At 35.1% G+C, this 432,500-nt stretch overlaps 10 protein-coding genes and 2 non-coding genes across 15 annotated transcripts in view; 4 read left to right on the top strand and 8 right to left on the bottom strand.

The window, feature by feature from the left end:
- Positions 1-6,330: 6,330 nt before the first annotated feature.
- Positions 6,331-26,904, top strand: LOC127868132 (ras-associating and dilute domain-containing protein-like). The gene is made up of 12 exons (XM_052409753.1): positions 6,331-8,099; positions 13,454-13,491; positions 16,586-16,868; positions 17,140-17,353; positions 17,919-18,091; positions 18,563-18,707; positions 20,306-20,449; positions 21,925-22,121; positions 22,937-24,068; positions 24,506-24,633; positions 25,421-25,560; positions 26,618-26,904. The coding sequence occupies exons 1-12, from the start codon at positions 6,492-6,494 to the stop codon at positions 26,715-26,717; spliced, it is 4,302 nt and encodes a 1,433-aa protein (XP_052265713.1). The 5' UTR covers positions 6,331-6,491; the 3' UTR covers positions 26,718-26,904.
- A 17,763-nt stretch (positions 26,905-44,667) lies between these two features.
- On the bottom strand, positions 44,668-73,838 carry LOC127868131 (uncharacterized). Of its 3 annotated transcripts, XM_052409751.1 has the most exons (11): positions 73,617-73,837; positions 73,281-73,368; positions 71,589-71,772; positions 65,677-65,923; positions 64,854-64,983; positions 58,533-58,720; positions 57,601-57,840; positions 50,623-50,705; positions 48,649-48,738; positions 47,492-47,598; positions 44,668-46,841 (listed from the first exon to the last, which is right to left on the bottom strand). In XM_052409751.1, exons 3-11 carry the CDS (start codon positions 71,725-71,727, stop codon positions 46,335-46,337), a joined length of 1,731 nt encoding a protein of 576 aa, XP_052265711.1. In that variant the 5' UTR covers positions 71,728-71,772; positions 73,281-73,368; positions 73,617-73,837; the 3' UTR covers positions 44,668-46,334. The 3 variants fall into 3 exon arrangements, with proteins under 3 accessions (XP_052265711.1, XP_052265712.1, XP_052265710.1); XM_052409752.1 differs by lacking the exon at positions 73,281-73,368 and having other exon boundaries at positions 71,589-71,755; positions 73,617-73,838; XM_052409750.1 differs by lacking the exon at positions 73,281-73,368.
- A 1,788-nt stretch (positions 73,839-75,626) lies between these two features.
- Positions 75,627-100,164, top strand: LOC127868129 (la-related protein 7-like). Of its 2 annotated transcripts, none has more exons than XM_052409749.1 (13): positions 75,627-75,687; positions 82,274-82,370; positions 83,363-83,441; positions 84,146-84,249; positions 85,732-85,812; positions 87,666-87,830; positions 88,753-88,861; positions 89,829-90,423; positions 91,363-91,454; positions 92,104-92,219; positions 93,326-93,470; positions 94,433-94,527; positions 95,096-100,164. In XM_052409749.1, the coding sequence occupies exons 2-13, from the start codon at positions 82,281-82,283 to the stop codon at positions 95,165-95,167; spliced, it is 1,743 nt and encodes a 580-aa protein (XP_052265709.1). In that variant the 5' UTR covers positions 75,627-75,687; positions 82,274-82,280; the 3' UTR covers positions 95,168-100,164. The 2 variants fall into 2 exon arrangements, with proteins under 2 accessions (XP_052265709.1, XP_052265708.1); XM_052409748.1 differs by having other exon boundaries at positions 75,637-75,715; positions 82,273-82,370.
- A 2,576-nt stretch (positions 100,165-102,740) lies between these two features.
- LOC127869915 (extracellular matrix organizing protein FRAS1-like) lies at positions 102,741-303,343 on the bottom strand. Its single transcript, XM_052412574.1, has 63 exons — positions 303,304-303,343; positions 284,388-284,419; positions 203,914-204,021; positions 203,080-203,169; positions 201,091-201,250; positions 185,756-185,889; positions 182,473-182,562; positions 180,798-180,902; positions 179,741-179,798; positions 178,289-178,422; positions 177,265-177,351; positions 176,724-176,871; positions 175,772-176,062; positions 174,321-174,464; positions 173,450-173,590; positions 172,231-172,377; positions 171,174-171,326; positions 169,802-169,942; positions 160,935-161,075; positions 160,153-160,428; positions 159,615-159,821; positions 159,099-159,289; positions 158,393-158,555; positions 157,582-157,760; positions 156,939-157,067; positions 155,899-156,154; positions 155,123-155,392; positions 154,205-154,411; positions 144,465-144,642; positions 143,624-143,786; positions 143,190-143,322; positions 142,398-142,570; positions 141,841-141,994; positions 140,776-140,858; positions 139,717-139,897; positions 139,085-139,273; positions 138,337-138,456; positions 137,413-137,592; positions 136,819-137,084; positions 136,124-136,381; positions 135,226-135,469; positions 133,603-133,826; positions 132,705-132,803; positions 132,177-132,342; positions 131,129-131,209; positions 130,023-130,192; positions 129,039-129,162; positions 127,981-128,192; positions 126,943-127,090; positions 125,154-125,359; positions 124,539-124,695; positions 122,122-122,322; positions 121,149-121,336; positions 118,907-118,990; positions 117,756-118,620; positions 116,843-117,022; positions 115,096-115,253; positions 110,915-111,021; positions 109,949-110,115; positions 107,538-107,630; positions 106,511-106,623; positions 106,016-106,162; positions 102,741-104,985 (listed from the first exon to the last, which is right to left on the bottom strand). The coding sequence occupies exons 1-63, from the start codon at positions 303,341-303,343 to the stop codon at positions 104,416-104,418; spliced, it is 11,004 nt and encodes a 3,667-aa protein (XP_052268534.1). The 3' UTR covers positions 102,741-104,415.
- Positions 147,303-150,612, top strand: LOC127868122 (uncharacterized). The gene is made up of 3 exons (XM_052409738.1): positions 147,303-147,829; positions 148,845-149,851; positions 150,060-150,612. Exons 1-3 carry the CDS (start codon positions 147,498-147,500, stop codon positions 150,407-150,409), a joined length of 1,689 nt encoding a protein of 562 aa, XP_052265698.1. The 5' UTR covers positions 147,303-147,497; the 3' UTR covers positions 150,410-150,612.
- On the bottom strand, positions 170,092-170,163 carry Trnas-gga (transfer RNA serine (anticodon GGA)). Its single transcript has one exon. It is a non-coding gene; the product is annotated as a tRNA-Ser (tRNA).
- Positions 170,352-170,423, bottom strand: Trnas-gga (transfer RNA serine (anticodon GGA)). The gene has a single exon. It is a non-coding gene; the product is annotated as a tRNA-Ser (tRNA).
- Positions 303,344-307,462: 4,119 nt separating the features above from the next.
- On the bottom strand, positions 307,463-316,720 carry LOC127868126 (uncharacterized). Its single transcript, XM_052409745.1, has 5 exons — positions 316,590-316,720; positions 311,276-311,390; positions 309,162-309,297; positions 308,612-308,675; positions 307,463-308,462 (listed from the first exon to the last, which is right to left on the bottom strand). The coding sequence occupies exons 1-5, from the start codon at positions 316,708-316,710 to the stop codon at positions 307,657-307,659; spliced, it is 1,242 nt and encodes a 413-aa protein (XP_052265705.1). The 5' UTR covers positions 316,711-316,720; the 3' UTR covers positions 307,463-307,656.
- A 48,068-nt stretch (positions 316,721-364,788) lies between these two features.
- On the bottom strand, positions 364,789-387,282 carry LOC127869914 (4-aminobutyrate aminotransferase, mitochondrial-like). Its single transcript, XM_052412573.1, has 9 exons — positions 387,259-387,282; positions 378,980-379,060; positions 375,837-375,959; positions 374,602-374,754; positions 372,659-372,805; positions 372,119-372,286; positions 367,838-367,984; positions 366,507-366,618; positions 364,789-365,530 (listed from the first exon to the last, which is right to left on the bottom strand). The coding sequence occupies exons 1-9, from the start codon at positions 387,280-387,282 to the stop codon at positions 365,406-365,408; spliced, it is 1,080 nt and encodes a 359-aa protein (XP_052268533.1). The 3' UTR covers positions 364,789-365,405.
- Positions 387,283-400,130: 12,848 nt separating this feature from the next.
- LOC127868121 (hemicentin-1-like) lies at positions 400,131-412,945 on the bottom strand. Its single transcript, XM_052409737.1, has 10 exons — positions 412,810-412,945; positions 408,990-409,349; positions 408,302-408,604; positions 405,974-406,243; positions 405,534-405,833; positions 404,854-405,180; positions 404,452-404,589; positions 401,300-401,458; positions 401,153-401,180; positions 400,131-400,878 (listed from the first exon to the last, which is right to left on the bottom strand). The coding sequence occupies exons 1-10, from the start codon at positions 412,862-412,864 to the stop codon at positions 400,797-400,799; spliced, it is 2,022 nt and encodes a 673-aa protein (XP_052265697.1). The 5' UTR covers positions 412,865-412,945; the 3' UTR covers positions 400,131-400,796.
- Positions 412,946-418,157: 5,212 nt separating this feature from the next.
- Positions 418,158-421,116, top strand: LOC127869913 (uncharacterized). Its single transcript, XM_052412572.1, has 5 exons — positions 418,158-418,293; positions 419,151-419,342; positions 419,666-419,813; positions 420,066-420,212; positions 420,525-421,116. The coding sequence occupies exons 1-5, from the start codon at positions 418,158-418,160 to the stop codon at positions 420,652-420,654; spliced, it is 753 nt and encodes a 250-aa protein (XP_052268532.1). The 3' UTR covers positions 420,655-421,116.
- A 9,712-nt stretch (positions 421,117-430,828) lies between these two features.
- Positions 430,829-432,500, bottom strand: part of LOC127868127 (uncharacterized) — a 15,252-nt gene continuing 13,580 nt past the window's right edge. The window contains exons 14-15 of the mRNA XM_052409746.1: positions 432,264-432,320; positions 430,829-431,402 (exon numbers count right to left, since the gene is read on the bottom strand). Of these exons, the coding sequence (XP_052265706.1) occupies positions 432,283-432,320 (38 nt within the window). The 3' untranslated portion in view covers positions 430,829-431,402; positions 432,264-432,282. The remainder of the gene's footprint in view (positions 431,403-432,263; positions 432,321-432,500) is intronic.

The raw sequence follows: 432,500 nt of genomic DNA, 5'->3' as shown, positions 1-432,500 counted from the left end.
GCTATTAAAATGGAATGCGTACATGGTCTTTACATTTTTTTACCACATATTTTGTTGACACACAATATGTTGTCACAATTGTCTCCGTTCAGATCTCAGCTGATGATTGAACAGCTAAGGTGTATGTACTCAGTAACCGATTTCTATCTCGACAGTTTACGTGCTGAAAGAGTAAAAAACTTCCCAGTCAAATCTTTAGTATAAGGTTTGGGAACGAAATAAATCATAACATCACCTTCGTATTGACAGTCACGCTCGGTCTTCTGTAGATTGTTTATACCGGTAAGTATCATTAGGTATCACCTTGGTTTGTGAAAGTCGTGAATATTTTAGATGAACATTGGTCATTGCGTAGATATTTGCTATGGCTGAAGTTTCAGTAGCATAATCGTGGTGCGCATAGTCCATGTAATAAAGGCTACAAAACCCTCGCATTTGTGTGTCCGACAATTATGAATATGAGCCGCGCTCTGTGAAAACGGGGTTTAATGCATATCCGTAGTGTTTCCGCACAGGCTAATCAGGGGCAAATAGATTTTTCGCTTAAAAGAAACTTCCTTTTAAAGGGGCCTTTTCACAGATTTTGGCATTTTTTAACTTATTCATTAAATGCTTTATATCAATAAATGTAAACATTGGATCGTAAAAGCTCCAGTAAAAAATCAAGAATAAAATTTAAAAAAGGAAAAGAACATTGCCCGGACCAGGTTTCGAACCAGTGACCCCTGGAGTCCTGAAGTAAAAACGCTTTATCCTACTGAGCTATTCCGCCGTGTACACATACTGAACGTATTTTATACCTTATATAAGCAATCTTGGTAGTTTCACAAAATTTAACGACAAAAACAGAACTCTCCAAATTATTCAATCGTTTCGCGTTGCAACGCTTTATAATTTTTAGGTTTTAAAATCGTCAAAAGATGCATATAATGGCTATATTAGGCCATGGTAAATGTTCAGTATTACTGTTTCCTCACAAATATCATAACTAAAACGAAAATTTGCGAATCTGAAACAACTTTTTTCAATTTTGTCAATTTACCAAAGCGTGAAAAGATCCCTTTAACAGATAATACCATAGACGCGGAAAGTATTGTCTCATATTAGACTGTGCGGACTGCATAGGCTAATCTTGGACGACACTTTACGCACATGCATTTAAACCATTTATTCCCAGAGCGAGACTCGTATAAATTTATTTAAAAAAACATGTAAGCTATGTCTGCTGATGCAGCTAGATTGCGCTAAGCCCCGTAAGTTGAGATGGTAGAGCATCAGACTATTTATCTCGGGGTCGCGAGTTCGATCAATTAGTTGAGCATAAATATTTACAACTAAGGTCCACTCTTTGCGCTTGGCGTAAATTGAATTATTTCGATCAATCGTTGTGTTATCAGAATACTGAAAAATAATACCCTTCTCAAAAGACCACACACGGATGCTTTGGACAACTTTCTGGTAAACCAGGGCTTAATGCATGTGCGTAAAGAGGTCCGCAAAAACTTAACAGGGACAGTACTTTTCGCTATAGATAATTCAAATTCACGAAAAATTCAATAAATGCGGCCATTGTCGTCTCTGATTATTTTGTTCGGACACTTTACGCAAATGCATTAAACCCAGTTTTCTCAGAATGAGGTTCTTTTGGAGAACGTGTATACATATCTCCACAGAAGTCCAATCTTTTTAGTATACGGACATCCCAAGGCTATTTATTTCGAAGTGAAACCCCAAGTCGAATTGTGGAAATTAAATGATCACATAACTTAGATGCTACCAAAACCATCGCACTACCAATATGTATGAATCGCCCCGAGAAAAAAAAACCTTACCCAAACGTTACCTAATTTGACGCCAATGAATATGCGAATTCTAATACGGAGTCACTACGCGGACAGTTAATGCGACTAAAGCCTTCTCATGGCACCAGCTCTATTCCCACCAAAACACCGATCAGCTGTTGTCAATCGGATTTAACATTGATTCTCTATAGTGATTTCTCCGTTAAAAACTATTATTTACACACACAAAAAACACGCAAATCTGATGAAACTCTTAGAGGGTCGTTCTTAGTAGTCATTTGATGCGTGTAGTAAAGTCGTTCCCCATCCAGTTTTAGTTAGAGAAATATACTGGTACACAGTAGCGTCAAAATCAATTTAAAGAAGGTGAAATACCAAACAATTTAGCGTGATATTTCCAAGCTGGTCTACTTACAATCAAAATAAAAGCGAATACATTTTTAATATCGTTGATCATATAAGTTTGCTTCAACGTCGAAGATTATAACAGTTTTCTCACCGGTCCGCGCGATGACCAATTGAAAGATATTAAAACTGGGTCAAAAAAGCTTCATTTCGGTTTCAACCTGCACGGATTTGACAAGACAATGAACTGAGTTGAAACAAATTTGTTACATAACGGAAAGTACACCAATGTTCTTCGATGCAATCCTGACACGAATTTACTGGCGCCATGTACGCAAAGCCTCTATGATCGTTGTAAAATGTCAGCGAGTTAAATCACTATTGAGTTCTGCCCTTAACTCGACAAAATCACTCAGATCGAGGGCTATTGTTTAAAATTTCGGCGAGCATTCTTCTGTAGGCTTGATGAAATGATAGTCATAGCGACTTAACACGAAGAAGAGAGCTCTGTTTTGGCCCATTTTTCTTAAGACAATGTTCTTGATAACTGATATTTTAACCGCGGATCTCGTGGCTAATTTGTAAGTCTATCCGTAAAACATCGGGGTAAATCTATAACTCGTGTAAGGCCTGATTTTGGAGTGTCCCGTTCGTGGGCCGTTCTAAAGTAAACGCGAGGAGATATCATTTTGTTTGTTATACTTGCATGTTATATTCATGTTATTAATTTACGAATAAGGTACATAGTAACGACAATGTGAAATTGGAATTATAGTTGCATTTACACGACAGTGGATTTGTGTGGTAATGCTTTTACTATTTTCTTTCTGGTGCTTTATATCAAAGAACGAATACTTTGGGTGTATGCCTAAATTTTATCAAAATACCATTTAGATGCGTTTAATATATATTCCAAATGACGTTTCAATCGATCATTTATAAGGGATGTATTTCAACTATTTAATATTAGAATTCATATCTCCTGAAATTGTAAATTGATGTCTTTGCAAACTAGTTTTAAACAGATTGCGTTCTTATGGCAGTGCTGATGTCGTAATTATATTCCATTCATATATGTAGGCATGACAAATACGAAATGACAGTATTACAGTGACTCGTCACAATTAATCGGTCATTTGCACAAACATTCAAATTCGTTTTGGAAATGTCAAAACAAACTTCAAAACTACATGTTATCTTAAACATTTAGACTTATTATTGATGTTATCATAGTTTTAACCTTTTATATGATGCTCTTTATAAATCGCTATGGACCAAAGCTGTTGTGTTTTATAATAGCGGCATCTACCGGTACTGATGTTGGAAGGCATATACCGTCCGTCCGTCCGTCCGTCCGTCAGAGGTTAACCGGAAATGACACGTTTCGTGCAACATCATTAATGCTTCCTACAAATCATTAACACTTGCATATATGATGTCTTTGAACACTATCAACACGCCAACATCATCTGACTCCATTTTGACTTTGAAATTGACCTACTTTTGTACATAGACTCATTCAAATGGATATATGTGTCTTGTTCTGTGAAAATTGGGCAAAACGCAGGTGCGTAAAGTGTCGTCCCAGATTAGTCTGTGCAGTCCGCACAGGCTAATCAGGGACGACACTTTCCGCTTTAATGGTATTTTTCGTTTAAAGGAAGGCCCTTTTTACCGAAAATCTAGTTTAAGCGGAAAGTGAATAAAAACTGACAAGGCTTACATCGGTTTCATATGCGATTATTAAACACAGCATTTGAATTTTGTAAACCCACAACGCAGTTACAAGGATGGTTTACTTGTTAAAAGTTGTCCTTCGTCGTCCGCGACGTCCGGACGTGGGGTTTCTTGTCCGTATCATATCTAAAACAACTGGAGTTGCAGTATCACTTTACACTTTTTTAGGCTAGTGTGTCTCATTGAGGGGTGTGTGCAGTGCACATGAACCACAACCATGGCTCCACTATTTCTTAAGATATTTTCCTTTGTTATTGTTTGAACACCTAAAGATGTATCAACTGGAAACTTAATAGGTAGCTGCCGGTATATCTTATTATGAGGATGTGCACTTCATGGAAACTAGCACTCTTGCTTCCATATTAATAGTTATTAAACTTTGTGTATTTATTTTTTTTATTTTGTTCGGTGCGTATATTTAATTGATTGCTTAATACTTAATAAAACTACACAGGTCTAATTGATGGGCTGTGTAGTGCAAACGAGCAATTACTTGTGCTTCCATATTTTCATAGTTATCGCCCGTTTTTAAGTAATTGCATTTGAATTTGAAATTGGGGCATATCTTGCAAAATACGGGAGGTATCAACTTGAAATGTAATAGGTAGACCTCCGTTAACCCATTTATGCCTAGTGGACTCTCCCATCCTTCTAAATTGGATCAATTTATTTCCAAAATTAGGGATGTCTAGTATATACATTTTTATATTTAGAATATTTATTTCAGAAATTCCTTTAAACAAACAGCGCAGACCCTGATAAGACACCGCATCATGCGGCGTCTCATCTGGGTCTACCGCTGTTTGCCAATGCCTTTTTTCTAGACGCTAGGCATAAATGGGTTAAGGAAAGTGCTGTGCACAAAAGTCACAGCTCTTTCTTTTTCATAATTTCACAGTAAATTCTGTTGTGAATGTTCATGCTGAAAGGTTGTTCAGGGCATATATCGAATACAATATGAGGCATAAAGGCAAAACTTCATAGGTATGAAGCTTGCATTGTTGGAAAACAAGTTCTTGTATCTGACCCGCCTATGACCTCTCATAAAGTGTATTTGCGGGGGTATTTCAATTACGAAAGAGACCGTTTTTGTTGTAATTTGATTAAGGTGTTTAAATTTGTGGCATGCAACTAGTACCAAAATTAATACAAATTGAATTATATAATTGTAATAAAATCTTCCGTTGACAATACTAGTATGAGCAAACAAGTATTAAAAACACGTTTTAATTTCGGCAACATTAGCAAGAGGTTAAATAATTATTGTCGATACGACATTCATTTTGGGACGTCATTAATTAATTAACCGCGTTATGGGAAAACGGGCCGTAATGAAATTGCAGCAAATGTTGTCCCATATTAGCCTTTGTAGTCCGCACAGACTAATGAGTGTAAACACTTTCGCCTTGACTTGATATTTGTTTAGATGAGACTTCCGTCTAACAAAAATAAATCCATTAAAGGGATCTTTTCACGCTTTGGTAAATTGACAAAATTGAAAAAAGTTGTTTCAGATTCGTAAGTTTTCGTTTTAGTTATGATATTTGTGAGGAAACAGTAATACTGAACATTAACCATGCTCTAATATAGCCATTATATGCATCTTTTGACGATTTTAAAACCTAAAAACTATAAAGCGTTGCAACGCGAAACGATTGAATAATTTGGAGAGTTCTGTTTTTGTCGTTAAATTTTGTGAAACTACGAAGATTGCTTATATAAGGTATAAATACGTCTAGAATGTGTACTCGGCGGAATAGCTCAGTAGGCTAAAGCGTTTTTACTTCAGGACTCTGGCAGGACTCCCGGGGTCACTGGTTCGAAACCTGCTCCGGGCAATGTTCTTTTCCTTTTTTTAATTTTTTTCTTGATTTTTTACTGGAGCTTTTATGATCCAATGTTTACATTTATCAATATAAAGCATTTAATGAATAAGTTAAAAAAATGCCAAAATCTGTGAAAAGGCCCCTTTAAAGCGGACAGTATAATAATCTAGGACGACACTTCACGTACATGCATTAAGTCCCGTTTTCCCAGATCTAGGCTCCAATAGATTTCTAAAACTTTTTTTACGCCCCTTTAACAAGGATACAATCGTATTGCAATAATGTAAAAACGCATCCAAATGAGTCGACACGCACAAAAAACGGGGATACTGGGTATAATGAGGCGGTATGCCTCATTTAATCGCCTGCAAAAATACGTAAATTGAACCATCCGCTGTGGAATACAATTAAATAATATCAGATATAAGGCCTGTGAGAAAATATCGACTTAAAATCGTCCCATAATACGCAATCATAGGCTCTTTCGCCAATTGATGTAAAGGGTTTGTTAAATTTGACTAGTTTTGTGTTTTGATTGACGACTCGTGCGTATGTGAGCACAAACGTTGTTATTCGCTGTGTCATAATTTTATCACTCTTGGTTTAAATTTCAGTGCCGAGTTTCATGGCGACTGTGCGGTTGAACTCGAGAGCGGCTTTGAAAGGAAAACGCCGGTGTTTGTTACAAAAGCAAAACCCGATCACACATAAAATAAATAGCGAGATGTAAATATTTGCGGACGAAAATCGTAAAGGCGATTTTTAATAAAGGAAACTGACAATGGCGGACAAAATGGTACGGAGCGATTGGAAGCGGCATTCAATGCCATATGACACTACATTCGAACCGCCTGCCTCAAAAATCTCTTCTGTCGATAAAATGTTGGACGAGGCGATGGAGGCGTTCACTTCCGGTCAAACCGGATATGGGACGAACCAGCCGGTTCCGCGCATGCGTGGTGGTCAGAAAACCTGTACAATGGGTCGCGATAGGAAAAAGTGCATCAGCATGATTAAGCCGGACGGTTTTGAGTTATCGACGGACGAATATACCCCCGGCGTTCTAAAAGTGTTCGGAGAGTCGATATGTGCCGGGGTACAATACAAAAGTGTCTTGGCATCGTGTCGATCAACCGCGCAGGAGCTCGTAAAGCAAGCGCTTGAGCGATTCGGTCTACCGGCATCAGATTACCGATATTACGTGTTATGTGATGTCGTCGGTAGATACGATTTAAGCGCCGAAGACTTAGACCGCAGTGAGGACAGATTGGAAAAATGGGAGCGGGTTTTCTCGAGAGTCCTCGCCGACCGCGACAAGCCGCTTCTTCTGCAAAAGTTCTGGAAGCCCATTGAGAACTTTGGCCGACGGTATGAGCTGCGCAGGCGCGATGACGTGATGGATCTGACCGACGACGACGATACGTCGGGAATCAACGAGAATGCGCGGAAGATTCTGATATCCAAGCTGCGACCGGGCGCTATTCCGTTGTTCGACGCTACGACGCTGGCACGCGATAACACGGCGTTGAGGCTTGATTTTAAGCGCCAGGAACGCGCAGTGCCGACAGAGGGTTTGGACCAGCGCCGCATGGAGAAATCCGCCACACTTAAGACAAGTTCGGAAGAAACGAACGGTGTTATCCCGACTAAACACCCGTTTTTCGTGAATATTCGCGGATTTGACGTTAAACGGGATAAATTAGTGTATGTGATAAAATCGAAACGGTTTACGTTTGGAAATCCAAATTTAAAATCGCACAAATCGAAAGACGAGTACCTGCGGTTCAATCTCTTCGCCCCGGATATAAACGGCGTTCATTGTTGTTTTAAAGTGTACAAGTTAAAACGTTCGAACGGTGCAACGGATAACGTCATCGATCGGAATAACTATTTTCTGGAATTAACGCCGTTGGCACATAACATCTGCGTTAACGGCCGAAACATCAGCGGTAAAATCGTCGTCAAAAGCGGGGACGTGCTCAATATCGGTCTGTACTATGTGTTCTTGTTTAAAGACTGTAGCAAAGGCTTCGATATTCCGCTGTCGCTGCCCTGGCTTGACGTTCCTGAAACGGTCGACACTCGCGAGAACGGAATCGACGGCGGCGACATGTGCGCGCCATGCGACGAGGAATCGACGTCTGGAACGGAGTCGGCCGACACATCGATGTCTGAGCGCATGAGTCTGGCGTACCAAAGCGACAAAGAAGAGGAGCTAGTGAAGTATATATGTGCAATAATACAGCAGCAAAACACGTGCAAGACTTACCCGCTCACTGTGGCGTTCCTGTTCAGTATGTGCATCGAGCACGCCAGCCGGAAGTTCGAGTTACGGCAGCTGAAGCACCTGTTCCTGCGAATTCTCTTCACCATCCGAGAAAACGTAGCGGTACGTAATGTGCGCATACGTGCTTTACTTTCCCTAAATAGTTTGCAGGACTAAAAATCCCGGCCTACTGCTGCTATTCATGCGTTTGTTCCTCTGAAGTTATATAAATTGTGTCTTTAGTATTTTAACCCATTTAAGTCTAGTGGACTCTCCCATCCTTCTTAATTGGATTAATTTAAATCCAAAATTAGGGGTGTCTAGTATATTTATTTCTATATTTAGAATATTTCTTACAGAAATTCCTTTCAGCAAACAGCGCAGACCCTGATGAGACGTTGCATCGTGCGGCGTCTCATCAGGGTCTACGCTGTTTGCCAAGGCCTTTTTTCTAGACGCTATTCATAAATGGGTTAAACGACGTATATTAATTTGTAAGATTTTAGTTTTAGTCATTCATCTGGGAAAATAAATCGCGCTCTGTTAAATATTGATTAATGATTTCGTACAAGATTAGCCTGTATGGTTACACATGCTAATTAGGGACAATGCTTTCCGTTTTAAGGATATTTTTTTGTTTTTAGAAAGTCTCTTCTAAACGAAAATCAGATAAGGAGGAAAGTGTCGTCCCCGATTAGCTTAAACGGGCTGCCCGGGCTAGTTTATTACAATTCTTTGCGAACATGCAATACGCCTTGATTACAATACTTTGCGCACATGCAATACGCCTTGATTACAATACTGTGCGCACATTCAATACGCCTTGTTTTCCCAGAGATCGGCTTATATATTATTTTCTGAGATTACGTTTGTTATACTTGCCTATAATTTTTATAAGCATAATTGTTCGACGGTACTTAATTAATGAGAAAACAACAACAACAACAAATGGAAACATGTTATATAAGCTTCTAAATAATATATACCCGCCGCCCCTTGAAAATAATATCCATGCAAACATCAATACACAAAATTTAAACGGCTTAATTATATGACAGAAAATAAGGTTTTCAAACAAAAATCACAGCAATCTGTCCGATTTATGGTACAAGCTTTGTCAACCACGCGCCATGTAGTCATTATATAGTGGGTAAACTAAATTTGGGGAACGCGTTCTGAAAATACGCCTCTAGCTTAAGGCGCTAACTTTAATAAAGTTGTTATTCATGATTTATACGATCGTGAGCATAATATGCATCGATTTGTCCTTTGTTGTTGTGATTATTCGAGTACAAGTCCGCATTTTCGCGGCGATGAATGATTATAATGTCGTCAAAGATTACTCCGTGGGTGTGTTTTTATATTCTGTTTAAAAACCTAATTAATGTTATAGCGCATTTTTTCAGTAACAACAACCTTATCGTTTATAGTAAACTAACCAAAATTAGTTCAAGTTTCTGACGTTAAAGATGAGCGGCATTCTAATAAAATGGGGCTGCATATGTGCAGTCCGCACAGGCCAATCAAGGACGACACTTCCCGCCTTTACTGGATTTTCGCGAAGAAGAGACTTAATTGAAACAAAAAGAAAACATGAATGCGGAATATGTAGCCCCTGATTAGCCTGTGCGGACTGCACAGGATATTATGGGACGACACTTTACGCATATGCAGCCCCTGATTAGCCTGTGTGGACTACACAGGCTATTATGGGACGACACTTTACGCATACGCAGCCCCTGATTAGCCTGTGCGGACTACACAGGATATTATAGGACGACACTTTACGCACATGCAGCTCCGTTTTCCCAGAGCGCGGTTCATACAATAAACATCGTTCAATATATTGTTCAAACAGCTTTTTCAAACGACATCGACACTGAACAAGAATTAAATTTGTAGTTGTTGCCCCCAATCGCTTAATCCCATTAACTAAATAGCTTGCCGTTCATAATACACTTCAAATTCAATTACAAAGTTTACGATATGCGTTTAATCCGTCGAGATTACCGATTAATTTATTCAAGTCATTATCTGTTAAGAATGTGTATATAACATGCACGTTGGTTAGTTATTGTATTCGATTTTGATCGTAATCAGATATGGTTTTAATACGCTATGAATGTTAGCGTCGCTATAAAACGGGGATTAATTAAGTCATTCGGTGAAGCGTTTCACATTACTCATGTCCAACAAAATACCATACAGAGTCTATTGGCTTTATGATTAATGTTTATCGCAGAAGTCTCCTTTGCGTCCATTGCATGAATTTTAGTTGAAACTTAATGTCCACCTCGATTGTAAATGTGGCGTTTAACCGAGTTCAAAAAGCAAAGCATGTTTTTGCATATATGTATACTTAATTTAGTATAGTCCGGGTTCATCTGAAAAATACTGCTCATTTATCCATATTGAACGTATGTTAATTATGTTGATTTCATAAGGTCAAATATATTAAATTTATATTAATATCATAAATTGTATTATTATGACAAATTTAATTTTATAATGTTTGTAACTTACTGGTATTTTTAATGTCGGATATACCGATGATCTGTTTGCTTCAACTTCTTATAAGGTACAAGTATAACCGTCGACAAAAAAGGTTATATTTAATACTATAAATGATATTTTATGATTATTGTTTAAAACAAAAATGAAATACGTAAAATATAATAAATTTCATAGCAAGATATTTGCCTAAAAAAGAAGCAGGAACGTATAGAATATAACCCCAAAGTAGGGATCGAAATCACGCTATATAAAGGATTTACCAGTCGTGATATTTTAATCAATATAAACTAATAATTGAAAAAAAAACGGTATTTTAGAACTTTTCTTTTTTTCGTTAATCCGGTTGACGGTACCTTTAAGCAGAACTTTTTAAATAAATTAGCGGATGATGAACGTTTAAAGCTAAACCATTTCCCTGCCTTTAAGCCGTGGTTGAATTTTCTTACGATGGTATAGAGGATATTTGTTCATGTCAGTGTAAGATCGTTTCTTATTTTACCAGTAGAAATAGAAAATATATTTTCACGAGTGGCGCACAAACAAACGATCTTACACTGACATGAACAAATTTTCTGTTTCTTGTGTGCCCCTCAAGACAATAATTAACAGCTGTTTCCCTTTCGCTCCAAAGTTACCCCTCTCCCGTGGCGTGCCTTAATACAGGAAACAACATGTGACTCGCTCTAGGAAAACAAAGCTTAATGCATACTGTAAATCTTAATATGATAATCTAAAAATAGAAAAAAGTAATTCCGAAAATGTGTTATTTTCACCGGTGAAAATAACAATTTGTTTATTTTCACTGCCGTTATTTCACTGCAGAAATGTCATATTTTATCATAAGAGAAACGCTCTTCCTAAAGTTTGGTTTAAGAATAACAGTTAGATTTGTATTACTTTTAATTACACGTAGGAAAACTGATAAAATACGATGCAGGATATTTTAACTAAATCAAGTTCCATAGAAAACACAGATACAATTTTGAAACATTCGTATAAAAAATACGCTAGTTAGTCGTTTTATGTCAGTAGTTACGGCAATGTATAAATAGTTAACGGCAATGTATACATTGTTTACTGTATAAATACTACAATACTAATGATATCATGCAGTTATTTCACGGGCATTTGATTACAAGTCAAAACTGTGGTCACGAGGCCTTATTGGCACTAATATAGTGCCTACTTATTATGGATAATGCTGTAAACTGAAGAATTTTCGATGCGTAAATCACCAAAGTTAGCAAAAAAGGAACACTTCTTTCCAAAATATAGGGAAATAGCAATATTGGAATCGGATTACAGCCTTAAATTGCTTACAGGCAAAATACAAACTTTATTTAAAGGTACTTGAAAGTCTGTTAGAAAGACCATAAGCAGTGCAAGAAAACAATTTTCGGCGATTGACATTATCAATTATTAGCTATTTATGAAACGTGGTAGCTTGGATTAAACTCGCTGATTCGAACAGCATAAAGTTCGGTACATTGAATCAATGCTCATTTCGCCTTGTATTCTAAACTCTCCTGAACCTCCTAAACTGGATGTTTATGCTAGGAAGAGACTTCCTTTCAACAAACAACAAAATAACAGCAAAACATGTCGACCCTGCTAAGCATGTGAAGATTGCACAGGCTAGTTTTGGGCGCCTTTAAACGCGTATGTCTTTAGCCTCATTTCCCAGAGCGCGGCTCAATTTAAAGTTAATATTTCTCACATAATTATCTAGGGATATGTTGCCTGATGTATGACAGCTAATCCCCGGCAAACATTATTGTCAGTATCATTGTATGTGGCATTTGTTATTCATACAAATACCTTCTCATTGTCAGCCATTCCAATCTTTCAGTCCAACCAAAGCCGTCTAATCTGCCGCACCATCTTTTTGTAGTGAAATTGATTTTCTTATTGAGCTCATAGAATGCTCTTTGAAGTTCCTCTTTCGATTGCGGTATTCTTGTTTATTAAATATTCATTCTGGGTTTAGCATTATTTTCCACTTGAAAAGATTTTTTTCAAAAACTCAAAACATTGTTTTTTGTTTACATCGAAGGGATGAATGATTTACGATCCAATTATATCCCTTCGTATAATGTATTTTAAAAAAAGCTCTTCCTTTATTTCCTCGCACGAGTCTTCGGCTCAAATCCACGAATCGCCGATTAAAGAAAGGTCTTAAAGTTCGTTGATTTCTAAACACAGAATGAGGTTGTTTGACGATCAGAGTGTCGCTTTTATAGTATAACGTGTACCTATTGGTCGAACAGTTCGCATTTAATCGTATGAGACTCGTTCTGAGAAAACAGGGTTTAATGCAAGTACATAAAATGTCGTCTCAAAATTTGGCTGTGCAGTGCGCACAGGCTCAACAAAGGGACCCTTTCCGCTTGTATGGAATTTTTCGTTTTAAGGAAGTCTATTTTCATCGAAAATCCAGTCTAGGTGGTCTAAGTATCGTCCCTGACTAACCTGTGCGGACTGCACGTGCTCATTATGGACGTCACTTAACGATAATGCATTTAACCCCGTTTTCCTAGAACGAGACTCATTTTGTGAGCCAAAGTCGCTGTATTTCGTGTGATATTGAAAAGTGTATACCTTTGTAGCAATGTCCCAGATAAGCTTTAGGACTACCTTTTCGGTGCAAGTCTTACAACAAAAACAAAACAGCGACGACATCATTATACTTTGACTTTCTTAAGATCGCACACCACACAAACATGTTTTAGTAAACAACAGCTTATTTTCAATGTTTTCATGTGAAAAAGTACATGCTTTAAGCATAATTAATCAATTGTATTCGATTGTCTTGTTAAAAAATCGCATTTTTACGTAAAAAAAGCTATTCTTAAACTTAATCTTTACTTGTATGCGTTAATTTACTAAAACTTATTGTCCTCAACTTTGACACGAAAATGAACTCCCAAACAAGCTCGTGTAAATATTTGTTCCTTTCATTTCAGGAAACGGCAAAATCACTTTCAGCTGGGAAATTTTCATGGTAAGTGATCACGTGTAGGCAGAATTATTTCAACGATTAACCCATTTATGCCCAGTGGACTCTCCCATCCTTCAAAATTGGATCAATTTATTTCCAAGATTAGGGATGTCTAGTATACTTATTTCTATATTTAGAATATTTCTTACAGAAATTCCTTTAAGCAAACAGCGCAGACCCAGATGAGACGCCGCATTATGCAATGTCCTTCTTTCAGGACACTAGGCATAAATGGGTTAAACTACAAAAGTGGGCCGACGTTTGTGCATCCTTAAGCATGCGTCCAATATACCGGTCTTTTGTCAACGTAGACGCAAACAAATCAATATACCAATTGCAGAATGATTGAGTTCCATGCATATATTCGGAGAGCGACTATACAGACTATAACATGCTTAGAAAGTTATTGCATCGTTTCGTTCGTTTTCTTTTATATTTCCATAGAAACCTGACCTTCTTTGTCTCGGACATGCTCACAAGCTCTCCGGCTTTCATTAAAATTTACTCATTTACTCTTGAATTCCTACACTCATACTCACACATTCATTCACTCATACATTCACTCACTCACTCATTTACTCACTCATCCACTCGTTTGCCTCGACTCAAGAAATCGATCACTCAGTAGGCTAAAGCGTTTTTACTTCAGGACTCTGGCAGGACTCCAGGGGTCACTGGTTCGAAACCTGCTCCGGGCAATGTTCTTTTCCTTTTTTAAATTTTTTTCTTGATTTTTTACTGGAGCTTTTACGATCCAATGTTTACATTTATCAATATAAAGCATTTAATGAATAAGTTAAAAAAATGCCAAAATCTGTGAAAAGGCCCCTTTAATCCACTCATTCAGTTAGGCACTCTCACAGTGGCCGCCCACTCGCTCAATAACTCTTGTATCGAACATCACAAACGCATATTATAGAAAACATTGGTATACTATCGCTATCAATATGAACATTACAAGTTGATTGTAAGCTTTCTTTGTACAATAATAGTATATGACCCAACGCTGAAGTATATTATGTTTAAGATTATGAAGATTTTTCAGTTGTAAAAGTCACACCTTGTCGAGGCTCGTGTAAGATACTATGGACTTAATTTACTCTACCTCTCGATCTAATCGTCCAATCATCTCATAACAAACAGTTATTCAAATAATTGTTTATACTCCATGAACTCAGAGTAGTGTTATTTAAAATGAACTGAAGAGTTGTATAATGTACACTTTTTTGTTCGGAATATGGTCAACATTTTTGAAAATTTACGAGGACGAAATAAAATAAACATTTTCAAAATCATGACAAATATTTACCAATCGCGTAATTACCATGTTGACAGGTCAGGAACGTTATGATTTCAACAATGTGTCCAGTAATATCAATAAATATGTGGAAAATAATTAAATAGTTACTGAATAACCCAGTCAATGAGAGAAATTAAATAGTTACCGAATAACTCAACCACTGTTTATTTAACAATGTTTACATGAATATAAAACAGCGATTTTACAGTTACTCGCTACACTTGTTCTCTATCGTAAAGCAGCTTGTGATGTCCGAAAAGTCGATGCATGTCCGTTTAAGCAAACACTTACGACCCTTAATATTGGAAGACGAAGATCGTGTATAACAGGTTGTTGCTGTTTGTACATAGCAATAGTTTATGTTTATATAATGTATAAGGTGCACAATAAACCATTAGGTTACTTCATTAACCCTGGGCGCGTATTAAAGGTGCCTTTTCACAGATTTTGGCATTTTTTAACTTATTCATTAAATGCTTTATATCGATAAATGTAAACATTGGATCGTAAAAGCTCCAGTAAAAAATCAAGAATAAAATTAAAAAAAGGAAAAGAACATTGCCCGGACCAGGTTTCGAACCAGTGACCCCTGGAGTCCTGCCAGAGTCCTGAAGTAAAAACGCTTTAGCCTACTGAGCTATTCCGCCGAGTACACTTAATTGATGTATTTTATACCTTATATAAGCAATCTTCGTAGTTTCACAAAATTTAACGACAACAACAGAACTCTCCAAATTATTCAATCGTTTCGCGTTGCAACGCTTTATAATTTTTAGGTTTTAAAATCGTCAAAAGATGCATATAATGGCTATATTAGACCATGGTAAATGTTCAGTATTACTGTTTCCTCACAAATATCATAACTAAAACGAAAATTTGCGAATCTGAAACAACTTTTTTCAATTTTGTCAATTTGCCAAAGCGTGAAAAGATCCCTTTAATACTGTACGTACACTTGTACAAATATTTGTAATTGAATGTGCCACTTAAATCATGCTACAAGAAAACCATAAACACAATTTATTGGAGAAAATGACTAATGCTTTATTGGTGTGCGCGATGCACGCTGTCGAAGCTAGCGTGTGCGTAGAGCGATTCACGAGATTTATTTGATTGTAACCTCGAAACAAGGAGGTATTAAACTTAATGGGTAATCAATTAAATCAATGGCGAGCACGCAAAAAAGATTTATTCGTAAACATCATGAACCACGGGCCATAGAACAATACTCGTACCGTTTTAGATTGTTATCTTTCTGCATTTAATTGGAATGTGATATTAGTTGAAATTCCGCGGGGTTTTAGCTCGATCTCGTGTACGAATCGAGGTGTTTATTGTCAATTAGAAATATTAAAAACGGCCTGAACAAAAATATGCCATCCAGTGATAATTGGCGCATTCCACACTAGCTTCTTAAGTCTGTATAACTACAACATTTTTATGTCTTAATTTTTCACTTGTGTACAGTTTCAACATAAAACATATTTATAAAATAACATTAAAGCCAACTAATTTTTATGTCCCCCACCACTATAGTTGGTTGGTTTGTGTGTTTGTTTGCTCCAACTTGAACATTTTGCCATAACTTTTGCAATATTGAAGAGAGCAACTTCATATTTGGCATGCATGTGTATCTCATGGAGCTGCACATTTTGAGTGGTGAAAGGTCAAGGTCATCCTTCAAGGTCAAATGTCACATATATAGCTTCAAAGCGGCGCAGAAGGGGACATAGTGTTCCTGACAAACACATATCTTGTTATTTTTAAACTCACCATTTTTGTGGTACCCCCGTCTAGCGCTCTTCTTGACGTGTCGTCTGCTGCCACTGACCGCGATCACAAGCTCGAACGTCTGCTGCTGTGGATTTCTAACTGCGTGCAGCTCCTGCTCTTCCTCAAGCACACCTTTCAGCTACCGGAAATGGACACCGTCTCGGAACGAGGCGCCACTAAGGGTCGCCAGAATGACCGGAAGTCGAAAAAAGAGGAGAACGCTAAGCACGCGCTTGGACAGCTGGTTACTGGCCTTGAAGAGATTATTATGTTCTGCTTTCAACAGAGCGTGTACACAATCACTAAGGTAGTTTAGATGGCCCTATTTAGATATGGGACCAAAGAACGTAGATGCCAGTATGAATTCAATTAATTGTAGTTGATTTTGTTTGATTATTTTGAAAGTTGATGTGGGCTGCTTTTCTAACACTGCTCCAAAATTCCTGTCCTTAAAACATGTTCTTTTCAAATAATAATGAACAAAAATGTTGGCTTTTGTAACCGAATGCACCTTTACACAACGCAATGTATATAACTATATAAAAGACAACACTTACATGTATACTTGTTTCGCACAGGCGCTGCATCCGGTCCTACCTGCACTGCTAAACAGCAACCCGTTCAGCGACGCTAACTCTGAACAGTGTTCCATGGAGGACGTGGTGCGCATGCTCGACACGCTAGCGGAAGTGACGCACGAAGCGATGCTTCACGAGAGCATCACGCGTCAGCTGTTCACCTACATTTTCTTCTTTACGAACACAAACCTCTTCAATAAACTTGTTGTCGAAGGTAAGGAGTCGTTTTTTAATAAAAAACTTAAAATGTTTCTTGTCTTTCAAAGTGTCTGCTTTATGTTTATTATATATTCGTTCGCTGGTATTTTTTCCGAATGTACTCAAAATAATGAAACAATATTCTGATATTAACTGGATATGTGTAGCTGAGAGTTCTACATAACCAATTCAAATTCGCACATAAAATCAACTCAAATTTCATACGTCCATATCGATGTGACAATCTTTCTAAAAACTGGTCCAATGTGCCAGTGGTAAAAACATTAAATTTTAGTCGCGCTCTTGGGGAAAAAATAGGTGTATTGTATGTGCGTAAAGTGTGGTCCCAGATTAGCCTGAGCAGTCCACTTAGGCTAATCAGGGACGTCACTTTCCGCCTAATTTGTATTTTCGCTAAGAAGACACTTTCTTAAATTGAAAAATTCTATTAAAGAGGAAAGTGTTGTCCCTGATAAGCCTGTGCGGACTGCACAGGCTAATTTGGGACGACACTTTCCGCATATGCGTTAAGCCCCGTTTTCCCGGAGCGAGGCTTAAATGAACTTACACTATTTCCCCAGAGAGCGGTACTCAGTACTACCAGTGGCAGAGCGGGGTGCGGGTGCGCGCCAACCTGGGTCAACTGGAGGACTGGGCCACGCGGAACGGACTCGAGGACGAGTTCGGGCAGATGTTCGAGCGTCTCCTTGCGGTCACAGAGCTCCTTGCAACCTCCAAGAACACTCTAGTCAAGGTAACAGGCCGAATTGGGGTTTTCTTGAATATGTTTGCTCTTCTCAAACTTGTGTTAAAGGATTGTTTTTTTTAATCATTTAGATGCACAGACATTACCACGTGCTCAAGATGTAGAATCACTGAAAAACACAAACATAGCCTCGTTTTAGTAGAATATAGCATCGCCACTTTCCGGCTTTTGTTTGTAGGGATGGAAAAGGGAACGGCTTTAAGTCAACGCTTGTATATGTACGATGTGGGGGTTTTTAAAGTCCAACCATGTTTTGTTAATGATTGACATGTACATGTATGCTAACAAATAATCAAGAACTTATATATAATAAATGAAACAATACCAATTATACACAGGCGAATTTTATTTTTAACAAAAACTCGTACACATGCAAATACATCCTTTTTTGGAAACAGCATCTTAAACCTCATCGCCTTTATAAACCATCATCAATCCTTGTATTTCATATGCACTCAGTACCACTGGACGATGATGAAGACCCACTACCAGCCTCTGACGTCATCCCAGCTATACCACATGATCACCCATTACCAGCTCGGGCGCCACATGCCCGCCATCTGGGCACCCTCCCCGGAGGAAATGGACGAGATTCGTTCTCAAGGTAACAGTCTTATTTTGATGCTTTTCAAGATGTTGGTGCAACGAACTTGGTACGAGAAACAGTCCGATTACAGCGAAGTAATTGACGCTCTCTTATCTCATCTTTTTGATTGGGGTCCTATTCAAGGTCGAAATAAGCATGTGAAATTTGAGCCTCGCTCTGGGAAAACAAGGCTTAATGCACGTGCGTAAAGCGTTCTCCGTACAGGCTAATCATGGACAGCAACAACCGCTTTATGGTATTTTTCGTGTAAAGGAAGTCTCTTATAAACAAAAAGCAAGTCATGTGTCTTGTTCTGACAAAACTGGGCATAATACATGTGCGTAAAGTGCCGTCCCAGATTAGCCTGTGCAGTCCGCACAGGCTAATCAGGGACGACACTTTCCGCTTAAACTTGATTTTCGATCAGAAGGGACTTCCTTCAAACTAAAAATACCATAAAAGCGGAAAGTGTCGTCCCTGATTAGCCCGTGCGGACTGCACAGGCTTATCTGGGACGGCACTTTACTCGCATGCATTATGCCCAGTTTTGTCAGAACAAGACACAAAGTTATGTCCCTGATTAGCATATACGAACTGCATCAGCTTATCTTGGATGACACTTAACGCACATGAATTAAGTCCAGTTTTCCCAAAACGCGACTCCATTGTGCACCTTGGTATATTGGTTCATTATTTGACGTAAGTTAGAGTTTTTGAGACAAAATGCAGTTTAAAGGCAACCGGAAAAAATCATTTCTGTTTTGTGATCAACATACCCGACGGACGCTATGTGTCCGTTACGGTAACCGCTAACCTAACTCACAAGCGGCGAGTGGGAAGCGAACCCGGTTCATCAAGGTATGAAGCAAACTGGTTCATTTACCATTACGCCAGCTCAGCAAATAGTTTTATAATAAATAACTTGTTATATAACGTTTACCTATACTACAACTGCTCTTGCTACTTAAATGCTCGCTGATAGTAAATGCTAATATTAAAAACCGCAACTAAAAAAATCAAATCGGTTACCTTGCCGCGATCGGACTTTTATATTAAACGAACGACAAAACGCACACTTACATAACCTTATACATGTACATGTTTTTCTGTAAAATAAACTATGACTGAAATGTGTATGGCAGAAAGGGGATCGGCGCGACAATTATCATGGACACCAAAATGATCTTGACATCGGTGCGTGTCGGTATTTTTAATCTCAGTTATTGTCGAAAGCACGTGCATAATTATAATTTTCACAATCATAAAATTCTAGTGTTTTTGCTTATATCGTTATTGGAATTTTTTATCATTGAGAAGAAAACATCTGACGTTCTTACGTTAACAGTGGCATATTAATCAATCGGAACAAGTTTATTTAGCGTGTTCAATATGAAATAATTAGAGTAAAATAAGCGTACATCAATTGCTGATTTTGTTTCTTTTTAACTGTTGGAGCAGTTGTGTATTTGCTGTTGATGTTGCTGCTACTGCTGCTGATGTTGTAGTATTGGTTGTTCAGATTTGATGTGACTAATATTGACCTGTTATTTTGACAATACTCGCAACAAGTTAAGTACCGCTACATTTTTAGAACTGTTTTTCATATTTAAATGCAGACATCAGTCATCTACCTCTCTCCTCACATCCGCCGTTCGCACTTCCTGACAACTGTGGCCTCGTGGATCTCGTGCGCACACCGGAAGACGCCTCGTTTTGGAACACGTTACGTCGGCTGAAGTCTTTGTACGGAAGCTCGGAAGGTACACATTATGTGATATGAATACACGTAGTTTATTCATGCTAAAATTATTTGTAAATAACATATTAAGACTGAGAGAGCCGAATTTATTATACCCCCACAAACATAGTTTAGGGGGGTATATAGGAGTGAACTTGTCTGTCTGTCGGTCTGTCGGTCGGTCTGTCGGTCTGTCTGTCTGTCCGTATTAAGTGTCCGCTCTCTAATTCAAGCAGTTTTCATCCGATCTTCACCAAACTTGGTCAGAAGTTGTATCTACATGATGTCTAGGCCAAGTTCGAACATGGGCCTTGCCGGGTCAAAAACTAGGTCAGGGGGTCACTTAGTGCGTTTTAAACATTCAGCATGTTTTCCGCTCTCTAATTCAAGTAGTTTTCATCCGATCTTCACCAAACTTGGTCAGTAGTTGTATCTAGATTATCTTAAGGCCAAGTTCGAACATGGGCCTAGGTCACGGGGTCACTTAGTGCGTTTTTTAACATTCAGCATGGTGTCCTCTCTCTATTTCAAGTAGTTTAAATCCGATTTTCACCACACTTGGTCAGAAGTTGTAACTAGATGATGTGTAGGTCAAGTTCGAACATGGGCCATGCCGGGTCAAAAACTAGGTCACGGGGGTCACTTAGTGTGTTTTAAACCTCACCATGTTGTCCGCTCTCTAATTCAAGTAGTTTTTATCCAATCTTCACCAAAATTGGTCAGCAGTTGTATCTTGATAATGTCTAAGGCAAGTTTGAATATGGGTCATGCCGGGTCAAAAACAAGGTCACGGGGTCACTTAGTGCGTTTTAAACATCAGAATGTTGTCCGCTCTCTAATTCAAGTAGTTTTCATCCAATCTTCACCAAACTTGGTCAGAAGTTGTATCTAGATGATGTCTAGGTCAAGTTTCAATATGGGTCATGCCGGGTCAAAAACTAGGTCACGGGGTATCTTAGTGCGTTTTAAACCTCACTATGCTGTCCGCTCTCTAATTCAAGTAGTTTTCATCCAATCCTCACCAAACTTGGTAACAAGTTTTATCTAAATGATCTCTAGGACAAGTTTGAACATGGGCCATTCCGTGCCTAAAACTAGGTCACGGGGTCACTTAGTGCGTTTTTTAACATTCAGCATGGTGTCCGTTCTCTAATTCAAGAAGTTTACATCCGATCTTCACCAAACTTGGTCAGAAGTTTTATGGAGATGATCTGAAGGCCAAGTTAGAACATGGGACTTTCCGGGTCAAAAACTAGGCCAAGGAGTCACTTAGTGCGTTTTAAAAATTGAGCATGGTGTCCGCTGTTTTTTGTGAAGACGACATGCAAAATATTATGTGTCAATGCGGCATGTGGGGGTATTCGTCACGTCTGTGACAAAGCTCTAGTTCGAATCTGATATGACCTGTTATTAGTTGCTATCCTGGCAATTAAACAATATGTTGTAATTTATTTGACTTAAGAGAAAGAATGATATATTTTGTTGGGATTTATTCAGACGACAGTGACAGCGGTTTCAGTATCAGTAACACTCCGCGGTGTTCAAGTTCGGCGACCAATGGGGAGTCGTCTTACAACCAGGAATGGATCGCGACCAATGGAAACAAAGATAACACAGACGACCAAGACCAGACATATGCAACCATACAAAAAACTCGGTTGCGAATTCCAGCAAAAGACGGCTTAACTCAATGGGTATTGAACACGTTCATTTTTCACATAAATAATGACAATTAATGAACATTGAGCTCGTGGAAATATAAAAAACAATCCTTTGAATTCTTTGTTACTTTCTGAAATTCTTGTTCATCTTATAGTAAACAAATGTATTTATTGGTGCTGATAGGTCAATATTAAACATCTATGAAGTTCGCATATGTAGGAAGTAAAACAAATAGGCGCTATTGCGATCTCAAAAGTCTAAATGTCTCGAATTTCATCTATAGTAAGTCGCAAATTTTTGCATTATTTTGAAACCAAAGCAGATGTATCAATGCTATCATGTTATAAAAAGGAGGGGCAGTTATGCAGCAGACTAGTATTTGTACGTCAAGACATAGCACTGATACAAAACTTTATCTTAGTTAAACAGTATCACATTTACCTGAACGACATTGATATTTGGAACTTGCCGAATGTTCATTCGCACAGCCTTCTACCTATGAAAACACTTTCATTATGCATATAGATCTCGGAAGAGAACCATTCGACAATTTAAAACTTGAATTACTGCGCTTTTCGAACAAACAACTCTGTTTATTATATGTTTATAAACAAACCGTTTTCCAGCAAAATATTCATGAGAACGAAGGACTCCGTGCAGAAAGAACTGATACTTAAATCTGACCCTTCAGACGAAAACATTGCAAAATAAGTAACGAACTTAGCCGCCAGGGGAATGTTTTTTAAATACATTGTATTACAATTTGTTAATTAAACTTAAATATTTAAAATTATGAGTCTATTTTGCGAGTAACTTTTCGTAGTAATTGGATCAGTTTTTCTCACAGGTCGCCAAACCGGGTACCGGAGTGTGTAGCTGCGCTGAACACACAGAAAGTGATGACTTAGAACATACTTCTCTAGCACACGACCTACTGATGGACGAACGGCGGGAAACTTTGGAAACAGCCGACTTGTACAGAGCACTTCACGATGTGAAAGACAATTCTGTATTAAAACAAAAAAGTCTGTCTCAACTTAAAGCGTCTTTAAATGTAAAATCAATCATAAATAAATCAGAAACGAAAGAAATTAACACTCCATCGAGGTATCTAAAAAACGGTCAAGTGAGTGGAAACGTAGCGGATTGCTCTGCGAGAACTCTGCCACGTTCTCTTCAAATCAAGTACAGAAACTTATCCTCAGGGCTTAAAGCCAAACAATTGCAGAAAAGGTTCAAACAGGGGCAGAGTTTTAGTGTTGAAGACTTGCCTACCCAGATGTTGACTCATAGGCCCCACGCCTCGTTTGAGGAGGCGATAGAGAGAGGCTATACCTCGGACACCCCGAATAAAAACTCCGAAAGCATCTCGGAGGAAGAAAGTTCTCCAACAAACACGTCCTCAACGTCAGATTGCAATAGTCCGAACGTAACTATCAAAGCGCCGAGGACACCGCGAAATGGTATTATCCGACGTCATAAGTCGTTAGTGACGTCAGTAACAAGCTCAGTGTTTAGTGACGATGTTTTCGTAGATAATGCGAAAACTGATAGCAGTTTTCAAGGGCATCATAGCTTGCCGATCAAATTCTCGACTTTTAAACCAATTTCTACCTCAGAACAGGCTGATAGTAAGCTTTCAAAACATCGCTCAAACCTCCATAAATTGACCGAGGTGAGTTTCGATAAGAGTACCAGACGATCTTCAATCGAACTCACAAGGGACGATCTCTACTTTAACCACGCAGACGACACTCTGGAGCAGACGATATGCTCTGTAAACGTGCGAAAAAGCGCAGATGAAGACGACATCGGAAGTGACGACGATGAGGCGTCATTTGAAGACGGCCAAGAACTGTTTCCGGGCGAACTGTTTACAGAAGTGAACGAAAAAACGCTGTCCGCCATGAAGCGTCACGGAAGTTCCCTCAACGTGGCACCTTCCTGCGAGAATAGCCCGAATTTATTTGCACATAAATGTAAGTGAAAACCCTGTTTTTTGGTAAACGCCCAATCCCGTCGCATGATAGTATTACATACACGTTCCAATGTTGATATTCTGAATAAAATGACTAAATCGTCCGTTGAAAGCTATAAAAGGGACGTTATTTGAACGTTCAGATTTTTTTTACCACAAGGCTCAACTCGTCATTTTCTTGAAATGAATGAACACCTATTGCTCTGTTGCCTTTTTACCGAAGACTGGATTCATAAATAGAAATATAAAACAGTTTGAACACTTTTTACCTACTTCCAGTACTTTTTGTTTAGATGACATGGGAATATTCTCATAATATTTAAGGGCCCCGTTAAACTTTAAGGGACCAACCCTCGCTCCTTTGTATATTGGTGTGTGAATTTTAGTTTTGGAAATTTATCATATTTTTCTTATTTACTTGTTTGGTCCACCTACCAGCGTATGAGAAAGTCTCGGAGATCATCGGTGTGGACGAGAACAGCCGCCGGATGTCGCCATGTCCCATGTACACCGTGTACCTGCAGAAACAAGATGGCGGACTGGGTCTGGCGCTGATCGACGGCTTGGTGAGTTCGAACTTCAGGACCCTGTGTTATCACTGATCTTAAGACAGATTTATGTTAAGTCATAAGACTTTCTCTCACATCAAAAAGACATTTATAATCGGTAAAGATATAAAATAACGGACATTCGGAAGATTGACAATACAATTGTATAGTTACTAAAATTTATTGTAAGATGTTACTAAGACGGACTCTTGCTGTTGTACATTTAAAGTGCGATTTGAAGACCATCGGTATCGGAGAACTATCAAATCAGATGTTAAGTCTAGGCCACGTATCCTTAACATATTTATGAAAACTTAATGATGACCTTTTTTTCTTCTAAACTCTGTCGATAAATGCTTCTTTATGGGTATTATAAAATATAGGTTACACTATGTAAAGTACACGTTATTAAAAAGGCATCAATACTGAGATCAATAATGATGTGCCTTAGCCTTTCGTCATTCTTTTAACGTCCATATAGGACTGTAATCGTCTTATGGATATCTCTTGAATATATCGTTTATCTTAAATGTCTGACTGATTCATCCGCATGTTATTTTACCTAAAATGTTTGAAATGAGCTAAGAGTACCTAAATAAGTTGTGTATTTTGCCATTTATTAACGCGAATAATTGGATTTCGCATTGACAAATTGAGTTTATATTTTAATTTCAGTACACATCTCACGTTTCTTAAAGTTTTCGTTGAAATGTGAAATTTCTTTTTGGGAATCTTTACAGCATTACATACACGTTAATGTTTTATTTTGTCAGCGTCCTTAATACCAGACATATTCTGTTTGTAGCACACGTCGCTGCGGCTCGCCGGCATCTACATCCGGAGGATCCAGCCCGACAGCCCGGCGGCCCGGAACGGCTGTCTGCAGGTCGGTGACCGGATACTCGCAGTCGACGGCGCGAGCGTCATCGGAGCCGACTATCAGAGGTACGTACGTTCATACGGGATGGTTTTCGGGTAAACACGTACCTGACTACCATGCGTACGCTATTTTAAATTGAACGCGTGTTCGTAGATTTTTTCTCTAAAGTAAGGGCTTTGATACATTAAAAAGGAGCAGGTTGCACAAAATGTTCTTTTTTAGATTGTAAAATGTATACAAATGCATGTATCTGTTCATTTGACTCGGCCAACAACTTTTCGTTTTCATTTACAATACGAACTCACATAAATACAAACCTGTGGATATCGGAATAATGAAATACTGATATGGTATTAAAAAGTAGTCGGATTTTGTCTAGGGGGGGGGGGGGGGGGGGGGGGGTTGTATGGCAATCACTGGTCTGTGCTGCATACGCAATTCGTGTGGCCAAAGTTTTTCCTTTTCTCCTACTAAGAAACATGACACTCTTTATGCGAAAATGGTTCGTATGTCAAATGCGCATTTAAGCCTTCTGGTTCGGAGCTACCCAGTCCGCTTTAAAGTCATGCAAGGTTTCATTGTCGCATAGGCGAACAGGGTAGCTCCATAACAGAATGCGCGAATGCGTAGGATGGTCAAGATTTAACCCATTTATGCCTTGTGGACTCTCCCATCCTTTGAAATTGGATCAATTTATTTCCAAAATTAGGGATGTCTAGTATATTTATTTCTATATTTAGAATATTTCTTACAGAAATTTCTTTAAGCAAACAGCGCAGACCCAGATGAGACGCCGCATCATGCGGCGTCTCATCTGGGTCTACGCTGTTTGCCATGGCCTTTTTTCTAGACGCTAGGCATAAATGGATTAAGCTGGTGTCACAAGACCTGTTTTCGCATGACGCGGGTCATTTGGGACCCACTGCTTCACCTGTGACAGATTTGTAGTATAAATCCATCTGCAAAGATAATATACATTTTTTTGCAATACAAACATATAACAGTCAAGGTTCATTAATGCAAATCGCAATGTAATGAACTAACGGGATTCAAGTTAACGTATTCTATGCATACATTCCTTAAATGGGGTTATCGTGACGTTTTCTATCACGTATGTTCCAGGACCATGAACATGATCCTTGACGCTGGCGATACGCTGACGCTGATGATTGCCCGGGGTAACGAATCCATGGCAACCAAAGTGTCCGTCTCTCAAGTGTAGTCAAACGCCTATGCCGGGCTATGCCGAAATATACCGAACTAAGCCGAACCTTTTAGAGCTATGCCGAGCTATTCCGATGCCTTCTTCGCCGACTACGTCGATCACGTGATTCGTCTTGTCTTCCAGATTCTTTAGTATTATTCTGTTCCCCGTAAATGCCTGCTAAATAAACATGTCTATAAGTGTATATATGTGTCGGCATAATACTGCGTAGCATAGAAGTTGTATGTTAGTTTTGCTCAGGGCCGTCCCAAACATAAATCTTCGGGTTTATTAAACCATATAAAAATACTAGAGGGAAAACAAATTGTTGAACTTTTTATACTGCTTATCCCACGCGAACATTGCTTAGTTTTGTGATAGATCTTGTTCAAAGACAATAACTTAATAATTTAGCAATACTGTCAATACTATTCGGAAATCTCCACTTAGCTTTGTAACGAACAAGCAATGCTCCAACCAAAAAGTCTCCTCCGCAACTGCTAAACATATTAATTGAGTCGCGTTCTGAGAAAACTGGGCATAATGCATGCGCGTAAAGTGTCGTCCCAGATTAGCCTGTGCAGTCCGCACAGGCTAATCAGGGACAACACTTTCCGCCTTAACTGGATGTTCATGTAGAAGAGACTTCCTTTAAACGAAATATACCATAAAAGCGGAAAGTGTTGTCCCTGATTAGCCTGTGCGGACTGCACAGGCTAATCTGGGATGACACTTTACGCACATGCATTAAGCCGAGTTTTCTCAGAACGCGTCTCAATTGTATGATTAAGCTTGATTTATCTGGTATCATTATTATGCACAGTCAGTCCGCATTTGAATCCAAATATTATCAATATCAACATATTTCGAAGCTTAAAAACCAGTAATTTAAAATGTGATGTTTGATTTTAATCGGTTTTATAATTAATTAAACATATATATGGTTTAAACTGTTGAACTAGAAATAGATTTTTTTTACGTACGGTCTACCCTTTTCAGAAACGAAAGTATGAAAACGAAATGATAGATATATAAATACTCACCATGTTTGTTGCAATATTTATTTATTGGATATTTATTACATTTTAATTTGTATATAGAGACTTCGATGCTCGAAGACATTGTGATTGTATTCAGTACTCCTTGAGCGTATTCGTATAACTATATATCAATCAACTACGAATTTAACGCTACTCGGTGAACAGGTATTTTTCCGGAAACCCGCTATTATTTGAAATCACTGTGAGTTCCAAACTTTCATTAGCTTATATCCAAACAAAGGGGAGTTATGTTGAATCGACCTTCATATTACCTTTATTGTCTTAACTATTTAAATGTATGCAATGCATTGCTATTCTTAGTATGGCGAAAGGAATACTGCATTGAAAATAATTACTAGAATAAACAAAAAAGTGAAAACACGAACAGTTAACGTTAAACTTTTTAGAACACTTTTCTACGTATTACGTACGTGTGGGTAAATTTTGAAAACACTGGTATAAAAGAGATCATTTCGCCTTGCCAGCTATGGTAAATACCGGGTATGGACAAGGATGTATCGTTTACTCAACATTGAAAACAAAACTAGGGCTGTGTTGGAGTTGTCAGACAAAATATGAAAATTAATTAGTTCATCTGTATTAGTGATAGCTTATTATTTTCCTATAAACATGTATAAGCAGTATTGAAATTAGACGTATAGTGTATATAATACTTATATTTGTACTTAATTGTTGCTGTTTAAACTACTAAACTACAGTTTTTGAAATTCAGCACATGTGTTGTTTTTATTATTTTATCTCATCATAAAACCCGTATTTACGAAATAACATTCAATCTGATTAAGTTTTGTTTATTCAACACAGTTGATAAAAAATTTGGTTTATTCAACAGTGTTGATACAGACAAGACCACAAGAATGAAGTCATTTTGTGTATTTATTTATAAAATGATGAGAAAATAGAATACCAGAGAAGTCATTTTTTGTTTTCAAATTAATAAGATAATAATGTCATTGTCACATATTAATATTAACATAACATTTTTCATCATCATTATCATCAACTTGACCAATCAAGTTTGACCATATTTTATTATTTCAATTTCAATAATTTCAATTCTCAAGAGTTATTTTATGTATAGAAATTATTAACACTATCTTTTATTGAACAACCCGAAACATCAACACTACCGTTTCTCCTTATTTCAAAACATACAGTGGATATAGTACAGCCATGAAAAAAATGCATGCACTAATATGTATAAATAAATATGCCTATATAAAGGGTGTCTTAGATCGTCCATTTTGCTATTGATTTATAAATGAATGAAATTTACCTCCGCGATGTGATTTACATGTCTGCACTTTATTAGACTGGAAGGGAAGGAACAGACCTGTTTTAGGCTTCTTAACACTGAAGAATTGGCCGAATAAACGTGACTTACACCAATGCACCGCTCTCTCAGTTATGGACCTGAAAAGTTGGTATTAAACGTGTCGTACACATCACAGGTGGTTAGCGTGTGGCTATGATATTAATTAGTGAAAACATCACTTTTAATGAAAAATGTACACATCGAAACGTCATGGTGATGTCCCCGTTTTTGGGGTTTTAAAGTAAAACTTGAGAAATGTGAAAGTAGCTCGCTCCAAACACTACACGGACGCAGTTAAACTGATGTGGTTTTAAGGTCGTTATTAATAACCTTATTGTAGAAAATCACACAATCATGATGACATTTTGGTGATATGGACTTGAAAATGCAGTTCATACACAAAAGGTATGATATCGTTTTTCTTCTTCCTGTTGTGCCAAATACCAGTTGGTATATGGCAGACGATCTATTTCACACCTTAACTGAAAACAAGTTGTAAGCAAGGTAAAAATGCCTTACGCTGACAGCACCCATAGATAGGTTGATAGATTTATTTCAGTATAATGATACAACATGATAAATCATATCTACATACATGATAAAACAGTAAAACTATCGACATATTTGAGAAATGAAACCATGTTAATAACATAATACCAAGGATTGCACAAAAAATAAAACTTAATCTCTTATTTCCATTGTGGTTCTTGGATATTGAAGGTATTGACATAGAGAGGCATGAGATTAATATCACAGATTTGAGTTATAAAAGACAATCATTGAGCTATGAAAGACAATCATTTGCATAAAAAAGTAGACATATTAAAATTTGGATCCAATAAAAACTAACCATAGAGATCTAAAAGGATGATTACGTATTAAGAAGATGAGTTTTAACTGACAACTTAAAATTAGATAAACTTGTAATATTCCTTAAAGAGGAAGGTAGTTTGTTTCACAGAACACAAGCGTTATATGCAAAAGGTTTAGCACCAAAGCCTTTGACTTTGGGTAAAATATAGCACCCACTTTCACTTGTGTCACAGGTAACCAATTCAAAACCTTAAAATGTTCATTACCTATATGTGACCTATGACCTAGATTGAGGATAAACCTATTAATTTATTTTGTGTGACCTGAAGATTATCTTCCAAAATTTTGTAATACCATGATACCCAAAACAACATGCGTAATCGAAATGACATTGGATTAGAGCCATGACCAGAAGTTTCTTAGTGTGGAATGAGAGAAAATCACGTTTTCTATACAGGATTTTCAACCTTGTATTGGCCTTTTTAACAACAGAACTAGCCATGGAATCACCAGACAGAGACTGATCAAGTGTAGCACCAAGATATTTGACTTAAGAAGTTGACTGAATATGAGTACCATTACAACTAGCATTGACATAAGCACCTGACTTTAACATAGGTTTAGAACCAAATAGAATAGTCTCTGTTTTACCTAAATGAAGAGAGTTTATTGTCAATGAATCGTTGACTGACAGACTGTAATTCATCTGTAAGTTCTTTTTCAATGAAAGACCTGTTTTTACCTGCAACAAGAATGGCAGAATCATCAGCATGCAGAATAAGTTTGTTTTTAACCACTGTCTGCATATCACATATATTAAGAACAGTGGTGGCCCCAAGATGGATCCCTGGGGAACACCGTAAGTAACCTTACCACTAGAAAAGAAAGAACCAGATACATCAACAAGTTGTTGCCTGTCAGAAAGGTATGATTTAGATCATTGTAAAACACCAGGACTGAGACCCATGGCGTCTAATTTCATAAGAAGAACTGAATGGTCTACTGTGTCAAAAGCTTTTTGAAGATCCATTAAAATCATACCTACAAGGTGACCTTTATCCATATGAAACCTAATGAAGTCTGACAAATGAATAAGTATAGTTTTTCGCAGAAAGCTGATTTTTTCAACAGTTTCGTTGATGATATGTTGCACATACGCGCTTTAGCATGTGTATACTTCTTATATATATTCGTTATCCGGTATAGCTGAAAGCTACATGCGCACATGACGTCACATTAGGTTACATCAGTTTTTGTGTGCTTTTCATATTGAAATAATGATTGAAAACAATATATATCACATACTTTATGAACTGTATATTATTAATTGATTACATCACGGCTATGGTGCGTCTTGGGTCCATGTTGTCTCACTTTTGGAGGATTTGTTACTGGGCTGTAGTCAGCGGGCTAATAATTCCGAAGGTATTCAAATACGGGCCCATAGAACAGCATAGCCGTGTACAAAAAACCTTTACTTATACGTAACCCTTGGCCACACACATATTAAATACAGTCGTCAGGTGACCGAAAAACAATCATAGTCATTTACATATATCTTCAAAAATGCATATATGCTAGAGAATTACATGTATATAATAAAACCACAAAGTTATATAAAGTACATGCAAATACTGCGTGAGTGTAATTTTAGACACATGTTTATACAGGTAAAGAACTTAGAAGTATAAACGTAACGAGGCCAGTCGATGTTCGTTTTTTGCCGCTTTCTTAGGTGTCACTAAAATTGTTTTGAAGAACTCCAGATTTCGGAAATGCGCTAAGAAGCATTTTATGTAACGAGACAATCTTAACAAATATCAGTACGCATAATAACGAATTGAAAACAAGAGAACACGTATACCAAATAAGATAATTTGCACTTTACAAAGGTATTTAAAAAAAATCCTTGCAGTATCGGAAACTCATTCCGAGTCGTCTAGATGTGCAATACACCATAGACAAATTCAATTTTAAATCATCGCGTCACTTTTTGTATTTGGTTTAACACGTCCGACATTTGTTTATGGCAGCGGGTGACAGTCAAGTGTTAAAAGTCGTTTAGTATTATTGTTCAACAAATTGCGCTATTATGGAAGTTCTATACTTTTCTGTTGAAACTTGTTCTATGTAAAGTGAAAGAGAGTCAAAATGTAAGTTTCCAAATGAACTTTCAATACATTTGGGATCCTTTAAGTTTTATTCGTTTCAGGCGGCCGATTTTCAATCTTAACATGCAGTAGTTTTTGCTTATGGTATAAAACAACATCCAAACAATGTAAGGAGTGTCCTACATATTAACTGCCTTACAATGGCATTGTTTGCACAGTAAAGGGAAACACTTAACGATGAATAGGTTTCCACATCTTAATAGGTGACGTCCGGATAGTCTGGTCCTCCTGCTTGCTTTTTTGGGGTTCTTTAGCAATGGGTGGTAATAACCCCATAACATCGGGTTCTTTAGAAGAAGATTGTAATACCCCAAGAACCTGGGGTTCTTTAGAAGAAGATTGTAATAAACCCAGAACCTCGGCTTCTTTATAAGGGGGTTGTAATAACCCCAGAACCTCATCTAATTTTTTGTTTACCTGAATATTATCCATCTTCAAATCTGAAACCAAACCTTCCAGTTTGCCGACCTTTTCATTCATTTCATATACTGTTCCCGCTATGCGTTCATCCTTATCGTGTAGTTTCTCGTACAATTCATTAACCTTAGCTTTCAGCATTTCTAATTGTTCCCTGGTTTGTTTCAACTCTTTTTGTTGTTCTTGGTAATTCGTATCAGAACTTGGTATTCTCTTTTTCTTTTTTACGTTGGCCAATTCTGTCTCCAGTTGTTGAAGGCGTTCCTCCAATGTTTCGATTCGTTTGCGGTTTTCCTCAAGTGCAATATCCTTTGCAATAAGTTCGCATCTGTACTCATCAAGCTGTTTTTGCATTTTTTCTTTCTCTTTCACTTTCTGATCAATAGTTTGTTTCAATTCGCGGAATTCGTTTTCTTTTTGCTTCAACTGTCGGCGGTTTTTCATTTTTAGTTTATCCTCTTCCTTATAGAACCAAGAACATTTTAATTCTAACTGTTGTTTTACTTTTGCCAATTCTCTATTTAATTTTTCATTAAGTTTATGAAGCCTACGTAAATCATCGGTTTCATAGACGAGTCTACCTTCTACTTGTAGATACGACGAACCGTCAGTCTGAAATTCAAAAATAAGTCACTGCTTTTTATATAATGTGATAACGTTTGTAGGAAAGCTTTGTCAATTATAATAAAGTATAAATATTAGTAATATAATGTACGATGTAGTATAAGACTCTTGATGTGTGATTGTTTCGTGTCGTTACAGCTTCCTGTAATTTATGCGTGTTAAATCGCCTTTATTATTTTTTAGCAAGAGAATCATTTGAGACAGATTACAAAACAATAAAACACCAGACGAAACGCAACCGCTTGGCGTTCTGATGACATATTACAAATATCTTATGGGTATTGTAATTATTTCATGCGCGATATGCCACTGTAAGGGGGAAGGTCAATGTTTAATATATCGTACAACAAATGTTCGATTTTTAATAACTGATATCTAGCTAACACAGATTAATTTAAAGAATATACCGGTATTCGAATCTTGTTTGTATAGTGCTCATCAAAAATACTTTCAAAAACATTTTAATAATCGCATACCAGATAAAGCGCTTAGTGCAATAACCAAAACTCTTTCTTCAAATGTATCGCCATTTGTTAATTTTCTTGTACGGAGTAAAAATCCATTTTCATTGAAGGGATTAAAATAAAACCACATATATTGATATGTAAAAACATGAATTAAAAATTGATATTTAAATATGCAATAGACTACATAACAAGCATAGCATGCGGTGGACGAGCGACTAGCAAGTAAAACCACAACAACTATGTTACCTTTGTTTTCCATTTATTTATTTTGAAACGGATGTCTTAGACCTCAATTTTGATAAGCGTGATATACGCCGAATATCCATTTAAAGATTGTTCTTATTTAAAATCAAAGTAAATGCAGGAGAATTTCCAGATAAGATCACCCCCATCCCCACCCACGAAAAGATTTAGTTTGAGACAAATTGGGAAAGCGACATTATTATCTAATATGTTCTTCAACACTTGTCGTGAGTGATTTAAGCTTGGCGCAAATAATAACATTTGGACTAAACTTGTCTTTAAACAATGTAAGTTTTATGCTTTTATTTAGCTTTACCATTTATGTTTTATTACAATTGAATGAGTAATGCCATGTGTTCATTATAGCTCTGTCCCACTCTAATTTGCCTAAAATATTATCCCACGTTTTCGTAAATTTTCTTCAAAAATTCCAATCGGGAATAACGTATGATGGCTTTTGGCATGTGAATAACTTAAAAACGGCCATTTAACCCATTTTTAAACACAAATCTCATAAAAGGTCACTTTGATATGAAAGCGCACATACGATGTAGTACTGATTTACAATTACTTACTAGTGTCTCGGTACTAGAAAATCCAAAAGCAGCCATTTTAAAAACCTTTAGATCCGATTGAGAAGTGACAAGGAATAAACCAACAAATACCGAATTCGTTTGGTAAAATAATTCAATACTTGGAATTCAGCCACATATTGTTCGCCGTGTGGTTTTATAGAAAAGACAAGCACTTTGACTATTGAATTTCGTTCTTCATACCTTTCAATATCTCTTTTTCTCTTAATAATGCTACGATACTGAATATGTAACTTAACGCTACACGTAATTGAATTGATGTCAATGTCTCTATTCTATAGTCACACTCATTTGATCTATGATTAATCAAATAATGAAAAGGCGAATAATGTTGGTATTTCGCAAGTCTTTCGTCATCCTGGTTAAAATCAACGTTACCATTGTTTTAACGTCCACATAGCCATTTCAAGATAAGCCTAATAGACCCGTAATCAAGTGCAACTCCCTTTTTGTTAGTTTCCGTTGAACTATTAAATTTCTCTGTTGAAAATTTCACTGAATAACGGTCGCATTAAGAGTTCTCTGTGTCGGCTTTCTTATCGCCAGCCCTAATATGTCCGTAACACGCGACGCTGAGGCTCGCCGGCATCAACATCCGGAAGATCCAGCCCGGCGGCCAGGAACGGTTGTCTGCAGGTCGGTGACCGGATACTCGCAATCGACGGTGTGAGCGTCATCGGAGCCGATAATCAAAAGTTCGCACATAGATACGTTATTTTTTCAAGCAAAACTGTACCTGACTAGCATACATTCGCAATTTTGAATTGAACATATTTCCGAGGATGGCCTTTGATACTGTAGATGTCAGACAATATACGATTTTATTTGTTCATCTGTATTATTATTGCTTATTCTCGTCCTACATATATACAGTGTTGAAATTTGACATAAAGTGTATACAATATTTACATTTGTACTAAATTGTTGCTGTTTAAAATACTAAAATACAGTTTCTGAAATATATATTAATATGTCTTGTTTTTATTATTTTTAATCCATCATTATTCCCATATTTACGTGATAACATTCCATCTGATAAATGTTACAGCTATTTGCTGTTTTCAAATCTGTTTATACAGACAACAACAAAATAGTGGTCATTTTAATGTTTGTTCACTTCGTCGTTCGATGTTTTAGTTGTTTTCTTTCATTGCCTTGTGTTAACATTCGAGTTGAAGACACATGAGAAAATATATTAAAAGGGAAGCGTGTGACAAAAATAATCTTGAAATATATTGTGTCTAAACAAATGAGTAAAACACATATAAACTCATCATTAATAACATTAAAAAGTGCGTACAATAGATTTTGTTTTCAGCATCGTAATGTTCATGTATATAATTCCGTAACTGCAATTATTTTTGGTATTTAAGCTTTTCTTTTTGCGGCCTATTTCCCATATGGGACCATAGGCAAATATGAGATGAGAGATTTAAGATTTTCTTTTACCACAAATACCTTGGGCTGTTTTTATTAAGCAATGTCCAATAATCATACAGATTTTCATCTTCTGTTTCATCCTGAGTCTCCTCATTCTTTTCATCCTCGCTGTTTCTATTAAGCAATGTCCAATTATCATACAGAGTTTCATCTTCTGTTTCATCCTGAGTCTCCTCATCCGTTTCATCCTCGTCAGAATCCTTGTCACTTTCGTCAGTGCTTTCCGCTTCATCTGTATCGTTCACATCAAAGTTTACGTCAGAAAAATTTACAATTTTTCCATCCTTAAGATATTCTGGATCTTCATCGCTCCAATTATACTCTAAACCGTATACGAGTTCCTCTTCCACTTCACTCTCATCGTCATCTGTGCTGTTGTATTCATCTTCAACGGAATCTTCGGCTTCACTTTCATATTCAACTTCAATGTTATCAGTGTCTTCATCTACAATTTCGTTGTCGTTCGATAAATTGGAATCTTTTTCGACTTTATCCTCACGTGCACTGTTCTCAAACTCGTTCTTTAAATCGAATACCGTTGGCATGTCTTCATAATCAGATTCTTCTGTCCCAATGTTTCCATCTAATTCTAATTCTTCTTCAATTTCTCCATAGTCGATTTCTTTTGAATCAAAATCGTCAACATTGTCATACGTATTTTTTCTATTTTCTGATTCTGTATCGTCACTTTCTGCATAAACATCATCTGCAGACGTGTCATCATCGTCCGAACTTATCCAATCGTCGGGTTTCATGTTTTCAAAATAGTCTAACCTACCCGTTTCCATGTCAAACCAGTACCATGGATTTCCTTCAATATACTGGACGCGTAGTACGCGTGTCCTACGGTTTTCGTAGAAAGTTATGTTAAACGCATAGTGAAAAGCTGGAGGTTTCAAGTAAACATCCACATAACCGTTGTGAGCACGAGACATCCAGGATGGCCGCATCCGTTTTAAAATGGGTTCATCCTCACTACGAACACGAAAAAGTCCAGCTCTGCTTGCCTTCCTTTTACCTAGCAATGATCTATCAAGAGAGAGTTCTTTTCTGTAACGCCATGTTGGTTTGTTACCAAACGGTTTCAATAAGCTGCTCAGTATCACGTTGGGTTTTCCCTCTCCTCTCTTGCTTAGAGTTAAATCAATTGGAGTAAAAGCTATAGAACTGAGTGTAACTGACGTAGTGGTTTTCGAAAGATTGTCAGATATGTCTTTCCATGTAACATGTTTAGTATCTTCTTTTGTCCTGTTCTGATCTGCATCTTGGGTAGTTACCGCGATGGAACCAAGTTGTTCATTAGCGGGAGCTGATGCTGCGTTTTGCGACGACACAATTGTTGTCGTTTCCTCTTTGACAACCTGGGGCTCGGAACACCGCGGCGTCAGGGGGGTGATCCGATTATGCCACGTCCCACCTGGCGAACCATTCCGAACCTGTACTGAAACCCCCGCCTTGTTATCTGCTGTGAACTTGCGAAGATCACTGAAGCCCAGGCTCTCATAGCTGACCTTTTTTACTCGAATTCTACCGCAGTTCCGCTTGCTAGCATAGTGGTGTATAACCCAGAGTCGGCGATTGTCCAACGACACCCACTTGTTTAAACCAGGTATCTGAGTCACGGTCATCGGATCTATATTATTAATATTTAAATTTCCACTAATTAGATCATCTAATGTGTCCCCTATATAAGTATTTCTATGTCCGTTTCTGAATCTGTTATTGATGCTGTCTTGACTGTAGAAGATTTCGGCGGGGTTTAAATAATCCATGAGAATTATGTTATCCTCATCACAGTATACAGTCTCTACTATACCTGAATGTGTCAAACATTTTGCTCTACATGTTATTGGGAAACCAGTTTGTTTCATTTTCAAAAAACGCATACATGTACACATTGAATCATTTAAATAGTTTATAGTATACCTATCAGCCTATCCCATGTTATCGATATCGCAAATGATTTAATCGACAGCAGTGTGGATCTAAAATTATGATTTATCATCTTCTACGAATGTGTATAACCTTCTGAATGGAACTATTAATGCAACTCTACTTTTACAATATTATGCTAATGCCACTCCGTACAGCCGTTTTCAATTTCAGAATTAAATATCTGGCTTATTTCGCATTTTTCGACACATGTTCTTCTTAACTTTTATTTTAATTTATATTGAAATATATATATATAATAAGTTTTTTACACAGTTTATATAAATTCATAAATATTTGACAAAATCGTATATACCCGCTTTCAAAATATATTACATCTTGGTATCAAATTGTTTGTTTTGTGGAATCTGATTCGATTATACTAAAATGATTACTTTATAATTGATTCCGAGTAATATGACCATCCTCGACACATAACTGATATAAGCACTTCCTGTTGAGCATGATATAAAAAATATATCAGGCAGCGTTATATCAGGCAGATATCAATGCGGTGGTATGATAAAAAGCAATGACATGTAATCAATTTAATTGAACAAATTGCACCGTTCTTTAAAAGAGCGTTCGTTCGGTTAACATGCCATGTAATACATAGGTTATGTAAATTGTGCATCATGTGATCAATATAGTGATTCTGTCTGTTCACGTAACGTTTCAGAATTAATAAGTCAATCACCCAAAATTCCTTTAATTTACTAATAATAATGACACAAATATTTCATTTAAAACTCGGCCGTGTATTTTGAAAGATGCATACCGTCTCCAAATTCAAAACAATACACAAAATGAAATAATTCCAATTGTCTAGCTTTGTTTCCTCAAGGTCATTATCAAACATTATTCGCCCTCAGTGTTTTATCGGGATTTTTCTGTGTCACTATATTCACTTGTATCCTTTTTAATGCCAAACCAGTAATTCTGATCGCAAGTTTTATTCCCTTACGCGTTAAATGTGCAATATACGATGAGCGTGAAATGTTATGTTGTTATAAGCAAAATAAACCTTAGATTTCCAAATCCGCATGAACGAGACGTCCACGATGGCCTCATACGCTTAAAAATGGGTCCCTCCTCACTACGCGCTGAAATACTCTATACAGCGCGGTTTAATTGGGGTTATGTCCCTATATGATGTCCCACCGGGCTATCTGTTATCCCGGATTTGTATAGAATCACCTGCCCCATTTTCTGCTGTGAATTGCCTTTGATATTTACCATCATCGTAAACGAAGATAACTGGAATTATTTCACAGCTTCTCACGGCGGCATAGTGGTGTATTACCCAGTGCCGGCGATTGTCTAGCGAAACAAACTTGTTGGATCCCCTTTGACAAGTGACTTCCATTCGGGGTAAATCATTCAATTTCAGAACTCCAGTCATCAGCTCATCAAGTGTTTCTCCTATCAATTTTCCATTCCTAAAGCTGTTTTAATGGTGGCTTGACTGTAGAATATGTTTTCAGGTTTCAAGTCGCATTCGAACATTTTAGTGAATGTTTGATCCTCAGTAAATTACGCCATTCTGGTTATAACTAAAAAGAGATCGAAAAATATCGTCCAACTGGTCTCCCTTTTCATAAAGTCTATAAGTTTTCTGAAAGCGTTTAAACATGTAAGGTTACATACAAAAAAATCCTTAAGCATTGAATACACAGGCGTTCTTATTACACCCATTGTCTTTGTAATCAAAACAGAATAGGTTGTCACAAAACAAATTAAGTAACAAATACCAATAATTATTGATGTATTCGCCGTTTTCCGAAAATGTAGATAAGTGTACAAGCTGTCATGTTGTTGTTGTTGTTGTTGTTACATTTTCATTTTATCTTTCCATAACTTTTTTTCATAATCGGCAAACAGTGTGTCGGGAAAAATCGTATGACCTTGATTTTTCTTATAATGATGTATAGTTTCTTTGTTTTAATATCAGTCGTCATCGATCATATGGGTATTTGTTTCAGCGAATATGGTGTTACATCGAGACACCGTTCTATTTTACTATTGAAGAATGTGAGATCTATCTGAGAAAAGATTTTTAGAAGTATGTAAATGGAATGAATGCGAGCTATGGGATACAAAAAGTCAACCCATACAACAAATAACATTCGGTAAAGACAGGCATGCTTTCAGAAAAACATAGAGACACTAACCAACCTTAAAACATGGGTGTATTTATTCTATACAATATACAATATATTGACAATAACACGGGCATAACACTTTTAAAAATAATTAAATTCACTAATTGTCTTAGATATTTATCCGTTTTGTGTTCGTATTCAGCCATCGTTGTTTTTGACTCGTGTCGAGAATGATCCGTAGGCCACTGACAACTTCATATCATAATATTGCCATCTAGCTTAAAACAGCAATATTATACTTTGATATGATTAGACATTTAAAACGGTAGGACTCGTCACAATATTGTTTCTGCAAACATTTTCAGCTACTTTTTAAATGAATAACAGCAATAAATGGTAACTATATATCTTCGTATCAAGCACATATATAACTTCGCATTATGGTCGTGAAATGGTTGACGTTTCTTTAAAAAAAAATATTAAGACTTGATGTAAACCTTACGAATGATTGCATAATAATACACCTATAATGGATGGCCTATATGACAACGAAAGCTTCAATCTTAAACGTAATGTCTACTTGACTTGTTTACCCATGAGGTACATGGTAGAGAATTTATTTTATGGCAAAGTTTCAAAAACAAACACCATTTCATTCAAACTAGACGAAGAAAGCAATTGAGTTTAACGTTAAATGTACAATTTACAAATACCTTAAACTGTATAGGGACAAAACTAGTTCTTATTATACATGTATACGTGTATAGAAGCCAACGGTGGCGCTTTCGCGAAATAAAAGAACGACTTTCTTGCGCTATAGAATGCACTGCATTAGACGGTACACAATAAGCAATCAAAAGCATGTTCGTTTTTATTTTCAAAGGAAATGAATTTGAAAGAAAACAAATAAAAAACCACGTAATAACAATAAGCGATCAACAAAACTTTTTGACTTTCATTATGCCAAATTAGCTTTCAGCATTAACGTGAGCGTTGTGAAAACATCATAATACGTATTAATAACACGCTTACATGCGTTTGTACGAAGCATACCTGTAACCATGAAATATTCTTATTCTAAAAAAGCTTTATATTTATTGCGTAAAATAATGTTTTAATGTAACAAGCAAATTGGCGCGATGCTATGCATACTCTTAGCGTAAAGCGCGCAGTGTGACGCGAGATCGATATTCATTTAATTTTGATTGTTTTTTTTAATTACTCTGGCATTTTACAGTTACTAATAACAGTCTTTGTCGGCCGATCAATTTCACTATAAAAGTAATAAACGTTGTCTTCCACACCAGCGGGATTTATAACATTAAGTTAATTGTCAGTAACACTCGCAATGTCATCTGTTATATCATGTACGTCATAATTAAGCATTGAAACTTCCATATTCACTACATGGTTATCGCTTTCAGTCATCTCTTCCAAATCCTGCCATTTGTTCTCAACTATCTCCTCTCGCCCTTCAATCTGGACTTCTACCGTAATATCTTCATGTTTACTGCTATAAGTAATATCACTATCATTTACTTTGCTATGGAACTCATAATTAAGTTTTTCAGCCACTGCCTTGTTACCGCTTTTACACATTTTAAACTCTCTATTAACTTGTCGGAGCATTTCAAAAAGTAAATCGCAAACTTCTTTCTAACGTTTCGTCGTTTCCTCACGATTTTCTGTTTTCAGCTCATTGGTGTTCACAGATATATTTATCAGCGGTGTTCTGTGTTCCGCCCTACTTTCCAGTCGTGTTTGACTTTCTCTGGACCATTTGTGGAACGGTACTATCGGGAGTTTTTCACCTCTCTGTATTCTTCGCAACCTTTCTATCATTTGCTTTCTAAGTGTTTCAGTCGGATCAATTACGTGTTCTTTAGACTCAGGTCTGAGATTTGCAAGTGTTTGTGAATTAGGCTGCACACATATCACGTCGCACTTCGGTTCAATTGGTATGACAGGTCGAATCTTTTTGTACCATTTCCCACCCGGGTTTTTGACGCGAATCTCACGCCCGCCATTCTTCGAAGTAAATTTGTTACGATTGAATTCACCTAAATCGCAGTAATCTCTGACATTAACCGGTATCAACGTGTCTGGCTGTTTTCTCTGTAAATGGTGAAAAACCCAAAGCCGACGATTGTCCAATGTGTACCACTTTTCAGAACCTGGTTTCTTGGTTACGGTTATTGTTGGAATATGAAAGACGCTTATACTACCATTTACAAGTTTATCCAGAGTTTCGCCTATGGGGGTCCCTTCATAATCTCCACCTCCGAAAACGCTACTTATACTATTCTGGCTGTAGAATATTTCGGATGGTTTTAACTGCATTTTACTTTCGATTTCATTCTCTTCGATGTATATAGCTATGGCCTAAACTTTAACATAATCACTCCATAACCATCCTATAAAAGTCTGCAAAAAATAGGTTTCGTGCTTAATTCCCATTTCGCGTGATTAATTCTTATTTTTACATTTATAACATGTAACTCGACTTTGAACTGTAACTGTCATTTAATATTTGAATCACATGTTATGTTTTCAACATAGTGATATCCGATATAGAATGTAGCTTTGTAACTTCCTCAACACTAATATAATCCTTTATTCATCTGAAGAGGATTTTCCCACGCTAATTTTCAACACTCTCGTATAGATAAACATGACATCGTTAATATTCATTGATCAATTACCAGTGATTACAATTTTTCGAAAACGTAGTTGTGATTTCAGAAAATGATTTCATAATTATACGTGTACTATAATTCATACTAATAACCGTGTATTGACGCATTTGTATCTAGCTATTATTTAGCATGTTTTCATAGTTTTTAATTGATCGGCTACACAACCTTTGCAATTTTTATATTTAGTTTTTCTATCTTTTTTATTCTATACTTCTTTTTCTTTAAGCATGTTTTAAATGCCGGTATTAATTCATGTTTTAACAACTGATCGTAATACGTACATGAAAACATGGGACAGTTACTTTTAATCGCTATTACCATATCAGTCTCATTTAACATTTCTGGACAAGCTTACATTACGGCCCCATTTTCGGAGAAAAGAGAAGAGAAGATGATATGACGCTCACTTGGGTTGCTGTTTTAAAATAGACAAAAAAGATTGATATGAAAGTAAACAATACATTGTATTTACGTTATATACAGGGAAATATATCATCACCACGAGATCCTTAATTTCAACATACGATCGTTTAAATTGTAAGACGCCCATGTCTCAATTTTGCCAGGGTTTAATAACATCTACGTCATGATATTTTGAAAAACAAGTGGACCATAAGGGACCTTTGCGCTCACCTGAGTTATTGTTATTAATAATGAATATCATTCATATGGTAGTAACCACAAATTAGCACATTTCGAAATAGTTTTTTGGAGATTTCGTTATAAATATCACCTCTACCGTGTTAACAACCCCTTTTTAAAAATTTGGCCTTGTGGCCATATTTTCGCGACTGTCCGGAACTATTCTTAAACTAGATCGAGATATAAGTGGAACACATGTATCCTGCAGAGCGGGAAATTATTCTAGAGTATTTACATACTGAATCTTGAAGATAGACAAACGCTACTCATGCTTACCTTTTGCTCGGATAAGCTAAACATGTCTATAATAAGTTGATTTCAATAATTTCGTTTTTGACACTGGCATTTACAGCCTTTTTTTATATCCATAAGAAACTTATCAAATAAAAATGTGAAGATTTGCCAGTAGGTTTATCCATGTATGCCTAGCGTCTAAAAAAAGGCCTTGGCAAACAGCGTAGACCCAGATGAGACGCCGCCGCTCAGGGTCTGCGCTGTTTGCTTAAAGGAATTTCTGTAAGAAATATTCTAAATATAGAAATACATGTACTAGATATCCCTTATTTTGGAAATAAATTGATCCAATTTAGAAGGATGGGAGAGTCCACTAGGCATAAATGGGTTAATGTCACTTTATTGTGGAACTACCTCTCTCTCTCTCTCATTGCAGAGTGCACGATGTGCTAAAAGCTGAGTTCATACCAGCCCTACCTACCTCCTTTTGCATTTTTAATTGGTGAAAAAATCGCATTTTTCAATCATTTAAGTTGATTGCAATAGTGTCACAGAAATGACTGCGTTAACAGTAATTAGTGAGTGTTGTATTTATTGGGATTTTTGTCAATTATGGTGGGTATTAATAAAGGATTGTAGTAATAATACATTTTCTATATCATTTAATTGATTTTCAAAGAAAGACGTTTTTAGCATGTGTGACACAAGTATTGTGTCTCCAATACAAATTGACCTACGCACAACTCCAGCTACGAATAACATTAATAAATATGGGCGAAAGACTCAGGTTACCTCTTGTTAACCCATTTATGCCCAGCGTCTAGAAAAAAAGGCATTGGCAAACAGCGTAGAGCCAGATGAGACGCCGCATGATATGGCGTCTCATCAGGGTCTGCGCTGTTTGCTTAAAGGAATTTCTGTAAGAAATATTCTAAATAAATATACTAGACATCCCTAATTTTGGAAATAAATAGATCCAATTTAGAAGGATGGGAGAGTCCACTAGGCTTAAATGGGTTAAGTCTGCGCTGGACAATAATGTAGGTTGTGTGTGCCTGGGAGATTATATGTCTATCTTTACTAAAAAATATCTTGCTTCATAATCCTGTATCCTCCTAATTAAACAAAGGCTTATTTAACATAAATAAAACATATAAATAATTATATACAATCGTCCAATTCTGTTCAGATATAATGCGCATTATAAAAGTGAAACACTGATGAAAACAATGATTTAATAACATCTATAATGCAGTATTTGACAAAGCACAAAGAAAATAATAATGAGGGATATTTGGAATAAGAAACAAAAACATCAACAGAAATACAAATACAATGTATATGGATATATAAAGAACTCAGTAAACAATCTAGCTAGGAAATAAATGTATTTAAGACATGAATACAATACAAGTAGAATTTTTGTCATTATTATGCATGTGTACATTTGTAAATCAATTAACCTCGCACAGGCGCAAAAGGATTATTAAACAAGAGCTGTCAGAATACAGCGCGCTCGACTATTCGAGTGCTTGACAGTGTAGCGTAAGCCATCATGGGGAAATTGTTTATATTCAATAAAGTCAAAGTAATATAGTCATAATCTAAATGTTGCAATTATGAAAGCAATAGCTTTGATACTTTAGGAATAAAGTGAACCTAAACACAAAACTTAACCAAATTAAAAAGGGAACATAATTCTTAAAAAATGCTTGATACATTTGTCTGCTCTTGTTTATAGAATGGGGTCGTGTTGGTAAAGAAGTATGCAAAATATAAAAGCAATACGACAAGGTACATAGAAAATATTTGAGGTGCAGGTACGGAAACTATAACATAGATTAATCAATAATATGCATATTCTAAGTCGATAAAGGGCCACAATTCTTACAAAATGCTTGTTACAGTTGTCTGCTCCTGTTTATAGATTCCGGTCATGTTGGTAAAGAAGTATGCAAAATATGAAAGCAATGTGTCAAGGAATTTGAGGTGGTACACAAACTTTAACATAGATTTATCAATAATATGCATATTCTAAGTGAAAAAAGGGTCATAATTCTTAAAAAATGCTTGATACAGTTGTCTGCTCTTGTTTATAGTTTGGGGTCATGTTGGTAAAGAAGTATGCAAAATATAATAGCAACATGTCAAGGGACATAGGAAATATTTGAGGTGGTACGCAAACTTTAACATTCCAACGCTCACCGGAACGCCGACGTGAGTAGGATAGCTCCACTATATATATTTCATATATATTAGTCGAGCTAAAAATATAATAAACACAACAATATAAGTAACATCTAATACTAAAACAAATTGTTAGGCATTTAACAATTTTCACACAAAATTAATGCCATAAAGTAAACCATAAGTCATGATTTTGTCAAAAGCCATTACCACAAAAATCTGTATGATAAACGAAAAAAAATCAGTTTCACAACTTATGACAATTAATAGGTCCTAGGTAATACTAATACAATGACAGGTCATAAAATTACATCTACCATCTACAAACAGAACAGCCCCCCCCTCCCCACCTCTGATACAAAGCAATAGTTTCTTTTAATTAAATTGTAACGGTTGATTAGGTATGAAATTTTGAAAGGTGGTTTACAGGTCAGCTTTGATTGTACTCCCAGGTTAGTGCTTTGTTTTTCACAATCTAGCATATTTCCCAATACATCTATTGACCACCATGATATGGCTAAAAATACCTGAACCTTAAATTAATTAAAACTATAGCTATAACAAAACAAAATGGTTATTTTTTAAACCTAAACATTTCCTCAAAACAAAAGCATCCAACTAATGAATATAAAAAAACATTATAAAAGTACAAAAGCTCTAAATGGGCATCATTTCTGTTTACTAATGCTATTGAAAATCTACACACTGTGTATTGGTGTTTTATGATTGTCACAAGATTTATGCTGATATGGAATGTCTAGTTCTAAATCTGACGCGAATAATGGCTTTCCCATCAGAAAATTAAACAAGTTCACAAATTTCTCCGTTTGGGTCAAAGTGCTCATATCTCGCGCAAAATATGTCGTCTGACCACGAGACACAACTGTCAGCTGGTATTTTAACAAAGAACATGCCCAAATAACGCTAAAACAGTTCAGGAACATCATGCTTAGCACCCATCCGTCCTTCCAGAACATTGTTGCGAAAATTTCGGTGTATTTCATATTCGCGTATTTAAGATATGTCCACCAAATACATTGAAGAAGGAAGATGACTATATCCAACATGGTGAAGATAATGAACCAGACAAATCTAGCGTGGTTTTGATCAGCCACGCATTTCAACAGGAAGAGGCAGTGATGATCCATGCGATAGAAGCAACGCTCGCACAGTTTGCAATGTTTGGTGGTCTTGGAGTGAATTATCTGAAAAACAAGAACTCTTCCTTGAAATTTATGAGAACAGTGCTCAGAATAAGCACTTACTAAGTAATGTTGCTCTGGTAAAATACTGGGTTAAAAACAAAAATCTTGCTATGGATGCCTAGCCGTGTGCTTTCTTCACTTTTCGAACAGAAAATCAAGGAGTCTTTCACACAATTTAGGGTCCATTAGCTAGTTAGTCAACTGAAAATGCTAATTTCCATTCTTAGAGAGATATTCTCAGCTTGCTCAAATTTTCTCTTTAATGCTGACATATTTATATTTTTTTTTTATTTTTAAGAAGCTGTAATTACACATTTTACCATCTAAGGAAAATAAATGCTAAAAACAGCAATACGAATGAATTTTTTCAGTTGACAAATAATAATGATGCTATTCACAGCAGCAAAAACAATAATCAAGCACAGTGAACACCTATCAACTGTTGGAGGACAGGTCTCTAAATAAAAAGTTTTTTCAGATACAATGAAGTTTTTCATATTCTTTCTTTCCGATCCCTGTGGTGTTTTTATTAAATTTAATAAAGATCAATGTTGTCACAAGATTCATCAATTAAATATGGCTAAAATGAATTATGCATTTTTACAGAACAAAACCATACAACTAGTATTCATAACGTTCCAATAGCTTACTTCACAATCCCCACAGTACTGATCCAGGGATTTTAACTGATCACAGAGATCTCCCAGCTTCATTGGCCGGCCGGTCTCCACATTTGAGATACTACTGGTGACCAAACCTGTAACACAAATCCAGTGGCTAAATATATTTTCATGTTTTGGGGACATTGCGTTATTTGTCACCAATGTGTACATACTGAGGAAGAAATTAAAGGGGGAAATGATCAAAAGAATATCATTGAAATTGCTGGATGCTCCCTGTTGATGCGCTTTGGCAATGTGAGGGTTAATTGTGTGAAAAACAAAATTTCATTCAATGTGCAAAAACTCTCTAAAACTTGCTGAAGCGGAACGACATGACAATATGTCCAAAATGTTCCTGTGATATGACACAGACAAGTATTGATAAGAAAATGCCATATTATCACTCACAGGCCCAAAACTGCCTTAACCCTTTCCCACTCAGAAGCAAAGTGAAAATGGCTATGTGCAAACATCATAAAACTAGAGTAACTCGCAGTCTGTTAAGGTTTTATGCTGTTTGCTTCTCATTAGTATCTAAGGTTTGGAGAAGAAGCCTTAAAAAGATGAATCTAGTAAGAAAGGTCTTAAATAATATTAAACTTTCCAAGGGACTTTAAATACGTATCTGGAATGGGTTAAATATTATTGGAGCCAATAAACTAGAACATTATGTGAAATGGTACCCATGACGTGTCATAAACTTCTGCTCATTGTGATTTGAAAGCATGTTTCTCAAAACATGAAGTCTTATTACAGTATAAACTAAATATAGAAAAACACTGCCACGTAAATGATGTTAAGTGCTTAACAATTTCCATGACATCTGTTCCACCATGCATGTATTTACTCTTTAGACATTTTTTTTTTCAGCTTCTTATCTGCATTATCCGATAATTATCCATATGTTCAGATTGTGTTTTGTAGTTATTTAATATAAACATACTATGCTTAAAACAATAAAAACATCGTCGTTATAGAAGTTGAAAAATTATAAAAATGTGGACCTTTCAAACTTCAAACAAATAATTGAACTTGATGTACTTGTATTTAGTTCAAATGTACTTGTTAATATATCATGTCTGCCATTATGAACTTCTAATACCTATAATGTAGTTTTTTTTTAAATTAAGTCTGCATCAACAAACCTGGGTCTGTCTTTAACAGTTTGTAGTACAGATAAAGTTGCATGACGTTCATTATGAATGAGACGTAGATTACTGGACTGTCAAGCATAGCTGTGCAAGGTTAAGGTTCATTATATACAGAGTAAATATGTGTACAGTGTCATGTTTTAACCCATTTGTGCCAAGCCTCTAGAAAAAAGGCCTTGGAAAACAGCGTAGACCCAGATGAGACGCCACATGATGCGGCGTCTCATCAGGGTCTGCGCTGTTTGCTTAAAGGAATTTTTGTACAAAATATTCTAAATATAGAAACAAGAAACCGCCGGAGACTGGTGATGCTCCCCAAAGTTTTTTTTGTCAGAATATTGCACTATATATTCAGATAAAAGGAAACGTATTGAGGGGCATAACTTTGGACAAAATAATATGATGGATGGTTGAGCAACATAAAATTTCAAAGGGCCATAACTCTCTAAATAAATAATCTAACCAGAACCCACTAATAACATGCTCATCTCCTCAAGGTAGTTAAGCTTCCCATAAAGCTTCATTGAATTCCAGTCAATAGTTGGGAAGAAATAGCCGGGACAACAATTGCACTAAATGTACAGTTTATAGAAAATTTCAAAGGGCCATAACTCTGTGAAAAATCATCCGACCATGACCGGCTGATAATATGCACATCTCCTGTTGGTAGTGAAGCTTCCCATAAAGTTTCATTGAATTCCCGTGATAAGTTGCTGAGAAATAGCTCGGACAAGAATAACACTATATGTACAATGGAAAATTTCAAAGGGCCATAACTCTTTAAAAAATCATCCGAACATAACCGGCTGATAATATGCACATCTCCTGTTGGTAGTGAAGCTTCCCATAAAGTTTCATTGAATTTCTGTAATAAGTTGATGAGAAATAGCTCGGACAAGAATTGCACTATATGTACAATGGAAAATTTCAAAGGGCCATAACTCTGTGAAAAATCATCCGACCAGAACTGGCTGATAATATGCACATCTCCTCTTGGAAGTGAAGCTTCCCATAAAGTTTCATTGAATTCTGGTCATTATTTGCTAGGAAATAGCCTGGACAAGAATTGCACTATATGTACAGTTAATGGAAAATTTCAAAGGGCCATAACTCTGTGAAAAATCATCCGACCAGAACTGGCTGATATTATGCACATCTCCTCTTGGTAGTGAAGCTTCCCATAAAGTTTCATTGAATTCTGGTCATTAGTTGCTGAGAAATAGCGCGGACAAGAATTGCACTATATGTACAGTTAATGGAAAATTTCAAAGGGCCATAAATCTATGAAAAAATAATCGGACCAGAACCGGCTGATAATATGCACATCTCCTCTTGGTAGTGAAGCTTCCCATGAAGTTTAATTGAATCCCGGTCATTAGTTGCTCAGAAATAGCCCGGACAAAAATTGTGCGAGGACGGACGGACAGACGAAGCGGCGACAATATGCTCCCCCAAAAATAAATTTGGGGGGGGGGGGGGCATAATAAATGTACTAGACATCCCTAATTTTGGCAATAAATTGATCCAATTTAGATGGATGGTAGAGTACACCAGGCATAAATGGGTTAAACATAAAAATTTGTTCTTCAGAGAAAAAAATTCTTAATATGATGTTTGTATTGCTTTTAAATTTGGAAACTATTCATAGGCAAGCTGTTAATATTAAATGTGCAATGTAGTACACAGATGATTTCAAGATGTGAATGGGAAACTGCAGCATTTTGACCCTGTTTCAATATTAGTAAAGCTACTTAAACCATTCTTAAACTTGTGTTAACATGTTGTATTAACATAATTGAGGGTTTCTTTTAATATATTACATGAATTAATTTAAACTGCATATGGAATTTAACTGATTTCAATACAATGAAAAACGTACAATCGTTTTAAAAACAATATTAAGTTTATTAAATTAAATTATGTGTCGAAGCCTTTAATAGCTTTAGTTTGGCCATACACAAAGGATACAGTGAATAATAACGCAGTAGAAGAGCAGCATGGTGTGAAACATTCCTGCACAGAATGTACCCGCAAAAAATGGATTTGCCCATCTGAAACATTTAGAGTTTTGTTTTATTCATTATATACATCATATTTACACACAGCAATTTGTAATTATCCCCACTTTTTTCTCCGAAAAATGTGGGAATATTGTATTGATCTCCGTCTGTCCGTCCGTCCTGGCCACTATCTCCTCCTACACTATTAGCACTTGAATCTTGAAACTTACACACATGGTAGCTATGAGCATATGTGCGACCCTGCACTATTTGGAATTTTGATCTGATCCCTGGGTCAAAAGTTATGGGGGTTGGGTGGGGCCAGGTCAGAGATTTTCACTCATTTTTTAATGTTATTTTACATTAACTTCTTCATTTATACACGGATTTACTTCAAATTGATACTGAACCTCTCTTATGACAATACGGTAAATCTCAACTATGCATGGCCCCATTACCAACCCTGATCGATTTCGATTTATTTCGGCATAGAAAGCATATACACAGTTCACAACATAACATAGAATAAAATAATAAGCAATTATAAAAAACTATATCATGCACAATAAACTATGACATGCTCACCAAACCAAGGATAACACAAAAAAGAGCAAGCCCTTATTTCCATTGTGGTCCTTATTATTGGTGGCATGACAAAAAGAGGCAGACCTTAAACATAACTATGTTGACCTTAAACATAACTATGTTCATAGTAAAATAATTATTTAATGAAATAAAAAATATATATCACTGTTCAAAAGGGATCAAACTAATTATCACAGTAGTGCTCAGAAAATATGACAGGAGCTGGAAACTAAGATCAATTGATAATGTTATCAATTATTGCAACACATAGATATTTTGACAGTTGTAATTTGATGATATGAGGTATCAAGAATTATCTAAATTAAATATATTGCTAAAATGTATGTTATGAAGTATGAACTAATAATTATTAAAAATAAAAACCTGAGACAAAGTTAATATCTGCTTATTAAAAGTGAAAAGATACACATATATAAAAATTAAATATTATTCATTAAATGACTTTTAATGGCAACCTTAAAGCCTTCTAACCTGTTGACCTCTGTGAGTGACTCAGGTAAAGAGTTCCAGAGTTTAATGCTGTTAAAAGAAAAGGATTTGGAACCATGACATTTGACCTTGGGTAAACAATACCCACCCTTTTTACTAAGCCTAGTGCTGTAATTATGCATAGAATCTTGGGAAACAAAGTGTTCACTCAAGTAATCTGGAAAAAGGCCATTTCTTATTTTGAAGACATGACATAACATTATTTGATTTACTCTTATGTGAACTGGTAACCAGTTGAGGGACTTAAAGTGAGATTGGTCAATATGAACAGAAGTCTCTAGAATCAAGGTCAAGAACAAACCTAATTAACTTATTTTGACAGGTTTGTAACTTATTTCTTAAAGACTGAGTTATACTATTATACCAAACAGAACAAGCATAATCATAATGACACTGAATCAGTGACATTACAAGAAGTTTCTTCGTATGATCGCCCCGCCCACATAGACCACATCCACCCAAAATTGCCTTTTACTATAATTTTTTCATTTCTAAACCGATTCACTTCAAAATGATATTGAACCTCTCTTATGACAATACGATCAATCTCAACTATGCATGGCCCCATTACCAACCCTGGAGCGCCCAGCCCACATAGACCACACCCACCCAATATTGCATTTTACTATAATTTCTTCATTTCTACACCAATTCACTTCAAATTGATACTGAACTTCTCTTATGACAATACGGTCAATCTCAACTATGCATGGCCCCATTACCAACCCTGGGGCGCCCACCCACATAGACCACACTCACCCAAAATTGCCTTTTACTATAACTTTCTACACGGATTCACTTCTAATTGATACTGAACTTCTCTTATGACTATATGGTCAATCTCAACTATGCATGGACCCCTTACCAACCCTGGGGTGCCCCTGGGTCAAATATGCGACGTGAGGATACTTGTCGGCCTCTGCCGCACCATTTTAGTATTAACTATAAGATTGACTAAATAAAAAATACCCACAAATCCAATTATTTTAAAAATGATTGACTGGTACTCGCTGGTTCGTGCGGTGATAACCAAGGCTTTGAAGTCCCGTGATAAGAAACTCAACATAACTCAAGTGGTTTGATAACAAGCATCGAAACGACAAAAATAATTGGCTAACATTGCAAAAACCAATAGTTACCAGTCAATTTTTTGCTAAAAAAACATCCAATTACCGGTAAATACAATTTGACTATGGTAAATTTTTTATTTATAAACACTATCTAAACATATCAATTGAATACATTATCAAATGATCAAAAGCAACAACTTTGTATAGACCGTTCCATAATTTAGTCATTACATAATTATCTCCCCTGAATTCTCTCCGCGTCCGCCATTACACTGCTGCTTAACAATCGGTAACATATATAAGAGAGCACCGATTATTCAACGGATGAATTTCTTTCTAAATTCTAAGGCCGTCATTACATGGTCTTGGTTGTCTTGGAAAACTAACACATTGACACATTAAAAAAAGCATTTAATTAAATTAAATGCAATATTTTTCATTTGATTATTTGCATCAATCTTTAAATCGTGTATGCCTTTGCATTCCAGTGTTTAATTGCCCCTTTGTTCTGCATAATCCGATTATCTCGTTTTGATCAGATATTGTCCAGACTTAACTAACCACATGGTGTCATAAACCACACTGGGTGGCAGATGACAGTCTGGTCATTAAACACAATTGATGATGCCACCATGTCTCATCTTCCTGGTAGTATAAAGCAGTCATTTGGTAAGATAATTTACCTCCGACATACTTAACAGTTGCGTAAATAAGATATGTTACATATTTTACAAATTAAAAGTTATGCCCAATATAGAATATCAGAAATTGTACACCGTGAAGATACTAGCCCGTTTAAATAATGAAAAAATAAAGTATTTAAAAAAAATTAAAAATAAAACATTTAACGTATTTAGCGGGTATCGGTTAATTAAAACTACGTCATTCCGTATGAAGATTTGATGTTACGGCAATGCACGAACGATATCATAAAACAATAAATTACATTTGACACCAAACAGAGGTAAAAAATATTTTAAAAATATATATATGTATATAAATATATGCGTGTTAAAATGTTAGATATGTGTCACTCATACTCACTAGTAACGAGTTTTCAATATACATGAGTACACAGTTCAATTTGCATCATATGAAGTTGTGTTTTTTCAGTTGTATGTTAATATTCCTCAATAGCGTCATTCTTTGTACAAAACCCATCAAATTAAAATTACATGTAAATACTGTCATGTCCTTTGCTTTTAATATGGCTTTGTAGTATGTTTATTTTCAAAGCACTCCTTACACTTTCTAACTCTCATTTATTTATCACATTAGCGTCCTCATGCCATTGATAATTATATTTTTATAATTAGATGTATTACTATTGTAATTTGTTGAAGCTTTTCTGCAAAAAAAAATATTACCGCTTATGCATAGAGCTCTTTATTGTATCAAATTGTCGGCTTTTCAGTCATCTTTAATTTGATGGTTATGCCGCGTTTTAAAGTTGCAAATAAATGTATTAATAAATTTGTTTGGCGCTTAATAATATATTTTTGAAATATTATTTAGGTGTTTTTTTATCGGAGTTTTTTGTGTGGATTAATTGACTAAACATTTGGTGTCGTTATCCATATGTTTTGCGTTACTTCAAAGACCTATAAAATACAATTTTTAGTATTTTTAGCTTTATAGCTGTTAAATTATTTAAAGATGAAAATATAGATATATCACATAGAATGCATTCTCTTCATCTTCCGAATAATCACATAAAAGGTCGTCAAGATCAATATCACTCTCTCATGATAAAAAGCTCGTTTTTTAACGTGACAAAATTCCATCTAAAAAAATAAATATAAATCCAAACCACAACTTTTTATCTCTGATATGAGTTAGAACAAGAAAAATAACGGAAGGCGTATCAAAAATATCATACTTAATATAATATGTAATGATTTTGGAATGCAGATTTTTACCAAATGAGATCAATTACAAACAATAAGCGGTAATTAATTGCGCGAGAATCTTTTATAAGTATTAATTAAAATAAGTATTAATTAAAATATAATCTGCTTGATGTTGCGGCAATTAAAATCAACACAACAATACATGTGTGAATTGTTTGTGAAACGTTAAAAGTAACAAGTCTAATCAAAGACATAGTATGAGCGACTGAACCGGCAAATTTTCGCCGATGATTACCACTTGATTACAGATAAAAAAACAAATACACGAAAGCATTTTAAACATTTTATTTGTAACAATCAATCTCAACTTCAAACAATCATTTAAACAACACAAATGTGATAATCGCCTCACATTAATTCATTAAGTAATTTATTTATCCGACAACGGTGAAGCGGGTATTCTCTACGTCTTTGGCTTTTGGAATCGCAGACTCGCACAAGTTAGCAGCAGTGTAATGGCGGACAGTCACGTGACTGGCAATATGGCGGCGGTCAATTGATCGATTATGGAACGGTCTATATCAAACAGGGCAAAACATCCACAAGTTCAAGCCATGTAACATTTGTTTTGACAAACTATATGAGCCTTGTTCTGAGAAAACTGGGCTTAATGCATGTGTGTAAAGTGTCGTCCCAGATTAGCCTGTGCAGTCCGCATATATCAATGTTTGCTTGCTTCTGAGTGGGAAATGGTTAAATGGGTATCACCCTAAGAAGATTCTACCTTTAAATGAAAAACACCCTAAAAGCTAAAAGTAACGTTCTCAATTCTGGGATACTATATGCACATGTATTAAGACCCGTTCTTCCAGAATGCAGCTGAAATATATCGAAATTTTAAAAGCATACACAGGCTGTCATTTCTCCCACATTAAAAATCCAGAAAATTAGGCCGTGGGTGGTCTGGGGTCACAGGTCACCAACGGACATAAAGGGCAGTTCCCCCCCCCGCTTTGAGCCCTCACTAATTGTACTTTTTCATAGTCTTTCATGTTACAATTTCTGGTGAATACTATGTGAAATTTTATAAATCAGACTGCCCATATCACCGCATGTGTATTAATCATTCTTTCTTTGTTTATTAAGGACGTCAAACATAAATGAAATCTGCAAAAAATGCTGTATCCGAAAACGACAATCCGAAAAAAGGTACGTGTTTTGCATTTTGTTTGAATGCCGAAAAATGAAAACCATTTACCTAGCACATACGTAATCAATATATAATTTGGCTAACTTATCGCTTCATACATACCCGTAGCCAGGAGGGGTGCGTTGGGTGCGGTCGCACCAAATCTTTTTTGACGAGTAAAAAAATTGTTCTATAAGTTGCACCCAACTGTATTTGACGCAAAAACGGTCATTTATTTTTCCAAGAACATGGTGAGTTTTTGGTATTTAAGCGTTAAAATAATGTATTCAATATGCAACCGACAGGTCACCGTATAATTCATATCTCAATTAAGTCATTTCCAAGATAGCGCATGATTTTTTATTCCAATCTTTGTTATAAATGGATATTTGTTTTCTGTATAATGAAAAATTATTAACCTGGCACTCTTATTGATACTTATTTATGGATATTTGATACTGAATGATTGTTTTGTAACTTTTGTTATCCATATTGATGTCTGTTAAAGCTATAACTTTAATAGATATCATAACAAAATGATGAATCCTACTTATTGTGGGTTGAAATCCCAGTCCAATAACCTTTTTTAACAATTATCTAAATGGCTAGAAAAACAATTTGATTAACTTGAATGAATATTCTTATGAAAATGAAAATACATTTAAGATGATTATTAATGTAATGTTATGTCAGCTACCGAAAATGACTAAAATCAAATGACTGTGTACAGAAGAAACCCCCTCCGGAAGAAACACCCATCCCTAAAAACGGCATAGCGGAAGAAACCCAGTGTCACATTTTGTTAACACGGAAGATACACCCTCGCTAGTTTTGCATATGCGGAATAAAACCCCTTCCATAACGGAACAAACCCAATTCCATAATGAAATGATGTGTATGCAAAATGTGAAAGGGGGTTCTTCCGCTATGCCTTCTTAAGGGATTCAAATAAGAATAAGAAAGTAATTTTGAGTGTTTACGGAGAGTATGCACGATTTTGTAAAATATTGTTTTTTGTTGCATATGTAAACAAAGTGTGTGCGCAAACTAGTGTCGGGTTAAACACCGTATAAAATGATGTATATCCGTGACTGATCAAAAAAGGTGGTTATTGAAAAACGTGGTGGGGAATACTTGTATGTTATATCATATTCATGTCAATCGGTCACTGAGTATGGTCAATGAAAGTGAAATTTCATATAAAAATACTCTACAACTTCAGTCTCTGAATACAGTAAAAAAGTGACCAGAATGCAGGAGTTTACATTTCATTATCGAAATTTTCTAGGGGGAGGACCTCCAAAGCCCCCAATTGCAGGAGGGGGACATCCCCTCCCGCACACACCCCTTCGCCAGCAAAACTTCGCACCCCCCTTTTCAAAACCCTGGCTACGGGCCTGTTATAATATGCTATTGAATGCATTACTTTGCAAATCGATCACTCAAAATATTTGATAATAGTGGACATGCGCAACGTTTTGTTGACTTGTAAGATTTTCGGAAAGTAGCAACGAATTTTTGGTCAGTTACCATTCATGTCCGTGTCATCCGCTAGCCAATCAGAAATAAATAAATAAAATACCGGGCATAATCGGTACCAAGCGCAAATTTCCGGAAAGACGATGAAGCTTTAACAAATATATAGATATATTAATTTCATTCTCAATTGATCGCGCTTTCAAATGAATTCGCCCCAACCAAGCCCCTGTTAAAAAATATCCAATCGGATACATAAAACAAACCTTGATATATGGTTGATTCTGTGTGAAGTACTCATGGCTGTCCTCACAATGAAGGTAATGGTCACCGCAAACACTACACCTTGGTAGTCGTGCAGCGGTCCCAGGGCCAGAAGCAACGCTGCTGCGTAGGCTAGGAATGGCATGGTGAGGTAGTAGTACCAGGTCATAACTGGGCCCCCTATCTTGCCGTTGGGAGGAAGTTTAGACAGCTCAGACATCAAGAGCAAAAGTGATCTGTGTCTAAAATTGTACAAAATATCAATACCATACAGTTAACCCTTTGCATGCTGGGAAATTTGTTGTCTGCTAAAATGTAGTCTGCTGAATTTCTAAAATTAGCATTTTCTTCGATTTTTTTCAAAGAATATTATCAGAATAGCAAACAGTTTGGATCCTGATGAGACGCCACATTCTGTGGCGTCTCATCTGGATCCAAACTGTTTGCAAAGGCCTTCAAAATTCGGTTCCCGCACTGAAAGGGTTAAAGCAGTGTTTTACTAAAAGATTTATCATGAAGCATTATTAAAGAAAGTCTTTATTTTCAATGCATACATGTTTATGATCTATACATTTATAATTTTACAATAATTGCTGTGTATGAATAATTTCACCAGTGAACTTTAATATTTGTGCACAAGACCTAAACAAAATTGTGTTAAATGAAAATTAAACAAAAAGAAATTTGGGGTTGATGAAAATATGACCAAATGTGAAATTGACATTTTGGATTTCGTTATAAAAGTTTAAAATCAATTCATTTTTTAACTTTCTATTTAACAACGTATTTTGACACTGTTTTCATTAAGTGTTTCAGTCAAAGCACAGCCATCAATTACCATACACTTTTCATCTCAAGCTTAGACAATCTAAGCTGTTTACGTGTAGTACTAGTACTGGTAGATGCACAGTAACAGACATACAAAGTATCCTACCCTTCCTTTTTAGACGTCGAATAAAACTGACAAATATCTCGAGGTGTAAGACCCTGCTTGTTCACCACATGGAGACTTGCCAGACCCTGGAAGTTGATGAGAAGCCAGCTGCCGTGTGCGTACCCTTCACGCACGCAGATGTGCAGCGGTGTGTCCCCCTGAGCATCCTGAACGCTAGGATCACTCCGCTACAAATGAACAATAAATGAGTCGCGTTCTGAGAAAACTGGGCTTAATGCATGTGCATAAATTGTCATCACAGATTAGCCTGTGCAGTCAGCACAGGCAAATCAGGGACGACACTTTCCTCCTAAAGTGGATTTTTGCTAAGAAGAGACTTGATTTAAACGAAAAATGTCATCAAAGCGGAAAGTGTCGTCCCTGATTAGCCTGCGAGGACTGCACAGGCTAATCTGGGACGACACTTTACGCACATGCATTAAGCCCAGTTTTCTCAGAACGCGGCTCAAACAGTTAAGAGTGGTGCTCAGGGAACACTGGGCTCAATGCTTGCACCTAAAGTGTTGTCCAGATTAGCCTATTGCTCGCAATCAGCAAGACACTTTCCGCAATCAGCAAGACATTTTCCGCAATCAGCAAGACACTTTCCGCAATCAGCAAGACACTTTCAGCATTCAGCAAGACACTTTCAGCCTGAACTGGATTTTCGGAAAGAACAGACCTTGTTGAAATGAAAAATACTATAAAAGAAGAAAGTGTCGTCTCTGATTAACCTGTGTACCTGAGAAAATTCTAAAAAGGGACATCAGAGTAGAATCAGGGGCCATGATTTAATAACAACAAGAGGGCCAAGATGGCCCTAGTTTGCTCACCTGAGAGGAGTCAGTTCATTAAATCGTTACCCAACATCAAACTTGACCTAGATATTGTCCAGACAAACATCCTGGTCAAGCTTCATCATTATTGAACCAAAACTCTGGCATATGGAGTGATTTTTTTTTGGTAAGATTTGACCTATATTTTGAGTTGACCCCCCTTACCAAACATCAAACTTTGCTTACAAAAATAAATTTTATGACCAAGATTCATAAAATCTGAAACAAAATTGTGACCTCTAGAGTGTTTACAAGGATTTTGTATAATATAATGAAAATTTGGACAATCTAAGGGCAATAATTATGGCATTAATTATGTGATATATATAAATCCAATCTTTTCACCAAGTTTCATGATGATTGGGCAAAAAATGTGACTTCTAGAGTGTTCACAAGCTTTTATATAAATATAACCCCCCCCCCCCCCCCCCCCAAAGAAACAAATTTTCTGACCAAATTTCATGAAAAATGGGCCAAAAATGTGAGTGTTCACATGTTTTCATTTTGTACATATAGAGAAAAATGCCCGGCCACGTTTTTTCACCGATCTGGACCATTTTCGAACTCGTCTGAGATATCAATAAAACCAATGTTTTGACCAACTTTCATGATGATTGGGCAAAAATTGTGACTTCTAGAGTGTTTACAAGGTTTCTCTATAGCCAAATAAGGAAAACTGCCCCCCCCCCCGGCAGCCATGTTATTGAACTGACCAGAACCATTATCAAACTCTACTCTCATATCGAGGAAACAAATATTCTGACCAAATTTCATGAAAAATGGGCCAAAAATGTGACTTCTAGAGTGTTCACATGTTTTCATTTTATACATATAGAGAAAAATGCCTCGCCCACTGGGGGCCATGTTTTTTTCACCGATCTGGACCATTTTCGAACTCGTCCGAGATATCAATAAAACCAATGTTTTGACCAACTTTCATGATGATTGGGCAAAAATTGTGACTTCTAGAGTGTTTACAAGGTTTCTCTATCGTAAAAAAAGGAAAACTGCCCCGCCAACTGGCGGCCATGTTTTTCAACGGACCGGAACCACTTTTGAACTCAATCAACATATTATTAAGACAAACATTTTGACAAAGTTACATGAAGATTGGGCATTAAATGTGACTTGTACAGTGTTTACAAGTTTTTTCTTTTTTTTGACCTAGTGACCTAGTTTTTTACCCGGCACAACCCAGTTTTGAACTCGACGGAGATTTCATTGGGACAAAGCTTCTGACCAAGTTTTATGACGATCGGACAATAAATGTGGCCTCTAGAGTGTTAACGAACAAATGTGAAGTTTCATGATCCTAAGCATAAGTGTTCTTGAGTTATCATCCGGAAACCATTTTACTATTTCGGGTTACCTTGACCTTTGACCTAGTGACCTTAAAATCAATAGGGGTCATCTGCAAATCATGATAAATGTACCTTTGAACTTTCATGATCTTAGGCATAAGCGTTCTTGAGCTTTCATCCGAAAAACCATTTAATTGTTTTGGGTCACCGTGACCTTGACCTTTGATCTAGTGACCTGAAAATCTATAGGGGTCATCTGTGAGTCACGATCAATGTACCTATGAAGTTTCATAATCCTAGGCATAAGCGTGCTTGAGTTATCATCCAGAAACCATTTTACTATTTCGGGTCACTGTGACCTTGACCTTTGACCTAGTGACCTCAAAATCACTAGGGGTCATCTGCGAGTCATGATCAATGTACCTATGAAGTTTCATGATCCTAGCTAGGCGTAAGCTTTCTTGAGTTATTATCCAGAAACCATTTTACTATTTCGGGTCACCGTGACCTTGACCTTTGACCTCAAAATCAATAGGGGTCATCTGCGAGTCATGATCAATGTACCTATGAAGTTTCATGATCCTAGGCCTAAGCGTTCTTGACTTATCATTCGGAAGCCATCTGGTGGACAGACATACGGACCGACATGAGCAAAACAATATACCTCCTCTTCTTAGAAGGGGGGCATAAACATGTGACTTCCATAGTGTTAGATCACAAGGTTTGACCGAAACCATTTTTGAACTCAACTCTCGTATCAAAGAAACAAATGTTCTGACCAAATTTCATGAAAATTGGGCCAAAAATGTGACTTCTAGAGTGTTAACATGTTTTCACTATATACATATAGAGAAAAATTCCCCGCCCACTGGCGGCCATGTTTTATCACCGATCCAAACCATTGTCGAACTCGTCCTAGATATCAATAAAACCAATGTTTTGACCAACTTTCATGATGATTGGGCAAAAATTGTGACTTCTAGAGTGTTTACAAGGTTTCTCTATAGCCAAATAAGGAAAACTGCCCCCCCCCCCGGCAGCCATGTTATTGAACTGACCAGAACCATTATCAAACTCTACTCTCATATCGAGGAAACAAATATTCTGACCAAATTTCATGAAAAATGGGCCAAAAATGTGACTTCTAGAGTGTTCACATGTTTTCATTTTATACATATAGAGAAAAATGCCTCGCCCACTGGGGGCCATGTTTTTTTCACCGATCTGGACCATTTTCGAACTCGTCCGAGATATTAATAAAAATAATGTTTTGACCAACATTTATGATGATTGGGCAAAAATTGTGACTTCTAGAGTGTTTTCAAGGTTTCTCTATCGTAAAATAAGGAAAACTGCCCCGCCAACTGGCGGCCATGTTTTTCAACGGACCGGAACCACTTTTGAACTCAATCAACATATTATTAAGACAAGGGACAAAATTGTCACAAAACCAGGTTTTCATTGTGAAAAAAAAATCTGATAAAGGGAGAAAACTCAAACTGAACTTTTGAAATGAACAAACAAAATAAACCCCCTTTGTAAGTTTGTTTTTAAGAAAAATCTATTTTTAGTCGTGGCGACCTTGACATTGGAGATATTGACGTGATTCTTTCGTGCGACACACCGTCCCATGATGGTGAACAAATGTGCCAAATGATTTTAAAATCTCACAATGAATGACATAGTTATGGCCAGGACAAGCTCATTTATGGCCATTTTTGACCTTTGAACTCAAAGTGTGACCTTGACCTTGGAGATATCGACGTAATTATTTCGCGCGACACACTGTCCAATGATGGTGAACAAATGTGCCAAATGATTTTAAAATCTGACAATGAACACATAGTTATGGCCCGGACAAGCTTGTTCCGCCCGCCCGCCAGCCCGCCAGCCAGCCCGCCAGCCAGCCCGCCAGCCAGCCAGCCAGCCCGCCCGCATTCGCCAATCTAATAACCAGTTTTTTCCTTCGGAAAACCTGGTTAACAAACATTTTGACAAAGTTACATGAAGATTGGGCATTAAATGTGACTTCTACAGTGTTTACAAGTTTTTTCTTTTTTTTTGACCTAGTGACCTAGTTTTTTACCCGGCACAACCCAGTTTTGAACTCGACTGAGATTTCATTGGGACAAAGCTTCTGACCAAGTTTCATGACGATCGGACAATAAATGTATCCTCTAGAGTGTTTACGAACAAATGTGAAGTTTCATGATCCTAAGCATAAGTGTTCTTGAGTTATCATCCGGAAACCATTTTACTATTTCGGGTTACCTTGACCTTTGACCTAGTGACCTTAAAATCAATAGGGGTCATCTGCAAATCATGATAAATGTACCTATGAACTTTCATGATCTAAGGCATAAGCGTTCTTGAGCTTTCATCCGAAAAACCATTTAATTGTTTCGGGTCACCGTGACCTTGACCTTTGATCTAGTGACCTGAAAATCTATAGGGGTCATCTGTGAGTCACGATCAATGTACCTATGAAGTTTCATAATCCTAGGCATAAGCGTGCTTGAGTTATCATCCAGAAACCATTTTACTATTTCGGGTCACTGTGACATTGACCTTTGACCTAGTGACCTCAAAATCACTAGGGGTCATCTGCGAGTCATGATCAATGTACCTATGAAGTTTCATGATCCTAGCTAGGCGTAAGCTTTCTTGAGTTATTATCCAAAAACCATTTTACTATTTCGGGTCACCGTGACCTTTGACCTCAAAATCAATAGGGGTCATCTGCGAGTCATGATCAATGTACCTATGAAGTTTCATGATCCTAGGCCTAAGCGTTCTTGACTTATCATTCGGAAGCCATCTGGTGGACAGACATACGGACCGACATGAGCAAAACAATATACCTCCTCTTCTTAGAAGGGGGCATAAACATGTGACTTCCATAGTGTTAGATCACAAGGTTTGACCGAAACCATTTTTGAACTCAACTCTCGTATCAAAGAAACAAATGTTCTGACCAAATTTCATGAAAATTGGGCCAAAAATGTGACTTCTAGAGTGTTAACATGTTTTCACTATATACATATAGAGAAAAATTCCCCGCCCACTGGCGGCCATGTTTTATCACCGATCCGAACCATTGTCGAACTCGTCCTAGATATCAATAAAACCAATGTTTTGAAGAACTTTCATGATGATTGGGCAAAAATTGTGACTTCTAGAGTGTTTACAAGGTTTCTCTAAAGCCAAATAGGGAAAACTGCCACTATATACATGTACATATAAAGAAAAATGCCCCGCCCACTGGCGGCCACGTTTTTTCACCGATTCGGACCATTTTCGAACTCGTCACAGATATCAATAAAACCAATGTTTTGAACAACTTTTATGATGATTGGACAAAAATTGTGACTTCTAGAGTGTTTACAAGGTTTCTCTATAGCCAAATAGGGAAAACTGCCACAATATACATATAGAGAAAAATGCCCCGCCCACTGGCCGCCATGTTTTTTCACCGATCTGGACCATTTCCAAACTCGTACGAGATATCAATTGAATCAATGTTTTGACCACCTTTCATGATAATTGGGCAAAAATTGTGACTTCTAAAGTGTTTACAAGGTTTCTCAATAGCCAAATTAGGAAAACTGCCCTGCCTACTGGCGGCCATGTTTTTCAACAGACCTGAACCACTTTTGAACTCAATCAAGATATCATTAAGACAAACATTTTGACAAAGTTACATGAAGATTGAACATAAAATGTAACTTCTACAGTGTTTACAAAGGTTTTTCTTTTTTTTTACCTAGTGACCTAGTTTTTGACCTGGCACAACCCAATTTCGAACTTGGCCGAGATTTTATTGGGGAACAGCTTCTGACCAAGTTTCATGAAGATTGGACAACAGATGTGGCCTCTAGAGTGTTTACGAGCAAATGTTAACAGACGGACGTATGAACTACGGACAAAGACCGGTCAGAAAAGCTTACCTCAGTAATCAGGTGAGCTAAAAAATTTTATCATAAAAATGTTCACTTTTACTTTAATTCTTCTATTTTATCTTACTTAACCAAATCCATGTTTACATTAAAAGAACAATAAAAAATATCAATAGTGTTAGTGACAACATTAGGTATACCTATAAAGCTGGTACTCCCATCTTATAGTCAAATTGTCTTCTAACAAAGCAAATATGTGTACAGTAGAACAAAAGTTGACACACATACCCCTTTCCTAACCAGAAATTTGAAAGCTTCCAAGTGGCCAAATTGGCATGCACAGTGTAGAGGTGTTTGACCATTGCCATCCACATCTTTGAAGTTATAACCCTGCTCTTCAAAATACTGCAACATGTACCTGCAATGGATTTCAATTCAACTCCTTTTTATTTATTTAAAAATCACTAAACATACATTTGATTTCCTTAATTTCCTTCATGACGGTCGCCATGGCGCAATGAAATCGGTGTCTGCCTAGCAACCAGGAGGTCAATGTTTTGATCCCCAATGTAAGAGCGCTATTTAGATCTCCCTTATAGACACCAAGCACTGGTTGTACCCTGGAAACCAACTCGAGAGCATTTCAACAAGCCTGAGGCTTTTGAAGCATTAGCCAATCCAGCTTAAATAAATAGGCTTTAACTATTCCCTTAAGTAAGGCAATATATCACTTCAGATTATATTCTACACTGCAAAATAACACTTTATCAAGACTAAAATACATGCTAAAATACACTATTCACAACTTACACAGTGCCTGTTTGTGCAGCACAATGAACTGGTGTTAACTTACACACTGCCTGTTGGTGCAGCACAATGAACTGGTGTTAACTTACACACTGCCTGTTTGTGCAGCACAATGAACTGGTGTTAACTTACACACTGCCTGTTGGTGCAGCACAATGAACTGGTGTTAACTTACACACTGCCTGTTTGTGCAGCACAATGAACTGGTGTTAACTTACACACTGCCTGTTTGTGCAGCACAATGAACTGGTGTTAACTTACACACTGCCTGTTTGTGCAGCACAATGAACTGGTGTTAACTTACACACTGCCTGTTTGTGCAGCACAATGAACTGGTGTTTTGCCAGTCATATCCCGAACATCTAACAGGCCCCCATATCTTTTAAGTATATTCACGAGCGTTGGGATCCCTCGTTTAGCAGCATAGTGGACTGCAGTTTCCTTGAATTCATTCTGGATGTTTGGATCTGCTCCAAACTCACACAGCAAGCGCACTGTATTGGCATCTCCCGACAGACAGGCCTTGTGGAGAGGGGTTTGTCCATGCCAACCTTTAATTGACATTTAAATGATTTGGGCCTTGCTCTGTGAAAAAGTTATTTAAAGCATGTGCATGAAGTGTCCACCCAGATTAGCCTGTGCAATCCGCACAGGCTAATCATGAACGACACTTTCCGCTTTTTTGGTATTTTTCGTTTACAAAAAGTCTCTTCTTAGCCAAAATCCAGTTTAGGCGGAAAGCGTCATCCCTGATAAGCCTGTGCAGACTGCACAGGCTAATCTGGGACGACACTTTACGCACCTGCATTTAACCCCGGTTTCACAGAGCATGACCCATTTTAGCTTTGCTATGGGAAAACATGGTTTAATGCTCTAATGGTTACCATATTTTTTGTTTCTATGAAGACTCTTCTAAGCAATTATCCAGTAAATTAATTTAGAAGTGGCCAGGAGGGATGGACGGACAGCGGAGATAACCACATAATAGATATCAAAATCTAAACACGGACCCTAAGTTCAAGGTCAAGGTCACAGGGGTCAAAAATTTCATGCGTATGGAAAGGTGTTGTCAAGATACACATGCGTACCAAATATGAAAGCAATATCTGAAGGGACACAGAAGGTATAAGCCTTTTTCGAATCGCGGTCGCAGATTTCGAAACCTGAACGCTGACCACAAGTTCAAGGTCACAGGGGTCAAAAATTGTATGCGCATGGAAAGGTGTTGTCCAGATACATATGCATGCCAAATATGAAAGCAATATCTGAAGTGACACAGTAGTTATGAGCCTTTTTCGAGTTGCTGTGACAGATTTTGAAACCTGAACACTGTACTCAACTTCAAGGTCATGGTCACAGGGGTAAAAAATTGTATGCGCATAGAAAGGTGTTGATGAAAGCAATATCTGAAGGGACACAGTATTTATGCGCCTTTTTTGAAACGCGGTAGAAGGAAAATCTCTGAAGCGGCCCCACCCCAACCCCCATAACTTTTGACCCAGGGGTCAGATCAAAATTCCGTCGCTGTCACCATCGCAAATATGCTCATATCTACCACGTCAGGGTTTTTTCTCCACTTTTTGGGAAGATAGCCCATGGCTTTGGAATTGGGAATTTTATCGGTATTTTCATGAAATTGGGAAAATAAATTCATTAGCCTTTTTTTCCACACGAAAAGTCCACTGATTAGGGAAATACTAAATTTGATTTTAACTCTTTATAATCATTCAAATTAAAAGAAAAAATCATATAATACTTTATTAGATGTAATTGAATAAAAATTGAGATAAAATACACATAAGACTTCTTTCTAAAAAAAAAAAAAAACTTTTTTTTTTTTTTTTTTGGAAATTGGGAAATTTTTTCCACATTTTGGGAAAAAAGTATACTTTTTGGGATTGGGAACATAGCCGAATTTCGGCTATAAAATCGGGCCAAAAAAACCCCTGCATGTGTGTAAGTTACAAGGTTCTAGTGCTAATAGTGTAGGAGAGGATACCCCGAGATAGTGGTTAGGACTGACGGACATACGGCGGAGATAACCACATTATCCCCACTTTTTCTCTGAAAAAGCGTAGGGTTAATAAAACAACACATGATAAATACAAATTGTTTGTTGAACAAAACCTACTTACATGTACTTAGTTTTCAACAAGACAAGATGTGTTTGTGAAACACAATGTCCCCCTATATGACATTTGACCTTGAAGGATGACCTTGACCCTCCACCACTTAAAATGTGCAGCTCCATGAGATACATGCATTTCAAATATAAAATTGCTAGCTTCAATATTGCAGAAGTGACATTACATGAGCAATATTGACCCATATATTTGACCTTGAAGGATGACCTTGACCTTTCACCACTCAAAACGTGCAGCTCCATGAGATACACTTGCATGACAAATATCAAGTTGCTATCTTCAATATTGCAAAAGTATTCATAAAATAAGCGATTTGGGCCATATATATTTGACCTCTGACCTTGAAGGATGACCTTGACCTTTCAGCACGCAAAATGTGCAGCTCCATGAGATACATATGCATGCCAAATATCAAGTTGCTATCTTCAATATTGCAAAAGTATTAATAAAATAAGCGATTTGGGCCACATATATTGGACCTCTGACCTTGAAAGATGACCTTGACCTTGACCTTTCTCCACTCAAAATGTGCAGCTCCATGAGATACACATGCATGCCAAACATCAAGTTGCTATCTTCAATATTGCAAAAGTATTCATAAAATTAGCGATTTTGGCAACATATATTTGACCTCTGACCTTGAAGGATGACCTTGACCTTTCACCACTCAAAATGTGCAGCTTTATGAGATACACATGCATGCCAAATATGAAGTTGCTTTCTTCAATATAGCAAAAGTTATTGCAAAATGTTAAAGTTGGCGCAAACCAACCAACAGACCAACCAACCAACAGACAGGGCAAAAACAATATGTCCCCCACTACTATAGTGGGGGACATAATAACAAGTACAAACAATACATGTACTATGGCCACATAAAAATCACTGTTACTTGTCCTACACGACAAGTGCCTTAAGATTCATGTGTATCATTTGTGTGCCCTGATCAATGAAAAAATGACCCATTCCAAACATCATTACACTGTAACTCCAATATAGTGCGTTCCGTTATAACGCTGTGTCCAATATAATGCGGGGGTCCTTGGATCCCGTTTTTTCTCCAACCTTTCATTTCTGCTTCATATTGATGTTATGCAACTTCATGTTTTTTCATAAATTCAAAGAAGCCGGCGATCACATCTTGATTGCTTTATCTGTCCGTTTAACTGATTTTAATCGATTAGAGTTTAAACAACACCTTGAAGGATGACCTTGACCTTTCACCACTCAAAATGTGCAGCTTTATGAGATACACATGCATGCCAAATATGAAGTTGCTTTCTTCAATATAGCAAAAGTTATTGCAAAATGTTAAAGTTGGCGCAAACCAACCAACAGACCAACCAACCAACAGACAGGGCAAAAACAATATGTCCCCCACTACTATAGTGGGGGACATAATAACAAGTACAAACAATACATGTACTATGGCCACATAAAAATCACTGTTACTTGTCCTACACGACAAGTGCCTTAAGATTCATGTGTATCATTTGTGTGCCCTGATCAATGAAAAAATGACCCATTCCAAACATCATTACACTGTAACTCCAATATAGTGCGTTCCGTTATAACGCTGTGTCCAATATAATGCGGGGGTCCTTGGATCCCGTTTTTTCTCCAACCTTTCATTTCTGCTTCATATTGATGTTATGCAACTTCATGTTTTTTCATAAATTCAAAGAAGCCGGCGATCACATCTTGATTGCTTTATCTGTCCGTTTACCTGATTTTAATCGATTAGAGTTTAAACAACACTCGACAGCTAATTGGTGTTAATCTATTGTGTAATGTCAACAAAGATGTGAAAACTCGCGAGTCATTGTTTATTACATGTATTCCCTATCAGAGCGGTTCGATGTGCTAATTTCAATAAGGCAAGTGCAAGCTACATAATTATCCCCACGCTTTTTGAAAAAAAGGTGGGGATATTGTGGTTATCTCCGCCGTCCGTCCGTCTGTCTGTCCGTCCTGACCACTATATCCTCCTACAATAAAAGCATTAGAAAATTGAAACTTACACACATGGTAGCTATGAGCATATGTGCGACCCTGCACTATTTGGAATTTTGATCTGACCCCTGGGTCAAAAGTTATAGCGGTTGGGGTGGGGCCGCGTCAGAAATAATCACTCATTTTTTTAGGTTATTTTACATTTACTTCTTTATTTCTACACCGATTCACTTCAAATTGATACTGGACCTCTCTTATGACAATACGGTCAATCTCAACCATGCATGGCCCCATTCCCAACCCTGGGGCGCCCCGCCCACATAGGCCACACCCACCAAAAATTTCCATTTACTATAATTTTTTCATTTCTACACGGATTCACTTCAAATTGATACTGAACTTTTGTTATGACATTAGGGTCATTCACAACTATGCATGGCCCCAATCCCAACCCTGGGGCGCCTGCCCACATAGGCCACACCCACCAAAAAATTCCATTTACTATAATTTTTTCATTTCTACACGGATTCACTTCAAATTGATACTGAACTTCTCTTATGACATTAGGGTCAATCTCAACTATGCATGGCCCCATAACCAACCCTGGGGCCCCGCCCACATAGACCACACCCACCCAAAATTGCTTTTACTATAATTTCTTCATTTCTACACCGATTCACTTCAAATTGATATTGAACTTCTCTTATGACAATACAGTCAATCTCAACTATGCATGGCCCCATTACCAACCCTGGGGTGCCCCGCCCACATAGACCACACCCACCCATAATTGCCTTTTACTATAATTTCTTTATTTCTACACCAATTCACTTCAAATCGATACTGAACCTCTCTTATGACAATACGGTCAATCTCAACTATGCATGGCCCCATTACCAACCCTGGGGCCCCGCCCACATAGACCACACCCGCCCAAAATTGCCTTTTACTATAATTTCTTCATTTCTACACCGATTCACTTCAAATTGATACTGAACTTCTCTTATGACAATACGGTCAATCTCAACTATGCATGGCACAATTACCAACCCTGGGGCGCCCTGCCCACATATGTCACACCCACTCAAAATTGCCTTTTACTATAACTTCTTCATTTCTACACCAATTCACTTCTAATTGATGATGAACTTCTCTTATGACAATACGGTCAATCTCAGCTATGCATGGCCCCATTACCAACCCTGGGGCACACCTAGGTCAAACATTCGGCGTGGGGATACGCGTCGGCCTCTGCCGCGCCATTTCTAGTTATCAAATTAAAGTTATTTAAAACGATTACCTGTTTATGTTTTGTATTTATCATGTATTGTATTTCATTGTATAAACTACGGCTGTGTAAGTGTGTTATCGTTTATTATATGCTACACATGCTTGATAAATAAAAATATCTTAGTGTGTGTTTAATGTTTCAGTACGTATACGAAAAATAAATTAAAAAATCCTGACGATTTATTTACATGCTAACGCAGTGTAATAGTTAACAGAGATGCACTTAAATTTTTGCCCGTTATCAGAAAGTCCACGGAAAGCACGTTTTTTACATGCTGCGTATAATAATACTTTTCTTTGTACATGTATCGTATTGCATTCAATCTAAATTTAAATTCGCTCGTCCAATGAAAGCTGTGTCCCATAATGCACTGTACTAATTTTTCTGAAAAATGGCGTAGGCATATGAATTTGTTTACGAAGTTCGTAAACATATTTCTTGTCATAATTAAATGTTAAACATTATTTTTTCGTAAGTGATGTAATTATATTGGATTATCGGATAAATGTGCACATTAGAAAAGCGGTAGTTATACTGTTATCGTTCGATTCGGTTTACATGCATGTATTTGCGGATGACAACACAGCATGACGATACACAGGACCTATATTATAGGCTTTACTTTGCCTGTTTTTATAGCCCCTTAAATAAATAAGCTCAAAACTTATAACGCTGTCCGTTTATAGCGCTGTTGCGTGGCTTGGACCCCGTCATCCGCGTTATATTGGAGTTACAGTGTATCATGAATGACCAAATTTTTTTTTAACAAAACTGCAAAATACAAAATCTATGGAAGAGTATACAGCAAAAAAAACAACAAATGAAAACCTTTTTGATTGACGAGTTTTGGTTTTGCTCGCAACAGCTGCTGTACAGATTCCCCAGCACAGCTTGAAACTGCATGAATTAACACCTGATAATCAGCATCAACAGGTTCTTGTCCAAAATCCAGGTTTTGGCTTATCATTGTCTGTTGTCGTCACTTACAGTTGACACTGACAGAAGTTAGTCACTGAATGAAAATAAAAAAGAAGTGACATTCCTTAACTTTAATTTTGCATGCGTTTAATATACAATGTAGTTCCATTTGCCATAGATAAGTGTTTTCCTTTTTCCATTCACCCAGATTTATAGTGTGCCTTAACATGTACATGTAGTGATAATAGAAGATAAAACATGTAAGTTAAGAGTGATTTTTTTCACATAATGGTATTACTATTGTGTAACAAATATACCACATTTAGTTTAGTTATAAACTAAAATTGGCTAATAATGGATTGAACTATATTTTGTTTCATACCAATGTAGATATCAAAGCATCTTCAATAATTATTATATTTATAATTAAGAATTATTTTAATGAAACATTTAAACTGCTTGGTTTTGTTAGCAACTTTCATACTGATAGGTGAATCAGTGATTTCCGTTACCCAAAATCTGACCAAGATTTCCCAAACCAGGGTTTTTTTTCCGCTTTTTGGGAAGATAGCCCATGGCTTTGGAATTGGGAATTTTATCGGCATTTTCATGAAATTGGGAAAATAAATTCATTAGCCTTTTTTTCCACATGAAAAGTCCACTGATTAGGGAAATACTAAATTTGATATAACTCTTTATAATCATTCAAATTCAAAGAACAAAATCATATAATACTTTGTTATATGTAATTGAATTGAAATTGAGATAAAATACGCATTAGACTTCTTTAAAAAAAAAAAAAAAATTTTTTTTTTTTTTTGGAAATTGGGAATTTTTTGCCACATTTTGGGGAAAAAGTATACTTTTTGGGATTGGGAACATCGGCTATAGAATCAGGCCAAAAAAAACCCTGCAAACTTTTCCAATTTAGTAATACAAAATTAAGGGTCTGTTTGGTGAGTGCAGAGGTTGGTTCAGGCCCTCTATACGTAGAATGTGAGTTCAAATGGTGGTCACCATACTGTAAAGCAGTGTTCTCATAAAAAATTTGAGTAGCCAGTTATATATTTTAAGTACACGTAGCATGTGAATAAGAACTTAAACGGGCATTTTTGCCCTTTGTTTCATTGATATTTTGGGGAAAAGTAGCCATTGCCAAGATTGATTGGTCATTGTTGGCTCGGGTACTACTAACATCGTACACCGGGTACGGTAAATATACTTAAACGTACCTCGATATTAGACAGTGACTGTACCCGAGTTGTATTCCCACCCAAAATCAGATTTAGTAAAACGTGCTACAGATTACCGTAAAACGATATTGTTTATCTCAAACAAACTTCTCTTTAAAAAAAACTGCATCAACATGCTTTTTGAGTACGAGTTTTGATAATTTAGAGGCCATTTGACAGAAAATTGACAAAAATGTAAACATTGTTAATGTTAAAAAATAGCCGACAACGACTGATTAAGCGTTAAAATTCCCGGTATGTTTCAGTATATTTACCGTACTTAGGGTACATGTAAGTATACTTAAGAGTATCTGGGGTACATGAAAGTAGTAGCCAGACCGACATATATTGACCAATCAAGAGTTTTAACCGTTGAAATCCGCAGCTGCTGGTGCTTCTGATTTCTGGAGAATACTGCGAAAAGTCGAGGTTTATTCCAGGTATAACAGCCTTTAAGTCTATAATAAAAATTGAAAATATTTCAGTAGCAAGTAAATATACTAGCTGGGACTTGCAGCTATGATTATATTTAAGTCCCAACTTGTCATGAACGCTTTGGTCCACATATAATGCAGCCTCAGGTGCTGAAGTTTATTATTGGATCTCAATTCTTTTTTAATTCAATTCACTATTCAGGAACTTGGAGTTAAAAAATAGTACAAAACACTTAAACAGAATGTAAACGTTATATCTAGAGCTAACGTACCTGGACTCTTTTTTGCCAAGCCTTGGATTAACTTAAAAATTCTTTTTATTTATGTTTATGGAATCATTCAATGCTAATAAACCGTACGTAGGATGATAATCATTCCATCACAGTTCAGATATCCGTTTCTTCATGCACAGTTTAGCGTTACAGTTACCAGCATCTAAACCGTTTAATCATTGGTTACTACGAATACAATTAACCAATAAAGTAATGTTTTGTTTAATCGCTTCGTTGTTGTTGTTGTTTTTATGGGTGTCCAGTCATTACACCCCCTGGACGTTACACCCCTGGTCTTTACACCCTCTAAGCTGGGACATTACACCCACCAAGATATTGATTAGATTAGAAAGGTGTAATCAACTTATAAACCACTAATTGGATTTGTCATGTAAGATGACACTGATGAGATTAATGGTTGCTCAAATTATTTAATTGAGCAGCCATCATTTAAAACATTATTTTTTATTTCACCAGAATGTCGTTACAATATGCATCTAAATAATAAATACTTTTTTTCAAGAATATACAGACAGAAAAAACTTGAAGAAATAAAAATAAAGATAATTAAATAAATATTTAGAATAAACAAAACACAATCTTAATTCATATACATTTATTTTTATTTCACCATAATGTAATTATATGCATCTAAATCATAAATAATACAGACAGAAAAAACTTTGAAAACAAAATAAAATAATGATAAATACAATAATTATTTAGAATAAACAAAACACAATCTTAATGCATATACATTTATTTTTATTTCACCATAATGTTATAATATGCATCTAAATCATAAATACTTTTTTCAAAAATATACAGACAGAAAAAACTTTGAAAATAATTTTACTGCAGACTTCAAAGTTCATTAATTACAATATCATTAAACTTTTAAGTCAGAATTGATAATGAGGGATCATTGAAGAAATACTTTTTTATATTGAAACACAATTAACAGGAATCTGTCACTTACTGTAGCAATCAAAGCATGTTTTCAGTTTATGGGAGGGCCCTCATTGGCACTAGTGTGTGTATCTTTTATGGCCCCTAATAAACAGTGAGAGGGCCTCTGTCTGGCCCTAATGTGGCCCAAATAGGTCCAATGTTTATCTAAGTGGCCCAGTGTTACTGTTAGTTTTACAAACTGTGTTTCATAAATTATGACACAAAACTGTGTCAATGATCTAAAACACTAAATTGGGGCAAAATCGCATGATATCATGGAGCTCAAATTATATAGATCTACAATGTTTATAATAGGAAGAAGAAAATGACTTACCGGTATCATCACATCTAATATGCTGCCATAATCCACAATTATCACACTCACATGAAACAGCAAAATCAGAACTATTAACACGCTTTTTTTTACAATTTGAATCAATACACCAAAATATTTGTTTTGGGGGCGTTTTGACAGAGTAACAATGTATACCTATAGTATGATATTCTCTAAAATTGTTCTGGTATATATGGGGACAATGAGTAAAAACAATTTGCATTGAGTATTTGTCTTATTAACTTTATTACCTTTGATGTTTTGATATTCTTTTGCCACGACATAAAGATGCAATATTCTTTAGAATTCATAAAATCAAACAACAACATCTTCAAATGAATTTTAATAATAATGGTGTGAAGAAACTCCTTTAATTTTAGGTGTTATTATTAAACTTTGATAAATAACAAATTATTTGAAAAGATCAAAGAACAATGTTTATCACACCAACAAATTGTTATTTCCTAATTAACACTGCACATCAATAAGACAGACATACAGACAAACAAACAATAAAAACACTTGGACAGACCCCCATTGGACACACATTAAAGCAGAAACATCAGTTATTAATCAAGTGAAGTATGCCCCATGGTAGGTGTGATCACACCTTAGTAACCTAATCAATTATGTTTACATCTTGGTGGGTGTAATGTCCAGGCTTAGAGGGTGTAATGACTAGGGGTGTAACGTCCAGGGGGTGTAACGACTGGAAATCGTTTTTATGTAGCCCTAAGAACAAATGGAAAGAAAAGAAAACTAACGGAATTTATTCTGTTCAAAAGTTAAATACATGACAGGGTTGTTTAGCGATGTAAGTAACACAAGTGTTATTTGGTTAAATAGTTCATTTTAAGAAACTTTTATATCTGTTATTTAAATTAATGACATGCTTTTATCGGAAACGTTTGATTAATTAGTCTGAAGATGACCGTGTAACATATTTTCGCGATTTTGTATTTTTTAGGAAATCAATCATTGTAGCATGTTAGTCCATATAAACGGAATCGCAGAGCCTTTGATAATTTTTGCTATGACGGCTTTGGGAGTCAATATGCACGCCTTCATAAACACAACTGCAGTCCTTCTTCTTATTCCTGTTATCACTCATTCTCACGGGAATAGGGATTTTAGTTTTCAAAATTCAATGGCTACAGCTTGAAATTATTCTTTTGACAGGCCAACTTTCTAGTCAAACATTTTGTATCTTTTATATCAATAAGAAAAACTACAAAAGAAGTTGTTGGTGATACTTACATTGCCTTAAATAAGTAAAAATGATACAAAAATGAAATGTTTGAGACTGTCGTCGGAGGAAAGCTCTCTATTTACATGCTTACTCTGACATTATGGCTGTAAAAAAATAACGCGTTTCCAATATTTTTAGTAAGAGTCGGGTCTTTGGGGCCTGCCAATCGCAAAACAAGTTAAAAGTTAGTAAATATCTAGTTGAACACGCACGCTGTTTAATGTTGTTAAACATAGAAAACATGGGAAATGTCCAAGACCACATATTCCAGAGCTACTTGAAAGAACGTTTAAACCCACATGAAAGATATCCAATTTTGCTTTGCAGCTCTAAGAAATGCATCATATGACACTTAAAGTTTCACTTTGCTTATTACCATTAAAAAAGCGGATTATACACGAGAGAGTGAGTTCCTAACTCTGAAATGTCCGATACGACAATTCTATTCGTTGTCAATACAGAACAGCCAAAGCGGCACAAACATAATCCGCGGCTACGCCACGGCCAGATTATTAGTCCGCGGCGGCCAAATCGTGTGTTCACGCGGCGTATCGCTGTGGCACTCGGCATCGATCCGCGCAACGACGCCGAGTCTGTATTAACCACGCGTACTTTCGCGGAGTAAATCCGCCGCATACGTACGCGGCGGATCGAGTGAAAAGATATCCACCTACATGTACATACATGTATGTGTAGCGTAGAATTAATTACGCGCAACTGTTTATGATTCGTTCGATTATCATTATTAAATTTTTAATCCGAAACACACTTCCGAATTTTAATGCTAACGCGTCCTTTGGCAATTTCTAGCGTCAAATAAACAGTGCTAAAATATCCTTTGTTTCATAAAAAGCGCACAAAAATTATGCAGACATGTAGAACGTCGTTTGGAAAGTTTGGGTGTATTTTGTGTTGTATAAATACATGAACATCACGTCAGGCGTAAATCGCGTGTTCAGTGGAGAAAAAAAACGCCCCGATAAGACGTTATTTCATCATCTCTATAAATAGTAACAAATGCCAAAATGTATTTGATACATAAGGAAATATCGAGAATGTTTGTGTATCATAAATATTTACCAGCATTTGCTTTAAAACTGGAATATACGGGATTATCGGGTAATAAGTAGCGACATTAACTGTATAATATGAACAAAATAAAACGTGTTTATATACGCATATTCAAACAATAGTTATAATAAGCTGATAATTAACAAAACTACAAATACGTCGTCACCGTCTTGATTATTGATGTGGCTTCAAACTGCTAATTTTCTCAGCTAAAATATAATAGCGGAATCAACATGCAATTAATTTATAAATCCACCATATGCTGGAGCCTTGACCACTTGTATGTGCGAAAACATAATTACGTGACCTTGTTTATGTGTGAAATACATACGCTACGGGCGGGAAACAAACTTAATAATTGGCCAGACACATTAACTATGCTTACATGTATATGCTAATACAATCCACGCACAATAAATTTATTATGATTTTAATTATTATTATAATTGTTCTTTCAAAATTTGTTAACTACATGTAACTAATAATTAAAAAATAAATATTTCATGATCGCATCGACTCGGCATCATGTCGCGGACCGCGGCATGCCTCGGCGGACAGATGCGAAGTTTCGCGGCGAAATGCGACTTGCCGCCGCATACTGACGCGGCTTCAACGACTGACGCGGCATCGACTCGTTTCGCCTTGCCGCCGCGGATCGCGAAATACGTTTGTTCCGCTTTGGCTGTACTGTAAGTGTATGGTTAATGTTTTATCTCTTTTAAAATGGCTTGACATAACAAGCATTTATAACCAGAAAAGACATAGATGTCCGGAAAAGTATTCAGTTTAAGAAAACAAATAAGTGTGCAAGAAATGTCCGATACGAAAACTTGTAATTCAAGTAGCTGATGTCATAATTAACAATTACATGAAATGATATGACGTCATCGCTATTCCACATGTTCCTGGAATAACAAGGTTGTTTATCTCCGCTATATTTGTATGAAGCACCCGGGAAGGTGTATTGAAAATAAGTGGTAAGTTGTTTAACATTTTTGTCTGATATATGAAATTGATTGTTTGAATTTTGATCATGTTTTGCAATTTGAATTATTGATATTTAATCAATATGATACAAATGTTTTTTGGACAGAAATACTTTCATAGTCCGTAAAATAACCTGTGAAAAGTCCGAGACATTTGGTATTGAACATTTCATTCAACTTTGTGCCTCCATGTTCAACAAAGTTCAGATAGTAATAATATATATCGTACACATTGTGATTTCTATTAAATGTTTAAGTAATCGCATTAGGAATATTAAAAAAAAGGTTTAGTTTAAAACAAAACTATGCTAGTTTAAACTTGTACCAAAACTACTGTTATAAACAATTTTATATCTCTATACCTTTCTGGAAGTTTTTAATAAATCTGTACATTTTTTAGTTTTCCTTGCATAGAAATTGTTAGTATATGGTAAAACGGTTTAAATGTCGGAAATATATTTACAATTCAAATTATATTCTACACAAAAAAACATTGATACAACGGTCTTGTACATGTCAAAAATGTATCGCACATTTCCTTTGCATCTAATAGCGATTATTTAAGACTCCATAGTACTATCATCATAAATTATGCATCAAATCAACAGGGAAGACTTTGCCTTTATTATTGTGCCTTGTTTTATACCCAAGTTAAAATGGGTCATACCATTAGAACACACTTGGTGTTCAGGTGCCTGCGGCGGTCGACGGGCTTTTTCCACCACAGTGTTTTTGTACTGTTTTCTCTTTAAATCAAATAGTTTTCATCCGATCTTCATCACATTTGAACAAAAGTTGTGTATCGATGATATCTAGGTCAACATAGAATGTGGGTCATGTTATGTCAAAAACTAGGTCACGGTGCTGATTAGCCATTCACCATGGTTTCAAATAATTTCGAATATTATTCATTCAAACTTAGTCAGAAGTTGAATCTTTATGCTTTTTGGGTCAAGGTCGAACATGGGTCATGCAAGGTTAAAAACTAGGTGACAGGGTCACTTATTGCATTGCCGGTGTCTAAATCTTTTGAATAATTACCACATCTTAGCTTAGTTTATTTTGCAACAATTTGGTATTCTTGCAAGCATGTTTGTCCTGATTAAATCATTAAAAAGTATAAGCGGAACAGTTGATATATTTTTCAACGTTTGCCGATTTTCTGAAAATGATTGTCTGGTTTATTTTTTTCAGTTGACCATGGTGAAGTCTAGGGTTGACATTTGCCAGGACTATACTAGGAAGAGATTAAAAGAGAAGGACTATGCGGGGTACTTTAAAAAGAGAGAGAAAGAAGAAGAAAAAGTTACATACCGTCTTCGGAATTGTCCGAAACAGAGCGAAAAAAAGAGAAACAAAAGAAGCCTATTTACATTACAAATACACAGACATAAGAAGAGGCAGTGCCTTGTTTTATACCCAAGTAAAAATGGGTCATACCATTCAAACACATGTTGTGTGCAGGTGAGCGATGGGCTTAGTCCACAACAGTGTTTACTCTCTCTAAATCAAATAGTTTTCATCCAATCTTCATCAAATTTGTTCAAGCTGATTGCAGTTGATTTTTGCACTGCCTTGGTGTTTAAAGGTTTTTATATGGCATGCAGTTTATTAACTGTTGTTTGAATATTGAGTGTTCATGTATTTCATTGAGGATTATGTTTAGTGAGCATTTATAATGCATAAAACAGCATCGGGTATCGAACATTTCGAAAGTAGACTTCAAGGTTTTGTGTTTAATTTAAAGCTACATCTTTATATTTATCAAAACTTATCATTGAGGCTTTTTAGATATGATGTCGCGAACAACTTCAAAACTGTTTTGCAAACGTATACATTGAATGCAAAGATCCATATGATTTTTTTTTGTTTTGCACATAATCATGTGTATAAGTCGGCGTCTGTATGTTGTGTCGAATGTTGTTTTTTTTCACTAAGTTTTAAACTTACAATATGCAATGACATTTTAAACACAAAAATAAACACAGAATACATGTGACGATTTGTTGCCGATGGTGTAAGTGCTGAAATCTAGTTTTGAAATGTTCGACACATTTGTATGAAATGTTTGATTCGGTTTAAAAAAATTATCACTGGTTAGATATTATCAGAAACTGTTTAAAAGTGTTCTGTTGTTTCATTGTGGTTGTTGTTGTTAAAGTACCCATATAAACTATGTAATGTGAATACTTACTTTGTAAGCGCACAACTATAATTACTTCTGTATAATGGTTTCGTTTAAGCATAAGGAAATAGGCGAAAATTTCTGTTCTTAGTTATCAGACTTGTTCAAATGTCTTACAATATTCATTTGTATTATTAAAAAGTTCAGCAAAATATATTAGTGTTATGTTTATGCACGATTTAATGACCTTATATTTAAATATTCTCCGAGTGATTATCCGTGAAATGTTCGAGACATTTTACCTGCAAGATTGAACTTTACCTCAACTTAAGTATATGTAGATATCGTCCTTAAGTGGATTTGTTTCTGTTTATACATACATAAAAGGTGAAAATTGAAAGGAATACCTTAAAGGGAAACCGTTGTGTGCAACAGCGCACAATTTGAAGTTCGACCTATCGGCATAACAGACAGAAAGTCGATTTCAATCTGTTTCAATGATCATCTTAAAATTTTATTGCTGAAAGTTTTATGAAATATTTGAAGATTGTGTCTTCGATTTACGTTAGTTCAATATGTTAATTTTTGTAAAAGAGTTACTAAATACTTGTATTTCTATACAAAACAAACAACTCAATGCATTATATTTAATGGCTATAATGTCTCAGGCATTTTATTAGAGTGAAATAAACCTTTTACTGCGGTTCTACTTGGCAAGCTACTTCTTGAAAAGTAATTGCATGATGATGCCAGCGTCTTTCCCTAATGTTTTTAGATGGTCAAAGTAAAAAAATTACAGGAAAAAAAGAAATTGCAGTACTTTTTTTTTTTCGTTTTCTGTTTCTAAAATCCCAATTGCCGTGAAAACAAGTTAGTAGTCCTGGGAAGAATCAGTTCTTGGTGTCTTTGAAGAACACTCGTACAGTGTTGATTATCCATTATCACTTTTTTTGTCTAGCAATAGATGTATTGAGCAATATATTTAATGCTGCAAAACTATTATAATACTATAAAAACATTATCATTGGTAGGTTTATGTTGAGCCATGGGTTCTTTTTGAGTCGTTGGTATGAGGATTGCATAAAATCCCTTGATAGAACGTTTGCATATGATGCAGTTTGTTGCGGAAAATGTTTGGACGCAGTCTCCATCGTTTTGCTGATCAAAAATGCGACAAAAACTGGTCAATATATTGTTATTCATTAAATATTTCCTCTTTCATGTTTTGTTCATATTGTTTTCCTAAATATTTCAAAATCGTTTAATTATGAGTATTTTTTATACTACAAAGTCTGTTGACATTTTTTTTCAACAGAAATTAACCTCCCCTGCAATGTCAGTTTTAAGGCCCCCAAAAAAATTGGTCCGTTTCTCATTCTGGTCTCATTGGAAAAAAAAACAGGGTAGGTAGGTAGGGATTTTTTTCTGGTACTAGAATGGAAGGCTACTAACGCCTATAATAAAGAATACATGTATATATATGCTTTGTTTGCTTGATATTTCATCTTATATGAACGAAAATGAAAAAAAAAAATTTTTTTTTTTTTTGGACGACCCGAATAAAAAGTTGAGCGTCGGCGCCTATTCGGGAGACATTGTCGGGTTTGGCCTAAGGCTATTTTCTGTATGCAAATCTTGAAATTGGATTAGCCAATCAGAATGCACATCTCAAGAAGAAATTATTTTTCAAGATTGCAGTTTTACACTATTAACACAATTGATTATTTATTATTATTACAGTAGATAAATATTGGGGAAAAAACCAAGAAGTATAAAGACCAACGGTTAATAATTATGTTTATAATCATTCATAGTAATACACATGTATATTTATAAAATATTTGTGACGTAATAACTTCAGGCAAATTGCCCAAGACTCAACAAGCATATAGCATACTATTTAAAAAAAAAAAAAAATATAAAACATGATTTTCATGTAGTATTTTCAATGGAGCAAGAAAGCATGGACTCCAAACCAATGAAGACAAAAAAGAAGAGGCAGCGCATGAAATCTGTGTACAGCAACATAAGAAATCAGGTAATGCTGCTAAACGAATACACATAAATCATGAAAAGAAAATGGTTTGTTGATTAGTTTGCTAATAAGTAAACCAGATTCTTTTGCGCTCTCTTAGTCATCTAACCACTTTTTTCCTCGCTTCACTGAATTGATGTTTGTGTATTTCAAAGTTTATGAGGCTGCATTATGTACGGATGAGAAGTTATTAGCTGCATGAATGTTGAGTTTTAACTCAAATTTCGAGTCATTGGTTCTTACTGAAAAATATGTTACTTTGTTGTGGTCTTGTGCTGTTTGGAGAAAGTCAGATTAACCAATTTATGCCTAGTGGACTCTCCCATCCTTCTAAATTGGATCAATTTATTTCCAAAATTAGGGATGTCTAGTATATTTATTTCTATATTTAGAATATTTCTTTCAGAAATTCCTTTAAGCAAACAGCGCAGACCCTGATGAGACGCAGCATCATGTGGCGTCTCATCTGGGTCTATGCTGTTTGCCAAGGCCATATTCTAGACGCTAGGCATAACTGGGTTACCTAGAAGAAACAACATCTTTTGAGTATGGTGACCATGCTGCAGTGAAAGGCAAGCATACTAATCAACCAAACTACCAAAGGTGCTGTGAAAGTTGTCCTAGCGCTCCGAGAAACAGCAACTGTTTGTGCTCGGTCATTAGTCACAACAGTAAATTTCATCAAAATTGCAAACTTCATTTATGAACACAAATCGTCCAGTGGGATTACTGTCTCTTGAACTGAATTGTCTGAAGTCTTCATTGTAAGTAAAGTATAAGTTAACTGCTTAACCCTTTACCACTTAGAGACGTATTTTGCTGCATTTGTAGTCCTTTAGTTACATTTAATTAAATACCTTTCTTACTAAATTCAAGTTTTAAAGGCTTACTTGCAGGCTGTTCTGGTTTTATGCTGGTTGCAAAAGCCATTTTCAGTTGGTTGCTTATGGGGTAAAGGGTTAAACGGAAAAAAAATTGATTTTTTACACTTTCAGATGGAGTTCTATTTTAGTGATGCAAACCTGCGTAAGGACAGATTCCTGAAAAAGGCCATCGATGCCACATCAGATGGATGTAAGACAGTTTTTGTTCTGAATGAACTTTTAATGTCTTATAACTCAGCGATTCTTCTTCTTCAATTGGGAAAAGTACCTGTACCATACCGATTGGAAAAAATTTGCGCGAAAACCCCTGAAATTGGAAAAACTGGTGTTGTGAAATCTTCCAATTGGGAATTATATGTTGTTTTAATTTCTTGGTATCAAAAGCAAAATCTACTCAAATATTGTTTTACATTAATTTTGGCTTGAAATGTTCAGTATTAGTGCTCATTTTATTTGTTAACTTGCAGATAATGGACGTTTGGAACAAAATTGACGGACTTAGCCTTCCTTTTTGGAAATTTTCAGACAGCAATTGGGAATTTTATAGTTTTTCTTCATTTGGAAAAGTACCTTTTACAGTACTTTATAAAGAATGGAAAAAATCGCTGGAACTGTAGAGGACGTGCTAACATATTATTAGGCTTTCTGCACTTCTTACCATTATCCTTACATCTTTAAATCTCCTACTGTATACATTATTTACTGATACTATATTAGACATCATTTATTGAAATAAATGGCAATTCATTGAATTATTATTTTTTCAATCTTTATTTGAAAACTAAAATGATGTGAACATAAACAAAACGAGTATAAATCATTCACTTCATATGCATTAATGCATAATTACATCCAAAGGACGTGTTTGAACGCTGTCATTGATTTGGTGTTCAGATATCGCCCTGGAGACGTTTCTGACGTTCAACAAGATCAAGACTCTCACAGAAGAAGTTCATGTGCTTGCTGAGGCCATACACAACAAGTCACAAATGCTTCAGGTATCAGTTTTTACAGAACCAATCTAGAGTCAAGTCAATATTTGTTCCCATTTTCTTAGGTTTTAAGTATGTATTGTGTTTCTTGTTATATTTACTGGTGCATAAAAATAATCTTAGAATCTAAGCTTGATCTATAAAGCAATTTTTTTTAGTCCCCTACCAGGGACTTATGGTTTGCACTCTGTGTGTCTGTCAGTCTGTCACACTTTTCTGGATCCTGCGATAACATTAAAAGTTCTTCATATTTTTTCATGAAACTGAAACATGGACAGATGGCAATATGGACATTATGCATAAAATTTCATTTTGTTCCTATGTCAAGATTTCTGGTTGCTATGGCAACAAATAGACTATAAATATTGCTGAAAATGGTGGATCCTGCGATAACTTTAAAAATTCTTCATATTTTTTCATGAAACTTGAAACATGGATAGATGGCAATATGGAGATTATGCATGTCATTTCATTTTGTTCCTACATGAAGAATTCTGGTAGCTATGGTGACAAAAAAACTACAAATATTGCTGAAAAAGGTGGATCCTGCGTCGGTAGGGGACTTTTATTGCTTGTTTTAAATCACATCATTTTTCATCAACCCCGGTGCATTCTTATTTGCCATATTAATCATACCAAATCTGTTATCTACCTTTTTTAACAAAGTGAATATAAAAACATATACTGGTAACAATGTGTTTCTTAAAAGAAAAACGTATTCCACTTTTGCTGTAAAATTTAACACCTGGTGCAATGTTTATAGATTGGTGGAAAAAATTACATACATCAAAATGTTAGATATCCCCATGGCCCATAGTCACCACCCCATTTATTTAAATTTCTTATGCTTTCATGTTGAATACATTCTCAAAAAGGGTGCTCAAAGATATTAGTGTGAAGGTAAAAATAATTGCCAAGGCTTGTGGTACATCTTTTCTAAGTCTTGTTTATACATCAACTTATCTGTATACGGCCTTTAACATTAAGTTAACATTTACACTTTTAGCTTTAAACTATGGTTGCAGTGGTGTAGTGGATATGGTGTCCGCCTAGCGATCGGGAGGTCACAGGTTCTATCCCCACTGTGGGAGAGTTCTTTAGATTTCCTCCATAGACACCAAGTACTGGTTCTAGTCCCAGGAAACGGACTCGAGAGCGTTTCAAAAAAGCCTTAGGCTTTCTATGCTATCTAGATAAAATAAATAGGTTTAAACTTATCTGTATTCAGCCCTTCACATTAAGTTAACATTGATACTCTATATGTTTAAACTATTGTTAACTCTTTCAGTGCTGGAACCGAATTTTGAAGGCCTTTGCAAACAGTTTGGATCCAGATGAGGATCATCAGGATCCAAACTGTTTGCTATTCTTATAGTATTCTTTGAAAAAAATAGAAGAAAATGCTAATTTTAGAAATTCAGCGACGACATTTTAGCAGACAACAAATTTACCAGCATGCAATGGGTTGAAAGTGTGTGTGTATTTAAGGTGAATGCAGAGAAGACACATGTGAAAAGGACTACACCTATCCAATGTGATGTGAATGTTGACGACCGCACCGTCTATGTGGTACAGGCTTGCTTCATTAATGTCCCTTTAAAAAATGCTGTTGTTGACAAATTGTTAGCAAACAGCTTATTACCCCCCGCCAAAGGCGGAGGGATATTGTTTTGGCGTTGTCTGTCTTTCCGTCCGTCCGTCCGTCTTGCACTTTTGTGTCCAGAGCCATATCTTGGAAGTGCTTTGGTGGATTTCATTGAAACTTGGTATGAGTATATATATGGATAAGAGGATAATGCTTGCCAAATGGCATTGTACACCATCTGACAATAACAGAGTTATGGCCCTTTATATCTTAAAAAAATGTTTTTTTTTGTGTCCGGAGCCATATCTTGGAAGTGCTTTGGCAGATTTCATTGAAACTTGGTATGAGTATACATATGGATAAGAGGATGATGCACGCCAAATGGCATTGTACACCATCTGTTAATAACGGATTTATGGCCCTTTGTATCTGGAAAAAATGCTTTTTTGAGTGTCAAATATAACACTTTAGTGTCCAGAAGCATATTGGCGGGGGATATCAATTCAACGAATTTTTTTGTCTTATAATTGCAGCCTAAACATGCTAAATGTTTATTACAAATAAAAGATTAATGATTTTATGAAAATAAAATAAAAATATCAATATTAAGCCCATTATTTATTTTACAAAAAAATATACTGGTACTTTTTAGTAAATAATTATTTGGTCAAATAGTTTTCATTTTTCTTACTTTTATTTGTATCAGGTAGTCATCTTCTTCTCGATGGCTGTTACACTTGTGTTAGAATGCAAGGATAAAATAGGTGGTCTACTGTCTGTAAAGCTTTTCCTGCAGGCTCACAGGTGCCTTCCATACATTTTTCTTCAGTGAATTGATTGTGGTCCCTGCATTCAAGAAAGATTTGTTCAGTTATTTGGTGGGCTTTTCCACAGGGGCATGTTGGAGATGACCTGAGGTGAATCTCATATGCATGTGGGGGTGTTTATTCTATTGGAACTTGTTCACTATGGAATGATGATCACCTGTTCTAGTGATGGTAGCTTTCCTGTGGCTGTTTAGTTCTGGACAAGCACTTTACCATTATGATAATTTCTTCTAGACCGACACATGGTCTTCTTTTCTCCAAGCTTTTCCATTTCTTTGCCTTATAATTTCAGAATATTCAGCTGACAGGGGGGGGGGATGTTTACTTGGAGGTATAATTCTGAAGCACATGATGTTTTGTAGTGCTGATGTTAGGCAAGGCAGTTTGTTGACTTCAAAGACAAACACAGCATGTAGTCTTTGCACTGAGGATCAAGGCTTCCACCTCAGCTCTGTAGTTGAGGCTTGTTGGTAAAGCCTCTGTGTGCCACTTTCTTGTCTGGGAACATACGCTGCAGCTCCCCATCTCGTGACTTCCTCTGCTGCTGATCCAGGTTTAAAGGCCCTTACATCTTAGTCATTAGAGGTTTAACGGTCTTTAAACTAGTTCAAACCGGTCTAGCGGAGAAAAACAATTGAAGCCAGATATTTAAAAGAGATTTTGTGGTGGACCACTGCACAGAGTTATATTATACTTTAACACTTTCCTCCCTAAGAAGCAAAGTGAAAATGGCTTTTACAACCAGCATAAAACCAGAACAGTCTGCGAGTAACTCGCAGTCTGTTTAGGTTTTATGGTGTTTGCTGCTCATTAGTAACTAAGGATTGGAAATGAAGCCTTTAAAGCTTGACTTTAGTTAGAAAGGTATTGAACTAAATTTAACTTTCTTTGGGACTACAAATGCGTCAAAATAGGTATCTAAGTGATAAAAGGTTAAGAGGCACCAACATTTTTTTAGCCTTTTCTCATAAATTCTTAATGGATATTATTTTGCGTCTGATATTTATCAGGAATGCCTGCCTCACAACGTTGATCATGAGTGGGTGCGTAAGGTGTTCTCGGCCTGTGGAAAGGTAGCGTATGTGAGTCTCCCACGTTACAACAGCACTGGGGACCTCAAGGGGTTCGCCTTCATAGAGTTTGAGACTACAGAAGGGGCTGAGATGGCTTGCAAGGTATTACGCATAGTGATTGATTCCTTTTGTTGTATGTGTACAGGCTGAAAAAAGTACAATACTTATGGACGAGCTACACCTTTCCATGTTACTATATAACTTATAGGTGATATGGCGTTATGCTAGTTCAGAGTCCAAGTTCCAGGTTGGAGTCAAATGTATTTAAAGTCATTGTATATCCCTTGTAAAATTTTATAAAGTGATGGTTATAATAACATTATGTCATGCCATCTGTTACTGAACAACTGCCATCAGTTTTTTATGTATTGTAACAGATAATTGCAAAATATTTAGCTTTACAATTCATATTTTGAGTAAATTCATAGACCAGTTATCATCAGTTTCGTAAGTAATATCTATGACCGTAGTTTATATCAAGAATTTGAGTCACTGTGGGAAAAAATGGGCTTAATGTTTGTGTGTTAAGTGTCGTCCCAGATTAGCCTGTGCAATTGCCACAGGCTAATAAGGAACAACACTTTCCACCTTGATTTGATTTTCATTCAGAAGTTACTTCCTTTCAACCAAAAATTCCCTACAAGCAAAGATTCTGCCCCTGTAGAATTGATTACTTTAACCCTTTCCCACTCAGAAGCAAAGTGAAAATGGCTATGTGCAAACAGCATGAAACCAGAACAGCCTGCGAGTAGCTTGCAGTGTGTTCAGGTTTTATGATGTTTGCTGCTCATCAGTATCTAAGGGTTGGAAATAAAACCTTTAAAAATTTGAATCTAGTAAGAAAGATCTTTAATTAAATTTAATTATTTTCCAAGGAAGGTCTTCAATTAACTTTAATTTTCAAAGGAACTTCAAATGCATAAAAATACGTATCGAAGTGGTAAAGGGTTAAATATTATCTAAGTGGTGAAGGGTTAACTACGTATCTAAGTGGTAAAGGGTTAAAGAGCACGTTGTATTTTAGGAGTTGAATAATCCCCCAGCTGACTTCGTCCATCGTGTCGGCATGTTTCCAAAGTCCAGTCATCAACTTGATGCTCTCAAGAAGAAACTTCCAGCTGATCAGGTCAAAGGTAAATTTTCCTTAATAAATTATACTTACATTCACATACCTCAAATTTAAAGACCAAGTAAACTTTTTGTTTTATGTAAGGATCTTATAGAGGTTGATGGGAGATGAACAAAATGTTGAGATCTATTTTTTCTTTCTTTTTTTTTAAACTTAAATGGAAATTTTTGAAACCCATGTGGGAAAAATATATACAGTTTTGAATTGGGAATGGGTCCCTCTACAGGCCCCAAATTTGAACAAAAAAAAACCCACTGACTTAGCAATAGTGATTTTTTTTATCCCCTGTATAGTTATTATTTTGTAATGATTTTTTTCTAGTATAGGTTAAATATCAATTCAAAATAACAACAAATTGCATAAAAAAGTATTTTGAGGCATGAACTTAACTTGCCTTCCAATATGAGTTGGACCTTTTCACTGTAAACAAAGAGGCACATTTTGTGCTGATTTATTGTGGAACATAAATACACTGTCTGCCTTAGACCAGATGCATTCTATCATGTATGAAGGGGAGATACTAGTAGTTGTAATCTCAAGAAACGCAGATCTTTATTGGAAGGAGAATTCAGCAATCTTCAAGCAAAGTGTCATTTGTAGATTGTCATACATTTTAGCGATCGTGCTTAACAAATACCAATGTTGACAACAATTTACATTCTTTCATGTACAGGTTTATGTTAGAAAACGTAGAGTCCATACATTTAAGACCTGCAATTCTTATCATATGAATACAGTTTATGTTTGTTGAAGGCCATAATTAATTTTAAACATACTCTGAATTGTGTCCAATATTATTCACAAACAACGGCCACAACATTTTAATAGTGGCGAAATTTAGGGGCAACTGCTTTTTGGGGCAAGCAGGAACCCTGTAATACTTTTATAAAATCTTCCTTGCGTCATTTCAGTTACATGATATAAATAAACCATAAGAAATAGATACTGACAGTTTGTCTTTTGTTGTTCAGAAACTGAAGAGAAGGCTAAGGAATTGCTTGAAACAGGAGAGAAACTGATTGATGAAGATGCAGATAAAGTGGAAAAGAAAGATGCAACTGAAGTAACAACTGAATCAAACAATGAAAAAAAGGAAGTGGACGCCACGGAGCAAGGTACAAAGTCAGCTAAAAGTAAGAGGCGAAGAACTGCAAGCGAGACAGAATGTACATCAAGTCCTGCCAAACGTAAAAAGTCTGCAGAAGTATCATTTAACTTGCCAGAGAAGGACTCTGAAGATGAAAATAAAACTACACCCTTGGGAAAGAAAAAAGGCAAGAAAAGAAGGAATAGATCTCGCGCATCTGAAGATAATGATTCCTCTAAAGACGAGAGTGGTGTAGAGAAATCAGACACTGAAGTTCCCGCAAAGAAGGCAAGAGTTACAGAGAGCGTTGTGCAAGGTGGTGAGGAAGAAAGCAGAGTTGTTGAGAAAAGTGGCCAGGAAAAGAAGGACAGTGCAGAGATTAATTCCAAAAATAAAGAGAACAAATCTCAGAAAAAGCGTTTCAGACGAAAGCATACAAAGGACGATAAGGAAGTGCCTGAGTTAAGAGTGATACCAAAGTATGTGTGCTGAAATAACCAACATTACCAAAATAACCTGTGTATTACATACCGGTATGAGACTTGTGCTGGGAAAACAAGGTTAAATGTAGTATGTAAAGTGTTGTCCCGAATTAGCCACTGTAGTCCGCACAGGCTAATCAGAGATTATGCTTTCTGCTTTTATGGTATTTGCCTTTTAAGGGGAATCTCTTCTTAGGGAAAATACAGTTTTGGCGGAAAGTTTTGTCCCTGATTCGCCTGTGCATACTGCATAGGCTACGGTAACCTGAGACAACACTTTAGGCACATGCATTTAACCTTGTTTTTTCAGAGCAATGCTAATTTGTTCTAATCAATGAACATTTTGAACAAATTAACTTTGCATTATTAGAAGAACACTGCTGTGTGAAGAAAATTGTTTTTTCTTTTTTCAAGTAGAATAAGGAAATAATTGTTACAGAAATATGCCATTAAGAGCTGTCTGTCTGTGTAACCCTTTTGGTCATTTTGCTAGGAACGTTCTTAAGTTTTCTTCTGAAGCCACTTTTAATAAAACCATTACAAGCTATTAAAGAAAAAAAAGTGAAGTTTAAATAATAAAGGATTTTTTAATAATAATACTTAAACATAACTAAAATTATATGAAATAAAAAGGCTTCACCCTCTGGCGTTTGGCTGAAAATACTAATGGTAATATAATCCATAGTATATGTCCTATCCTTTTCGTGGATTTTATTTTAAATTCGATATGGCGTTGTTTTATGCTGTTTGGTATGGCTTATTAAAGTCTATTATAAAAGAAAATCACATAGGGAATATTACATAATTGTTTTGTTCCCTGTGTAGATTGGGAATTTTATCTGTGTTTTTTTTTGTGTGTATCCGATTCTTAGAATGCGCCAGCATTTGTGTCAGTTAATGTATTGGTATACAATAAACATGGAATTTATTTTCCAGGACAGAATGGCTGAAATTGCGTTCAGAGTATTTGAAGCTTCAGAAGACAAGCATGGCCATGTTAAAAAAATCTCTTCGAAACACACAACCAAGTAGGCTTGTACTCAATTTGATTTTGTTCATCTTTTTGGGGCCCTTTTCCATATTTGACAGAGAAATTCAAGTTAAACTGAAGCATTCGATCTTTGAGTACTATAACAAAAAAAAGAGTCTGAGAGTTGATAGGGTTTCTAAACTTTTAGATTTCAATATTGCTTTTTATAGATATTTTACTTTATCGAACATGGATTTGAAATGTTTAGTCTGTCAAGAGAATTTCAAACTTAACTGCTTCAAATTCAATTTGGAAAAATGATTCCTTAAATGTGTGACAAATAGGCAATTCTATACACAATACAGGCCTATGCGTCAGGAGAGACTTAACAATCACAATAATTGTACAGCATTTTAGATAACCCTTTACCACTTAGAATAGTATTTTTCATGCATTTGTAGTACCTTAGAAAGTTATAAATAATTTAAGACCTTTCTTAGTAGATTCAAGTTTTTAAGGTCACACCTCCAAACCTTAGATACAGATGAGCAGCAAACAGCATAAAACCTGAACAAACTGAGTTACTCACAGGCTGTTCTGGTTTTATGCTGTTTGCACATAGCCATTTCCATTTTGCTTCTAAGTGGGAAAGGGCTAAAGTAAAGGGATTTCCACAAATTGCTGATGGTATTTCTGTTTCATTGCAGATGAAATGCAAACTGAAGATAAGTCAGCACCCAGTAAACATAAACATATGGAGTTTGTAGCAGACGTGATTGTTAAAGTGCATTCAGAGGCCCCACTGCATAGACAGCAACTGAAGGTGAGAACAAGAAGTGTTGTTTGTCACCTAAGAGCAAAAACTCAATAAATGTGTGTATGAGGCGTGTTCTGGGAAAGCAGGGCTTAATTCATGTGCATCACGTGTCATCCAAGATTAGCCTGTGCTTTCCACACAGGCTGATCAGGGACAACACTGTCCACCTTTATGGAAGTGTTGGGAATTTTGCGCAATGTTGTGTGACGCTGCCATTGGCGCGCCGACATGTGATGCCACCGCATTGCGTCATATACATGCTCGTCATCTTGTTATTATTCAAAATGTCTACTTGACATGGATAAATAATCTTAGCGCTGTGTTTTACGTTTTATTGGCATTCTTTTTCTAAGCATAACAATATATCAACTGAAACAACAATAATAACAAGATGACGTGCATGTATACGATGCAATGCGGCTGCATCACATGACGTTGCGCCAACGGCGGCGTCACATGACGTCGCCCCAAAATTCCCAACAGGAAGTTTTTGTTTAACTGATATCTCTTTAAAACCAAAAGCTTATTTAGGCCAAAAGTATTTCCCGGATGGCCCTGTGGGGACTGCACAGGCTAATCTGGGACTACACTAAGTGCATGCATTGAGCCCAGTTTTCTAGGAATTAGGCTGTATATTTTTTACTTATACTATCTGTCCATTTGTCAGTCCATTAAACTGGATCCTGTGATAACCTTAAAAGTACTGCAGATAATCGGATGAAATTTGGAACAGCTTTTCATCTACCATGGTTTTGCACTTGAAAACAAAAACACCATAAACAAATACCTATAGTCTAAAATTGATTTCATTTGTTTATTAATTTAGGCTAAGTGTGACTTTACATGCAAATGTTGTCTTGTAAAAAGTCAAATGACACAGTTCTTATATAAATTGTATGATATATGCATCAAATTAATTTAATCTTTTTGGAATAACCGGTGTATAAAAAATTCAGATGAGATTGTTTAACACCTTTGCAATGGTTGAATGACTTAGAAATTAATAAAATGTCCTATGCATCAAAACTGCAGACTTTTAAGCAGATAAACACTATCATTTCAGATTATTTTTTTTCTCAATACACAGTTATATTGATTCTGTATTCAAACAGGAAAATCTGGGTGGGGATGTTAAAGTTGCATACATCGACATAGTGGAGGACAGTTCTGACGGCTTCATACGCTGCAAGGATGCGGAGTCTGCCAAAGCTATTGCTGATAAGAAGCTGGAGGGATTGACATTCACACTTGTCTCAGGTAAGAAACATCTATAGGTGTATTCAGTCATTATACTGTGATGGCAGAAGTGTGATGGTTAACTAGGGTCGCGACAATATTGTTATATATTTATTATCTTGCAATATGGGTTTTTATTCTATATCCAATAAATTCATCCAATGGGCATTCTTCATATGTACCATGTGACCATCCAATATATATTCAGGTATTGGATCCAAAAAGTCTGTATTTTTTCCTTATTGGACAGTTGAGTACAAGTGCTCTAAGCAATTGTTTTATAATGATAAAAGCAGTTACCAAGAAAAAGTATCTGAATGTACAATAATTGATTCATACGGGCGCTTGACTTGAAAATAGCATCTCCGTATTGTACAGTGAAACGTCTAATAAACTATAATTCTTTCTTATTCTATTAAAATATTCTTGATACAAATAGGCATGACAATATGTCATATATAAAAATCTGTTATAAATCAAGAAAGGGAAAACGTATACACATAGATTTTAATAAACTTTTTCTTTATGGGCACTAGTGTGAAAAGTGTAGAATTGCTGATTTTGTTGAAAAAATAAACTTTATGGTAATTTGTATCAAACTAATTTCTTCTTTTGTGATCTCTGCAACATCCTTGTGCTAACTATGTATTGAAACATGTTATACGCAAATTCAAAGTACAGTGTTCTAAAGACAATAAACATGTATGTTTCATTTTGGTGTTTAGTTGAAAATATGTAAAAACAAATCTCTACAAAGATAGGCATCTCAAATCTTACTTTTAAATTTATTTAAACTTTTTATATATCTCTATCCCGTTATAAAGTACAAGGTCATGTAATTGAAACGCCCTTTTTCTTGTTTCTCTATTTTCTTTGTAAAATATTGTATGGTAAAGTTATTTGATTCAATATTGATATTTTGCTTTAATAATAACTTTAGATGACAACAACATTTCAAACGCATTTATCATTATATATTATAGGTGAAGATGAGAAGCAATACTGGGATAAACTGGAGGCTGATCGAGAGTCAAAGCTGAGCAAGAAGGGTCGACATAAGAAACGAGGGCATCAAAAGGTAAACCAAAACAGTCTCCTATCGCTCACATACACAATTCCTGACTTCTTTAATAATATATGTCAAGTTAGTTTGTATGTCTCTTATTTTTCTGAAGATATTAAACTGTTGGGGAAACCTTTCTTGTGGTTTAATTTCATTTTAATTATCAACTTGTGTCCAAAAATCATTTCTATAACATTTCGAGGACTGAGCTTGCATGATACTGTTTTATCTGCTTAACAATTCTTTATCAGATGCAACAGTTTCACATGTGAGCTTTTAAATGTATATTGAGCCTTATTGTAGGAAAAAAGTGTTCAATGCATGTGCGTAAAGTGTTGTCCCAGATAAGGCTGTGCAGTCTGCACATACTAATCAGGGATGACACTCTCGGCTTTAACGATTTTTTTATTTATAGGTCTACTCTAAACAAAATCAAGAGTAAGCACAAAGTGTTGTCCCTTATTAGCAGGTGCGGACTGCACAGGCTAATAGGGGGCACACTTAACACACTCATGCATTAAGCCCAGTTTTCCCAAATGGAGGCTCAAATTTATCATGACTGTTGTTTATTATTGCTCTGCAGTGGATGGAGAAGGCCCAGAAAGCAAGCATTGAGAACTGGGAGAGGAAGCATGTGGTCTTTGATGACGAGTGAGCGCGTGTCTGCAACCAAACTACTAGTATATGGAAATATGAGAGCAAATTCAAGCCCAAAACATATGTAACGGTTATTTGGGCCCATTCTGCAAAACTCGGCTTTATGCATGTGCCTGAAGTGTAAACTCATATTAGCCTGTGCAGTCTGCACTGGCTTATCAGGGACGACACATTCCTCTTTTTAGCTGACCTGAGCACAACGTGATGATGGTGAGTTTTTGTGATCGCTTTTTGTCCCTCATCCGTTGTGCGTTGTGAGACGTCAACATTTGCCTTGTTAACTCTCTAGAGGCCACATTTATTTCCAATCTTCATGAAATTTGGTCAGAAGATTGGTCCCAAATATATCTTGGATGAATTCCGAAATGGGTACGTTTGCTTGAAAAACATGGCTGCCAAGGGGCGGGGCATTTTTCCTTAAATGGCTATATATGGCTATAGTATGTACTGTACAGGAAAGTTTTGCAATAACTTTTGAAATATTGAACAAAGCAACTTTATATTTGGCATGCATGTGTATCTCATGGAGCTGCACATTTTGAGTGGTGAAAGGTCAAGGTCAAGGACATCCTTCAAGGTCAAAGGTAAAAAAATTCTGTCCCAAAACCTTACTGTACAGTAAAGTTTTGCAATAACCTTTTAAATATTTAACATAGCAACTTCATATTTGGCATGCATGTGTATCTCATGGAGCTGCACATTTTGAGTGGTGAAAGGTCAAGGTCATCCTTCAAGGTCAAAGGTCAAAAAAAAAAAAGCGGCGCATTAGGGGGCATTGTGTTTTTGACAAACACATCTCTTGTTCCTTATATGGCTATATATGGCTATATTAAAATCTTGTTAACACTCTAGAGGCCACATTTATTGTCCAATCTTTATGAAACCTGGTCAGAAGATTCAACCCAATAATATCTTGGACGAGTTTGAAAATGATGCTGGTTTGTTGAAAAACATGGCCGCTAGGGGGCGGGGCATTTTTCCTAATCAGGGGTGTGATTTTTCCGCGGATTTCCGCGGATCGGGTTGTCCCGGATGTCACTTCTGAGATTTGCGTAAATTCGTTTTAAAAAATGTGGGGGAGATGGGCTACCACCCGCGAAATCTCTCCGCATTTTACACTGGTAGATTCTGCCTAAGCATTTTTAAAACGAGCCATATAATTGGCTGTCGTTTTCCAATCTTCCAATTAAAATCGTGTTCTTAAAATGCGCTCTGTGATTTGTTTGCAAATGGCGCCGTTGTGAAGAGAAAATTAAGATTATTGAAATAACAAATAGCAATCGAATAAACGACTGACATCACCTAGTCTGATAGGAATAATGAAATGTGTTTGTCAAAAAAAAGACTACGTTATATAGATACAAGCAACACATATTTTGTTAAGAAATGTGCCCACTGAATTTGTGTCACGGAAACCAGTGTTTGCAAATTGGAGTGTAGTCTACTCGCGAAGTAAAACAATTTAGAGAGTATCGTTCGAACATGGAAATAGACAAACATGATTTGATTTTTATATGTCTGTGGGTCTATGTATAATCAGATTCATATGCATATTCTGCTTTATTATGTTTGTCACGCTGTTCAGTTAACTGAAATAGCTTTGAACTGAGTGAAGATGTGAAATGCAAGATATTGAAAGGTGAAAAAAATTAAATATATTAATTTAACTCAGTTAATACATCATTAAAACCAGAAGAACACTCAAGTGTGTTTGTTTATATTTAGTCTATTAACTGTCATTCAATACATTGAAAAACTGCTGCTATTGATCACAATAAATACTTACTTAACTGTTTACTTTGCATCCTCAGTATGTTAAATGTGAAGTTTAACAGGATTTTATAAAGAAATATTGTTATGAAGTTCAAAAAGTTGTTTATTTTAATGTCTATATTTATGTTTGTCATTGCGTTATGCGCACCATTCGCGTTGTCAAAATCAGTCAACAGAATTTTCCTCCCCTCTGACTTTGCCTCAATCACACCCCTGCTTATACATGTATGGCTATAGTAAAACCTTGTTAACACTCTAGAGGCCACATTTATTGTCCAATCTTGATGAAATATGGTCAGAAGATTTGTCTAAATGATATCTTGGATGAGTTTGAAAATGGTTATGTTTGCTTGAAAAACATGGCCGCCAAGGGGTGGGGCATTTTTCCTTATATGGCTATAGTAAAATATTTTTAACACTCTTAGAGGCCACATTTATAGTCCAATCTTCATGAAACTAGGTCAGAAGATTCATCCCAATAATATCTTTGACAAATTCAAAAATGTTGTAAGTTGGTTGAAAAACATGGCCGCCGCGTAAAACCTTGTTAACACTCTAGAGGTCACATTTATTTTCCGATCATCATAAAACTTGGTCAGAAGATTTGTCCCAATGATATCTTTGATGAGTTTGAAAATGGTTTTGGTTGCTTTAAAAACATGGCCACAAGGGGCGGCACTTTTTTCCTTATATGGCTATATATGGCTATTGTAAAACCTTGTTAACACTCTAGATGCCACATTTATTATCCAATCTTCATGAAATTTGGTCAGAAGATTGGTCTCAATAATATCTTGGATGAGTTCGAAAATAATTATTAGGGCTGCAACGAATCCAAAAAATTTGTTCGGATCCGAATCCATATCCAAATATGGTTTCTTACAGTTTTTCGGATCCGGATCCCTCAGATAAGAGAAGATAAAAAAAATTCTGTCTTAATTAAAGAAATCAATGTTTAAGAAGTATCATTTGACTAAAAAACATTACACATTTATTAACAAAAAACATAACAAATTTCTCATTTTACATTGTAGCAATGTCAAAATTAAACGAAACCTTAACGCTTATTCACTTAATAGTATGCTCGTTAAAATACACTTTTCACTGTTCATACAGTTTGAGGTTTGTTTTCACAAAAATTAACAAATCAACATTGCCCGTATCCAGGTAAGCCCTATGAGCACTGACGAGGTCTCCTGCTGTAGAGAAATTTCTCTCACTGGGCACTGAGGTTCCTAGCATCAAAAGATAGCATTTAAACTTAGTATATGACGAAATATGCTTTCAAGACAATACATTATGCAGGAACACAATTTGACAGGTCGCGAAATTATGCAAAATTTACCTGAATAACATTCCAGCCACACTGGATCCACTACCGTAGTTTTTAATACAACTCATAAAGACAATAAGGATTGAAAAAACTTACCTATTGCCATTAGTTGTTGCATTTGTAATGTGTAAATCCTCCATGATTTCGAATTAGTTTGCTTTCGGAGCTCATTACGTAATGTCCGGTCCGTCTAAAATGCGCATATGACTCATATCCGCAGATATGAACGAAAAATGTGAATATGAACGAATATAGGCAATATTTATGGGTTATTTAGGAGTTTTTTTAATGAAAAAATCACTGTTGCATTACAAATTCACAACATGTGATAAATCTGTTAAGACTGCCTAAATATAGAGCAATTTAACAAAAGCGATGTTCTAACTGGTCGTTCATATTCGCGGATATGAATTTGGAGTTACTGAAATTAAAATGCCAATGAAAAACGCTTTTAAATTCATTCGATCGTAATATTACACATGGGCAACGTGTATTTTTGTCACAGAACGATTTTCATATAACAAAAATAAAGAAAAATACATTTAAAAAGCCGTTGTCTGTTCATATCCTCACTTTTCAGTCATATCCGCAGATATGATACACATACGCATTTTAGTCGAACCCCGTAATGTCCAATGACACTCTTATGCAATAAAAGAAGGATCTCGAATGATCTGCTGTATGACTGTCACATGTCAATTAACATCTACTATTATACGTATCTTTTATCTTGTAAACAGAACCAGTCTGGTAAAAAAACAATACTCGTGAAAGCAACGCTACGTACCATAAAACTATGAAAATAAATATTCAAAACCGATATTTCCAGGGGTGGATCCGTACCCGCGAATCTGAAGTTGGATCCGATATCATCGGATATTTCGGGTACCCGTTGCAGCCCTAATAATAATGTTTGCTTGAAAAAAATGGCTTCCAAGTGGCGGGGCAATTTTCCTTATATGGCTATAGTAATATCTTGTTAACACTCTAGAGGCCACATTTATCGCCCGATCTTCATGAAACTTTGTCAGAAGATTCATCCGGATAATATATTGGACGAGTTTTAAAATGATGCCGGTTGGTTGAAAAACATGGCTGCCAGGGGGCGGGGCATTTTTCCTAATATGGCTATAGTAAAACCTTGTTAACCCTCTAGAGGCCACATTTATTTTCCGATCTTCATGAAACTTGGTCAGAAGATATGTCCCAATAATATCTTGTTATCTCAGGTGAGCGACTCTGGGCCTTTCAGGCCCTCTTGTTTTTATTTTTGGTGTAAATGAAGTTTCTTCTTTGCAAAAAATCCAGTGTACGCGAACAGTGCTGTACATGATTAGCCTGTGTGGACTGCACAGGCTAATCTGGGACAACACTTGATGCACATGCATGAAGCCCAGTTTTCCCAGAACAAGACTCACATGATTGAGGAATTCTATTGTTTAGAGGACAGCTATAGAAAAAATAAAACACTTTTACTGCAAGGGAAAATTCGCTGTTATTATGCTTAACGTGTCAAATATATGTTGCAAGCTCACAATATGGATGATAAATTTTGCTGCTACATAAACGTTGTGTAGCTGCAGAATAATCTGACTTCTACTGCTGCAGGTAGAATGCAGGTAAATAGTTCTTTTAATGCAAAGGAAAACATGTATATATTGTGCAAAAAGACATTGCAAAAAGATGTTGAAGATATTTTCCTGTACACAGGGCATTGTTGAAGCAAGGGGTACATAAACATAATATTGTAAATTTTTCATGGTCGGATTTCTTTTTTGAGCTTGTGTTTGTCACATTTTCTGTGGGTTGAGAAATCAAATCTTTTTGTAATTGATACGGATTTCTCAGTTCTCATTTATTTGCATTTTCAATAAAAATCCAACCCAGTACCAACTTGGGTTTTTACATATTTTATTGTAATAAATAAGAAAACAGATGTACAAGTTTACAAAATGTTCATTAGTCACAGTTCATTAACAAGGCACAAAATACAAAACACGAGTACTGGAATTATAATTCACTGTACTCTACAAACACATGGAAACTATTAACAGGATTAAACAAAACAATTATTTCACAGGTCGTCTTTTTTACCAAGTCATCTATAAAATCTTTCATGCAAAGCAACCTTTCAAATATACAAAGGTCTGTTATTATTTTATTTAATGAAATCTAGTGTCTGAATCATTTTCCATCACATTTTCAACCTTATATCATTGATAAAATTCCATTAATACAAATAAATATATATTAACAGAAGGAATTAACAACTTGCTGCTATCAAATACATGTACATTACTTGTAACAATATTAAACTCTGTCATTTTCTTGTTTGTTTGAAAAGAAGTATTTTGATACACAGTATTATAAGTACGGATTTTTACAGATTTATGAAATTACTCAAAATTATTCTAAAAATGAATTTGAAAACCATCAAGAAATGACTTTGATCAAACCAACCATTAATAATCAGTGTAGTACGGCCACAGATCATAGCAAAGCGAAATTTGCCAAGAGCTCCAGCTTTTTTCCCTCAACCATACGTTACCACGTGTTACTATTTAAAGTTGAGTATTGGAATGTATAAATTACATGTAGATCTATTTTCAACTTTTTCATTTATATATTTTCTGAGGTTGCAGATGTAAGAAACTTTGTAAAATCAAAAGCAAAGACGAGTTACTTTTTTGGACTTAAAACAAACAGAACAGAGTAATTATACCTCGAAATTTCAAAGTAGAGTCTACAAAATTTTACATCAAAACAATTTAACACGAATTTGTTAAACATAATATGTCAACTTGTTATGGCATACTTTGGTCTTTAACACATAGTTATGGTTCAAGAACTAAAGTTCAAGATAATAAGGATAAAACGGTACAAAATTATCTATTCACAAGACCGCAGTTATCATGTTTCAAATAAAAGTAATGTTGGATACAAACATGAACTAATTACTTATGAGAAACAATGAAAAATGGAAAACAGGATTGAGGAATAAAATCCCATACTGACCTTCAAAGAAAATAATAATCATTGGACAAGCCTTATCCAAATTTTTGTTTTTTCTTACTTAACATATTGGTACTATTTTGAACATTTGTATGAATATACTAGTAAATTACTGACACAAAATGCAGGTCGGCTGTTGTAATCATTTTTGCAGGTCTTTGTTTTGTGAGCACATTAAATCACAACAACATAGATTGAAAATGCCTTAAAAAAGAGAAACGCTGGAGAAAATCAGAAATATAACCTGACAATCATACCTCAAATGTTTCAACAATTATACCTCAAATGTTTCAACAATTATACCTCAAATGTTTCAACAATTATACCTCAAATGTTTCAACAATTATACCTCAAAATATTTTGACATACATACCTCTAAATAATTCTACACTCTCACAAAATGTTGGGACAATCATACTTCAAAATGTTTTCACAATCATTCATTAAAATGCTGTCACATTCATAATTCAACATGTTTTGAGAATCTTGCCTCAAATGGTTTTTTTACAATTCTACAACCATACCTCAAAATCTTTTGATAGTGATATTTCTGTGTGTTTTGAAAAGCAGACAGTAAACAATGTTTGACAATCATACCTAAAAATGGTTTAGGTATACCTCAAAATGTTTAACAGCCATTCATCAAAGTGATATGAATGTATAATTACAGCCTTTGTTTAATGATTGATATGTTACCCCAACTAAAAAACCCTATACAATTTTACATGTATGTACACATACTGTTACATTGCTTATGAATATACAATGTGAATGCAATTTATACAGATGCATTTTGTAATTTTGATGGTGGCACATCTTTTGTCCCTTGAAAGCATGAAGGTGTTGTTAGAATAAAGTCACAATACATTACTCTGAATGGGATATAAAAACAGGATGGGATACCAAAAATGGGATATAAAAACAGGATGGGATACCAAAAATGGTTTATAAAAACAGCATTGTATACCAAAAATAATGTGGCCTGTCTTAACCGCTTTATGCAAATTATCATTAATCTGAAAAAAACAGGATTAATGGATGTGCGTAAAGTATTTTAAGAAAAGTATTTTATTCCAAATTTAGCTTGTGCAGTCCGCACAGGCTAATCTGCGACGACTTTTTTATGTATTGTTTGTTAGAGGAAATCTTGTATGAATATTGAGGTCAAGTGGGAGGTGTTGTCCCTGATAAGCCTGTGATGACAGATTTATCTGCGACAGCACCTTCAGCACATGCATTCAGCTTAGTTTTCACAGAGCTAGACTCGTATATTAACCCTTTGCATGCTGGGAAATTTGTCGTCAGCTTAAATGTCATCTGTTGATTTTCTAAAAATAACATTTTTTGTGTTTTTTTTCAAAGAATACTATCAGAATAGCAAACAGTTTGGATCCAGATGAGACGCCACATTCTGTAGCGTCTCATCTGGATCCAAACTGTTTGCAAAGGCCTTCAAAATGCGGTTCCAGCACTGAAAGAGTTAAACAAGACAAAGATGTCAAATTTGGAATTTAGAAACTTCAAAATAGACCACAAACAAATTTATTGCGTCCATCACATAATTATTCTGTCAACAAAATACTACATTTCATTTCTAGTCCAATGACAGCCAATCAATGCTTACAAATATACTTTTACCCTTTGTGTTAATTCAAAACCAACTACATAAATATTATATACATAAGTACAGGTAGCAAGAGGTAAATTATTGGAATATCACTATGATTATTGATTCATACATTGTCATTGAAATAATATCACACTCATTCATGAAATGTTATTTGATGATAGCATATCCCACAGGGGAATAAATAATAATGAGCCTCAACCTGCAAAATTGGGCCTAGTGCATGTGCGTAAAATGTTGTCCCAGATTAGCATGTGCAGTTTGAACAGGCTTACAAAACTTTCCATTTCTAAATGAACATCTAGTTTAGGCTTGAAAGTATCGCCCCTGATAAGCCTGTGTGGAGACTGGCTAATCTGGGACGACACTTTATACACATGCATTAAGCCCAGTTTTCCCGCAGCAAGGCTCTGCATAGTTTCTTATCCAGTCCTCAAGCATTGCTGCGTCAGTTCTTTTTTTTTTACTTAATTTTTATGATGATGTTGTTTTATGGTATAAGTGTCAAAAGTGTAAGAATAACACAGTGTAAAAATCTCGTTTTTAGGAAAAAACAACAACATCAGATCGCAAGATTTGAAAAAGAAACAATTTTATCTGATGTAGAAATGTGCAGCTCTGTCATACCATATGCTTTAAATCTGGAAATCACATGAGTCACACATACATTTTTTACAATAACACCAATTTGGTGCAACACAAATTACGTGAAGAATGAGGTAAATGTCACGAGAGATATGTAACAAATATATAACAGAATTAATCACATGATAACCTCAAACTGTCGGACGTACATTCCTACTACAAAGTGCAGCAAAAATTACGTACAAGTAATATGTTTTAATAAAATCCAATAACAGTGACAGATATTTAGCTGTAAATATTTCCCAGGTCTTATAATGGTCAAACAAATTGATGCACAAATAGTCTGCCTAAAAAAAGAAAAATTCATATGCTTTTCCAATACAATTAAAATTTAACACAATTCAAACCTTTCTTAACAAGACTTTGATCTTTTATCATTCATGGTTAATTACAAAACTGTTTAAATAGCTGTTTACCAATTAATTCCTGCATTCAATGCAAGTGAAAACATTCCAAAAACGAAATTGTGTCTTAGTTAATGTTTCCATTTTTAATGGTAAAAGACAAACATAACTTCATTTCTTTTAAAGACCTAATCACTTTATATCACCATGTTCATATATGACAACCAAACAATTCAGGCGCAGCTGAATACGGTAGTTCTTCTACTGAATGTGGTATTTGTTTCCATTAGTTGTATTGATTTTGTTTTCAAACTAATTGTTCATTTCTTTTCACAATGAATGTGTCGACACTTCTATTCATATGGTCTTGTTCATTACTGGCACAAAAACAAAAAGATGAAAAGTGACACCTAGTGGACATGACAAACACATGTTCAGCTCTACTTAGACAAGAGCATCAATTTTAGGCATCAGCATTCATTAAACTTTTAAACAATTTTAATATTCTTCCTTCAAACTTCTGTGCCATTGCCCTTAGTAATATTCTTTGCCTTCTGAATATTGGTGTCCTTGATTCGGACCGACATTTTCCCATGATCCGCTTTGTACACAACCGACTGTTTAAGCTCATGGCTTGAACTGCATCGTACAGTGACTGGCTTGTTAATTTTCCCCTTATAAATCACAGAGTTTTGGTTGGCTAATTCTAGATTGTTTCTCATGCTCGTGGAAGAGGGTTGTTTGCGACGTCTGCGTCGCCGCCGCTTCATGCAGACGACAATAATTACAACTGTTACTATTAATATCACAGCTACAATAATCGGCACTACAACCACTAGTAAATTGCTCTTGTCATTTTTGGCAATAATTTCCTTCACCTGAGTATTATTTAAATGCAATATTTGAATATTTGTTCCATTTTTACTACTGTTGTTTTCCAACCAATCGTATTTCATGTTCATATTCTCTGCTCTCTTTTCTCTGTCCAATGAGAGGACAGTATATCTTTTTCTGCGGAACAGACTGTCTGCTGGTCCAATGGAGTATATCACCTGAATGTACCACTGGAAGCCAGAGGTGACCTTGAAAGAAAACGTAACGAAAAATAAAGTTTGAAAATCTTTCCTATTATCAGCACAAAATGATAACATAAACATAAATTAGACCAATCATGCACATATGATAAAAAACAAGGCTATTTTAAAGCAATATGGTCCCCTATCGGCTCAACTATTGTCAGAAATTCCACCATTTTCAGAATTTTATTTTTATTTTTGGTTGCCATAGTAACCACAATTTTTGACGTAGGAACAAAATGAAATGACGTGCATAATGTCCATATTGCCATCAATCCATGTTGCAAGTTTCATGAAAAAATATTTAGAACTTTAAAAGTTATCACAGGATCCAGAAAACCACCATTTTCAGCAGTATTTTAAGTCTATTTGTTGCCATAGCAACCATAATTTTTGACTTTCGAACAAAATGAAATGACGTGCATAATGTCCATATTGCCATCTATCCATGTTTTAAGTTTCATGAAAAAATATGAAGAACTTTTAAAGTTATCGCAGGATCCAGAAACGTGTCACAGACTCACGGACGGACACACAGAGCGCAAACCATAAGTCCCTCCGGTGAAACCGGTAGGGGACAATAACATTATTTGTGTGCCATTTTACTCAATAAAGATCAATGCTAATTTGTAAGCATTATTTTTTTTTTTTCTTTCCTAATTATTATTTCAAACTTTGCAATGGTACATGTTCAGTGCAAATGTTCACCTCTGACACAGGCTATTGACCTATTGATAATTGATAATCTGTGAATTCAATCAAAAATAGTTATGTTGTTGTTGTTATTTTTCAAATGTATCTTAAAACTCAATTTATTAATCAACTTGAGTTGTGCTCTGGGAAAGAGGGCCTTAATGCATGTGCCTAATGTGTTGTCCCAGATAAGCCTGTGCAGTCCACAGGCTAATCAGTGATGACACTTACCACCTAGACTAGATTTTTGCTTAGAACAGTCTTCCTACAAACTAAAAATTCTTTCCAATGGGAAAGTAAAGTGATGCAAATGCATTAAGCCCCGTTTTACCAGAAAACACACCTTGTAAAGAGGGTCCACGTTCAGTACAAAGCCATCCAGCCCGTTGATCGACATCAGGCGTGTGAACCGCTGGTTTTCCGACACAAACTGGGCGTCAAACTTGACACCCTCAAACTCCCGTGCAGTCATGTGGGGGGCACCCCGGTCCTGAAACAGCATGGGTGTGCAGTTTTTGTATTATTAATTTTCTATTTCCACTACATTCAAAACAAGAGCTTTTATCACAAATATGACTACCCGGTAATATCTCATGGCAGCTTCGCCAGCTTTTATCCAAGGCAATTAACATATGAATTTGGGTTTTAGAAAAGAAAGAAGATATTTGCGATGTTACATTTTTTTGTTATGTGTAATACATATAAAAATGTAGTAAATACAAATAAAATGTTAAAAAAAAGCCTTTTAGTATGTAAAAATGTAAATACTTTTCCATCACAATATAATACATTAAAACTAAGATCTTCAGTTTCTTTCTAAACAAGGTTGTCCACTCACCAGAACATGGAACCTGTATTTCAGTTTAGGGCTGGGTTGTATACATCCATACTGGGGCCCGTTGTTGTACACAGAGCCTGTGGGATCATATGTGGGAACATGTCCATCTGATCCTGTGACAAAAGACAATATTATTTACACTGGCATAATAATGGAAAAGTTGTTAAATTACTAATGTCTCTGTAAGGAAATGAAAACACAGATCAGATATAGTAGAAATTGCTCCACATAGCAGTATATGTAGTATCAAACAAATAAAACAAATATCCATCTGCCTCGAGCTGTGAGAATTTTCTAAAATATGACATTAATAAATGTCTAACTGTGTAAGATTTTTGCAATCAACAAAGATTGTTGGGTCACATTGGCCTATCGTCCTATAAAGCAGTAACCTGTCTTTATTTTGGTCCTTCCTGAGCCATGTGAACAGCAATTAAATTATCTGTAAAGCAAAAATTCAGATGTTTCAGCGTGCATGACTGCATATATTTAGTTTAAGTCCCTGTTGATAGTCAAGGTACGTGTAACCCTTTTTTGCTGAGAAGCAAATTGAAACAAGAAATGTGTTTGTCAGAAACACAATGTCCCCTACTGCGTCGCTTTGAAGCTATATATTTGACCTTTGAACTTGAAGGATGACCTTGACCTTTCACCACTCAAAATGTGCAGCTAAATGAGATACATTTATGAAGTTGCTATCTTCAATATTGCAAAAGTTATGACAAAATGTTAAAGTTGGAGCAAACAGGAGCAAACAAACAAACAAACCAGCAGACAGGGCAAAAACAATATGTCCCCCACTACAGTGTACATTGTTATGCAACCAGCATAAAACCAGAACACCTAGCAATTTACTCGCAGTCTATTCAGGTTATATGCTCTTTGCTGCTCATCAGTACTTAAGCATCAGAAATGAAGCCTTTTGATTTTGGAACTTTTAAGAAAGGTTTTAAATTTACATAGATTTTCTTAACAACTGCAAATGCATCAAAGTGCCTATCTATGTGACAAAGGGTTAAAAATAGACCTGTGCAAATGAAGACCTTCTCCAGTGATAACGTGTATGCAGACTTCAAGTCTTGTTCTGGACTCCACATCACCCGACCATATATGCGGTCACCTGCAGACAAAAGCAAATATCACTGTTATTGGACTATAATCGTTAATATTTGACCCGCGTTCCGGGAAAACCTTGGCAAAATGCATGTGCATAAAGTGTCATCCCAGATTAGCCGGTGCAGTCCACTCAGGCTTATCAGGGGTGAAACATTCCGCCCAGACTGGATTTTTGCTCAAAAGAAACTTTTAAACAATAAATTCTTTAAAAGCGTAAAGTGTTGTCCCTGATAAGCCTGTACTGACTGCACAGGCTAATCTGGGATGAAAATTAAAGCACAAGCATTAAACCCAGTTGTCCCAGAATGCGGCTCATTTGGGCTGTGCTCTGTGAAAAGAGGATTTAATGCATGTGCGTAAAGTGTCATCCAAGATTAGCCTGTATGGACCAGGGAAGACACTTTCCGCTTTTATGATATTTACTGTTTAAAAAAAGCATCTTCTTAGCAAAAATCTAGTTTAGGTGGAAAGTGTCGTCCCAGATAAACCTGTGCAGACTGCACAGGCTTATCTGGGACGACACTTTACGAAAATGCATTTAGCCCAGTTGTCCCAGAGTGCAGCTCATATAGATGCTTTGAAGTTATAACAAAGTAACAAGTACGTAGTTATGCAATTTGACTTGAGTTCTTCAATCTATCCATCAAGTATTGTATATATATATATATATATATATATATATATACAATCGCTAGAGCTAGAATTTAAATGTCTCCAAGAAAAGAAAATTTAAAATGATAAAAATATCAGTGAAATGGTCTTTTTTTTCTATTATTTCAGCATAACAATAGGATTAAGACTGACACAATTTTGTGTACATCTATTATGTTGACAAAACACTGTCATGCGTTCCACTTTTTCAATGTATGCAAAATGAGTGTTACTTTTATCTGTCTTTTCAAGGATAATTATGGATGAAACAGCGACATATCTCCCTTTTTTAGATTGAGGTACATTGAACAAGTTGTATGTCAATTAGGTAAAACTTACAATTTAAAGTTTTAAGTTTGAGCAAATGAGATCTTAAAGGGACTGTCCAATAGATTTTGGCATGTATTAAAGCTGGTCATTAACTGCTTTAAATGCTTTATATTGATAAATTTAAACATTTGAACTAAAAATCTCCCGTAAAAAATAAGAATACAATATATAAAAAAAGAAGAAAAAACGTTAACCTCCACAGGGCACGAACCACTGACCCCTAGAGTCATGGAGTTTTGGAGTAAAATGTCTCCTGACTTTACCACTCGACCATCCATGCTTACGTAAAATGCGCAGGTATTTTTTTAGCTATTTAAGCAATCCTCGTAGTTCCCCAAAATATTGATTAGGGTCGAATGACGCTTTTGACTGGACCTTTAGTTTAAACCTATTTATTTTAGCTTGATTGCATTGAAAGCCTAAGGCTTATATAAATGCTCTCGAGTCCGTTTCCTGGGCCTAGAACCAGTACTTGGTGTCTTTGGGGGAGCTCTAAAGAACGCTCCCACAATGGGGATCGAACCCGTGACCTCCCAATCGCTAGGGGGAAACCATATTCATTACACCACGGCGACCTTAAGATTCAAGTCCCTTTAACCTATAATAAATTGCTAATAAATTTGTAAACAAGGGACAAAATTGTCACAAAACCAGGTTTTCATTGTGAAAAAAAAATCTGATAAAGGGAGAAAACTCAAACTGAACTTTTGAAATGACCAAAAAAAATTAACCCCCTTTGAAAGTTTTTTTTTTTTTTTAAATCTATTTTCAGTCGTGGCGACCTTGACATTGGAGATATTGACGTGATTCTTTCGTGGGACACACCGTCCCATGATGGTGAACAAATGTGCCAAATGATTTTAAAATCTCACAATGAATGACATAGTTATGGCCAGGACAAGCTCATTTATGGCCATTTTTGACCTTTGAACTCAAAGTGTGACCTTGACCTTGGAGATATCGACGTAATTATTTCGCGCGACACACCGTCCAATGATGGTGAACAAATGTGCCAAATGATTTTAAAATCTGACGATGAACGACATAGTTATGGCTCGGACAAGCTCATTTATGGCCATTTTTGACCTTTGAACTCAAAGTGTGACCTTGACCTTGGAGATATCGACGTAATTATTTCGCGCGACACACCGTCCAATGATGGTGAACAAATGTGCTAAATGATTTTAAAATCTGACAATGAACGACATAGTTATGGCCCGGACAAGCTTATTCCGCCAGCCCGCCAGCCAGCCAGCCAGCCAGCCCGCCAGCCAGCCCGCCCGCATTCGCCAATCTAATAACCAGTTTTTTCCTTCGGAAAACCTGGTTAACAAAACTTACCCTGCGAGAAAGCCACAAGCTCCTCCCTCATATCCTTCTCAACCAATGACGTGAAAGGATTCCTTAGGAATGTCTGCTCGTTATTTGTCAGCTGGAAGTGCGTGTTCAGCGTGTACTCAAGCGGAACAGGACGATTAGACTGCTGGAAGGCTATTGGCACATCAAACCTGCCGTAAATCACAAGACATTTTAGGTTACATGTGTAAATATGGAAGCTACAAAAGGCTTTTGAAGAGTTGTAATTGAATTAGTACACTTTCTTGTTGAATAGTATCATCTTATGACAGCTTTAAATTGTTAGTTGGAAATATTTCAAGGTTTTTTGAAAGGGCGCACATTTAAAAGTTTGATAATGATGATTATTTCTCTTTAAACTTTTTTTATTTGTTGTAAATGCATTATATGAAGAAAAAAGCCAAACATACGCTTGGACAAACAAAACACATCTACATGTAAATGACAAGTCCAAGGCAGTGTTGATGTTTTTTGTTTAAATGTTTGTTTTATGTATTGTGTTACTAGTATATGGTTTCAGTCAATTGCTTTACATCAAAGACTAGAAGATGATTGAATGCCTATATTTTATAATACAGGAGTATATATGCTATGTATTCATCATTTTACTCAGTAATGTAACAAAAAGTATTGTACATGTACATGTATATAAGAAAACTTTCCCATAAAATGTTTGGAAAAATCATTTTTTAACGATTTCAATACTTTCATTTTTGACTGATAAGAACATCAATAGAAATTAAAAGACTGGCGCTTAAAACTCATAAAAGATTCTTCTTTTTATTCTAAACATTTAAACTGAGCATATTCTTTATATGGTACAGTAACATCTTCAAGTTATGGAAACGTAAAATTATGTTCGTAGGAAAGATACGGTCATACAATCTCTTCATTAACCTAAGCAAAACCCGACTGAATTCATCATCAGCATTAATGGAAGTGTTTTCTCACCTCTGTGGCTTATGAGCCGTACACGTAGGTGGAGACAGTATAGTGTAGCCCTGATGAGGCTGTGCAGTGCAAGGTATCAGCTCCACCACATACTCCCCCGTGTAATCCTGAAAAAAATATCCGAGGTACACATCATTGTTTCCATCATGAAGAGCCAGGAGGTCCGTGTCTCTTGAATATTCTTGAGTCTGTTTTAACAGAATAAACTTGAGCCCACTTTTTTCATATTGCAATAAAATGTGTAAAATGCATGCCACAAAAGCAACATTAATACATGAATTATTTTTTACAACATCATCAATTTGAAAAATAGTAATGTGAATCCATGAATTTATTGCGTCAAATCAGTTTTTCTTAAAACAGACTTAAGAATTTTTGTAACATAGGGGCGTGAAGGGCTGAAAAGCTTTTTTTGACCAATATACTTACAGGAACAAGGTTCATTTCATGGGAAGATTTGTGTAAGTAGAAAACGTTTCATGTAGAGAACTAGAGTGATAAATATGAAGTAACTTTAACTTAACTAAGAAGTTAAAGGAAACTGATTAAAAAGGATTCTTTATCAAATGTGAAGAGATACAATTCTATAATATATTCCATAATAATTTCAATAAAGTTAAACAGCAACAATTACTTATATTAATACATGGAAAAGAGGTGATTGAAAGATACTTGTATTTATTACCCAGACAAACACAGTATTTAAGGCTAATGTAATTTTACACAGTGACTTCTAGAGCTATTGTCAGTATAATTATTATAAGGTGAATAACTCAAAAATAACAAGGGCTGTTTGTAAAACATGCATGCCCCCCATATGGGCTCTCCGTTGTAGTGACAGCCATTGTACGAATATGTTTTTTGTCACTGTATGTCAATGACCTGTGAAATGTATCCAATTAATAGTGCAAAAACCAATCAGGACCTATACTAATCAATTATATCCATTATATGATTGAGTCTTTGATTTTTTGGATTCCTTTCACACATTTTGACTTATTTGACAATATTTTAAACGTGCACACAATTTGTAATGTTTTATTTATTAATGGTAATGAAACATGTTATTTATAGCAGTTAACTCCCCTAGTCAATGACCACCATAGATAGCAATGCAATCTGATTAAAAATAGCCAAGGCTAGTGTTGTGTATTGGGCAAATGTATACAAGTGCAACTTGACCACATGACCAGTATCATGTGTTTACCACACACAGAAGTCAGTTATGTAATAGACCATTAATTCCGCTCCCAACTTTGGCCACTTGCCAAGATACTGACCAGTATCAGATGGGGTTGTGAAACTGTGTAAACAGTGAACACCAGTCCATGTAGTACTGGCCTACCACTTGTACTAGTTGATTTGGAGTTAATACAGTAATGCATGTACAAATGAGACACTAAGCTCAAAAGTTAAAAATATTGACTGGTAAAGCAGTACATTGTACTGAAATCAAAGTTGCCATGGAAACAGTTTCATTGAACTGTTCATTTGATACAACAAAACACAGTTGGTACACTTGGCTCATCTAAAGATCAAACAACAGGCTCTCCAGTGCATTAGAAAATTACATGTATATTGGCATAAACACAATAGCTGTATTTAATTAGATGCATTCCACTTCCTTTATGTACAAAAAATTTATGAACGAAGTCCCACACATTTATTTGCATTGTTTTATAAGTAGTCTTAAACAGATTTTGACTTTGGAACGATTGTTGGACATTTTGGATAGTAAAATAATTGTACATACGAAAAAATTAGGAGAAACAAAATTTGGATAAGAAAGACACAAAAGAACAAGAATATGAAAGAAAAAAAAATTAGGCTTGGAAAAATGTTCTTTTTTTTTGGAATGCTACATCTTTTTACACTGCAATGTGACCGAGAAAACAAAGTGGTGTGATGCATATTGCTACATGTTATTGTAATTTATTCCAAACAGCAATACCAAATATGCCCTCTTGATAAAACAAAAAAAAAAAAAAAAAATTGGGGGGGGGGGGGGGGCGTGGGAGGATAAGGGTGAGAGGGGGTATAATTCGGGGTGAAGTAATTAATTTAATAAGATGTTTAAAAAAAATGTGATGGGGTGAGGGGGGGGGGGGGGGGGGGGGGGGGGCGGACGTTGACCTTTGACAAAGTGACCTGAAAATCAATAGGGGTCATCTGCAAGTCATGATCAATCGTGACCTTGACCTTTAACCTAGTGACCTGAAAATCAATAGGGGTCATCTGCGAGTCATGATCAATCTACCCATGAAGTTTCATGATCCTAAGCGTATGCGTTCTTGAGTTATAATCCGGAAACCATTTTACTATTTCGAATCACCGTGACCTTGACCTTTGACCTAGTGACCTCAAATTCAATAGGGGTCATCTGCGAGTCATGATCAATCTACCCATGAAGTTTCATGATCCTAAGCGTATGCGTTCTTGAAGTTATCATCCAAAAACCATTTTACTATTTCAGGTCACCGTGACCTTGACCTTTGACCTAATGACCTCAAAATCAATAGGGGTCATCTGCGAGTCACGATCAATCTACCTATGAAGTTTCATGATCCTAGGCGTATGCGTTCTTGAGTTATCATCCGACAACCACCTGGTGGACGGACCGACATACCGACCGACCGACCGACCGACATGAGCAAAGCAATATACCCCCTCTTCTTCAAAGGGGGGCATAATAAGGTAAATATCTTATGATACACTGTGACACAAGCAAAAGATTCCTTGATATAATTATTTGTTAAATGATAAACGGAATACTTGCATCATGCTTATTGTATGCATATATTCAGATATTTGCAATACATGTATGATTGGATATTATGAGAAATAAAGAATTGCATATAGGTATACAATATTTACAACCCGTGTATGTGCATGCCTTGTCTATTTCAACACATTACAGCAATACAGGCTTCCAATTGCCAAACATAAAAAGCGTTTGTGACAAAGACAAAATCATGGTCTTGCGAAAATAAGAGGAATTAATCACTATCAATTATTAGTTGAAAAAAATATTTCATTTATTTTACCTACACTATTATAGAATTTAAACCAAAACGTAGTTTATTTTCATTTGAAACCATTGTTTTCTTTTATTATTGGTTGTCAGCAGCAATTTTGTTTCTAAATGAACATGCTACATGCAATGCAAAATTCACAAGACCATTGTTATTAATCCCTTTAGGTAGTTGGGTTGGTAATTTTCTGTATATTCAGTTGGACGTTACCATGATTTCTGTCTCCAATCTAGGACCTTCTAGAGGCCACTGTCATAAAACAGGTTAGTTTGAAGAGAGTTAAAATGAACATAAGTATCAGAGCCCATAAATATAGAGAAAATAGATGCACATAATACATTTAATAACCTCTTATATTATTTAAAATAGAAATAATTTCTTAAGAGATTCAATTTAACAAAAAATGTATTGCCACTTGCATTGTAAATAACTTAGAGTTTTGAGGTAATTAGAATGACAATTTTTTTACAATTTTTTTAAAAACTCAATTTTAAAATTACAATTCAAGCAACTGTTTCATTAGTGAATGTAACCATCTTACAGAGAAATAATTAGGTCTGACCCTATTTACAATACTTAAATCAATTTAGAATGGAGATTGTAAGAATCTTGAAACAGCTTGTAAATGAGCCGCAAACAACCCATACCATTCCGTGTAACCCATGCCAATATACAATCACCAACATTCACTAAAACTACATACAACTTCCCCTTACTTTAAAATGTTTGATACATTATATGAAAAACAGCCCTAGTTCTATCTCATTAAACCAATTACCTACCGATCAATATATTGTCTTCTTTGACAAGGGTCAGTGTCAATAACAATTTTTCATTTTGTGTGTAAAACATTTTAGGATTTTCAAGTAATTAAAAAAACATTTGTTAATGTACATAAACTAGCCTATGCTTAATAAAACTTTTATTAATTGACAACAAATATTTCAAAATTAGTTTCACTCTTTCCTGATATATTTTGCCTTAATAGCTTGAATTCTTCAATTATTTTTTTACAAATCCATTTTCTTTACGTTACCCAACATAACAATTTGTATATTAGGAAAGAGTGAAACATTTTCTGTAAAAATTTACTTGTATCCCTACTGTATCAAAACTGTGCATAAACAATTATTTCTGTGTCAATGCTACCTTGAAACTATAGTGACTTCTAGCTCGCCACAACTGCTGGGGGCCGTCAAACGTGTTCTGACCCCAAACCAGATCAAGGTCAAACATGGCGTCTGTCTCCTTGGAGATGAAGCGGCTCTTGTATTCTGGCAATGTGGGGTGACTCAGCACATAAAGGCCTGAAAAGAACATCCGTATTTCAGCCTCGCTTTGGGAAAACGGGGATTAATGCATGTGCATAAAAAGTCACCACAAATTAGCATGTGCAGTCCATACAGGCTGAAAAGGTACAACACTTCCCCCATTAATGGTATTTTCGCTTTAAGTTAGTCTCTTCTTTTCTTAAATAAAGTTTAGTGCAGAAAAAGTCATCTCTGATTAGATTGTGCAGACAGCACAGGCTAATCTGGGAGTACACTTTAACCCTTTCCCACTCAGAAAAAAAGTGAAAATTGCTATGTGCAAACAGCATAAAACCAGAACAGCCTGCGAGTTACTCACATTCTGTTCAGGATTGATGCTGTTTGCTGCTCATCAGTAACTTAAGCTAGGTTGGAAATGAAGCCTTTAAACTTGAATCTAGTAAGAGAGGTCTTTAATTAAATACATCTTTCTAAGGGACCACAAATGGGTCAAAATACGTATTTAAGTGGTAAAGGGTTCATACATATCTAAGTGGTAAAGGGTTAATACGTATCTAAGTGGTAATGTGTTAAGCAAATGGGTAAAAACCCAATTTCCCACAGCGAGGCTCATTTAATTCTTGAATTTCTGGACTGTGATGGCAATTTTTCACATGCCATTGTGTAGGTCCAGCAGATTTTAAGCAAGGTATTCCTCATTGCTTCCTTCGCAACGTGTATTTAATAGTTTGTGGACAACTACAAACCAGAAACAACTGAACATAATTTATTAATCAATTTTAATTTGATTAACCTTCCTATGTACTTAAAAATTGCAACACTGAGTGCAAAGCATGTTAATTACTATGTAAATTATACAAATATTACTTGAAACAATTACCATCAATAAAAGACACTCTTACCTCGATGCAACCTTTAATTAAAATAATTCACAGTTAACCATCCAACCTTACACTGAATGTTGCCTGCCTTTTCAAAGTTCACAACCAGTTGCCTCGATGAAAATGTCAATTTTCGTTATGCACAGTGGGAAATGTATGCAACCCATACCACAGACATGATTCAATAACTTTTAAACATTAAACCTTTCCCGCTGAGAAGCACAGTGCAAAAAACAACCATATGCAAACAGCACAACACAAGAACAGCCTGCGAGTAACTTGCAGGCTGTTCAAGTTGTATGCTATTTGCTGCTCATCAGTATCTAATGTGTGGAAATGAAGCCTTTAAATTGTATTCTAGAAAGAAGGCTCTGACATTGAATTTTCTAAGGGACTACAAATGTGTCAAAATGGGTAAAGGGTTAACCCTCCCACCTACCCCTGAATTTTGCCTGTGTTTTGAAGTCGTCAACCAGTCGCCCGTCATCCCCTATACCTACCTCTGAATTTTGCCTGTGTTTTGAAGTCGTCAACCAGTCGCCCGTCATCCCCTATACCTACCCCTGAATTTTGCCTGTGTTTTGAAGTCGTCAACCAGTCGCCCGTCATCCCCTATACCTACCCCTGAATTTTGCCTGTGTTTTGAAGTCGTCAACCAGTCGCCCGTCATCCCCTATACCTACCTCTGAATTTTGCCTGTGTTTTGAAGTCGTCAACCAGTCGCCCGTCATCCCCTATACCTACCTCTGAATTTTGCCTGTGTTTTGAAGTCAACAGCCAGTCGCCCATCGTCCTGTATGAGGACCCTCATGACCTGTAGCCGACCCCCGATGTCGCCCTGGGTCTCGAGCCCCGACCTCCACAGCACCGTGTCGTAGTAGAAAGAGAACTCAAGCTCCGTCATGTGCTCCAGAGACCCCCAGCCTGGAAAATGGGACAGTATTCAAACTGGTTCTTGGCCAATATTCACCAATGTATTATTATACGTGATAATAAACGATCAACTTACACACAAGAAACATAATGTTCAGCATTTGAATATATACAGGCTTTCACTAGTGATTATGTCATTAACAAAATGTTCTACAATAAGAATGATGTTAATAGAGGTGGCGAAGGCCAAGTTAGATAGAAAAATTAAGGCAATTCTTTATCATTCGAATTTAAAGAATTTTCTTCATTCTTAGGTCTAAGTCTAAGAAGTGTATGGTGAATACAGCTAATCTGAACATGGACAATAATTACATTAGTGCTGACTGAGTAAATGTGTGTTCCCTTCCTTTTTCATATCTAATTCATGAAAATTTGAAGCACACATACTTATATTTTTTAATAAAATACAATAAGAAGTTTTTTTACTGTATATTTGAAGTTCAGCTATTAATATAAAGTAACATTTTGCAAAAGTCATTCGTACAATTTAAATTGTAGGAACATGCTTTTACCTATTGTTTTGAATACAAAGCAGATAGTTATTTCAACAAAAAAAGCTCTTTGCAAAAATAAGACCAGAAATAATTTTTATAAATTGAATTTTATGCATTAACATTTTTCTAAATGTTAGAATATGCAGACTTCAATTTTTGTGCAAAATAAAACCAAAACACAAAATATGTAGAATATGTGTTTTTTACCAAAACATGATAAAAATACATACCAATAGGAGCCACAGCATACAGGTAGGACACGTACAGTGGTACTCGCACAGTCAGGTACGTCTTTCCACCACCCCTGACCTGAAAATCTGACACGGCTCGACCTCCGCAAAGGTCAACCAGGTCGGTCATCGCAAACCAGGCCTCGAAATTCCACATGCATTTCTTGAGGTCCAGATACTTATACAACATCAGTGATGAGTTTTGTCGAAGATTTGCATCAAACTGGTACGGAAAATCGTTAACTGATGAGATATTATAGGAAGCGAGAGTTTTGTTATTTAAGAAGCCCATCTGAAGCAGCGAAGATCTTTCGTTTGGAGTTATTAGGTTGGAGCACAAATGCTGTTGTCTATAGACCGGTTCAGAGAGCAGGTACTTCAAATTCGTGATCGGGAAAGTTGACAACAACGGCAGCATTCCGTCTTGGTGCGGAATCTGCACTGAGACGTGTATGGTGTTTGGGTGGGTGGGGTCCTCAGTGCCAACGTAAAAAAGTTTTGCATGAAACGACTGGGCCTGATAGCTGAAAGGCAGCCCAGAGAAGGCTGGGGCCTGACATATGGCATTGTCACGTCCGATCGTCACTGGGTTACTCTTCAGTGGAATTCCCGGATTTCCTTTCTCGTTTAATGGCTGCGCCACACATCGCACCCGGAAACTCGGTCGGAAGTAGATGCTATCCAGTGTTATGTGATTGACGCTTGTAAAAATGGTGTTGTATGAGAGTTCCATGAAAGGGGGCCGAGAGCCGGGCATGTCGGGCACGGACACTTCCCAGCGGTAGTACATGGCCGTCTGGTTGATGTTAGCCTCTGAACACAAGCGTTTCGTGGCACTGTAGCTTGGATAGTGTGGATCGCAAGGCTGGAAATATTGCGAAAGGGCAATTACTAACAATTAAATATATATTGTTCAACTTATTGCAGGGGGTGTAAGTTTCTAGAATTATACTAAGTAGATAATGCATCATCTTCTTAACGATTTTGATAGGTTACTTACAGGTTTTTCTGTAGAAAAAGCACTTGGCATATTTCGCTTTTTTGGGACATTTTTCAGAAAATGTATTTTGGCTTGCATGCTACAGTACATTTCATCCATTACTGTCATATCTGGCAATGCCATATTATATCCTACACCGTTTGACACATACCGTAACGCAGATGACAGGATATCCCGGAGTGGCATCCACCTTCATCCCATTTGTGACATCGTCATAGTGAAGAAGGGAGACAACCTATTACACATGGAGAAAATATATTATCACCAGTACTTGAACATTATTGTTACGGTATATAAAAATTGTTAAGCCATTGTTATTTTTATATATTTTTCATAAAATAATTTGATTTTCATCCCTTTTACCAAAATATAATTCGACAGAAACCTTCTTTAAACATTTTTTTAAAACATCATCAATTTCATGATCATTACATAAAGCTATGCAAAACCTTATAGTAACATAACATATTATTATACCAAGTTTTGCAAAAATTTCTAGTAGCATTTGATTAATAAAAGTTTACAAAGTATGCTGACTTCCTGACCTTTCTGTTCCAGGTCACAAACAGAAACTAGATTTTTATTTTTATTTTACATAAACATTCCCCTTACTGTTTCAATTAAACAGTATAAACTGAAATGTTACTATTACATATTAAAGATTCATAAGTTGGAATGTGTCTTCAGGATGTCTGCCTTGCAGGATTTGATACCCACTCTAAGGATTCTAAAGATCTTGGAAAGACTCAGAGTATTAGTTCTACTCAGGAACATAACTTTGATGCTTTGTGAATAAATCTTGACCATGTTTGGAGGTTTGGAGGTACTTGACACTGGTTTAAACTTCTTCTTTGCATTCACATTTGCAAAGCAGTAACCCCAGTTTTAATCATTTTTGTGTGCTTTTTAGCTCACCTGTCACGAAATGACATGGTGAGCTTATGTGACCGTGTGATGTCCGTATGTGCGTGTGTGCAATTTGGTCAGAATATTTATATTGATGAAATCAGGGTTAAGATTGTATTTGGGTCATCTGGGGTCAAAAACTAGGTCACTAGGTCAAAAACAAGGTCAAATAATAGAAAAACCTTGTGTAGACAATAGAAGTCGCAGTTTTCATCCAATCTTTATGAAATTTGATCAGAATGTTTATTTTAATAAAAATCTGAGTTGGGATTGTATTTGGGTCATCTGGGGTAAAAAACTAGGTCACTAGGTCAAAAACTAGGTCAAATAATAGAAAAACCTTGTGTAGACAGTAGAGATCAAAGTTTTCATCCAATCTTTATGAAATTTGGTCAGATTGTTTATCTTGATATATCTGGGTTGGGATTGTATTTGGGTCATCTGGAGTCAAAAACTAGGTCACTAGGTCAAAAACTAGGTCAAATTATAGAAAAACCTTGTGTAGACAGTAGAGGTCACAGTTTTCATCGAATCTTTATGAAATTTGGTCAGAATGTTTATCTTGATAAAATCTGGGTTGGGATTGTATTTGATCATCTGGGTTCAAAAACTAGGTCACTAGGTAAAAAACTAGGTCAAATAATAGAAAAACCTTGTGTAGACAAAAGAGGTCGCAGTTTTCATCAAATCTTTATGAAATTTGGTCAGAATGTTTATATTGATGAAATCTGGGTTTGGATTGTATTTGGGTCATCTGAGGTCAAAAACTAGGTCACTAGGTCAAATAATAGAAAAACCGTCAACAATTTGTTTGTGGAGACAATAGAGGTCACAGTTTTCATCCAATCTTTATGAAATTTGGTCAGAATGTTTATTTTGATGAAATCTGGGTTGGGATTGTATTTGGGTCATCTGGGGTCAAACACTATGTCACTAGGTCAAAAACTAGGTCACTAGGTCAAAAACTAGGTCACAAGGTCAAATAATATAAAAACCTTGTGTAGACAATAGAGGTCACAGTTTTCATCAAATCTTTATAAAATTTCATCAGAATGTTTATCTTGATGAAATCTGGGTTGGGATTGTATTTGGGTCACTTGGGGTCAAAAACTAGGTCACTAGGTCAAATAATAGAAAAACATTGTGTAGACAATAGAGGTCACAGTTTTCATCCAATCTTTATGAAATTTGGTCAGAATGTTTATCTTGATGAAATCTGGGTTGGGATTGTATTTGGTTAGTCAGGTGAGCGATTCAGGGCCATCATGGCCCTCTTGTTGTGTATTAGTTTGCTCTGTCTTGAGTGCATTTGTTTTGTGTCATACTGTTTTGCTATTCGTTCTTTGTCATAAATAAAGGAGCACACAATATAATAAGGTTTCCTTCCTGATGGTGCAGCAAAGATTTTACTTTGTTCATTCTTTAATACGACCTTTGATGCAATTACGTTAAAAAAATAGTTTGAAACTCATCAACAAAACAATTACCACAGGTGGCGCGGGTAAGACCATACTGCCCGATACATCGTTGTCAAGGATGGTGATGGTTGCTATGGATACGGTTCCCAGCATCGCCCCTGTTGGCTGACCTGCGCTGAGCACCAGACTGAACGTCTCATGCCACTCTATATCACTGTTGTAGAGGATATCCACTGAGAAGTTCATTGTTCGAACCCCTGAAAAAGAACATTTGCATTTATCCTACATTTTTCAAACAAGTTCTTTCAAATGTTCTTACAAATTCTAGAGTTTAAAAGTTGTGATATTTATTGTCTTAAGTATTGTGATGTTTAAAAATACCAGTCTTTTTGCCCATACCCAATTACCCATGTAATACATGATTTTCGAATGCCTTTAACAGAATATTGAGTGTATGAAATGAAACATAAATTTGAGAAAATACAATCTTTTAAAATATGCATCAAGATTTCATTTAAAGTTTTATATAATTTTTGGTAATTTTTTCTAAGCTATAGTGCTTGTTAACCTTGGCAATATATTCAACATATTAAAATATATGATGTCTATAAGAATAATTTCTTACCTCCCCTGAGACAACAAGAATGTCTAAACAAAACCTATCATCTAGAGTTGAGTATAAAACTAAAATCATTGAACATGCATCTAGTTAAAAAATCTGAAATTAAATAAGACTCATTCTTGGAAAACTGGGCTTAATGCATGTGCCTAAAGTGTTATCCCAAATAAGCCTGTGCAGGTGTTACATGCTAATCAGTGATGACCCTTTCCACCTACAAAAAAGAACATTTTCATTTAAAAAAGAGCTCATTTAAACAAAAAAAATATAACCAGCAGTAAGTGTTGTCACTGATAATCATGTGCAGACTGCACAGGCTAATTTGGGGCAATAATTTACACACATGCATTATGCACAGTTTTCCCAAAACAAGGCTCAAAAAGGTCTCTAATAAACCCTTACTTGACGCATGCGAGTGCTTACCTTCAGGAAACACAAGAACTTGACTCTTAGGAATGAAGTCTGCCCTTGACGTCGCAGAACCGTCCCGAGTGCTGCATTTCACACTTGTGGCCAAGGTTACATCGCCTGACCTCATGATCTTCAAGGTCAAGGTCGAGATTTGGTCCTTGGAGTTGGGCTCAGGGATGCTGTAGGCTGACCTTTCGAACTGAACTCTGGGAACTGTTTGAAGATGGGGGAAATCATTATCATGTAATGACATTTTAAATTGAAGTAAGTACACACTAAGATGCTGTGTTTTAAAAACATTTTGAATACTTATCTTTGTGACTCATAATTGTTGTTTATTTGGAAAAATAGTTCCGAAATTGCAGATTTACCACAAAATAATATTTGAGGGAAAGATTCCTTTTTTGTACAAGTGATCAGACTTCTTCATATTTAATTAAAATAATACTTGGTAACACAAATGACCACAATATCATATGGATGATAAAATAATACTTGGTAACACAAATGACCACAATATCATATGGATGATAAAATAATACTTGGTAACACAAATGACCACAATATCATATGGATGATAAAATAATACTTGGTAACACAAAGGACCACAATATCATATGGATGATAAAATAATACTGGTAACACAAATGACCACAATATCATATGGATGATAAAATAATACCTGGTAACACAAATGACCACAATATCATATGGATGATAAAATAATACTTGGTAACACAGATGACCACAATATCATATGGATGATAAAATAATACTGGTAACACAAATGACCACAATATCATATGGATGATAAAATAATACTGGTAACACAAATGACCACAATATCATATGGATGATAAAATAATACTTGGTAACACAAATGACCACAATATCATATGGATGATAAAATAATACTGGTAACACAAATGACCACAATATCATATGGATGATAAAATAATACTTGGTAACACAAATGACCACAATATCATATGGATGATAAAATAATACTGGTAACACAAATGACCACAATATCATATGGATGATAAAATAATACTTGGTAACACAAATGACCACAATATCATATGGATGATAAAATAATACTGGTAACACAAATGACCACAATATCATATGGATGATAAAATAATACTGGTAACACAAATGACCACAATATCATATGGATGATAAAATAATACTTGGTAACACAAATGACCACAATATCATATGGATGATAAAATAATACTGGTAACACAAATGACCACAATATCATATGGATGATAAAATAATACTTGGTAACACAAATGACCACAATATCATATGGATGATAAAATAATACTGGTAACACAAATGACCACAATATCATATGGATGATAAAATAATACTTGGTAACACAAATGACAACAATATCATATGGATGATAAAATAATACTGGTAACACAAATGACCACAATATCATATGGATGATAAAATAATACTTGGTAACACAAATGACCACAATATCATATGGATGATAAAATAATACTGGTAACACAAATGACCACAATATCATATGGATGATAAAATAATACTGGTAACACAAATGACCACAATATCATATGGATGATATAATAATACTGGTAACACAAATGACCACAATATCATATGGATGATATAATAATACTGGTAACACAAATGACCACAATATCATATGGATGATAAAATAATACTGGTAACTTCACTGTTTGAAGCTTGAGCATTATATGGACATTTTAACCCTATACCAGTGAGATATGTATTTTCATAATGTGTAGTCCCTTAGAAAGTTATATTTAATTTAAGACCTTTCTTACTAGATTAAGATTTTAAGGTTTCATCTCTTCAGATGAAACCTTAAAATCTTAAATCTATGGCCAATGAGCAGAAAACAGCATTAAACCTGAACAGACTCGCAGGCTGTTCTGGTTTTATGCTGTTTGCACATAGCCATTTTTACTTTGCTTCTAAGTGGGAAAGGGTTAAAATAATACCACAACCAATTGAAGTTACTGCACACTTGGCTCCTTTGTTTTTTAAACATGTTGAACAAGTTAGTTTGTGACTCTTAATTTTTGGATACTTTAAAAAATTAACAAAACTTCTAAAATTTTGACTCATACTGTACAGAAAATCTTTCACAGGAAGATTCTTAAAACTACAAAATGGTTGAATTAAAATTAATAAGTGATAAGAATTCTATATGTTTTTTAAAAACATTTTAATATGACAAATTACTTTAATTTAATGGATTACAGAACCATATAAGGTAATCGACCAAAGATCGAACATTCTTAAAGTTATGCAAAAGACAAAATACCAAAAAACTATCAAATATGACATTGAATTATACTCATAAAAATCAAGACATTTTGGACTCATAGACCAAAAATACTGAGATGGATAGGTATGTCACATACCATCGTCCTGATTGGTGATCGTTACAAGGGTATCATTCACGTCACCAATGCGTGCTTCGTACATATCTGCCCCTAAGGCCTGTACAAGCTTCACGTGAAGTGTTTCATTTGCCTCATACATGTCATCATTCACGAGCTTAACCGTGCAGTTCTTCATCTGAAATGAGAAAGTTCAATAATCATTTTAAGATATTTATTTAAGCACAATTGCATCAAAAGCCTAAGGCTTATTGAAAAACTCTTGAGTCCTTCCCTGTGTGTCTTTTAGATGACCCTAAGAACGCTCCCACAGTGGGGATCGAATCAATGACCTCCCGGTCCGTAGGTGGAAACCATATCAAATAAGCAATGCTGACCTCAAGTGAGAAAGTTTGTGTTATTATTAAATATGAATAAAAGAGGATATTTTTTGGTCTTGGTAGATGAGAAACTTAAACTTTTTTTTTCTTCTTTTTCCTTCCTTTAAACAAAAAATACCATAAAAGCGGAAAATGTTGTCCCTGATTAGCCTGTGTTAACTGCACTGGCTAATTTTGGATGACATTATGCACATTAATTAGGCCATGTTTTCCAAAAAGGCAGCTAAAATATTTCACATTAGTAAACAAATCTCACTTTTTCCCCTGCGTGAAACACAATCCTCGAGGCCTCCACCATCCTTCTTTCTATGTAGTCCGACTCGAGTTCAGCCGAGCCCATTGACGTGTAACAGATCGCTGATGACTCAAGATTTGAGTCTCCTGTGCGCATGATAGGCACTTCCAGTAAACCCGCACTCTCATCTACCACCAAGGTTGTAGATATGAAGCTCATTGTTGGAACTGAAAGAATATGAAAATATATATATGAGCCACGTTTGGGAAAAGTGGGCTCAAGTGCCATTCCAGATTAGCCTGAGCAGTTTACACAGGCTTATCAGGGATGCCACTTTCTGCTTTTATGGAACTTTTTGTTTAAAAAATCTACTTTCAGCAAGAATTATGTTTACGCATAAAGTGTAATCCTTGATTAGCTTGAGCGGACTGCACAGGCTAAACTAGGAGGACACGTTCTTTCATTTCTTAAACCCTGTATTCCCATATCAAGACTCCTACATGTAATGATAATTTATAATCAAACTGTTTTATATGCCTCATATTGTCTATATAAGATACAATAGTTTCTGGATCAACATTCAAGTTATAATTATATACACAGGACGAGATATACATGTAAGTTTTTGTGTATGTTTTGTTTACATTTTAAAATAAGACTCAGCTCTGAGTCAACCATGTGGCAAACACAATGAGCCTCCTTCAAGGAAAACAAGGCTAACTGCACATGCAACGAGTGTCGTCCCAGATTTGCCTGTGAAGTCTGGCTTATCAGGGACAACACTTTCCGCTTATATGTTGTTTTTTTCGTTTCAAGGCAGTCTCTTCTTAGCAACAAGAATATCAGTGAAACTGATGGATGCTCCCCGATGATGCGCTTTGTCAATCTATGTGTTAATAACCACCTAACAAAAATCTATTATTAGCCTTGGTAACCTTGACCTCAAACCACATCAAAAGGTAGAGGTCCATGCAAGGTACCTACAGGCCAAATATGTAAGAGGTCGGTAAAATATTGAAGGCGCTATGAGAAACTGTAACAAAATTGTGGCGGAAAAATCTATTTTTAGCCTCTGTTACCTTGACCCCAGTAACCTCAAACCTCATCAAAAGGTAGAGGTCCATGAAAGGTACCTATATGCCAAATATGTAAGAGAACGGTAAAATATTGAAGGCGCTATGAAAAACTGTAACAAAATTGTGACGGAAAAATATAATATTAACCTCGGTGACCTTGACCTTGACCCCAGTGACCTCAAACCTCATTAAAAGGTAGAGGTCCATGAAAGGTACCTACATGCCAAATATGTAAGAGAACGGTAAAATATTGGAGGTGCTATGAGAATAACAAAATTGTGACGGAAAAATCTATTATAAGCCTCGGTGACCTTGACCCCAGTGACCTCAAACCTCATCAAAAGGTAGAGGTCCATGAAAGGTACCTACATGCCAAATATATAAGAGATCGGAAAAATATTGAAGGTGCTATGAGAAACTGTAACAAAATTGTGACGGAAAAATGTATTATTAGCCTTGGTGACCTTGACCTTGACCCCAGTGACCTCAAACCTCATCAAAAGGTAGAGGTCCATGCAAGGTACCTACATGCCAAATATGTAAGAGATCGGTAAAATTTTGAAGGAGCTATGAGAAACTGTAACAAAAGTGTGACGGAAGGAAGGAAGGAAGTAAGGAAGTAGGGAAGTAAGGAACTTCAAACTGGCAACAATATGCTCCCCGAAAATTTTCGGGGAGCATAAAAATCCAGTTTGAGCAGAAACAAAAATTGTAAAAACTTTTTTTGCACTGACCGTCGAGCAGTGAATCGTCGATGTGAACGATGGCCGTGTACGGCTGAATGAGGTTACTGCTCATGGCGGAGCTGAGGAACACTATGAACGTCTCGTCTCCCTCCAGTCGAGCATGGTCCGAGTCGTCGAGCAGTGTCAACTCACACTTCTGTAATGAATGCACAAGTAGAATATAACAATTTTGACCAATTTTAAACAGTGACATAACTCATACTTTTGTAAGGTAAATGGATCTGGTTGTGAGAAAAAGGGCATTGATGCATTTGCGTAAAATGTTGTCACAGATAAAACTGTAGTCAGCACAGGCTAATCAGGGTCCACACTTTCGTCTTGACAGGATTTTCGTTTAGAAAAGACTTCCTTTAAACAAAAAAATTCCACAAAATTTCATAAAAGAGTTTTGTCTGGGGACTGCATAAGGGATGAAACATTATGCACATGCATTTAGCCCCGTTTTTTCCCACAGCCAGGCTCAAGGTAGAATAAAAGGTTGATTAGATAGTTAACTCATACTTCTGTTGCATTACAAGGTTGACAAGAATGATAAAATGGAGACGATGAAATTACACTTTGCAAATGTTCCCTAACAGGAGTGTGAATTTACATTAAACTTTCCCTTACAGGTATGGGATTTTGAATTAAATGTATTCAAAGGTTTAGTTTAAGTTGTACATGTATTACTCAGGTGATTTTGATGAAAAGTCAGTCAGTTTTGACTTAGTATGATACACTCATTGAATGAAAATCTTTATCTCTGTTGATATACATGTAAAGGTAAAGAGAGTAAAGGAATGCTTTTATAGTCTGATTACTCACTATGATTCAATCAACTTTGACAATTACCCTCCCGATCACTGGGATTTAAGACGTCTGTTTATATAATGTAATATATTCAAGAACACTAAGCAAGAAAGAATTTACATACATAAAAAATTTACATAAATTAAAACAAAAGTCCCTTTGCCAATTTAATATTTAAAAAATATGATTTTTAACTGAAAAAAATCCACTAATTTTGCTTTTTCCCAAAACCCTGACCTGTGAAGTCTGCCCTGGTCCAAAGGTGATCTGGCTGGCACTGGGTACATAGTCCTGCCCGGCGGAGGCGGACGGTGGGTTTGCCAGCCTTGTCGCACACCAAACCGTGGAGGAGTGCATGATGTCCGCCCCTGACCGCAAAATCTCAACCTCAATTGTGCCCGCATCCTCCGAGAAGTGGTAGGAGGGTGCAGAGAAATGGATACTGGATTCTAAGAGGCAGACAATTAATTTTATTGTGACTTGATGTGTTTGTGATAAAAACTATGAGGTATTAACATAAGATCTACAAAAATGTCTAAAGACATGTATTTTAGCATCAGTCAGGAAAAATGGGGCTTGATGCATGATACAGTCTGCACAGGCTAATTAGGGACGACACTTAAAGCTTTTATTGTAATTTTTACTCAAAGAAAGTCTCTTCTTAGCAAAAATCAAGTTTCGGCGGAAAAAGTCAATTTGAAAAAACATATGATCAAAGTGTCATCAGATAAGCAGATTAATTATATACAAAACTCTGTATGTCCAAAACATTTTGAGTCACACAAAAAATTTATTTAGGCTAAAAACAGGGATTTCTAAAAATTTAGAGTGTCCAAACACTTACAATAATAACAGTATATGGGCCAAGCACTGAAAAACGGGGTTTAATGCATACGGTATGCTTAAAGTGTCACCGCAAATACTCAGCAGCAACACCTTTAGCCTTAACCCTTTGCATGCTGGGAAATTTGTCGTCTGCTTAAATGTCGTCTGCAGAATTTCTAAAATTAGCATTTTCTTCGATTTTTTTTTCAAAGAATACTATCAGAATAGCAAACAGTTTGGATCCTGATGAGACGCCACGTTCTGTGGCGTCTCATCTAGATCCAAACTGTTTGCAAAGGCCTTTAAAATTCAGCTCCAGCGCTTTAAGGGTTAACTGGATTTTCACTGCCAAGAAACTGCCTTTCAACAAAAAAAGTAAAAGAAAAGAGGAGAGTGTCGTCTCTAATTAGCCTGTGCAGACATAGATTAAGCCCTGTTTTCCCCAGAGTGAGGCTCGTGTTTATACTAACCATCATTGGGCCCTTCAATGATGATAGTGGCATGGGAGAGTGGTCCCAGTCTAGCCCCGTAAGACGGCAAGGTCAACTGAAGGTCAAACTGCTCCAGACCCTCATTTACGCTGTCATCTATCAACTGTTTAAAGAAATACAATTATATATTACTCAGCGTTTTGTTCTAAATGTTATGCCTATGTTACTCATTTAGTTGCAAATGTTCACCTTTTTTATTTTCAGAAAAGCATAAATGTCATGGCTTTAAAAAAATCTCTTCAAGGACCTAATGAATAAGAGTTGAATAAGCTATTCTACTAACATTTATATTTTATTTTGCTAAAACTGGAGCTGAATTCTTTTAACACAGGAAATTACTAAATAAACAAAAAGTATAGCAAGAGATTTGTCACAGACAAAACAGCAGTGTCCTACGAGGTTTGTGTTGTTAATGTAAGAAAGGATCTCAATAATTTTCTCAACCTAGCCAAAAAACTTTTCAGCTATGGCAAATACCACATTTAAGTTGCCAATTATTTCTGTAACCCTAACAATCACAATAATTTTTCTGACAGAAAATCTTGAATAACTTGCCCCATTGGGCCCTGTCTCCATATACCTAGTTTCATCAACCACGATTAAATACTTTCACAGGATTCAGACAGAGCGACAGATGGACAGACCAGGGAAAACATATTGTCTCTCTTAGGTAAACAAGTAGAAGACAAGAAAACTTTACAAAACAAAATTCTCTGAAAAAAATTTCTGTACAGAGAATCTTTAATAAATATAATATAAACATAAAAACAACTAAACAGGCCAAGCCAAACACAAGAAAAATGAAGATACTGTTTGTAAATTAAAAAAAAAGCAAGCCCAAAATATGAAAAAGAAGGATACCTTTTGTAAATTAAACAACGAAATCCAAGCCCAAAGTATGAAAAAAAGAAGATACTGTTTTGAAAATGGACAATAAACATTTCATCACAACTCTCTCCGTACCTTCACATCACATGTTGCCATGGTAACACCAGATGGAAAGATAACTCTGTTGGAGTTGGCGTTGCCGCGGGAGATGTAGTCCGACCCAGAGTCCAGACGGTCTAGGGGACTACCCCAGGCTGTCAGAGAGGACGTGTAGCAGATGGTGGACACTGTGCTACTGATGTCACCTGAAATTATATAAGCCTCAATCTGAGAAAACTGGGCTTAATGCATGAGCGTTCAGTGTAATCTCAGATAAGCCTGTAAAGCCTGCACAGGCTAAACAGAGACGAAATTTCCTGCTTTAATGGTATTTTTCAATTAACCGAAGTTTCTTCTTACCAAAAATCCGGGCTAAAAGTTTTATCCCTGATTAAACCGGGATTCTGGGAGGACACTTTACCCACATGCATAATTAAGCCCAGTTTTCCCAGATTGGGGCTCATATGCTTTCACAGATGATAAGCAAACCATTTAATCCACCATGTTGTTTTATTACTGCGTTTGGATGTCCCATGACATGTCCGTTTCCAAAATGTTAATGATATGAAAACTAAACCACCATGCAATCCGGTCATAGCAATCTTAGTGTAAACCTGTTCTATACATAGTAGAATGTCATGATGTGATAAACTAGTAGTGTGTTTGTGATATCTGACATCTGATAAAAGAACATTATTCTGTTTGCTTGTATAGCAAAACCATGACAGGGCTATTCCCGTTCTCAAACTTGCATCAGAGGTATTCCTTCTGCAAATCTTGCGAAGCAGAATACTTACATTAAAGTATAATTAACTGGTAATAAATATTTAATATGTTATCATCATAGAGTTCCTTGTTTGTATATAAATTATAAATTTTCAAGCATTTAATTTGGGTAAAAGATCCACTTTAACTGATTGCATATCTGATTGGCACAAAACTAAAAAAAAGCATAAACTGCATATCAAAACCTTTGTTCACGGGTTCTATCCACCTGTCTGAGAATTATTTAGATCTCCCCAAAAGAAACCAAGTACTAGTTCTAGCCAGGAAACAGACCCAAAGGGTTTCAATAAGCCTTAAGCTTTTGATGCAATCAAGCTAAATTGATAGATTTAAACTGAAACATTTGATGTACCAACCCGTGCGAATGATGTTTGCCGATAGGTAGCTGTCTCCCTCCTGCACATGATATTCTGACTTCTGAAACTGCAACACTGGCTCTGAAAATAAAGCACCAATATTAGAATTAGCATCTTAATCATGCAATATAATTTGTATGTACTTGATTTTACATAGTCAAATATGTAAAAAAAAAATGAACAAAACAATTTCACATACGGTATGTTTACAACCTCTTACCCCACAATGACTATACACATTGATGGTGAACAACAGGACAATTCAAGAATATAATGAAACACCAGAAATATTATCACAAACACCAGAAATATTATCACAACAGAAATTCTTGATAACTATTTGCTGGTCTTTTATTTAAAATACCTATTACCTTAGCTCTACAATACAGGACCCATTACCTCTACAAAACAGGACCTATTATCCATACACTATAGACCATATTGCCTATACAATACAGAAAAATTGATACAATACAACACTTAACATCACCATGATTGAAGATTGGCTCATGCCTCGGGCCCATACATTGAGCATTTGAATATTTGAGAGTTCCACTGGTGACAATGTAATTAACAAAATGCCCTACATGAAGAATGGTGTAGATAGAAGAGGTTAATACCTGTTTGACTAAAAATTAAAGTAATTCTTGAATACTGCAATTTGAAGAATATTCTTTATTCAAAGTCATAAATCTAAGAATGTGCTGGTGAATACCAGCCTTGCAATGGTCATTATAATGAGAGCACCGCATAACAGGTGCCACGCTCTGCTACGGTTGCAGTTTTGAATAAATGAAAGCTTGTCAGATTTTTTTTTTATAGAGGTCACAGTGACCTTGACCTTTGACCTAGTGACCCCAAAATGGGTGTGGCGTGTAGAACTCATCAAGGTGCATCTACATATCAAAGTTGTAGGTGGAAGCACTTTGATTTTAGAGCCAATGTTAAGGTTTTAGCACGACGCCGACGGCGGACGACACGACCAGCAGGCTATGATAATACCTCGGGTTTTCTCCGAAAACGCCGAGCTCAAAATGGGTTTCTTTACCATCCTCCATGTCCTCTATAGTAATGCTTGTTTTCATGACGGGGCCCAGCAAGGTGAAGGTCGGCTGAACCAGCTCCACATAGAACGTCTCACGCCCCTCGAATATGGAGTCGTCATTGATGATTATCGTGCACAGACGCTTGTCCTGCCACTCATCAAATTGTACCTGTTGTAAAGAAAGCACTTGAAAAAAGATATACAAAATATACAAGTAGATAAATTGCTCATGCTCTTTCAATAATTTTAGTAATAAATCTTAATTATCATCAACGCAAATATTATCATAATTTTAAGCAACAACATCAGTATAAACATCATCACCTCCACCACCAGTGCATGATCAACACCACCATCATACTTTCATAAAAGTCCTCCACTATATTTAAATGAAAATTTTAAAGTTAATATTCATCTCAATTAAAAATTTTCATAGTTCTATATTCATCTCAATTTGAATTTTCAGACTTAATATTCATCTCACTCTCAATTTCAATCTTTTACTAAATCAGCAGCCCAGATAAGCCCTACCTGTCCCATATGTTGCACAAAGTCTTGCTGCCCTGGGCGACTGCCCTGCTCACTGGATGTGGCAGTACCGGACACTGTGGCACACGTGACCATGGAGTACTGCAAGCAGAGATAAACCTTTACCACTCAGATGTGCACTTTGATGCGTTTGTAGTCCCTTGGAAAATCAATTTAGATTAAAGACCTTTCAAACAAGACTCAAGTTTTAAGGGCTTCATTTCCTACCCTAAGATACTGCTGAGCAGCAAACAGCATAAAACCTGAACAAACTGCGAGTTACTCCATGGCTGTTCAGGTTTTAAGTTGTTTCTATATAGCCATTTTCACTTTGCTTCTGAGATGGAAAGGGTCTAACAAAAGAACAAATATTGCGGATTGGTCATTAGAACTTATGAACATGCTACAATACCTAACCTTATTAAACTTTTTGGGTTATAATTATTTTGTTATGCAAGTCAAATGCCATCACAAAAGCCGTAGGTATCTATGCAATTGTTGGAACAAACTACATCCAAATACCAAGGTGGACAAGTTAACAAGATTATGATAATATTTATAAGTATAATAAACATCCTAGAAGCATATTAACAAAATACAATGCAAATGTCTCCTATCTGAAACAGTAAAATCTATGGAACCAAGGAAAAGCCAATTTTAAGTACAAATAAGGCCAAAATCAGTGAAGTTGGTTGATATTGATGCATAGGATATGATCATAAGCAACAGTTGTGTGAGTATCAATGAGTTACTGCAAACTGTGTTGGTTCTAAAAGAAACCATTATCTGCAGTTAAGTTGTCATTGGCAGAAAATCAGAAGGACAAATGGGCAGAGCAGAAGAACAACCAAATGCCTCCTGCATCAAAGGAAGGAGAGCACACAAACAAAGTCCTGCTCACCTGTTTGAGGTATCCTTTTCTGATCACAGGGACCTGGATCAGTCCTGAGGTTTCTGTGATGTTCATCAACACCTGCTCAAACTCTATACTAGACCACGTGATGTGAAACACGTTTCCGGGCACACGATTCGGTTTGCCATCATAGAGATCGAACACAAAATTATCCTCAAAGGATAGGCCGGGTTTGGTCAGAACATATCTGATAAGGGAGTTGTCTAGGTTTTCTGAAAATCAACAATTCATTATTACAAAAAATTGATGAACTTAAATTAGCTTAATAAAAATGTATAACTAAAATAAAATCAAAGACTGTATACAGGATAATACCATTGTAGCGTAAATTCTGCCATTAGGATCATCAAATTATTGTTGATTTTCCAATATAAACAAGAGATGTGTTTGTCAGAAACACAATGCTCCCTACTGCCCCGCTTTGATACATGTTTTTTTTACATTTGACCTTGAAGGATGACCTTGACCTTCACCTTTCACCACTCAAAATGTGCAGCTCCATGAGATACAAATGCATGCCAAATATCAAGTCGCTATGTGAAGGGACATAGAAGTTATGAGCATTTTTCGAAACCTATACCCGAAACCTAAACGCAAAGTGTGACGGAAGGACGGACAGATGGACGGACGGACGGTCAGATCACTATATGCCCTCCTTCAGGGGCATAAAAATGATAAATCAAAATATAGTCCTAAATGGTTAAACCATTGTACAAAATATGTCCACTGTTGTGCTCAATGGTCCATCTATTGTCCTGAATGGCTCAACTATTGTCCTTCATGGTTCAACTAATATCATATATGGTTCAACTATTGTCCAAAATAATTGGACACTTGTCCAAATAGTTCAACTATTGTCCTAAATGGCTATAATATTTCCTAATGATTGAGAATTTTCCCTAATAGTTCAACTATTGTCCTAAATAGTACATCTATTTTTCTTAATAAATCAGCTATTGTCTTTACTGGTTCAACTATTGTCCTATATGATTTTACTATTTTCCTAAATGGTTCAACTATTGTCTTTTGTGGTACAACTATTCTCCTTAATGGTTCCACTATTGTCTGACATAATTAATATTGTCCTAAATGATTTCACTATTACCATAAATGGTTCAACTATTTTCCTAAATAATTCAACTATTGTCCTCAATGGTTCAACTATTGTTCTAAATGGTTCCACTTTTGTCCTTAATGGTTCAATTATTGACCTAAATGGTTCAACTGTTGTTCTAATTGGTTACACTTTTGTCATAAATGGTTCAACTATTGTCCAAAACAGTTCAACTATTGTCCTTAATGGTTCAAATGGGGTCCTAAATGGTTAAACTTTTTTCCTAAATGGTTCAACTTTTGTCCAAAATAGTTCAACTTATGTCCAAAATAAGTTTACTATTGTCCTTAATTTGTTCAACTATTGTCTTATATGGTTCAACTATTGTCTTTAATGGTTAAAAAAATTGTACATAGGTTCAAAATATTGTCCTTAACAGTTCAAAATACTGTTCTAAACAGTTAAAAAAATATTGTCCTGAATGTTCAAAATATTGTTCTGTATGGTTCAACTATTGTCTTAAATGGTTCAACTATTGCCCAAAACTTTCAACAGACCTTGAGTGAAGGTCCCAATTTCAACTCCAGCATTGCTTGTCATCTCCAAACGGCCGTAGGCAGGCTTGGTGCGCACTACATATTTCAGTTTGTCTGGCAAGGTGTCATCATCGATGGATCGCAGCTCATGGGACGTGATGATGTTTCCAGTACCTGACCCTTGCACCTCGAGGAATTGCAGACCCTGATTGGCAACAATGATCGGACTTCCAAGATCCATTGGCATGATTTCTATGTTGATTGTCTGAAAATGCAAAAATTCCTGATTATACTGAAAAATTACCCTTTGACATTACTGGTACAAACAAGAAACAAGAGGTGTTCAATAAATATTTTAATAAAAAAAACATGATTAAGCGCAAACAAACCGAAGATAAAAAAGATGTCAAAGGTATATAAATAATATTTTGAAATCTCAAATGTATATGAGCAAGACTTTGAGAAGCTATGTATACATCGGGGAATCACTTAATCTAATAATGTACACAATTTAAAATTTCTACAATATAACATAAGATTAGCTCTTAAACTGTCATTTAAAACATACTTATTTGCTTTATTGTACACTGTTATTGTACATTCTCGGATATGCTCTACTTCAGATACATGTCCATTTCCTAAAGATTTTCTTGCCCCCTTTGAATTGAATAATCAAAGTCAGCTGAAAAGCATGAGGTTGCCGTGGCATAGTGGACTGATTAGTCACGGGTTTCATCCTGACTGTTGGAGCGTTCTTTAGATGTCCTGTTAGGACATCTTAATAGTTCCCCAAATAGACATCAAGTATTGTATCTATTAAAAAAACCAGCTCGATATTGATTTAACAAGTCTTAGGATTTTGATGCATTAAAGCAAAAATAAATAGGATTGAACTCAACTTAAAAACTGCAACATTTACCTGAGGTTCAGTCAAGGGTACTGTCACCTGTCCAACACCACTAGGGCCCACAAGAGTAAAACGATTGTTAGTGCCATCTGTGACAGAGAACATGAAGACATCACTGGTTGCCTCCCCTGGCTTCGGTAGGTAGCTGACCTGATTTTCGTAAATCTGGGTCATTGAGAAGACTGATGTCGTGTTCCAGCTGGAGTGTGAGAGAAGCTCTATTGTGCCATGGCGCGGGGGCAGAGTGATGGTGAACGTCAGGGAGTCCTCCTATTTGACAAACGGAAAATGGAGATGAAAATTTGAACTATATGTTTTATACTTCAGACAACTGTACTATTTTTGTGTACAAGTATTTTTGTCTTTACCTTGTTTTTCTAAAGTTGAATATAAATAAATAAAAGCTCCTACTATTTTTAACCAGGAAACAATCTTGTATTAAAAACAAGAAGTGCATTAAAAATTAAATGTTTGTTTATTTGTTCTTATTTACTGTGCGAAAGCTTTGGTAAACATGACAAGGAAATAACCTGATGGAAATAAGCTATTGCAGTCATTCATGGTTCAACTGCTGAAATTCAACAATATTCCGCAAATCTCATGACAAACTCTTACTAAAATTGAAGGTCGAGCGCAAAACTATTGTATGTCATCTAGAAATGTGAAGCAGACACAATAGTTTTACACTCCACCCTCAAATTTCAAACCTTTGTATCAAGATCCACAGCTCTAAGGTCGAACTCGCAGATCAGTTTCCTGACCCCTTGCTGCACTCTCAGCACCCCAACGGTAACCATGGGAATGGAGTCATCCACCGGGGTCAAGGTCACATGGAAGGTCCCAGTCACATGGTTGTTGCCGTCGGTAACCGAGTACGTGAACCTGTCTGCATACTCTTCACTGGTGCTGGTGTGGACGTACTTGACGATGCCGTTAGTTATGTCTGCTTGTGAGAATTCTGTTATCAGGACTCCTGTGGAAGTACATGTACATTATGAGTACAGACAGAATCAAGATAAAATAAGTCTGTTAAAACAAGGCTTTATGCATTTGTGCAAAGTGTTGTCCCAGATTAGCTGGTGCAGTCCGCACAGGCTACTCAGAGACACACTTTTCACCAAGTTACCTCCTTTAAACAAACAATTCTATAACAGCGGAAAGTGACCTCCTTCTGATTAGCAAGTGCATCACTATCATCATCATCATCATCATAATCGTCATCATCATCATCACCACCATCATCATAACCACCATTACAGCCATCATAATGATCATCATTATTAACACAACTGAATGCCCACCTGGCTGTTTCTTGTTCTCCAGATGTCCCAGTAGTGGTGTTGCTGTGACGACATACTGGAGCCGACTAGCCTGCGAGTCCTCGTCAGTGTAGGAGAGTTGTTCAGGGGTGATAACTGCCTCCCCACCCTCCCTACACACGAGTTCTTTCCCCTGGAGAAGTCGGGGAGGAGACCGGTCCTCTGTGGAAAGAGAATCAAGGCTGAGATTTTCCAAGGTGTTGTCATATGAGCCTCTTTCTGGGCAAATGTGTGTTTTATGCATGTGTGTTAACCCTTTCCCACTCAGAGGCAAAGTGAAAATGGTTATGTGCAAACAGCATAAAACCAGAACAGCCTGCGAGTAACTCACAGTCTGTTCGGGTTATATGATGTTTGCTGTTCATCAGTATCTAAGGGTTAAAAATGAATCCTTTAAAACTTGAATCCAGTAAGAAAGGTCTTTCATTCAATTTAACTTTCTAAGGGACAACAAACGTGTTAAAATACATACCTAAGTGGTAAAGGGTTTATAGTCGTCCAAGATTAACCTGTACACGGACAACACTTTCCAGCTAAACTGGATTTATTTGCTAAGAACAGACTTCCTTTTAATAAATGGAAAATACCATAAAAGCAGAAAGTGTTGTCCTTGATAAGCCTGTGCAGACTTTTCTATAAGCAAAATGGGTATTGCAAATTCACATACAATATAGAATGATTCCCGGGACAATTGCACTTTACCGGTACGTAAAAAAGAATGGAAAAGCGTACCCTAACCCTTACCCGCAACACCAAACACCTAACACAACACCTAATAATCCTTTTTATCCTATATATTTCCTTAGTATCGCTATCGGGGGCTATCGATCCAAAACCCCCGCTTTGTTGATAGTGGTAAACAACTGCGTACCGGTAAAGTGCAATTTAGCCTGATTCCCTGCTTACCTAAGACTGTAATGTAGAATTCCTGTCCCCTGGCCTCATTCCTCTCCGGGTCAGATATGGTGAATTTAAACATGACGCTGCCTGTGGACTCTCCTCGGTTGTGGCGGTACTCCAAATAGCCTGAAGCAAGAGGGACCATGTGATAGAATATACATTTATGAGACCATTACTTTTAGCCTCGTTCTAGGAAAATGGTGCTAAATGCATGTGCATAAAGTTTCATCACATATTAGCATGTGCTGACTGCACAGGCTAATCAGGGACGACAATTTATGGCGACTGGATTTTGTTTAGAAGAGACTCTTTAAACCCAAAATTCCATAACGCAGAAAGTGCTTTCCCTGACTGCACAGGCTTATCTTGGACGACACTTTGTGCTCATGCTTTAAGCCCTGTTTTCCCAGAGCGTGGGTCATATTCTTTTGAACATGCATCATTGTTAAGAATGTGAAACAGACATTTTTTCTCAATGTTCACAAATTCAAATAATTAGAATGTTATTCTTGTATTACACTTAAGTTTAACCTTAAAGTTGTGAGTGAGGAATAACATATTTTTTTTTGGAAGATGATTGAGTGAATTTTCAAAATTAAATTTTGCAATTATGTTGAACCTGTGTAATCGACAGTAGTTACATCATTTCTTGGATTCAACAAGCAGCATTATAATTACATAGAACTTGCACAATCACAAAGCTAAATTTAATTAACAAAATTATAAAAGTATTGCCACAACAACAAACTGAAACCTTGATCAATGTCCAGTTGTTTAAAGCTGCTAACAGGACCCAGCATGCTAACAGGGCGTGGCTGACCAGCAGAGGTCAGGTACAGTGACCCGACCTTGGGATCAGAGGTCAAGGTGAAGGTCAAGTGGTCAGCATCAGTGTCAAGGTCAGAGCTGGACAGCTCTTTGTTAGAAATTGGAGTAATTGAACCTGCAAAATGAGAATTTTATGGTAACACAAAGTACAGTAAAAAAGATCAACTTTGAAGCATACCCAAATATTGGGTATTCATACATTTGGAGTTCATATAGATCTTTTTTTAACATGCCGGTATATTTTTACAAGGGAACAAAAAAAAGCTTTTTTCTTTGTATACCATATGGAAAAAGTAAATGTAAAGTTATATCCACAGTTTGAGTTTCTCAAATTTGCAGCTTAAAAAAAAATAACATTAAGGTATAGTTTTAGAAGGAAAACACAAAACAAACTATTTTCTTCTCATACTTTATGGAAAAGGAAAAAAGTAAAACTATAAACAAAGTTTGTAAATGTTACTGTTTGATAAATGCCCAGAAACAAATATTCTCTTTCTTCAATAACATTATGTGGGGAAAATGATCAACAACAATAAATTAACAACATCATAAACAAACCAGGATAAACTCGTAAGCCCCTGTTCACAGTGACCCGAGGCGTCTCATCGCTGACAAGTCCTAGAATGACGGGGACGCGACCCCGCATAGTGTGGTTGCCATCGGAAACAACTAATGAAAACGAGTCAATCGAGACCTCACTCCCATCATGGACATAGATCAGAAGCTCTTCCAATATGTCCTGGAAAAAAAAAGCTTTTTTTTTTAAAATAGAACATTGCAAAAAATTCAGCTTTGCTTTTGGAAAACTAGGCTTAATGCGTGTGCTTAAAGTGACATCACTTGGATGACATTCTACGCACATGCATTAAGCCCTATTTTCCCAGAACAAGGCTAAACAAATCAGGCTGCCATGATATTATGTCTACCTTGCACTTAAGAGGTTTGTACTTTAATCTTCATTATGGAAGGATCCAGGATTTGTCGTGAAAGACACAAAGTACTAACTTGGAGACTCAAGAATGTCTCAATAAATCAATGGTTTTTATTAGGGATGCAAGAGGTTACAAAAATCATTAACTTGTTAACCTTTTGCTGTAACCGGTAATTAACCAGCTATTTACCGGTTGACCGAAACGCCTTTAGTAGTTTAAATGTTTAAGAGTACTAAAAATGGCATACCTCTCGAACCGCTCTACAGAAATTAAAGTAATTTCACATTTGAGATCGCTTGCGTTGATAACATGCCAGTTTTGTAATAAACATGCATTATACAATTGATTTTAAAAACTTTTTATGTTATCAAGTTCAAATATATAGGTTCAAACAGAAGGTTGTTATGGACATCTCACCCACCTGACTAAAAAAGGTCATAAAAATACATCAAATAATAATTTGTTTCTTACTAATCACACAGTTTCTCCTCTGCAGTAAATCAAATAAATTCACTGCAATAATAAAAACACACAATAAAGTATTTATTTAATTCACGAAAAGCGCATTTTTTAAAATAAATATACAGGTATCAGTTAGAATTCACACTCCTTTCTATTTGACATATCAAGAACATCAAAAGATTATTTAATAAAAAGAACAATAGATTTCTAAAATGGATTTTACCTTGTAAACAAAAGAGGCATTCTTTTTCAGCAATTCTGCAGCATCCACTTGCATTGCTTTGGATACTTTTCTCTTAAGTACTCCTAAAACCACAATATGAAAAGTGTTGTCATTGTGCTTTTATCAGAATAACAATATATAATCAGACATGAAAATTTCAATTCAATTAACTTCAATTAACAGTGTTTTTAATGTTATTCCCAAGACTCAAATAAAAACACATTTTTGTCATAATGGTGCAATGATTTTTACCCCCCATCAAACCCCCACCCCTATCCCTTAACTAACCTACCTCCACCAAAAAGTGATAAGAGAGACTTATGAATGAGTATCTTTGGTGTTATTGAATTTGTTTAGGCAGTAAAGAAGCAAATTAGCTGATTATCAAACTGGCTATTGTTGAGGTATTTTTTTGACTGTTTGACTTGACGGCTGAAACAACACCTAGGTCTACCTTTATGTCATGTCAATATGTTATGTGTTGTTTCCCTAACACTAGACATGTTGGCTTTATTTACATATTTTTGTTTTATTCATACATTGATACATACACTGGCAAGCTATTGAACATATTTTGTTTAAAGAGTTTTAATCAATGGTTACAAATTAACCCTTACACACTTAAAAGCTAAGTGAAAATGGTTATGAGCAAACAGCATAAAACCAGAAGAGCCTGCGAGTAACTCTGTTTGCTGCTCATCAGTATCACAGGGTTTGCATTGAAACCTTAAAATATTGGGTCTAGTAAGAAAGGCCTTTAATTAAATGTAACTTTCTGAGGGACTACAAACTCGTCAAAATACGTAAAGGGTTAAATGCATTACTTTGCTTATTACTGCCCCAATACACTGTGATGCAGGGCTGGAATCATTTCATATGACATTGACCTTGAAAGAATGACAACTGATTGGATCTGAACCACTACTGCATAAATATGACAAACTAAATGTTCAGGTCACCATGTGACCTGACTTAGCCCCTTTAACACTGAGTATTTTGAATTCGGTAACATGTGATCTTGCTTAGCCAATGAATCAGGTAAGACAAGTGATGAAAGCAACTGACCATGTTCAGGGGGCGTACCCAGGACTAAGGAAATGTTGCCAGGGCCGGTGTCAAGGTCAGTGATGAAGATGGAGGTGTTGGTCAAGGTCACACTTTGACCCTCCTGAACAAAAAGCTGCTCCAGCACCACCACTGGGGGCTCGTCATTCACACCCTGTAACCATAGCAACCGAAATTGTATAAACCAATGAATCCTTGTAGAACTCAAAACCATTTTTATAGTCATGGATTTGTGAGGTTTTCATAGTCATGGATTTGTGAGAGATTTTCATAGTCATGGATTTATGAGACTTATAATACTTTAAAAGGACCTGAATTTTCCTATCCAGTATCTATGGAAACTATTCCCCATAATGCATTTATTTAAAAAAGTTGTTTATAAGACATATATAATGATGCATCAGATTCAAAACTGTAACTTTCCACACATAAAAAATTCGCTTCTGCCAAGACTTAATTAATCAATCAACATCATTATTATTTTAAATTTAAGGGGAAAGCATTCTTATTTCAGTGAACTGATAAGAAACATTTTTAATGGTCGAATTTTTTCTTACCTCAATTGAAATATTCAAGCGATATGGAGGTGATCTATTGGCACCATCATCCACATAGAAGACGACCCCATCGCTGACTGGTTCCTTTTCAGCGTGGTCAGACTGGGTATAGAAAATGTAGCCATTCCGGAGATCCTCCGCAGCAAACGACGTAACCAGACCAGTGGTGCTCTCTGCATTGACAGAATAGACTGAGTCATTAGTTAGATGTAGTCTTAATTGTTAACAGTGTTTATTGGAGATTTGCATACACTTGAACACCAGAACATAACAAGGTCATGTTTCAATAGTACTTCAAATCATTTAACCCTTTCTCACTCAGAAGCAAAGTGACAATGGCTATGTGCAAACAGCATAAAACCAGAACAGCCTGCAAGTAATTCGCAGTCTGTTCAGGTTTTATGCTGTTTGCTGCTCAACAGTATCTAAGGGTTGGAAATTAAGCCTTTAAATCTTGAATTTAGTAAGAAAGGTCTAAAATTCAATTGACTTTTCTAAGGGACTACACATGCGTGAAAATACGTATCTAATTGATAAAGGGTTAAGTAAAATAACATACAAAGCAACAATAAAACATATTATAAATGCTCAGGGCTACTTTTTTCAAATACAGCCCCATTTAAATAACAAAGGACAGGAAAAAGGTTTACAGAAGTTAAAACTATGCCCTTTATTTTCACAACAGTACTTTAATTTTCATTTTGATATTTTAATATTTTCATCCACAGGATATAAACATTAAACATTATTATCCTTGCACAATGGATGAAATAATACAGAAAAAAAGTTTACCCGGCTCCCTGTTCCTGATTGCCCCAAACTCTGGCTGTGTCACTATGGTTACGGTGAGGTCTGACAGGGGTGTGTCAAGGTCATCAATCAGAACAAGGTCACTGGATATGACCTTGTCCATACCTTCACTGACCTGAAAAAAGAAGCAACAACATGTTTACATGTTTGCATTATTTAAAATATTAATCAAATACTATAATTCTCACTCAATTGAATGCAAAACAAATTGTTTCAAGGACATGAAAGGCTTTGGCAATGTAAAACTTTGTACTATCACATTTTGGATAAATTTATGTTAATGTTAAGCAACTTAAAAACAATAATCTTACAAAAAATATTTAAAAAAATAGACAAATACATTTAAAGATTAATCAAACAAATTTTAGGAATTCTATCTCAAGAAGACAAAAATAAACGGAAAAGAAAACACAAACCTTGAGGTCCCCCACTATTTGTGCCTTTGGAGGGACGTTATTGACTGGTTCTACGAGCACATATAGGGTCTGACTGGGCAGAATGTTTCCGCTGAGGTCGCTGACGTTGAAGGTCATCACCTCGGAAACAAAGTTAATGCCCACCTCTGAGTCAGCCAAGTAGCTGAAAAAAAGTTTGTTAGGATGTTTCCAGAAACATTTATTGTATTGAAATAAGTCTCCAATATTATAAAATCATAACACATCACATGGTTAGCATTTTATCCGTTTTATGCACATTTTAAAGAGCTTTTCCATTTTTTTGGTGATTTTCCAAAGCACAAATTGTTATGTTTGTGATTTCAGATTAATTAATTAACCAAAGCTGCGGGTGAGTTAAACAAGTTTTGGAAAATCTTTGTTCTGCAGCTAATTATGTTTTCAAATACACAGCAGATCTGCTGTATTGACACCCAATATTTCATAATTGAGTCACGGATCCAAAACTTTTCTACAGTAACTGATTTTCAATTAACCTAAATTTCTTGAATAAATTTAAGATTTTACACCTATTTAACTCACTTTGAGTAAAGTTTTTTAATCTACTTATGTTTTTGTTAATTTGGTCTCACCACAAGTTCACATATGTGTGGGGGCATGCAGGGTTGATAAACTTTTCGAGGTTGTTTTAATTTTATTAAACACAAATCAAAGCATGGAAAGAACCCAACAATTTAATAAATTTTGGTTATTTTAAGAATTTCTAAAATTCTAAAAATGATACTTCTTTTACATTATCCTATAATTACAAAATGTTACACAAGTTATACTAACAAAACAATCTACCTTTTGTATGACTCACCTTAGTTTACCGCTGTTGATATCAGCCTGTGTAAATGTGCCCATGACGATGACCTGTTGGTTACTTAGCAACAGCTTCCCATGAGTTGTTTCCATGGTAAGCGCTATTTTTAGACTGATGTCACTGTCCTCCTGGTCAGTGAAAGCAAGCACATCTCTTGTTATCAGCTGAGTTGTTCCTGAAATAAATCAACTAGTTGTGAATCAAGGTATAGGAAGTTTGAAATACCACATTTTGTAACTTCCAATGACAGAAACATAATTGTTAAAGAGAAGTGTTCTTAGTCGATCAAAATGACAACTTTCCACAAAATTGTCATAGGTTAAAATAATAATGGATTCATTTTATTCACACAAGCAAAACAACAACCATGCCCAAATAAAATTGGATCATTTATGGATAATTATCAAGCGAATCCATAACATTAAAGAGTGTTTGTAACACCTTAATTGAACATTTGGAAAATGTGTATATAACTTACATACTGTTAGAATTTTTGTGTAAAGTATTAAAGCCTCAGTGGTGCTATTGAAGTGTGTCAGATTTTGCTTCCTTAGCTGGTCAAGGCAATATTTTGTATTAACCGTGTTTTCTTGCTTTTTCGATTAGTTAAGACCTTTCCAGATATCATATTCTTAATATTAGACAATTGTTAAAATTTACATTAAACAACCTTTTCCAATATAAATATCTGCAAACCAGTCCCTTTAACTGAATACATGTATCAAGTTTAAACCATTTTCTGTAAATGGTTTATACCACTGTTATCTGCAAAATGACAAATGTTATCTACCGTCTTTATCCTAATAAACGCTCCCGGACGCATTGCAAATCATAAAGGGGGCGCGTTTATTTCACCCCCTTTAGGTATAATATTAGCTGACACCTGAAATGTGTTTACCGGTATTTGCGAAAAGTTCCAAGTTCATTGAGCAATCGTAAACATATCACAAATTCAATTAGTTTTACCAGATTACTATACCCTATTATCATTCTGTTTCTGCCTCGGCATCGATCAGCCGCATCATGCCGTGTCTTGACACGCGGCGATTCGCCCAGGAGAAATATGTACAAATATTTATTGTATACTATAACAAATGTTAAATAATTTTCAAATTAATGAATTAAAGAATTTCAAATTAACATATATAAGAAACAGATTCAGATAATACCCTGATATTCTTATTTATACGCGATTGTTTTAACATTTTGTCAGCTTCTCTTCATACTTCATACAGTTACCATCGGATGTCATCTCTCAAAATGATGATTTTGTACGTCAGTAACCATATCGAAGAAATTTACACAGTTTAATCTCGGAAACGAGACTTGTCCCGATTGGGCAGCTATTTAAGTTGTTAATTGGTCGTTACAGACGAAAATGACCTGTACACGACACTTGTGTGCAGTCAGTATACAATACAATAATTGTTTCAATAACAAAGGAACTGAAACAGCGTAATGGTAACTATACAGCATGTTTGAATTATATTTTATTTAGAGGAAATATCAATGCCAAGTAATTCGCAAGATAGCCCAGTAATTTAGTTGAAATTCACAACGAAACTTTTCATGGAAATTAAAATTAATGATCTCATAGAGAATACTAGGTCGGTGCCGAATAAAGCAAAGTTTATTTTGCGAGGCTTAGAAAATCTGAACCACGAGCCTTGGCGAGTGGTTCAGATTTTCCTGCCGAGTAAAAAAATCAACTTTGCTTTATTCGGCACCGACCTAGTATTCGATTTACCCCATCAATTTTCTTAGTCGTAAATTATTTCTTTAAAAATAGAATAGGAAAATCGAACTACACGGAAAATCCCAAAATTATTTTAAGCAAACATTGTTTCATTATTTTAATCGTGCCGAGCCTTATACATTACAAAAAGATCAGTAACCAACCTGTTTTTCTGTTTATCATACCTCTACGTCCCCGATTTTTAAGAAATAATGGAAAAAAAAAACACACTAAACAACTGCAGCTTTAGCGTGAAAGAACATGCATTGTGTCGTATGACGTGTTAATAATGACGTCACGAGTACGCGCACTTAATATTTGTAAATAATGTTTTTTTGCTTATTGTGTTGCATTATGTGTTAAAAATATATTACATCTTGGTATCAAATTGTTTGTTTTGTTGAATCTGATTCGATTTTACTAAAAATGATTACTTTATAGTTGATTCTGAGTAATATGACCATTCTCCGCCGCGCATGACAGCTATATTTCAGCACTGCCGAAATAGAGGAAAATTTATTCCACAGTGGTTTATTTCGACAATGCACGTCTGATGATGGGATAAAATGTTGTACCCGCTATGAAATGTTTATTTACAAATAAATACACCCACACCAATTTTTGTGTGCTTTTTATCAGGACAAAGAAATTCATTTCATTCACATGCACTATGTATATGTGGCTAGAATTTGTAGCCAAAAATAGCTGTACACGGCGAGTGCAAATCATGTCAGGTGATTTACGCATGTTGGAATACAACTCCCCTGATTGGGCGCTTATTTCATCAAATCTTTAAATAGAAGCATATGCCTGCACTTTTATCTCCGCGACCACTTGATGACATTAATCGCGGACTTTGTTGGTTTTGCGTGAGCTGTACTGTACCTTGTTGATAAAAAAAAATTCCGTCAATAAAATGCAATAACTTTACACCTTAGCAGCCAAGAAATGGGGGCGCTATGATTTTGATCTCTCCTTCATTTTATTATGATAGGGGCGCGTTTATTAGGGAGGGCGCGTTTAATATTAGAACGGGAGCATTTATTAGGAAAAGGACGGTATGTACAAGATAGTTTTGTGACTTGACTATGGACATTGTACTGAAGTGTGTATTTAAAGTGGGTTGTTAGCTTAAACAGCCAACATAAAGCAGCCTTTACCAGTTTAAATTTCAGGACTGTCAATTTGCCACACATTCTGGTCTTGAAATCACAAATTGTATTTCATAAAAGTACTCAAAATAATAGTGAATTCACAACTTTTAAATAGAAGACAGTCCTCAATGCCCTTTGAAAATGGCAACTTCTGTAGATTCAGTTCATAAATCTTCAGATTCAGTGAAGGACTATTTGTGTAGCCCTTGCGAAAGTAAAAATAAAGAAGCAAGTGCTGAAATTTTTTGTGAAACTTGTTTGAAGTGTTTTTGTGAAGAATGCCTTCATTATCATGATCATATATTTGTAAACCATTTGAAATATGGAAGGGGAGAAACAAATAAATGGCCTTTAACAAAAACAATGGAGGATTTGCTACTGAAATGCGATGTTCACAACAACAAGAAACTGAAAATGTTTTGCCAGGACCACAAACAGCTGTGCTGCTCTGACTGTGTTTTACTGAATCACAGGTAAGTGAAATTACCGTACTTACCGGTACTCTAAGTTTTCAGACACTAATTTTTCAGACAACCTCTTTATAAGCCAAAATAATTATTTTTCGTGACTCTTAATTTCGGATATTTGGGTCCTTCGACCATAATTAATTACTCCAAATTTTCTAACAGTATCTTTTCAAAAGCTATATTACCATTTTTTTTCCCCTGCTTTTGCTTATCTGCTGACCCTTCAATCATGTGCTTTTACAACCGGATTTATGTCATAAAACATTAAAAAATTAATATAATGCCAGAGCGCAATGGACCATAACATTTGCATTATTGGGTAAATCACCATTTACACCAGTAATAAACAATGGTTTCATCCAAAAGCATTTGAAATGATATCGTATTAAGGAAGCAGTAAGTTTTTATCCTTTTAATACCATTTATGGTAAGATATTGCAAAGATTTGAACTTTACTTATTTTTTCAAAACAGAGAAAGAAGAGCACAACACAATAACATTATTTGACATTAATTTATTATTTTTATTTCAATCTAATTATTGACAAACAAACATAACATACCTGTGTCTAAATTTTTGGACACCTGTATTTTTTTTCATTTCTGAATTTTCATATCATTTATTTAAAAAAATTGAGAGTCGGAAAACTAAGAGTAATTACAGTACATGTAGTTGAACAAGAACACAACTATAAAAAGGGACGTTGTTATTACTTACATCAATCAAATATCTTAATTAGGTAGTATTTTCAAAGCTCACTTGTTTGAAGAATTTCAAGAGTTGTTTTAAAATTTTGAAACTATGTTACAAGTATAATATTTCTACACATCTCGATTAAAAAATGGTTTTCACTGGTAAGGAACTACTTACCGGTAGACTGAATTATATTAAAAATGTACATAAATACAAACACACCTTCCTTAGAAGCACTGTCAATTAGACCCTTATTATGTATATAATTTATTTCACCTAGATATTTTATATGTCTACTTGATTACTGACATTTATGTCGCCTTTTCAGACAATGTACCAATTTGGCCCTAATTTCTGAATCACTCAAACAGCTGTCAGTGGATATGAAGCAGTTTTCAAACAAAATTCAAACAATTCTTGCTGAAATAAATAAGTTCAAGAGAACACAAGAGGACAGCATACAGTCCGTGGAGGGATCATATAGTGAAAAACTGCAAGAAATCAGAGACCAGCGTAAGAAATTAAATGCTGCTTTGGATGAACTAGAAAAAACTACTTTGAAAGAATTGGATGAAATTAGGACCATATTGCAAATCTCTCTTAAGAAAGATGTTGACAACTGCAGCAGACTGAAGGATGAACTCCAACAACTCAGTGAAGCTGTACAGGGCCTTTGTGATAAGAGCAAGAAAGAAATGGAGTTCATAGCCAGCAGGAAATGTCTGGACAAAATACACGAGTCTGAGACTTATCTAAGAAAGAACCCTGTAAAGGTTCAGAGTTCACTGATATTCCATGTAAACACAGACATTGAGCAGTACCTGTCTCAACAGTCTAGTCTAGGGAGGATTGTACACAGCATCCAGTCGCTCACACTCAAAATGATTCCAGACCAGGTGATGACTGTGAAGAGGAAGTTTGAGTATAATGTGAAAATACCAAGTGACACAGCTCCTAATTGCTCTATCATAGGCATTTGCAGCCTGCCTAGTGGTCATGTCATTGTTGCAGATCGCACAAATAAGAAGGTGAAACTGTTGGACAAAAGTTACAATGTGTCCAGTCACTGTGATGTGTCTGGTTCTCCATGGGACATTTACCCAATAACGTCCAGTGAGGTTGCTGTTACTGTTAATTGTGATGTACAGTTTATCTCTATTAGTAATGGGCAGCTGGTGATTGGGAGGAAAATGCAGTTATCACATGCTGCTGTTGGCATTGCCCACCATCAGGGAGCAGTGTATATCACCAATGGCACTGCTCTCTACCATTACACACTGACTGGGACACTTGTGAAAAAGATTTATGAGGATCCAGCAGTATTATACACTACAGGTAATTGTATTATGAATATATTTGAATATTGAAGACATTGAACATTTTATACACATTTATATATCATTATTTAAACATAAAATATTTTAACTGCTGTACTGTGGATAATAAAAAACACTAATGAACTTTCATGAGATTATTTTTAGATGTGTAAAAGTGTTTATGTCATTATTACCTGTTAGTATCAAATATGTTTTATGTTTTGTAGTGTTCAAATGTGCACTAAGTCCTGATAGTGAACGGATCTTTGTCACTAACTATACAAACAACAAGCTTCTCACACTGGCCAAAGATGGAGCCCGACTGTTGACCTTCACTGACTCTGATCTACAGAACCCACATAGTTTACATGTAACACCTGCTGGACAGGTCCTTGTTTGCGCATATGCCTCCAAGACTGTGATACAGGTGGATCATGAGGGAAGAAAGAAGCTGGCAACTCTTGCTTCAAAAACAGATGGAGTGAGCAAACCATTGTCTGTCTGCTACAATACCAACACTGACCAGATCATTGTGGGAGAATATAACAATAAAATCATTGTTATTGAATTGCAATAGCTCTTCAAGTGGAAAAGAACACATTAATATAAACACTATAAAAAAAAAATATTTCCAATTTTTCTGTGAATTGTTCAATAAGGCAAGGCATTTTATATCTAGGTAAGAAAAAGGGCATATTCATAGAGTTTATCTTTTATAATTAACATTTTAATAAAACTTGTTTTTGAAAATAATATATTTTAATGCACCTACATGTACGCATAATTGATCAGAGCTTAGATATATATTTATAATAATTTATGTCATTGATAATTATTAAAATTACCATGTAAAGTATCTATCAATAAATTAACATAAATTATCTATCAATAAATTTACATGAAGCATTATACTGTTTCATGTTTTTGTGAAGATTGTTAGCACTGACATATATAGATCCACTCACAAACCCTTCAGACTATTAATTTTCAAAGGTTAAAATGTACACTGCTTAAGTAAACAAGCAAATTCGTTGAATTGATATCCCCACCAATATACTTCTGGACACAAAAGTATTATATTTGACACTCAAAAAAGCATTTTTTCAAGATACAAAGGGCCATAACTCCGTTATTAACAGATGGTGTACAATGCCATTTGGCGTGCATCATCCTCTTATCCATATACATACTCATACCAAGTTTCAATGAAATCCGCCAAAGCACTTCCAAGATATGGCTCCGGACGGACGGAAAGACGGAAGGACGGACAATGCCAAAACAATATCCCTATGGCGGGGGATAACAAGATGGTAAATTTGCCATTGTTCCTTTGTTGTTAGTTTTGATCTGTGTTACAGACTAAAAAGTTCATTTGATTCATGAGATACATGCACAATTAGTCTAACAAGAGCACAGCATAACGCGTGCCACGCTCAATTGCGGGTGCATTTTTGAATAAATGAAAGCTTGTCAGAATTTTTTTTTTTTTTTTCTTAAGAGGTCACAGTGACCTTAACCTTTGACCTAGTGACCCAAATATGGGTGTGGCGTGTAGAACTCATCAAGGTGCAGCTACATATGAAGTTTCAAAGTTGTAGGTGGAAGCATTTTGATTTTAGAACCAATGTTCAAAACCTTAACAAAATGTTATGGTTTTAGCATGACGCGAACGGCTGACACGACGACAGACACGACACGACGAGCTGGCTATGACAATACCTCGGGTTTTCTCTGAAAACAGCCGAGCTAACAAATTGTTTGCATTGTCATAAGTTGTTGTTTTTCCCTTCATTTTATCCAGTCCACAATTAAAACTTCATATCTTCACTTACAACCACTGAACCTTTTTGTTTTGACAAAAAATAATCTGATGTTCACACAAGATAAGTGAAACAAGGTCTTCTGTAACTCTCATAAAGTAGAAAGAAAATTTGTAAGAAAATCCAGTTATTTGGATTGAATTGCCTTCCGAATTTTCATTCAGACATTTAAACAACAAAGTGCATGGTATACCAATTTCTACGCAGTGTACTTTACTATCCAGTTAACAAAGGTACTGTCCAGTTACCAGGTAACAAACTTAAGGAGATAAGTCATATATTTGAATTCACAATACTGCCTCCCTTAGCTCCCAGTTATCTTATTTAACAACATTCTTTTCATGCGCTGCCTGTTGACACCAATTTTTTTTATTCATACAATGATGACAATTAACACTACAGTCCAACCTGCCCGAACGACCGCCTGTTAATAGCGACCAACAGTCAATAACGACCACACCGATTTCCTCCCGAACGATTTCACTATATATTGAACCTGCGAATAAAGCCCACCTGTGAACAAAGACCAACGACCACCCTTTTACATTCCCAAATCTCCATTTTGATAGCTTACAACGACCACTGCAATCATAAAAATCAACGATTTCGCAACTTTTAAAAAGCAAAATGGCCGCCAGGACGCTGCGTAGTCATGTGATAAACATCTTACAAGTGGACTCGTCGGTCGCTATGGAGATATTGGCAAGTGACAGTTTATTGTTCTCGATATCAGTTGTTTGTTTTTTTTTACATGCTTTGCTAATTGGTAGTCGTCTGCTTCTTTTATGCATTTGACAGTTTGTCGAAAGTGTAAAAATTTGCCTTTGTATTTAAGCGACTCGCGATTAATGTACTAATTGCCAAAAATATCAAAGACAAATTTTGAGCTTTCATAAACACATTAAGGAAATTAACGTTTCATATCATTTACGATGCCTATTGAAGACAAACATTTTGATAGTTATTCTTTTCTTAAATTTCTCCGTAATAAGACGTTCATAGATTATAGAAAAGTAATTGTCAGTTCAAGTTAACCATCATTGCTTCCAAGCGTAAGTTTTTGACGTTGGAAGAACGCGTTAAGGTCATTAGTTTGTTAGGTAAAGGACACAGTTGTAGACGAGTGGATAGTGATCTTGGTGTAGGAAAAACTCAAATTCAGAGCATTTTAAAGTGATTTTTTTAAGTGAGTGTTTTGATTTTGTGTGTGTCTTGAGTGGAGGGGGACGGGGGTCGTAGTGCTTATGTGTTTTGTTGTTTCTACTGGTACGTTGAGTATCTGTCTGGAATCTTATTCTTGGATGTTTTCAGTCTTATATAAATATCAGATATCATATATTGTCCATCATTGTCAACTTTACTGGTTGTGTAGTAGTGATTCATGTATAAATGTTTGCTATGTTATGTGTATTTTGTACTTTGTTCTTTGTAGAATTACATGTACATGTACGTATACATGTATGTCAATAGTTATTTATACAGTATATGATAAATTAAATAAATAATAAAAACATAAGGGAATAGAAATACAACATGTAATAAATATACAAATGTAAAACAAAACTGTGTTTTCAATCCTTTATTTCATTATACATGCATAAGTATTCAAACATTTAAACAATAGAGCACATACATAGATAAGGTACCTGTTAAAAAACTACTAGCATATTTTGCAAAGTTTCGATCGACCCTGCGAATAAAGACCACCTGTGAACAAAGACCACAACGACCAAATCCCTTGAGTGGTCTTTATTGACAGGTTGGACTGTATTTACAAAGTTCTACTTAGTTGTGTTGTGTGTCTATACACGTGTGTTTATAAATGAGTTTTTATTGTTATGTAAAATAAATTGTTGTAAATTAGAGTATAGCCATTGTAAATTAATTTTTTATTTTATTTTAAATTATTTATATTTATTTTTTAAACATTTTAATTACAAATATGCATTATAGATTTTCATACAAACATCACTGGAATACTAAGAAAGTACAGTGCAATCAGTCATGTTACAATAATTCATGGCAAGGCTATACAAATATAACACAAAAGTACTAATAATTATGAAGATAAATTAGTATAACAAAGAGATTCCATCAATTCCCACAACCTTTATAAATGTTTGTTAAATTCCTTTTGTGTATTACTGCAGCGGCAATTAATTGTTAAGTTGTTAAAGAGTAAATTTATTTTGAATCATTGGTTTGTGTTATTTATTTTTTAAGGTTAAAGGGTCACTCTTCTAGTTCTGCTATAATGATTATTAAATAAAACTTATGTAAAAATATTACTATACATAGAACAGGTAACTTTTTGGTAAGGACAAGTGACTTCTTAGGGCCGTAGTCCAACTGTACAAGTGGATTATAAAGTTAAAATCGAGCCCTGAATATTCTGTACCTTCCTTAGTTTAATTTCATTAAAACCTATTAATTTTAGCTCCATCGAATTAAAAGCCTCAGGCTTATTGAACCAACATTGATCTGTTTCCTGGGTAGAACCAGTACTTAGTGGCATACAATCTTTCACAACCAGTCTAACTAAATATACGTACCTTCTTTCACAACCAGTCTACAGGTAGCAGATGGCACCAGCTGCGGACCAGTCTTGTCCACGCGGATCACCTTCACGTCCACCGACATGGGCGTAGATTGGTTCCCGTCGCTGATTGAGAACTGCATAGTGTCAAACAGGAGACTGGAACCATCGTGGCTGTATTGGAACATGTGACTGGCCAGGTCAGGGTATGGAAACGTTCCACCTACAAACAATAAAGCGTTTGATGAGTTTAAATAATTTCATTTTATTGTCTTCTATTCGTAAGTTATCTGTACAGAAATGTATATATTTTAGATATGAATAACCTGAACTCTGTATGTCTAAACATTATTTAAGAATGATAAGAGAATTTATGCTTTACACAGGCATTACTTTCTTTCATTAAATACCACTTCTTGTTTAAGAATTATTTATTAAAGTTTTCAGGTAATTTTCTTCACAAACAAAATAGTCTGCTAACACCACCTTGCTGAGTAACCTCTATATTGTGCCTGCATGATGATTTATCCTTTTTCACAATCAAATCAAGAAGGAAATTAAAATTCTTCAAACCATACATATAAATTAAAAAATGGAACACATTTCATACATAACAAACTTATTTATTGGTTTGTCATTAGAGTATTACTGTTGTTACAGTTTAAGGACACTACAAAATACTCTTTTTTGTGTTAAAAACATTATGTATATTAAAAAACACTAAAAGTAAATGTCCGCAAATTTTTAGAAACCATGAAAATATATCAATTCGTAAGTATGCTTGATTTTTTGTTTAATTACAGTAAGTTCAGACATTGATTAATAGTTTTTTTCTGCCTCTACAAACAAAACATGTGTGTATAAAATACGTAACACATTTAATACAAAACAAACAGATTAATTTGTTTTTAACTGAAGTATGTTAAGTTGTAACCTTGATTAATCGTCTCTTTCTGCCTCTGCAAAGTGGCCTTTTCAAACAGGCCGCTATGTGGGCCCCGGGTCAATGTGACGGTCAGCTCGTGCAGGGGCGTGTCATCGTCCACTATGGTCAGCACGGACTGACCAATCGGAACCGAGCCCCCCTGGGACACTCGCAGAACGGGGGTGGGGGAGAGCAGGCGAGGAGGCTGGTTGTTCACTGGCAGGAGGGTGATCACGAACTTGTGTTCCTGGATAGGTACACCCACTTCTTCATCTTCCACTACAAACGAAATTTATTACAGAATGGTGACAAATGAATATAAATGAGCCTTCCTCTAGGAAAATTTATTTAATGATGTACAATGAATATGAGTCTTGCTCTAGGAAAAAGGGGTTTAATGCATTGTGTAAAGTGTCGTCCCAGGTTAGCCAGTGCAGTCACACAGGCTAATCAGGGATTACACTTTTAGCAATCATGGTGTTTGTTTTGTTAAAAAGGCAGTATCTTCTTAGGAAAAATACAGATCAGGTGAGAAGTGTTGTCCTTGTCAAAGGTCAATGTGGCATAGTGGATGTGGTGTCTGCCTAGTGATCAGGGGGTCCTCAATTTGATTCCGGCTCTGGTGGCATTCTACAAGGTCTTTCTTTAAGACACCATGTCCTGGGTCTACCCTAGCATCTGACTTATTACTCATAATAAAACAGTGGCACCTAAATTTCTGTTTAAAGATCAATTTTTTTTCATTACATGACTAGTAACAAACACAAAAGTTAAATCTGACATACCCGTGAAATAAAAGAAGACATCTCTCTGTTTGAACCCTAGCTCAGCAAATGGCGGCCGGTAAATGATTCTGTTGTTGTTCACGTCCTCCTGGGTGAAAGTCTTGAGATTCTTCGAGGGTCGTTCCACGTGTTCCAGACTTCCGTCCCTCGGCCCCAGAGGGTGGGTAAGCGTGAACTTGACACCGGACGGTTCTGTGACGTCGTCCACAAAGTGAAGGCTGCCTGGAGTGATGGCTGCCAGCTGGCCTTCCAGGACCTGAGAAAAAAACAGAGCCAAGCACAATTTGATTGAATAAGATACAGAAGACACAATGCCAAAGCTCTAAAACTGACTTATTATGATTCATTGTTTCATGCAGCAGCTATTTGACTGTGGAGTACACGCTTTTTTCAATGAAAATGAGCCATGCTATTGGAAAACAATGCTTATTGCATGTGCATAAAGTGTCTTCCCAGATAAGCCTGCAGTCTGCACAGGCTAATCATGGACAAATTTGTACGCATAAACAGGAGTTTTGTATAGAAGCTACTTCCTTAACCCTTTCAGTGCGGGAACCGAATTTTAAAGGCCTTTGCAAACAGTTTGGATCCAGATGAGACGCCACAGAAAGTCTCATCTGGATCCAAACTGTTTGCTATTCTGATAGTATTCTTTGAAATAAAAAATGAAGAAAATGCTTATTTTACAAATTCAGCAGAAGACATTTTAGCAGACGACAAATTTCCCAGCATGCAAAGGGTTAAAATGAAAAATTCCATAAAAGTGGAAAGTGTCCTCTCTGTTTAGCCTGCATGGACTGCACAGGCTGGTCTGAGTACATTTTTTTTTTAATATCATAGACCAAACATATGCATTTTTTAACACAATAAGGTAATTTAGGCAAAAAAATATTTAATTGGCGAACACCAGCATACAGGAACACAAATTAACAAATGAATGCAATAACATCAGTCTTTTGGACAGTAAAGAAAATGAGCCAAAATGTATTGACGGCATATTTTTTTACTTCTGTTTGGCTTTCAATTTCAAGTACTTGTACCCTTATTTTGAGGGTGGCCCCATCCACAAGTGTTGGGTGCGTAATGGGACCAGGGTTCTTCTTCTCTCGCACGGTGATTTTAAACGTCTGATCTGTCAAGACCGTCCGTGAAGAACCCGTGTCTGCAATCTGTGATTGAATAGACAAACAATAATGCACAGTTAAATGAGATCAGAAATCTAATTAATTCTTACATAGCTTACATAATCAATTGCAACAATAGTAAGTGAATATATTATTGTAGGGCATCATTTGTTACATATCGATTTGTTGTCGGTACTATGTAGTTAACAGAGACATTATTTCATGAGTGCATCTGCAAAGGATATCGTAAATGGTCTACCTTTTGTGTGGTTTCAGTGTCATCAGATATTTGTCTTTTTTTCATGCCAGAATGTTTTTTTGTGTTGTTTTTTTATTTTTTTCCACCACAGTGAGTGATATTAGGGCCCCTATTCACTAACAATTCTTAACTTGAGACTTAAGAATAAAGAAAAAAAACTTGCAAACTTTCTTTAGCAATATGACTATTCTTTATTTTAATTTTAAGAATTGCTAAAGAATTGATGGTGAATATGGGCCAAGGATATATCCTATTGATATTTTTTAAGAGTTCAAAACATAATAAAATTAAAATCCTCACCTCAAATCTGACAAAGTCGGTTAGTGCAGCAGTTCCCTTATTCTTGTAGAATATACGGCCCTCGTCAATGTCCCTCTGCAGGAAGCGGGTCAGGCGGGCGGCCATATTGCCGTCCCCAAGGTCATCCCAGCCGTGTGTAATGCCCGACGGGGGTATTGGAACTACCATGATCATCTCCCCTAGAAAGAGAAATAAAGCGTGTTTGATATGTCAAATCCAGAAAGAATACATCTTGAACAAATCTACTGTTTAGCTTCCGGATTGAATATTTTAATAAAATCATATATAATGCATGGCTAATGGAAAATAGGACACAATACCTGGAAGATTTTAGCACAAAATTAAGAGAAATTATAAAACTAAATCTGTATAACATATGTGTCAATAATTCTACAATTTATGGACCTGGAGGATGCCTGAAAAGTGTCATTTACATCACATTTCATGGTGATGACATATTGCAGTTAAAATTTGCACAAATTAATTTGCAGAACAGTGATCATCGCAGCTATGCATTAATTGTTGTTCAATTTTGTTATTCTACAGAACTTGTTGATTTATAACACTAAACATTGACTTTTAATTGATAAAGATAAATGTGTCATAGAATCAGACTAATAATAAGATGGGATGGAATTTTACTGACGCAGATTTTCATTTTCCCATAATCATGAAATTTTGACTTCACTTATGAAGAGAACATACACAAAATGACAAATTTTAGTACCATTTAATACCCAGCAACTTAACAGTTGATGGACATATGACTTAGTTTATACGGTAAAGGGGGGATTGTTTATAAGTTGTTTACCCTCTTGAGGGTTGTTCAGCGAGGGGTTGAGGGTGTACACGACCTCCTCCGTCTGTGATCCATCAACACACTTGGCCTGCAGGAGATCAGGTGACAGCTTGAGCATGCTTCCCAGCGAGACGTGGCCCACGTTGTTACGCATCAGCACTGGACTTGCACTCGCCTGAGAATGTAAATATATATTAATAATTTATGTGGCGCAGTTGATATGGTGTCTGGAAGGTCTCTAATTTGATCACCACTGTGAAAGAATTCTTGACACTGAATCTACCAAGGAAACGGAATCAAGTGCATAGTGATAAGTCTAAGGCTTTAGATGCGTTTGAGCTAAAAGAAATATATAACATTCAACTAAATTCTCTAGGCTTACAATATGCCATTTAGGCAAAGCGAAAGTGGTAAAAGTAACTTTTTTTACATTTGGTGGAAAAAATTCTTTTTTATTTTCATAAAACCATAATTATACAGTGACTAAACTCACTGGGTAGCATTTGAGAGTGGTAAAGTAATTTTGAAATTAAATTAAGATTAACATAATAAAGAGTTTTTTTGACTATGCTTAGAAAACCAGAGGAAAAAAATAATTCATGGTTTCATTGTAATTATTTAAAATAAATAGTGAAATTCGCATAAGTCTACAACGATTCTGATAGTCCAAAATCAATGTATTAATCAAAAAAGCTGCTCTTGTGCTGTGGTGTGGTACCTTTTCTAGTATCTGAATATGCAGCAGCAAGTTGAAAACATGGAACCCATCGCTAGCTTGTACCATCACGATATCTGACCCCGGCTGACCTTTGTGCTTGTAACCTATGACCCCCGACCTCAACTGGGCAAGGGAGAATACTCTTACAGCCTCACTGGTCCATTTATTTACTATGACACCCTGTTTTGGACCTACAAGAAAAGAGATAATTTATTTGGGCAAATTGTATGAAGTATTTGTTGTATTGCAATATAAAAAAATAATAATTCTGAAATCAACAATTGGAGATTGATGTCATTAAAATTAGCATCCCAACAAATCTGAACATGTAGAATTTTAAAATAAATAATTTCTTAGTATACATCATAACATTAATTCCTAATTAAATAAGACTTACATTATAAAATTTATAGTGACTGAAAGCGTCATAAGCATTTTACATTTTTAAAGAACTTCAGACATTTGGCTCATTTAAACAGATTTCAACGAAAATTAAACCACACAAATATATCGAACCTTGCAAAATTGTGAGTTTCACGTTTTCGTCTGCTGCCTTAGCACTTATGTTCAGAACATCTGTGGATATAACAGTGACCTCCCCTTGCGTTGCTAGTAACAATGACCTAGTTGCTATAGAGATGGCAGATGGCATCACAGCCTGTACGTACAGCTCACCAACAGCACTTGTTAATTGACTGTCGGTCACTTGAAGGACACATTTGCCTGCAAAAAAATAAAATACAACATTTACTTAATTTTCAACAAACTTAATGTTATATGTGATGAGAATAAATTGCATATATGATGAGTGAAAATTCTAAAAATCAGTAACTGACTGGAAAACAATTGTTTGGCCTCAGCAGCCTGTCTGACAGACCCAAATCTAATAACCAGGATTTTCAACATTGGTGCAAACTTGGTTGAGTTAAAAGTTTGTAAGAAACCTGGATACAATTGTCCAAGAACTTAGAGATACCAAATTCGGTAGCAAAGAAAAATGAATTAAGATTTTTAGCAAAAATGAACAAACATCAAATGTAAACTATCTGCATACCTCTTTCAGATTTTCCAGCCTTGTGCTTGAACCAAAGTTTTCCTAACAACATGTCCGAAACGGTCACATTATCTCCAGCCTTGACCTTTACGTCCTGACCTTTGATGACCTTAATAAGGTCGCCATTGAGTGGAGTCGTAACCACAGTAATTGTGAGGCTCTCAGGGGACGTGTCAGGGTCCGAGATGTAGAACATTGACAAGAGGATGGGTCCGAGTTCCCCGTCTGGCACCTCAACATGGTTAAGGACCTTGAACACTGGGGGCCCTGTATTTCCTGTACAGAAAAAAATGTTGTTTTTAAGCAAATTCCCTGTCTGGTACCTCAACATGGTTCAGGACTTTAAAACTGAGGTCCCTGTATTTCCTGAAGAGAAAAATATTTTTTAAAGCAATCTCCCTATCTGATGCCACAACATGGTTCAGTATCTTGAACATTAGGAGCCCTGTATTTTGGGGTTGACATAAGTCTGGTACTGGGAACTTGGCTTCATGCATGTGTGTGAAGTGTCCCAGATAAGCCTATGCAATCCTCACAAGCTAATCAGGGACGGCACTTTTTCCTTTCATGTAAATTTTCTTTTTAAGGTATTTTTTAAATAAATATCCATTGTAGGTAGAAACTGTCATCCCTGATTAGCCAGTGCAAACTGCATAGGCTAAACTGGGCGGACAATTTACATACATGTATTACGCCCACTTTTAGGAGAACATGGCTTATATAGATTTTTAAATGTGAAAACCTTTACCTTTCATCAAACAAAAATCAGAAAACATCCTTACTTTGGCACAGTCTTATTTTGGGGTTTGCTACGAATCCCTGTCTGCACTTAGCGACACATTTTCCCGCCTGCAGAAAGGTGGTACTGTCACAGACACTGCACTCCTCCACTCCATAACAGCTCAGGCAGTTGCTGCTGCAGTCTGAAACAGGATGGACAATCCTTAATATGTCACTGACAGTGATGCAATGCATGTTCAGACAGACACCAATCCACCATATTATCTACATTGGAATAACAAACAGTGATCAAACACATGTTTGGACACAAGCAAATCCACTATAAAAAAAACAAGCAAATTCGTTGAATTGATATCCCCCGCCAAACTAGAGCTTTGTCACAGATGTAAGCATTTTTTCAAGAAACAAAGGGCCATAACTCCGTTATAAATGGATGGTGTACAATGCCATTTGGCGTGCATCATCGTCTTATCCATATATATACTCATACCAAGTTTCAATGAAATCAGCCAAAGCACTTCCAAGATATGGCTCTGGACACAAAAGTGCCTGACGGACGGACGAACGGAAGGCCTGACAGACAGAAGGACGGACGGACAACGCCAAAACAATATCCCTCCGCCTTTGGCAGGGGATAATAATCCGAGACCTTTTCAAGTACCGGTAATAATACTTTATTAAAAACTTATGAAATTCACATGTCATGCCTTTATATATGTTACTTTGTTTTGATCATGTATACTAATGGACTGTATGTCTATTGCATAAATTGAATAAACCAATATATTCTACAGTGGACTAAAAGACAAAGGGCCAAAATGCAGAAACAACTTGATGCAATTAAGATTCATTCTTTAAGATCAGATAAACATTCAGGTCATAAAATTGTGAAAGTTTAAGCCAGAATCACCCAGTGGTTAAAGAGGTATTGATCAAACAAAGAGATGTTGGACTATATATTATAAAGCAAAACAAGAGATGTGTTTGTCAGAAACACAATGCCCCCTATTGCGCCGCTTTGAAGCAATATATTTGACCCCTGACCTTGAAGGATGACCTTGACCTTTCACCACTCAAAATGTGCAGCTCCATAAGATACACATGCGTGCCAAATATCAAGTTCCTATCTTCAATATTGCATAAGTTAATGACCAAGGTTAAAGTTTGGACGCAGCTTTGAAGCCATATATTTGACCTTTGACCTTGACCGATGACGTTGACCTTTTACCACTCAAAATGTGCAGCTCCTTGAGATACACATGCATGCCAAATATCAAGTTGATATCTTCAATATTGCAAAAGTTACTAGTATTCATTATTGCAAAAGTTAAACCAAGTTAAAGTTTGGAGACAGAATAACAAACAGACAGGCCAAAAACAATATACCCCCGATCATTCCATCCAGGGGCATAAAAACAGACAAATGGCCATAATTCTGCCAAAACTTGTCACAGCAAAAATTTCTTCTTTAAAGATCATCTAAACATTGAGGACATTAAACTGTAAAGGATTGAGCAAGATCCATCAAGGACTTTAAGACGATTTGAAAACACAAGCTTGAGGGGAATATAATTCTATGGTGAAAAAACGTATATATAATAATTCTGCCAAAATTGGTCACTGCTAAAATTTCTTTCTTAAGTATTATGCAAACATTATATATCTTCTTAGATCAGTGGTGAGGTAGATAACGATGGCCGTGAAATGATTTCATGATCAATCACCGCACAAGTGTCTGATTGGGATCCACCAGAGACATTCAAGAGGATTTAACCCTTTGCATGCTGGGTAATTTGTCGTCTGCTAAAATGTTGTCTGCTGAATTTCCAAACTTATCATTTTCTTCGATTTTTTTTTTAAAGAATACTATCAGAATAGCAAACAGTTTGGATCCTGATGAGACGCCACGTTTTGTGGCGTCTCATCTGGATCCAAACTGTTTGCTAAGGCCTTCAAAATTCGGTTCCAGCACTGAAAGAGTTAAAGACACAAGCTTCAGGACAGACATATGGACAAATTCAATGCTACCCATGTCTCCAACTGTGTGAAGGCATACAAATAATTATCTATTACAACTGTGTTAGTCTTGAGTTAAACTTTTTGCCAGACTTTCCAGACATGTAGGACATAAGCTTCAAATGGGCATATCAATAAATGCACATGCAAAAAGTTTTACATTGTTAAGTGAATGTAAAATATCAGGCATATCAGAGCTCCAGATAAGGGTCGTATTTTCGTAATCACGAATTATTTTCAAGTCCGTTACGTATTTATTTTAAAATCTTGTCGTACCATTAAGAATTACAAAATCAAGTTACGAATATTATTTTTACATCGGTTCGTATCGATTTTTATTGTGTTCTTTTCGCGTATTAAGGATCTTTGCGGTGCTTATATAGAATGGTTATCGGGTTTGTTTAACAAAGCGCATTTTTTTCCAATAAAAGCGGCGTATACAGTCTATCTGTCAAAAAGCAATGGCGGCGCCCACATAGCGTCCTAAAAAACTGCAAAGCGTCCAAAAACACGCTGTTAACATATTGTACGCAAAGTGAGCCGAAGTTAAATGTTTAGAAAGACATTATAGAAAAGATCTTATACGATGTTGTATGTACAGTTGCCGACAACGGAAAAGCTATAAAAAAAACGCGACACGACGGGTCCAAACTTAAACACACAAAAACATTGAACGAGTGGAAGGGACAAGTCCCGTGGCTAATCGTTGAAAAGATTGAAGGGGAGACCCGTTTTAATTGTGATATATGTAAAAATATATCAAAGGCATGCAATATAAGCACAGTTTGGGCATATTAAGGTATTTGAAAAATAAAATTGTATAATACTGAAAAGACACTGTTGAACTCGTATAAATAAAGTTGCTAGTATGTTTATTTTGATTTAGTTTGCATGAAAATAAACATTATTATTTATTTTTAGATCACTTAGAAACAAGAAATATCTTTAAAAAAGATATACGGCGTTGATTGTGGTCGATGTTTATGAACGATCAAAAGTTATCTCTATGAGATAAAAAGTAGCGGATGCCTTTTTTCTGCGCAGTTCTTAGCTACATCATAAGCAAATCAATTACGGGGTGTTGCGCCAGATTTCGTGGCTTATTATGCTTTATGTGATATTATTACTCAGATATCTATATTTACAGAATAGAAAAACACAAGAAACATGAAAATAAACGAGTGCATATAGGTCAGCCGGCAATACTCGAATCTTATTTAATTGCATAATTATAGTATAGTGAATTATTGTGCTCATGCTTAATAAACTGGTCTAAATGGATAAATATTTCTAATTAATTTTATCAAAATTGGTCCTTATCATGCCAATGTTGAAACCATATTAAAAATCGATGATTGACATACCACAATTATATCGCCGAATATCTTTATTTAGTATCTTTCTGATCAAAACAGACTTCAAGTGCACAGAGTTTACGAGACGGCGTTTATATAAAGATTTCTGCAACTGACCGCAAACTGACAAACTGACCTTGATACCTTGCGGATTGGAATGCAATGCATTACAGTCACTACGTTATTGTCAGTAAGACCGGTGTAACACAATGATCGCAACCCCTTCTGCGAACTCCGACGATGAACTGTATATAAACTATGACTTTCACAAATAGCCGCTTATTGACCCGAAACCTCGCGGGTTGAAATGCAATGCAAGTAAGTACTAAATATGACAACATAGCCTTTAGTATAAACGCTTTTGCGCTGGTAATTCTCTGAAAATAAAAGGTGAACGCACAAACTGTATTTATGTCGAAAATTGATTGTAAAACTGTTCTATCTATTGAGCCTTTTCATTAGAGATAAAATTGTTTCATGCAGTAAAACAGTGTTACAAAGACGCGGATATGTTTCCAATGTTCTGGTGTTATACTCAAATCAGCCAATGGAATAAATGAAGTGTATTCATTCGTACCTAGCCGCGGGAAATTTTATTTGAGTATTATTGGACCCTTACAAAGGTCAAGTCAGGGTGAAAAGCTGGCTTAATACAGCTTACGCCGAAAAATAAGAATTATTTTCCAAAACTTAGTAGTAACGTTAAGAATAAAATTTCAGAGTTAAGAATTCTTTTTGAAAATCTGGTAGTATTTTAAGAATTTCACAAAACCTTATCTGGAGCTCTGCATATGCAAATGGCCGTTACAATTGCTTTAAAAATTGAACTAAATGTAACAATCCTTGGAATGCATAGTGTGCAAAATTTTGTCTGAAATAAAAAGGACACATCAGTCATGTCTTGCAAAAAATGGTCTTGGGACACATCCGAGCAGCGTAGATCCAGACATGCCTCTGCATAAGCATATTCTTATGATGAGTAATGTGGACTTTTCTGAGACTTTTGGTCAAAACGGGGTACTTATTTACATTTTCAGAAAGCTCCGTGTATGGTGATCACGGTAAAATGAAGATGTTTGCAAAATTTATCAGTTTAAGGTTAAACGGCTGATTTAAAAATGCCTATTCAAACACAAAAAATAATCATTTCTTGGTTTCTTTTCATGTCAATAAATTATTTTAAAACATTTTCAACAAGTCTACAAGTGCAAATCAGTAACATATGGTTTTAAAACATTATATCCTTAATACTTCTCAAGAATTAGAAAACATTATAAAATGTCTATTTGTTACCATGGAAACACCTTAAATAATTGATTTTTTTTTGTATGAAATGCACTTTTTACTGTTATTTGTTTAATAAATGATATATTGAAAAAAACATTCTTCCATACCTAATGCAGATACAAAGTCATAGTGTCTATCTCAATAGATATAGACTCAAGATTGTGATTATTTGCGCTAAATTCGTTTGCAGTACATTTGGATCGGATAAGATTACCTACAACTAGCAAATTTAAAAAAATTAAATGACACTGCAAAATATGTAATACAAACTGAACCATTATATTTCAAAATTTGAATCTACTGTTTTTCAAAAATCATCAGTGACTGTTTACAAAGAATCTCAATGTTTTAATTGAACTGTAACGATGGAAACCAAGATCTACACACAACACTATTTATTTGAAAGAGGTGAAAATAAAATAAAGCATTTAAAAGACGTGAACATTAAATATTATGTTTATTTAACCTTTAAAAAAAACAATGTAATTACAAATTGCATTTTTAAATCTCTTAGCAATTCAGATTTAATTGTAATTCAAGTATTATATACATTTATAAAGAAATTAGAATTAAAACAAATCCCATTTAATTAAGTACATACATAGACAAACATAATGTTCTCAGACTTTTCATGTTCATTTAAATGTACAATTAATTTACACATGGCTATCTTAAAACCTATTAAACTACAATACATTCTGGAATCATCAATTTTAAGTGTTAGTTGCATGGCAATGATCACAACTTTAATGTGGTCACCATGGTTACCATTGTAAAAATTAAAAAGGCATACAGTTGTTTTAAGTTGACATATAATGTTAAAATGGAATTAAAATTATAAAAACTGCATAATAAAATGAGTATAGGTAAAATGTCTTATACATTCAAACATAGTCCATAAATATGAGTGAGGTCTTGAGGCACATAACTCTTAAATCTACAATTGTTGCAGCACATTATCATAGACTGCTCATGATTTGAAAATGTTACAACAACTAGGTGTAATATGAGTTATTAGTCACATATTGTTGGCATTGCTACATCTGCAAGTGGGATAGACAGGAAAAGTTCCTTTTGCACAACATTCTTATTCTTCCTCTTAAAGAACAGGCATTGAGAAGAGAGGCTTAGTGTTTCCTGTTGGATTGATATACAATAGGTTATGAAACTTCTTCCCAAGAAGGTCAAGTATTCATTGACATCTTCTGCACTGTGACCCTGTCTGGCTTTTATCTTCCAGCTGGCATGTCTGATGTTATTCTGTGTAAAACAAAAATGAGCTTTCATCAGTTTTCATGAAATTAAGTAAATTTTGAGGTCATTATACTGCTCAATGGCAACATAAAATTTAAATTGCACTTTCACTTTTATTGAGTGACATACAATGAGTAGATAGGGGAATTTCCAGATAGGAATTTCTTCAAAATAAAACTGTGATTATTTTAAACAAATTTAGGTGGAAAATATAACTAATTTAGAGATGGAATTACACAATCAATAATATAATAAAACAAATAAGAACTTCCTTTATTAACATAATGTAAACCAAATATAAGGAACTGGAAAATGTCATGGTCGCCATTTTTACTTTCGTTTTCAGTTGTAAATATGTCGTTTTTAGTTGGTCGCTTTAGCTGCCGACTAAATTTACAGAGCATATTTTGCAAATCAGTATGTGCTTAGAAGCCTTCGCTACTGTAAGAACCGCAACTCACTCTTCTAGGGACGATTACCGCTGCCTGTCTGCAGCAGACAGATGATTCTGCTCTAGCAGTGAGTGTATATACCAGCTTGTAAGATGACATTGGCCAGTCTAGTGTTTATCATTGAAATCTGTACATATTGGCTGCTTTCAGGGAAAATGGGGCTTAATGCACGTCAAATAAGATTAGCCTGTGCACACTGATTAGCCTGTGCAATATGCACAAGCTAATCAAGGACAACAACAGCAAACAACTTCAGTGCCTTCAGCACTTTGTTTTGTTAATATTTTGGACATTTAACCATAAAAAGTGAATTTGATTAAAAGAATAACACTTACCTTTTCAAAGACAAGTCAAATCCAAACATTATTATTAGCATCGAGCTAAAATAGTAGTGCTGCACCAATACGCCAAAAAGCGTATTGCAATATATTGTCAGTTCAAAAACCCGTATTGCAATATATCGCAATATATTGCTAACTTGTACCAGAAGTATAACTTGCCAATTACCCGATAATCCTGTATATTCCAGTTTTAAAGCAAATTCTGGAAAATATTTACTATAAAAGTGCTCAAGAATAACAAGAAACACAAACATTCGCCAATTTTCTTAAGTATCAAATACATTTTGACATTTGTTACTATTTTAAAAATGTGATGAAATAACGTCTAATCGGGCGTTTTTTTCCCACTGAACACGCGTAAATCGCCTGACGTGATGTTCCCGTTTTTATACGACACAAAATACACACAGACTTTCCCAATCTCCACGCAGAGTTGTCATTCCTTGCTCTCACATACAACTCTGCGAAAGGCTCAGCCCTCCATTTTGTCTATAAAATAGATAAAACCGAACAAACGCATTCAACGTATATTTGATTGGATATTTAAGATCGCATGCATTAAATTAAGAAATATGACTTTTAAATGTAAGATAAATCGTGCAAAAACTTGCGAGTTTTAATGCAACTCTTTGGAACTAATTTATTGCCCATTCACGCAGATGGAATCATTCCACGCACTTCACAAATGTAAACAATTTAACATATTTTTTTTGAGTGACGTTAGCAATTGCTTCGACGTGTGTATGTATGTTGGTTTCTTAACATAAAAAAAACATATCAATTTTATAATAATGAATCAAGACTGATATAAGATATCATGGTATGAGATGGTTTTCGTTAATGCAGTGAATGCAATGTAACCATCGTGCAAGAGATTGTTTAGTATTCTGTAACCTCAATGATGAACGCTTGGAATGATCATGACATAAATGAGACGCTTTCATAACAATAGTCCGTTCTGAGCCCAACACAGAGGTGAATGTAATGTAACCGTCGTGCAAGAGATTGAGACTTTCCATGCGACGTTCTACATTTTCGCACGCTTTCTTTTGAGACAAAGGATAAAGCACTTTTTATTTGACGCCTTAATTTTTTATTGTCAGGTTAGCAGCGTGTTTCCGAAATTCGGATTACAAATTTAATAATGCTCATTTCAGAATCGAACGAAACAGTTACAGTTGTGCGTAATTAATTAAACGATTATTTGTTCAAAAGCATCAAACAAATGCTCCCATGTAACAACGCTACTCCGTTTAATATACTTTTTAGAATACTATTTTTACGTAACAATTTATTTTTACTAAACACCACTTTTTTTGTTCACCTTGATATCATTATTTTGGATGGCTTTTCTGGACGAAATGTGGATGAATTTTTGTAAAATTTTCATACCCATTATTACCGGTATGATAAAAATCGTATCGCAATACAATATGCGGTTTGCGTATTGCGATATATACTGATATACCGGTATATTGTTGCAGCACTATAAAATAGGTATCAGCACGTGTTGAAAAATTGTGTGTGGCTATAAATATTCGGTGGCAAACTTTTGTAAAAGGGGAGTAATAACTCAGCTCATTTTATTAAAAGGTCAAAATCAACTATTTGTTTGCTAATAAATTATTTCAAGTACTAGTTTATGACGAGATTTATATCACTTAAATAAGATAAATGGTAAAATCACAGAAAACCTTAGGCAATTAATACAAAATTCAGAGTAAGTTTAGCGACGTCATTTCTAATGAGTTTTCTCATTATGACGCTTGTCGAATTAGTACCAAAAGTCTCAGAACACGACACAGTTATAATGCCCGCTATTGAGACCACAATACCATGACTGACTTTATAGGAGCGGGCTGGTCTGGAGCTACCCTGGCAGCATTTGTAATAAGACCCATTTTTGCACTTTGCAGCTGGATATTTGTGTTCTTTTTATGATAATGTGATATACCATCACTGGGAAAGGAGACCATTTATGTATTGTTGTAGTTTTTAGATTGATAACAAAGGTAACACCTGACTGTTTTATTTTTATGCTTTAAAGCTTTGTTAATTTTTTTTAATACTGAATAATAAATAATCACATAAAATTATGATGCAATTCAACCATTTTTAGTCTATTTAATTCATTTTATTTAATCAGGAACCAAAAAACAGTGAAATAACATTTTGAACAGATGCTACTCGATATTTCACCAACCTTTGCAAGTGAGGGTGGCTCCGTCTTCAAACTGCCTCTGCCCGCAGTGTCTCACACAGTGGCCGAGATAGAGAAGGGTGTCCTTGCTACACCGCGTACATGTGCTGGGGGACGTGCAGGACAAACACTCCTCACTGCAGTCTGAAATAGTCACACAAGCCTCGCTCTGAAAAACAGGGCTTAAAACATGAGCGTAAACTGTTATCCCAGATTAGCCTGTGCAGTTTGCATATTAAAATGGGTTTTAACTGATAAGAGACTTTGTTCTGTAACCAAGGTGAGAAAATATGCAGCCAGACCGGGACTCGAACCCGGGACCTCCGCATTCCGTGCGAACGCTCTACCGACTGAGCTATCCGGCCCGCTTACACATAGTTCTCTACCTTGTAAATATAAACCCCTGCTACATACTCCCCCACACAAATGAAATTCGTACCGAATTTCTGGGGTACAGAGTTCATTTTACAACGAATCTCGAGTACCTCCAATCTCAGCAGCTCTCGTGGGTTATTTACGTTGGGCGCCAATGTAACCAAGGTGAGAAAATATGCAGCCAGACCGGGACTCGAACCCGGGACCTCCGCATTCCGTGCGAACACTCTACCGACTGAGCTATCCGGCCCGCTTACACATAGTTCTCTACCTTGTAAATATAAACCCCTGCTACAGTTCAAACAAAACATAATTTAAGAAATTGCAGTCCGTTATTAGCCTGTGCGGTTTTCACAGGCTAATCTTGGACAATACTTTACGCACATGCATTGAACCCACATTTTGCAAGGCAAAGCTTGAGTATCAAATACATTTAATTTAGGAATAGACACATGATATGACACAAATTTTAAAATATATTCAGGCACTTGCAAATCAAAGTTTGTTAAACATTGAATTAAAACTGTTGGACATGTTGGTGTAAATTAAAGTGGTCTACACACAGAAAGGAATGAACAGACTGATGGATTTCGTATGGTCAGCAAAACGGATATACAGACACAAGTAAACCAATAGACTTTATAAAAAAAATTTATAAATCATTAAAATTTGATTAATTATATAATTACAAACAGGTTGTGGAATAAGTTTTGAGCCATCTTTGTAATACTCAAATATTTTGTGTGTTTTTTCCGCAAAATAACATAATACCATTTCATAACGCTGACGTCAGTTCCTGTATTTAAGTTTATATTAATTTATCTGATGAAGGCTGTCACCAAAACATGTTAAGTATTTAAGACACTAAAACAAAAGTAATGTTTGTGTATAGTATATTTCATTTCATTTAATTAAACCAATATACCGGGTGCGCAAGATAGATGGTGGAGGGGAAAAGGGTGAAAAAACGAATTGGGACATAAAGTACTATGTTTCAAACCTTTGCAAGTCTTGTGCTCCTGGTATTGTCCCACTTTGCATTGCTCAATGCAGCCGCTGCGTTCTGGCACGTGATCCCTCTCAACGCACGCGGTACACCATGTACCGTCCCCTATGTATCCCGCGTGACACTCCTGGCAGCCTGGGGCGCAGTCTGCGAATACAAAAACAGACCATGAAGATGCATCTGATATATTCCCCTAGCTCAAAGTTTGCTTTAGGCAAATTTGACTAACTTTGGCGAAATTCTAATTATTTTGGTGATTTATGGTTATTTACGTAGGAAAAGTTGTAGTCCAAATAGTCTTTTCTTTAACCAAATTTCCTTATTTGTAGCCTTTGGCTTATTTGGTGAATGGCAGACTGAGCCCTGTAATCACACAAAACTTCTCAGCATTTGTTTACAAGTATACAAATGCTCTTATTTGTGTGACCTTTACTTTCCTAAGCCTGTGTTCACAATTGAGTAAATGTCATGGGGTGAGCCAGTGCTTGTGAGAAATCTGGTGAACTATTGTGATGATTGATTGAACCAGTGACACCAACATCTCTAGGCAAACACCATAGCAATTATTCCACCACGATCACACATTAATCAAAGTAAGGCTTAAATGTTCAATGTGAATTTCTAGGTGTGAAGAATACAGGATTGTTAAATTTTACAAAATTGAAACTGTGTTCAAGCAATTAAGATCCTTAGTGGTCAAATATTCAGGAGGAGGCTACACTAAGGGTAGTTCAACATGAGCCATTTTTATCAATTTACAAATTCAAATTTAAACATGCTGACACTGCTTTCAAGGGAATTTTTATCTTCAATTGCCAAATACCCAAGGCAAGAGGCTATTATACACTTTTACTTCAACACAAGCCATCTTCATCAATGAAATGATTTAAATTTTAATATTCTGAAACTTGTATCTAGGGAACTAAGATTGTCAGTTACCAAATACCCGAAAAAGTGGCGACTCTTCATCCTTCTGTGGCCAAATAACCAGGAAAGAGACAACACTTTACCCTTATTCTTACACAGCAAAGAGGCTACACTACACCCTTACTTCGACACAACCCCTCCACATCCATATATTTGCCGTCATCACACACGCTTCGACATTTCCCCTTCTTCTTGAGCTCGTTTCCTGGGTAACACGATGAGCAGTTCTTATTGGTTGGTCCCTCACAGGTCTCGCATGATGCATGGCAAACTGAAATCATAGACATGGCAGACTGAAATCATAGACATGGCAGACTGAAATCATAGACATGGCAGACTGAAATCAAAGACATGGCAGACTGAAATCATAGACATGGCAGACTGAAATCATAGACATGGCAAACTGAAATCAGAGTTATGGCAAACAGAAATCATAGACATGGCAAACTGAAATCATAAACATGGCAGACTGAAATCATAGAAATGGCAGACTGAAATCATAGACATGGCAGACTGAAATCATAGAAATGGCAGACTGGGGGGGGGTCTGTAGCTGGGAGTTGGAATATTGCAACTACCAAATCACACTGTTACAGGGCTAGCTGCTTAACCCTTTCCTACTCAGAAGCAAAGTGAAAAAGGCTATGTGCAAACACCATAAAACCAGTAACTCGAAGTCTGTTCATCAGGCCTTATGCTGTTTGCTGCTTATCAATAACTAAGGGTCAGAAATGAAGCATTCAAAACTTGAATCTGGTAAGAAAGGTCTTTAATAAAATTTAACTTTCTATAGGACTACCAATGTGTCAAAATACAGTAAAGTGGTTAAGGTTTACATCAGAGGTAGGAGGAGAATAACAATAGAAAGGATTTCAGGGCCAATAACCACAGAAGTTGTCTCCCGTCCGGGGGATCAAACCTGCAAGCCTAAAATTTGGTAAGACATAATATAAGATTTGACTTTTCTTCATTAAAGGTTTAACAGTGCATTTCTTTTTTATCAAGACAGAAGAAAGCACGCAATGAAAACAAAAGTTCAGAGTCACTAGGAATTTCCCCATCAACGAATCACTAAAGTAAATTGATGTTTTCAGAAAGTATAACAGACTTCCCTCAAACAAAAGGTAAAATTGACAAACTGTCAGAAAGATTTTTTATTTTTATTTTCAACAATCGGACTTTACTGTACTAAATAATATTTGAACCTGTTGAAAATTGAATAGAAAATTATGAGGAAGTTTTTGTTTTTAATTATCTTTATGTAAGCTACATTGTACTTTTAATAGGTGAAATTTTCAATAATTCTTTATACTGTAAGTTTAAATGATAAGAAAGATACTTACCAGAACAAGATCCCAGCTTGTTGTCATAGAAACCAGGTGAGCAGCCTGTGACACACTGTCCGAGTTGCAGAAGAGCACCTGGCCAGCAGACGGCACAGCCGGATCCATCCGGTAAACAGGACTTACAGGTTGGGTGACAAGCTGGAGAAAATGAGGCTAATCAAATTGAGCCTCGCTCCAGGAAAACAATACTTAATGCTGTGTTGTCCTGGATAAGCCTGTGCAGTCTGCACAGGCTAAGCAGGGATGACACTTTCTGCTTATATAGTATTAGCTTTCCTTTTAAGGTACGCACTTCTTTACTTAATCCTGATTAAACCTAAAGCGTCGTCCCAGATTAGCCTGTGCAGTCCAGAATAGCCTGTGTGGACTGCACAGGCTAAAAGTCCACACAGGATAATCTGGGACAATACTATATGCAGATGCATTAAAAAAAATTTTTCTAGAGCTCAGCTTATTAGTAGGTTTAAAGCTGTATTTAGTGTATTTAGTGGGTTGTGTTTTTTTTTTAATAGAAATTTAGATGATTATATGCAACATTTATTTCCATAACAATAAATGAAAGTCAATATCGCTTATTAAAACCAGTCTTAATGTATATGCTTCCTATCAATTAATAATATTCTCTATCACTTTGCCGCTTAACTATCTACCATGCTTTATATAAATTAACTTTTGAGGTTGTTATATTTATTCAAAAATAATAATTTTATAACATCTGAGATCTCTTTTATAATCAATAAACAGCTATTAACAAAATTCTGTACATTGCTTTACTAATTTAAAATAAAATTAAAATAAAAGCCATAAAAAAACAAAACTTAGGCAACACAATCAGTGTATAAAATAATAGGCAGCCTATTTTACTCACCGACACACTTCCCCGAGCGAACAAATGAGTTCTCCGAGCAGTCGTCAACACATTTTCCAAGGGAGACAACTTGTGCAGGATTCGCGCATGAGAGACACTGATCTGCCCCTGGACCACTACAACTCTTGCAGGAGGGGGCGCATTCTGAACAAATAATATGAGCATGTGCGTTAAGTGTTGTCCCACATTAGCCTGTGCACAGGCTAATTAGGGACAACATTTTCCGCTTTGATGGAATTTTTGGTTTAAAAGATGTCTCTTCTAAACAAAAATCCAGCCTAGGCAGAAAGTGTCGTTCTTCATTAGACAACACTTAATGCACATGCATGTCAAGCCCCTTTTTTCCAGAGCAAGACTGTTATATAACTTGGTGAAATGTTGGTTTGGAGAAAAATGCCAAGCAATATAAACCCCTACAGGTGAAACTCCACCATTTTCAGCAATATTTCTAGTGTATGTGTTGCCATAGCAACCTGAATTCTTGATGTAGGAACAAAATGAATAACGTGCATAATCTCCATATCGACATCTATCCATGTTTCCATGTTTCAAGTTTAATGAAAAAAATATGAAGAACTTTTAAAGTTATTTAAAGTTATTGCAGGATCCAGAAAAGTGTGACAGACTGATGCACAGAGCGAAAACCATAAGTCATCTCTGGTTTCACCGGTAGGGGACAAAAATGTTGCTATTAATGGCTATTTACATAATGCATCTATCAATTCATTCTCGACGGAGAAGGGTGGTACATTTGTTTGTTTGTTTCTAAATGAATAGTTTTCTGACAAGTGTTAATTAGACATTTTACATCATGCTAGGTTGCACCATTTTTTACTCTGGAGTTTATATTCCTATGGTAAAAAAATATATTCCCCTTAATTTCTGAAATATAACGCAACGCCCTCATGACCAAAAATGTAGCTATGCGCAAAACAAATACAATTAGTTAACAAGAGCTGTCACCATAGGATGACTTATGCCCCCTATAAACACTTGATAGAAGTTATGAGCTTTTTTCGAAACCTAAACGCAGATTTTGAAACCTTAACGCGGACCCTAAGTTCAAGGTCACGGGGGTCAACATTTGTGTGAGTATGGAAAGGCCTTGTCCATATACACATGCATACCAAATATGAAATTGCTATCTGAAGAGACATAAAAGTTATGAGCATTTTTCGAAACCTAAACGCAAAGTGTGACAGACAGACGGACAGACTAGATCACTATATGCCCTCCTTCGGGGGCATAAAAAGTATCAGCAAACACACAAAAAATGAGCAAACTATTTTTTTTAGTTTAAACTTTATAGTTTCCAATACTTGCCTGCATAACATCATATTATTTTAAATAAAATATAGTAATATTACATCAAACATATTACATAGAGACTATATTAAATACATTATATAGAAATAAAATTATGTAAACAACTTGATGCGCAAAACACCTACCCAGACAGCGGCCATTCTGAAGATAGTAGCCCAGTCCGCACTGAGTGACGCACTCCCCGTCTTTCCACATCAGACCTGGCTGGCACATGTCACAGTGGTACTGGGTGCCACCGACGCACGTATAGCATGAGGCGTGACACGGCAGGCACAGCCCGCGAGGTGACGGGTAGAACCCCATACGACATGTGTGCAGGCAGCGGCCATCTTGGACGTAGAGCTGGGTGTTTGTGCAGGCTGTGCAATTGTCAGGGGCTCCTACCTCGCAGCTTTGGCATTGTGGACTGCAGTGGACTGTGAGAAAAGAATATTAGATAAAAAAAGATTAAAGATCACTTATTAAACATTGGTTAAAACTTTCTATTTATAAAAATGGGCATATAAACACAAGTCAGAACAGCATCCACTAATCCTTGGTAATTCATTGAGAAAACATTCTTTGTCAACTTTTGTCAAGTTTGTTTAGCTACTTAGTACCTTTGATTTTGTTCAGGCGTAGAGAAGTCATTTTTTGTACTGAACAAAATTGTTGCAATCTTAAGTTTTCATGTTTTATTGTCTGAACAATGTAAATTATTCAAGACGTCTGACATCTAAATAAATCAATTAATATCTGATAAAACTTTTAAACAAATTCCCTGATGTAACCCCAATTTTGGCTATTAATATTTTTTCACATTCCAAACTGTTTCTTTGCAACGAATTTTGTACACACTTTTTTAATGTTTTCAGAGTATTAGTTAACCCAGTCAGTCATCTGTGTGAGCCTTCTTTAGATCTACCCAAAAATACATCAAGTACTTATTCCACCAGGAAATGGACTTTAAAGTGTTTCAATAAGCCTTAGGCTTTCGATCAATTGAGTTAAAATAAATAGCTCTAAACTAAACTTAAGTTTTGTCCAAACTTGTTTTCAGAGCATAAGCAGAGCATAAGCCAATATCTGTCCGGGTACCTGGTTCACATGGACTGCAGCACTCTCCTGGTGCAGGGGACCGACGCTGGCCTGATGGACAGGCAGGACAGTGCTCTGAGTAGCAACGAACGGTCCCACCATCGCAGTAGCACAGCGTGCACTCGTCTTCCATCCAGCGACTCCCATCCTTGATAAAATTATGTCAAGAATTATTTAAATGTTATTTTTTAAAATATAAACAACACGTTTTTTCAATTATAAGTAAATTACCCATTAGAAAAAATATTTAAGCCTCGAACAGGGAAAAGGGTTTTAGCCCAGTTTTCCCAGAGTGAGATTCATTTTTAATAAATCTCACCCTTTGCATGCTGGGAAATTTGTCGTCTGCTAAAATGTCTTCTGCTGAATTTCTAAAATTAGCATTTTCTTCGATTTTTTTCAAAGAATATTATCAGAATAGCAAACAGTTTGGATCCTGATGAGACTGGATCCAAACTGTTTGCAAAGGCCTTCAAAATTCGGTTCCCACACTAAAAGGGTTAAGATGCTTCATTAATTTGACACATATGTTTAGACTCACGTTTCGAACTTGTCCCGACTGCTCACATGTTGGTGGTATGACACACTGAGGACAACAGTTGTCCGGGTGACGCATTAGAACCTCCTCCTGTTGTTTGAAAAATCACAAGATTACATTTAAGCCACCGTCTTTCTTTATTTGGCCATTAGAAATTAATAATAAGAGACAGAGTCACATATCTTTGGGGGTAATGCCAATAATCTTTCCATACTTTTTTATGGAACTATAAAAGTTCTATAGCCATTTTTTATAGTTTGGATAGCAAATACAAATAAAAATGGATTTTAGTGTTGACTTTATTTGACATTACTACAAAAACAGAATTTAGGGAACAAATGTGTTTAAGGAAGCTGGTCATAATTGAAAATATACAGCTTTATAAACCTTATCAAAATGGTCAATAAACTCCAAAATTCATAATTTACTTTTAGCGATTGGCAAATACAAACAGGTTTTATCATCAATTCGTGAATGTGTTTTAAGAACATTGGCATAGAATATTTTCGATTTCCAGAGAGAGTAAATGTCCACTGTACATGACCGATATTTGGACAGCAATACTTTAAGTATTTTAAAACTCTTATTATGAGGTGGTAATGAGATTTTTTTTCACATGTATTCAAGTTGCATTTTGAAGATCTTTTCAAAGTCGCCAAAAATTACCTCTTCCAAGGGAACAATCTTAAGAAATCCTTTTTAACATAACTCTTTCAATGCATTATCGAGCTAAAATAAAGAGATTCCAGTGTAGCTCAAGGAAAACATGGTATACTGCATGTGGAAAAGTGTTGTCCCAGATTAGCCTGTGAAGTCTGCACAGGCTTATGAGGGAAAACACTTTCCGCTGTTATGGAATTTTTTGTTAATAGGAAGTCTCTTCTAAATGAAAATCCAGTCTAGGCGGAAAGTTTCGTCCCTGATTGGCCTGTCCCGTGCATACTGCACATGCTGATCTAGGACAAAACTCCGAACATGCATTAAGCCCCATTTTCCCAGAGCTTGGTCAATTTTCTATTGATTCTACCTTGAAGCAGACGGTGTTCTCACACGAGGCTGTGTAACAGGTGACCTGACCTCTATCACACATGCAGTATTCACACCGGGATGAGTTCCATAGGTCACCACTGTACCGCGGGGGGTCAACGCTTTTACACGTTCCTTTGGGAACAAAAATATGAAAGATGATGTAACATGGTCAATAACTGTTTTCCGTAATTGCTTTTATGTATTTCACTAGTAGAACATTGATTCTTACATTCAGTTTTTTTATAGTTGACATGGTTAGTTTGTTTTTGTCTAGACCCTTAGTTGTATGGTGGTGCGGTGGTCAAGTGGTAACACTCTGGTCTACCATTCCAGAGGTCCCCGGTTCAAATCCCGGCAGGGGGACTGGAAATTTCAGAAATGCTTTAAGTGTTTCCCACCCAACTAGAGATGTACTGGTATGAAACCCAGGTAATTCTTGCGCGTATCGGTGCTATACACTGAGCACGTAAAAGAACCAAGGTATCTATTGGCAAAGAGCTAGGGTATCGCACCCGGATTCCTTGTATCCCAATACTGTCTCTTCTGCTTGCTGTCAATTCAGCAAAACCAAAGGACCCCATTGGAAATAAGTGCTTGCACTTTTATGGGTTATCCTTGACCGCAAGGTCAAAATAAATACATACATACATACATGGTTATTCTAAAGACCCAACATGCATTCATTTGTTTCCACATTTATTTGCTATCGGTAGAGAACAAATATCAACCAAATAAGCATACAGAATACCACTAAGCTCTTTTGGATGAGCGGGGCAATAGGCTAGCCTAATTAACCCTTTGCATGCTGGGAAATTTGTCGTCTGCTAAAATGTCATCTGCTGAATTTGTAAAATAAGCATTTTCTTCATTTTTTTTCAAAGAATACTATCAGAATTGCAAACAGTTTGGATCCAGATGAGATGCCACGTTCTGTGGCGTCTCATCTGGATCCAAACTGTTTGCAAAGGCCTTTAAAATTCGGTTCCCGCACTGAAAGGGTTAAGCATCGCTGATCATTACATCCTGCTTGGTTTGTACCCACATATTAGTCAGGGTGCAGGATCACGTGACTTTGTGGAGTTCACAATTGATTGAAAGTTAATTATTTTATTAAATAATCCTGTGTTCTTGGCCAAATATTCGATGTGCAACGCACTTATGTACATGGTTATGCTGCATGCAATATGAAATTTTGGCACCGTTTTTAGACATATTCATTTATCCTTAAATCTTGATATCAGCACAAACTGCAAGAAAAAACTGTCTTTTATGCACTAAAGATTGCACATGTATTTGATAACTTTACATATTTGCAAAAATTAAGTTCTTAACGGTGTAATTACATTTTGTCCAGTTGTGTGTAAACCCTGTTGATCCTGCGCACTGTAGTGGGAATTTCCTAATTTTATAAAATTCCATTGTAAGTCAATTTTTAAACAGTTAACAATACCTGACATGGGAACGCAATCTGGACAGCATTCACCTGGCCTGGTAATCTTCTCTTCTCCCTTTAATAAGGTTTTGAAAATTGTTGTTGTATATATAATGCAAACTGCCTTTATTTGGATTTTCAATAAGGTAAGTCAAATATTTCCTGTCTTTTCTTTATAAAAGTTGAAGTGTATATTTATTTTAGAGAATGATTTGTCTAAAATTTAAAAATCTAAAAATAAGATGTGCATTTTATTTATTCTATGCACAGAAAAGAAGTCTTCATGCATATTGTTTCCACAATACAAAACCTAGAAAAAATGATGCAATAAACAATGTGGTCTTGTTGCTTAAATAGTTTTTTCCATAAAAATTTGTACACAAGATTCCAATTTTTAGTCACCAGTATAAGTTACAGATGAAATTTACTAGCAGGGATTATTTTGAATGCATTCATTACAAACTACTTTACTTATAGCAAAATGTGAATGACACCATTACTCATGCACAGCTACCATTAGCATTGGCATAAGCAATAGCCCCATGTTTTTTTATTTATTTAAACAAAACCCTTATATACTCTAGTATACATCCTCGGGGCCTTACTTTTTCCAAACGTGGTGGGGGCTTTATAAGAATTAACAATATATATACATGCCACTTTAAAATGAAGATGATAATCTAACTGTTTAGCTCATTATGCAAACAATTTGCATAAGCGTGCATTTGAATATTGTGTTTCAGCAAAATTATGCATTGCAATAAAGTGGAACTTTTCTTTACAAACTGAACAACTATAATTGGAGGGGGGGGGGGGGGGGGGGGGGGGGTAATTATGAGGGTATGTGAATTGATGTGGTGTTATATTGTAGGAAAGCATTCCAGCATTGGCATTGAAAAGCTTCACTTAAGGATATTTTCAAACCAAATGAAAGGGACTAACTTTTTCTTTCTTTAGGGGGGGTGGGATGGCTGTCAATTATTAGGTTAGCTGGGCATTGATTTAAGAATATACAGTAGAAACTTTCAAATCAGCAATGAAGCCCCAATTAAGGTCATTTTCAAACGCCACCTACCCGCTGGCATATTGCTCCGTCCACACATTCCTTCTGTGTGCATACGATGGTTCCCCCTATGCAGACGCACAGCGTACAGGGATCTCTACTCCACTGGTCCCCGGTCTGAAAAAGATACAAAATTCTTTCTTATTGGGAATAGAAAATAACAGCTGAGTACTGGTCCCCTGTCTGAAACACAAGTCAATCTGCCAACAGATGACTTATTGGGCATAGAAAAATATGCATGAGAGCTGTAGTAGAAGTTTTGATATTATATATCAAGTAAATTCATGGGGCTTATAAATGCAGTCCGCATTGAGGCTGATCAGCAACGACACTTAGCGCTTTCATGGAATATTTCATTAAAAGGAAGTCTCTTTTAACCCTTTCAGTGCGGGAACCGAATTTTGAAGTCCTTTGCAAACAGTTTGGATCCAGATGAGACGCCACAGAATACTATTCTGATAGTATTCTTTGAAAAAAATCGAAGAAAATGCTAATTTTAGAAATTCAGCAGACGACATTTTAGCAGACGACACATTACCCAGCATGCAAAGGGTTAAATAAAAATCCAGTTTAAACCAAAGTATCAGACTACACAAGCTTACCTGGGATGACACTTTACTCACATGCATTAAACCCTGTGGTTACAAATATTAACCCTTTGCATGCTGGGAAATTTGTCGTCTGCTAAAATGTCGTCTGCTGAATTTATAAAAATCGCATTTTCTTCGATTTTTTTCAAAGAATACTATCAGAATAGCAAACAGTTTGGATCCTGATGAGACGCCACGTTCTGTGGCGTCTCATCTGGATCCAAACTGTTTGCAAAGGCCTTAAAAATTCGGTTCCCACATTGTAAGGGTTGACCACAGCTTCTGCTTTTGGCTTATGTATCAATTTAAAATAATCATGGAAGTAGAAAAATGAAAATGCAAAACATAACACACATTTTTGTATTAAGCCTAAAAAAGACTGGAACAATACCAAAGTTATTTATTTGATTATTTAATTGTTTTGAAAAAAAAAATATAGAAAAATGCTTATTTGAGGAACAAAATAAAGGATTGTTTTTGCGTTTATGTTTAGAATTTTTTTTAATAAAGTAAAACATAGATGATACTAAAAAACAAAACTTAGAGCAAAACATCCCGCAAAAGATTCTTTATGTCTGTTCAAAATTTTATTAACCAAAATACTGTAAATAAACAAACAATACGAACCTGTCTTTGGGAAACTAGGGCTTAATGCATTTGCTTGAAGTGTCATTCAAGACTAGCCTGTGCAGTCTGCACAGGCTAATAAGGGACAACACTTTAAGCCTAAACTTGATTTTTGCTTGAAGAGACAAGCTTTAAATGAGAACTACAATAAAAGTGAAAAGTGTCTTCACTGATCAGCCTGTGTGGGCTACACTTTTAACACGTGCAATAGCCCTTTTAGCGCTGGAACCGAATTTTAAAGGCCTTTTCAAACAGTTTGGATCAAGATCAGATGCCACAAAACGTGGGGTCTGATCAGGATCCAAACTGTTTCCTATTCTGATAGTGATCTTTGAAAAAAAGTGAAGAAAATGATGATTTTAGAAATTCAGCAGACACCAATTTAGCAGACGACAAATATCCCAGCATGCAAAGGGATAAGCCCTGTTTTCCCAGAGAAAGGCTCATATCTGTTTTCCAACATTCATTACCTTATACTCCCTGACTCCCTCCCGACAGGTGCTGTTGGTCCCTTGGCAAACGGGGCAGCAGGTTCCTTCTGGGGTCCCCAAAACCTCATTCTGAAAATAATATCATATTACATTACATTCGACACATTCAAACTAGACCCAGATATTGTAAAGGAAAACATCCTGACAAAGTTTCATGAATACCGTAGGTTTCCACGTATAGCGTGCAGTGTTTTACCTCCAAAATTCAAATGAAAAAGCTGGTGCGCGCTATACATTGATACAACGCTTTCCTGGCTGCTAAATTGGTAAAAAATTTGTTGTGTAATCGTAAATAACCAAAATGGCCGCCATGTTTTTTTCCAGAAAACTACCACCCTAAAATCGTACAGACTTAGGGGCCATTGTCGAAACAACAAGAAGTCGCTACTGGTAGATATGAACGCGGAAGTTTTGGTCAAAAATAAATTTGTTTGAATAAACTTGCAGACATTTCTTTGTTTGTGTTTTTACACTTCTTGATGAATTCCGATGGGGATTGTTGTCCACATTCTGGAGAGCAGTCAAGGGTAGGTGCGAACGAGGTCTTATTTGCGGGTAACGGTAGGTGTAAAAAAGGGGGTCATTTTGCACTTCGAAATTGGCAGATGTTATTGAGTAATATGTGCCACGACTTGTTAAGACACTAATTGACATTTGAGACACTAATTGACACTTGAGAACGTGAAGATATGCAATTGCATTTTGTGTGTTTAAATATTGAACGTCCAACAGTGGTGTACCTCAACAACTGTATCCCTGTCTCCCATGCGACATTCAAATTTACCGGTAATGCCCATGCTTTCCCCAAAGAAAAATCACACGATGTACACTTATTCTTATTTTCTCATGTTTTTCACAAAATGCACGTGGACTGTTAATCTTTTGCTACAAAATTACAAAATTGTCAGAAAAGTATAGTGCTATGCAACCCATGCTCCTAATCATAATGACGCTTCCTATTTTGAATGCTTAATTAAGCTTTCCAATGCCCCGGATTATTGGATTGTGCAATAGTAAAATGGCGGCCATTTTCGGTCCGATTTGGTGGTTTTATTGACTTTAAATATTTTTTTCTCCGTTTTGGCATTTAAAAAACAGCCTGCGCGCTATACACGGGAGCGCGCTATATGTGGAAACCTACGGTATTAAGTATCAATGTGGCCTCAAAACTGGTAACACCGCTTTCTAACATTATTATTATTGAAATAATATGCATAACAGCATCGCTTGATACATGTATATAAAGTTGTTGTTGATCTCTAATGCATGACTATCTGTCATTCCAAATAAATAAATGACATTATAAAGTTTTGTATTAATGACAATGTAAGAATAAAGATGCGAACAGAGCAATTTTGGCAATCAGATGAGTCATTAAATTGACATTAAGTGAATTATGAAATTATGCTTCAAAGTTTCCCGAGTTCTTTCTTTAGGCGTAGTGAATGAAATGTTAAAGTAAGAACAGATAATAAACCTTTCAAAATATTGTCATAGTTTTTCATTTATTATGTATGCAATAAATGGTGATTTTTTTTATTCTGCATGATATTTCTTATTGCACACATTTTGCAGTTTGAAAAACATAATTGTATTCAATACCCATAATTTAGATGTAAAATATAAAAAATTATAAAGGTGTCTGAAAACGAAGAGACAAAAAATTAACCATTCAGACAGATATGGATATGCCATAAGTATTGCGTCCATTATATCAACAACAAATAACACTTGCTTGTAGAATACAAGGCCTTATAGTTTAAATTATTTTATATGTTTTTACACTTTATTAAAATGATTTTACATGCTTTTTTTTAATGAAAGATACTACAATTATGCTGTACTTTGACCGACTGGTTAAAAGAGGAGCATTGGATGTACAGATACTCTAGTATGAACCTGTATGTAATGCAATAAAATGAAAATCTGCAAACTAAGAATTCTTTGTTAGTTTGTCAGTCTTTGTCTAACACCTTCAATAGTTTGTATAGCTTGCAATAGGGGTGCATTACGTTTTGGAGCGTTTAGTACTTGTCACAGTTATCTTTCTTAGGTGAAACCATTGTTTATTACCAGTATACATGGTTATTTTGCCCAATAAAAACAATGTAATGGTCTGTTGCCCTCGGGCATTTATCTGCCAGTGTTTGTTTTCCCTTAATCTGGTCATAAAAACACATGATCGAAGTCAGACACCATAAAAGCAAAAACAGGACAGAAATCTGGTAGAATAGCGCTGTAAAATATGCTGTCCAAAAATTTAGTTATTATTTATGGACAAAAACCAGTAGGTCTGAAAGATTAGAGTCACAAAAAATCATTTTGTCAAAAAAGGGGGTGTCCAAGAATTGAGAATGTCTGAAAAACTAGAGTTATTATGGTAAGCGTGTGAAGTACATGTAGAAGAAATCCATATTTCAATACAATGACATTCTAAAAAGTGATTTAAATACATGTATTACCCTTTTTTAATCATGAGATGACAATTAATGTTCTCTACCAATTAGTTTCACATAAAAAGTCTTAAGAATATCTGTCAATATTATGATTTTTATAATCACGAGCCAAAATTTAATGTTCTCTATCAATTAGTTTAACAATATACGAAATATCTATCTTTGTCATTGCAGACAACAAGCTGACCTAAAAAAAGATGGGTGTCACATTCACTGAATAATAATACAAGGCAATATACACACAAAAATGACAAATATGTACCTGAAAATATGATACGTAGAACTAAACATGTATAGTACAAACTTTATGATGAGTTGATTAAGTGAGCTAATTAACATATTTTTGCAATTTATATGCTATAAAATTAACTTTGATTCAGAGATTGCCTTCATATTATTCCCACAAATCATTATTGTAATTCTTAAGCCGCGCTGATGATTTATAATTTATATACAAGAAACAAGAAAAGCGTATTATTAAATAAATCTATTTTTTCGACTGAATATTATCAAAACAATCACGTTGAATACATGTTCATGTACAATTAGATTTATTCTCAAACAAAATTATCTTGATTACACAAAAATGTTATCCATATGGCTTTTTATAGTAATCATTTTCATTACATATAATGTTGTTTATAAACCAATAAACAATGATGTGAAGTTTAGATGCATGAGTCTGACAGAGCAAAAAATGTGAAAATTGCACCTCAAATCATACAACGCAAATAACCACACAGGTTAGTTGAGAAGCGACAACCGTGGACACGATGTAGTCATTAACTTAGCTGGACTGTGCATACCTCTGAACAAACGAGCGGTGGACATCTAACGGGGTAGCAACTGTACTGCCCGTCGGTGCAGACGCACTGCGTACACCGCAATGGCTCCCAGTTTGCACTGTCTGGATACTGGATGCCCTCGAAGGTGCACGGCCCTGAAAATAAGCAATAGTAAAACACATTTTATTTATACTGAATAGGAAATATTGAAAGGTATTCATTTGCAATAAAAATTTGCTTTTCCATTTTGAAAGAGGTACGGACAGAAAGGGCAAAGACAAGATTTCATGACTAATCCTCAGTCCTCACACAAGTAATTTTCTTGCAGGATTGAACCTGCGACCATCGGATTTTTTACTGAGAATTCCTGCCCCAGTAAAAAACAATATTATAATCTCTTTATATGTTTTAATTATAAAAAAATGGATTAAAATATATAAAAATCAAAAATCAAAAAACAGAAACAACAAAAACTGACAGTATATTTTACAGAGAAGAAGTCTATTTCATTTGTTTGTAAGACATACATCACACGCTCCCTCATATATTGTCTCCATTTTTTGTTCTCCGCTAAGGTAAAGATGACAGATGACAGGAAATTGTGTCATTTTAGTGGATTTTATAATCGAAATGACAAGTTCAGCTAGTGGCATCTGCACCTGTCGTTCTGTTTACATTATTTTCCTATTAAAAGCTCATCAGAGCTGAAAATACATGTCATGTTTTACTAAGTTTGTGGATGCAGATACACTGATACCGCTAACTAGCATGTTTAAAAGAAGTCAAATTTCAGATGGAAGGTACTGTATAAGGGTCTGGAAGTATTGTATACATATATATCTTGATTAAAGAAATCTAATTGATCATAAGATTACATGTCCGTTTCATTTCTTTCTTTAGGGAAAGTAGGTGGGTCGTAAACTATTCACAACATAACTATATCAACACAATCAAGCTTGTTTTAAGGGCATAAAAAAGAAAATTACTATTCAACTCATGTACAACAATTACCGTAATTACTCTATGTTTTCGGACACATTTAAAAAAAAATTTAAAAAAATTTGCATCCGAAAACTTAGATACGAAAAATATTCACAATAAACAGGTGTCCGAAAACTGAGAGTCGAAAATTTAAGTGTCCGAAAATAGCGTCAATTGTATCAATGACTACCCGTTATAGCACGCGCTCGTAAAATACCATGCCGTATAGTATAAATTACAGTTATATATGTTTGCACTGCATTTTAAATAATTTTAAATGCTTAATTTATTTGAACTAAAATTACTACAAGGTTGTACTTTGACCAACGAGTTAAAAGATGAGCATGTGATGTACCGATACTCGCTAGTATGAACCTGTAATTAACGCAATAAAAAAAGCAAACTATGGATTCTTTGTTTGTTTATATCTGATAGTTGTTGTCTAATTGTTCGTAAAACTTGCAATAGGGTGCATCACACTTTGAAGCGTTTAGTGTTTGTCACAGTTATTTTACTGAGAAGGGGTAGAACAATTGCGGTAGATAATTGAACTGTTAATTGGCACTACCCCTGGTAATTGTCATAACGCTTATGCTATCGGGCGAAACCATTGTTTAATACCGGTTTACAAGGTCATTTACCCAATAACGCAAATGTAATGGTCTGTTGCCCTCAGACATAAACCTGCCATGATGTTTATCCGGTTGTAAAACCCCTGGTGATGATCGTGTCATTAGATAACAAAAACAGGACCGAAATTCGGTAAAATAGCGCTGTAAAATATACTGTCCGAAAACTTAGAGACATTAATTATGGACAAAAACTCGAGTGTCCAAAAATTAAGAGTCACGAAAAATAATTATTTTTGCTAAAAAAAGGGCTGTCCGAAAACTTAGAGTGTCCGAAAACATAGAGTAATTACGGTAATGTGGCAAAAAATGACATATGTTTTGTATTTATCATCTATCATGTATATACCGTAATGCAAGAAGTTCCCCAGTAAAACTTTTGGAAAATGCCCTTCCATTCTTTCTCAGCTAATAAAATATGTACTTGAAACAACATGGATACTTTCTGATACGACATTCATGCACTTTCTAGAATGTCATTAAAAGTTAAGCGATAATCTAAAACCGTTTCTTATCTTTATGCATGTTTGCTTGTCAGTAAGATTGGCAAAAACTATACAGGAATTAAACCAATGCATGCAAAGAATTTTCATGGCGAAAAAAAATCAACAACCGGGGCTTTTTAAATTCTCAGATAAAAATAAAAAAATAAACAAGAGTGCCAAACTGTCACAAGATACGCCCGTTTGGAGGTTTTGGACACCATGCTTAATGCTTGAAATGCACTAAGTGACCTCGAGACCTAGTTATTGACCCGGCATGACCCATATTTGAACTTGACCTAGATATCATTTAGATGTAACATCTGACTAAATTTGGTGAAGATCAAATGAAAACTACTTCAATTAGAGAGCGGGCACCATGCTAAATGCTTGAAATTCATTATGTGTCCGATCGTGACCTCGTTTTTGACCCGGCATGACCCATATTCGAATTTGATCTACATATCATCTAGACTCAACTTCTGACCAAATTAGGTGATGATCAGATGCAAACTACTTCAATTAGAGAGCGGACACCATGCTAAATGCTTGAAATGCACTAAGTAACCTTGTGACCTAGTTTTTGACCCGGCATGACCCATATTCGAACTTGACCTAGATATCAACTAGATGCAACTACTGACCAAGTTTGGTGAAGATCGGATGAATACAATTTGAATTAGAGTCCGGACAAAGTGGCGCCGTTGAAAATGCACTAATTGACCCTATGACCTAGTTTTTGACCCGGCATGACCCATATTCGAACTTGGCCTATATATCAACTAGATGCAACTGCTGACCAAGTTTGGTGAAGATCGGATGAATACAATTTGAAATAGAGTCCGGACAAAGTGGCCCCTTTGAAAATGCACTTATTGACCCTATGACCTAGTTTTTGACCCGGCATGACCCATATTCGAACTTGGCCTAGATATCAACTAGATGCAACTGCTGACCAAGTTTGGTGAAGATCGGATGAATACAATTTGAATTAGAGTCCGGACAAAGTGGCCCCTTTGAAAATGCACTTATTGACCCTATGACCTAGTTTTTGACCCGGCATGACCCATATTCAAACTTGGCCTAGATATCAACTAGATGCAACTGCTGACCAAGTTTGGTGAAGATCGGATGAATACAATTTGAATTAGAGTCCGGACAAAGTGATGCCTTCCGCCCGCCGCCCGCCGCCCGCCGCCCACCGCCCGCCGCCAAGGGGTTTCACATAATACGTCCCGTATTTTATACGGGCGTATAAAAAAGTTTGCTGATTATTTCATCCTTTGACTGTGAAACAACTTTTGAGTCAACTGAAATAAAAGTGATGAAAATGTCTGGAAAAAAATAATGCTAAGGTCAACAAATGTTTACTGAATTTAAATAGCAAACATGTATTGTTGTTTTTATTCAAATAAACAGTAATTATTTGTTCATTGCAACTTACATTTGGCAAAGTGTATGCAAGTTTTTTATTAAATCCAGAACAAACTAATTCTGTATCGAGTCAAGGTATGCCAAAATAAAAGGGAAGGTTACGATACACTTTGTTCAGAGTTGCATAGCCGTAAGTTTGGAATGATAACAAAATATCCGATAGCAGCTAGAATAACTTTGCCTGCTTTTCCAATCATGTTAAGATCAAGCACTTTCATCGAGTCAGAAATCTTATAAACAATGTCTGGCAATCTTGGAACATAGTGAGATAGCAACCACCCATGTGATGACAGCCTCTTACTGTGACAATAGGCTCACAGCTTGAGAGATGGTTTGAAGTCCCTATCTGCACTGGTAAATGAGTCTTATCTGTGATTGTTTCCCCCAAGAATAACAAAATTTAACCCATTTATGCCCAGTGGACTATCCCATCCTTCTAAATTGGATCAATTTATTTCCAAAATTAGGGATGTCTAGTATATTTATTTCTATATTTAGAATATTTCATAAAGAAATTCCTTGAAGCAAACAGCGCAGACCCAGATGAGACGCCGCATTATGCGGCGTCTCATCTGGGTCTACGCTGTTTGCAATGTCCTTTTATCAGGACGCTAGGCATAAATGGGTTAATACTTCTTCTTTTTTTATAGCTGATACAACATAATTGGTTATTTTTATTGTTGTATGGTTTGATAACACAGAATTGACTTTTATTGTTCTCACATATTTTTTTATTAATATAGGTATACATACACATTAAAAGATTTTGAGCTTCTTTATAGTTGCTCCAATATTTTTTACAATACATTCCTATAACCTAGAAACATTTGCCTTCATTTATTGGCTTGAATGTGAACAATTCTTTTATAGCCCTTTAATTTTATGAATTATCTTTTTCATTTTAAACCTGTAAATCAAAGTCGGGCAACTTTACTTTTCAACCAGTCAACTCTGCAAAATGAAAAAAACAAACGAAGAATTTGTACTTAGCTACAGGAAGCTTTTAAAGAATATGAATATTGTTCTTTAAAAATAGAGCTTAATGCATGTGCATAAACCGTCATCCCAGATGAGCCCCTGCGCAGTCTGCACAGGCTAATCTGGGACGAAACTGTACACACATGCATTAAACCCCATTTTCCCATATTGAGACTCATATTCAGCAACTGAACATTAAAAAGACAAGGCATTATAGCCATCCCACTGTTTATTCAAATGACAGCCATTTCCATTATTTAACAATGCTTGCTTAAAGGCCTCCATTAACATTAACTTAAACCAGCTTTTTGCTAAGACAGACATAAAAATGGCTGCTTTAGACCTGCCCAGCAGTCGACTGCGGTGGCAATGTCCTTAAACAGCCATTTAACACAATTTTGTTACAGCAAAATTGAAATTAAATGTAGCATTCACGCCATTCGGTCACAACAATAAATCAATTTTCTCTGACAAGTGATGGTACACTTAATTATCTAAAGGGGGGTCTAATTTTCATGTTTATTCCCCATCAATTTCAATTATATGCGAAATAGGCCCTATGACCTCACAGGCTCCGAACGGCGTTGTTCACCCGATACCATAGTCTCTATCCTACTTGGGCTATGTCCGAAGGAATTTAGTTTATGCTAGTGTTACCTACGGGGGTTCGAGTTCTTCAAGAAAGACTTCATTATCCGCCCCTATCATCCATCACTGAGATGTTGCAACCAAGTACAAAGATACAGAGAGTGAAAGAATTGATGTTTAAGTGAAATCTTGCATACTAATGATGATCTTAACGATCACTTGTCACGGCTTTGGGAGGTTAAACACAACCAACATGCAACCATATATCACCCAAAGGTTACATTATACTACTGAAGGTCTGCTGTCAAACGAGTTTGGGTTTGGGGTTACAATCAACATTTATATAAATAATTTTGTCTCTGATAATGACTCATAGTGTTCTTTTTGATGATTGCCTTTTACATTAACATAATTGTATATTATATTACTAAACATATCTATGAAATGATATATTTATAGATTTGTAGTTTCTGTTTTAAAAATGCTTTAACCCTTTACCACTTAGCCCTTTGCATGCTGGGAAATTTGTCGTCTGCTAAAATGTCGTCTGCTGAATTTCTAAAATTAGCATTTTCTTTGATTTTTTTCAAAGAATACTATCAGAATAGCAAACAGTTTGGAACCTGATGAGACGCCACGTTCTGTGGCGTCTCATCTGGATCCAAACTGTTTGCAAAGGCCTTCAAAATTCGGTTCAAGCACTGGAAGAGTTAGATACATATTTTCACCCATTTGTAGTCAAAAAAATATATATAATTAAAGACTTTTCTTACTAGATTCAAGTTTTTAAGACTTCATCTCAAAACCTTAGGTACTGATGAGCAGCAAACAGCATAAAACCTGAACAAAATGTGAGTTACTCGCAGGCTGTTCTGGTTTTATGCTGTTTACACATAGCCTTTTTCACTTTGCTTCTGAGTGGGAAAGGGTTTAATTATACATAAACATGAGCAACAGGGTTAAATTATACATAAACATGAGCAACAGGGTTAAATTATACATAAACATGAGCAACAGGGTTAAATTATACATAAACATGAGCAACAGGGTTAAATTATACATAAACATGAGCAACAGGGTTAAATTATACATAAACATGAGCAACAGGGTTAAATTATACATAAACATGAGCAACACATGAAATCTTTTTTTAGATTTTAAAAGATGTAAATAAGTCAACATAACATTAGTTTCAAAAAGGGAAACAATATAGCGGATGAAAAAAAAGAGAATCCATAAAAATTCAAAAAATCGAAATATGTTTCATCTGATTCCATTATTGAATGATTTTCGTTACATTTATCTTCAATGACATTAATTTACTGTATTTCTCATCAAACTACCATTTATCCAGGCAAAAAACAAACAAAAAAAGCAATTTAATACAAGGACATTGGCCTGATATGTAAATAGTCAGATATCATCTTTATAGCAAGTTATAGTTCAGTTAAATTTTTATTACCAAAGACGACACTAACATATTAGACCTCCCAAAACCAATACTCAAACTGCTTTCACCAAAACTAGTTACCCTACAATAGCTTGAGCGAAAACTTTCTAAGCCACATAACTTATTACATCATTCAATACAATAATGCACTTTTAAAATTGGCGAATTTTTTGCAATAGGTATTTTTTAATAAGCATTTGCAACAATATCTTCAAGCAAAAGTGAAAAGAACCAGAGGCTCAGTTGGTAGAGAACTGGACTACAAATCTGAGGATAGCAGGCTTGATCCTTGGCCCAGCGCTGACTACAGATCTGAGGAGTGCGGGCTTATTCCTTGGCCCAGCCCTGGACTACAAATCTGAGGATCCTTGGCATGATCCTTGGCCCAGCGCTGGACTACAAATCTTAGGATCGCAAGCTTGATCCTTGGTGTAGTCCTGGACTACAATTTTGAGGATCCCAAGCTTGATCCTTGGCCAAGATCTGGACTACAAATCTGAGGATACCTGGCTTGATCCTTGGCCCAGCGCTGGATTACAAATCTGAGGATCTCCGGCTTGATCCTTGGCCCAGCACTGGACTACAAATCTGAGGATCCCAAGCTTGATCCTTGGCCAAGATCTGGACTACAAATCTGAGGATCTCGTCTTGATCCTTGGCCCAGCGCTTGACTACAAATCTGAGGATCCCGGGCTCGATCCTTGGTCCTGCGCTGGACTACAAATCTGAGGATCGTGGGCTCGATCCTTGGCCCAGCGCTGGACTACAAATCTAAGGATCGTGGGCTTGATCCTTGGCCCAGCGCTGGACTACAAATGTGAGGATCTCTGGCTTGATCCTTGGCCCAGCGCTGGACTACAAATCTGAGGATCCCAAGCTTGATCCTTGGCCAAGATCTCGACTACAAATCTGAGGATCTCGTCTTGATCCTTGGCCCAGCGCTGGACTACAAATCTGAGGATCCTGTGCTTGATCCTTGGCCCAGCCATGTAATTAGTGTAGGATTGGTCATAAAATCATCTCTTAAGCATTTCTCCCCCAACTCTTTTTCCAAGTAGGGAAGTTGTCAGTTACCAGCATAAGTGTGTGTACTTTGAACTGGTCAACCAGTTAAAGTGTGAGTTGGTTAACTGACCGCCGTGGTATGACTTAAATACTAATGTATGTGATTCAAACATCAACATGGTCGTATTGTATCATCTATGGAAATTTGTTTAGAATCATTTCATTAACAAAATCAAGATAGTAAAGGGAAAATCAACCACAAACGACAAAAAAGAAGTTTTAAAATACAGTATTTTTTACAATTATAAGTTTACATTGATTAAAATATCAGGACTGGTATCTTACATTACTTGAAAAAATATGTTAAGTTTTCATATCTTCATATATTCAGTATTAAAATTTTATGGGTACAAGTACCAGGTAACTACCAGTTAACTATAAATAACGCAAGTAGATTGATCATCATCGTCACGTGGTAAACACAGGAATGCAAATTGTGCATGCGTAGTGAATTGTATACATTTTATATATAAAATGATCAATCTATTTGCGTTATTTATAGTGTGTATATTGTTATGTCACCTATTTTCGCGATGTACTTTTGATTTCACATGGCGAAATTTTATTACCGAATATACTGAAAATATAAACTTTTTTCAAGCAATGTTATATACCAGTCGTGATATTTTAATCAATATAAACTAATAATTGTAAAAAAATACGGTATTATAGAACTTTTCTTTTTTCGTCATTTGTGGTCGACGGTCTCTTTAAAAACCGCAAAAAATATCCAACAAATCAAACACAATTAAGCAACAGTGTACAATTATTGTTGGTCAATTTGAAGCTTAAGATATTATAATATACAGTATTTTAAGAATCATGGATACTGACTGCAGCTGTTCATCTGTACTTCAACACATACATTACACCCTGAATAATATAAAATGGTAGTTTTGCACATGAGTTTCAACTCTTTAAGATTATTTTGCTCACTTAACCTACTTGTTACCACAAACAAATATTCTTTTCAACTACCCGAGTAAAAACGATTATACCAAATTAACCATAAGATTGGAGCACAAATGACTCAGGAAATAAACACTGTTGGTATCTGTTCAAACATGAAACATACTGAATATCACACAAAAAATATTAACTGCCAATTAATGCTTATTAAATAGTGATTGAAATTTATATTCTCATTTTATATTCTCATAATTGCTTCATAGCAAAACTATTGTACCTCAGCCTATAGATAATATCTGAAAAAAGACTATTAAGTGAGTAAATTCTGAAACACGCCTTTATTTGTAAATGGATTTGAAAAGTAACACCTCAGGTAAAGTTACAAATTTTGCAACAAAGTTTATGCATAAAAAAAATTCATGAAGGTTAAGCTATCAAATTTTGATATCGTGTTTGCTCGAGGGTCATCAAAAAAACTCAAAGGTCAATCTGAAATCAAAGTTGTCATCAGAGAGCCAATCAATGTGTATATTGTGGAAGGTAACTCGTTACACTTTGTCGTGTCACAAGATTCAATTAAATCGGGTGCACACATTTCGCCCCAAAATACCTCAACTATCTAAATGGCCAATCGGCAGATACAAATTGCCTGAACGCACTGGATGTTCCTAAGATAGGAGGTTGATGTATTGTATAATAGGTCTGTGGAATTGAATTTTCGTACCTAATCTGTGAAAACCTAACTTTAATGACTTTGTCACATGTCAGTCAGTTGATTTACTACATTTTTTTTAATTAATGCCAAAAAAAATCTTATTACAATGATTTCATATTGACCAAACATGTTCTGTGGAGAAAGGTCTAGAGTAAAACTTCTCAATTGCAAATTTTGTATCATGTATGCATTTCCAACTTATTTTTGCTTTTGATGAAGATTTTCATAGACAATTAGTATTATAATGATAAACCATACTCACAAAAATGGCTGATTTAAATATCATACAGCATATCAATGCAGCTTATAAATATCAAACTTACCCCCACCAACCAAAAAATGATCAAAGCGGTAACAAATACAAACTTAACCTTTTAAACCGACATGGCCATAAATAATGTAGACTGATACAATATACAAACAACATAGCACGAAACTCTTTTCAACCGCCATAGAGTCATTGCTACTGTAAAATGACACTGTGAACTATAACATGACATATAATAGGGACATACAAAGTTCCCCGATTTAACAACCGAAGGCTCTCCTCTCAAACGCCCTTTCTTTCATTGAAATTTACCACCAATAAAAGCTGTTTGATCTTTAAACATAAATAAGAAAAAGTAACTTATCCTAATGTGGCTAATCAAGAACTATTGATATAGATCAACACATATTTCAGCCAAAGAACTTGCCATGGTTTGAAGTGACAGTTCATTTTTTCATCTCTGACAGTAATTACGGCATTAGTGAAATTTCAACGATTTCTTTTGTTTTCTATTAAATGGCCAATTTACTTTATTCCCTTGCCAGTTAGCTTTGACACTTGGCAGATACAATAGTGTCCTTTATGGTACTCATCTCTTGTCTTGTTTTTTATGTTTGTGTAACCATTCAAAACTTCTGATTTGGAGTACCCCATTCACATTTTGAGGCGAAGACTCGAGTGTGATGCAGAATAACAATGACCTAGAGACTGATAATACTCTTGGATAAATCAACTAGCATAATATTCCTAAATAAATCAACTAGCATAATATTCCTTTTATTAAAAACAATATTACACCTCTATTTTTTGCAAATTTCAAACATGTTTATTGTGATTCAGAAGAATACACTTTGCTGTTTAATGGCTTAATTATATGCAAAACAATGGCTGAGTTTCTGAAATACAATGTTCCCTATAACTGAACTTTGAAGCAGCACGGCAGCCATATCCCAACTGAAAACCTCATAACAAAGTTACGGTCCATTGATATTTTACAAAGTTACAGGCCTTGGACAGCATCCAAAAAGGTTTCTAAAACATGACCTTTATCTGTAAGTCAGTCATGAAGGTAGACTCAAACATCAAAACCAGATCAATATCTGCAAGCATTTAGGAAAAAAGTCCATAAACTGTTATGCTATACATTTGTAGAATATTTTCTGTCCAAGATCTGTGTCTTCGCCAAAAATCAATGGACCAGAACAAAACTCTCTAACTTGATCGGAATGTAATGCAGGTAGACTCATACACCAAAAATCAGGTAAATATCTGAAAGTATTATGCAAAAAACTCCAGAAATGGAATGCTGCCCAGCCGGACAGATTGATTGACAGTCAAACAGACTGACAGACAAACGATCAATGCGACTGCTAAATGCCACCCTACTCACTTATTAATTTATTAATAATATAAAAGAAAGAAAAATTGTGAGTAAAATTATACTGATTTTTTGTTGTGGACTTGTATTTTACTGTTTGATAAACCCTGTATAATGTTATGATTTCAAACAGGCTTGTTCTGTATCTTATGTGATATATAACAAGAGCACCGCCTTGCGGGTGCAGACCGCTCATCTATTTTCTTTTTAAAGGTGAAGGGACTCTCATTTTCAATCACAAAGGAGGGAGGGGTGGAGTGAAGAGCGGTGCATTGTGTGGGGGTGTGGACATTTATTACATTTTCTTCCAAAAATGCGAAAAAAAGGAAAAAAAAAAATCGGGGGTGGGGGGGGGTGGGGGGGGTGGGGGGGGGTGGGGGGGTGGGGGGGATTCTTGGGTGCGATGGTTGGACGGTATTTCAAACATAAAATAATAAAAATAAATATTTGTGTTTTTTAACCGTTTCATAAAAAAAAATTGGGGGGGGGGTGAGGTGGGGGGGTATAGTGTGAGGGTGTGGTGGTAATTTGTGAGATGATCTAAAAAAAAAAAAAAAAAAAAATGGGGGGGGATTCGGGTGGGGGGAGGGGGGGTGGGGGGGGATTCTTGGGTGCGATGGTTGGACGGTATTTCAAACATAAAATAATCAAAATAAATAGTTTTGTTTTTTAACCGTTTAAAAAAAAAATTGGGGAGGGGGTGGGGTGGGGGGGGGGGGGTATAGTGTGAGGGTGTGGTGGTCATTTGTGAGATGATCTTAAAAAAAAAAAATAATAAAAAAAAATAAAAAATAGGGGGGGGGGTTGGGGGGGGGGCACGGGCGATGGTTTGGGTGGAGTCTATTGTGGTATGTCAGGTAAGAGTAGTTTTGTCAAAGTATCAATCAAATCTAATCATAAATAAAGAAGTTATGGCAATTTTAGAGAAATTTAATTATTTGACCTGGAGAGTCAAGGTCATTCAAAGGTCAAGGTAAAATTCAACTTGCCAGGTACAGTAACCTCATGATAGCATGAAAGTATTTGAAGTTTGAAAGCAATAGCCTTGATACTTAAGAAGTAAAGTGGATCGAAACACAAAATTTAACCATATATTCAAAGTTACTAAGTCAAAAAAGGGCCATAATTCCGTAAAAATGACATCCAGAGTTATGCAACTTGTCCTTTTACTGTACCCTTATGATAGTTTGCGAGTGTTCCAAGTATGAAAGCAATATCTATGATACTTTAGGGGTAAAGTGGACCAAAACACAAAACTTAACCAAACTTTCAATTTTCTAAGTATAAAGGGCCCATAATTCCGTCCAAATGCCAGTCAGAGTTACATAACTTTGCCTGCACAGTCCCCTTACGGTAGTTAGTAAGTGTTGCAAGTATGAAAGCAATAGCTTTGATACTTAAGGAATAAAATGGACCTTAACACAAAACTTAACCAAAATTTTCAATTTTCTAAGTATAAAAAGGGCACATAATTCTGTCAAAATGCACGCCAGAGTTATCTAACTTTGCCTGCCCAGTCCCCTCATGATAGTAAGTAAGTGTACCAAGTTTGAATGCAATAGCATTGATACTTTCTGAAAAAAGTGGACCTAAACGCAAAACTTAACCAAAATTTTCAATTTTCTAAGTATAAAAAGGGCACATAATTCAGTCAAAATGCACGCCAGAGTTATCTAACTTTGCCTGCCCAGTCCCCTCATGATAGTAAGTAAGTGTACCAAGTTTGAATGCAATAGCATTGATACTTTCTGAGAAAAGTGGACCTAAACGCAAAACTTAACCGGACGCCGACGCCGACGCCGACGCAGACGCCGACGCCGACACCAAGGTGATGACAATAGCTCATAATTTTTTTTCAAAAAATAGATGAGCTAAAAAAATCTGACTTAAAAATATATTTTGGTTTAAAACATGCTTTGAAATATTTGTAGGATTTAAGAATTCCTTTTTTTCTCCAAAAAATGGATATCTTTATTTTATTATTATTGTTGTCGGCGTTGCAAAAATCGAAGGCTTTCTGATTTCACATCAAAGAAATGATGCATGACTTTTGCAGCTCGTGAGCCATATTTAAGTACTCAGAACTGAAAAAACTCATTTTCACAGGCATTTATGGTTATATATCTTTCTGCATTAAAGTTTTAATTGCATGAAATGACATAGGCAACATTTTACTCCCATGTTTTTCTAAATGATCAAACATTTGCAGTGAAATGTCCTTTAAAGTAAAACAACAAATGCAACCATCACAAGGCATTAGTTTCTGCAAAAAGGTGGTGATTTTCAAGAAATGGTTGCAATAATTTCTTCGACAAAGAGTTTAGTTATTTGAAGAAAGGAACAAAAGGAGGGATCGCCAAGTAATCCTATGCAAATGTCTATTTATTAAGTGGATATGGCAGCGATTAATGTAATAAAGTCTCACTGTAATTGCAGAGGTTTATTTAAATCCGATTAGCAAGAAAGTGCAGACATTTAAAATAAACGTTCAAAAGTGCTGAAGGCAAAAAAATAATTAAGTACATAAAGTGCTTGTTCGATTTATTTCATTGAGCCCTTTCAGCTCAGATGAGCTTAAAATAATTTGAAATTATGGTAGCATCAGCAAAGTGTTGATCAAGAAGCAAACGGTTATTGACAAAATCGGTTTAAGGTCTTCAAATGCCCCTAATTGTCCCAAACATTGATGGAAACACATTGAATTTTATTGTAAATAACTAAAACCTATGACTGAATTCTGCCAAACTTGATAAAATCCTATATGAAATAAATTCAGCACTGCTCATCAATATAACACTGCATTGAATAGGGGAATGAATATGAATGCAATACTAGATAAGCCACCTAAAAGCAGGAATAGTAATCAAGTGTTTTAGTGAATGTTCATAGTTTAGACAATTATGTGAGTTAAACTGGCGAGTCATTCTTATCAACACAGTCTTATAGGTCCCAAGAATGCACCCTTGGAGATCAAAGTTAAGCATTTTACCATCACAGTTTAACCCTTTCTCACTCAGAGGCAAAGTGAAAATGGCTGTGTGCAAACAGCATAAAACCAGAACAGCCTGCGAGTTACTAGCAGTCTGTTCAGGATTGATGCTGTTTGCTGCTCATCAGTATCTTAAGCTAGGTTGGAAATGAAGCCTTTAAACTTGAATCTAGTTAGAGAGGTCTTTAATAAAATGTAACTTTCTAAGAGACTACAAATGCGTAACAATACGTATCTAGGTGGTGAAGGGTTTTAATAGCACTCAAAAACGAAGCGACCTAGCTGATTCAAAGGATTGCTAAAACATGGTGGTATTTTGGTATGTTTATTTGATAAACAAAATTTAAAACTTTGTTATGAGTGTAAGTTATAATTCCTAGATTTTGATTAGATTTGAAACCATAAATAAATGTCAAATTTCAGAGAGATATGCGATGTATTAATTGATGATTGACATTATCAATTGATCTTGAATAGACATAATCAATAAATCTTGTGTGATGTGCTGTTTTGCAGAAACTGATTGATTCATATTTGTACATTTTGTATAATATCATCTCTTTGTACAACATAAAACAATTGAACAATACATTATTATAAAAATGCATTTTTTTATTTTGACATCTAGTCATTTTTCATAATGATTGTGTGTTTTTAAAGAGTTTGTGAGTGTCAAAAATGGTATTTGAACAGGAAGAAATGTGAAAGAAGGTAAACATTATAAAAAATGAATTGTACTGAACTTTTGAACCATTCCAATTTAACTGTGTTTGTCAAAATAGTGCAATGAAGGAGGGCACAAAAGTGTCATCAATTAAGATTTAATGGAGCTCATCAATGACACACAGACTTATCAATTTCCATAAATATATAATTAAAAGAGCAACCAACTTTCTAAGATTTATGTGAATTTTTCTTGATACTGTGTATAGAAAGTACATTAAATTAAGTGGTTTTTCCAAGGAAACATAAAATCCAATGGAATGCTGCATTTTTGTTTTGGTCGTAAATGTCCGTAAATGTCCATAATGTCGGCCATGGATTTGTCCACAGGCATAATCGTTGGTAAAAAACTGAAACTGACAGCTAGATGTTCTTGAGACTATTAGCTTAGAAGATTACCCAAGGCATGTCATGTACCTGTCAATTGAGCTGTGCTCTGGGAAAATGGGGTCTATTGCATGAGCATAAAGAGTTGTCCCAAATAATCCTTGCAGGAAGCACAGACTAATAAGGGACAACACTTTCTGCCAAGACTGAATGTTTGTCTCTAAAAGTGACTTACTTAAAACACAAAATACCATAAAAGAGGAAAGTGACATCCCTGATTAGCCTGTTCAGACTTACAAGGCTAATCTTGGTTGACACTTTATGCATACATTAAGGCCAGTTTCCCAGAACGCGGCTCAATTTTTAATTAAGCGCCCGCAATTTTTATTACATTTCAATGGAGCCAGAATTAATTTGGAATTTAGACCCCGTATACGTACTGCCAGCAGGTATGCACTGGGGACAGCAGCTACCCGGACGGTGCTGGGAGATCTCCCCAGGGCGACACCGGGTCTCCGGGCAGGGCGGGCGCCCGCAGTCCACATCACCGTCCTCACAACGACATCGTACACACAGCTCTGGGTTCCACTCAGTATTGTGCTGAAATAATGAGGTCATCATAAAGAATGTGCTACAAAATAAAGTTTCCATTTAGAATGTGGTGGAAATAGTGATGTTTCAAATTTGCTGTAATAATGAGGTAATCGTTTTGAATGTACTGAAATAATGAAGAAATCGTTAAGAATGTGCTGAAAAATAAAGTAATCGCTTAAAATGTGCTGTTATAATGAAGTAATTGTTTAGATTGTGCTGGAAAATAAAGTAATCATTTCATATGTTCTGACATTATAAGGCAATCATTTTTAATGTGTTGGAAAACACGTAATCATTTAGATTGTGCTGAAATAATGACGTAATCATTTAGAATGTGCTGGAAATTATGTTATCATTTTTGGACAGAAATTGGGAATTTTTCTTTTTCCCATTTGGGAATATGTGCCGTTTTCCTGTACTTTATAAAAAAGGAAAACAATCGTTGCTATAAAACATGCTTAAATATTGAAATAAGCCTCAATGTTTTACTGAAATAATTCATGTCATCTGTTGTATTGTAATTAAACAATGTTATCAGTTATTCATATTGTGTTAAAATTATGCCTTTATTATTAATTGTATAATGCTTAAATAATATTGTCTAAATAAATAAATATCTACTGTCTGCAATGAATAGCTTCATTTTAAGTGGTGATGAGCACTGCTAAAATAATTAGTCATTATACAAATTACAGACAGTTCTGTAACATTGAGTTAAAATTATAGCTAAAGTAATCATAACAATAGTTACAAGGTCATTACAGTAATGTGTTGAAATAATCCTGATAAAAGATCAACTGCGTAACATTTATACTCAGCTGGAAAAAAACATTATGACAATCACAGGGTCCACTGGGTATTCTGCTGAAGCAATCAAACTAATTTCAACAATTTCAACAACATCAACTTCGTATGATAATGCTAAAATAATCGTAATTTTTATTCCAAAGTCAACTTGCTGTTTTGCTGAATTAAATCATGATGATAAGAAATGAACTTTGGATAAAGAAAGGTAAAGAAACTTTAGATAATAAAGATCAAAGACTGGTGTCACTGAGGTCCAAGTATGCACATTTCAAAATTTATGCTCCATGATTTAATATGTAATCATTCTAAAAAAAAATTGGTAGACAATGTGTCTATAAAGTCATTCAAAAAAATGTTTAATTAACAACTTCACATAATTTTTAGGCTGTGATTTGTTATTTTAATTACTTATTTGATTTGTACTATTTTTTCACGCAATTAAATTATTTTTCAAATTACTTTTAATGTGATACGAGCATAAATTAAATGTAATGCATTTTTAAATGATATTAATAATATTATTTTTTGTCTGTGTTCATAATTTTCACTTATATCAAGATTTCAAACAAAACTGCTTCCATGAAAGTATAAGCAATCAAATCTGTTTTATGTGCACAGCAATAAAATTTTATGATCATTTAAATGTCAACATTTATTTTCCAGATATGTTATCCTCCCAACAAAAAATCTGACAAAGAATCAAGTGACAGTCACAGTGTACATAATAATTGCAAATTCATGCACCTCAGAAGTGCATGTCACTGTTTGGGCAAAATCAAACATGAACTTCGGAAGTGCATGTCAACGCTACTAATCAGGGATGACAATTTCTGCTTTTTTGGAACTTTCTGTTAAAAGGAAGTATTTTCTAAACAAAATTTCAGTGTCAGCGGAAAGTGTTGTTCCAGATTAGCCTGTGCAGAGGCTAAACTGGGACAAGACTTTATGCACATGCGTCAAGACCCAGTTTTCCCAGAAAAAGGCACATATAAACTATACCACTGCCATCTTTCGCATGTTTCACTTACTGGTATGGTCTGTTGCTGATAAATGCAGGAGGATCTGTTGGTCATACATTCTGGGCAGCAGCCATCAGCAGATATCTGTAGGTACTCCCCCTATAAAGAGAGCATAGTTAATATAAGCTCCCACATGACCATCATAATTTGTTCCTTGTATGGAAAGTGTTGTCTCAGATAAGCCTGTACAGTCCACACAGGCTAATCAGGTACAATACTTTCCACTTTTATTGCATTTTTATATTAACAAAGTGTCTTAAAACAAACTCAGTTAAGGCAGAAAGTGTCGTCACTGGTTAGCCTGTGCAGATTACACAGGCTAATCTTGGGTGTAACTTACACACATGCATTATGCCAAGTTTTCCAAGAACGCGACTCATTTTAGATCTCATTCTTCACCCTTCAGTAATGACAATTTCTATTTGGTTTATCTAAATGCTTTCATCTTATTATATGCTGCTGATTTCGCTCATGTTCTTCCTTATACTAATGTTAATACAGCTCCTGCTGCTTCACCTACCATCAATTTCATTCTAACTCTCACTATTATACAACCAATGTAACAACTACTACAACTAAAACTTCCAAACTTCCAACACCACTACTTAATCTTCCACCACTACTACCAACACTACAACTACCACTTTTGCTTTAATCCATAATCATAATACTACATTTACCATCCACAATGCATACGCTCTTTATCACTTTGGACTCAACCATTATCAAAAAAAGGAGTTCAAACACAAGGGAAAACATATGAAATACTTTTATTAAACCCTATACATGTAACTCCAATCTCTTGAAAGTTTTACAAAATCAGTCTAAAACTATTCAACCCACCTTCTTAAAGTCACACTGAGGGTTCGTACATCGAATATTCTCACAAAAGATGATGGGGTCCTCACATGTACACACGGAGCAGGGACCTGGCTGCCATACAGTGTGCGCCTGAAAATATACAAAAAATACATATTAGGAGTCACGTTCTGAGAAAACTGGGCATGATGCATGTGCTTAAAGTGTCGTCCCAGATTAGCGCAGGCTATTCAGGGACGACACTTTCCGCTTTTATGGTATTTTTGGTTTCAAGGAAGTCCCTGAAGATCCTTACCAAAAATCAAAGTTTAGGCGAAAAGTGTCGTCCCTGATTGACCTGTGTGGACTGCACAGGCTTATCTGGGATGGCACTTTACTCACATGCATTAAGCCCAGTTTTCTCAGAACACGGCTCATATATAGAACAATATGAGCAGCGCTTTGGGAAAATGGGGCTTATCAATGTGGGTGTTTACCAGATTAGCATGATCAGTCCGCAAAGGCCAATCAGGGACAATTCTCTTTGCTTTTATGGAATTGTTCGTTATTAAATAAAATTACCATAATGTAGAGTTAATTTTCACAAAAAGTGTAAATAAACAAGAGCACCGCATAACGGGTGCCTAGCTAGGCTGCGAAAGCTTGTCAGAAATATTTTTTTTTTTTTTTAGAGGTCACAGTGACCTTGACCTTTGACCTAGTGTCCCAAAAATGGGTGTTGCGTGTAGAACTCATCAAGGTGCATCTACATATGAAGTTTCAAAGTTGTAGGTGGAAGCACTTTGACTTTAGAGCCTATGTTAAAGTTTTATATTAGAGGTCACAGTGACCTTGACCTTTGACCTAGTGACCCAAAAATGGGTGTTGCATGTAGAACTCATCAAGGTGCATCTACATATGAAGTTTCAAAGTTGTAGGTGGAAGCACTTTGACTTTAGAGCCTATGTTAAAGTTTTATATTAGAGCACTTTGATTTTAGAGCCAATGTTAAGGTTTTAGCACGACACCTACGGCGGACGGCGGACAACGAGCTGGCTTTGACAATACCTCGGGTTTTCTCCAAAATCAGCCGAGCTAAAAATCATGATGATGTTGCAAATATACTTTATACTAGCTACCAGACAGGTGGTTTAGTTACGCTACACTGAGTGAGTCGTTAATAATTTGTCACAGAATTGCAATATTTTTAAATCTCCTTTTGAAAACTTGTTAGTTGTGGATTTTTTTGCAGTTGTTTTTGTATTATATTTGTTAGTCAATGTTTCAAAATTGTGTTTTCTTCAGAATTTTAGCTGGGATTGATATAACAAAATTTAAAGCTAAAGAGCACTTCATAGGACATACTTAACCCAATACAAGATAAATTTCAGTCCACAATAATAATCAAATCAACATAAAACAATGGTCAATACTTTTTTGGCACACAGGAATCCCATGCAGTTCTGTCATCTCTCTTCAACTATTTACATGTAATTAATTAAACACATAACGATTACGTACACATACCATAAACAAGATAAATCACAACCCTGACTAAATATTCTTAATCAAGACCTCGTTGATTGCGACCGCAGAATTTTCCCATAAAAAATTTACCAATAAATCAACGTTAAACAACTGAAGCATAAAAAGATTACAATAAATAATTAAAACTATAAACTGTAGCCTCATTAAAATGATACCATTCAATTGTGTCTCTTTGTTTAATGATAGGCTTCAATAACAGTTTTATTGTCGTGACATGGACCTAATCCTATTTATTGTTTTAATATAATTTACAGGTTACGCGGTAAAGGAGCACACTCCAACGTTTAGTACATCAGTAGATCACATGTCCTTTCGTAATCTTTAACCCTTAACAACTTAGATACATATGTTCTCGCCTTAGAAGTCGCTTAGAAAATTTAATTTAATAATTTAATTTAATAAGACCTTTCTTACTAGATTTAAATTTTAAAAGCTTCTTTTTCAACCCTTAGATACTGATGAACAGCAAACAGCATAAAACCTGAACAGGCTGCGAGTTACTTGATATTGTGATTATCAAAAGATTCTTGCAAGGAAAAACTGACGGTTCAATCTCTGAAAGTCACACATTCTGAATGTAAGCTCCAGTCCGTTCCAGGAGTTAACCATGCCAAAACTGTGAAAAATTCTCTGAAATTAATAGATGTCTTATTGTTTTGTTTTTTTGTATCTTGATTGTTCGGAGAAGGGTCCTGACTATACACATACATGCCATAATTTTTCAGACCAATTCCGGGACATTGAGTTAAATTGTTCGGGACTTTTGCCTATTTTCCGGGACATGTATAAAATGTAGCGATATTTATAGACATTTTTGGTACGTTTTTTTTTTGTTTCGCATCGTTAATTGCAAAAGTTCGAAAGCCTATCCGAAATACACTTGATCTATTAACATCAAATTAAACATTACTACTTCCGTTACTAGATACAAGCCACGTGTTTTTAGTGTAAGCGTTCTAAACATAGATGGTGACATCACTGCGTTATTGTTATTAAGACCGGTGTGTAACGCGTAGTTGTTGACATGGCGAACGCAATTCAAATTCACCTATTATTTTTAACGTTATGTTTACTGGGGGTTTAGAACAAGACAATAATAAACCTAGTGAGGATGACGTTTTTAAATGCTTACTTTTTTACTCAACTTCTTTGTCGGTTAAACGTGCGAACATAAACTGCTTTTAATTTTTCACTCAGCGATGTTGGACTTCAGATGTGTGAAAAACTATCCTTTGCCCTTACGCAGCGGGAAATAATGACGTAATAAATTAACGTCAATTAACAACCACATTAAACAATGCCGCCTTTTCGGTTTGACCGCGAACGTGAGACAATGGATATGATAACAGGACCCCTGTTAATTGATCGATTTTGACACGTAGCGTAGTCTGCCTATTCGGGTAGGCATTGTCATGGAGACGCTGCAGATATACACAGATTCGAGATGCAGTTAAGCCTAAGAAAAGGTACATGTATTTATGGATTTTGTAAATTCCGGGACATTTGACAGATTTCCGGGACAGCGGGACAAGTTCTTCATTTCCGGGACTGTCCCGGACAATCCGGGACGTATGGCATGTATGCTATACATGTTATTTGCAATACTTAAGGAGTTCTTGGCTAATTACGCCAAACATGGCCAAATAATGGCACATTTTATGCGCGCAAAGTGTTCCAAAAGTATTCTGCAATAGCATCCTGCTTGTGCACTTTGTTTATGTACCACTGCACTGAACAGACGCCATCAGAAAAATAATCAAGATTGTGTGCTTAAGAAATATCTACTTTATACAATGTAAATCTCTTTTTTGGACCTTAACCCATTTATGCCTAGCGTCTAGAAAAAAGGCCTTGGCAAACAGCGTAGACCCAGATGAGACGCCACATGATGCGGCATCTCATCAGGGTTTGCGCTGTTTGCTTAAAGGAATTTCCATAAATATTCTAAATATAGAAATAAATTTACTAGACATACCTCATTTTGGAAATAAATTGATCCAGTTTAGAAGGATGGAAGAGTCCACTAAGCATAAATGGGTTAATGACTATTTTTGCACAGGCAAGATGACAATTTGTATAGTGGAAGAGGGCATTTAAAGTCCTATTCACATGATATGTGTTAACATGGGCTTTCATTTGCATACCTTTGGCGATATGGACTGACCTTAAACTACTGAAATTTTGATATGGATTGCACTAAAGTTAGTGGGCCTTAAAGAAGTCTATTTTTTGGCATACCTTAGATGATATGGATTTGTCGATGATCGATGAATGAATGATTTGGATTTTTTTGGCAATAAACATGATAAATAGTAGGCTATCAAGTCACCCAGATGTACAGATAATGCATCTAATGATCGCGGGATGACAGGCGTGTAGATTGCAGATTATATATCTCTTTTGAGGGGCCATGGTACTGGTAACCATCAAAGCAGAAAAAATGCACAATACAAACAACTAAAAATATATGAGCCTCACTCTGAGAAAAGGGGGCTTAATGCGTATGAGTAAAGTGTGTCCCTAATTAGTCTGCGCAGCTGGCACAGGCTAATTAGGGACAACACTTTTTCGCTTTTAAGGAATTTTTCGTAAGAAGGAAGTCTCTTATAAAAGAAAATCCAGTATATGCGGAAAGTGTCATCCCTGATTCGCCTGATTTCAGGATACACCAACTAATAATGTGTGTTAAGCACATGCATTAAGCTCCGTGTATACAAAGGGTGAAAAGATTTCAATTTGTTCCTCCATTTATTTCCTTATAAGGACTATTTATAAGGCACATAGCTTTTATAACCCCATCATATCAAATTCATATCATTCAATTGCAAGTGAAAATGGCTATGTGCAAACAGCATTCAACCAGAACAGCCTGCAAGTAACTCACAGTCTATTCAGGTGTTTATGCTGTTTGCTACTCATCAGTATCTCAAGGGCAGTAAATGAAGCCTTTAAAACTTGAATCTAGTAAGAAAGGTCTTTAATTAAATTTAACATTCTAAAGGTACTACAAATGTGTCAAAATATGTATCTTATCGAGTGGTAAAGGGCTAATAATATAGTTCTTCCCGTACTTTGTTGATGCCAGAAAAACAAGCAAATTCGTTGAATTGATATCCCCCGCCAATATGCTTCTGGACACACAAGTATTATATTTGACACTCAAAAAAGCATTTTTTCAAGATACGAAGGGCCATTACTTCTTTATTAACAGACGGTGTACAATGCCATTTGGCGTGCATCATCCTCTTATCCATATATATACTCATACAAAGTTTCAATGAAATCCGCCAAAGCACTTCCAAGATATGGCTCTGGACACACAAAAAAAGCATTTTTTTCAAGATACAAAGGGTCATAACTCTGTTATTTACTGATGATGTACAATGCTATTTGGCCTGCATCATCCTCTTATCCATATACATACTCATACCAAGTTTCAATGAAATCCGCCAAAGCACTTCCAAGATATGGCTCCGGACGGACGGACGGAAAGACGGAAGAACAACGCCAAAACAATATCCCTCCGCCTATGGCAGGGGATAATATGGTGGGGAATAACAAGCAAGGTTTAATATGACCTTACAATATAAGTTGTTAAATGGAATACAAAGACTATTTTTGGAGAATGAGAAACATAAAATGTAAATGTGATTTTAATCAACTATTGATTGAATGGAATACAAAGATTTTCCAGTCTTATTGGTGCATGAGAAACACTTTAATTATAAATGTTACCTTAAAACATGATTTATTTAATGAATTTTGAGAATTTATATTATGCTTTCCCATTGTTTATAAAGAAATATCAGTGAATTAATACTGATAATTCACTGTTTACAACAGTGAAAATTAACAGTGAAATTTATTGATATTTTGTGAACTAATGTCATTAATCACGTCATTATTCCAGCGAAATTCTCCAGCTAAACTCTTTTACAATGTAAATAAACGGTAAAAGAAGCCTTAAATATAAATAAAATTTATTGGATTCAGTAAAATATTGATTTTAATTCACTCGTGATCATAGACAAAGTATATTTTCACTCGTGGCTGTGCAACGCGAGAAAATATCATTTTCTTTGATCACTCGTGAATTAAAATCGAATCGATTACACCGAATCCAACAAACATTAATCGTCCAATTTCATGATTGGCGCGTTACAGAAACTCTTAAATTATAAATTGGCCTTAAAATACAAATGATTGAAAGGAAGTATATTTCACATAGGAATTCATCTCCTGACAGCTTGAATCGGCTAACAACCAGACTTGGATGGTGTTCAATATTTCAGTTTGATTTCAATCACTTGCGGTAAGTGATGTGTGCCACTTGGACATATTGCTGATGACAGATTAAATGCAGACTTTGTTAACTTAGAGAAAAGATAAACTCACCGTAGCAAGTTTAATATATGACACCTTTTTCATGTTTTACATAATGCAGTGTGTTACCTGTTACCCTGATAGTAGTGTCAAGTAGTCAGATATCATGGGCAAAGCTGACAAAGTGCTTTTAATGCAAACACCATTCTATGGAACGCCTTCACTGTCTTATAATACTAAAACTTGTGATATTACGTCAATCTGACTCTGTATTAATGCCTGTAACCATTATATATTTGCATAATCACAATATATAAATACATAATTTGAATATATACAGATAAAGCATTAATGTATAAAGACATAATTTCTTATATATAGATAAAATGTAAAAATATACAGATACGAATGTATTATACACAGATAATCTTCCATTGTATAAAGGCATTACTGCTTTATATGAAGGCAAAATATCTTTATATGAACATAAATCGTTATGTAATAATGATTACGAATATTTTCTCATTATATATAGGCATAACTTGTTTATATAAAGGCAAAATACCTTTATATAAACATAAATCGTAATTATATAAACACATATCGTCTTTATATGCAGATAAAATTTGAAAAATACGTTAAAAATCTTAAATTAATTTATGTAAATATGTTATTTCAACATGTAAAGATAAATTTATAGTACAGAAAGATTTTAATGTTTTGTATAATCATAAATAGTTGTTTTATTAAGATAATTACGTTATAACATAAATCCATACAAAGTTAAGATGCTTATGAACATCGAAATAAATAACATTAATACAAAATTTCGTAAGCAATATATATAATCTAAATGATTTAAAGATAACATTAAAAATATACGAAGCTTTTATTACACACGGGAGAAATTTTTTTTTGCATTATTTCACAACAATGGATATTGATTTGATACTTGAGCGAATTGGAGTGGAAGAAGGAGTGATACGGCGCTTCAGACAAGAGAAGATAAAACCGGACACCATCACTTATGTCACTGTACGACTTTAATTGCTTGGGTGTAAATGACAAAACAACTATCATGAAATTTCGTGTTGAATGCGTTTGTTAACGGAGTAATACGTGGTAGCATAATACTAACTTATGTTCATATAAAGATCTTTTGCCTTCATATAAAGAAGTAATGCCTTTATATAATGGAAGATTATATATCTATATATAAGAGAATTATATCTTTATATATTAATACTTTACCTGTATATATTGAAATTATGTATTTATATATTGTGATTATGAATATATATAATGGTTACAGGCATTCATATAAAGATCTTTTGCCTTCATATAAAGAAGTTATGCCTTTATATAATGGAAGATTATATATCTATATATAAGAAAATTATATCTTTATATATTAATGCTTTATATGTATATATTCAAAATATGTATTTACATATTGTTATTATGCATATACATAATGGTTTCTGGCATTCATATAAATATCTTTTGCCTTTATATAAAGAAGTAATGCCTTTATATAATGGAATATTATCTGTATATAATAAATTCGTATCTGTATATTTTTACATTTTATCTATATATAAGAAAATTATATCTTTATATATTTATGCTTTATAAGTATATATTTGAATAATGTATTTATATATTGTGATTATGCATATGTATAATGGTTACAGGCATTCATGCATAGTCAGATTGACGTAATATCACAAGTATTAGTATAATAAGACAGTGAAGGCGTTCCATACCATTCAGCAAAAATAAAAATATTCTGCCATTCAAAACTGAATTTTCTGTTATCATCACTTCTTTAAGTCATTCTGAATATTATGTTCAAATGTTTGTATTTGTCTGCTTGAATAGTTGAATAATAGCGTTAGAATATATGGTATATGAAATACATTTTTATAGCAAATAATTCTTTTTTTGAGGTCAATAAATCTTTTTCTGGATTTTCATAACAATTTATGGCCATATTCAAGTCATACAATGAATGTATACACACACTGTAAGTTACAATAGCCAGCCAGGCAAAGTAAAAGTAATCTATTATTTTACCTCAGAGCATTATTTATATACCTATTTTTGTGTGGTTGTTCTATGAAGCCTACAAATAAAACATAAATCAAACTCAGACATTACTCAGTATTTGTTTGTAACTCAATAAACCCTGATGAATATTAACTGCTTGCTCAATCATTCTAGTGCAAATACTGTCACAGCTGCATTTGTTTGTTTATTTACACATTTATTCTGTGCCATATTACAGATCCATTAATTATCTCTAAGTTTCACAACTTTTAGAGCATTTTATTTTATGTTTTAAAGATACAACAACTACAAAAGTTTACATACTGCATGACAACATAAATGGTATCATAAAAACTAAAAGGTGTGATTATAAAACATGTTGATCGAATAAGATTAAATATAAGTTAAATACAAAATATACAAAATAAAATAGACAAAACATATTTCAACACAAAAAACAACAACATGAAAACCAGTGTACATGTTATAGAAATTCTTTAATCTTAGTTTTCTGTTACCTTTAATATAGGTTTCAACACATGAAATAGTATGCAGTTCAACATTTTTAAATGCAGTTTCCACCTTTAGGCCGTTTCCCTTTACCTTGTCCATTTAAGGTCAATATATAACAAGAGATGTGTTTGTCAGAACAACAATGCCCCATGTGTGTTTCAGAGTTTATTTACAGGTCCTACTGGCCTCTTCACGAGGTTACGGTAGCCCGACCTGCCCCTGTGACCTCTCAGGGGAAAAAGATTAATTTTAGAGCCAAAGTAGGTCAAATTTACCCCGGCTTCCCGGGTATTCGCCAAATACTTTAATTTTTAAAAGAGTTCCGTGCACGTTGGCCAATGAGACCTTAATGTGCTATCTACCTAAAGGTGGTGATGGGGTGTGGATCCCGCCGAGTATCCCGCTCATTACTAATGTTCAAGACACTCAACGCGACCCACATCCCAACACCACCCGGTACGTAAGACCCGGAACACACACACGTAACGCTCTCACACCCCCACTCATTACAGGTGGCGTGTATGAGAGTGCCACGCCCGTGTGTGTCGGGTTCCCCCCTATTGCGCCGCTTTGAAATAAAATTTCAATATATCATTTGGCAGGTTTAGAAATTATCTCCCTTTAAAAGCTTATTACTTCCCTTGGATTGTATATTTTGACTTTTGACCTTGAAGGATGACCTTGACCTTTCACCACTCAAAATGTGCAGCTTCATGAGATACACATGCATGCCAAATGTCAAGTTGCTATCTTCAATATTGCAAAAGTTATCGCAAAACTTTAACCAAGGTTAAAGTTTTGGGACAGAATGACAGACAGACAGGCCAAAAACAATATGCCCCCGATCATTTGATTCGGGGGCATAAAAATAAAAACACTTAATGAGCAGGTCTTTGGGAAAAAGTGGTTTAATGCATGAGCGTAAAGTCCAAGACAAGCCTTTGCAGTCTGCAAAGGCTTATAAGGGAAAAACTTTGCGCTTTTAAGGAATATTTTGTTTAAAAGCTTGTATTAGCGGAAACAGTGTCATCCCTGATTAGACTGAGCAGACAGTGCACAAGCTAATCTGGGACAACACATTACACACAAAATTATATTAAGCCCCATTTTCCGAGAGCTTACTTAACCAAAACACAAACCATGACTTAACAAATATTGTATAATCTTAAACCATTAACTTCTGCATAATGAGACAAATAAAGATAAACATCCTTTATAGAGCTTCTTTAAAAGCGTCAATACAACATGCTGTGATGTTAATATGCCATGTTGAATTGTTCCATGACATATTACCTTGTTTAGGCTCTTTGTAATAAAAAGCCTTAAGAGATAAAATTGTGAAACAATTTATTTGACACAAATAGACAGGACCCCCTGCTAGTGTTTCATAATTTATTTATGAAGACCTTTGCTTACCCTTGTCAAATAAAAACACACTTTTTACCAAAACACACATTTAGCGCACTTAAAAGTGCGTTAATTGTGTGTTTTTTGTTAATATGTGCGTTTTCAGTGTTCAAAAGTGCATTTAAGTTTGCTTTTTGTGCGTTTTTTCTTTTCAAGTGCGTAATTTTAGTGAAAAAGTGCGTTTTTTGTGTGTTTTCTTCATCTGTAAGTGCGCTTTTGAGTGTAGATGTGAGCAAAAGGTGTGTTTTTTATCTAAGAAGTGCGTCTTTTATTTAGGAAGTGCGTTTTTTGTGTGTTTTCTTCATCTGTAGTGCGCTTTTGAGTGTAGATGTGGGCAAAATGTGTGTTTTTTATCTAAGAAGTGCGTCTTTTATTTAGGAAGTGCGTCTTTTATCTAAGAAGTGTGTTTTAAGGTTTACAGATGTGGGTTTTTTCTCACAAAAGTGCGTTTTTCTATTTTGATGTGCGTTATTTTTAAGCATAAGTTAGTCTTTTATTTCATAAGTGCGTTTTTATCATATGATCTGTTTTAAAAGGATGTATCTAAAAAGACACATGTTTAACACACTTCTTAAAAAGTGCGTCTTTAACAACCGTTTAGCAAATGTTGTACAGAAATTGAACAAGAAACAAAATTGTTGCAGGCTCTAACAATTTATTTACATCAAATGAATAAACATAGACATATATCTCAGTAACCTGTTATAATATAAGGGGCAGTTTGAATAATTACTGGTTGTCCATATTAACCTGTTTAATGTTTACATACTTTATCATACAATTTCAATGCATACCCTATTGCTTACGTTTTAATCTCAAACATTTCTAAAAATTTCCACCTAAATCAGACTGTGTGTAACTAATTAAAAATATTGAAAGTGTCAAAAGTATTATGTGGGCTTGATAGTATCAATTATATTTCCTCAACATAAATAAGTATTTGAACTTTCTTATACTGATATTTATACCCTAATACAATTAATGTCTACCACATTGACCATAAACATACATTTTAAAAGGCAATTAAATAATATTTATACTATTAATATTATTTGCTAAAACCATTCAGCATGTTATATTTAAATATTTACAATTGACCTTTCGACAGCGAGAGTGAAGCCACGCCCCCCGATTTCAAGGGAGGTCACTCCGCCGAAGTCCGTCATAAAACTGGCTACGCGAATCGGTACGTTGGAAGATATTCCCAAAGATTTCGGTCCAAATTACATGAAATGTTTCTATTGCTATCATGTTTTATTTAAAATGTGTTAAATGTAATGTATCAAATGGGTGTTTAGCTCCCTTCAAAGATATAGTACCAGAAAGGCCGTTTGCCAAAAAGGCTTCCCAAAAAGTCCGCATCAGTGAACCAAAAACGCCTCATGGTATACCAGAAAGGCCATACAATATTTTTATTATAATTGAATAGTTATGCTGAATATAATTATCATATCTATGAAATAGTCATAACTTTTTTATTAGTCTACTTAAAAATCGTTAATTTTATAGTCAAAGTCGGCCAATTATCGTAAATTATCACATACAGTATGCATTGTTCGTTTGTCACAATACTTTTCATTGAGTAACAGATATTTCAGTTTTTTTAATTTAAAGCCGTTAATTTTGCAACCGATGGCAACATTGCAAATGTGGCACAGGTAAGTAAATTTATTATATAAGAAGACAAAGAACGTTTTATTGAAATCCGATATAACACATATCTATAATGCGTTTGGTCAAAATGACCCATGAGCATTGTTATAATCGTATAACATAGTAAATGTCGTCAAAAAAGTAACATACACAATATATTAATTTCCTCTTAAACTATTTTTGCAATGTTTAAAATATAAGAAGTTGAAAGAATTTCCATGTACAAAAAAAAACTCGCTAATCAGACTGGGTATCAAAGTGTCAAGGGTCATTCACAGTTTGCGGCATCTGTTTTGATAACGGATTAGTAGAAAGCCCACATATGGTGTAAAATGACATTTATTGGCACCTATTGATAATTACACGCGCATTTTAAAATAGTTTCTTAACTTTTAACGATATGCAACTAGCTACATTAAATTCGGAAGATTTAAACCGAAAGAAATAAAAATGCTCTATTTTATGTGATATTATTAAAAATTATAACTGATTGTCTTTAATATTACGCATTTCATTAGCATTAATAATCTAGTTAGCCAAGTTTAGAATGTTTTTTTATTAGCCGACTGCATTAGAATGTCAAATTTATTTAACGTTAGCCACCTTTAAAAATATGGTTTTAAATGTTCCTTTCTAATTTCACTATATAGAGGAAAAACAAGTAAAAAGTGATACTCGTTTTCTATAGCGTGTCCGTTGCAAAACTTACATATTCTATTTTCGCGTAGTATCTTATTATAACGACCTTAGAACAAACGTCGAGGTGTTTTGCTTTCGGGCGATAGCTTAATATGTTGAGATTAAGCTGTTCGTTGAGACGACTACAAAGACGAATCCAACGTTTGCATTTTTTAAGATTAGTACCCGGTTAATGGAACGGAAAAAACGTAGTTCCATCTTTTAACCGTTCTGGATACATTGTGTCTGAATAACAAGTGCCATTACAGCACCTTTTAACCATTTTCTTTGCTTAAAACACAGCATTACGTATAAGCTTATGTGACGAACAACGGCGAGTTTGACGGACAAAATGGCGGATAGAAACGGGCCTAATCTATGCAGTAATCTGATTGGTTAATAAGCCTGTCAATCAATCGGCTGTCGAAAGGTCAATTAAATATAATGTGTTAAGGGTGCTGTGTATTATTCAATAAATATTTTGGTGTTGAAATGACTGCCTTATCAGTATTTCTCAAATTATGCAATTTTTGGCTTAGACACAGCATGGAATCAGATAAGAGAATAGCCAGTCCCTATCAGTCCTCCATCTAAGCCTAACTAAGGGGTGTTGATATACTTTTGATTTGTTAGGCACCATCTATTTGAGAACCACAGATAGGAAGTTATTTTTTGAAAACAAGCCACCAGCATCAGCAACTGACTTTAAGCTAGAATTAAGACTTATTATTCTAGTGTAAAATGTCTTGAAATACTTTCAGCATGAAGTATTGTGTGATGAAAACATGTGTATTTACTACAATGTGTAAATCAACAATAAAGGAGATTAAAAGTGGGTGGTTAAAGACATATAAAGTGATATGGTCTTGTTCAACAACTGCCTGTATTTTTGGAATACTGAAGAATAGTCTGTTGTAACAGGTTCGTATTTTCAATTCTGCATCCCTTTTTTATTTAGTTTATTGAATTAATTATGATCATTATCATATTTATGTATTGTCACTGGGAAATGTAAATGGATGAGTAAATGTAATGCAATTTTAAAGAAAAACAACACCATTTGAATTATTATGGCTGTATTTTATGGTTATTGTCATCTTAAAGTTATTTATACCTATTTTTGGTCATTAATGAACAGATTTTTCCCCCATATTAAATGAGAACTTTTAAATTTAAAGGTTAAACCCCATGGAAAGAATGTGCATCATCACATAGCCTGCCAAAAAAGAGAGCAAAATAGAGACTACCTGATGTATGGACTTGAATACCAGGTTTTACCCTGCACAAGCTGGCCGACATGAGGAGAACAGGAGTGGGAAAACCGCGCCCTCTCCTTGACCAAGAAAAGCTGGATTTGTTTAGAGGTAAAACTATACAGGGTACTGGTTATTGCATTTTAAAGGTGTCACACTTCCGACCAGTCCACACAGCAAAATGAGACCACGTATCTTGGTACATTTTCAAACAGTATTTCCTATCAAACGTATTTATTTATGAAAAGCGTTAAGTCACATGTGATCAGGGGATTAAAATTGCAAAATAAACAACCAAAAACAACAAGCAAACAAACTAGTTTTGATTTAAATTTATAATTTTTATAGCAACAAGATTACCATAACAGCAATATTCAACACTTACATTATAAAATATATTTCAGGACCTGATCAAATGAGATCATGCACGAGACGCATCGCGCAAAGGCCATGACAGTTTAATAGTTGCAAAGAAGTTTGACCAGCTGGTGGCAGACTTGGAGAGAAAGATGAGAGCTGCACTCCGTCGCCTCAAAGAAATGCTGAAAGGCCTTGATTGATATGCATCTTTCTTATGTATATAGCTGTTCGTGTGTATATACTGTACATGTTATTATAGTATGCTATTATTTTTTGTTTATTTATAATCAAATTATGTTTATATTTATTTCATCAAATTGCCATTGATATTTAATTACTCATGTATGTTAAAAAATGTTGGTGTACATTAAAGAATAAAATTGAATTATCTTGTAATTATTAAAATACACAAATATATATGTTTATTTAATTATTGGTTTTTATTGCATATCTGAATTAAAAAAAACTTTTAACAGCATATAATTGAATCAACTGTTAAGGCAAAAGATGCACCTTTAACGCACATGTGTGCTTTTTGTGAGTGCGTTTTTTGCTGCCATTCATGTGCGTAAATTGTGCGTTTTGTGTGGGTTATAACTGCGCTTAACGTGCGTTAAATGTGCGCTTTTTGTGAGTTAAATGTGCGCTTTTTTATTTAAAAAGCGCACATTTAACGCACATAAAAGCGCACATTTAACACACATGTGCGCTTTTATGTGGGTTATAACTGCGCTTTTCCTGAGTTAAATGTGCGCTTTTAAAATAAAAAAGCGCACATTTAACTCACAAAAAGCACATATTTAACGCACTTAAAAGCGCACATTTTTCACACATAAATGGCAGTCCAAAACGCACTTATAAAAAGCGCACGTTTAACGCACATTTAACGCACATAAAAGCGCACTTTAACACACATGTGCGCTTTTATGTGGGTTATAACTGCGTTTTTTGTGAGTTAAATGTGCGCTTTTTAAATAAAAAAAGCGCACATTTAACTCACAAAAAGCGCACATTAAACGCACTTAAAAGCGCACATTTTACACACATAAATGGTAGTCAAAAACGCACTTATATAAAAAGCGCACGTTTAACGCACATTTAACGCACATAAAAGCGCACATTGAACACACTTATAAAAAGCACACGTTTAACGCACATAAAGAGCACATTTATCCACAAAAAGCGCACATTTTCTTGTTTGTTTGTTTTTGTTAAAAACTCACTCGGTAAGAAAAAGCGCACAAAAAAACGCAGTGCCAATACCGCCACGTTTAACACACGCAAAACGTACGTAAAACGTACATTTCACACACTTTTTTGAGAAGGGTATTGACTGCAAAAACAGCAGCTCTCTCTTAAAATTAAGGTTCATCATAAAACATATGAAGGGTTGTGACTACAAGCACAACAACTTTTTTCTTTTAAATTAATCTCCTTTAAGCACCATAAAAAATATTTCATGCAATTTTTAAAGGTTATTATTTCTAAAAAAAAAATCACTTATTTGTAAGAAATTAATTTAATTATTTTGTTGCTTGTTGGGTATGGAATACACATTTTTACTGTAGGCTTTCAAACATACTAAACACACTGTCTCCTGAGACCTCACCAGCTATACTATTGATACTTATTACCTACTTGTTATTATTTGACATTTTGTAATGCATTTTCATTTAATTTTGATTAAAAACAAGTGTCACTTGAAAAGCTATTTCTGAAAAGTTACATTTGTTATATTATGTTTTGTAGAATCATGCTTTAAAGCCTCACTACATCACATTAGTATTAAAACCAACATCCACACCTGCACCTGTCTTACAATATAATGAAACATAAACATTTCTGTCACAAAAAATGCACCAGCAAATGCAATAGAGTTGTTACATAACACATTGTAACACAAATCATTTATGAAAAAACATAATAACTTGTTATATGATACAGTGAAAATGAAATTAATATAAAAGGAAAAATACTAATACAAGCACAATACAGTAATAAATTAGAACCAAAGTGCACTAGTCCCATGTTGCAGTTCATTTAACCCTTTGCAAGCTGGGAAATTTGTTGTCTGCTAAAATGTCGTCTGCTGAATTTCTAAATTAGCATTTTCTTCGCTTTTTTTTCAAACAATACTATCAGAATAGCAAACGGTTTGGATCCTGATGAGACGCCACGTTCTGTGGCATCTCATCTGGATCCAAACTGTTTGCAAAGGCCTTCAAAATTCAGTTCCAGCACTGAATAAGTTAAGATGCTTTTAGGCAGGCATTGTACTCTTTTGTTTGTTTGTTTTTGTTGGGTTTTTCAAGGAAATTGATTTAAAGCTCATTGGGTAGAACCCCTACTTAGTGCATTTTAGGGAAAATTGCTTTTAAGCCAATTGGGTAGAACCACTACTTAGTGCATTTGCAGAAATATTGCTTCAAAGCTCATTGGGTTTATAGAGCCACTATTTAGTGCATTTGAAGCAATATTGCTTTAAAGCTCCTATTTTTACTTTAGAAAGGAATTAAGAGCAAGAATGAAATGTCGACTTCAGTTGACAGCAAAATTCCAAGCTCAAGTGGTTTTGAGTTGCACTGGCTCACCTGTTTGCACAATATGGGAGATGCATGACATTATTTTGCACTTAATTCTGCATGCACGACTGACATTTGTACTGTACTGCACTGCAACTCCACCTAATCATGATTGTAATCTGCAAAAAATGTATGATCTTAACTGTTTGAACTTTACCTCTGTAGATATTTATCTTATGAGTTATCTGAACAATAATTATTCATCAAAACTTCTAAATTACTAGTGCTGCAACAATATACCGGTATATCGGTATATATCGCAATACGCAATACGCATATTGTATTGCGATACGATTTTCGTCATACCGGTACGAAAATTTTACAAACATGCATCTACATTTCGTTCAGAAAAGCCATCTAAAATAATGATATCAAGGTAAACAAAACAAAGGGGTATTTTGTAAAAATAAATTGTTACGTAAAAATGGCATTCTAAAAAGTATATTATACAGAGTAGCGTTGTTACATGGGAGCATTTATTCTATGCTTTTAAACGAATTATTGTTGAATTAATTACGCACAACTAAATGTTTCGTTCGATTCTGAAATGAGCATTATAAAATTTGTAATACGAATTCCAGAAACACTCTTCCGAAATATAATGCTAAAGCAACAATAAAAAAGTGCTTTATTCTTTTTCTCAATAAAAAGTGCACGGAAATTATACAGACATGTAGAACGTAGCGTGGAAAGTGTAGGTGTATTTGTGTTGTATAAAACGGGAACATCACGTCGGGCGATTTACGCGTGTTCAGTGGGAAAATAAACGCCCGATTGGTAGTTATTTCATCACATCTTTAAATAGTAACAAATGCCAAAATGTATTTGATATTTAAGAAAATTGGCGAATGTTAGTGTATTGTGTTATTCTTGAGCATTTTTATAGTAAACATTTACCAGAATTGCTTTAAAACTGGAATATACGGATTATCGGGTAATTGGCGAGTTATAATTCTGGTACAAGTAAGCAATATATTGCAATATATTGCAATACGGGTTTTTGAAATGACAATATATCGCAATACGCTTTTTGGCGTACTGTTGCAGCACTATAAATTACATTGTTGTTTTTCCTCAAAACATTTCAAACACTGTGTTGAACGTTTATTAACTTTTTTGTAATGCAATTTTGTATGATTAATGCGGAGTGAATTAATTTGTGACATTTTTCACATTAATTTTATATTAATTAAGAAAGGTTAAAGCCACACTTTTATTACAGAATATTTTTTAAAATCTAGAACATATTTTTTGCTTATATAAGTATTTATTGGCTAATTAACAACACAGTAAGGTTCAATTGCACATGAAATAAACAAATTGTGGGTATATTGTACTTGACCTTGAAATTAGACTGAAGCACAAGTGATTACATTTGTTTTGCCTACTTTTTTTTGCAATGGTAGAATGTCTATGATTTAAAAATCCTTTTTGTGTGTGTCAATATGAACAAGGGCTGTTTGTAAAACATGCATTCCCCCCCATATGGGCTGTCAGTTGTAGTGGCAGCCATTGTGTGAATACGTTTTTTGTCACTGTGACCTTGACCTTTGACTTAGTGACCCAAAAATCAAAAGGGGTCATCTGCCAGTTAGGATCAATGTACCTATGAAGTTTCATGATCCTAGGCCTTATTATTCTTGATTTATGATCAGGAAACCAGTTTACTGTTTCGAGTCTTTGTGACCTTGACCTTTGACCTAGTGACCTGAAAATTAATAGAGGTCATCTGCTAGTCATGATCAATGTACCTATGAAGTTTCATGATCCTAGGCGTAAGCATTCTTGAGTTTTCATCCTGAAACCATTTTACTTATATACTTCGAGTCACTGAGACCTTGACCTTTTACCTAGTGACCTGAAAATCATTAGGGGTCATCTGCCAGTCATTATCAATGTACCTATGAAGTTTCGTGATCCTAGGCCTAAGCATTCTTGAGTTATCATCCGGAAACCATTTTACTGTTTGAGTCACTGTGACCTTGACCTTTGACCTAGTGACCTGAAAATCAATACGGGTCATCTGCCAGTCATGATCAATATACCTATGAAGTTTCATGATCCTAGGCGTAAGCATTCTTGAGTTATCATACAGAAACCATTTTACTGCTTCGAGTCACTGTGACCTTGACCTTTGACCGACTGACCTGAAAATCAATAGGGGTCATGTGCCAGTCATGATCAATGTACCTATGAAGTTTCATGATGCTAGGCGTAAGCATTCTTGAGTTATCACCCGGAAACTGTTTAACTATTTCGAGTCACTGTGATTTTGACCTTTGACCTAGTGACCTCAAAATCAATAGGGGTCATCTGCCAGTCATGATCAATGTACCTATGAAGTTTCATGATCCTAGGCGTAAGCATTCTTGAGTTATCATCCGGAAACCATTTTACTATTTAGAGTCACTGTAACCTTGACCTTTAACTTAGTGACCTGAAAATCAAAAGGGGTCATCTGCCAGTCATGACCAATGTACCTATGAAGTTTCATGATACTAGGCGTAAGCATTCTTGAGTTATCATTCGGAAACCATCCGATGGACCGACGGACGGACGGACCGACCGACATGTGCAAAACAATATACCCCCTCTTCTTCGAAGGGGTGCATAAAAATATGAATGAGGTGAAATTTAATATATCTCAGATATCTGTTGCAGTCAGCAACTGAAAAATAATGATTATTCGCACAGAATTGAAAGCAATTTGAACAAGAGATGTGTTTGGTAGAAACACAATGCCCCCTACTGCGCCGCTTTGATTTATTTTGTTGTTGTTGATTATATCCCTTTAAAAAATATTACTTCCCTTGTGTCAACATGATCTGTACCTGACAAATGTTAAATAGAAATTATCTCCTTTTAAAACTTGTTACTTCCCTTGAATTTGTATTTTGACCTTTGACCTTGAAGGATGACCTTAACCTTTCACCACTCAAAATGTGCAGCTCCATCAGATACACAAGCATGCCAAGTATCAAGATGCTATCTTCAATATTGCAAAAGTTATGGCAAATGTTAAAGTTTTTCGGACGGAAGAACGAACAGACAGATGAACGGACAGACGGACTGATGGACTGTTTAACTGCTATTTGCCACCCTACCATAGGCATAAAAATATCCGGACTTGATGGATTTCCACACGGAACAAAAGAATTGCAAATCGCTTTATTATCACAAATCACATCATCAGCATGTAAATTAAAAAGCAAATCAGACACAAGAGAGACCATGATGCCTAAAATTCTAAAAAGTACATAGTAAAAACAAGGTATTACATTGAAAATGCAGCCATTATGTGTCATCAATGTTTTTCTAAAATCATCCGGATTCCTTTGTAAACAGCTTTTTATCAGTCAATAAATTCCTGGAATGTAAACAGTCTTTAGGGAAAATGGAAAATGAAAGCTATGGTATCTCCCAATTAGATAAGAAGCCTGATGGCTTATCAGCGGTTACCCTCATTTATTGTCACATTAATTTGATTTCTGCTACCACAAAATGTCTCCCAGATTGCATCTATCTATGGTTTAAAGTACAGAATGCTTCTGAATTCTGGAATTTTAAACATCAGTTTCATTTCTTTCACTTAAAACTAGGGTGCAACAGAAACTAACAAGAGCACCGCCTTGCGGGTGCAGACCGCTCATCTATTTTTCTTTTTAAAGGTGAAGGGAACTATCTCAATACTTCAATCAAAAAAGATGGATGGGTGGGGAGGAGAGGGGTGTATAGTGTGGGGGTGTGGTCATTTATTACATTATATTCCAAAAATAAGAAATAAAAATGCAAAAACAAAATAAAAATAATTTATTTTTTTATTGGGGGGGGGGGGGGAGATTTTTGGGTGGGATAATTGGATGGTCTTTCAAAAATAAAACAATAAAAATAAATATTTTTGTTTTTTAACAATGTTTCCCAAAAAAAATTGGGGGGGGGGGTTGGGTGGGGTCAGGGGGGGGGGTATAGTGTAAGGGTGTGGTCATTAAAAACATGATCTTTAAAAAGAAAAAAGAAAAAGAAAAGTATAAAAAGGGCACATAATTCTGACAAAATGCACGCCAGAGTTATCTTACTTTGCCTGCCCAGTCCCCGCATGATAGTAAGTAAGTGTTACAAGTTTGAATGCAATAGCTTTGATACTTTATGAGAAAAGTGGACCTAAACACAAAACTTCACCGGACGCCGACGCCAAGGTGATGACAATAGCTCATCATTTTTTTTTCAAAAAATAGATGAGCTAAAAATAGTATTAACCATCCAATTGAAGAAACATTATTGTCCTGACTTATTCTATTTGCGTAAACAAACAATAAAATACTGTTAAGTAATTTATTTTAAAGGGAAAACAACTTCAAAGGTAATTTGTTAGGATAACATTTTCAGATCATCTGCAATAAAACAACTAAAATACATTCCCTCCCACTAAATGTATTCACATGAAACCGTGTTATTTAGTTCTGTGTACAATTTTGTCGACCACTTAAGTCCATTCTGAATACTGGGATATTTACAAAGTACCTACTCAATGCTCTAAGTGCCCTTGACCTTCCACGACCTCTTCAACATCTACCCAGCCTACTCTATCCATTCTCTTAATGGCGGTAACCACAATAAAGGGAGTTGTCATAATTTTATCAGGACCAGATCATATCTCCATTCATAGTCTGTCTTACCATTCATTTCCTTCATTTCTCAAATTTCTGGAACAATACTGATCATATTGCATTCTGACATATTGAAATAAATGATTAACCCTTTGCATGCTGGGAAATTTGTCGTCTGCTAAAATGTCGTCTGCTGAATTTGTAAAATAAGCATTTTCTTCATTTTTTTTCAAAGAATACTATCAGAATAGCAAACAGTTTGGATCCAGATGAGACGCCACGTTCTGTGGCGTCTCATCTGGATCCAAACTGTTTGCAAAGGCCTTTAAAATTCAGCTCCAGCGCTTTAAGGGTTAAAACAACTCATAAGCTATATAACATATGTACATATGTCAACCCAATATCACTTGCAGCGTAATAGACTGATCTCAGAATTTGTTCGAGTTTAGAAAACCCCAATAATCCCTCGGTAACCAACAACGCTGGTCCATTATATCAACCAACGATTGATTTAAATAATAACGGTTGATACTCACAGTGTGATTTTTATAGGATAATTGAAATACATGATAAAAACAAGAGATGCATTTGTCAGAAACACAATGCCCCCTATTGCCCCGCTTTGAAGCCATATATTTGACCTTTGACCTTATAGGATGACCTTGACCTTTCACTACTAAAAATGTGCAGCTGCACGAGAAGTAATTAAGAGATTGAATGGAGAAATGAAAATTATTTTTTTTGTACATTTTGACGTTTGACCTTGAAGGATGACCTTGACCTTTCACCACTCAAAATGTGCAGCTCCACGAGATACACATGCATGCCAAATATAAAGTTGCTGTGTTCAATATTAAAAAAGTTATTATATTTCACATAGGAATTCATCTCCTGACAGCTTGAATCAGTTAACATGCAGACTTGTATGGTGTTCAATATTTCAGTTTGATTTCAATCACTTACAGTAAGTGCTGTGTGCCACTTGGACATATTGCTGATGACAGATTAAATGCAGACTTTGTTAACTTTGAGAATGTATATACTTACTACAACAAGGTAAATGTAAAAGACATCACCTTTTAAACTAGTTGTGTAATGCTTTAGAGTATTTACTGCTTCCTGATAGTTGTTAAGTGGTCATATACCATTGGCAATTTAGTGCTGATGTCAACACCAATCAGCAAAAATAAAAATACACTGCCTTAACCCTTAAAGCGCTGGAGCTGAATTTTAAAGGCCTTTGCAAACAGTTTGGATCCAGATGAGACGCCACAGAACGTGGCGTCTCATCAGGATCCAAACTGTTTGCTATTATGATAGTATTCTTTGAAAAAAATCGAAGAAAATGCTAATTTTAGAAATTCTGCAGACGACATTTAAGCAGACGACAAATTTCCCAGCATGCAAAGGGTTAAAAGAAACATATTTCTCTTTAATTACCCCTGTTTTAAGGGAATATTATATAATGTCCCACACATTTAATTTGTCTTTCTTGAATAGAAGCATCATAATATGCTTTGTCAATATACATTTTTTATAAATAAATAAGAATTACTTATTGGGGTAAATATTTTTTTTTTGATTTTCTAAACAATTGATGGTCATATTTAACTCTTATAAACATGTACAAACACACTGTAAGTAACAATAGCCAGCCATGCAAAGCAAAAGTAATCTATTATTTTATGTCAGAGCAATTTATATAACCATTTTTCATACCACTATGTCTTTTGTGTGGCTCAGTTCTATAAAGCCTAACAAAAAACAACATAAATCAGACTCATTATTTGTTTGTAATTAACTCAATAAACCCTGACAAACATTTACTGCTGGCTCAATAATTCTGGTGCAAAGATTCTGTGACAGCTGTATTTTTTGTTTATGGTATTTATACATTTATAATGTGCCATATTACAAATCCATTACAAATCCATTAATTATTTCTCACCGTGTTTCACAAAATTATGGCAAATTTTATTTTAAGATTTTACAGGTACAATATTTACAAACAAGAAATATCTTTAAACAAGAGATGTGTTTGTCTGAAACACAATGCCCCCTACTGTGCTGCTTTGAAGTCATATATTTGACCTTTGACCTTGAAGAATGACCTTGACCTTTCACCACTCAAAATGTGCAGCTCCATGAGATACACAGGCATGCCAAATATTAAGTGGCTATCTTCAATACTGCAAAAGTTATGGGCAATGTTAAAGTTTTCGGACGGACGCACAGACTGACAGACAGACAGACAGACTGACGGACAGTTCAACTGCTATATGCCACCCTACCGGGGGCATAAAAAGATAATCAGCGAATATCAATACTTTGAATTAAAGGAAGCAAAATTACTATTGTCGGTTGTTAAATTAAAAGCAAAGGTTTAAGTATGGTTGTGTTCTTTTTTCACTAAAAAGTCGCATATTGACCGCATGAAATGTTTGTCATGAAATGCACATATATTCAACCACATAATAGTGTTTGTAGAATAACAAATTTTACTACGTGTGATCACATCATATGTGTCCTCTTGTGGCTTGTCATAGAATCATTTTATATTTGATAAAGACGCAGTAAAATTTGTTTCCACAAATTTAAATAACACTATTAGATCTGCGTCATGGGCAGACTGATCTGGGGCTACACTTTCCTCTATAACAAGAGGGCTATGGGCCCTAAGGCGCTCGACTGAGACCCAAAGGAACTAAACTATTCTGGGAAGGTGGAGTTCAAAATAATAAAAATACTTCATGAAACATAAATATTATCATAAAGTTCACAAGAAGAAATTTGCTCGCCCCTGGAAACAATGCTCTTCAGAGCACCGGAGCCATTTTCAAAGTAAATCAAGATATTATAGGAACATATGTTTTAACCATGTTTCATTAAGATTGAACTAAAATGTGACTTATAGAGATTTCACAATGTTTCACTATAGCAATAAAAAGAAATCTGCCCCGCACCTCAGGGCCTTGCTTTTAAACAAACTGGAACTATTTTCAGACTCATCTTGCAATGATATTTCCAATTGATACAACAATCAACCCTTTTTAAAACACAAATCTTTGAAAATCACACCAAAACTACCAACCTGACATCCATAAACTGTGTACCATAACAATTTGTGTTCCACTCATATCAGTCTGAAGGTCTTTGATGTGATTTTTTTTGTTGTTTTTTTTGTTACAGAGCTGGGGCATATTTCTAGGGACTAAGGGCTTTTAAGCTGCAAGACTGTTACATCACATTAACAATTCAGGCACAGTCAATAGAGAATGAATTAGTTGCTGATAAGCAGGTAGATGAATGGGATCATGAGAGAAATAAGAGTGAATTCCTGACAAGCCATACATTTATGATTGGAGGTCAAACACAATTCAAATTATATACAGTTGTTTCTCCCCTAAGTAATTTTCTGTGAAATCAATATTACTACTTAAAATTTTGAGAATATTTGATAAGGGTTTGCAGATGGCAAAAATATGTTTGTTGCACTTCATCCCGAACCAATCATCAACATAATAATCCTCTTCAGAAAGAAACAAAAAATAAATTTAAAAACAAGATGTGTTTGTGAAACACAATGTCCCCCTATATGACGTTTGACCTTGAAGGATGACCTTGACCTTGACCCTTCACCACTCAATATGTGCAGCTCCATGAGATACACATGCATGTCAAATATAAAATTGCTAGCTTCAATATTGCAGAAGTTACATTACATGAGCAATTTTGACCCATATATTTGACCTAGAAGGATGACCTTGACCTTTCACCACTCAAAATGTGCAGCTCCATGAGATACACATGCATGCCAAATATCAAGTTGCTATCTTCAATATTGCAAAAGTATTCATAAAATAAGCGATTTGGGCCACATATATGTGACCTCTGACCTTGAAGGATGACCTTGACCTTTCACCACTCAAAATGTGCAGCTTCATAAGTTACACATGCATGCCAAATATCAAGTTGCTATCTTCAATATTGCAAAAGTATTCATAAAATAAGCGATTTGGGCCACATATATTTGACCTCTGACCTTGAAGGATGACCTTGACCTTGACCTTTCACCACTCAAAATGTGCAGCTCCATGAGATACACATGCATGCCAAATATCAAGTTGCTATATTCAATATAGCAAAAGTTATTGCAAAATGTTAAAGTTGGCACAAACCAACCAACCAACAGACCAACCAACCAACAGACCAACAGACAGGGCAAAAACAATATGTCCCCCACTACTATAGTGGGGGACATAAAAAATTGGCAATTTAACTGTATATAATATCTTATCGGCAGAATTAATATTCAGATGACTGCATGGAGATCATGAATATCATAATATACATAAATTTCATTCAACATTTACATTGGTAATTTCTTAGTAGAGTGTAAACAAGGTTACACTATAAAGCTGATTAAAGCCATGTTTTTCAACAGACCACAACCATAAAGGAACTCGGCCTTGATATCATGCCAAGATATCCATAAAACCAATGTTTTGACCATTTTTGAACTCGACTGTTGTATCAAGGAAACATTTGTGCTGACCAAATTTCATAAAGATTGGGCAAAAAATGTGTCTTATTGACTGTTCACATGTTTTCACAAATAATTAGTAAAAACATGTGAACAGTCAATAAGACACATTTTTGCCCAATCTTTATGAAATATGGTCAGCACAAATGTTTCCTTGATAATATACATATAGAGAAAACTGCCCCACCCCCTGGCGGCCATGTTTTTCAAATATTCACGACTATTTTCAAACTCATCTGAGATATCCACATAACCAATGTTTTGACCAAATTTTATGATGATTAGGCAAAAAAGGTGACTTCTAGAGTGTTCACAAGCTTTTTTACTATATAAATATAAGGAAAAAGCCCCCCCCCCCCATGGTGGCCATGTTTTTTTACCGATCCAAACCATATTCGAACTGAACCGTCGTATCCAGGAAACAAATGTTCTGACCAAATTTCATGAAGATTGGAACAAAAATGTTACTTCTAGAGTGTTCACATGTTTTCACTATATACATATAGAGAAAACTGCCCTGCCCCGCCCCCTGGCAGCCATGTTTTTTCACCGATCTGGACCATTTTCGAAGATATCAATGAAACCCATGTTTTCACCAAGTTTCATGACGATTGGGCAAAAGTTGTGACTCCTAGAGTGTTCACAAGGTTTCTCTATAGCCATATAAGGAATACTGCCCCGCCCCCTGGCGGACATGTTTTTCAACTGACCCGAACCATTTTTGAACTCAAACAACATATCACTTAGACAAACATTTTGACAAAGTTACATGAAGATTGGGCATCAAATGTGACGTCTACAGTGTTCACAAGTTTTTTTGTTTTTTTTGACCTAGTGACCTAGTTTTTGACCCAGTATGACCCAGTTTCGAACTCAGTCGAGTTATCATTGGGACAAATGTTCTGACCAAGTTTCATGAAGATCGGACAAGAAATGTGGCCTCTAGAGTGTTCACAAGGCAAAATTTTGACAACGAACGACGCACGCACGACGGACGACGGACAAAAGGCGATCCCAAAAGCTCACCATGAGCAAGTTGTGCTCAGGTGAGCTAAAAAAGCACAAAAGGTTTCATGGTAGCTCCTCAGGTTCCTCCTCAGTATGCAATTATCCCCATGATAAGACTGCTTGCATGCGCAGGCTGGACTGTAGCTACGTTGGCAGCATATTACATAAGTCCTATATTCGTATGACACAGGTCTTTTAAAATCTCATTGCATCTTGTATAGAAAATCCCAGTAGAAAATCACACAGTGATATTAATAGCGAAGTGACAAATGTTGGTAGCCTACTCTGGCTTGCAGGAAAGATTTTCAGACAGACTGACGGCATACATCACACATGTGTGGATAGATAATTGAACAATTTTTTTTTCTATCATGGACACTATAGTATTTCGGTAGTGTTGTATCACAATGCATGATAATTTGCATCTACCAATAGGTTTCATTCCGTTTCTTTCCCTAAAATTCGTGTTGATATGTTGAAAGAAACACATTCATAGTACATTCCATCTTCCCCTGACAATTTACTGACCCAGCACTGACCTTGAAAGTCTTGGGGATGGAATTTACCGGTAATGCATAATTGTTATTGCATGAACAAGCAAAGAGTAGGGCGCAATTCCCTACACTGATAAGTGTAACATCCCACACTACAAAGACATGATGATGGTGATCATTAGATCTGAGGGCATAAAAATACCATAAAAGCCGAGAAAGTCACCCCTGATAAGCCTGTGCTGACTACACAGGCTCATCTAAGATGACACTTTTATCGAAAATGCATTAAGCACATTATGCCAGAAGGAGGCTCCAAAACATGTTTTCAGAAATGTTCGTAGATTTGAGCTGAATACTTCCTTTTCACAAACACATCAAGTCACAAAAAACAACCATGACTTGACAAATATTGAATTATATTCATCCATAAACATTTGCATAATGAGATAAATAAAGATAAACATCCTTTAACATATACGCCTCATTGTTAACAGGCCTATCTGAATTGTCCCATTAATTATTGCCTACATGTTGAGGCTTTTTGAAACAAATTGCTAAGAGATAAAATTGTGGAAAAAAAATACACAAATAGACAGAACCCCCTGCTAGCATTTCATAATTTATTTACGAAGACTATTTCATTTAAAACACCAGGCTTCAATTTAAAGATGCCTCATAAAACATGTTTTGGAACATGAATACAAGCAACAAAATATTTACAATCTCCTTTAGCACAATTCTATCAAACAAAAGTTTAAAGAGGCATTTTTGCTAAAAATACGTAACATTATTTTGTTTTACTTGTTTACAAGAAATGAAATATGTTTACCAGTATGCTTATAGCATACATACTTTAAGATTGATGTCTTAGTCCTTACCAGCTATATCAATGATAATGTTTACCACATTGTTATAATTTGAAACTTTTCAATGCATTTTTCATTAAATTTTGGTCAAAAAGATGTGCATCTTTCAACATGAATTCTGCAGAGTATAATTTTTATGACAGCATTTTGTTGATTCATGCTTTAAAGCCGAACTACATCACAAAACCATTAAAACTGACATCCACACCTGTGTCTGTCTCAAACTATAATGAATGAAACTTCAACATTTATGTCTGACAAAACTGCACCAGCAAATGCAAAGGAGTTTAAATGTAACACGGTGTTGCACAAGTTTTTCATGCAAAAAGCATTAACTTGATATGTGATACAGTGAAAATGAATTTGATACAAAAGTGAAAATGCTTGATTAATACTAGAACCAAAGTGCACTTAATTGTCACATGCTGCACCTCATATATGATGTTTTGAGGCAAGAAATGAACTGTTTTTGTAGATTTTTGCTGATTTCAACAGTATTTCAGTCATATCACCACAGTCAATTAACCCTTTGCATGCTGGGAAATTTGTCGTCTGCAAAAATGTCGTCTGCTGAATTTCTAAAATAAGCATTTTCTTCGATATTTTTTCAAAGAATACTATCAGAATAGCAAACAGTTTGGATCCTGATTAGACGCCACGTTCTGTGGCGTCTCATCTGGATCCAAACTGTTTGCAAAGGCCTTTAAAATTTGGTTCCCACACTGAAAGGGTTAACCCTTTACCACTTAGAAACATATTTTGACACATTAATTATGTAGTCCCTTAGAAAGTTAAATTTAATTAAAAACCTTTTTTACTAGATTCAAGTTTTATAGGCTTCATTTCCAATCCTTCGATACTAATGAGCAGCATTAAACAGCATAAAACCTTAACAGACTGCAAGTAACTCGCTGTTCTGGTTTTATGCTGTTTGCACAAAGCCATTTTCCCTTGGTTTCTGAGTGGGAAAGGGTTAAGGCAAAATAGTTATAGCCTATACGAGCAATGGTATAAGCAATGCATTGATTAAGTTTGGCACCAAATGGGAGCCAATTGTTACCATGATTATACTTTAACATCCGCAACAACAAACTTCAGGCAGATAATAGTCAAACACTTCGGGCATTTATTAATTTAAGGGATTCCTTAGGGTTTCCCTAATAAGCTTTGTGAATATAACAGGCCATGGTCTACATTGGGATGGAAAGAAACAATACTTGGCATATTTAAAGCAAGATTGCTTGGAAAGCACCATAAGAAGGGATCTCACTTCTTTTACTGAAAGGCAAACACCATAATTATACCCTATGACTTAGCGCAAGCATGAAATAATTAACATCAGTTGACAGCAAAATTCCAAGCTCAAGTGGTTTTGAGTTTTTCAGTATTAAAAAGCTCACCTGTTTGCGCAATATGTGAGATGCATGACATTATTTTGCACTTAATTCTGCATGCACGACTGACATTTGTACCATACTGCACTGCAACTGCACCTAATCATGATTGTAATCTGCAAAAAATGTATGATCTTAACTGTTTGAACTTAACCTCTGTAGATATTTATCTTATGAGTTATTTAAACAGTAATTATTCATCAAAACTACTAAATTACATTGTTGCATTTCCTCCAGACACTGTTAAGAACATTTATGAACAAGATTTTTTTATGCAATTATAATGTCATTAATGCAGAGTGAAGTCATTTGTAACAGTATTCACATTACATGATGCCAACAAATTTTATTAAAAATGAATATTTATGAACATACAATATTTCATTTTATTAATTCTATTTGTTGCTTTATCACTAATAATTTATTGGCTTGTAAACAACAATGAAAGGTTATATTGCACATGAAATAAACAATTTTGGGGCATTATGAGGCTCTTGACATTGAAAAGAATCATTATAGGAATAAGGTATGACAATAGTTTACTTGCATGCTTTTTTGCAAATTTAGCAACGGTAGAAATTGTCTGCTTGATTTAAAAACTTTTTCTGAGTGTCACATACAATTAAACAACAGATTACAATATATAAAACATCTGTTACCAGCATCAACTGAAAAATGTAACAATAATAGAAAAAGAATAGAACAAGAAACCATCGGAGACGGGTGATGCTCCCCAAAGGTTTTTTTTTGTCACTATATATTCAGATAAAAGGAAACGTTTTGAGGGGCATAACTTTGGACAAAATAATACGATAGATGGTTTAGCAACTTAAAAATTTTAAAGGGCCATAACTCTCTAAATAAATCAACTCACCAGAACCCACAAATAACATGAGCATCTCATCAAGGTAGTTAAGCTTCCCATAAAGCTTCATTGAATTCCAGTCAGTAGTTGGGGGGACAAGAATTGCACTATATGTACAGTTAATGGAAAATTTCAAAGGGCCATAACTCTGTGAAAAATCATCCGACCAGAAACGGCTGATAATATGCACATCTTCTCTTGGTAGTGAAGCTTCCCATAAAGTTTAATTGAATTCCGGTCATTAATTGCTGAGAAATAGCCCGGACAAAAATTGTGCACGGACGGACGGACACACGGACAGACGAAGCGGCGACTATATGCTCCCCCCAAAAATTTTGGAGAAGCATAAAAAGAATAGCCATTGTCAATCTTTCCTGACTATGATTACCGCATTTAACAGTATAGAACTACAATAATCACTTAAAATGATCAAAAATTGCATAATCAACATAAAAATTCGCCCCTTTTGTGCAAAAAGGTACCATGTGCCTCCTAATTTCAATGTTGCACTGTACCTTTTAGCACCAATCAGGCAAAATATAATTTGGCAGTCCTCTGAGGTACCATACAACTTAATTGCTGTAAAATACATCTAAAACACAAAGCATTAAAATAGAAAATGCATCAATAATCAAAGTGTGAACCTTTGTTTATTTCAAACCATCTGGTTTCCTTATCAATCAACTGTTCATCAGTCAATAAATTCCGGTGTGCGGTAAAAATGCCAGAGGTAAAAATGCCATAGGTAAAAATACCAGAGGTAAAAATGCCAGAGGTAAAAATGTCAGATGTAAAGTGGTAAAAATGCCATAGGTAATAAAGAGCTGCGCCATGAGCGCATGATACGCCCGTCGTTCGCCAATGAAGTATTAAGGTAATAAATAACCCTTTGAATCATTTTTTTACTTCAGTTTATTTGTATTTGAATACATGGTTTATTTTATAAGTACATGAGCATGGAGCGCCGTCTCCTTGACATTCAACAAAGTCCCATAACTGTGGAACAACAATTCAGAATTCCGTCAAAAACGAAAGGGGATCAGGGTTTATCAATATTAAGATTGTGTTGAAATTTGAAAAAAATCCATCAAAGGATATTTGAGCTACGGTAGGACATTCAATGAAATAAAGAAATTTTGACGAACAAAGTCCCATAACTCTGGAACGACAATTCAGAATTCCGTCAAAAACGAAAGGGGATCAGGGTTTATCAATATTAAGATTGTGTTGAAATTTGAAAAAAATCCATCGAAGGATATTTGAGCTACAGTAGGACATTCAATGAAATCACGAAATTTTGACGAACAAAGTCCCATAACTCTGGAACGACAATTCAGAATTCCGTCAAAAACGAAAGGGGATCAGGGTTTATCAATATTAAGATTGTGTTGAAATTTGAAAAAAATCCATTGAAGGATATTTGAGCTACAGTAGGACATTCAATGAAATCACGAAATTTTGACGAACAAAGTCCCATAACTCTGGAACGACAATTCAGTATTCCGTCAAAAACGAAAGGGGATCAGGGTTTATCAATATTAAGATTGTGTTGAAATTTGAAAAAAATCCATCGAAGGATATTTGAGCTACAGTAGGACATTCAATGAAATCACGAAATTTTGACGAACAAAGTCCCATAACTCTGGAACGACAATTCAGAATTCCGTCAAAAACGAAAGGGGATCAGGGTTTATCAATATTAAGATTGTGTTAAAATTTGAAGAAAATCTGTCAAAGGATATTTGACGTAGCGTACGACATTAACAGACGGACGGACGGACAGACGGACGCGGGGTATACCATAATACGTCCCGTCATAGACGGGCGTATAAAAATGCCATAGGTAAAAATGCCAGATGTTAAAAAAGTAAAATAGAGTTTTGAGCAATATTTTTTAAGGATATTGAGTATTGTACGGAAACATTTCTTATTGAACATGTTATTTTTATTCTACTTGTCTCACTAATAAATTTAGACTATAATTTTGTTATTGTGCTTTATTCGTTCTGTTTATTGGTTGGGATTTTTTGTTTCTTTGATGAATCGGTCATTAAATAACACTTGTTAAATTCCTTTTAAAAGCTATTTTTATTGACGTAATGGAATCTTTTGATTTTTGAGGACAATAAATTATTAAAGCAATGTGACAAACAAGTGGGGTTTTGATGGTGATTATGTTTACATTAATTATTAAATGAGGCATGTATTTATACGTATAGCTAATTAAAGCATTTTAACTTAGAGCCGATAATATATAGATTTATTACAGAGTAAATTCCCCTCCCCCACAACTGCAATTTTGTACATAATATTTATCTGCACTTTTTTTCTTAATCAATTGCGGATTTTAAACATTCACTTAACCCCTACAATACTCAATATCCTTAAGAATATTGCTCAAAACTCTATTTTACTATATAACATCTGGCATTTTTACCTATGGCATTTTTACCTATGGCATTTTTACCACTTTACATCTGGCATTTTTACCTCTGGCATTTTTACCTCTGGCATTTTTACCTATGGCATTTTTACCTCCAGCATTTTTACCTACATTCATAAATTCCTGGAATGTCAACAGTCTTAAGAGAAAATGGAAATAGCAAGTTATGATATTCCATGAGATAAGAAGCCAGAAGGCTTATCAGCTGTTACACATCTTTATTGTCCCATTAATTTGATTTCTGCTACTAGAAATGTCTCCCAGATTGCATCACACTATGGTTTTAAGTTCTGGATGCTTCTGAATTCCAGAATTTCAAACAGCAATTTTCATTTCTTTAACTTGAAACGAAGGTGCAACAGAAACTATGAATGTGATTTTATATTATAAAATTTAAGAACCTTTTCTTGACGTTTTCTATTTGCTTGAAGAAGAAATAAGAAAATATCTTTAAACAATAGGTTGTGAAGGGTCAACTGTACTGTGTCTGAATTTTTGTGTTATTTACATTTTCAGATCATCTGCAATAAAACAACCAAAGTATGCCCCCACCCACCCTGTAAATGTATTCACATGGCACCATGTTACATGTATTTAGTTCTGTGTTCAATTTTGTCGACCACAAAAGTTCATTCTGAATAAAGGTATGCTTACAAAGTAGCTACTCATTGCTCTTAGTGCCCTTGACCTTCCATGACAGGTCTTCAACATCTACCCAGCCTATTCTATCCATTCTCTTCATGGCAGAAACCACAATACAGGGAGTTGTCATGATTTGATCAGGACCAGATCATATCTCCATTCATAGTCTGTCTTACCATTCATTTCCTTCATTTCTCCAACCTCTGGAACAATATGGGTCATATTGCATTCCACCATATTGAAATACGTGTTAAAAACAACTAATGCAAATGTGCACTATGTACCTACATCAACACTATATTTCTTACAGCACAATTGCGCGACTACCTAGATCATAGAGACAATCATGCAAAACAAGCCTATAGTTCAGCAGCAAAACCACCACAGGATTCATATTTCAGATGAACCAAGATGAGAGCCTACTGATAGCAATGTAATTATCAATCTTATGTCACCTGACACATATTACAATAATGCAAAGTTTGACATCACATCAACATTCCTAATAAGTATTCTTTTTTTACATTCATAAACAGCGTAGGCAATTTTCGCACCTAGTTAAACAAGCAAATTTGAAATAAGTAAAAATTTATAAAAAATTAATACCATTTCTGTGAATGTGAATCTCGGTATATAATTTATTTATTCATAGAGATATATTCATAATCAATGTGTATCTTATTTGTGTTGTTTTTAAAGGAACAAGAACAAAAACTTTGTTCACACCCCTGTTCTGCAATCTTACTAAACACATGAATGTCTATCTTGAAATGAAACAGTATTTAAGGCTAGAAGGGTGAATTACAAAAAAAACATGTACCAGTAAACTGAATGCACTTTTCACAAATATTTGTAATGGCAATATTCCCTTTATATGGATTTTTTCTACAATATTGGTAAAAGCTGATCAAAAGAAGTCATAGTAAGGATGACTTCATCACTAAAAAAGTTGATTAAGTGATAATAAAATCCTCATTCTTAAGCAAAAAAGTCATATATTTGAACTAACATTGCCATAAAAAAATAGTGTAAGCAGGTCGGCCGAACTTGTTGTTTTCATTAACTTTTTTTACTAGTAGCAATTTAGCAATTTAGAAAGAATATGCAATTTCATGTATATCTCTTCCCAATCTCTATCTAAAAGTAATCCTTTATATTAGTTCAGTTTAGCAATATAAAGCACATTTAGAGAATTTGATGAAATGTTCATAATTTGGATATTTTATTACCAAAAGTAATAGTTATAATAATACCTAAATTTATAGCTATTAAAATGATGGAAAACAAAAAAGTTCTGATCATTTTCACAACAGATTAGTGTAAGTCAGGTTAAAGGAAGCAAAAACTTTTTTGTTACGCCTTTATTTTTACTAAAGCTTGACAAACTGTTGCCAGGTTTAAAGCATTTTAATTGATTGATATAATTTTATTTCCTGTAACATATTCTCACAAGTAAATGAAGGAACACTTAAAAAGAAGTCAGCAAATTAAACATATTTTTGCCAAAGTGTATTCCTTAAAACAACCATAATATTTCAAGTCAATTTGTATAAAGCCTTTACATCCTTGCATATGTTATAATAAGCCAAAAATAGACAGATAATAATCTAATATTTTAATTGTTTATAGTTGCATGATCAAAGAATGTGGACTGATATGACAGACAATTCAAAGAATAATTATGCAATATCAGGTTATCATTAATTTTGCAAACCTTTGCAATCGCAATATACAATTTTATTAATTAAGGTAATAAATAAGAGTTAGAAGTAAAATATCATAATAAAGAAGCACAGTGGTTTAATTATTTGCGGAACAATTTGAGAATGATCAAGCGATTTTCTTTTTCAAATAACACCACACAAAAACTAATATATATATAATTTTCAAAAATAAGCCTTGTCATTGAGCAATGTATTTAACCAGGCATGTTATAATAAACTCATTTAAATCTGCCAGGATGACATACCAGTATATATAATTACGTATATGTACCAATAGCAATACTTAAGTCTCAATTTCAAGCAATACATACAGCTTTATACGGCATGTAATAGTAGTAACAGATGTTCAGAAAGGAGATTTTTTTTCAGAACATAAAAAACGATATCATTCTCTTTTTTTTTAATTGTGTACAAGTCATTGAAGAAAAAAAAATGTACCCTACACCATTTTTAATGGTTACTGATTAACTATAAAATTGTATGTCACAGCAACTGCTGCATATGTTTTGTAGTGTGTTACTTTGGTAAAATAAAAGAAAAAAATGCTTTAAAAATGTAAAACAAACTATCTCATTTTTAGCGAAAATATAAAAAAAGAGCAATTTATTGATTTGAAGTAATTGGCTAGACAAATTTAACCTAAATAGAATTAAAAAATTATAATTCCTATAATAATACTGTTATAGTACTAGAAGGTAAGGTAAATGAAAAAATACTCTTTTGAAAAGAACAATGTACGATAGCATTGCAGAATAATGCCAAAATTGAATGATCGCAAGATGAAAAATAAGGTATCTTTAAATGACCTTCATAGCACTTTATTAAAAAACATCTTCAAAATCACAACCCTACCAGGCATTTCAATACACACGCAGGCTGTGGCCATATTGCTGATAAGCGCAAACAAAGGTTATCATAGTTAGCCGGGTGTGAAAACGTTGATATTTCACAGTTGTTTGCTAAGTTAAAATGAATGGCAGCTTGCTTTGTCAAAGTTTTACAAATTTTCGTGTAAACAGTTCGCAAACATGTGAATATCTTTTCCTTTTATGGAGCTTGCTTGAAACAAAAGTCAAGAGACAGATTTGCCACTATCTGTGAAGTGATTGACACCGCGATAACACCACCGAAGTTGAAAAGAAAACCATCAAGTCTTTTTCACCCTTTTAATCTTTCTTTTTTTACATTACAGAGATAGGATTGAAGAGAAAGAAACAAAAGCTATTTATTAAACAAGCTGTCATTGATAAATGGGCTGACTTGGTAAGAATTTAGTTTTTTTTACATAAACCAGTTGTAACGTTTATGTGTTAATCCAAATGCTCTCAGGTATAATATTCTACTAATTCAAGTGTTTTTTTTGAGAAGCTATGACATTGAACAGCCAAATGATGTCATTTATGTATAATTATTTCATAATCTCTATGCATGGTGTCCTTTTTGAGAATTCACATCAAAGTGTGACCTTCAGACCTTTGAGCTTCGGATACAGGTCTTGCATGTGACAGACAGGCTCCATACAGAGAATAATAGGTAAGTGTTGATTATAGATCAGGTTTATCATGCGAGGCTTAGAAAACAAAAAGCACGAGCCTTGGCGAGTGCTTTTTCGTTTTCATGTCGAGCATGATAAACCTGATCTATAATCAACACTTATCTATTATTCTATTTATCCCACTTTTTATTTTGTAAACCTTTTTGTTTAAACAAAATTAGTTTGACTGGATAATTTCGCTGGATTTATGACGTTATTTCGTCGAAATATTGACGTCATTTCCTGCCGTTTATTATAGATGATATTTAATCAACGGGGCTTTAATCAACCAAATTCGCTGTAAAAGTGGGATAAAATACATTGAACAATTTGTTGCAAGTTATCTAACAATTTTGTGAAGAATATTAAGTAACAGTTTGAACAAGCTGTATTATTCTAAAATTTAACCTTTAACCTCATATTGTGACCTTGAACTTTTAGCTATGGACATGGTTCTTACACATTACACATAGTGTCCACATGGTTAACATTTTGGTACTTTTTTTAATATACAAGATATATGTTAAAGTTACAGCACTGAAAAAAAACTATTTAAGTCCAACTTGACAACTGCAGACCTCAAAGAATGGCATTGACCTTTGAGCCATGGACACATGGGTCTTACAAGTAAAAACCTGTATCAGCATGGTGAACATTATGTAGTTAGCTAAGAATTAAATGATTAAATAACAGTCCAGACAAGCTCAGACTAACTTATGCAATAATAAATGCATTTATGCAAAACTTAAAAGCACATGCCTATGTACATACCACTGTGCCCAGCTCACCTCAATATCAGAGGGGGTAACCACGTGATAGTCAAGATGGCGACGTCCATTTTTTATACCCTTTATTACTTCTGTCTATTTATTAAATGACGCTCACTTTCCAGCCATATCAGTAAAAAGTTGATTAGCGTTTATTTCGTATTTAAATTTGCTTTATATCATGACATTACTCCACGCAAATTTTCTTAGTGGAGCCCTAATTAGGTCATCCCGCTAATAAATTTCGCACCGAGTTAAGTCGAGATATAGAGCAAATATAATACTATGAAATAAAAGCCAGTAACTTTCTTCATGATATGACTGGAAAGTGAGTGGAAAGTAAGAAAAAATAATACAATCCGCGGCGAAATGTTGTTCATGATTTCATGAACACTTCAAGCAAATCAAGAACTGTTCATGAACGGTTCTGAAAAAGTTCCTTAGCTTGGTTCATGAACTTTTGGACATGAACTGTTCTTAAGACATGTTCATGAACTGTTTATGAATTATTGTTGAACATTTCAAAGTTCATGAACAGTTCTTCATCTAACCATAAATACTTAGTGATGAACATTTCATGCACAGGTATTTCTAATGACTTTTCTGAGACAGACTTTAAGGATCCATCATGAATAATTCATGAATTCCTTTGTGCTAGATGTTTCATACATATTTTTGAAAGTAATATTGAAATGTCTAGCATACAAATCTTGTAGATTTGTGAAACCTGTGAAGTTAGTATGAATATGCATAGTCCTTTTACCACTGTAAGTTAGTGTTCTTGACCTGTTCTAGAGAATTTTAAGAACATTTGTAAAAGAACTGTTCAAGAACTGCCTTCAGGAACACTTCAATAACTTTTTAAGGACCTTTCCTGTTCTTGAATTATTCTTAAACTATTCTTGAACACTTTAAGAACTTTTTTGAACAACATGTTTCCTTCTGATGTTCTTAAACAGGTCTACACAATGTTTTTGAATGTATGATGGACTTTTTAAGAATCCAATATGTTCTTAAAAGGATCTGTCATTGTTCTTGGAAGACTTAAAAGACAAGTTTAAGAACGTTTTATGGACATCTTATTTCAAGAACAGTTTAAGATGATATCAAGAACTCAATGTACATTGCATTGCTGTTTTTACAAAGAAAGAATATTGTGTGCACAGGAAGTTGAAACGGAAGGCACATGGTTTATGTTATATTTGAAAATGTAAGTCTTTAATAAATTACCGGCTGAACTGATCAGCCATTGGTTCCATTTCAAGTTCTTTGGCACTGTAAGTGTAACCATTTCAGGGAAACCATTGATTAGTAAATGATTCTTGAACTGAAAATGAGACTATTCATAATCTTTTCAATACATGAATTATTCATGAACATATAGTGCAAAGTTGTCGTATGAAATTTAAAGAGTATTATCAAACCACTTGTATCTCAGTTATTAGTGTTATATTTAAATTATTGTTATATGTTGCTATCAATATGTTAAGTGCTAATACAAGACTTGTTTCTTCTTACCCTGACCTGTTTGTTGAGCTTTAGTAACACTTATGATAACCTTTGCATAAATTGACAAATTCTTGTTCATGAATAGTTCATGAACACTTCATGCCACCTCAGTTCATGAACTCTTGAAGAACTATGGTTCATGAACTATTCACTTACAGTTCATGAACAGAAAATGAGCCATTGAAAAATAGAAGGAAAATGTTCATGAACTGTTCGTGAACAGCAAAACCCTGAATTTTTTTCAAGAATTGTGTTGTTCATGAACTGATCAAGAACACTTCACGCCATTGATGTTCATGAACAGTTCATGAACACTTCATGCCATAATGGTTCAAGAATAGTTCATGAACACTTCATGCCACACGGGTTCAAGAATAGTTCATGAACACTTCATGCCATTAGGTTTCAAGAATATTTCATGAACACTTCATGCCATTAGTGTTCATGAACAGTTCATGAACTAAAATTTCAAGAACTTTTCACAGACATGGCTCATTTTCTGTTCACGAACTATTCGTGAACAATTCATGAACTCAGTTCACGAACAGTTCATGAACTGTTCACGAATTATTCGTGAACTGCAGAACAACATTTCGCAGGGGTTAGTAACAAAGGGTATAAAATGACGAAAAATACCTGCCTCTGCATGGACGTCGCCATCTTGTTTGTCACGTGATTACCCCTCTGAATATGCCTGTGGCAAACATTTCAATTGAAATCAGCTTTTCTTTTTAATAAGTTGAATTGAACTTGAAAGGGAAAAATATGTAATTGACCATAGTTTGATTAAAGCTCAAAACACTTGACATTTAAATACACATACCATTCATAGATCTGCTAATATATGTTTGTGCAAACAAATCAAAATGTCAACCAAAAAACTCAATGCAAATATGGCTAACACCTGATTTGTTTTTCTGAAGTATGCAAATATTTTGGCCTATCAAACCCACAGCCTAAACTTGGATGTCTAGCCCTGAGAGTTTAAGGTAAGAAAACACACAAAAATCATCAAACAGAATGTTATTAAAATCAAACATCAAAGTTACGGTCAGGCAGTGGGGAAAAACCAGAATAAACATATGTTTAACATTTATATGCAGTTCAGCAGGTCAGTTCAGCAGGTCGAGTGTGCACTAATTTGACATTTGAGAAATGTCTGCCCTATAGGTACCAGAAAATGAAATGCAGCCTCATGGGTCTGTGTGTGGTGGGTGAAGCTCTAATATGAATTAACCCTTTGCATGCTGGGAAATTTGTCGTCTGCTAAAATGATGTCTGCTGAATTTCTAAAATGAGCATCTTCTTCGATTGTTTTCAAAGAAAACTTTCAGAATAGCAAACAGTTTGGATCCTGATGAGATGCCACGTTCTGTGGCGTCCTATCTGGATCAAAACTGTTCGCAAAGGCCTTTAAAATTCGGTTCCAGCGCTGAAGGAGTTAAGTGCTCATATATATTCAATGCTCATATGAATTAACCATTTCCCTCATAAGAAGCAAAGTGAAAATGGCTTTTGCGAACAGCATTAAACAAGAACAGCATGCGAGTAACTCGCAGTCTGTTCAGGTTTAATGCTGTTTGCTGCTCATCAGAAGCTAAGGGTTTGAAATGAAGCTTTAAAACTTGAATTTCGTTAGAAAGGTATTTAATTAAATGTAACTTTCTAAGGGACTACAAATGCGTCAAAGTACGTATCTAAGTGGTAAAGGTTTAAAGTAATCGTTTGTAAGAGTAGGTATACATTTTTTACGAAATTGTTAAATATTTCAAAATTTTGAAGTGATTTTTTTTAACAGCGGGTCATTATTTTAATCCATATCTAAAACAGCGCAAATAACTGTAACAGTTATTAAACTTATTAATTTCACATCTTAAATTCAGTTATCTGCTATATTCAAAGGCACTTGCATATCGATGGTCCCAATTCAAAATGCCGAACCTACATTTTTTGGCATTTCGCGATTTCGATACTGTGCAAAGCGGGAAATCAATGCGCATATACCTCCAAAATAATGAATTAGTTAACCAATCGCAACAGCTCAAAAAAGTCATGTGATGTAATGACGAACCGCAATTGGTTGAAGTCAAAATGACGAAGCTGCGAAAAAATGTAACTTCGGCATTTTGCGCTCTAATTAATACATAAAAGTATCAATATAGCCATTAATTTTTAAGGTAAATTGACGAAACGTAAACTTTTGCTGATAGAATAATTTAATGATGTACATTTTAGATCATTGAAGAACGCAAAAGAGATCAAAATAATATAAAATGTTGAGGCCTGAACTTAGTAACTTGTGGCCACAACTCGTAGCTTGTTCCTACAACTTATTTAGTTGAGGTCTCAACATAATAAGTTGTTCCTTCAACTTAATAACTTCTGGCCGCAAGTTACGAAGCTGAGTTCACAACTTAATTAGTTGTGGAAACAACTTATTAAGTTTTGACCACAACATAGTTTAACCAATCAGATAGGCCGTTTTATCTTTACCGTTTTATCACTGTAAGTACCCTTATACTCGAACTATTGTGTGTTCGGGTTCAAGCGCCGGTTTGAGCACTATGCCTGTAAGCTATGGATCCCGGGATTGAGCCCCTGTCTGAGCACTTGCCTTGTTAGCGACTGGGTACAGGGTTCCGACCCCGGTCTGAGCACTAGCAACGTAAGCGTTGGATCCCGGTTTCGAGTCCCGAAGCACTCGCTTCATAAGAGAGTGGTCCATGGTTTTTGGATTCTAACCCGGAACCCTTCTTGTAAAGGGCGATTGCTCTGACCGGGGCTTGATCCCGGGAACCATCGCTTACGAGGCGAGTGCTAGATGCCTAAGTTTTCGACGGTCTCTGGGTTCGAATCACGGTAAGAGCACTAGTCCTTAAAGCTAATTTGGAGTTTTCGACAGTCCCGGAGTCCGAATAACTGTACGAGCACTAGACATGAAAGAAGCTTTGGGTCTCGAGATCGAGCCTCGGTTTGAGGTCCTACCCTATAAGCGAAGGCTTGAATTCCGATGTGCGAATTTGCACCAACAGTGACAGGTCCCGGAATCCAGCCCCAGTTTGATTACTAGACCTGAAAGCGATGGAACCCGGGTTCAAGCCTGTGTCTTACCACTTGCCCAGTAAGGAAAGGATCCCGGTTGCGACCCTCAGTCTGAGACTTTGCACTGACAGCAACGGGTTCACACAGGGACTCGAACCAAAGAGCCGTCGCTAACATACCATACTGAGCACTCGCCTTCTAAGCGACCGGTTGCCAAAATAAGCACTAGCTCCGTAAGCAAGTCCTGGAATGAGAGCTCGCCTCGCAAGCTATGGGTATTCGGGTTCGAGCGCCGGTCTGAGCACTAGCCATGTAAGCTATAAATCCCGCTTTTTTGAGGTCCGGCGCTAAGACTAGGACTTGGATCAGGGTCCGTTTGCTTACATGGTAAGTACTTAAAACCGAGATTTGAGCCCGGGGCCCATAGCATACAGGATGAGTGCTCAGGCAGGGCCTCCAAATCGGGACCCGTTACGTAGGGTGCGAATGCTCAAACTGGGGTCCCAGTCGCTAACAGGGCAAGTCCTTTGACTGGGGCTAAAACCCCAAAAACCATCGTTTAAAAAAGAAGCTATCAGGCCTGGATTCGAAACCGGAATCGGGGCTAAAACCCCAAAAACCATCGTTTAAAAAAGAAGCTATCAGGCCTGGATTCGAAACCGGAATCCATCGCTTATGTGGCTAGTTTTCACACCAGGGTTCGAAACCTGAACCCAGTCGCTAACTTGGCGATTGCTCAGATAGGGGCTCAAATCTGGAATCCATGGCTTACATGGCAAGTGCTCAGACAGGGCTCGAACTGCGGATCTAGAGCTAACAGAGATAGTACTCAGACCGGAACTCGAACCCGAGCACCTAGTAGTATAAGTGGTACTAGTTGTGATAAAACGGTAAAGATGAAACGGCCAATCTGATTGGTTAAACTTAAAGTAGTGACCTTAACTTAGTTAGTTGGTCCCACAAGTTATTTAGTTGAGGCAACAACTAATAAGTTGTGGGAACAAGTTATGAAGTTGTCGCCACAAGTTTCTAAGACTCGAATGGACCATTAGAATGTCGAAAAAACGTAGGCAAATTGTTTAAGTGGTTTTGTAGTGTTACTTCGGTATAACCCAATGCTTGTTTAAAACATAAATAACTTTGTTGACGTGCGACATTTTACTTAACGCACGCTTTAGCATGCATCTGCTATTAGAATTGATGTTGCTGATTAAATGACATTGGATGGCATCATTCCGGAAATGTTCAACGTTATAGACTTGAATACTTAGTTTTAAGGCTGTTGTTGAGAATAACATTCCAAAGAGGAGAATTGTAAACTTTAGCATGCTACATGCACTTTAAGGATGTTGTAATTAAAATGTTGATTAGTGTAGGCTCGAGAATGCTAGTTGAAAGGGTAATGGTATCATTTAAATTAACATTCTCTAGTTTTAAGTTTGTTGATGTATGATAACGTTTCATTGCAGATAAGACGTTGGCAATCAAACACTTTGTTTCATTTAATAGATTTTCGATTTGATTACTTTCAAAAGGACTTTGAAGTATCAAAATGTTGAAAAGGATTTCTTACTAGCTTTTCTTTTTATGATCAAGAGTTTCCATAGTTAGGCCACGACTTTTATATTTCTTGGTTTACAAAACCGCCGACCCTAATTTTTGGAAAATGGGAAAAAAAATAAAATCGGAAAATCGTCTTTTTTTAAAATATTTTATTCCCGACCGCACTTCAAAATGAGCGAAATGAGAAAAAAACGATCCGGTTTGAGTACGGTTGCGAATAAAATCAAGTAAGTACAATCAACGATTGGTTCACATATATTGCAGAGATCGGGATATTTTTCAATGTGACACATTATGTACCAGTCCTTTTATGGGCACTTCTCAAAATTTATTTCGGGTAAAAATTACAGACAATAAGAAAATCAGCGTCAGTCAAATGTCGACCCCATCAAAATTTATTTCCGTGTCTGTGACGCAACTATATTGTTTAACATGTTAATTATATTAAACAAACCCATTAGTATTTGATAATAAGTATAAATAATCCAATAAAACACTGCCATTATTTACGATATATGTGTTTAGGAATTTTGTAAACACGTCCGCCATAGTTTATAGGAACTGTACAGAAAGTTTGGAAATCGGAACAAATCGGTATATCTCGGAAAATCATTGATAAATGTATTTGTCGTTTCAATGCTTAGGGTCGAGTACTTTCGGCAAATCGGAACTCAACTTGTGTAAAACACTAGCTCAATTAACCGTTAAACTCCGCCTCCGTTCTCTGCAAAAGATTCGAAGGCGGAGCTATGCACGTGCTTTTATTAAATTGGAGGATTGCAATTGAGAAACAAACACACGATTGGTTCGGCATGTTGATTGCTAGACAAAGGAAGCCATTTTTTTCGGCGCGAAATTTGTCGCTTTATTGTTTCCGACAGAAAGCGGCTTTCCTTTGATGACGTCAAACTGTCAATTCACACAGACTGCACATTTTCGGAAGACTTTAACTGACTCCTTGTTTACAATTCCAGTAAAAAAAACACTTGCTAACATTAAACTTTGGATTAAATTATCAAAATAAAGCAAAAGCGATGTTGACAAATATTATTAAATTAATTCGCGTCAGTTCAAATAAGACGTTTTGCGTTGTAAATCAACGAGTTTTCATGACAACAACAACTTTGACAAACATTACCGCGACGACGCATGGATCGATCTACCTCGATTTTTTTTCATGGATGATCTCATAAGTCGAGTAAGAGCAAACACATACCGGGTAATTTGTGTATGAGTAGTTTATCTTATATAAGATTTATGCAACGGGCATCGCTTTGCGTAATGGTGCGCATCCAATTATGGAAATGAAGCGCAGTTTTTCGTTTTAATGGGAGAAGAACGCATGTCATGTAATGGAGTGTTTAAAATTGCCTGATGTTACATAAGGTGCTGTTAGGACTCATTTCATTTGAAGATATAGATGTGTTTCATTGCATAATTTGATTTTTTGTCTCTGTGTTAAGGTTATAAAAGATATGTTGTCTTTGTTCTGATGTTATTAGCATTAACTTTTTTTTCCAATGATGTTTTTTTTTTTTTTTTTTTTTTTCGACCGCCCGATGGACCATTTTCAAAATAATTTTTGTAAACCAATAAAAAAAAAAGTCGTGGCCTTATAGAAATAAAATGACCAACTTATGACCATGTTAGATATAACTAACGAATTTTCTTGTTCATTTTAAATTGTTCCTGTTTAATTTGTTCAATAGATAAACAAGTTTTATCTTTCTCATTGTTGTTGTGTCTTTTCCGCCGCAAGTTTTCTTAATTTTAATACATCTTCGTAACCCCTTTACTTACATAATTAACCTACACAGGCGCTAATCCGTCGCAAAGTGTCCTGCCATCTAATGTCAGATATAAAACATATAACACATATTAGTTCATATCTTTATTTTACGCAATATACAAGAACAAAATGTATCTTTCTATACAAAACACAATTACCTCTTAACTGTCTATAATGTCGAACCTACACATAAATGAAAGACTAAATGGCGAAGCTACATTTTTCTGCAAACAAACTAACCTGAAATAAAATTCGCATTATACAAATGTGTATCATGCCTAGACATTCTTAAATAAACTACAAAGTAACTTTTATGTAACATTTTGCTCTTGAAGATGAAAAGAAATGCCCTCCTGAAAAGTTGCGTTTTTGTAGGTTCGGCGTTTTGAATTGGGACCATCGATATGAATTTTACTTACTGGTAAGCAAATAATGAAAAAAAAGTACTGTTTTAAACAAATATTCAACAAGGCTATTGTCAAGCAATATGGTCCCCTACTGGAACCACAATTGTCAGAAATTCCACCATTTTCAGATTATTATTTTTGGTTGCAATAGCAACCACAATATTTGACGTACGAACAAAATGAAATGACATGCATAATGTCCATATTGCCATCTATCCATGTTGCAAGTTTCATGAAAAAATATTAAGAACTTTTTAAGTTAGCGCAGGATCAAGAAAACCACCATTTTCAGTAGTATTTCTAGTCTATTTGTTGCCATAGCAACCAGAATTTTTGACGTACGAACAAAATGAAATGACTTGCATAATGTCCATATCGCAGGATCCAGAAAACCACAATTTTCAGTAGTATTTCTAGTCTATTTGTTGCCATAGCAACCAGAATTTTAGACGTAGGAACAAAATGAAATGACTTGCATAATGTCCATATTGCCATCTATCCATGTTTCAAGTGTCATGAAAAAATATTAAGAACTTTAAAAGTTATCGCAGGATCAAAAAAAGTGTGAGAGACTGTGAGACTCACAGACTCACAGACAGACTCACAGACAGACAGACAGACAGACACACAGAGCGCAAACCATAAGTCTCCTCCGGTAAAACCAGTAGGGGACAAAAACAAATGCTCATTGATCAGTTCATGGAGTGGGAGGGGTGCGTAACACAACAGAATGACTCCTCATTGCGCATACAAGTGTGATTAGGGTACTCAAGAAAATTGAAAAATCCAGTGACAAAACACGAGTGTCTCAAGTCAATGATATCAGTTAATGCGCAAACAAAAATCACTTTTAAAGATTAAAGGGTTGGAATGCTTAACAGTGGGATGATTTAAGATCACACATATTAACTTAGACTCGTGACAATCACTCGTGCTCGAGGGTGAAGAATCTTTTCAAATTTGCATCTTATCTGTCAATGAGGTATCCATTTATCGATAAGCTTTCAACTAGCCAATAATCATTGCCTTGATAGATCCCTAAGGCTGCATTCCAAAGGATCATTTGAGTATAGATTTATCCGCTCATGGCGATGAGGTTATTACGCATAGATCTTTCTTTTTTTATTAAATTTTTAGGCTTTACCTGCTGAATCTGCCGATTGTCTCGTTTGTACTGGTATTTTAAGGACAATTGTCCTTAAAGGTACAATTGTCATTTGCACAGTTACTATATGTATAAAGTAAAAAATGTCCTTCAAAAAGAGTCATTTTCAGTAAAAATTGTCCTGTGTACGATTATTTTAGGGACATGTGTCCTTTTTACAGTTATAATAAATAAAATATTTCTTTTGTGCAGTTATTATGAGTAAATAAAGTATTTTTGTCCTTTGCAGAGTTATTTGAAGTATAATTGTCCTTTGTACAGTTATTACACGTAAAAAGTATAATTAATCTTTGTAAAGCTGTTTGTATGTTTTATATATAATTGCTATTTTTATATTTATTTTATTTATAACTGTCCCTTGTACAGTTATTGTAAGTATGATTGTCCTTTGTTCAGTTAGTATCAGTTTAATTGTCCCTTGTACAGGTATTGTATGTATAATTGTCCCTGGACAATAATTGTAAGTATAGTTGTCCCTTGTACAGTAATTTTTAGTATAATTGTCCTTTGTGCAGTCATTATAATAAGTATAATTAACCTTTGTTACCTTTGTACAATTATTATTAGCATTATTGTTTTTAAAAAAACAGCATACATAGATCCACCATTTTACGCAATGTTCCTGTGGTCAATTAATATATCCAACATTTGTTTAGAGAAATTGTTTCTACAAAGTGTTTCATACTTTTTGTTTCAAACGATTTGTACAATAACTACTGTTCTGAAAAATTGAAGTTCTGTCTGTAAACTGCAGACAACGAAAACAAGAGGGCCATGGGCCCTAAGGCGCTCACCTGAGACCCAAAGGAACTAAACTATTCTGGGAAGGTGGAGTTCAAAATAATAAAAGTACTTCATACAGACGGGCGTACATACTTAACTTGCGCTTTATAGTTTGATTATTTAGTGTAAAGTCTTCAAAAGAGGACGAGTGCTGAGCAGACAGGCGGTAGTACAGACTTAGTGTGCTCTATTATTAAAATAAGTTTTCACTGTTTTTCCATTCAAAGTTATTTAGAACAATGATACTCTGATTTTCAAGTAATACTGCATTTCACATATCATACATGACGTCTGTTATATAAAATTAATTAGAATAATGGTAGTTCTGACTTTCACATAATACTGTATTTCACATATCATCCATGTAGGCCTACATGATTTTTGTATATCAATCTCTATTTATGATTTAAAATGAAATTTCATACTTCATTTAATTTTTGTTAATTATTCACATTTGTAAGTGTTGTTGGTAAACAATTCCTCTACGCTTCTACTCTTTATTTACAACCAATGCAAAACTAAAATGCATTTTAATTGTGAAATTTATTCTCAAATACAAGCTGTATTTAATATCATAAGTATCGCAAATAGTTGGTTTTAAGTACATTTTCTCTATCTCTTTAATTCTTGAACAAAGTATATCTGTGATATGATATGTGTACATGTAGACACGATAGTTTTTTGTCAATAAATGTTCAACAGTAAAGTTGGAGAATATTTCAAATTTTTTTTTATTGATCAATATAATTGAATTTTGACAACAGTTGTTGCCTAAGCTGTAAAGGATATTTTTACGTACATATCTTTACTTTTTCTTCTTGATATTCATAATATACACTGGGACTTGATAGTTATAAGTTAAATAATAGCCATATTGAGTAAGTTCAATCAGGCATCACTGTACTTAAAGCTAAGAAATATGAAATATCACGCCCATTAAATTTATATATATTGTATCAACCTTTCTTGGAAATATATAAGTACATAATTTTGCTATTTCAAGAGCTTGCTTCAATGTTGTAATCTGTTCTTTTTAAGCAGTCAGCATGCTGATTTTTAAACGAAAATAAATGCCAGACAGATGTATTTATGTGTTTATCTCTTTATTGATACCACTGTATAGCAATTGCTGTTCCATGCTGTTCACTGAAAAGGGCTGTAAACAAGGGGTTAGGCATCAAGCAACTGTCAGAGATAATGAGGTACATACTGTGGCTAATGATTATTTCATTGGTCTGCGGTCATTAAATTACATGCAACAAAATGTGTGAAAAGTGGCCAGCACAGGAATTTGAGGCCTGACTCTAAACTGTTATATACAGTTGTTTCTCCCCTAAGTAATTTTCTGTGAAATCAATATTACTACTTAAGATTTTGAGATTATTTAATAAAGGGTTTTCAGATGGCAAAAATACATTTGTTGCACTTCATCCCCAACCAATCATCAACATAATAATCCTCTGTTATAATATGGCCATGTTTTTCAAATGTTCGTGCCTATTTTCAAACTCGTCCGAGGTATCCACATAACCAATGTTTTGACCAAATTTCATGATGATTAGGCAAAAAATGTGACTTCTAGAGTGTTCACAATCTTTTTTACTATATAAATATAAGGAAAAAGACCCCCCCCTGGCAGCCATGTTACCGATCTGAACCATTTTCAAACTCAACCGTCGTATCCAGGATACAAATGTTCTGACCAAATTTCATGAAGATTGGACCAAAAATGTGACTTCTTGAGTGTTCAAATGTTTTCACTATATGCATATAGAGAAAACTACCCCGCCCCCACTGGCGGCCATGTTTTTTTAACCGATCTGGACCATTTTTGAACTCATCCGAGATATCAATAAAACCAATGTTTTGACCAAGTTTCATGCTGATTGAGCAAAAATTGTGACTTCTAGAGTGTTCACAAGGTTTCTATATAGCCATATAAGGAATACTGCCCAACCCCTGGTGGCCATGTTTTTCAACTGACCAGAACAATTTTTGAACTCAACCAACATATCATTAAGACAAACATTTTGGCAAAATTTACATGAAGATTGGGCATCAAATGTGACTACTACAGTGTTCACAAGGTTTTTCTATTTTTTTACCTAGTGACCTAGTTTTTGACCCAGCATGACCCAGTTTCGAACTCAGTCAAGGTATCATCGGGACAAATGTTCTGAACAAGTGTCATGAAGATCAGATAAGAAATGTGGCCTCTAGAGTGTTCACAAGGTAAAATGTTGACGACGCACGCACGACGGACGACGGACAAAAGGCGATCAGGTGAGCTAAAAAGGCATCAAATAAATGTCAAACACTGGAACTGGAAATCATGAAAATACACCAGGACACCGCCAGATTACTGTCTGATGATAATAGTTGAAAGCTGTTGTCTTTTTCTTTTACCTGATTATTCAATGAGGAAATGAATAATTCCACACAAAAAAAGACTTTTTTCTGGAGACTACAAAAAGATGGAAAGCCTTTAGCAGACATTAACAAATAGTGATTTAAACAAGGGCTGTTTGTAAAACACGCATATCCCCCAAATGGGCTGTCAGTTGTAGTGGCAGCCATTGTGTGAATACGCTAGAGTCACTGTGACCTTGACCTTTGACCAAGAGTACTGAAAATCAATAGGGCTCATCTGTAAGTCATGACCAATGTCCCTATGAACTTTCCTGATCCCAGGCTTAAGCATTCTTGAGTTATCATCCGGAAACCATTTTACTGTTTCCAGTCACTGTGACCTTGAACTTTGACCTAGTGACCTGAAAGTCCATAAGGGTCATACTGTCGGTCATGACCAATGTCCCTACGAACTTTCCTGATCCCAGGCTTAAGCGTTCTTGAGTTATCATCTGCAAACCATTTTACTGCTTCGAGTTACTGTGACCTTGAACTTTAACCTAGTGACCTGAAAATCAAAAGGGGTCATCTGTCACTCCTGACCAATGTCCCTATGAACTTTCCTCATCCCAGACTTAAGCGTTCTTGAGTTATCATCTGAGAACCATTCTACTGCTTTGAGTAACTGTGACCTTGAACTTTGACCTAGTCACCTGAAAATCAATAGGGCTCATCTGCCAGTCATGACCAATGTCCCTATGAACTTTCCTGATCCCAGGCTTAAGCGTTCTTGAGTTATCATCCGAAAACCATTTCACTGTTTTCAGTCACAGGGTTCCCAGCTTTTTGTATGAACAAAATTCCCTGCTTTTTCTCTGATTTTTCCCTGAAGGAAAATAAAAATTCCAGGATTATAATTTTGACCTATATCTTGTTTAAGACTCCCTCAATAAATAGCAGTTGCAGACATAACTAAGCTACATGTATACTACAAAGCCGCCATAGGCATGCAGAGAAATCGATTTGCTGTTTTAATCGTATGGACTCCTCGACACAAGTCGGGAAAGTCTGACCAAACATAATTCCCTGAATTTTCCATGATTTCAGGAACTTTTCCCATATTCCATGACTTTTCCCTGACTGGAAAAAGTGAAAGTCTTTTTCCAGGTTTTCCCCGATTTCCAGGTTGGCTGGGAACCCCGAGTCACTGTGACCTTGAACTTTAACCTAGTGACCTGAAAATCAAAAGGGGTCATCTGTCACTCCTGACCAATGTCCCTATGAACTTTCCTCATCCCAGACTTAAGCGTTCTTGAGTTATCATCTGAGAACCATTCTACTGCTTTGAGTAACTGTGACCTTGAACTTTGACCTAGTCACCTGAAAATCAATAGGGCTCATCTGCCAGTCATGACCAATGTCCCTATGAACTTTCCTGATCCCAGGCTTAAGCGTTCTTGAGTTATCATCCGAAAACCATTTCACTGTTTTCAGTCACAGGGTTCCCAGCTTTTTTGTATGAACAAAATTCCCTGCTTTTTCTCTGATTTTTCCCTGAAGGAAAATAAAAATTCCAGGATTATAATTTTGACCTATATCTTGTTTAAGACTCCCTCAATAAATAGCAGTTGCAGACATAACTAAGCTACATGTATACTACAAAGCCGCCATAGGCATGCAGAGGAATCGATTTGCTGTTTTAATCGTATGGACTTCTCGATACAAGTCGGGAAAGTCTGACCAAACACAATTCCCTGATTTTTCCATGATTTCAGGAACTTTTCCCATATTCCATGACTTTTCCCTGACTGGAAAAAGTGAAAGTCTTTTTCCAGGTTTTCCCCGATTTCCAGGTTGGCTGGGAACCCCGAGTCACTGTGACCTTGAACTTTAACCTAGTGACCTGAAAGTCGATATGGATCATCTGTCGGTCATGACCAATGTCCCTATGAACTTTCCTGATCCCAGGCTTAAGAGTTCTTGAGTTATCATCCGGAAACCATTTTACTACTTCGAAATCACTGTGACCTTGAACTTTAACCTAGTGACCTGAAAATCAATAGGGGTCATCTGTCAGTCATGACCAATGTCCCTATGAACTTTCCTGATCCCAGGCTTAAGCGTTCTTGAGTTATCATCTGGAAACCATTCTACTGCTTTGAGTCACTGTGAACTTGAACTTTGACCTAGTAACCTGAAAATCAATAAAGGTCATCTGCCAGTCAAGACCAATGTCCCTATGAATTTTTCCTGATCCCAGGCTTAAGCGTTCTTTAGTTATAATCCGGAGACCACTTTACTGCTTGGAGTCACTGTTACCTTAAACTTTGACCTAGTGACCTGAAAATCAATAGGGGTCATCTGTCAGTCATGACCAATGTCCCTATGAACTTTCCTGATCCCAGGCTTTAGCGTTCTTGTGTTATCATCCAGAAACCATTTTACTGTTTCGAGTCACTGTGACCTTGACCTTTGACCTTGTAATCTAAAAATCAATAGGGGTCATCTGCCAGTCATATTCAATGTACCTTTGAACTTTCCTGATCCCAGGCCTAAGCTTTCTTGATTTATCAACCAGAAACCATTTGGTAGACATACTGATTAACGGACTGCCCGACCGACCAACAGGTGCAAAACAATATACCCCCTCTTCTTTGTGGGGGGGCATAAATATATAAACATACAAAGGGTTTTCAATAAGATGAAACTATATAGAGGAAAAGTGTTCATTTAATACCACCATGGAATATGCGTAAAAGCAATAATTAACAGTACTTAACACTAACTCAGGGACCTCTTAATTCATACTGATAATACCTACAGCGAAATAAGAGGCAAAATAGCTTTCAAATTAATACCTACAATGCATATTGAAAGTTTCCAAAAGTTTGTTTAATATTTGAACAGTGTTTTATGGAATGCATTCAAACACTTCCTATGCAAATTTGCAGTTCTCTGCAAATGTTTACCATTTACACAAAAAGTTTGTGTATCATGTTTTTTATGACAGACATACTTTGGTCCAGAATGAATAGCGCACAAAGAAATTCTGTAAAGCGTAACAATTGTCCGACTGTTAATCTATTCTATACCGTAATTTCTCCACTTAAATTCTCACTAATGGAGTCAACCGGTACAACTTTTTTGGCAAGGCACCTCAATTTCGGATAAATGTCCGAATTGTTTATTATTGTATTTTTTGTGTGGCCTACAGTAACACGTCTGTTTATTCATAAATAAACTTTATAGTTAATATAAAAACAGATTAAAATCGTCCAGGTATATTTGCATCAAAAAGTTTGCGCTTAGCAACTCTTAAAGTATACTTAAACTGTTGTTTTTTTATTAAAAGACATTAGTTCCAGTCTTAATTAACTCCTTCAGTGCTGGAACCGAATTTTGAAGGCTTTTGCAAACAGTTTGGATCCAGATGGGACGCCACAGAACGTGGCATCTCATCAGGATCCAAACTGTTTGCTATTCTGATAGTATTCTTTGAAAAAATCGAAGAAATTGCTAATTTTAAAAATACGGCAGACGACATTTTAGCAGACCACAAATTTCCCAGCATGCAAAGGGTTAATACAATTTTGAAGCACCAGGCAGTTGGTCCACCTATCTCCCTTATAATCAACTGAAGCCAAGCACAATTCAATGGACCACCATTTGTATCCCTTTTATTCACTATGATCTAAGTTTCTTAATTTGTTTTAACAAATCAAGGAAAACATAGACACAAAGTCTAGTAGGTTTTTAATATTGCATAAAAACAGCATTTAATTTTTTTATGACAGCCTTATAATCTTACATAATCTTCCTAAAATATGCAGCCATTTGAAAATAACAGTGTCTTGGAGTATTTATTATATTATTATTTATTGTTAATAATGAGCTTAATATAGGGCTGAATTTGAAAATTTTCTCAGTTTATTAACAAGAAAGAAGACTATTTTCTGCATCTTATGCAAACACTCTGGTATTAACTAGAACAATCTATTTGGTAAAATTACAAATACATTTGTTAATTTAATTTTCCAATGCATTTTAAAACAGGTTGGCAGTGAAAGAGACCATTACCAATGAAAGCATCTGCACCAAACCGAGAATTATACGAAGATTTTGTCTTAAGTCCTAGGATGTTTTATTTTTACTCGCAAGTCTTCTTAAATCTAGTAACAAAGAAGTCTGATTCTGAAAAAAACAACATGTTTTAATGGTTGAATCATTACAAATCCAATTAAGTGTTTATTTCTGTTTGAATAAACCTGGCCTCTGGCCTCAACTTTCTTTTAATCAACAGAAAAAGTACTCAATTCTGAAATAAATTTAAATGTATCATGACAATTTAAAAATAAGGCACGCAAAAAATTAACACAGAACAAAACGTCTAGGGTGAATTGTAAATTAAATAAATTTGTATATATCATCATGAGTATTTATTTTGCCTTGCAACGAAAATTTGAAGAGAAATAACAAGAAATGTGTCCATACCGCACAGATGCCCCCACATTTCACTTTTGACTCAGAACTACACTTATGCCAAAAACAAGCTGTTCTATGGCAAATTTGAGATTTGGCCTCTAAGTGTGACCTTGACCTTTGAGGTAGGGAGAGAGATATTATTCACTGGACACACCATATGATGGTTAACATTTGTGACAAGTTAATTATTTTAAAATCCATCATTATATTAGGAAAATTTATCACTGAAACAGGTATTTTCAGACAGACGGAGGGACGGACAGACAGACAGACTGACTGACTGCTTAATGCCACCTTCTTTGAAGGGGGGCATGAAAATTTATAACCTAGATGTACATTTTATTTCTTTGCTAAATTTCTTCACCTATGAGTGTTACATTAATAGGCCAAGTAACTTTAAACTACATCCATCTTAATATAAGCTTTTCATTTCCTTTTTCAAAACAATATTTGGGGAAAATATTTAATAATATCCATTTCCCCATTTGAAAGCCAAATCTGCAAACTCATTCCCATAAATACGTATTGTATCTGAAGAACATCCTTTAAATAGACAGTGTTTGGACGCATAGAATCATTTCAAATATCAAATTCTGTGCAAAGCGAATAATTTTGAAATATAATCACCCCATGGCTTTTTGAACAAAGGTATCAGACTGTAATTCATTTGAAATGAAGCCATTTTCAAACACACGCCCTCTAAATAAATAAATTTTTCTCACCGATTATAATTCCATTGCGTCCCAACAAATACCTGGCTTGCTTTCATCAGCACACAAAGTTTCTTTTAAAGACAGTTTCTGAATTTGTGAATACTTCATATTTGAATGTGACAAAGCAAATTATCACTTCTTGTCTAATATTGGATAGAAACATATCATTTTTATTGAATGTAGCAAAATTGTAGGATTTTTTTTTTTAATGTTCACGTTCCTGAAAAAATAGTCGTAATCATAATTCTCAAAGATAATGAAAAGTTTTTGATTTCTTTAAAATTGTGTATATGATACTTACCAATGAAAGTAGCATATATGAGCTTTAACCCTTTGAATGCTGAGAAATTTATCGTCTGCTAAAATGTCGTCTGCTGAATTTCTACAATTAGCATTTCTTCGATTTTTTTTCAAAAAATACTTTCAGAATAGCAAACAGTTTGGATCCAGATGAGACGCCACGTTCTGTGGCGTCTCATCTGGATCCAAACTGTTTGCAAAGGCCTTCAAAATTCTGTTCCCGCACTGAAAGGGTTTAATGTTGACCTTTGAACAACATCAAAAATTCCATTTGTGCTGGTTAATTAACCCTTTACCACTTTGACACATTTGTAGTCCCTTAAAAAGTTACATTTAATTAAATACCTTTTTACTAAATTTAAGTTTTAAAGGCTTCATTTCCAACCCTTAGTTACTGATGAGCAGCAAACAGCATAAAACCTGAACAGACTGCGAGTTACTCACAGGCTCTTCTGGTTTTATGCTGGTTGAAAAAGCCATTATCACTAAGCTTCTTATGTGGGAAAGGTTAAAGTAAAACTACATGCTTTGGATGTTTTGCCTTGAAATATGACAAAACAATAATGTAGAAAACTTAACATGACATGAAATCAACAGCACAAGACTTATTTGACTATTTTTTTTTTTTTTTTCATGAAAGTTGGCTTACTAGTGAATAAATAAAAATAAGTAATTTGCTTCTCTTAGCTCCATGCAGGTTCACGCATTTTAAATAACCTGAATTATTCATAACACATATAAGCTATCATTTGACAGTGGGTGGGGTGGTTCGGTGTACAAATATGTAAGGTGGTACAGTAGTTAGCACACTAAGATGCGCTATACCCCTAACTTTGCTTTGTGGTTCCTTGTCAGTCCAGACAAGGCAAGCTTTCAACTCTTGTGGTAGGTTTAATTGTCACATGTTCATAACGGCTGAATGCTCTACGTTAATAGGGCAATAACATGAAACTGTGCAAAAACTGTGGTGAATTTGTTTAACTAGTATCAAATTTATGTAGCACCAAATGTCTATCACCAAATTTAAATATCTGTGAATGAAGGTTGGATAAAATGTTAGGATTGGTTAAACAAGAGCTGTCGCCATAGTATGACATATGCCCCCTATAAACGCTTTGATAGAAGTTATAGCATTTTTTGAAACCTATACCCAGATTTCGAAACCTAAATGCGCACCCTAAGTTCAAGGTCAAGGTCACAGGGGTCAAAATTTGTGTGCCTATGGAAAGGCCTTGTCCATATAAACATGCATACCAAATATGAAGGTTATATCTTAAGGGACATAGAAGTTATGAGCATTTTTCGAAACCTAAACGCAGATTTTGAAACCTAAATGCAGACCCTAAGTTCAAGGTAAAGGTCACAGGGGTAAAAAATTGTGTGCATATGGGAAGGCCTTGTCCATATACACATGCATACCAAATACAGTGTTATAGATAATGTTTGATCCATGGGGGTAAATACCCCTACTTTTCACAGCATGGGGGTAAATGGTCAAATTTTTCCTTGCTTGAAGGGTAATTTGCTTAAAGTAAAACAAGAATATAGCCGGGGTACAGACACACTACTTTAATCATGTTAAACACAATAAACCATTAACTATGTGTATTCTTAAAGTTTTGTTTTTTTTTAACTGTCCTTGGTTTATAGGCCCGTGAGCAAAGGAAACATTTTTGCCAACTTTCAACAGTTGTTTTATTAGAGTTTAAGTGTATGTCCTTTTTGATTTGAAAACAGAGGAAATTCAATCATTCAGTATTGGCAGTAAATGTTTTTACTCGATACAACTTTTGCCGTAAAAAATGAATCAATTTTACTTTGAGAAGTATTTTGTTTTGGCTTCGAAGAAGCCATGATGACCTCTTCATGTAAATAAACACATAAGCGCTTGACTGTTTGTTAAAAAAATCAATACTTAATTTACCATGTGTCTAGATGATACAGAGCATACATACCGACTGGCTAACTATTTCTACAATCCATCGCACAAATTAGCTCTAATTTTTACGATAACCAGTCTCATATTTTGGCGAAAGACAATCAGCTGTTTATAATTTTTGTTTAGGTTGTACGCAGAGAATTTACATAATTTGCGTAAGTCCAGATTGGCTTGCTTAAATGTACGCAAGGAAATGATAAATTGAGCATATCTTGATATTTCTAATGCATATATTACGCTGATATGCAACTTATCTAGAATGCTGCAAATATGAAGGTTATATCTCAAGGGGCATAGAAGTTATGAGCATTTTTTGAAACCTAAACGCAAATATCGAAACCTAAATGCGGACCCTAAGTTCAAGGTCAAGGTCACAGGGGTAAAAAAAATTGTGCGTATGGAAAGGCCTTGTCCATATACACATGCATACCAAATATGAAGGTCATATCTCAAGGGACATAGAAGTTATGAGCATTCTTCGAAACCTAAATGCAGATTTCGAAACCTAAACGTGGACCCTAAGTTCAAGGTCAAGGTCACAGGGGTAAAAAAATGTGTGCGTATGGAATGGAAAGGCCTTGTCCATATACACATGCATACCAAATATGAAGGTTATATCTCAAGGGACATAGAACATGAGCATTTTTCGAAACCTAAACGCAAAGTGTGACGGAATAAGACGGACAGACAGACAGTCTGATCACTATATGCCCCCTTTTCTTCGAAAGGGGGCATAAAAAACAACAACAGATAATTATCTCCTAACAAAAACTGAGCTAGGCAGAATTCATATGCATTTAAATACCACCCAATTCAAAATTTGGTAGATTTAGACACCTTGGTAACATTAAACTGTATAAACATGATAAATAAAAAACACTTACGAAGATTTCAAACCAACACCATAAAAAAAAATATAATTGTTCAAATGTTGCCTAATAATATTTGTTGAACAAGTAACAAAAAACCAGTATCATTCCATAACTAATCCCCAAGTTATCTTTTCAAGAAGGAGATTTCATTCCGCTAAAAGGGAAGAGTAATTTGTCAATCAGACGGTCTGCATTGCTGTACCATAACTCTCAATTACCGTAAAATAGCAACCGTCCCTAGTAAAGTCAAGTGAAATAAGAATTTATCTTGAAATTTATAATCTTTATGTCTTAATTGTTTATGTATTTCAGCTTTCCTTTGATAGACAGTTTTTGTATATGGAATGTTAAGTAATCACAACAGCTAATTATGGTTACAAAGCAGGTATGAAAGGTGAATGCCCTTTTGAAGCATGAACATTTGTAACAAAATTGTCTTGTTAACCCTTTTCCCATCAGTAGCAAAATGAAAATGACTTTTGCAACCAGCATAAAACCAGAACTGCCTGCGGGTAACTCACAGCCTGTTCAGGTTTTATGCTGTTTGCTGCCAATCAGTATCTAAGGGTCGGAAATGAAGTCTTTAAAACTTGATTCTAGTAAAGATTTTAAATTTAATTACATTTTCTAATGGACTGAAAGCGCATCAAAATGTGTTTATAAGGGGTAAAGGAATAAGTAAGCAATATGTCTTACATTTGAAAAAACAAATTGGTATGCTTATGACAATTCAAATTAACAATCACGCAAGTTTTAAACAAAAATGGGATAAGAAACAAATCTTATTTGAGACAAGCCGCCGTTAAAAAAGGCTTTCATGTCTTACCTACATCACAGCAGGATATCTTAAACAGGTGTCTGCATTTATAATTATTTCCTCCAAACGGCTGTCGAACAAAATTAATGTGACATCAAATGCAACCACACTATTTGTGCTTTAGCACAACTGTCACATATACCATGTGTCCACCTTTAATGTGAGTGTCTGATAAAAAAGGAAATCTTTGAGGGGTTGTCAATGCATACATTAAATAAGTGCAACCATCTGTGTTTTATTGACTGCATGGAAGACTCCAGTTAAATCACATTTAAAGAATCCGGTTTATGTACTTCTTACACAGGAATGGTGTGACTGTGAATTAGAGAGGTATATTGCATTATGCAGAACAGTTAATGGTTTCATCAATTCAGCATAAGAGGATGACACTAAATAAGGCTTGAATGGTCATTGTTGGCTCGGTACTACTTAAATGTACCCTGGATACTCTTTAGTATACTTGAATGTACCCCGGGCACATAAAATAATACTAACAGTAAACACATACCCGGGTTATTTAGACTGTGCCAGAGTTTTATTCCCACCCAAAATCCATTGTTGTAAAATGCGCTATGGAAAACAAAACAAAATACTCATTGAACAAAACCTGCCTCAAAATGCTTTTTGAGAAAGAGTAATATAGATGATATTTTACAGAATATTGACATAAATATGAACTTAATTAATTTGAAAAAAAGCCCACAACGACCAATTTAGCGTAATTCCCTGGAACAAAAAATTCAGTATATTTTCTGTACCTGGGGTACATTTAAGTATACTTAAGAGTACACGGGGTACATTTAAGTAGTACCTGAGCTGACAATGACCAAGCAAGCCTTAATAAGGTCACTTTTTATAATTGATACTTTTCTAGAAATACACTTCTGAGGAATTCATTACAATGCATTTGAAATAAAGCAACAGATTCAATGAAATATTTTTTCACTGTCATATTGAAAATACTGTTTCTCAAATTAATTGTATATAGAGATTGTTTTGTTCTCCTGCACTTTTCAGAAGAGTTTATTTTCATTTGTTATCATTTTCTTTACCATACAGATCTGAGATCTCCACTTTCTAGAGAAGATATTCAGGCAATTTTAACCCATTTATGCCTAATGTCTAGAAAAAAGGCCTTGGCAAACAGCTTAGACCCAGATGAGACGCTACATGATGCGGCGTCTCATCTGGTTCTGCGCTATTTGCTTCAAGGGATTTCTGTAAGAAATATTATAAATATAGAAATAACAAGGGCTGTTTGTAAAACATGCATGCCCCCCATATGGGCTGTCCGTTGTAGTGGCAGCCATTGTGTGAATACGTTTTTTGTCACTGTGACCTTGACCTTTGACCTAGTCACCTGAAAATCAATAGGGGTCATCTGCTAGTCATGATCAATGTACCTATGAAGTTTCATGATCCTAGGCTGCCTAAAAGCCTTCTCGAGTTATCATCCGGAAACCATTTAACTATTTTGAGTCACAATGACCTTGACCTTTGACCTAGTGACCCCAAAATCAATAGGGGTCATCTGCGAGTAATGATCAATGTACCTATGAAGTTTCATGATCCTAGGCGTCTGCGTTCTTGAGTTATCATCCAAAAACCATTTTACTATTTTGGGTCACCGTGACCTTGACCTTTGACCTAGTGACCTCAAAATCGAAAGGGGTCATGTGCGAGTCATGATCAATCTACCTCTGAAGTTTCATGATTCTAGGCGTATGCGTTCTTGAGTTATCATCCGGAAACCATTTAACTATTTCAGGTCACCGTGACCTTGACCTTTGACCTAGTGACCTCAAAATCAATAGGGGTCATCTGCAAGTCATGATCAATCTACTTATGAAGTTTCATGATCCTAGGCCCAAGTGTTGTTGAGTTATCATCCGGAAACCACATGGTGGACCGACAGACCGACCGACATGTGCAAAGCAATATACCCCCTCTTCTTCGAAGGGGGGCATATATATATACTAGACATCCCTAATTTTGGAAATAAATTGATCCAATTTAGAAGGATGGGATAGTCCACCAGGCATAAATGGGTTAATGATGTCCTATTATAATCATGCAATGTAGATTTTTCACGTTTACAAGATACTGGCTGCAGTCAACTTAGTGCCTTTTTTTTGTCCATGGCTGTTCCTTCCAAGATTTTGAAGTAATTGATTGGATTAAAGTCATATGCTGTAATTAATCAAAACAATATAAACGTAGACTTGCACAACATAATCATTGTCATAAAAAAAGCAATTATAACAGAGTGTATTTTGATTGACTATGAAGCCTTTCCCAAACAGCGGCAAAGTGAAAATGTGCAAACAGCATACAACCATAACAGCCTGCGAGTAACTCACTGTCTGTTCAGGTTGTATGCTGTTTGCTGCTCATCAGTTTGTAAGGGTTGGAGATTAATCTTTTAAAAACTTGAATCTAGTAAGAAAGGTCTTTAATTAAATTAAACTTTGTATGGGACTACAAATGCGTAAAAATATGTATCTAAGTGGTAAAGGGTTAAATATGTATCTAAGTGGTAAAGGGTTAAATATGTATCTAAGTGGTAAAGGGTTAAATGCGTATCTAAGTGTTAAAGGGTTAAATACGTATGTAAGTGGTAAAGGGTTAAATACGTATCTATGTGGTAAAGGGTTAAATACGTATCAAAGTGGTAAAGGGTTAAATACGTATCAAAGTGGTAAAGGGTTAAATATGTATCTTAGTGGTAAAGGGTTAAATACGTATCAAAGTGGTAAAGGGTTAAATATGTATCTAAGTGGTAAAGGGTTAAATATGTATCTAAGAGGTAAAGGGTTAAATACGTATCTAAGTGGTAAAGGGTTAAATACGTATCTAAGTGGTAAAGGGTTAAATACGTATCTAAGTGGTAAAGGGTTAAATACGTATCAAAGTGGTAAAGGGTTAAACTGCATGGGCATAATACATTAAATAAACAAAAGAGGGCTCTGAGGTCGTGCACGCGATTCAGAGCTACGCTGGTCGCGTTTGGCCTAAGACACATTTTTGTACAATGCAGCTCATATCAAAACTTCGATCTTATTACGCTTTCTGGATTAAATGATGTAAAACATACGCTTAAAACAATAATCTTCATTGCATGGACATTAACCAGTGCAAACAGCTGAAAGGCAAGTATAAATTTTGATTTTAATAAACAATGAATAATGCTTTCATGAGACATCAAGTTTTTTTCTAGATATGGCCATTAATAATCTTACATATTTCACTTTTTTACAGCTAACTTTAGAGATTACTTTTTTTTTATTTGTCAATAAGTCAATACGTTTATCTATTCTACACAAGGTGATCACCAGGAGGGCAATGACATTCGACCTGATTTCAAAAGAAGATGGGATTATTTTCAGATTTATTGTGTTTAAGGACAAGTAACTTTTTTCTCCATTTTTGAGTATCCCAATGATAAATACTTCAACAGTTTACAAGAAATATTTCAAATCAAATGATTTGATTTTTCTTTAACATTATAATATTGCAGTTTAATTTTTAAAGCAACACTATCGGATAAACAATATATTAGCTGAGTTCTGGGAAAATAGGGCTTATTGCATGTGTAAGGTGTCATCCCAGATTAGCCTGTGCAGTTCTCAGGGGCTAATCAGAAATGACACTTTCAACTTTAAAGTGTTTTTTTTAAAGAAACAATCTTTTAACCCTTTGCATGCTGGGAAATTTGTCTTCTGCTAAAATGTCGTCTGCCGAATTTCTAAAATAAGCATTTTCTTCAATTTTTTTTCAAAGAAGTTATCAGAATAGCAAACAGTTTGGATCCTGATGAGACGCCACGTTTTGTGGCATCTCATCTGCATCCAAACTGTTTGGAAAGGCCTTTAAAATTCGGTTTCAGCACTGAAAGAGTCAAACAAAAATCATGTATAGGAAGAATGTGTAACCCATGATTAGCCTGAAGGCACTGCACAGGCTACTCTGGGACAACTCTTTACGTATATGATTTAAGGCCCATTATCCCATAGCAACAACGCACATATATTACTCTTTTGAGATAATGACGAATTGAATTTTAACTCTTTTGTAAATATGCAATTGGACATGCACAAGTATTTCTAATCAGCGCCGCTGACAATTACATATCTTGTCTGCCATTAGTCCAAATAATGCAAGTCAGTCTGTTCAAACGGCCGAAAAGTCTTTCTTGCTGAAAGACAATGCTTGTCATGTTGGACGCAAATCGATCGTCTTAGTCGTCCTCTATTACACAAAAAAGCCACTGTCAAAAGTCAAGTCTTCTGTGTCAGTGCACAAACTTAATATGCAAGAAATACTTATTTCAGTACGGATTTGGCAAACGGTTTATATCTTGTGTCCGTATTCAAGATTTCAAACTGATTACGAGCAAGGTTAGGTTACTGACTAGATCATCGACAGATACCGGACAAATTGTATCATATTGCCGTATTTAAACAATTCGGTCCACTCTGAAAACAACTGGCAAACAAAACCTGCCCTTGTTGAAATTCCTTCAGAAATTGTCATGTTACTCAGTGCTGTGCATTGACTACACTCAATTAGTCAAAAATAAATCATTCGTCAATTAGAACACTTAAGTACGACATTGCCTTCAGCAATTAAATGCCTTTTGAAAAACATGTGCCCTTTACTGTAGTTTCGTTTCAAAACAGATTACTAACAATTGCAATTTTTATGTTATTATTCAAGCAATCATATAATTTAAGTTTTCAAGTTTTGTTAATCTTATTAAAAACTAGTATTTTGTTGTTTGGAAGTAATATTTTTCTTTAAATGTTTCATGTTTAAGAAATTTTCTTTTGAATCAACACTTTTTTTACTTTATTTCAATTAAAAACTCATATTACCATCAGAAAAAACATAAAGTAAATTCAACAATTGCTAAAGGTTACAACATACTAAAATATTTTGGAGAGCAATGCTTTACTCTCTTAAAACATGAACATCATTTGTAAGAAGACACAATTCTCTGTAGGGGCACTTTAATGTCATGGCTTTATTTTAGAATGTTCCTTTGTGCATGTGGTAGGGAAAACATTGATGTTTAACAGAAATTCACTCTTTTGCTTGAAGGTTGGAGACTACATGAGACTTTGACAGATGGCGGGAAACCCTTCTCAACTGGTATGAAGCTGGTAAATAGATGGACATAAAACAGTGACTGCTGATTCGCGTCCAGTTCTTTCTTGCATAACGTATGACCCCCCTTTTTTATTGTTTAAATCAGTGTGGCTTGCATACATGCCAGACATCCCGATCTCGGCGGGACAGTCTCGCTTTTGGGCCCTTTGTCCCGGCGTCCCAATATGAGACGATTTGTCCCGACATTCGTAAACATCGATGTAAGGTCTATAGGTTCCCAATAAAATTCGCTATTCAAGCTCTGTTTCGCTAACACTTACCACCGCTAATCCCTTTATTGCCCCCAATTAACAATCCGATTCTACTTCTCGTGTGTACCAGTGTTGTTTATGACACCTTATCAGCAATTTATCGGCTAATTATTGATTTTATCAGGCATACACACCATGGTGGTCTTCAAGATAGTGGTCGCTTATTGCTATCGATAGTTGTATTACAATGAAATAAAATGTTGAAAATGTGTTTGTTTTTGCCTTTGTTTGAAACGGTTTACAAAACAATTGTTTTGTAAAATTAACTCTATGTCATTAATGAGTCTTTGACATTCAATGTTTAGTTCCAAAATAGCGGGATAATACGAATGTGCAATATACCATATGTATTGTTAGTACTCATAATACTGACTAAAGTAAAGGTGGAATGATAGATTGTTTTAGGTGTCCTGCTTTTTGGTCAAATGTCCCGACAATTTTTTAAGGTATGTCCCGCTTTCGACCTAAAAAATTCTGGCATGTATGGCGGCTTGGATTGCTCTTTAAGAAAAGGTATGGTTATAGGGATGTCTATGCGCAAAAAGTTTGACTTTATTTTTAGTTAAAGTTATTGCTTTCACATTGAATTTGTATAGGAAATCTTTTAGTATATTGTGACCGAAAGTGTCTTGAATGAGCAAAATTTCTTTGTATCATACAAAATTAGGATGTTATTATCTTACTTCAACTCTAATGATAAATGCTATAGAAATTGAAGAGGAACATGCTTGAACCGCACTAAAGTAGTTCTCAGGTAATGACTGTCTGGAAGCCTGTCTTTTACAACCACATTTAAAACGAGATCACTCAACAGCTTTCTAACTTCTGGATTGAACTCACTACTTGAGTGACCAAAAAACAAGGTAGACGCCATACCTATTTCACTGCTATCAAACCGCAAAACGCAAAACTCTGTTATGTTACAATTAAACTGTATATCCTTAGCATTTTAATGGCGCTGTGATATGCAAGTTAGTTTAAGGCCAAAAGCATCTTGGTGATAAAAAAAAAAAACAATTTAAAATCAAGGTGTGTGGGGCATGGTATTTTAATTTATTTTATTAGTTCTACTACCCAGTATTATGCTGTGAAGCAGAACCAAATGTTGCAGCCACTGAGCGCACATGAATAGACGGCATGCTTATTACCACCTTATTTATGAACATGACATTTTTCATGACAATGCAGATGTGTAATAATACAATGCAGTCAAGGTGAAGAGCTGCAGAATTTCACGTGTCTGAGCGTCTACATTTGTCTTTCATAGTAGTAATGGACCATCATGACAAAGCAGAATGTAAATTCAGGTGCCATTAAACATGATCTAACACCTGTTTAAATCCAAAGAAAACTGTAATAAAGCCAGGAGAATCCCAGTGTTTGGGCGTTCATCAATTGTATAGGAACATTTTATGGATATCCATTCCACCTTTTTAAGTGACTATTTATTTGCAGATTTTATTACCACTACTGCTTGATGTTCAGCCCCCTATAAAGTGATATCATGTGTCTATGAATGAAAATGAAATATTTCAGACATAAATTGGGGTATTGCAAAAATTAAAACCAATTAGGTATAGCCATTTTATTCCCAATAGAGGTAAATGTACCCATAAGTCAAATTAGTCTGCTATACAACTTAAACCCATAAAAAACACTTGCCATTGTGTCACTCATACTTTTTGACATTACACTCTGTCAATCATAATAGTGACAAATTCTGTAAATCATTTTTCCTTTCATTTGCACCCATTTCAAACTTGGATAAGATAGTATAGGAACAAATGTTCTGACCAAGTTTCATGACAATTGGACAATAAAAGTGGACTGTAAAGTATTCAAAAGACATATGTTTACGACATACATTTGTGAGCTTAAAACATGAACAACCATAAAAATTAATCAAATATCTTGGTGACCATGGACAACTTTTTGTCTGGTCAGATACGCATTCAGTTTGTCATACATCCCGTCCGCCAGGCATGCTGTAAGACAAATATGCTATCAGTCCCATATGCTGTCAGTCACACATGTTGTCAAACACAAATGCTGTCAGTTACACGTGTTGGCAAACACATATGCTGTCAGTTACATATGCTGTCAGGCACATAAAATTATGATGTTAGTCACATATGCTGTCAGTTACACATGTTGGCAAACAAATATGCTGTCAGTCACACATGTTGTCAAACACATATGCTGTCAGTTACATATGCTGTGATTCAAATATGATATTAGTCACATATGTAATGTCATTCACATATGCTGTCGGTCACATATGCTGTCAGTAACATATGCTGTCAGTCACATATGTTGTCATTCACATATGCTGTCGGTCACATATGCTGTCAGTTACATATGATGTCAGTCACATATGTTGTCATTCACATATACTGTCGGTCACATATGCTGTCAGTAACATATGCTGGCAGTCACATATGCTGTCAGTCACATATGTTGTCATACACACTTGTTGTCAGTCACATATGCTGTCAGTCACAAATGCTGTCAGTCACACATGTTGTCGGACACACTTGTTGTCAGACACACTTGTTGTCAGACACACTTGTTGTCAGTCACATATGCTGTCAGTCACATATGCTGTCAGTCACATATGCTGTCAGTCACATCTGCTGTCAGTCACATATGCTGTCAGTCACATCTGCTGTCAGTCACATATGATGTCAGTCACATATGCTGTCAGTCACATCTACTGTCAGTCACATCTGCTGTCAGTCACATATGATGTCAGTCACATATGCTGTCAGTCACATATGCTGTCAGTCACATTTGCTGTCAGTCACATATGCTGTTAGTCACATATGCTGTCAGTCACATATGATGTCAGTCACAAATGCTTTCAGTCACATATGATGTCAGTCACATATGCTGTCAGTCACATATGCTGTCAGTCACATCTGCTGTCAGTCACATCTGTTGTCAGTCACATATGCTGTCAGACATATATGTTGTCAGACACATATGTTGTCAGTTACTTATTCTATTAGTCACACTTACTGTCAGACACATATGCTGTCAGTCACATACAATGTCAGTCACACATACTGTTAGTCATATTTTATGATACTGTTAGTCATATTTTATGTTAGTCATACATACTGTCAGTCACATATGCTGTCAGTCACATATGCTGTCAGACATACATGCTGTCAGACACACATTTTGTCAGCAAAAACACACTGTCAACTAGTCACATATGCTGTCAGTCCCACATGATGTCAAACACAAATGCTGTCAGTCACACATGCTGTCATCAACACATATATGGTGTCAAATACATATCTGGCAGTAAGAATTAATGCCATCAACATTACGCCTCAGTCATCAGAATTCTGTAATTGATAAATTTTGTCAGTAATATATCATGTCAGCCAATCATTCCCTCACTTGCTCAAACTTAAACCTATGTTTATATCTGTCATATCAGTCACAAAGCTGCAAATTAGTCATAATTATCAATTTCCTCTCCGTTTCAACCCCTTTATAAATAAATCAAGGAACCAAAATAGAGCATGAAGTTTAATCATAGGAAATACTTATCTCATGACATTATACAGCAAGAACATATCTTATGACAATAGAACACCTATGAGACAACTTTTGAATGACAGGCCATAAACATCATCTTATTATGGAAACCACAAAAGAAACATACACTGTAACCACTAGATGATCAAACAATGACCAACAATGACCATCAATTAATTTGTAACCGAGTCGGAGCGTTCTTCCTTGACGCGTCTCTGCCTGGCATGGCAATGAGGCTACAGATAATGTCTCTGATTATCGTAGCTGGTGGTATGAGCCTTGATAACGATCTGCCGATAAAGTGTCAACACCACCATTGAACAGGGCAGAGCAGCCAGTCTCTAACATGCGTTACTGGTGGCCGCTCTATTCACGCACAAATTGATTGTAAATAAGAATGTGACTGATGCCATTGTCAGGGATTTTGTAACAACATGCCAAGGGTGATTGTTGGCTCGCAAGAGGGTCACATTTATCTATCACTAATAAAGCATGAAGATTTTATCGATAGAAAACATACGATCTGATTGGAACGTTGATACAGGTATGTGTGGCACTCTACCAGTAAGCAAACAGTGGAAGCAGTTTACATGTGTGTTAATTTTAACCCTTTGCATGCTTGCTGGGAAATTTGTCATCTGCTGAAATGTTGTCTGCTGAATTTCTAAAATTAGCATTTTCTTCTAATTTTTTTTCAAAGAATACTATCAGAATAGCAAACAGTTTGGATCCTGATGAGACGCCACGTCTCATCTGGACCCAAACTGTAAGCAAAGGCCTTCAAAATTCGGTTCCAGCATTGAAAGAGTTAAAATATAATATTTAAATGCACCTTTTTCATGCATTGTTTTTATATCAATATATTGAAATATCATATTCAACATTATGCTAAATATGTTAATCTATACAGAAGATTCAATTTTACGACTAGTCGTGACGATCTAAGACCCCATACCGACAAAGTGTTGCACGTAGAAAGTTGTTAACCCTTTCCCACTCAGAAGCAAAGTGAAAATGGCAATGTGCAAACAGCATAAAACCAGAACAGCCTGCGATTAACTCGGTTCAGGTTTAATGCTGTTTGCTGATCATCAGTATCTAAGGGTTGGAAATGAAGCTTTTAAAACTTGAATCTAGTAGGAAAGGTATTTTATTAAATGTAACTTTCTATGGGACTACATATGTGTCAAAATACGATTCTAAGTGGTAAAGGGTTAAATAAATTGATTTGTACTGAATTGCACTATTCAACCAAATGTGGCTTCAATTAATTATTGCCCAATATAATCATACAGAAATCTATGTGGCACTGCCCTTACGTATAAGTTTTAACAGGAAACACTGTGTCTTACATGAATTTATGATAAATAATTTAGACAGATGGATCAAGACAAGTGGATGCTATTGGTGCAGGCGACATATACAACTGTCATGTGTATGTCATATAGCAGAAGATCTATTTGAACTATATCCTGTGTCATCTACCATCATCGTAAAGAAAATCTACTTATGATGATCGCATTTGTGAATACTGTAATATCATTAGCATTTGAGGGACATTCTTTTTGATTTTGTGGTTGATTTGTTTTGTTTTAGGCAAACTTTCTTCTTTTTTCAAAATAAAAAATCTACGAATTAATGTGTCCACAAATTCATTTAAAAATAAATAAATATATATATTACAAGATGGCAAATATAACTGATTTACAGTATATTATTTGTCAAAAATACTCAAAATATGGTCATGCAATATTGACTCACAGTGTTTACAGACAATTATGTGCCCATTTAAATACTATGTTAAAACTATGTTTTCAGCGATAGTAAAATATTTCTTTTTAAAAGTTTTGGTGGCTGACATTCCTAAAATATCAGATAAAAAGTTGTTTTTTTCCAAAATTATCTTATATTCTGAATACACGTATGATGATTTAGCTTTCTCACCTTCAATTTGATGCTATCCGACAAAATTATGCGGCCATCAATTACAAATCTGATTAAAAATTGTAATAAAATATGAAGGAAAATATCACATATACATCAATCATGTTTAATTGACCTTATAAACTATGGAAATACAGTGCAAGCTACATGTATAGACTATTTCAGGTGTTACCACTTTAATCATAACTTCATATATAGCTAACAAAAATTTATCAAATCTACAATTAAAAAATTACTAAAACATATACCCGATACATATTTTTAAATTAGAACAAAAAAAAGTAACTAACTGTAAGTGAAATTTTATAGATAAGTATAGATATTTATGACAAAGAAATTCTATCATACAACTGTCAAACATATACCCTCTTTCTCATATATTTAGTCTAAATTCATGGTTTAAGATTCCTTTTCATGTTTGATTATTAACAAGTAAATATGTTACTACAGGCATTTAGTTTCATCAGAAAATAACTCAAAGGGTGTCACTGATTTGAAATTGATTGTCGCAGTTACCATGACTCCTGCAATATTAAATTTTCAAAAGCATTACGAAAATAACCTTTTGTTTTCTTTACATTTACAAACAGTCAATGTCTCTATAGTCCATGTTTTCATCATAAAGGTATTGTTGTTTTTTGTTAATATCCTATATACAAAAACAATATCATTTCTCACATTTGCTAATATATAACTTATGTTATAGCTTATACTTAATAATAGCTGCATGACTTTTTTAACAGATAAAGTCACTTAAAACATTTAAATTTCTTTGCAGAATGAAAAGAATATTTAATTTAGGGTGACAAAGGACAAACCAATAAATGCTTATTACAGAAAGTAATCCAACACTCTGTGATATATCATTAAAATTGTTAACATTTATGATACAAATTGTCATCTGCTCTGAAAATGATAACAAATTATTGTAAAATCAGGTTTAAATGGTTGACGTCCAAAAAAGATAAAAGGCGGCTCTCAGGGTATTACGCAATTTACTACTATAACGCCCAAGAGAAAAATGTTATTGAACAATGCTCTAGTATTTTCTATCGTTGTACCTTTTCAATACATAATGGTGAGCATGTACAACAGTCATTCTATTTGGTAAATACAGGCAATATAAGCTTCATCGGATAGGAATGAATCAAGTAGAAGCAGAAAAATGTAACTTCAAACCTACATGGATATAAAAACGAATTATTTATCTTAGTCTTTTGAACAAATGTTTCTTTTTTGTGGCTTGGATGGGTGAGGCAAAAATATGCAAATATATTTCAGAAAGCAAGAACACACTTCAATGATTTTGAGAATACCTCAGAATGCAAATAAGGCAAAGCTGCATTAATATTTCTTTTACATAAACCTTGTACAAATGAGCCTATATAATATATATACTGGAGAACATTCAACATGGTTTATATAGGACAGGAAAACCCAGATTAAACTCCCAGCCTTACTCTCTCCGTCAAAGGCGTTGGTTTTAAAGATGACACTGTGACATATACTGGGTGACAGTAGCAAAAGCCTCATGACGTACCATTCCATGAAAAATGTGTTTATGAAGGGGCAAAAAGTGCGTTAAAAGTCGGACATCATTTGCAAACAGCTTAACACACCTGGGGCTAAATTCTAAATTCACACAAAGTGTCAGTAAAATGTTGTTTATGAGGATTCTGTTTTTTTCGCAGTACAAAGTTTAAGAAAACGTTATAACACCAGTTTAACATCAACACAAACGTGATTGTCTGTCAGGATTTTGACATTATAATTTAATGCTATTTATCCGGTACACACTTTTGTTTTCTTTTCTTTTGAATCGTTATTCCCTAACTGTCAAAATGTTCAGACATTAAAAGACACTTAAAATTTCCCAACAGTATACATGTAATTAAGTAAATGGCTGGTAAAAACTAAAGTATATATATATATATATATATATGACATTGGTTTATTCGTAGCATTCCATTTATGAATGTCTTGCCTACTAATTCTAAAATTTGAAGAAGTCGGCAAAATTGTAGTTCCTTAGAAATTCAATTTAAAGTAAAAAGATCATTTCTACTACATTTAACTTTTGAAGGTTTCTTTTTAAACGTTTAGATAATGACACTGATGAGAGGCAAATAGCACAAAACACAAACAGACTTTGAGTTACTCGCATGCTGTTGTTGTTTTATGCTGATGGCATATAGCCATTTTGACTTTGCTTCTGAACAGGAAAGGGTTAAGGTAAGTTTACTGTAAGACAATTCCAAATGTCTCATTTATTTTGGACAGTGACATTGCTAGATGCCTGAGTTGAGGTCAACAGTATATATACTTTATATTTTTAAGAATTCCGAATGACAAAGAAACATAGAAGCCAAGTTTCACTCCTGTTGGTGATGCAAGGTTAATGACAAGCAGGACTTTTTTTCTTTAGCAAAGGCCCCTTCCCCAAAAGTGAATTTCTTTAAAATAATGCCATTGTCCCAAAATTTCATGCTTACTTTGGGACTTGGTTTTACTTTTCTCGGTTTTGTGGACATTTTTTTTCCTGAAAATGGAAGGCCAGGCCCTTTCCCCAAAACTAGAAAAATAACCTACACCCCAAATTTAAGTAGAAGCCCGGGATCCTCTAGTTCCAGGGGCAACTTGCAACTTAAACAACGAGCCTTGTTCAAACATCTTGGCCGAAAATTACAGATGGGTCCTGAATCAATTAGTGAAGAACCAGTTGCATTGAACCTGGTTAGTCTAAGAAAGGATGGTTATACAAATGGTCAATATCGTATTTTACCGCTTTAATGAAACTTATGTATTAAGATGGACAAACATGGAAAAAAACATACTCACATTTACGCACTTATTGCATACAAAATTAAGCAACTTGCAAAGAAGCAGATGAACTTTTCAGATTTCTATTCAGATTTGTGTTTTCTCACATTAAAGATTAAAATGTCCAGAATAAAAATATTTCAATTTACATTGAAATTATGATAAAACTTTCTTATTTGCATTTTAATGCCATTTTACAAATTTAATAAGATTTTTAAATTTTTGTTTGAGGCACATCAAATTGTGAAATCTGAATTTCCTTAATAAAACCAAGCAGGTATTCTATAGAGCAAAGGAGTTGGTCCGTAAATTAACTGAATTTTGTTTAGAAATAAGGTTTTTGAATAAAATTTTCTATCTAAATCACATTTACCTTGAATGTATCAAATGTATTTAATCCATCATTTATAAACCTATTAGGCCAAAATTCTATGCATAAAATGAAACCATTGATTATTGTAAAAAGCCCTTTTAATTTGAAGTTGAAATTCCAATACAACAGATTTAAGAACAGACGATTTTACACTATAAATTCTTTGTGACAAAACAATTACTGTAAAGCGCTTTTAATAATAGGTATTATAAACTGAATAACTTCAATGTAAATGCTACTTTTACAACAAATATAAAAAACAAAAAAAATTACAACAAATATGAATTTTTTGAAAACAATTAAGAAGAACGAAGATAATAGCGCTTCAATCTGATAATTCCGGACTTAAATCAACTATCGCCTGTCTTACCAAATATTTAACGAATATATGTTCATTTTGAGTATTTATATGAACTTTCAAATGTATTATTTGTCTATGAAAAAAACAGCGAGGATCATGTGAGAATAAACATGAGACACAATAATTATTTGACATCACCGCTAGCATATAATCATTAAAAAAATATCTTAATTACTTAAAAAAATACTACGATAAAACATAAGAAGCACACAACAAATTTTTATAATGTTACAGTCATAAATGATGTTTCAGTGCACAAAAACAATTCTTTAAACAAGAGGGTCATGATGGCCCTGAATCGCTCACCTGACTAACCAAACACAATCCCAACACAGATTTCATCACAATAAACATTCTGACCAAATTTCATAAAGATTGGATGAAAACGGTGACCTCTATTGTCTACACAAGGTTTTTCTATTATTTGACCTAGTTTTTGACCCCAAGTGACCCAAATACAATCCCAAACCAGATTTCATCAAGATAAACATTCTGATCAAATTTTACAAAGATTGGATGAAAACTGTGACCTCAACTGTCTACACAAGGTTTTTCTATTATTTGACCTAGTGACCTAGTTTTTGACCCCAGATGACCCAAATACAATGCCAACCCAGATTTCATCAAGATAAACATTCTGACCAAAGTTCATAAAGATTGGATGAAAACTGTGGCCTCTATTGTCTATACAAGGTTTTTCTATTATTTGACCTAGTTTTTGACCTAGTGACCTAGTTTTTGACCCCAGATGACCCAAATACAATCCCAACCCAGATTTCATCAAGATAAACATTCTGACCAAATTTCATAAAGATTGGATGAAAACTGTGACCTCTACTGTCTACACAGACAAATTGTTGACTGTTTTTTCTATTATTTGACCTAGTGACCTAGTTTTTGACCTCAGATGACCCAAATACAATCCAAACCCAGATTTTATCAAGATAAACATTCTGACAAAATTTCATAAAGATTGGATGAAAACTGCGACCTCTACTATCTACATAAGTTTTTTTTATTATTTGACCTAGTTTTTGACCTAGTGACCAATTTTTGACCCCAGATGACCCAAATACAATCCCAACCCAGATTTCATAAAAAAAAACATTCTGACCAAATTTCATTAAGATTGGATGAAAACTGCCACCTCTATTGTCTACATAAGGTTTTTCTATTATTTGACCTAGTTTTTGACCTAGTGACCTAGTTTTTGACCCCAGAAGACCCAAATACAATCCCAACCCAGATTTCATCAAAATAAACATTCTGACCAAATTTCATAAAGATTGGATGAAAACTGTGACCTCTACTGTCTACACAAACAAATTGTTGACGGACGCACGCACGCACACACGCACACATGCACTCACATACGGATGCCGGACATCACACGGTCACATAAGCTCACCATGTCACTTTGTGACAGGTGAGCTAAAAATGCATTTTTGGCACAAATATTTGTCAATATAAAGCATTCCAGTGCAGTAATTGCTTGGAGCATTTGTGTGGTTATACTGAGTGTCACAACTGATAAAGGAAGGCTTTCCTCAAAAGCCACAAAAACTACGAATAAATTACACATCACAAGAAGAAGTAGTTAATAGAACCATTAGAGGCGGTAATAAATGAAATCAAGTGCTCATTGAAGATTAAAGAATGCATTTCATGTTGTTAAGTAAATATTTTAGCTAACTGGCATGCTCCCGATTTCAAACATAACTCATTTAGTCCTTGTTTGACTTAAGGGCGTTATAAAACAAAATTTTACGACTCCTTTTACATATTTTTAATTAGGCCATCAGAAATGAAACGCATTTAATATGCATCGTAAACTTTACAGTTTCTGGTACATTGTCGTAAACATTGTGTTCTCTTGTCACAATCAACTAGGCAGTTTACGCGCACACATTTGTAAACAGGCGTTGCAACAAACAACATACGCTAAATTTTTTATTGAAAATTTCAAAATACTTAATTAACTGTTTGAAAATTAAACTTAAAGATTGTTTTTAATTAAGTATATACACACTTTATGCATTATTTTTATATATATAAAACAAAGCACAATACTATAAGTGTTTAATTATCAATAGACTTATGATATATAGGATATTTTTTATTTCAGTGTATTATCATTTCTTGAGAGATCATTTAAAACATATTTTCACAGGGTTGAAATAACCTGTTTTACATGACCAGGAATGTTCTGTCAATATCATCTTACAGTAAAATAACACATTTTATTCTGTTTATTTCATGGATGTTTACAATATATATAAAAATCAAAACAACAGCCTTAATTATTGCTAATATGTGTTATAAAATTTTGGGGATTGTGACATCATAAGTATGATGTAATATTAACGAAACGGTCAATAACTGCCAATTAGTGGTGAAATAGTGCTTAAAATTACTATATAACTGAATTGAATCACTTGTTTGCTATTGTTAAACATTTCATTTAACACGGATGATTATGTTATTTACAACAATTATACAAATTATTCCCCAAAACTATGCGCTTAGCCACCGTCAAATGATCAGACCATAACTCTTTCAGTGCTGGAAACAAATTTTGAAGGCCTTTGCAAACAGTCTGGATCCAGATGAGACGCCACAAAACATGGCGTCATATCAGGATCCAAACTGTTTGCTTATCTGATAGTATTCTTTGAAAAAAATCAAAGAAAATGCTAATTTTAGAAATTCAGCAGACGACATTTTAGCAGACGACAAATTTCCCAGCATGCAAAGGGTTAACTCACTCAAGCTGGAGTACTAGAATCAAGATGTTGTTCACTGGTATTTCTCATCATTAACCATATGTGTCTTGTTCTGAGAAAACTGGGCATAATGCATGTGCGTAAAGTGTCGTCCCAGATTAGCCTGTGCAGTCTGCACAGGCTAATCAGGGATGACACTTTCCGCCTAAACTTGATTTTCGGCAAGGAGGGACTTCCTTGAAACTAAAAATACCATAAAAGCGGAAAAGTGTCGTCCCTGATTAGCCTGTGCGGACTGCACAGGCTAATCTAGTACGACACTTTACGCACATGCATTAAGCCCAATTTTCTCAGAACAAGACACATATATAGCATGAAATACATTTATCGTCCAACATAAAATATACTTAAAGCTTTTTTGTGCTATACATGTAGCTAATATGGAAAATAACAAAAAAAAAACACAAAAAACATTAAGCAGTAAAAATCAAGATGTCTTTGAGACATGGCGACAACAAATATTGACTGAAGGTGGCAATGAATGTGGGTGTTACTCTCACGTTTATCAGATGACGAGCTAGAAATTGTTTTTATTTTGATTTAATCAATAAAGAAAATGCTCCTTAAAAACCATTTCCTGCCATTAAAATGTTAATTTTCATAACTGTCTGGTCACATTGGCTACAATTGTTGTATAAAATATGCCCATAACCATGAAATGAATTAATGAGATAAATACAAAAGTGAAAAAATATGTGATTTGACAGTTTGCTGTACAGCTTTTACTCTGACATGACTTAAAACACTTAAACGTTAACTGCAAATGGTGATTCTTTGTAAAATTCTCTGATGCTGCTATGTCCAATTACTCCCATAGACTAAAGTATGATTGTGCCATTTTGTAAAATAATATCATCATAAAATCGCAGCAAGATGCAATTTAAACATTTTAACAACGAGTGCACTTTATCCTTGTTCTCATATGACTTCATAAAAAGCAAAAAAACTGACAACAAATTGTAGATGACAAGCATACACGTTTCTTATTAGTTCACTTAAAAACCTTTTCAAGCACTAAAAAATAACAAAAAATGCTATTTTCATCGCAAAAATGTGCAAATGTAATCCTTGAGAAATAATCAGATAACTACCTTTACCTGTTTGAAAAAAGAATGAAGCCTGATTATATGTAGCACTCAAGACATTAAAAAGACACTTTGGGACCATCTATCTATGATAGACACTTTGAATCAAGGCAAATCATGTTCAGCTGCAGTAATCCCGTAAATTGATCAATTTTGAGCAAACACCTGCATAATAATAAGAAAATTGCTACTTATTGGATGTACACAAGATTTGCGGATTCTCTCAATTATTACTCAACAAACTGATAAAACAGCATTTCAAAAATGACACAAAAATTTGTCACAAAAGTGACGAGGAATACCACAAGACACAGCACGTTATTATATGAAGAATGAAGATATAGAAAACTTAAGTTCAAAAAGGGGCACAACTTTTTCTAGAGGGCGATAAAAGTCGCATTTGGACAACTTTATATCATACAATAGGTCCTTTCCAGGAAGTTTAACCCTTAGATACGTATTTTCACGCATTTGTAGTCCCTTAAAAAGTTATTTGTAATTTAAGACCTTTCTAACTAGATTCAAGTTTTAAAGGCTTCATTTCCAACCGTTAGATACTGATGAGCAGCAAACTTACTCGCAGGCTGTTCTGGTTTTATGCTGTTTGCAAAAGCCAGTTTTACTTTGCTTCTTATAGGGGAAAGGGTTAAACTTTGTACATTGAAGTGTAGTACAACAACTGTGGACAAGTTTGTGTCCATCAACATACAGACAAGTAGACAGACAGACAGAGGGCCATGGTGATTCCTGTAAGGTGCTATCCTTGTTACAATGTATTTGTGAGTTTGATCCCTATTAGAAAGAGACTTTAACTGTGTGATCTCTACTAACTGATCCCTCACCATGAAACAATATGCCTTATTTACTGGATTCACTGTCTCGTCCTCCTTATTCATACGAATGGACCATGCTCTGTGAAAAGGGGGCATAATGCATATGCGTATAGTCCCAGATTAGCCTGTGCAGTCTGCACAGGCTAATCAGGGACGACACTTTCCGCTTATATTTTTCGTTTCAAGAAACCTTTTGTAGCAAAAATCCAGTTTAGGCCGAAATTGTTAACAGACATGTACATCAACAAAATATTGTTTACATTCTTGCACAGTTGCATTTAAAACACAACCAAACATGGCTTTACAGTATCTATATGTGTGAACTTAAATGTTCAAATTAACAGCTTTTCCACTTTAAATTGCATGTTAAAAAAAACAGCCACTTTGCCAATTAACAAGATTTCCTGAGTGAAAATAAAACTGTAACATGAAATCTTATCTGTTTTACAAAAATAAATTGACATTAATATTACAAGATAAATCAGCATATTAAACATCTATCTCAATACCATCTGTAGCAAGATGTATCACTCTTTTACGACTTAATTTGTAGTTATATTTTATGTAAAAAAACGCACATAAAACCAGCTTCAAAGTTATCTAAATGTACATATCACGCAACATCAAATATGAGTTAAATTGGATTAAATTGGTTGACACTTTAGTTTCTAATCGAAACATCAGAAATCACATGCATCATAATATGGGGCTGAGCATAAAATTTATATGGTGAGAGGTCAAAGGTATTTCGCATCTTAATCTGCTTCCACATAAAAAAATCTTATCGGCGTCGTAAGTTATCGTAGCCGCAAACTTTAATGTGCAAGAATGTGTGATAAATTATAATTATGTTAACAGTTTTGACAAGATAATGCAGTGGGTTCGACACCATAAAAATAGTTATGCTTTTGTAAGCATAAATGTCAGAACCACTTACTGTATTGAAAAATAGGCAACGACTTTTTACATCATTCGTTATCATTATCATAATGTCTTGAAAGGTATTGAAAGCCGCACCCAAGATTTTCAGCACAATTTTTTTTTAATTTATTCAAATCGGAAAACGGTAATTTATGCATATGCATTAAGTGTTGTTCCTGATTTGTCTTCCCAGCTAGCACTGGCTGATCAGTGATAAAACCTTCCACCTAGACTAAGATTCTTGTTTAGAAAAAAATTCCGTCAAACCAAAAAAAAACATGAAATCAGAAAGAAACAAAGTAAACAACATCTCCTTATTAGACAATATACTGGTACAACGATTTTTTTCCTCCTTTATAAAGAACCCAAAAACGGCACTTCCCCAATTAAGAAAAAACTGCATATTTCCCAATTGCTGTAAAAAAAATACCCAATAAAGGTTTAAAAAAAATAAAATAATATAAATAATATTTAGTTTCCCTATGCAGCTCTGTGGTTTGAACCTAAGTATATATAATATTGACAACTTGACAACACATACCGTCTTTATCTTAATAAACGCTCCCGCCCTAATAAACACACCCCTATCGTATAATAAAATGAAGGAGTTATCAAAATAATAGCGCCCCCTTTTCTCGGCTGCTAAGGGGTAAAGTAATTGCATTTTATTGAAAGAATTTTTTTTTATCAACAAGGCAAGAACCTTTTAGAAATAAAACTTTAATAATAAAAATAATAATAACATATATATTTGGAACAGATCGATGTAAGAATTCAACTCCAACATGCAGGCGATTTTATTATTGTATCGGTGTTTTCAGTTTTAAATGTCAAATTCATGTTAAGCTTTTTTTTTACACTGTGCATTTAAAATACGGATCTCTCCAGGTTGTTTAATAAGCGGTACGCTGGGCCAAAGCTACCGTAACCATAAACCTTTACTAATTAACACTGTTCATATTTCGGCCACGCGTACTGTTACAGTTCTCACTACGGTCATATCGACAACGGCCCTTTCATTTCGCATGATAATAGGATGTAGTATACTTATAAAACTATTTGTGATATGTTTACGATTGCTCAATGAACTTGGAACTTTTTGCAAATAACGGTTAACACATTTTAGGTGTTGGCTCATATTATACCTAAAGGAGGTTGAAATAAACGTGCCCTCTTTGTGATTTGCATCGCGCCCGGGCGCGTTTATTAGGATAAAGACAGTATTTATCAATTTTAAAGTATTTTGGGAGCAAACAATCAAATTCACTGATTGCCCAATATGAAGACTTCACAGTGCGAATTTTATCATTTACAGAGGTTTTCACGCATATTTTTCACAATCGGGCAAAACAATTCGCTGAGGTAACATACACTCCTGTAACACTGACATCAACAATGACAAGCTGGTGTCATGATCTCATGTAACTAAATACATATATCTACTTACCAAATAGGCTCTGCCATTGTGTATGCATTCCCCTGAAAATAAAAAATATATACATACATATGTATGCATATAGGATATTATAACTGACATGCTAAGTCAGGCAAACTGAACTGATCTTTTTATAGGAAAATAAAAATGCAGTCTACATAAAAATGCTGTAAAAAGTTAACCTGTGAAAAGACCATACAGTAACAATTTTTTTTTTCTCAAAACAGCATGAATTACGGTAGCAAACATCATGTTCTGCTGAGAAAAACTGCACTAAGAACATTAAACTGGGGCTTCAAAAATGTAATATTTGTAGGCTAAGAACCAAGGAATATATCACGTCCATATTTAAACAATATGCTAACACAATTACAAATTGAATGATTATCTTGAGAAACAAAGTATTACTGCTTCAGTGTATTACAACAGGGAAGTATTTAGGTAAGCTATCACTCAATTTGCGAATATTTTAATGAGCAAACAATTTTCTAACAATAACAATATTGTGTAACACATGTAACTTTGTTTAAAGCAACAACCATGCAAAACATCCTATGTAACAGGAGTGTATATAACTTGTCAACTACCAGTGAAAATAACTAAGCTAAAATGTCTAGGAATTTAGGATTTATTTTCATTAATTTTATGAACCCAAGCGTGGCATGGTTACAAAATGTTTTTATTAAAACTTCCAAAATATGTGTCAGCCATTAAAACGATGATCCTTTGCAGTTTCTTTCCACAAAGAGACATTCAATTGGAAATTCAAGACATAAAAAGTGAACGATTCAACAAAAACGTGACATACCAACTCACAAAGAGCACGTACTGATGCATATCGTGGGTGTTGTCGTTTCATAATGAACTACCATGCAAAAATTATGAGCAAAAAAATAAAAAATTAGACTTCATAAAAGAGGGTTTTATTTTTGAGTTGGATGTTAACAAAAACATGTCAGGTTTTGACAGCTATTGAGAATGTTATCATAACCAAATTTAAACTGCATCTTAGCGGTCTATTCACGGATATTCTCATCGCAGCAAAGCAACAACAGTAAGTAACTAACCCCCGTCAATTTCACCTCTTCTGCGCTACAAAAACATTGTGTAATATGTCAACACTTTTCTCTTTGTTATTTTTATTTTCTATAAAAACAAGTGTGCGCAATATGAAAACATTTTCCTTCTTAATGCTTAAATTTACATTTTTCATGATTCTGTACAGACTATTGCATTACAGACTATTGCATACAAAACGCATAATTTAGCAGCGTTTAGTGCATGCACATGAAGATCACTCTCCACTTTTATGGAATTGCTAATTGAAAAGAAGACTCTTCAAATTGAAAATCAAGTCTTGGAGGAAATTGTCATGGCTAATTAACCCTTTGCATGCTGGGAACTTTGTCGTCTGCTAAAATGTCTTTTGCTGAATTTCTAAAATTAGCATTTTCTTTCATTTTTTTCAAAGAATACTATCAGAATAGCAAACAGTTTGGATCCAGATGAGACGCCACGTTCTGTGGCGTCTCATCTGGATCCAAACTGTTTGCAAAGGCCTTTAAAATTTGGTTCCCGCACTGAAAGGGTTAACCTGAGCATACTGCATATGCAAATCTGGGACAACACTTTACACACATGCATTTAGCCCCATTGTCCCATTGAGAGGTTCACTTGACTCCTGCCTCAACAGCATTCGATTCGGGACCTTTATCAGACAATCCATATAGGAGATGACAATCATCATTAAAGAGCAGTATCTACTATCTGTCACCAATATAATAATGGTTCAGTTGAATGCAATTGCCCTGGTGTAGAGTGGCAGTGTGATTAACAGTATAGCCTGCGTGTCCAGTGACCACCATAGCAAAACATACCATTTACAGTATTCGTAAGGCAAGCTGTGACCACCGTTTAGTTGGTAAACAGAACATCTTAACGGCTGTAAATTGCGAGCTGTTAACAATACAGGATGCAGTCAGAGCTTGACGCAGGCCAGAACATTGTTCTCACTTTTCGAGTCACTCGTTGGGAGAAATGGGTCTTAATCTAGTGGAAAATAATAAAGCACTATGGGTGGAAATGAAGAGGAAAATAATAAAGCACGGATAAAGCTAATAGAGGGGTTTGTTTAATGTAAAAGAATTTAAATACCAGTATCACACTTTTAACCACCTGGCATGGTTTTTAGAAAAGTACATTGCAATAATCCAGTTTGTTGGTCAAAATACAATTTCAGGAGTTCTGTAATAAAAAAATATATAATTATATAGATGTGAACCCTGTCATTTCCTCTTTGGACGACTTAAAATGTTCTACATTATATATGAGACCACTAAAGTCCTATATATGTTCAACTAGAAATGTACTATACTGCAGACTGACAATATCCAACATAGAAATAGACTAATTCATATAAAAAAGTGACCATATAATCATAAATGTCCTATAATACATACAAAGAAGCTGTTTCATCCCATAACACAAACAAGCCAAGCCATTGATGTCTCAAATAGGGTGGCAATGTTTGTATCAAAACTCAATTATTTAAGGTTACTACTGTCATACATACATAGCCAGTGGTGTAAAATAATTTCATCAATCATCATTAAGCACAGATAATTCACTGCACTAATGATTATTCCACAATCTTTGATAAGGAATAAATGAATGGGTTTTAAACAAAAGCTGTACCAGGAAAGATCTCTTGACTATTCTTCTGCTTAGATAGTTTAATATTCGTTTTCTGTTAGTCATCGAATATAATAACCCTAAAGACAAGAAATGTAACCATGCCATGAAATTTGATGTTAGATTTTTTTACCAATTAACTTTGTCTCCTCACAGAGGCTATATTTGCAAAGAAAATTACAGGACAATACCTTAGTTATTACTTAAGCTATGGAACAGACACCATTTTTCTATTTTTAGTAACAGTGACTTGACACATCTGACCCAAAATGCAATCCCAACATATGCCTGTTTGAAAGTTACCTACACACACAATAATTATTGAAAAATACCTCCATTAAAACATAACTTATTGAGCAGACATTATTTTTTATTTTAAGAAATAGTGACCTTGACCCCTCTGGCCCCAAATCCAATTCATCGCCAGTGGGTTTTTTCATTCAAAATTGGGTCCGATAATCGGTCCCATTCCCAATGGAAAAAAGTATATATTTTTCCCAAATGGGAGCTAAAAATTCCCAATGAAAGGTTTCAAAAAAAAAAAAAATTCTTTTTAGATCTTTATATTTTTGATAAATTCCCATTCATATAAGTTCACCTTAGTAAATATAATACTGAAAACACTTTTATTCTCAATGTTAAAGCATTTTTTAGAAAAACAACACTATTAAATTTCCAAATTTTAGTCAAAACGCAGCACATTTTCCCAATCCAAAGGGACCGGGCCCCATTCCCAAATTGGTAAAAAAAACAACTGCTGATTGGCTGGACCAGCATGCAAACAAACTATATTTCAGCACAATATTTTCATCCTATAAACTGAAGTTACCGAACACACACCTTTTATATAGTTTTTAGCAACAATGTCCTTGACCTTGATCCAACTGTCTCCGATTGCATCCAATTCCTGAGGAATTCATTGTAGATCTACATGTCAGCTGGAGATATGAGTGGAATCGCAAAAATGTTAACATTAATTGTACAATTAAGTTTGCAAAGGTGGCTTTGGTTCTTGATACAAAACAAGACAACCATTTACCTATTAACAGATCTATAATTCATGTAATATTTTAAAAAAAGACTTGAAATTATTAGCAGATATTAAAGTAAATGACTTTGCAATAGGCATAATAGATTAATCTCAATTTGTTTGATTATGCGGGGCAAAAGATGTCTTCATCCAATACAGCAGATTAAACTGGTGTAATGCAATGATTTCAAGATAAGTGAGTTTAAAACTTGTTCCCATAGGCAAGGCGTTGAACATGCCAAACAGGCAGAATGTCACACATTCAACAAAAGTGCAAATTACAAAGTCATTATCGTTTAAAATGTATACACCTGTATATACAATTGTAGCTAAATATCATCTGCAAACGTTGGCCATACAAAAATTGGCCTCATTTCCACTGTTTAAGAATAGCAAACTGACAAATCGGACAAAATCGACAGTTTTTGCTAGGTAGGACAAAAACCCGCACTCCAATCTAACCATAACCATCCGTGTAAATACGTGATTACAAACAATACTATCACAATATATTGCATAAATTTGATGAAAAGGAGTTAAATAAACAACTTACCCCTAAAAACTAATTTCAAAAGTTTATATTTTCTTTGCAACAACTGTTTAACCCTTTTTTATTTACTTGAAAACGAAAGTCGCCATTCATGCTCTTGAACCCGGCTTAGCAATGAATTACACTGACAGAGCCAGGTACAATCAACAACAAACAATGACACTTTGCCAAATGGCGACCGCTGATTACTTGTAGTTTCATAGAATGGATGTAACTAAATGAAAAATACTAACTCATTCTGATTGTATTGGAATTAGTTTTTATGGGTAAGTTGTTTATTTAACTCTTTTTCATCAATATAAACCGATAAATTGAGATAGTATTGTTTCTAAGCACGCATTTACACGAAGGGTTATGGTTAGATCGGAGTGCGGGTTTTTGTCTTACCTAGCGAAAACTGTTGATTTTGTCCGATTTTTCACTTTGTTAGTCTTAAACGGTTGAAATGAGGCAAATTTGTTTATGGCCAACGCTTGCAGATGATATTTAGCTACAATTTTATATATAGGTTTATAAATTTTAAATGAAAATGACTTTGTAATTTGAACTTTTGTTGAATGTGTGACATTCTGCCTGTTTGGCATTTTCAACCCCTTTTCTATATATTATATATCATATACGATTTTTTGTGTGCCGGATCCCTATGCTTGTTCCATTATAGCTAAAGAAACTTCAGCGTACAGTTTATATAGTATTGACTGACCTGTACGCTGAAGCTAACCCGTATCGAAAGTCAACCAGAGTCGTAACATATTTATGTCACACTATAAAACAAAGAAAGCTCATTTTCTTGGATACATTTCTACATATATTGGTGAATTAATATAAATTACTGCATCGAGGAATATTTTAAGGTTCAAATGTTTCAAACGCATCTTACAATAGATGAAAATATCTCTCATCAGTCTGAAATTCACAATTTTGACGCCATTGTCGCTTTGTCACGTGACGAGTTTTCATTTGGATACTTTCGGATCGACCTTGACATTTAATGCTGAAATTGTAAACATTACTTTCGTTTTCTGAAATCTATTATTTGTTATTAACAACTTACGTCTGGTGGATTATAAGACTGATTTCATGGTGAATCAGGTAGTTTTATATATTTACTTTGACTTTGTATTGACACTACAATTTGTTAACAAAATAAGCCAGAATAATTAAAATACCGGAAAATGTCATTCTGAATTTGAAAACACTTGAGCACATGGTTTGTTACTAAAAATAGAAATAACGTCATATGACCGTGAAATCTCGGGAGATTCGCATTTCAAGAAAGTCAGTCACATCCCTGTTTTTCTCGATATGTAAGAGCAGAATAGATACATTTTAAATGTTTAAGATAGTATTTTGTGAAAGAATATATCAGTTAAATGTGAAAAATGTCAATCTTTCCAATCAAGTGGTTGATTTGGGCCAACAACTGCATTTAAAAACTGTTTTGGACCGGTTTTTGTTAACTGTCAACTTTTCGGGAATTTCTGGTTGACTTTCCTAATGGGGTTGGTCCATAACTATAAAGTCGCGCCAGTCAAAAATCATAAAAAGCGACATTTAAAGTTATGGTAGCCAGAACTAGTTCCATTAGAAATTTTAGGTCTCGTTTTCACAATTATAAATTTGTAAAATGCACAAGGGCGTTGAACAAAACTACTCTATAAATAAGGTGGGAGTGGTGAGTACCAGTGAGTCTTGAATAGAAACGTAGCCAACAGATGACAAAGGAAATACGAAAAAGTTGTAACGACAATCAATGTTTGCAACAGCATTTACGCTCATATTTGTAATGTCTCTTTCGCTAAAAAGGGACGTAACTGAGTTTATACCACGAACAGGTTACATTGTACCAATAAATTTAAAATCTAGCTTTATATGGTTGAAACCTCAATACCCCGCTTAATACAATTATAGACGTTATGCCATTACTTACTTTTGACGATTGTTTATCAAGGACGACTTGAAGAAGGCGATACTTTATTATCGTTTATCAGGTTTATTTTCATTATTTAAATTTGACGATTCCTCGGCATTATGATCCGTTATAAATTTGACGAATTTAAAAAAAAGATATATATACTACTTTATTACAGCAATGTCCAACAGAGCTGTCTTTCCATGCTCTCACACACAATCTCTGCCATCACAAAAAAATCCTACCAGATTTAGCAAGATTTGATTTTTTGTCTGAGTATTATATTATGAAAGAAGTATCATTTTCTTTTATATTTTGAAAATAGTGTATGATTTTAGGTTCATAATAACGACGACATGAAGAAGGCGATACTTTATTTTCGTTTATCAGGTTTATTTTCATTATAAAAATTTGACCATTCCTCGGCATTATGATCCGATATAAATTTGACGAATGTTGTCAAAAAATATAATATATACTACTTTATTACAGCAATCTCCACACAGAGCTGTCTTTCCATGCTCTCACACACAATCTCTGACATCACAAGAAAATCCTACCAGATTTGGTAAGGTTTGATTTTTTGTCTGAGTATCATATTATGAAAAGAAGTATCATTTTCTTTTATATTTTGAAAATAGTGTATAATTTTAGGTTCATAATAATGAAAATAAAGACCTAGATTAAAAAGAGTAAAAATAAAAACGGTAAAATTATTGTAGCACGTGACTACGCAATCATCACGTGATTGCTTGTGAAGGCAGGTATTTGATCCAGCCTCACTGGTTCCAGTCAAATCTCTGCGCGGAGGTTGGTATTACAGCTTGAAAAAAAGCTATCAATCAAATTTAGTGAAAGCAAATTATTCGAATTCCAAAGTCCACGGTTGAGAGACTCGGACTAGCTTTGTCATTGCAAAGACAAATAATTTAAATGACATATAAAAAATCTTCACGATTTCCGGTAGTTTTTTTTAGCGACATCATCAGTAAGTATTATTTTAGTTAAAATCACTCAATTTTAGCTCGATTGCATCGAAAGCCTAAGGCTTTTTGAAACGCGATCGAAACCGTTTCCTGCATTAAATCATTACTTTATTTCCTATGGGGATATCTAAAGAAAGCTCAGACAGCGAGGAGTGAACCCGTGACCTCTCAATCGGACAGCTTATCCGATACGCCACGTTGATGTTTTGCCTCTCCAACAACACACATCATTGCAAATTATCAATATCATTTTTACTACACAGTACACCATCGTTGTCAACGCCAGATATTTTCAGCGATATGAGGTGATCCGGCCAGTCTCCACACCGTGAAGACGTCGCGAGCGAATCGTTCAGAGGTCTGTACTCAAAATACGATAATAAATACTTTGATGGGTTTTTCAAATCCCTTATAATCTCGACTTGAGAACATATTTTCGTAAAATGTATCCCTTCTAAATTCAATTTGCCCCCAGCTGGTTCATAACAAAATAGTTATAACGCAATAATTTGCGTATTAAAAAGCTTCGCATAACGTTTGATATAAAAAAGTTGACAGGCAGATGAGGCATTGCCCTTAACATTTTTGTTGAATATCCGCAAGGAATTAACATTTCTTGAGATGCCGAGAATGAATGTGCTAAAAGCTAAAAGTGGTTCATCGTATATCGCGTTTTCGTCGGAGCTTTAAATTATATAGTGTTATCTCAATATAAATACAAACAACACATAATACAATTAAAACGAAATATTAAGTTTCTTAAAACGTTTTTTGAATATCCTGTTAATTTCACCACGTGACTTGAAACACGTGACTTACAAGACTAAACTACCGAATCAAATAAGAAATAGCATGTGGCCTCGATGTTCTTCAATGCATATGTATATGGAATATATATGTACTATTTTACCTATGTATATACATGTATACGTGCACGAAAAAAAATGCGTTTCCGTAGCCCCAATAAACATCGATAAGGGTATCATTAGATACGAAAAATGTTAAAGACTTTTGTATATATGTATAGTTTGGTAGCCATTATTGTTCATCTGCATGGTCGTATTGTACAAGAGTTTTAAATTTCACAATGACGCAGCATTAAGTTAAACTGAATATACTATATGTACAGCTCCCGTATTGCGGTACATGCTGCTTGTTATTCATGGTTTCTACTTCATAAATTCCCAGCTCTATTTGCGTCGCCAGATGATATAATCTGGTATCACAAGTTATTTGAACTGCCTATTATGCAGCGAAACCATCTTTTTAATAACCATAAACCTCGCCATTAACGAGGGCGAATTTCGAGTGTGTGACGATTCGAAATCCACATAGGCGTTAAGTCGGAAAGGATATATTGCTGTTTCGTGTAATATATAAGCTACCATTATGATTACGGGATAAGTTTTTTAATGTTTCTGTTAACCGGTACATTATAATGATGTTCACGTTATTGGTATGTAAAAAACCTGTAGACTATCATGCCATTTCCACGCCCCGCTGAGCGATATAATTCTAATGTTTTCGGCATCAAAGTTTTAAATTTGAAAACGAATTATTTGATACGTGAGGCATTTGTCATGCCAAATATTAGTTTATCGTTATGTAATATAACATTTTGCTGTTTTTTTCCTCTTCAACGCTTATTAAACATTGCGCTTATTGTCACCCGCCTCATCCCATGCAATTGCATCCGAAGCTGGCGTATAAACGTTGAAAGAAGCGAGGCAAGTGACGGCATCAGAAAAGTAAACACCATATTTATTAAATGTAATAATATTTGCCTATGCCTTCCTTCAATCACCTCTGAAGGTTTTATTTCACCACCAACTTGAAAGTGGCGTAGTTATGTGCTTATCGTAACATTGTTATCACCCCGTAGACGGTGCCTGTTGTCAAGAAACATAGGCAAAAAAGAAGTGTGTAGTATGTGCAAGTAGTATATGGAGTGTGTGTCCAATAAAGGCAGAAACATATGATGAACAGACCTGTAAGTACATTGCCTCATTTATTATTGTAAGGCAATTGGTACCTTGCCACAAGAAATGGACTTCGTGCAGACGATAACATTGAGCCTCGCTCTGAATCAACGGGGTTTAGTGCATGTGCGTAAAGTGTCGTCCCAGATAAGCATGTGCAGTCTGCACTGTATAATCAGGGACGACGTATTCCGCCTGAACTAAGAATAGATCTCATTTAAACGATAAACACACAATAAAAGCAGAAAGTGTCGTTCCTGATAAGCCTGTGTGGATTGCTCTGGATAATTTGAGACGAAACTTTAAGCAAATGCATTAAACCATTAACCACTGGATCCAAGTCCTGAATCCAGCTAAAATATTGTGTAAAACAATATTCAACACAAACGTACATGGAGTAAGATCTTATTGAAACTTTAAAACAGATGTAATTAAATGTTAACATTTTTCAGATTGTACGAAGACCGATCAAATAAATCACGTACGCGGAATGACAACCCATCGCTTCGATACGAAAAGCCGATGTATAACTGTGTTATTGCAATTTAATATTAACTTCATGATTGCACGCGCTGTCGATCGCGCATTCCGCGTGCAGTTGGCGTTATTGAAATATTACGCGCATGTTTCGCGAATTCATAGCGCGCTTTGAACACTTTGGTGTATTGTCGAATAATTTTGATTTGATTACCTTTTGGCATGTATATGAGCCTCGCTATGGGAAAACAGGTTTAGTGCGTGTACGTAAAGTGTCGTCCCAGATTAGCCTGTGCAGTGCGCATAGGCTAACCAAAGAACAACCCATTTTCCCCGAACTGGATTTTCGCTAACAATAAATTTTCTTCTTTAAACAAAAAATATACCATTAAAAAGAAACTATTGTCCGTGATTAGCCTGTGTGGACTGCGCTTGCTTTTTCTTGGACGACACTTTATGCCCACTCATTAAGTTAAACTTTGTCACGGCACGGCTTATTTTGATTTAATTAGCTTGCGGCTTGTATATGTGGGCCAAAATGCATCGGCATGCATGATATATACTCACGATAAGATGTGGATAAATAGTAGATGTAATAACAAACAAGGCTCTTTAAAACTGTGCGATGGTTAAACGGTACGAATTAGTGTATGTTTGTCAAAAAAACATTCAAATAATATATAAATTGAAATAGTAAAAAGGTAGACATTATAAAGAATCAAGTCATTTGTGGTTTCATTGAAGTTCTTTGGAAAAATTAATTGTACGATTATTCAATGAAAAGTAAACCTAACAGTTATTCAATATTTGTTGGGTACATAATATATACCCAACACATATTGAACATAATAGGCTTAACATTTTCGCTATAGACTACTGTTTTATATAGTTTTACACGACCTCTTCATATTGTGTTACAGAAACTTTGGGCGGATAGTCTGACGCGTTTAGCTAAATTATTTACTTAAGACTGGGGCAGGGATGTAACGCAAAAGTTTTTTTAATGAACGTACATGTATAATTTTATGTTATTTATGTTTAAATTCTAACTTTTTTACCCGTGCTGTAAAATGACATTTAAAAAGAATAATTACATGAATCAATCATTTTAGAAAAAAACAAATGTTTCAGTGTTAGTTTATGCATTGCGGTGACTTGTCGAGTTTAGATTAACAACAAAAACATACATCAATCTTATTTTGCCTGCGACGTACGATGCATATAAAAATGCTCAAATCACTCATAATCATAAGACGCAAGCGGAAATATTAAATGAAAGACTTCAAACTGCGGACGCACACTTAAAATCCTATTAGTATACAATACTAATCGCATCCGGTATATTTTTGACCAACGCGACACCCGAATACGCCTAAGTATTTGTCGCGTGAATGCGATTCATAGCTTGGACAATCCTTTGCATTTACAGACAACAGTGGGTGTTCTTTCATCGGGCTAACGTCCCAAATCTCGACGAGCAGTCTCGAGACACCCATCACCATCATAGTCAACGGGCCGTGACCGCGATATTTTTTAAGTTCTCATATTACTCGCTATATGGTTATACTACATGGTTATATTACACATTTATATATTTTTAGAGTTGTCAAGTTGTTCCACATTATCATTGTAAAATACCTTTTGTTATTCGTGTCATGTTTGCAACATACACATATATATGAAATACGTATGTTTATAGTTATCAGTTTGTTCAACATAAGGTTGTCCTATAATTTGTTAATCTTACCGTTGTTTGTTCCTTGAACATACGGTGTTCATTTTAATTTGTGTGTTAATGTTTGTTTTATATGTTAACAAGTCTATATAAAGATTGCAAAACAAAGGCCGATCTGTCAAACAAAGGCTGATCATTGCCTATTCAATTATAATATGATTAATCCAAACCTTCTTAAGGTATCTGAAATATATACAACTGTAAAATAAAACTGCTGTGCAACGTTGAAAACGCGCCTTGACAGTCGTACCGAGGCACGACTTGTTGCATTGAAAAAAACGTTAGTTTGATTTTGAAGTTTGTTTACTCTTTGAAATCGAATTACACGGTGTATGTGCTTTCTATAATAAGCACATTATCGCCAGTGATCTAAATATATAACTAATTAAATGAAGTAAGTAAACCGTACGCAACTGAAAAGTACCTCCCTTTTGGTCAAATGTACTCATATGTATAAATAATTTAAATGCCGTATTTAAACGCAAGCGGTTTGGATAGATTATCTTGTATGAGTACTTGTGTAATAGTGCTTGTGTTATTTTGTATCCGTAAATATATTGTGACAATATCACTTTTATATTATAATGTATGCGATGACGTCTCAATGTCTTTAATATAAAACAAATTATCTCTAACACCATGCATTAATTGTGGATTCTTTTAATGGCTATTCGTATGAAAAAAAATCAACAAAAAATGTCAACTTGTGCATTTGTTTTCCAAAAATGTAAAGGGTTACTATGCCAGGTTAAGAATGTGACGATGTCAAAAAAATTAAAAAGGTATACAATAATTACTTTGGGACAATGGACTGATTTAAGATCTGTGTGTCAGTGAATAATATACCACTTTAAATATTCAGAAATCGTCTTACTTTTTAGTCGTCCGTTTCTCTGAAAGATTTGCATATTTTTCGTGACATGCTGTGTTCGACAACATGAGTGTCGTATCTCTTTTCATCCAGGGATTATTTTTATGTTAAATAACACTTTACATTCGCAAAAGCTCAACTTTTAACCTCAAATTTCAGAGTTGTTTATCGTAAATAACCGGAATCAATGAACTGACTGGCTATGGGCATTTAATTGTATACAGTTTATCACTCATCGTTTTTATACCATAATAAAATTATTTTCACATGAACAATGTATACTTCAGTAAATAAGGATCGCAAATAACTATGCTAACATAATACTGGGTCCCAGTAACTGTTGTGTATGATTGTGTCAAACATTTTTGTGTATAAGTAAAAATGCATAAAAAAATGTGTGCACTATAATATAGACAGCAGATAAACATGTTTACATCAATAAACATGAATGGCAGGTTTTTGCAAGTTTGCAGTTTGTAAAATGATCTGAAATATGGGACTAAATGTATTCTATATGAAATCATGTTAACACCTTTATTTATATGCAGCTTTACATTACATTGTATTACAACTGATAACTACTCTCTATATACATGCAACACGTGTAATATAATAAATATATTTTTTCGCACAAAAAATTGCCACTATATGAATATATCTGTGTATTTGGTTGTTTAGCCCTTAAATGTGTCGGTATCCTAAAATTAAGTCGCGCTCTGGGAAAACGGGGCTTAATGCATGTGCGTTAAGTGTCGTCATAACGATAAACGATAATGATCATGATAGCGGACAGTGTTGTACCCGATTCGTCTGTTCAGACTGCACATCTGGAGCGATATTTTACGCACATGCATTAAACCCGGTATTCACAGAGCGCGGTTCTATTTCTTTCAACTTGAGATAATGACCATTTTACTGATTCGCAAAGCAAATTGCAGAATAATCATTGAATAATCATTGAATGAACACGTTTTAATGTCCTATATGGTGTACTTTTAGTGATATAACGCATATCTTTTTTTCGTACATGATTCTGATGGCGCAGTAAGTTCAACATCATGACATAAATATCTAAGAGACTAGACAGGTAATAAATTAGAGAATTCACAATCTTGTAACACTTTACAATCAGTGTCTTGAACTGAAGCTCCCCCGATAAAAGACTGCTCAACGTTGACGTCAAACGCTAATTGAAAGGTACAACTTAACGTGAACACGTCGGAATTTCCGGAAGCTCAAGTGTAGCGCGTGTTAGACGTTAGTTGTGTGGCTACAATGCATTGATTATCTTCGCGTTATTTAAAATTAAATCCATATCAGACCACCAAGAATGCTTCCATATTTTTGAGTGTCATGTTCTATTGTTTATTATTTGTTAACACAACTGCATATACTAAACATCTATGGTAAACTTATTACATTATGTGTCACTTAAGAATGTATACTACGATGAAAAAGGAGAGATCACTCTGTCAGCATAACTATAAAATCGTGTAATACTGTACACTCATTATTATTTGCAGGGCATTACAGGGATCTTTTCACGTTTTGGTAAATTGACCAAAAATATATAAATGTTTCAGATTCGCAAATTTTCGTGGTAGTTATGATATTTGTGATATTTGTGAGAAAACAGTTAGACTTAACATTTACCATGCTCTAAAATATCCATTATATGCATTTTTTGACGATTTAAAAACCTGAAAATTATAAAGCGTTGCAACGCGAAACGATTTAATAATTTGGAGAGTTTTGTTGTTGTCGTTAAATTTTGTGACACTACAAGGATTGCTTATTTAAAGTATAAAATACATCTACTATAGAATGAGCACGGATAGCTGAGTGGTCTAAGCGATACATTTTTATCCCAGGGGTCAGTGGCTCGAGCCCAGTTAAGGGTTACTTTTTGTCTTTCTTTAATTTTATTCTTGTATGTTTATTTACCATTGCTTTTTAGATCCAATGTTTACATTTATCAATATAAAGCATTTAATGATAAACTTCAATACATGCCAAATTCTGTGAAAAGGCCCCTTGAATGTTTGATATCGAGGGTTGAACCCTCCAAGAATTAACACAAATATGTAAGAAAATGACCGACGCAAATTCCTATCTTTTTCTCAAAATCAGTATTCCACAAATTGACGTTTCCACGAAAAAATCATTAAAAAAGTACGAAATTTCATCCCGAGAAAAATAAATGGGCCGTGCTTTGTGAAAAAAATGGTTTAATGCTTTGGCTTAAAGAGTCGTCCGAGATTAGCCTGTGCAGTCCGCACATGCTAATCAGGGACGACACTTACCGCCTAAACTAGATTTTTGCTCATAAAAGACCTTCTTTTAACATAAAATATCATAAAAGCAGAAAGTGCCGTCCCTTATAAGCTTGTTTGGATCGTGGACGACACTTTAGGCAAATAATTGTGTCTTGTTCTGAGAAAACTGGGCTTAATTCCTGTGCGTAAAGTGTCGTCCCAGATTAGCCTGTGCAGTCCGCACAGGCTAATCAGGGACGACACTTTCCGCTTTAATGGTATTTTTAGTTTCAAGAAAGTCCCTCCTTACCGAAAATCATGTTTAGGCGGAAAGTGTCGTCCCTGATTAGCCTGTGCGGACCCCTTTTCACAGAGCAGGGCCCAAATAATATTATGGTATGCTGTCTCAATAGACATTAATATAAACACCAGTATGCTGTATCATTTTCATCAAACGGCTGTTTGTTTTAATGATAAAGAGCTAGTAGTTTATTAATACAGCAAATTGCTCACCATTTTGATGTGATTAATTAAACAAACGGCAACAGACGGCAACAAGTCGTTGCACAGTTGTATTTAGGTTTCTCTCGATAGGCAACATGAACGCAGATAGTGTTTGCGGTGAACCACATTATAAATGCATAAATGTATATTACAAAATGATGTATTATACAAGGTATATGGGTTTTAATTATTTTGTCAGTTCGCTTATATTAATGCCATCTCATTTTACTAAAGATGACTGGTCCCAAGAATGTATGTGATAACATTTAAAAAAATCTTAGTATGTAACTGTGAGTATTGCGTTTAAAGAATTCATGTACACCACGTTTCTGATGTTTGATGGGATCTAGTTCAATTCGTTTTTCTGTAATTTAACATTATTTTGCAAAATGTGCAAATGTGTAAACTGTTATTTAAAAACTTGCTGACGTGTAGCAAAATTATGTAATTCCTAATTCCTCATATATGAGACCTATATAATAACATTTGTCACATATGTGAAAAATGCCATATGCGAATGAAAATGTTGTCCGAGTAACATGTGTACCTCCCGCATTATGAACGCTGCATTTAGACCTACCTGAAGTCGGGGCGATGCGATGCAGTCCCAGAAAACTGCATGCGAAAATTCCCAGGTAAATAAATCCTCTCATTTTCGCCACACCGCGTAATCCATTGTTACCACAAAATGCAACGAAATGATATATACACCTATCTAGATTGATATTACCTAATCACACATACACACGCGCGGTCACACGATCACTAAAATGCGTAATTTATCATATAAAAACCTATTATATATGATATCTAGTGTGTGTGCGTCTTCGCAAAATTGTCTCAAATTTGTTACTTTTGGCGAAATTTTATGATTCAAAATATGAATCTGTCCTTTTGCATTTAAAACGCTTATATCACATGCGAATCTGAAAAGTATGAATTAGAATCGTTCAACACAGTCTTCAGTGTAATCACTTGTATTTTTCATATATATTTTAATACCTATAAGTTCATTTACGTTCCGTTGTTTGATCGCGATATACAAATGATAATAAAACACGTTTATAAATCCATGCCAGTTAATTATTTCACACTCGGGCCACCATTTACAGCAGGTATTATCTCCGGTAAAGCATCCGTCTATGTATATTATCTATGTTTCAAAACATATTATTTCAGTATTAGACTATGTAGATACCGTATATACGCCGTGTATATGGCCGCACACTGCATTAAGTCTGAGGCGTAAAACTTTAAACAGAGTTTTTCATACCTGAAGACCGTAAGTACACTAACCGCGCGCTGTAAAATAGCTGGGCGAAGCTTTAAATGTCGAATTTAAACAAGTAGTCGGGCCCGGTAGTATTACAGAGGACGACGTTGACAAAAGGTAATCGAAGAGGCACGCGCGTTGCGTACATATGAATTTGGCGCCAAGAAAGTTCAAAATACACAAACATTTGTACAAATTTCGAATACTTCTATTTTCGTGCACTTTTCCTCAAACGATGATTAAAAATGTGCGTACTATCAAATGGCGAGTAAAGTATTTAGCCGTTTGACCATCAAAATGCGAGTTGGCAACCTGGATGGAAGAACAAACGTATGGTAAACGTTCTCAAAACAATATTTTTTTTTTATTATTTCAATGGTTGTTTTATTTTCGATATTGGTCTGCTTATGAACTAATTTGCATTGAGGCAAGAACTTTTTCCACCAAAACGCAACTCAAAACTGAATTAAACACGACACAATTTTTATTTATAAACATGCAACTTTCGTATTAGACTGATGAGAAAAATGTATGCCGTAGCAGGAAGAATACATGCAACAATACTGTACATAATCTTCCTGTTACAAGTTTGATAATATTGAACATCCACAAGGTCTGCGAGTGCAACATTTCTATTTGTGTGTATTTGCATAATGAGTTGTACATTCTTTTCAGATCATCGCATGAGAATGTCCCCGGTGTATTTACACTTCTCAACAAATCTCGAAAGCTCAATAGCCAGAACGGATTGAAACCAATACAACCAAAATACAAACACTTGCCGATGATATCAAATGCAAGGGTTGAGCACAACTGACAAGATCCGCGCTATTGGTTATGATTTTAAGATCTAAGGCCTGTCATGAAATTAATGTCGTGTAATTTCGCATTATTCGTACATGGCCGTCACCGCGAACGATAGATTGCATAAATCAGTCTACGAAGGATTCAAGACATAGTCGACTATACACGCTTGTCCGAGTATGTTCATAAAACAGTTCACCGCGTCGTTTACATCAGGCATCTGGCTTATACATATTTATTGTAAATGATATTATTGACGAATATTGCGTGAGGTGAACGAACCTCCCTAGTGTTAATGCGCGGAGGTCTAACCTCAAGGGCGTAACAAAACGAACGAATCCATTTACCCCCACCCATCAACCGTAGTCCCACTTAAACCAAGAAACACAACATCCTCAAATCTTTTCGTCTTGATACTCACTGGCGGGAAATTAATTTTAGTAAAATATAACTAGACAAGCATGCTCTATTAGTACACTGCGCCCTTCTCTTGGTATAGATCAACCAGGAAAAGTTGTAATAGGTTTGTTCAAACATATGAATTTAATAATTTCATTAAGTTCATAACTATACCCGATACAGTGTCTGCCTATGGCCGAACAGGGATCCCAACAACACACCACATCGACATACCAAGTCAGGTGGGTCGTGTATAATGGTATATCCGTGTTAGGTCAGTCTTTTATAATAATATATCCGTGTTAGGTCAGTCTTGCTAAATGGTACATCCACGTTAGGTCAGACATGTATAATGATATATCTGTGTTAGGTCAGTCTTGCATAATGGTATATCCGTGTTAGGTCAGTCTTGCATTATGGTATATCAGTGTTATGTCAGACTTGTATGATGGTATATCCGTGTATAATATGATTACATAATGGTATATCCGTGTAAGGTCAGTCTGGCATAATGGTATAATCGTGTTAGGTCAGTCTTTCATAATGGTATATCCGTGTTAGGTCAGTCTTGCACAACGGTATATCCGTGTTAGGTCAGTCTTGCATGATGGTATATCCGTGATATCCGTGCTATGTCAGTCTTGCATAATGATATATCCGTGCTAGGTCAGTCTTGCATAATGGTATATCCGTGGTAGGTCAGTCTTGTAAAATGGTATATTCGTGTTTGGTCAGTCTTGCATAATGGTATATTCGTGTTAGGTCAGTCTTGTAAAATGGTATATACGTGTTAGGTCAGTCTTGCATAATGGTATATTCGTGTTTGGTCAGTCTTGCATAATGGTATATTCGTGTTTGGTCAGTCTTGCATAATGGTATATACGTGTAAGGCCAGTCTTGCATGGTATATCCGTGTTAAGTCAGTCTTGCTTAATGTTATATCCGTGTTAGGCCAGTCTTGCATAATGGTATATCCGTGTTAGGTCAGTCTTGCATAATGATATATCCGTGTTAGGTCAGTCTTGCATAATGATATATCCGTGTTAGGTTAGTCTTGCATGATGGCATATCCGTGTTAGGTCAGTCTTGCATAATGGTATTTCAGTGTAAGGTCAGTTTTGCATAATGGAATATCCGTGTTAGGTCAGTTTTGCATAATGGTATATCCTTGTTAGGTCAGTCTTGCATAATGGTATATCCGTGATAGGTCAGTCTTGCATAATGGCATATCAGTGTTAGGTCAGTTTTGCATAATGACATATCCGTGTTAAGTCAGTCTTGCATAATAGTATATCCGTGTTAGGTCAGTCTTGCATAATGGCATATTCGATCAATTTTATTCAAACGATGATTGCGTATGAACGTACGCGACAATGGCCTGTATAGTATTAACTTGTGCGACCAGATGCATGGAAGAGTTTTTTTTCTTATTTCTAGAATGCGAAACGGTGAACAAACCTACCTGTATCAAATTGTGAATTGATGGGAATGACAAACGTCATGTTGACTTTCTCAAAACAACGGTAGTACAGTTATTGAAAAATGTATTATGTTGTATTCTCTCCGATTTTGGTCTGCTGATAAAACTAATTTGCATTGAAGCCTGTGAGGGTTTTCGCCACAACGACAAGCAAAAAAACAGAATTAAACATTGCCCAAACAGTATTTCTATTAATAAACATATAAACAAGTCGTATGCGACTGATGAACAGATGTATGCCGTAGTAGAAAAATACATGCAACCATAAATTGAACAATGTTCGTGCAATATGTAACACGTTCGATAATATTGGACATCAACAAGGTCTGCGAGTGCAACATTCCTATATTTGTGTATTTGCGTAATGAGTTGTACATTCTTTTCAGATCAATGCTTGAGAATGTCCCCATTGTATTTAACCCATTTATGCCTAGTGGACTCTCCCATCCTTCTAAATTGGATTAATTTATTTCCAAAATTAAGGATGTCTAGTATATTTATTTCTATATTTAGAATATTTCTTAAAGAAATTCCTTTAAGCAAACAGCGGAGACCCTGATGAGACGCCGCATCATGCGGCGTCTCATCTGGGTCTGTGTTGTTTGCCAAGGCCTTTTTTCTAGACGCTAGGCATAAATGGGTTATCAACCACTCTTTTAAATTTGTAACATAAAGTTGCGTACCATGCACAAAAGATATAAACATGTAAGCTATATTTTCGATCTGTTTTACTTAGTACGAAAGAAGGAGTAACATTTCAGTTAAAGACAACAAAACTGTCAGTTTATGAATTCTTATCCAATAGCTGCTATTCTAGTTATTAAATTGCCCGAGTAGGGGGAAGGCCACTGTAACAGTGTCGCCGGCGACACCGCTTGCCCTCCCTTTCGCACAGTTTGCCGCCGATAAAGGGCAATTTTCCGGCTGTTAACAGAATACAACTGAAGTACGGTAGCTGTCACCAAGTAATGGAATAATTTTCAATAAACGTTTTAATTCAAGTATAATTCAATGTTCGTGTAACATCATGCGAAAACTAGTAACGCATTCCGACGTATGAGATGTCATACGATACGCTCACCCTATTGCGAACTATTTAGTAATGGCTTGCGGACAAACTGGGATTTTTGTTTACCCATTTATGCCTAGTGGACTCTCCCATTCTTCTAAATTGGATCAATTTATTTCCAAAATTAGGGTTGTCCCGTATATTTATTTCTATATTTAGAACATTTCTTACTGAAATTCCTTCAAGCAAACAGCGCAGACCCTGATAAGACGCCGCATCATGCGGCTTCTCATCTGGGTTTACGCTGTTTGCCAAGGCCTTATTTCCAGACGCTAGGCATAAATGGGTTAAGAAATGGCTTGCGGACAAACTGGGATTTTTGTTAAGAAAATGTTACCTCGTATTTTTGTAAGCTGAATGCATAATGAAAGTATTTTCAATATTTTCACATTTGTCAATAACTGTTAAGAAATTGTATGATTTCATTTAATATTATGTAGTTAAATATGGAAAATGTTCGGGAATATAATTCCCTATTTCTTTCTCATTTGCCTGATGAGGGACTACTTTATAAAAAATCAATTGATTTGAAATATAGCTTTAATGCAATATCAGGTCACTGTTCATCGGTAGTAAATCATCAAAAAGAAGTAAAGATGGCTAGGAGTTAATGTTTAAAATACAGGTAGAAGTCGTACTTATCAACACACAATATTGATATTACAAATATAAAGATCATACACTGTCTACCATTTGTTTATCATTCCGCGGGGTTCCCTCCGGCTTTTCTGACAGGTTTACTGGTACATAATGACTTGTAGGTATTGATTAATCAAAGCCGGCATTGGGGCTGGTAATTTGCAATTCAAGCTTTGTTTAACTACCAAATCAATTAAAATAACTCTGATTTTTCGAACTAAAAAAATAAGTCAAACAGGTATGTGTATAAGTAATCCATTCAAGAACACTCTTCGACCATACATCTTTGATTGTTTTGCATTTTACAAGCATAAATCTTTGTGTTTATTTACGAAAAGACATCCTCGTGTCCAGTTTGTGTGACCGTGACCTTTCGTGGCGCGATGGAGTTTCGAAGTTTATTAGATTCTTCCTCGCCCTAGGCTGTATTATGTGTGTCATATCCGACCTCATCAACGTACTTGACTCAAAAAATTGGTTACCCATTTTGAATCATTCATTGAATTGTCCAGCTTTGCATTTTATACGGAATGATAATAAATTTTCATGTGGTTTTTTTGATGGGGGTGGACCGAAGTACCACGAGGAAACAAACCTGTCCGGTATGGTGACCACAGACCAAAGAAGGACCTCACCAACACTGAGGATTTAACCCGTTCGTCGAGGTTAGAAGCCTTTCGTCACTGTTGTAAGAGTTTATTGATACCTTGCTCTTTCTTGGGTCTCGACGGCTAAAACCAAGACGGCCATAGTAGTCTGCAATAGGTGGGTGTTAGTAGAAACTCAAACAAATAACGTTTAAAATCCCCGTCAAATTTTCATTGAATCCAAAATGTCATTGGAATCAATGAGAAAATAGTACGGACATGAAACAAAAGCATTTAGTAATTAAAAAAATATTTGCTTTCGGGATAAATACTGTGAAATATTAACTAAATGAAGTTAGAAAATGTACCCGTTTTCGCTCGCGCAAGCGCAAGCGTGATTATTTAAGATTTACATAATATCTAGCGATGGCGAGGTGACAATACGTAAGATACTATTCGCGTGATGCGTTGTTAAACATTAATTTAACCACCGTCTATTCGGCTTAGTATGTTATCTACATCATATCTTATTGAATGATAGTTTTCGAAATTATTTTAAGTCACTATTAAGGGGTAATTATGGGTAGTATATTGCTAGAAAGTTAGTTTTTTTTACTGAATAGTGCATATACATTGTGCATTCAGTATATTATTTGAATATTAAACAATAACGTCAACACACTTATAAACAAGTCCTATGTGATTGAAAACGTTGCAGCTAATATATGCATCGTATAAAAACACAATATATTAATTAAAACCATTATCATTCAAAGTTAAAGTTTTACTATAACCGTGTTTGTTGTGGTTTTTATTGATCGAATGTTGACCTTGGATAGTTAACGTGTATTTGATTTCCGAATTACATGTCGTTAGACGAAACATTAACCCATTTATGCCTAGCGTCTAGAAAAAAGGCCTTGGCAAACAGCGTAGACCCAGATGAGACGCCGCATGATGCGGCGTCTCATCAGGGTCTGCGCTGTTTGCTTAAAGGAATTTCTGTAAGAAATATTCTAAATATAGAAATGAATATATCAGACATCCCTTATTTTGGAAATAAATTGATCCAGTTTAGAAGGCTGGGAGAGTCCACTAGGCATAAATGGGTTAAGTTTTCATATAGTGAAACTTCAGCTCCATCAGCAGGAGAGACACCGAATTATAAAATGCGGTCTTTTATTTATTGAAAAGAAGCAATACCAAACAGTAAGATGCAAAACAAATAAGCCGGACTTTGTTAAAAGGGGGTTTAATGCCTGTGCGTAAAGTGTCGTCCCAGATTAGCTTGTGTAGTCTGCTTAGGCTAATCAGGGATGACACTTTCCGTATAAGCTTCATTTATACTAAGAAGAGACTTTCTTTCAACGAAAAATATCGTGAAAGCGGCGTCCCTGAGTAGCCTGTGCGGACTGCACAGGCTAATCTGGGACGACACTTTACGCACATGCAATAAACCCTCTTTTCATATAACACGGCCCAAATGTACTAGACAAGACAAGCGAGTACCCAACAAGCACACGAAATGAGTTAAACTGGGGCCAACGCATTTGAACGGTCAATGCATTTATTTATAGTCATTGGATTTAATCCAAAACTCACTCTTGGCCAAAAATAATTTAAAACAATAAAAATAAAAATAATAAACAAAAGTGTTGTTATATAAAGGGAAACAACCGCACATTTGACATTATTTTATTTACCGGTTGTCTCCCGCCAACTACAAACACGCATAATGCACGATTTGTTTCGTAAACACTGTTGTTTTATTAAAACAATTAAATAAAGAAATTAATTGTAAACAAACATCCGAACTAAATGGCAAAATGCCGACTATCATAATAGCAAAATATTTACGTGTTAATATTCATGTGTTATATGATTCCTTTGTTTAACTCTTTGAACGAAAGTTGTCAAACAATAAATTTCAGCGTAGGAAGGCAAAAAGAAGTGTATATAAAATACATGCGATGTTTGGCCTATATGTGATAAATAAACAAGCGTAACATTTAAACGAACTGCAACGCACGAATTGTAAGGTTACATAGTACTGTATTTCTTCGACAAGCGGCGGTCGACAGCCGCAAACGACGGCGATTCAATGATATTGACGGATGTGTCGACGTTGCCTCTAAGCAGTGCTCCAAATACCGTCTGGAAAGCACCCAAGCACTCCAATGCCTTCCCTGCTTTAGTTCTGTTGCCACGGACTTTGTTACGTATCGCCTCCGCCATAAGTCCGACATCGAGGAGCAATCCAATCGGCCCAAACACCGACGCCGTAGCTACCGCGGCGCCGGCGCCGACGCTGGCCGTCGACACCGCCACGCCAACGAAACTGTGCATGCTGCGAAAGATAGATCCAACGGAGAATGCACCTCGCGCCAAGCTCGTTTCCGTTGAAGCAGGTTTGCCCTTGAGAGAGATGTCGTGAAAATCACTGAACAGTTCACAGACTTCCGCCATTGATTTTTCCACCGCGCGTTCCGATGCCATCAGCTCCTTTTCGATGCCGGCGACGACTCTTTTCTCCTTGACCGCTTCGTGGATTCGGAAGCCGCTCTGCGTTGCGGCGCTGACGCATCCGATCACACCACCGGAAAGTGTCAGTCCTAACGAGAGTCCGGCCGCAACCGGCGTTACTAATATTCCGGCGACCGCAAGGACGCCGCCCACTAACGCCGTCGCGGACGTCGCAATCACAGTATTATTCACACATCTTCGAGTTTGCCTGAACTCGTCGGACAAACTGTCGTGTTTTTCTGTCGGCGACGCAACTTCACAAAACTGCTGAACGGCATGTTCGAGTCGTGCTAATGCCGAATACTTCCGGAAATGCTCGATTTCTGCAAGGAACAGACCGTTGAGAACGAAATTCATGCATGCTTAAAATAAAGATACATTTATAATCGTATGATACAAGTTATTCAAGAACTGGTTTTGTACAAAAACGTTTAAAATCATAATTCTTATAAATATTAATATTTTTACTTACTTTTCAAGTCCAGGTTGTCGCTAACAAGCTTCAACGTTTGAATGTCTAACTGTTTCAATAAAATCTGTAAAAAAAAGAGAACATTTTACTCATACACTGTTATTTATGATGAGTTTCTTCTGATTTATATACGTCCATCGCATGTTACTTTTTATCTGCAGCTTCTTACTTTATCTGCTACTACAGCAAACCGATACCGACTGACATACTACTGCTGTTAAAATATAAATTTAGCCTCGCCCTGGGTCCCAGATTAGGGACGACACTTTTCGCCTTAACTGTATTTTCATTATAGAAGAGACTTCCCTCAAATTAAATTCAATACAAGCGAAAGGTATCGCCCCTGATTAATCTTTATTTACTGCACGGGCTAATCTGGGACGATACTTTACGCACATGCATTAAGCCCGGTTTTCCAACAATGCCATTCATATTGTTCATATCGCCGTAATAATAACCACACCAACTACGATTTGTTCTAATGCGTTGATGATTATTTTGATTACAAATGAAGCTTCTTATACAGTTATTTACATGCTATCATATGTACCTGACAAAACACTTTTCGAGGTTCCGGGTCGGAGCCAGCAAGCATTTCTGTGATACGCGGGAGGTACAGGCGTCTGTTGCACCGGACATCGCTGATCTTATGCCGGTATACCGGGTCGCGAACAAACAGCTCTTCACTAGAAAAAAATCAGCAAACAGGGTTCAGTGTAGATTGAATATTCGTGTGAGTGATATTTGTAAATCGGCTCTCCAGAACATAAATAAATAAAAATCTCAAATACGAGGGAACTAAAATGATGACTCATTTTATGTATCAATTGTTATTTTCATTCAAATAATTATCATAAATACAGAAAGCATTTTTTAGGATTATAAATCATAAAAGGACCACGGCATTGATTTGTATACGCAGAATAAGGTTGTTGCGTTTTATTTTGACCTCTGAATACATTTGTATCAGCAGATTATGGTTAATGTTGAGTTTATTTTAAAGTCTAGAGAATTTCCGGGGTAACCATAGATTTTTATTGGGTCATTACCAGCGGTGAGGCTGAATTGTATGACTTAACCCTTTGCATGCTGGGAAATTTGTCGTCTGCTAAAATGTCGTCTGCTGAATTCATAAAATGCGCATTTTCTTCGATTTTTTTTTCCAAAGAATACTATCAGAATAGCAAACAGTTTGGATCCTGATGAGACGCCACGTTCTGTGGCGTCTCATCTGGATCCAAACTGTTTGCAAAGGCCTTAAAAATTCGGTTCCCGCATTGTAAGGGTTAAGGTCTTTTATATATACATGAAACAACATAAGACTAAGTGGTTCCAAATCGAAACGAAACCATACAGCTGTAATTCAATTTATAATTCATTATTAAGTTAACCATTTGTTGACTACTTGCGCTTCAGGGGTACCCGGGGACAGCTTAATTGTAGGGTTTTGGTCGAACAGCCAACAACAAACAAAATGAAGTTTAAATTTGTCGCAGTTTTCATTCATGGACTTGAACCCGGACCGTTTGAACCGGAAAGCCAGCTTAAGTCTTAAGGTCACCGTCTAAATACACATGCATGTCGGTGAAGAAAACAACTCGGACAGTGAGAAAAAAAATTACGTTGGCACATTTGTGACTTATGCTTGTTTTATTTATATGGTTCCCACGACATAGTAACTCGTTTCCGCGACTTAGTAACTGATTCCCACGACTGAGTAACTCGATCCCACGACAAAGTAATCCGATCGTTCTTAACAAGTCTTGCGAGCGAGATCTATAACTATAATGAACTCGTGAGATCCAATCGTGATACGTCGGCGATCTCCGGACTCCTCCGTCAGATGTAATAAATCGTGTGCTGATCCAGAGTGTCGTGAGATCGAGTAAGTGGTAGGAAAATAATAAAACTTGTTTCAACATTCCCGGAATCTTGTTTAACATATGTTTTATTCGTTCCTTACAATAAGGTGAACATTCTTAGGCAATACAGATAAATGATACAAATTAATGACTTGTTGTTAATTTGTTTGACGCCTTTTGAGTGACTACTGAGTCTGTTAGGTATCTTTAAAAAAAATACTCAGTTTTACCGCATTAAAAAAGGTAATGCATATTGTCTAAAATTATTCGGCCCAGGAAAACCCAGATTCCCTTATAATTGCTTCCATTCGTTAATTATGCAAACAGTCATGAAATAAGCAACGACCAATTTATGTTGATACTTTTACAATTATGATATACTCTATTAAACAGAATCATGGTGTCCATCACCTTTACATTAGACACAAATGGATATGATGTAACCGTGCGTTAAATATTTTTCGTATTATAAACTATGAATCAAACCTTTCCAAAAATGAACTGTAAATTCAAACGACAAATTAACATCATTATGTAATTGTATTGAATATGTATACACTGAACACTAGCATGACACCGTTGGCAAGCGCTTCAACATCGTCAGTCTCGTTCTCGATTCGTTTTATCACGCAACTTCTATAGAACTCGATATCGGGAGTTTGAAAAGGGTCCGTTCAACTTACGGTTCGCTTTTCAAAGAGAATGCGGTTTTGGCTTTTCAAAGAGAAAATTTGGACAAATGCATTATCGCAGTTATTTAAATGTATGTGCAATGTGTTGTGTAACTTGAATACATTGTTACCAGTATTCCTTCGCCAGAGCTGTTAAGGACACCACCGCCTTATCAAGTTTTCTCCAGTTCGCTCTCACCTTTGTGATCAACTCGTCCGGTATCTCGATTTCTTCAAGGGGGATTTCTACAATTAGAACACACTTGTTAAATATATATTTATTTTCTCGTTTTATTGCTGCCGTTCATTTTCTCAAATCATATTGAATACGAATTTGCTCGGTCAGCAAATCATCTTGATGACGAAATGACGTCGTCACAGTTATGATCTTTTAAATAACCCCCCCCCCAACTTATTGACCAAGCTGCCCAGTTAATTTGGAGTTATGGCCCTTGGATTATCAAATTATTCAATTAACCATATTGTACATAAACTGAAGTTAAAGCCCTTTGATTCTTAAAGTAACATAAACACTCAAAGTTAAAGAAGAGTTCGTACAATATTTCGAACAAAAATAGAGTTAACACATAAAAAAAACAATGTTCCTTATAGCAATATCCAAAATTTCAACGCTAGATGTTGTATTGTAATATAGATATAAAGAGATACAAAATGCTTGTTTTTTGTGTGTAGAGCACTTTATTCCATTTCAACGATATCTATTCATACGACACACGTACACTAACTTGGTATATGTACATGTGTTAAATATATTGTTCCGCAAAAAGAGCATTTTGTATCTTGTTAAATCTATGTTACCAGACCACATCTATAGTTGAAATTTTGGCTTTTGCTATAAGGGGCATAGAAGTTCTAAGTGTAAACTTACGTTTATCGAAATATTGTAAAATGTTCGTTGATTTTGAGGGTTTCTCGTTTACCCAATTGGCCAGTTACTGTTTAGTTCTGGCACTGGCATTATCAAAGCATCTCGTTAACAAAATCGCTCGGTATAACTGTGTAGTTATGTCCCTCCAATTGTCAATGCACAACATTGCCAAGTTACGGTAATATTGTTTTAGTACCCTTTAATTGTTTTTAACAAATTACGTCATAAATACGTTGTTATAGCCTTTGCAGTATCAAATAATCATGTTGACCAAATTTCCAAGACACACTGTGGTTATTACCCTTGAATTTAGAAAAGCGCTCTTCTATTCCAATCTCCACGCAGAGTTATCGTTCCTTGCTCTCACATATAATTGATCCAACTATGCTGGTTCCAGTCAAATCTCGGCGCGAAGGTTTCGTCCATTACAGCTCTGTCTGACCTTACTAGATGACACTCTATCAGGTCATAATAACCAAACCATGGTCGACCAAATTGCCGCAGAGTTATGGCTCTAAATAAATATGTATTCGGCGTGTAAAACAGTTCATGCTCACAGATGGTTAGCGTGTTGCTATGATATTAATGAGTGAAAACATCATTTTGAATGATAAATAATTATACTATAACAAAAAATTAACTTTTCTGAAAAAAAATTCACTATCAAATATATAAATAACAAGTTATGCAACTCAAAATCACCCCAAAACGGAGTGTATCGCTTTGAACAGCCATATCTTCATCAATTGTGCAGCGATTTTCACGATCACGGTCTTATTCAACGCAGAAATGAATTTCCTTTCTGGAAATGTATATGTCTTGCAATATTTTTACAAATGCTGGGTCAACTTTTAAGAAATAACACGATACACAACTCGCATGACCCAGTTGACAATGATCATGCAGTCTATAAGACTGAAATCTTCATGGAGTAAACGGCATCTTCCCTACAAAGTTCATGTACCTCGATACCATAATTCAATAAAAAGTATGAAAAAACATAATAACCGTTCTTGTCTTTACATTATGCATCAAGACTAACTGTCCAGCGCCGTTTGAAACCTTTGTTTACATACATTTCAACTAACTGAAATTTTAAACACACGAGTGATTTCATTGGTCCAATGCGGAGGTGTGTCTTTACAACTGGAGATTTCATTCATAAAGAATGCATGATCATTGTCAACTGGGTCATACGAGTTTTGTATCGTGTTATTTCTTTAAAGTTGTAATTTGTAAAATATTGCAAGACATATACATTTCCAGAAAGGAAATTCATTTCTGCGTTGAATAAAACCGTGATCGTGAAAATCGCTGCACAATTGATGAAGATATGGCTGTTCAAAGCGATGCACCCCGTTTTGGGGTGACTTTGAGTTGCATACCTTGTTATATATATATATTTGATAGTGAATTTTTGTTTCATAAATTTTAATTTTTCGTTATAATATGATCATTCAAAATGATGTTTTCACAAATTAATATCATAGACACACGCCAACCACCTGTGTTCATGCTCAGATGGTCACTTCTGTTCCCCAGATTTACATTCCATTCTTTCTTTTTTTACTTTTTAAAGGGACCTTTTCACGTTTTGGTAAATTGACAAAATAAAACCAAACAGTTTCAGATTCGCAAATATTCGTTGTAGTTATGATATATGTATGGAAGCAGTAATACTGAACATTTACCATGCTATAAAATATCATTTATATGCATCTATAAACAGTTAATAACAAACTTCAATACGTGCCAAAATCTGTGAAAAGGCCCCTTTAACGGAGTAACTGTCTTGCATAAATATATTTACATACTTATATTTCAACATGTTTTCCCTTTAACGAAGTTACTGTTTTACACACGGCTATTTACACACTAAGTAAAACTTGGTGCAACTATCGGCTTCAAATGTATGTGTTGTTGTTGTTTTCAAGTTTCTAGTTATTTATAAAAATACAGTTTTCCTAGAAGTCGCATTCCCGATTTTCAACACAAAAGATTTATGGGATGGGACTAACACGTTGTCGATTTACGTAAACATACACGGAAAAAACAACAGCAGAAGAATGAACATAGACGATTTTTGTTTACTGTCGTTTTCTGCAATCGAATAAGGACCTGTCGGTGACAGTTAAAGCCCGAGGCACATTCCAACGGTAACGTGTATTTCCTTGTACGTAATGTTATGTACGTAAACATTACACCGTTGACCGTGACATATTGATTTCACACCTGTTTTGAAAGACACATAGTATATGGGTAGTAAAATACATTGACAGCCATCCGCTTAAAAAGTATTAAGTTTCACTTGATTATTCATTATGTATAAGAATGTATAATTAATATTACATATTTAAAAGGACTTGTTCACAGATAGATAACATAGAGATCTTCAAAAGGACTCTCATACTTTCAAAAAAGAATGAATACATTATATTAAAACAGGATAAATAACATTCCAGACTAAGAATATGTCAAAATATTGGTTTATTAATTCATACTCGTGAATCGAAATCGGTAAAATTATAAACTATTTGTAAGGCCTTTTTCGAGTATTTGGAACATACGCGTAGTACTAACATAGCTTCCATGGGCGCGGGTTCGAATCCCGTGACAGGCAGTATTTCATATTCAAGTTTTATATGATATGTTATTATTTAAGATTCATTTAAGAATTTTAGATTTGTAAGTTAACACATGACGTTCTTCAAAAATACAAACATATGTGAACAAGTCGCGTTAAAGGGGCCTTTTCACAGTTTTTGGCATGTATTGAAGTGTGTCATTAAATGCTTTATAATAATAGATGTAAACATTGGATCTAACAAGCTCCAGCAAAAAGAAGAATACAATCATGGAACGAAAAAAAGTACCTATCAACTGGGCTCGAACCACTGACCGCTAAGGCCCTGGAGTAAAAGTCTATCGCTTAGACCACTCGGCCATCCGTGCTCATGCAACGAGGAACGTATTTTTTACGTTATATAAGCAATCATCGTATTATCCAAAAATATAACGACAACAACAGAACTCTTCAAATTATTCAATCGTTTTTGCGTTGCAACGCTTTATAATTTTCAGGTTTTTAAATCGTCAAAAGATGCATATAATGGATATTTTAGAGCATGATAAATGATCAGTATTACTGTTTCCTCACAAATATCATAACTACAACGAAAATTTGCGAATATGAAATATTTTTTTTTAATTTTGTCAATTTACCAAAACGTGAAAAGGCCCCTTTAATTATTAACGCCGTGAATAAGACGCCGTACGTGACCTCTTTTATTCAAAGTATTCAAACAAATTCTGCGATGTATGTGGAAATATGTAGTTATAACTGGAATAGATCGCTTTTATCAGATTGTGATTTTTGACCGTTGTTAGAGACTACAATAGTTGTAATCGAGTTGTCATACAAAGTATCATCGCATCTAAAATACGAAGAAAATATGTGAACATATAAGTGAGAAAATTGTCTTGACAAAAGTCTAGTAAATGCTTATTCATTACCCGAACAAAGATTTATAGCATATGTAACCTTAATATGCTTAAATGTGTGCACAAACACAGCACATATATAAATATATACATACATGTAGTTTAGCCGGTGGTTATCAAATGCATGTATAAGTAAACGTTAATAATTCACCGTGCCTTTATACTACAAATACAAACATTAACAAATGTACAAGTTTGAACCATTAGTTTTGTCTTAAATTATATTCCGCTCCTGCATCTAATCAAAACGGATGCAGTCATTCGAACGAATGTTGTAACAAATCATAATAAACAAATGTGAAAGGCAACATGCTAAATCAGAGTTAAATCAGAATATGCATAATTTAATAAATACATTGATTTAAAATAGATAAAACGCGAATTCCAAATGAATTACACACATCCTTAAAATGGCCCTTTTGACGTTTTGGTAGATTGACAAAATAAAAAAAATGGTTTCAGATTCGCAAATTTTCGTTTTAGTTATGATATGTGTGGGGAATCAGTAATACTTAACATTAACCATGCCCTAAAATATTCATTATACGCATCTTTTGACGATTTAAAACTTGAAAATGATAAAGCGTTGCAACGCGAAACGGTTGAATAATTTGGAGATTTTTTTGTCGTTATATTTTGTGAAACCACAAGGATTGCTTATATAATGTATAATGTATAATGTATAAAATACGTCTTTCATGGTATGAGCACGGATGGCCGAGTGGTCTATGCATAGACTATAACTCCAGGACTCCAGGGGTCAGTGGTTCGAGCCGTGTTGAGTTTTTTTTTTGTAATTTTATTATTGTTTTTTTTTATACTGGAGCTTTAAAGATCCAATTTTTACATTTATCAATATAAAGCAGTTAATGATAAACTTCAGTACATGCAAAAATCTGTGAAAAGGCCCCTTTAAAAATTCATTGACTGTTGGTCAAGAAGAATAAGCCCAGATTAGCCTCTGCAGAAAGGACTACACAGGCCAATCTGGGACGACACTTTACGCACATGCATTAAGCCCAGTTTTCACAGAACGCTCCTCGTGTTATGATTACCTTTTAGATACGTCATCAAATCCTCCAATAGTCCAGGACAAGGCGGCACGGGTGCACCAGGATCACAAGGCTCAATGTGATGCACAATTATATTCGTCTCGTCGTCCTCTATATACAACATTAAACACGGGAATTTCCCCTTATTCACAGTAAAGTCAAACACTGTATCGTTGTGAGTGAATCGTTTCTTAAATCGAGACAGTTTAAGACATTTAAAGCACCGCCAACGGAAGTGGTCGCTTTCTGGCGACGCGGTGTAAACGTCAATGCCAAGAAACGTCGCAACGCAGTACAGGTAAATACTTAAATGCTGGATGTCAGTAGAAGGCTCCAGGACCTTATTACTGAGCAGCGTTCTCGCCTCCTCCAAGCGTCTCATCTTGTCTTCATCGTCCTTGGGCGGCGTCTCAAACGGCTCCAGGAGCATGATCAGTACGTCCATCACGTCACTGCGGGCGTCCATGAGTTGTGTCAGTACCGCGTGGCGTAACGCCGTTGACCGCTGGCTCGACTGGTCCGACTCTCCAAAAAGCGCCTCTGTTACGCATGAAAACAGGTCGAGGTGCGACTTTTCAACAATTTTTCTCTTTGCATTGTCGGCCTGGATAAAAGAGCTGATGTCTATCAAGCTACTGCCAGTACTGGATTTGTGCATTTTATGAACGCCCCGATTCGCATACGACACTGCCCAGCGTTTTATTTTCTTCTCTCCAATATGAACTTATCGCCTATACACTGATCTTTTAACGTTCTTTAAAGGTTAACGAACGTTTTTTTTTCTTTTCTTTGGTTAAAGCGTCCACTGAAAAGTGTTGTATATTTGTTTAAATTCACGTATATATGTCCTACGTCAGCCCGAATAAAACCTTATTATTTACAAACAACGCTGCGTCGTTACGTTTTTTAATGCATGTTCAGACTCATTGGCACTGAACTATTCCGTGCAAACTTATATTTTTTCCTGCTTTTTTATTTAAGTTATTTCTGATATTTTAATTCGCTAATACAAACAAACTATTTAGGCACGTTTTTCGCTTGTCAACGCCTAATCACATGCATACGGCAAGAAGACATATCCGCCCGTATGTTTACGTTCGCTACGCTTTAACACTTAAATATTAGTTAACAAGTCCACTAACATCCTTGCTTTGCCTACCGAGAAAATTTAGCCTTTCATTGGCAGACGTGCTCGTTCAATCCACGAAAAATTATGCTACACTTTTCGTTGACTGTTGTCACTTTATTTACGGTCATAAAAAAAACTTTAAAGGCGGAAGTCTATGCAATTTAGACATGTCGGTAGTACATGACTGATACTTTCATGACAATAAAAACCGTTAAACCGTTTAGGGAGGAGTGAGGGGGGGGGGGGCGAAAATCTACATTGACCTTCATCTAAAACGTTGACATGGAAACGAGCGGTAAGAAAACATGGGCTGCTTGACGGACAGGCGGAAAAGCATATATAAATATTTTTTGGTATTTAACGTTGGATTCTCACACTGCTTAAAATTTAAATATTTATTAATTATATACATAGCTATGGTGTGCCCGCGGGCCAATACTGTCGACGTTGAGTCTAAACGGCAACATTGCACATCATAGCAATATAAAAAAATATATGTAAAATACTCATAGTTCTTCAATAAACGAAATTCCGATTAAACCCCTTTAAAACTCGTTGTCGTTTAACGGACAAAGGTCAGAGTATACAGCCAAAACGACATTTCGACTAAAATGAATAACATTTCCATTAGTTTTTTTTTGACGAATGATTCATGTAAAAGAATATACTTATTACAAATCCGACCAACCGCAAATCTGCAATGAGAGTTGCCCCCGCACGACGGCTCATCGTTGAATTTTGATCTTTAATTTTGATATCTTCCGACTTAAATAAATCATTTTAAAATGCTCATGCAGAATTTGTTTATTATTGTGGTCAATTATGATATGCCAGCTTATGCAAACTGTCATTATTTCATTAGTTTTCGCTTCAGACAAAGAAACAACGCCATTATTAATGCGGGTTCCGTGCCACCTGCCTTTTAGTTAATGGTATTGTTTTTGCACGAAAATATTAAAACAGTAGCGCATGTGAAGGGACTTAGTAAGAGTCATGTGTTTTCTGTTGACTCCGCCTCATGTTATACAAATTTCATTAAAAAGGTGTGTACGTTTTATTTAAAGAAAAAATATAATTTTAAATTACGCTCATTTGAACAATGCAGCTGATAGGACATTGCAAATGATCGAATAATATTTTCGTACAGCTTAAGTGTATTTTAAAAAGCTATCACATGTTGTAACATCGATATTTTATTGCTTTTTTCCAAGCGATATGTTCCATGTGTCCGCCTTCAGAACATAAAATGCATAATTTTTGACTCCACAAACTTAAACTTATCTTATCATTTTGTCGTGCATTTAAATAAACTGTATTGTTTATGAGATTTTAACATTCGGTCTTTGCTCGCCGCTTTTTTTCTCTGAAGTCCAAATGTTCGTTTACGGACAAAGGTCAAAGCATACGGCAAACACGACAATCGACAAAAATGAATAATACTTTCATTAGTTTGTATGACTTATGACGCATGAGAAAGAATACACTGAATATACTAATTACAAATGCGACCAACAACTAACCCTTTGCATGCTGGGAAATTTGTCATCTGCTAAAATGTCGTCTGCTGATTTTCTAAAATTAGCATTTTCTTCGATTTTTTTTCAAAGAATACTATCAGAATAGCATACAGTTTGGATCCAGATGAGACGCCACGTTCCGTGGCGTCTCATCTGGATCCAAACTGTTTGCAAAGGCCTTCAAAATTCGGTTCCAGCACTGTAAGGGCTAAACTGCCATTATAGTTTCCTCGGCACGACAGCTCATCGTTGAACTTTAATCGTAAATCATAATTGTCTTCCGATTTAAATAAATCATTTAAAAAAGGCGAATGCAGACTGTGTAAACTATGACAGTAAATCACGATTGCCAACTAGTGCATGTCAGATAAGACAAAAACCGACTTATTGTTAATGCGGGTTCCGTGCTTCACGCCTTTCAGTTAATGGTTTTGCTTTTGGAAGAAATTATCAATACAGTGCAATACAACAGTAAATTCTTAAGGCCACACAACTTAGTTGGCATAGTAAATTTAAGTATAAATAAGAAACATATTTTATCTATGCCAATTAGAATATATCTGGTGGATACAAGGTAAAAATCCGTCTTTTTTGCGCTTTAAAACTTAAAATAATCGCGTTTTGTCGAAATAGACGTATACGTCTAGAAATCCTACTTTCGGTTTTAAAAGCGGTCCCGTTTGAAAAATAATAAATTACTTGCTAAATAGGCTATAGATTTAATTTTATCTATGCCAATTAGAATATATCCGGTGGTTTCAAGATAGATTTCCGTTTTTTTTGCGCTTTAAAACTTCAAAATAATCGCGTTTGTCGAAATGGACGTATACGTATAGAAATCCTACTTTTGGTTTTAAAAGTGGTACCGTTTGAAAAATAATAAATTACTTGCTAACTAGGCTATAGATTAAATGACAATTTTGCACACTTTCAAATTGCATCTATATGTATTGATTAACATTTATTTCATTTCAAGGTCAGAGGCTTTAATAAGGCAAGATATTTTAAATGTCGATTCTGCCTTATGTTCTATAAAGTTTCATTTAACAGTTTTTGTATTAGACAGTACATTGATCATGACCGCTGGAATCGCATAGAGCTTTTCATAAATGTTTTACAATTGCATACGCCAATCATTTGAGTCGCGTTCTAAGAAAACTGGGCATAATGCATGTGCGTAAAGTGTCGTCCCAGATTAGCCTGTGCAGTCCACACAGGCTAATCAGGGACGATACTTTCCGCCTAAATTTGATTTTTGCTAAGAAGAGACTTCATTTTAACGAAAAATGTCATAAAGCGGAAAGTGTCGTCCCTGATTAGCCTGTGCGGACTGCAAAGGCTAATCTGGGATGACACTTAACGCACATGCATTAAGCCCAGTTTTCTCACAACAAGGCTCATTTAAATGAGTTGAATTGAGTATGCTCATTATAACAGAGCAGATGACAGGACATAGAAAATGATTTATTAGCTCGAGTTTATACTTCCATGAAGGCTAATTTTATATAAAAACGTTAAACTGCGTGTGGTTGACACATCGATTGTTTTTTCTTGTTTTCCAAGCAATATTTACCTCATGTCCGCCTAGTTAACTGAAACTGCACCCAGTTTGGCTCCACAAGTCTTTAAAAAATTTCATTTTACCTCTAGTTAAGGTCATGTTATTTTGTTCACAAAGATTTAAACATCCTTTCGTTTTTCCCTGATATCCGCCTAGTGGCTCAAATATCCAATATGACGCCATACTACTGTTGATGTGTTCTGGTAAACACGAATATCAACGGAAAATACGACATTGTGAATTTTAAATAAGATTATCACGTACAAAGAATGTATTATTATTATTGGGGACACTCGGTGTGTGCGCGAAAGTATATATTAAAATGTAAAACTAAAACATACATTTTAACCCATTTATGCCTAGCGTCCTGAAAAAAGGACATTGCAAACAGCGTAGACCCAGATGAGACGCCGCATAATGCGGCGTCTCATCAGGATCTGCGCTGTTTGCTTGAAGAAATTTCTGTAAGAAATATTCTAAATATAGAAATAAATATACTAGACATCCCTAATTTTGGAAATAACTTTATCCAATTTAGAAGGATGGGAGAGTCCACTGGGCATAAATGGGTTAATACAGTTACTGCTAAACGCATTTTTGATGTCTGTACGGATGTGAGCTATTGATCACATATTGAAATGTTGTCCATACGTCTATCCCTGGAGGCTTTATCGAAAATAGTGTTCACCAGTATAAACTCTCTTCATGGTAACTAGACATATATAAAAGCGAAATGCAATTTATCTGCCTTCAATAAAAAATATAATCCCTTACTTCAACTTTAAAAATCAGTGAAATTGTAGATGTATTTTATCGGTCACAGAGAAGTTTGCAACAATTTTGATGAGGCTCGTTTCAGCACGTGCATTTTATGTTCAATGCTCAATGTCTCGGAATACTTCAGAACTTTTATATCTATAAACATAAAATTCAGCAAAATAACTCTCTTTTTTTCTATGTCTGTAGAAAGCAAGACGCGAGTCGCGGAAATGTCCGAAGTAACATCGGTTTAGATCGGCGGTTAGAAGGAAAATACCGGCGATTACACCGAGTAAATTTTATCCGGGCTTTATATCATTGGCTTTGTCAAAATAAGACATGTGGATTTCAAATTTAACGATAAATTATTATAAACTACAGTTTGCAATCAATTATTTAATGTATGTAACAAGTTTACAACGCAGCAACAATTTAACCCATTTATGCCTAGCGTCCTGAAAAAAGGACATTGCAAACAGCGTAAACCCAGATTAGACGCCGCATAATGCGGCGTCTCATCTGGGTCTGCGCTGTTTGCTTAAATGAATTTCTTTATGAAATATTCTAAATATAGAAATAAATATACTTGACACCCCTAATTTTGGAAATAAATTGATCCAATTAAGAAGGATGGGAGAGTCCACTAGGCATAAATGGGTTAACATACAGAATGCAGAGTACTCTTTGACAAGAGTGAAAAAACACTCGAGATTCTCTTTTCTCAGGTGGAAGTGCTGTTGATATGCTGTGAACTTCTTAACCCATTTATGCCCAGTGGACTCTCCCATCCTTCTAAAGTGGATCAATTTATTTCCAAAATTAGGGATGTCTAGTATATTTATTTCTTTTTTCAGGACGCTAGGCATAAATGGGTTAACTTGTAAATACAATTTAAAGCAATGTCAAAACTAAAAACAGTTTAGAACATTATTATAACATAAATAAGGTATGCACCTCGGAAAATGATACCTCCTATATACAAAAGGTTTAAAAGAATAATGTAGATAGCGGTAAATGCTAGTAGATTTGAATTTATCAGCATTTATTTGTAATAAAAATATTTAGAAAGACATACAAGTAGTAGTTTTATAAATTAAAAGCTGTGATAAGACAAGAAGCAGTTGCAGGACGGGCATGGCTAGCAGAATAGGACCTGTTCATGAGATGGGGTAACGTTAAAAGCGATTTCTTTCTCTGACGAACAACTGAATTTGCATGAACATCAATGAATTTGCTTCGAATGATCCGTCTTTAACATAGAAGAGGTGTAGTTGCACAGTGCTGGGTTTGAAACTGAAAAGATTATCAAATATGATATTATCTTCTTGTCCATATAAATTGAGCAAGTGAAGAAAAAGTAATGTGTTTCTACAGCTTCACCAGATTGACATTATGGACTTTCAACTATGTTTTTTTAGGTACACATGTTTATTGAAGTGTCTACAATTTATTTATGACTTTGCACGAAGAACATTAGACCTCCGCTTACATCATAGGTATGTGGTGGGGATAATTTTCTCTGTTTATATTTTGTTTTGACAGCATAGAGAGTGAAAGCCGATCCTTCAGATCCTGGTATGGTGTTCCATAAAATGATAGTTTATGGTAATAATCCTAAAAGTTTATTGGACGAAACCGTAATGTTCTGCAGTCTTTGACAAAAAGGAGTGTGGAATATGCGGTCAATTTTTCTAGATATTACAAATTATTTGGTTTTGATAGGATTGAAGGTAACCAACGACTTAACCCTTTGCATGCCGGGTAATTTGTCTTCTGCTAAAATGTCGTCTGCTGAATTTCTAAAATTAGCATTTTCTTCAATTTTTTCCAAAGAATACTATCAGAATAGCAAACAGTTTGGATCCTGATGAGACGCCACGAAAGCACAGAAATGAATTGTTGTGGATCGGTATTTAGATTGGTTGTCGCATCAACAGGATGTCGATGAAGCTTAGCGCTAGTCAGAGGATATCATGCGCATATCATTTAGTAAACAAAAGCAAGGAAGGACACTAATATGAACCCTCTAGGAACACGAGCATTGCTAGTAATAGGTCAGATTTGCAGCAAGAAATCACAACACACTGTCTTCTGCTATTTAGATAGTCCTTCAACCAAGATAGAAAATTGCCAATTGCCCTTGAGCATATGATTGAGTCCTTCGTGCCATACTCTTATTAAATGCCCCTGAACTGTCCCATAATACGGCTCTAACATATTTACCTTTTACGAATGGAACGAGCTATACATTCGTTAAATCGCATCTTTCGTTCCATCCGGTTTTCGTCAAATCGCATCTTTTTCAGTTAAATAAATTAGGAAATAGGACGAGACCGGCAACCTCATGCGCTGTTCACTATACATGCCATATACTATACTATATAGCTCGTATGAATATGCAGGTGCACAACCGCGCAGTTGGCTATGTGCAGGCTATCTACCCCACCTACTAAAGCGTCCGATCGTCACGGATGAAGTATTTTATCGTGAGATTACTTTGAATGTAGTCAAATGGCTACCATAATCTTTACTTTTAACTGAATTTACTAACATAGAAACGTGTTGCGTTAGAAAAGTAGAACAGTATTGCGTTAGGAAAGTCCAAGTGCATGTTGCGTTAGTTAAGTCGCCAAGTTTATATCGTCACTTCGTTTCATCGCGTTTCGACTGTACATGAAAACATTTGTAAGTAACACGAAAATGCTGTGTAATTTTAAAGGCCATGTTATGGGTCTATAATCCGATATTGATACTTGCCGACATCTTTATCCGACTTTAACATTTATCCCCCCCCCACTGCCTCCCCCGCCCCCATCACTGAGATGTAAGTCCGTTAACCCTTTTTAATGGAAATGTAATCTGAAAGCAAAAAAAAAAAAGTCATTTCTTCGTAAAATAAATGTCATTTACATTTATGTATTTTTTGTAAATTCTCTTCAAAATAAACACATGTTAAGGTCACTTAAGAACCGTTTACAACGGTCACGTTCGCATAATAAATACTTAAAAACATGTAAACTTATTTTCGTTTGGAAAAAAACAACATTTCTGTGTCGTTAAGATTAACTTGGTCTTGTAAAGCACGCTGGTAACAATCAACGGCATGCAACGTGTCATGTTGTCTCCATTCATAGGCACACAACGTGAGGCACGTTTTTACAAGAATACTCACGCGCGTGTAACGTGTGGTAAAATAAGGGACGCTGCACGATTCTTTTAACACAAGTGAAAGAGATATCTCCTGCTATGACTGCCAATAATCAAAGCAATTATATATCATACTGTAATACACTTTTATGGAATGTATACGGCGTCCTAATTTTAAATTTGTCAGGTACACCGAAATCAACTGTTTTAGGAACGGATTCCTTTAAACATCAGCCATGTCATATATTAACCCAATTAAGCCTAGTGGACTCTACCATCCTCTAAATTGGATCAATTTATTTCCAAAATCAGGTATGTCTAGTATATTTATTCTTATATTTAGAATATTTCTTACAGAAATTCCTTTCAGCAAACAGCGCAGACCCTGATGAGACGCCGCATCATGCGGCGTCTCATTTTGGTCTACGCTGTTTGCCAAGGCCTTTTTTCTAGACGCTAGGCATAAATGAGTTAACGCGCAATTGTATGTGGCACTCATTTTATGACGTGGTATCATTAATTTCTGCTGCGCTGCCCTGAGTGAACTATGTAATTAATGTTCTATCGCTACGCATTGCTACGACCTGCCTCAACGAGGCATTTAAGCCGTCTCGCTGTCTAAACACCCCTGACGCCTCGATTAGTATAAAAGAACGTTGTACATCTGGGTTTGAGTTCGCATGGATGCGTTCGTGACCGTTTGCATCTAAAATGCAAATTTTATCCTCGATCCTGGAAAACTGGGCTTAATGCAAATGCGTAAAGTGTCGCCCCATATTAACATGGTCAGTCCGCGCATGCTAATCTGGGACGTCACTTTACGCTGTATCGATTTTTATCGTTTTAAGAATGTCTCTTCTAATAAAAAATGATCACAGGCGGGCAATGTCGTCTCTGATAAGGCGGTGCGGCCTGCACAGGCAAAATCTGGGACGACACTTAACGCTCACGCGTTAACCCATGTTCTCCAGAAAAGAAGATTATATATATTCTTTCTTTAATATTTTTATGTGTCCAATTGTTTTTACATCGAGTAAGATGTTTAACAACATAATGTTTCAAGCAGGATTTCGACGATGTGACAAAAGCTCTTTAACGCTATCAACAATACGCCCATGTATTATAATTCATAGGATTTTTAAATCCCGCAGGCTATTCTGATTACACGTTCGTGTGATTCGAACCGGGTGGTGACTATTAGTCAATGCGAATATCATTGCATTAGTATTCCATGTGTTGAGAATTTCGTATCATTTTGACTGAAATTCAAATAGAGACGCCAGATCCTATCATCCATTTAATTTCTGGAGATGTTTCGCGGTGTTTCTATCGGGTTTTAAGACCCACAGCCGCTTCACAGTGATGCTCCCATGCGGAAGGGGGGTGGTGGTGGGTGGGTGGGACATGGCGCGAGGATGACGCATTCAGCGTCAGCCCAGATTCGAGCGAAGATCCCAGAATTTTAACTCCCTGTTCTCCATATATGCGTCACAGCTTGATCGGTGTAGCGTGAGAATGGCAAGACCATAATTTCTTAAGAAAACTAACGAGGTAAAAGCCTTACGATCTTGTCCGGGTTTTTTAAGTGAATTTTCAGCATCTAAATCATTTGTCATTTGCAATTATCATTGAAATAGGGTAAGACTCGTTGATATAACTCAAGGGCACGATCTTGCATTCATCACGAGCATGTTTACATCATACTGCGCATGCGCAAAACCTGTTGTTTTCCTGTCAATCTTAACTTCTTCACCTTCTTGCAATTCTCACGCGACACCGGACTTTAACTTTTATAATAATCCACGTTTTGACCATCATGAGACGACGTGTCCCTTGTAACATCTGCCTTCTTACCTCAAAGGTCAAAGTAACGCTTAGAGGTCATATGTCAATTATGCCATGTAATATGTTGTCAGGATCTTACCTTTTTCATTTGTCATGCAATTATAACTTACAACGAATACCACCAAAAGGAAACGATGCTTGTATCCCCCATCTCCTTACGTTAAAGGTTGATGCGTGCATTTTTTTTCTCTCTCTTCCACAAACGTCAGGTCAATCTTTAAAATTAAAAGTTAAATTGCCATAAAAAGCTTGCCCGCATTGGAACTTAATCATTTATCATATTTCTGTTTTCTCCCTGCCACAAAGGTAAATGTCACATGTAAAGGTCAAATTTTAATTGTGGACATGAAACACAACTTGTTTAGACGGTAACTTACTCATTCATCATGTACTTTTAACATAATTTACAAACATTGTTGAGTGTTACAAGAAATATCTTTAAAAAAGATTTACGGCGTTTTTTTTTTGTTGTTTTGGTGAAGGATACTCAGTTATAGCAATGAAATCAAAGATCACTAATTCCTTTTTTTCAGCGCAGTTCTAAGCTGAATTACACCCACATCTATGGAAGGGTATTTAGGTAAAAATGACATCATTCGTGGTGAATATTTACATTATGATGCTTATTCTAATATGCTTTATGACAATTCCAACATGCTTGTTGTCTATTCGTTTATACTTGATGACTGCTGCAACATTACATCCTTCATGATGAATATTTACATTATGCGTGATGTTTATTTTAACATGCTTCATGACAGTTCCAACATGCTTGTTTTCTATCGGTTATACTTGATGATTGTTGCAACATGCTTGGTGACTATCCACTGTTTGTGTGTTCATTGTTCCTGAAACCAGTCATAATTGGGTTTGCCACTAAGCGTCATTAACAACGATAGTTAGCAACAGGCAGTAAGCAGAATACAACTAAGCAGAATGCAAGTTACTAAATTATGACAACAGGTGGCGCGCGTTTATTTTCCGTATGTTGAATAAATAACTTTTCGGAAAAAAAGCGAAAACATCCGAATTATTTTGACTAGTAAACTGAATAAGTTGAATTAGTTCCCTTTGTTATATAATCACCATTAAACTAAATGCGTTTATTATTGCCATGACTGCCGTGAATGTTTTTGATATTTGCAAGATGCAATTGGCACTCAAGAAATTATACATGTACATGTATTTTATTCAGGACATAACGGAGCTGATGTGTTGGAAGTGTGGCCCATCCCTAGTCAGAATTTTCTCTTAACTTTGGAATTATTATCGTAACACGGCGACGCTTTCATTCAACAAGCGTACGAATAACGGAGCAGTCAAAATTATTAAAACGCTCTGCGGACTAGACTTCACAGTAAACTGTACACAAATTAGTAGTCAATGGCAAAGATATAACAAACACAACTCAAATACTAGAAGAACAACGTTTATTTTTCGAAACCCTCTATAAACGAAAACATGTTGAAAATAACACCCTTTTTGAAATAACACATCACGCTTTAAATGAAGAGGAAAACTTATTGTGTGACGGATTACTTAATGAATATGAATGTGGAATAGCACTAAAAGAAATGAAAAATAACAAAAGTCCAGGATCTGATGGCATCACAATCGAATTTTATAAAATATTCTGGAGTGATATTAAAACACATTTAATCAATTCACTTAACTATTCATTTAACAACGAAAACTCAACTATCCTACAAAAACAAGGTATAATATCACTCATTCCAAAACCCGGAAAAAACTTAGAATCCTTAACAAACTGGCGCCCGATTAGTTTACTAAACAATGATTATAAAATTGCAACTAAAAGTATAGCAAATAGAATAAAAAAAATATTACCATCAATCATTTCAAAATCTCAATCTGGTTTCATAAAAGGACGTTACATTGATGAAAACGTTCGTCTTATCCAAGAATGCATAAACTATTTCAACAATTCAAACAATCCTGGTCTAATATTCTTTGCAGACTTTGAAAAGGCATTCGATTCGCTTGATCATTCATTTATGTTCTCTTACTTAAAAAATATGAACATTGGTGAAAGCCTCATTCAATGGGTCAAACTATTCTATACCGATATTAACAGTATAATCATTAACAATGGCTTCTTTTCAAACAGTTTTAACATCGAACGAGGGGTTCGACAAGGATGTCCACTCTCATCATCGTTATTTATTATTTGCATCGAGTATTTATCACATCACATCCATTCAAATAAACACATAAAAGGCATATCACTAGAACCTGATGAAGATATCAAACAGTCCCTATTTGCTGACGATGCAACTTATTTTTTAAACGACAATTACGATTCCTTCCATAACCTAATAGAGTCACTAACCCTTTACGGAATGACATCGGGTCTTAAACTTAACAAAAGTAAATGCACTGTGTTACGAGTAGGTAAATTAAAACAAAGTAATGTCCTATATAAAAAAGAAAAGAAATTTAATTGGACATCCGATGAAGCCACCACGTTAGGAATTACTTTTACAAATAATGAAAAAGATACAGTTCTTAAAAACATACTACCTAAATTACAGAATTTTAAAAACTGCTTAAAATCATGGCATCACCATAAACTTACGCTATTCGGAAAAAACACAGTATTGAAAACGTTTGCACTTCCTAAATTAATTTATGTATTAACAGTTCTCCAAAATCCACCAAAGGATATTATTAACGATATAAAATCAGCAATGTTTAATTTCATATGGGACGGTAAGCCTGATAAAATAAAACTAAATCAGTTAATTCAATCTGTAGCAAATGGAGGTATCCAATTAACGAACATTGACTCTTTCTTGAATGCAATCAAATGCAGCTGGGTTAAAAGATACCTAGATAATACCAATACGAGTAAATGGAAATTATTTTACCAGAAAATCCTAAAAAAATATGGTGACTCCTTACTCTTTGAATGTAACATCAGCAATACTATCTTACATGAAATTGCAAACGAAAACATATTTCTGTCTGATGTTCTATCAGCATGGAGTGATGTCACTCATAACCTAGAAACCCAAACCAGCAGTAAAACTATTTTATGGAACAATAAAGACATAACTTCAAACAATAAGACGTTTTTCTATAAAGATTGGTTTGAACGAAGCATTAAATATGTCGACCAATTATATGACTACAGAATTAAGGATTTCTACTCATTTGAAGATATATGCTACATATACGGAATACCTTCAAATAATTTTCTGAAGTACTACACACTAATCAAAAGCATACCCATGCATATTAAATCTGAAATCAATACAAATAATACACGATGTACTCAAACAACATTCGTAGAAAACATACTTGGAAGAAAAAACAAAACGAATAAAATATTTTACACACTACAAATAAAAAAAACTACAGAAAACTCCAAAACCCAACATAAATGGCAAGTCCTTTTTGGAGAACATGAACTTAATTGGAAACACATATTTACCATGCCATATAAAGCAACTATTGAAAGCACACTGAAAAATTTTCAATATAAATACATCCATAGAATTATAGCTACAAATAAATATCTCTTCAAATGCAAATTATCTAACTCAAATCTGTGTGACTTCTGCGTTGAAAAAATCGAAACAATAGAACATCTTTTTTGGGAGTGCAAACACTTCCAGCCTATTTGGAATCAATTAGTATCTTTTCTTGAACAACAGCAACTAAACGTTAAACTATCTTTCTTAAATGTAAGTTTCGGAATTTACTCATTGAAATCAATAGACTGTAATAATATTGTGAATTTTATTCTTATATTGATGAAATATTTTATCCTTAACATGAAATACAAAAAACAAGTACCAAGTTTTAATTGTTTTGTCCATAGTCTTAAACTAAAAATCCAGATTGAGAAAGAAATAGCCCTCAGTAATGACACATTACAAATCTTTGAACAAAAATGGAATCGGATTAAATTCTCATAATGTTTGTCCACGTATATACATTTCACTCTAATGCTAGTTTATCTTTCTAAAATATTTTTGTTTATTTTTTTTTCAATCTTATATGATCATTGTTAATATACAACAAAACACACAAGTCCAGTATGCTTTCTTCCGACTTTATACAACTCATCATTTTGCATAACTCTTCTTCTGTTGTTCTTTATTTTCTCTTTAAAAATATATATATTAGCATATCTTGTATAACATGTCTGAACGTTATTGCTTTGTACAATCACTATGTTGTATGATCATATACATGTATACAGTGTATGTATTATATTGAATAAAAAAAAAGACTTCACAGTTAAATAAAGCGTCTGACCAAGTAATTGACGAAGACATACATGCGTTTTCAATCTGACATAATTCGTCGCTCATTGTGCATGTATTTGTAAAGCGTCTGTACTTTCAGTTTCTATTAGAATGCGAAATCAAAATGTTTAAGAGAGGTTGAAAGACGTCCGCGATTGTTGCGCCAAAATATCAGTCGAGTGCAAACTTTTTCGAACCAAGAAAGCAAGAGCCAATAAGTGCAGAATAATTCGTGTTATCGATTTTTTTTTAAGTTCAAAATTTATATTAAGGACAGTTTCAAGGATTAAAGATGTTATAAAACTTCAGTTAATTATGATAGTTTACAGTTTTATTGAATCAATACAAGTGTGCAGCTTCAACAAAAGTAAAGCAGCAATGATTTTAAGGTATGCATTTTAATAAATCATTTCACCCTATTTCAAGAATGAAATCACCCTGTTTTTAAAAATCGATGGGTGAAAACCCTATTTCCCAAATAATTATCTTGGGCATTGAGTACAACTATTGTACGCCTCGTTGAGAAAACAACTACTTCTACTACATGTATTAAAATATTATAAAACATAATTTTCAATCAAGAAGGGAAAAATAAATAAAAAAATGTCATATAAACAGGTCTGTCATGAACGTTGACGTCGCTCTTGGTTACCAGAAAAATTCCCACGCACGGATTTCAACCGTCATTGTTTACAATCAATTAAGTGCATACGTACTTGAATTTTTATAGCGTTTTTTTTTAAAGATGTATGTCCAGCCACAGGTGGTTAGCGTGTGGCTATGATAATAATTAATGAAAACATCCTTTGGAATGATAAATAATCATATTATAACGAAAAATCAACTTTTCTATAAAAAAAATTCACTATCGTTTTATATATAACAAGGTATCCAACTCGAAATCATCCGAAAACGGGATGCATCGTTTTAAACAGCCATTACTTCATCAATTTTGCAGCGATTTTCACGATCTTGGTCTTATTCAACGCAGAAATATTTTCCTTTAGGAAATGTATATGTCTTGCAATATGTTTACAACTACTAGGTCAACTTTTAAGAAATAACACGATACACAACTCGCGTGACCCAGTTGTGATCGATCAGACCGTATTCATGACTGAAATCTTCACGGAGTAAATAGCATTTTCCCTGCAAAGTTCACGAACCTCGAAAACATAATTCAATAAAAGGTATGAACAAACATTCTTATCGTGCTTGCCGTTGCATTATGCATCAAAACTAACTGTCCAGCGCATTTTGAATCCTTTGTTTACATACATTTCAACTAACTGACATTTTAAACACAAGAGTGACTTCATTGGTCCAATGCGGAGGTGTGTTTTTACAACTGGAGATTTCATTCATAAATACGGTCTGATCGATCACAACTGGGTCAAGCGAATTGTGTATAGCGTTATTTCTTAAAATTTGACCCAGCATGTGTAGAAATATAACAAGATATATACATTTCCTGAAAGGAAGTTCATTTTTGCGTTCAATAAGACCGCCGGGTTCATGAAAATCGCTGCAAAATTGATTTAGTTATGGCTCTTCAAAACGATGCACCCCGTTTTCGGATGATTTCGAGTTGGATACCTTGTTATATATAAAACGATAGTGAATTTCTTTTTATAGAAACGTTGATTTTTCGTTATAATATGATTATTTATCATACAAAAAGATGTTTTCACTAATTATTATCATAGCCACACGCTAACCACCTGTGTGTCCAGCGCGTGTGCCGGGAGAACAGGGCTTAATGTATTTTTTGTTAAGCTCTATAATATTTATATCCAATCTGTATGAAAAAATGTCGGTGAACATTAATCCGGTGTTAATTTTTTAAAAATATTGAGGCATTCATTAATTATGGATCTAAAACGGAGCATTCATCCGCATAAAAAAAACACCGGGCATATTGCATATTAGATCGGACACATGAAATTATTTCGAAAGAAAGCAATAAGAGTTTCAATTCTACATGCGTAAGTATCGCTGCGCACGATTACGCTCTTACTGCTCGTATATATTTGACTCTTATGAATCTCGGCAAACACCTAGTGTTTTATTTTGCTTAATCTAAATTGTGTCATGCATCTATATGAACTTAAAGCAGCATGACCAACAGCTCTTTCATATGTGAAAGAGATTGACACGAAATACCTACCCATCTATAACAAAGTTTATATGTGCACTTCAATATTATAGTTTTATAGCTTTTTATGTGGTGCAATATAAAAGTACTATAGTAAATTTGAAATTATGTAATGGATTTTCTCTCAACATACATGCAGAGTTCCAGATAACTTTTCAGCAAAATCTTGGTTTACACTCTATAAAAAAATCCAGCCTTAAAGTCTATTATAAATTCCTTTTTTCAGGTAAGTATAATTTTTGGCACATCCGCATTTGGTTTATAGTATAAGAAGAGCTCATGACAATTGCCGGGTAACAGCAGACTTTTTGCGATAAAAGGACCAGCTAATGGAAAACGTTCGTCTTTTCGACTGTTTTAAAGATGGTCTGTTATTCATAATAACGTTAAAGTGCTGTTGATTTCATAATTGTAACGAGGGCCTAGACGAGTGGGAACTCATTGATAAAATGTTTACATTATATGCATGAATATTGAGTTTTACGCATGATCACACATTTTGAATTCTTATTTTATTTTTCCAATGTGTAACCGTACGCACAGAATTTAAGTCTACTTTTTTACTAAATTAATTCATTTTTTTACCACTTTAAGCGTCTTATCTGGAGCTCTGCATACATGCATTAGTAGCATATATTGAAATATATCCATAGAATTTCGTTGGTTATTGAAGGTAAATTACTGTACAAAAAGTATGGTTAGTCATAAACCAAAATAAAGTTACGTCTACAAACACGCGGTTAATTTCGGTTCAGTAGCAAATATCGTACAAAGGGGCGCAACTTCTCATATAACATAAAATTTCCGTTATACGCCGTAAATTTCCGTAGTCGTCCGTAGCATTTCGGAACGACTGTCGATTGACATCATTGTCTCATGCATGATTGTATGTTGCTTTGTGCTTGAGTGAAACTCACATCTTGCCATCGCGTTAATTTATTAAACGCATTAATATTTGATTCCATTATGCACTGCGCCTATTGCACAATTCTCTCTGCACAAACCAACATACAAATATGCAGCATGCAATTAACTAACAAGAATGTTGCATCTGTACACATGCATGATACCATTAAGCAGAATGTAAATAGACATTGGACATCAGGCAAGATGTAAGTGTCATCGAACATGAAAAGGTGTCTACATACAAATTGAAAGTACCATCAATCATGACACAGTCACAAAGAAGACTGTAATTTTTACCTAAATACCCTTCCATACACATCTATTAGGGGCGTGGCGCCAGAGTTCGCATCAATAGATACTTTAGATCATATATCTATATACGAAGCAGAGAATTTATGAGAATAATTGAAACGAAAACAACATTATGTAACCCGGCAAGAAGCTAATTGCCCGTAATAATATATTTTATAAATATAAATACGCGCGTTCTTCTATCATATCTAGTTATACTGGTTTGCCAGAGATTGCTGTTTGATTTGATAATAAATAGTATCGGGAATCATCGCCATCATGCAGAAAATATTGGTAAAGTTGCTGCAATAATTTTTATTAATTGAATATTGATAATTCTTATCATGTAATTGATGAAAACACATGCTAGTTAATAATCTGTTATTGACATGACTTGTGTGCACGAATACGCCGAATATCTTTATCTTTTATTTTATTTTAAAGTAATAGCTCTAGTTTCGCTGAAGTTAACGCGATAGTATTGAAGAAAAGAAAGATTCTTGGACAGAATGACCGCGAAATGTCATTGATACATTCAGGAATGGAATGCAATTCACTTTAAGAGAGATCACGATTGAACTGATGGGCCGACATTTTGTTTAATACACACAACTTTAACATGTTTAAAGGTCAATGTTGAAAACAAATACACATAGTTTGTGAAAACAGATCGTATATAAGTATCTTTACTTATATGATAAAAAGAAGTGAACATAATTAAACATTGTAGTAATTGGTACATGTGGGAACACAGCCTTTAGGTATAAACGCTCTGGTACTGACAATGTGCAGAATATATAAAGGGGTGCAAACATACAGTTGTGTTTTGTTTGTGAAACTGTTGTTTAAATTTTTCCTTTTTATTGGAGACAAAGTAGTTCCACGCTGAACACTTGGTTTACATCGTTACAAATTTGTTGTAGAGGTAGCAGTATGGACCATTCAGCAGTACAAGTTCGCATGCTGTTGACATTAATTGCTTTATATTGATAAATTTAAACTTTGGACTTAAAGATCTCCAGTAAAAAAACAAGAATACAATTAAAAAAGAAAAGAAAGTAACCCTCAACTGGGCTCGAACCACTGACCCCTGGAGTCCTGGAGTAAAAAGTCTCCGCTTAGACCACTCGACCATCCGTGCTCATGCTATTAGGGGCGTATTTTATATTTTATATAAGCAATCCTGCAAGTTGCACAATACATAACGAAAACAACAGAATTTTAAATTATTCAATCGTTTCGCGTTGCAACGCTTTACAATTTTCAGGTTTTCAGATCGTCAATTGATGCATATAATGGATATTTTAGAGCATGGTTAATGTTCAGTATTACTATTTCCTCACAAATATCATAACTAAAACGAAAATTTGCGAATCTGAAACAACTTTTTTTAACTTTGTCAATTTACCAAAACGTGAAAAGGCCCCTTTAAAATCACTGTAGCAAATATATAGAGGATATTTGTTAATGTAAGTGTATGATCGTTTGTTATTTCACAAGTGATCATAGAAAATATTATTTTTCTATGATCACGAGTGATTTTCACCGGTGAAAATAACAATTAGTTTATTTTCACTGCTGTTATTTCATTGCAGAAATGTCATATTTAATCATTAAAAGAAACTGTTTCATTTTGAATGTAACACGACGCAAAGCCGAAAGGTATCAAGGTCAGTTCGCGGTCGGTCTGTTTGCTTGAAAAAAGAAACCATAATCTACTGAAACGGAAATATCCTATTACATGTCAACTGATGTTTAATACTTTCAAGATTGTCATCAATCAAGTAAATATCCACTGAAGCAGAATCAACTGAACGGACAAGATGGATGCAAATGTACACGAGGATGGTATGTTGGTGCTAATAAATTTGCCTTTTGAAATTGAAGGTAATAAAACGACACAGTTCTGTCTGTTCAATCAGTTTTTATTGAGAAAGTTAAGTTTAATTTGTGTTTACCTGTTTTCTTTATCATTATTTCAAACTGTATCCTTTTCATCCCATACTGACCGTCAGATGACCGAAAATTTTCAAATTTATTCAGCAATTTAGCCTAGTGGACTCTCCCATCCTTCTAAATTGGATCAATTTATTTCCAATATTAGGGATGTGTAGTATATTTATTTCTATATTTAGAATATTTCTTAGAGAAATTCCTTAAAGCAAACAGCGCAGACCCTGATGAGATGCTGCATCATGCGGCGTCTCATCTGGGTCTACGCTGTTTGCCAGGCCTTTTTTCTAGACGCTAGGCATAAATGGGTTAAGCGTCCAGATCTATCTATCTCTGTTTACTGCCAACCGCTCTTTCGAGTATTAAAAAGAGATACATAACACAATAGGTAAGCAAACTGTTTCGACATCCATGTACTGCGAGGGTAAGGCCAACGCTCAGCCGGCAAATATTCTTCTTTATTTATAGTTTCAGCCATTCCTTCAGATCGGCCACTCTTGTGTTTTTGGAATTTACTCTGTATTTCCAATAAACGTCAGTCATCTACTTGTATTTAGACAATTACATCAGATACATTTCTTTTAATCGTCGAATGTTGGATTGTGTCTGAGACAAAACGAGCTGTATGTTAAACAAGATGTGTTTGTGAAACACTATGTCCCCCATATATTTGACCTATGTCCTTTGACCTTGAAGGATGACATTGACCTTGACCTTTCACCACTAAAAAAGTGCGGCTCCATGAGATACACATGCATGCCAAAAATCAAATTGGTTTCTTCAATATTGCAAACATTGACCTTTGACCTTGACCTTTGACTTTGAAGGATGACCTTGACCTTTCACCAATCAAAATGTGAAGCTCTATGAGAAACACATGCACGCCAAATGTCAAGTTGCTATCTTCAATATTGCAAAAGTTATGGTAAATGTTAATGTTTGACGCAAACCAACGAACCAACAAACAAACAAACCAACAAGCAAACCAACAGACAGGGCAAAAACAAAAATAATAAAAATGCTTTTGAGGAAGCTTTCTTGGGCCAGCTGTGAAGGCTCCCTTGTACACACATGCCAAAACAAGTATTCGTAACGCGATTTATAAATAACGGTCGTCATAATGGCTATGTTGATCACAAAATTATTTTGACTTCTTCATAACTACGACCAAATATACTATCTCAATTTAATATGGACAAAGCAAAATTCGTGTAAAAAAACAGTGGAAGAGCGGCACATATCACAAATCCGCCCAGAGAAGCTTCAATTTCGAATACACGCTTTCAAAATCAAGGTTAATTCATAAATACCAAGGGAGGGAAATCCAGATGTGCTCAATTATGTTTCAAAATCTTATCCGGACTTTCTTCCCTGTGTGAAGACAATTAACATGGCTATAAGAAGGCTGCAATCCCCAGTGTACGCGGAAGAGTGCATCATATGCTCGAGTGTTTGCGAAATTGTTATTGACCTCCTGCACGAGACATTGTCAGCATATTGCAATCAAAGCGCCGACGGCATTGAAAGACTGCTGGCAACTACAGGGAAGTTTCTGCCGAAGTAAACGTTAAAGGAACACTTGACCGAATGAATGTATGTTAATGGTTATAAAAAAGAAAAGTTTTTTTAAATAAGCGAAAAAGTAAAAATAAATGAAAATGAATTGATAAAATATTGTAAAACATCCTATATCAATGATCTATCACTGCGCCACGCAAAACGTTCATGTTCTGCGGCGAAACATAAACATTATAGAACACGTTATCTTTTGCTCCCCACGCTATAATGTTCGTCGAGTCCGGCATCCGCGAAATGTTTACTTCAATAATTTTCAAATACTTATCGACTATTTTCATAGAAAATCTTTTTATGTAAATCAGTGTATAAAACAGTTATGAAAAATATCTAATAAATCATTTAAAAAAAATAAATTACGGACAGATCTGTAGGGAACGCTAATAAACGTCCAGCCAGTCAGAAAAACAGCGTCGGAGTGTATTTGACGACATCCGGGGATTTTTCGGACGGCAAAAATATCACATGACTGCGGGACGTATTTCTGATTGCCAACTAAATAGTATGTTGGCATATTGCCAAAAGTCTAAGCATAATCGCCATATATTAAAAAATATGCGTTTAGAGTGCTATTCTAGTTTACATCGAAAACATAAACACGACGTGTCAAATCGTTTAGCTGATTGAACAATGTGCTCTGCTTTGAACGCCGCACTGTATGCTATCGGGTTATTGTTTAAATCACCATATCACCATTCTATACATAGATGGTGACGTCACTTCGTTATTGTCAGTATGACCGATGTGTACAGAATGCCATATCACTCGAACTGTTCATGTGTTGTATACGGAACATAAGCCCGCATTTTGTTTCGCACCGAGAATTATAACATTTTTTAACGTGATGCCTCTGAAATACGCGTGTTATTTGTTGTTATACTAAGTTCTGATCTGTTGGTATTCCCACGTAAATTACATGCTAGAATAAAACGCTATCAAGATCATACAACCCTGGAAATAATCGCTTTTTACCTAGAAAACTGATAAGAGATTTAAATAGATGCCATTTTAGTACTTCATTGACGGGTATCTGCCCTGGGTTGTATTCACAAAGCGCCCTAGATTACCTTATGCGAACTATTCAGACATGTTAATTCCATTGTTTTTATGCGAACACAAATGTAACAATATTAATCATTTCAGTAAAACTTAATTGCTTAACGTATTTTTACAAATGGAAAACCCTAAGCATGAAATAGACATATATCGACTAAACGAAATTTTATTAATGGAAACATTTCCTCAAGTTTTCCTTAAAAGGACCGTCAACCGCGATTGACGAAAAAGGAGACGTTCTAAAATACCGTATTTTTTTTACACGACTATGAGGCACTGAAAACTACTGGACCTGGGAGATCAAGTACATAGATAATTATCGTCAACAATTGATTGAGTGAGGTATATTGGAGTCACTGTCAGTCTGTCGGTCAGTCCACATACACGTATATACGTTTGTGAAATGCACTTCTTCCACATTTTTAAAGCTATTGATTTGAAACTTCAAATATGTGTATGTGGTGTGTTCTGAGACTTCTGGTCCTAATTATGAGAAAACTTTAATTAACATAAGATCATACCATCGCTAAATATGTGCGAATTTTTTTTAATTGTCCATCGTATTATATGATTTTAGCGTTTTATTTTTTATCTTTTTTGATAAATTTGAACTTGGGAATATGGGACCTTCTTGTGAAGAAGATTAAATAACTGATTATACACCAAACCGACTGGAAACTCTTAGCTTCATTGCTCAACCCAAGTGATATAAACTGACGAATCACTTACCAAAACCAACAATGCCCGTCCATTCCACTTAAGATGTAACACTGCCTACAATATGTGAATAAGAACAGCTATTATAACAGCTCTATTTCGAACAAATCTTTAGGAGTTTGGCCATGATATTTTGAAATGACAGTGATGAATTTTAGAGTTTACTTCCGCAATACTTCAGATGAGCGCAATGTTTACGAATTTATAAAACATGTTTATACTAATTATATTTTGCAATGTAAATAATGTGTATTAAAATAGCTGCATCATGTTCCCCATTTTTAAATGGGTACCTCGCTTACCACAAAGTTTTGAGGATTGTCATGTACTATCATTTAACGTACTCTTTACGTTTAACTATTCATATATTCATAAATTTAATGTATTTTATGAGAGCTTTATGTACCATCAATTGAAAGATTAAAGGACTTTTTAACAAAACAGGAAAAGCATTATTATCTAAGTATGCACTAAATTATAGGTTTGGTTTTCAATTTTTCATAAATTTTTATTATTTAACTACGGTATTATTATAATTGACTTGCTTAAATTATAATTTTAATATCCAAATTGCCAAGATATTGAAAAAATGCATTTCTGGATTACAATGTGTATTATTGCGTTAAAGTTTTAATTAAAATTATAATTTCGTTTGTATATGGACATTGGTTGCTGTGGTTTCAGTTATACTGAAACATACATATGCAATCACTAATTATATTTGAAGAAAAATGATGCATTTTAAAAATATATTGTTACAGTTTTTAAAACAGATAGTTCAATGTTGTTAAATTTGAAAATCTTTATCTGTAAATATAATTTGTTTCATCTGACCTCAACGTGCTTCAAACTAATTCAGAGCAAATAATTACAGGAAATCAATATATAAATTACGCTTGGAATGTGTACCATAACTATAATATGCTATAAACATGGCATGGAAATTTTCTTATAATAGCAACATTTAGTTGATGCTTGCTAGTATCATGCAGTATCTTGTGTAATCATGCCCGGTATGTCCGTGCCAGCATTTCTTAATTTAGAGTTATTCACTTTGAACGGCAAATTTGATTTAAATTGACCTTTTCACGGTTTATTAAATTGACCAAAAAAAAGATTCGAAAATGGTCGTGGTAGTTATGATATTTGTCGAGGTAACAGTTATTAACTGAACATTTTCCATGCTTTAAAATACCCATTATGTGCATCTTTTGACGTTTAAAAAACCTGAAAATTATCAAGCGTTACAAACGCGAAACGCGTGAATACGTTTGAGAGTTATGTTGTGATCGTTATTTTCTGTTAACACTATGATGCTATCATTTTAAATCTTTTTGTTAAAAGAAGCGATGTAGTTGACACTTGTTCGTAATTTAATTGTATCGCGTAATTTCATTTCATCGTTCCTCAAAAGGTTGTTGCTCTATTGTCTGATCTCTTTATCTTCTATTGAGTAATTGAATGATAATTAAATTGAATGCGTTTTAATTCCCCTTTATTCATGTTTTATTTGAGTTGAAATGCTATGAGGTTAAATTTCATTTACACTTATATGTATCATGAATATTGCTGGGCTAAGTGTGAGGTTGAGCGTTCTAAAACTTGTTTAAGCATCAAGTGCTTTGTATTGACCGTTGCAAGGCGGTTATCCCATCTTTATTCTACTATGTGTGTATGTTGTCTCGTATTGTGCCGTACTGTTTTGACAATTGGTCACTTGCCATAAATAAAGGACCACGAAATTATGTATAATATGAACGCAATACTGCTAGGGCAGCTGGAGTTTCACTTCTTTACATTCAAGTTCAAAAATATTCAAAATTAGTTACATAATGACCAATATCCCCAGTTATGATTTCTGATTATTCTTCATGGATCATAAACCTACGTGCTGATCATTCGCATTTACAACGGTATTCGGTGATTATAGTTTACTATGCATAATATATTTGTTTATACACATTGAGATGACTAGATTTCATGCGCTTAAATAAAAGAGTAACTTACCAAGGATTGCTTGCTCATCGTATATATGTAAATATTGTCATTTGTATAAAGAGCAAACTAATGTATTTTCTGTTATTAATTATTCATTTATTATTGCAGTTTCAAAAAAGATAATTCACTGTTGTCATTTGTTTGTACAAAACATTATCATTGTTTATATCTTTTTTATTTCATGCAATAAAACTCAATATGCATGGAATGTTTGTATTCTGTATTTTACAATTTGAAATAGGGTTTATATGAAATATTATGCGATTGTCATCTTTCAAATATATCATATTGGTATTTACATTTGGAAAATTTTGTTGAATTGTATATATGTTTAGATGAATAAAGTGGTTATATAAAACATCATAATTATTCGTATTGAACTATATTTGTACTAGTAGATGCAAGGTTAAAAACAATGTCTCAATTTTTTCGTCTACCCCAAACTAATATTTTGCAAAATTAGGAATCGGTTGTTCAAAGACAATTTAATGGAAACTACCACCGGGCCTTAACTAAGAATTATATATGCTCTTTTAAACTATTTTGTCATTGAATTGAATTATTTCTATAGTTTTGCGGGCATCAAGTTTAGTTGTTTTGTTCAGACAAAGCACACCATACTAATCATGTTGTTTTGTTAAACCATTACCAATTTTTTGTCTGTAGAGGGATATATTCATAATTATATTGGTGATGAATATTCGCTGATCCAAATGTATGGTCATCTTTTAGAAAAAACAACAACAAAATAACGATATTTTGGTGCATCTGTTTTTTAGCGGAATTATAACATTTGTATATAAAGAAAACAAATATGTTTTTCTGTTTTTAAATTTTCATTAATTATTGCAGTTTCAAAAAGACACATTTACTGTTGTCATCCACTAGTACAAAACAGTTTCATTATTTAAATCTTTTACATCTCATGCAATAAAGAACAAGTATTCCATTGGGTGAATGCTCATAATGAATTGTATGGATAATACGGTTGCAGAATAACATAAACTGAACATATAATAAACATATAATATGATTTAGCCATTAGGAATACCGTTTATATGTCATTATTTTCAGTAAAATATATTAAACAACTAGAATGTTGAAATCATTGAATTACAATTTAAGGGAGAGCAATGTGATATGCTCAAAAATGAGAGCGCCGTTGTCTACCTTGTTTAAGAATAATTGGGTGTACCTCTCAATTTAGGAATTAATTTCATGCGATATTTCAACTATATCACAAAGTATACTCCTTTACTTACCTATAAGAAATTAAATTTATCATCGAAAAAAAGTATTATAGAAGTTAATATTGATATTTGCACTTGAACATGCCCTACCATTCATCGGAAATAATGCACCAGGATGGAAGTTAACCCAATCTGACGCCACACTTTTATTAAAACCTTTGTCCGAAACTTTTTTCAGCCCAAAGGCAGGCGACGGGTGGTTAGCCTGAACTGGGTATCTACCCGGGAATAAAAATGGTTTACTCTTCAAATTTACCACCAAAATACACACCAATTCATTTGAAATAACGCACTCGACATATGTGTTCAATCCTTGGACGCCCCGAACTAATTTTAATCTTAGTCCGAAACTATGTTAGCTCCACACGCAGACGACGGTTGGTCAATTTGCATGAAGGCGTTAATGAGGAATAACTTTGTTCATAAAAGGGCTTTTAAAATTACCAACCAATAAACTGAACATGCAGTTGGTCCGTAACTATTCATTGTTTTTAAACGAAAATAATTGCTTCAAACGCATTTTTGGTTTCTATCTGTTTCATTGTCGATTACATTTTAATAAAAAGAAACTCGTGTGCGGGTAGAAATCAAACGGGTATTTATCATCGTCATCATAAGTAGCAGATTCAGCATCTGCATCATCCGTATCATCCTCGTCATCATCAACATACCATTTGCATGTCTTCGTATGCTAAACAATCGATAATCTACATATTTCTCTGTTGACATATACGCATTTGTCAATAAATTATCAGGGAGCAATCGATTATTACTTATTAAGACTTGTACATTGTGTTGTAGCATTATATGTGCTATTTTAAATGGTATTTGCATGCTGCTTCAAAACTATGGAGTCATTCGCATAAATTGCCAGGTTGGTAAGGTCTGTTAAGCTGTCAAGCTGTCCTGGTGGTAATGTTGGAATTGTTAAATTGTGTTGAGCGGAAGACTTACATGGACTTTCAAACACTTATAAGTGATACTTGTATTTTAATTAAATGTGTTTTTGACAAATTCTAAATGGCCGACTTACGGCCAGTGTACAATTAAGTATTTTTTCAGCTTCATTCACTTCATATAACCTTTTACATTCAAAAACGGTACTATGTGTTTGCAGGTTTCAAAGATTTCAGTAAGAAGAACATGTAGTTAAATAAAATCATGAAGCTAAACATTGTAAAATAAACAATAAATTTAGTTGCATATATTGTGTACTGTGTAGGTCTTTTTTTTTAAAATATCACTTAAAACAAATAACATTTCCCCTCCTTATATCTATGAAGGACGGTTTGTAGATCAAGTGTTTCAATTCAGGGAAATGTCTCAGCAATCGAGGAGAGCTGTGAGTGTTCTCGTTAACACGGAAGATTTTAGGCGGCTGTCCTATTCATAATCTTAGGTCTAGTGCAAGTAAATGATGTCTGAAGCACATACTCAACTTAACAATACCATCATATAATTATTTGCCAAGTAAATGCGTTACTTTTTTTAAACAAATTGTTTAGTTAAAGAGAGCTTTTGGAAGATTTAAGTTGTACACTTATGATCGAAACGCAGTTTGGAACACTCTAAACAAAATACAATTAATTAAAAAAGAATACCGATCAAAGTACCAAAGCTTTAACATCAATACAGCCACTTACAAAGCTTTAGTACTAGGATCGGTGTTGTTTTAACACCCATCCCCCCTCCCCACAATACTTGGCTTCATTTTCAAACAGATTATGACCGTATTAAGTGATTTAGACGGCGTACTGCGAGTTGCATGTTATTTAATGTATTAATTTTAATGTCAATCCGAGTTTAACCCGAATCGATGTTTTGTACAACAAAATAATGCTCGCTATAAAGCTTTTTTCGAGGCAAGTATGTTGTTTTTGATATCTTATTAGATCAACAACTTCCGACCTTTTTTAAACCTTGACATTGAACTGATACTTCACAAATGACGTTTGGGCCATACTATGATGTCACGGACCAATTGACAATACGTCGCTTGATTGCTTTAGTGCTCTAACTACCATTTTTATTTTTTGGAGAAAAACGCATTTAAAGGTTTAACCTTTATTTTCTAAGTTATTTATGTTCTCGGATGTGGACAAAATATACCGGAGAATATGAATATAATTAAATATTTACTTTAGTAAATTATATGCTAATGTTATTTGCAATTTTATGTAATTTTGTGTAAATTTTGGGAATTATTTCATTGATAGGCTAATCTGAGCGTAAACTCTACTTTGCTTTAAGTCCCGGAGATGGTGCAGAACAGCATTCACCCGTTTGTAAAAATGTAGGAGACAGAGCAAAATGGAATCGAAAAACTTCTTCTGTGACGGCTGAATATTGAATCCGCTTACGTCAAGTAAAGATCTCATTCTCACGAACACAGAGATATATAAAACTCATTTCTGAAAAATGGAGGTAGAGCACTATAGCAATAAAGCGACGTATAGTCTTATTTTTTAATAATGAGGAATAAAAAGGAGTGCGTGTCAACCGTTTCGGTGGCATTTGCAACGATGTGTGATAAACATTCAGTTGGTGATATCTCGTATTTGAGGCTCCAATATTACTACAGTCACTTGGGCAAATGTATTGCTGAAAAATAATTTTCACTGTGTATGCCTATGGGGTTAAGTGATTTAGGAGGCGTACTGCGAGTTGCCTGTCATTGCATTTGTTCATTTTAATTTCCATCCGAGTTTAACCCGCATCGACATGTTTTATACATCTAAATAATGCTCTCTTTAAAGCTTTTTTCGCGCGATCATGTTGTGTTTGATATCTTATTAGACCAACAACTTCCGACCTTATTGTTACCTTGACATTGACCTGATATTTCACACACGTCTTTAAGACCATACTGTGATGTCACCGACCAAGTGACAATAGTCATATACTTGATACTACTGTTTTACATAATGTACCAGGTAACATTATAATTTCCTAAGAATATGATATAGTACATATCAGTGGTGCTAATCAGTTCACTTCAGGCCTGGCCTGAGGTGATATGTGTTTTAGCTACATTTTACAAATTTGGCAACAGTCACAATATTTCATTTTAGTATCTTAAAATTCTTGTTTTTTATGGCAGTTTTTAATCCTATAAATGAAAGTTAAGATTAGCAATACTGATATGGCTTTTAGTTAACTGTACAGTTGTTGCATTTGTGAGTGCATTATGTATATACTCTCTTCAGTAATTCAGTAATCATTTTGTTTAAATGTCAGATACATCTGCATATATTAAGATGAAAACATTTGTAACGTGTTTACCGTTTCTTCCGGATATATACAATGGCAACAAACATCAGTGGTATTTTTCCACGTACGGAATTTCCTTGAGCTTTCTATAGCCGTTTGATTAGATACTCAATTTTCTTAATTTTAACTGGAATCAATGAATATTTACACTATTGATGATATATAATTATTGTATTATTCGATGATGAACGTTTAATCACTTTACAAGCCGGTTTCGTATGTCATGTGTGACTTGAGTTGACTTGGGTCGACTTGGGCCACTTGAGTCACCTCGACCTATATTAACGTGTCTGCCGCGTATCCAATCTATGCGTTATGCAAAGAGGACAATGGATCAGTGTAGTACAAGCTATAATAATTAGCTTGACCGACTCAGGCTGACCCACGAGACCTGACACGTGCACTAACTTATATTTCCAATGGAAACCTGTGATCCGGACTAGTATATGAGTATCTAGGCTACCCAGCAAGCTATGGTATGTTATGCGCAAAGTTGCCTGGGTCACCCCCACTCAAAAGGCATCCAAAGTCACAGATACTTCCAATCGTATATGGTCTCTAATTACTGCAACGTATAAAGCGTTGACGCTTGCTAAAAACATCACCCTACTATTTCATTTCATGAAAACACAACCCCTACCGTGTCAAACAGTAATTGTAGAATACTATGACTATATTATGTAATACATATTGTGCATCTTTATAACCGACTTGTATTATCAAATCATTAAATTATGTACATGAAAATACAATGATCAATCACAAATGCAAACGCTATTTGCGTTGAACTTACCGAAAAGTCAAATACTTGCACGCGGGAAACGTACTGACGTTTAAATGTAAATACATGTACAAGGAATGAACTCAAAGAATAATGAACCTGAAGGATAAAGTACCGGCAAAAATCGTCACACATTCATATAGCATACATAGGTTAAATGGTAGTTGATCTACCAACACACTAGGTTACCAACAAGACAATTGAATCAACACATACTAATTCTCAACTTAAGTGGTCAACCACTGGCTATGTCATTGAATAAAACGTAATTCATTATAGCTCAATAAAACCTCTACTGTCATTACAAACGCTCGATTGGTCATTGTCGGCTCGGGTACTACATACATGTACCCCGGGTACTCTTAAGTACACGTAAATGTGCCCCGGGTACGGTTTATATACTAGAACGTACCCGGGAGTTTTAACGCTAAATCGGTCGTTGTCGGCTATATTTTTGGAAATTAATTATGTTCACATTTATGTCAATTTTCTGTTAAATGGCCTCTATATTATCGAAATCCATACTCAAAAAGCATTTTGATGAAGTTTTTTAAAAGAGAAGTTTTTAAGATAAACAATATCGTTCACGGTAATCGGTAGCGCGTTTTACGACATCGGATTTTTTGCGGGAATACAACTCGGGTATAGTCTTATATCGACCGGGTACGTCCAACGTTTTGGTAAATTGACAAAATAAAAAAAAGTTGTTTCAGATTCGCAAATTTTCATTTTTGTTATAATATTTTTTAGGAAATAGTAATACTTACCATTTACCATGCTCTTAAATATCCATTATATGCATCTTTTGACGATTTGAAAACCTGAAAATTATAAAGCGTCGTGCGACGCGAAACGATTGAATAATTTGGAAAGTTCTGTTGTAGTTATATTTTGGGAAACTACGAGGATTGCTTATATAGGTAAAAATACATCCGCTCTAAGCATGAGCATGGATGGACGAGTGGTCTAGGCGGGAGATTTTTACGCCAGGACCCCAGGGGTCAGTGGTTCGAGCCCTGTTGAGGGTTACTTTTTTCCTTTTTTAAAAATCGTATTTTTGTTTTCTTACTGGTGATTTTTAGTTCAAATGTTTATATTTATCAATATAAAGCATTTAATGACATGCTTAAATACATTCCAAAATCTGTTGGACGGCTTCTTTAAGTATATTTACCGTACCCGGTGTAGATGTAAGTATACTTAAGACTACCCGGGGTACATGTAAGTATACTTAAGACTACCCGGGGTACATGTAAGTAGTACCCAAGCCGACAATGACCAATCGAACATTATACTCAACAGCCGCACATCTACCTACACTCACTCACTCACTCACTCACTCACTCACTCACTCACTCACTCACTCACTCACTCACTCACTCCTCACTCACTCACTCAACTCCACTCACTCACTCACTTACTCACTCACTCACTCACTCACTCACTCACTCACTCACTCACTCACTCACTCACTCCTCACTCACTCACTCCACTCACTCACTCACTCACTCACTCACTCACTCACTCACTCACTCACTCACTCACTCACTCACTCACTCACTCACTCACTCACGTCACTCACTCACTCACTCACTCACTCACTCACTCACTCACTCACTCACTCACTCACTCACTCACTCACTCACTCACTCACTCACTCACTCACTCACTCACTCACTCACTCAACTCACTCATCACTCACTCACTCACTCACTCACTCACTCACTCACTCACTCACTCACTCACTCACTCACTCACTCACTCACTCACTCACTCACTCACTCACTCACTCACTCACTCACTCACTCACTCACTCACTCATTCACTCACTCACTCACTCACTCACACACACAAGGAATAAGATGAAACCACTACATTTATAAATGCAGCAAAAATTGAAGAAGGCGAACAGATTCGAAACACTTACAATTATATGGATTACCATTCATTCATGCTTTAACAGCAAGAAAATAGTTCAACATTGTGATTTACAATCAAGACTATTCATGGAAAAAATTCACGCATATAATACCTGTTATGAAAACGGACATTGTTAATTTACCGTATCCAAATAAAAAATTCAAACATGTCCGTTTCTTCATATGTTTAATTTGACAACAAAATATACCCAAAACCCATTTTAATAATGTGTTAAAATGTTAACAACACAGTATTGTCTACTGTTTGTGAGTAACCTGTGTTGGGCCGAGAATTAAATGATCAAAAATGACACTCTAAATATTGTATGACCCTAAGTGAAATAATTTTGAAACAGTATTGATTTTCTAACCAAATATTGACAATAAGGGTCATAGGTTGTCTGAAAAAATGTCTTAATATTGGACTGATGTGCCCAACGCATCATAAAGTATAATTACATGTTGTTGTTACGATTCAGATTCATCAGCAATATTGTCGTCAATTTTATCCGTCGTCATTGTTGTCTGCATAATGATAATGATAAAGATGGTGATAATGATGATGATAATGATGATGATATTTGAGATGATGATGATGATGATGATTCATGCAAAAAAACAGTTCAAGTACAATTTTAGAAATTATGAATGTTCGCACTCAGAATTGTTATGCACTAATTGGGATCTGCCTCTTTGAAAATGTTGTTTTTGAACTACTCTGCAGCGTAGTTAAAGGAAAATATGGTTCCCTCATGAGGTATTCCCCCGAGAGTCCAATTTAAACAGTCTAATCATAATATACCACAATTTGTCGCCTTAAACTTTGTAATAGTTTATAGTAATTATGGCTTTTTGCATCTCTGATCCGGTGTTAAAAGGCATTACTTACACAGCTTTCGAACTATTTAGACGTGCATATAATGTACGGTTGTTCCGGTCCGTTGATCGGCGGTATAATTATTTCATTGTGTTTGTGTGTACATGCTTGAATACACTTATCCACTAACAAAGCGCTAATCGGGGAGCATCCTTCAGTTCTATAGTATCTATAATGCTATTGACGTTTAGCCACTCGTACTCAGGAGTATTGTAGAATGGATAAGATTTTCTCTTACTTGCATTTCATTTCTTCCTATTTTTAAAGGAACTTTGGAAACAGGAACAAAGGCAATTGTCATTCAATGATCGGTGTGTCAGCTAATTAAACGTTTTAATTGATATTCAATGCATCAAACATTCTTGGAAGATTGTTTAGTAATTTTATGATTTGGTCTGTTAACCGGTTCGTCTATTACTGACGTCATGGACTAAATCTTTCAGATCCTTGAGCAGTTTTGCTTATTACCATTCCAAATTAATCCAATACCCCCATCACACTTTGAAATTAATATGGTGTATTTGTTTACTTTATTTATGCAGAAGATTTTGATTTTCAAGTTTTGTTAAATGCTGTATTACCAGTGCATGTATTCGAGCTAATATTTTCTTTAGTATATTTCAAAGTGAGCAACCACTTTTTTTATTAAAATGTAAATAGTCAATCTTTATGAAAAAATACTTCATTAAGATGTTTGTGAAAGTGGATAACATTTTTGTTAGAAAACCATGCTGTACGAATGGAATTTCATGCCTGATTATTACTAAATTTATTAAAACTTATAGCTGAGAATGCTAGTATGGTCTCATTAAAATACCACCATCGATAAGGATTCATGTTCTTCGGATCGCATAAGGACGTTTTGCAAAGTTCCTGTATACCGAGAAATAAATGTGCACTGCATAACCTGTTTGAGAAATGTGACTGTTCGTCTTTACAAAGAAAATATTTTGACAACTGGTCAACTGGTCTATTGTTAATGAGAATTGTTCACTTAAAACTCAGTGATGTCTTAAGTAGATACACAACTAAACAATACCATCAATTGAGTATGTACTTGAAATATATTTATACAAAGACAATCCGTTTCTGCCCAAGAGTTTGTTTAAGAAGATTCGGTGATTGCACTTAACTTTAATTATTGTAATACACTTTTAAACACTTTGAAACAATCCCCAAACGAATCTAAAAAGTTCTTATGATTGACCTGGACATTTGTAATAATATATTTATACAGTCATATGCTATCAAACGTAAATTAACTAAATGTAATTATTTCTTTTAATGGTATTAACTTGGAAGTTTGATATTTTATCATACTAAAACGTTATATAATCTTCATCAGTATGTTTTGAGTCCCAAACCGTTTAGCTCACCCAATCACAAAGTACTAATTTATAGGGAATTTCGTCGCCTGTCTGCACATGCGCTTAATGTTTTTTCTCCTCACTACCTCTCCTCCTGTACTGGTTGACAGTGTTTTTTTTTTAAATTAAATTATACGCCATTAACTTTGGATGACCCTCTTTCAGTTTAAAAATCGTTACGGGCCATTGTATATGCATGTCACTGGAACTAAATGTAGTTCTTAGTACTGAAAACTTTAAACACTTTTTCTCAGAAACAAAAAGGCCTTGGATTACATATTTGGTGTGTTTTATCGTTTTGTGGTTCACTATTGAGTTTTACATATCATGTCCCAAACGTCAAAACTAGCTAAGCTCCAAGGGTCAAATGATTCGTATACATGTAGACTTGTATAGTAGATCCGGAAAAATAACCTATGAAACAGTACGTGTAAATAGTTTACTAGTTTATGTGAAACATTGTATTGTGGTATTCGATATATTGTGTTCAAATAATCACCCATATGGTCAAAATTTGCTCCTCCCAAGTTTCCTTGCTGTCCTGGTATGTATTTAGAGCAAAACAATTGTATATGCAACCACAAAAGAGGTTTTCTAATTGGCATGTAACACTAAATCGTAGTCTTCGATATTTAGTTTGTTGTTAAAGGGGCCGTCCAACAGATTTCGGCATGTATTGAAGCTTGTCATTAAATGCTTTATATTGATAAATTTAAACATTTGAACTAAAAATCTCCAGTAAAAAACAAGAATACAATTTAAAAAAAGGAAAAAAAGTAACCCTCAACAGGGCTCGAACCACTGACCCCTGGAGTCCTGGAGTAAAAAGTCTCTCGCCTAGTCCACTCGACAATCCATGCTCATGCTTGGAGCGGATGTATTTTTTACATATACCTATAGCAATGACCTATATCAATCCTCGTAGTATCCCAAAAATAAAACGAAAACAACGGAACTTTCCAAATTATTCAATCGTTTCGCGTCGTACGACGCTTAATAATTTTAAGGTTTTCAAATCATCAAAAGATGCGTATAATAGATGTTTAAGAGCATGGTAAATGGTCAGTTTTACTATTTCCTCAAAAATATCATAACTAAAACAAAAATTTGCGAATCTGAAACAACTTTTTTAATTTTGTCAATATACCAGAACGTGAAAACTGTTGGACGGCCCCTTTAATGTTTGTATTTGCATGACGACGAGGCACATTTGTATAAGTCTGAATAAACTGTCTGTCTGTCTGTCGGTCGGTCGGTCCGTCCTTCCGTCCGTCTGTCTGTCTGTTTGTTCAATTTGTTCAATTTGCACGAGTTGTTCAACATTCAATTGTATGTAGCGGAAACTAAAGTTCGTGATTTATAAACGTGTCTGTTGAGCCCGTTCGTGGATATCTCAATACAGTTGTCACAACAGTTGAGTGTTTGTTACTGCTGAAGTCTGCCTAATATTTAACAAACGTTATCTTAAAGCGGGGCTGCACGATTTTTATGTGTTAAATTGCAATATACTGATAAAAATATGTTACCATAACACAAAATAGGCAAGAAAAATTAAACATTGAAGACGAATTTCATAAAATGCAGCAAAGACAAATTAGCGCCCCGAGCCGATTGTGACGAAGATATTTCGTACATATTTTTATACAATAACCGAATCATTCGTCTTTTTATTAGGATCGGAGTTAGTGTTCGTGTGTCGTATGAATAGATATCGTTGCAGGAAATTATCAAAGCGCTGAAGGCACTGAATTTGTTCGCTGTTGTATAATCTTAGACGCAACTCAGTTTTCAAAATTATGTTATAGCTTTTTATATCGCAAGTTTGAAATGACCACAACCCATTCAAATTTATAAAGAGTGTGTCTGAAAGCACAGGTCGAGATGTGTGTGTGTGTTTTTCAAATCATTAATACAGCTAATCAGTGTGCACAGGCTAATCTTATTTGACATGCATTAAGCCTCGTTTTCCCTGAAAGCAGCCAATATGTACAGATTTCAATGATAAACACTAGACTGGCCAACGTGGTCTTACAAGCTGTTAAATACACACTATGTTGTGTACCAGTGAGAACAGGCAGATGAGGTGGTTAGAGAAAACACTTTAAACACCAGAGAAGCAGTATAAATGTCTACTTTTCAGTTGTACACTGGTGTGTAAATAGCAGAAAACAAAAAAAGAATATTTTCAAAATATTTAAGTTTGTATTTAATATTTTCCGATAAAATTTGGATTACATATACTTGAGTATACAAACAATATGTATGTGTAATTTGGTGGTTGTAAGTTATATAGTTATTTACTTACAGAAAAAAGTTTGTTGTTGTCTGCTTGAAATTCAAATTTCCCTGTAAATGCTAAGCAACGCCCATTTGAAAGGTTATGAACTTCTCTCAGCCAATAGCTAGCGGATGACTCAAATCAAGTTTACATGTAAATACAGATTCAACACTGTACCAAATTGCTGTCTACTCAAACACGTGTTTCTGTTTATAAACACTCTAATGTTATCAGCAAATCACTGACAGATAAACGCAGCCCAGTAGTTAATGTAGGTTAACATTTTACCACTGCAAAATCAAGCAAGTGAGATCCGGCTTTTAAGCATTTGTCGTCTGCTAAATTTCACTGCAGTTATCAACACAGGCAGTCATGGGTTAAGGGCCCTACCGTAGCTAAGGCATACTGATTTGCAATATTGCGTCTTGCGTTCGCTCACAAACAAAAATGATCCGTTAAACTAAATTCAGATTCACATCGTACATGCATGATATGTACATACTGGCGAATTCGACTGACAAATATTTTCGATTGCAGAATTAAATATCAGGCTTATTTCGAATTTTCGACACATGTTCTTCTTAACTTTTATTATAACTTATATTGAAATATATGAATAATAAGTGTTTAACACATTTTATATAAATTTATAAATATTTGACAAAATCCTTCAGTTCCGCTTTAAGCGGAAAATTTTGAAATAAAAGATTACCATTAGGAGACATCGGATAGCGTGTTATACACATCTACCTCATGGATGTTTAACAGTAGTGTTACTTCATCACAAATATTCACCAAATATTAAAATGCCGTGACTCAAATGTTCACCTTATAGAGTGGTCATGTAGCATGTACGAGGTCGAAGGTCGCACTTAGAGATCTTATATAAAGCGTATCTAGGTCAAATTGCAGGTTGTTAAATATGTCAGCATTAAAAAAAAAAATGGTATTGACATGTTGACAACGGTCATCTAATTCCCCCCGACTGAAGCACGCATCCTTTTTTCCCCCATGCCATTGCTTACACAGAAGTGTGTACATATTTATTGCAATTTTGTAAAGAAGAATTCTACCATCAAGCGATTAAATTTAAACTTGAGATGTGACGTGTCAATGTGCAAGACACTTTTTTTTTCATTTATACACAAGTTATACACACATGCTTGAGTTACTTGCCTTTGATCATTGCTTACAAAGCATAGTCCATACAATGTTCTTAGTTTGTGGATCGAACTTTTACAGCTAGTCTCAACCGTGTTACTTGAAATTTAAAATAGTTCCTTCCTCGTTATAATAAGCGAAATAAATTTACTCAGCCGAAGTAAACAAGACAAGAACGTAAAGATAATGGCTTACTTCTATTGTAAACAGTTTGAACGGTTTAATTGTGGAAACATTGTCCATACACATGGCCAGTTGTTTGCTTAACATACGACAAAAGGAAGGTAAGATGATACCAAAGGATCAGTTTTAGAATGTTCACTTCAGACACCGTTAAAGTATGCAAAACAAATCATGATATAACGTTAAAAGTGGATGAGAGTTGGAACCCGATTTGTAACAACGTTTAGACGAAAACTAACTGGGCTACACACTAAAGGGCAATAATTGTTAGAAATTACTTAAATATGAACATCCATTTGCTAATCATAAGTATTTTTTTCTGATGATTTGGCGGATGAGTTCGTCTGCAACACAACGAGCCTAATATTTCGGCTTAAATGCATCAAAATTATGGAAACTTAAAAAATATGAAAAACACAAATGTTGGATATCCGCTCCGAAAATAGTTTGAAACCTATATGCAACAATGTAACTGAATACGTCTTTGCACACATTTAACATCTACGTGTACGTTTTATATAATGCATACTTGTCCTTAAAGATAATTGTATGCGCAAACGACAACACTTATACTTCAATATGTATTGTCTATGCCGAGTTTTTATTAATGATAGTACTTTATAATTTAATCATAATTACCAAAAATCCGAAATTTAATCTGGAATGAATTAGTGTAACCAGAACAGAACACGTCTTTAGAATCTGTATTTTGTCATAAAATACGATGAACATACATGTACTTGTATTTTTTACTTCATGTTAGCAAACATCCATTAACTAATAAAACATTGTCAGTAAACAGTAAAAGAAAAACAACGTAAGATTCGTTTGTGGGGACGGTAATCTAGAACTTACACCAGCTTCTGAAATGATTCACACTATCATAAAGGTTTTGAGATGTTTATTCAAGATCAATAAAGTAAAAAGCCCATGTATACAAAGTAAGCGTACAGTGTATACAAAGTAAATATATATGGTTATATAAAGTGATAATACGTTTAATTGCAACAATACATACATTTACATTTTTTTCCAAACTGCGTACGCACGTGCGTATTTGCGCATGCCCAGCTACGCCCCTGATCTTAAAGTCGCCCATCGTGCTTTGTCTGTCATTTACATTTCCTTTGTGAACATTCTGGAGGCCCTGTTAATGATAAATATTTCTGTGTAGATGTATACCATTGTCAACATTTTGAAATGTTAGATTACTACTCAATTTTAAAAGCATAAAGTAAGGGCTCACAAGACTTATTTTGCAACCTTGGATCACATTTTGTTTGGATAATGTATACATGAACAAAAAAGCAATGTTACTGCGTAAGATTACAATGTGTGTATTCATGTTTGTGATTGCAACCAAGAGGCAAACATAACATCGTGAAATCAGGGCCACGGTTCCAAATTCTTAATGTATTGCTATCACTATATTATAGTTGCGTTATTGATATTTCAATTTTGATACATGAAAGGTGGCTGCTTTGAATTCGAGGACTGTGTCAGTGAAAACATTTTTGGCGTATGTTTTGACCTTTGCCAACCTTTGCAATTCTTTAAATTTGTAAATGATTTCTAGTTGCTAGAATGAATAAATGGAATTTCATGTTTTGTTAAAAAATGAGTGAAATAGAAAATGTGCCATCTTCAAAATGTTAACCCATTTACAATTACACAGATAACATAATTTAATAGACTATTTATGTAGTATAGCGTTAACAAAATTCTCATTCTGCATCCGCTAATTTGACAAACATATGGATGCAGGATTGGTTTTGCAACAATGTAAATATTTTATCGCCAGCGGAAAGCCTAAGTGGTTACAACAGTTGAAAATCGACAATACATTTTGTGTGTGTCTCTTTATATTTGGCACACTTCCAGCACCAGGCCGTTAATACTTAAAGGCTATATTTTCATATTAAATTATTCATATTGCATTCTTTAGTATTGCTTTGACAATCCTAATGTATTTTTTTCAATAGATAGTTGTTTGTTTTTTCATAATTGACCTTTAAACATGTTAAAGCATTGGGGTTTACAAAAGCCGTTGATGCAGCAGTGCAATAAGGACCTCTCTTATAATGGCTTATGTACATTCCATCTCGCACGGTTTCAAGGATTGTGTTAGGTCAGTCTATCTGGATATTGTTTTTTCCAAAGCTATTGCATTTACTACGACCAAGCAAGAATTATATTGAGACCAAATATACTTAAAAAGATGATATTCATGCACACATGGCAGGTAAATAATAGACTCCTAATGTGTATTTTACAAGAACATGATATATACCAGTTTTGATTGATTTAAAAAAAAGAATTCAACAAGATTGAATCTACCAGAATATGTTAATTTATTATGGCAAAGTTAGCTTTCGGAATAATTCATCAAACACTTAATTGGATTTTCTTGTTATTGTTCATTTTTGTCTATGTTGATGTTTGCAGGTTTGTCAATTAACTTCTGAAGAGAATTGTGAGTTGGTAAAAATGCAAGTGATTCAAGAGAAATATTAAACACAATATCTATTAATTATTTAAAAACAAGAAAAATAACACTCAGTACTCAGAAAAATATTTGAAATGTTAATGGATGATCATCAATCAAAATCAGTAAAATCAGTAAAAGCGCTTTTTATTTAACATTTGGAGAGTGTGTGTATGACTAATTTGTTGTTTGAATAAATAAAATCTTTAAAGCCTCAGTGGTGTAGTGGAAGCACGTTTGATTTCGCTTTTAAAAGGTCAAGATAAACATGCTGGACAAGGCAATTGTTTTCACACTCATCATTATCAGTACTACTCCAAATATTGGATATTGGTTTAAACAATTTTTTTTAAATCTGTGAACAAGTCCCTTTATCTGAAAAATTGTATAAAGTTTCCCCCATTCTCAGAAAATTGTTATTACCATTGTTATCAGCAAAGTTGTTAAACACTCTAAAAACAATATATTACTGTTACTGTTTTATGGACTTTGTACTTCATTGTGTTTTTAAGTGGATTTTCTGTAACCAGGCAACTTAATTCAGCCATTATCAGTTTGAAGTGAAGTACATTGGCTATTATACTAACATAAAACTCTGTGTGTCGACATGCAACACTTTGTCGTTTTGAGTACACTCGTATGGCATAAAAGTAGTCAAAATAATAGTGACATCACATGTTAAAATCGGGGGACAGTCACAATATCTATTGAAAATGGAAACGTCTGCATATTCAGTGAATGAAAGCTCTGATTTTGTGACGGACTTTTCCTGTTTTGTTTGCGAAAGTAAAAATATCAAAACAAGTGCTGATATTTTTTGTGAAACATGTTTGAAGTGTTTTTGTAAAAGTTGCCTTTATCACCATGATCAAATGTTTGTAAACCATTCAACACATGGTAGAGGAGAACAAAATAAATGGCCTTTAATAAAGACAATGGATGATATGCTACTAAAATGTGATGTTCACACAAACGAAAAACTTAAAATGTTCTGCCAGGACCACAGTCAGCTGTGCTGCTCTGATTGTGTTTTACTGAATCACAGGTAGGTGACACTATCACTAACTTAAAGGTAGTCTAAAGTGACCAACTTCGTAAAAAGTAGCTTGATATCACTTCCACCAATCAACTTTGAAAAGGATGTTAACAGTTTCATACATGTAGTTCAGTTGTTTGAAGCATTATAAGAATTATTCTAAAAAATTAAATGCTTAAATTTTAATATTTGATCATTTTCCAGGAATTCAGATGACATGATGTGGCATATGTTTGTATATCCACTACCTGCATTGCAATATTATCATTTTATATGTTTTATTTCACCTAGATGTTTTGCATGTCAAATTAATAATGGATAGTTATGAAATATGTTGCTATTTCAGACAATGTACCAATTTGGCTTTAATTTCTGAATCTGTCAAAAAGCTGTCAGTGGATATGAAGCAGTTGTCAAACAGAATTGAAACAACCCTTGCTGAATTAAATATGTATAAGACTACACAAGAGGTCAACATCAATTTCGTGGAGGACTCATATAACGAAAAACTTCAAGAAATCAGAGAGCTGCGTAATAAATTAAATGCCGATTTGGACCGATTTGAAAATTCCACTTTAAAAGAACTAGATGAAATAAAGACCGCTTTGCAAACCTCTCTCAATAAAGATATTGACTACTGCAGACTACTGAAGAATCAACTGCAACACCTCAGTGAAGCTGTACAGGGCCTTTGTGATAAGAGCAAGAAAGACCTTGAGTTTATAGCCAGCAGGAAATTCTTTGACAAGATACACGAGTTTGAGTCATACCTGAAGGAGAACCCAGTGAAGGTTCAGAGTAAAATGATATTTCAGACAAACATTGACCTTGTGCAGTACCTCACTACACAGTCTTGTCTAGGAAGGATTCTCACAATCAAGATGAATCCAGACCAGGTGCTGACTGTGAAGAGAAAGTCTGAGTATAATGTGGAAATATCAAGTGACACAAGTCAGACTTGCCATGTAATGGGCATTTGCAGCCTTCCTAGTGGTCAAGTCATTGTTGCAGATCTAAAAAATAAGAAAGTGAAACTGTTGGACCAGCATTACAATGTGTCCGGTCACTGTGATATTACTGGCCATCCAATTGACATTTGCCAAATCACATCGAGTGAGGTGGCTGTGTCTCATAATGATAACGGTGTGCAGTTTATATCTCTGAGCAATGGGCAGCTGGTGAATAGGAGGGAGTTTATGTTGCCCCATCGAGTAATAGGTATTGCCCACCATCAGGGTGCATTGTATGTCACCTCTGGCAATGCTCTCTACCACTACGCACTTACTGGGACACTCATAAAAAAGCTTTATGAGAATACAGAATATGACTATACAGGTAAATGGATGGTTAATATATATGAATAATAAAAACATTGAACAAATTGTAAATCCATGTATATTAAATTATTTAAACATTGAATACAATCACTTCTTTGTATATTTAAATCACGAATGAACTTTATGCGATTCTTTATTTTTTTGTTTTAAGTGTTAATATCTTTAATTTTGATATGTGTATGTATAACATGTTTTATACTTTATAGTGTTCAAATGCGCAGTGAGTCTTGCTGGTGACCGTATATATGTCATCGGCGCTATGCACAAGCTCCTCACACTGGCCACAGACGGCAGCCTGATATCAACCTTTACTGACCCTGAATTACAAGAACCATATGGTGTACACATCACACCCGCAGGGCAACTCATAGTCTGTGCAGTCAGCTCCCAGACAGTCATACAGGTGAATCGTGATGGAAACAAGAAACCGGCAACTATTGCTTCAAAGAAAGATGGAGTAATCAAGCCGGTGTCTGTCTGCTGCAACAAAAGCATTCAACAAATAATTGTGGGATTAAAAGACTACAATAAAATTATTGTAATGGAATTGCAATAGCTCATTCAATAAACAACAAAAAAGATATAAACACGGTCATAAATGTACAATCTAATGTTTAAACTAATAACCTAATGTTTAAAATGTTGTATTTATATACATAAGATTGTACCATTTCATACAAGCACATATGAACACTTTCTATTTTGATTCTGATTCGTTCGTTCGTCTGGCTTCATGTCAGCGGTTATTTGCCACAAAGCATATTGTATAATTTATGTACGGCTATATATGTATTGCTTTAAGTAATTATTGAGATTTATTATTTTTTGATTATTTATATATTCCGATTAATATGTTTAATATGATTTATACTCGGGAGCAATTATGGAGAAAAATATGTTTTGTCATTTTTTTTTTTTAATAAAAAAATTATACATTGTATATCTTATGGTGTGTGTTTTTGTGACATTGGTGGCTAGGGCAATACATTATTGCAAGTGAAAACCAAAAAATATATGTTCAATATAAATATTCAAATCATTGATCTAAACATGAAAATTAGTGTCTCTTTCTTTTAAATGATTATTCAATAATCTTGTGTAAAGTTTCTATCAATATTTGTTGATAAAAAAGAGTAAAATTGTACATGTATTTTGTTTATTTTCTTTTAATTATATATACAATAATTGTTGAAAAACAATTCATGGTGACCTTTCAATTTCTGTATCTATATTTTATGCTGATGTGTTTGTCTTTGCTGTAATGAGATTTCGAGCTCTTTTGTATATAATAAACTGCTTTCAATGTATATATCTGTCTTGTATGTTTGACAGTTACAACAAATAGCCAAACATTTAGATTTGTCGACTCTTAATACTCCTAAATAGTAAATACCTATAATGTGTGTCCTTTTTGTTGTTCGATTTGTTGATATGATACAATAAAATAAAGTCTCGTTTATTTCATTAAATATTAAGTGAATGGTGCAATATTAAGGTATATTACATACTACACTTTTGTACTATTTTTGACCCTGCATTGACCCAGTTTCAATCAAGGTCGATATATTATTGCGACAAAATTTAATATTCTGACCAAGTTTCATAAAGATTAATCCCTTTATAAAGTTTTCACCTGCTTTTCTTTAATTTGACCTATCGACCTAGTTTTTGACCCAACGTTACATATTTTCGATATCCGCTGAGTTATCTTAGTTATGACCAAGTTTCATTGAGATTGAGTAAACATGTGCCATTCAAGAGTTTAACATTATTTTCTAAAATTTGACCTAGTGACCTTGTTGTTGACCCGATGTGAACTTCTTTGGACATCGGCAGAGATATCGTGTGGAATCAGGCAAATGTTTTTAAGTTTCATGGAGAATGGTCAATAAATGTTGCCTCTAGACTTTTCGAAAGCATTTTCTTTAATTTTGCGTAGTAATGTAATTTTTGACCCATCGTGACACAGTTTCAAACTGTGCCTAGATATCACTGTTTTTAATAACGGTGCAAAACTAAGTGTTAACAAGCCTTTTCTTTAATATGACGTTATCATAGCGTGTGAATAAGTTCTTTTACATGACCTAGCTTTTTACCCCACGTGACCTAGTTTCGAACTTGCCGATTACTAAGGAGGAAAATGTTGTGACCAAGTTTCGCGAAGATTGGTCAAAAGAACAATAACTAATAGGCTGATATTGCAATTTTCTGTATGAGCTAATGCTGGACAGGTTCACGGTTGGTGGTGTCAGACAAACATTGAAGCTCTGTGATTTACATTACAATTTCGATAGTTTTACAACCTACAATTATGTTATGGCACATGCATTTTTGTTAAGCTTACAGGCAACATTTCAATAGGCATCGTAGAGACTATTTACTATATAAATAAAACATCTCCCACGAGACAGGTAAAATAAGTAAATGATGGTTATTTGGGCTGTTCATCGTATAGTAGCTAAGTTTACACCTTTCGTTACTTATTCGGACTGAAACAAAATTAATAACTTTAAATCTCTAGCTTGTTCACAAACATTAAACTGCTTTCATGATATTGCACTTTATTGATCCTGTTTGTATTATAATTTAACTTGAATAATTGCCAAACAAAATATGATAAATTACTTGTTCACATAATTGTTATCTTAACTTGTAGCTACTTTTAAATCACCTGTCACTAAAACATTCTTGAAAATCGTGCGTCTGGAGTATTAAGCGGCGGTACTGCGGTGACAGTTTTACTGATATAAATAGAAAGCTAACGAATATAAACAATTAACCATGGAAAACAAATGAGAAGTAACGATAAGCCAAGATTTTGGGAGCTGACGCACTGGTCATAATCGCTCTACCATGACTTTGTTGTTAATAAGATATGGACTTAGAGCGTTGGTAGTTAGGTGAGCATAAATAATTTCCTCAATGAGCTATAAATCTGGCTTCTAGAGTGTTCAAAGGCAGATGTTGATGACGGACGGACGACTGACGACGAAGGACGGACGAAAGCTTGCCATGAGTTATAAGCCTTTTGGTAAAATAATGGAAACACATTGTATATGGAACGGATAATGTGAAACTAAGGATTACAGATTTTGCTTCACAAAAACACGATTGTTTGGTATAACAAATACAACAAATTCTATATGTGTAAGACAGTTCGTTTTAAATATAGTATATTTCTTGAATACTGATATATACATAGAGTGGTTGTGTTTATTTTTCTTTACAAAATAAGTATGAAAACTAATCTAAATCAATATAAGCACAATTTCACACTTTAATGACGTGAACACTATCGAAGAAATAGTACACAAACTGAGGGCCTCCTAACATTTTTTGTGGCCGACAAGTCAGCCCAAAATCTTTGATGGGACCGAAGCCTGAGGCTGAAGTACCGTTAAAGTTTTTGGGCTGACTAGGAGGTCACTATTATGAGAGAAGGCCCTTAGTGGTCTGTGTCATTCCTTTATGTTTCCGCTCAAACACTTTTTATCAATAAACATAAACAGACGTTGATCGTTAATACATTCAAATAAAATGTTTTATGATATCATGCATCAATACTAAATTAGAAAATGTATTTTTCGAAGAAGGCAAATATGGTAATATATGCTTAATTGTGTCCAATAACGATTATGGTACATACATGTATATGCATGAACGAGGGCTGGCACAGAATATCGTAGACAAAGTACATGTGTATATTTCTGTGCGAATGATTTTTAAGGAATTTTAGTTGAAATTTGGTATAAAGCTTTTTGACATATGAAGTAGAAATATTAACTATGAACTGTGAGTTTTTTTTAAATAACTACAAGACCATTAGTCAATGCGGGTATGATGGACCGGTGCACTTCAAAATTATTGATTGATTTTCAATATAGGTTTACTATGTTGGTGAAAAAATGCTAGAACGCTGAAACTACTTAACATAAATATGACATACAGGTACGGCATGCCGTGAAACGTGATGTAAATGTTAAAATGGCACTTCGCACTAAAGCGCCTTTAAACACGTCTTTAGTGTTTATATGTGCTTTATGTCAACAAATGCAAAATGACTACGTCAGCAAAATAGAAGGCGCAGATGAACATGATTAAGATCAGGTAGGATATTAAGAGACGCATATACATGGGCAACTGTTCAATTAAATGAAAGTAAAACGATAAACACGTGTAATTGGTACTTGAATAAGCGGAATCGACGATTTACAAAAGTATGGACTAACAGACAACAGATATCAAACTGCCGAAAATTATCAAAACCTAATGGCGTCGTTGTGAACATAGATGCCCATCAGTGATAGCTCGTTCGGTACATAACACTGCTGTCGGGTTCGGGCTACGCAAATCGATGTCAAACATAGCGTGATGTCGCTGACATTTGAAGTATATAATTACCTTGACTTGCGCCAGTTCATGTGTAGCGATCTATTTCAAATGTAATGTGTATATTTATTATTGGAACTTTTTTTTTGGACATTTTGCGCACGATCTACAAAATGTCTGAACATTAAACCGTCTAAACTTCATCGAATACATGAGCCGCGCTCTGGGAAAACGGAGCCTGATGCATGTTGCAGAAAGTGTCGTCTCAGAATAGCCTGTGCAGTTCGCACAGGCTAATAAGGGGCGACACTTTCAGCCTAAACTGGATTTTCGTTTAGAAGAGATTTCCTTCAAACTTCAATAAAAGCGGAAAGTGTCGAGCCCGATTAGCCTGTATGGACTGCACTGGCTGATCTGAGACGGCATTTTGCGCACATGCGTTTAGCCCGGTTGTCCCAGAGCGATCCTCAAATGTTAACAGATCTCACTCTCGGGCTTTTTTCTACGATATTCTGGGACAGACCTCGTGTAAATGCCACCAAACGTGAGTGTGCAATGTTGTTATAAACCAGAACTTAAAGCGGCATTCTTTGTGTGATTTAATAATTTAAAACAATTTTTAGATTAGCATGCATACGCACTTTTGATCGTAGAAAATAAAAGGGTAATATGATATCATTATTATATCAGTTCGTTGATAACCACATACGTTTAAAGAAATAGCGCTGATAACATAGTACAATTTGAACAATGATATTCACCGATGAAATTTCAATTAGCAAGACATTTATAAGAACAAAAAATACAAAAAAGCATTTGAAAACAAATATAAAGTGTGTCGTAATAAACAATTAATGCTGTAACCGATAGTTCGGAACACAAGACAATTTACAAAGACAACTTAAACGACTACATACAATTTTAGGAATTAAAAAATACAAAGCATTATTCTTGTAACAATTGTTTGTATTTAGACCTAGTACATGTAAATACAATATATTCGATATATTGTTATACTTAATTCGCTTATTCACAATTTGAAGCAAGTACACATATTTAATAATAGATAATTGATAATTATTAATACAGAATTCCAATATTTGATAGTACATGCATGCAATTTTGCAATGAAACGTATTATTACTAATTATACACATAAAATTTTTACTTTGTAAACACTGTTTGCCAACTTTGTCCTCTTGGGCTTATGGCCTTCTATATGTACTGTTTAATTAACCCATTTATGCCTAGTGTCTAGAAAAAAGGCCTTGGCAAACAGCGTAGACCCAGATGAAACGCCGCATGATGCGGCGTCTCATCAGGGTCTGCGCTGTTTGCTTAAAGGAATTTCTGTCAGAAATATTCTAAATATAGAAATAAATATACTAGACATCACTAATTTTGGAAATAAATTGATCCAATTTAGAAGGGTGGGAGAGTCCATTAGGCATAAATGGGTTAATACACTTGAAACTTATAATACTGACGCAGCATCAAAACATAATTACATAATTGTTTGTAATGTGCAAATCTTAAACAACCGGCCACAAGGGCTTGAAACCATGTCCATATAAGTGTACATTTAGTCATTTATTGTCGGTCTTATCATAGTATTATAAGAAACCTAATGCCGGCTACAAAGAAATTAGTTCGTTCGGCCTGTTCAACTATTCATATTTGCGAGCACACGGTCGAAACTCTCCATGAATATGTCCACGTGCTTGTTTTCAAGGATCAACGCGGGACGGAGTCGCAACGTGGCGGCACCGCAAGCGCCCATGTGGACTCCTGAAAATAGGTCAAGGTCAAATAAGAAATGTGGCATTACCACGAAAACGAAGTGTTATGAAGATTGTATTTGATTCACCGCCCACCTGTATGGAATCTCAACAGCGGTGGACGCCTGTAAATAGGTAAAATAAACAAGGAATGTGGTATTTCCACGGACGAAATGTGTTCGAGGCTGTATTTGATAATCAGCCCAACTATATGGAATCCCAAGTGAAGTCTCGAAATAAAACATCTTTATATGGATGTCATTAAAATTTCTCATGCCACTATCAAAGCCTTGGCTCTTTTTTATTATAACAATTACTACAGAGATACAACATAGGCAAATGTACAAAATACTGACCTAAATATGAACATCATTAATTTGAATAAGCATACAAAGACCAATTGAGCGATATAATTTCCGGGTACGTTTTATTATATTTTCTGTATCCGGGGTACATTTAAGTATACTTAAGAGTACCCGTGGTACATTAAGTAGCACCCGAGCCGACAATGACCAATCTAGCCCCACGAACACCACGTGACAACCCTAAAGGGTTATCAATATGAGGTATTTAATGTATTAAGTTTCATTACAATAGCACACATTGTTATAGAGTTATTAAGAAGTAAATTGACCAATGTATTTATTCACAATAAAGTGCAGCTTTCCTAAAAATAATCTGTCCACACTGAGTTTTTATTTCCTTAACCCAATTATGCCCAGTGGACTCTCCCATCCTTATAAATTCGATCAATTTATTTCCAAAATTAGGGATGTCTAGTTTATTTATTTCTATATTTAGAATATTACTTACAGATATTCCTTAAAGCAAACAGCGCAGACCCTGATGAGACGCCGCATCATGCGGTGTCTCATATGGGTCTACGCTGTTTGCAAAGGCCTTTTTATAGACGTTAGGCATTAATAGGTTAATTTCAAAACGATTGATAAGTGAACACATGATTTTACTTAGTTTTTTATCCTTACCCCTTTCTCTCAGCTTGGCGATTGTCTTATCACGACTAGCAGCGTCTTTGAAGTCGATAGCGCAGTGTGTCCCCAGCCCACGGGCATTGCTTATCAAACCGGGGTATTTACCCTAGAATATATTGAAACTTTGATTATTATTCAGCAACTGTTTTATGAGTACTCTTCAAATGTTAAATAAAAATGGCAATTACTGTTAATTATAACCATAGTTTATACAAAATAATTCTCCGCTTACAATAATATACCCAACAAACAGAAATATACGCATCCAAAAAATATCACTAGAACTTGTCAAAGTAGTGACGAAGAATACCCCCCCCCACCGGCGCGAAGAATGTCGTAATATGTAGCAAGTTAATACAAACAAGTTATTCCCGGGGCTGGTTGTGTTAATTCATCTTGATGTGTACCGATACGTATATACAAATCAAGTGATCACAGGGATTAGGTAAGTTTTGACCCTATAGACAGGTTTTGAAAAAGAATGTATAGAGAACTACCATGCGATATTGGATACTAAATATTAACCATATGGGTCTTGCTGTGTTTCGTCTTTACGGAAAATATTGTTTAAGTTGTGTTTCAGTGTTAACCCCAGTGTCAAAACGTAACACAACTCTGTAGATGAATACCATGCGATGTTACTTTCGAATTATAATAGTAGTGAACCCTAGTGTTTTCAGAGAATTTAGATTGCTAATAGTTTATTATAATCATGTAGTCATAGAATAACTGTTGAAATGTATAAAGTAGGATGACAAAAATCGCAAATGCACATGTTTAAAATCATTTTAAATATACCTGCATGTGTAAATGTTTTACGTTGAAAAGTTAAGGAGAAAGACTGCGAACAAGTTTGGTGTCTACGGACGGACCGAAAGACAGACAGAAAGTCAGCCGTCTATCGTGATTCCAGTGTAACCCCTTTTCTTTGTATCGGCGGGTATAAAACACAAATATATACTTCTATCCATTTAAAGTACAATTTTAACTACAAGTCTATATTGAACACACTCTATACGCTATAAAACGCTTAACTCTTTCACTGCTGGAACCGACTTGTGAAGACCTTTGCAAACAGTTTGGATCCAGATGAGACGCCACAGAATGTGGCGTCTCATCAGGATCCAAACTGTTTGCTATTCTGATAGTATTCTTTGAAATAAAATCGAAGAAAATGCTAATTTTAGAAATTCAGTAGACGACATTTTAGCAGCGAATTTCCCAGCATGCAAAGGGTTAAATTATGACAATGAAACGGATACAACATATACCTTACGAGACTAATTCACATATGAAACCTGTAACATTTTGAAAAATGCCGGTACCTGCATTTGTTTGAGACCATTCAGCAGGTGCTGGTCCGTGACCTTGACCCTGTCAAGGAGGTTATCTCCCTTGATGACCTTGACCACGGCCTCCAGGAGCGCGGCCTTCGAAGGGTCGCCCACCCACGAGTTGAAGACGCGGAAAGCCTATCAACAGACATTCTGGTAATATATACAAACTGTAATTCAATATCAAATTTCGTTGCTAGGCGACACCGTGTACAGGTCTACTGGCAATGTGTTTCCAATTGTGAAAGTGCAGCGCCCCTATCAGCGGTGACCAAAATATACACACGCATGCTGAGCACACATGAAAAATAAACCCTTGAATAAACCCTTGAGGTCAGCAGAAAACATTAGAGATAAAGATATTCATGTTGCTGTAAATACAATGTGTGAAATACCTAATATAACGAACACACCTTAAACTACGCCTTATAAACGTTTGTATGTTTACTATTTCAGTGTTTTTTTTAAATATAAATGTAAGTATATACATAAATGAATACCTTTGAAAAGATGTAAAATATAGTGAGATTGGCATAGTTACAGTAGTTGTGTAGGGTTTCTAGAAAAGGTTTTGGACACAAGTTTTTAAAACATTAGATGACGACCTTTCCTAACATCATCGGACTGATTTGAGATAATTAAAAAAGGTTTTGTGTACGCATTTGAATAGTGTACATGTAGGATAATAAGCATACTTGTGAAGTATTATAAACATGTTATTATTCAATTAGAAGAAAAAGCTACAATACATCATATAAAAGATAACCGACACAGAAGGAATGCGTAAATAATAAGAAATTAAAGAAAGTAAAAATAGATAAAACAAGACTATTGCCAAGCAATATATATCCCCTACCGGCTCCACCATTGTCAGATGTTTTTATTTGTTGCCATAGCAACCAGAATTCTTGACGCAGGAACACAATTAAAACACGTGCATAATCTCCATATTGCCATCTGACCATGCTTCAAGTTTCATGAAAAAATATGAAGAACTTTTAAAATTATCGTAGGATCCAGAAAAGTGTGACCGACAGACTCACAGACAGACAGACTCACAGACAGACGCACAGAGCGCAAACCATAAGTACCCTCCGGTGAAACCGGTAGGGGACAAAAAGCTAGATTGCTCCTCTCCCCTCAGCTTAACATTTTACTTACAACGCACGTTGCTGCGACAAACGACGTATTTCAGCAAATAACACACAATAATGAACACTTTTTTTATAAAGCAATCAAATCAGACAATCGGCTCCGACCCTGTGTTTTGTACATCGTTGAAATATGGCTTAACTTTGATTTTAAGTCAATCCTGGATCACAGGCAGCAGTATAATAAATTTGCCCCCCCCCCCCCTCCGGGACCTTACCCCCTCCCCCCCCCTCCTCCCCCGAGCTTACCCCAGGGGTTCCAGATTGTTAAAAGTACACCTTTTGTGTATGGTTTGACTTTTCAACAACGAATATTGACAAAAATACACAGTTTGAAAAAATAACCCTCGTATAGGTATTATATATACACAAGGTATGAAACGCACTATATGCCTATTGCTGAAAGATTGTGGAACACTGGACGTGACCTTTTTCATCGAAAACACACATGTTCCCATGCTGTTGCCGACAAAATCCAACTGGATTCGTTAAAAGACAGTAAAAGCAACGTGATCACACAACTAACCGATCTCCTGCTCGGCTAATAACTTTAATATTCAATTAAATTTGACTTTCTCGCTATATGTCACTCGGTGTTTCATCTACATGTATACCATTTTAATTTTATAACGCGTCATCTGGTTGGTTGTTCTCATTGTGTTGGCCAATTATATGGCGTTTTAGAACCGAGTATTCGATCGACAAAATATGACAGTAAAACACAGACATGTAGCGAGAAAGTCGAATTTATTTGAATATTAAAGTTATTAGCCGAGCAGGAGATCGGTTAGTAGTGTAATCTCGTTGCTTTTACTGTCGTTTAACGAATTCAGTTGGATTTTGTCGGCAACTGCATGGGAACATGTGTGTTTTCGATGAAAAAGGTCACGTCCAGTGTTCCACAATCTTTCAGCAATAGGCATATAGTGCGTTTCATACCTTGTGTATATTTAATACATATACGAGGGTTATTTTTTCAAACTGTGTATTTTTGTCAATATTCGTTGTTGAAAAGTCAAACCATACACAATAGGTGTACTTTTAACAATCTGGAACCCCTGGGGTAAGCTCGGGGGAGGGGGCGGGGGATAGGGTCCCGGAGGGGGTGGGGGCAAATTTTTGATACTGCTGCCTGTGTCCTGGATACCGAATAATATTTTGTTTCATTTGTTATTTGAACGCTAGACTCGCACGAGGGAACCCTTAAGCAATTTTGAGGGTTGGTGCTTTTTATTGCAGGTAGTAACGAGAATTATACATACTGGGCGGAGAATTGACAGTTCAAATCAGGAAATGCACATTTGTACAATACGTGTGTGCAAAATCACAGGCAGCAGTATCATAAATTTGCCCCCACCCCCTCCGGGACCCTATCCCCCCCCTCCCCCGAGCTTACCCCAGGGGTTCCAGATTGTTAAAAGTACACCTATTGTGTATGGTTTGACTTTTCAACAACGAATATTGACAAAAATACACAGTTTGAAAAAATAACCCTCGTATATGTATTAAATATACACAAGGTATGAAACGCACTATATGCCTATTGCTGAAAGATTGTGGAACACTGGACGTGACCTTTTTCATCGAAAACACACATGTTCCCATGCAGTTGCCGACAAAATCCAACTGAATTCGTTAAACGACAGTAAAAGCAACGAGATTACACTACTAACCGATCTCCTGCTCGGCTAATAACTTTAATATTCAAATAAATTCGACTTTCTCGCTACATGTCTGTGTTTTACTGTCATATTTTGTCGATCGAATACTCGGTTCTAAAACGCCATATAATTGGCCAACACAATGAGAACAACCAACCAGATGACGCGTTATAAAATTAAAATGGTATACATGTAGATGAAACACCGAGTGACATATAGCGAGAAAGTCAAATTTAATTGAATATTAAAGTTATTAGCCGAGCAGGAGATCGGTTAGTTGTGTGATCACGTTGCTTTTACTGTCTTTTAACGAATCCAGTTGTATTTTGTCGACAACTGCATGGGAACATGTGTGTTTTCGATGAAAAAGGTCACGTCCAGTGTTCCACAATCTTTCAGCAATAGGCATATAGTGCGTTTCATACCTTGTGTATATATAATACCTATACGAGGGTTATTTTTTCAAACTGTGTATTTTTGTCAATATTCGTTGTTGAAAAGTCAAACCATACACAATAGGTGTACTTTTAACAATCTGGAACCCCTGGGGTAAGCTCGGGGGAGGAGGGGGGGGGGGTAAGGTCCCGGAGGGGGGGGGGGGCAAATTTATTATACTGCTGCCTGTGTGTAAAATGAAAACGATAATACAACTTGTTTTAAATTGTAGGGTTAGTGTTTGAGACAGCGACTCCAGATTATAAAACATGGAATGCAAAAAAAAAATCGGTACATGGATCAGAAGCTGCACTTTGAGATGATTATCGCCAGAAATAAGTATTGCCATTATATTATTAGTGAAAAGTATCACTTGCCTATGTTTCTGACACACTTGCAATTAATATATGCGATGTCTGGCTTTTTTTTTTTAAAGATATTGAAAAGATCTTAAAAACAGTACATCCTTATTAACATTTTTTTATTCCGTGCACTGATCATTTTATTGACCGAATTATTCAAAGTGTTTGGTTATCTTTATTTAAGCCAATGTTCCGAGCAAGTTTCGCGACCTTCGTGCAGAATTCGTTTTTGTTGTTTACTAACTAATTCAATTGATCCAGCATTTCGGTTGACTTTTTGTTAGTCAGTAAGATGGTGTTATGGTTTAAATTCGTCGACTGAAATGTATGCTGTGGTTGTTTTTGGCACATCCCAAGCGTTGAATGGCATTTGCTTTTGCTAACGATTTGCTAAACAATATACATACTCTTAAATATTCGCGAAGACAATCAGTAATTACAATACGACACAAGCCTTAGAATCTTAAAGATGGGCACTTAATGCGGACGGTGTTACATAGTGTGCACTTCTGATTAACGTATTCATGATTAAAACTATATAAAAAATCCAAGAGCGACAAAAACGACGCGCGGTTGTATATGTATTCAGTTACGTCGTGTAAAAAGAAACCAATTATATCATTGGCCATCTTAATTTCAAGCATTTTTTCAAACTTTACTCACATCTTTCGGTACGAAAGACTCCTTGCTGAAGAAACCTCCGGTGAGCATCTTCTTGCTAAAGGTCACCACATATGGCGTGTCGCTGAACCGGAAGTGCTCGTGCGCCCAAAAGAGACCCGTAGCGCCGCATCCGTTCTGGACCTCGTCCACTAACAAGCCAATACCGCGCTGTTGAAGTATGCGGTAAAAAACAAAGACGGTCAGCGCAAATAGCGTCGACATTCAGAGAACATTGACTGAACGAATATCATTCAATACTTAATTCATCTAATTAAATGATACAGTATACATTGCGTTAAATATTAGATTGTTAAATTTTTACATATCAAAAGTAAGGTACTTTGTGTTATGTAAATAAATTTAACTCTTCAACAATAGTATTATTAAATAAATGTTGCTATTTTAAAATTATAGGTACTTTCAATTCGTAAGTGTACCAACGTTTTCTAAGTGAAATGATCTTAACCCGCAATTTGTAAAATCTTGCAATAATTGTCAATTCTATACCATGCATATCAAAATTCACCATCAGAACATGACCCAACGCCACAATGGCGTGATATCTCGAAGGCCTTGAAAGAAGTCCCTAGACGCCATGTTGTCCCCGCCCTCACCCTGAATGGGCTCCACCGCCACGGCGGCAACCGGCATCCCCTTCCGGTTCCAGGCGTCGATCAGTTCCTCAACCTGAAGGTGTCAGATATATTTTTGAAATTTTGCATGATAAATGCGATCTGATTGCATATGGGTCCTTGAGTTTAATTGAAAAAACTGAGCCTCGCTCTCGTAAAACGGGGCATAACCCTTTACCACTTAGATACGTATTTAACCCTTTACCACTTAGATACGTATTTAACCATTAACCACTTAGATACGTATTTAACCCTTTACCACTTAGATACGTATTTAACCCTTTACCACTTAGATACGTATTTAACCCTTTATCACTTAGATACGTATTTAACCCTTTACCACTTAGATACGTATTTAACCCTTTACCACTTAGATACGTATTTAACCCTTTACCACTTAGATACGTATTTAACCCTTTACCACTTAGATACGTATTTTTACGCATTTTTATTCAATGGAAGACCTTTCTTACTGTATTCAAGTTCCGAAGGCTTCATTTCCAACCCAAAGATAGTGATGAGCAGCAAACAGCATAAAACCTGAACAGACTGCGAGTTACTCCCAGGCTGTTCTGGTTTTATGTTGTTTGCACATAGCCAATTTCCCCCTGTAATCCTGTTTCTGAGTGGGAAAGGCTTAATACAAGTGCGTAAAGTATCGTCAAAGATTAGCTTCATAATCCGCGAAGGCTGACCAGGGACGACACTGTACGTCAAAACTTGATTTTCTATAACAAGACACTTCGTTTTAAAGGAAAATTGCATAAAAGTGAAAAGGTTCTTCCCTGATTAGCCTGTGTTGACTGCACAGGCTTATCTGAAACCACCCTTTACCCACATTCATTAGGCACCGGTTTCTGAGAACGCGGTTCATATGTGTTAGAGTAGGGTCTGAGGAAGGCGGAAAACAAACAGGTAGTGATGACAAGCTATGCTGGACGAGCACTGGCTTACGATTCCATAGATAGATAGTTCGAGCCCCGACCGGGACAAATATTGAGTGTGCCTCTTGGTCCGTATGCACCGAACAATATTTGTTAAGAATATTTGTTAACTTTGAATGTTCAATGATGGCTTTGATTTTGTGTCAAACTTGGAATCAACCACCATTTACTATATCATTCTTCACGAAGAATATTTTGTTTATGACAGAAATGCCAGTGATAGCCTATATACATTACTGTTGACTATATTGTGTATTATATGTATGTGTACACATGGGCTTAAAGCCTAATATACTCTGAAAAAAACCTTAAACCTATAACATTAAAACGCTAAATATATTTTTCCTTTCTTCTTATTCTATTTTTTGTTCTTCAGCCTTAGATAGGTTGGTGAATACGAACCCTGATATTAGTTGGACAAATATCAGTTACTATCATAAGTATAGTTCTCAACACGTGTCAACCGGTAAGAAAGGCTTAGTTTTGCAGAAAAAAAGCGTGCTTCGCTTAATTGAACTTGCCGCCGCGACTAATATACCGTGGATATGGTGTCCGCCTATCGATCGGGAGGTCACGGGTTCGAGCCACACTGTGGGAGCGTTTTTCAGATCTCCCCCATAGACACCAAGTACTGGTTCTTATCCCAGGAAACGGACTCGAGAGCGTTTCAGATAAGCCTTAGGCTTTCTATTCAATCGATCTTAAATAAATAGGTTTAAACTAAACTAAAATACCGTTAACACAGCGGAAATCCAAACAAACAAGCAAATTCGTTGAATTCATATCCCCCGCCGATATCAAAATTTTGTGAAAGCCAGACGGACGGACGGAATGGCGGACGGACGGACTGACGGACAACGCCATTATATATCCCTCCGCCTTTGGGGGGGGGGTATAACAACTATACCATCGTCAGACAGCGTCGTTCCTCCTCCTGGTTCTCGCGCACATGGTCCTCGAGCGGATACTTGAGTGCCGGAAACCGCGCCACAGGCCAGTCCGGCACGGGAAAGTCTAGCTTGTGGATGTACTTGGAGTGGGTGATTCCGAGACAACCTACGTATAGGTGTAGGTAGACTCAAACAAACGCGCAGCGAAGCACGAATGTAGTGTACATTTAATATGATTAAGCAGGCACTGAATACATATGGAGTTTTAGTTATAATAAATTATATCCGAAAAGAGTGATTTCAAAATTTGAAATAAATACATGAACTTGTATTCGAGAGATGATCGAGATTTACTCGGCCTGTGTATGTTTTTAAAAGCACAAATATACATTTGTCTAAACGATTTCACTAATAAAAAGTTAATTCGTACACATAATCCTGCGCATGAGTGTAACTGAACGAGATAACGGAGAATTAAAACCATATACAAAATTACCCTATTTCGTACTGAATACTCGTTTTCAATGGTTTAGTAATGTGTGATGTGTATTTTGCCATATTAGGTCAGTAGCTTTTTATATTAAGTTAGAAACGTTAAATGACTTCCAAAATGTCAACAATCCAACATTATAAAATACAATAAAGCTAACTTTCCTCCTGTTATTACGTTGATGCTGGAGAAATAATGTTCATCAATATTACAGGTTTGTAAAATCCAAGCGTAAATGAGTACAAAGTCTGTCATTTATATTTATGGAGGTATTTTTATACCCCTGCTAGGGTGGCATATAGTTGTCGGACTGTCCGTTCGGCATTCTGTTTTCCAGAGATTTTTTTACGCAACGCTTTCAGATATTGAGCTGATTTTTGGTATGTGAGTCTACATACATGACCTTCAAATAAAATGAGAGCTTTATTCCGATCCAATTGATTTTTGGTGAAGGTATGGGCTTTGGACTTAACATTTTTTATAAAAAAGCTGCTGTGCAGTTCAAAGCGCAGTAGGGGCATTGTGTTTCACAAGCATAGTTATTGTTCATTGTTTAAGTTTCGTGTACTAAGCATATCTATGAATATATAATAAATTGTAATTGAAATACGTATGAGCCGCGGTCTATGAAAACGGGGCTTAATGACTGTACATTAAAAATGCATTTTTTTTTTAGATATTGCCATGCATTTACATACTTCTCGAATCAAAAAGACTACAAGACACATACTTGACACGAGCGTTAAATAACCCCGTTCCCATTGTCCTGTCGTAAAAGGAGTTGTTGAACGAGAGGACGGCGAGGTTGGGGCAGCCCAGGGGTTGGCCTTCCTTGGAGCTCGACATCTCCTCGGGGGTCACAGGGGTGTCATCACGCCGCTCAGTCTAGAAACAGACATGCATCGATGAACATGACCAGGGACTCATTATCCCTGAACATGTTTGGTGTGTCTATAGATTTGGTGAGGACACTCACATGTTTTTTGTATAAAAAGAACGCGGGCGTGCTACCAATACGTCAGAAGTATGACTTTCTTACAGAAAGAATGAGTGTAGGCAACCAAATATATAATTATGTCATACATGTATGTTCAGAAAGAACGAAGGTGCAGAGAACTACTACCTATATATGCCTTGTTCTGAGAAAACTGGGCTTAATGCATGTGCGTAAAGTGTCATCACCGATTAGCCTGTGCAGTCCCCACAGGCTAATCAGGGACGTAACTTTCCGCCTAAACTTGATTTTCGGTAAGGAGGGACTTCCTTGAAACTTAAAATAAAAGCGGAAGGTTTCGTCCCTAATTAGCCTGTGCGGACTGCACAAGCTAATCTGGAAAGACACTACGCACGTCCATTATGCCCAGTTTTCTCAGAACAAGGCTCATATTTATGTCTTCTGCACAGAAAAAACGAGGTTGTGAACTACCAAAATTAGTATGTCGTCTGTACAGAAAAAGCCTAATGATCGTTTTAAACCCGGGTTGCATTATAGCGAAATAAAATCTGCATTTTCGAGTGTACGCCATCATGTGAATTTTAACAAATTATCCATCATGTTCTTTAAGGTTGCAATTTTTGACGAAATGAGTTTGATGAACATAGCTTTCATCCCGTGTTCCACTGAGCACGCGCCACAAGCCATCGTCTGCACGTGATGCATTTTTGGCGGCGCCACCTACGTTGTAAAAGCAAACAAATAACCAGACGACAAACAAAGTCTGCGCAGGCTAATCAGGGACAACAGTTGCCCCTTTTATGGCATTTTTGTTAAAATGAAGACTCTTCTTAGGGAAAATCAAGTATAGGCGGAAAGCGTCGTCCTTGATAAGCCTGTGCCGGCATCACAGGCTTATCTGGTATGACCCTGTATGCACATGCATTTAATCTAGACTTCTCAGAATGAGGCTCAAGCTGACAGTGCACCACGCTCCGCTGTGCCGGTTTGTCCGCTGATGCTTGAAAAAAAAAGATTTACAGAAAAGATTTGATGAACTGCAACAATATGATTTTTATTAAGACTGTCACTTAACTTTTTTTAATAACGAGTTCACCCAAACATTGAACGCAATTTATACGTATCCTTATATCCATATTCATCGTAAAATGGGAAACGACTGGGGGAAATATTGATACAACGGTTCAGCAGAGTTGTCGCCCAAGTTCGCTAACACAACAAAGAGGTCGATGCATTAAAAAACTAAACAAATTATGTCTTCGTTAGTTTATCTCAAAATGGACGACATGAAGCGTAATATAAACTATTATATATATAATCGCATAACATTAAACTATATTTTAGGAGATTGTTTATAGTGTCTGTAGCAGGTAACTACAATCATATATATCCCTCGCAAAACAAGTTGCCAACCAACCTGGCAAACAGGTCACAGGCTCCTCTAGTGTCGAAGATAAGAAATTAAGAAAAAAAATATATCTACAAATGTGCTTCCGAAATAATAACCGCACATCTGTGTGTTCAATAATAACAGCAAAGGGGCGTGCGAAATACTCCATTCGACAACTTGACGGAAACTCTTGCATGACATGCAATAATAAAAAGTGCAGCGGTAATGTATGGGTTTAATAACTGTTGTTTGCAGTAGTATTGCAATCCGCAAAAATACCGGTAAATATAAATGCCATGCTATGATAAGTTATGCCTTTGAACGTTTGAAATGGTGATAACAGGACAAAGTCTCGAGCACACAGACCAATCATTCCGCGCTGCTCCGCGTCACCGGATCATTACAAGCGGCTTCGGTTAAGGAATTGAGTCTGTCATTCACCAGTTACACTTGAAACTCGCCTCCTTACAAGATTGACACTTCAAGAAGACACTTCATTACAAGACTGAGATCTATGTCTGACAGCCAAGGGCTTTTACCTAACTGGTGTGCGAATGGTCTTAATTTCCGGAACACGAAAGTTATTTTGATACAACTACAATTCCATTTAATTACCAGTATCAACAGTTGGCTGCTTGAAGACTATCCAATCAATATGATGAAGATAGATCAACATTTGCCGTGTACAGCTTTGTTCGTACCTTGTTGTTTTGAGCGTTTTTGGTGCTGATAAATTCAGCACATTATCTCAAGAAACGGACCTTAGTTCGGTCTTTTATCAATATAATTTTGCAGTATAGCGCTTCTGACGGAATTTTGAAAATAAAAGTTACTGTGCAGTTCGTGGGTTATATGTTGTTTATTTACGTATTTTTAAAACGTGTTTTTTATCTTTGGTGAAGTCCTCCGGTATTATGTTAGAACTAAAACGAGACCAAAATCGACACGCGTCTTTGTCGCAGGCATGGTATGCCGAATGCTCGTGTATAAGTTCAAGAACATATTACTCAAGAATAAGTGGATCACTTCATGTAAAAATTGTGAGACACATCTACATTTTCAAAGTTTCAATTCCATCGATTGAGAAATGTAGACGTATTTCGCTCCACAACCCTTTATGCAGACGGATCCACCGACAAAGTAATTCAAATAAACACCCTTAAAACATGGTTTTCGGAGCCCGATTATCATAAGAGATTACTGTTTCACTTACCGATCGGCTGCCCGGTTAGCGCATTTGTTGGTACAAGCGCTATTCACATAGAAGACGAGTTCCATGCCCATTCCCGGAAGTATGCTAGTTTGGTTTGTGGTATCCATAACGGACATGTACAGTTTTCACAGGTTAAATAGCCCCCCCCTCAACACAAGAACACACAGATATAAACAATGCCGTTCAGAAAAAAAAAATAATTGGAAAATGCAGCTATACATTCGTCCCAACTTTCGTGAGTGGTATATTTATTTAGGTAGGAGTGCTGAAACACACTCTGGGTCCGCACATAATGCAGCCTCATGCGCGGAAGGGCCTCATAAACTTCGAAATTATCACATACTCACCGATAACAGAGCGGCTTGCAGGCGACCAACCCAGTCGGCAGGCGGGTAAATCCCGAGGGCGGGACGATTGACGAACGTTGACTGTAACAGAAGAGGTCACAATCAAGGTGTAACAGATAAAATCAGTTAATCAATGTGGCTGATTTTGTATTCCTGAATTTGTAGCACATCACGGCATAGATGTGCACCTTGTGTTTGTATCAGTCTGTGATCAATAAGTAAAAAGCATGTTTAAGTATGTTTAGACATTGTAATAAATACATGTTTATTGTTTCTGCACACAATGTCGAATATGTGAAATTTTACATACACCCAATACTGCTGACACATTCGGTATTTTAATTACGACCACAAAAAACAGCACAGTGTTTTGCTTACATAGCAACCATTATCCATATTAATTATAGCCTATGTTTTTTTTCTCGTGTGTCTAACTATTGAGCAATAAATTAATTAAAACAAATATAGATATAGATATATTAATTTAGACCAGTACCTAACAATTTAGATATTATGTCAATTGCAAAATGTTTTGCCTTTTCAATAAAAAGCGGGTGTATTAAAAAGCTATGTCTCACATCTGCTTACATTTGTTCCCGTTTATATTATCAACTCGATTTGAAATAATAATAAACATATGAACTACGCTGTGTTTGTTTTGTTTCCATTACAACCACGATATTTGTTTGGTTTTCACACATGAAGTAAACTAGTTCACTATATGTTGTCATCTTGTTTGGTTGCGTTTAAAAATCAGAGGCTTTGTTTATTTTTGTAAATATACATTGTTATACAAATAGATAAGTGTTGTATGCGTGTTAATCTAACATGTCTTCCGTTTGACACATTTATTATAACAAAAATGTGCGTGTGAAGATATTATTTGTACAGATATTATTTCATGCTGCTGTTTCACAAATACAAATAAGATTAACATAGTTGCAATGTAAATAATACTTATTAAAATGTGTTTTTGTTGTGAACCTCGACTTTCGATTTAATCGTTCTTAAAGAGACAGGTTTAAAGAAGAACCAGCATGTTGACAAGAGCAACGCGAACGTCTGACAAAGCATAAAATCAGAGGGGGTACATGTACGTACAGTGTGGTAAACAAAAACTCACGCAAGCACAGAGGTAACATATAATTGTTAATCCAAACAGAAAAGCTTTAACTTAGTAATATACTGTTTTATTTTATTGGTCAGATACTATAACTTGAGCCTTTTGTTTGGATCCACCATACCGTCAAATAACACGTGAAAGAAATTATAAAAATGGTATTTATACATCTGCTACTTCTAATAATAAAAGTACAGGTTATTATTATTATTATTATTATTATTATTATTATTATTATTATTATTATTATTATTATTATTATTATTATCATTATTATTATTATTCATTTAAAATAAATACCCTTTTTCAGATCATGCTTCAAAAGACTCTGTTATGTAGGTAGAAGATCTTACGAATACCACCTCTTTATTGTTGTTCAGTGTAAGTACAAATTGATGTTCCTCCTGAACTGTTTGAGTTTGTTGATTACTTTTATGCCATTTGCTTAGATCCGTTTCATACAACAGTTTGTTAAACAAGTCCAATGGTTTAGGCCAACTAGCGTAGTAAGTAGAGCCTGGACTACACACCAGGTGACCACGGGTTCGATCCGCGGCCAAGAAACATCAATTGCGAGATAAAATTATTTACACGGCTACTCTCTTAAAATCGTATTCAAATAGGTTTGTTGTCAGTAGAAATTAAGGACTGATTAATCAGCTAATTCATAAACACGGGTGAAGTGTTTAAAAGAAGACATGATATAACTTAAATACTTTTCAAATAAACTCCAACAATCATACTAAAAAAATACATATAAAACAAACGAAAAATGAAACCAGTGTAGTATACATTTTTAGAAGGATATGTGTGGTGTCCGTTTTCCGTCAATTTACGGATAAATTGTAATAGTATCGATAAAAAAGGTCGCGATTTTGTTTATAATGTACATAACATAACATAAACATAAGCAAAATTGTGGTATTACTATATTGTCCGAATCCAAAATGTAACACGAAATAATTATTTGTTTAAATGTGTCGTATTTTAGTTCAGAAGCGGATACAATCGCACCGAAAAAAGACTGTATTTATAGCATGACAATGGTACCAAATGAAAAAGGTAATCATATGGAAGAAAATGGAATTACTTAATGCTTTAAAATACAGATGTGTACGGGAAAGTTTCAATTGACATAAAAACAAAAATAACTATTGTTTAAGAACGATATACCTTTAATATAACGTGATATTCGTATAATTGTCATATATGAAACGTAATCTGTATTTTTTGGTTGAAATCATTCTGAACGTCATACATTGATAGAATTGTTGATTCTTTTTGTAGATTCGGCGGTTTGAAAGTGTTTGAAATGCACAATATTCTACCTTGAGCAACGGAGGACGTAAGTAGAAAAAGCCATAGAACCATATGTGTGAATACGTGAAAGACTGGTTTGCAGCTCTGATGATGCGAAGATAACATAATAAAATGAAGTTATAAAGTATGCAGTGGTGATATCAGTAGTGTCATAAAGGCGTATTCTAAAGTTACATATATAAAAACACCTAAGAAGCCTAGACATTCCTGTTTGATTCTATTGTGATTATTCATTTGTTTTTAACATACTATTGTTTATTACTGTTTTAATAAGAGAAAGTGTATCTTTTTTCTTTTATGTAATAATGAATGTGTAAGTGTTCGTGTTGACTTAAAGTGGTGTACACGTTGTTTTACTTTTTGTTCATTTCAGAAGCTTCATTAAGCATATGGCTATTTTACAATATTTCAATACGTTATTTTTTATGCGGTTGAATTGTTGCAGTTTACTATAAACAGAGAATGCCAAAAACATATAACACATGCTTGGGCAGTGTTTTGAACTAAGCACTTTCAACAATCTTATAAAAAAATGTAATTGGATTATTTTATCATCGCTAAATATTATGTTGAGCTATCGAAAACATATTTTTAAGTACCATATGTTGTGATGTTTTTAAGATGTGTCAAAGTGTTGACTCTAGCATGCATGCATATTTTTGTATGAATGTATATAACATTAAATAAATTCTTTAATAATTCACTGTTATAATTGACCGCATATTATTAATGCGGTATTAAGTGTCTCATTGTCGGGTTTCGTTTAGCTTTATGCATTTATGATCTAATAAGGATGTGTGTTAAAGCCTCAAATGTTTAATTGACTATATGAAGAAATGTAGGTTTCGCATTCAGTAAATGTTTCCGCTTCAAACAATTTATAATACCATATATGGCCATGTCACTTGAGCTGGCACGATTCTATATTTCACTTCAATAATGATAGGTCAAGTGTCTCATAAAGATCTCTTTATCAAGATAAAACTAACAGATACGTCTGTCAATTGTAAGATACTGAACTACATCTGATAATTATTTCCTCTTGCCTGAGGAGGCAATCATAGAACAACGTGAAACATGTGACAATAAACAATGCCATGTCATTCTTGTTTAAACACACGCGACAAAATACGAAGGGATTGGTGGTTTGAATGGAGGTGTATAATAAAAGGAAATTAAATGTAAACACCTTGATCAAAATGGCCTGTGTAAATTTTGAAAACAAAACTCGAATTCAAACAACTGTTGTTTAAATAAATATTCCTCGTGAAAGGTAAATGTATTAATGCATTGAACACAAGTTCATTATATGAGTGTTAATAAATTAAGCGATCTTAATCATGCAATATGCACTTGAAACAAATAAAAATGTCCCACAGGTTACATACTAAACGTCAGTTGTTGTCATAGTTTTTTGTTACTCGCATTTAATTGGATTTACACATTCTTTGACACAAATCATACATTTAAAATAAATATCATTTTTTGTTAATTTGGTATGAGATTGGATACTCGGACTTGGATGGTCATTTTCTGGTTGTCATTTTGACCAAGGGAACAGTAAAACAAAAGAGAACTTTCACTAGACATTCCTGACCTAGAAACGCTTTGAAGAGTATCTTCTTAATGCCTCTCTATTTTTGTTTAAATTATAACATATTTCCTACCGACATATGTACCGTAACTAGTATAATCAAAGCGCTGTAGGCGCTGAAGGCCTGTGTGCTTGGGAAGAAGTATTGTCCGAATTTCTCCCTTTGTCCGAATTTATACGGATTGACCATAGCGGCTGAGTGCAGAAGCTCAGAGACTGTAAGAAAAGACAATATTTGTGTATATACCACAGTGTACAAAGACGGTGAAGGACTACACGATACTGGTGGTGGGAACGATAACCTTTTGTTCAGTTCTACAGATCTGGTAGAGGTTCTTCTACATAGGCGGTGAAGATATACAACAACAACAACAACATGGCCGCAAAAAACTGTTATTGTTGGCGTCAAATAAATCACTTGCAATAACCTGTGATAGCTTTTTATTACATAATTAACAGATCAGGACAACACTCATACTTGCTTTGTAATTTGTATAAAAAAAAAATCCACTTACCCTGATAAAGAACGGTGTACAGATTGTGTTCTTTGTCTCACGTAGACCTATACCACGTGACTTTTTCCGGATCTGTGTTGGGAGAATAAAGCGTGACTCAGACAACATTTTAATGATCTCTTTTTAAATATTTCATCATTTTCAATGGAATAAAGTGGAGAGCCCGATTTGAAAAATGTCGGATCAGTGTGAAGACTTCCTAATACAAACGCGCGGTTGCACTTTACTGAAAAAATACTTATTTGTTTAAAAAGATCATGATTCCTATAGAAAACTCACACGAATGAGCGGGCTCTCCACTTTATTCCATTAAAAATGGTGAAATATTTAAAGTGAAATCATTAAAAAAAATGGTTAACTGGGTCGCGCTGTATTCTCCCAACACCATTCTATACATAGATGGTGACGTCACTACGTTATTGTCACCTCTATACTAAGACGCATCACATTCCCCTGTTTTGGGGAATTATGCTTCCGCCAAAGTAGTTCTGCGTAGGAATGAAAATGTTAATAATGAAAGAATGTGTGTTTAAAACGGCATGTTGTTAAAAGAAATGTTATTTTATTATGTTTAAATGTGATTTTAAATATCTTTTAAGACTGAGAGCGATTATCAGAAGCACGATTACCTGACGTACTTTCGCTTTTACTTTTCACTTGTAAAAGAAGCGCTTCCCACATTTCCTTTCGCGTTAGTACACAGGTCAGTAAGACCGGTGTGTACACAATGCTCCCAACACAGATCTTAAAAAGTCACGTCGTATAGGCACCGTGTAGAACTTTTCGCGCTCGATTTGCGCGCTCGATCTGCGCAGTGAAATACCATAACCGGTTACTTCGTCTTTTTCCGAGAATGATCGTGAATATTTGTGTGTCTTTTTTTCTTTTTCTTTTTATTCTGGAATGTCATGTTTGCGCAAAATAAAATAACAATATTTTGAAATATGTTTATAAATACCAAATATAAGGTATTCACAAAATGTCTCAGAAAAAAATTCTTCTTACTGTCACCGTAAAAACATCTTTTCTGCCTAGACCGTCAAGTGAGGAACTTATTCTCGCATGAATATGTAAACAATAAAAACTGTCGTAGCCAATGCTAAGCAATTTTGCTTCAATAATATTTTTTTGCACGTTTTATGACACTGTTATGCTATATAGTGATGTTCTGTATTAACAAGGCGAGTTATCGAGAACTGCGAAGAGCTACTTTTATTGCGCACGAACTAATTGGTAATTTAGACTTTTGGGTATTTGGTTTTTGGCAGCCAGCCAATTCGAACTGGCTCAGAAATGTGTATCATTACTATGGCCTTGGGCCAAAAACAGATGAAAGATATTTACATAACAAAGCACAAACAAATATATATTTTATAAGACGACCTCAATGGCCTTTAAAAATAACATGAGTTCAATCTTTAAAGTCAGGTTTTGTAATTACTGTTAAAAGTCGACAGTTGTCGAGTTGGTCATACTACTATTGTAAGACTTTAATTGCAATCGCAACTGCTTTGGCTGGCATGCTTTATGATCAAAGAACACTATCATGAGATTAAATCGTTACTCACTGTAAAAAATCACTGAATATCTGATCCATAGCGCGTGTTGAAAATTCAAAACCTCATATTAATGAATACAATTTAAAACATGTGTTAAACTAGAAATGGCGCGGCAGAGGCCGACGCGTATCCCCACGCCGAATGTTTGACCTAGGTGTGCCCCAGGGTTGGTAATGGGGCCATGCATAGCTGAGATTGACCGTATTGTCATAAGAGAAGTTCATCATCAATTAGAAGTGAATTGGTGTAGAAATGAAGAAGTTATAGTAAAAGGCAATTTTGGGTGAGTGTGACATATGTGGGCAGGGCGCCCCAGGGTTGGTAATTGTGCCATGCATAGTTGAGATTGACCGTATTGTCATAAGAGAAGTTCAGTATCAATTTGAAGTGAATCGGTGTAGAAATGAAGAAATTATAGTAAAAGGCAATTTTGGGCAGGTGTGGTCTATGTGGGCGGGGCCCCAGGGTTGGTAATGGGGCCATGCATAGTTGAGATTGACCGTATTGTCATAAGAGAGGTTCAGTATCAATTTGAAGTGAATCGGTGTACAAATGAAGAAATAATAGTAAAAGGCAATTTTGGGTGGGTGTGGTCTATGTGGGCGGGGCGCCCCAGGGTTGGTAATGGGGCCATGCATAGTTGAGATTGACTGTATTGTCATAAGAGAAGTTCAATATCAATTTGAAGTGAATCTGTGTAGAAATGAAGAAATTATAGTAAAGGCAATTTTGGGTGGGTGTGGTCTATGTGGGCGGGGCCCCAGGGTTGGTTATGGGGCCATGCATAGTTGAGATTGACCCTAATGTCATAAGAGAAGTTCAGTATCAATTTGAAGTGAATCCGTGTAGAAATGAAAAAATTATAGTAAATGGAATTTTTGGGTGGGTGTGGCCTATGTGGGCGGGCGCCCCAGGGTTGGGATTGGGGCCATGCATAGTTGAGATTGACCCTAATGTCATAACAAAAGTTCAGTATCAATTTGAAGTGAATCCGTGTAGAAATGAAAAAATTATAGTAAATGGAAATTTTTGGTGGGTGTGGCCTATGTGGGCGGGGCGCCCCAGGGTTGGGAATGGGGCCATGCATGGTTGAGATTGACGGTATTGTCATAAGAGAGGTCCAGTATCAATTTGAAGTGAATCGGTGTAGAAATAAAGAAGTAAATGTAAAATAACCTAAAAAAATGAGTGATAATTTCTGACGCGGCCCCACCCCAACCGCTATAACTTTTGACCCAGGGGTCAGATCAAAATTCCAAATAGTGCAGGGTCGCACATATGCTCATAGCTACCATGTGTGTAAGTTTCAAGGTTCTAGTGCTTTTAGTGTAGGAGGAGATAGTGGCCAGGACGGACGGACAGACAGACAGACGGACGGACGGACGGACGGACGGACGGACGGACGGCGGAGATAACCACAATATCCCCACCTTTTTTTCAAAAAGCGTGGGGATAATTAAGGGCGACTCAAAAAAATTACGTTAAATTGCATTTCCATTGCTTGTCAATGGGGTCAGCTAACCAGACGATGCACGTTGATAAGTCATTAGGTTTATATACCAACACAGTTTACGGGTGAACAAGCTAATGATAAACCCTTTGTATATGATGATAAAGTATCATTTCAAGAAGTCAAATTATTTTATAATAAATATGAAGTAATATTGATTGCTTAAAAAGTTGTTTTTTATATAAAAAAGAGCTCAATACACATTGTCGGTTTAAAAACTATACACATATATTTAAAATATATTTAATTAAGTTCTGATGACGTGTATTTTGTACCAAATAGGTGTTATATCGTTAGATTACGAAGCGCACATGTACACATATGAGTCGGGTAGCATTTATTACAGCAGTGGAAGGGGAGATCACTGTATGTAAATAACCGAAAACCTTCGCGCCGAACTATCAATTGTTTAATATCAAAACTTAGTTAAAATCCTGTCACCACTTGCTGATGGTCGATTAGTTATGTTATTTAAAATGGCTTGACGCCTCCATTTTATTTTCCATTTTTCAAACAAACCCATATATAACAAGTTTAATAATGTAGGAAGCACATGGGTTTATATATTATACGAACAATTAACAAACTAGAAATAGATATTTCGCAGGTTTTACCGTTAACTCGCATGGTTATTTAACGCGGCGAGCTGAGTGTAACTTACCGGTTCAAACACGGTAACGTACATTGATGCTCCTGATGAGCGGGTATATTTCATTTTAAAAAAGGATTTAGGTCGAATACTGTTCAACGTCGTGAAATATTAAATTTCCAATGCCACCAATGGAATGCATATTGTTATCGAAACGTTGGTCAAAGCGTGCAGCTAAACTCAGGAAAGACTACAGGGATTCGAATGACATTTCATATAAACAGAGAACTTAAAGTAAAACCTTTGAGTGCAATGATTATACATCTTTCATTTGGATTGATACAAATATTTTCCTTTAGTCAATATCTTTGTGCAGAATACAACGTTGTACATATATAAAAGAACTTGAGTGAAGATAATAGTACAATAGCCTTTCTTCAGTATTTTTTAATAAATACCCTACGCTTATGTGCAGTATATATCTTATGTGGAACATATTTTGCAAGTATTGAAGGTTTTCAAATTAAATATAATGTAATGATGTATTACTTAAAGAATGACAAGTGCACGAACCATAACTATGTAATCATTATTAACATATTTTGTGTCTTTGTGTTTTCATAAATGGAAGATAAATTGATATAAATTAAAGGTATTTCAATAATCTTTATATATTGATATAGAGCTTTGATATGAACTGCAGGATACAATAGAGACAACACTTTATATAGAATGTTTGAGTTGGTGACTTTTGAGTATTTTACCTTTGGGGAGCATTGCATAATACTTTTAATTTTATTGTTCTTGAGTTACTGTTCTTTGCAAATATTTTGTTTCTCAACAATAAAATAAAACTTATCTATTTACCACTACGCTCAATGTCAAGAACACTTGTTTGTGTCCAAATATTACTTAGGTGTCATCCGGCGCTTACAGTTATTATGTTCGTGAACGATATATTAAACAATATCAATTCAAATATCGACAATGTATTTTCCATCAATGAAATAAAGTTATTTCTAATACTCTATGCAGACGATCAAGTTTTATTTGCGACTTCACCCGCCGCGTTACAATCTATGCTAAAGGACATTGAGATATACTGCAATACATGGAAATTAAAGATAAACACCTTAAAAACAAAAATCATGATATTTGAAAGAAGCACCAGATATACGAATATAGATTTCTTCTTAAACAACGAAAAGCTCGAAATTGTCAATTCCTTTAAATACTTAGGGGTCAATTTCTTTAAAAACGGAAACTGGAACAGAACTCAAAAGAACATCTCAGAACACGCATCAAAAGCTATGCATAAATTATTTTCCGTGTTCAATCAATATGAATTTAAATTAAAAGAGAAACTCAAATTATTTGATGTATTAATATCCCCAATTCTCAATTATTCTGCTGAAGTTTGGGGTAATCATATGGCAAAAGACATAGAACTAATACATTCAAAATTTTTACGCAAATTATTGTGTGTAAAAACATCAACCAATCTTGTAGGATTATACGGAGAACTAGGTAGGATCCCGATGCATGAACACAGAAAAATTATTATGTTCCGATATTGGATAAAAATCTTAAATTTAAATGAAAATAGTATTCTAAAACAAGTTTATCTCCTATTGAAAAACGACGCCGACAACGGAATCAATTATAACAAAAACAATTGGGCCTCACAAATAAAAGAAATGTTAGAACAATTAGGGTTAACAAATTTATGGATTAATCAAGAACGTATTACTATATCATTAGAGAGCATAAAAATTAGAATATTAGATCAATTTAAACAAAATTGGTTAAGTAACATTAATCAACCTGGCAGACTTAGCACATATTGTATGTTTAAAACCAAATTTGAATTTGAACCGTATTTGCACATAATCAAACAAAATAAATATAGAATAGCACTAAGTAAATTCAGACTATCATCGCATAATCTAGAAATTGAACAAGGACGTTACTATAATATAGAGAGAGCAGAACGAAAATGCAAAATATGTTGTACAAATTTAATAGAAAACGAATATCACTTCATGTTAACATGCCCACTATACTCACATCTAAGAATAAATACTTCAAATCATATTACTGTAGATGGCCAACATTAACCAAATTTAAATCGCTCATGTCAACCACAAATAATTGTGAACTTCTTCAAATTGCAAAATATATTTACGATGCAAGTAGACTAAGAGAAGAACTCGTAAGCATGTAACTTTCTGACAAAAAAAATAAAATAATTATCATTGCTTCAAACGTCAATGAAAATTGAATTACTAATTGACTTAACTAATTGTCTGTATATATGTACATTATTCAACTTTTCGCATCGATAACATACATCATTTTATTTGTTGAGAGTGTATGTGAAATACTAGTTTTACTATGTTAATGTATATATATGTACATTAGTCAACATTTTTCATCGATAACATGTACCATTTATACTATGCTGTATATGTGAAATATTGGTACCATTAATACTACATTGTATATGTGAAATATTGGTTTTCCTATATCGATAGTAAAAATAGTTTTTCTCATTATGCCAAAAGCATGCACTATTGTAATATTTATATATTCTAAATAGTTTTATCAATATACCAAAAAGCGATTTCGGTATATTATGTTTATGTTAACAAATAAATATTCAATGACCATCAAGCACTAACATTGCATTCACGATCTTTGACCTGTAATACTAATATCTTTCTTCCTCTGTATTCAACTAACAATCACAGCAATCTTTACCTGAAGAATTACCATTTGCTTTATCTAATTGTAGGCTAGAAGCTTATTTGTAGCTTAATTGCCGAAATAAATGTTGTTGTTGTTGTTGTTGTTTATATTAGCTATTTACAAACCATATAATAAATGCATGTTTACATTTTTGTGTTGGGTTTAATGACGCTGTGACTATATATATATATATATATACACAGGGTGGGAAAAAAATTCTCTTTTGATTAAGTTTGTTGCAAAACCGTCACTATGGCCTCTTGACGAATCATTATTATCCCGCTGATAAACTAGCACGCAATGTATATGCTATAGTCGGCTATAATGCCAAATAATCGAATCCGCGATCATTCTTTGGGCATATATCTTGCATAAATTAACGAACTGGTTGAATGAAGGAACACTTAATCCCAGGGCCTTGACAACTAAAATAGGAGTTATCCCTTTTAGGGTTTTAAAAGCCCCCCCCCCCCCCTTCTAATTATGCTGGATGCATAGTTCATATAGAGATGTAATAATTAATGATAAGCTAGCATAGGACATTGATAATAAAATAGAAGATACGTTTGCATTTTTGCCATGTCTCCAATGGTCATAAGAACTGTTGTACTATATGCACGTCTCTGACGATGAGTCATAAGACAGATACTCGAGAAAGGAATTTAAAAAGCAATTTAGTAGGGAGAAATTGAATAGTAGAAAAAAGCGACCATGTCATTTATTCTAGAGATGATATAGAGTAGAGTAAGATGGACGGGGGAGGGAAGTAGAGGGAGAGGGGTGAGAGAAATAATTAATTTTGCAATAAAGCATCGCGATTTATATATTATAATGAATGTTACATGTGGACATCAATTACAATGTACCAGTTAACTCATCAATTGTTGTTTAAATAAAATCCAGTGAAACATTATTACAATCTACCATCAATCATATCGCATAAAGAAACATCATGCTATATGTCCATTGAACATAAACGAATAATGAATGTATTGACAATTAACCATGAAATGAAGAACATGAACTATTTGTTTCCTAATAAATTGTTCCAAAAGGTCCAAGAGGCTGGGCGGCTATTCAGAGCGCTTTTTTAATCCAGTGCGTAACATTATATTGCAGGAAACGTTTTCTTGAAAGCGCATTCGTTGACAAACAAATTTGTCCGCACATTTAAAATATCTGGTTTATTTTCCATCGCGTCAGTGCCGTGGAAAATAATGATTAAACAAAATGTAATTTGATTTTTTTTTTGCTACTTATTTGGTAAGTATACACTTTGTTCATGTTATACTCAGATACAATCGAAACCCGATAGAATAAATTAGGTCGTATATTTGTCAATTTCTGTGTTTGAATATGATGTCAGATAGCAATCCTGTTTAAAACTGTCCTCACGGTATGATACTTTTTTTTAAAGTTCTATTTACAGAACAATAGCAAACTTTCGCTTATATACAACACATCCAAAGCTCTCATGTGATGAACATAATATGTGATATCCATGGAATGCTAACAAATTCTTCATATGTATATTTTGACATAAAATAGAACATATACGTATCGAAGTAAGTCACACAGGACAATTTTTTTTTACACATTATCGTGAAAATAAGTCAGAACAGAAGCAACGTGTTTTTTATTGCGGGTGCGACGAGTACATGCGAGCATGGTGCAATACGGTCGTTAAAAATAACGAAATCATTTGTCAGCAGTGGACTTGTTCAATTGATAATAGACAAAGTGTGCATACGAGCGGAATAATAGAAGTGTGCTTTGCAGGTAAGGAACCATTTTATTTTTGTGTGCGTGTTTGGTTATAAACGGTTATTTATAAAGTGATAAGCTTACTTAACCTCGTGTTTTGTATTGACCGTTCAATAGCGAATACATGGTTAGTAACTATGAAACAAAGTGTGACGGGCTCCTTCGAACGAATTAAAATGATACAGCGTGAATGTCTTTATGTAATTGCCCGCGGTGGATTCGCAATTAATTACATTACTTAAATTGTATATGGATCGTTTATTTGCGAGTTATTGTATGCACATTTCAGTCAATACGATAGTCCAACTCCGAACTGTGAAATGTTCTAGCGAACTGCTATATCCAAACGACACACAATGGAAAGTAGATGGTAGAATTTTGACAAGTAACACACACAGCATTAAACTGATGTAATTAAGCTCGCACAACATAAGTTTGATTAACTTCGCTAAAGAATACAATGGATCGATTTGTGTGCGCACACTAGAAGAAGAACATCAATCAGGATGGACCATTTCCATCATATGTAAGTTAACTGATTACGTGTTTGTTCCCTATATCGTGATATAGATTTACCTATTTGCATATGGGCAATTACCAAACTAAAGTTAATGACGAGTAAATATAAAGATTACCATTTGACAGATACTATCGACTTTGTCTCCGCTTACAGATCTTACAAACGCATGCTTCGAAGTAAATTTGTCAAAACAAATACCAAAGGACACCTTTTGTGGAGCTGGCAATCCGACGATCACAGAACGCATTGAAAATTACTCGTGTACTGAATGTCCATCAGTGAATATAAACTCCGCTGTCAACGTCACGCTTTGCGAAGCTGTCAATAGTGATGATATGGGGGCAAGGCAGTTTTTAGGAAATATGAGAGGACCATTCAAACAAGAGGTTCTAAGTGAGTTGTATTGTGTGAAAGGGGATCATAAATACAAATTCGATCGGCCTTATCGTTAAATGAATGGCGACAAAATCGACTGCATGTAGAAAATAATATGATATTTGATGTTTTTCAATTAATAAATGTACAGTTGATGAAGCGAAATATTATATTTACATATCTAGCGATCGTGCTCAAATTCTTCATAGAAGACTTTTGAGAACAGGCGAACATCGGCATGAATGAAATAGGGTTTGAAGGGATCGGCAAGCCTCCGCATATATTAAATTAAATCTTATTATGTGACCTAAAAAAAAGTATATGCTTTCAGATGCTGCATCCATACGGGATTTTCATTTAAATGGTTTTCCTAACAAAAACACATCATTTTGTTTGGCACACAAATTATCAGTTTTCATTTTGTCGGCATTGGAAATCCACCCCCAGAAATGACACTACGGAAGAATGAAATTATTTATATAAAAAACAGCACGAGTCTTACCTTTAATTTGACGCTTTCCTCGAATAAACTTTCTGGAATTTATACATGCTTAGCTTTCAATGCATTAGGTGAACAAAATATGTCCATACAAGTGTATGCTGATATTTAGGGTACGTATACACTATTATTTTTAAGTGGTGTTTAATAAATGTTTTACATTAATTGTGTGTTATTAAAAGTCTTAATGTAAGTTCTTGTCTCTGTGTATAACTATTTGACTCTGAGAAACGGGATTGTATCATGTTGTCGAGTTTCATTGTATTACTTGCCATGAATTGTGTAGGCAGGCAATTTGTCAAATGTATTAAATTGATACGAAGTAATTAAAATAATGATTTCTCTGTTGTATATGCCTATAGATATAAATCATGATTTGCGTCACATTACATATGTTTGAAAAGTATTTTGATCCGATATTTTAAACTTCAACACTAAAATGAATATACGATCATGTTCAAACAAGCCTTGTACTTAAATGCATTCGAAGTATCACACTCTATGTTAAACTAGATCCACATACTGATGGAATTTCCTGGATCAACATTTGCATATCGTCGTTGTCGTTCTCAAACCTCGTAGCTACAAAATGCCAACTTTTCAGGAGAGAGAAAAAACCGTCTCATTTTTTATAACGATGTTTTAGAAATTGAAATTCTGTAAAAATACCAAACAAATGAAGCTGCAAAATACGGTATAAGCCGTAGACGCGTAAGTCATACTGATAAGGCATACTGACAGTAAGACATGGTAGCTACGATATTTTGTCACCACAGTTTTGTCATGGCGTCGCTACGACTTTTCGCCGGGAAAAAAGCCAACAATCATTCTACAACATTTCGTCACGTGGCTTTTTCAAGGGCTCTGATTGGCCTAGAGCTACGAGATATAGCACAAAACACGCGCCAGACTTCACATAGTCGGAAAAGACGAAACAAATATTTTGAAAATTTTGGAGCTACGAGGTTTGAGAACGACAGCGACGATATACGCTGCGTGTTTGATAATCATTGTTGTCCTCGCAGTGATTTTGTGCAAAAGCCGTTTCAGCAAAAGGTTCTACTCGACAACGCCAAAAATAAAAAGTGAGTTTTAAACAACAATGCTTGGAAATTATTTTTCTATGACGAAAGTTTAAAGACAAAATGCGTGTTTGTGATGTTTTTGTGTGTGTCTTGTCCACTACATTTGTTTTGTGTCTCGCTATCTGTTAAATGGTGTATTTTCATAGAAAGGAGCATATGCTTCGATACGTTTTCTTCGGTACCAATGTGGGTGAAGTTTAACTTTGTGTATAGTTAAATAAAGAAACTGGTTCACATAAATCTGCTGATCAGTTTTGAAAGCTTGTTAAGAAGTTGTGTATGTGTGTTTGTATATATTTACGTTTATGCCGAGTTATCTTTAAAGAGGTTGTATTGTTAAGGAATTTATATTATGTTTCACAAGCAATAACAATTAAAAGAGCAAAACACTTTCAAGAAAGAAGTCCCTACCAGCTTTGCTACTGCTTCATTTCAATTAAAAGAAACAGGAAATGTTTTCTGTGTGTTAAATGTCTTACAGAAAATCATACAGTTTCACTGGAAATAGTTACCCAAGCCCACATAGAACCAAATGATGTTAATGAGCTGACTATACTAGAAACCCCGTCCACCGGCAGCGTCCATTTTTACGAAACCATTCCGCCGTCTCCTATTGCCGACGTGTATTTGCTACAGGTATGTAGGTTATTTTATTTGAATATGTTGAATGTGGTTTTTCGCTGTGTCGTATGGCACTAGTTGATTGTGTGATTGAGTACGCCTTATTCCATCATGTACAATTTGGCAATCGACTCGTGCGATACAACCCATCGCAACAGCACAGTCATGCATCTGCTTCTGTATGTGTGATAAGTATTTGTAGTGTTAAACAAACGGACCAAATCAGTTTAGAAACAAAATCACTTACAATATTCAATGTGCAGAAATGACATAGCAAAAGTATTGTATTTCATACGTAGACATACACTATATAAAGTTGCGCAGATGGCATTGTATTATTTGATAAAATTGTATTTTTTGTAGACCAGTCAAGTGACTGTGTTGATATTGACATCGGTGTGGTAATGCACATTTATATCGTAAAATAAAAAAAATAAAGACAATTAATCGCCTCGTTTGCATTTGATTAGATGCCTTGTATATTTAAAACTTCGTTTAAGTTGTTTTAAACACTTAAACGTACTGTTGTTCATTTTCTATGCATGGCACATGACGACACGGAAATAAAATTGATCACACAGCGGCTGAAATGTCAACGACTTAACAGATTGAGACCGTGTTTGTCTCAAGAACATCAACTTGATTGAAAACCGCGTTTGCCTTATTGTATTGAGAAGAAACGATCCACTTTCATGAAGTTTCGCATCTTAATTGTTCCAATTATGAGATCCTAAATCAAAGAAACATGCGTTCTTATTGAACCACGAAACTAATTGGAGATCAAATAAAAATAGCGAAACAATAAAGTGATTGATCATTGAACAAAGCTATTGTGTCAATATATAGAAATAATAAACTAATATCAATAGTACTAGAAGCGAAGTACTTATCCGCTTATTTTGTATTTTAGGCAAATATCATATTTTCTATACAAAGCAATAACCATGCAGTGACATTTACCATACAATCATATTTAAAGCTCGGGTTAAATGCGATGCGTGAATAATAAATATCAGACAATGAAAAACTGGATATTTTGCATTAGCTCTTTTGAAAATAAAATATGTATCAATTTCACAATTGCTTATAGTGACCGACCGTTCTACTACTTGACAAAAAGTTGCATCGCATAAACAATATATGCATACAACTTAATACGATGCATTATTTGGCTACGCAGAAGAAGAATATTTAGTGCTAATCTAAATTAAAACTTAAATAAAAAACAACAGCTTCTACAAATTATGTGAATAATTGAGACGAATTCAAAACCAAATACTTTCTGAAACTCTTGTACTAGTTTTCATTTTGTAAAACGTACACATTTTTTTAAAAGAAATTCCACTATGTCGTTGGTCCTGCACATATTTTCCGAAATGTAATGCATTGTTTGAATACAATTAAGAAAACATAATTCGTTACAAATGATAACATATAATACATTGAAGTAATTGTTAGGCTGGACGCGATATCACGAAACTTGAAAGACCAACAAAGTAATTTCTTCTAGCTGTTTTGTTTTCGACTTTTCACTAATGAGCCTCGTTACCAATATTTCATTTGTATTTCTTCAGCGTTCTAGTCCATTTTGAGCATACAACAAGTTTGAAATTTTAAAAATCGGAGTTTTCTTTTTTAATCTCATTATAGACCTTCATACCAGGGGCATTATTGTTTAAATTTGGGAATGTTTTAGCCAAATTTGTTAATAAGATATAGTTTCAACTTAACGCAAATAAAATGCGAGTGAAACAGTGTGATTCAATAGTTACAGCATTGATTATTTGCTTACCTTACACTTTTTGTCTTTTAGAATACGGTGTGACGTGGCTATTTGGGCTTACCATACCAACACCAACATGTTTCTTTGATCGTATACTAACAATAACACAGATGGTTTTTGATAGTGTACTTTTCCGCACAATACCTTGACTTTTTAGAAAAGTGTATTTGATATATTAACGGTTCTTTATTTTCGACAAGACAAGGCTTCGTAATTTATAAACTGCTGGAAGTAAATTTTAATTGGTTTAACAATAGTTGAACAAGAGCTGTCTTTTTGTCGAAATTATATTTCACAATCAGGGTATTCAGCGTTAATTATTATGTTACTAGTACCATTTTCAAGAAGTGTGACAACGGGACATTTAATAGAGAGCCAACGCAATATAGCTATAGGATAATATTAAATAAATATTAAAGGCAATAATGACCTATAGTTATATATAAGCATGTTATTGTTTACTTTCAGAGTTCAAATATTTAGCTTCAGAAGTTATCTGCGAACATGTGCATTAGTGAATCTCTATTTAGCAGTGTGAACAATATGTCATCATTCACATAGTATTATCTTCTTGAATACATACACTTTTTGTAAGTAAAATATGTGAGAAGTTTTATATTGACATTAACAATTTGTGTACTTAGAGTAATAACCTCGGATTTTAAGGGTACATTATTTCTTCCAAATCAATGTGTATGTGCCTTTGATCGAATAATTTCATGACATTTATGAACGGTATTTGACAGTAGTGCTCCGATGTGTGTTCTTAATGAACCTTACACATGACTTAGTTTGTTCTACATCCCAAGATATAATTTACCTTTGGTCAGAATCAGAAGTATTCGCATTTTGCGTATGTTCGGATACATTTTTGGATTTGATCATAAATTGGTCGTCCATAAGGCTCTCTGAGGGTTGATGAGGCAAATTTTCTGTGGTATTATCGACGATCGGGGACTACTCCGTTGCTGATTTTAAAGCTTAAGCAACCATATGTTACCTTCGGAAGAGCTCTGTCGCAATAGTACACTTAGAATGTATGCCTATTTTTTTTATGAAAAGGTTTTGATTCCATGGTTTTGTTGCTGCAGTCACCAATTAAATCATCGTCAGCAAATGGACAGCCAATCAGATGATGAAATCCTCGTTCATTGAAAAGGCACGTGTTTACAGAAATTTAAGTTAATTGAGTTCTTATCATACTGCAAGACAGGCGTCATCGACTGACAATGTGTCATACTAGTATACGAGACTTGTACACTCGAATTCAGACGAGGTGGAGTTCAGAATAGGTGAAAGCTCCTATCTGATGAAAACAGGGATCAAATACAATATTATAACTGCAACAACATAACAAACTTCTGTTTCAAAGTACGTAAAAAAAACTGCTGTACATCTGCTCTCGAATTTATCTACACATCATATCTGTGTGAAATCAGCTATTATTCCCCATCATGCATGACCAAAGGGCTTTGAGATTATCACTAAGGCTACGTTTTAGGATAAAGTAGTCTGCGTCTAAATGAGTTATGCAAATATATTCCTTTTCAGTCATAACACATTGCTCTTAAGGTAGGAATAATCGGTTCCTACATAATTAATTTTTAGAAATTAACCATCTACTCATGTATTTGTTCTTGGATGACTGGTATTCGCAATTATAGACGGACGATGGTGACTTTGGTCTTGATAAGCACAACTGTATACTTCACAGAATAATATGATTTCTGAAAGAACACGCATTGTTTTTGCTTCTTATACTATGAAATATTAAGTAACAATATGAACCAGAGATACAGTACGTATTATTTTAAAAACATGAAATTAGTAACACAGTCACAGCCGTGAAATGAATATAATAACCGCCTATTGATCGACAGGGTTCGTATAAAATCGAAACTGCAGGTGGCGTTTTAAAGCGATCCCTCATCCTAAAAGTACTTGTTCTACCCCGGAAACAAGAGAGTGCCTTAGCGGAGCTATGTAGAATATTAAGAGGATTACCTAAATTATTCAGTATTTTCTGGACTTTTTCAACATTAAATAGTCAAGTAAGCAATGCACATCATGAATAATTTGGTATTCTTAAACATATTTAAAGACCATTATTTATTACGGCCTATGATTGACTTAGACAAAACTATATCATGTTTATGACAAATCATCGGTTTCGCCGTTAAATCGACATTTTTTTTTAAATACAACAAAACACTACAACAAAAAGTAATCATTCATTTTCGAAATGATTGTCACAAATATATGAACATAAATTGTAGTTTGCAATTCAACGTCACATTACATCGAGGATCACACATGACCATAAACTTAAATCGTTGAAAAATGCTCTGGAACTTCATTTGAATAAGGCCAGGATAAGCAAATAAAGGAATAATTACGTACATAATTTGAATATTAAACACAACAGCAATAAATGCATTTCGCATACGGACACGTTTTGCAGATAAAGGTATTATGTTCCATGTAAATGTTGAGCCGCCGTTAAGAGTTGGAGGTAATGAATCATGTTTAGTAAACATGCATACGTCTTTAAGCTAACTTAATCATTTATCATCAATTGCACCTGAATACCAGTTGTCACTTGGATGTTGTAAGAGCATTTTTGGGAGCTCATTCTTAAATTTGAAGCAGTTTGCTAATTAATTTCCGATACAATGTTTTATCGAACCAGTTCGCCCCAGTCTGCGTAGCTGTAAATGTGTCTTTTTGAAGATAAACAATAGGATTTTTACGAGAATTAATCTAACAAAAGAAATTGTACAACCTGCCTGAGTGAGAAGTTTTGACAATTACATTGCACTACGTTCTTCAAACTGGTTAGTTCCGATGAAATATCATTTGAATGTGATTGTATGGCTTTGAAATCCCTACAGCTGCTATCTTCTTCAATCAGTGAATCGCTTTTTTCGTTTTTGAGTCAAGCCAAGCAAGCACCACCTTAAGAACAAATTTTAACTATGTCTTTACAGTGCGACTGTCGAAAGCCGAATGACCGAACACTGAAAACAACATCCTCGATTACCTCGTGCACACATGCCCACACGTTCATTATATTCCATTATGGAAAAATAATTTTCTTCGAATAGGTAAACTCAAACTATGAAAATTATATTTGTTAACCACATAGAAAATTTACCATGCCAAATTTGAATACCACTTGATATACATCTTTGTTTTAAATGCCTGTCTGTCGAATGGAATGCTATATTTAAAATCGAACCGAACGCAAAAACGGATGGTACCGGTTTATCATATGTATTTTAGGCGCTTACGGAGAAATAAATGTTTCCTTACGTATGAAGTATTATGTGAACTGTAATAACTTGAATGCATATGTCCAAAACCTGTTGTTGTCTTGTTGGTACATTAACATATAGCAAACAGTCTTTTAAATGTATATTGAAGTGAAAAATCGCTAATTAGCATGTCTTCGCACCCCAGCCTGTCGCGCGTGAGTAAAGCATTGACATAGGTTCGTCACTCTTTTGTGCACGTTTTTATTTTAAATAAACAAACACAAACTAGACAAGCTAATGTAGAACATCAGGCAAAACAAGATTCTATTGTACGTGATATAGCAGTTATAAATAATACACTCATGTACACTAACGGAAGTAAAATACATCTGAAAGATACCACTGATACTGTGTGTTAACAATCAATGACTGACTCAACTGCGATGTCTTTAAAATCTTGTAACAATATGGGGATCCTGTTTTAACAGACAGTTATAATGTACACATATGAGGGAAACTAATACAACAACATGTTATAAATAAATATTAATTGATCGTAAGGATATTGCCAATAATTATCAACAACATTAAGAAAAGCATGTGCGGTATTAAGTACGGCGAGTACAAACAACATTTGTCATAATTGTTAAACATTGCATATAAGGAATATAAACATATGTCATTTAACATACACGATGAGCCGAATAGTGTAGCATATTTAACATGTGGTATATTTAAGTATCAAGAATTTCGTGTGTCCACGACAATATAACAGATGTAGATTTGTATTTTCTTATGAGTCGCCTTGAAAGTCAAGATCACAATTTCCTCTGTTCATAGGTTGCTTGTCGAATACTGTGTTCAGAAAAAATTGTTGATAATCAAAATTGTCCGAGTTTTATTTTAGTCTATGCTATAATGAACAGTGAGAACACGGTTTAAATCCAAACTCATTGTAGTGTCAATCGGCAACTGCCCTAATGTACTGCGGGTCGCCACTTTGCTCAGTACGATCCAAATCCTCAAATTGATATGCTTCCGCTCTGTAAGGCAAACATGACATCATCATCACCAATACGTAGTATTGAAAAAAAAAACAATTATGGTGGTGCATTGTATGCAAAAATTACATACACACATATTAGATCTAAATGTTTACCTGATGATGGGATATGTTGTTGTTGTATATGTTTACTTTAAAATTCTTTTATTACTGCATTTTGAAAGAAATAAACACTATCGTATTTTATAATTCGACAATAAAGTCATGATTGTATAAGTTTGAAGACAACAGCACTCAAATGAATACAAACTTACGATGACAGTGGAGCATTGAGAGCGCCATCTGAAAATAAAAACCATAGCACATTTATCAAACAGTATGCTGTTTATGAAAGGCGTTAGATTACAGCTTTACCTAGTTTGTAAGTTTAAAGCAATCAAAAGGTACAAGGTTTATTTTACCATCTACTAGGGTTGTCTCGAACAAAGATAATCGTGGATCAATTTCATGATAAATCACGCTCTGATCACCAGAAGATTCTGAGGAAGAAGTTTGATACTGAAGGGAATCGTCCTCAATCGCAGAGGTTGTAGGGACAACCATCTGAATCCCGACATTCCCTGGAAAATAGCAATCATGCTTTTACCTTAAATTGTTATTTAAAATTGAACGCATTTAAAGCTATAAATATTAATAATATTATATTACAATATGTAACATGATCAGTAATGCTTTTGGTACCCTTTGATTTAACTAGCATCTGGGTCGGAACCTGGCTATGTCGTACCTTACCCTCTGCGACTTCCCGTTTCATCGTTTCATATTATAATATCATAAACACTGGTACCCGCCGACAGTTATTATATACGTATATGCTGATTTGAGTGAAGGTTATAGTATCACTTCTTCAACCAACTCAATATAAAATATTATCACTAAATGCCGTATGTGCATGATCCGGATTTAGCTTAAACTATGTACTAGGTAATATTTACATGATATAATGCAATAGAACATGGAATTCTACTGATAGGTGATCATTTGGGAAGCCATCGCACGACATCTGTTATTATTGCGAAAATGATGTCGCGAAATCATTCAACAAATATTAATGTAACATAAATAAGCAAATACATTTGCAATACTTTGGGAAATACGAAATTCATTGATTAATATAGTTGATTTGTGGCTTAAACAAATTGATTACGGAAATCTTGTAGGTACAATTTTCTTGGATTTTAACGAAGAATTTGATCTTGTGGACCATAGGGTTCTTTTATACAAATTAAAACTTAATCATTTTAATGATAGGTCATGCGACCTATTTTCTTCATATCTACGCAATCGATTTCAGTTTATCAAAGCAGAACACACTTCCTCTACTTGTAAAAGCATCATTGCTGGTATTCCCCAAGGATCTATTTTGGGACCTCTTCTATTTCTTATTTACGTAAATGATATTTCGCTAAATCTTACATGTAATTCGGCAATGTATGCTGATGATAAAACATTGACTGTAGAAACACATATTTAAACAGTTCATAATAAGCTACAAACAAATCTTTCGATTGTAAATGAATGGTGCCAAACTAATAACATGATAATTAATCCACTAAAAACTACTTGTATGGTATTAGGGTCGAAACGGAAAGCTAAAAAATTAACAAATCTAAAAGTTAAAATTTCAGATACGGTGATCAAAACAGTAAATTGTAAAAAACTTCTTGGCCTTTATATTGACAATACTCTATCCTGGAAACTACAATCTAACAGCGTTTGTTAAAAAATGTCGTCTCGAATGTTTCTTCTGCAAAAAATAAAACCATATTTAACCCTTGAAATGCGTAAGCTCTTCTATAATGGTTATATCTCACCTTTATCCGACTACGCATGCGTTACCTAGAGTTCAGCAGCCAAAACGAAAATTAATACAATGTAGTATAGTCAAACTACAAAAGCGTTGTGGTGCACATATTTTGAATAAAAAGTACAACACAAATTCAAAACCCCTATTTTAAGTTCTTAAACGGTTGACTTTCGAACAGAGTACTCACTATTTCACGTCAGATATTGTAATTAAAGCATTTCACAATCAAACCCCAACATACATACGTGACCTTTTGACACCTTCACAAAATAATCACTATAACTTGCGATGTTGCGAAAAGGGGGATTTAAAGCTTACGCGAATACCCAAAACAAACTATTTCAAACAATCGTTTGAATTTTCTAGCACACAAATTTGGAATTCGTTACACCAATCTATACGTCAAACAAAAAATTTAATGACATTTAAGAAAAAAATTAAAGCGTATCTTTGTACCAGACTATGAAAAAAACTGAACATGCTTCATGTTTTGTTTTTGTTTTTAGTAAATAACCTCAGTTTATTGTTTGAATACAAATGTACTGTTCTTGCATAAATGGTAATTGTAGTTGTCTGTCATTTGTTTTTAATTATGTTATGTATATTTGTTAGCGTGCATGCATATATGATTATTCATGTTCAGTTCTTATTACTCAAGATGAAATAATATTTATGTTATATTTGTTGTAAATTGTATTATGTTAGAAGACCTTGTTGAAAATAAGAAATGTATGACATAAATTGCATATTATGTAATTTCATCTGATGTATTTCTTAACAAGTCTATCTTCTTTAAATAAAGATTTTATTATAATAATAATAATAATAATAATAATAATAATAATAATAATTATTATTATTATTATGCTCGGAGCAAATCGTTAAAGAGAAAACGAATTCCGTAATATAGAGTTTATGAAAAATCGGAAGTTTTTTTGTAAAAAGTACATTAACGATACATAGATTAGCAAACGAACATTGCAGTTATTTGGGAAAATACAACCTATAACTTTGGACTGATTTCAGAAATAGGAAATGTCATAGGGTTTTACAATATTCGAAAATATACATAAGCACTTTAAAACTATTTGTAAATAATACGTAATTATTTCAAATACTTTTGGTTGGATAAGATGATTCGTAATTTAAATCATTTAATAACATTATTTGCTTGCTTCATCCAGATTCTAAAGATTGCAAAATATCTTTTGATTAAGTTTTTAAAATGATGCTTAAAATGAAGTTTTAAGGAGTCAGTTGTCATTCTTTTTGAATGTGTTCATTCATAGTTTGCGGTTTGTAAACAAGTAGCAAATGACATTTCATGGTATTCAATAGTTTAGTTATTTACATTAAATGCTATGCATAGATATAGTTTCCATGGACTGTCTATCGAACTAAAACTGTACCATTAACATACAAAAATCATTTTTCAGAATGATCATCTATATACACGTAATCCAAATTACTTACCCAATTTAGAATATTATTTTATATTTAATATTCATCTGTTTGATAGTTGAAACTTCTTCTATTTGTGTATAATTTCATGTAAAATATGGGACGCACATGCTGTGTTGCCGTCGATACAATAACAGACTCTGTGATGTTGGAATTCAAATCTACATGCCCAAGCGTTGATTGACATTTGAAGATTCATATTTAAAAAACACCAACACAGCAATAATTTGTTAAAATGTTAACAAACACAACACAAAAACACACACAGCTTACACACTGCCATACCCATTGAAGCGGTCTTTATGTAATGTCGGTACACACAGACGACAACGACAACAATTGCAATAATCACGGATGCACTTGCCCCCGCTGAAAAGATGACGATTAACTTCACGCTAGGATTTGCTTCAGACAGCTGTACAACTGAAAGGATAAACCATTATGAACTTTGTAACAATGGTCATTCAATCGAAAACCAACCATTATGAACAGTATAGCATTCGTCATTATATGGAAAATCATATAGCACATATCTTAATCAGTATTCAATGCTTATCGTTTGTGGTACAGCAAGGCATCGGATATGATGATAAACGAACCGACACATTTTATTGACATTATTATCTTCCAGTTTTACCAAAATGCAGCAAATCTATTATAAAAAGGGCTCTGTATGGTATTACGTACTTGGTCGCTTGAGGTAGTAAACTTCCGTGTGACGTTTACCTACTCCATTGCCTACTTGCAAAATATACATCCCATAATCTGACTCCGTAATATTGGCAATCTTTAAGCTGATGTTTTTCCCGTTCGTATCAATATAAACGCGCGAACTGGTTGTTATTTCCGTACATGGACTAGTGTCCGTGCATTTTTGCAAGGTAATTTCAGAAATGGTCGGAAGTGGGTTTGCTATAGCGAAAAAAGTAAAAGGCACGTTTCCATCAATATGACCCGTTAATTGGTTCCCATTACTTGTATCAGATGTTTGGGTTAAATCCCTTCTTACCGGATCTGAAAGAAAATAATTATAATATTTTTACCGAGGTATATCCAATTTCTAAAAGGAATAAATGGTTATTTAAGTAGCAGGGATTATAAGTGTTTTAATTGAACATGTGTAACGGGGGTTTACATTGCTGAACGCAATTGCATGTGTAAACTCTTACAGCCACGATCATGACTAACATAAAGATTTAATTGAATCCTCTTCTATTATTAATATAGATATTGTATTATTTGTTCGCGTATATATTTTTAAACATACATTATTATACGTGTTTCAGATAATTAATTGCTACATCCGGCTTACACGGACATCTTAAAAAATTCCCTGAGTGTGCATTCGCATTTTGTTATAGACATACATAGTATATTCAACGTCAATTCCCGTCCACCTAATCCAATCGTATTGGATGCAAAACAAGCGTATTTTCCATTATCAGTGATGCCTGCACTCTTTATAACACATCGGAGTCTAGTAGACATGTTTATTTGACGTTCATTGTCACAGTCATCCAGTGTTATGCTATCTTTTAATAGCCTCATTTCTGGTGGAGGTAATCCTTCACCAACACAGTGAAATATGACACTGTCATTTTCATAAATTGTTACATTTGAAGTATCATTGTATGATTCGACAAAGAATGTATGCACAAGTGGCTGATCTGAAATTATAAGTTAGAAATATCGTCGGAACGAGCTTGTAAGTTGAACTTAACTTAAACAGTTTAAAACTAAATTAATTACAGTCGAAACTTATTTCTAGAATCATTTAATATTTAAAAAGCATATATAACCATATTACATAAAACGTGCATGTTGAACTGCTGAGAATCGACGCCTGTGAAGTTCGTTTGTCCTTGTTCATATCTGTTTATTGCACTGCACGTGTAGATACCCGCATCTGTTCTGGCTACCTTCTTTATAAGAAATACACCATGTGACAGGAAACTTCCGGCTTTTGTCCATCGTACTTGCGTCTCTTGTGGATTACCGCATTGGTAGATGCAAGATTTGTTTAAAATCTCTCCTTCCTTTATGAGTTCATCTTCAAGTCTCACAACCACTGGTGGGTCTGAAAAAAATTGACGTTTTGTAATGTACGATTATTTGTACGTTCCAATTTTTGCGCGATTAGTCACGAGCGCCACAATTAGCGATACGTAACTGTTGTTGGTATTAATAAGATGTCATGCTCAGATACGATATGATGTGGTTCTCGCTGGAATGCAATCTGGTCATGATTTAAAAAATAAATGTACTACGATATTACAAGGTCTGATATCGAATAGGATACGAGTACATACAGTTTGACTAGATTGTTATGAATTATTCGCGATCGGGTCTCGATTCGAAACGATCGCCAGGTTAGGGCACCGCAATTAATGCTATAATATACGAGTTGAGACGTTACCCTACGTTTATCAAGATTAAATTCGCTCCAACACGATACGATACAACTAGGGTAAATATATAAACATTTGATCGATTGTATTTACGATGAGAGCAATGAATGGATCCGAATAATTTAACAAAATATCGATTTTATATCAACTTAATTTCTTTGCAACAGACCGCGACCGAACGTTGTGTTCTTTCATTCATAAGGTCGACAATGATCACCAAGATTTGAAAGTACTAATAGAAAGCATTTGTCGCTCGTTACAATACACTATGATTTGTTGCAATTATCTCGATGAACAACTGAACGCATTCAGTCTTTTTAATCTGTTCTAACCGTTCAAAAACATTTCCCGATTAATACTATTATAAACATGGACGTCAGGATCTGATTATGCATGATTCGAAACGCATTCGAAACGCATTTCGAATTAAAATTTCAATTCAAGATAGGCGTGGCGGAAAATGTTATAAACGGAAAGCAGGATTATAGCTTGATTATTACACAGAACATTATTTGTTGGAGCAAGATATCTTTAGAAAACATATTTGCCTCCCGACTTGAAGTAACTGATCAATGTGGTCTTGACTTATAATCTGTTGACTGAAAAATCACCGGGGATCATTCACGTCATGACTGATCGGCTAATACAAAAAAGGCATTTATGCTGTCTTCCGAATGATCAGCATGGTCATAAGTTAAAGTGTTTTGCGGAAACACAGGATGATAGTCGTTGAGAAGCTTGACCTTTGAAATGTTGACCTGAAACTCAATATGCGTCTTTCTATCCACCAAAGTAAAAACTATACCAATAAGCACGAGCATAAGTCAGAGCGGTGTAAAGTTATTGCGCAGAAACAAATTTCAAGCTAATAACTTTAAATTAAGTTAAACAATTTAAACGTACAATAAATAACCGTCAACACATATTTCAAATATAGTTTAAATTGTTAATCAAGTTAATTTTTAACGAATTGCATTTACGATGTGCATGTGACGTCGATCTTTCACATGTTGATCATGAAATCAATTTGCGTCATTTATTCCCCGCTTACGAATTTAGGTTAAATAAATTTTAAGATATTGTGCCAAAACCCATTTTTTGATACAAGTGCATGTTAACTAGAACTTTGTCCTGGTGACCTCAACATCGAAATACCTCTTATTATCCTACTTTGTAACCAATATACCAATTTTCATGAAAGTAGTTCAAAGTGTTCTCAAATATATTTCCGTCACGAAATTCCTGTTAAAAACTCATTCTATAGGCGTCTTCCGTTTTACTTGAGTAACCATTTCAACACCGTTCATGATAAAAGCTTAAAGCATTCTTAAGATATTGCGCGGAAAGCGAATTTACTGCTGCACGCTTAATTCAACCTTGACGTTTTCTCTGTTTATCTCAAACTCGACAGAAATCTGTATTTCCGTCCTCCCCCCTCGTAAATAAAATATTTTACCAATTAACATGGTTGAAGGTCTGCAAAATTTTATCTAGATCGCGCGTCTACCAACCGACAGATCGACGAAGAGTTGCAAAACAAGATAAAGCCGCTTATTTAAAGAGGGCATAAGAATGCACGCTAAAGACAGATTAAATAACTACCCAGTGATGCAATTATATGTATGTGATATTTATACTGTGTAGTATAAAATGCTGAAGTTCTTATTAAACAATATAAGTCTATAATTGTAATAATTATAAAGAAATGCAAACACAGTAATACCTACATAATACATTCACATATAATTCTTGTTGATTTTTGCCATGCTTGTTAGATGCCACACACGCATATTTTCCTGAATGGTTTCGAAGAGCTGGTGTAAGTTTGTAGTCTAGTTCACTTGTGATGTTGTTCTCCGATCTGACTTCGTATTTACCTACTGTTGCTTGGTCGTCTTTATACATGCTTATATTAGGTTTCGGATAGCCTACAGCATTACATCGCAGAGATGCGTTGGTGTTTTCTATCAAGGTTGCATTAAAAACACTTGCCGAGAAGTCCACTTTAAAACTTTTAATTTTTGCGGGTTCTGAAAAAAAAGATTTATAACGTGTTTTTTTTGTGATCCAATGCTTGCTGTACATCCTCTCCGAGCGCAAATTTCGCTTTTTGGAATTAGAAATGATATATAAAATTATATATTTTAAACAATATTTTCAAAATTGTATATCATGATTTGAATTTTTATGTTTGCGTACACTTTCTATACAGGAGCAAAAGCGATTGAACAAACGATGGATTATAAAAACAATACATTGAACACATTGTGTTTTATAAAACAATTTAGCCATAAGTTTTATACTTTAAATGTAGAGTTGGATATTGGTTCGCCATATTATTGTCTAAGACTATAGACATGCTCAAATACGTTTACTACATGCAAATAATAAAAACCATATATTGCGGAAACTCACCACGGTGTGTGACATTAAGAATGTTACTGTAAGCCAGGCTTTCATCAACGGGTATAGCGCATTTCCAATGTTCAATATGTTGATCAACCAGATTAATATGTATTATGCATCTAACCGCATGATCTAGGGCGCACGTGCACTCTGAGGTTAAGGAAGATTTAACGTCACACACTCGATCAGTGTTATTTATTTGCAAGAAGTAATAAAATTCGACGTTTTCTTCACGTAAATCAGAATTGGACAATGTCCCTGTGTGGCGAAAGAAAATAATCATGTTTGGCGTAGAACCTTTCCAGTAACACGTTACGTTGAATGTTGTTGGAGATATCATCGTACTTGTTATGTTGATATCACGGGTTGCTAAAAACGATATGCAGATGCTTACATTTAATCATTTCAACATGGACCACATATAAATAAGCAAAGTTGAAATTCTATATAATATGTGTTGTCAATTGATCTTGTCTGTCCGGGCCATCCAATTGATTCGGCAGGGAAGTTTAAATAGACAACCGAAATTACCCATTTTGAACTGTCCAAAAATCGATGTATTATAGTTATTCGGAGTTTTAATTGATTCGTAATTTAAAAACGATTATTACGACAATCATTATAATTCTTTGCATGATTAGTATAATTAAACTGGTCTGATTTCCAATTTACAGTAGGCCCTTTTTTTTCTAAACTAGTGCTGTGATTATTTTGACCAGACAACATGTACGTTTATGTGCGTTTCTAAAAGTGTGTTAGTTTGTTAAACATATCTGTTATATGTCGCTAATTTGTAAGAAATCATATAAATAAATACAACATGAACACAAGTTTTACGTTTGCATACACACACAAATTGCATTGTAAGCACATGTCAATAAGCACACCTTGGCAAACAATCAGAATGACCTGACCGATAAGAAACAGTGAACGCGTAAGAGATAATTTGGGGAAGATAAATCTTGGCAGTAAATCGAATAACTATTGCCGATTTACCTACTTTTTTGTGCGATTACACCCAATATAACATATTACACTTCATATTAACCCATCAGACATGTGTCTTTTAAAAGGGCTGCAATTACGGATATATATGCTATATGAGTACTTATTAGTAGGTTCCTTTAAAATTGATAATACAATATGTGAATAGTGTCAAGTCATGCATGCTTACCTGTTAATTTGGTTGCATATATTTGATAAAGTTTTTGTTTTAAGCATACTTTATAAGCAACATCGCTTGTGTAATTTTTTCCTTTTGAAAAGTACCACAACAATGACGTATCCTAAGGTGATATTCAATTTTCATGTGTTTGCTTACCATTAAGCAAACCATTAGTAGGTCCATTATACCAAGTAGAATGATAAGATATTTGGTGGTTAAAATTGAAAACTAATAAGGTAATACATTCAATTTCAACGGTACGCTATTAATAGTGTTTGTAAAAAAGTTGTCGACAGCAACAACAATCATCAACTGTAAATTCTAAGTGTGTGAGACAATATTACATATATTACCTAAACAATGAATTCCAGCAACAAACCATGGCATAACGAAAACACTATCTTTCCTATCAACATATTTGGATTATAAAAAAGTGGATAACACACGAATTCTTCTATGATTACTTCTAATTTACCACAAAAAGTGAGAAACTTTTTAAAACATCTTTCAAAAATGGTTTTAATGATTTTTAGATATATTGAAAGCATTCTGCAATTACAGAGTTTATACGTACCAAACTAAAGTTTTATGATATATATCCGATTCCCCTTAAGGATTGAATTTGTGTAAATTGTATTGCTGTACTTAATTAATCCAAATTGATCATTTTAACCTAATTCATTATGTTCCTTTTTTCTATTGTTCAAAACTTTATTTACTGTGTCCGTCCAAAACAAAAGTAAGAAAAGAATACTTTATGGAGTAGCAAATGGTATCTGGTGGTTATGGTAATGAAACTTATAAGTGATCAAGTAGTGACACAATACGTGCTTTCGCATTACAATCTTTCAAATAGGTGTTTACATTCTTGTTATCCGATTTTTTCATTGTAAGTTATTTTGAATATTTTTTATTACTAAAAATGGAAATCATTTTCAAATCATGTTAAAGCTCTGTTGCATCCAATTTTATTTCGAATATTTTTTAAATGGTTTAAGTACTTTATTTGTGCTTGCGAATGCATACAAAATTCGTTTATATTAAAATTTACATTATGTCAAGAAATAAATAAAAAAATCCTATATAGCAGTTCGTGTCTCATTTGATGATTGTTCAGTACCGTCTGGTGAATATCGTCCGCAAACTGGAACAATTTATGTTCGATGTATTAAATGGTTATACCTTGTTTATCCGTTTTATCTCTCAATATAACTGACAAAACTAAAGCGCAGAGGATCAAAATAAAACATGAGAAGAGATCTTCTTGTCTGCAGCCCCTTTTAATAGAGAAAACGTTCGATAAGTAACCGCAATGAGAAGCAGCTGATTAAGAATCTTTATATAAAACCTGACACCAACGTTTTTTGTAAGGATACATATTAAAGAAAGAGTATGTATTTTTTTTACGAAGGACCACGCCAATTAATCGAATGCCGTTTCGAAGTCTATTAGGAGAAGTAAACCCGGGATCTCATTTTCATCAGTATAATGCATAATTTCATACGTAAACATTTTATATACCCCTTTGTATCTCCCTTAAAGAAACAAGTCTGGTCGTTATGAATTAACATGTTCATAAATAATTGAAGTCTGTTAGCTATAACTCCAAATGAAATTGTATAAGCATTATTTTCTTGAGTAATTGGTCGCAAATTTAAATAAAAAGCCTAGATTCCACCTTCGGAATACAGTTAATGATACCTTGACTCTGTGTAATAAATACGTTTCCGTAGTTAAAATATTCATTTATGGATCTGACAAAAAAAGACTTGATAAAAATCTGCATTGAGGCCAGAACGGCCTGGGCTTTTATTGTTTAACATATGATTTAAGCTGTTTAAGCTTCTTGTGTAGTATACCTTCTATTCAAATGGACTCACTATGGTTTGATTGTGGACAATATATTACTTTTATTGAGTTATAAAAGTCTTCACTACTACATTCTTTTTTTTTTATCTTATAGAGTGTTTGATAATAAGATGGTATTTTAGAGGATATGTATTTATTCTGTTATTTCACTTTCATCTTCACCTTCTTATGTATATATTGTTTTTGTTATTGCATGGGTTTATTCCAGCGTCCAACAGTATTTAGCTGGCTTTCCACCTTGTCAAGTCAACTGAAATTTGGATCTAATCATACATCCTTAAAAAAAATCTGAATACTATTTATTTCAAATCTCAAATTTGTCTATTTCAACAATTTTCTCAAACGAAAAGTTGTCTTTCATTTTTTTAATTATTGTCAATATGCTTTCTATAAATTGTGTTTTCTTATTTTTACAAAAAAACCATATCAAATAAATTTGCCCCTTAATTCCATGGTCAGAATTTCTGAAAAAGATGTCAATTATTGTAAACTGTAATTCACTTTCAGGAATGTCATATATCATTGTAAATAGGTAGTGCGTATTGAAGGTTAATACCGTCAATGTTTTTGTTGATTTCCTGTGCATACACCCTTTCTGACGGTAGAGAATTATTATGTGGCCAAAGACCTAGTTTATGAGAACAATTACTTAAATTTATGTTCAAAGTAATGATTAAGTGATCAGATTGAATATAAGTTAATATATTGCAAGAAATCAGTTGTTATTAAAAAAAGATACAACTTAGCCTGATGCATTGGACTTTTTTTCTTCTTCACAATGTAAATAAATCTTACTTGATGCTAATTTTAACAGAATTATCCATGATATGTTTATCAGAAGAAAATCCATTATTTTGTACACCAACTGTGAATCACGCGTCCATATTCTCCGTACTGTTGATGTAAAGAAATATATTCCATTTGAGCTGAAGAAGACGTTGATTTCATTTAAGGAAGTTAAAAACTAACATGAACAATGCAGGCGCCTATGTAATAAATTTCACTTTCAATTGACATGTCTGAATCGTATAAGAACGACTAACACAATATCTATTAACATTTCTATATATACCAATTATTAACAGTGTAAATTAATAAACAATCGTGTAGCTTATCAAGATTAATGTTTAAAAAAACATTCAAATATTGTGTATGTCTTGTAGGTTGTTAAATAGACAACTTATACAAGAAAAACATTAAGTGTGTTAGAGAAATTGTGTCTGATTTATGTCATATCGTTCTTGTGTATTGGTGAGTTAAAAGGGCATCAACACGATAACATGAACATAACAGAAATTGTATTTAAAACCTAAAAATGTCCAGCTCATCGTCAAAATCACATTATAGCAATTATGAATATACATGCGTCAAAATAACAACACGTTTGTTTATGCATTTTAACAATATATGATTGATTTTTGTGAGATTGTTATATGTAAGAGAAGGTTCTTTATAAATTATAAAGTGAAGTGGATATTCAAAATCCGTTATTGATTGAGAATACAATTATTAAGTTTGATATCATGTACACAACTTCAATTCTGGGGAAAAATATTCTCTTTATATTTTCGGTTCTACGTTTAAATGCTTTAATGCAGAACTTAGCAAGACATATCAGTAAATATTTTCTTGTCGCATTCAATATTTGTAAAATTTTTAACATACTTGGTTTTCTTCTGCAAACATCAGGTATAAGTTTATGTATTCAATTATCAAATAAAGGGCATAACAAAACAAAAAGGTACTCATCTTCAATTTCATTAAGTGTACACAATTTACATTTGTTTCATTTCTTTAAATGGTTTGATGCCTACCAGTTTCTATATACAGTCGAAACTGACCTAACGGCCACCTGAATTTACCGGTCACCTGCAGACAACGGTCAGTCTGGAATTCCCCCGACGAAAAACACTCTATATTACACCTGAATTTAACGGCAACCTGTCCATAACGGCCAACGGCCACTATATTCAACTCCTAAATTCATGTTTTAACTGAAATCAACGGTCACGCGTCAGGCGTCTCGAGTCGCTAAAATTGAAAAAAACACCGCACATCATTTTTCCGTCTATTTTGCGGTTGAAGCGTTTGATAGCGGTAATTGCCTTTGATATTATAAAAGCGGCCCGCTGCGAGTAAGCAAATAATAAGGTGTTGAGAAGGTTTGTTCTCCGGGGATTATTGTGGGGGTTTCTTCAACAGAAAATATGTCAGAGTTTTTGACAATTTTAAAGTAATAATCGCTCATTAAATGACCGCTAATTAGCACATTGTACTTACAACATTGAGTATCGATTTTAAAATAACATTTTTGGATCATTCTTCAAAAGAGCTTTCTAGCGTTCACAACACTTTTAAAAGCAATCGGAATAATAAATCACGGAATAACAATGAGTGGTTAACGCGAGTTCATTACATTAGAGGAGCGAGTCAAGTGTTTGAAACTGTTTAAATCTGGAAAGAGTTCGCATGTTATAGGAAGTGAGCTCTGTGTTGGACGTACGCAAGTACAGAGTGTGCTCAAGCGTAAGCGAGAAATTATAGAGGAGTATGAATCGAATGCAAATGTGAGTTTGAAGCGTTGTATTTTGTATGAGGTTGTTGAATTAAAATGTTTTTGTGTGATGTTTGCGTACGAATAAATTTTAACAAACTTTTTGCGTCTTTTTCTTTGAATTAGAACGGTACAATATCCCCGTACTATCGGTTTATGAAAGCGAATCCGCTTTTTAGACTTGTTCGTGACGCCAACGGCACGTGACAAGTTTTATTTACTGATTGATCGAGATGCATGAGTAAACAATTAGCGTGATAAAGTCATTGCTTTAGTTTAATAACAATATGAAATTAAATCAATCTATAAGATATTATTCTGTATTATTCAATGTAAGTAAATTCTGTTATTATGCTTAGTTAACGGCAATGAGCATTTGTTTAACACTATATGCAAACGACTGGGTGGGGTAACGACGTAGCAATACTACCAACTGACAAACCATCTTAAAATTGTGATCCGAATTCAACGGTCACCTGTGGACAACGGTCACTTTGGTCATTTTCCTTGACTGACCGCTGAATTCAGGTTTGACAGGTATAGAAATAAGAAGAAAATATTAATTGTGCTATAATGATTCTTAATTTTGAATTTTCAACATTGTCCAAGTGAGTAGATTTGTATGCCCCCGGATTGAATAATCGTGGGTATACTGTTTTTGGCCTGTCAGTCTGTCATTCTGTCATTGTGTCACTCTGTCATTCTGTCCCAAAACTTTAACCTTGATCATAACATTTGCAATATTAAAGATAGCAACTTGATATTTGACAAGCATGTGTATCTCATGGAGCTGCACATTTTGAGTGGTGAAAGGTCAAGGTCAAGGTCATCCTTTAAGGTCAAAAGTAGAAAAAATCAAAGCGGCGCAGTAGGTGGCATTGTGTTTCTGACAAACACATTTCTTGTTCAAAATGAGTTTCAATTCCTTGTTAAGAAATAGAAATGAAGTTTCATTAACATAAGTTCGCCATTTTTAAATGAACAAATCGTGCAATATAATGCGAAACATTAAAATAAAGCGTTTAACATTTACAAGTTTTAAGATATATCCACACGTCATTAAAACTTGAATCTTAAAAAAGTTTTCAACCGTTTGATAGAGTCAGGGCAATCACATTCTTTTAGATTGTCTACGAATAATATTGCTTAAAATACAGTTGAGCGATTTTTCGTTAAATAATTTAAACACAACATATTTAACTACCCGTAAATAACGACATATAAACATCGGATATCTACCTACTTCGGCATACATAGCAGCCAAAGATTTGAGAATATGATAAAATAACAGTTTTAATGCGTTACCTATTATATGGACACTTTCAAAGAACACGCCTTATTATTGCCTAATCGTTTCGTCGTTATGACAATTTTTTCCAGGGATGTGTATCTATCTAGGTCCGGGTAAGAACTGTCAGTGTTGGTTAATGTCAAAATTGCAAACACAATTTTGACTGTTATCATTATTTGATTGATTTAATTTTTGTCAGGTTTTTTAAGGGTTCAACGATCTCTTTTAGATCATTTGTTCCGCCGTTCGGATTCGCGGATCTTTTTTGAACATTTGCCGTAATTCTTTAGATGATTTTTGATTTTATACTGTCCATCTTGCGTCCTAACGTACGATTAAAATTTGACTTGCATTTACGACAATACTTTTTGTATGATTTTTTTTTATATACTGACTGGCGAATAATCTCGTTGTTACTTTTGTTAAATATAAAGCATCCTTGAATTATTTGCATTTTCGTTACCTTTAGACGTAAGATTATGGGTAAAAAGTGAAACTAAGTCCTCTGTTTCATCGTTGTTTTCTATCCCGCGTATTATACTTGACTCAAGATTTACAATATCGCTCGATAATTTAGAAATTAAAGCATCCCTTTCAATAACATTCCATTAAACTAATGTTTTTGGTCCTCTCATAAATGTTGTGCTAGTTGTTTCATTTTTTAATTATGATCAATCAATAATAATTATTACAAAAATCATTAAAATCTATTATTTCAAAGTGTACAATATTTTGAAAATTTGCCGAATGTGGTAATAGAGAGTCAACTAATCTTTTCCAATTATCTGTAAACAACGTTATTCTTCAAATATTCGTATCGTTATGTAATCTACCGCAAACAACGCGAAAATTTGTAGCAATAAATACATCTTGCAATGCATATCCGAAGCGGTTTGAATTCAAATCACAAGTTGCCTTAGTCATACCATGGTCAATGTCTATACAATCGAGACTAATTGTGCCGTGTCTCATCTCCTCGGGTCAAGACGGTGCAAACACGTGACGACCCTGGACATTATTCGTGTTGGTACGGTCTGTAACGAATCATTCACATTACATTTTGTACATGTATGTTTGACATTCACGGCGTGTTGATTGTAATCCAATATGGCAGTGGAATGTTGCTTTATGAAGCAAATTAATTACACGTCAAATAAGAAACTGGAATGGGTATAACACGAGAAATAGGTGTGTTTTCTTTAAAAAAAAGTGTATGAAATGAAAAATTAAGGCAATAACGGATCAAGCGTGATAATATGCGTATTGATAATATATAATATTAAAATATATGCAAATCCTGTTGATTCTTTCAATAAATGATCTCAATCTGAATGTTTTATTTATGCTCCATGTTCAATATCGATGATTTGATATGATTCAAACAATTTACATGGTTTATAACATGCCCATATCTTTTCGTTCTATTTAGGATTTTCAACAGATAATTCACACGTCATGCCTAATGTGTATAGACAAGATAACATATAGAAAACAATTAATTACAAAAACAATGAATATAATTTATAACTGGAAATGTTACTTGGTCATTGTAAACGACACAGTTCATGTTTCAACAGTTCAAATAGCGTGTAAGGTGCCCTCCTGAATGGTTTCGATCGCGTGATCTGTTATGGCTACAACGGTAATGCATGAATTCTGACTCGAAAAAAGGTATCACAAATACATTTTGTCTGCGCTTAAAAATAAGACTATGTGTAAAAGAGTAAACCAAGGTAATATTTAATCTAACTGGTGTAAAAGAAGTCTACTGATCCGGTAATGGTAACTTGACTGTATATTGAAATGTCCTTTTCGATATGTTTGCGGTATTAAATGTTTTCTTTAAAATTAATCATAAATTACATATTATTTGTTTTTGTAAAAAGAACGACAGAGGTTTGAAATATGTTATTTGTAGTAAAATGATTCTACTTCATTTCTTTATCTTATTGTGTGAGGCTCATAAAACGTCAGCATCAATGGCTCAGATGTTAAGCCAGAATCGCACCACGCTGAAGACCAGAGTTCGATTCCAGTCTTTTTTTTTTTTTTAGATAATTATTTTAGGTCAAAATATTAAATGAAACAAGTATTTAAATGAAATGTAAATTGAAACTATTTTTTTTAATTTTATATTTCATGCACATTATAGAATCGATACGTCGTAATTGATTTCAGGAGCTCGAAAGTCTATTTTCTGAGCATTTTGGCAGAACACCATTATGTACGCCTGCACATTCACAAGAACTGTCATCCGATGACGACAATGACCAGGTAGAAGGTGCATGTAGCGCCGTAATGGACAACCGCATTGGGTCCTTCGTTCATGGGCAGCTTGCGGAATCAAGCAGTGACTCCACTGACGATGATGGAAGTGATGACGGTGATGCGTTTTCACAGGATGATAGCATTCGACGTTTCCACGAATCTGGCTGTGGGTGTGCTAAGAAATGCCACGAGAAATTTTATGCCTCTCAAATCAGAGGCAAATCCTTGATACGCGGGAAATGACGAGGGAAGAAAAGGAAATGTATATTAAAGGCTGTTTGTCCGAAGGTCCCACAAATGACTCTACAAAGCGTGGGAAAAAGAGAATGCGAATTCGTGGCAAATACACATTCCGCGGTCAGGAAATATGTGCAAACACGTTCAGATTGTTATTTGACATAAGACGCTGTGCATAAATCAATAAGGCAGTCATTGAACAAGACCGGTCCGGCCCCAAGCCGGCATGGAAATACAGGAAGGAAACCAAAACATGCTCTGGTCTTCACAGATGTCGAGCGTGTGGTTCAATTCATCTGCAATTATGCGGAAGAATTCGGAATTCCCCAACCTGCAGCTCCGCGTGGGAGAGACGATACGGCACCGATATACCTACACAGCGGTACAACGAAAATGAACATTCATAAGCTGTACAAAGCAAGCTGTCAAGAGGCTGGCGTGCGTTTCGTCGAAAAAAGCTCCTTTCAGTCAATATGGAATGCCTGCATCCCACATATAAAGGTTGCATCCCCTAGAGACGATGTGTGCGCGACCTGTGAGAAGCTGCGAAAAAAAAATATCGATTCGGTATCGGAAGAGGACAAACTAGCTTCCACTGAAGAAATGCGTAGTCATATTGTTTTGGCACAAAAAGAAAGAGACCTTTACAACAGTCTCATTAAAAAGGCAAAAGAAACGTCACATCTATGTCCAGCTGAACGATCAAACCACTTCACATTTGATTTCGCTCAAAGTGTAGGCATACCGCACCATGCACGACATTATAGTTCGCATCCTTAAGAAAAGTCCACATTTTTGGAATGAGAATTGATGGACAATCACGTCAATTGAATTTTCTCATCGACGAAAATGAGTGCATCGGTGCAGATGGAGCTAATGCACAGGGACCAAACGCTGCCATCTCGATGATAGACTACGTGCTCAACACCCATGGATGCGAAGATCTCTCGTGCACAATACACGCCGATAATTGTCCGGGTGAGTTAAATTTTTATTGGGATCATTATGATTTCATATTGCGTAAAAGCCGTTTAAATCATAATATTACGATAATATTGGAATATTTTATTGGTTATATTTATCGTGATAATCATAACGCGAATCATAAATGATCATAACATATTACAGCGATTTTAAAATGAATTATGATTGAAGTGTGCTGGTTAGACGACGACGACAACGATGGTGGTAAAGAAGATGATGATGGTAATAATGGTGTTGATGATGCTGACCATTAAGCAAACGATGACTGATGACAATGATCTTGATCTCTTGATCAAAGTTGTTGTTGTTGCTTTCAGGTCAAAACAAAAATCAGTTTGTGATTGGGTACTTCGCATGGCGAGTCCTGACACGGCGCCACACTTCAATCGAATATATGATGCAGGTTCCGGGTCATTCACGGTGTTTGGTGGATAGTGGGTTCGCCCATATTAAAAAGCTGTACAGGTAATAAACCTTATCGTTGATATAAGTTAACATTTATTATATTAATAACGACTACTTAAATATGTTACTATTAGAAATTTTTTTAAAAAGTTTTACAAGTTTTATTTGCAACATAAATTTACAAGATGATAATAAGTAGTATTTTTGATGATATCAGGATAAGGTACACGGTAAATCGTATCATTACATGTTAGTGCTTAAAACATGTTATACATGGTTTGTTTTACTTATTTTATTGAACATGCGCTTCAGACGCTCGGACTGTGACACCATTCAGCAGCTAGAGGATATTGTCGACAAGTCGTCTACTGCAAATGAGGCTGTCCGATATCCGACCTGGCGCTGGCGTGACTGGAAGACTTTTTTGTCTACATCTTTTAAAGCAATACCCGGGATAAGGTAGTGTTTCCAACTTTTTATAAGTTTCACATTTTTCACAAGTATAAAAATACACACTGACACAAATATTTATAAATGCACACATGTTACCCACACATATTTGTATGATGCGAGTCATCAATATATTAAAATGTTTATAAGTGTGTAAGAACTCACTTGAAATTCAGCATGTTTATGTGTATTTATTAATTGTAAATAATTATTAGATACTCAGTATTTAATTAATATACTTAATAATAAAACACATACTTTTAAGAAAAACATAGCTAAAAGACATGTCTACAGATTCGTTTCTGGCTAATGTGTTACAAGAAGTACCAGTACTTCAGGTTCGACTCATCGAGGCCCGGCACGGTTTTCGCGAAGAAAGCAACGGACCTACCAGAGGAAGAATTCTTCATCAAGAAACACAGGGAACTCCCCTCAGCAGAACCATGCTTAATTAAACCGGCAGGGCTATCAGAGAATCGCGTGAAATATCTTTACAGAACTGTCCGACCATTTGTGCGACCATGTTATCAGGACATTACCTGTCCAACACCCACAGACTGATTGCATGTGATTACATCATGTATTCGAACATCAATCTAAACAATTATTTTAATTCATGCGCGTGTAAATGAAGGGTTTTCCAACAAGTTATTGTAATATTTGAATAAATGTATGATATTGTGAACTATTAACATGCTGTTAACGTCATGAATATGTCATTCCGATTGAAAATGACGCGACGTCAACAGCTTTGTTGCGTGCCAGTATGCGTATATAATGTTGTCATAGCAACGCTAAATAGTGGCGTACACATGTAATGTATACATCATTGGATTCGTGGATTAACGTACAATATGAAACTGAAAAAAACTAAAAATTGATTTTTTGTCATTAATGCAGGTTTTGTCGTGGAACGGCCCATATATATATATATACATATTTTATGTAATGTATTATCTCTCTAAAACTAAACACCTAAGTAACAATTATTAATTGCGCGAATACTGCGATGATTAAAGGTGTTTTGTATTTTAATTTCCGTTATTGAAAATGTTGCTATTCCATACATGTGAATACACAACAAGCTGGAAGATCTTTTCATTTTTTGTTTGCACTATTAATATTCATAATTAAAATATATATTAATCCGACCAAGCAAAAAGTTTACAACCAATTGCATATCATTCTTGCGATACCAGTTTTAAAGCTACAGTACATTTGACATTTGTTTGAATGTAGGTATTTATATATAAAAAAATCAACAACACTATTACCACATTCAGAAATGTTATTTATTAATTGTAGGTCGAACGCTTCAGAAATAATGAAATACAAGGTACATAATTAACATAATTATAATTAAACGAGATGTCATAAATCGATGAATAATCTTGTATGAAATAATTATGTATTGCTGCTTTCCCTATAATATATATATATTCATTAAAGTTTTTGTTTGAATTCTAGTTATAAGCCAATACCCGGAGAAACATTTGACTTGTTTTGTGAGTGTTTGATAATATACTTTATACATAGAAAACGATACCTTATAAACATGACTTTTTGTTGCAAATATGATGCTGTTGGGAAGATTTCAATTTGATTCTAATTAAGTCCTTAAAAATGTTGCAGAAGATTAAGATTTTCCTTAAAGTCTAATTGAGTACAGAGACTTACGTTTCTAACGTAATGGGTCTTTTAAAAGTCATATTTTCATGAATAAGTCAGTTCCTTGACCATGTGTACGAGCCTCCTTTTTAATGTTGTCACCATGCAATGTAGTGTATAGTTGTGTAAGAACTGATACGTATTTTCGTTTTATTCAACATACTTTTAAATATATAAGTACTGTTAACAATGAATATTTGAACAATAGCAGAATAGCGACAATTACACGATTGTGGTTGTCATTAAATATAACAAGAGCACCGCATAGCGGGTGTCAAAGCTCGGATGTGGGTGCAGTTTTGAATAAATGAATAAATAAAAGTAAATTAATTAACGTAGGTCACAGTGACCCTGACCTTTGACCTAGTGACCGAAAAATGGGTGTGGCGTGTAGAACTCATCAAGGAGCATCTACATAGGAAGTTTTAAAGTTGTAGGTGGAAGCGCTTTGATTTTAGAGCCTATGTTAAAGTTTTATATTAGAGGTCACAGTGGCCTTGACCTTTGACCTTGTGACCCAAAAATGGATGTGGCGTGTAGAAATCATCAAGATGCATCTACATAATATGAAGTTTCAAAGTTGTAGGAGGAAGCACTTTGATTTTAGAGCATATATTAAAGTTTTTTTATTAAAGGTCACAGTGACCTCGACCATTGACCTAGTGACCCCAAAATGGGGGTGGCATTTAGAACTCATCAAGGTGCAGCTACATATGAAGTTTAAAGTTGTAGGTGGAAGCACTTTGATTTTAGAGCCAATTTTAAAGTTTTAGCACGACGCGGACGGCGGACGAGCTGACTATGACAATACCTCGGGTTTTCTCCGAACACAGCCGATCTAAAAATGGCCATTGAATGTTACATCTCTCAGGTGGGATTGTTATTTACTACTAGGTTTACAAATTGTTTATCTGTGGCGATTTTATGTTTTTTAATATTGATAGTATAAGTACGCTGATTGAAGGTACGGGGCTTTTGTCTATGTTGTTTTGAAAAGTATAGAACACATTTGTAATATAATATAATATTGAATTTGTCGGTTTAAGTAGGATGTTAGGTTATGGATGGGTTTCGGTCAACAGTATTTCAGTCATATCACTGCGGCAAAGCTGGTTAACTTAGTGGTGCACACACTAACGACAGTAACTGGCACCTGCCCTAATTGAATAACTGGTAAGGGTGTTTGCCACAGAAAGGATTTCATATTCATCTCTCATACTAGTAGGCCAGCGGCGTACCAGCTCTGCTAGCCGAACGGTTGTCATGTGCAAAGTGGTTTCTTGAGAACTATCTTCTCTTAGTAGTAAACCAACACAAATATAAGCATGGCTGTTTCATTCATTTGCAATATTTTGATATCAGGTCATTTTGATACAATGTATACACGATGATTGTGAAGACTAATCAATAAGTCCCATTGTCGAAAGGGCATTTTAAAGGAAGTTAGTATCGTGGTACAGAACCAACTTTTATTCGATAAAATATTAATCCCGTTTCGAAGTGGATGTGCAATACGTGCTTCAAACAACAGCTGATCATTCGGATTGATTTAAAAACTATGACGTTAACATTAAATTCCGCAAATTGAACCAATAAAAAAAGCTATTGAAATGTGATTGATATTTGAGAAAAATTAATATTGTTTAAAATTCTATGTTCTTTTAAAGATATATATGTATATATATATATATATATATATATATATTGGAAACTTTCAGTAACAATTGCATTTAAGTATATATTATATACTTAAATGAACTTGTATGCACTTATTCCCCGAACGTTTACCACCGTATTTGTTTGAGAACACGTCAAATAATGTTCGATTTTGATCGTATACATTTGTATCGTAAACAATATTTTATAAACAGTTATTTTGATTGTACTCTTGAACAATAGAATCATGATGACAATGAACTGCTCACCTAAGCTAAAGGTTCAGTAAATGGTAACCAAAATTTTTAATCCACGTGAAAAGGATTTGAACACTGTATTTTGTCAAGATAGTCTTTCTGACCAATCTTTAAAAATATTGCTTTATAAATTTGGATTCGAGAGAGGCAATACTGTTTTTCTAGGACTTTACCCGTTGAACTAGTTTTTGCACGCACGAGACCCAGATTCGACTAGACCGATATAGTGTCAAATTTCACATTTATAAAATTGCACGATCTAGTCATACATTTTCCATCAAATAGTTACACTATTTTTTAGGATTTTACCTGACGACCTTTTTTGAGGCGCGTAGCAAATTCAAACATCATGGTAAATAATAATGTTCTTACAAAGTTCATAAAGAATACGTCATAAAGGTGGCTTTTGACCTGGAGTCATAAGTTAGGAACCACATGGCCTAAAAGATGAGTAATGAATATGGATTGAATGTGGTAACACGTTATTTTTAAAGATACAACCTGGTGATATAATGTAAGGCGCATGTTACCCAAATTCAAACTCGACAATGATATACTATAAGTATTAAATAAACAAGACAAGATTGAGATTGCATAGTCTACATCGTCTGGACATGTAATATTTCACATGTCACATATATAAGTAACATAGAAATAAAATAAACATAAGCAGCATCACAGACTGCTAAGCAAAAGCTAAGTAAAATACTTATTATATATGTAGGATTACCATTAAAAGTTAAGAAACAACAATAAAAATATGTTTTCTAAAAAACAGAGCTAACTTAATAGGTTCGAGCTACTTCGTTGTATTCAGAAAATGGTGGAATTCATAAACAGAAGGCCCTACTGTTATAACATGTGTTTAAGGTAATATCTATAATGTCTCATTATATCAACGTATAAAGGACACTTAAAATCAAAGTACTGACAGTACTGGTGTGACAATGCTTTTGAAGTGGATGGATATAAAAGCATCAATTTAAGTTTATCTATATTACCACAATTGTGTATGTGGTAACAAAAATTTTGGGTACGAAATCAAATTTGGGTAAGATAATTTTGGGTACAAACAAAGTATGCCAAAAACAATTTGGGTACGAACAAAGATTTGGGTACGAAACAATATTGGGTACGAAAAAAATCTGGGTAAGAACAAAAATTGGTTACGAATTTTTTTTTGTGTACGAAAAAAAATTGGTTACGAATAAAATTGGGTGCGAAAATTTTGGGTACGAAAAAAACTTTGGGGGTACGGGGAAATAGTATCCCTGGGGAACTCGACCCATTTGGTACCCCTCGCAGATTATCAAAAATCAACTCGGGGGAAGTACGGGTTGAAAGTAGTCCGCCCACGTGATGCCAACATGTAAACAACAATGGCCGCGCCCATGAGAGAATGTTGACACTTGTGTCAAAACTTTCTTACAGCATAAATCGTTTTATTTTGGCTATTTAGCAACTGTTATTCATGATATATGAGTTATGTATTCATTTTATCTCCGCTAATGACAACACTTGATGGAATTCGAAGGATATATTCGATGTGAATGAAGGACTTTTTGGATCTTGACAGATTGACACGGCAAAACTGGCATACTGGTATTTTTAGTTATGAATTTTATGGCGTGTCAAACGTTGCACAATTCAATGTTTCCATATGTATGTGGTATATTTGTATATATATGTTGTATATTTCCATTTGTGGGGGGTATAATTGCATATATGCTGTATATTTCCATTTGTGTGTTGTATAATTGCATATATATGTTGTATAAATTGATATATATATGGTAAAATCTCATATATGTATTGCATAACAAATATATGTTGTATAATTTCATATTTATGTTTGATATTTTCATATATATGTTCTGAAATTTCATATATGTATGCAATATTTGTATATATATGTGGTATAATTCTGATATATGTGTTGTATAATTTTCAAAATATGTGTGTGGTATAAATTCCATATATTTGTTGGATAATTTTCATATATATGTCCTATAATTTGCATGCTGGGAAATATTTTAACGGGTATGACTAAAAAACGGATATGGCTTTTTCGAGCGTTAAGAGCGTCTATCAAACATCATGGCCGACAAAGACATGTGAGTAAAATGATTACGCATTTGGTTTCAAATACTGAGTCTCAAAAGGCAAACAAATATTTAGTTTTAGAGCATTACTACAGCATGAATGTGCACATTAAGCATCTTGCAGATATTTGTAACATTTTGGTGTTTTTTCATTTTGTTTGAGCAGTATCTATTAATTCGGATATGCACACTTCGGATTATTTTTTAATCATGACAGACGGTGGTTTAACAAATGCAATTTCCTGTAATTTCATATTCTTCTAATATTTTATTGATATAATCTGGAGTATTATCGATTTAAAAGCATGAATTTGCCATTTGTTACCGAAGTCTCGTTAAGCTAAACAGAATTTTCAGTACATTTGTTGTCAGTATTGATGGAGAGGAGCATCACATCATAGCATCAGCAACCCTTGTAGAGGCTCTGAATTCAGATGGTATGCTTAAACTTATAATATTTGTAACTTGAAAAAAAATCAACACAATTTTATGTCAAGTTTGGAATTAATAAATGTGATTATTTTCAATCTGTTACCAATACTTCAATTTCCTTTTTGTTCATGTCAAGTAAAATATACCTTACCACCTAACTGACGCTCGATTGGTCATTGTCCGCTCGGGTACTACTTACATGTACCCCGGGTACATGTAAGTATTCTTACATGTACAACGAGTACGGTAAATATACTCAAACGTACCCAGCCGATTCTAGACTGTACCCGACTGTTTTTTCCGTTCCAAATCTGATGTCGTAAAACGGGCTACCAATTACAGTAATTACGAAACAAATTGCTATTTAAAAAAATGCATCAACATGCTTGTTGAGTATGAGTTTCGATAATATAGATGCCATTAAACAGAAAATTGACATTAATATGAAAATAATTAATTTAAAAAATAATTGCTGACAATGATCGATTTAGCGGTAAAGTTCCCGGGTACATTTGAGTATATATACATGTACTGTACCTGGGGTACATGTAAGTATACTTAAGTGTACCTGGGGTACATGTAAGTAGTACCCGAGCCGACAATGACCAATCGACTGAATCGAGCCTAACTGACCATCCCATTCCTTATTTACGCTCTTTAAACATTGAAATGCATTCATCATTATAATTGATTGAAGATGTGGTGACACTTTGTATTTCAAACCATTCAACCAAGCAACATGCCTATGATTACATTTTATCTGTGCTGAGGCAAGATTTGCCATTCATCTCTTTACTTTCAAATGAAACTTGCAAATGTGATTGATTACATGTTTAATGATAATTAGGGATTCAAATAATACAAATATGTTCATGTGCTTGGATTTTTTTCAGATTGTTTATTGCGAAAATAGTGATTGATTTGTTTTAATTTCAAAGTAAACATTGTGTTGTGGTCACTTCTTAAAATACTGAATGTTTTGTAATTGGTAATACATTGGGTAGCCGCACATGCGCATATATCACAAAAACTTGCTTTACTTTCTGTCTCAAGAAGCACAAAGGTCAGGAGGCAGCTAATGCATACAATTATTTGCTCGACTATTATATATGAAATATATATAGTGGAGCTATCCTACTCACCCCGGCGTCGGCGTTCCCGTTAGCGTTAGCGTGAGCGTGCAAATGTTAAAGTTTGCGTACCACCCCAAATATTTCCTATGTCCTTTGACATATTGCTTTTATATTTTGCATACTTTACCAACATGACCCCAATCTACAAACAAGAGCAGACAACTGTATCAAGCATTTTGACAGAATTATGGCCCCTTTTATACTTATGGTATGCACATTGTTGATAAATCTATGTTAAAGTTTGCGTTCCACCTCAAATATTTTCTATGTCCTTTGACATATTGCTTTCATATTTTGCATACTTCTTAACCAACATGATCCCAATCTATAAACAAGAGCAAACAACTGTATCAAGTAATTTGACAGAAATATGGCCCCTTGTATTCTTAGATAATTGAGCATTTGGTTAAGTTTTGTGTTTTGTTCCATTTTACTCCTGAAGTATCATAGCTATTGCTTTCAGACTTGGAAAACTCGCTAACTATTATAAGGGTACTGCACAGGGCAAGTTGCATTACTCTGGTTTGCGTTCTAACGGAATTAGAGCCCTTTTTTGTCTTAGTAACTTTGAATATTTTATTTATTTTGTATTGCAGGGAAGACGTGGGGTTCGGTTTAAGTCTTGCGAACATGGTCGCGAATTCAATACGATGTGTAAGAATCTACAACGACTGTACTACGAACGATGCAGATCGGTCACTACAAAGCTAGGACCTCACCGAACGCACCCATGAATTAGGCGCCAATACCACACCTATTCTCCGAAAATCGTAACTGTTTCGTAACTAAATCGCGAGAATCTCAGCGGGTGTGCAACTAACTCGGGGTGAACTCGTGAGAGTCTTTACAAAGTCGTAGCTGATTCGTAGACAGATCACGTGGTAACCGATTTTCCGATTGAGTCACGAATTACCTACGATTCCATTACGACGCCCAAGAACGCACTACGACGCTGTTCCGAGTCAACTGCGATTACATTCAGTCTTGGAGGTGCTCGCCAAATTTTAAACAAGTTTAAAATCTGGCCATCATTTTTCAGGAGCTCAAAAGTTGCAGGAATCACTGACGACCGGCTCACGACTAGCTACGAATGAATTAGGACCTTCGCCGATTGAGCTACGAATGTCCCCGACCTCAAACTATTGGAAATCGGGACAACTCGTGGGGAATCGGATCGTAGTGGAATACCCCTATTACTTGACATGCAAGTTTTCTTTGCGATCGTGACCATGACAATTGAGGAGTAAAAATTAGACCCATATATTTATAAAATGAGGCTATATTAATTAAAAAGGACTTTTTCCATATTTCCACTGTTCTATACATTTAACTGGTCCACCATTTCTGAAGACAACAATTTCAGTTTTGCCGATATTCAGAGCCATCCCAGAATTTTCGCAAAATGTCTTAATCACATTAATATGTCGTTGTAAATCGATAACTGTATCGGCAGGATTAGCAACGTCATCTGCGTACATAAGAGTTAATATTTCAGGGATGTCTTTAGTTACAAATATGCCGTTTTTACATGTGTTCTTTAGACGTGTATTCAGGTCATCAATAAAGAGAATGAACAGCAGTGGACTGCATATATCACCTTGACGGGTACATTTAAGACATGGAAAGCTCGCTTTTATACCACCATTAGTTTTCACAGCTGCCCACATATTAGAGTACATAGATCTCAAATCATTGAGGAATTTTCCATTAATTTCCTTATTCATGAGACACGCAAAGAGTTTATTGTGAAGTAAATTATCAAAAGCCTTAGAAAAATTCGCATATATTACATACATTCGACCACGCATTTTGTTAAATACTTTTGAATAATACCATTACGGGTGAATAGATTGTCTATCGTTGAATAACCCTTTCGAAAACCCGCCTGGGATTCGTCTATCTTAAGTTATTGTTTGCTTCCGCCCATGTGTACAACCTATCATTTAATACAGAGGATTAAACCTTACATACAATATTTATAAGGGATATACCGCGGTAATTGTTGAGATCAGAGCGAGATCCTGACTTATGGAGTGGACATATGACACTATATGCCCAGTCATCAGGAACAATGCCCGTATTTAAAATATGATTAAACATTTTAGTCATAATTGGGACAGGAATATCTTTACTTGATTTCACAAATTGGGATAGAACCACATCAGGTCCTGGAGATTTACGTACTTTAAGCTTAATAATAGCATGTAGTACTTCAGCTTCAGTTATATCGCGGTAAAGTTTATCACTGGGTGCAGCGAACAGATCATTAATATTGACAGTATCGTCTAAAGTTACAGTGGCTTCAAATAAATTGGAGAAATGGTCATGCCATTGCTCTTCTGAAATAGGGCATCTAGAACTCGAGTTGGTTGGGGATCTAGAATTACGTATGATATTCCAAAATTCATGAGGATTATTTCTCGAACTCACTAATTTATCTCTATTACGTCGTTGATACGAGAGTTTACGACTAAGTGCATATGATTTAAATTCTCGTTTTGATTGTTTATATAATGATATATCTAAATTGTCGTTGCTCATCCTAAACTGCCTTCATAAACGTTGTTTAGTAGATTTTTGAGTGTCACAGAGTCCGCCTCACCACGGAGGTTGTGACTGGATATACCGAAAAGAACGTTTTACGAGCATTCCGCATTCAAAGACGCTAGATATGTAAATATTTGTAAGCATATTAACAGCACTATTTATATTATGTTTGTTCATTTGCAGAATAACACTGTCATATATTAAATTCAATTTTAATGAGACTAAATCAACAAACCTGAGTGCTTTACTGTCATCCTACCTATAATATTTATGATTTTGATGTATGTTTATATGTTCATATATATTACATCGTATGAAAAAGAATAACTCTCAGAGAGGGGCAACGACAATTGATTGGAAAATGATCAAACTCATCCCTATCTAAAATGCTAAATGCTTTAACAAAGCTAAAAAGATCAGATGAGATAATAGTATAGTCGACAACGGAAGCGCCATGTTCGGCTGTACATGTATAATTGCCTTCGATGTCATTAAACAGCCATTTACAATACCGACATCAAGCAGACAGCAAAGATCAGTTAAAACTTGTACCATAATTATTGTGTTTTGTATCCTTATTATTCCTATGCATTGCAAAATCATCCCCATTATATGAGACATTACCAAATATATGTCGAAGATTATCATCAGAGACAAAATCTGAATAATCTTTAGTTCTGGCGTTAAAATCACCTGCAATAAATAAAAGACAATCGGGATAATCAAACTTTACAATATTCAAAATGGTTTTTCTAATAGTTCAATCCCGTTTAAATCATTGTCATTATAAATACTGGAACCTTTAGGGAAAATGTATACAAACACAAGTATTATATCAGAAAGATTCTTCAAAAATGACTTATCAATACGAAGTGTAACATATTTGCATTCATTTTCATACAAACGAGTAATTATTAACTATCAGTAAATTTCCTCTTTACAAAACACAATTGCGACAGCTATTTCTAAACGAAGACCCAGTTTTATTTCTTACTTCATCAAAGCAGCAATATTGCTGCACAAAGTCATTAAATTCACCACAAAAATCACTCCAAGTTTCACTTAGATGTACTATATTAAACTGTGAGAGAAAAAATAACAGTTCATGGTTATCAGTATGTTTCTTCAGCCCTGCTATATTCCAGCTTTAAAAAGTCAAGGTTTGATTTTGCCTGCAAAGGTACACCTGTATTGTCACTGTCGCTATCCGTTAAAGTCGTGCCACGATTCAAAAGGCTTCGGCCGTTATCCTTTTACGGGTCGCTGTGGTCGGAATCCTCGTGTTTGCGCTTCTCGCCTAGGTGAGCATGCTGCTCGGATTGGCTGCGCTGGCACTCGTATCATTTATCTTTAAACGAATGAAGAGAACAAAGAAAGGAAATAACTCCCTTAAAGCCACAAACCCTGAAATGAAATACATGTTAATCAATACATATAGATGCAGTTTGAACGTGTGCCCAATTGTCATTTAATCTATAGCCTATTTAGCATGTAATTTATTATTTTATTTTTAATTTTAAAACCGAAAGAAGGATTTCTATACGTAGACTTCCATTTCGACAAACGCGATTATTTTTAAGTTTTAAGGCGCAAAAAGACAGATTTCTACCTTGTTACTACCAGATATATTCTAATGAGCATATATACAATGAAATATAAAGCCTAGTTAGCAAGTAATTTATTATTTTTCAAACGGCACCGCTTTTAAAACCGAAAGTAGGATTTCTAGACGTATATGTCCATTTCGACAAACGTGATTATTTTTAAGTTTTTAAGCGCAAAAAGACGGATTTCTACCTTGTAGCCACCATTTATATTCTAATTGGCATAGATTCAATATGTTTTTTATTTATACTTAAAATCACTATGACATGTTTTTCATTTCAAGGTGTGTGGCTTTAACAATATTCAGACAAAACGATTAAAAAGTACGTGCATGTCGAATGTATTGCGTTTAATGTATCGTTACTTTCGAGCTGTGCGCTTCCAAGATCACACGCGGAATCACATAACGGCTACTTAAAGACAATATTCATAATTAGTTGATCAATCAGACGGCCAAAACGCCCTGACAATAATTGAAGTTTATCCTTAAGAAATGCTTCATACGATTTGGATTTGGAACGTTCTTGAGACATACTAGAATTAATGTATGGACGGAGAAACAGACCGACAGACAAATGGACAATCAAATTACGACAGACTTAATAAAGCTATAGATGTTCAGGCATACAACTTATAGAAACTACTCTTAGGAGAGCATACTTGCAAGACAGGTTTCACCTCAAAGCGAGTGGCTTCGCCTCAATCCCGATTCAATATCTGAAAATATATGCCTACATACAACCTAGTACAATAATCCACAATAGTTGCAAATTAAATAACCGTTTTCAAAAAAAATTGGTCCCTGCCAAAATAGCGATTTAAGTTATTAAAGGAAAAGAATACCATGAAAATGTAATTAGTATTTGAAAAGTTCACTGCAGCACTTTTAATCAAATA

Source organism: Dreissena polymorpha, chromosome 2 (assembly GCF_020536995.1).
Source record: "Dreissena polymorpha isolate Duluth1 chromosome 2, UMN_Dpol_1.0, whole genome shotgun sequence".
NCBI classification, from domain to species: Eukaryota; Metazoa; Mollusca; class Bivalvia; order Myida; family Dreissenidae; genus Dreissena; species Dreissena polymorpha.
The sequence above is the reverse complement of the archived record's forward strand: the minus strand, read 5'-3'. Positions and strand labels throughout refer to the sequence as shown.

Excerpts from the sequence above, each read along its gene's own strand:
- LOC127868132 (XM_052409753.1), top strand. The coding sequence starts at position 6,492 with ATGGCGGACAAAATGGTACGGAGCGATTGGAAGCGGCATTCAATGCCA. Across the intron at positions 18,708-20,305 it reads GGACGAGATTCGTTCTCAAG|ACATCAGTCATCTACCTCTC; the intron begins GTAACAGTCTTA and ends ATTTAAATGCAG. Across the intron at positions 25,561-26,617 it reads ATCGGAGCCGACTATCAGAG|GACCATGAACATGATCCTTG; the intron begins GTACGTACGTTC and ends CGTATGTTCCAG.
- LOC127868131 (XM_052409752.1), bottom strand. The coding sequence starts at position 71,727 with ATGATAAGCCAAAACCTGGATTTTGGACAAGAACCTGTTGATGCTGAT. Across the intron at positions 48,739-50,622 it reads CTACTGCGTTATTATTCACT|CTATGCTTGACAGTCCAGTA; the intron begins GTATCCTTTGTG and ends AACCTTGCACAG. Across the intron at positions 46,842-47,491 it reads AGTACTGTGGGGATTGTGAA|ATAATTCACTCCAAGACCAC; the intron begins GTAAGCTATTGG and ends CTTGTTTTTCAG.
- LOC127868129 (XM_052409749.1), top strand. The coding sequence starts at position 82,281 with ATGGAGCAAGAAAGCATGGACTCCAAACCAATGAAGACAAAAAAGAAG. Across the intron at positions 87,831-88,752 it reads GGGCTGAGATGGCTTGCAAG|GAGTTGAATAATCCCCCAGC; the intron begins GTATTACGCATA and ends GTTGTATTTTAG. Across the intron at positions 92,220-93,325 it reads TGCATAGACAGCAACTGAAG|GAAAATCTGGGTGGGGATGT; the intron begins GTGAGAACAAGA and ends GTATTCAAACAG.
- LOC127868122 (XM_052409738.1), top strand. The coding sequence starts at position 147,498 with ATGGCAACTTCTGTAGATTCAGTTCATAAATCTTCAGATTCAGTGAAG. Across the intron at positions 147,830-148,844 it reads TGTGTTTTACTGAATCACAG|ACAATGTACCAATTTGGCCC; the intron begins GTAAGTGAAATT and ends TCGCCTTTTCAG. Across the intron at positions 149,852-150,059 it reads AGCAGTATTATACACTACAG|TGTTCAAATGTGCACTAAGT; the intron begins GTAATTGTATTA and ends TATGTTTTGTAG.
- LOC127869915 (XM_052412574.1), bottom strand. The coding sequence starts at position 303,343 with ATGACGTTTGTCATTCCCATCAATTCACAATTTGATACAG. Across the intron at positions 139,898-140,775 it reads ATGCCTCTTTTGTTTACAAG|GACATATTGGAAGAGCTTCT; the intron begins GTAAAATCCATT and ends TTTTTTTTCCAG. Across the intron at positions 104,986-106,015 it reads ACGTGGACCCTCTTTACAAG|GTCACCTCTGGCTTCCAGTG; the intron begins GTGTGTTTTCTG and ends TTTTCTTTCAAG.
- LOC127868126 (XM_052409745.1), bottom strand. The coding sequence starts at position 316,710 with ATGTTGTATATAGAGGACGACGAGACGAATATAATTGTGCATCACATT. Across the intron at positions 311,391-316,589 it reads TTTGATGACGTATCTAAAAG|AAATCCCCCTTGAAGAAATC; the intron begins GTAATCATAACA and ends TTCTAATTGTAG. Across the intron at positions 308,463-308,611 it reads CGACAACCTGGACTTGAAAA|AAATCGAGCATTTCCGGAAG; the intron begins GTAAGTAAAAAT and ends TGTTCCTTGCAG.
- LOC127869914 (XM_052412573.1), bottom strand. The coding sequence starts at position 387,282 with ATGTACGTTACCGTGTTTGAACCG. Across the intron at positions 375,960-378,979 it reads TGCAAGCCGCTCTGTTATCG|ACTGAGCGGCGTGATGACAC; the intron begins GTGAGTATGTGA and ends GTCTGTTTCTAG. Across the intron at positions 365,531-366,506 it reads CGCCAAGCTGAGAGAAAGGG|GAGTCCACATGGGCGCTTGC; the intron begins GTAAGGATAAAA and ends ACCTATTTTCAG.
- LOC127868121 (XM_052409737.1), bottom strand. The coding sequence starts at position 412,864 with ATGGATTTTCTTCTGATAAACATATCATGGATAATTCTGTTAAAATTA. Across the intron at positions 409,350-412,809 it reads TCTGTTAAAATTAGCATCAA|CAACCCGTGATATCAACATA; the intron begins GTAAGATTTATT and ends TATCGTTTTTAG. Across the intron at positions 404,590-404,853 it reads TTACTACCTCAAGCGACCAA|TTGTACAGCTGTCTGAAGCA; the intron begins GTACGTAATACC and ends TTATCCTTTCAG.
- LOC127869913 (XM_052412572.1), top strand. The coding sequence starts at position 418,158 with ATGGACAACCGCATTGGGTCCTTCGTTCATGGGCAGCTTGCGGAATCA. Across the intron at positions 418,294-419,150 it reads ACGTTTCCACGAATCTGGCT|TCCACATTTTTGGAATGAGA; the intron begins GTGGGTGTGCTA and ends CCTTAAGAAAAG. Across the intron at positions 420,213-420,524 it reads AAAGCAATACCCGGGATAAG|AAGTACCAGTACTTCAGGTT; the intron begins GTAGTGTTTCCA and ends ATGTGTTACAAG.